Below are 576716 nucleotides of genomic sequence, written 5' to 3' on the forward strand. Positions count from 1 at the left end.
TGTATACAGGTAGCAGCTCCCAACAGGGCAGTACTGTACTGCCCACCGCTAAACAATACCACAAGATAAAACAATTATCAGGGAGAGCATAATAATTTATTACAATTCAAAAACATATACAGTATATCACACATCAAATACACGCATACACAGAAGAATAAGATAGATGTAAATTAGAATTAAAACAATGCTCTATTTCTCCTCTACTCCAGCGGAGAATTGCGTAAGAAATAGGGCTACTGCATACTGGACTTTGATATACTATACCTCCAGCGGATCTACCTTAATACTGGACAATACATCCTATGTATTGTCCGGTATTGGATATTGGCTTTTTGGATATTGGCTTTTAGGATGGGAGAATCAACCTGTAGTAATATACAGCTGTGACTACATTACAAACAAAAGACAGCAACCTTTATACAGTAATTACACGTTATTAGTAGAATGACTGAGATGTTTAAAAAAAATCTCAAGTGGTAGAATGAAAGGTCTGAGGTAGGATATTCAAAAATGGGGAGCTCAGTAGAAAAGGCAGAGAGTCCAGATTCCTTCTTGAATTTAGGAACTTAAAATTAAGTTAAAAGACTTCTGGAGAATGGAGATAGATCTCAGGTAATAAGTGCTTTTAGCTGCAGGGGAAAAAAAAAAGTCTGCTCAGGTAATTGGGTAACTTGTCCAGAAAGTATCCGAATGACAAAAAGGCAAAGTCAGGACTCTAGGGACAGCCAGTCTAGATCAGATAGCATGTCACATAATGGTAGATTAAATTGTAAAGCATATCATTATTCCCAAGGTGAATTGAGGAGCTTTTATCATATGCGACATCCCAGTGTCTATAATTTACATTGCCATTCTGTTGTATGATAAGCTTTATGCCATTTAGGATGGACTAGTTTCTATAAACAATCCAAATTTGGAATACAGTTTGTATATCTTATACAGTTTGTTTTCAGCAATCCATTGTTCCACCAGACAGAAATTAGAATGAAGTACATTGTTACATTCAGCAAGACTTGGTCTGTGCCCATACAGGACAGTATCAGCTACACACACATATGGATTATTCTCAGGGGCGGATTGGCCATAGGGTTCACCAGGACGATTCCTGGTAAGCCGTGTCTGTGGGGTCTGTTTTGTGTGTTGTCATGTGGCCCCACCCCCCACATGACAGGCAGCCCACCGCACTCAGTGCACTGCATTGCCCCCATTCATTGTTATTCCATCTCTGCAGTACAGTAACTCTGCCATCCAGTGATGCTGCCAGTGCTACACAGTATGTTATACCTCTTATGCTGCCAAACCGGGCCACTTCTACAAGATTTTACAGGGACACTTTTAATTCTGAATCCGTCCCTAGTCTGCAGCAAAAGACGCAAGGAAGGCCGCAATTGCATACAATCAGCCCCTATGAGGAAGGTTCCCGTCCCCCTCAAAAGACCCCACCCATGCTTCCATGAATTTCCCGGGCTGGTTTCCATCTCAATCCACCCCTGATTATTCTTATTATTTGTTGATTCTAAGCCAGCTTTGCATTATGAGCTGCTGTACTGTTTCACACTGGAAACATATTGTATGATCTATGCTCATAGTGTTGGACATGTGGATTGATGTTAATTTACAAGATTTAGAAGGTCATTTATATGGGAAATGGTAATGGGCATGCCCCCCCCTCCCCAAATAAAAAGAAGAAACCAACAAGCACTGGCGTAACTATAGAAGGTGGAAGGGGTGCGCTTGCTATGGGTCCCGATCGCTCAGGGGCCCCATGGGTCCAGCAAGCAACCCCCTGCACCGTGCACTTTTTAACCTTTTATTATCCAGTATTAACACTCCATGGGTTCTGTTAGTGACCTAGAGGAGGGGAGTGGGTTAGTAGGGGGAGTGTCACTGGGACTGTGTCACTCACTGTGGCCAGAGTCACAACATTCCATTAGGATCATTGCTCATCTCTTCTTGCCGAGCTACTGGCCCTTCCCATGGGACCAATAACCAATGAGCTGCCTTTCCTTTCCTGTCTCGCCCCTTTCCTCTGTCCTCCTCCCCTCTCTTTGTTCTGTCCCCCACCTCTCAACTGTCTGCTCCTGCGCCCCTCCCCGTCTTCTCCGTCCTCTGATCCCCCTCCTCTTACCTATATGCTTTTCCACTCGCCCTCTTTTTCTGTTGTTTCAGCCCTTCTTGGTGCTTCACCCCCGAGGCTCCGCCCCTCCTCATTGTTCATGGCTGTCTGGCTTCCTCCATTGGCTCTGACTGGGAGAGCACATGTTAGCATAATTAATGGGGTGACTAATTCTACCTGGTAGTGTGTGTTTTATAATACAGGGTGGGGGCATTAAAGTATAATAGGCAGGGTGGGTACTATTGGTAATGGTGGGGCGTAATTTACAGTATAACATGCAGTGGTGGATAGTATTGGCAAAGTTAGGTTGTTAATTGTAATACGTAGGGTAGGTGTAAATGTTATATGGGTTTTGGTGCGGCTGTATGTGTATTTAAATTTAATTTAGTATGGTGCTTTGGATTAAATCTAAATATATTTTATTAAATACTTACAGTAGAACAAAGTACTTTGTAGACTCTTTTGTTATCATTAGAATAGACCAGTCTAAAAACATATGTATATATACCTCCAGCCATAAAAGCCTACTGTATGCGCATCCTGATTTGACTTCTGTGACCCATAGAACCAATTTTATTGAAGGGATTGCTGTACCTTATTCTAATTAGCTTCAGCATTTACACTAGCCCGATGCTGATCTGTTAGAAAAAAAGAGAGGAAATGGGAGCGCTGGATGAATCTAGTATATATTTTTTATTAAAATATTGTTATATTAAACACATAAAAATACAGTACATAAACTAGCCTTAAGATAATGAAAAATTAATATTGTATAAATATATATAAGACTGCCATATCTCCTGAACCAATATGAGTAAGAAAAACTCTGATAAACCTTAATGAAGAGCTGCACTGGTGCTTCATGAAAATCAGCCGTGCGTCCACGAGCTGAAATACATATAGGAAGGAGACTGATGAGAGGTACCTCTGTTATAGATCACTGTTGAAATGTACAGTCTCTCTTCTCCTTACACACAAAAGAACCTCATTAGCAAAGAGTGTCCCAGTATTGAGAATGCGGACACCGGCGCTGTATTATTGTGTGACAAATAGACGGTGATGGTCAAATTCACTTGTAGTATATCACCTGATGTGAGAGCCTCTCCGTCAAAGGCGCTGTACTGAGCCGGGTTTGCAGCGGCTCTGTGCAATGAAAGTACAGCTGGTCACGTCGCCAGTGAACCATCCACTCGAACGCGGTTGTTTTTCTCCGCTAAGGTTACTGTACCAATTTGGATGTGCAGCGGTGCAGTAAAAATGAAGCAGCAGATTCTCCAGCCGCTCGTGAAAAGTCCGTTTTAATTGCGGCTATGATCCACTCAATAGATACGGCTCGTGGAGTGTCAGGAGAATGCAGCAGTCAGATGAAATCCTTCAATGGAGTACCGCAATTAAAACGGACTTTTCACCAGCGGCTGGAGAATCTGCTGCTTCATTTTTACTGCACCGCTGCACATCCAAATTGGTACAGTACCCTTAGCGGAGAAAAACAACCGCGTTCGAGTGGATGGTTCACTGGCGACGTGACCAGCTGTACTTTCATTGCACAGAGCCGCTGCAAACCCGGCTCAGTACAGCGCCTTTGACGGAGAGGCTCTCACATCAGGTGATATACTACAAGTGAATTTGACCATCACCGTCTATTTGTCACACAATAATACAGCGCCGGTGTCCGCATTCTCAATACTGGGACACTCTTTGCCAATGAGGTTCTTTTGTGTGTAAGGAGAAGAGAGACTGTACATTTCAACAGTGATCTATAACAGAGGTACCTCTCATCAGTCTCCTTCCTATATGTATTTCAGCTCGTGGACGCACGGCTGATTTTCATGAAGCACCAGTGCAGCTCTTAATTAAGGTTTATCAGAGTTTTTCTTACTCATATTGGTTCAGGAGATATGGCAGTCTTATATATATTTATACAATATTAATTTTTCATTATCTTAAGGCTAGTTTATGTACTGTATTTTTATGTGTTTAATATAACAATATTTTAATAAAAAATATATACTAGATTCATCCAGCGCTCCCATTTCTTCTCTTTTTTTCACATTAGTTTTGATCTATTGTTGGGGCAGCCCGCCCACAACTGGTGAGCAGCTGTCTGAATCTAATTGGACAGTGTTTGTACTGTAGAGCGCCAATTCTTTGTAGATATTTTTGATCTGTTAGAAACAGGCGAGCCGCCTGCATACATACTCATATACACAGGGCCAGAACAATGGGGCTGGTGATAGCTCCAGCTCCAGGCCCCCCATCAAAATAGGCCCACAAGCTCTGCCGTGCTGCTGGAAACATGAAACATTTTTTCATGTAACAGCAAGAAGCCGCCTGATGTTCAGCCCACTGAAACCGCAACTCTACAACCCATCACCTTCTCTGCCTGCCAGGCTTCCATCCCAGATTTGAAATATCGGGTATATCATTTTTTTTAAAATATTTTTGTTAATAGCACCTCAGAAGCCCTCCCTGCATCACAAGATTTCTTTGCTCCTCCCCTGCGCCTCTCCACCACCATGCACAACAGCAGCCAGTGGTGGACACTAGACTGGCCTGCCGGGAATCCAGATGTCTTTGCTTCTGCGTCGGTCCATCCTGTGACTCCTCTGCCAGGTTGGCTCACGGTGCTTGGAGGGGTTTTACCTCAAAGGGGGCATGGTCCCTGGCCCATGATTAGTCCACGCCGCTGACTTTGCCCAGTCAGTCTGTCTGCAATGCATCCCTGCCTACTCCTGCTGTGTCCAGTTGGCTCGGTGGGTGGTATTCATGTGACCGGCGGTCGGGAGACCGACGGTCACATGACCCCACTAACATCCCGCCCCCTCACTATCCCAACGGTCGGCATGCCGACCAACAGGGACTATTTCCACTCGTGGGTGTCCACGACACCCACAGAGTAGTCGCCACCAAGCCCGCAAGGGGCTTGCTGCACTCACTCCTCCCTGCGGCGGATCCCGGTGTCGGTATGCTGACTGGCGGTCTCCTGACCGCCAGTCAGCCATACCACACTTGGCTCAGTGAGTGGGGGTGGGTGGGAGGGAGGGATTGAGGGGAACAGGCTGTGTGTGTGTAGGTTGTATAGGGACTGGGGGGATTTGCGTGTGTGTGTGTGTGTGTGTGTGTGTGGTGATATGAGCATGCTGCTAGGGTTGGTTGTGTACGAAGACTCTGTGTTACTCACATTGGAGGCTATGCTCAGGTGGATGTCCTGCACGGATTGGGGACAAAATTCCGGCACCCGGGATCCTGGAGTTCAGTATACCAATACCGGAATCCCGACTGTCAGAACGCCAGCAGCGGGTTGAGCGCTAGAAAGCCCCTTCCAGGCTCAGTGGCTTGCTGCGCTCACCACAGGTTCTATTCCCACTCTATGGGTGTCGTTGACATCCACGAGTGGGAATATCCCTGGTGCAGCTATTGGCATTCCCGGTGGTCAGGATCCCGGCAATGGTATCCTGACCACCAGGATCCTGACCATTGGGATATTAACTACATATCATCTGCACGTCTGTGGACACTCTGTCCTTGTGTGTTCAGCTGCTGGGAGGGACCTTGTTGGCGGCGTTGGAGTGGAGTCACAGCAGCGGCTAATGCAGGGAACACTGCTGCTCACAATTCATTATACTCAACACAGCTGTAGTGATGCATCATAATCAAAATGTTGCCTTTCAAAGTTAAAACGTGCCCTACTCAGTGATCAGAAACCTTTCCTAGTTTACTCTATATATGTTTAGGAGGCACTTAGTGACTATTTTTTAGTTTCTCTGTGGTGTCTAGATGTAATACCTTCTCTAGGCCAGATTAAGGCTTCAGAGGCCCCCTAGGCAACTAGCTTGTCGGGACCACCATCAGCAAATTTGATCCTGAGCCTCTGCTTACTTGCTGCAGCAAGCAGACACTAGGACCCACAGCAGCTTTGACTCAGGTAAGGAACAATGTGTTACTAAAAGTATCAAAAGGTGCTATCATGCTGAGGCTTCTAATACTATACTGGAGGAAGAGATATGCAGATGCACACTCCTAGCACTAAGAACACTGATAGTAAGAATAATTTAAATAATCCCTCACAGTTAACATGGCGTATAATTGAAGTTCTTAGCACACATTTGCGCAAATATGCGGGCCCATATACTGCGGCCAGGTGAATTCATCACATGGGTCCCAATTATTTTTACTATCATTGTTCTTAGTGCTAGGAGTGTGCATCTGCATCTCTCTTCCTCCAGCACAGTATTAGAAGTCTCAGCATGATAGTACCTCTTGATATCATTAGTAACAGGGTGTGCAGTCCAGGCCCCCTTTCACCTTTGTTCCACTATATTTGTGTATATATTGTACACTGGAAGGCAAGGCTTCCTTCCTCTGGTAATGGCACCCCTCTCATTAACCCTCAGGTGTTTTAATTAGCTGGGTTCCTTCATTTCAGAACACTCATTGATAAGGCCCTATTTAGAGGTAAGTCCTTGATAAATTTATAGACCCCACTAACATCCCGCCCCCTCACTATCCCGATAGTATTAGGAATGCTAGGGACCCATGTGATGAAGTCACCTGTCCACGGTACATGGGCCCGCATATTTGCGCAAATGTGTGCTAAGAACTTCAATTATACTCCATGTTAATTGTGAGGGTTTATTAAAATTATTTTTACTATCAGTGTTCTTAGTGCTAGGAGTGTACATCTGCATCTCTCTTCCTCAAGGAACAATGTGTGGCAGGCCCTGTTTGATACAACCCCTAGTCAAACCCCCACTGTTGACAGTCACTCCCCCTGCAGTGGTACACAATAGGCTCTTCATAAATTTCAGCTCCAGGCCCATGTGGTCCTTAATCTGGCACTGCATATACCCATTGGCCAGACATTCTGGTGACCCCCCCCTTTCACAGAGGGGAGTAGAGTAGTATAGAGGGATGTAGAGAAGCACAGAGGGATGCCTTGGAGCATAGAGTGGTGTAGAATAGTATAGCGGAAAGAAGAGCAGTATAGAGAAAAGAAGAGGATAATACAGTGGTGTAGAGCAGTGTAAAGGAGCACAGAGTGGGATTAGAGCAGTATACAGGGAAGAAGAAGAGAATAGAGTGGTGTAGAGAAGCACAGAGGGATGTAGAGGAGCATATAGTGGTGTAGAGCAGTATAGAGAGAAGAAGAAGAAGAGGAGTATAGAGTGGTGTAGAGAGGTATAGAGGGAAGAAGAGGAGAATAGAGTAGTGTAGAGGGAAGAAGAGGAGAATAGAGTGGTGTAGAGCAGTATAGAGGGAAGAAAAGGAGACTAGAGTGCTGTAGAGCAGTATAGAGGGAATACGAGCAGCATAGAGGGAAGAAGAGTAGAACAGTGGTGTAGAGCAGCATTTAAGGATTTAGAGGAGCATAGAGTGGTATAGACCAGTATAGAGGGAAGAAGAGCATAGAGGGGTAAGCCCTGTAGCTAATTGGGTATGCCCCATTGTGTAGGGATGTGCTGAGGGTCTGAGCCTACGGTGCTGGGTATGTTTTTTTCCATGAGGAGGGTGATATGTGTGTTTCCTCATCTTCCTCTTCTTTTGCCTTTCTGTGCCAATGGGGAGGGGGGAAAGGGGGGCGGCTGGTTCAAGATTTTGCTATGCAGCCCACAAAGTTGAAGTTATACCCCTGTCCATAGGTAACGTCTTTTCAAACAAACTGGTTTCTGCTTGATAAAATTGAGTGATACAGCCCTGGGCCTTATTCATGTTTGGAAGGAACTGACAGTTGCAAGGAAGCGGTTGTGCACTTCGTGTCATTAAAATTCAAATGCAACAGGAGGTGTCTGTTGGAGATAGACTCCTCCTGCACGCATTTGCGATATCCGATTGCTGCGTCTCCGGACAGAGCCTTAAATCACCATCACTACCATCAGTCATGACTTACGATGGTTTCAGGCACCCATCAGCCTGCATGCTGGCCGTAGGATCCGTACACCCAGGTCCAGGAAGTCTGCTTCTGACGACGTAGATCCTGGACTCGTCTCCCCTTCAAAGCATTAATTATAAGGTACAATGATCTCTATGGCTGCATACATTTTCAAATAAGGTTTCTCACAGCCACTTAATATGGAACCACTTGTGAGTAGTCATCAACATTATCAGTATGTTATCTTCAGCAAGCAAATCTTACTGAGTAACTATGCTCAGGAGGAGCAGTATACAGTACATCCCCTTTAATGACACACTTATAGATGTTGCTTTCACAATCTCCCTGACATGCTTTTTAAAAAGTAGACATGTATACCCTATGGCTGCTCAGAAAGTCAGTCAGTACTAAGCTGCTGGGGCCAGAGCAACTGCACATTTAGACGCAGCCGCTGGGTGAGACATGCCCACAAACGCCCATGTTCAATTAGCCACCAGCCCCCCACCCCCCCTACCCTCCGGTAGTATCAGTCTGGGGCAATAAGTGCCCACCGGGAGAATGCAATGGTAGGGGCCAATGCTTAGTGGTGTGGCCAGCCACCACAAATGCCAGCTAACCATTAGAGAGTGCATGGTCTGGGAATATATAAAATGTTAAATGCTGAGTGCATGTATGATACGCCATAGTCCTGTTCAGTACAATGTAACATACTTTATGTATAAAGTATAATTCAAGTGCTCAATCTGGAACCTGAACCCAAGAGGAGGGGGTGGGCCCTCAGGCAGTGGGGCCCACTGGGGGTTCGGTTCCACTGCCTCTGCCCCCTGACCTCCCATAAATGCTCACTGACTTAATCACTCTGCTTCCATTATTCTGACTGCGACTACCGGCTGTAAACCAATATGATGCATGCACAATGCAGGAATTAAAGCATCACCCACGTTATTTATTTATTTATTAACAGTTTCTTATATAGCACTACAAATTCCGTTGCGCTTTACAACTGGATACGATGATAAGACAAAACTGGGTAATAACAAACAGTCATAGAGGTAGGATGGCCCTGCTCGCACTTTCATCCTCTATCGTTCGTCAACCCTCTAAATCAGATCTTGAGTCAGTTTCACAGTCATAGCAGCCAATACATAAACGTGTTCCTTATCTGTGACTCTTGTTCCACACTATGGAAGCATTGTCATTAAAACATTCAACAAATGGCTTGCAATGTATTGTAAGTAAGTTCTGAAATGGGATCTTGTGTCCAGATGACAAACATAAAATGCTGCTGTTATTATCATCAGTAGCTGTGGGGTACACAATCTGCCGGCACATTTCTAGAATCATCTTCTCCTGCATGCCAATGTTTGCAAACAATTACCCTGTGTCTTTTATGTGGCTTCATTATACAAATACCCACATAACTTGTCAGAAGCCTTTTTGATCGTTCTGTGGACTCTCCATTTTGTATTTTGTTAATTTGGTTGTTTAGTTCCAGTGTGCAGGGTACGCAGCTGTGTTAGTGAGAAGATACGTTTGAAGCAGATGCACAGACCACAATTATAGGGGCATCCACACTTGCAGACTTCAGCAAATCCGTCATCTACATGTCTTTAACCAGAAATAGCTTTCAAGAATTGGGGAGAATCTTACAGAACCACAGTGCAGTAATGAGCCTGACCCACCCAGTGGTTCTGGACGTGGTCAGCATGTTAAAGTGGTGCTGTCACTGACGTGCACTGCGGCCACCTTTTGTATGCTAAACAGATACGATTCAACTTACTACTTATTACACATGTTCTGTAACAGAGGGTTTCCATGTTAGTGAAATGCAACCTTTTGTACAGGCTATTTAAAGAATATTTAAGGGAAATATGTCATGGTTACGAAGTTTTATTCATTCTTTTAATCTTATCCATTTAACATTGTGAACTGAAATTCAAGTACCTGTCTTAGCTTATTTCATAAATCTGGTGTTAAAATGAGCAGACATACTGTTACTTTGCTTTCATCAAAATTGTTTAGAAGTTTGTTTTCATTAATATTTAAATGTCACTTTTAGAAGCACGTCACTTTATGACATCATTATGAGGGGGCACTACTCGAACACACCCAGTTACTGCTCTGCAAGCATATAGTTTGTTGCAATTTTGAGTAATTCTTTTGGGGAAAAAATAATTAATACAGTTTTATTGCTGTAGCTGACTGTTGCTTCGATGCCTCATTATAAATGGTTTGTCAGTGTGCACATTAGTGATGTGCACCGGACATTTTTCGGGTTTTGTGTTTTGGTTTTGGATTCGGTTCCGCGCCCGTGTTTTGGATTCGGACGCGTTTTGGCAGAACCTCCCTGAAAATTTTTTGTCGGATTCGGGTGTGTTTTGGATTCGGGTGTTTTTTACAAAAAACCCTCAAAAACAGCTTAAATCATAGAATTTGGGGGTCATTTTGATCCCATAGTATTATTAACCTCAATAACCATAATTTCCACTCATTTTCAGTCTATTCTGAACACCTCACAATATTATTTTTAATCCTAAAATTTGCACCGAGGTCGCTGGATGACTAAGCTAAGCGACCCAAGTGGCCGACACAAACACCTGGCCCATCTAGGAGTGGCACTGCAGTGTCAGACAGGATGGCACTTTAAAAAAATAGTCCCCAAACAGCACATGATGCAAACAAAAAGAGAGGTGCACCAAGGTCGCTGGATGGCTAAGCGACACAAGTGGCCGACACAAACACCTGGCCCATCTAGAAGTGGCACTGCAGTGTCAGGCAGTATGGCACTTCAAAAAAATAGTCCCCAAACAGCACATGATGCAAAGTTAAATGAAAGAAAAAAGAGGTGCAAGATGGAATTGTCCTTGGGCCCTCCCACCCACCCTTATGTTGTATAAACAGGACATGCACACTTTAACAAACCCATCATTTCAGCGACAGGGTCTGCCACACAACTGTGACTGAAATGACTGGTTGGTTTGGGCCCCCACCAAAAAAGAAGCAATCAATCTCTCCTTGCACAAACTGGCTCTACAGAGGCAAGATGTCCACCTCCTCCTCATCGTCCGATTCCTCACCCCTTTCACTGTGTACATCCCCCTCCTTACAGATTATTAATTCATCCCCACTGGAATCCACCATCTCAGGTCCCTGTGTACTTTCTGGAGGCAATTGCTGGTGAATGTCTCCACGGAGGAATTGATTATAATTCATTTTGATGAACATCATCTTCTCCACATTTTCTGGAAGTAACCTCGTACGCCGATTGCTGACAAGGTGAGCGGCTGCACTAAACACTCTTTCGGAGTACACACTGGAGGGTGGGCAACTTAGGTAAAATAAAGCCAGTTTCTGCAAGGGCCTCCAAATTGCCTCTTTTTCCTGCCAGTATACGTACGGACTGTCTGACGTGCCTACTTGGATGCAGTCACTCATATAATCCTCCACCATTCTTTCAATGGTGAGAGAATCATATGCAGTGACAGTAGACGACATGTCAGTAATCGTTGACAGGTCCTTCAGTCCGGACCAGATGTCAGCACTCGCTCCAGACTGCCCTGCATCACCGCCAGCGGGTGGGCTAGGAATTCTTAGCCTTTTCCTCGCACCCCCAGTTGCGGGAGAATGTGAAGGAGGAGCTGTTGACGGGTCACGTTCCGCTTGACTTGACAATTTTCTCACCACAGGTCTTTGATCCTCTGCAGACTTGTGTCTGCCGGAAATAGAGATACAACAATTAAATCAAGGATTTAACAGATTAAATCAAGGATCGAGCACGGTGGCCAAAATGTAGTGCTCTGATTTCAACAGATTGACCACCCGTGAATCCTGGTTAAGCGAATTAAGGGCTCCATCCACAAGTCCCACATGCCTAGCGGAATCGCTCTGTTTTAGCTCCTCCTTCAATGTCTCCAGCTTCTTCTGCAAAAGCCTGATGAGGGGAATGACCTGATTCAGGCTGGCAGTGTCTGAACTGACTTCACGCGTGGCAAGTTCAAAGGGTTGCAGAACCTTGTACAACGTTGAAATCATTCTCCACTGCGCTTGAGTCAGGTGCATTCCCCCTCCTTTGCCTATATCGTAGGCAGATGTATAGGCTTGAATGGCCTTTTGCTGCTCCTCCATCCTCTGAAGCATATAGAGGGTTGAATTCCACCTCGTTACCACCTCCTGCTTCAGATGATGGCAGGGCAGGTTCAGGACTGTTTGCTGGTGCTCCAGTCTTCGGCACGCGGTGGCTGAATGCCGAAAGTGGCCCGCAATTCTTCGGGCCACCGACAGCATCTCTTGCACGCCCCTGTCGTTTTTTTAAATAATTCTGCACCACCAAATTCAATGTATGTGCAAAACATGGGACATGCTGGAATTTGCCCAGATGTAATGCACGCACAATATTACTGGCGTTGTCCGATGTCACAAATCCCCAGGAGAGTCCATTTGGGGTAAGCCATTCTGCGATGATGTTCCTCAGTGTCCGTAAGAGGTTGTCAGCTGTGTGCCTCTTCTGGAAAGCGGTGATACAAAGCGTAGCCTGCCTAGGAACGAGTTGGCGTTTGCGAGATGCTGCTACTGGTGCCGCCGCTGCTGTTCTTGCTGCGGGAGGCAATATATCTACCCAGTGGGCTGTCACAGTCATATAGTCCTGAGTCTGCCCTGCTCCACTTGTCCACATGTCCGTGGTTAAGTGGACATTGGGTACAACTGCATTTTTTAGGACACTGGTGACTCTTTTTCTGAGGTCTGTGTACATTTTCGGTATCGCCTGCCTAGAGAAATGGAACCTAGATGGTTTTAAATACCGGGGACACAGTATCTCAATCAAGTCTGTAGTTGCCTGTGAATTAACGGTGGATACCGGAAACACGTTTCTCACCACCCAGGCTGCCAAGGCCTGAGTTATCCGCTTTGCAGCAGGATGACTGCTGTGATATTTCATCTTCCTCGCAAAGGACTGTTGGACAGTCAATTGCTTACTGGAAGTAGTACAAGTGGTCTTCCGACTTCCCCTCTGGGATGACGATCGACTCCCAGCAGCAACAACAGCAGCGCCAGCAGCAGTAGGCGTTACACTCAAGGATGCATCGGAGGAATCCCAGGCAGGAGAGGACTCGTCAGACTTGACAGTGACATGGCCTGCAGGACTATTGGCATTCCTGGGGAAGGAGGAAATTGACACTGAGGGAGTTGGTGGGGTGGTTTGCGTGAGCTTGGTTACAAGAGGAAGGGATTTACTGGTCAGTGGACTGCTTCCGCTGTCGCCCAAAGTTTTTGAACTTGTCACTGACTTATTATGAATGCGCTGCAGGTGACGTATAAGGGAGGATGTTCCGAGGTGGTTAACGTCCTTACCCCTACTTATTACAGCTTGACAAAGGCAACACACGGCTTGACACCTGTTGTCCGCATTTCTGTTGAAATACTTCCACACCGAAGAGCTGATTTTTTTGGTATTTTCACCAGGCATGTCAGTGGCCATATTCCTCCCACGGACAACAGGTGTCTCCCCGGGTGCCTGACTTAAACAAACCACCTCACCATCAGAATCCTCCTGGTCAATTTCCTCCCCAGCGCCAGCAACACCCATATCCTCCTCATCCTGGTGTACTTCAACACTGACATCTTCAATCTGACTATCAGGAACTGGACTGCGGGTGCTCCTTCCAGCACTTGCAGGGGGCGTGCAAATGGTGGAAGGCGCATGCTCTTCACGTCCAGTGTTGGGAAGGTCAGGCATCGCAACCGACACAATTGGACTCTCCTTGTGGATTTGGGATTTCGAAGAATGCACAGTTCTTTGCGGTGCTTTTGCCAGCTTGAGTCTTTTCAGTTTTCTAGCGAGAGGCTGAGTGCTTCCATCCTCATGTGAAGCTGAACCACTAGCCATGAACATAGGCCAGGGCCTCAGCCGTTCCTTGCCACTCCGTGTGGTAAATGGCATATTGGCAAGTTTACGCTTCTCCTCAGACGCTTTTAATTTTGATTTTTGGGTAATTTTACTGAACTTTTGTGTTTTGGATTTTACATGCTCTCTACTATGACATTGGGCATTGGCCTTGGCAGATGACGTTGATGGCATTTCATCGTCTCGGCCATGACTAGTGGCAGCAGCTTCAGCACGAGGTGGAAGTGGATCTTGATCTTTCCCTATTTTACCCTCCACATTTTTGTTCTCCATTTTTTAATGTGTGGAATTATATGCCAGTATCAATAGCAATGGCCTACTACTATATATACTGCGCACAACTGAAATGCACCACAGGTATGGATGGATAGTATACTTGACGACACAGAGGTAGGTAGAGCAGTGGCCTACTGTACCGTACTGCTATATATTATATACTGGTGGTCAGCAAACTGTGCAAAACTGAAATGCACCACAGGTATGGATGGATAGTATACTTGACGACACAGAGGTAGGTAGAGCAGTGGCCTACTGTACCGTAATGCTATATATTATATACTGGTGGTCAGCAAACTGTGCAAAACTTAAATGCACCACAGGTATGGATGGATAGTATACTTGACGACACAGAGGTAGGTAGAGCAGTGGCCTACTGTACCGTACTGCTATATATTATATACTGGTGGTCAGCAAACTGTGCAAAACTGAAATGCACCACAGGTATGGATGGATAGTATACTTGATGACACAGAAGTAGGTAGAGCAGTGGCCTTCTGTACCGTACTCCTATATATTATATACTGGTGGTCAGCAAAATTATGCACTGTACTCCTACTATATACTACAATGCAGCACAGATATGGAGCGTTTTTCAGGCAGAGAACGTATAATACTGGTGGTCACTGGTCAGCAAAACTCTGCACTGTACTCCTCCTATATAATACTGCTGGTCCCCAGTCCCCACAATAAAGCAGTGTGAGCACAGATATATGCAGCACACTGAGCACAGATATGGAGCATTTTTCAGGCAGAGAACGTATAATACTGGTGGTCACTGGTCAGCAAAACTCTGCACTGTACTCCTCCTATATAATACTGCTGGTCCCCAGTCCCCACAATAAAGCAGTGTGAGCACAGATATATGCAGCACACTGAGCACAGATATGGAGCGTTTTTCAGGCAGACAACGTATACTGGTGGTCACTGGTCAGCAAAACTCTGCACTGTACTCCTCCTATATAATACTGCTGGTCCCCAGTCCCCACAATAAAGCAGTGTGAGCACAGATATATGCAGCACACTGAGCACAGACATGGAGCGTTTTTCAGGCAGACAACGTATACTGGTGGTCACTGGTCAGCAAAACTCTGCACTGTACTCCTCCTATATAATACTGCTGGTCCCCAGTCCCCACAATAAAGCAGTGTGAGCACAGATATATGCAGCACACTGAGCACAGATATGGAGCGTTTTTCAGGCAGAGAACGTATAATACTGGTGGTCACTGGTCAGCAAAACTCTGCACTGTACTCCTCCTATATAATACTGCTGGTCCCCAGTCCCCACAATAAAGCAGTGTGAGCACAGATATATGCAGCACACTGAGCACAGATATGGAGCATTTTTCAGGCAGACAACGTATACTGGTGGTCACTGGTCAGCAAAACTCTGCACTGTACTCCTCCTATATAATACTGCTGGTCCCCAGTCCCCACAATAAAGCAGTGTGAGCACAGATATACTGTATGCAGCACACTGAGTTAATATCAAAAAAGAAAAAGAGAAAGAGGTAGCATTATGGTGCACATGGTCACTTGATTATGACAAATTATTAAGTCATGAATTAAAACGTAACTTTTATTAGGTAATTTGAAATAAACTCCCCACCTATTTTAGATAGGTGGGGAGTTTATTTCAAATTACCTAATAAAAGTTACGTTTTAATTCATGACTTAATAATTTGTCATAATCAAGTGACCATGTGCACCATAATGCTACCTCTTTCTCTTTTTCTTTTTTGATATTAATATAGGTATCTTAGGTAGCAGGTAGCACATCCCCGATATATATATATATACACGATTTATAGCTAATATGTTATATGGGGATTAGGTCTCATACCGGTGCGGAAACACTTGTTTTTGTTTGCAGCACACTGAGCACAGATATGGAACCGAGGAACCGAACCCGCTCATCTCTAGTGCACATGCCATAAACTAGTGCTTATCATCAGGGTCGTAACTAGCGGTGTGCCAGTGGTGCCTGGCACACAGCGCATATGCACTGTGGGTGCAGGGCCATCAGCAACACCAACCTGGCCGCCACTGCTGCCGCAATGTGGGGTCCGTCTGGCCACCCACCCGCTGTCTTAGCTCAGCTAAGCTGCACTGCATTGCCCGGCTACCTCTTCTCACATAGGTAGTTGGGCAGCACTGCAGCTCATTTGCCTCACCTCCCAGCTCCCCCTCTTCCTCCCCCCGTGTTCTGGGAGAGATGAAGTGTCTCCCAGGCCATCCAGAGTGCCCTGAACTGCAAAGAGCCGCAGCATTAGGGCGGGAAAGACAAGAGGACTGCCTGCTGGTCAAAGGTAAGTATAACACACACACTCTCTCTGGCTCTCTCTCTCTCTTTGTAAAATGTGGACTCTGCTGCCGTAATGTGTAAAAAGGGGGACTCTGCTGCCGTAATGTGTAAAAAGGGGGAATCTGCCTGCCGTAATGTATCAAAAGGGGACTCTGCCTGCAGTAATGTGTAAAAGGGGCTCTACCTGCCATAATGTGTAAAAATGAGGACTCTGTCTGCCGTAATGTGTAAAAAGGGGACTCTGCCTGCCGTAATGTGTAAAAAGGGGGCTCTGCCTGCTGTAATGTGTAAAAAGGGGGCTCTGTCTGAGGTAAGGTGTATAAAGGGGGCTCTTTCTGCGGTAAGGTGTAAAAAGGGGGCTCGGCCTGCTACAATGTGTAAAAAGGGGACTCTGCTGCCGTAATGTGTAAAAAGGGAGCTCTGGCATAATGTGTAAAAAGGGGGCTCTGCCTGGCATAATGTGTAAAAAGGGAGCTCTGACTGGTGTAATGTGCATAACTGGGGCTCAGGCCCAGATTTATCAAGCTTTGGGCAGTGATAAATAGCACGGTGATAAAGTACCAACCAACCAGCTCCTGTCATTTTACAAACACAGCCTGTGACATGGAAGTTAGGAGCTGATTGGTTGGTGCTTTATCAGCGTGCTACTTATCACTCTCCAAGGCTCGATAAATGGGGGCCTCAGTCTGGAGTGCTGTGTATATGGAGCTCTACCTGGTGTAATGTGTATAAGAGGCACTACTGTGTGGAGTAATTTGAATAATGGAGACTACTGTGCGATGTAATATGAACTGGTATTATGTTGTGGCAACGCCCGCCCCTAAAATTTTTGCGCGCATCTACGGCATGCACTGACCCGATTTTAAATATGGTGGTGGGGGTGGGGGGGGGGGGGTGAAGCAATTCTCTTTCTGACAGAGGGCACCAAAATGTTTAGTTACGGCTCTGCTTATCATATTTGTTAATTGTGCCAAATGTCCAGTGACATAGGGGCAGGTGCAGGATTTGTAGAGGGTGTTTTTTAAAATGCTTGATTTTAGAATGAATTTGCCACATACAAAATGCAGTAAGTGTATACACAAATACAAAGCTAAATGCAGTTATAGGGTAAAATCTTGTACTATTCCCAGTCGTAGTCCATGTGAATAGTAAATCAAGCTAATGTTGGAAAAACATGTAAAAAACCCAAAAAATGTGTGTTAACAATTGTCATGTCGAAATCTTGAACCTGTTGATCTTAAGTACTGTCGACATTTCATCTGTTGACCTTTTGTACTTGTCGACCTAATGCATGTCGACCTATTGACTGTCCATCTATACACTGTGGAAGCTCCTTTTAGTAAATAAACCCCAAAGTGTTGTCTATAGCCCAGGTGGCCTGGGACAGCTCCATAAGTTATTGGAACAAGAGATACCAAAAACTTTTCTGGTCTAGAACAGCTTGGGGATATTTAACCACTTGCCTGGCATGGTCGCATCAGGTGCGACCATGCCTGCAAGTGCTGTATCTGACCTGGTAGCACAGGATGCGACCAGTCAGATAAACAGTGCTGCCGATCACTGCTGATCAGTCAGTCAGCACCGCAGGACCTCCCCCTCCAGCAGCTGTAGACAATAGCAGCTGCTGGGGAAGTGTAAATTAACCCCCCCACCACCACCACCACCCCCACCCACCCACCCAAATCCCAACCTGTGTACCTGGAGGCTGTCCCGGCTTTCAAAATGAAAGCCGCGATGGTCGCGATGCTCCCGATCGATGTTTCGATGTTTGGGGGAAAATATATATATATTTTTTACTAAAATCATTTTGGAAACACCCATCAGGCAGCTGCAGAAAAATAATCTTCCAACAGCTGCCAATCTCAGAGGGACCTCCTAACACCTTCAGATCCTCCCCCAGTGGTTGCAGTGATCGGGCAGCCTGGTGGCATGCCCTGCCGTCAGGGAAACGTAAATATAGCAGCGCACTGCCCACTGTGTATACCCGGCAGCTGTAGAGAGGAGCAGCAGCTGGGGAAATATAAACATAGTAGCACCTCTTTCCCCTAGTCAGTCCTGATTAACAATATGCCTATCCATGTTCAGATGCATCAGAAATATTGACATTTAGAAATATCAATGTTAATATTTACATACTTTCATATATCATTTTGATTATGGCAATCCTGTATCTCCCTTTTAAGCACAAAGTGCAAGCTTTTCCATGCAGGTAGGGATATCTCCAATTTCTCTGACGTCCTAGTGGATGCTGGGAACTAGGACCATGGGAATAGACGGGCTCCGCAGGAGACTGGGCACTCTAAAAGAAAGATTAGGTACTATCTGGTGTGCACTGGCTCCTCCCTCTATGCCCCTCCTCCAGACCTCAGTTAGAATCTGTGCCCGGCCAGAGCTGGGTGCTCCTAGTGGGCTCTCCTGAGCTTGCTAGAAAGAAAGTATTTGTTAGGTTTTTTATTTTCAGTGAGATCTGCTGGCAACAGACTCACTGCTACGTGGGACTGAGGGGAGAGAAGCAAACCTACCTGCGTGCAGCTAGCTTGTGCTTCTTAGGCTACTGGACACCATTAGCTCCAGAGGGTTCGAACACAGGGCCTGACCTCGATCGTCCGTTCCCGGAGCCGCGCCGCCGTCCCCCTTGCAGAGCCAGAAGACAGAAGAAGGAGATGAAATCGGCGGCAGAAGACTCCGGTCTTCATTAAGGTAGCGCACAGCACTGCAGCTGTGCGCCATTGCTCCCACTGCACACCACACACTCCGGTCACTGTAGGGTGCAGGGCGCTGGGGGGGGGGGGGGGCGCCCTGGGCAGCAATAAGAATACCTTTTGGCACTAAATACACATAATACAGTCTGGGAAACTGTATATGTGTAAAACCCCCCACCATTAAGCTATACAAAACGCAGGAGAAGCCCGCCGCTGAGGGGGCGGGGCCTTCTTCCTCAGCACACCAGCGCCATTTTCTCTTCACAGCTCCGCTGGAAGGACGCTCCCCAGGCTCTCCCCTGCAGTATCCTGTACAAGAAGGGTAAAAAAGAGAGGGGGGGCACATAAATTTAGGCGCAAATAGGATAATAAGCAGCTATTGGGAAAAATCACTCATTATAGTGTAAATCCCTGTGTTATATAGCGCTGTGGTGTGTGCTGGCATACTCTCTCTCTGTCTCCCCAAAGGACTTTGTGGGGTCCTGTCCTCAGTCAGAGCATTCCCTGTGTGTGTGCGGTGTGTCGGTACGGCTGTGTCGACATGTTTGATGAGGAGGGTTACGTTGAGGCGGAGCAGGGGCAGATAAGTGTGGTGTCGCCCCCGACGGGGCCGACACCCGATTGGATGGATATGTGGAAGGTCTTAACAGACAGTGTCAACTCCTTACATAAAAGGTTCGATGACGCAGCAGCCTTGGGACAGCCAGGATCTCAGCCCGCGCCTGCCCAGGCGTCTCAGAGGCCATCAGGGGCTCATAAACGCCCGCTAGCTCAGATGGTAGACACAGATGTCGACACGGAGTCTGACTCCAGTGTAGATGAGGATGAGACAAATGCACAGTCTTCAAAAGCCATCCGATGCATGATTACTGCAATGAAAAATGTATTGCACATTTCTGATGTTAACCCGGTTACTACCAAGAGGGGTATTATGTTTGGGGAGAAAAAGCAGCCAGTGACTTTTCCCCCATCTGATCAATTAAATGAATTGTGTGAAGAAGCGTGGAGTTCCCCCGATAAGAAACTAGTGATTTCTAAGAGGTTACTGATGGCGTACCCTTTCCCGCCAACGGACAGGTTACGTTGGGAAACATCCCCTAGGGTGGACAAGGCGCTCACACGTTTATTAAAAAAGGTGGCACTACCGTCTCAGGATACGGCCACCCTAAAGGAGCCTGCGGATAGAAAGCAGGAAGCTATCCTGAAGTCTGTGTATACACACTCGGGTACTATACTGAGACCTGCTATTGCTTCAGCATGGATGTGTAGTGCTGCAGCAGCATGGTCTGATACCCTGTCAGACAACATTGATTCCCTCGACTGGGATACTATTTTGCTAACCATAGAACATATAAAAGACGTCGTCTTATATATGCGGGATGCACAGAGGGACATTTGCCTGCTGGCATCTAGAATTAATGCAATGTCCATTTCTGCCAGGAGAGTATTATGGACTCGGCAGTGGACAGGTGATGCTGATTCTAAAAAACACATGGAGGTTTTGCCTTATAAGGGTGAGGAATTGTTTGGGGACGGTCTCTCGGACCTCGTATCCACAGCAACAGCTGGGAAGTCAACTTTTTTACCTCAGGTTCCCTCACAGCCTAAGAAAGCACCGTATTATCATGTACAGTCCTTTCGGCCTCAGAAAGGCAAGCGGATCAGAGGCGCCTCCTTTCTGCCCAGAGGCAGGGGTAGAGGAAAGAAACTGCACCAGGCAGCCAGTTCCCAGGAACAAAAATCCTCCCCCGCTTCCACTAAGTCCACCGCATGACGCTGGGGCTCCACAGGCGGAGCCGGGTGCGGTGGGGGCGCGTCTCCGAAACTTCAGCAACCAGTGGGTTCGCTCACAAGTGGATCTCTGGGCTGTACAAATTGTATCTCAGGGATACAAGCTGGAGTTCGAGGCGACTCCCCCTCGCCGTTACCTCAGATCAGCCTTGCCAGCTGCTCCCAGGGAAAGGGAGGTAGTACTGGCGGCAATTCACAAGCTGTACCTCCAGCGGGTGATAATCAAGGTTCCCCTCCTTCAACAGGGACGGGGTTACTATTCCACAATGTTTGTGGTACCGAAACCAGACGGTTCGGTGAGACCCATTCTGAATTTAAAATCCTTGAACACTTATATTAGGAAGTTCAAGTTCAAAATGGAATCGCTCAGGGCGGTTATTGCAAGCCTGGAAGAGGGGGATTTTATGGTGTCGCTGGACATCAAGGATGCTTACTTGCATGTCCCCATTTACCCACCTCACCAGGAGTACCTCAGGTTTGTGGTACAGGATTGTCATTACCAATTCCAGACGTTGCCGTTTGGTCTGTCCACGGCACCGAGAGTATTTACCAAGGTAATGGCCGAAATGATGATACTCCTTCGGAAGAAGGGATTTATAATTATCCCGTACTTGGACGATCTCCTTATAAAGGCGAGGTCCAGAGAGCAGTTGTTGGTCAGCGTAGCACTCTCTCGGGAAGTGTTGCAACAGCACGGCTGGATTCTGAATATCCCAAAGTCGCAGCTGATTCCTGCGACGCATCTGCTTTTCCTGGGCATGATTCTGGACACAGAACAGAAGAAGGTGTTTCTCCCGGTGGAGAAGGCCCAGGAATTGTCATCTCTGGTCAGGGACCTCCTGAGACCAAAACAGGTGTCGGTGCATCACTGCACGCGAGTCCTGGGAAAGATGGTGGCTTCTTACGAAGCAATTCCCTTCGGCAGGTTCTTTCAGTGGGATCTGTTAGACAAATGGTCCGGATCGCATCTTCAGATGCATCGGTTGATCACCCTGTCCCCAGGGGCCAGGGTGTCTCTGCTGTGGTGGCTGCAGAGTGCTAATCTTCTCGAGGGCCGCAGATTCGGCATACTGGACAGGGTCCTGGTGACCACGGATACAAGCCTCCGAGGATGGAAGCTCAAGGAAGGAACTTCCAAGGACAGTGGTCAAGTCAGGAGACTTCACTACACATAAATATACTGGAACTAAGGGCCATTTACAATGCCCTGAGTCAAGCAGAGCCCCTGCTTCGAAACCAACCAGTGCTGATTCAGTCAGACAACATCACGGCGGTCGCCCATGTAAACCGCCAGGGCGGCACAAGAAGCAGGATGGCGATGGCAGAAGCCACAAGGATTCTTCGATGGGCGGAGAATCACGTGCTAGCACTGTCAGCAGTGTTCATTCCGGGAGTGGACAACTGGGAAGCAGACTTCCTCAGCAGGCACGACCTCCACCCGGGAGAGTGGGGACTTCATCAAGAAGTCTTCACGCAGATTGTAAATCGTTGGGAACTGCCACAGGTGGACATGATGGCGTCCCGACTCAACAAAAAGCTAAAAAAATATTGCGCCAGGTCACGGGACCCTCAGGCGATAGCTGTGGACGCACTAGTGACACCGTGGGTGTACCAGTCGGTTTATGTGTTCCCTCCTCTTCCTCTCATACCCAAGGTACTGAGGATAGTAAGAAAGAGAGGAGTAAGAACTATACTCATCGTTCCGGATTGGCCAAGAAGAACTTGGTACCCAGAACTACAAGAAATGATCTCAGAGGACCCATGGCCTCTGCCTCCCAGACAGGACCTGTTACAGCAGGGGCCCTGTCTGTTCCAAGACTTACCGCGGCTGCGTTTGACGGCATGGCGGTTGAACGCCGGATCCTAGCGGAAAAGGGCATTCCGGATGAAGTTATTCCTACCCTGATAAAGGCTAGGAAAGACGTGACCGCACAACATTATCACCGTATATGGCGAAAATATGTTGCTTGGTGTGAGGCCAGGAAGGCCCCTACAGAGGAATTCCAGCTGGGTCGATTCCTGCACTTCCTACAGTCAGGAGTGACTATGGGCCTAAAATTAGGATCCATAAAGGTCCAGATTTCGGACCTATCTATTTTCTTTCAAAAAGAACTGGCTTCACTGCCTGAAGTTCAGACGTTTGTTAAGGGAGTGCTGCATATTCAGCCCCCTTTTGTGCCTCCAGTGGCACCTTGGGATCTTAACGTTGTGTTGGATTTTCTGAAATCACACTGGTTTGAGCCACTTAAGACCGTGGAGCTAAAGTATCTCACGTGGAAGGTGGTCATGCTGTTGGCCTTGGCTTCAGCTAGGCGTGTGTCAGAATTGGCGGCTTTGTCATGTAAAAGCCCGTATCTGATCTTCCATATGGACAGGGCAGAATTGAGGACTCGTCCCCAATTTCTCCCAAAGGTGGTATCAGCGTTTCATTTGAACCAACCTATTGTGGTGCCTGCGGCTACTCGGGACTTGGAGGCCTCCAAGTTGCTGGACGTAGTCAGGGCTTTAAAAATCTATGTAGCCAGGACGGCTGGAGTCAGGAAAACTGACTCGCTGTTTATCCTGCATGCACCCAACAAACTGGGTGCTCCGGCTTCAAAGCAAACTATTGCGCGCTGGATCTGTAACACGATTCAGCAAGCTCATTCTGCGGCAGGGTTACCGCATCCTAAATCAGTGAAAGCCCATTCCACAAGGAAGGTGGGCTCTTCTTGGGCGGCTGCCCGAGGGGTCTCGGCTTTACAGCTTTGCCGAGCTGCTACTTGGTCGGGTTCAAACACATTTGCTAAGTTCTACAAGTTTGATACCCTGGCTGAGGAGGACCTTGCTTTTGCTCATTCGGTGCTGCAGAGTCATCCACACCCTCCCGCCCGTTTGGGAGCTTTGGTATAATCCCCATGGTCCTTACGGAGTTCCCAGCATCCACTAGGACGTCAGAGAAAATAAGAATTTACTCACCGGTAATTCTATTTCTCGTAGTCCGTAGTGGATGCTGGGCGCCCGTCCCAAGTGCGGACTCTCTGCAATACATGTATATAGTTATTGCTTAACTAAAGGGTTATTGTTATGAGCCATCTGTTAATGAGGCTCAGTTGTTGTTCATACTGTTAACTGGGTATGGTTATCACAAGTTGTACAGTGTGATTGGTGTGGCTGGTATGAGTCTTACCCTGGATTCCAAATCCTTTCCTTGTTGTGTCAGCTCTTCCAGGCACAGTTTCCTTAACTGAGGTCTGGAGGAGGGGCATAGAGGGAGGAGCCAGTGCACACCAGATAGTACCTAATCTTTCTTTTAGAGTGCCCAGTCTCCTGCGGAGCCCGTCTATTCCCATGGTCCTTACGGAGTTCCCAGCATCCACTACGGACTACGAGAAATAGAATTACCGGTGAGTAAATTCTTATTATCTCCGCAGGTGGTAGTGTCCAGAGGAGAAAATCCGATTGATGCCGTCCGGGTAAAGTTTTGAAGAGAATTCTCAAGTCTCATGGAGGGGATATTAGTGAAGTGTCCAGCAATGTCGTCTCAACGCGTTTCGCTGGTGTTGACAGCCAGCTTCCTCAGGAGTTAATGATAGAGTCTGACCCAAGACTCCTTATAAACCCTATGCTATTAGTAAAATTCAAAACACCTGAAAATCAATTAGTTCAACGAACCTAACGGTCCTTAAAAAATGTGTTAAAAGTGTATCATATTCACCTTAGATTTAATCTCACATATAGATGCATATATTATTATTTAAAAACGAGATCTGAGAGATGTTAAAAAGTAATATATTTAATTTAATAAAGTGCATAAAGTCCGGTTATGTGATGCTATATCATCACATGACTTGATTCTGTTATGCCCATTGGAATACTCAGGTCAGATGACCAATCTGACCTGAGTTGTATAGGAAGTATGGCGGAAGCGACAGCGCCAGCCATGAGCGGAGCGGCGCCATAGTGATGCGCCCATTGGCGCGCCCCCGCCATGCGGCCCACGACGCCGATCGACGTGAAGAAACACGTGACCGGCGCCCGGACGTTGCATCGCCGCGCGGCCCATGACGCCGATCCACGTGACCACGCACGGTATTGCTTTGATTAAATTGAATATATATTTTAATTCAACCTAACCTACCGTCCTTTATATTGGTTATTAACCTTAGTTTATATACACAATTAAGTTGGGGGATATACCCCTACTAGCAACAGAGCGCAGGTGCTTTTTGTTTTTCTCTGTATTTCTACTCCCTTGGGGATATACCACTCCCAGCACCAGCGGCTATTGACAGCGCCCTCCATCAAATTATTTTTCTCCCATTTTTTTGCCTTGTAGTGCTGTGCTCAGAGAGGTAGGATAGATTAATATGAGTGAGTCAGCAATTCCAACAGGATGTCTTTTTATTGAGCTGCAATGAACTTCTGACTGAAGATGTTGATTGGTTAACTGGCATTAAATTTGAATAATCACAAAAAGAAAAAATTGGGCATAAAGGATGAACAAAGGCAAGACAATTTGCTACAGTTCACACCACAATGGAATATTCAATATGCAAAAGACAATTAATTTAAATTACAAAAGAATGTCAGAATATCATTGGATTCACAGATGAACATATTAATTAGAATCACAAATATTTGAAAGAGATCATTGGAATCACAGTCTATAATGTGGTCATGAGGAGAGTAATGAAAAAATACATTCAACAATAACAAATACTCATTTTCTAGCTTTCCCTAGCCAAGGTATGTCAATTTTCACTGGTAATAAACATTGGAGCTCTGGTATACTTCTGCAGTGCCACAATGTGTCAATGGGGGATTGGCACACAGATGTATGGGGAAATCCTGGATGGTAACGGGGAATGTTCACAGTTCTATCCAAAAAGGATGTACAGATTGAGCCTCCCTCATCGTTCCTGTTTCTCTGCCTAAACGGAGGATTAGTCATGCCTAAGCGATAGCTCAGGTTGTTCAGTTGTTGCACGGACAGGCATGGACAGGCATGAATACATATGCAGCATGCAATACACATCTTCACCACTGGGTGGCTAATGCTCCACCAATCCAGTACTATAGAGCGAATAGTGACAGATCTACAAGCTCTGCAAAATGGTCCATGCTGAATGTAATGTTACTGTATACTGTAAACACAGAACAATGGTCAGACAGAGTCAATTTAAAAAAAAAAGAAACCAATAAATCAATCAATAAAATTAGTGTATACAGACGCAAGCGAATGTGTTAAAGCAATGGTCCATTGATGTTAAGGTTATATGAGCGTCCAAGTCCGGTAGACTAATCAATAAATAAAAATAATGTATACAACGTGTTAAAGCAATGGTCCATTGACGTTAGGCATACAGTGCTGTATGTCACCGTCCAAGTCTTGTAGCCAATACAGTAAAACCCATGGGAAGGGATCACTGCTTACATTTACACATGAGCTTGTGTCTCTATCACCAGGAATCGTGGCAAGCGGTGAAGTGTCCCACACCCCATGCTCAGAGTCCCAGGTTTGATTCCCAAAGTGCGAATGCCTTTGTTTTTTTTGTTTTTTTTCTTCTTGACCATTCATTTTTATTTTTTACAACATTCATATCTTTAAGAACCTTACGTTCAATAGAATTATGCACACAGGAAAAGACCTGTTTCCATAACTAACTGTCGGGGCGTCTAACACGCAAATCCATAGCACAGTACTGTACTGTTTAATGTACATTCACTCTGGCCCTCTCTAGTCCTTTACCCCAACCAAAGCACTGTAGTATCAGTTCTTCATTTACATATTGTGTTGGCAATTTATTGACTGTAAACTGGCCTCTTTGTCTGAAAAGATCAGTCTCTCAGGGAAGGGGGAAGGGTGAGGGGAGAGGTGGTGAGTTCCAGGACGCTGTCGAAAATATTCGCTCTCTGACAGGACACAAAAAAAATGAACCAATAAATCAATAAATAAATAAATAAAAATAGTGTATACTGATGCAAACAAATGTGTTAAAGCAATGGTCCATTTACGTTAGGTTTATGTAAGCTATAAAATTAAATTAAAATGGACTTAAAGCTAAATATCTCCAGTCGTCTGGGTCCAATCAGCTCAGTGCGGGGTTGTTATGGAAGGGGAAATGATTAGCTACCAGAGGATACCAACCCCAAGTTTCTGTGACCCCCACAAGGCTAACAGCAAGTGTTGTAACCCATGGTGGGTCTGAATTAACGGGCCCATTATAGTCTACGGGAAAATGGGTCCACGTTGCATCCCAATTTCTCAGGTTCTGGGTGACTCAGAGACTCAAAACCAGTACCATACGAAAAAGGAGACTGTTGGCTTTCGGGGCAGACAGGACACTAGTTTATGTGACACCACAAAGGGAAATGACAAGCAACTATGTGTCGGATCCCCTCCAATTGTCCGCCCAGCTTGCACAGGGTGCGGGGTTTCTGGCTAGTTAGAAAATACTGTACAGAGATGCTAAGCACAGGGCATCCAGGAACTTTGGGAGGAGCTTTTATTTCTCCACATTATACTTATAAAGATAACACTTGCAACTGTAGCCTTTAGAGCAGAGTACGTTACAAGCTGTTTGTGCTACTTAGTACTCAAATAGAAAATAGTGTACAGAGAAACTTAGGGAGGTGCTTTTATCTCTCCCCATTATACTTATAAAGATAACACTTGCCGCTGTAGCCTTTAGAATGTCTCTGTACAGTATTTTATATTTGAGTACTAAGTAGTACAAACAGCTTGTAAAGTACTCTGCTTTGTGAGCCTCCGTACGACTAGGCACACCGCCTTGTGCCCAGGCATGCTGCGACTCTGTGATCGGGACTAACGCCATAGACAGCATAGATGAGCGAGGCTCCATCTGTAGCTAGCGAAAGGATGGTACTGTTTCTTGACAGATTTAACTCACTTAACAATGAGGGTCTTTTTGGTGGAGCAAACTCTGTCTCTCTCCAGTTAACAGGGCTTTACTTAAACTTGTCACAAGCTCAGTCTTTCAGAATGAATGTCTGCATTGCATCCAAACACCCGCTGACCCGGGACTTGGCTCTCCTGCAGCACCCTGCTGCTTACACTTATGCCACTCTCACCACCCAGCAGCTGGCACTTGTCCTCAGTTCCTGCTCTGCTCCACGTTTAGCATGCATCCCACCCAGTGGCGTCATGAGGGGGGTTCGGGGGGTGCGGCTCACGGTTCCGGTATGAATGGTCGACCATGTTATAGTCGACATTGACATGGTCGACATGGACACATGGTCGACACATGAAAATGGTCGACACATGAAAAGGTCGACATGAGTTTTTTTACTTTTTTTGGTGTCGTTTTTTGCGTAAAGTGACTGGGAACCCCAATTAGTGCACCGCGTCCCCTCGCATGGCTCGCTTCGCTCGCCATGCTTCGGGCATGGTGCCTTCGCTACGCTACCGCATCGCTCGGCACAGATTACCGTTCCAATCGTAGTCGACGTGGATCGTAAAGTATGGAAAAGTTCCCCAAAAGAAAAAAAAGTAAAAAAAATCATGTCGACCTTTTCATGTGTCGACCATTTTCACGTGTCGACAATGTGTCCATGTCGACCATGTCAATGTCGACCAATAGTGGTCGACCTAATGACTGTCGACCATAACATGGTCGACCATGTGAACGGATACCGCGGCTCACACCCGGGTGTCACCCTTCAATGGGGTGACACCAAAACGAGCCGCATACAAGGTCCGCACACCTCCTCCTCCCTTGCACCAAGTGCCGCGCATCCGCTGACCCCAGCCCTTTTAGGTGCAGGTGTTTTGAGTCCGTCATTGATCCGTTTTTGTGTGTTTAAGGGTTCCGCATATTGCCGGCGGTCAGGACCGCATGTAGGTAGTAGGGACAGAAAGTTAGGATCCCTTTGCTAACCTCTGCATACTACCTACATGCAGTCCTGACCCCCGGCAATATACGGAGCCCTTAAACACACAAAAACGGATCAATGACGGACTCAAAACACCTGCACCTAAAAGGGCTGTTAAACATTGCTTTACTAACCTCCGTTTTTTTCACAGGTATTAGCGCTTTGATATCTATTCAGTGCTCCTATTCATATTTTAATATATTTTTTACCCCCTCAGTGCTCGAAGTGGGCCAGTATACAACGGTATGGCATACCGGCACTTCGAGCACTGACCCCCGCCACCGCCTTTCAAATTCTGCGCTGTCAAGCACTGGAACCGATCCGCGGGAGATTTTAAATGGTGGCGCCACGGTCATAGGGACCGAAGGCCATATCCACATCACTGCTGCGGCGGGCTTTCTCCCCTTCGCCGCCGCTGCCGCCCACGTCCTCCGCTGCTGCAGCCCACGTCCTCCGCTGCTGCCTGCCGCCCACATCATCCTCCACACCGCTGTCCAGGGCCTTCTCCTCGTCACCGGCGCTGCCCAGGGCCTTCTCGCGCAGCTGACTTCAGCCTCTGCACTACTGCCAACTACAGCCTCGTCCGCTGCTCATTAGGTACTGTCCCTCTGTCACTCTCCCTCTCCCTGCTGTCACTGTCTCTGTCACTCTCCCTGCTATCACTTTCTCTGTCACTCTCCCTGCTGTCACTCTCTCTGTCACTCTCCCTGTTGTCACTCTGTCACTCTCCCTGCTGTCACTGTCCCTGCTTTCACTCTGTCACTGTTACTGCTGTCACTTTCACTGTCACTCTGTTCCTTCTGTCACTCTCCCTGTCCCTATGTCCGTGCTGTCACTCTCCCTTTTCCTAAATTTTGGATCATACTGTGTGGGGTAATATGAATTTTAGATCATACTGTGTGGCATATTGTGAATTTTAGCTCATTCTGTGTTGCGTAATGTGAATTTTGGCTCATTCTGTGTGGCGTTAAGTGAATTTTGGCTCATTTAGTGTGGCATAATTTAGAAGGGGCACCAGTAATAGATAGTATAAGGGGTCCTACTATTGTGGTGCATAATGTGTATAAGGGGTAGATGGAAGAGGACATAATACAAATTGAGGATTCGTGTGTGTATGTGGGACAGGATGAGGGTGATGTGTGTACTATCGGACAGTGATGATGTTGATGATGATGTGGTTTGTCTAAGTCATCCGCCGGTGGTGGCAGTTGTTGACCGTGATAAAAAGAAAGACATTGGATGCCTGGGCATGAGACCAAAAAAGCCACCTCTTGGGTGTGGGATTATTTTTACCCCAATCCTGACAATGTTTATGAAAGCATCTGCTCCATTTGTGAGGCCAAATTTAGTAGAGGTAGGAACGTTAGCCATCTAGGCACCTCCTCCATGTTAAATCATTTGCGGCGAAGACATTACATTTATTGTACAATATTATAATGCAATTAACACCTCATCATCAACACCCTCAGAGTAATTACTTAAAGGAGGAATTCCTTCTAAAAAATTGTTTTGTGGGGGCCCAAACAAACCAATCATTTGAGCCAAAAGTGACTGTCCCTGTCGCTGAAATGATTGGTTTGTTAAACTGTGCATATCCTGTTTAATATATACAACAGGACAATTACATCTTGCACCTTATTTCTTTGCATTAAGTGCTCTTTGGAGCATTTTTTGGGCATAGTTTCTAAAACTGCAATCCTGTCTGCTACTGCAGTGCCACTCCTAGATGTGCCAGGTGTTTGTGCCGCCCATTTCTGTCGCTTAGCTTAGTCATCCAGCTACCTTGGTGCAACCTTTTGGCCTAAACTGATTAAAAACAATATTGTGAGCTGCGAGGTATTCAAAATAGTCTGGAAATGAGTGGAAATGAAAGTTATTGAGGTTAATAATACTGTAGGAACAAAAATAGGCCCAAATTCGGTGATTTTAGCTGTTATTATAATTTTTTTTTTAAAATTAGAACCAAAACCAAAACACACAAGGGCAGTTTTGGCAAAACCAATCCAATACCAAAACATGGGAAAAAAACCAAAACCCCGAAAAAATGGGCAGGCGCACATATCTACTAAGTATTCCGTGTGGTGTGAAGCGGAAGGAGATCCATGAAGGGGGTGTGGGGGGTGGGGTGACACCATGAGTTACCACACCAGGTGACACCAACCCCAGTGACGCCTCTGATCCCACCACCTCCTGTCTCCACACAACTTCTCCTTCTTCCCATAAGGCTCTTCTCAACCCAGACTGCCCTTGTCCAATCAGCGGTCCGCATCCAGAACATGTGATTGGACCAGGGTCCCTGCTTAACTCCTGCTTTTCCGCGCTCTCCCCTTGTGCTGCTGCGTACCTGTAAGTAATTTTTTAAAGAGGCATGCACATAATATTCCAGAGTACCACACCCACTTTCCATATGTCTTTGCTCTTTGATTAAGGCTGGTGGGGGCTTAGGGCAATGAAGGTGGTGGGGCCCCCACTAGTAAAATTGCTGCTAAACACGCCCCCCTCCCCCCCAATGACAAACACAAACACCTTGACAGAGGACAGCACGCCAGAAAACAGACGCTGGTGGCACACACTACGAATCTTGCAGGATTACCATTCACTATCCCACAAGATTGACTTTACATGAAGGAGCTCCTTGGCGACCACTGTTCATGAACAGCTGAGCCGCTAGAGAGAGACTCCTCAGATTCAAAAAGCAGTGTATGGGGGCCCAGGGACGGCTGCCCCTGTTGTCCCGCCCTTAATCTGGCCCTGGCAGTAGCATCAGCTCCCTGAGCCCCCACTCCCAATATGTATCAACATTGCCCTTATTCATCTCTTACTCTACCTTTATGCTGTGTGGCTGGGGCATGGTTTTGCAGCTCCGTGTGTTGCCTGGCTTCTCTTCAGCTGCCCAATCTTAGACAGAAAGTGCAAGTAAACACAGTTCCTGCCTGTCTGAGGCTCCATCATTAAGCCACGGGTGAAATGCGCATTGGAGTGATGCATCGAGAGCCCGTTATACACTCTTAATAATACTGTTAACCACGTGTCAGATTTATGCTGTTTGGTAGCAATATGTCAATAGCAAGAATGCTAGCAAATGCACCAACGCTTTAGGGCAGTGATGGCTAACCTTGACACTCCAGCTGTTGTTGAACTACACATCCCAGCATGCCCTGCATCAGTTTTAGCATAGCAAAATAGCAAAACTGTAGCAGGGCATGCTGGGATGTGTAGTTCAACAACAGCTGGAGTGTCAAGGTTAGCCATCACTGCTTTAGGGCATAGCGTGAGGGCTTATATTATTGGAAGCCCAGACATATAGTGAGACACAGACGTATGCCCCATGCAGCGGTGAAATCTTCAGTGAGATACACTGTTATACAATGTTGCTAACAGCATGCGTATACTGAAGCAGCCGGTAGCCATTCCAAAGTAAGATTTGCACCTAGGGTTTATTTATGAGCAAGTATGGTTCTCACATCCCTAGGACAAGTAACACTGATTAAATTATATGTGTACGGGTCACTGAGCTGATTTCTAAGACTACACACTGTGAGTGTGCAAGGTGTTTAGGGTTAACTGATTAAACATATTCACAGAATCTTACCCTGCTTGTATGTGATATTTTAGGAATCAGTATAATATGGATACATTGATATACTGTTGCTACATGCGCTTCCCTCATCCCAGCATTCACAGCGGCGGCGGCCAGCCAATGTGGAAGGAGAGGGACAGCTGCAGCAGTGCCACCACCATTTACAGTGCCATACCTCCCAACTGTCTCCTGTTGAAAAGAGGGACACACGCACGGCGAAGCCATGCACGCTCCCAAAAAGGGGGTGTGGCCTATGAAAAGGGGGCGAGGCTTCATGGGAGGCCCCGCGATCGTGAGCCACGCCCCGTTTTCGCCACGGAGGGGCATGCCCAGCGCTCCTTGAGCTGCTGGCATGCCCCCTCTCCTCCTGTCTCCCCTGAATAGACAGTGTGCACATGCGCACAGCGTCTATTTACCCCGGCTCTGCAGCGAGTGCAGGAACCTCCCAACTGCCCCCCCCCCCACCGCGTGACACTACAGCCCGCGGGTGGGACAGCAAGACAGTCCCCAAAAAACGGGACTGTCCCGTGAAAATCGGGACAGTTGGGAGGTATGCAGTGCGCTGTTGCGGCTCCCGAGTCCCCCTCACTACTCCTCCTTCTCTCCTGCTCCCGAAGCTGCTGCTCCTCACCTGGCACACAAAGGCGGCTTGTAATGAGTCAGTTTGACTCATTACAATGCGCCCAGTTGTGCCATCAGAGCAACTGCGCTGTGTGGCAGGCACACTTGGCACACACGTAGTTACGGCTCTGCTTGTAGCCCATCAATTGTCAGGTGGTGGAGACAGAGGCTGAATTGAGCAAGAGAGACATAATAGCCAGTACACTAGGTTGCATTGAAGGGACATTAAGCAAGTGGTACTGTATCTGCCCTCTCATTATTTAGTCAGTACATACACCAACAAAACAAGCAGGAAACTCTTTCTACACCAGTGTGCTGCAGCTTTCACCGCCCAAATAGAACAAAAGGGATCAGTACCTTACAGGGACTAATGGGCCCTACACACTGGCAGATTTCACTGAACGATATGAACGTTCTCGTTCATTAATGAATGAGAACTCGTTCATATCATTCAGTATGGAGGCAGCAACGATGAACGATGCGCGGCCCCGCGCTCGTGTATTGTTGGTGCCCCGTCACTTATACATGCAGGCCAATATGGACAATCTCGTCCATATTTGCTTGCACTGCTATGGAGCCGGGTGACGGGGAAAGTGAAGAAACTTCACTCCCCCCCGTCACTCTTCACCCGCCGCCGGTTCGCCCGCCGGCCGTATCTGCCGTCGGGCACCTCGGCGGCACATTGCCATATGTGTAGGGCCCTTAAATTTTAGAGTGAGCAAAGCAAATATACTACTCCAGATTACCATCTGCAAACTTTCTAGCCAATGACCCTGTGACCCTACACACACACACACACTCAGCCTGTCCCCTACACACACAGCCTGTCCCCCCCGAACACACACAGCCTGTCCCCTACACACACAGCCTCCCCCCCTCCCCCCTACACAGACAGCCTATCCCCCCTCGCCCACACACACACAGCCTGTACCCTACACACACAGCCTGTCCTCCCTCCCCCCCACACACACAGCCTGTCCCCCCCAACACACACACACACACACACACACACACACACAGCCAGTCCCCTACACACAGACACACCTAGTTACAGCTCTGGTCTCCGGCATTGTGCTGGAGTCTACTGCGCATGCACAGGTCTCCGGAAACATGGCACATGCCATGTTCTGGAGACCAATTTGACTACTGCACATGTGCAGCGGCCATTTTGGCTTTGATTTTCAGACCAATTTGACTACTGCACATGTGCGGTGGCCATTTTGGCTTTGATTTTCACTGCAACTGCAGCACCAGGCGCTGGACTCTGGAAAGGTAAGTATTAAAGTAATAGGTGCAGTGTGTGTGGTGTGGGCCCCCCTGGACCCAAGAGCCAGTGTACACTGCACAGATTGCACCCATTATAGAAACAGCAATGTGCATACAATACTTGCGTACGTTCCTGGAAGTTGCAGAAAACACCCATATTTGCGGCTAGTCCCTCACACCCCCGGAAGAGTAGGCTGTCCTCACCCAACCTGCTAACTTACTAACCAAATGGCCATTACCGGCATGATAATGCCGTGATTCATGGATTGCTCATAAGCGGGTGGGGCCAATATGACGTGTTTCTATGCAAATCATGTCATGTCAGTCTCACACTGTCACAAGCGACCCACAAATTGTAGCATTCCCTGCGAGGGGGTGGGGCCTAATGTTTGTGGGCACATGCCCACAAATAGTCGCGGGCACACTATTTGCATCAAACGCAACTTGTTTAGAACTTAGGATCAGCCTGAGCACATCTGTAACTTGAACATTTTCATCCTGTGAATGCTGATAAGACAAATACAGAAAAACGTGCAGAAATGTGGGCTTGTGTATATCTGCTATTCCTTTCATCCAGAGACAGAGAACGGGGAAGTGACGTGGTACAAGTACATTATGGCATTGTTCACGCCGATGTGGCTCACACAGATCAGAAATTGTGTGCAGATGTGCCTGTAGGAGGTATAGCGTTTGTATTGGAGGGCAGTTGCAAATGCATGTTGTTATAGATGATGCTGTAGAGACAGAGGGGGTCATTCCGACCTGTTCGCACGCCGTGGTTCATCGCTGTGAACGGATCAGAACTGCGCATGCGCGGCGGCCGCATTGCACAGGCGCGTTGTTGCCCGGCAACGGCCGTCGTCAGGCAGCGATGCCGCGTACGAAAAAAGCAGTCGCGGCGGCGACCGCAAGAAGATTGACAGGAGGAAGGCATTCCGGGGCGTCAACTCACCGTTTTACAGGCATGGAGATCCGAATGCAGGGATATCCAGGCATTTGGAGGGTGGATGTCTGACGTCAATTCGGGGACCTTCATCGCTGGATCCATCGCACAGGGTAAGTAACTGCAAGGCTTGGTTTACACAAAACTTTTTTAGCATAGCAGGGCTGCACAAGCGATCGCAGCCCTGCAATGCTAAAATACACTCCCCCATAGGCGGCGTCTAGTTGATCGCACAAGCAGCAAAAAGTTGCTACGTGCGATCAACTCGGAATGACCCCCTGAGTTAGACGCATCTCATGTTGTGTACAGCTCTGCATATAGATGTAAATATGCTATTTTTATGTCCACTTTACACCCTTGTATGAGCAATTCTGCCATACTGGCCCGTGAGTGTTACATTACTGCTGCGTAAATGTGGAGTTTTGTTGTCATACCAATTACTGTATCTTTCTAGTAAAAACAAAAGTTCTTCTGCCATTGATAGATGCCCTTACTACCAGTAATCTGTATGATTATTAATACCCCTTCCACACAGAAAGTCAAATTACCCAGTTAAGAAGTTCTACCTGTTAATTTGCCGATAAACACGTGAAAGGGTTAACCCAGGTTGAAATTCATAGGACTTCGACCCAGGAATTTACCAGGGTCGGAGACCCGGGAATATCGACCCAAGTTGATCCTTTCACACAGAAGTAGTAACCGTGTTGATCTGCAAATTACCAGATAGAACTGCTTCACCCGGTAATTTGCTTCCCTGTGTGAAAGAGGGGTCAGGCAGGGTCCGGCTAAGCTGAAATGCTGGGAAACAGTCGGGAATTTCAGATATTTCTGTCTAAAAAGGGTATCAGTTTCCTTTTTTAAGGGCTATTCACTCCTGAAAACTGTATCATTTATTCCTGTTCATGAAAACATACTGTATTATTCAAATAAATATGATACTTACTGTAGTTTATAATAGAGATGAGCGGGTTCGGTTTCTCTGAATCCGAACCCGCCCGAACTTCATGTTTTTTTACACGGGTCCGAGCGACTCGGATCTTCCCGCCTTGCTCGGTTAACCCGAGCGCGCCCGAACGTCATCATCACGCTGTCGGATTCTCGCGAGGCTCGGATTCTATCGCGAGACTCGGATTCTATATAAGGAGCCGCGCGTCGCGGCCATTTTCACACGTGCATTGAGATTGATAGGGAGAGGACGTGGCTGGCGTCCTCTCCATTTAGAAATGAAAATAGATAGGAGAGTGAGAGTGAGACACTTCATTTACTTACTGGAGCTTAGGAGGAGTTATACTAGTGACTGATGACCAGTGACCTGACCCACCAGTGCAGTTTTATAATTTATTATTATTTAATAATCCGTTCTGTTCTTGTTCTCTGCCTGAAAAAAATGATACACAGTGACTCAGTCACACTCACATACCATATCTGTGCTCAGCCCAGTGTGCTGCATCATCTATGTATAATATCTGACTGTGGTCACACAGCTTAATTGTGGGGGAGACTGGGGAGCAGTTATAGGTTATAGCAGGAGCCAGGAGTACATATTAAACAGTGCACACTTTTGCTGCCAGAGTGCCACTGCCAGTGTGACTGACCACTGACCACTGTGACCAGTGACCTACCACACTGACCACCAGTATAGTATATTGTGATTGTCTGCCTGAAAAAGTACACTCGTCGTGTGACTTGTGTGGTGTTTTTTTATTCTATAAAAATTAAAAAACTCATTCTGCTGACAGACAGTGTCCAGCAGGTCCCTCATTATATAATATATACCTGTCCGGCTGCAGTAGTGATATATATATATTTTTTATATCATTATTTATCATCCAGTCTATACTAGCAGCAGACACAGTACGGTAGTTCACGGCTGTAGCTACCTCTGTGTCGGCACTCGGCAGTCCATCCATAATTGTATACCACCTACCCGTGGTTTTTTTTTTCTTTCTTCTTTATACATACTACATCTCATTATCATCCTGTCTATATTAGCAGCAGACACAGTACAGTACGGTAGTCCACGGCTGTAGCTACCTCTGTGTCGGCACTCGGCAGTCCATCCATAATTGTATACCACCTACCCGTGGTTTTTTTTTTCTTTCTTCTTTATACATACTACATCTCATTATCATCCAGTCTATATTAGCAGCAGACACAGTACAGTACGGTAGTCCACGGCTGTAGCTACCTCTGTGTCGGCACTCGGCAGTCCATCCATAATTGTATACCACCTACCCGTGGTTTTTTTTTTCTTTCTTCTTTATACATACTACATCTCATTATCATCCAGTCTATATTAGCAGCAGACACAGTACAGTACGGTAGTCCACGGCTGTAGCTATCTCTGTGTCGGCACTCGGCAGTCCATCCATAATTGTATACCACCTACCCGTGGTTTTTTTTTTCTTTCTTCTTTATACATACTACATCTCATTATCAACCAGTCTATATTAGCAGCAGACACAGTACGGTAGTTCACGGCTGTAGCTACCTCTGTGTCGGCACTCGGCAGTCCATCCATAATTGTATACCACCTACCCGTGGTTTTTTTTTCTTTCTTCTTTATACATACTACATCTCATTATCATCCAGTCTATATTAGCAGCAGACACAGTACAGTACGGTAGTCCACAGCTGTAGCTACCTCTGTGTCGGCACTCGGCAGTCCATCCATAATTGTATACCACCTACCCGTGGTTTTTTTTTCTTTCTTCTTTATACATACTACATCTCATTATCATCCAGTCTATATTAGCAGCAGACACAGTACAGTACGGTAGTCCACGGCTGTAGCTACCTCTGTGTCGGCACTCGGCAGTCCATCCATAATTGTATACCACCTACCCGTGTTTTTTCTTTTCTTTCTTCTTTATACATACTACATCTCATTATCAACCAGTCTATATTAGCAGCAGACACAGTACGGTAGTTCACGGCTGTAGCTACCTCTGTGTCGGCACTCGGCAGTCCATCCATAATTGTATACCACCTACCCGTGGTTTTTTTTTCTTTCTTCTTTATACATACTACATCTCATTATCATCCAGTCTATATTAGCAGCAGACACAGTACAGTACGGTAGTCCACGGCTGTAGCTACCTCTGTGTCGGCACTCGGCAGTCCATCCATAATTGTATACCACCTACCCGTGGTTTTTTTTTTCTTTCTTCTTTATACATACTACATCTCATTATCATCCAGTCTATATTAGCAGCAGACACAGTACAGTACGGTAGTCCACGGCTGTAGCTACCTCTGTGTCGGCACTCGGCAGTCCATCCATAATTGTATACCACCTACCCGTGGTTTTTTTTTCTTTCTTCTTTATACATACTACATCTCATTATCAACCAGTCTATATTAGCAGCAGACACAGTACAGTACGGTAGTCCACGGCTGTAGCTACCTCTGTGTCGGCACTCGGCAGTCCATCCATAATTGTATACCACCTACCCGTGGTTTTTTTTTTCTTTCTTCTTTATACATACTACATCTCATTATCAACCAGTCTATATTAGCAGCAGACACAGTACGGTAGTTCACGGCTGTAGCTACCTCTGTGTCGGCACTCGGCAGTCCATCCATAATTGTATACTAGTATCCATCCATCTCCATTGTTTACCTGAGGTGCCTTTTAGTTGTGCCTATTAAAATATGGAGAACAAAAATGTTGAGGTTCCAAAATTAGGGAAAGATCAAGATCCACTTCCACCTCGTGCTGAAGCTGCTGCCACTAGTCATGGCCGAGACGATGAAATGCCAGCAACGTCGTCTGCCAAGGCCGATGCCCAATGTCATAGTACAGAGCATGTCAAATCCAAAACACCAAATATCAGTAAAAAAAGGACTCCAAAACCTAAAATAAAATTGTCGGAGGAGAAGCGTAAACTTGCCAATATGCCATTTACCACACGGAGTGGCAAGGAACGGCTGAGGCCCTGGCCTATGTTCATGGCTAGTGGTTCAGCTTCACATGAGGATGGAAGCACTCAGCCTCTCGCTAGAAAACTGAAAAGACTCAAGCTGGCAAAAGCACTGCAAAGAACTGTGCGTTCTTCGAAATCCCAAATCCACAAGGAGAGTCCAATTGTGTCGGTTGCGATGCCTGACCTTCCCAACACTGGACGTGAAGAGCATGCGCCTTCCACCATTTGCACGCCCCCTGCAAGTGCTGGAAGGAGCACCCGCAGTCCAGTTCCTGATAGTCAGATTGAAGATGTCAGTGTTGAAGTACACCAGGATGAGGAGGATATGGGTGTTGCTGGCGCTGGGGAGGAAATTGACCAGGAGGATTCTGATGGTGAGGTGGTTTGTTTAAGTCAGGCACCCGGGGAGACACCTGTTGTCCGTGGGAGGAATATGGCCACTGACATGCCTGGTGAAAATACCAAAAAAATCAGCTCTTCGGTGTGGAAGTATTTCAACAGAAATGCGGACAACTGGTGTCAAGCCGTGTGTTGCCTTTGTCAAGCTGTAATAAGTAGGGGTAAGGACGTTAACCACCTCGGAACATCCTCCCTTATACGTCACCTGCAGCGCATTCATAATAAGTCAGTGACAAGTTCAAAAACTTTGGGCGACAGCGGAAGCAGTCCACTGACCAGTAAATCCCTTCCTCTTGTAACCAAGCTCACGCAAACCACCCCACCAACTCCCTCAGTGTCAATTTCCTCCTTCCCCAGGAATGCCAATAGTCCTGCAGGCCATGTCACTGGCAATTCTGACGAGTCCTCTCCTGCCTGGGATTCCTCCGATGCATCCTTGCGTGTAACGCCTACTGCTGCTGGCGCTGCTGTTGTTGCTGCTGGGAGTCGATGGTCATCCCAGAGGGGAAGTCGTAAGCCCACTTGTACTACTTCCAGTAAGCAATTGACTGTTCAACAGTCCTTTGCGAGGAAGATGAAATATCACAGCAGTCATCCTACTGCAAAGCGGATAACTGAGGCCTTGGCATCCTGGGTGGTGAGAAACGTGGTTCCGGAATCCATCATTACTGCAGAGCCAACTAGAGACTTGTTGGAGGTACTGTGTCCCCGGTACCAAATACCATCTAGGTTCCATTTCTCTAGGCAGGCGATACCGAAAATGTACACAGACCTCAGAAAAAGAGTCACCAGTGTCCTAAAAAATGCAGCTGTACCCAATGTCCACTTAACCACGGACATGTGGACAAGTGGAGCAGGGCAGGGTCAGGACTATATGACTGTGACAGCCCACTGGGTAGATGTATGGACTCCCGCCGCAAGAACAGCAGCGGCGGCACCAGTAGCAGCATCTCGCAAACGCCAACTCTTTCCTAGGCAGGCTACGCTTTGTATCACCGCTTTCCAGAATACGCACACAGCTAAAAACCTCTTACGGCAACTGAGGAAGATCATCGCGGAATGGCTTACCCCAATTGGACTCTCCTGTGGATTTGTGGCATCGGACAACGCCAGCAATATTGTGTGTGCATTAAATATGGGCAAATTCCAGCACGTCCCATGTTTTGCACATACCTTGAATTTGGTGGTGCAGAATTATTTAAAAAACGAGAGGGACGTGCAAGAGATGCTGTCGGTGGCCAGAAGAATTGCGGGACACTTTCGGCGTACAGGCACCACGTACAGAAGACTGGAGCACCACCAAAAACTACTGAACCTGCCCTGCCATCATCTGAAGCAAGAAGTGGTAACGAGGTGGAATTCAACCCTCTATATGCTTCAGAGGTTGGAGGAGCAGCAAAAGGCCATTCAAGCCTATACAATTGAGCACGATATAGGAGGTGGAATGCACCTGTCTCAAGCGCAGTGGAGAATGATTTCAACGTTGTGCAAGGTTCCGATGCCCTTTGAACTTGCCACACGTGAAGTCAGTTCAGACACTGCCAGCCTGAGTCAGGTCATTCCCCTCATCAGGCTTTTGCAGAAGAAGCTGGAGACATTGAAGGAGGAGCTAACACGGAGCGATTCCGCTAGGCATGTGGGACTTGTGGATGGAGCCCTTAATTCGCTTAACAAGGATTCACGGGTGGTCAATCTGTTGAAATCAGAGCACTACATTTTGGCCACCGTGCTCGATCCTAGATTTAAAACCTACCTTGGATCTCTCTTTCCGGCAGACACAAGTCTGCTGGGGTTGAAAGACCTGCTGGTGAGAAAATTGTCAAGTCAAGCGGAACGCGACCTGTCAACATCTCCTCCTTCACATTCTCCCGCAACTGGGGGTGCGAGGAAAAGGCTCAGAATTCCGAGCCCACCCGCTGGCGGTGATGCAGGGCAGTCTGGAGCGACTGCTGATGCTGACATCTGGTCCGGACTGAAGGACCTGACAACGATTACGGACATGTCGTCTACTGTCACTGCATATGATTCTCTCAACATTGAAAGAATGGTGGAGGATTATATGAGTGACCGCATCCAAGTAGGCACGTCACACAGTCCGTACTTATACTGGCAGGAAAAAGAGGCAATTTGGAGGCCCTTGCACAAACTGGCTTTATTCTACCTAAGTTGCCCTCCCACAAGTGTGTACTCCGAAAGAGTGTTTAGTGCCGCCGCTCACCTTGTCAGCAATCAGCGTACGAGGTTACATCTAGAAAATGTGGAGAAGATGATGTTCATTAAAATGAATTATAATCAATTCCTCCGCGGAGACATTGACCAGCAGCAATTGCCTCCACAAAGTACACAGGGAGCTGAGATGGTGGATTCCAGTGGGGACGAATTGATAATCTGTGAGGAGCGGGATGTACACGGTGATATATCGGAGGATGATGATGAGGTGGACATCTTGCCTCTGTAGAGCCAGTTTGTGCAAGGAGAGATTAATTGCTTCTTTTTTGGTGGGGGTCCAAACCAACCCGTCATATCAGTCACAGTCGTGTGGCAGACCCTGTCACTGAAATGATGGGTTGGTTAAAGTGTGCATGTCCTGTTTATACAACATAAGGGTGGGTGGGAGGGCCCAAGGACAATTCCATCTTGCACCTCTTTTTTCTTTAATTTTTCTTTGCGTCATGTGCTGTTTGGGGAGGGTTTTTTGGAAGGGCCATCCTGCGTGACACTGCAGTGCCACTCCTAGATGGGCCCGGTGTTTGTGTCGGCCACTAGGGTCGCTTATCTTACTCACACAGCTACCTCATTGCGCCTCTTTTTTTCTTTGCGTCATGTGCTGTTTGGGGAGGGTTTTTTGGAAGGGACATCCTGCGTGACACTGCAGTGACACTCCTAGATGGGCCCGGTGTTTGTGTCGGCCACTAGGGTCGCTTATCTTACTCACACAGCTACCTCATTGCGCCTCTTTTTTTCTTTGCGTCATGTGCTGTTTGGGGAGGGTTTTTTGGAAGGGACATCCTGCGTGACACTGCAGTGACACTCCTAGATGGGCCCGGTGTTTGTGTCGGCCACTAGGGTCGCTTATCTTACTCACACAGCTACCTCATTGCGCCTCTTTTTTTCTTCGCGTCATGTGCTGTTTGGGGAGGGTTTTTTGGAAGGGACATCCTGCGTGACACTGCAGTGACACTCCTAGATGGGCCCGGTGTTTGTGTCGGCCACTAGGGTCGCTTATCTTACTCACACAGCTACCTCATTGCGCCTCTTTTTTTCTTTGCGTCATGTGCTGTTTGGGGAGGGTTCTTTGGAAGGGACATCCTGCGTGACACTGCAGTGACACTCCTAGATGGGCCCGGTGTTTGTGTCGGCCACTAGGGTCGCTTATCTTACTCACACAGCTACCTCATTGCGCCTCTTTTTTTCTTTGCGTCATGTGCTGTTTGGGGAGGGTTTTTTGGAAGGGACATCCTGCGTGACACTGCAGTGACACTCCTAGATGGGCCCGGTGTTTGTGTCGGCCACTAGGGTCGCTTATCTTACTCACACAGCTACCTCATTGCGCCTCTTTTTTTCTTTGCGTCATGTGCTGTTTGGGGAGGGTTTTTTGGAAGGGACATCCTGCGTGACACTGCAGTGACACTCCTAGATGGGCCCGGTGTTTGTGTCGGCCACTAGGGTCGCTTATCTTACTCACACAGCTACCTCATTGCGCCTCTTTTTTTCTTTGCGTCATGTGCTGTTTGGGGAGGGTTTTTTGGAAGGGACATCCTGCGTGACACTGCAGTGACACTCCTAGATGGGCCCGGTGTTTGTGTCGGTCACTAGGGTCGCTTATCTTACTCACACAGCTACCTCATTGCGCCTCTTTTTTTCTTTGCGTCATGTGCTGTTTGGGGAGGGTTTTTTGGAAGGGACATCCTGCGTGACACTGCAGTGACACTCCTAGATGGGCCCGGTGTTTGTGTCGGCCACTAGGGTCGCTTATCTTACTCACACAGCTACCTCATTGCGCCTCTTTTTTTCTTTGCGTCATGTGCTGTTTGGGGAGGGTTTTTTGGAAGGGACATCCTGCGTGACACTGCAGTGACACTCCTAGATGGGCCCGGTGTTTGTGTCGGCCACTAGGGTCGCTTATCTTACTCACACAGCTACCTCATTGCGCCTCTTTTTTTCTTTGCGTCATGTGCTGTTTGGGGAGGGTTTTTTGGAAGGGCCATTCTGCGTGACACTGCAGTGCCACTCCTAGATGGGCCCGGTGTTTGTGTCGGCCACTAGGGTCGCTTATCTTACTCACACAGCTACCTCATTGCGCCTCTTTTTTTCTTTGCGTCATGTGCTGTTTGGGGAGGGTTTTTTGGAAGGGACATCCTGCGTGACACTGCAGTGACACTCCTAGATGGGCCCGGTGTTTGTGTCGGCCACTAGGGTCGCTTATCTTACTCACACAGCTACCTCATTGCGCCTCTTTTTTTCTTTGCGTCATGTGCTGTTTGGGGAGGGTTTTTTGGAAGGGACATCCTGCGTGACACTGCAGTGACACTCCTAGATGGGCCCGGTGTTTGTGTCGGCCACTAGGGTCGCTTATCTTACTCACACAGCTACCTCATTGCGCCTCTTTTTTTCTTTGCGTCATGTGCTGTTTGGGGAGGGTTTTTTGGAAGGGACATCCTGCGTGACACTGCAGTGACACTCCTAGATGGGCCCGGTGTTTGTGTCGGCCACTAGGGTCGCTTATCTTACTCACACAGCTACCTCATTGCGCCTCTTTTTTTCTTTGCGTCATGTGCTGTTTGGGGAGGGTTTTTTGGAAGGGACATCCTGCGTGACACTGCAGTGACACTCCTAGATGGGCCCGGTGTTTGTGTCGGCCACTAGGGTCGCTTATCTTACTCACACAGCTACCTCATTGCGCCTCTTTTTTTCTTTGCGTCATGTGCTGTTTGGGGAGGGTTTTTTGGAAGGGACATCCTGCGTGACACTGCAGTGACACTCCTAGATGGGCCCGGTGTTTGTGTCGGCCACTAGGGTCGCTGATCTTACTCACACAGCTACCTCATTGCGCCTCTTTTTTTCTTTGCGTCATGTGCTGTTTGGGGAGGGTTTTTTGGAAGGGACATCCTGCGTGACACTGCAGTGACACTCCTAGATGGGCCCGGTGTTTGTGTCGGCCACTAGGGTCGCTTATCTTACTCACACAGCTACCTCATTGCGCCTCTTTTTTTCTTTGCGTCATGTGCTGTTTGGGGAGGGTTTTTTGGAAGGGACATCCTGCGTGACACTGCAGTGACACTCCTAGATGGGCCCGGTGTTTGTGTCGGCCACTAGGGTCGCTTATCTTACTCACACAGCTACCTCATTGCGCCTCTTTTTTTCTTTGCGTCAGGTGCTGTTTGGGGAGGGTTTTTTGGAAGGGACATCCTGCGTGACACTGCAGTGACACTCCTAGATGGGCCCGGTGTTTGTGTCGGCCACTAGGGTCGCTTATCTTACTCACACAGCTACCTCATTGCGCCTCTTTTTTTCTTTGCGTCATGTGCTGTTTGGGGAGGGTTTTTTGGAAGGGCCATCCTGCGTGACACTGCAGTGCCACTCCTAGATGGGCCCGGTGTTTGTGTCGGCCACTAGGGTCGCTTATCTTACTCACACAGCTACCTCATTGCGCCTCTTTTTTTCTTTGCGTCATGTGCTGTTTGGGGAGGGTTTTTTGGAAGGGACATCCTGCGTGACACTGCAGTGCCACTCCTAGATGGGCCCGGTGTTTGTGTCGGCCACTAGGGTCGTTTATCTTACTCACACAGCTACCTCATTGCGCCTCTTTTTTTCTTTGCGTCATGTGCTGTTTGGGGAGGGTTTTTGTGAAGGGACATCCTGCGTGACACTGCAGTGCCACTCCTAGATGGGCCAGGTGTTTGTGTCGGCCACTAGGGTCGCTGAGCTTAGTCATCCAGCGACCTCGGTGCAAATTTTAGGACTAAAAATAATATTGTGAGGTGTGAGGTATTTAGAATAGACTGAAAATGAGTGGAAATGATGGTTTTTGAGGTTAATAATACTTTGGGATCAAAATGACCCCCAAATTCTATGATTTAAGCTGTTTTTTAGGTTTTTTGGAAAAAAACACCCGAATCCAAAACACACCCGAATCCGACAAAAAAAATTCGGTTAGGTTTTGCCAAAACGCGGTCGAACCCAAAACACGGCCGCGGAACCGAACCCAAAACCAAAACACAAAACCCGAAAAATTTCCGGCGCTCATCTCTAGAAACTAAGTTTGAACTAAACGGTTTATGTGTTTTAAAAGAGTACAATGAGAAACCTGTTGGCAAAAATATTATGCATTCTGTAAGTAGGTCAACTTACTGCTGTCAAAAATAGTGAACACGTGACTGAGTGTTAGGGAATTTAGGGAAATTAATGTGATTACTATATGTGTGTGTGTGTATATATATATATATATATATATATATGGGTTCGGTATGGGATCCCAGCTGTCGGGTTGCCCGAGGTCACATGACCAACATTGGCATCCCAACATTGAGAATGCTATCAGGGGACAGGGTAATTGTTTACCCCTAACCCACCTGGGGTGGTGGCAAGGCTAAGACTCTGGGGGTGGAAGCTAGGGTTAAGATCCGGGGTGTGGTAGCTGTGGCTACCCCACACTCCCTTCTAATGCCTGACCATAACCCCCCTGGGCCCTGACCCTAGCAATGACCCCAATACTTATCTTCTGTATGTAGGCGACCGGTATTCCTGCGCTGGGATTCCGAGTGGTGTCAAGACTCCGGCATCGGTCACATACTGCCGGGATGCCAGACGCATCCCATATATATATATATATATATATATATATATATATATATATATAAAACAGGGGTCCCTGCACTCTCACAAACCACAGCCAGCTACTAGGGTGTCAATCAAAGTCAGAACCCCCTAAGGGATATGACCAAAAGTACAATACAGTATTTTCCACAGCCGTGGAAAGAATAGCACTCTCTAGATTTTAATCAACCAAGTGAACGATTTAATGTAAAGGTCAATCTCACAGTTCCATAAGGCAATTTCCTCCTCCAACGTTTCGGTCCTCGCCAGGACCTTTGTCAAGGAGTTAACAGCTCAGTCAGATGGGCAGCATAACATCACAGATCAACAGTGCAAAATAACTGGAACCAGAGATGCTGCCTCACCGGCCCCTGTTTTATACCAGCACTGATTGGTCTTTTGGTCACGCCCCCCTCATTGTGAAAGAGCTGTGGAACGCACCCGTGGAGTGCAAATACGTAATTTCCGGTGTCCCCAGAAGTGTGTACGACAAGTATAATACATAAGAGGCAAATAAAATCAAACTTATGCACATGTGAAACATTACTTTTATGGCCCAGAGATGGCCGCTGTGTATAGCGCTAGTACCAGTGTATTTCACGGCCCACGGCGGGAGACCCCGGTATAAGCTGGAAGGATCGCGTTTCCATGGTGACCAAGTGACGCCGGAGTGTCACAATGCGCATGCGCCGCGCCGCTAACAGCACTGTGTCAGTCAATGGGGCAAGATTCACTCTGTACATTGGGGGGGGGGAAACAGCTCAATAAGTGTACATATGCAGCGGTGCATATGAACTGTTATAAGTGAGCATATAGGATTACATGGGCTGGTATATAGGGGCCGATGAGGTCACAAGGCAGGGATCAATATACAGTGTGTAGGGAAAGAGGTATTTTCAAAACTAATCTACTGGACATAGATCAACAAGTACAAGCAGTATATGTTACATAGCAAAGAAAAAAACAAAACTTATTTCAAGAAGATGGACAACGGGTTATTTTCATTCATGCCCCTTGGGGCTATAGTGTCAAGTTTATATATCCATAAACTTTCCCTTTTCTTCAGTAATAGGGCACGGTCGCCCCCACGGGGCGGTGGTGGAATCCAGTCGATGAGCTTGGATCTCAAATCAGGGACTTGGTGTCTCAGTGTCATAAAGTGTCTGGCAACCGGTAGCACAGCAGTCCCAGAGGTGATAGCTTGGTGGATTGTTGTTCTATGATTCGCCATTCTGTCTCGGAACCGTCTGGTGGTCATTCCAACATAATATAGTCCGCATGGGCATGTTAGGATGTAAATCAGATGGTCCATAGAACAATGTAGTCTAAATTTAATGGTAATGGGTCTTCCTGAGTGGGGATGTGGAAATGTGGGTCCTGTTAGCATGCCCCTACACGTGGTACAGCCCGTACACCTGTAACATCCTGGGCACCTCTCATGGAGCCATGTTGTGGTAGTCGGTCCTTCGTTACCCGCCATCGGTCTCAGGAGAAGTTGCTTCAGGTTTGCTGCCTTCCGATAGGCCATCATCGGCGGAGGGCACTTCTTCAATTTAAGGTGATCGTCTGTAGTAAGTATGCGCCAATTCCGCCGGATCGCCCCCCTGACCTTATTAGAATGATTGTCATATGTGGTTGTAAAGACCATCCTATCCAATGCAGGAGCATCTTGTGTACCACTACTGGAAGATTCAAATTTCTTCCTCACCTTAGTCAGACACCACAGTACGTTTTTCCGCTCATACCCCCGTTCCAGGAATCTGGAAGTCATCTCTGTGAGTTGTAGTTCCATGTGATCCTTGTTGGAATTATTCCGCATAACCCTCAGGAATTGGGAAATCGGCAAATTGCCCTTGAGGGCTGGTGGGTGTTGGCTACTTGGGAGGAGTAGAGTATTTCGGTCTGTCGGCTTCCTGTAAAGACTTGTGTTTATGCGACCTCCTTCCAGGGTGATCATGGTGTCCAAAAAGTTTATTGTCCGTGAGTCAATCACATGGGTGAATTTCACTGGGTTGTCAAGGCTGTTGAGCGAAGTGACCATCTGATTAAAGGAATCCATCGACCCTTTCCAAATCAGGAAGATGTCGTCTATGAATCTCTTGTAAAACACTATCTGAGTGCCATACCGTGGTAGAATGTGTAGTTGCTCGTACTCTGCCATGAAAGTGTTGGCATAAGGTGGGGCCAAATTCGATCTCATCGCTGTCCCTTCACGCTGCAGGTAATACTTTCCTTGATAGAAGTGGTTCTGTCTCAGGACCAGGTTTGCTAATTCAAGGAGAAAATCCACTGGTGGACCCATTGTGGGTAGTTCTTGCCAGGCTCTTGCCAATGCTTGTATACCTTGCTCATGGGGGATGATGGTGTATAGCGAGCAGACGTCCATCGTTGCCAGCAAGACCTCATCTAGGTTTTGGGGGAGGGCGAGCAGTTTCTGCAGGAAATCCGATGAGTCTCTGACGTAGCTATTCCCCTGTTGTACTATTGGCTGTAGAAAGGCATCTATATAGATGGCTAGTGGCTGGAGTAATGAGTTTCTGGCAGAGATGACGGGCCTACCTGCTGAGTGCATAAGGGTTTTATGGATTTTGGGGAGGGTGTACAAAATTGGGCATACCGGATGTTCAACTGTAAGGAACTCGTGTGTGTTCTTATCAATGTGGCAGGGACGTGCAGGCAGGGGAGGCAGTGCCTCCCCTGTCATTACTGATTAAAATAATATAAAGAAGATACTTATGACACATATTCTGTGTCATAAGTATTTGCTTTATATTATCCTAATCATCCGAGTCCTGTGTAAAATGTGTTTGGGAGGCACCGATCGTGGTGCCTCCCTGTCAGATAGGGAAAGGTATGGGGAGCGGGGGGCGGGCGCAGGCGGGGCCTAGCAATGGGCATTAAAAGTCCATTGAAAAATCATGGGAAAGCAGCACCATTAGTGGTGCCGCCTTCACACAGGGACGTGCTTTCAACCCATGAAAGCATGTCCCTATCAGTGAGGCCACAGTGATTGGCCAGCGGATCCGTCACTGGATCCGATGTCAATCACTGTTGTGGGCGCGGGCGGCGTGGGTGCGGGTGGCGTGGTTGCGGCGGTGCGGGCGGCGTGAGTGCGGGCGGCGGTGCAGAGTTTGAGCAGTGGAGCGGTAACCCATTTCAAAAATGGCACCTCAGCATCATTTTTTAAATTGAAGATGGCCGCCGCGAGCCAATCACGGCTCGCCGCGTCATCGCTCCGCCCCCTCTGGCTGACTTATATAAGTCAGCGCGAGGGAGCGGCTGTCAGTCCGACGGCAGAGGAGGAGCGGAGAAGAGCTCCTGAAGGTTGAAGACGCCGGAAGTCCTGAATGGGCGGCGGCTATGCAAAAGAGCTTAGCAGCCGCCGCCCACCAGGTGAAGACGCTGGAAGCCCTGGGGAAGGCGGCGGCCATGCAAAAGAGCTTTAAGGCCGCCGCCTCCCAGGTGAAGACGTCAGAGGAAGACGCTGGAAGCCCTGGGGAGGTGGCGCCCCCCCAGGTGAAGACCCCTGAAGCCCTGGGGAAGCGGCGGCCATGCAAAAGAGCTTAAAGGCCGCCGCCCCCAGGTGAAGACCCTGTGCAATAAAAGTTATTTTTTAAGACTGTGTGGTGTTTTTATTTTAATATTTTCTTTACAGGTGGGCAACAGGTGCCAGCAGGCCATTTATGTCTGGGCATGTTGGCACTTGTGGTTCTCCAAATGCCAGCATGCTGGGGCAGGCTTGCTGGGACCTGTAGGCCACCTGTAAAGAACAATATTACTATTCTTTACAGGCAGACTACAGGTGCCAGCGGGCCCATTATGTCCAGGCATGCTGGCACTTGTGGTTCTCCAAGTGCCAGCATGCTGGGGCAGGCTTGCTGGGATCTGTAGGCCACCTGTAAAGAACAATTTTAACAATGAACCCCACACCCACCGCCACCAGGGGTGCGGGGCATAGCACTGGGCTATCAGCCCAGTGCTGGTTATTGCTCGGGAGGGGGACCCCATGTTTATTTTTTGGGGTCCCCACTTCTGAGGAATTCCAGCCCTGGGCTGACTAGCTTGGGGGGGTAGATTAATGCTATGGCAGGGGGACCCCATACCGAGTGTCTCCCCTGCTATGGCATTACCCCCCCCCCATGGCTGGTTCTGCCTGGTGCTGGTTTTACGAATAAAGGGGGGGGGGGGGGGGGGCTGCGCGTTTTTTCCCTCCATGGGGTGGGGGGATGTTAGCTGCTTGTGCCTCCCCAGCCACTGACCTCACCGCACGCCACTGCAATGTGGTGTGCCCTGAGGCCGGTATCGAGTAGACGATCAACCATAAATTTAATCTCTGGGATTGGGTTATACTGTAGACAGGTGTACGTGGCTTCATCGGTTAACTGTCGTACTATTTCAGCATTGTAGTCAACCCAATCCTGCACAACTACTGCACCCCCCTTGTCAGCAGGTCTAACCACAAGGCTAGTGTCCTGTTTCAAAGAGGTGAGCGCCCTACGTTCAGCACCAGAGAGATTATCAAAACGTTTAGTGGGTGATGGTATGCGTACATCATGCTCAATAAGGCGAGTGAAGGTCTTTATGCTTGGGTTAGAGGAGATTGGATCGAATGTTGAGGGTTTACGGAATTGTATGTTGTCTTTGCCTGGGCTAGATGCAAAATGCTCACGTAATCTAAGTTTACGCCCAAATCGGTAAATGTCAACCATGGTATCAAACTGTCGGTGAGGTGATGTCGGAACAAATGAGAGGCCCCTCGAGAGGAGTTTGGTAGTGGCTTCATCTAGTTTAATCTTTGGCAGGTTGAAGATTAAGTTTTGCTCTTCTCTCTGCACCTGCGCCATGTATCTCCCCTTGTTTATTTGCCTGCACCCACCCCGCATTATATAATATTGTTTAGCAAACACTGGATTTGAGATTTATCACTTTTCAGGGATTTAAATACTGTGTGGCAGTGTTACTGTTTTGTCTAATTGTTTTGTAAACTTAGATTACGTGAGCATTTTGCATCTAGCCCAGGCAAAGACAACATACAATTCCGTAAACCCTCAACATTCGATCCAATCTCCTCTAACCCAAGCATAAAGACCTTCACTCGCCTTATTGAGCATGATGTACGCATACCATCACCCACTAAACGTTTTGATAATCTCTCTGGTGCTGAACGTAGGGCGCTCACCTCTTTGAAACAGGACACTAGCCTTGTGGTTAGACCTGCTGACAAGGGGGGTGCAGTAGTTGTGCAGGATTGGGTTGACTACAATGCTGAAATAGTATGACAGTTAACCGATGAAGCCACGTACACCTGTCTACAGTATAACCCAATCCCAGAGATTAAATTTATGGTTGATCGTCTACTCGATACCGGCCTCAGGGCACACCACATTGATAAGAACACACACGAGTTCCTTACAGTTGAACATCCGGTCTGCCCAATCCTGTACACCCTCCCCAAAATCCATAAAACCCTTATGCACCCACCAGGTAGGCCCATCATCTCTGCCAGAAACTCATTACTCCAGCCACTAGCCATCTATATAGATGCCTTTCTACAGCCAATAGTACAACAGGGGAATAGCTACGTCAGAGACTCATCGGATTTCCTGCAGAAACTGCTCGCCCTCCCCCAAAACCTAGATGAGGTCTTGCTGGCAACGATGGACGCCTGCTCGCTATACACCATCATCCCCCATGAGCAAGGTATACAAGCATTGGCAAGAGCCTGGCAAGAACTACCCACGATGGGTCCACCAGTGGATTTTCTCCTTGAATTAGCAAACCTGGTCCTGAGACAGAACCACTTCTCCTATCAAGGAAAGTATTACCTGCAGCGTGAAGGGACAGCGATGGGATCGAATTTGGCGCCAGCTTATGCCAACACTTTCATGGCAGAGTACGAGCAACTACACATTCTACCACGGTATGGCACTCAGATAGTGTTTTACAAGAGATTCATAGACGACACCTTCCTGATTTGGAAAGGGTCGATGGATTCCATTAATCAGATGGTCACTTCGCTCAACAGCCTTGACAACCCAGTGAAATTCACCCATGTGATTGACTCACGGACAATAAACTTTTTGGACACCACGATCACCCTGGAAGGAGGTCGAATAAACACAAGTCTTTACAGGAAGCCGACAGACCGAAATACTCTACTCCTCCCAAGTAGCCAACACCCACCAGCCCTCAAGGGCAATTTGCCGATTTCCCAATTCCTGAGGGTTATGCGGAATAATTCCAACAAGGATCACATGGAACTACAACTCACAGAGATGACTTCCAGATTCCTGGAACGGGGGTATGAGCGGAAAAACGTACTGCGGTGTCTGACTAAGGCGAGGAAGAAATTTGAATCTTCCAGTAGTGGTACACAAGATGCTCCTGCATTGGATAGGATGGTCTTTACAACCACATATGACAATCACTCTAATAAGGTCAGGGGGGCGATCCGGCGGAATTGGCCCATCCTTACTACAGACGATCACCTTAAATTGAAGAAGTGCCCTTCACCAATGATGGCCTATCGGAAGGCAGCATACCTGAAGCAACTTCTCCTGAGACCGATGGCGGGTAACGATGGACCGACTACCACAACATGGCTCCATGAGAGGCGCCCGGGATGTTACAGGTGTACGGGCTGTACCACGTGTAGGGGTATGCTAACAGGCCCCACATTTCCCCACATCCCCACTCAGGAAGACCCATTACCATTAAATTTAGACTACATTGTTCTATGGACCATCTAATTTACATCCTAACATGCCCATGCGGACTATATTATGTTGGAATGACCACCAGATGGTTCCGAGACAGAATGGCGAATCATAGAACCACAATCCACCAAGCTATCACCTCTGGGACTGCTGTGCTACCGGTTGCCAGACACTTTATGACACTGAGACACCAAGTCTCTGATTTGAGATCCAAGCTCATCGACTGGATTCCACCACCGCCCCGTGGGGACGACCGTGCCCTATTACTGAAGAAAAGGGAAAGTTTATGGATATATAAACTTGACACTATAGCCCCAAGGGGCATGAATGAAAATAACCCGTTGTCCATCTTCTTGAAATAAGTTTTGTTTTTTTCTTTGCTATGTAACATATACTGCTTGTACTTGTTGATCTATGTCCAGTAGATTAGTTTTGAAAATACCTCTTTCCCTACACACTGTATATTGATCCCTGCCTTGTGACCTCATCGGCCCCTATATACCAGCCCATGTAATCCTATATGCTCACTTATAACAGTTCATATGCACCGCTGCATATGTACACTTATTGAGCTGTTTTTTTTCACCCACTGTACAGAGTGAATCTTGCCCCGTTGACTGACACAGTGCTGTTAGCGGCGCGGTGCATGCGCATTGTGACACTCCGGCGTCACTTGGTCACCATGGAAACGCGATACTTCCGGCTTATACCGGGGTCTCCCGCCGTGGGCAGTGAAACACACTGGTACTAGCGCTATACACAGCGGCCATCTCTGGGCCATAAAAGTAATGTTTCACATGTGCATAAGTTTGATTTTATTTGCCTCTTATGTATTATACTTGTCGTACACACTTCCGGGGACACCGGAAGTGATGTATTTGCGCTCCACGGGTGCGTTCCACAGCTCTTTCACAATGAGGGGGGCGTGACCAAAAGACCAATTAGTGCTGGTATAAAACAGGGGCCGGTGAGGCAGCATCTCTGGTTCCAGTTATTTTGCACTGTTGATCTGTGATGTTATGCTGCCCATCTGACTGAGCTGTTAACTCCTTGACAAAGGTCCTGGCGTGGACCGAAACGTTGGAGGAGGAAATCGCCTTATGGAACTGTGAGATTGACCTTTACATTAAATCGTTCACTTGGTTGATTAAAATCTAGAGAATGCTATTCTTTTCACGGCTGTGGGAAATACTGTAATATATATATATATATATATATATATATATATTTATTCTGTACAGTACCGTGTAATATGGTGGCACAATATAAGCAATAATAATACAATAATAATAGATTTGGTCTACAAGCAATTAAACTATTGAAATGACTCAAGCTTCTGATTTACCTCCGGCTAGAAGTGCTTTTCCGGAGATAAGGAAGATACAGTTTATACCTCTTTGGCCTCGAGAAAGCCAGCAGGTTGCATGTACCAGAGCTCAGCAGACTTGCCCAGAGCTGCAGGGGTTAGATTAGTCAGGATCCGCTGCCAAGGTTGTTCTCGTGCTATTTTTGTTTGCAGAGTGGGAGGATTACCTATTTCCATCAGTGCAATCGCTCATTGCAGAAGATGGGATTAGATGTACAGTATGCCTGAATTCAAACCTACAAAGATCTGTAGGAAGGGAGGCTAAGGGTTAGCCTCCCTGTGCCAATCTAACCCGAGGCCAGGTGAAAACCTGCTTCCTATCTAACGTTTAACTCTTTACACTACAACAAGTTGCATCATACAACATATTTCCACAATTTACGTAACCTCTCTTTTTACAATGATGTATTTAGCAGCCATTGAACTATAGGATGCCCAAACATGATGTTAGTATGTCTCTGTGTAATGCAAAGTTACTTGAATATTGAGTGAACAATGACTTTTGTTGATGTACACCAAGCCTATTCAACTGGCAGCCCTTAGGCAGCTGCAAATGCTCCTGCATGATGCTACCATATTTTAGGAATGGCTGGCTCTGGGGTAGGAGCAGGTGGTTCTGGGTATGTGGAGGGATCTGTTGGCAAAATAGGGCACGTGGAGTTGTCTAAAGGCATATGTCTAAAGGCATATAAGGGACATATGTAATGTCTCTAGTATGTATGTAAACCTGTCTCCCATGTGCTACTCTGTTCCCACCCCACCCTTTCTATGTCTTTCTGCACCTTTGTGTCCATCTTTCTCCACTTGGGAGGGCATTGTGTGGCAGAATGTGGACTGAGGGCACTGTGTTTTATAATGTTGACTGAGGCCATTATAAGACATAATGTGGACTGAGGGAACAGTGTGGTATAATGTGGACAGAGAGAACAGTGTGGTATAACGTGGACTGAGAGAACAGTGTGGCATAATGTGGACTGAGGGAACAGTGTGGTATAATGTGGACAGAGAGAACAGTGTGGTATAACGTGGACTGAGAGAACAGTGTGGCATAATGTGGACTGAGGGAACAGTGTGGTATAATGTGGACTGAGAGAACAGTGTGGTATAATGTGGACTGAGGGAAAAGTGTGGTATAATTTGGACTGAGAGAACAGTGTGGTATAATTTGGACTGAGAGAACAGTGTGGTATAATGTGGGCTGAGGGAACAGTGTGGTATAATATAGCTGAGGGCACTGTAGCATAACGTGTACTGAGAGCACAATGTTGCACACTTTGAACTGGTGCTACTATGTTACATAATATGAAATATATTTTAAACATTACTTATGTTTCTGTTATATTCGGTCCGCCAAAGAGTGGCCCACTCACATTAATTGTTGAATACCCCTCATGTAGGTAGTATGTTTTCAGATTACTGCCCATGTTACATATCTACATTTTCAACTGATTGGATTACGCTTCAAACTGAGGAACTATAGATCTTTGTAAATCTATGTGAAGTTAAAATGCAAGTACAGAAGTTAGGCCCTTGTGTTATGAGTACTCTTAGGGCGGGATGTATTAACATACATCGCCGCACCTCGCCGGTTACCGCAGCGATGTTGATCGCGTATGTACTAACATATGCGATCAACATCGCAATGCGGTGACGGAGGCCCCCCGCGATACCTGTTAGGTGGTCTGCGGGGGGTCTCCGTCACCTCCATGGGGTCCCCACACTGCCTTGATGCCGGGTAGCAGCAGCAGGCTGCCCCCGGCGCCTCCTCCTCCCCCCTGCAGCCGGAAGGACGTCCGGCTGCGTTGCTAGGGGGAGGAGGAGATTACCTTCCGGGTCCGGGGCATCATGGAGGAAGGTAAGCTGGGGAGGAGGGGGGGAGGCATCTGCGGCGGTGTCGACGGTGTCGGCGGGTTGCGGCGGTCGGCCAAAAGAAGCCCATAGGCTTCTATAGGGTATCGCCATCCAGAGATGGCGATACCCTGGACGCCGAAAACGCGGCGGTAGGGTGTTAGTAAATATGAAAATGCGGTAAAACCCCCGTTTTCGGGGGTTTTACCGCATTTTTACTTTAGTACATCCCGCCCTCTGAGAGATAAGCCAAATAACTTTTGTATGTATTTTTTTTCTCAATACCACTATTACTACAGTGGCAGCAGACATGTTAGGCTGGCGCTGGTCGTGCTGGTCACAGTTGGTGGTTGAAAGAAGCCTATTTACTGATGTGGCTACTGGCTTGTGTTCTCACTAGATTTTCCTCTATCTGTTCATTTCCAGTCTGTTTCTATTGCATTGTCATTTGATAGAATGAAATGTAGTAAGGCAATCAGAGAAATCTGCTTAATACTTGCCAAGTTAGTTGGCATTATCTGTGGATATATTCCTCTAATATACTAAATGGCTGTCTGGAAACCTCACACAACAACACATCGATTAGGTGCAGAATCAGATATACTGTGGGGTGGTTCCAACAGAATGGCCTATACTGCCAGGCAATTTATGCAGGGGCAGTACAGATGGTGTAATGGTTAGCATTACTGCCTCACTGCACTGAGGTCAGGGGTTCGATTCCCACCATGGCCCTAACTGTGTGGAGTTTGTATATTCTCCCGTGCTCCATGCTTGTGTGTGTTTCCTCTGGGTACTCTGGTTTCCTCCCACAATCCCCAAAAATATTATGGCAGGTTAATTGGCTTCCAACAAAATTAACCCTAGCGTGAATGTGTACATGTGGTAAGGAATATAGATTGTAAGCTCCACTGGGGCAGGGACTGAAGTGAGTGGCCAAATATTCTCAGTAATACACTGCGGAATATATGTGCACTATATAAATAACTGGTAATCAATAATAATAATAACATACCTCCCAACTGTCCCGATTTTCGCGGTACAGTCCCGTTTTTTTTGGACTGTCCCGCAGTCCCACCCGCGGGCCGCAGTGTCCCGGGGTTGGGGGCAGTTAGGAATCTACACTCGCTGCTCTGCTTAGCAGAGCAGCGGTGAATAGACAGAGCAGCGGTGAATAGACGCTGTGCGCACAGCGTCTATTCAGTGGAGACAGGATGAGAGGTGGCATGCCAGCAGCTTACAGAGCGCTGGGCATGCCCCCTCAGTGCCGAAAATGGGGCGTGGCTCGCGGTCGCGGTCTCTCCCCGTGAAGCCATGCCCCGTTTTATGGGGCACGCCCCTTTTTGGGCAGCCGTGCGCAGATGTCCCTCCTACCACTGAAAAAAAGTTGGGAGGTATGTAATACTGATAGAATGAAATATTTTGTAGACTCACTTTTGTTGAATGAAAGAATGCAAGCCTCCACTGGCAGCGCTGAGTGTCAGTACTAATGCAGCAAAGTATCACTGGTGCCACAGTGTGAACAATATTTCCTGCTGCAGTCAGTTTAGAAAATGATTTCAGAAATTAGCAACGCTGTCAACTTCTAGCAACTTGCAGGCTTGATGGGCCAGTGTTGTCATTAATATCCATGGGTACTTTGCATTTCAGATGTACAATATGAACTAATGCCAAACTCAAATGCTTTAGATGTATTGTGATGTTTTACTACTGTCTGCCGCTCACTGTAGGCTTTCTCAATGCATTATTCCATGTTAGACCACCAGTAAAAGATGCCGTTGGTTGTGGTGATCGTGATAATAGAGATAGCGATTTGCAGTGTAGGAAATAGGAATGTCAGTAAAATGCTTGTAAAAACCACCAGTGGATAAAAGTCATTACGGAGTGTGGTTCTTTCTTGCTAGTTACATGGGATTTGATCCAGCAGAATTCAGCTTCTATTGTCTGAATTGTTGTGTTGTAGCTTGTTGGCCAGCCCTGAAGTGAAGTTGTATCTGCATATGTGTATCGCTAAATAACCCCAATCTCACCATTCAGCGGTTGGGCCAGCTGATTAACTGCTAAAATAAACCAGACCTAGTCTAATTATCCATTCTTTTTCATATTGATAATTTGTTACTTATTTTAATTTTATCTCGACTTCGAAACTGTCTAGTGAAGCAAAATACTTCTCTGAAATAAAAATATACAAAAATATTAACATGTAACTACCCAATCATCTTATCCCAGGGCAATTGTGATTCATATATCTGATGTCTCAGATAATAATATAGAACACACTTTTGAAAACACACATAGTTCATTCACTTTAGGGACCTTACGTATGTAGACAGGAATGTGTATGGATCAGACTGCATACGTGGTCAGGTGAACAAGAAGAAATAAAGCAAAGAACACTTATTTATATTACAGTTGTAAAGTACATATGTGCATCATAAGGGACATTTACATGGTCTAAGAACTCCAGCATAATCTTAATCAAATACATTTTTGCAGGGACCGACCCACCCATATGTGATTCTAGAACACAGTGGTTCCACCCAATAAGATGTTGGAGTGTTCTGTTCTGATCTGCCCAGCCAGGTCAGCAGCTCTCAGCAGGATAATTGCAATACAGTACATGTCACTTGTCTCATAGTATGATTGCTCTGATTTGGCAGTAACGCCTGAAAACTCCCACTGACATTATGAGATTGTGTTTGTTGGTTCTCTGCTGGCACTGCTTACGCTATTGTGTAACCTCCCCTGTTAATATAGTAAGGCACAATTATGTTTATTAAAATTCCAAACCATATTTATTTCAGTGGTCTTTAAAGAACTTATAGAGAGCCTCATAACTAGCCACTGACTAAAAATCATAACATGCTACTAGATTCTTCAGGATAAATAACTTAAAGCAGTTTATTTTCAATATTGTTCCAATGCCCTATATATTCAATAGTCTACAGCACAGAAGTTTCACATTTGGAGTATTGTAGCCTGCATTCTGTAAAGTCCCAATGTCTTGCCAATACAAGCTAACATACATATATAAGCAGGTGCTTCACTCCCTCTGGTGGAGAAGGCAGAAATTACACACTAAAGATATATTGCTGTAAATATTTATCACCATCCGCATCTTGGATGCGGATGTCATATGATAAAATCGGCCAAACTCGCACTGCGGTAGTTGATTACATCGCAGGGATGTATCAATTATCACATGAAGGGACAGAGCTTGCGGTCAAGCTCTATCCCTGTGATGCCCCTTCCCAGCATCATTGGGGTATTTTTCGTAAACAAATGCCCCGATGTCCTGCTGCATATGCACCGCCCCCGCTGACATCGCCGCTACCACCGCCCAGTTGACCCCCCCTTCCCGTCCCGCCAACCCTGCACGCCCCCATCCCAGCAGAATAATATACTCATCTGCCCAGAGAGCCGGTCCGCGCTGCATCTGCTGGGCTGCCGGGCGCCGGATCCTGTGTGCTGCGGTGACCCCTGGTGCTGTAAAGTGCATTGCCGCTTTGCAGCATCACTTTACAGCACCGGGGTCACATTGCAGCATATGGGGTACCCGGCGCCCGACAGCGCTCAGTGGAGCAGTGGACACCAGCTCCCTGGACAGGTGAGTATGTTTTTTGTCTTGTTTTTACTTTTTTTTCTCTTTTTTTTACACATTGATCTGCTTGTGTGTTCATCGGACACACATAACTGATCACTGGAGCCGGGTCCCCGCTCAGCTTTCTCTGCCCCTGTGGGCAAATGACTGCCTATCGCAGTGCTGCCCTGTGATTTCATCAGCCTGAGCTGGTGAGATTATCACAGGGCACACTGCGGTATTTTTTCACATTTTTTTTTAGTAAATCTGGTCAGATTGCATTTCCCATTATAAGTATGGGGAATGCGATGTGGCTTACTGCAAAAAAGTGAATTAAAGGGTTTGCAGCAGTTTTTCATGAAAACTGCTCCAAATGCCCATTAATACATTCAGGTGATACTAAAATAATGTGAAAAGGGTGTGAAAACACCCTTTTTCACATTATTTAAGTAAAAATAATGTTAATAAATAGACCTCTATTTAGAGTTGTATTATTTTGCTCCCAAGAGAGCTGGCTTAAGGTGTGTAGACACGGTGAGATTTCAGCTATACCCGATTCTCACTATGCGATATGGACTGTGGTCGGTATCGGAAGCCTAGATGACTGTACTTGTGATACTGGCTATGTACGATTTTGGCTGTGTCAATTTTGACTATACTTTTATTCTAGATAGTCAAAATTGACTTGTCTGCACAGTCTATCTAGGCTTGCGATACCGACCTCGTGGGACCGCGCACCGGTATCGCATCGGGACTCCAGGGTGACTTTCACCTTGTGATCTGCACCAACTTTCCCTGCGATTTTGACTATATAATCAAAATCGCAAGCAAAAATCTCACCGTGTGTACACACCTTTAGGGTGGAGCCGGGGGCCAGATTGGAGCTTGTGAGGGGCCCTGGAAAACAAACTTGTGGGGATCCCCATCAATATAACCAGGACATACAAAGGTTCCAATGACAGTGTAGGATCAAAAAAATGAGTTGTACAAATACATCTCAAACCATGTGCTAAATGAATAGCATGTTATATGTGATTTGAACAGTGTAGTAATGTTCCTATTTTACCTCTCTATTCTTCATTTGCAATACTCCAGACCAAATTAATTAGCAGCAGAATATATATATATATATATATATATATATATATATATATATCTCAAGTTATTGCAATTGCAAAATACATGTGATAAAAATAAGCATAAACCCGTGCTAAACCCACACTGACAAGTGTGATGCTCGACAGAAGATAACATACCCCTCAGGAACTATACAGTCCATATCGGTAGAAAACACAGTGCATATTGCACCGTGTGTAAACACCTTGCAATGCCAATGTCGGTTCCGTGGGATAGGCATCACAAGGCAATATAGTGGGTGCAGGCAGCGCCGATACTGACTATATCGGAGGTTCATGCCTCCGGCATCAATATAGTCAGTATCGGTTGTTGCACGGTGCGGTACCGCGTGTACGCGGCGTTACAGATGTGTCCAACTACCATACCTACCAACTGTCCTGATTTTCGTGGGAAAGTCCCATTTTTTGGAACTATCACAATAGTCTTACTCGTGGGCCGCAGTATCCCGCAGTGGGGGAGGTGGTGGGAGTTGGGAGGTTCCCTGTCACCCGTTGCTTTGCTGCAGAGCAGCGGTGAATAGCCGATGTGCACATGCACACAGCATCTATTTAGGGGAGTCAGAGGGTCCGGGGCATGGCCAGCAGCTCACAGTGTGCTGAAGATGCCCCCACAATGACACCTTTAGTGTGCATGCGAGACCCATCCTGGGCACTCACGATGTTGGGAGGTATGTGCTACTACTTTGCAGCGGTTGTTACCCAAATGGGCTATGCTCAAAGAGGCTGCAGGTGCGTATGCTCGCACACGTGAATCTCGGGATCCGGCAGTCGCATTGTGTACACTACAAAGCAAGGCTGTAACAGGACACGCCTGTATATATGAATTACATATGCATACTACTCATCCTTCCACAGTAAATTGATATAGTTTCAACTTAAGTAACAGAAATAGATCTTTTTAGGTTCCAACAGTCAAAATAAGTCACCCAGACTAACACCCAGATTAGCTAACACCTACATTACACAGCAGGACTACATACTGACATCACACGAACATTACACAGCAGGGCTACATACTGACATCACATCAACATTACACAGCAGGACTACATACTGACATCACATCAACATTACACAGCAGGACTACATACTGACATGACATCAACATTACACAGCAGGGCTACATACTGACATCACATCTACATTACACAGCAGGGCTACATACTGACATCACATCAACATTACACAGCAGGGCTACATGCTAACATCACATCAACATTACACAGCAGGGCTACATACTGACATCACATCAACATTACACAGCAGGACTACATACTGACATCACATCAACATTACACAGCAGGGCTACATACTGACATCACATCTACATTACACAGCAGGGCTACATACTGACATCACATCAACATTACACAGCAGGGCTACATGCTAACATCACATCAACATTACACAGCAGAGCTAAATACTGACATCACATCAACATTACACAGCAGGGCTACATGCTAACATCACATCAACATTACACAGCAGGGTTAAATACTGACATCACATCAACATTACACAGCAGGACTACATACTGACATGACATCAACATTACACAGCAGGGCTACATACTGACATCACATCTACATTACACAGCAGGGCTACATACTGACATCACATCAACATTACACAGCAGGGCTACATGCTAACATCACATCAACATTACACAGCAGGGTTAAATACTGACATCACATCAACATTACACAGCAGGACTACATACTGACATGACATCAACATTACACAGCAGGGCTACATACTGACATCACATCTACATTACACAGCAGGGCTACATACTGACATCACATCAACATTACACAGCAGGGCTACATGCTAACATCACATCAACATTACACAGCAGAGCTAAATACTGACATCACATCAACATTACACAGCAGGACTACATACTGACATCACATCAACATTACACAGCAGGGCTACATACTGACATCACATCAACATTACACAGCAGGGCTACATACTGACATCACATCAACATTACACAGCAGGGCTACATACTGACATCACATCAACATTACACAGCAGGACTACATACTGACATCACATCAACATTACACAGCAGGGCTACATACTGACATCACATCAACATTATACAGTAGGACTACGTGCTGACATCACATCTACATTACACAGCACGGCTACATACTGACATCACATCTACATTAAACAGCAGGGCTACATGCTGACATCACATCTACATTACACAGCAGGACTACGTACTGACATCACATCTACATTACACAGCAGGGCTACATATTGACATCACAGCTACATTAAACAGCAGGGCTACATGCTAACATCACAGCTACATTACAAAGCAGGGCTACATGTGGACATCACACCTACATTACACAGCAGGGCTACATGCAGACTTCACACCTACAATACACAATAGGGTTACATGCTGACATCACAGCTACATTACACAGCACGGCTACATGCTGACATCACACCTACATTACAAAGCAGGGCTACATGCTGACATCACATCTACTTTACACAGCAAGACTACATACTGACATCACAGCTACATTACCCAGCAGAGATACATGTGGACATCACAGCTACATTACACAGCAGGGCTACATGCAGACAACACTTCTACATTACACAGCAGGGCTACATACCTACATCACAGCTACATTACACAGCAGGGCTACATGCTGACATCACACCTACAATACACAATAGGGCTACATGCTGACATCACAGCTACATTACACAGCACGGCTACATGCTGACATCACATCTACATACACAGCAGGACTACGTACTGACATCACATCTACATTACACAGCAGGGCTACATGCTGACATCACAGCTATATTACACAGCAGGGCTACATGCTGACATCACATCTACATTACACAGCAGGGCTACATGCTGACATCACATCTACATTACACAGCAGGACTACGTACTGACATCACATCTACATTACACAGCAGGGCTACATATTGACATTACATCTACATTACACAGCAGGGCTACATGCTAACATCACAGCTACATTACAAAGCAGGGCTACATGTGGACATCACACCTACATTACACAGCAGGGCTACATGCAGACTTCACACCTACAATACACAATAGGGTTACATGCTGACATCACAGCTACATTACACAGCACGGCTACATGCTGACATCACACCTACATTACAAAGCAGGGCTACATGCTGACATCACATCTACTTTACACAGCAAGACTACATACTGACATCACAGCTACATTACCCAGCAGAGATACATGTGGACATCACAGCTACATTACACAGCAGGGCTACATGCAGACAACACTTCTACATTACACAGCAGGGCTACATACCTACATCACAGCTACATTACACAGCAGGGCTACATGCTGACATCTCACCTACAATACAAAATAGGGCTACATGCTGACATCACAGCTACATTACACAGCACGGCTACATGCTGACATCACATCTACATACACAGCAGGACTACATACTGACATCACAGCTATATTACACAGCAGGACTACATACTGACATCACACCTACATTACACAGCAGGGCTACATGCGGACATCACTCCTACATTACACAGCAGGGCTACATACTGACATCAAACCTAATTACACAGCAGGGCTACATACTGACATCACACCTACAATACTCAAAAAGGCTACATGCTGATTTCACAGCTACATTACACAGCAGGACTATATACTGACGTCACAGCTACATTACACAGCAGGGCTACATGTGGACATCACTCCTACATTACATGGCAGCGCTACATGTGGACATCACGCCTACACTACACAGCATGGCTACATAACTACATCACAGCTACATTACACAGCACGGCTACATGCTGACATCACACCTACAATATACAATAGGGCTGCATGCTGACATCACAGCTACATTAAACAGCAGGGCTACATGTGGACATCACAGCTACATTACACAGCAGGGCTACATGTGGACATCATACCTACATTACACAGCAGGGCAACATGCAGACATCACTCCTTCATTACAAAGCAGGCTACATATCTACATTATGACTACATTACACAGCAGGACTACATGCTGACATCACAGCTACATTACACAGCAGGGCTACATGCTGACATCACTCCTACATTACACAGCAGGGCTACATATTGATGTCACACCTACAATACACAATAGGGCTACATGCTGATATCACAGCTACACTACACAGCTAGGCTACATGCTGACATCACAGCTTTATTACACAGCAGGGCTGCATGCTGACATCACATCTACATTAAACAGCAGGACTACATACTGACATCACATCAACATTACACAGCATGGCTACATAATGACATCACATCTACATTACGCAGCAGGGATACATACTGACATCACATCAACATTACACAGCACGGCTACATAATGACATCACATCAACATTACACAGCAGGGCTAAATACTGACATCACATCAACATTACACAGCAGGACTACATACTGACATCACATCAACATTACACAGCAGGGCTACATACTGACATCACATCAACATTACACAGTAGGACAACGTGCTGACATCACATCTACATTACACAGCAGGGCTACATACTGACATCACATCTACATTAAACAGCAGGGCTACATGCTGACATCACATCTACATTACACAGCAGGACTACGTACTGACATCACGTCTACATTACACAGCAGGGCTACATATTGACATCACATCTACATTAAACAGCAGGGCTACATGCTGACATCACATCTACATTACACAGCAGGGCTACATGCTAACATCACAGCTACATTACAAAGCAGGGCTATATGTGGACATCATACCTACATTACACAGCAGGGCTACATGCAGACTTCACACCTACAATACACAATAGGGTTACATGCTGACATCACAGCTACATTACACAGCACGGCTACATGCTGACATCACATCTACATTACAAAGCAGGGCTACATGCTGACATCACATCTACTTTACACAGCAGGACTACATACTGACGTCACAGCTACATTACCCAGCAGAGATACATGTGGACATCACACCTACATTACACAGCAGGGCTACGTGCAGACAACACTTCTAAATTACACAGCAGGGCTACATACCTACATCACAGCTACATTACACAGCAGGGCTACATGCTGACATCACACCTACAATACACAATAGGGCTACATGCTGACATCAAAGCTATATTACACAGCAGGACTACATACTGACATCACACCTACATTACACAGCAGGGCTATATGCGGACATCACTCCTACATTACACAGCAGGGCTACATACTGACATCAAACATAATTACACAGCAGGGCTACATACTGACATCACACCTACAATACTCAAAAAGGCTACATGCTGATTTCACAGCTACATTACACAGCAGGACTATATACTGACGTCACAGCTACATTACACAGCAGGGCTACATGTGGACATCACTCCTACATTACATAGCAGCGCTACATGTGGACATCACGCCTACACTACACAGCATGGCTACATAACTACATCACAGCTACAATACACAGCATGGCTACAAGCTGACATCACACCTACAATACACAATAGGGCTACATGCTGACATCACAGCTACATTACACAGCAGGGCTACATGCTGACATCCCCGCTATATTACACCGCAGGTCTACATGCTGACATCATATCTACATTACGCAGCAGGACTACATACTGACATCACACCTACATTACACATCAGGGCTACATGCTGACATCACAGCTACATTAAACAGCAGGGCTACATGTGGACATCACAGCTACATTACACAGCAGTACTACATGTGGACATCATACCTACATTACACAGCACAGCAGGGCAACATGCAGACATCACTCCTACATTACAAAGCAGGCTACATATCTACATTATGACTACATTACACAGCAGGGCTACATGCTGACATCACAGCTACATTACACAGCAGGGCTACATGCTGACATCACATCTACAGTAGATTACACGGCAGGGCTACATGCTGACATCACTCCTACATTACACAGCAGGGCTACATACTGATGTCACACCTACAATACACAATATGGCTAAATGCTGATATCACAGCTAAATTACACAGCTAGGCTACATGCTGACATCACAGCTTTATTACACAGCAGGGCTGCATGCTGACATCACATCTACATTAAACAGCAGGACTACATACTGACATCACAGCTACATTACACAGCAGGACTACATACTGACATCACATCCACATTACACGGCAGGGCTACATACGGACATCACAGCTACATTACACAGCAGGTCTACAGGTGGACATCACACTTACATTACACAGAAGGGCTACATATCTACATCACAGCTACATTACACAGCAGGGCTACATACTGACATCACACCTACAATACACAATAGAGCCATATGCTGACATCACTCCTACATAACACAGCAGGGTTACATATCTACATCACATGTACATTACACAGCAGGGCTACATGCTGACATCACACCTACAATACACAATAGGGCTATATGCTGACATCACAGCTACATTACACAGCAGGGCTACATGCTGACATCACAGCTATATTACACAGCAGGGCTACATGCTGACATCACAGCTACATTACACAGCAGGACTACATACTGACATCACACCCACATTACACAGTAGGGCTACATGCGGACATCACAGCTACATTACACAGCAGGGCTACATACTGACATCACACCTACACTACTCAATATGGCTACATGCTGATATCACAGCTTCATTACACAGCAGGGCTATATACTGACGTCACAGCTACATTACACAGCAGGGCTACATGTGGACATCACTCCTACATTACACAGCAATGCTACATGCGGACATCACGCCTACACTACACAGCATGACTACATAACTACATCACAGCTACATTACACAGCACGGCTACATGCTGACATCACACCTACCACAATAGGGCTACATGCTGACATCACCGCTATATTACACAGCAGGACTACATGCTGACATCACATCTACATTACACAGCAGGTCTACATGTGGACATCAGAGTAACATTACACAGCAGGACTACATGTGAACATCACAGCAACATTGCACAGCAGGGCTACATGCGAACATCACGGCTACACTACACAATAGGGCTAAATGCTGATATCACAGCTACATTACACAGCTAGGCTACATGCTGACATCACAGCTTTATTACACAGCAGGGCTGCATGCTGACATCACATCTACATTAAACAGCAGGACTACATACTGACATCACAGCTACATTACACAGCAGGACTACATACTGACATCACACCCACATTACACGGCAGGGCTACATACGGACATCACAGCTACATTACACAGCGGGTCTACAGGTGGACATCACACTTACATTACACAGAAGGGCTACATATCTACATCACAGCTACATTACACAGCAGGGCTGCATGCGGACATCACTCTTACATTACACAGAAGGGCTACATACCTTCAACACAGCTACATTACACAGCAGGGTGTTAGGGTCTCCTGCCCTGTGCTGCCACGTCGTCATGGCAACCGGGAGACAAGTGCTAGCGGAGTAACCTGAGCGCAGCTGATACTCCGGTTCGGGTCTTTTGCTGTGCAGTGGTTACAGGCATGGGGTCCGGTGCTGGTTTTTGTGCTCACAGTCTGTGAGGTCTGAGGGGGGCGTGGACAGCACCTGCTTTATAAGGCCTCTTCTCAGGTTAAGCAGATGCTGCTGAATCTTTGTTGGTTAGTCAGTTCCTGAAAGTTAGCCAGTACTGTGTAGCTTTGTATTTTGTTGTTGCTTACTGCAAATAGGCCTGGGCAATTGGTACTACACTCTGCCAATCCAGACCTAGCAGTAAGACTGGAGTCAGTCGTTTAGCCTGCTGAGGTTCTTTTGCTATTCTGTGAACCCAGCAGGTTTGTGGCTGTACTTTTAGACCTGCCTGCATAATCCTCTCTCACTGTGCAGGGCGTCCATGTGTCAGTTTAGTGGCAGTAAGCTGAACCTGGGCCCTGCAAGTGAGAATTATGATTGTGGAGACTCTCCTTGTGTCTATTATTCCATCTCTGACCAAGGAGTTTACTGCCACACCCGTTGGTAACCCTTTAGGGTTTTGCTGTTGCCCTTAGCAACAGCATTTCGGGTTCTCTACGTATTAAAACACAACATCTTGCTTTTTCCATCTGAGCATTTATAATACTAGGGAGACACCCAGTTTCTTAGCCTCTGGGCTTCTCTGTTCACTCTGTGTTGGTTTTGTTACCCTATCACCTTCTGTGTACGTTATGTCATATTTCCCAGTCTGTCTGTGAGTTCATTTGTTTTGCATCCCTCTCTGTTCAGACACCAGTACATTCCTGCAGGCACTGGTGTGTATAACAGTTCAAACACCAGTACATTCCTGCAGGCACTGGTGTGCATAACATATTCAGCAGCCCAATACTCCTGTTGAAATTTTGTGGGAATATGGAGCATACCCCTCAAAATAAGAATTTACTTACCGATAATTCTATTTCTCGGAGTCCGTAGTGGATGCTGGGGTTCCTGAAAGGACCATGGGGAATAGCGGCTCCGCAGGAGACAGGGCACAAAAAGTAAAGCTTTTCCAGATCAGGTGGTGTGCACTGGCTCCTCCCCCTATGACCCTCCTCCAGACTCCAGTTAGGTACTGTGCCCGGACGAGCGTACACAATAAGGGAGGATTTTGAATCCCGGGTAAGACTCATACCAGCCACACCAATCACACCGTACAACTTGTGATCTAAACCCAGTTAACAGTATGATAACAGAAGAGCCTCTGAAAGATGGCTCCCTAAACAATAACCCGAATTAGTTAACAATAACTATGTACAAGTATTGCAGATAATCCGCACTTGGGATGGGCGCCCAGCATCCACTACGGACTCCGAGAAATAGAATTATCGGTAAGTAAATTCTTATTTTCTCTATCGTCCTAGTGGATGCTGGGGTTCCTGAAAGGACCATGGGGATTATACCAAAGCTCCCAAACGGGCGGGAGAGTGCGGATGACTCTGCAGCACCGAATGAGAGAACTCCAGGTCCTCCTTTGCCAGGGTATCAAATTTGTAGAATTTTACAAACGTGTTCTCCCCTGACCACGTAGCTGCTCGGCAGAGTTGTAATGCCGAGACCCCTCGGGCAGCCGCCCAAGATGAGCCCACCTTCCTTGTGGAATGGGCCTTAACAGATTTAGGCTGTGGCAGGCCTGCCACAGAATGTGCAAGTTGAATTGTGTTACAAATCCAACGAGCAATCGACTGCTTAGAAGCAGGCGCACCCAACTTGTTGGGTGCATACAGTATAAACAGCGAGTCAGATTTTCTGACTCCAGCCGTCCTTGAAATGTATATTTTTAAAGCTCTGACAACGTCCAACAACTTGGAGTCCTCCAAGTCGCTTGTAGCCGCAGGCACTACAATAGGCTGGTTCAGGTGAAACGCTGATACCACCTTAGGGAGAAAATGCGGACGCGTCCGCAGCTCTGCCCTATCCGAATGGAAAATTAAATAAGGGCTTTTATAAGATAAAGCCGCCAGTTCAGATACTCTCCTGGCGGACGCCAGGGCCAGTAACATAGTCACTTTCCATGTGAGATATTTCAAATCCACATTTTTTAGTGGTTCAAACCAATGGGATTTGAGGAAATCTAAAACTACATTTAGATCCCACGGTGCCACCGGAGGCACCACAGGAGGCTGTATATGCAGTACTCCTTTGACAAAAGTCTGGACCTCAGGAACTGAGGCCAATTCTTTTTGGAAGAATATTGACAGGGCCGAAATTTGAACCTTAATAGATCCCAATTTGAGACCCATAGACAATCCTGATTGCAGGAAATGTAGGAAACGACCCAGTTGAAATTCCTCCGTCGGAGCACTCCGATCCTCGCACCACGCAACATATTTCCGCCAAATGCGGTGATAATGCTTCGCGGTGACTTCCTTTCTTGCCTTAATCAAGGTAGGAATGACTTCTTCTGGAATGCCTTTTCCTTTTAGTATCTGGCGTTCAACCGCCATGCCGTCAAACGCAGCCGCGGTAAGTCTTGGAATAGACACGGTCCCTGCTGAAGCAGGTCCTGTCTTAGAGGTAGAGGCCACGGATCGTCCGTGACCATCTCTTGAAGTTCCGGGTACCAAGACCTTCTTGGCCAATCCGGAGCCACTAGTATCGTTCTTACTCCGCTTTGCCGTATGATTCTCAATACCTTTGGTATGAGAGGCAGAGGAGGAAACACATACACCGACTGGTACACCCAAGGTGTTACCAGCGCGTCCACAGCTATTGCCTGCGGATCTCTTGACCTGGCGCAATACCTGTCCAGTTTTTTGTTGAGGCGAGACGCCATCATGTCCACCATTGGTCTTTCCCAACGGTTTATTAGCATGTGGAAAACTTCTGGATGAAGTCCCCACTCTCCCGGGTGAAGATCGTGTCTGCTGAGGAAGTCTGCTTCCCAGTTGTCCACTCCCGGGATGAACACTGCTGACAGTGCTATCACGTGATTCTCCGCCCAGCGAAGGATCCTGGCAGCTTCTGCCATTGCACTCCTGCTTCTTGTGCCGCCCTGTCTGTTTACATGGGCGACTGCCGTGATGTTGTCCGACTGGATCAACACCGGTCTTCCTTGAAGCAGAGGTTCCGCCTGGCTTAGAGCATTGTAGATTGCTCTTAGTTCCAGAATGTTTATGTGAAGAGACTTTTCCAGGCTCGACCACACTCCCTGGAAGTTTCTTCCTTGTGTGACTGCTCCCCAGCCTCTCAGGCTGGCGTCCGTGGTCACCAGGATCCAATCCTGTATGCCGAATCTGCGGCCCTCCAATAGATGAGCCCTCTGCAACCACCACAGAAGAGATACCCTTGTCCTTGGAGACAGGGTTATCCGCAGGTGCATCTGAAGATGCGTGCATTGATGCACAGACACCTTTCCTGGTTTTAGGAGATTCCTGACCAGGTCGGATAACTCCTTGGCTTTTTCCTCGGGAAGAAAAACCTTTTCCTGAACCGTGTCCAGAATCATCCCTAGGAACAGCAGACGAGTTGTCGGCATTAATTTGGATTTTGGAATATTCAGAATCCATCCGTGCTGCTTTAGCACCTCTTGAGATATTGCTAATCCCATCTCTAGCTGTTCTCTGGACCTTGCCCTTATTAGGAGATCGTCCAAGTATGGGATAATTAATACGCCTTTTCTTCGAAGAAGAATCATCATCTCGGCCATTACCTTTGTAAAGACCCGAGGTGCCGTGGACAAACCAAACGGCAGCGTCTGAAACTGATAGTGACAGTTTTGTACAACGAACCTGAGGTACCCCTGGTGTGAGGGGTAAATTGGAACGTGGAGATACGCATCCTTGATGTCCAAGGATACCATAAAGTCCCCTTCTTCCAGGTTCGCTATCACTGCTCTGAGTGACTCCATCTTGAACTTGAACTTCTTTATGTACAGGTTCAAGGACTTCAGATTTAGAATAGGCCTTACCGAGCCATCCGGCTTCGGTACCACAAATAGAGTGGAATAATACCCCTTCCCTTGTTGTAGAAGAGGTACCTTGACTATCACCTGCTGAGAGTACAGCTTGTGAATGGCTTCCAAAACCGTCTCCCTTTCGGAAGGGGACGTTGGTAAAGCAGACTTCAGGAAACGGCGAGGTGGATCTGTCTCTAATTCCAACCTGTACCCCTGAGATATTATCTGCAGGATCCAGGGATCTACCTGCGAGTGAGCCCACTGCGCGCTGTAATTTTTGAGACGACCTCCCACCGTCCCCGAGTCCGCTTGAGAAGCCCCAGCGTCATGCTGAGGCTTTTGTAGAAGCCGGGGAGGGCTTCTGTTCCTGGGAAGGAGCTGCCTGTTGCTGTTTCTTCCCTCGACCTCTGCCTCGTGGCAGATATGAATAGCCCTTTGCTCTCTTATTTTTAAAGGAATGAAAGGGCTGCGGTTGAAAAGTCGGTGCCTTTTTCTGTTGGGGAGTGACTTGAGGTAGAAAGGTGGATTTCCCGGCTGTAGCCGTGGCCACCAAATCTGATAGACCGACTCCAAATAACTCCTCCCCTTTATACGGCAAAACTTCCATATGCCGTTTTGAATCCGCATCGCCTGTCCACTGTCGCGTCCATAAAGCTCTTCTGGCCGAAATGGACATAGCACTTACCCGTGATGCCAGTGTGCAGATATCCCTCTGTGCATCACGCATATAAAGAAATGCATCCTTTATTTGTTCTAACGACAGTAAAATATTGTCCCTGTCCAGGGTATCAATATTTTCAATCAGGGACTCTGACCAAACTACCCCAGCACTGCACATCCAGGCAGTCGCTATAGCTGGTCGTAGTATAACACCTGCATGTGTGTATATACTTTTTTGGATATTTTCCATCCTCCTATCTGATGGATCTTTAAGTGCGGCCGTCTCAGGAGAAGGTAACGCCACTTGTTTTGATAAGCGTGTTAGCGCCTTGTCCACCCTAGGAGGTGTTTCCCAGCGCTCCCTAACCTCTGGCGGGAAAGGGTATAATGCCAATAATTTCTTTGAAATTATCAGCTTTTTATCAGGGGCAACCCACGCTTCATCACACACGTCATTTAATTCTTCTGATTCAGGAAAAACTATAGGTAGTTTTTTTTACACCCCACATAATACCCTGTTTAGTGGTACCTGTAGTATCAGCTAAATGTAACGCCTCCTTCATTGCCAAAATCATATAACGTGTGGCCCTACTGGAAAATACGGTTGATTCGTCACCACTGGAATCAGTGCCTGTGTCTGGGTCTGTGTCGACCGACTGAGGCAAAGGGCGTTTTACAGCCCCTGACGGTGTTTGAGGCGCCTGGACAGGCACTAATTGATTGTCCGGCCGCCTCATGTCGTCAAACGACTGCTTTAGCGTGTTGACACTATCCCGTAATTCCATAAATAAAGGCATCCATTCTGGTGTCGACCCCCTAGGAGGTGACATCCCCATATTTGGCAATTGCTCCGCCTCCACACCAATATCGTCCTCATACATGTCGACACACACGTACCGACACACAGCAGACACACAGGGAATGCTCTAAACGAAGACAGGACCCACTAGCCCTTTGGGGAGACAGAGGGAGAGTCTGCCAGCACACACCAAAAAGCGCTATATATGACAGGGATAGCCTTATAATAAGTGCTCCCTTATAGCTGCTTTATATATATCAAGATATTGCCATTAAATTTGCCCCCCCTCTCTGTTTTACCCTGTTTCTGTAGTGCAGTGCAGGGGAGAGACCTGGGAGCCGTCCTGACCAGCGGAGCTGTGAGAGGAAATGGCGCCGTGTGCTGAGGAGATAGGCCCCGCCCCTTTTCCGGCGGGCTCGTCTCCCGCTATTTTGTGAATACAGGCAGGGGTTAAATATCTCCATATAGCCTCTGGGGGCTATATGTGAGGTATTTTTAGCCTTTATATAGGTTTACATTTGCCTCCCAGGGCGTCCCCCCCAGCGCCCTGCACCCTCAGTGACTGCGTGTGAAGTGTGCTGAGAGGAAAATGGCGCACAGCTGCAGTGCTGTGCGCTACCTTTAGAAGACTGCAGGAGTCTTCAGCCGCCGATTCTGGACCTCTTCTTACTTCAGCATCTGCAAGGGGGCCGGCGGCGCGGCTCCGGTGACCATCCAGGCTGTACCTGTGATCGTCCCTCTGGAGCTGATGTCCAGTAGCCAAGAAGCCAATCCATCCTGCACGCAGGTGAGTTCACTTCTTCTCCCCTCTGTCCCTCGTTGCAGTGATCCTGTTGCCAGCAGGAATCACTGTAAAATAAAAAACCTAAGCTAAACTTTCTCTAAGCAGCTCTTTATGAGAGCCACCTAGAATTGCACCCTTCTCGGCCGGGCACAAAAATCTAACTGGAGTCTGGAGGAGGGTCATAGGGGGAGGAGCCAGTGCACACCACCTGATCTGGAAAAGCTTTACTTTTTGTGCCCTGTCTCCTGCGGAGCCGCTATTCCCCATGGTCCTTTCAGGAACCCCAGCATCCACTAGGACGATAGAGAAAATACGTTGCAACAGGTGGTCGATCAGGTGCAGGTCCTGACTCGTCAATTTAATGATTTGTCCATTAAAATGCACACCTCCCAGGCCGCTGGCGGAGCTCCCGCAGCAGCAGCACCTTCAGGGGTTAAGGAGCCGAAAGTAAATCTTCCGGATCGTTTTTCTGGAGATCGCTCGCAGTTCTTTTGTTTCAAGGAGAGCTGCAAGTTATATTTCCAGCTTAGGCCTCAGTCTTCTGGGTCAGAGATTCAGCGGGTGGGCATAGTGATTTCCTTGCTACAAGGAGACCCACAGGTCTGGGCATATGGGTTGCAGCCTGACTGTCCGTCGCTTAAAAGTGTTGATGCTTTTTTTACGGCACTGGGCATGTTGTATGATGACCCTGACAAGACGGCCTCAGCCGAGGCTCAGATTTCGATCCTTAAGCAAGGGCGAAGGCCAGTTGAGGTTTACTGTACGGAGTTTCGGAGGTTGGCCCATGATACCCAGTGGAATGACCCAGCCCTGAGACACCAGTACCGAAGAGGTCTTTCTAACCAGATAAAAGACCAACTGGTACAATATCCCTTGCCTGATAGCTTGGATCAGCTCATGCAGTTATCCATCCGGGTGGATAGACGGCTGAGAGAGCGTAGGCTTGAAAGGGAGACCGAGGTTCCCTTCTTTCCCAAGGGAACCTCAGACTCTGAGGAATTTTCCGAGGAGCCTATGCAGATTGGGGCTACCCGCCTCTCCTCGCGTGAGAAGACGCGGAGGAGACAGCAGGGGTTGTGTTTGTACTGTGGGAATAAGGGTCATGTGGTAGTATCATGCTCAGAAAAGCCGGAAAACTTCAGGGCCTGAGGGTGATGGGAAATATCCTGTCAGGCCAGAAGTCAGAATTTCCCAAGAAGACTTTTATCATTCCGGTGACCTTGAAGATCCTCGGTCAAACTGTCAAGACTGAGGCCTTTGTGGACAGTGGGGCCGACGGGGTTTTTATGGACCGCCAATTCGCCCTGAAACACTCTGTTTCCTTAGTACCCTTGGCGTCGGAAATTGAGATTTGTGGGTTAAACGGGGAACCATTATCCCAGGGTAAAATTACCTCTTGCACTAGCCAGATTTCTTTGTTTATTGGAGCCACACACTCTGAAAAATTGTCCTTTTATGTGACTGTCTGTACTTTTGCCCCATTGGTGTTGGGGTTACCCTGGTTAAGGGCCCACAATCCTCAATTTGACTGGGTCTCTGGGGAGATTCTTAGTTGGGGTACTGATTGTTTCAGGAGTTGCTTGAGCCTTCCAGTCAGGCTCTCGCAGCTAAGTTTGCCAGGATTGCCAGGGTGTTATGCAGATTTTGCGGACGTGTTCTCCAAAAAAGTTGCAGAGGTACTACCTCCCCATCGCCCCTATGACTGTGCCATTGATTTGTTGCCGAATGCTAAGCTTCCCAAGAGCAGGTTGTACTCCCTGTCACGTCCTGAGACTCAGGCTATGGCAGAGTACATTCAGGAGAACTTGGCTAAAGGATTTATCAGACCTTCACAGTCTCCAGTTGGGTCGGGGTTCTTCTTCGTGGGTAAAAAGGACGGTTCATTGCGACCCTGCATCGACTTCAGGGAATTGAACCGTATCACGATTAAAAACTCATACCCACAGCCTCTCATTTCGGTCTTGTTTGACCAGCTTCGTACTGCCACCATTTTTTCTAAGATTGACCTATGCGGTGCGTACAATCTAATCCGAATAAGAGAGGGGGATGAATGGAAGACTGCCTTTAATACCCACTCAGGGCATTATGAATATTTGGTGATGCCTTTTGGGCTCTGTAATGCCCCGGCAGTCTTCCAGGATTTCATGAACGATGTGCTCAGGGAATATTTGGATAGATTCTTAGTTGTATACTTAGATGACATCCTAATCTTCTCCCATTCCCTGGAGGAACATCGGAAGCATGTACGCTTAGTCCTCCAGAAACTCAGAGACCACCGGCTTGGGGCGAAGCTGGAGAAGTGCGAATTTGAAGTTCAGCAAATCGCATTTCTAGGATATATTATCTCCCCAGAAGGTTTCCAAATGGAGGGTTCCAAGGTACAGGCAGTCCTGGATTGGGTGCAGCCCACTAGTTTGAAGGCGCTTCAGCGTTTCCTGGGCTTTGCAAATTTTTATAGACGATTTATCGCTGGATTTTCGTCTATAGTGGCGCCCTTGGTGGCACTCACTAAGAAAGGGGCGGATGTTGCTCACTGGTCTCGTGAGGCCAAAGCGGCTTTTGCCCGTCTCAAAAGGGCATTTGTCTCGGCCAAGGTGCTGCGACACCCAGATCCAGAGCGTCCTTTTGTGGTGGAGGTGGATGCCTCTGAGATGGGTATTGGGGCAGTGCTCTCTCAGATGGGAGTGTCTGATAATCGCCTTCATCCCTGTGCTTACTTTTCCCGTAAATTTTCGCCTGCCGAGATGAATTATGACGTGGGTAACCGGGAATTGTTGGCTATTAAGGATGCACTCGAGGAGTGGAGACACTGGCTTGAGGGGGCTAAGTTTGTGGTCTCAATTCTCACCGACCATAAGAATTTGGCATATTTAGAGTCAGCGAAGCGTCTCAATGCCAGGCAGGCACGATGGGCTTTGTTTTTTGCTCGCTTTAATTTTTTGATAACATATCGCCCTGGGTCAAAAAACATCAAGGCTGATGCGCTCTCGCGGAGTTTTGCTCCAATCCAGGAGACCACCGAGGAGCCGTTGCCCATTGTGTCCCCATCATGTATTAAAGTGGGCATTACCCAGGACCTCTTGTCATTAGTCCTTAGAGCACAGGAGCAGGCTCCTCCAGACCTTCCGGTAGGTCTTTTGTTTGTGCCTCCTAGGTTAAGACAGCGAGTGTTCCTGGAATTCCATGCCAAGAAGTCGGCAGGTCACCCGGGTATTGCCAGAACTCGGGAGTTGCTATCTAGGGCGGTGTGGTGGCCCTCGGTGGCTAAGGATGTGGATCAGTGGGTTCGGGCATGTGACATCTGTGCCCGAAATAAGACTCCTAGAGGGGTTCCTGTTGGCCCATTACATCCACTCTCTATTCCATCTAAGCCATGGACCCACATTTCAATGGATTTTGTTGTGGACTTGCCCAAATCCTCTGGGATGACAGCCATCTGGGTTGTCGTTGACAGGTTTTCGAAGATGGCGCACTTCGTTCCACTGGTTGGGCTGCCATCTGCCAGACGCCTGTCTGAATTATTTATGCTGCATGTTGTGCGCCTCCACGGGTTGCCACTTGATGTGGTCTCTGACCGCGGATCCCAGTTTGTGGCCAAATTCTGGAGGGCATTTTGTTCCGATCTCCAGATTTCTGTCAGCTTGTCGTCAGGCTACCATCCGCAGTCTAATGGGCAGACTGAAAGGGTGAACCAGACCTTGGAGCAGTTCCTCAGGTGTTATGTCTCCAAGTGTCAGACTGACTGGGTTGCTCATCTGTCAATGGCGGAGTTTGCCTATAACAACGCGGCTCACTCTGCTACAGGGATCTCTCCCTTCCTTTGTGTGTATGGGCATCATCCTAAGGCCAATTCTTTTGACCCCCTGGACTCCACGCCTGGTGGTTCCTCTGTGGTTTCGGTCCTTAGAGGTATTTGGAGGAAAGTGAAGAAAGCCCTTGTGTCTGTGTCATTAGTGACCAAAAGGGTTTTTGATAAGCGGAAAAGACCCTGCAGCTTCAAATTAGGAGACTTCGTCTGGTTGTCTACCAAGAATTTGAAGTTGAAACAGCCATCTCATAAGTTAGGCCCCCGGTTCATCGGCCCTTATAAGATCACCAGGGTTATCAATCCGGTGGCATTTCAGTTAGATCTGCCCCGTTCTTTGGGTATCAATAAAACATTTCATTGTCCCCCTTTAAAACGGGCGATTAGTAATCCTTCTTCCAGAGGAAGACCTTCCCCTCTTCTGATACGTGGCCAGAGGGAGTTTGTTGTTGAAAGGATTCTTGACTCCAAGATGGTTCGGGGTCGGCTGTCATTTTTGGTGCACTGGAAGGGGTATGGCCCGGAGGAGCGGTCGTGGGTGCGCAGTTGTGATCTTCATGCCCCCAGACTGATACGCTCTTTCTTCTCGCAGTTCCCCGATAAACCCGGTGGTAGGGGTTCTTTGACCCCTCGTCAGAGGGGGGGTACTGTTAGGGTCTCCTGCCCTGTGCTGCCACGTCGTCATGGCAACCGGGAGACAAGTGCTAGCGGAGTAACCTGAGCGCAGCTGATACTCCGGTTCGGGTCTTTTGCTGTGCAGTGGTTACAGGCATGGGGTCCGGTGCTGGTTTTTGTGCTCACAGTCTGTGGTCTGAGGGGGGCGTGGACAGCACCTGCTTTATAAGGCCTCTTCTCAGGTTAAGCAGATGCTGCTGAATCTTTGTTGGTTAGTCAGTTCCTGAAAGTTAGCCAGTACTGTGTAGCTTTGTATTTTGTTGTTGCTTACTGCAAATAGGCCTGGGCATTTGGTACTACACTCTGCCAATCCAGACCTAGCAGTAAGACTGGAGTCAGTCGTTTAGCCTGCTGAGGTTCTTTTGCTATTCTGTGAACCCAGCAGGTTTGTGGCTGTACTTTCAGACCTGCCTGCATAATCCTCTCTCACTGTGCAGGGCGTCCATGTGTCAGTTTAGTGGCAGTAAGCTGAACCTGGGCCCTGCAAGTGAGAATTAGAATTGTGGAGACTCTCCTTGTGTCTATTATTCCATCTCTGACCAAGGAGTTTACTGCCACACCCGTTGGTAACCCTTTAGGGTTTTGCTGTTGCCCTTAGCAACAGCATTTCGGGTTCTCTACGTATTAAAACACAACATCTTGCTTTTTCCATCTGAGCATTTCTAATACTAGGGAGACACCCAGTTTCTTAGCCTCTGGGCTTCTCTGTTCACTCTGTGTTGGTTTTGTTACCCTATCACCTTCTGTGTACGTTATGTCATATTTCCCAGTCTGTCTGTGAGTTCATTTGTTTTGCATCCCTCTCTGTTCAGACACCAGTACATTCCTGCAGGCACTGGTGTGTATAACAGTTCAAACACCAGTACATTCCTGCAGGCACTGGTGTGCATAACACAGGGCTACATGCTGACATCATACCTACATTACACAATAGGGCTACATGCTGACATCACAGCTACTTTACACAGCAGGGCTACATGCTGACATCACAGGTATATCACACAGCAGGGCTACATGCTGACATCACATCTACATTACACAACTAGACTACATACTGACATCACACCTAGATTACACAGCACGGCTACATGTGGACATCACTCCTACATTACACAGCAGGGCTACATACCTACATCACAGCTACATTACACAGCAGGGCTACATGCTGATATCCCAGCTACATTACACAACAGGGCTATATACTGACATCGCAGCTACATTACACAGCAGGGATACATATTGACATCACATCTACATTACACAACAGGGCTACATATCTACATCACAGTTAAATTACACAGCAGGGCTACATGCTGACATCACAGCTACATTACACAGCAGGGCTACATGCTGATATCACAGCTATATTACACAGCAGGGCTAAATGCTGTCATCACACCTACATGACACAGCAGGCTACATGCGGACATCACTCCTACATTACACAGCAGAACTACATACATACATACATACATACATACATACATCACATGTACATTACACAGCAGGGCTACATGCTGACATCAAACCTACAATACACAGCAGGGCTACATGCTGGCATCACAGCTATATTACACAGCAGGACTACATACTGACATCACAACTACATTGCACAGCAGGGCTACATGCTGACATCACTCTTACATTACACAGCAGGGCTACATACCTACATCACAGCTACAATACACAATAGGGCTATATGCTGACATCACAGCTACATTACACAGCAGGGCTACATGCTGACATCACAGCTATATTACACGCCAGGGCTACATGCTGACATCACAGCTACATTACACAGCAGGACTACATACTGACATCACACCTAGATTGCACAGCAGTGCTACATGCTGACATCACTCTTACATTACACAGCAGGGCTACATACCTACATCACAGCTACAATACACAATAGGGCTATATGCTGACATCACAGCTACATTACACAGCAGGACTACATACTGACATCACACCTACATTACACAGCAGGGCTACATGCGGACATCACACCTACATTACACAGCAGGGCTACATACCTACATCACAGCTACATTACACAGAAGGGCTACTTGCTGACATCACATATACAATACACAATAGGGTTACATGCTGACATCACAACTACATTACACAGCAGGGCTACATGCTGACATCACATCTACATTCACAGCAGGACTACATGTGGATATCAGAGTTAAATTACACAGCAGGGCTACATGTGAACATCACAGCTACATTACACAGCAGGGCTACATGCGGACATCACTCCTACATTACACAGCAAGGCTACATATCTACATCACAGCTACATTACAAAGCAGGGCTACATATCTACTGTATATCACAGCTACATTACACAGCAGGGCTACATGCTGACATCACAGCTACATTACACAGCAAGACTACATACTGACATCACACCTACATTACACAGCAGGGTTGCATACCTACAACACAGCTACATTACACAGCAGGACTATATGCTGACATCATACCTACATTACACAATTGGGCTACATGCTGACATCACAGCTACATTACACAGCAGAGCTAGATGCTGACATCACATCTACATTAAAGAGCACGGCTACATGTGGACATCACTCCTACATTACACAGCAGGGCTACATTCCTACATCACAGCTACAATACACAACAGGGCTATATACTGACATCACACCTACATTACACTGCAGGGCTACATATTGACATCACATCTACATTATACAGCAGGGCTACCTATCTACATCACAGCTACATTAAACAGCAGGGCTACATGCTGACATCACAGTTCTATTACACAGCAGGGCTGCATGCTGATATCACTTCCCACAATACACAATAGGGCTGTATGCTGACATCACAGCTACATTTCACAGCAGGGCTACATGCTGGCATCACAGCTATATTACACAGCAGGACTACATACTGACATCACAGCTACATTACACAGCAGGGCTACATGCTGATATCACAGCTATATTACACAGCAGGGCTACGTGCGGACATCACTCCTACATTACATAGTAGAGCTACATACCTACATCACATGTACATTACACAGCAATGCTACATGCTGACATCACACCCACAATACACAATAGGGCTGTATGCTGACATCACAGCTACATTTCACAGCAGGGCTACATGCTGGCATCACAGCTATATTACACAGCAGGGCTACATGCTGACATCACAGCTACATTACACAGCAGGACTACATACTGACATCACACCTACATTACACAGCAGGGCATGCGGACATCACTCCTACATTACACAGCAGAGCTACATACCCACAAAACAGCTACATTACACAGCAGGGCTACATGCTGACATCACAGCTACATTACACAGCAGGGCTACATGCTGATATCACAGCTATATTACACAGTAGGGCTAAATGCTGTCATCACACCTACATTACAGAGCAGGGCTACATGCGGACATCACTCCTACATTACACAGTAGAACTACATACCTACATCACATGTACATTACACAGCAGGGTGTTAGGGTCTCCTGCCCTGTGCTGCCACGTCGTCATGGCAACCGGGAGACAAGTGCTAGTGGAGTAACCTGAGCGCAGCTGATACTCCGGTTCGGGTCTTTTGCTGTGCAGTGGTTATAGGCTCTGTGCACGGCAGGGGATCCGGTGCTGGTTTTTGTGCTCACAGTCTGTGAGGTCTGAGTGGGGCGTGGACAGCACCTGCTTTATAAGGCCTCTTTTCAGGGTAAGCAGATGCTGCTGAATCTTTGTTGTTTAGTCAGTTCATGAACGTTAGCCAGTACTGTGTAGCTTTGTATTTGTTTGTTGCTTACTGCAAATAGGCCTGGGAATTTGGTATTACACTCTGCCAATCCAGACCTAGCAGTAAGACTGGAGTCAGTCGTTTAGCTTGCTGGGGTTCTGTTTCTACTCTGTGAACTTAGCAAGTTTGCGGCTGTATTCTAAGACTTGCCTGTCTAATCCTGTCTCACTGTGCTAGGTGTCAGGGGTCAGTTTAGTGGCAGTAAGCTAAAACCTGTGCACTGCAAGTGAGAATTAGGATTGTGGAGATTCTCCTTGTGTCTATCATTCCATCTCTGACCAAGGAGTTTACTGCCACACCCGTTGGTAACCCTTTAGGGTTTTGCTGTTGCCCTTAGCAACAGCATTTCGGGTACTCTATGTATTAAAACACAACATCTTGCTTTTTCCATCTTAGCAGTTCTAATACAAGGGAGATACCCAGTTCCTTAGCCTCTGGGCTTCTCTGTTCACTTTGTGTGTATTTTGTTACCCTATCACCTTCTGTGTACGTTATGTCATATCCCCCAGTTTGTCTGTGAGTCCATCTGTTTTGCATAACAGTTCAAACACCAGTACATTCCTGCAGACACTGGAGTGCATAACAGTTCTGACACCAGTACTTTCCTGCTGGCACTGGTGTGCATAACACAGGGCTATATGCTGACATCAAACCTACAATACACAGCAGGGCTGTATGCTGACATCACAGCTACATTTCACAGCAGGGCTACATGCTGGCATCACAGCTATATTACACAGCAGGGCTACATGCTGACATCACAGCTACATTACACAGCAGGACTACATACTGACATCACAACTACACTGCACAGCAGGGCTACATGCTGACATCACTCTTACATTACACAGCAGGGCTACATACCTACATCACAGCTACAATACACAATAGGGCTATATGCTGACATCACAGCTACATTACACAGCAGGGCTACATGCTGACATCACAGCTATATTACACAGCAGGGCTACATGCTGACATCACAGCTACATTACACAGCAGGACTACATACTGACATCACACCTATATTACACAGCAGGGCATGCGGACATCACTCCTACATTACACAGCAGGGCTACATACCTACATCACAGCTACATTACACAGCAGGGCTACATGCTGATATCACAGCTACATTACACAACAGGGCTATATACTGAAATCACAGCTACATTACAAAGCAGGTCTACATATCTACATCACAGCTACATTACACAGCAAAGTTACATGCTGACATCACAGCTACCTTACACAGCAGGGCTACATGCTATCATCACAGCTATATTACAAAGCAGGTCTACATACTGACATCACACCTACATTACACAGCAGGGCTACATACCTGCAACACAGCTACATTACACAGCAGGGCTACATGCTGACATCATACCTACAATACACAATAGAGCTACATGCTGACATCACAGCTACATTACACAGCAGGGCTACATGCTGACATCACAGCTACATTACACAACAGGGCTACATGCTGACATCACAGCCATATTACACAGCAGGGATTCATGCTAACGTCACCGTTTCATTACCTAGCAGGTCTACATACTGACATCACTCATACATTACACAGCAGAGCTACATACCTACATCACAGCTACATTACACAGCAGGACTACGGACTACATGCTCATATCACAGCTACATTACACAGCAGGGCTACATACCTACATCATAGATACATTACACAGCAGGGCTACATGCCATCATCACAGCTACATTACACAGCAGGACTATATGCTGACATCACACCTACAATACACATCAGGGCTACATGCTGACATCACAGCTACTTTACACAGCAGGGCTACATACCTACATCACAGCTACATTATACAGCAGGGCTACATGCTGATATCACAGCTACATTACACAGCAGGGCTACATACTGACATCACACCTACATTATACAGCAGGGCGACATGCTGACTCCACAGCTACATAACACAGCAGAGCTACATGCTGACTCCACAGGTACATTACACAGCAGGGCTACATGCTGACATCAGAGCTCCATAACATAGCAGGGCTACACGCTGACATCACATATACATTATACAGCAGGACTACATGCTGATATCACAGCTACATTACACAGCAGGGCTACATGCTATCATCACAGCTACATTACACAGCAGGTCTACATACTAATATCATACCTACATTACACAGCAGGGCTACATGCTGACATCCCACCTACAATACACAATAGGGCTACATGCTGACATCACAGCTACATCACACAGCAGGGCTACATGCTGACGTCACAGCTACATTACACAGCAGGGCTACATGCTGACATCACAGCCATATTACACAGCAGGACTACATACTAACATCACTCCTACATTACTCAGCAGGGCTACATGCTGACATCCCACCTACAATACACAATAGGGCTACAAGCTGACATCACACCTACATTACAAAACAGGGCTACATGCTGACATCAGTTTCATTACCTAGCAGGTGGACATCATACCAACATTGCACAGCAGGGCTACACATCTACATCACAGCTACATTGCAAAGCAGGGCTACATGCTGACATCACAGCTACATTACACAGCATGGCTACATGCTGACATCACAGCTACATTACACAGCAGGGCTGTGTAAGAGGGTGGCGGTGCAGTGTAGTGCCTGCTGCCATGCAGGAGTAGACTCACTACTTACCAGGCACCGCACTCTTTCCTTCAGGTCACGGAACCTTCAACGGACCTGGAACCTTCAGTCGGACTCGGACATGATGACCTAGGGGAAAGGAGATTGCTAAGTGCCGTTCCTCCTAACTGTGGACCAAAACGGCCTCCGAAACAGAAAAATAGAGCTTTCGGGCTAGGTGAAGGTCATCCTGGGCGCGCGGCCTCAGAGCCCGAATTTCACCTATCGGTACTCTCGCACCAGGTGTAAATTCAACCTTGCACCTGCGTGCAAAGTTCACCGTTCGCCCTGAAGGAAGGGAGACAGATAGGGACAAACACACATCAAAAGGGACACGCGGACAGAGTTACTCACCATTGCCAATCTTGCACTGCAAACTTCTCCATTTGCAGGTCCCTGTAAGGAGGCAAACAAACAAACAGCCGTGCAGGGTCTAACTCTATCCTGATGTAACACCACTACTCTAACTATAACGGCAGAGCCCTCAAACTAGCTCTGTGTGTGTGGTGCAGCAAACTAGACACAAACTATCAGCAAACTTGGCCCTGCACAGAAACAACATTCATCACAAAACACAGTGCAATCCAAGTACTTACAACGGTGCTGTCTCTTTAAATCCATACCTGCCTTCGACTACAGGTTAGTGGGCGCCGTACGGCCTACCCACCTCCCATACACTTACTTGGGCCTACTAGTGGCTCAGGCCAAGCGGTCCTGCCTACCTGTACCCACCGGGATGGCCTGGGCCTAGTGCCCAGTGCCACCTTTTTTACCTGGGGGACCACTTATTTATTGGGCCTAGCGCCCCTAATTGCGCACAGGCCAGAGGCCTGATATCACCCACGTGACTAGTGCCCACCTAACTTGGGGCCCGTTGGGTGACCTGGGCCTAGTGCCCAGGGTCACCTTATATACCTGACGGCCGCACTTTACTGAACTAGGGCCTAATGCCCTCTATGCCTGTTGCCTGTGGCCTGACTGTGCCCACAGGCCTAATGCCCGATTCCTGGTGGTCTAGGGAGGAGAGGGGGTGTGACAGGCGCCCTAACAGAGGGCCTACCTGTGCTCTTTCGCTTCCCACCCCTAGTGACCTCTCCGGTGCTCCTCTTCCGTCTTCTGCAGCTGGCTCATCCTGGCCAGCGGCGCCACCGTCGCCTCTCCGTGTCCAGCCACCGCTGGACATCTTCCCGGGGCCCAGCTTCTTCTGGTCTCTTCCGCGGCCTCAGGACCTCCCTCCGCAACGTCCTCTTCTTCCTGGTGCCGCCCGACTCTTAACCGCTCTTCGGTGCGGCTCCTTCTATCTTCGGCTCCCGTCCAGCGTCTAATGTCACAAGCCGGGGGCGAGGCCTATGACGTGGCGAGCACCGATTGTCTCGCCGCGCCCGCCTCTGATTGGCCGGCGCCCCGCGAGCCGCAATTGGCCCATGGAGGGCGCCTGATTTGAAAAGATGCGGCTGGCGCTTCTCATTGGTGGCCAAATTGGCGCCAAGTTTGAAACGTCGATGCGCCACTGCCCATCGCCGCTTCTCATCAGGTGCAGGGAACCGATACACTGTCCCTGCAGCGGACACCGCCGCTGCTGCACACTGACAGGCGCTGGGGACAGACACACTGCGCCAGCGCCGGCCACCACTGTACTCTGCAGAGGACGCAGATCCCCTGCACTACGCCGCTGCTCTGATATGCCCTGTTATACAGGGCACATCTCTACAGCTACATGCTGACATCACACCTACAATACACAGCAGGGCTACATGCTGACATCACAGCTACTTTACACAGCAGGGCTACATGCTGATATCACAGCTACATTACACAACAGGACTACATACTTACATCACACCTACATTACATGGCCTCATACTGACACCACTCCTACATTATACAGCAAGGCGACATACCTACATCACAGCTACATTACATAGCAGGGTTACATACCTACATCACAGCTACATTACACAGCAGGGCTACATGCTGGCATCATACCTACAATACACAATACGACTACATGCTGACATGCATCCCAGCTACATTACACAGCAGGGCTACATTCTGACATCACAGCTATATTACACAGCAGGGCTACATTCTGACATCACATCTACATTACACAACAGGGCTACATACTGACATCACACCTACATTACATGGCCTCATACTGACATCACTCCTACATTATACTGCAGGGTGACATACCTACATCACAGCTACATTACATAGCAGGGTTACATACCTACATCACAGCTACATTACACAGCAGGGCTACATGCTGACATCATACCTACAATACACAATAGGACTACATGCTGACATCCCAGCTACATTACACAGCAGGGCTACATGCTGACATCACAGCTACATTACACAGCAGGGCTACATGCTGACATCACAGCTATATTACACAGCAGGGCTACATGCTGACATCACAGCTATATTACACAGCAGGGCTACATGCTGACATCACAGCTACATTACACAGCAGGGCTACATGCTGACATCACAGCTATATTACACAGCAGGGCTACATGCTGACATCACATCTACATTACACAACAGGGCTACATACTGACATCACACCTACATTACATGGCCTGATACTGACATCACTCCTACATTACACTGCAGGGTGACATACCTACATCACAGCTACGTTACACAGCAGAGCTACATGCTGACTCCACAGCTACATAACCCAGCAGAGTTACATGCTGACTCCACAGCTACATTTTACAGCAGGGCTACATACTTACATAATGCCTACATTACACAGCAGGGCTACATGCTGACATCACATCTACATTACACAGCAGGACTACATGCTGACATCACATCTACATTACACAGCAGGGCTACATGCTGACATCACATCTACATTACACAGCAGGACTACATGCTGACATCACATCTACATTACACAGCAGGACTACATGCTGACATCACATCTACATTACACAGCAGGACTACATGCTGACATCACATCTACATTACACAGCAGGACTACATGCTGACATCACATCTACATTACACAGCAGGACTACATGCTGACATCACATCTACATTACACAGCAGGACTACATGCTGACATCACATCTACATTACACAGCAGGGCTACACACATATCACAGCTACATTACACAGCTGGAATACATACTGCTATTACATCTACATTACATGGCAGTTCTACATAATACATTCTGACATGATAGATAGACAGACAGACAGACAGACAGACAGACAGATAGATAGATAGATAGATAGATAGATAGATATGTCAATGTTATGTTGGTTATTATGACGCTCATACATCGAGGTGTCAAAACCTGTGGTTGGACTGCTGTCTTTTTTGTTTGGTCACAGCGAGTGGAAGATCTTCGTATGTTTCGTCATAGCAGATAAGGAAGAAATGTCTATGAGATTTTGTTAGAGATGTGTGATTGAATTTTGTGTTAAACTTGGAAAAGGAGGAAATGAAACTCATGAAAAGTTTAACAAGCGTATGGTGGAGAAAGTTTAGCCATGCTGTAGTATTTCGTTGGTGAAGAAACAGTGGTATTTGCTTGCTCCAAGACAATGCCTTACCGCATGTTGCTGCTGTTGTATTGGTAGCACTAACTGAAATTAAAGGGACAGCGCTGGAACACCCTCCATGTAACCTACACTTATAGTAGTGCCCTGTGATTTCTGTGCATTTGTGGAGATGTGTCCTGTACCCCGGGACACATCCCAGCAGCAGCACGCAGGGGATCTGTGTCCCCTGCGGGAGTGTGTGTATGGCAGCGCTGGGGCAGTTTGTCTGTCCCCAGCACTTGTCCGTGGGCAGGAGCGGCGGGTGTCCGGTGCAGGGATTACCCTTTTCCCTGCACCGGACCGGAGGCTGCGGAGGAGTTCAAATGTTGGCGCCCTCCTGGAGCCAATCGCGGCTCCCAGAGCGGCGGCCAATCAGAGAGGGGCGCGGCGAGCCAATCGGCGCTCGCCGCATCATAGGCCCCGCCCCCGGCGTCTGACGTCAGACGCCGGGCGGGAGCCGAGGAGAAGAAGCGCGCGGAAGAGCGCGAAGAAAGCGGCCGGGACCTGGAGAAAGGAGTCGGCGCGCCGGAGCAGAGAAGAAAGTCCGGCACGGAGGAGAAGACGACGGCTGTTTGAAGAAGAGCTCCGGTGGCCGCTGAAAAGGCCGGAAGACGTCGGGCTCCTGCAAGAAGATGTCCAGCGGCGGCTGGACGCGGAGGAGCGGAGGCAACGTCGCTGGCCAGGACGGGTCAGCGGAAGAAGAGGGCGCCGGGGACCCCCGGATCAGGTGAGGCCTCAGTGAGGCTACTCCCAGCCCCCTCCCTTTCCTCCCTAGACCATCAGGGACGGGCATTAGGCCCGGGGGCACAGGTCAGGCACTAGGCCTGTGGCGCAGCTAGGAATTTGGGGGTCACCGTTAGATTTGGTGGTTTGGGCGTTAGGCCCAAGCCACCTAAAACTGCGCAAGTTAGGCGGGCACTAGGCCCGTGGGCAATCCAGGCATTAGGCCTGCGGGGGTATTAGAGGGCATTAGGCCCTAGTTCAGTTTGGTGGCCGCTAGGTACATATAAGGTGACCCTGGGCACTAGGCCCAGGTCACCCAACGGACAACAAGTTAGGCTGGCGCTAGGCCCGTGGGTGAAGTCAGGCCTCCGGCCTGTGTGCAGTCAGGGGGCGCTAGGCCCAGTGAATAAGTGCCCCGAGGTGAATAAAGGTGGCACTGGGCACTAGGCCCAGGCCACCCTGAGGTGTTAGGTAGGCAGGTCCGCTTGACCTGAGCCCCTGAGAAGAGAGTACGGGAGGTGGGTGAGCTGTGCGGCCCCCACTACCGGGTGTTCTGAGTCGGGTAACTAAAGGGACAGCACCGTGGTCGTTGCTTGCACTTTGTATCGTGATGTATGCTGTTACCGTGCGGGGTAAAGTGTGAGCTTGTTAAGTGTGTTTAGTTTTGTTGCACCACACCCACAGAGCTAGTTTGAGGGCTCTGCCGTTGTAGTTAGTATAGGGGTGTGACACTAGGCTAGAGTTAGGCCCTGCACGGCTGTTTGCTTGTTTGTTTGCCTCCTTACAGGGACCTGTAAGAGAAGAAGACGTTCGCAGTGCGGAACTGACGGTGAGTAGCATCTGTGTGCGTTTGTCCCTTGTCTGTCCCCGAGCGCCGGAATAGGGATTGCTCACGGACGTGAGAATCCCCTTCATCACACTACGCGCGAGAGTGCGAGTGTGTGAAATCTGGGTGGCTGAGGCTTTGTGCCAGTGATGACCTTTCACCCAACCGGTGAAGGTCGCCGTCAAGGTAAACTATTTTCTCCACAGCTCGGTCGTCGGTCAGCTCCGAGAGGGAATCGCCGTGTCCGCATCTGACTGAAGATTGCCAGGTCCGTTGAAGGTTCCGGTACCTGAAGGTGAGAGAGAGCGGCGCCTGGTGAGTACCGAAACTACACCTGCACGGCAGCAGGCACCACCACACGCACAGCCGCACCTCTTACATTTTTGGCGTAGTCGGCAGGATCAAGGATACAGGATCACGGACACGATGTGGAACGCCACCAAGAAGACCTCCCTGCGGACGGCTCCGGAACAGACTCACCCCCGGACGTGTGCGGACCAGAGCGACTGGGTGACGGTGTCTGGGGCAGACCTCCTGAAGATGGCGCAGCGGTCGGTCCAGCGTGAAAAGGAAGAGCGCCGGGAGAAGGGGCGCAAGAAGGCCGCTGTGACGCCCTGCAAGAAATGTCGGCAAACGGGGCACTTTGCCAACGAGTGTACTTGACGAGAGACGTCCCTAAAGAAGGTGGTCCAGGAAGCGGACCGAAGACGTCAGAAGGGCCAAGCGAAGAAGGAGTCCTGGTGTTTGCTCTGCGGAAACTACGGGCATGAGCATACCCGTTGTCCCTGGGGTGAAGAGTGGAGTCAAGACGAGGTTGATTTCCAGTGTGAAAGCTGTGGAGATCCCCGACATAGACTCCCGGAGTGTCCATGGACTGAGGACAGGGCGGACTACAAGGCCACAGTGAAGCAGATGACGGAGTCTCGTCAGCAACTTCGGAACCGGGTGGCTGCAGAGCCCGTGTGTGCGCTCTGCGAGGCGAGAGGACATGCGCTTCCCGATTGTCCGTGGAATGAAGACCGGATGATTGCGGATGGTCGTGCCCAGAGATGGGAGGAGGAAACCAGGGAAATGGAGCGGAAGACCCTGCTTGAAGTTAGTTCGCAGGTGCCCATTTCCTCTGAGCCGGAACCAACGTGTGAAGATTCCCCAGTGAAGGAGGTGGACAAGGAACCCGTCTTGGAGAAGGTGGCGGTGGCCCTCCCTTGTTGGAAGTGTCGGCGACCAGGACATGCGGCCAGTGAGTGCCCCTGGGAAGATGCCGCGGACCTACTCTGTCCCAAGAAAGCGACCCCAGTAAGGCAGAATCCTTTCCCGCATAAGGCGGAGGTGGACGACGGGGAGGTGAAGAGACCACGCTGCGACGAAAAGCGTGAAGACCCAGTGACGGTGACGTCCGGAATCTCCCCGCGATGGAACTGTCCACAACCAGGACGTGTGGACCAAGTGTGTCCTGGGTACCAAGAAATGCCAGCGGAAGCGAAGGAGTACGCTGAGGAAGTAAAGATGCCAGCGGAAGCGAAGGAGTACGCTGAGGAAGTAAAGATGCCAGCGGAAGCGAAGGAGTACGCTGAGGAAGCAGAGGTGCCAGCGGAAAGGACTAAGTACGCTGAGGAGGAAAATAATCCCCTAGTCCAGATATCGGAGGAGGACTCGGACTATGGTGAGCTGTCCGCCGACGAATCCCTCCAAGAACAGATGGAGGACGACTATGGCATCGGAAGCGCCGACGAGAGTGACTGGCAGGATCGGGTGGAGTCGTGCTCCCAGTTGAATGCCCTCCGTGAAGAGGAGGAGGTAGTCCTGGAGCAAGAATACCTGCCGGAAGTGCCGAAATGGACGGACGTACGGGGAGAGGATCGTGATGCCGTGGGAGAACCCGTTCCAGAGGAAGACATGGGACCTTTGGAGATGCCCCACGAGGAGATGCGACAGATGGTGGTTGTTGCCCGGGAGGAAACGGATGCCCCGGAGGATTCCGCTGTTGGGTGGTGGTCGGTACCACACCCTGAAGACAGGGACGATGCCACAGACGACATGGGAGGTCAAGAGTGGGTGACTGTTGTCCCCGTGGAGGAAGATTCCCCTTGGTGGCCAACGTCGAGCGACCGTGAGGAGATGCCACTCCCCCAGAGGATCCGCCGATGGAGGTCAGGAGGTAAGAAGAGGAACCCGGAGCTGGAGGTGGAAGGATGTGGGGTCACGGTCTGTCCGGGCTGGACCCTCGAACACAACCTCGCCGGAGGGACCTCGGAATTCCCTGACCCGCGGATGATGGACGTCGTGGAGACCTTTGTAGGGACTACAAAGGAAAAAGGGGGGGGAAATGTGGAGATGTGTCCTGTACCCCGGGACACATCCCAGCAGCAGCACCTGCGGGAGTGTGTGTATGGTAGCGCCTGGGCAGTTTGTCTGTCCCCAGCGCTTGTCCGTGGGCAGGAGCGGCGGGTGTCCGGTGCAGGGATTACCCTTTTCCCTGCACCGGACCGGAGGCTGCGGTGGAGTTCAAATGTTGGCGCCCTCCGGGAGCCAATCGCTGCTCCCGGAGCGGCGGGCAATCAGAGAGGGGCGCGGCGAGCCAATCGGCGCTCGCCGCGTCATAGGCCCCGCTCCCGGCGTTTGACGCCGGGCGGGAGCCGAGGAGAAGAAGCACGCGGAAGAGCGCGAAGAAAGCGGCCGGGACCTGGAGAAAGGAGTCGGCGCGCCGGAGCGGAGAAGAGAGTCCGGCGCGGAGGAGAAGACGACGGCCGTTTGAAGAAGAGCTCCGGTGGCCGCTGAAGAGGCCGGAAGACGTCGGGCTCCTGCAAGAAGATGTCCAGCGGCGGCTGGACGCGGAGGAGCGGAGGCGACGCCGCTGGCCAGGACGGGTCAGCGGCAGAAGAGGGCGGCGGAGACCCCCGGATCAGGTGAGGCCTCAGTGAGGCTACTCCCAGCCCCCTCTCCCTTTCCTCCCTAGACCATCAGGGACGGGCATTAGGCCCGGGTGCACAGGTCAGGCACTAGGCCTGTGGCGCAGCTAGGAATTTGGGGGTCACCGTTAGATTTGGTGGTTTGGGCGTTAGGCCCAAGCCACCTAAAACTGCGCAAGTTAGGCGGGCACTAGGCCCGTGGGCAATCCAGGCATTAGGCCTGCGGGGGTATTAGAGGGCATTAGGCCCTAGTTCAGTTTGGTGGCCGCTAGGTACATATAAGGTGACCCTGGGCACTTGTTATGATTCCAGCACTCTGGTCTGAGGAGATCTTATTGCGAGGACCGGAGCACTGGAACGTAATGCTGGGGAAGGGAGCGGGAATGGAAAATAGCCCCTAGCGCCCTAACTCCGTTGTCTCGCCCGTGCTGTCAGAAATCCCCTGCGAGACTATGGTTGCTTGAGCCCATGGCAGCCGCGTTTGAAGGGCGGATTATGTCTGCCCAACTCCGATGCCCCCTCAGGTCTTAATGGGAGACAAAGGGAAATCCGAGACAGGGTGATAACAAGGGGCCCTCTGACTAAACAACCAGGCCAGGGGCTACAAGAAACTAAAAACTAGAATATGTGCGGAAAAACCGCCAGGGAAAAGGACAACCAAAATATCCACTTGTCCACTCTCCTACCCGGCACCGCCGAGTTCCGGAGAGGATTTGTGGAAGCGGAACCCTCCGCAAATGCTCCGAAACAGAATATAAAGATAAAGCAGCTGAGCCGCAACACACGGCAGAGCCGCAACTCACGAACACCACTCGATATTCTCTGGTGATCGTTGAGGACAATAGGGGACCAAACGACTTCTTGGGATGAGATGACAACTCCAAGATACAGAACTTCTGAGGACAGGAATGACCGGATACAGCAGGACAGGAACAGACGTTCAGCAAACCAAAGCAGCATGCAGGAAGCTATTACCGGCGTCTGTGTGCAGCACTGAGCAGGTATTTAGCAGGGAGTCCTCCAATCAGATGCTTGGAGCCTGATTAACAAGATGCCGTGCAGCTGGTTTGCTGCACGAGCAGAAGACAAATGTGTGAATGTTTAAACTGATTAGATTGACCCTGCAACGGGGAGCGCGGTCCGCCTGTGGCGTCCCCGTTGCTAGGGTCCAGGCGGCTCAGTGTTACTAGGGAGCCGGCGGCTAAGCGCGCACGGCGTCCCAGCGTTGCTAGGGACCCGGCGGCTAGCACGCCTGGCGTCACTAGTTGCTAGGCGCCGGGCCGCAAGGACGTCGCGGACCACGGCGCCTAACAGCACTAGGCCCAGGTTACCCAACGGGCAACAAGTTAGGCGGGCGCTAGGCCCGTGGGTGAAGTCAGGCCTCCGGCCTGTGTGCAGTCAGGGGGTGCTAGGCCCAGTGAATAAGTGCCCCGAGGTGAATAAAGGTGGCACTGGGCACTAGGCCCAGGCCACCTTGAGGTGTTAGGTAGGCAGGTCCGCTTGACCTGAGCCCCTGAGAAGAGAGTACGGGAGGTGGGTGAGCTGTGCGGCCCCCACTACCGGGTGTTCTGAGTCGGGTAACTAAAGGGACAGCACCGTGGTCGTTGCTTGCACTTTGTATCGTGATGTATGCTGTTACCGTGCGGGGTAAAGTGTGAGCTTGTTAAGTGTGTTTAGTTTTGTTGCACCACACCAACAGAGCTAGTTTGAGTGCTCTGCCGTTGTAGATAGTATAGGGGTGTGACACTAGGCTAGAGTTAGGCCCTGCACGGCTGTTTGCTTGTTTGTTTGCCTCCTTACAGGGACCTGTAAGAGAAGAAGACGTTCGCAGTGCGGAACTGACGGTGAGTAGCATCTGTGTGCGTTTGTCCCTTGTCTGTCCCCGAGCGCCGGAATAGGGATTGCTCACGGACGTGAGAATCCCCTTCATCACACTACGCGCGAGAGTGCGAGTGTGTGAAATCTGGGTGGCTGAGGCTTTGTGCCAGTGATGACCTTTCACCCAACCGGTGAAGGTCGCCGTCACCCCTGGAGTATCCCCTTTTCCGGTGGAAGAAGGGTTGATACCCCCCTTAAGGTAAACTAATTTCTCCTCAGCTCGGTCGTCGGTCAGCTCCGAGAGGGAATCGTCGTGTCCGGATCCGACTGAAGATTGCCAGGTCCGTTGAAGGTTCCGGTACCTGAAGGTGAGAGAGAGCGGCGCCTGGTGAGTACCGAAACTACACCTGCACGGCAGCAGGCACCACCACACGCACCGCCGCACCTCTTACACATTCTCAAAGCTAAAAAAACGACTGCATGGAAAGTTCTCAATCTCAACAGATGATGAAGTGACTTAGTAAATAGACCCCTTAAAGTGATGTCACAAAACCGTCTACAGCACATCTTTAAATCGCAGTTGAAAGGCTGCAAAAAAATGTATTGAATGTGAAGGACGCTTCTTTGAAAAAGAAAAATGTTCAGATCCTGTGGAGTCATCTGATTCTGAATAAAATAATCAGTCTCATAACTTTTCAATCAGCCCTCATATATATATAAATACAGTATACTAAAGATAATATATATAATACATATGTCATTATCCCAGTAGGGGACCCAAAAATGTGGAATTTAGAATTTTGGATAAGGGATACTCATCCTGTATTGTGATAAAGAGTATATTGTGATAAAGAAGATGTGTAGTGGAAGCACACACTAACTCAGGATTTCTTAACTATGGTTTTATTTTGTCAGGATGACCACAGACCAGTCACCATTTCACAGTAATGGGCCCTACACACTGGCCGATCCGCCGCCGAGCTGCCCGTCGGCGGATACGGCCGATGAGTGACCCGGCGGCGGGGGGGGGGGGGGGCAGTGACGGGGGGAGTGAAGTTTCTTCACTCCCCCCGTCACGCGGCTCCATTGAAGTGCAGGCAAATATGGACGAGATCGTCCATATTGGCCTGCATGTACAGCCGACGGGGGACCAGCGATGAACGAGCGCGGGGCCGCGCATCGTTCATCGCTGGAGCCTCCACACTGACAGATATGAACGAGTTCTCGTTTATGAACGAGATCGTTCATATCTTTCAAACAAATCGGCCAGTGTGTAGGGCCTATAAGATGTTCACAGCCCTGTCAGTAATTAACAGAGACCTTCTCTCTAGCCACCAGGCTGCTGTTCCTGCATCTGTCATACCGACAAATGTTCCAGACAGACCTTATATACCCTAGACACCTTCTCCCCATCCCAGACTGACAGGCAAATAACACTCACACCTTGCCTTTACAATGCTGCTCCAGACAGCTGCTCTGTTTTGATTACGCATATGCTTTCAGCTGTGCCAGGCTGGAGGGGAGAAAACCGCTGAAATCAACAATCAGGTAAAACACACATTCTTTTCATCCTCCAAATGCATGACTTCCATGGGCTTCATAGCTAAATACCTCTGGTTCCTATGTAGCATGCTGCTGCTTTTTATATATGTGTATGTATATATATATATATATATAGTGGAACAGCCAGCAATGCAGCAGGGTATACTTATGGCTTAGTGAAAACCTCCCCATGTCTCTGCTTCTCTCTCCCCCATAGCAGTGTCATCAATCCCTGAGCCCCCAATCTCCTTGTCTTTGGCTTTCTCCATGCCTCTAACTCCCCCCTCCCTCATCCATCTCTTACCTCTTTGTTGTGCCCCATGCTGTCAGTGTGGTGGCTGGAGCTCTGTCTGTGTGGCAGCTCATTGATGATACGAAGCTTCAGAATATTTATTTTTCTCCAAGGTGTCGGAACACAGAGCCTAACTCCGCCCCCAACACATGTATAGCCCTGTCCCCAGACTCTGAAACCATGGTTCCTTCGTAGATACTTTCACATCATTGAGGGTATCCATCAGTTATACCGTCGATGGTGACCATCGATGGATAGCCCACCGATGGACATCCCTACCTCAGACAGGAAGTGAAAGTAAACACACATCCTGTTGACTAGGCTGAGCAGAGCATCTATCCAGAGATTACTGCGTACTTGTCTTCTCTCCCGGTTTCTGCAGTAAACAGACAATTTTTAAGGTATTCCCCCACAGCCCCATAAGAGTGGACACCCCTCCCACATTCTACCCACTTCCTAGTGAAGTAGGCAGAACACGGGGATAAACACGCAATCTGCGGTCCCTGCGGAGGGGGCAGGGCCTAATGACTCAATTAAACGATAATCGTGTCATTTTAGTCCTATCCCTATGCATAGTGTCCAATCACTGCAGCGTTTCCATGAGGGGGTGGGGTATAATGATGCTATTAGCTCCACGCTGCCCCCATCGCCTTCTAGCTGCTTCTCCATTCTGGGCATCTCACGGAGATGAAAACTTAAAAGTCGGTAAGTATGGGTTGGCGTGTTAGTGTGGGGTTGCTCCTCTCGTGCAGGCTCAGTCTCTTTGCATCCGGACTCACGCCTGCACAATCCGGATTCACCACAGACAGTGGGAAATCTGGGAATTAGTTGAGCATTGCGGGGCAGCGGGCGTGTCGCAGTGTCACCCCCCATGTTTTTTGGCTGCAATATCCAGAGCCCTGGGAAAAACAGCTGAACAGACCTTGGGGTTTTGATAAATGACGCCCTGGCTAGGGTGAATTTTTCCCCTATATGGCAGTGCTACTTTAATTTTTATTTTTCCAGTGTAATCTAATCTTTAGCTGTTTAGTATCAATATTGTACAATTAACAGCCAGCTTAATTAATAAACAAATCTCAAGTAACATCTGTGTTATTATGATTTATTGAGATCTCATAACAAAATTATAAAATGCATAAAGGATGATGAAACAATATTATTAAGTAGGACAGTGGCATACCAACTCCGCTCCACCATATGCACTTCATCCAAGCATTTATTAGGCACACCTATCAACGTTGAGTGAAAATTTAGCAGGGCTGCATTAGGAAAGAACAATACAGAAAGACATGGTACAGGTGAAGTAAGTAGTTTCATTCTAATACCTTTTACCACACAACATTACGGAGAAGACAGTAATAAAGGATGAGAACAGTTAGTAAATGTGTCATCCTGTCTCTGTGATACTCCACACACAGGATGAGGGTTGTGGTACTGAATGTTAGGTCGACATTTATCACGTCATCATGTATCAGGTTAACATGAGAATACTGACATGGTCAAACTGTCAACAAGCAGCATGGATGACATGTTGATACAATAGAATGTTGGCCTAAAGTCACTGGTGGGCCAGTGGTTACTTGCATGGTCCCAGTGGCTGCAACAGCTCCAGCGTCTTCTTCCGGGTTCCGGTGGTCATGTGGTGCAGTCGTCTGAGGAGTGGCGATTCAGTAAGTATTCTGTTGCTACTCCTAACCTCCTCACTAGTGCCTAACCCTAATCTACCCCCACAGCCTAACCCTAACTGTCAGCATCCTCAGAATGTTGTCATTTCACATGGAGACATTTCACATGTCGACATATATATATTCTGAGAATACAGACATGGTGCCTGTCGACATGTTGACCCATATCAACATTGTGGTGTCAAAATGGTCACTGTTGACCATGTACCAGATCCCCGGTAAGGTTTGGCCACAAACATTTACTGTATCATATATAGAAAATGGCCAGGTTCCAGCTAGTTTATTGCTTTCTAAGTGTTGATCAGTGCTTTGTGTTCTCAATGATAACATTCATTCTCAGATATTTCTTAAATATTCCTTTGTACGACATGTATAATAAATTTATTGGGATGTAGTCAGGTGACCGGCGGTCGGGATCCGGGCGGTCAGCATACCGACACCAGGATGCCGCCAGGGAACCCAGGGCTCTTCACACTCGTGGGTGCCCATGACACCCATAGAGTGGGAATAGAACCTGCGGGGAGCCACCGAGTCCGCAAGGGGCTTAGTTGCGCTCGCCCCTTGTCAGCATCCTGGTGGTGCATCGGTATGCTGGCCACCGGGATACCATCCACTGGTCACCCGACCCCAACCCATTGTATTATAAACAATTTCATGCAGTGAGCAAAAGAACAATCATTTGAGAAATAATTTGATTTTATAACAAACACCTAATTAATTAAAATCTCAATAGTTTTTTCTTTGCATATAGTATTTTTATTTTACTCAGTCTTGAAAAGAAATATCTTAAATAACTTTATTAGTAAAAAATACAATATGATACACACATTTCCTCCTACCAATGCTGCGTGAATCTGTACAGTGATCAGTAATGGAGATTATTATATGGTACTTTGAGAACAGTACAAGGATGAAAGTTGATCGCTTTACAACAAGCAAGATCCACAGTCTCGGCAGTCAATCGTCCTTCTATAACTGCCCGCCAAGGACAGGATGCTTTTTTTGCAGGTCTTAAGGTCTCCCCTTTACATGATGATAATAATAATATATTCAGGTTCATATTCACATTCAGGAAACAAGTTATCAGTATGATGATATACAGAGCAACTGAGAAACTGTATTTATCAATAAAAGTCAATGTTATCTCCTATCACATCAACTTTACACTAAACACAATCTATCCCGGCTTTTGAAGTATAAGTGCTAAGATTGGAGAAATAGGGATGTGAAGTTATATTTCTCATGGATTACAAGACAACTGTATGCAGTGCTATCTAAACATTTATATAATCAGGACTATAACCAGCTTCCATGTGTGCAGTAAGCATGACTGCAATATCTGCCTCTCAGAGGGCTCTGTCCTGTCTGGGATTCTGTAGTTCTGGACTGTACCATGTACTCTGATAAACTATCATTTAATATAAAAGCAACATAATTGCTGATCATCTGTAGCACATACATAATGTGCTTTCACAATATAACACAGTATACTATAGCATCCTCCGTGTTGTTTGTCCATCATAAGTGTAATCACATTATAACCACTTTCTGATATGGGAGTAGGTCATCTGTGAATGGAAGCCACAGGCTGACTAACCCGATCCTACAGTAACTTGTACAGTCCACCAAATGCATACAGATCGGCTGGATAGTACGTACAGATTTACATTAGTACAATAGTCTCGCTATACAGGTTGGATCCAATAATGTAGCAGCTCCTAGTTACGCAAACTTTTGCGCTTTTCATTTCAGTAACCTATATTCAAAGAATGTGGAAACTGTTATGTTACCCCATCAGTGTTAACATATTGTTTGATTAGAAAGAATGGTCTGAAGCAAAGCACGCCTAGGACAAACAGGTTGAATTCAGATGGATAATATGAAAATGATGCCCCAGTATTTATTTGGAAATAATAAAATATTTCCTCCTGTATATATGTCTTGGGCATTATCTATATAATTAACTGCCTTCTGATGCTCCTACTTAATTAATAAGTCCATATTTTGGATTATACTGTAAAGAATTCATTTGTGCACCTTTTATCCTCCTGAACCAATCACTGCTGAGGTGCATTCATGTGATTCTCCAAGTCTTAGAGCCGACTCTGATTTTCCGTGTCACACTAGACAACAAGCAGAAACTCTCCTCTGATAAAGAGGGGGGTCTGTGTCTGAGTTCCTGGTCCACGTGTAGGTGCCTGCAATTCCCACATTACATTTGTTAATGAAACTGGGCAGTTTTGGAGCCCCCCTCTTTGTGGAGTCTGTCTCACAAGCACATGCTGAGCTCTTTTTTCACAGTGCATTTATTGCAATTTACAACGCAACACCAATGGAAGCGACACAGACAGCTCTCCTCCACCACTACAGTCTCTTCCCGGTGACCCCTGCCACAACAGAGCAGGTCACATCCCCCCACGTCCAGAGCCGTGCTGTTACACACGCGCCCCCGTGTCCCTGGCGAGCCTGTTTTTCGGTTTGCCTGGCAGAAATCTGGAGAGTCAGCAGAATAAATGAGATCTTGTTTATCAGGGGGCTTGATGTTGTGCCCAACAGGTATAATGGTCTTTCCATCATTTCCACCCATCACCTTGAAGGCTCCATTGAATCGTTCAAGCAGACGGTCTCCTACTTCCCTGAAGTGTGGCATTTTCTTCCAGCACGTACGCAGAGTGCAGGAGCCAGACAGTCCATGACATTTACACTCTGTCCTCATGTAGTTCTTCACTGCCTGCATGCAAAAAAATATACCATATAATAATACAATGAATATAATATATTGTTACTTTAACATCTTCTGGTCAGTTTTATATAGAAAAGTAAATAACTTTGGATTCAATTTATCTGATATTTCCAAAAATGTTTCCACCCATTTAAATCACCTTGCTATAGCTACAGTTATGCAATAGAGCAGTGGTTCCTAAACTTTCTTGAATCACCTCGCCCTAGAGTATCAGCATTTATTTCACAGCACCCCTAGGATAAGTTAGTTATTGATAAATATGGTTAAAAAAAACCCTGAATGAAGTAAATTGTGCCTACCTGTCACCCTTAGGTTTAGTTACGTGCTGGTGTACAGTACAGTTGTGCTTCTGATCGGCCATATGTTTTATGATTGGCAGCCACTAGCACTGGTTTTGCCTATCGCTTTGACCATAAATACACTGCTCAAAAAAATAAAGGGAACACTAAAATAACACATTCTAGATCTGCATGAATTAAATATTCTTATTAAATACTTTGTTCTTTACATAGTTGAATGTGCCGACAACAAAATCACACAAAAATGATCAATGGAAATCAAATTTATTAACCCATGGAGGTCTGGATTTGGAGTCACACTCAAAATTAAAGTGGAAAAACACACTACAGGCTGATCCAACTTTGATGTAATGTCCTTAAAACAAGTCAAAATGAGGCTCAGTAGTGTGTGTGGCCTCCACGTGCCTGTATGACCTCCCTACAACGACTGGGCATGCTCCTGATGAGGTGGCAGATGGTCTCCTGAGGGATCTCCTCCCAGACCTGGACTAAAGCATCCGCCAACTCCTGGACAGTCTGTGGTGCAACGTAGCGTTGGTGGATGGAGCGAGACATGATGTCCCAGATGTGCTCAATTGGATTCAGGTCTGGGGAACGGGCGGGCCAGTCCATAGCATCAATGCCTTCGTCTTGCAGGAACTGCTGACACACTCCAACCACATGAGGTCTAGCATTGTCTTGCATTAGGAGGAACCCAGGGTCAACTACACCAGCATATGGTCTCACAAGGGGTCTGAGGATCTCATCTCGGTACCTAATGGCAGTCAGGCTACCTCTGGCGAGCACATGGAGGGCTGTGCGGCCCCCCAGAGAAATGCCACCCCACACCATTACGGACCCACTGCCAAACCGGTCATGCTGGATGATGTTGCAGGCAGCAGAACGTTCTCCTTGGCATCTCCAGACTCTGTCACGTCTGTCACATGTGCTCAGTGAGAACCTGCTTTCATCTGTGAAGAGCACAGGGCGCCAGTGGCGAATTTGCCAATCTTGGTGTTCTCTGGCAAATGCCAAACGTCCTGCACGGTGTTGGGCTGTAAGCACAATCCCCACCTGTGGACGCCGGGCCCTCATACCACCCTCATGGAGTCTGTTTCTGATCATTTGAGTAGACACATGCACATTTGTGGCTTGCTGGAGGTCATTTTGGAGGGCTCTGGCAGTGTTCCTCCTTGCACAAAGGCGGAGGTAGCGGTCCTGCTGCTGGGTTGTTGCCCTCCTACGGCCTCCTCCACGTCTCCTGATGTACTGGACTGTCTCCTGGTAGCGCCTCTATGCTCTGGACACTACGCTGACAGACACAGCATACCTTCTTGCCACAGCTCGCATTGATGTGCCATCCTGGAAGAGCTGCACTACCTGAGCCACTTGTGTGGGTTGTAGACTCCGTCTCATGCTACCACTAGAGTGAAAGCACCGCCAGCTTTCAAAAGTGACCAAAACATCAGCCAGAAAGCATAGGAGCTGAGAAGTGGTCTGTGGTCACCACCTGCAGAACAACTCCTTTATTGGGGGTGTCTTGCTAATTGCCTATAATTCCCACCTGTTGTCTATTCCATTTGCACAACAACATGTGAAATTGATTGTCAATCAGTGTTGCTTCCTAAGTGGACAGTTTGATTTCACAGAAGTGTGATTGACTTGGAGTTACATTGTGTTGTTTAAGTGTTCCCTTTATTTTTTGGAGCAGTGTAATTTGATTTGGCCCTGGACTACCAACCCGAGGCACTCTTCCAATAGACCTGGTGCCTAGGCACACAGTTTGACAGCTACTGCAATAGAGGGTTCTGTCATGTTCAGAAGAAAGTAGATTTGGTGCACTAACTGTATTTTCAGTCCAACAAGTTTAAGCAATCCTAAACCTACAATTATATTGACATGAAAATGCTGCAACTGAAAAAGTCACAGCCTGGGGGGGTGCAGCTACAGTGCCAAGTGTCGTTATTCAAACACCTATCTAGATAGAATAGCATCAGATCTCTGGGGCAATCTGCCACTGGATGAGTTATTTTCTTCAAGAAAAACTTTCAAAAAATATAGATTTTAAAATGTGTAGTTTAATTCGTTTGAAAGGTCAGATTATATACATAACTTGGAATTGAACAATATATAAATAATATAAGGAGAAAAGAAACATAAACACATTGGAATACCCAACACAGAGCAAAATACAAAATGTAAAGGGGAAGAATGGAGAGGTGGGGAGTTGGGGGATGGGGGTATTTGGTAATCAGGTGTGCTTGAGCTTGGTGGCCCCAGGATTAAGTGGGTGCGGTATCGAAGATCTACTGTAATTAGACGACATGCGTTAGGTCGAGAGGGACAAAAGATCAACATAGAAAAGGTAGAAAAGGTCGACATGGAATGTTCAACACAAAAAATGGTTGACAAGTATTTTGGGTGTCATTTTCTATGTTTCATCATATGTGACCACAAATACTGTATACATACTCTCGTGGACTCGCTTCTCTTGGCACGCTTTGGACAAGGAAACGTTACTTTTCCCAAACGTAGTCTACGTGGATGGTAAATCAAGCAAAAGTTGAAATCTATGTGACAATCTCCAAAAAAACTGTGTCGACCTTTTGAACCTGTCGACCATAAATACTATATACCTTTTACCTGTTGACCTTTTGAACCTGTCAGCATTTTGATCATGTCGACCATATGGTGATGACCTACAGCATTGACTGTCTATCTAGACAGCCCTGCCACAGTTCTTGCATTCCCTAATAGCAAAACTGTGACAGGGCACGCTGGGACATGTAATATCACAACAGATGGAGAGACACAGGCTGGCCAGGCCTGATCTAGACACTGTCTATTCAAACATTGGAACATGGATTAAGTAGGCCACATAAATAGGCAGAGATAGATCCCCAGGGCTATAGGTGAGAAGGAAGAACTAGATGCCAAGGACTAATACACCCTTTGCAGCTAAACCTATGGCATACACCGGCATCCCGAAGCAGAGAAGCCATCAGGGCCCCCCCCCAACCCTAACCGCAACTGTCCCCAGTGGTGCCTACACATAACCCCCCTTCCCGCAGCCTAAACCAAACTATCCCCTCTCCGCAGCCTAACCCTCCTCCGGGAGTGCCTAACCCTAACACCCCCCACCCCATCGCAGCCTAACCCTCACCCTCCCCATGCAGCCTAACACCCTCGCGGCTTACCAAGAAGTAGTCTCGACAGAGGTCGTTCGGGATTCCAGCATTCGGGATTCCGAAGTTCTGGATCCCGGCATTTTGACCCATGTTGGGATGCCGACGACGGCAATCCGAGCAGTGTCGTGATTCCGGTGTCAGCATTCCAATTGCCGGTATCTTAAACGGATCCCCCACTGATAACAAGTGACACAGCTACAGGAGTTTTCTGATTTCCTAATAGCCATGAAAGATGCCACAGCTCTTCAGCAATAAAATACAGCAAATTGAATGTCTGAAAACTTAAGGCATGTAAGTCTAGTTGGTAGAATGTTCCCCAGATTATGGCATTTGTGGTGCACCTGCCCCAAAAAGCTGCATGTTTAGTGAACAGTTTCTCAAGTCTTTAATGTACGGCAATGACATATGTAAACTGACAGTCTAGAACTATCTGAAAAGAGAACAGACAGGAACAGGATGAGACAGAGGGAGTGAAAGATTGAGAGGAGAGAGCCAGGGGAGGAGGTGGGGAGATAGATTGGTGAGATAAAGCTAGATGCTTCTCTCATGGAATGCATCTTTATTCCCCTGCAGGCATAACCCGCCACCCCCAGGAATTCTGCATGGCCAACACGGCTGCCTGCCTCTCCGATCTATCGCTCATTGCTAATTAATTCATGATTCATGAAAAGCTCTTGCCTTTCCTGCCTCTTTAATTAAAATAGTTTTCTATGATCATGGATAGGAAACAGGTCTTAGCGCAAACAGCCAAGATCCATTGCTCTCACTGATCCAGAGCGACTGGTAATGACAGAAGGGTATAAGTTATTAAAAGTGAGGGCACTTACCATCCGCTACATCTCTACCTATACTGTTACCAACTCACCTGCCTCACCCCACCACACGTCACTGGTTACCAAATAGTTGATTTCTGATTTTGCAATAAAATATTTCATTTAGCTTGTAGTATAATCACAAAAGGAAAGGAACTTTTTTTCCTAACCTTACAACTGAACTGTGTCACTGTGTTTCTACCAACATGCAGATAATAAGTTGCACATATCTTACGGTACACCTGCCCCCTATCTCCATGCTTAGTTTGCTTGAACATTATCAGTGCATACGTGCACCTATCTTAAATATTTGGAAAATTGTATGCCTATGTCCAACACTACATAGATCGCAGTTACAGTCTGGTTCCACCTTTTCAGTAGTACGCATAGACCTGATTGAAATGTGTATGACTCTGAATCGCCTGTACAGTAGCCTCATTTCTGGATTTGCACATTGTGAAAACATGCAAGATATGTCAACCGGCCCAGTATGTGTAGCAGGACGCAGACAGGGCTATGGGTGCATGAGTAAGTGTCTAATTATTGAGGATGCATGTTATCATTTTAGATTAGGCCCTAGGGTTACTTTGAAAGAAAAGAGAAAGGAACTGCCCTCTAAGGGGGTCATTCCGTGTTGATCGCTCGCTAGCAGTTCATAGCAGCCATGCAAACGCATAGTCGCCGCCCACGGGGGAGTGTATTTTCGCTTTGCAGGAGTGCGAACGCCTGTGCAGCCGAGCGCCTGCAAACACATTTTGTGCAAAACAAGACCAGCCCTGTAGTTACTTATCCTGTGCGATGATTGCTGCGACAAGTGACACGGTAATGACGTCAGATACCCGCCCAGCAAATGCCCGGCCACGCCTGCATTTTTCCAGACACTTCCAGAAAACGGTCAGTTGACACCCAGAAACGCCCTGTTCCTGTCAATCTCCTTGCGTTCAGCTGTGCGATTGGAATCGTCGCTAGAACCAGTGCAAAACCACAAAGGACTTTGTACCCGTACGACGCGCGTGCGCACTGCGGTGCATACGCATGTGTAGATTAGCCGTTTTTTTCAGTGATCGCTACGCAGCGAACAACGGCTGCTAGTGATCAACTCGGAATGACCCCCTAAAAGACAACTAGAAGGAGGCATGCTATGAATTTTACAACTTACCTTCACCGAGGCCTGTAGTCAAGCAAAATGACTTAATTTAATATTTTATGTAGGTATTTTATTATATGTGCATCTAAACTAGTGGCTGGAGAATAAAATAAAATAGACTATCAGAATGCACATTCATTTAGATTTTTGGAATATGAATATTTCAGAACAGTTCAAAGTTCTGTTATGTTTAATTATACATCAAATATTTAAATGTAACTTAATAACAGGAGTAATGATGCGGCCTGAGAATCAAAAGGTTAGATCTTCTCACGCTTTTGTATATGACAGAACTGAATTACAATACTGTCACGCAACTCTCAAGGCAAGAGGTATGATTGGTTTGTGTATAGACAGGTATACTGTAGTGTTTTCTGGAAAAGGATCTGTTCTGAAATTTGGTGCACTGTGCCTAAAATACAGCAAATTATTATTGTGACCGGTCACAAAGCATGTTCTCGTGGCGTGTCTCATTTTCTTATTTCAAGTACATTTTTATTTTACCATGCAGATATATATTTGGCAGAGAAACACAGTAATCTTTTCACAGCCTGTATGTACTTAACAAATATGCCTCACCCATGTACATAATGCCACGTTTATGTTTGAATGTGTTCCCACCTACTGGAATATGTTTCTAGAGAAGGTCTTGCCCTGTGCTAGATCAGGCTTGCTATCTAGCTTTTTTTATACTTATAATAAGGTTTAGCCATTCATTTACAATCTATAGCCCGTTTATACAGGAGGAGACCAAAAACAGAGCTGGCACAGTAATTCGTGGGCCTGATTCACAAATGTACACTAATGCCAAAATAGTGTAGCCACCATTAGCAGCGTCTCTGAAAAGCCGCTTGTGCAACCACTGGATGCACGTCAGTCATACATCAATCTTTTAAGTAAACCTATAGTCACACAGCATGGCCACTCGAAGCATCTAGGGGTCTGAGCGCCCCTGGCAAAGTAAAGGACTGGCACCCCCCCCCCCCCTCCCCCAGTATATTCAGTAGAATTACACTCTGCAAAACACCTCAGCACAGGCTTTCTGCTGGAGCTGTTCCACTGCCTTTCATAGTATATACTGACAGTATAATTATACTGATAGTATTACTGGACCTGTCTGCTCACCTTGCCTGGTACACCACTTACTTGCCCCATTTGTACAGCCCTAGGCAGGACTTGGCAGTATTTGCCCCCTCTTACTCCTGCTACCAGAATAGGGATAATATTCCCTCTGGCTCTTACACCATTAGTCTCATGGTAACACTCTACCTGCTGGATCAGTGCCCTTGTCCCCTTTCCTGCCCCGGGGATAATGCTATTACCCCCTCATCTCACTGGTAGGGGGTGTTATCTCGCCCACCTAGTTGGGGCTGCGGGTAGTTCCTCTATCTGCCTGGGGTAGTGGTGCCCCCTGTGCCTCTCATTGTGTCTCCAGTTGGTAGTGTAGCTGGTGAGTACCATGGTCTGGCATTGCTAGCTGTCCCCAAGTACCTTGGTAAATCTGTTGCTGCCGCCCCGGTTCCCTACCCCATTCCATCTGGCTGGCTGCTTGGTGCCCTGGCTCCCTCCCCTCCTGCTCTCACTGCTGCACTGCGACACACATCCAGCAGGGGGATGTGATGTGTGGAGTCCTGGCGAGGGAGCAGTCCTTTCCTGCGGGAAGCCCCTAAACAGTGTGTGCTCAGTCAGACAGCGAGAGAGACAACGAGCCCTGGACAGTGCTGGAAACACAGGCAGAGGGGAGAGCCGGAGAGTAGGTGTCTTGGGAAAGGGGGAGAGGAAGGGGACTAGGGAGGAGAGTATGAGAGGGCGGCAGATTGGAGGAACCTGGGAGGGAGAAGCCTGACAATGGGGAAATGCTGAAACACTCTATGTGTATCTACTCTCTGGCTGCGGGTGGCACTGCCGGGTGGTGCCCCCCTCAGTCAGCACCCTGGCAAGTACCATCCAGGCCAATGGGTAGATACGCCCCTGGCTGATAGTAAGATGTCGAAGCCCTTGTAACGCATACAGGACTGCAAACGGCCACGACATGCCTGAGTTTGAGTGACCACTCCCCTGTTACTTATCACAAATAGAATAAATCCTCTAAGCGACAGCTGTCGCTAGACTATTGCGTCACATACACAGTGCAGCTTAGCTGCATGCTGGGTGGCAAAAAATACTCCACTGCGTACAAAATCAACATTGCGTCCATCTCTGAATCAGGGCCCTTGTTCTTAAAATAAGATAAATAAGTAAAACTGATGTGGCCATGATCAATACTGTAACCAGCCTGTCTTGACAGCAAGAGGTCACTATCACAGGTTGCCAACCTATGTAATAAGCTGATTTAAAATGTTATTACAAAGTTAACCTACTGTACTACATCTGTACTTATTTTCTCTTCAAAGTAAGTGATGACTTTACTGAGTTTCTTACCAGCCTTCCAGCTTCATTGTTATGGAGGTCTATCAAGGTCCTTATGTCACTTTTCCCCTTCTTTCGTTTTGCATCCATGAATTGGCGTGACTTCTCGTACCCATATTCCACATCATCTCCGCAGCCTCCCCACTCCCAGGCCGATCCGTCAGCTCCTGGTCCAATAGCAAGAGGCGGAGGAGGACCCCAATTTCTGGTTACCTCACAACCACACTGCATCAGCTCCCCCATGCTGCAGGCTTGGGTCACTGCATGGATCACCCCAGCGGTTGTAATAGCGTAAACAAATGCTGTCTCACGGATATCTGCAGGCATCAGATCACAGAAAATAAAATGAACCGTAAGCATTATAATATCCTGGTTATATCTCAGTACATTTTCTAAGTATTCACATGTCATTTACTCAAAGTGGAAATCAGCTACTGGAAATAATATATTTTATACAAGCTCTGAACTAAACTGAAGCAAATTATATCTCCTTGTGTTACAATATCACTCTTCCGCTCTTGGCTGTTGTTCATAAGCTTGTGTTTTTGGTTTTGCCAAATTGAGGACATTGCGAGTCACAATATACAGCATCTGTAACAGAATACATCCAAATCAATGATATACTTATTTCATTTCTTAATAAATTTAAGTGTCCATCCTGAGGACACAAAAGCATCTGTCACATCAGTTCCAATACAAAAATGAATGTTTGTAACAATTAATGTAAGCAATTTTACAACACATATATAGCTTATGTACTCAGACTTGTATACTGATTTAAACAGTGGAGCGTTCCATAAAATGATTGCATTGTGCAGATTTCCTTGTATTGTATTTCCTAATGCAGGTAACACTGTAGAAGCTAATGTAGATCATAGGCACTGTATGCAAACACACACACAGACACACACACACACACACACACACACACACATATATATCTGCATATATCTGTATGTTGGGACTGGCAGCTTAGCAGCATGCAACTTTTTATTGAAATTAAATTTAATCAGACGCAAAATCAGAAATGAACATATAAAGTTAAATGTAATTGGTGCCATGTCATGTACTAACTGATGACGGATATTGTACTCCGCTCCATTTGCAGGATCCAGAAATTTTCGCCAAGACATAGAAATCGGCAATTAATACATCCGTGGAACTTAAATATTCCGTTTCTCATCTGTAGCCATGTGCTGTTATTGATGGGTCCAACATCTGATTTAGCCACAATGTCCTTGATGTTTAGACTCTTCTGATAACAAAATAAAGGAGTATTGTGGCATAGCGGACCAATAATATCATTGGATATTACAATATGCCAATGCTTCAGAATCATATTGCAGGCATGTTTAGAAGCAATGGAAAATGTTGCAGAAAAGACAAGTCTTTCAGTATCAGCACTTCGATCTTTGCTTAAAAAGGTTTGTTTACGTGGTAACCCCTAAGTTGCAATAGTCAATAGCTTCTTGTATCTCATATACAGGGTATCCCCTGTTAATTAATCTGTCTCTGTTTCTCTCAATGCCAATGGAAGCTCATCGCTCTCTGAGGCAATCCGCATGACTGTGAGTAATTGGGAAAGTGCTAAACCACGTTTTAAAAGCACAGAATGGAAGCTGACCGCCATAAGTAGAGTATTTTTATCCATCTGCTTTCTATAAATATGGGGGAAAAGACATCTGCATTTTTGGAAACACATCTACATAATTAATAGTTGTCACTCTGAGGGCAAGAGTTAATCTGATGGTGGTTTCAAGCGAAATAAGGGTGTCAATGAACTTGGTTAGCAACTCCACTCCACCAGTTCAAGTCCACTTCTCCTATAGACATAATATGAGAGACTTCCGCTGCTTGCCAGTAGATCATATCCCCCACTTAGATAGGGTGGCGATCACAGCAGACTATTATTTCTACTTATAAAATTGAAAAATACACAAAGCCGCTAGGCAAACATTCAAAAGATATTATTACAAAGGGAATGATCCACTGCCTCAATACAATTGCACTATATGGTCTCAGTGTGGTCTCAATATGGTCAGTCCCCTGGTTTAATTTAGAAAAGCTTTAGATCTGATGGTGGTTTATAAAGTATATTTTACTTGCTTGATACTTATTGCAGAATCTCCTTCTGTTTGATGTACATTTTTGTTTTGTTTTATATGTATATTTAGTCACTCTTATCACTACTTATACTGCGGCTTGTGTTTCTCCATACATGTCCACTTGCAGCTGAGCGCCTACAGTATAGTATGTTATGGCTGCTTTATTTGTTATGGTTTGTGGATTGTTATGTTATTTGGTTGCCATAGCTACACAGAATAGCACCGACACACAGCGCTCATAAGGTAGTGACATTATGTCACTTCCGGGGGCGTGCTAGTGTCCATGTAATCCGCTCTTCCCTCTTATGCTAGCCGCAGGAAGAAACAGAGTTCCCTCTGTACCTGTTTCGGCGACCACGGAGTTTGACAGGCACTTCCAGTTTCGGCTCACCAAAGCAACGCTGCAGTGCTTTCCGTTTCACGAAGACGTGAACGCAGGTGCTGTGTATTATGAACACTTGAGTGCTGGTTGCAATTAGGGTTAGGGTATTTAGATCACATGGACACATGCTATCACTAGCCCATGACTAAGAAGTACAATATACACAGAAACAGCTGTTGGGAGCTGTGACCTCTCTGGCAGGATGACTGGCACTTGATCTGTTATCTGCCTTGACGTATTGGATAAGTGCTCCGTTTATGCTGCTTTTTATAATGCTGCTTATTTGGCTTGTCCGGTCTCCTGTATTTGTATGATTTGCACAATATGTGTTTATAAATTCTTGAGCTTGCACTGAGTGTGATTATACATGTGGGAGAGTTTGTACTGAGTGTGACTATGCATGTGGGAGAGCTTGTACTGAGTGTGACTATGCATGTGGGAGAGCTTGTACTGAGTGTGACTATGCATGTGGGAGAGCTTGCACTGAGTGTGACTATGCATGTGGGAGAGCTTGCACTGAGTGTGACTATGCATGTGGGAGAGCTTGCACTGAGTGTGACTATGCATGTGGGAGAGCTTGCAATGAGTGTGACTATGCATGTGGGAGAGCTTGTACTGAGTGTGACTATGCATGTGGGAGAACTTGCACTGAGTGTGACTATGCATGTGGGAGAGCTTGCACTGAGTGTGACTATGCATGTGGGAGAGCTTGTACTGAGTGTGACTATGCATGTGGGAGAGCTTGCACTGAGTGTGACTATGCATGTGGGAGAGCTTGTACTGAGTGTGACTATGCATGTGGGAGAGCTTGCACTGAGTGTGACTATGCATGTGGGAGAGCTTGTACTGAGTGTGACTATGCATGTGGGAGAGCTTGCACTGAGTGTGACTATGCATGTGGGAGAGCTTGCACTGAGTGTGACTATGCATGTGGGAGAGCTTGCACTGAGTGTGACTATGCATGTGGGAGAGCTTGTACTGAGTGTGACTATGCATGTGGGAGAGCTAGCACTGAGTGTGACTATGCATGTGGGAGAGCTTGTACTGAGTGTGACTATGCATGTGGGAGAGCTTGCACTGAGTGTGACTATGCATGTGAGAGAGCTTGTACTGAGTGTGACTATGCATGTGGGAGAGCTTGTACTGAGTGTGACTATGCATGTGGGAGAGCTTGCACTGAGTGTGACTATGCATGTGGGAGAGCTTGCACTGAGTGTGACTATGCATGTGGGAGAGCTTGCACTGAGTGTGACTATGCATGTGGGAGAGCTTTCACTGAGTGTGACTATGCATGTGGGAGAGCTTGCACTGAGTGTGACTATGCATGTGGGAGAGCTTGTACTGAGTGTGACTATGCATGTGGGAGAGCTTGTACTGAGTGTGACTATGCATGTGGGAGAACTTGCACTGAGTGTGACTATGCATGTGGGAGAGCTTGCACTGAGTGTGACTATGCATGTGGGAGAGCTTGTACTGAGTGTGACTATGCGAACTTGCACTGAGTGTGACTATGCATGTGGGAGAGCTTGTACTGAGTGTGACTATGCATGTGGTAGAGCTTGCACTGAGTGTGACTATGCATGTAGGAGAGCTTGCACTGAGTGTGACTATGCATGTGGGAGAGCTTGTACTGAGTGTGACTATGCATGTGGGAGAACTTGCACTGAGTGTGACTATGCATGTGGGAGAGCTTGTACTGAGTGTGACTATGCATGTGGGAGAGCTTGCACTGAGTGTGACTATGCATGTGGGAGAGCTTGCACTGAGTGTGACTATGCATGTGGGAGAGCTTGCACTGAGTGTGACTATGCATGTGGGAGAGCTTGCACTGAGTGTGACTATGCATGTGGGAGAGCTTGTACTGAATGTGACTATGCATGTGGGAGAACTTGCACTGAGTGTGACTATGCATGTGGGAGAGCTTGTACTGAGTGTGACTATGAATGTGGGAGAGCTTGTACTGAATGTGACTATGCATGTGGGAGAGCTTGTACTGAGTGTGACTATGCATGTGGGAGAGCTTGCACTATGCATGTGGGAGAGCTTGCACTGAGTGTGACTATGCATGTGGGAGAGCTTGTACTGAGTGTGATTATACATGTGGGAGAGCTTGCACTGAGTGTGACTATGCATGTGGGAGAGCTTGTACTGAGTGTGACTATGCATGTGGGAGAGCTTGTACTGAGTGTGACTATGCATGTGGGAGAGCTTGTACTGAGTGTGACTATGCATGTGGGAGAGCTTGCACTGAGTGTGACTATGCATGTGGGAGAGCTTGCACTGAGTGTGACTATGCATGTGGGAGAGCTTGCACTGAGTGTGACTATGCATGTGGGAGAGCTTGCACTGAGTGTAACTATGCATGTGGGAGAGCTTGTACTGAGTGTGACTATGCATGTGAGAGAGCTTGTACTGAGTGTGACTATGCATGTGGGAGAGCTTGTACTGAATGTGACTATGCATGTGAGAGAGCTTGTACTGAGTGTGACTATGCATGTGGGAGAGCTTGTACTGAGTGTGACTATGCATGTGGGAGAGCTTGTACTGAGTGTGACTATGCATGTGGGAGAGCTTGTACTGAGTGTGACTATGCATGTGGGAGAGCTTGTACTGAGTGTGACTATGCATGTGGGAGAGCTTGTACTGAGTGTGACCAGTGGCGTAACTTCATCCCAGTTGCCCAGAGGCAAGATAAAATACTGTGCCCCCCTCAAAAAAATTGTATTTTAACTGACTCCTTTATACCCGCCACCACATCACCGACCACTCTATACCTTACATAAAATCACTGACACCTCTATACCCTAAACTATTGACCCATTTACACCATCCACTAAATTATTGACCCCTCTGTACCCTACACTACATTGCAGACCCCATTGTAGTTAAAAAAACACAGACACACACATTGGCACAGATAGGAAAAAAAAACCACACACATTGGCACTGATATAAAATAAAGCACATAGGCCACCACAGAAAGCACATAAGCCCCTGTAGGAAAATAATAAAACACATTGGCACTGATAGAAAAATAATACAAAACATAGGCCACCTCAGGAAAATAATACAGCACATAGGCCACCACAGAGAACAAAAATAAACAGGCCACCACAGTGAAAATAATGGGAAAAAAATAGGCCACTACAGCAAAAATAATAAAACACATTGGTTTCACATAAGAAAAATAAGATTTTACTCACCGGTAAATCTATTTCTCGTAGTCCGTAGTGGATGCTGGGAACTCCGAAAGGACCATGGGGAATAGTGGCTCCGCAGGAGACTGGGCACAACTAAAGAAAGCTTTTAGGTCACCTGGTGTGCACTGGCTCCTCCCACTATGACCCTCCTCCAAGCCTCAGTTAGGACACTGTGCCCGGACGAGCTGACATAATAAGGAAGGATTTTGAATCCCGGGTAAGACTCCTACCAGCCACACCAATCACACCGTATAACTCGTGATACTATACCCAGTTTAACAGTATGAAAACAACTGAGCCTCTCAACAGATGGCTCAACAATAACCCTTTAGTTAACAATAACTATGTACAAGTATTGCAGACAATCCGCACTTGGGATGGGCGCCCAGCATCCACTACGGACTACGAGAAATAGATTTACCGGTGAGTAAAATCTTATTTTCTCTGACGTCCTAGTGGATGCTGGGAACTCCGAAAGGACCATGGGGATTATACCAAAGCTCCCAAACGGGCGGGAGAGTGCGGATGACTCTGCAGCACCGAATGAGAGAACTCAAGGTCCTCCTCAGCCAGGGTATTAAATTTGTAGAATTTCGCAAACGTGTTTGCCCCTGACCAAGTAGCAGCTCGGCAAAGTTGTAAAGCCGAGACCCCTCGGGCAGCTGCCCAAGATGAGCCCACCTTCCTTGTGGAATGGGCATTTACTGATTTAGGATGCGGCAGTCCAGCCGCAGAATGCGCCAGCTGAATTGTGCTACAAATCCAGCGAGCAATAGTCTGCTTAGAAGCAGGAGCACCCAGTTTGTTGGGTGCATACAGGATAAATAGCGAGTCAGTTTTCCTGACTCTAGCCGTCCTGGAAACATAAATTTTCAAGGCCCTGACTACGTCCAGTAACTTGGAATCCTCCAAGTCCCTAGTAGCCGCAGGCACCACAATAGGTTGGTTCAAGTGAAGAGCTGATACCACCTTAGGGAGAAACTGAGGACGAGTCCTCAATTCCGCCCTATCCATATGGAAAATCAGATAAGGGCTTTTACATGACAAAGCTGCCAATTCTGACACACGCCTGGCTGAAGCCAAGGCCAATAACATGACCACTTTCCACGTGAGATATTTTAGATCCACGGTTTTAAGTGGCTCAAACCAATGTGATTTTAAGAAACTCAACACCACGTTGAGATCCCAAGGTGCCACTGGAGGCACAAACGGGGGCTGAATATGCAGCACTCCTTTCACAAACGTCTGAACTTCAGGTAGTGAAGCCAGTTCTTTTTGGAAGAAAATCGACAGAGCCGAGATCTGTACCTTAATGGAGCCTAATTTCAGGCCCATAGTCACTCCTGCTTGTAGGAAATGCAGAAATCGACCTAGTTGAAATTCCTCTGTTGGGGCCTTTTTGGCCTCACACCAAGCAACATATTTCCGCCACATGCGGTGATAATGCTTTGCAGTTACATCTTTCCTGGCTTTAATCAGCGTAGGAATGACTTCCTCCGGAATGCCCTTTTCCTTCAGGATCTGGCGTTCAACCGCCATGCCGTCAAACGCAGCCGCGGTAAGTCTTGGAACAGACAGGGCCCCTGCTGCAGCAGGTCCTGTCTGAGCGGCAGAGGCCATGGGTCCTCTGAGATCATCTCTTGAAGTTCCGGGTACCACGCTCGATCCGAAACCACGAGTATTGTTCTTACTCCTCGTTTTCTTATTATTCTCAGTACCCTTGGTATGAGAGGCAGAGGAGGGAACACATAAACTGACTGGTACACCCACGGTGTCACTAGAGCGTCCACAGCTATCGCCTGAGGGTCCCTTGACCTGGCGCAATATCTCTCTAGTTTTTTGTTTAGGCGGGATGCCATCATGTCCACCTGTGGCCGTTGCCATCGATTTACAATCAGCGTGAAGACTTCTGGATGAAGTCCCCACTCTCCCGGGTGGAGGTCGTGCCTGCTGAGAAAGTCTGCTTCCCAGTTGTCCACTCCCAGAATGAACACTGCTGACAGTGCTAGTACGTGATTTTCCGCCCATCGGAGAATCCTTGTGGCTTCTGCCATTGCCATCCTGCTTCTTGTGCCGCCCTGTCGATTTACATGGGCGACTGCCGTGATGTTGTCTGACTGGATCAGTACCGGCTGGTGTAGAAGCAGGGATTTTGCCTGACTTAGGGCATTGTAAATGGCCCTTAGTTCCAGAATATTTATGTGTAGGGAAGTCTCCTGACTCGACCATAGTCCTTGGAAGTTTCTTCCCTGTGTGACTGCCCCCCAGCCTCGAAGGCTGGCATCCGTGGTCACCAGGACCCAGTCCTGTATGCCGAATCTGCGGCCCTCTAGAAGATAAGCACTCTGCAGCCACCACAGCAGAGACACCCTGGTTCTTGGAGACAGGGTTATTAGGCGATGCATCTGAAGATGCGATCCGGACCATTGGTCCAACAGGTCCCACTGAAAGATTCTGGCATGGAACCTGCCGAAAGGAATTGCTTCGTAAGAAGCCACCATCTTTCCCAGGACCCGCGTGCAGTGATGCACCGATACCTGTTTTGGTTTCAGGAGGTCTCTGACTAGAGATGACAGCTCCTTGGCTTTCTCCTCCGGGAGAAACACTTTTTTCTGGACTGTATCCAGAATCATACCCAGGAACAGTAGACGTGTCGTCGGAACCAGCTGTGATTTTGGAATATTCAGAATCCAACCGTGCTGGTGTAGCACCTCCTGAGATAGTGCTACTCCCACCAATAACTGCTCCTTGGACCTCGCCTTTATTAGGAGATCGTCCAAGTACGGGATAATTAAAACTCCCTTTCTTCGAAGGAGTATCATCATTTCCGCCATTACCTTGGTAAACACCCTCGGTGCCGTGGAGAGTCCAAACGGCAGCGTCTGGAATTGGTAATGGCAATCCTGTACCACAAATCTGAGGTACTCCTTGTGAGGATAGTAAATGGGGACATGCAGGTAAGCATCCTTGATGTCCAGGGATACCATGTAATCCCCCTCGTCCAGGCTTGCAATAACCGCCCTGAGCGATTCCATCTTGAACTTGAATTTTTTTATGTATGTGTTCAAGGATTTCAAATTTAAAATGGGTCTCACCGAACCGTCCGGTTTCGGTACCACAAACAGTGTGGAATAGTAACCCCGTCCTTGTTGAAGTAGGGGCACCTTGATTATCACCTGCTGGGAATACAGCTTGTGAATTGCCGCTAGCACAGCCTCCCTGTCTGAAGGAGTAATCGGCAAGGCAGATTTTAGGAACCGGTGGGGTGGAGACGCCTCGAATTCCAGTTTGTACCCTTGAGATACTATTTGCAGGATCCAGAGATCCACCTGTGAGCGAGCCCACTGATCGCCGAAATTTTTGAGGCGGCCCCCCACCGTACCTGGCTCCGCCTGTGGAGCCCCACCGTCATGCGGCGGACTTGGAAGAAGCGGGGGAGGACTTTTGCTCCTGGGAACCTGCTGTTTGTTGCAGCCTTTTTCCCCTACCTCTGCCTCTGGACAGAAAGGACCCGCCTTTTCCACGCCTGTTTTTCTGAGTCCGAAAGGACTGTACCTGATAAAACGGCGCCTTTTTAGGCTGTGAGGGAACATGGGGTAAAAATGCTGACTTCCCAGCAGTTGCTGTGGAAACTAGGTCCGAGAGACCATCCCCAAATAACTCCTCACCCTTATAAGGCAAAACTTCCATGTGCCTTTTTGAATCTGCATCCCCTGTCCACTGGCGAGTCCATAAGCCTCTCCTAACAGAAATGGACAATGCACTTATTTTAGATGCCAGCCGGCAGATCTCCCTCTGTGCATCTCTCATGTATAAGACTGAGTCTTTTATATGCTCTATGGTTAGCAGAATAGTGTCCCTGTCTAGGGTGTCAATATTTTCTGACAGGGAATCTGACCACGCAGCGGCAGCACTGCACATCCATGCTGACGCAATAGCTGGTCTAAGTATAATGCCTGAGTGTGTATATACAGACTTCAGGATCGCCTCCTGCTTTCTATCAGCAGGTTCCTTGAGGGCGGCCGTATCCGGAGACGGTAGTGCCACCTTTTTAGACAAACGTGTGAGCGCTTTATCCACCCTTGGGGGTGTCTCCCAACGTGACCTATCCTCTGGCGGGAAAGGGAACGCCATTAGTAACTTCTTAGAGATTACCAATCTTTTATCAGGAAAAGCCCACGCTTCTTCACACACTTCATTTAATTCTTCTGATGGGGGAAAAACTACGGGTAGTTTTTTCTCCCCAAACATAATACCCTTTTTAGTGGTACCTGGGTTTATATCAGAAATTTGTAACACCTCTTTCATTGCTTCAATCATGCAACGAATGGCCTTAGTGGACATTAGACTAGACTCATCGTCGTCGACACTGGTGTCAGTATCCGTGTCGACATCCGCGTCTGCCATCTGAGGTAGCAGGCGTTTTAGAGCCCCGGATGGCCTTTGAGACGCCTGGACAGGCACGAGCTGAGAAGCCGGCTGTCCCGCATTTGGCATGTCGTCAAATTTTTTGTGTAAGGAGTCGACACGTGCACGCAATTCCTTCCATAAGTCCATCCACTCAGGTGTCTGCCCCGCAGGGGGTGACATCCCTTCTATAGGCATCTGCTCCGCCTCCACATCATTATCCTCATCAAACATGTCGACACAGCCGTACCGACACACCGCACACACACAGGGAATGCTCTAACAGAGGACAGGACCCACAAAAGCCCTTTGGGGAGACAGAGTGAGAGTATGCCAGCACACACCAGAGCGCTATATAATGCAGGGACTAACTGAATTATGTCCCCTATAGCTGCTGTTATATATACTGCGCCTAAATTTAGTGCCCCCCCCTCTCTTTTTTACCCTTTTCTGTAGTGTAGACTGCAGGGGAGAGCCAGGGAGCTTCCTTCCAGCGGAGCTGTGAGGGAGAAATGGCGCCAGTGTGCTGAAGGAGATAGCTCCGCCCCTTTTTTGCAGACTATTCTCCCGCTTTTTTATGGATTCTGGCAGGGGTAATTATCACATATATAGCCTCTGGGGCTATATATTGTGGTATTTTTGCCAGCCAAGGTGTTTTTATTGCTGCTCAGGGCGCCCCCCCCTAGCGCCCTGCACCCTCAGTGACCGGAGTGTGAAGTGTGTATGAGGAGCAATGGCGCACAGCTGCAGTGCTGTGCGCTACCTTGGTGAAGACTGATGTCTTCTGCCGCCGATTTTCCGGACCTCTTCTTGCTTCTGGCTCTGTAAGGGGGACGGCGGCGCGGCTCCGGGACCGAACACCAAGGCCAGTTCCATGCGGTCGATCCCTCTGGAGCTAATGGTGTCCAGTAGCCTAAGAAGCCCAAGCTAGCTGCAAGCAGGTAGGTTCGCTTCTTCTCCCCTTAGTCCCTTGCTGCAGTGAGCCTGTTGCCAGCAGGTCTCACTGTAAAATAAAAAACCTAATTATATACTTTCTTTTTAGAAGCTCAGGAGAGCCCCTAGTGTGCATCCAACCTCGGCCGGGCACAAAATCTAACTGAGGCTTGGAGGAGGGTCATAGTGGGAGGAGCCAGTGCACACCAGGTGACCTAAAAGCTTTCTTTAGTTGTGCCCAGTCTCCTGCAGAGCCGCTATTCCCCATGGTCCTTTCGGAGTTCCCAGCATCCACTAGGACGTCAGAGAAATAACAAACACAATGGCGCAGATAGGAAAATTAAGACATACAAACTCAATTACTGTATGTCTGAGGCTGTGGCGTCCCTCACATGGTCTCTCCCTTTTATTATAACATAGGGATCAGTCAGAGGGCATAAGGTGCACTCAGAAGCCAGTGTTTCAAGAACATAGGGAGCAGTCAGGGGGCAAAGGGAGCATTCAGGGGGCATAAGGAGCAGTCAGGGGTATGCCAGGGTCATAGGGAGCAATCAGGGGGCATAGGGAGTAGTCAGTGGGCATAGGGAGCAGTCAAGGGGCATAGAGCAGTCATGGGGCATAGGGAGCAATCGGGGGGTATAGGGGGCAATCAGGGCTCATAGGGAGCAGTCACGGGCCAGCAGGTGAGAGGTCTGGGGTGCAGCATTTCGCAGGACATGAGGCTGGAGCTGTAACCTGCAGATGTACAAAAGGCAAGCAGACAGTGACTGACCTGCAGAAGAATCAGCAGCGCCAGCACCATTGCCACGGCCTCCTGTGTCCCATGCTGGGGTTCCTGTAACGTGATGCCCAGCACCTGCAGCTCAGAACCCTCTGTCTGACATCCGGGTTTAGAACAGCTGAGGCGGACGCTGGTCCCAGGGGAGTGGCCAACCACCCGCAAGTGTATATTAAGCTGCTGGAGGCAGCCCCGGTGATGTGTCCTGGAGCCATCTGCAGTCTACAGCCGGGCCAGCGTGAGTTCCGCCCCTGAGTGGGACTATGCATGTGGGAGAGCTTTTACATGTGCACTTTTTTAGTGTGCATGCATGTTTTCTCACTGCATGTCTAACTTGCAACTGTGTATAACATACTTGCCTGAGGGAGAAAATGCTCTGTTCCTGGACTTTCCTGGTAATGTATGATTGCCATCACCTGTGGTGAAATACCTTTCTTATCAATTATCTAGCTCACCACAGGTGATGCCAATCATACATTATCAGGAAAGTCCAGGAACAGAGCATTTTCTCCCTCATGGAGAGGGTCAGGTAGACAGGTATGGTGTATAACGAGGGGGCTGGCCTAGGCGTTTACATGAGGGGCTGAGCGGTGGGTATTGGGGTGGGGAAGAACAAGGGCGGTATTATGTTGTATTGCCTAAGACACCTAGAAACCTTGCACCATCCCTAAATGCACTTTGGAGTCTGATGCAGCAGAGTTGCATACAACTCCATCTACATCCAGATCTCTTTTAGCAGACTGTGCATGTATCGATCCAGATACATGTAGATTCAGAATCTTAAGATTCTCAGTGGGATCTCCACCTGCATCTGAGTGGGTGGCAATGGGATGTTTGCACGTATTATATTACATAGGAATGTTGATGTACTGTAAATGCATGCTATTCAGAAGTAAATGTATACAGAGATGCATATGCTTTCATTCTGATCTCTTGTAGCAAGGATAGGACTTGTGCCAATGTGTGCTGATCATGACTACTATGGCTACTTTCATCAGCGGATGGATGGGAAAGTGCACTCGCATAGTTGCAGCCGACTGTAAATTCAAGTGGAAATGTGCATTTATTTCCAAAGTTGTAAAGTGGACACAATTGTGGCTATCTTGAATGCAATTCTGAATCAAGCCCTTGGTGGGGTATCCCTTGTTTAGGGGGTGAGGGGAAAAAGCAGTCTCCACCTTGTGGGGTGTAAATGCACCTCACATCCTGGAGAGGTGCTGGGTACATCCTTAGGTGGCACCCATTCTGCTCCCAGTTTCTGTAATGATATGACATCACATGTGTAGGGGGCAAAGTGTGGCGGAGGCGGCCAGGAGCGCATGATATGACACTGCAGCATAAGCTTCTAAACTCCTACCCCAAATTAATTTATACATACTTGTGACTAAATCCTTACATTGTATCACTCACAGTCCTACACATCTACTCTCTCAAAGCAGGTGTGGTATAATAGATCTGTGACCATATGGTCGACATGCATTACATCGACATGGCAATGGCCGGCATGATTTTTTTCTTAATTTGTTTGAGTCAAATCTTGTGTGTTTCAATCGAAAACATGAACTCTTGCAGGGTCACCACGCTTCGGGCAAGGTGGCTCGCTCTGCTACTGGTATGCTCACCACAGGTTACTATTCCCCATACCTCCCTACTGTCCCGCGGGACAGTCCCGCTATTTGGACCCTGTCCCGCTGTCCCACCCGCGGGCAGCAGTGTCCCGCGGGGGGTGGGGGGAATGGGAGAGCCTTTGATCACCCGCTGCTCTGCTCTGCAAAGCAGCCGGTGATCACTGAATACATGCTGTGCGCACGGCATGTATTCAGTGCTAGGAGGGGAGCTGGGGCTGCCCAGCTGCTCGGGGAGCGCTGGGCACACCCCCAAAAGGCAGGAAAATGGTCCGTTTGGCGAGGTCATGTCCACTCGAGCATGGCCACACCCATCTTGATCGAGGCCACGCCTCTTTTTCGGGTCGGCACGCAATAGCCCCGATTTCGTCAACGCGAAAGTTGGGAGGTATGATTCTCAACTGTAGTCCATGTGGATAGTAAATCAAGCAAATGTCGGGTAAAAATGTGTTGACCATTTTTGTGTCGATCATTGGGAGTAATTCAGACCTGATCATAGCAGCACATTTGTTAGCAGTTGGGCAAAACCTTGTGCACTGCAGGGGGAAGGGGGGGGGCAGATATAACATTTGCAGAGAGAGTTATATTTGGGTGGGCTATTTTGTTTTTGTACAGGGTAAATACTGCCTGCTTCATTTTTATACTGCAATTTAGATTTCAGTTGGAACACACCCCACCCAAATCTAACTCTCTCTGCACATGTTATATCTGCCCCCCCCCCCCCCCCTGTAGTCCACATGGTTTTGCCCATTACCTAGCAAATTTGCTGCTACAATCAGGTCTGAATTACCCCCATTGTCATATCAACCTTTTATACCTGTTGACCTGAAGCACTGTCAATCTTTCATTTATCGACCTTTTGTACCTGTTGACCTAAGCCACATCGATCATATGGTCAAGGGAGTATCTAGGGGTTCGCTGGCGAAGTAAGGGACTGGTGTTTCCCAACCCCCACAAACACAGTTTGTTCCTGGACATAAGTGATATTATGACAAGCCTGTTATAACAGAACAAGCGCTTTGCATATATCGTTAAATAGGCCACTATTGCCAGCCAGGACCAGAAAATATAACCACCAGTTACCCCTTGATATATAGGGCGATATGGTATTTCACCCCTTAATAAATAAACCTGAGCTCAACACAAACCAATTGGGAACTATGGGGCAGATGTATTAACCTGGAGAAGGGATAAAGAAGTGATAAATCGGTGATAAGTGAAGGTGATATCGCACCAGCCAATCATTACGGATTTGCTGACAGGCTGGTGCGTTATCACCTTGCACTTATCACTGCTTTATCACTTCTCCAGGTTAATACATCTGCTCCTAAATGCCAAACCTAAAGGGGGGTACACACCTAGAGATATGTGCTGAGCGATCTAACACAGACCGCTCAGCACACATCTCTCCCACCGCTCAGTGCGATGCGTTCTGAGCAGGAGGGGGCACTCACTTAACACAGCGATGAAGTGAGCGACCTGCTAGATTGAGCCTAGCACCGACGATAGCTGGGGGCCATATACACGAGAGATCCGTGCTTAACTTCTGAGCAATCTAGTCAGACTGCTTAGATTTTAAGCACGGATCTCGCTGTGTGTACCCCCCTTAACTCATAGTCTCTGTAGTGTATTTTTTTGTGCATTGAAGAGTCTCTGTAAGGTTTGAAGTTTTGCAGGGATCCTTCAGCAGGTGCCTCAAGGCAAAGATATAACTCATGAATCAGACATATAGGAAGGCGTCGGGGACATTCCTTTCCCATCGTGCTCACTTTAGAGACTCACTTTTCATGTCCATCAAATTCCCCAGTGAAAAAGAAACATGTTATACAGTGACTGAGTGTGACTAAAATTGGTAAAAGCAGAGAAAGAGTCTGCAGTATGTAAACTGTACTGTAAATTCACAGATTATGGGGGTAATTCCAAGTTGATCGCAGCAGGATTTTTGATAGCAATTGGGCAAAACCATGTGCACTGCAGGGGAGGCAGATATAACATGTGCAGAAAGAGTTTGATTTGGGTGGGTTATTTTATTTCTGTGCAGGGTAAATACTGGCTGCTTTATTTTTACACTGCAAATTAGATTGCAGATTGAACTCACCCCACCCAAATCTAACTCTCTCTGCACATGTTATATCTGCCTCCCCTGCAGTGCACATGGGCCCTCATTCCGAGTTGTTCGCTCGTTATTTTTCTTCGCATCGGTGCAATTTTCCGCTAACTGCGCATGCGCAATGTTCGCACTGCGGCTGCGTCAAGTAAATTTGCTAAGAAGTTTGGTATTTTACTCACGGCATTACAAGGTTTTTTCTTCGTTCTGGTGATCGGAGTGTGATTGACAGGAAGTGGGTGTTTCTGGGCGGAAACTGGCCGTTTTATGGGAGTGTGTGAAAAAACGCTGCCGTTTCTGGGAAAAACGCAGGAGTGGCTGGAGAAACGGGGGAGTGTCTGGGCGAACGCTGGGTGTGTTTGTGACGTCAAACCAGGAACGAAACTGACTGAACTGATCGCAGTGGCAGAGTAAGTGTCGAGCTACTCAGAAACTGCTAAGACATTTCTATTCGCAATTTTGAGAATCTTTCGTTCGCAATTCTGCTAAGCTAAGATTCACTCCCAGTAGGCGGCGGCTTAGCGTGTGCAATGCTGCTAAAAGCAGCTTGCGAGGGAACAACTCGGAATGAGGGCCATGGTTTTGCCCAATTGCTAACAAAAATCCTGCTGCAATCAACTTGGAATTACCCCCTATGTCATAGGCCAACTGGTATTATCACAAATAAACTGACCTGACCCATATACAGAAATTGTCTTTACATTTATACACCCCATAGCAAAGTGTTTAAGGATCTCTTGTCCCTACAAGCTACTCACTAGTCCATCAGTGTATTAACAACCACCCACTCAGATCTCTGCTGCATCTCAAAAACATTTACCAACATTTGTGAGACACAAATTGCACGTTCATTCTGACAGTGACAGCTGCCTGTACTATATATGCATTTCTTTTAACTTGAATCTGATTGCAGCATGAATGACAATATGTTACCAGTACGTGAATGGCCACAAAATGCTGAGTGCACACATTACATGTGAAGATTTGTATATTTCTTACAGAATACCTGGTTCAGCTAGCATCGCCAATCATCCAGTTAGAAAATATACTTGCTTTGTAATTATCACTATTATCTCGTCATCTATTATTTATATGGTACCACAGATTCTGTAACACCTGACATAGTTGTGAGTAATCATTTACATCAATCCCTGCCTCATTTGAGGTTACAGTCTAAAAGTGCGTACACACTATGCGATATGCTCCATGTGCGATATCGCATAGTGCTTTCCCTACCTTCCCGTCCGGGCAACCTACTGCATACACACTGTACGATATCGCTAGCGTTATCGTACAGTGATGTCATGTAGCGGCGGCCCGTACAAGCAGTTTTGGACGATACGTCCTAATTAAGCTGCATGCACAGTTGACGGTGTGAGACGATAACAGCGCGAATGACTGTGTAGCATACATACTGAGCGATATTACAAATGATATCACTCAGCAGGATGAAAATAAGCGATATCACTTGTAATATTATATTGTGTGCATGCACCTTAACTTCCCTACGATACAAACAAACTAGGGTCCATTTTTGTGTGAAGCCAGTTAAACTACCAGTACAGTATGTTCTTGGACGTTATGGGAAGAATTTTTCTGAGTACTCCAAGGAAAACCATACAAACATTTGAAGAACATACAAACTCCACACAGATAGGATCTCTGTGGGATTCTTGCTACAGTAATTTATTCAACGATGGGAGCATGGTGTTACAAAGCAGGAAATATGTGATACCCGGGCAAATAAAGGACAATGTTATTGGGTGAGTAGATGATCTTTTACCTGGTGATTATGTCCGCTTTACACTATCTGTGTACCGGGATACCAACTTAAGATGGAAGTTCGTTCACGATACTTCGGAGATGTAAGGGATATACGTCTGCACAAGTGGGTTGTTCAGGGAGCAGTCAACTCAACTTCGGTTTATTAAAGGCAGTGGGAAAATCAAACAACTTGAATAATAGTAATACGTTACAGTAAATCATCAAGTACAGATAATAAACAGTTGGTCTTCACACCGTAGATTATGCCAATACTGTCATAGACTGTTTAATTATTCAGGTGTTGCATATCCCATCACCGTCCTTCTCAGCAGTTATGCACGTTTACCTGAATTGGTTATATTGACTTATTATACTATTCAAACCTTAACTCAAATATTCAAGCTGTTACCATCAAAATATGCATGCATAAGAAAAACAGTTTGTTACCAGTTACAATTATCTGATTACCCTTACTGAGTATCCCATGTATTCAGAAGTATTAGTACAACTTATGTTCTTCCGCCTGTGCACAGGTCTGTAACCCCCTTTAGAGTGTGTCCACACGTGGATATATATGCATATATATATTTAGTCTTTCTTAGACATGTCCCTGTAGTGTAAATAAAGGCCTGTCCTCTCTGTGGCCACACTGAGGGAAAACTGATCCACTGCCTTTCCCATTCACTCTGGGTAGTTCTGTTCAGGCCTCCTTTGCACTGTAACCTGGCTGTCACAGTTCATCTGATGTACAATGTCACTGGTCTGTAAGGCCTGGCAGATAAGCATCGGTGGCACCAGCACTGTGTGTGCTGTCCTTTCTACTAAGACTTAGGGCATTTAATGTAAGAGGAGGCAGTTTGTGCTATTGCTGGCAACAAGTTATGCTGTGCCACAGACAAAAGTGGTTCTATACTCCTGGAGTAGTGCCAGCTGCAATGTTTGTAGACAGTGTGTGAGCAGGGAGCCTGTTTACTTGTACAGAATCCTCCCTGAGGATGGAGTTACCTCTCAGTGCTGTCTCTGGCTGCTGTATTCACAGCACTGTCTCTGCATGGATAGGGCATTCTCTGTAGCTGCTACTTCCTCTGTTCTTATATGGGCAGTGAGCTGTTACTGATGAAACCTCACTGATCTCACTCCCTCTCTCTCCAGAGGAGTTCCTTGCTGTTGCTGCTGGGAATACTAGTGCTGACAGGATACTCTGGAACTGACACACAGGAACTCAGCCTCTGCAACTCACTCAGGATCCCACTGCTTGTTCTGCTGTCCTCTCTGCTGTCCCAGCTTACAGCACCCCCCAGTCCTCACACCAATCTCTCCATCACTCCACCCTTCCTCTGGGTTCTCTCTAGGGATTGGCCAATCAGATGAGAGGTGTGGGCTGTGTCCTCCATCACACCATCCACTGTTGCTAGGCTCCAAGAAAAAGGGGGGAAAGGGTAAAGCTGCAGGTTATGTCTGTTTATATGGCAGCCCAGAGTATACAGCTGTCCTTTTTGGCAAAAAGTCTGGGCTACACAGGTTCTCATAGGGTCCTACATGGAGCACCTGGTACAATAAGGCAATGTACATGTCAGTTGAAGGGAGCATGAGTCCTGTAAGTTCTGGGGGATACCACACTCAACCCCGCTTGAATGATGCGTGTCCTCACGCATTCGTCTCTCCACATAGTCATAAAGTCATTATTTTTTTTTTCACAACATTGACATTTTACTGACATGAAATACATTGGGTTGCAGGTACTGAAACAATTATGTTTTAAACCTCAATGCATTTAGTAACTGTAGAGCAAACAAGTTTGAAAATCACATTAGTATAATCATTACAGATCAGACATGAGAAGGGTCTATAACTAATGGGCTAGAACCCCTGTGCGCCTCTTCCCTGGCTTTCTCGATGCCTGCTGCAACAGTGAGATAAATTCTTCACCACTCATTGAGGTGTACTCATAGTCAGGACGATGCAACTCTGGAAAGAGCCATTTCACGGCCTCTTTAGCTTCCCCCTGGGTTTTTGCAGGATGGTGAGGTTTAGGGATGAGCATAACTGAATCTGATGCATTGGGTTTAGAGGATTCTAAGTCTTCCTCTGTGGCCTTGTGGGTCACTACTTCTACTTCCCGGTCCTGATCAGTAGCGTTTGAATGAGCCGGATTGAGGTAGGCCGTATTGGAATTGGTGTCTTCCATCATCGTAGGTCCACACCGAAACGACCGAACAGTTTCTTGCAGGTTCTGTTGCGTATATCCACTTGGTTTCTCAAGGTTAGCTGTTCTTCTCAATAATGCACTCTGCGATTCGGCATTAGGATCCTGTTGACTGCATACAGATGGCCTCTGGTTTACACTTTCTGTCACGTTTTCTGTGGAATACATTCCATCTCCATGGCATCGGTAGTGACGTGGATGACCTCCACGGTGTGGATGGCACCAATAATGCCTGCGATCTGCTGCATACCTGCTGCCCTTCACTGGAGCACCACCTGGACCCGTGACGTTGATTGCTCGTAGACCTTTCTCTCCCCTGATTATGTCAAATTCCACCATCTCTCCCTCTCCCAGGCTGCGATAGTATTTTCTGGGGTTGTTCCTCTGTATGGCCGTATAATGAATGAATGTATCTTGCTTGGTGTCATCACGATTGATGAATCCATACCCACGTCGCACATGAAACCAGATGACCTTTCCTGAAATTTTCCTTGTGTGGACAGGAGTGTCGGTATTTAATATGTCGGTTAACTCATCTGCATTTATATGGCATTGCCTGCCATAGTGTGGCCATCCTTCTTCAGAGGTTGGTTTTAACCTTATTGTGTCCCCCGAGGCTCGGTCTCCGTCCTCGGGGCATTGGAGTTTAAATGTTCGATCTGGTCGCAGTTCCTCTCAATATGCCCTATTGCCTGGCATCGATGACAAACGGGACGACCCTGGCTGTCGAACTGGTCTGAAGGCCGCCGCCCGTACTCTGGAGGTGGTTCCCAGCGTCTTCTGGCCGACCTCTGTCGCTCGGACCTCCATCTAGGTTCTCCAGAATTGGGTGTCGGTGGTCTCGCTAGGAGTCGCATTTCTCTCTGGATCTCTGCCATCCCCACCGTTAACTCTTCCATCTGCTTGCGTAGGGTTTGTATCTGATCTCCTGAGGGGTGCTGACTACTCTGCACCACTGGATCTCTGACTCGTTTCGGTCTTTCGGGACTGGAAGCAGTAGCTCCCATCAGCTCTGAGGATTCTCTGAAGTCCACCAGCTCTGGGTACTCTTCTTCTCTTCCCGATTGGTTGCCAGTTATTGTGATGGCGGCTTCCTTGAAGTCTAGGAAGGTTTTCCCCGGCATTTGCATTTTGAGTAGTCGTAGTTGGGTTTTGACACTCTCCCTTGAGGCTCCTTCAATAAACTGAATCGTTAGCGCTTCGTCTGCATTTCTGACTTCATCTTTGTCAACTGCTTGGATCGCTCTTAGTGTTTCTTGTAAACTCAGGGCGTAGTCTCGCAGGGTCTCGCCCGGTTGCTGTTTGCGCGCATACAGCTTCATTTTTAACTCGGGGAGGGTTTTTGTCTCAAAAGTAGTGGACAATCTCTTTAAGATCTGGTCTACCTCTTTCTTGTTTTCAGTGGGCCAGGATATGACTTCTCTTAGAGCTGACCCTGTGAGTTGACCTACCAGAATCTCGACTTTCTGCTGTTCGTTCAAGGTATACAACCGGAACATAGATTTGAGTTTATTTTTGAATTCTGTAAACGTGGTACACTGTGGCTTGTTGGCATCTCCGCTATAGGTTGGAAGCCACGGCGCCCCAAAGTAGTAGGGTAAGGTTATTGGAGCATTCGGTGTCGTTGCCGGGGTTGCCTGTTGTTCTTGTTCCTGGTTCTGTACTACCGGTGGTGCTCCTCCTCCTGCAGCCTGTTGTTGTTCCATCTTTCAATTAGTGAGTTTTCTCCTGATTGCACTCGGATCCTGTTCGTTGACGCCAAATGTGATACCCGGGCAAATAAAGGACAATGTTATTGGGTGAGTAGATGATCTTTTACCTGGTGATTATGTCCGCTTTACACTATCTGTGTACCGGGATACCAACTTAAGATGGAAGTTCGTTCACGATACTTCGGAGATGTAAGGGATATACGTCTGCACAAGTGGGTTGTTCAGGGAGCAGTCAACTCAACTTCGGTTTATTAAAGGCAGTGGGAAAATCAAACAACTTGAATAATAGTAATACGTTACAGTAAATCATCAAGTACAGATAATAAACAGTTGGTCTTCACACCGTAGATTATGCCAATACTGTCATAGACTGTTTAATTATTCAGGTGTTGCATATCCCATCACCGTCCTTCTCAGCAGTTATGCACGTTTACCTGAATTGGTTATATTGACTTATTATACTATTCAAACCTTAACTCAAATATTCAAGCTGTTACCATCAAAATATGCATGCATAAGAAAAACAGTTTGTTACCAGTTACAATTATCTGATTACCCTTACTGAGTATCCCATGTATTCAGAAGTATTAGTACAACTTATGTTCTTCCGCCTGTGCACAGGTCTGTAACCCCCTTTAGAGTGTGTCCACACGTGGATATATATGCATATATATATTTAGTCTTTCTTAGACATGTCCCTGTAGTGTAAATAAAGGCCTGTCCTCTCTGTGGCCACACTGAGGGAAAACTGATCCACTGCCTTTCCCATTCACTCTGGGTAGTTCTGTTCAGGCCTCCTTTGCACTGTAACCTGGCTGTCACAGTTCATCTGATGTACAATGTCACTGGTCTGTAAGGCCTGGCAGATAAGCATCGGTGGCACCAGCACTGTGTGTGCTGTCCTTTCTACTAAGACTTAGGGCATTTAATGTAAGAGGAGGCAGTTTGTGCTATTGCTGGCAACAAGTTATGCTGTGCCACAGACAAAAGTGGTTCTATACTCCTGGAGTAGTGCCAGCTGCAATGTTTGTAGACAGTGTGTGAGCAGGGAGCCTGTTTACTTGTACAGAATCCTCCCTGAGGATGGAGTTACCTCTCAGTGCTGTCTCTGGCTGCTGTATTCACAGCACTGTCTCTGCATGGATAGGGCATTCTCTGTAGCTGCTACTTCCTCTGTTCTTATATGGGCAGTGAGCTGTTACTGATGAAACCTCACTGATCTCACTCCCTCTCTCTCCAGAGGAGTTCCTTGCTGTTGCTGCTGGGAATACTAGTGCTGACAGGATACTCTGGAACTGACACACAGGAACTCAGCCTCTGCAACTCACTCAGGATCCCACTGCTTGTTCTGCTGTCCTCTCTGCTGTCCCAGCTTACAGCACCCCCCAGTCCTCACACCAATCTCTCCATCACTCCACCCTTCCTCTGGGTTCTCTCTAGGGATTGGCCAATCAGATGAGAGGTGTGGGCTGTGTCCTCCATCACACCATCCACTGTTGCTAGGCTCCAAGAAAAAGGGGGGAAAGGGTAAAGCTGCAGGTTATGTCTGTTTATATGGCAGCCCAGAGTATACAGCTGTCCTTTTTGGCAAAAAGTCTGGGCTACACAGGTTCTCATAGGGTCCTACATGGAGCACCTGGTACAATAAGGCAATGTACATGTCAGTTGAAGGGAGCATGAGTCCTGTAAGTTCTGGGGGATACCACAAATACTCGCTTCTATACTGTTTTTCCATACTTGCATGCCCTTTTCTCTCATATTCTGTTTACAGCTTACATTCTGGTCTTACTTTTCCTTATTCTGCACTTTTTTTCTAGAGTCAAACTTGAAGTAAACCTGTTCATACCTCCAACATATACTGATTGGAAATGTGGACATGCAGAAATAAAAAAAAGGGTCATGGCCGCACTTCACAGGGGTGTGATATGCAAAGTCGACCACACTTAGCTCGACAGTATCTAGGTCAACCAGTCTTGGTCAACAGTAAGTAGGTCGACATGGTTTCTAGGTCGACAGGGACTCTAGGTCGACATGTACTAGGTCGACATGACAGAAGGTCAACATGAGTTTTTTCACTTTATTTGGTGTCGTTTTCTCCGTACAGTGACCGGGAACTCCAATTAGTGTACCGTGTCCCCTCGCATGGCGTGCGAGCTTTGGGCAAGGTGCCTCGCTCCGCTACTGCTGCACTCGGCAAAGGTTACTATTCCCAATTTTAGTCCACGGGGATCGTAAAGTATGAAAAAATTCAAAAAATGAAAAAAAAGTGAAAAACCCATGTCGACCTTTTGTCATGTCGACCTAGAGTCTGTCGATCTATAGTGGTCGACCTAGACATTGTCGACCTAAGTGTAGTCGACCTAGAGACCGGATACCACTTCACAGAAATGTGACCAGGGCCTTCAACTTGCTGGACTGCACCCCATCCTGTAGCTTCTAATGTGCACACCAGCACTGGTTCCCCTGTACCCATTCATATATCCCACCTTTCCAGCCTGATCGGGACACGGAGGGACAGATCTGTCAAATCAGGACTTCCCTGCCTAAAGCAAGACAGTTGGGAGTTATTCTGTTGTAGTGATGGTACATTTTGTAGGGGTTGAGCCAGTGCCCATTCACTTTGAGGAAGTTCACAGTGTGACCTCATCAACTCAATGATGCCTCTCATTTGTGGAGAATTGACAGACAGCATTCAAATGTGTGAACCACTGTGTATTGTATAGGTGACAAATGCACTATACTGTACCATAGAACTGTGCTCATTGTAGTTAACCTATTATCTCCTATATATTTGCCTTAGTCTGTGACTCTGTGCCCGTAACGCTGGGCGGAGTCAACTGCATCTGCTGCAGGGAGCTACCCCATACCCAGCGCCAGCAGCAGTCAGGTGCAAGACCCTACCTTACAGTATAGGAGGTGAGGATGGCCACTAGCTGCCGGCTGCTGTGCCTGTCCGTCCCCCCCCCCCAATCACCTGTGACAGCGGGCTGTGTGCTGTGCAGTGCGGGTCCCGAAAAGGGGGCGGAGCTACGGCGGCACGAAGGGGAGGAGCTACACGGAATAGAGGGGAGGGGCTACACGGGACCAGACAGCTGAACAGTGGTGGAATCAGCATTGCAGTGACGGCCAGCCAGACTTGGTAAGTGGAGGGTGAGAGAGAAATGTGTGTGCGTGTGTGTATATAGTGGGTGTGTGTGTGTGTGTGTGTGTATATAGTGGGGTGTGTGTATATATGGTGGGGTGTGTGTGTTTGTATATATGTGTGAATTGTGTGTGTGTGAGGTATGTCTGTGTGTGCGCACTTTATGGACGCCACTGCTGGGGGGGCCATTACATGCAAGGACGCTACTAATATAGGGGGGGCATTACGTATAAGGACGCTACTACTATAGGGGGGGGCATTACGTATAAGGATGCTACTACTATAGGGGGGGCATTACGTATAAGGACGCTACTACTATAGGGGGGGGCATTACGTATAAGGACGCTACTACTATAGGGGGGGCATTACGTATAAGGACGCTACTACTATAGGGGGGCATTACGTATAAGGACGCTACTACTATAGGGGGGGCATTACGTATAAGGACGCTACTACTATGGGGGGCATTACGTATAAGGACGCTACTACTATAGGGGGGGCATTACGTATAAGGAGGCTACTAATACTGGGGGGCATTACATATAAGGACGCTACTACTGGGAGGGCATTACATGTAAGGATGCTACTACTACTGGGGGGCATTATGTATAAGGACGGTACTACTACTGGGGGCACATTATGTATAAGGATGCTACTACTACAGGGGTGGCATTACGTATAAGGACGCTACTATTACTGTTGGGAGGCATTACATATAACTGCTACTACTACTGGGGGGCATTACGTATAAGGACGCTACTACTACGGGTGGGGCATTACGTATAAGGATGCTACTATTACTGTTGTGGGGCATTACATATAACTGCTACTACTACTGGGGGGCATTGTGTATAAGGACACTACTACTATTGGGGGGGCATTATGTATAAGGACGCTACTACTACTGGGGGGGCATTATGTATAAGGATGCTACTACTACTGGGGGGGCATTATGTATAAGGACGCTACTATTACTGTTGGGGAGCATTACATATAACTGCTACTACTACTGGGGGGGCATTATGTATAAGGACACTACTACTATTGGGGGGGCATTACGTATATGGACGCTACTACTACGGGTGGGGCATTACGTATAAGGACGCTACTACTACGGGTGGGGCATTACGTATAAGATGAATAAGATTGTGCTACATTGTGGCGTAATTTTAAATGGGGGTACTATTGTGTGGCCATGCCCCTTAGTTGTGAGACCACACCACTTTTCCCGATGCACAACAAAGGAATATGGGAGGCCGCAAAATTCATAGTTTGCAGGGGGGCGTCGAACACCCTAGCACCGGCCCTGGCCACCAGTAGCAAAAGTACACCACGGCCACTGACACTATCTGCAGGGAGGGGAACAGCGCTGATATGGAGGGTACTTGCAGGCAGCGAGTCGCCGCCCGCAGCTCCTCTCCCACCTATACACCATACCTGCCGCCTGACACCCACACCCCAGGGAGAGGGCGCTAGCTCAGGCACCGCTAGATCAGCATCTGCAGCATTACATACACACAAGGGCTGCCATGCTCAGCGGCAAGCGGTGCGGAGCATGTGCAGCGGGACAGCGCCAGGACGGGACACGCACTAATCAACATTGCTGCTGGGCCAGAGCTCCCTCCGTCTGCAGCCTAAGGACGCGCGCCGCACCTCTCCAGGGAAACACCATGCCTGGCCGCCCACAGGGCTCCGGACGCTTACCTATGCTCCGCGATCACAGCAGCTGACGCTGCCATGCAGGATGGAGGAATGACGCCCGTCAGACGGGGCGGACAGTGTGCGGCGGAACGGGGCCCAGAAGGAATGCTGACCACGACCCATTGCTGCTGGGTCTGAGCTCCCTCCCTCTGCAGTCACCATCTCACAGCAGCAGCCTGGAGGTTAGTGGCCACCACGACCCGCACATCCTTACCTCACACATACCTCACACATACCTCACATATACCTCACATACCTCACACATGAGAGCAAAGGTACACACACTGTGACATCACACCTGTAGCCCACCCCTATATCTGCTAAGTACTCCCCGTCACTATGCCCTGTCACCCTAATCCTGCTCTCTAACTGCCTGTCTGTGTACTGGCCTTCACCCCTCTTACACCATCACCAACCCTCACTAACTACCACAGAGACTATGTGCACTGATATCTGCCCCTCCACCACCTGCAGCGCCCCTGGACCCCTCCCCAAACCCCGCAAACCCCCGCACCTGCCCCTCCACCACCCGTGGCACCCCCACCCACTGTGCCTTCGGACCCCCTACCCCACCCGCAGTGTCTTCCAAACCCCTCCCCCATCTGCAGCAGCCCCTCCCCCATCCGCTGCACCCCCGGACCCATCCCCTGCACCCCCACCCCTCCAGCAACCGCAACACTTTCGGTCCCACTACCCCACCCGCAGCACTCACCCCACCACCAACCACTCCACCTGCGGACCCCCTACACCACCTGCTCCTCCACCACCTACAGTCCCTCCCGATCCACCGCACCCTCACCCCCCTCCCTCCCTCCCCCACCCGCAGCGCCTCCAGGCCCCCTACCTCACCCGCAACACCTGCACCCTTCTCCACCAGCAGCGCCTCTGGAACCCCTCCCCCATCCGCAACAGCCCCTCCCCCGCCTCCCCCACCCACAGCACCCCCACCCCTCCCGCATTCCATGACCCCCTCCCCATCCGCTGAACCCCCGCACTCACCCCTCCCCCATCCGCTGCACCCACTGACCCATCCCCTACGCCCCCACCTCTCCAGCAACCGCAACACCTTCGGACCCACTACCCCACCCTCAGCACCCACCCCTCCACCACCCACTGCACCTCCGGACCTCCTCCACCACCCGCTCCTCCACCACCTGCAGCCCCTCCCCATCCACCGCACCCCCACCCGCAGCGCCTCCAGGCCCCCTACCTCACCCGCAACACCTGCACCCTTCCACCCTGCAGCGCCTCCGGAAACCCTCCCTCATCCGCAACAGCCCCTCACCCGCCTCTCCCCCACCCACAGCACCTCACCTCTCCCGCACTCCCGGACCACCTCCACCATCCGCTGCACCCCCGCACCCACCCCCTATCCCACCCGCGCACACACCCCTCCACCACGTGTAGCACCTCCTGACCCCCTCCCCCATCCACCGCAAATCCACACACCTGTCCCTCCACCACCCGTGGCACCCCCACCCGCAGCGCCTACGGACCCCACACCTCAACACACACGGACCCTCCCTCCTCCGGACCCCTAACCCCATTCACTGCACCCCCCCCTCTCCCACCCGCAACGCCTCCATACCTCCTACCCACCCGCCACACCCTTTCCCACCCGCAGTACCTCTGGAACCCCTCCCCCATCCATCCCAGCATCTGCCCCTCCCCCACCTGCCCCTCCCCCACACTCAACGCCCCCCCCGGCCCCCTCCCCCGGTACCCACCCGCGGCCCCTCCAGACCCCCTATGCCACCCGCCCTTCCACCACCTACATCACCTCCGGACCCCCTCCCCCATCCGCCACACCCCGCATCTGGCTCTCCCCCGCCCGCTGCACCTTTGGATCCCCTACCCCACCCACGCAGCAGGCCCTTCCCAATCCGCATCGCCTACACCATTCGCAACAGCCCCGCACCCGCCACTCCCCCACCCACATTACCCCCGCATCCACCCCTCCCCCACCCACCGCGCCCCCGGGACACCTCCCCCATCCACTGCACACCCGCACCCACCCCTTCCCCATCTGCAGCGCCTTCGGAACCCCTCCTCCATCCGCAACAGCCCTGCAGCTGCCATCCCCCACCTGCGACACCCCTGCTCCTACCCCACCCACAGCGCCTTCATACCCCCTCCCCCATCCGCGGTCCCCACTCCCCAAACCCCTTCCTGTTGCAAGGGACTACGCCCCCTTCACCATCGGAAGGCCTTTCATTGTGCAATATTCAAACACTAACAAAACTAGGAATGCAGGGAATACTCCATATATTGAACCCCAGAAAGGCGTGCAGGGGTTAAAGGGGCGTAGCCCCTTCCGACGGTGTGAAGAGCGCCCGTAGGGCGCGATGAAGCACCTAGTATGTTAGAATAGAACACAAGCTGTTGCACCCTTTCTCTTGGAAGTTTGGCTCCCTGGCATTTGTACTGCACACAAATTACACTCTTTTCTATTGAGTGTATGGAGCAAGACTAAGGGGGTGAGTTAGACCTGATCGCTGAGCTTTACTTTGCTGTCCTGCGTTCAGATATTCACCGCCTCCAGGGGGAGTGTAAATTCACCATGCAAGTGTGCAATCCCACGAGCTGCAAAAATCCACCGTGTGCAGTCTCTGCGCAGCCCAGGACTTACTCCTACAGTACGATCAGAACAGGCTAACCGGGGCCGGAGCTGACGTCAGGCGCTCTCCCTGAAAACACTTGGGCACACCTGCGTTTTTACAGACACTCCCAGTAAACGGTCAGTTACAGTACCACCCACAAACGGCCTCCTCCTGTCAATCACCTTGTGATTGGATTTTTCGCACCATCCCGTCGCTGACTGGCGATGCCCTTTGTTGTTGTCCAACGCACATTGCGGTGCACACGTATGCGCAGTTAGGTCTTGATCGCCCACTGTGCGAAAACGCACAGCAGCAATCAGGAATGAATCAGGTCCTGAATACAATGACTGCTCCACTGAGTAATCACAGACCGGAGCTAGAAATCTTCAGCCATTAGAACTAATAAATCAGACTAAGGTCTGTGTGCCGCATGGCAGCTACTGTAGCTGAGCACTTGTTTTAAACAAATGGAATAAAATAAGATTTTACTTAACGGTAAATCTATTTCTCGTAGTCCGTAGTGGATGCTGGGGACTCCGTAAGTACCATGGGGAATAGACGGGCTCTAAGAAGGAATTTAGATTCTGGTGTGCTCTGGCTCCTCCCTCTATGTCCCTCCTCCAGACCTCAGTTAGAGAAACTGTGCCCGGAAGAGCTGATAGTACAAGGAAAGGATTTTGGTAATCCAGGGCAAGACTCATACCAGCCACACCAATCACACCGTATAACTTGTGATAAACTTACCCAGTCAACAGTATGAACAACAACAGAGCAACAGGTCAACCCTGATGCAACCATAACATAACCCTTAGCAATAACTATATACAAGCATTGCAGAAGAAGTCCGCACTTGGGACGGGCGCCCAGCATCCACTACGGACTACGAGAAATAGATTTACCGGTAAGTAAAATCTTATTTTCTGTAACGTCCTAATGGATGCTGGGGACTCCGTAAGGACCATGGGGATTATACCAAAGCTCCCAAACGGGCGGGAGAGTGCGGATGACTCTGCAGCACCGATTGAGCAAACACAAGGTCCTCCTCGGCCAGGGTATCAAACTTGTAGAACTTTGCAAAAGTGTTTGAACCTGACCAAGTAGCCGCTCGGCAAAGTTGTAATGCCGAGACCCCTTGGGCAGCCGCCCAAGAAGAGCCCACCTTCCTAGTGGAATGGGCCTTAACTGATCTTGGCAGCGGCAATCCAGCCGCCGAATGAGCCTGCTGAATCGTGTTACAGATCCAGCGAGCAATAGTCTGCTTTGAAGCAGGGGCACCAAGCCTGTTGGAAGCATACAGGATAAACAAAGACTTTGTTTTCCTGACCCTAGCCGTTCTGGCTACATAAACCTTCAAAGCCCTGACTACATCAAGCAACTCGGAATCCTCCAAGTCCGTAGTAGCCACAGGCACCACAATAGGTTGGTTTATATGAAAGCATGAATTCTGCTCTATCCGCATGGAAAACCAGATAGGGACTTTTATGTGACAAAGCCGCCAACTCTGACACATGCCTAGCCGAAGCCAAGGCTAATAGCATGACCACCTTCCACGTGAGATATTTCAACTCTACCGTTTTGAGTGGTTCAAAGTTCATACCAGTGGGATTTCAGGAAACAACACCACGTTAAGATCCCAAGGTGCCACTGGAGGCACAAAAGGGGGCTAAATATGCAGCACTCCCTTTACAAACGTCTGAACTGCAGGTAGAGAAGTCAACTCCTTTTGAAAGAAAATGGATAGGGCCGAAATCTGGACCTTAATGGACCCCAATTTTAGGCCCAAATTCACTCCTGACCGTAGGAAGTGAAGGAAACGGCCCAGCTGGAATTCCTCCGTAGGGGCATTCCTGGCCTCACACCAAGCAACATATACGGTGATAATGTTGAGCTGTCACGTCCTTCCTAGCCTTTATCAGCGTAGTAATGACCTCAGCCGGAATGCCTTTCTCTGCTAGGATCCGGCGTTCAACCGCCATGCCATCAAACGCAGCCGCGGTAAATCTTGGAATAGACAGGGCCCCTGTTGCAACAAGTCCTGTCTTAGAGGAAGAGGCTACGGCCCTTCGTGACCAATCTGGAACAATGAGTATCGTTCTCACTCCTCTTTTTCTTATTATTCTCAGCACCTTGGGTATGAGAGGAAGAGGAGGAAATACATAGACCGACTGGAACACCCACGGTGTCACCAGGGCGTCTACAGCTATCGCCTGAGGGTCTCTTGACCTGGCGCAATACCTCTGTAGTTTTTTGTTGAGGCGTGATGCCCTCATCTGTGCGAAGACTTCCCGATGAAGTCCCCACTCTCCCAGATGGAGGTCGTGTCTGCTGAGGAAGTCTGCTTCCCAGTTGTCCACTCCCGGGATGAACACTGCTGACAGTACGCTTACGTGATTTTCTGCCCAGCGAAGAATTCTGGTGGCTTCCACCATCGCTACCCTGCTCCTTGTGCCGCCTTGTCGGTTTACATGAGCCACTGCGGTGATGGTGTCTGACTGAATCAGAACCGGTTGGTCGCGAAGCAGGGTCTCCGCTTGACGTAGGGCATTGTATACGGCCCTTAGTTCCAGGATGTTGATGTGAAGGCAAGTCTCCTGACTTGACCACAGACCTTGGAAATTTCTTCCCTGTGTGACTGTTCCCCACCCTCGGAGGCTTACATCCGTGGTCACCAGGACCCAGTCCCGAATGCCGAATCTGCGGCCCTCGAGAAGGTGAGCATTCTGCAGCCACCACAGGAGAGACACCCTGGCCCTGGGAGATAGGGTGATTAACCGATGCATCTGAAGATGTGATCCGGACCACTTGTCCAGTAAGTCCCATTGAAAGGTCCTCGCATGGAACCTGCCGAAGGGAATGGCCTCGTATGATGCCACCATCCTTCCCAGGACTCGAGTGCAGTGATGCACTGACACCTGTTTTGGTTTTAATAGGTTCCTGACCAGTGTCATGAGCTCCTGAGCTCTCTCTATTGGGAGATAAACCCTTTTCTGGTCTGTGTCTAGAATCATGCCTAGGAAAGGCAGACGAGCCGTAGGAACCAACTGCGACTTTGGAATATTTAGAATCCAGCCGTGTTGCCGTTACACTTCCAGAGAAAGTGCTACGCTGATCAGCAACTGCTCTCTTGATCCCGCTTTTATGAGGAGATCGTCCAATTATGGGATAATTGCGACCCCTTGCTTCCGCAGGAGTACCATCATTTCCGCCATTACCTTGGTAAATATTCTCGGTGCCGTGGAGAGACCAAACGGCAACGTCTGAATTTGGTAATGACAATCCTGTTCCACAAATCTGAGGTACGCCTGATGAGGTGGAAAAATGGGGACATGAAGGTATGCATCCTTTCTGTTCAGAGACACCATAAAATCCCCCCCTTCCAGGCTTGCGACGACCGCTCTCAGCGATTTCATCTTGAACTTGAACCTTTTCAAGTAAATGTTCAGGGATTTTAAATTTAATATGGGTCTGACCGAACCGTCCGGTTTCGGGACTACAACATGGTCGAATAATAACCCCCTCCTTGTTGAAGGAGGGGAACCTTGACCACCACCTGTGGAAGATACAATTTGTGAATTGCAGTTAACACTATTTCCCTCTCGTGGGGGGAAGCCGGCAGGGCCGTCGGTGAGGGGGCATCTCCTCGAAGTCCAGCTTGTATCCCTGAGACACAATATCTATTGCCCAGGGATCCAAAAGGGAGTGAACCCACTTGTGGCTGAAATTTCGAAGACGTGCCCCCACCGGGCCTAGCTCTGCCTGTGGAGCCCCAGCGACATGCGGCGGATTTTGTAGAGGCCAGGGAGGACTTCTGTTCCTGGGAACTAGCTGTGTTGTGCAGCTTCTTTCCTCTGCCCCTGCCTCTGGCAAGAAAGGACGCACCTCGGACTTTCTTGTTTCTTTGTGATCGAAAGGACTGCATTTGCATTGTGCTTTCCTAGGCTGTGCTGGAATATAAGGCAAAATATCAGAATAACCAGCTATAGCTGTGGAGACCAGGTCCGAGATCCCATCTCCACACAATCCTCAGCCTTGTAAGGTAAACCTTCCATATGCCTCTTAAGTCGGCATCACCTGTCCATTGCATGTTCCACAGGACACGTCAAGCAGAAATCGACATAGCGTTGACTCTAGAACCCAGTAGACTAATGTCTCTTTGGGCATGTTTTATATATATATATATATATATATATATATATCTACGACAGCATCTTTTATATATATATATATATATATACATATATATATATATATATATATATATACATACTAGGGTCTCAATCTCTGCTGATAAGGTATCTGTCCACGCTGCTACAGCGCTATAAACCCATGCCGACACAATCGCCGGTCTGAGTAGTGTACCAGAAAGTGTGTACTTTTACTGCATGCTATCTGCAGGATCCCTGAGGATAGCTGTTAAGTCAGCGCTACCTTTTGGGCAAACGTGACACCCTAGGGGAAGATTCCCATCGTATCCTGGCCCTAATAGGGAAAGGATACTCCCTGAGAATTCTTTGTGGGAAACTGCAGTCTCTAGTCTGGAGATTCCCGCTCTTTTTCTTCATGAGAGGAGGGAAATTTACCTCAGCTTTCTTCCCCTTAATCATGTGTACCCTTGTGTCAGGGACAGATGAGTCATCAGTGATATGCAAAACATTTTTTTATTACAATAATCATATATTGAATACTTTCCTGCCATTTTGGCTGTAACTTTGCATTATCGTAGTCGACACTGGAGTCAGACTCCGTGTCGATATCAGTGTCTATTATTTTGGATAGTGAGCATTAAGAGACTCTGAAGGTCTCTGCGACATAGGGACAGACATGGGTAGATTCCCTGGCTGTTCTCTAATCTTTTGTGCAATAAATTTTCCTTAGCTCTTAATTTCACATATCCAAACAGGTGTCGGCGTTGTCGACGGAGACACCACTCACACACACATTTGCTCCATCACCTCCTTAGGGGAGCCTTTTACCTCAGACATGTCGACACACACGTACCGACACACCACACACTCAGGGAATGTTCATCTGAAGACAATTCCCCCACAAGGCCCTTGGAGAGACAGAGAGAGAGTATGCCAGCACACACCCCAGCGCTATAAACCCAGGAATAACACAGTAACTTAATGTTAACCCAGTAGCTGCTGTTTATATTGATTTTTGCGCCTAATTATGTGCCCCCCGTCTCTTTTTACCCTTTTCTACCGTGTATCTGCAGGGGAGAGCCTGGGGAGCTTCCTCTCAGCGGAGCTGTGGAGAAAAAATGGCGCAGGTGAGTGCTGAGGAAGAAGCCCCGCCCCCTCGACGGCGGGCTTCTGTCCCGCTTAAATATACATTTTCTTGGCGGGGGCTCATACATATATACAGTGCCCTACTGTATATATGTGTACTTTTGCCAAAAGAGGTCCATATGCTGCCCAGGGCGCCCCCCCCTGCGCCCTGCACCCTTACAGTGACCGGAGTATGTGAGGTGTGTGGGAGCAATGGCGCACAGCTGCAGTGCTGTGCGTTACCTCAGTGAAGAATGGAGTCTTCTGCCGCCGATTTCGAAGTCTTCTTGCTTCTCATACTCACCTGGTTTCTGTCTTCCGGCTCTGCGATGGGGACGGCGGCGCGGCTCTGGGATCGGACGACGAGGGTGAGATCCTGTGTACGATCCCTCTGGAGCTAATGGTGTCCAGTAGCCTAAGAAGCAGGACCTAGCTTCAGAGAGTAGGGCTGCTTCTCTCCCCTCTGTCCCACGATGCAGGGAGTCTGTTGCCAGCAGAGCTCCCTGAAAATAAAAAACCTAACAAAATACTTTCTCACAGCAAGCTCAGGAGAGCTCACTGAACAGCACCCAGCTCGTCCGGGCACAGATTCAAATTGAGGTCTGGAGGAGGGACATAGAGGGAGGAGCCAGAGCACACCAGAATCTAAATTCTTAGAGTGCCCATGTCTCCTGCGCTCCGCAGGAGACATGGGCACTCTAAGAAAGAATTTAGATCTATTCCCCATGGTCCTTACGGAGTCCCCAGCATCCACTAGGACGTTAGAGAAAGTTTATTTTAACTTTAATCTTTAAGTTTTGCCCTGTGCTGATAGTTCCATAGGAATAAAATCAGGGCTTGTCTGGAAGGAGCATCAACTCCTCTACTGATTTATACCATATCCAGTGCTCGACGTGTGTCGGTATACAACGGTACTGTATGTCATACCCAGGACCGGTTTTAGACCTTGTGGCGCCCGGGGCAAAAATAGGATTTTAGTACCTACTGGTAAATCCTTTTCTCCTAGTCCGTAGAGGATGCTGGGGACTCCAAAAGGACCATGGGGTATAGACGGATCCGCAGGAGCTTGGGCAAACTATAAAGACTTAAACTGGGTGTGAACTAGCTCCTCCCTCTATGCCCCTCCTCCAGACCTCAGTTAGAAAACTGTGCCCAGGAGAGACGGACATTTCGAGGAAAGAATTTATAAATTAAACACAGTGAGTGTTATACCAGCTCACACCACGAACATACCGCAAGACATGGCCTTCAACAGAATACCAGCCCACGATATGAAAAACATACAGCCATATGCTGAGAGAATATGTAACACAACCCGTGTGTCAACCCAACCACTAGTAAGAAAACCACATGCCAAGGCATGAACAACGTCAGTAATAGCCAGTTAGATAAGAAATACCACAAAGTGCCACCAAAATCAATAACTGCAGACATAGTACGCACTGGGACGGGCGCCCAGCATCCTCTACGGACTAGGAGAAAAGGATTTACCGATAGGTACTTAAATCCTATTTTCTCTTACGTCCTAGAGGATGCTGGGGACTCCAAAAGGACCATGGGGTCTATACCAAAGCTCCAGAACGGGCGGGAGAGTGCAGACGACTCTGCAGCACCGATTGAGCAACACGAGGTCCCCATCAGCCAGGGTATCAAACTTGTAGAGCTTAGGAAAGGTGTTTGAAACCCAACCAAGTAGCCGCTCGGCAAAGTTAACCCTCCGAGACACCTCGGGCATCCGCCCAATAAGAGCCCATCTACCTAGTAGAATGGGTCTCCCCCCAACTTCGGTCACTGCAATCCAGCAGTAAAGCTAGCACGCCGAATCGTATCACAGATCCAGCGTGTAACAGACTGCAGAGACGCAGGCGCCCCAAGCACGCTGGGAGCATACCGGACAACAAGAGCCTCTGTTACCCCAAACTGAGCCCAATTGGCATATAAATCTTCAAAGCCCTGACTACATCGAGAGACTTTGAATCAGCCAATGCTGAAGTTACCACAGGCATCAAAAAAAGGCAGGTTTTTGATAAACACCGAAAACCCTTTTCGGCAGAATTACCATCCGAGTTCTCAAGTCTATCCACTTGGAAGATCAAACAGGGGCTCTTGTGAGACAAAGCCGCTACTTCCGACAACCGCCTCGCAGTCGCCCAAAGGGCAAAAGCATGACCACTCTCCCAGAGAGAAAATTTTACACAACCTTTAATAAAGGTTCCAATCCGTGAGACACAAGAAACCCAACACCACGTCAAGAACCCACTGTGTCAACGGGGGCACAAATGGAGGTTGGATGTGCAGTACTCCTTTCACGAAAGTCTGAACTTCCTGAAAGGAGGCCAATTCTTTTTTTAAAGAAAATTTATAAGGCCAAAACTGCCCTGAAACCCAAATACGGTGGTAAGACTTTGCCGTTATTTCTTTTCTAGCCTGAAGAAGTGTGGAAATGACCTCACTGGGAATACCCATTCGGACTAGGATATGGGTTCAATCGCCACGCCGTCAAACGCAGCCGCGGTAAGTCCTGATACACGCCCGGATCTTGTTGTAACAGTTCCTCCCGTAGAGGAAAAGGCCAGGGATCTTATATGAACAAATCTTGAAGAACTGGCTACCCAGCCCTCCTTGGCTAAACCGGAACAATGAGGATCGCAAGAACCTCTGTTCCTCTTACGTTTATCACCTTCAGCAGAGTGAAAGCGGAGGGGACACCTAGACCGACTGAAAACACCCAAGGTGTCACGAGGTCGTCCACTGCTATAGCTTGAGTGATCCTTGACCTGGAACCCTATTCCTGAGGTCTCTCGTTGAGGCGAGACGCCAACATGCCCAATTGAGACACTCCTCAAAGACTCGTCACTTCTGTGAACTTCTCGATGACGACAGTCTTTCACCCGGATGGAGAGCGCGTCAGCAGAGGAAAACTATTTCTCCTTCGATTACGTCCGGAACGAAGACTGCTAATATAACGTTTACCAGTCTTTCCACTCAGCGGAAAACTATTTCGACTTCTGCCATTGCCGCTTTGTTTCTAGTTCCGCCCTAGCGACTTACTTACGCCACTGCTGTCAAGTCGTCCGACAGAATTAACACGGCCAGATCACGAAGAAAAGTTCGTTGAAAACCGCTCTTAAACCAAGAAAGCTTATTGTAGACAAGCTACGCCGCTTGACCTTTTCCTCTGGAAATACTTCCCATGTAAGGACTGCTCCCCAGCCTCGGAGATCTGCATACATGGACACCAGGATCTAATCCTTGATCCCGAACCTCCGTCCCTCTAGGAGGTGAGAACTGAGCAGACACCACAGGAGTGATTTCCTGGCCAATAGAACTATATTCCGTTGCATGTGCCGGTGAGACCCGGACCACATTCCCAACAGGTCCCATGAAAACCACTCTGGCATTCGACCCGCTCACCGAAAAGGCCTGTTAGGCCGCACCCAACTTCATCATCAACGGAACATATTGATGGAGTGGCACCACAAATCTGATCCGACTCAGGATCCTCAGACCTCTTTTCCACAGGAAAACACAGAACCTCAACCGTTCAGTATCTACCCTGATACTACCTCCGACATCTGCGTCGTTGGGAACAACAGCCCTTCCCTGTGTTGAAGAACAGTCAGAGAAAAACAACGATATGCACCACTTGTTTCTTGACCTCGCCTCAATCAGGCGAACAACTCAGTACAGGGTAACAATGGCTCTTACTATTGAAAGAAAACCATCATACTACCATCACTCCAGTGAAATGGCCAAGACAATCCTGGCTATCCCTCCAGGTAATCTGAATGCGTAGAACAATGCATGTAACCTTTTTTTTTTTTATATATATATATATATATATATATATATATATATATATATATATATAACCGGGACAGGAGGACAATGCCCTGAACCTGACGCACCCCTGGTATGGTGTCGCGTACTACCTCCCCTTCCAGAGGGGAAACGGCAATATCCATTAGAAAATCAGTGAGGGGAGACATCTGTAACTCCAGAATGTCCCCCTTTGGATTCTATAAGTAACTCACCGGTCCTAGTCTATTCCCGGACAAACTGAAAGTAGTAACTGAGTCCTCACCGGAGCGGGATCCCGCCATATAGACTCTGCGACATGTGTATGTGGTAGAAACAGAAACTACATCCTCTTCTGCGAACCTAACAAGGCTGCAGAACTCTTACCTTTCCACCTTTCACAGGCTGTACAGAAAGGAAAAAACAAAAAACTGTATTTAACCGATTAAAAAGACTGTGTCACGATCCGGGTATCTGGACGCCATTACTTACCCTTCAGATGCCTCCTAAGGCTGGCTCAGCGTTCCAGGACCGGATCCCGCTGTTCCTGAGTTTCCACATGCAGAATGTCAGAGTGGTGATTTCATCAGCCGCGGCCTCCGCTGTGCCCGCGTGGTTAAATGTGCGCTTGTCAGTCTGGCGTCTCCTGTCTCCTGTGGCCGGCGTCGCCATTACTGTTTCAATTCTCACATGGATTACAAACCAAACTTCCCTCCAAGTGTCTGCATGGGCGCAGCCATCTTGGATTTTGTCATCTGAGCATTTCCACCAATCTGCTGTCTGTATTGTTGATTTGCATAATTGCCTAGCCAACCCCTTCCTTGCTGCAGGTATAAGTAAGCTGTGCCTGAGCAAGGAAGGCGTCAGTGCTTTGGTTGTCTAACCTAGTTCCAGTTTGTCTCTCTCCTGTGGTTGTCTTCCAGGTTCCAGCTCCTGTCTCCAGACTTCTGCTACAGAGACCCGCACCAGCATTCCATCTGCGGTGTAGCCTGACTCTCCGATCCATTCTGGACTCACCTGTTTCCAGCTACAACAATCACCTGCTTCCAGCCCAGCTTCCAGCAGTGTACAGCTTCTCTTAAAGGGCCGGTGTCCTTTCTGCAGTTTACCACTCTCCACCGGTATTATTATTTCACCGCTCTCAAACTCCAAACTTCATCAATCACCTGCTTCCAGCCCAGCTTCCAGCAGTGTACAGCTTCTCTTAAAGGGCCGGTGTCCTTTCTGCAGTTTACCACTCTCCACCGGTATTATTATTTCACCGCTCTTAAACTCCATACTTCATTATTATTTCATCGCTCTCAAGTTCGTTTATTATTTAACTGGTTCCAGCCAGTATCCACTCCGTACCAACAACAGTCTGGTTCCAGCCAGTATCCACAGCAGCCGTTTTATCTTCAGCAACCCAGCCTTTCCTGGAACACCAGCTGGTACGATCCTGGGTTCTCTCCATTGCTACAGTCAGGTCTGGTAAGAACTTTCCAACTAGAAGATTATAAGAACTGTCTCACTCTACCAGTGCCTGTGGCCCTTGCCACCCTGTAGTACCCAGGAATTGTATTTATCCTCTGTTGACTTTTATGTTTCCTTTACTGCTGCTGTGTTACGGAGTTTGTCATAATAAACATCATTGACTTTTATCCTGGTTGTCGTGGTCACGCCTTCGGGCAGTTATTCTACATGTTACTTACATGTCTAGGGGTCTGATACAACCTCCCAGGTTCCGTTACATCTCAGCCCCTACAACTGAGGCTGCCTCCCGTCAGCTCAGGCCCTCAGTTGTGACAGTAAGCACTGACCTAATGAATCCAGCCGGAGACCAGGATCAAGCGGCCAGGCCAATGCAAGAACTGGCAGCCCGACTTGAACATCAGGAGGCTGCACAGGGCCACATCATCCGCTGTCTCCAGGATCTCTCTACACGGCTGGATGGGATTCAAACGACCCTCCGTGGACCTGGCACGTCCGGTGCGTCCACTACAGTGACACCAGCTGTAACCCCACCCACCTTACCCATTTCCAGTCCACATCTTCATCTTCCAACGCCAGCAAAATTTGATGGATCTCCAAGGTTCTGCAGGGGATTTCTCAATCAATGTGAAATCCACTTTGAGCTTCTACCTGGCAATTTCTTCAGTGACCGTACCAAAATTGCCTATATCATCTCCCTTCTCAGTGGCTCAGCCCTTGACTGGGCATCACCTTTATGGGAGAAGTCTGATCCCCTGCTATCCTCCTATACTGACTTTGTAGCTACATTCAGGCGCATCTTCGACGAGCCAGGCCGGATAACATCTGCTTCATCTGAGATTCTCCGTTTACGCCAGGGAACACGTACTGTGGGACAGTATCTTATACACTTTAAAATCCTGGCATCCGAACTGGCATGGAACGACGAGGCCCTGTATGCTGCATTCTGGCATGGCTTATCAGAACGCATCAAGGATGAGTTAGCTACCAGAGACTTGCCCTCTAAGTTGGATGAGCTAATTTCTCTTTGCACGAAGGTTGATCTACGTTTCAGAGAGAGAGCAACTGAGCGAGGAAGATCATCTACTCCTAAATCTTCTGCTCCTCCTCCTCGTCAACCATCTCCATCCAAGGATGAGCCTATGCAAATTAGTCGTTCTCGTCTATCTCCCGCTGAGCGCCGAAGACGTCTCTCTGAGTCTCTCTGTCTCTACTGTGCAGCTCCGTCGCACACTATCAATGCCTGTCCCAAACGTCCGGGAAACTCCAGATCCTAGCTCGCCAAGGAGAGGGCCGGCTAGGAGTAATGATCTCCTCTCCATCTCCTCATGACTGTAACCTCCCAGTGTCGCTCCAAATTGCTCAACGTTACAGGAACGTCATTGCCCTCCTTGATTCTGGAGCAGCTGGGAATTTCATAACCGAAGCTTATGTTAAACGGTGGTCCCTACCCACCGAGAGACTGTCCTCGTCCATCTCTTTGACTGCCGTGGATGGCAGCAAGATTTTTGACGCAGTCATTTCCTTAAGGACTCTTCCAGTTCGTCTGAGAGTGGGAGTTCTTCATTCTGAGTATATTTCTTTTTTAGTGATTCCAAGAGCCACACATCCAGTGGTTTTAGGCCTTCCATGGCTCCGTCTCCACAACCCATCAATTGACTGGACGACTACGCAAATACTGGCATGGGGTCCCTCCTGTGCTGAGACTTGTTTAGCCAAAGTTCTTCCTGTTTGTTCTTCCTTCCCCAGGTCATCTGATGTTCCGCCTCCTCCATATCAAGACTTCACGGACGTGTTCAGTAAAGCCTCTGCTGATATCCTTCCTCCTCATAGAGAATGGGACTGCCCAATCGACCTCATTCCAGGGAAGGTTCCACCGCGAGGCCGAACTTATCCGTTGTCTCTGCCTGAGACACACTCCATGGAAGAGTACATCAAAGAGAACCTGGCGAAGGGTTTCATCCGACCATCTTCTTCTCCAGCCGGCGCAGGCTTCTTCTTCGTTAAGAAGAAAGACGGTGGTCTGCGTCCGTGCATCGACTACAGAGGTCTGAACGACATTACCGTCAAGAACCGATACCCTTTACCCCTGATTACCGAGCTCTTTGATAGTCAGTGGTGCAACTATTTTCACAAAGCTGGACTTGAGGGGTGCCTACAATCTCATCCGAATCCGTGAGGGTGACGAGTGGAAGACCGCCTTTAACACCCGTGACGGACATTATGAGTACCTCGTCATGCCCTTCGGATTGAGCAATGCTCCAGCAGTCTTCCAGCACTTCGTGAATGAGATTTTCAGGGACATCTTGTACCGCCATGTCGTGGTTTATCTAGACGACATCCTCATCTTTGCTAATAATCTCGAAGATCATCGTTTCTGGGTAAAAGAGGTTCTTTCCCGTCTCCGTGTCAATCACCTCTATTGTAAATTGGAGAAGTGTGTGTTTGAAGTTAAAACCATTCAGTTTCTAGGTTACATTGTGTCCGGTTCCGGACTAGAGATGGATCCTGAGAAACTCCAAGCAATCCAGAATTGGCCTATACCCTTAAGCCTCAAAGGGGTCCAGAGGTTCTTAGGGTTCGCCAATTATTATAGAAAATTTATACGAGACTTTTCCACCATTGTGGCGCCTATCACTGCATTAACCAAGAAAGGTGCTAATCCGTCCAAGTGGTCCGAGGAAGCTACACAGGCCTTTCACCTTCTGAAGCAACGGTTCATCTCTGCACCAGTTCTGAAACAGCCCGACACCGACTCTCCTTTTATCTTAGAGGTAGATGCCTCCTCCGTTGGAGTAGGAGCAGTGTTATCCCAGAGGGCCAAAGATGGACATCTACATCCTTGCAGTTTCTTCTCCCGGAAGTTCTCCCCAGCTGAGCGCAACTATGCCATTGGCGATCAGGAGTTGCTAGCCATCAAGCTCGCTCTGGAGGAGTGGAGATACCTGTTGGAGGGAGCTTCCCACTCAATCACCATTCTTACCGACCACAAAAATCTTTTATATCTCAAAGGCGCACAATGTCTGAATCCTCGTCAGGCCAGATGGGCACTTTTCTTCTCTAGGTTTGACTTTAAACTCCAGTTCTGTCCGGGTTCTCAGAATCGTAAGGCCGATGCCCTTTCCCGCTCATGGGAGCAAGAAAATGAGTCCGAGTCTGCAGACAAGCATCCTATTATTAATCCGTTGGCATTCTCCACGGTAGGGATGGACTCTACGCCTCCACCAGGGAAAAGTTTTGTTAAGCCAGTTCTAAGGAAGAAGCTCATGCATTGGGCCCATGCTTCCCATTTTGCTGGACATACAGGCATTCAGAAAACCCTTGAATTTATTTCTAGGTCCTACTGGTGGCCAACTCTGAAGAAGGACGTTATGGAATTTATTGCCTCCTGCCCAAAGTGTGCCCAACACAAAGTCTCCCGCCAGTCGCCTGCGGGGCAACTGGTTCCATTATCTGTTCCCCGTCGACCTTGGACCCATTTGTCAATGGACTTTGTTTCCGATCTACCTATCTGCAACAAGTTTAATACCATCTGGGTGGTAGTTGACCGGTTCACCAAGATGGCACATTTCATCCCTCTCACCGGTCTTCCGTCAGCTTCCAAGTTGGCTCAAGTGTTTATACAAGAGATCTTCCGACTTCACGGTCTTCCTGAAGAGATCATCTCGGATCGTGGAGTACAATTTGTAGCCAAATTTTGGCGAAGTTTGTGTCAAGCCCTCCAAGTCAAGTTAAAGTTTTCCACGGCTTACCATCCTCAGACCAATGGTCAAACCGAGAGGGTGAATCAGGACTTGGAGGCCTTCCTCCGTATATATGTGTCTTCCTCTCAAGATGACTGGGTTCAACTCCTTCCTTGGGCCGAGTTCAGCCACAACAATCAATACCATTCCTCATCTTCTTCTACACCATTCTTCATTAATTATGGATTCCACCCTAAAGTCCCAGAATTCCAACCGCTTCCCGCAACTTCTGTTCCAGCAGTGGATGTCACCTTGCGTCAGTTTTCAAATAACTGGAGGAACGTCCGCGCAGCCCTGCTTAAAGCCTCATTCAGGTATAAGAAGTTTGCCGATAGAAAGCGTAGAGCGGTTCCTGCTCTCAAGGTGGGTGATCGTGTGTGGCTGTCCACGAAGAATTTGAGGTTGAGAGTTCCCAGCATGAAATTTGCACCTCGCTACATCGGACCCTTCAAGATTGAACAAGTCATCAATCCTGTTGCCTACAGGTTACAGTTACCATCCTTCTTGAAAATACCCAGGACATTTCATGTTTCTTTGTTGAAACCGCTGATCCTGAATCGGTTTCATTCCGCACTTCCTCCAGCTCCCAAAGTTCAGACTCAACGGGGAGTCGAGTACGAGGTGGCCAAGATTTTGGACTCACGTTTCCGTTACGGTCAGTTACAATACCTCATTGACTGGAAGGGCTATGGTCCTGAAGAACGCTCTTGGACCAATGCCTCAGACGTCCATGCTCCTGCCTTGGTCCTAAATTTCCACGCAAAGTTTCCTTTAAAGCCTAAGAAGTGTCCTGGGGCCACTCCTAAAAGGGGGGGTGCTGTCACGATCCGGGTATCTGGACGCCATTACTTACCCTTCAGATGCCTCCTAAGGCTGGCTCAGCGTTCCAGGACCGGATCCCGCTGTTCCTGAGTTTCCACATGCAGAATGTCAGAGTGGTGATTTCATCAGCCGCGGCCTCCGCTGTGCCCGCGTGGTTAAATGTGCGCTTGTCAGTCTGGCGTCTCCTGTCTCCTGTGGCCGGCGTCGCCATTACTGTTTCAATTCTCACATGGATTACAAACCAAACTTCCCTCCAAGTGTCTGCATGGGCGCAGCCATCTTGGATTTTGTCATCTGAGCATTTCCACCAATCTGCTGTCTGTATTGTTGATTTGCATAATTGCCTAGCCAACCCCTTCCTTGCTGCAGGTATAAGTAAGCTGTGCCTGAGCAAGGAAGGCGTCAGTGCTTTGGTTGTCTAACCTAGTTCCAGTTTCTCTCTCCTGTGGTTGTCTTCCAGGTTCCAGCTCCTGTCTCCAGACTTCTGCTACAGAGACCCGCACCAGCATTCCATCTGCGGTGTAGCCTGACTCTCCGATCCATTCTGGACTCACCTGTTTCCAGCTACAACAATCACCTGCTTCCAGCCCAGCTTCCAGCAGTGTACAGCTTCTCTTAAAGGGCCGGTGTCCTTTCTGCAGTTTACCACTCTCCACCGGTATTATTATTTCACCGCTCTCAAACTCCAAACTTCATCAATCACCTGCTTCCAGCCCAGCTTCCAGCAGTGTACAGCTTCTCTTAAAGGGCCGGTGTCCTTTCTGCAGTTTACCACTCTCCACCGGTATTATTATTTCACCGCTCTTAAACTCCAAACTTCATTATTATTTCATCGCTCTCAAGTTCGTTTATTATTTAACTGGTTCCAGCCAGTATCCACTCCGTACCAACAACAGTCTGGTTCCAGCCAGTATCCACAGCAGCCGTTTTATCTTCAGCAACCCAGCCTTTCCTGGAACACCAGCTGGTACGATCCTGGGTTCTCTCCATTGCTACAGTCAGGTCTGGTAAGAACTTTCCAACTAGAAGATTATAAGAACTGTCTCACTCTACCAGTGCCTGTGGCCCTTGCCACCCTGTAGTACCCAGGAATTGTATTTATCCTCTGTTGACTTTTATGTTTCCTTTACTGCTGCTGTGTTACGGAGTTTGTCATAATAAACATCATTGACTTTTATCCTGGTTGTCGTGGTCACGCCTTCGGGCAGTTATTCTACATGTTACTTACATGTCTAGGGGTCTGATACAACCTCCCAGGTTCCGTTACATCTCAGCCCCTACAACTGAGGCTGCCTCCCGTCAGCTCAGGCCCTCAGTTGTGACAGACTGCATCCCCCAAAAGAATGCGTCACCAACTGTTGCCAGGGAATCTAATTCCCGAAGTTAGACTTACCAGGAATATCCACCAAGATTGGCTGAACTGAGGCATCCCCCCAACCAGCGGTACACCGTCCCAGGGAAAAACTCCCGTAACTCTCGGAGTCAGCCTCAGCAGTCCCCCGGCCACACTACCTGTATACGTACGGCAGCCTGCCGCAAATTTATAGAGAAGATCCAACATAAGGAACCTCCCCTCTCTCTTTAGGGTAAATCTATTTTATGACTTACCGAACACAAACACTCCCTCATGTGCCTGTAATGCAAAAAAGCCCACAGCATAGAAAAATAATCATATCACTTAGCTTTCCTGTATACGATCCTTTGAGACAGGGCCCCGTGTCGACCAGTCGTTGACTTTCACAATATTCCATCCGTGGCGGAAAAAGAATAACCCTTCGGACTTCTGGAGAGGGTGTGAGTCACAGCCGACCTAGAGCTTTAGCAACAGAGCGACCAGCACATGAGAGGGAATACTATTACACCAGTATTCACCATAAATCATAATATGAATTTACATATTGTAATACACATATAGCCACATATCCTAAATATATATATATAACATACATATAATCGGATTGTCCCGACCCTTCTGGTCCCCAGTGACATTAATGTGTTATGAACGTGTATGACCATGTACTGTAAAGCCCCAGATGTGGATCTACCAGGAAACATTATAGTCGACAGAAAACCCCAGGATTCGTCGACAGCAGGGATTAGTAATCAGGCAAAATTACCGTCTTGCGACCCCAAGCGGTCCGAGGGAAGCTACGTACAACTGTATATACAGGTATAAGTCAGATACAGCATGTCCATTTACCCCTGGTGACAACAGTTGGTGCCGACAGGGTCACCCACATACCATTGTGCCTCCCATATAATATTTGCTTTTTATGTTGTAGCAAGTACCCACGTGCATCGGCGATGCCGACAGTGAACCCCAGAGGTGTTTATAACAGAACACTCACGCCTGTCGACAGAAGTGTACTAAAATGGGTATATCTGACAGGGGGCACACAGAAAATACACACAAGAATGATTTCATGCTCATTCCTAACTCAACTAGTGTTATATATGTGTAACATAACACTAAAACACTGTGCCCCCCCCCCCTTGTTTGTGTAATACATACTTCTTGGCGGGGACAGAGAGAAAATGGCGCTGACCCTGTATGTGTGAGAGCTAAGCCCCGCCCCCCTCGGCGCGCTATAGCTCCATCATATTATACATAGACAGGTCGGGCACCGTATATAGTGTAAAGACACTATATACCATCAGAACTAAGGCTGCTCAGGGCGCGCCCCCCCCCCCCCCCGGTGCGCCCTGCACCCAAGCAAACCGCCGGCGTGTGGGAGCACCGGCGCGCAGCACGCCCGCGGGGGTATCGCATGTGGCGCCCAGACCCATAAATAAACGGCGGGGGAGAAATGGCGCGCAGAGCACTATAACGCGCCGGCGGGGGTCTGGGACACGGAGCCCCAGCAGCGCATATGTAAAACATGTCAGCCGTTAAAAAAAAAACATAAACAAAAAAAAACTGTAACTTGCTGCCCAGGACGCTCCCCCCCCCAGCGCCCTACACCCGTGTAAGCCGGCGGTGGAGGATCAATGGCGCGAAGCGCGCTAGAACATGCTGGAGGGGGAATGAGACACGGTGCCCAGGCACCGAAAATGCTTTCAAGGCCAGTCTTTTATTAAGAAATCAGTAACCTGCAGCCCAGGGCGCTCCCCCCTAGCGCCCTGCTCCCTGTGAGTGCCGTTGGTGTGTGGGAGCATGGAGCGCAGCGCGACCGCTGTACCTCCGTTACTGAAGTCTTCTGCCGTCACTGAAGTCTTCTGTTCTTCTGCATACTCACCCGGCTTCTTTCTTCTGGCTTCTGTGAGGGGGTTGACGGCACGGCTCCGGGAACAAGCAGCTAGGCGAACCAAGTGATCGAACCCTCTGGAGCTAATGGTGTCCAGTAGCCGAGAATCAGAGCCCTTGAACTAAGAAGAAGTAGGTCTGACTTCTCTCCCCTCACTCCCACGATGCAGGGAGCCTGTAGCCAGCAGGTCTCCCTGAAAATAAAAAACCTAACATAAAGTCTTTTAGAGAAACTCAGTAGAGCTCCCCTAGTGTGTGTCCATTCACTCCTGGGCACAAAGTCTAACTGAGGTCTGGAGGAGGGACATAGAGGGAGGAGCCAGTTCACACCCAGTTTAAGTCTTTATAGTGTGCCCAAGCTCCTGCGGATCCGTCTATACCCCATGGTCCTTTTGGAGTCCCCAGCATTCTCTAGGACGTAAGAGAAAGTTTCCTTTGCACCCCCACCCCCTCCGACCAGCAAAACAGGGTTAGTGCGCACCTAAGGCGCTCGTACAAAAATAGGGGTGTGGCTTCATAGGGAAGGGGTGTGGCCCCTGTAGTTGTGCACCCTGTAGATGTGCCCCTCTAGTTACGCCCCCTGTAGATTTGCCACCAGTAGATGTGCTCCTGTAGTTATGCCCCCTGTAGATTTGCCACCAGTAGATGTGCCCCCAGTAGATATGTCCCTAGTACTGTAGATGTGCCCCCAGTAGAGTTGCCCCTGTAGTTATGCCCCCTTAGATGTGCCCCCGGTAGAGATGCCTTCTGTAGATTTGCCCCCATTAGATGTGTCCCCAGTAGAGATGCCCTGTAGTTATGCCCCCTTAGATATGCCCCCAGTAGAGACGCCCCCTCTAGATTTGCCCCCTTCAGGCGCAGCTTACGAACACAAAACAAACAAAAAAAAACAATACTCACCATCCCACTCCTGCTTCCAGACCGCTGCTGCCACTGCTGCTGTCTTTGGCCGCCGCCGGCTCCTCTCTATGGGAGAGACATCATGACGTCTCTCCCATAGCGCCACACAGACACTAGAGGTCAATTATGACCTCTAGTGTCTGTCTAAAAAGTGGCTCCGGCTGCAGCGGGCGCAGACACTGCCCACAACGCTTGCTCCAGACGGAAAGCGAGGTGCGGGTTGTGGGTGGGCGCCTGCGGGGTGACTGCCCGTGCCTAGATCCGCTCCTGGTCATACCAGCACTTCAAGCTCTGAACTTTTTTTTCTTATTCTTTCAGCAGCAGTCCCAGTCGCTGTGGCCTGCAGTAAGAGAATTATGCACAGTTTGTTTTGGCATTTTGCGTTTTGTAAAAGTCAAAGACCATCAGTACACAGACCCCGTGCAACATTCCTATAAATGTTGCTGGAGAGGAGGAACACTTCCAAAATTAAACTATATGCTCTACTTGCACTGTGTTTATGTTAGAATAAATGTACCCCCTACTGTATTCCACTGTACAGCCCAGGTAACTTACAGTACCTTCAGTGCCACAACTGAGCCCTACACCGACAGACAACTCTGCTCATTAGTGCTATCTTTCATGCCAGATAAAAATGTTTTCTTTATACAATTTACCTTTGCTTTGTCATCCAAATCAAATACCACCTTTGCCAAACTCTTTAGTATGAGCGGCTAAATATAGCTTAAATTATTACTTATGTTGGAAGAGGAGGAGGAGGAGGAGGAAGCGATAGGTTGAAAGCCAGTGGTTCCCCTACATTGCGGAACCATTATGATGTTTAAAAGCTACAGGAAGATGTTGTGGCATCCTGGACTACAGTGCCAGGCTATCACATGGTACTGATGCATTTATACTTTCTAGTCCTCTTATAAAGTACAGCCAAAAAAATCTAAAAAGAACGTTTTTTTTTATTTGAGTGTTTTCCTTAATGCTAATTAACCTTTTCTTTATTTTAACTGCTTAATATGGACACCTACTACACAAAGCTACGACACTGAGCATTTATTTGAACGGGTTCAGTATAATTTACCGATAGACACAATACCAACGATCATAATCCCGACATCCATTGACCTACAGTCAAAATACCGACGCAGTCAAAATACAGACATTTATTATGCCAACATGTTCAAAATGCTGACAGTCAGAATACCGACATTTGAAATGCCGACATGTCAAAATACCGACATGATATTTTCTGGGGTGTTCATGTCGACATAGGTCAACATGGACACCATCTGAGTGTACCGTGTCCCCTCGCATGGCTCGCATCTGGGACGGTGCCTTAATGCGCTCGGCACACTATTATATTGCCCCTCCAGGTCCATGTCGGCATTTTGACATGTCGGCATTTCAAATGTTGATATTCTGACTATGAGGGTAATTCAGACCTGATTGCTAGGCTGCATTTTCGTACAGCGGGCGATTAGGTCAAAACTGCATATGCACCGCAATGCGCAGGCACGTTGCACGGGTACAAAGCGGGTCGCCGCTCAGCGATGGGTTTGTGCAAAGGATCCGTTCGCACGGGCGTTTGCAAGGAGATTGAAAGGAAGAAGGTGTTTGTAGGTGGCAACTGACCGTTGTCTGGGAGTGTTTGGAAAAACGTAGGCGTGTCCAAGCGTTTGCAGGGAGGGTTCCTGACGTCAATTCCGGTCCCTTATAGGCTGATGTGATCGCAGCGGCTGAGTAAGTCCTGGGCTGCGCAGGGACTGCACAAGTTCTGTTTGTACAGCTCTGCTACACATGCGTTCGCACAATTGCACAGCTAAAATACACTCCCCCTGTAGGCGGCAACTATCTGTTCGCAGCAGTGCAAAAATCGCCTGCTAGCGATCAGGTCTGAATTAGGCCCTATGTTGGCATTTTGAACATGTCTGCATAATGAATGTTGGTATTTTGACTGTGTCAGTATTTTGACTGTCGGGATTATGACCGTCTGTATTGTGTCCTTCGGTAAATCAACTGCTACCCGTTTGAACAGACAACATACATATGTAGCTTCTGCTATTGCCTCACCCAGTAATGTCACCCAGTAATGTCAGAGAGATTGACGAACTTCAGATGACTCAACCAGGGGCGGATTGGGATCAAAAACCAGCCCGGGAAATTTATGGAAGCAGCCCTAATAGGGGTGGAGTCTGTTGAGGGGGTGGAGTCTGAAAAGTGGGTGAGATTGTTGCTCATAAGGCCCGATTATAAGTATGCATGGAAAGTGTGCCTAAGGCGCGCAGCTAATTTTTGGGGGCGTGGCTTAGTTGGGAAGGGGTGTGGCCACATAATAGTGCCGATTCACATTACACCACACAGTAGTGCCGCTTATACACATTGCACCAGGTAGAACCTCCTATACACACTGTGCCAGGTAAAGCATGTTATACATATTGTGCCAGATAAAGCACGTTCTACACTTTGCGCCAGGTAGAGCACGGTATACACTTTGTGCCAGGCAAAGCACATTATACACATTGTACCAGGTAAAGCACATTATACACTTTGCATCAGGTAGAGAACGGTATACACTTTGTGCCAGGCAAAGCACATTATACACATTGTACCAGGTAAAGCACATTAAACACTTTGCACCAGGTAGAGCACATTATACACACTACACCAGGTAAAGCACATTATACACATTGCACCAAGTAAAGCACATTATACGTACTGCACCAGGCAGAGCATGTTATACACATTGCACCAGGTAGAGCACGTTATAGACATTGCACCAGGTAAAGCACATTATACACATTGCACCAGGTAAAGCACATTATACATACTGCACCAGGCAGAGCACGTTATACATATTGCATCAGGTAAAGCACATTATACACATTGCACCAAGTAAAGCACATTATACACACTGCACCAGGTAGAGCACGTTATACACTTTGCTCCAGGTAGAGCACTTTATACACATTGCACCAGGTAGAGCATGTGATACACATTGCACCAGGTAAAGCACATTATACGTTCTGCACCAGGTAAAGCACGTTATACACACTGCACCAGGTAAAGCACATTATACGTACTGCACCAGGCAGAGCACGTTATACACTTTGCTCCAGGTAGAGCACTTTATACATATTGCACCAGGAAGAGCACATTATACACTTAAACATATAATATATATATATATATATATATATATATATATATATAACTGCAGCAGAGCCTGGCACTCCTGATAGACGTTACAACGTCCCCGGTGCTATCCTAAAAGAAGTTAGACAGGCAATTTGCTAGAGGCAGCACTCACTGGACGTATACATACAAATAAAGACACTAGAAGTCTGATGAAGGATTAAACTTTGAAATGTTAGTTCTGTGCTGGTGGTGGTGCAGTGTCTTTAAATGCATGTATAAGTCCGGTGAGTGCTGCCACTAACATATTGCCTATAATATATATATACAGTATAAAAAACGCTGCGGCACTCTGAGTCGTGTAAACATCAAAAATGTATTGTAACAGGTCACATAATAAAATCCAACAAATCTATTTAAATTCAAACTGCAGTGCCATGCTGTATGACGGTGTTTCTACATCATCCATACTGGGTTATATTTATATATATATATATATATATATATATAGGTTGAGTCTCCCTTATCCAAAATGCTTGGGACCAGAGGTATTTTGGATATGGGATTTTTCCGTATTTTGGAATAATTGCATACCATAGTGAGATATCATGGTGATGGGACCTAAATCTAAGCACAGAATGCATTTATGATACATATACACCTTATACACACAGCCTGAAGGTCATTTTAGCCAATATTTATTATAACTTTGTGCATTAAACAAAGTGTGTCTACATTCACACAATTCATTTATGTTTCATATACACCTTATACACACAGCCTGAAGGTCATTTAATACAATATTTTTAATAACTTTGTGTATTAAACAAAGTTTGTGTACATTGAGACATCAAAAAACAAAGGTTTCACTATCTCACTCTCACTCAAAAAAGTCCGTATTTCAGAATATTCCGTATTTCGGAATATATGGATATGGGATACTCAACCTGTATATATAATACCAGGGCTAGCTCCTGGCCTACTAGCACCCTGAGCATGAACATTTCGAAGCATCCCCCCCCATGCACGAGCCGAATGAAAAAAAAGTGGGCGTGGCCTCGCAACTTTATATTATCAAACTATAAATACATTTATTTTCACACCCCCTCTACACACACAATTAGCAGCCTTACACATAGCAGCCACAGTAGTTTTCCTTACACATAATGTCTCCAGTATGGTGCCAGATACAAATAATAACCCCAGTATTGCAGTGCCAGATACACATAATGACCCCAGTAGTGCAGTGCCAGATACACATAATGTCCCCCAGCAGTGCCAGATAGACATGATATGCTCCCCAGCAGTGCCAGATACATGATATGCCCCCCAGCAGTGCCAGATAGACATGATATGCCCCTAGCAGTGCCAGATACACATATGCCCCCCCCCCCAGAAGTGCCAGATAGACATGATATGCCTCCCAGCAGTGCCAGATACACATGATATGCCCCCTGCAGTGGCAGATAAACATGACCCCAGTATAGTGCCAGATACACGTATGCCCACAGTATAGTGCCAGATGCACGTATGCCCCCAGTGTAGTGCCAGATGCACGTATGCCCCCAGTATAGTGCCAGATACACGTATGCCCCCAGAATAGTTCCAGATGCACGTATGCCCCCATAGTGCCAGATACATGTATGCCCCCACAGTGCCAGATACATGTATGCCCCCACAGTACCAGATGCACATATGCCTCCAGTATAGTGCCAGATACATATATACCCCCACAGTGCCAGATACATATATGCCCCCATAGTGCCAGATACATGTATTGCTCTACAATGCCAGATACATATGCATCTATTATCATTATATGGGTGGAGTGGTGGGGGGCACATTCAGCACCACACTGCTTACTTCATAAATCATAGGTGGGGAGGCAGGGACGTCAGAGCCTAAATCAATAATAATACTCACACACTGGGCGGCCACTCAGGGACCGCACCACTGTGACATGGTGTATCACACTGTGCGCGGGCAGGGACGGCGTCAGCATCTGACGGCAGGCATGGTGCCACACAGGGCACACACTGTAATGCTTGGCCAGGGCCGGCTCCAGGCCTACTAGTACCCTGAGTGAGAACATGTAAAAGCGCCCCCCCCCCGCGCTCCAGGAAAAGTGGGTGTGGCCTCTGGAAAAGTGGGCGTGGTCTCGTAACTATATTATTAGACTATAAACAAATATATTTTCACACCCCCTCTACGCACACAATTAGCAGCCTTACACATAACAGCCACAGTAGTGTTCCTTACACACGTCTCCAGTATAGTGTCAGATACACATAATGTGCAGTGCCAGATAGACATGACATGCCCCCCAGCAGTGCCAGCTACACACAATATACCCCCCAGCAGTGCCAGATAGACATGACATGCCCCCCAGCAGTGCCAGCTACACACAATATACCCCCCAGCAGTGCCAGATAGACATGACATGCACCCCAGCAGTGCCAGCTACACATGACATGCCCCACAGCCGTGCCAGCTACACATGACATGCCCCCCAGCAGTGCCAGCTACACACAATATGCCCCCCAGCAGTGCCAGCTACACATGATAGTGTTCACTTTTTTGGGCAGGGTGCTGATCACAGGGCGGGCACATTTTTAAGTTAGGAGGGCAAAATGATGTACATACTGTAATGCTTAGTGCTCATCTACCTACATGGCAAAGCAAGGACAGTGCGCGCGGAAGGCGCGCAGCAAAAATTTAGGGGCGTTGCTTCGTGAGAAAGGTGCATGGCCACATAATAGTGGCAATTCGCATTACACCACACAGTAGTGCAGTTAATACACACTGCACCAGGTAGAACCTCCTAGACACTTTGCGCCAGGCAGAGCACGTTAGACATTTTGCGCCAGGCAGAGCACGAAGGACACTTTGCGCCAGGCAGAGCACGTTAGACACTTTGCGCCAGGCAGAGCACGTTAGACACTTTGCGCCAGGCAGAGCACGTTAGACACTTTGCGCCAGGCAGAGCACGTTAGACACTTTGCGCCAGGCAGAGCACTGAGACTCATTGCCTAGCCACAGACGCCTAGCGGGAACACTACATGATATGCTCCCCAGCCGTGCCAGCTACACATGACATGCCCCCCAGCAGTGCCAGATACAGAAATGCCCCCACAGTGCCAGATACATAAATGCCCCCACAGTGCCAGATACATAAATGCCCCCACAGTGCCAGATACATAAATGCCCCCACAGTGCCAGATACATAAATGCCCCCACAGTGCCAGATGTCCCCACAGTTCCAGATACATAAATGCCCCTACTGTGCCAGATACAGAAATGCCCCCACAGTGCCAGATATGCCCCCACAGTGCCAGATAAATGCCCCCACAGTGCCAGATAAATGCCCCCACAGTGCCAGATATGCCCCCACAGTGCCAGATATGCCCCCACAGTGCCAAATACATAAGTGCCCCCACAGTGCAGATATGCCCCCACAGTGCCAGATACATAAATGCCCCCACAGTGCCAGATACATAAATGCCCCCACAGTGCAGATATGCCTCCTCAGTGCCAGATACATAAATGCCCCCACAGTGCAGATATGCCTCCATAGTGCCAGATACATAAGTGCCCCCACAGTGTAGATATGCCCCCACAGTGCCAGATACATAAGTGCCCCCACAGTGCCAGATACATAAGTGCCCCCACAGTGCAGATATGCCCCCACAGTGCCAGATGCATAAATACCCCCACAGTGCCAGATGCATAAATGCCCCCACAGTGCAAGATGCATAAATGCCCCCACAGTGCAGATATGCCCCCACAGTGCCAGATACATAAATGCCCCCACAGTGCCAGATACATAAATGCCCCCACAGTGCAGATATGCCTCCACAGTGTCAGATACATAAGTGCCCCCACAGTGCAGATATGCCCCCACAGTGCCAGATGCATAAGTGCCCCAACAGTGCCAGATACATAAGTGCCTCCACAGTGCAGATATGCCCCCACAGTGCCAGATGCATAAATGCCCCCACAGTGCCAGATGCATAAATGCCCCCACAGTGCAAGATGCAGAAATGCCCCCACAGTGCCAGATGCATAAGTGCCCCCACAGTGCAGATATGCCCCCACAGTGCCAGATACATAAATGCCCCCACAGTGCAGATATGCCTCCACAGTGCCAGATACATAAGTGCCCCCACAGTGCAGATATGCCCCCACAGTGCCAGATACATAAGTGCCCCCACAGTGCCAGATACATAAGTGCCCCCACAGTGCAGATATGCCCCCACAGTGCCAGATACATAAGTGCCCCCACAGTGCCAGATACATAAGTGCCCCCCCAGTGCAGATATGCCCCCACAGTGCCAGATGCATAAATGTCCCCACAGTGCCAGATGCATAAATGCCCCCACAGTGCCAGATATGTCCCCACAGTGCCAAATATAAAAATGCCCCCACCGTGCCAGATATGCCCCCAATGCCAGATACACATGTCCCATGCCCCCAGGCCCCAGTGCCAGACATGTCCCCAGAGCCAGATATCCCCCCCCCCCCCTCCAGTCCCTCCCTCCCTCACCTGCTCCCGTGCAGCTCACCGGTCAGCGCGTCTGTTGCTGAGGTTGCTGTTCTTTGGCTGAGGGCAGGGAGGAGAGCGCAGCGTGCGCCTCTCCTAGGAGCCCTCAACCTCCGGCGGCCGCGGCGGTGTACAGGTTCAGTTAGGCGCCGGTCGGCAAGCCAATCAAAGCTCGCGGTCCGGCAGCCAATCAGCCTCAGCTGCCGGACCGCGAGCTCTGGTTGGCTCACGGGCCGGCGCCGGTTAGCAGGGAGGGGAGGGGAGCGGACTGCAGCTGTAGCGACGGCTCCAGGCTCCAATATAGCGGCCAGAGCTAGCGGCGCCCATAAAGTGCGGCGCCCTGTTCGGCCGCTCTATTGGAACATGCCTGGATCCGGCCCTGTGCCTGGCCCTCCCACATCACTCCCCTATCGGCATCCAGACAGCTGTGATCTGGCAGGGCCCGGCTCCATGAGCTCTGTAGGGCAGCTGCTGCTCTGTCATATGTAAAGGGTCGCAGTGATGACAGAGTGACCGTGTCCACAGAGCCGGCACTCTAGAGAGGAGATATGGGTATATAGAATGTCTGCTATTGGAAAAATGGAGTCAGATTGTTCCTGTTGAATTCAATTAATTAATTAAATTCAGCGCAAGGACACTGCTGACACATGATCTAATGACAGCACTCTGGAGAGGAGAGGTAGAGAGATGAGATGGAGAGGAGTGGAATAGAGCTGGAGAGGGGTAGAACAAAGTTCCGGTGGTTGTGGAGAGCTGCTGCTGCCTGCGACATACAGATGGAGCCTCCCTTATCGTTGCCTGCCTAATCGCAGGCGTGCACTCCCGGCGTGACTAGGCGATCCATCCACCTAGTCACGCCAGGAGTGCACAGAGCTGCTTCCCATTGCAAGAGTCTCTGTCTGGGCGCGCAGCGGGAGGTGACGTCCCAGCAGCGGGAGGTGGCGTGTGCTGGGGGTCCCTGTGCTCCTCCTCTGTCCCCCCTGCAGCCGGAAGGAGACAAGGCTGTGCTGCAGGGGAGAAGGAGAAGGGGGGCCGCATGACAGGTATCCGGGGGGGTGGGAGGTCGTTGGGAGTGGGATGTCAGCGGTAAGAAGCACATAGGCCTGTATAGGGTGTCGCCATCTACGACACCCCTGGAGGGAGAAAAAATAGTGTGTCACGGTCGGGATCCCAGCGCCGGAATGCTGAGCGTCGGGATCCTGAGTGCCGCTATATCGTAAACACCCTTTTTTCCCTCTTATGTCGCCATATGCAATGTTAGGAGGGAGGTGTTTCTGTAAATAAGCAGGCAGACAGTAACTGATAGCTATACAGACATGCTCTCTTGAAATTAATTGTGTGGATTCGCTGGCTCATACATTGTGAAAGCAACCCAGTCTTTTGTTTTTGACCAGATCTGAAAGGAGTTACAGCTGACTGTAATGGAATGGGGAGCTAAATCCTTACTTTTTAAGAGGGCTGCAATGGGATATAATATTAACACTAGAGATGAGCGGGTTCGGTTCCTCGAGATCCGAACCCCCCGAACTTCAACTATTTTACACGGTTCCGAGGCAGCCTCGGATCTTCCCGCCTTGCTCGGTTAACACGAACGCGCCCGAACGTCATCATCCCGCTGTCGGGTTCTCGCGAGATTCATATTCTATATAAAGAGCCGCGCGTCGCCGCCATTTTCACTCGTGCATTGGAGATTGAACGGAGAGGACGTGGCTGCGTTCTCTCCCTGAAAAGCTCCGTAATCTGTGCTCAGTGTGCTGCAAATATCTGTGCTCAGTGTGCTGCAAATATCTGTGCTCAATGTGCTGAAAATATCTACGTTCTCTGCCTGAAAAGCTCCGTATCTGTGCTCAGTGTGCTGCAAATATCTGTGCTCAGTGTGCTTCATTTTGGTGACCAACAGTATATAGTTGTACAGTACATGATTAGGCCATTGCTGTAGTATCTTGCAGCTCAGTGTCACTGCAAGTATCCATTCCATATCTGTGCTGCATTTTGTGAGCAGTATATATAGTATTACAGTGCAGCATTTTGGTGACCAACAGTATATAGTTGGACAGTACATTGGGCCATTTCTGTAGTATCTTGCAGCTCTGTGTCACTGCAAGTATCCATTCCGTATCTGTGCTGCATTTTTGTGAGCAGTATATATAGCATTACAGTGCAGCATTTTGGTGACCAACAGTATATAGTTGTACAGTACATTAGGCCTTTGCTGTAGTATCTTGCAGCTCAGTGTCACTGCAAGTATCCATTCCATATCTGTGCTGCATTTTGTGAGCAGTATATATAGTATTACAGTGCAGCATTTTGGTGACCAACAGTATATAGTTGTACAGTACATTAGGCTATTGCTGTAGTATCTTGCAGCTCAGTGTCACTGCAAGTATCCATTCCATATCTGTGCTGCATTATTGTGAGCAGTATATAGTAGGACAGTGCAGCATTTTGGTGACCAGCAGTATACATATATAGTACAGTACAGTAGGCCATCGCTGTATCTTGCAGCACTGTGTCACTTCTAGTATCCTGATCAGTGCTCAATATCTGCTGCATTGTTGTGACCAGTATGTATACTGTACTGTGCAACATGTGTTATACACCTGGTGATTATTAGTGATGAGCGGTTTTGGTTCGTCGGGATCCGTACCCCCTCCCCCCCCCCCCCCGAACTTCACCCTTTTTACCCGGGTCCGAGGCAGACCCGGATCCTCCCGCTTTGCTCGGTTAACCCGAGCGCGCCCGAACGTCATCATCCCGCGGTCGGATTCTCGCGAGATTCGTACTCTATATAAGGAGCACCGCGTCACCACCATTTTTCACTGGTGCATTGGAGATGATCGTGAGAGGACGTGGCTGGCGTCCTCTCAGTTTCTATGTTCAGTGGGCTGCAAATTGTGCTGCAAATATCTGTGCTCAGTGTGCTGCAAATATCTGTGCTCAGTGTGCTGCAAGTGCAAATATCTACGTTCTCTGCCTGAAAAACGCTCCATATCTGACTGTGCTCAGTGTGCTGCAAATATCTGTGCTCAGTGTGCTAATTGCTTTATTGTGGGGACTGGGGACCAGCAGTATTATATAGTATGAGGACAGTGCAGTGTTTTGCTGACCAGTGACCAGTGACCACCAGTATTATACGTTCTCTGCCTGAAAAACACTCCATATCTGTGCTGCATTGTAGTATATAGTAGGAGGACAGTGCAGAATTTTGCTGACCACCAGTATAACTATATATATAGCAGTACGGTACAGTAGTCCACTGCTCTACCTACGTCTGTGTCGTCAAGTATACTATCCATCCATACCTGTGGTGCATTTCAGTTTTGCACAGTTTGCTGACCACCAGTATATACTATATAGCAGTATGGTACAGAAGGCCACTGCTCTACCTACCTCTGTGTCGTCAAGTATACTATCCATCCATACCTGTGGTGCATTTCAGTTTTGCACAGTTTGCTGACCACCAGTATATACTATATAGCAGTACGGTACAGAAGGCCACTGCTGTACCTACCTCTGTGTCGTCAAGTATACTATCCATCCATACCTGTGGTGCATTTTAGTTTTGCACAGTTTGCTGACCACCAGTATATAATATATAGCAGTACGGTACAGTAGGCCACTGCTCTACCTACCTCTGTGTCGTCAAGTATACTATCCATCCATACCTGTGGTGCATTTCAGTTTTGCAGTTTGCTGACCACCAGTATATACTATATAGCAGTACGGTACAGTAGGCCACTGCTCTACCTACCTCTGTGTCGTCAAGTATACTATCCATCCATACATGTGGTGCATTTCAGTTTTGCACAGTTTGCTGACCACCAGTATATACTATATAGCAGTACGGTACAGTAGGCCACTGCTCTACCTACCTCTGTGTCGTCAAGTATACTATCCATCCATACCTGTGGTGCATTTCAGTTGTGCGCAGTATATATAATAGTAGGCCATTGCTATTGATATATTACTGGCATATAATTCCACACATTAAAAAATGGAGAACAAAAATGTGGAGGGTAAAATAGGGAAAGATCAAGATCCACTTCCACCTCGTGCTGAAGCTGCTGCCACTAGTCATGGCCGAGACGATGAAATGCCATCAACGTCGTCTGCCAAGGCCGATGCCCAATGTCATAGTAGAGAGCATGTAAAATCCAAAAAAATAAAGCTCAGTAAAATGACCCAAAAATCTAAATCAAAATCGTCTGAGGAGAAGCGTAAACTTGCCAATGTGCCATTTACGACATGGAGTGGCAAGGAACGGCTGAGGCCCTGGCCTATGTTCAAGGCTAGTGGTTCAGCTTCACCTGAGGATGGAAGCACTCATCCTCCTGCTAGAAAACTTAAAAGAGTTAAGATGGCAAAAGCACAGCAAAGAACTGTGCGTTCTTCTAAATCACAAATCCCCAAGGAGAGTCCAATTGTGTCGGTTGCGATGCCTGACCTTCCCAACACTGGACGGGAAGAGGTTGCGCCTTCCACCATTTGCACGCCCCCTGCAAGTGCTGGAAGGAGCACCCGCAGTCCAGTTCCTGATAGTCAAATTGAAGATGTCACTGTTGAAGTACACCAGGATGAGGATATGGGTGTTGCTGGGGAGGAAATTGACAAGGAGGATTCTGATGGTGAGGTGGTTTGTTTAAGTCAGGCACCCGGGGAGACACCTGTTGTCCGTGGGACGAATATGGCCATTGACATGCCTGGTCAAAATACAAAAAAAATCACCTCTTCGGTGTGGAATTATTTCAACAGAAATTCGGACAACTGGTGTCAAACCGTGTGTTGCCTTTGTCAAGCTGTAATAAGTAGGGGTAAGGACGTTAACCACCTAGGAACATCCTCCCTTATACGTCACCTGGACCGCATTCATCAGAAGTCAGTGACAAGTTCAAAAACTTTGGATGACAGCGGAAGCAGTCCACTGACCACTAAATCCCTTTCTCTTGTAACCAAGCTCCTGCAAACCACACCACCAACTCCCTCAGTGTCAATTTCCTCCTTACACAGGAAAGCCAATAGTCCTGCAGGCCATGTCACTGGCAAGTATGACGAGTCCTCTCCTGCCTGGGATTCCTCCGATGCATCCTTGACTGTAACGCCTACTACTGCTGGCGCTGCTGTTGTTGCTGCTGGGAGTCGATCGTCATCCCAGAGGGGAAGTCGTAAGACCACTTGTACTACTTCCAGTAAGCAATTGACTGTCCAACAGTCCTTTGCGAGGAAGATGAAATATCACAGCAATCATCCTGCTGCAAAGCGGATAACTCAGGCCTTGGCAGCCTGGATGGTGAGAAACGTGTTTCCGGTATCCACCGTTAATTCACAGGGAACTAGAGACTTGATTGAGGTACTGTGTCCCCGGTACCAAATACCATCTAGGTTCCATTTCTCTAGGCAGGCGATACTGAAAATGTACACAGACATCAGAAAAAGAGTCACCAGTGTCCTACAAAATGCAGTTGTTCCCAATGTCCACTTAACCACGGACATGTGGACAAGTGGAGCAGGGCAGACTCAGGACTATATGACTGTGACAGCCCACTGGGTAGATGTATTGCCTCCCGCAGCAAGAACAGCAGCGGCGGCACCAGTAGCAGCATCTCGCAAATGCCAACTCGTTCCTAGGCAGGCTACGCTTTGTATCACCGCTTTCCATAAGAGGCACACAGCTGACAACCTCTTACGGAAACTGAGGAACATCATCGCAGAATGGCTTACCCCAATTGGACTCTCCTGGGGATTTGTGACATCGGACAACGCCACCAATATTGTGCGTGCATTACATCTGGGCAAACTCCAGCACGTCCCATGTTTTGCACATACACTGCTGCAGAATTATTTAAAAAACGACAGGGGCGTGCAAGAGATGCTGTCGGTGGCCCGAAGAATTGCGGGCCACTTTCGGCATTCAGCCACCGCGTGCCGAAGAATGGAGCACCAGCAAACAGTCCTGAACCTGCCCTGCCATCATCTGAAGCAAGAGGTGGTAACGAGGTGGAATTCAACCCTCTATATGCTTCAGAGGATGGAGGAGCAGCAAAAGGCCATTCAAGCCTATACATCTGCCTACGATATAGGCAAAGGAGGGGGAATGCACCTGACTCAAGCGCAGTGGAGAATGATTTCAACGTTGTGCAAGGTTCTGCAACCCTTTGAACTTGCCACACGTGAAGTCAGTACAGACACTGCCAGCCTGAGTCAGGTCATTCCCCTCATCAGGCTTTTGCAGAAGAAGCTGGAGACATTGAAGGAGGAGCTAAAACAGAGCGATTCCGCTAGGCATGTGGGACTTGTGGATGGAGCCCTTAATTCGCTTAACCAGGATTCACGGGTGGTCAATCTGTTTAAATCAGAGCACTACATTTTGGCCACCGTGCTCGATCCTAGATTTAAAACCTACGTTGTATCTCTCTTTCCGGCAGACACAAGTCTGCAGAGGTTCAAAGACCTGCTGGTGAGAAAATTGTCAAGTCAAGCGGAACGTGACCCGTCAACAGCTCCTCCTTCACATTCTCCCGCAACTGGGGGTGCGAGGAAAAGGCTAAGAATTCCGAGCCCACCCGCTGGCGGTGATGCAGTGCAGTCTGGAGCGAGTGCTGACATCTGGTCCGGACTGAAGGACCTGCCAACGATTACTGACATGTCTTCTACTGTCACTGCATATGATTCTGTCACCATTGAAAGAATGGTGGAGGATTATATGAGTGACCGCATCCAAGTAGGCACGTCAGACAGTCCGTACGTATACTGGCAGGAAAAAGAGGCAATTTGGAGGCCCTTGCACAAACTTTATTTTACCTAAGTTGCCCCCCCTCCAGTGTGTACTCCGAAAGAGTGTTTAGTGCAGCCGCTCACCTTGTCAGCAATCGGCGTACGAGGTTACTTCCAGAAAATGTGGAGAAGATGATGTTCATCAAAATTAATTAGAATCAATTCCTCCGTGGAGACATTTACCAGCAATTGCCTCCAGAAAGTACACAGGGACCTGAGATGGTGGATTCCAGTGGGGACGAATTAATAATCTGTGAGAAGGGGGATGTACACAGTGAAAGGGGTGAGGAATCGGACGATGAGGAAGAGGTGAACATCTTGCCTCTGTAGAGCCAGTTTGTGCAAGGAGAGATTGATTGCTTCTTTTTTGGTGGGGGCCCAAACCAACCAGTCATTTCAGTCACAGTCGTGTGGCAGACCCTGTCGCTGAAATGATGGGTTTGTTAAAGTGTGCATGTCCTGTTTATACAACATAAGGGTGGGTGGGAGGGCCCAAGGACAATTCCATCTTGCACCTCTTTTTTCTTTCATTTTTCTTTGCATCATGTGCTGTTTGGGGACTATTTTTTAAATCTGCCATCCTGTCTGACACTGCAGTGCCACTCCTAGATGGGCCAGGTGTTTGTGTCGGCCACTTGGGTCGCTTAGCTTAGTCACACAGCGACCTTGGTGCACCTCTTTTTTTCTTTGCATCATGTGCTGTTTGGGGACTATTTTTTAAATCTGCCATCCTGTCTGACACTGCAGTGCCACTTTTAGATGGGCCAGGTGTTTGTGTCGGCCACTTGGGTCGCTTAGTTTAGTCACACAGCTACCTCATTGCGCCTCTTTTTTTCTTTGCATCATGTGCTGTTTGGGGACTATTTTTTTGAAGTGCCATCCTGTCTGACACTGCAGTGCCACTCCTAGATGGGCCAGGTGTTTGTGTCGGCCACTTGGGTCGCTTAGCTTAGCCATCCAGAGACCTTGGTGCACCTCTTTTTTTCTTTGCATCATGTGCTGTTTGGGGACTATTTTTTAAATCTGCCATCCTGTCTGACACTGCAGTGCCACTCCTAGATGGGCCAGGTGTTTGTGTCGGCCACTTGGGTCGCTTAGCTTAGTCACACAGCGACCTTGGTGCACCTCTTTTTTTCTTTGCATCATGTGCTGTTTGGGGACTATTTTTTTGAAATGCCATCCTGTCTGACACTGCAGTGCCACTCCTAGATGGGCCAGGTGTTTGTGTCGGCCACTTGGGTCGCTTAGCTTTGTCATCCAGCGACCTCGGTGCAAATTTTAGGACTAAAAATAATATTGTGAGGTGTTCAGAATAGACTGAAAATGAGTGGAAATTATGGTTATTGAGGTTAATAATACTATGGGATCAAAATGACCCCCAAATTCTATGATTTAAGCTGTTTTTGAGGGTTTTTTGTAAAAAAACACCCGAATCCAAAACACACCCGAATCCGACAAAAAATTTTCAGGGAAGTTTTGCCAAAATGCGTCCAAATCCAAAACACGGCCTCGGAACCGAATCCAAAACCAAAACACAAAACCCGAAAAATTTCCGGTGCACATCACTAGTGATTATACATCCTGTAATCTGTACTGAGCGATGTGTGATATACACCTGGGGATTATACACCCTATATTATTATTATTATTATCCTTTATTTATATGGCGCCACAAGGGTTCTGTAGCGCCCAATTACAGAGTACATAAATAATCAAACAGGAAAACAGCAACTTACAGTTGATGTCAGTATAGGACAAGTACAGGGTAAATACACATAGTTACATCAGCAGATGACACTGGAATAAGTATCAGGTGGCGGAAGACTGCTGGATGTGGTACAGTTGAAGATTATTCAAGTAAGACAAAGGATAAGCACATGAGGGAAGAGGGCCCTGCCCTGAGAGTTTACAATCTAAAGGGGAGGGGTAGAAAGACATGGGTGACACAGATGGGGTACATAGAGAATGTGGAACAGAGGGTTAGGATGAGATTTGGCTGGGTTTGGTGAAGAAGTGGACCCCCAGAAGGCACAAGTCAATACTTAACATTGCCACATTTTACTGGGCTATGCAGGAGAAAATGAAAAATAGGGGAAAATATATTTTAAAAAAATATATAATCGTTAACTTCTACCGCTTTCAAAAAGGTCAATGGAAGCTGAAATAATGGACAACTACCTCATGGAAGCCAGATACAGTATACCAAACAGTACTTAGCAGAGTTAGGAATGAGTGCTTATGAAATACAGTAACATTTTGTCATAATATTTCAGAAACTGCATGGCTGGTCTCTTGCACTCTTTTGCTCTAATACACCACCTGCTTTAGGATTTATATTCAAAAACATTCTGTCTCCATAATCCTAAAAACGTCAGTCTTCTTGGAAAGTGGTTTGTTCCTTTGTAAGGGAAAGAGAACAAACGTTCTCAAACAACGGTTTCTCAATTTCTTTTTCCTCTGGGAAGGGGTTGTGGATTCGCAGGAATATCTGAGCATTTCTGTAATCAGCGACTTTCTACAAATGTTTACGAATAATTCCAGTGATTTTGTCATTTTTTTCCAGTTATTTGGACCAATAATACCATTGATTAGAATGAATAATTCCAGTGATTTTGTCATTTTCTTCCAGTGATTTGGACCAATAATACCATTGATTAGAACGAATAATTCCAGTGATTTTGTCATTTTCTTCCAGTGATTTGGACCAATAATACCATTGATTAGAACTAATAATTCCAGTGATTTTGTCATTTTCTTCCAGTGATTTGGACCAATAATACCATTGATTAGAACAAATAATTCCTGTGATATTGAGGTGTTTGTGTCGCTTAGCTTAGCCGTCCAGCGACCACAGTGCACCTCTTTTTCTCTTTTCTTTGCATCATGTGCTGTTTGGGGCCAATTTTTTTAAGTGCCATCCTGTCTGACACTGCAGTGCCACTCCTAGATGGGTCAGGTGTTTGTGCCGCCATCTTGGGTCGCTATGCTTAGTCATCCAGCGACCTCAGTGCAAATTTTAGGACTAAAAATAGTATTGTGAGGTGTGAGGTGTTCAGAATAGACTGGAAATGAGTGGAAATTGTGGTTATTGAGGTTAATAATACTATAGGATCAAAATTACCCTCAAATTCTATGATTTAAGCTGTTTTTGAGGGGGTTTTGAAAAAAAATACCCAAATCCAAAACACACCCGAATCCGACAAAAAATTTTCAGGGAGGTTTTTCCAAAACGCGTCTGAATCCAAAACACGGCCGCGGAACCGAATCCAAAACCAAAACACAAAACCCGAAAAATTTCCGGTGCACATCTCTAATTAACACTAAACAAGATAGAGGTAATGGGCAAAAAAAATTGAACTATATAGTTCAGAGGTTCCCAACCAACCAACCTCCCAACCTCAAGGCATACTAACAGTCCAGGTTTTAATGGTAGCTATACTTGAGCACAGGTGATTTAAGTAGTCCCTCAGTTACTTGATTTAACCAACTGTGCTCAATCATGGATATCACAAAAACCTGGACTGTTAGTGGACCTTAAGGACTGTGGGATGGGAAGCACTGATCTAGGTAAATGAAAGCAAGAGTTTCCACGCAGGTGTAACTCATGCGACAGTTATTGTCCCAGCATGGCCAGAGTCATATACAGAAATTGTACATGAACTCCAGATGTACATAAACTGTCCAGGTTGATTACAATTATAACTACTGTAGCATGGCTACAAGAAGAGACCTCGGTGACTTTGAACAAGTGGTTACTTGCTGCTCGGTTTCTCGAGTTTCAATGACCATGACAGCTGTACTTATTGTGCAGAAGCCCGGAGAAGAGGTGCAGGTAGGAGGATATGGGGATGGGACTAGACTAATTGTATAATTAAGCCCTGGCCCTCATGGTAAAATGCCATGTCACGCATATGTGAATAGGTGATGGGGCTAAAATTGTGTGATTACCACAGTAATTGCATCACTAGGGCCTGCCTCCTCCTCACGGATAGCGGAATTCAAAGTATTTATCTCCCGAATTCTGCCCACTTCATGAGGCAGTGGATGGGATGCAGGAGGGATGCCCCCGTTTTCGGGGGTGCGGTGGACTACTTGAAAAATCCGGTGTCTCCCGCAGGTTCAGGGAGAGTAGGCAAGTATGGTCTAAAGCATGGACGTGCAGTCAGGGTAGGCAGGGGAGGCAGAGCCTCATCTCTCATACACCACTGAAAAGAACAGATTTTCCCACTAAGTTTGATCATATTTACAGTATTGTGTATATATAACACAATCTGTGTTATAAATTATACAAATCTGTCTTTTTTTCCAAAGCGTGTGACAGGGAGAGGGGATGTGAGGCAGCGATAGATATCCCCCCCAGGGAGATCATAAACTGCCTGGAGCTGTTGGGGGCGAGGCCATGCCACAGGTAATAATACTGCGTTGAATTAAGCATAGTTTGAGGCATGCCTCACTGTGGGGGCTGTGCCTACATACTCTCGTGAGTGGCGAAGCAGCAAATAAGGAAGCGGTGGCGGGTGACAGACAGTTCTCCAGCCAGAACTTAATTTATACATTTCAAAGTGTGCCCCAACACAGAGTCTTTCTTTTTTCTCCTCCCTATCCAATTATTACTGACTCTGGGAGCACCACCAACCTATAATAATTATTAGATACCTTCTCTAAGGATCTCTAAGCTTAGTATTGTTGGTTAGTTGAACAGTTTTCTACAATTTCTGTACAAACCCATGTTCATCGCTATAATAACCTTCCTGTGCGGAACCAAACCAAACCTCCCAGTTCTCCAGCCAGACCAGGAAGTTTCGCCTGATGCAGCGCTCCCTGCCTCGCACAGCGGAGCCGCTGCTTGTTGTGTCCAGCCAGGAAGGTAAGCAAAGCTGCCATCGTTCAGCCAACTCCCCCCCCCCCCGGTTTACACCCAGACGCACACTCTGTACTGACAGTTGGAGGGCAAGGGGGTGCAGGGAGGTGGGCAGGTGGAGGTTGGGAAGAGGGGGAAGGGGGGGTGGGGGCGCGCTTATATGATATATGCAGTGCCTCTCCGGTTTTTATTCCACCGCACGTCACTGGTCTATAGAGATGTCAGCAGGGAACTCTGAGACATGCATACCTGAATTTCATGTCATAGGAAGAAGAGGTAACCAACTGCTGATCAACTGCAAAATTCAACCCATGGCAATAATGAAAATGGTTGGAGTAAAACTGCACAGCGGGATACTTTGGTTGCAGTGCATAAACTGCTTATCACATCTGGCAATGCTTGTTCGCAGATTCAGTGCTACAAAGTGTGTAGGCAATGGACTACTGAGCAGTGAGTGAAGCATTATGGTCAGATGAAGCATGAATCATACACTTCAATATAGAAATGAGCGGGTTCGGTTCCTCGGAATCCGAACCCGCCCGAACTTCAGGGTTTTTTACACGGGGCCGAGCAGGCTCGGATCCTCCCGCCTTGCTCGGTTAACCCGAGCGCGCCCGAACGTCATCATCACGCTGTCGGATTCTCGCAAGGCTCGGATTCTATATAAGGAGCCGCGCGTCGCCGCCATTTTTCACACGTGCATTGAGATTCATAGGGAGAGGACGTGGCTGGCGTCCTCTCCGTTTATAGAGATTCGAGAAGAGAGTGAGACAGTCTCACTAGAGAGAGACACAGTAGTAATTTTGGGGAGCATTAGGAGGAGTACTACTACTACTAGTACTTGCTGAAGTGAAGTGATAGATAGTGTGACTGTATTGTATTATCTGACTTGTGGGGGAGACACTGACAGTGGGGAGCAGTTAGAGTCTGAGAGCAGGACTCAGGACTCAGGAGTACATAGTACATATAACGTACAGTGCACACTTTTGCTGCCAGAGTGCCACACCAGTATAATATATATTGTGATTGTATGCTTAGAAGTACTACTTGCAAGTTGCTGATAGTGTGACCAGTGACCTGACCACCAGTTTAATAATCACCACCAGTTTAATTAATATATATATATATATATAATTGTATATAATTAATATATATATAATATTATAATTGTATACCACCTACCCGTGTTTTTTTTTTTTTCTTTCTTCTTTATACATACTACTATAGTAGCTTACTGTAGCAGTCTGCGGTGCTGCTGAGCTGACAGTGTCCAGCAGGTCCGTCATCAGTCATTACATAATAAATATATATACCTGTCCGGCTGCAGTACTAGTGATATTATATATACATATATATATTGATTTCATATCATTATCATCCAGTCTATATTAGCAGCAGACACAGTATGTTAGTCCACGGCTGTAGCTACCTCTGTGTCGGCACTCGGCAGTCCATCCATAATTGTATACCACCTACCCGTGGTTTTTTTTTTTCTTTCTTCTTGATACATACTACTATAGTAGCTTACTGTAGCAGTCTGCGGTGATGCTGAGCTGACAGTGTCCAGCAGGTCCGTCATCAGTCATCATTACCTAATAAATATATATCTACCTGTCCGGCTGCAGTACTAGTGATATTATATATACATATATATATTGATTTCATATCATTATCATCCAGTCTATATTAGCAGCAGACACAGTACGTTAGTCCACGGCTGTAGCTACCTCTGTGTCGGCACTTGGCAGTCCATCCATAATTGTATACCACCTACCCGTGGTTTTTTTTTTTCTTTCTTCTTGATACATACTACTAAAGTAGCTTACTGTAGCAGTCTGCGGTGCTGCTGAGCTGACAGTGTCCAGCAGGTCCGTCATCAGTCATCATTACCTAATAAATATATATCTACCTGTCCGGCTGCAGTACTAGTGATATTATATATACATATATATATTGATTTCATATCATTATCATCCAGTCTATATTAGCAGCAGACACAGTACGTTAGTCCACGGCTGTAGCTACCTCTGTGTCGGCACTCGGCAGTCCATCCATAATTGTATACCACCTACCCGTGGTTTTTTTTTTCTTTCTTCTTGATACATACTACTATAGTAGCTTACTGTAGCAGTCTGCGGTGCTGCTGAGCTGACAGTGTCCAGCAGGTCCGTCATCAGTCATCATTACCTAATAAATATATATCTACCTGTCCGGCTGCAGTACTAGTGATATTATATATACATATATATATTGATTTCATATCATTATCATCCAGTCTATATTAGCAGCAGACACAGTACGTTAGTCCACGGCTGTAGCTACCTCTGTGTCGGCACTCGGCAGTCCATCCATAATTGTATACCACCTACCCGTGGTTTTTTTTTTTCTTTCTTCTTGATACATACTACTATAGTAGCTTACTGTAGCAGTCTGCGGTGCTGCTGAGCTGACAGTGTCCAGCAGGTCCGTCATCAGTCATCATTACCTAATAAATATATATCTACCTGTCCGGCTGCAGTACTAGTGATATTATATATACATATATATATTGATTTCATATCATTATCATCCAGTCTATATTAGCAGCAGACACAGTACGGTAGTCCACGGCTGTAGCTACCTCTGTGTCGGCACTCGGCAGTCCATCCATAATTGTATACCACCTACCCGTGGTTTTTTTTTTCTTTCTTCTTGATACATACTACTATAGTAGCTTACTGTAGCAGTCTGCGGTGCTGCTGAGCTGACAGTGTCCAGCAGGTCCGTCATCAGTCATCATTACCTAATAAATATATATCTACCTGTCCGGCTGCAGTACTAGTGATATTATGTATACATATATATATTGATTTCATATCATTATCATCCAGTCTATATTAGCAGCAGACACAGTACGGTAGTCCACGGCTGTAGCTACCTCTGTGTCGGCACTCGGCAGTCCATCCATAATTGTATACCACCTACCCGTGGTTTTTTTTTTCTTTCTTGATACATACTACTATAGTAGCTTACTGTAGCAGTCTGCGGTGCTGCTGAGCTGACAGTGTCCAGCAGGTCCGTCATCAGTCATCATTACCTAATAAATATATATCTACCTGTCCGGCTGCAGTACTAGTGATATTATATATACATATATATATTGATTTCATATCATTATCATCCAGTCTATATTAGCAGCATACACAGTACGGTAGTCCACGGCTGTAGCTACCTCTGTGTCGGCACTCGGCAGTCCATCCATAATTGTATACCACCTACCCGTGTTTGTTTTTTTTTCTTTCTTCTTGATACATACTACTATAGTAGGTTACTGTAGCAGTCTGCGGTGCTGCTGAGCTGACAGTGTCCAGCAGGTCCGTCATCAGTCATCATTACCTAATAAATATATATCTACCTGTCCGGCTGCAGTACTAGTGATATTATATATACATATATATATTGATTTCATATCATTATCATCCAGTCTATATTAGCAGCAGACACAGTACGGTAGTCCACGGCTGTAGCTACCTCTGTGTCGGCACTCGGCAGTCCATCCATAATTGTATACCACCTACCCGTGTTTTTTTTTTTCTTTCTTCTTGATACATACTACTATAGTAGCTTACTGTAGCAGTCTGCGGTGCTGCTGAGCTGACAGTGTCCAGCAGGTCCGTCATCAGTCATCATTACCTAATAAATATATATCTACCTGTCCGGCTGCAGTACTAGTGATATTATATATACATATATATATTGATTTCATATCATTATCATCCAGTCTATATTAGCAGCAGACACAGTACGGTAGTCCACGGCTGTAGCTACCTCTGTGTCGGCACTCGGCAGTCCATCCATAATTGTATACCACCTACCCGTGTTTTTTTTTTTCTTTCTTCTTGATACATACTACTATAGTAGCTTACTGTAGCAGTCTGCGGTGCTGCTGAGCTGACAGTGTCCAGCAGGTCCGTCATCAGTCATCATTACCTAATAAATATATATCTACCTGTCCGGCTGCAGTACTAGTGATATTATGTATACATATATATATTGATTTCATATCATTATCATCCAGTCTATATTAGCAGCAGACACAGTACGGTAGTCCACGGCTGTAGCTACCTCTGTGTCGGCACTCGGCAGTCCATCCATAATTGTATACCACCTACCCGTGGTTTTTTTTTTCTTTCTTGATACATACTACTATAGTAGCTTACTGTAGCAGTCTGCGGTGCTGCTGAGCTGACAGTGTCCAGCAGGTCCGTCATCAGTCATCATTACCTAATAAATATATATCTACCTGTCCGGCTGCAGTACTAGTGATATTATATATACATATATATATTGATTTCATATCATTATCATCCAGTCTATATTAGCAGCAGACACAGTACGGTAGTCCACGGCTGTAGCTACCTCTGTGTCGGCACTCGGCAGTCCATCCATAATTGTATACCACCTACCCGTGTTTTTTTTTTTCTTTCTTCTTGATACATACTACTATAGTAGCTTACTGTAGCAGTCTGCGGTGCTGCTGAGCTGACAGTGTCCAGCAGATCCGTCATCAGTCATCATTACCTAATAAATATATATCTACCTGTCCGGCTGCAGTACTAGTGATATTATATATACATATATATATTGATTTCATATCATTATCATCCAGTCTATATTAGCAGCAGACACAGTACGGTAGTCCACGGCTGTAGCTACCTCTGTGTCGGCACTCGGCAGTCCATCCATAAGTATACTAGTATCCATCCATCTCCATTGTTTACCTGAGGTGCCTTTTAGTTGTGCCTATTAAAATATGGAGCACAAAAATGTTGAGGTTCCAAAATTAGGGAAAGATCAAGATCCACTTCCACCTCGTGCTGAAGCTGCTGCCACTAGTCATGGCCGAGACGATGAAATGCCAGCAACGTCGTCTGCCAAGGCCGATGCCCAATGTCATAGTACAGAGCATGTCAAATCCAAAACACCAAATATCAGTAAAAAAAGGACTCCAAAACCTAAAATAAAATTGTCGGAGGAGAAGTGTAAACTTGCCAATATGCCATTTACCACACGGAGTGGCAAGGAACGGCTGAGGCCCTGGCCTATGTTCATGGCTAGTGGTTCAGCTTCACATGAGGATGGAAGCACTCAGCCTCTCGCTAGAAAAATGAAAAGACTCAAGCTGGCAAAAGCAGTAGCACCGCAAAGAACTGTGCGTTCTTCGAAATCCCAAATCCACAAGGAGAGTCCGACTCCAATTGTGTCGGTTGCGATGCCTGACCTTCCCAACACTGGACGTGAAGAGCATGCGCCTTCCACCATTTGCACGCCCCCTGCAAGTGCTGAAAGGAGCACCCGCAGTCCAGTTCCTGATAGTCAGATTGAAGATGTCAGTGTTGAAGTACACCAGGATGAGGAGGATATGGGTGTTGCTGGCGCTGGGGAGAAAATTGACCAGGAGGATTCTGATGGTGAGGTGGTTTGTTTAAGTCAGGCACCCGGGGAGACACCTGTTGTCCGTGGGAGGAATATGGCCACTGACATGCCTGGTCAAAATACCCAAAAAATCAGCTCTTCGGTGTGGAAGTATTTCACCAGAAATGCGGACAACAGGTGTCAAGCCGTGTGTTGCCTTTGTCAAGCTGTAATAAGTAGGGGTAAGGACGTTAACCACCTCGGAACATCCTCCCTTATACGTCACCTCCAGCGCATTCATAATAAGTCAGTGACAAGTTCAAAAACTTTGGGTGACAGCGGAAGCAGTCCACTGACCAGTAAATCCCTTCCTCTTGTAACCAAGCTCACGCAAACCACCCCACCAACTCCCTCAGTGTCAATTTCCTCCTTCCCCAGGAATGCCAATAGTCCTGCAGGCCATGTCACTGGCAATTCTGACAATTCCTCTCCTGCCTGGGATTCCTCCGATGCATCCTTGCGTGTAACGCCTACTGCTGCTGGCGCTGCTGTTGTTGCTGCTGGGAGTCGATGGTCATCCCAGAGGGGAAGTCGTAAGACCACTTTTACTACTTCCACCAAGCAATTGACTGTCCAACAGTCCTTTGCGAGGAAGATGAAATATCACAGCAGTCATCCTACTGCAAAGCGGATAACAGGCCTTGGCATCCTGGGTGGTGAGAAACGTGGTTCCGGTATCCATCATTACTGCAGAGCCAACTAGAGACTTGTTGGAGGTACTGTGTCCCCGGTACCAAATACCATCTAGGTTCCATTTCTCTAGGCAGGCGATACCGAAAATGTACACAGACCTCAGAAAAAGAGTCACCAGTGTCCTAAAAAATGCAGCTGTACCCAATGTCCACTTAACCACGGACATGTGGACAAGTGGAGCAGGGCAGGGTCAGGACTATATGACTGTGACAGCCCACTGGGTAGATGTATGGACTCCCGCCGCAAGAACAGCAGCGGCGGCACCAGTAGCAGCATCTCGCAAACGCCAACTCTTTCCTAGGCAGGCTACGCTTTGTATCACCGGTTTCCAGAATACGCACACAGCTGAAAACCTCTTACGGCAACTGAGGAAGATCATCGCGGAATGGCTTACCCCAATTGGACTCTCCTGTGGATTTGTGGCATCGGACAACGCCAGCAATATTGTGTGTGCATTAAATATGGGCAAATTCCAGCACGTCCCATGTTTTGCACATACCTTGAATTTGGTGGTGCAGAATTTTTGAAAAAACGACAGGGGCGTGCAAGAGATGCTGTCGGTGGCCAGAAGAATTGCGGGACACTTTCGGCGTACAGGCACCACGTACAGAAGACTGGAGCACCACCAAAAACAACTGAACCTGCCCTGCCATCATCTGAAGCAAGAAGTGGTAACGAGGTGGAATTCAACCCTCTATATGCTTCAGAGGTTGGAGGAGCAGCAAAAGGCCATTCAAGCCTATACAATTGAGCACGATATAGGAGGTGGAATGCACCTGTCTCAAGCGCAGTGGAGAATGATTTCAACGTTGTGCAAGGTTCTGCTGCCCTTTGAACTTGCCACACGTGAAGTCAGTTCAGACACTGCCAGCCTGAGTCAGGTCATTCCCCTCATCAGGCTTTTGCAGAAGAAGCTGGAGACATTGAAGGAGGAGCTAACACGGAGCGATTCCGCTAGGCATGTGGGACTTGTGGATGGAGCCCTTAATTCGCTTAACAAGGATTCACGGGTGGTCAATCTGTTGAAATCAGAGACTACATTTTGGCCACCGTGCTCGATCCTAGATTTAAAGCCTACCTTGGATCTCTCTTTCCGGCAGACACAAGTCTGCTGGGGTTGAAAGACCTGCTGGTGAGAAAATTGTCAAGTCAAGCGGAACGCGACCTGTCAACATCTCCTCCTTCACATTCTCCCGCAACTGGGGGTGCGAGGAAAAGGCTCAGAATTCCGAGCCCACCCGCTGGCGGTGATGCAGGGCAGTCTGGAGCGACTGCTGATGCTGACATCTGGTCCGGACTGAAGAACCTGACAACGATTACGGACATGTCGTCTACTGTCACTGCATATGATTCTCTCCCCATTGAAAGAATGGTGGAGGATTATATGAGTGACCGCATCCAAGTAGGCACGTCACACAGTCCGTACTTATACTGGCAGGAAAAAGAGGCAATTTGGAGGCCCTTGCACAAACTGGCTTTATTCTACCTTAGTTGCCCTCCCACAAGTGTGTACTCCGAAAGAGTGTTTAGTGCCGCCGCTCACCTTGTCAGCAATCGGCGTACGAGGTTACATCCAGAAAATGTGGAGAAGATGATGTTCATTAAAATGAATTATAATCAATTCCTCCGTGGAGACATTGACCAGCAGCAATTGCCTCCACAAAGTACACAGGGAGCTGAGATGGTGGATTCCAGTGGGGACGAATTGATAATCTGTGAGGAGGGGGATGTACACGGTGATATATCGGAGGATGATGATGAGGTGGACATCTTGCCTCTGTAGAGCCAGTTTGTGCAAGGAGAGATTAATTGCTTCTTTTTTGGTGGGGGTCCAAACCATCCCGTCATTTCAGTCACAGTCGTGTGGCAGACCCTGTCACTGAAATGATGGGTTGGTTAAAATGTGCATGTCCTGTTTATACAACATAAGGGTGGGTGGGAGGGCCCAAGGACAATTCCATCTTGCACCTCTTTTTTCTTTAATTTTTCTTTGCGTCATGTGCTGTTTGTGGAGTGTTTTTTGGAAGGGCCATCCTGCGTGACACTGCAGTGCCACTCCTAGATGGGCCCGGTGTTTGTGTCAGCCACTAGGGTCGCTTATCTTACTCACACAGCTACCTCATTGCGCCTCTTTTTTTCTTTGCGTCATGTGCTGTTTGGGGAGTGTTTTTTGGAAGGGCCATCCTGCGTGACACTGCAGTGCCACTCCTAGATGGGCCCGGTGTTTGTGTCGGCCACTAGGGTCGCTTATCTTACTCACACAGCTACCTCATTGCGCCTCTTTTTTTCTTTGCGTCATGTGCTTTTTGGGGAGTGTTTTTTGGAAGGGCCATCCTGCGTGACACTGCAGTGCCACTCCTAGATGGGCCCGGTGTTTGTGTCGGCCACTAGGGTCGCTTATCTTACTCACACAGCTACCTCATTGCGCCTCTTTTTTTCTTTGCGTCATGTGCTGTTTGGGGAGTGTTTTTTGGAAGGGCCATCCTGCGTGACACTGCAGTGCCACTCCTAGATGGGCCCGGTGTTTGTGTCGGCCACTAGGGTCGCTTATCTTACTCACACAGCTACCTCATTGCGCCTCTTTTTTTCTTTGCGTCATGTGCTGTTTGGAGAGTGTTTTTTGGAAGGGCCATCCTGCGTGACACTGCAGTGCCACTCCTAGATGGGCCCGGTGTTTGTGTCGGCCACTAGGGTCGCTTATCTTACTCACACAGCTACCTCATTGCGCCTCTTTTTTTCTTTGCGTCATGTGCTGTTTGGGGAGTGTTTTTTGGAAGGGCCATCCTGCGTGACACTGCAGTGCCACTCCTAGATGGGCCCAGTGTTTGTGTCGGCCACTAGGGTCGCTTATCTTACTCACACAGCTACCTCATTGCGCCTCTTTTTTTCTTTGCGTCATGTGCTGTTTGGGGAGTGTTTTTTGGAAGGGCCATCCTGCGTGACACTGCAGTGCCACTCCTAGATGGGCCAGGTGTTTGTGTCGGCCACTAGGGTCGCTTAGCTTAGTCATCCAGCGACCTCGGTGCAAATTTTAGGACTAAAAATAATATTGTGAGGTGTGAGGTATTCAGAATAGACTGAAAATGAGTGGAAATTATGGTTTTTGAGGTTAATAATACTTTGGGATCAAAATGACCCCCAAATTCTATGATTTAAGCTGTTTTTTTAGGTTTTTTTGAAAAAAACACCCGAATCCAAAACACACCCGAATCCGACAAAAAAAATTCGGTGAGGTTTTGCCAAAACGCGGTCGAACCCAAAACACGGCCGCGGAACCGAACCCAAAACCAAAACACAAAACCCGAAAAATTTCCGGCGCTCATCTCTACTTCAATATGTCCTCAAAAACACAGATGCTGACCTTAAGGACTCCATAACCCTGAATGTTTTTTTTCCAACAATGAAGAGTTCGTTGGTTCAGTGATGTTAAGAGATGCATTTTCCCAGCATAGTTTGGTCTCAGCAATTAATTTTAGAAGGCAAAGTCATGATAATGCCAGTAATCATCTTCTCTCCATGTTTCAGCAATTCTTTGCTGATGAGGGTTGTCATCCTGAATCCATGGACCATTAGTGATGGTCCAATGGTTTTATGGGCATGACAGGCATTAGGCCGACATGGTCAAAATGTCGACATGGACAAAAGGTCGACATATCAATGGTCGTCATAGGAAAAGGTCGATGTGACTTTTTTTTTTTTTAAAGAAAAAATGTAAACTTTTTTTCCTACTTTACGATCCATGTGGTCTACGATTGGGAATAGTAACCTGTGCCAAGCGCAGTGAGTCACCTTGACCGAAGCATGGCAAGCAAAGCAATGCACTAATTGGGGTTCCACGTAATTTTACTGAGTAAACAACACAATTTTTTTGTAAAATATCATGTCGACCTTTTCCTGTGTCAACCTTTTCCGTGTTGACCTTTTTGTCATGTCGACCTTTTTTGAGTGTCAACTTTGTGTCTGTCAACTTTTTGCAGTTGACCTTGACACTATAGACCTTTTTCAGGTCGACTTAGACATCCATACCTCATCCAGTTGAGTTACTTTGTTATAGAAAATGGATTTACATTCCTCCTGCACAATCACACATTGGTAGATTAAATGTCACAACACAAACCATACTGTATCTGCATATGGGGCCTGATTCAGGTCTGGTTTTAATGTGGAGCATACTGCAAACTACCGCTATTGAACTAAAGCTATCGCTGCTGCTTATATGTAAGCAGCAGTGATAGCTGCTCCAGCCACACCTGAACCAGGGCCAGAGCCGGCCCTAACCAATATGATGCCCTAGGCAAGATTTTGGCTGGTGCCCCCTAGCACAACCACTGGTTCTGCCTCTGACCTTGCACCTCTTTCCCAGCACCAGCACCCCTCACCCATAGCAGTCCTTATTTTGGGGTTTGTACCCCCTATATTTTAAATAGGAACAGTTCGCACATTTTGCGCACAGCCCAAAAAGGGGTGTGTTTTTGCTGGCAAGGGGCATGGCCCCCCATAGTAACCCCAATTCCAATTACGCCACACAGTACTGCAACTTTATTCACATTTGATCATGCGATAGTGTCCATAATTCATATTACATCCCACAGTAGGATCACTTTACCTTAAACGTTACTCCTCACAGTAGAGCCCCTTATTCACATTACATCACACTGAATTGCTCCTTATTCACATTACACCGCACCCTATTGCTCTTTATTCACATTAGACAACACAGTAGTGCCCTTTCTATATGCAATGCCACATAGTAGAGCACCTTATACACATAATGCCACACATTAGTAATGCATTTATACACATAATTCCACACAGTAATGCCCCTTACTTATATGAGACACATTATTAATGTCCTTATAAACATAATGCGCCTTACACATTATGACAACCTTTATTAATGCCCTTTTACACATAATGTCCCTTACACATATGCTGCACATTATTAATGCCCTTATACACATAATGACACACATAGTGCCCCCTACACATTTGCTGCACATTATTAGTGCCCCTATACACATAATGACACACATACAGTAGTACCCTGTTACACATATGCCGCACATTATTAATGCCCTTGTACACATAATGACACACATAGTGCCCCTTACACATATGTTGCACGTTATTAATGCATTTTTACATGACACACATAATGCTCCTTACACATATTCCGAACACTACTGCACAACCAACCCACTCACATGCACACAGCACTCACACTGCCACTAACACTGTGACCTCTGCCTCTGCTTGGATACAGATGTGTCCTCATAAATCTTGCCTCAATGCTAACGTCGGGCAACTTTTTTTTATGAAAATGCATCTTATTTGCATTGCTATGTGGCTAGGATGCATGAGCAGCTTCTGCTGATTAAAATTATATGCAGCATGCCTATATACTGTGTGAGACTGTGGCTGTATCTGCATATGAAATGCTACACACAGAATATAGGCATGATGCATATCATTTTAATCAGCAGAAGCTGCTGATGCCCCTAGGCATATCAAATGCCCTAGGCAATTGCCTAGTTTGCCTATGCCTATGGCCGGCTCTGACCAGGGCCATGGTGACCCATATTGCTGTTTATATTTTATTCATTACCTGTATTACAGTAGTACTGTTTAGTTGGTATATTACTGGTTATAAATCCAAGTGATACCATATTTTGAGCAGTAGTGCTGGATGGTGCCCGGAGAGGAGATAGTTGCTGGTGACCCAACCCCTCCCCCCCCCCTCCCTGCTCGCTTTCACTACCAACACCCCATCCCAGCAACACCCAGACACACACTAGCTCCATGGGTGCCGAGATGGTGGGGGCGGCGGGGGGTTACGGTGGTGTAGTAATTGCCTGTGCTTGTTAGAGGGGCCCAGCCTGGGTCAATTGATATGCCCCCCTGTACTAGTGTGAGGAGGATGGGACATTAGAGTGGGGGGAGTGTGCACCCAAAGGGAAGTATCTCACGATAGGTGCCATTCACCCTCCACACTCACTTCCACCACCCCAGCAGCACCCAGGGAGAAGGAAGACAGCGGCACATGCCCCCCAGGTTCCCTGATTCAGTGTTGGACTGGAGCATTAAGGGCCCGTCGGAGGCATGAAGTGGTAGGGGCCTATGTTTAGGGCTGTGGCCAGTCTCCATAGGGAATATGGTCAACTGCCACAGAGGTTTGTCTAAGTATTAGAGAGTGCATGGTCTGAGCCCCCTGATAACTATGTACATTGTAAATACTACAAGTGCATCATGATAATGTACCAGATTAATAACAGCAATGCACTGTAGAAAATACGCCATAGTTCTGTATGGTATAAGAATCAGAATCAGCTTTATTGGCCAGGTGTACTCACGTACACTAGGAATTCTTTGTGGTACAATGCATCGCCAAGCAGCAACATGAAGGGGGAATACATAGCATACGAAGGGGGAAGAACATAGCATACATTACACACATTACACGTATGAGTTGATACTGCACATTGCAACTGTACAATAGACTCAACATATTAGACATATTATACATGTAGGACTAAACACAAAGGCTGCTTGGCAGAGCAGCACCGAGGCAGCCATCCGCGGCGCCAACTAGAACTCAAACAATGCACATAATACAGAAGATTTAAGTATTACATCAAAAGATAAACCACACAGACAATAAAGACAGAAAGCATAATGCAGGGTTGGTGTAAGCATTTTGGGTAATAACCTCCAGGGGTTGTGTATTCCACCCTCACAAGGTACCAGGTGCGGCAGCCATCTTAGGCGCTCTGCGTAGGATTACCCAGGGTGGAATAGTCCACCCCTAGAAGAGAACACAAAACGGGGAGATTGCAGAGTCCTTAGGTTCAGAGTAGGGTTCCAGTAAAACCATCAGGTCCATGTATTTTTCATCCCATCCACAAGTTTACCAGATAAGGCAGCCATGTTGGGCGCACTACGAAGGTTACACAGTGGGAGATGAGCCATACAAGGGCCAAATGCATTCACGAGAAAACTGACACGAGTGTAGGAGTATGCTATACCCTGCATGGAAAGATCCAAATGAAGCACACCCTGCCCATGGAGGAACCATCCGAGGCAGCCATGTGAGGCGCACTGTGTAGGTTACTGCTGGCAGGGTGTGCAACCAATGGAGGTACACATTACAGGAATAGCACACAGTGGGGGGAAAGTACCCTGTAAGAAGAAAGAAAAGAAAGACACATTTGCAGGAAAACATTAATTTATGAAAATGATAAAGTCCTGGTCTCATGAGAGCAGTGCGGGTGTGTGTGAGAGTGTGGGGAGCAGTACGGGTGGGTGTAAGAATGTGGAGTGCACACTAATGTCCAATGGAACTGACCCAGCAAAATCTGGTCCTGATGCGCACGCCCCTCAGTTCCCTGCTCAGCTTGAGGGGTAGTCTTGGGGGCAGTCATGATGTTCTTGGACAGAGAAGTAGTAGGCATTGGTCCTGGTGTTCTCAAGGCAGATAACAGATAACATATGTATCATTTAAGTGAATCTGATCCTAGGGGAGGTGGGCTCCAGGCAGTGGGGCCCACTAGGAGTACCCCCTGTGGGACAGTCCAACCCCGTCCTGAGTATTCCTGCTCTGTGGGTGCATAAAGCAGAACCTGGAGCAATGGAGGAGGTCAGTGAGCCATCCTTCAGGGCAGGCACCCGAAGTGACTGCCCTCTATTGTCTCCTGTATTTACTCCCCTGCAGGATGTGGGGGGTGGGGTTTGTAGTTTACACTTTACTTCTGGCAGAAAAAAACTAGAATTGCTCATGAAATTAGAATGGGGCACATATCCCTGGAGTTCAGGGTGGTATGCCTACAAATGGGTACAGGATAATCCAGTGGTTTCCAAACTTTTTTGAATCACGGCACCCTAGAATATCAGAATTTTTTTCACGGCACCCCTAGGCCAAAAATTTCTTATTGAGAAAATTAGAAAGTAATATTACATTAAGTAGATCGCGTTTATATGTCATCCTTAGGGTCAGTTGTGTGGTGAGGGACAAGATTTGCTTCTGTTTGGCCACATATTTTATGACCTGCAGCCACCAGCACTGGTTTTGCCTGTTATATTGACCATGAATAATTTGAATTGGTCTTGGACCACCAACCCAGGGCACCCCTGCAAGTGTCCCGAGGCACCCCCAGGGAGCCACGGCACACAGTTTGGGAACCTCTGGGATAATCCTTTAAGGACATGATTTCACATAATAAAATGGTTAATTCTACCAAGTTCAGAAATCAATAATTAAGACTGTATTATGTGAGTTCATAAATCAGGCAGCCATTAATACCAAATGAGTGTTTATAAGTCATTAATAGTGCTGAGAGCTGCTTAATAAACCCATTAGGGACAGTAAAGAGCAGCCATAACGAATACCTCCCGCTGAACACAAGGCTGTCATGTAGGACAAAGGAAAGATGGAGACCACAAAACAGGAGCATCACACGGCTGGTACAAAGACTAACTTGTAACACTTCCTCGGGGGAACAATAAATTACATAGCAGACAAGAAAACATTCTTTTTCTATATTAAACCCACACATTGTCTCGAAGCATTCATAATTACTTCATTACAACACTGGGGGAACATGTCAGCAGTAAAGCTGAGGATTTATGCAAAATGTAGCAATAATCTTATTCCTGCCCGCAGGGAAGAAAGATGCAGCAGCAAAATAACTTCTACCAGTTCAACAACAAAACTCAGGAAGAAGTGAGCTTTCTAATGTCCCAACAGGCTGCAGTAGTGTGCTTACAGCTGAAAGGACTGACACTATACACATGCATTTCATTTAGCCATAGGCTTCATTTTACCCAATTGTGAATGATGGAAACATGTATACATCATTACTTTTGCTGTAATTTGCTGCACATGATAACACAGTATGCTCTCTGCTACTCCAGCAGTTATTATTGTTTGCACTCTGAAGTAGGAATGGGTGATGGTTATGAACAATTAATAGTTTGTACACATTGATTATTTTTTCAGGCGAAGGAAGACGTTCCAGCGCTTTCTGTTTTGCACATGAGCTTCTTGGGAGGCAGGCAGATAATGTTGCCTGGCTGCTCTGATTGTGAATTACACCCTATCAGAGCAGCCAGGCAGCATAATGTACCTGCCTCCGAGGCTGCAGCAAGACACTTATTAGTTATCAGCTTGTTGATTGGTGAATGGCTGGAGCTACCCACCAATCAAAGTGCAACTTTCTCTACCTGCCTGCAGCCAGAGAGCAAATGGCTATCAGCTTGCTGATTGGTGGTTATTTGGAGAGACAGTGCAGGACCACATCAGTAAGTTATGATTTTTTATTTTTTTTATTCCCATGAATGGATGGGTAGGAGCCCCAGTGCATTGCTTTTCCCAGGGCCTTTAATGCATGATGAACTGAAATCATCGACCATCGCTTAATTACCACTCTCTGAAGAAAAGTAATTCTCTAAATACAGCACTTTGGAACATCCACAAATCAGTGTCTATAAATCCTATATAATTAAAGGCTAACGCTGCTCCTCACCTCTATGGGGGGAATTCAAGTGGCTTGCGCACTGGCAGCCACTAGATGGCACCTGATGGAGCAATTCAAGTGTAAAACTGTTTGGGCATGCACAGCCGCTGCTGCTGACATTACTGGTATGCTGTTCCATCATTTTGATGGGCTGGTAACTGGTATGCTATCATTTTGGAAAACAATATAATTTGAACAGTACAGTTTACAGCTACACTTTCACGGTATACAATTAACTGAGACTTCCAGCAAAATCCCAAAGTGATTAGCTTATTGTGCCCTCTGTAGCACTGCCCACCCCGTAGTGTTATCAATATTGCAACCTGCAGAAAGGATGTCAGTGTCCAAACGTAAGTTATCATCTAAATACGCACAATGCAACACAGCACTGAGAATGTATCGTTTGGTATCTTAATCTATAGAACAGCAAGTATTGAACATGTACTTAGGGCAACAAAAAAACAGGATCAAACATTACTGTCACATTTATATTCTTATCTCACTATCAATAGGAGTCCGGATGCTCGTTATAGTCAGTGATGAAAAAGCATGACTGTATTACTACCTATTATTATCTGCAGCGGAAATGGTCTTGTTGAGAGAAATCAAGTCTACTTACATCTCTGAGAGACACATCACTCAAAAGGTGTTGCTTTGTAATAGCAAGATAATACTGTATCTCTTATGTAGTTGGAAGGATACCTAAACACCAACTAATGGAAATGTTTATGGGGTCTAGTTAAAAAAAAGAAAAAAAAAAGCTGAAAGTGTCAAGAAAATTTTAGCTTTTCACGGCATATCGCTTTTATATTTCCGCTATATATGTTATATGATATATTATATATAAGCACATAGAAAGGCACAAACCTCCCAGTATTAAATGGACCATGTGCACAGCAAAAACACAACAAAAGAAGCGTTTTATTTTTATATATATATATATATATATATATATATATATATCTCCTATATAATAGCCCAGATCTGTGACTTTGTGACTCATTTGCTAACGCTGGGCGGAGTTAGTCAAATGAGTCACAGATCTGGCCAAATCTATAGGAGACTAGGAGCAGAAGCAGATAGTATGGGCATGGCACAGGTGTAGAGATGTGCCCTGTGGGCACATCAGTGGTGCTGTCACTGGCTGGGGACAGCGCTGGAACAGCTTGTCTGTCCCCAGCGCTGGGTGCGTGGCGGCGGCGGGTGTCCGGTGCAGGGATTACCCTTTTCCCTGCACCGGACCGGAGGCTGCGGAGGGCTTTGAATGTTGGCGCCCTCCGGGAGCCAATCGCGGCTCCCGGAGCGGCGGCCAGTCAGAGAGGCTCGCCGCGTCATAGGCCCCGCCCCCGGCGTCTGACGTCAGATGCCGGGCGGGAGCCGAAGAGGTGCAGAAGCGCGCCGCAGAGCGGGAGAGAAGCGGCCGGGACTCGGAGGGAGAAGACCGCGCGGGTGAGCGGAGGAGACGCCGCGAGGAGAAGAAGAAGACGGCCGTGGAAAGAGGAGCTCCGGTGGCCGCTGAAGAGGCCGGAAGACGTCGGGCTCCTGCAAGAAGATGTCCAGGGAAATAGAGCGGAAGACCCTGCTTGAAGTTAGTTCGCAGGAGCGGAGGCGACGCCGCTGGCCAGGACGGGTCAGCGGCAGAAGAGGGCACCGGAGATCCCTGGATCAGGTGAGGCCTCAGTGAGGCTACCCTCACCCCCTCCCCTTTTCCTCCCTAGACCATCAGGGACGGGCATTAAGCCAGAGGGCACAATTCGGGCACTAGGCCTGGGCGCAGATAGGAGGTTGGGGGTCATCATTGCCTTAGGTGGTTTGGGCATTAGGCCCAAGCTACCAAGAATCGGCGCAGTAGGCGGGCACCAGGCCCGGGGGCAATTCAGGCAATAGGCCTGTGGGAACATTAGAGGGCATTAGGCCCTAGTGTATTTGGGCAGTAGGTACATATAAGGTGACCCTGGGCACAAGGCCCAGGTCACCCAACGGGCAACAAGTTAGGTGGGCGCTAGGCCCGTGGGCGGAATCAGGCCTCCGGCCTGTGTGCAGTTAGGGGGCGCTAGGCCCAGGGAATAAGTGCCCTCCCGAGGTGAGTAAAGGTGGCCCTGGGCACTAGGCCCAGGTACCCTGAGGTGTTTAGGTAGGCAGGTCCACGGGACCTGAGCCTCATAGAAGGTCGTGTACAGGAGGTGGGCAGGCCGTGCGGCGCCCACCCCCTTTCCAGAGGTAGGGGTGTAAAGGGACAGCACCGTGTGATCTTGTATTCCGATATTGTGTATGTTGTTACCATACAGGGCAAAGTGTCTGTTTGTTTAAGTTGTGCATAGTTGTGTTGCACCACTCACACGAGCTAGTTTGAGGGCTCTGTTTATGTAGCTAGTGTAGCGGACGCACACTAGGGTACTTCTTGGCCCTGCACGGCTGTTTCTCTTTGCCTCCTTACAGGGACCTGTAAGTGGAGAAGATCGGAGTGCAAGACTTGTGACGGTGAGTAGCATCCGTGTATGTTTGTCCCTTGTCTGTCCCCGAGCGCCGGAGTCGGGATTGCTCACGGACGTGAGAATCCTCTTCATCACACTACGCGCGTGAGTGCGAGTGTGTGAATGCTGGGTGGCTGAGGCTTTGTGCCAGTGATGACCTTTCACCCAACTGGTGAAGGTCGCGGTCACCCCTGGGGTATCCCCTTTTCCAGTGGAAGAAGGGTTGATACCCCCTTTAAGGTAAACTATTCTCTCCTCAGCTCGGTCGTCGGTCAGCTCCGAGAGGGAATCGCCGTGTCCGGATCCGACGGAAGATTTGCCAGGTCCGTTGAAGGTTCCGGTACCTGAAGGTGAGAGAGAGCGGCGCCTGGTGAGTACCGAAAATACACCTGCACGGCAGCAGGCACCACCACACGCGCAGCCGCACCTCTTACATTTTGGCGTAGTCGGCAGGATCTGAGAGACCAGATCACGGACACGATGTGGAACGCCACCAAGAAGACCTCCCTGCGGACGGCTCCGGAACAGACGCACCCACGGACGCGTGCGGACCAGAGCGACTGGGTGACGGTGTCTGGGGCAGACCTCCTGAAGATGGTGCAGCGGTCGGTCCAGCGTGGAAAGGAAGAGCGCCGGGAGAATGGGCGCAAGAAGGCCGCGGTGACGCCCTGCAAGAAATGTCGGCAAACGGGGCACTTTGCCGACACGTGTACTTGCGAGAGACGTCCCCAAAGAAGGTGGTCCAGGAAGCGGACCGAAGACGTCAGAAGGGCCAAGCGAAGGAGTCCTGGTGTTTGCTCTGCGGAAACTACGGGCATGAGCATAACAGTTGTCCCTGGGATGAAGAGTTGAGCGAAGACGAGGTTGATTCCTGGTGTGAAAGCTGTGGAGATCCCCGACATTGGCTCCTGGAATGTCCATGGACAGGACGGACTACGAGGCCACGGTGAAGCAGCTGACGGAATCTCGTCAGCAGCTTTGGGACCGGGTGGCTGCAGAGCCTGTGTGTGCGCTCTGCGAGGCGAGAGGAGATGCGTTTCCCGATTGTCCGTGGAATGAAGACCGGATGATTGCAGATGGTCGCGCCCAGAGATGGGAGGAGGAAACCAGGGAAATAGAGCGGAAGACCCTGCTTGAAGTTAGTTCGCAGGTGCCCATTTCCTCTGAGCCGGAACCAACGGGTGAAGATTCCCCAGTGAAGGAGGTGGACAAGGAACCCGTCTTGGAGAAGGTGGCAGTGGCCCTCCCTTGTTGGAAGTGTCGGCGACCAGGACATGCGGCCAGTGAGTGCCCCTGGGAAGATGCCGCGGACCTACTTTGTCCCAAGAAAGTGACCCCAGTAAGGCAGAATCCTTTCCCGCATAAGGCGGAGGTGGACGACTGGGAGGTGAAGAGACCACGCTGTGAAGAAAAGCGTGAAGACCCAGTGACGGAGATGTCCGGAATCTCCCCGCGATGGAACCGTCCACGTCCAGGACGTGCGGAACAGATGTGTCCTGGGTACCTAGAGATGCCAGCGGAAGCGGAGTACGCTGAGGAAGTAACGATGCCAGCGGAAGCGAAGGAGTACGCTGAGGAAGCAGAGGTACCAGCGGAAGAGACTAAGTACGCTGAGGAGGAAAATAATACCCCAGTCAAGATATCGGAGGAGGACTCGGACTACGGTGAGCTGTCCGCCGACGAATCCCTCCAAGAACAGATGGAGGACGACTCTGGCATCGGAAGCGCCGACGAGAGTGACTGGCAGGATCGGGTGGAGTCGTGCTCCCAGTTGAATGCCCTCCGTGAAAAGGAGGAGATGGTCCTGGAGCAAGAAGACCTGCCGGAAGTGCCGAAATGGACGTACGTACGGGGAGAGGATCGAGATGCCGTGGGAGGACCCGTTCCAGAGGTAGACATGGGACCTTTGGAGATGCCCCACGAGGAGATGCGACAGATGGTGGTTGTTGCCCGGGAGGAAACGGATGCCCCGGAGGATTCCACTGTTGGGTGGTGGTCGGTACCACACCCTGAAGACAGGGACGATGCCACAGACGATCTGAAAGGCCAAGAGTGGGTGACTGTTGTCCCCGTGGAGGAAGATCCCCCTTGGTGGCCAACGTCGAGCGACCGTGAGGAGATGCCACTCCCCCAGAGGATCCGCCGATGGAGGTCAGGAGGTAAGAAGAGGAACCCGGAGGTGGAAGGATGTGGGGTCACAGCCTGTCCGGGCTGGGCCCTCGAACACAACCTCGCCGAAGGGATCTCGGAATTCCCTGACCCGCGGACAAGGGACATCGTGAGGAACTTTGTAGGGACTACAAAGGAAAAAGGGGGGGGGAAATGTAGAGATGTGCCCTGTGGGCACATCAGTGGTGCTGTCACTGGCTGGGGACAGCGCTGGGGCAGCTTGTCTGTCCCCAGCGCTGGGTGCGTGGCGGCGGCGGGAGTCCGGTGCAGGGATTACCCTTTTCCCTGCTCCAGTCCGGAGGCTGCGGAGGGCTTTGAATGTTGGCGCCCTCCGGGAGCCAATCACGGCTCCCGGAGTGGCGGCCAGTCAGAGAGGGACGCGGCGAGCCAAGCGGCGCTCGCCGCCTCATAGGCCCCGCCCCCGGCGTCTGACATCAGACGCTGGGCGGGAGCCGAAGAAGTGCAGAAGCGCGCCGAAGGGCGGGAGAGAAGCGGCCGGGACTCGGAGGGAGAAGACCGCGTGGGTGAGCGGAGGAGACGCCGCGAGGAGAAGAAGAAGACGGCCGTGGAAAGAGTAGCTCCGGTGGCCGCTGAAGAGGCCGGAAGACGTCGGGCTCCTGCAAGAAGATGTCCAGCGGCGGCTGGACGCGGAGGAGCGGAGGCGACGCCGCTGGCCAGGACGGGTCAGCGGCAGAAGAGGGCACCGGAGATCCCTGGATCAGGTGAGGCCTCAGTGAGGCTACCCTCACCCCCTCCCCTTTTCCTCCCTAGACCATCAGGGACGGGCATTAGGCCCGAGGGCACAATTCGGGCACTAGGCCTGGGCGCAGATAGGAGGTTGGGGGTCATCATTGCCTTAGGTGGTTTGGGCATTAGGCCCAAGCTACCAAGAAGCGGCGCAGTAGGCGGGCACCAGGCCCGGGGGCAATTCAGGCAATAGGCCTGTGGGAACATTAGAGGGCATTAGGCCCTAGTGTATTTGGGCAGTAGGTACATATAAGGTGACCCTGGGCACAAGGCCCAGGTCACCCAACGGGCAACAAGTTAGGCGGGCGCTAGGCCCGTGGGCGGAATCAGGCCTCCGGCCGGTGTGCAGTTAGGGGGCGCTAGGCCCAGGGAATAAGTGCCCTCCCGAGGTGAGTAAAGGTGGCACTGGGCACTAGGCCCAGATACCCTGAGGTGTTTAGGTAGGCAGGTCCACGGGACCTGAGCCTCATAGAAGGTCGTGTACAGGAGGTGGGCAGGCCGTGCGGCGCCCACCCCCTTTCCAGAGGTAGGGGTGTAAAGGGACAGCACCATGTGATCTTGTATTCCGATATTGTGTATGTTGTTATCGTGCAGGGCAAAGTGTCTGTTTGTTTAAGTTGTGCATAGTTGTGTTGCACCACTCACACGAGCTAGTTTGAGGGCTCTGTTTATGTAGCTAGTGTAGCGGACGCACACTAGGGTAGTTCTTGGCCCTGCACGGCTGTTTCTTTTTGCCTCCTTACAGGGACCTGTAAGTGGAGAAGATCGGAGTGCAAGACTTGTGATGGTGAGTAGCATCCGTGTATGTTTGTCCCTTGTCTGTCCCCGAGCGCCGGAGTCGGGATTGCTCACGGACGTGAGAATCCTCTTCATCACACTACGCTCGTGAGTGTGTGAATGCTGGGTGGCTGAGGCTTTGTGCCAGTGATGACCTTTCACCCAACCGATGAAGGTCGCGGTCACCCCTGGGGTATCCCCTTTTCCAGTGGAAGAAGGGTTGATACCCCCTTTAAGGTAAACTATTCTCTCCTCAGCTCGGTCGTCGGTCAGCTCCGAGAGGGAATCGCCGTGTCCGGATCCGACGGAAGATTTGCCAGGTCCGTTGAAGGTTCCGGTACCTGAAGGTGAGAGAGAGCGGCGCCTGGTGAGTACCGAAAATACACCTGCACGGCAGCAGGCACCACCACACGCGCAGCCGCACCTCTTACACAGGCAGGGGTGCATATCTCCCACCTTTCTTCAGGAAGAAGGAGGGACACACACGTAGCAAAAAGGGGGCGTGGTCAACAAAAAGGGGGCGTGGCTTCACGGGAGGGCCCCCGTTTTCGTTAGTGAGGGGGCATGCCCAGCGCTCTGTGAGCTGCTGGCATGCCCCCAGGGGCTGATTATGAGTCCGGGGGGCCCAGGGCACTTAAGACAGGGGAGCCCTATCTCATTGCTGTGCCTGCTGTGGGGTTGGGGGCGTGGCCTGATCGCGGGATGCGAGACCACGCCCCCTTATGCAAATTCCAGTTTTTTTTTTTTTTATGGAATATTGGCTCCTCAGCTAGGGCTAAATCCAGAGGAGGTCGTCGCTCCCCCCTACACACCCGCACAGGCAGAAGAAAGCAGGGAGACTGCTGCCTCCCTGCAACACCACAGACCTGCCAATACGCAGCAGCGTGTGCTGACTGTAGCACAATGCTGCCGCTGTTGCTGGCAGGACGGGGGAGCTTCTGAGATGGGACAGAGCTACTCCAGCCAGGGGCCCCCTAAAACTGTGGGGCCAACGGTACGTACCCCCTGCCCCCCCCCCCCCCTTAATCCAGCTCTGCTGCTGGAACCCCCCCTTAATCCGTACCCCCTGATGCCCCCTCTCCCTCTGTCTCCACTATTCACCGCTGCTCTGCTAAGCAGAACAGCGAGTACTGGAGCTTTCCAACTGCCCCCCCCCCCCCGCCCCCCACCGTGGGACACTGCGGCCCACGGGCGGGACAGCGGGATAGACCCCAAAAAATGGGACTGTCCTGCGAAAATCGGGACAGTTGGGAGGTATGGGGGTGTGTGAGGTGGTATGCCGTACAGACAGACGGGCACCGGCTCACTGTGTGCTTGACCCCCCACATCAGCATACTCAGCAGGGGCTCTCTGGCGTGGAGGAGCGTCACTTTCTGGCACACTCCACGCTTCTTAGCTGCAGTTTTGTGGGGCACCTGCCGCTGTGCAGGTTCCGTACTGCCTCTGTTATCTCCGGCCCCGGCAACCCCACCGCTAGCTGCAGAGCTGCCACCCGCAGTGAGGTGCGCCCAGCTCCTTCACACACTTTAGCCGGCGGCTAGCGTTGTAGAAGTCCGAGCTGCTTGCAGGCTCCGACCCCCTCCTCCCTCCAGCCGCAGCGTCTCCTGGGAGCTAACCAGTCACTCCCAGTCTCCCCTTACCGCAGTGCCCAGCAGCCGCGAGGTCCGCGCCGCATGCATGCTATGACCCCTCCTCCCTCCAGCCGCAGCGTCTCCTGGGGGCTAACCAGTCACTCCCAGTCTCCCCTTACCACAGTGCCCGGCAGCTGCACGAGGTCTTCGGTGTGTGACTGAGATGGGGGGGAGGGATGCGGACGGGCAGAGGAAGCAGGACTCCAGCCTAAGAGAGTCAGCCATGCCAAGTCTCCACCAGCAGCAGATCCCAACAGGTTGGAGTGGAACAGCAGCAGCCAGCAGCAGTGACTCCGGTAAGACACATCTGTCTGTCACCACTGTTTTGTCCCTAATACCAATCTCTCCCGTGCCCTGTGTTCTGTCATGTCCCTGTCACCCCTGACCTTGCCCTGTCACCCTTATCCTGGCCCTTTCACCCTTATCCTGGCCCTGTCACCCTTATGCTGGCCCTGTTACCCCTATCCTGGCCCTGTCACCCCTGTGCTTGCCCTGTCAACCCTATACTGGCCATGTCACCCCTGTCCTGGTCCTGCTGCCCCTACCCTGGCCCTGTCACCCCTATCCTGTCCCTGTCATTTCTGTCCTGGCCCCATCACCCCTGTCCTGGCCCCGTCACCCCTATCCTGGCCCCGTCACCCCTGTTCTGACCCCGTCACCCCTGTCCTGGCCCTGTTACTGCATACCCTCCAACTACCTTTTTGGCAGGTACAGTACCCGCCGTGCCTCCAGACCCCTCCCCAATGCACCACACCTCCGCACCTTCCCCTCCACCACATGCGGCACCCCACCCCTCCCCCACACGCTGTGCCTCCAGACCCCCTACACTACCCACGGCTCACACTCCTCTGCCCCTTCACCACCCACAGCACCTCCAAACCCCCTCCACCATCCACCCCCCATATATGTCTCCCCCCACACCTGCCCCCCTCCACCCGCAGCATCTGCAGACACCCTCCTCCATCCACGGTCCCCCCCTCACCCACCCATGGCACCCCCGCACCTGCCCCTCCACCACCTGCAGCACCTCCGGACCTCCTTCCCCATCCGCCGCACCACCCATACCTGCCCCTCCCCTACCCACGGCGCCTGCGGACCCCTTCCCCACCCCCGAACCCCCGCCCCTTCCCATCCCACAGCACCTCCGGAACCCCTCACCCGTCCGCAACATCCCCACACCTGCCCCTCTCCCACCCATGGCACCCCTGCCCCTCCCCCACCTGCAGTGCCTCCGGACCCCTCCCCCATCTGCAGCCCCCACTCCTCTGCCCCTCCCCCACCCGCAGCACCTCCCGACCCTTCCCCATCCGGGCTCCCCCGCTTCCACCCCCCCTCCACCCGCAGCATCTACAGACACCCTCCCCCATCCGCAGTCCCCCCCGCACCCGCTACATTCTGTACATCGTGCCCTGCATGTGCTGTTCACGCCGTCACAAGGGGCTGCGCCTCCTTCACCATCGCACGCCCTTTCATTGTGCAATATTTAACCACTAACAAAGGAATGCAGGTTATACTACATATAATACAAATATTGAACCCCAGAAAGGCATGTAAGGGTTAAGGGGGCATAGCCCCTTGCGACGGTGTGAAGAGCGCCCGTAGGGCGCGATGAAGCACCTAGTATATATATATATATATATATACTATATCCCTCTCTCTCTTTCTATATGTGTGTGTGTATATATATATATATATATATATATATATATCTCTCTTTCGTATACATATTTTGTATTTGCAAAATATGCCATCACATTTCCTTGCCAACTGCACATGCACAAAGTGGTACATATGTACAGGTAACGTAGCAGGTGCTAGAGGAGCGCGGTTGTGTGAAGCACTGTGGAAGAAAGCAGGAAGAGAACGATCTGTGCAAGTTCACATAACACCTTTTTCAGATAGCATTGTTCCATACAATAGAATTGTGAACCTCACTGTAAACTATGGGGTCAATGCTTCCACTCTGCATAAAATGACACAGCTGAGATCTGAGTGTTTCGCCAACGTTTCTGCTTTTTTCCCACTTTTTATTTCTGCTTTTTATTTTTATAGAAACAACAAAGCAGGAGAAAAGGACTTTAATAAATAAAGACGAGCCTCAGAGACTATCTCAGAAGCATGATGTTGAAATACTGTTAAATATTTCCCCAATTTACCTATGCCTGTTAAAAAATAAACTGCCTGCTTTCTTCATCAAAAACAGTTTAGACCATGATTAAGAGGATATAGGACACAAGGGGTCTGGTATGTAATACTGGCGGTCGGGATCCCGGCGGTCAGGAGACTGATGCTGGAATCCCAGCAGCGAGTGCAGTGAGTCTCCTCGCGGCCTTGCTGTGCTCGCCATGCTTCAGGCCCAGTGGCGAGCTTAGCTCACCACACTATTCCAGTATATTCTGACTTGGGTGGTGGTGTGGAGCTAGGGGCTTTGGTCAGGATTCCGGCCTGACGCATTTCGCCGGCTGTCAGGATTCCGGCGTTGGTCTCCTGACCGCCGGAATCCCGACAGCTGGTAACATAACTGCATCCTGACACAAGAAAATCAACCAAGAAAGCCATGCCCTGGTTGCAATCTGCTGTTCTCTAGTAAAATATTTCTAGTAACTTTAATTGCAAGCTCTTGGTCACTTTCTGCTCTGCCATATATACAAATATTTAGGACAGTTATCAATTTGAATAGATGCAGTGTATAAAGAGTAAGCTACTTTAGTGATATATTGTAGCTCAGCATTATATAGGTTTTGATAGAAATGTCCAATAATGGATTTAGTATTTTTTCTAGCACTTGTTGGCGCTGTTGAAGGTATCTCTACTATACATTCCTATCACCCTTCATTTTCTCTTTGAGAGATATTTATCAATACCGTGCAGTTGGCTTCAACTATGCCTGCTATCACTCAGCATCCCAGTCCTCTGCTAGTTGCAGACAAAATACCATTTGAATGACAGCCAAGTTTTCCTTGTATTGGTTGACATTGCTAATACAGTAGCATAATAGTACATATTGGCCCTCATTCCGAGTTGATCGGTCGCAAGGCGAATTTAGCAGAGTTACACACGCTAAGCCGCCGCCTACTGGGAGTGAATCTTAGCTTCTTAAAATTGCGACCGATGTATTCGCAATATTGCGATTACTAACTACTTAGCAGTTTCAGAGTAGCTCCAGACTTACTCTGCCTGTGCGATCAGTTCAGTGCTTGTCGTTCCTGGTTGACGTCACAAACACACCCAGCGTTCGCCCAGGCACTCCCACCGTTTCTCCGGCCACTCCTGCGTTTTTTCCGGAAACGGTAGCGTTTTCAGCCACACGCCCCTGAAACGCCGTGTTTCCGCCCAGTAACACCCATTTCCTGTCAATCACATTACGTTCGCCGGAGCGATGAAAAAGCCGTGAGTAAAATTACTTTCTACATAGCAAAGTTACTTGGCGCAGTCGCAGTGCGAACATTGCGCATGCGTACTAAGCGGATTTTCATTGCGATGCGATGAAAAATACCGAGCGAACAACTCGGAATGAGGGCCCTTGATAAGATGGTATAGTACTTTTTACTATCACAGATTTGCCATAGAAGAAAAATGCCAGTCTACCTGTTACATAATATCCAAGGAGCTGTTAACAGAGGGCCTAATTCAGATCTGATCACAGCAGCAAAATTTGTTAGCTAATGGGCAAAATCATGTGCACTGCAGGTGGGGCAGATATAACATGTGCAGAGAGAGTTAGATTTGGGTGGATTGTTTTTTTTCTGTGCAGGGTAAATACTGGCTGCTTTATTTTTACACTGCAATTTAGATTTCAGTTTGAACACACAACACCCAAATCTAACTCTCTCTGCACATGTTACATCTGCCCCTCTGCAGTGCACATGGGGGGTCATTCCGACTCGATCGCTCGCTGCAATTTGTCGCAGCGCAGCGATCGGGTCGGAACTGCGCCGGCGCCGCAGTGCGCCGGCGCATGGCAGCCGTCGGTGCCTAGCGATCGCCTCTGAGACAGAGGCAGTCGCTGGGCGGGAGGGGGCTGAACGGCGGCATTAAGCTGCTGTTTAGGGGGAGCGGTCCGGCCAATGCAGGCGTGGCTGGACCGTTGGGGGGGCGGGCCGTGGCAGCTGCGTGACGTGTCACACAGCCGCTGCGGCCAGCGGGAGCGACGAGTAACTCCTGGCCAGCCGCAGGAGCTGCGCTGGCCGGGAGTTACTCCTCAAATACAAAGGCATCGCCTCTGTGCAATGCTTTTGTATTTGTGCGGGGGGGGGGGGGGGGGGGCTGGCACTGACATGCGGGGCGGGCAAGCCCTGTGCTGGGCGTCCCCCCACATGTCTGAGTTTACGATCAACTCGGAATGACCCCCATGGTTTTGCCCGTTAGCTAACAAATTTGCAGCTGCGATCTGAATTAGGCCCAGAGTCATGTTTAGATACTGCGGCAGTAGCTACAGCACTGGCACATATCAGTCAGCATAATTCTCAATGTGGCAGAGACAAAGTTCACATTCACCTGCCCTTACTCCCGGATTCCAGAGCTGGATTAAGGCTTTGGGGGACCCGGGGCATTTAAGACTGGGGGGGTCCTCTTTCAGATGTGGACGGAGTAGCTATCGCTGCTGCTAACATAAAAGCAGCAGCGACAGCACTAATGTGGTAATGCAGCAGTAGGTGTAATGCCTCCAGCTGCATTACTGATATGAACTATGTCCAAGGATGGGGATTTAGTTGGTCACAATACCGACGGCTACATCCCGAACCCCCTAAATCCCGACAAGCATTGGCTGGCTGCGTGACCCAAGGGGTTGCGCAAGCCGCCTGCCACAATACCTACCAAGAGGCCAGGAAATATCCGTCCTCTGAGAGAGAGCCTGGCCTACTGTGTCCCCGGAGACACGCCTCTGTTTGGAGAAATGGAGGCCGTCGCTGCCCCCAAATGGCATCAGACTGTCAATCACTGACAGTCTGATGCCGCCTTATGTCTGTCGTCACAGACCCGTACTGCGCACATGCAGTACGGGTCTGGTCCATGCACAAAGTACTGAACATCGGTACTTTGCTGCATGAGCCGCTACTCATCCACATCTCAATAAGAGCCATGGTGCGCAAGCCTTCTGTGTGTACATAAACAGGGAGTATGGACACACATCACGCAAAAATTTCACTTCCCCAGCTGCTGTGCTGCCCCCAGCATCATTCATACAGCAGGTGGGAGCGTTCCATCCGAACCTTTTCTCCAGCCCACACGTGGGACAGTACCCAAAAAACAGGACGGTGCCACCAAAACGTGATGGTTGGCAGGAAATGCATGCGTTCATACTCAATATACACACACAAAATAAATAAATACATGTATATATATATATATATATATATATACACACACACATATATACAGTATATTTACATATATATATATATATATATATATATATATATGTGTGATACCCTGAAACTGCAGCCCAAATCAACTGTGGCACTACAGGTGCCAGCATGACTTTAAAAAAAAGTAAAATGTTTGCTGGAGTTGCATAGCACTGTGCCAGCAGCCTACAGCTTGCAGCACAGAAGGAGTTAACAGCACAGCTCATAGCAATACAGATCAGTCTGCAAAATGCAAAGTGCATGACTCACCCATTTGCAGACTAAGAGCGGGAAATCCCAGATAGAATGTGTTCCTGGGAATGCAAAGTTATAAAAGGGTTGTCCTGCAGCAGCCTGCAGAACAGTGAGCTGAGGAGAGTGAGCAGGCAGTGAGGAGACTGAGAGAACAGTGAGCTGAGGAGATCGGGGCAGAGGCGGGAAGACGGAGAGAGAGAGGACCGCGGTGTGAGGGGAACGAAGAGAGCGCGCCCACCCGCTGGAATCGCTGCTGCCTGCCACGGCCGGAGAGAAGGAACAACACCGCCGCGTGGACAAGAGAGGGAGGTGGCTCAGGTCACGGAGGCTTCCTGACACCTGCCCAACATCAAAGACGCCGCGGCACAAGGGCTCGAGATCCGGAAGGGGGGAGATCGCGTGGGAAGAGGATTCCCCTAACAACAGTCATACGGGAGAGGCTGCAGTGATTGGGAGCACGGCTGCAGACAGCAGGAGCAATGAATATACCGCAGGTACTCTCACTTATCCCCAATATCCCAGCTATCCGGGTTACAGGAACCCCAAGTACAGAAGTACTGTACCTGGGTCTTCATAGATGTTTCCACGTAAAGTAGAGGGTTATCATTAACTGCCGCCTGTCAGAAAGGGGGACGCCCCTAACCCTAAACAGCTCCGTCAAAGACTCGCCCTATGTAATAGCGCCTCCTAACGGGTCCATGTTATGACCTTCACACTTATACTGCACCCGGTTGTTACAACACAGTTCAACAAAAGGTAACAGGACTGTGCAAACCCCTGTTCTTACTGTGCAAGCCAGAACTGGTCTGTTTACTAGTTTATATCACTGGATGATAACTGACTTACCTTTCTGTGGATACATATGCGGTTGGTACCGTGAGACATTACTGCTGTTCTGTATTATGGAGAAAGTGGTTTTGCATGCCTGTTTACAACTGTTTACCTTGCGTCCACTAATGCCTCCTTAGAAGTCCTCTGTTTCAGTATAAGCAGTCTATTAGAGAGACATTGGCTGCAAACGCCCCCTCGTGGACAGTTTAGGGAGGGCTCCCGCGTTACTGCCAGGACATACTTTACCCTAATAGGACATTATTCTCCAAATGATTGGTAGTACAGGTGAAGTATTTGATTGTTTGATTTGGTCAAAGTTATACCTTCGAGGTGTTAAAACTGTGAATGCTGTTATAAGACAGGGAAAGACTCAGGATATTGTAATAATGTTCAACCTATGCAACTGTGTTTAATGAAAATTGAGTTACAGCGGTGACTGATATCGTCAGTGCAATAAATGGTTGTCACCGTCTCCATGTGTCGTGGTCCTTGAGCACATTGGGTTTGGGTTGCCCTTCCGGGGTTCTCCTGGTCCTTCTGCCCCAGCCTTACAGGTGAGGAGAAGAATAGACGCTGGCCAAGACATCGTTGAAGAGTGGATACGGCCGATTACGAGACCGACAGAGTTTCAGGTACGAACCCTTTTATAGAGATATTACACTTGGCGTCCGCGAACAGGATCGTTTCAAGATGTCGAACCCAGATGTTCCGGAGTCGTCCTCGGCACAGGGACAACCACCAGCGGCACCCGGAAATCCGACAGGGACAACGGCATCACCGATCACCATGCCATATTACTTTGGGGCCTCATGGTTGCCGACATATGCAGGAAAACAAGTCCCTGGCTCAAGTACTTTCAAGGCATTCAAAGACAAAATGCTCTCCATGTTCCGCCTATATACGCTCACGGAAGAACAAAAAGTAGAGATCCTGAATTGGCAATTAACCGGCCCAGCACTGAGGGAGGTAGAAGCATGGGAGGATACGGAGAAGAAGAGTGCAGAATGTATACTCCAGAAATTGAGGAACATATTTGAATGCAGAACGGTAGCAGAACTAAAGAGCCGTCTGTACGCAAGAAAGCAACGACCAGGCGAATCTCTACGGGAGTTTGCACTAGGCCTACTGGAAGCCTTGAGGGCTGTACGAACACTAGATCCACTGGATGCCGGACTGACCGATGACACCCTAATTAATTTATTTATGGAAGGAGCACAAGGTGAAGCGATTCGGTCACAATTACGAATGTGGAAACGCCAAAAACCGGACAGTTCCTTCTCTGCATTTAAAGAAGATGTTCTACAGATCTTAGGAATGAATCAGGGCAACGAGGCTGAAGACGACGAGACACCAATGAAAGTGGACGAAGAAAGCCTCCAGAGCATCCCTTCGTACAAGAATGTAGACACCACTACCCGAGCGGGGGCAGTCCTTCAGCAGGCACAGTCCCCAACAGGGCCAGACCCTATCGAAACCCTTAACCGACAGATGTCAGAAGTGACGCTCAGCCTGTCTCGGATGAGCCAGAAGCTGGAAGAACTCTGCAAAGAACCAAGTGGAAGCCGACGCAGAGAAGGGCGTCAAGAACGCGGTGGAAGACGCCACCCTCGATGGGAGGTCACGAGGGAGTCAGGCCGAAGGCCTACCGATCGGTTTGACCCACAGGGTCGACCGATTTGTAGGGGATGTCACCAGAGCGGACACATCGAACGGAACTGCCCACTTGACCCTTTAAACGGGGGGACCCCGAGGCGAGGGACCGACCCTCGGGAGAACCACTGACAGGTCCGCCATCGCGGGATTGGTGGCCCCAGTATGTAGGAGAGTGCCCTCACCTGAACATCCGCATCAATGGGATCGAAATACCAGCTTTCTTAGATACGGGCTCACAAGTCTCTACAATCCGATTCACGGAGTTCCTCCAACACTGGGACGAAGCTACCATTGTGTCCCCACCCACTACATGGCTCCACTTGCTAGCCAGCAATGGACAACCCATCGCCTTCCAAGGCTACTGGGAAGCCGACGTGGAAGTAGGAAACGCCGCCTTGACCCGCCAAGGATACCTCATCACCACTGCGCCCAACGCACACTTGCCACCCGTGATCCTAGGCATGAACATTCTGCGAAACTGTCCAGAGGAACTAGTAGAAGCCCTGCGACACGAGATGAAGACCGCGACCCCTAAGGAGCGAAAGGCCCTGCAACAGACCGTCAAAGTACTAGAGGGCCGAAGGAAATTCATTAATGGTCAGGGTGAGATTGGAAAAGCCTGAATCACCGACCACCAACCTGTTCTGTTGAAACCGAATTCGAAGCAAGTGGTGTGGTGCAAAACGAGAATTGGTCCGGGGGGAAGAAACTACGAGGCTCTGGTGGAACCCTGTGACCGGGACGGACAACAGCCGTTCGCTGTGGCGAGGACACTAGCCAAGGTGGTACACGGGAGGGTACCAGTCCGTCTTCTGAACCCACACTCGTATGCCATCAGACTCTACAAGTATTGTCCGGTGGCGAAGGTCAGTTGGATCGACTTCCAAGACATCGTGAGACAGGGGGTAACCATGGCTCAATCAGGAGCGGCAGACGGCGAAAAGTCGGCGGCTGAGGAAGAACCCCCATGGTGGGCCGAGATCCAGATTGGCGATGTTGACACCCCCACTGACCAAAGAGATGGAATATTACAGCTGGTGCGACGCAACGTTGCTGCATTCAGCCAACACCCTTCGGATTTTGGCCAAGCGGATGAAGTGTATCATCACATTCCCACCGGGACAACCCCTCCTATCAAGGAACGCCACCGGCCCCTCCCCCCAACTATGTACCAGCCAGTGAGGAACATGATTGCGGAAATGAAAGAGGCTGGAGTCATCCGCAAAAGCCACAGCCCATGGGCCGCTCCACTGGTGATAGTGAAGTAGAAGGACGGTAGCCTGCGCTTCTGCGTAGATTATCGCAGGCTCAATGCTGCAACTCACAAGGACGCCTATCCGCTTCCCCGAATCGAAGAATCTCTGACAGCCTTGAAGACGGCGGCGTATTTCTCCACACTGGACCTCACCAGCGGCTACTGGCAGGTCCAAATGGCCCCTGAAGACATTGAGAAGACGGCCTTCACTACGCCAATGGGCTTATTCGAATTCTTAAGGATGCCATTTGGACTCTGCAACGCCCCGGCCACCTTCCAACGTGTCATGGAGCATTGTCTCGGACACCGCAACTTCGAGATGGTCCTGCTGTACCTCGACGATGTGATAATCTTCTCCAGAAACTACGAGGACCATCTGCGACATTTGGAAGAAGTGTTCCAACAGTTGATCCACTGCGGCCTGAAGCTTAAACCGAGCAAATGTCACCTGCTCAAGCCCAAGGTCCAGTATCTGGGGCATGTCGTCAGCGCTGAGGGCGTGATGCCCGATCCGGAGAAGATCAGAGTCGTTCAGGACTGGCCAGTCCCCAAGACCGTCAGAGATGTCCGAAGCTATTTGGGATTTGTGGGGTACTATCGACGCTTCATTGAACAATTTGCCACAGTGGCAGCCCCGTTGCACGAATTACTCAGAGGCCAATCGGGTCATGAGCGAAGAGGGTCGTCCCTGGTATGTTGGGGAGAGGAACAGCAGCGAGCCTTTCATCGGTTGAAGACGTCCTTAATTGAAGCCCCGTTGTTGGCCTATCCCGATTATGAACAACCATTTCAAGTTTACACAGACGCTAGTCACCGGGGTTTAGGGGCCATACTCTCCCAGGTGCAGGACGGGCGGGAAAGAGTGATTGCATACGCCAGCAGGGGCCTCCGCAAGACCGAGCGTAACTGTGAGAATTACAGCGCATTTAAGCTAGAGTTACTCGCCCTCATCTGGGCCGTCACCGAGAAGTTTAAACACTATCTGGCCGCCACGCCGTTCGTCATCATGACGGACAATAACCCGCTGGCACATCTGTCCACTGCTAAGCTCGGAGCCCTGGAACAGAGATGGGTATCCCGATTAGCAAATTTCCAGTACACCGTATCCTACCGAAGTGGGAAGTCCAACGGGAACGCTGCTGCCCTCTCCCGATTACCCACTGTGGACATTACAGAGGAAGATAGAGATGTGGATGAGGATGTCGAAACCCCGGTGTTTAAAGTCTCTCGAAAGGGACGAACGGTCACGTCAGACCCCCTATCCGTCACCGGACCTCCAGTGGAGAATGCCCTACTGGATGCTCCCACAGTCGACTGGCGCGAGAAGCAGCGGAAGAATCCAGTGCTGAGGGAACTTGTGGCCTTGTTGCACCAGCGGCGCCCATTGACCCGGGCCCAACGGGATAAAGCCGACCCGGAATTGATAAAGTTACTACGGCATAGGGACCGCATTCACTTGGAGGAGGGGATCCTAGTGCGTACCAGCATAGATCCAAGTACCCACCAACCAGTCACTCAGGTGGTTGTATCCAAAGATCAAGCTGCTCTTCTGCTCACGGCCTACCATGACAAGTCCGGGCACTTCGGCACACAAAAGACTGAAGCTATCCTACGCACACGGTATTTCTGGGTGGGCATGCGAGAGGATGTAGAAAGATGGTGCCGCGACTGTGTTCCATGCACAAGGAAAAGGCAGGCCGACATTACCCAAAAGGATCCTCTGCATCCCATTAAGAGTCAACATCCACTGCAAATTGTTGCCCTGGACCACGTGAAATTGGAGCCGAGCACCAATGGATATCTGTATGCCCTTACAATAACGGACCATTACAGTAAATTCCTAGTAGCCGTCCCGGCTAAAGACCATACTGCAAAAACCACTGCTGAACTGTTCTTGAAGCACTTTGCCAGGCCCTATGGGTATCCAGACTGCATCTTGACCGACCAAGGCCCTGCCTTTGAGTCGCAGTTGTTTCACGAACTGTGTTCCTACTACGGCTGTCGGAAAGCTCGGACCACAGCCTATCACCCACAGGGGAATGGATTGTGCGAAAGAGCTAACCAGACCCTCATCGGGATGCTCCGGAGCCTGGTGGCAGAAGATCGCACCAAGTGGCCGACCGTACTCCCCGAATTAACCTATCTTTACAACAACACTGAACATTGCTCTACCGGCTTCACACCGTACTACCTCATGTTCGGCCGACGAGGCAAATTACCCCAGGACCTGGAATTGGCCCCTGCTGTGGTCCCTCCCATCGACCCAAAGACCGACTGGGTCCGTGAGCACCAGCGGAGGATAGAAGCTGCCCGAGAAATTGTAATAAAAAGAATTGAGCATGTCCAGCAGCGCCAAGAGATAAACTACAATGCCCACATCCGACCGGAGGCACTGAAGACTGGGGACCTTGTCTGGAAGAAACGGAATCACCGTACCAGCAAGCTTGACGCTATGTGGGAAAGTTGCCCGTACGTCGTGATCAGTGTTCCTGAGGGCGACCGACACACCTACAAGATCCGTAAGGGCCCGGAAGGTCCAGTCAGCGTGGTACCAAGGGACCAACTCAAGCTCTGCACCGTAGAGTTACCAATGAGAAGCGCAGATCCACCTGTGGCAGAGGGACGGGAGACCCTAGGGGGCATACCCTTACACGATCCCATGGAGCTTTTAGTGTTTATGGGTGGACTACCACCACCGCATTCAGCCCCACCCATAACGCCAAACCCGGTGTTCAATGGGCCTGTTGAAGACCAGGATCGGCCTAGCCTAATTACCGCTCCTGACGAGAGCGACATCCCTGGGGTTGAGACCAGAAGGTCGGGACGCAGCACCCAGGGCGTCCCGCCTTTAAGGTATAGGGAGTAAACTGTTAACCGTTTCCACTGTATACTTATATCCGATTTGTTTACACCTGTTTATTGTTATGCTTAAATTGAGATTTATATTAGAGACTTTGGCCTGCTGCCATAGGCGTGAGGACACGCAAGATTTTAGCTGGGGTGCATGTGATACCCTGAAACTGCAGCCCAAATCAACTGTGGCACTACAGGTGCCAGCATGACTTTAAAAAAAAAGTAAAATGTTTGCTGGAGTTGCATAGCACTGTGCCAGCAGCCTACAGCTTGCAGCACAGAAGGAGTTAACAGCACAGCTCATAGCAATACAGATCAGTCTGCAAAATGCAAAGTGCATGACTCACCCATTTGCAGACTAAGAGCGGGAAATCCCAGATAGAATGTGTTCCTGGGAATGCAAAGTTATAAAAGGGTTGTCCTGCAGCAGCCTGCAGAACAGTGAGCTGAGGAGAGTGAGCAGGCAGTGAGGAGACTGAGAGAACAGTGAGCTGAGGAGATCGGGCAGAGGCGGGAAGACGGAGAGAGAGAGGACCGCGGTGTGAGGGGAACGAAGAGAGCGCGCCCACCCGCTGGAATCGCTGCTGCCTGCCACGGCTGGAGAGAAGGAACAACACCGCCGCGTGGACAAGAGAGGGAGGTGGCTCAGGTCACGGAGGCTTCCTGACACCTGCCCAACATCAAAGACGCCGCGGCACAAGGGCTCGAGATCCGGAAGGGGGGAGATCGCGTGGGAAGAGGATTCCCCTAACAACAGCCATACGGGAGAGGCTGCAGTGATTGGGAGCACGGCTGCAGACAGCAGGAGCAACGAATATACCGCAGGTACTCTCACTTATCCCCAATATCCCAGCTATCCGGGTTACAGGAACCCCAAGTACAGAAGTACTGTACCTGGGTCTTCATAGATGTTTCCACGTAAAGTAGAGGGTTATCATTAACTGCCGCCTGTCAGAAAGGGGGACGCCCCTAACCCTAAACAGCTCCGTCAAAGACTCGCCCTATGTAATAGCGCCTCCTAACGGGTCCATGTTATGACCTTCACACTTATACTGCACCCGGTTGTTACAACACAGTTCAACAAAAGGTAACAGGACTGTGCAAACCCCTGTTCTTACTGTGCAAGCCAGAACTGGTCTGTTTACTAGTTTATATCACTGGATGATAACTGACTTACCTTTCTGTGGATACAAATGCGGTTGGTACCGTGAGACATTACTGCTGTTCTGTATTATGGAGAAAGTGGTTTTGCATGCCTGTTTACAACTGTTTACCTTGCGTCCACTGACGCCTCCTTAGAAGTCCTCTGTTTCAGTATAAGCAGTCTATTAGAGAGACATTGGCTGCAAACGCCCCCTCGTGGACAGTTTAGGGAGGGCTCCCGCGTTACTGCCGGGACATACTTTACCCTAATAGGACATTATTCTCCAAATGATTGGTAGTACGGGTGAAGTATTTGATTGTTTGATTTGGTCAAAGTTATACCTTCGAGGTGTTAAAACTGTGAATGCTGTTATAATACAGGGAAAGACTCAGGATATTGTAATAATGTTCAACCTATGCAACTGTGTTTAATGAAAATTGAGTTAAGCGGTGACTGATATCGTCAGTGCATTAAATGGTTGTCACCGTCTCCATGTGTCGTGGTCCTTGAGCACATTGGGTTTGGGTTGCCCTTCCGGGGTTCTCCTGGTCCTTCTGCCCCAGCCTTACAGGTGAGGAGAAGAATAGACGCTGGCCAAGACATCGTTGAAGAGTGGATACGGCCGATTACGAGACCGACAGAGTTTCAGGTACGAACCCTTTTATAGAGATATTACATATATATATATATATATATATATATATATATATATAAAAACACACATAAGCATACATACAGTCTCACATGTATACACATGCATATATACTGTTACACACTGACAGTTACACACTTATACACATACATTCACAAACATAGTCACACACTTATACACATATATACATTTGTCACACAGTCAGAAAGATATACACCTACCACAATCAATCACACACTTATACCCATATTATACATATACTGTAGAGTGCTCCTCCCTAGTCTTACCTCATTATCACACACACTGACTGGGTGGGCCGTGGGCACATGTCTGTAGCTGCTCCTCCTGCCTTCTCTCCTCCCTCCTCTCACATGCTGCCTGCAGTGAAACAGAAAGCAGTGCCATGTAGCCCCGCCCCCCTGGCTCGGATTCCACCTCTCTGCCCTCTCTCTCTGCTTTCTTTGGACTTTATGCAGCTTGCGGTGCACTTTGCACTGCAGCTGAACACTGAACTGTGGGGCCCCTAGCAGCAGGGGGGCCCAGGGTAATGTACCCCCTGTGACCCTCCCTTAATCCGGCTCTGCCGGATTCTCTGTGTTAACGCTCAAAGACTGGTAATATGGCTACAAGGAATGCTGTGTAAGAATATTCCGCCTCGATTACCTATTCATCTTGTGCTGTCAGCGAACATGGGGGGTCATTCCGAGTTGTTCGCTCGCAAGCTGCTTTTAGCAGCTTTGCACACGCTAAGCCGCCGCCTACTGGGAGTGAATCTTAGCTTATCAAAATTGCGAACAAAAGATTCGCAATATTGCGAAAAGACTTCTCTGTGCAGTTTCTGAGTAGCTCGAGACTTACTCTGCCAGTGCGATCAGTTCAGTGCTTGTCGTTCCTAGTTTGACGTCACAAACACACCCAGCGTTCGCCCAGACACTCCTCCGTTTCTCCAGCCACTCCCGCGTTTTTCCCAGAAACTGTAGCGTTTTTTCACACACACCCATAAAACGGCCAGTTTCCGCCCAGAAACACCCACTTCCTGTCAATCACATTACGATCACCAGAACGAAGAAAAAACCTCGTAATGCCGTGAGTAAAAAACCTAACTGCATAGCAAATTTACTTGGCGCAGTCGCACTGCGGACATTGCGCATGCGCATTAGCGACTAATCGCTCCGTTGCGAAAAAAAATAATGAGCGAACAACTCGGAATGACCCCCCTGGTGCAAATACCATTATTGCAGGAGAAAACACAATCTGAAACATACCTCAATCACCTGCACTTCCTCCTACATTCAGTGTTTTCTGCACAAGACTGACAAGATGAACAGTACTGACAGAGAGAGGGTGTAAATATATCCCTCTCCCCTCCCCCCCATGCATACTGTACTCTACTTGTGCTGTCAGTGAGCATGGTGCTAATACCATTATTGCAGGAGAAAACGCAATCTGAAACATACTGTACATTAGTCACCTGCACTTCCTCCTACATCCACTGTGTTTTCTGCTCAAAGACTGACAAGATGAACAGTACTGACAGAGAGAGGGTGCATCTATATTCCCTCTCCAGTGCATACTCTACTTGTGCTGTCCAGTGTATTGCAGGAGAAAACACAAACTGAAACATACTGTACACCAATCGTCTGTGCTCACTATACAGGTTGAGTATCCCTTATCCAAAATGCTTGGGACCAGACGTATTTTGGATATCGGATTTTTCTGTATTTTGGAATAATTGCTTACCATAATGAGAGATCATGGTGATGGGACCTAAGTCTAGGCACAGAATGCATTTATGTTTCATATACACCTTATACACACAGCCTGAAGGTAATTTAATACAATATTTTTAATAACTTTGTGTATTAAACAAAGTTTGTGTACATTGAGCCATCAGAAAACAAAGGTTTCACTATCTCACTCGCACTCAAAAATTTCCGTATTTCAGAATATTCCATATTTCGGAATATTTTGGATATGGGATACTCAATTTGTATTAGCAACCTAAAAAACAAGACAGTATGAGTAACTGTAATAGTGAAGTACAAGAAATATATTATTTTTAAAATGTATTCATATAGCGCCAGCATACTCTGTAGAACTTTACATTTGGAGACAAACACAATAAAAAAAACAAACCACAAGTCGGACATCCAAAACAGAGTGCAGTTGTTGGGGGGCAGCGGCTTAACTGGTAGGAACACCTCCTTTGATGTAGAAATTGTATTGTCCTGTTGACAGTTGGTTCACTAATTGCGGAATATTCATTGTTCTTTTCAGATATTTGATTTTTTTTGTATTAACTGCTTTACTGAACTAATAATATCTTTGAAACAATAACTCTACAAGCCAAATTCCCACCCTCTCTCACTGTGATGACATTTTATTTATCTCAACAAATTTTATCTTACCAAGAAATCTCATGTCATCACTGACTGTTCTAGTATTTAATTATGATAATAGTATAAATATACAGTATAACAAAAGCACTTCCAGAAATAGTGTGAATTATTCTAGCTCGGGGCACATCAGATTCCATATAAATAATAATGTTGAAATATGTCTTGCTGCTAGTAATTAACATTGTGGAACTATAGTTCAACCCAATTGCTAATCTTTATAGCTGACACCTCCTGGAATCATGACATGCGGTTACCTTGCTGAAGGATCTTTCCAAAGTACTTGTTGTGACTGGTGCAGTTCCACCGCCGTGACCTGAACTGGTACTGACATTCTCGTACTCCCATTTTGGCACCCTTAGCCACCTCGCTAACGATCTCTGGTTCCGTCTGGCAAAGTTCCGCCTGCTTTCCAGCCAGGCGCTTGGTTTTCCTGCAGATGCTGTTAGGGTCCATCACCAAGGGGCTGCCAACTGCCCTGCCAGATTTGTAAATAAAGGGAGAAAATAAGTGAAGGAGAGAATGAGAACCCTGCTGTAAATCTGTGTGAACAGTTTAGCTTTAAACTGTCATACAAAGCACTACTTGTTACAATGATCTGACTCAATGTTCTTTACAAGCTGCCCAGTGTTTTACTATCGGGTAACCTGCCAAGGGACCTCCGATCTCTGCGGCCGGAGAAACAGCACCTCCCGCTGCCTCTTTCCCTCCTCACCCTGAGACTACACCCCATCTCTCGTCTCTGAAGGAGGAAAGCACAACAAAGTGGACAGTGCGCTGTATTATTTGGGAGCAGAGCAATAATATTAGTTAAGTATATAAAGACAAACCAATATTTTCTCTGTCTGCAATGGCAAACTCAGCACTGAGAGAGCGTCCAGCAATTGTTTCGCTTATATGACCACATCAGAATTAAATTATGGCACAACTTTTGTTTAAATGGGGTTTGCAGTCTTCAGATGGTTTGGTTTCTGTAAAGTCACCATTTACTGTACCATTTATCTGTCAACTTCTTCCCATCCATCATTATAACAGTCACTATTATTTATTTTTGTTGTTTTGGGATAACACAGATATGCTGTTTGGATACAGTTATATCTTAACACTGAGCCCTGGAAAACTAAGATAAAGCGATGTAACAGATTACATGTGGCTGAAACAGCACACTTGCACGGCGAACACACACTCCCCTTGGGCGGCGTCTATCTGATAGCAGGACAACAATTTTAACAGCCTAGCGATCAGGTCTGAATCACCCCCTTAGATTTGGGTGGGTTATTTTGTTTCTGTGCAGGGTAAATACTGGCTACTTAATTTTTACACTGCAATTTAGATTTCATCCAAATCTCTCTGCACATGTTACATCTGCCCCACCTGCAGTGCAACATGGTGTTGCCCAATTGCTAACTTTTTTGGTTTGCTGACAACTCTGAATAATCCCCGGTATTTTTAAAACAAATTATAGGAGTCACACCCCACCTAGTGCACCGATGGTTAAAGTGGTCTACACTGACCAGAATGGAGTTACCCTTGGGGGTGAAAGTAATATTGCATGACAAACAATGTCATGTGAAAACTGAAGAAGAAGTAGAAGAATGAATACACAATTGACATAAAAATGTGCTATTTGCTCATCAGTGTACCGTACATGATCTATTACTTTATAAGAGTTGTTGAGAAGTTTGACTTAGAACTAAAGGGGAAATATGCAAAAGGCAGATTTTTCACATATATTGTAGTGGGAATTATAAGATGGAATTCAATTAGGTGCAGGACTTAAAGCGGGCTAAGAGCCCAGAGGCACTGGCGTATTTATAATGGGTGCGGTGTATATACTGCAGAAATCACCAGGAAAATGGCATTGTGGACATTTTCTCAGTGTTTCACGTATGCACAGTAAGAAAATCACTGGGAATATGTCCACCGCCCAATTTTCCTGGGGACCTGTGCATGCGACCTAGACTCTGGGACAGCGCTAGGGTCCCCAAGTGACCCTAGTGCAGTCAGCTAGAGGACAGTAATTGAATAGCTCTGGGCAGAGCTATTCAATTAATGCCTGCAGTAAGCCCACAACTCAACTCAACATGGATTTCTGTTCACGTTTCAGGAGGGTGAAAACAGAAATCCGCATTAAGTGCACTCTATGGGATGGTGGCTTTACTGCGGGATATAATTGGATAGCACTGGGCACTTAACCCAGGCACTAAAAGCTTGGTTATAAGAATTCCCCCCTTAGAATACAATAAATTAAAACGGAAGAAAATACATATTTTCATTTCTCACTGGACTTTGACAGGTCAAAATCTGTTGTGATATATAAGAATTGCATACTGTTTTATTCAAGTAAAGTTTATTGTGTTTACTTATTTTTGGTATCTTGGCATAATGGACCAGAGTCTTAGGGACACCTGTACAGTGCAGGTTCATTTCAGGTACATGGCCGCATGCTGGGATTTTTTTTTGCCAGGAGAACTGTCTCTAATTTTCGGCATGATGAGGGGACCCTCTGCTTTAGTGCAAACAATCAAGTGTTCCTGCCACTGGGAACAAGGGCGTAGCTACCATAGGTGCAAACAGTGCAGCTGAACTGGGGCCCAGAGCTGAGAAAGTTACATGTGTTATATACATTTTTTGCCATTGGGTAGTACGTAGGGGTCCTTTCAAACTTTTTCCTTGGAGCCTGCATTATATCTAGGTATGCTCCTGGACTTGCTCATTGTAGTGTGGTATAAAATGAACTGGAGGGCATTTTATTGTTATATAATATGAACCGGGGCACTGTAATGAGGCACAATATGAACGGGGAGCACTATGCAGTATAATGTGTACTGGTAGCTCTGAAATGTGACAAAGGGTGAATTTACGCACTACTACGACTCATAATAGAAACTAGTGCACTACTATGGGGCAAAACATTAAATAAGGCTCTACTATGGATCAGAAAATGAACTAGGGCACTATTATGGGGCATACAATGAACAACTGCTGCAGAGAGGTGTCTCTAGAAGCATTGGGACGGGGGTCCCTTCAAAATGTTGCTATGGGGCCCACAAAGTTCTGGCTACGCCCCTGACTGGGGCTGGTATGAGACTGGGTGGGGATATACTGTCCAATAATGTATTTCTTAGCATAGCTTTTGACATATTTTTTATGTTTTGTGTAACTTTTAAAACAAATGAATTTTTTTCCATATTTAATAATATTTTTTTTTATTATACTTTCAACCTCATTTATCTGATTCATTTTCTGAAGTATTTTCAATCAGTTAAACATATTTTTTTTTACGTAAATCCTTCATAGATTCCCCATTTTATACTTGAAGCAACAATCCCAACATAAATCACTGATGCCTATAGGAAGCAGTTTGGTTATCACCTTTTCTTTCTCAGTTTATTATTTTTGGGCTGGTGTTGATGACTGATACTGTAATTCTGGAGATTTTCCCCAGTATTATCATATTATGTGACTACCACTGCAACCACAGTCAGTGGCAAATGATGTAGCAGAGTCTTTGGGAAGCCCCTCTGAGCACTCTTTGTACTGTGATATCTCCCCTCCTTCCACCTCTTGGAGAGTACTCAGGTTGAGTATCCCTTATCCAAAATTCAAAATCCCACATTTTTGGGTCCCCTACTGAGATACTGACATATATTTTATATATTATGTGTGTATGTATAGATATAGTATATAGATATATAATATAATGTGTGTGTGTGTGTGTGTGTGTGTGTGTGTGTGTGTGTGTGTGTGTGTGTGTGTGTGTGTGTCATTATCTTAGTAGGGGAGCCAAAAATGTGTGATTTTGGATAAGGGATACTCAACCTGTATTGCTATTTTGCAATGTCTAGCAATGTATAAGAGATAGCTGAAAAAATGGGCAGATTTATTTGTTGATTATTATTAAACTGCCTTAGAAGTCACTAAATTAGAAATCTAATTCTTAAAATTTACTTTTAATAGTTCTGCCCACTAAGGTTTGTATATCAGCAAGATAGCTTCACATTCCTCACAGTGAGGATATCTGCAAGATAGCATCACAGTATACAGTCACCTGCAGGCCCAGACGGGACAACAAATTCTTGACATTGAGTGTCAGGGATGCTGTCCATTTTTTCATAATAATAACTCTGATCCAATTCCACCAATTACATAGTGAAACACACAGTACAGACATACACTAATACGGTAATGTACAAGCATTCATAACAGAATATATTAATAACATAAAAATGTTTTAGAACTCACACCAATATAGAATCATAAAATTTGATGGCAGATAAGAACCACTTAGCCCATCTAGTGAGCCCATGTACAGTACATGCACATACCGTACTACAGTTCATTTTATTTGTCGGGGGCCAATTAACCTATCCTTATATTTGTTTGGAATGTGGGAGGAAACTGGAGTACCTGGAGGAAACCCATGCAAGCACAGGGAGAATATACAAACTCCACACAATTAGGGCCGTTGTGGGAATAAAACCCTTCATCCCAGTAATGTGACGCAGCAATGCTAACCATTACACCACCTATGTTGCCCATAGTGACATCATAGTGATAGGCAGATTTTACGGGTTAATATTAAAATTATTTTTGCTATTACATTTACATAGCGGTTTGGGGTTTAATATGTTGACATATTTTGGAAAATTTAGTTCTATTCTTTGGATGCTTTGATTTAATGTGATTATTATTATTATCCTTTATTTATATGGGGTCACATGAGATCCGCAGCGCCCAATTACAGAGTAAACAATTAAGCACAACATAAAAACAGTGACTTACAATTCAATACAATATAGGACAAGTACAGGGTATATGAACATAGCTGTGTCAGTAAACAGCACTGAAATAAGTGTCAGGGCGGCAGAAAACCGAGGGATTTTGTGCCGTCAAAGGGAGTATTGAAAAGAAGATAGGTTACGTAAGAGACGAAAAAGCACATGAGGGAAGAGGACCCTGCTTGTGAAAGCTTACATGTTATCTCCAATAACTTGCTATATGTTGTCCACCTATGGGCCTGATTCAGAGATGGAGGCAGCTCATACAGCAGCTACATCTCTGGATACAGCGGCTGTACAAACTATGCTGCTAATGTCACATAAGTCATCTTGTGTAAGAAGACGCCTCCTGCTGGCTTCCCTGATTAGCTGCTGCATCCAACGATGGACGTGCTTCTCAACATCCCACAAATCAGCACAAACATGATGACAGCGGTAGCCAATAAACAGGTGATCAACTTGTTTTACTGTGTAGTGTGTAGGCAGGAGCGTTTTAGCCAAACGCCAATAAAATGGTCCAAGAATAGCCAGAAATGTTCATCTTCAATTATCTGGTCAGTGTTGACAGATGATATTGTCCAAAAGAATCCTGATATTGGGGGTCATTCCGACCCAATCGCAGCGTGCATTCGTTCGCACAGCTGCGACCGGGTCACTACTGCACACGCGCGGGGGCCGTAATGCGCACGGCAGTCACCAGGCAATGACGCTGGCTACGAAGAAAGCGGTCGCAGCGGCGACCACAAGAAGATTACAGGAGAGAGGCGTTCCGGGGTGGATACTTACCATTGGGTGCCGTTTTTGGGGAGTGGCCAGCCGAACGCAGGCTTGTCCAGGCGAACGGAGGGCGGATGTCTGACGTCAAAGCAGGGACCTTCGTCGCTGGATCCGTCGCACAGGGTAAGTAGCTGCAGCCTTACTCTTAACTTGCATAAAACGTTTTTAGTTAAGCAGGGCTGCACAAGCGAACGCAGCCCTGCTATGCTAAAATACACTCCCCCATAGGCGGAAATTAGTTGATCGCACCAGCAGCAAAAAGTTGCTTGGCGCAATCAACTCTGAATGAGGGCCATTGTGCAGTGTGGGCATTCTATATAATCTGCTCACATTTTGTACAAAGGCTTCTGATTACCTTATCCTCCTTTCTGGGTGGACATATGCAATTTCAGTGTGGTGTGGCAGACAATTGGTAATAGTAATAAATAGGATTTTAATTACCGGTAACTCCTTTTCTCGTAGTCCGTAGAGGATACTGGGGTCCATTTAGTACCATGGGGTATAGACAGGTCCACTAGGAGCCATGGGCACTTTAAGAATTTGATAGTGTGGGATGGCTCCTCCCTCTATGCCCCTCCTACCAGACTCAGTCTAGGAACTGTGCCCGAGGAGATGGACATACTTCGAGAGAAGGATAGATAAGGATAGTGGTGAGATTCCGAACCAGCACACACAACAAGAGGAAAGCCAAGCTAACCAAACTTGAAACAGGAACAGCAACGGCTGAACCAACATTACTTAACCAAGTAACAGTGCAGGACGAACGAAGCACTGGGCAGGCGCCCAGTATCCTCTATGAACTACGAGAATAGGATTTACTGGTAGGTAATTAAAATCCTATTTTCTCTTACATCTTGGGGGTTACTGGGGTCCATTTAGTACCATGGGGATGTACCAAAGCTCCCAAACTGGGTGGGAGAGTGCTGAGGTTCCTGCAGAACTGATTGACCAAACTGAAGGCCAAAGTATCGAACTTGTAGAACTTAGCAAATGTGTTCAAACCTGACCAAGTAGCTGCTCGGCAGAGCTGTAAAGTCGAGACACCCCGGGCAGCCGCCCAGGAAGAACCCACCGACCTAGTAGAGTGGGCCTGTACAGATTTTGGACACGGCAAACTTGCCGTGGAATAAGCAAGCTGGATAGTAAGTCTGATCCGCCGTGCAATAGTCTGCTTTGAATCAGGACACCCAATCTTATTGGGATCATAAAGAACAAACAGCGAGTCCGTCTTTCTGTGACGAGCTGTTCTTTACACATACACCTTCAAAGCCCTCACAACATCCAAAGACTTTGAAATTGGAGAGGTGTCGGTGACAACTGGGACCACAATAGGTTGGTTGATGTGAAACGCAGACACCACCTTAGGAAGAAATTGCTGACGAGTTCTGAGTTCAGCTCTGTCTTAAATTAAATAGGGATTTTTGTGAGATAAAGCCCCCAGCTCCGACACACGTCTTGCTGAAGCCAAGGCCAACAGTGTGACGGTCTTCCACGTAAGATATTTTACATCCACCTCCTGTAACGGCTCAAACCAGTCCGATTGCAGGAAATGCAGCACCACATCAAGATCCCAAGGTGCAGTGGGAGGCACAAAGTGAGGTTGGATGTACAGAACGTCTGGACCTCAGGGAGAGAAGCCAATTGTTTCTGAAAGAAAATGGACAAGGCCGAAATCTGGACTTTTATGGAGCCCAGACTTAGGCCCACATCCACTCCTGCTTGTAGAAAAAGCAGGAACCGTCCTAGATGGAATTCCACCACAGAAAATTTTCTGCTCTCACACTAAGAGACATATTTCTTCCAAATACTATGGTAATGCTTAGACGTTGCCGCCTTCCCAGCTAGGATCATAGTCAGGATAACCTTATTAGGGATCCCTCTCCTGGCTAGAATCAGCCATTCAACTTCCATGCCGTCAAACGTAGCCGCGGTAAGTCCTGATAGACAAATGGGCCCTGTTGCAGAAGATCCTCGCGAAGAGGTAGAGGCAACGGATCTTCAAGGAGCATCTCCAGAAGGTCCGCATACCAGACCCTTCTTGGACAGTCTGGAGCAATTAGAATTGCTTGAACCTTTTCCCTTTTTATTCTCTTTAGAATTCTTGAGATCAGAGGAAGTGGAGGAAACACGTACACCATCTGCTAGACCCATGGAGTCGTCAGGGCGTCTACCGCTGCCTGTGGGTCTCTAGACCTGGAACAATACCGCCTGAGCTTCTTGTTGAGACGAGAGGCCATCATGTTGATCTGTGGATATCCCCATCTACTTGTCAAGCACCTGAACACTTCCAGGTGAAGGCCCCACTCCCCCGGGTGCAGGTCGTGTCTGCTGAGGAAGTCTGCTTCCCAGTTGTCTACTCCTGGAATGAAGACGGCTGACAATGCCACAGCGTTTCTCTCTGCCCAGAGGAGAATTCTTGACACCTCTGACATTGCTGCTCTGCTTTTCGTTCCGCCCTGTCGGTTCATGTACATTACTGCTGTCACATTGTCCGACTGGACCTGAATGGCCCGATCTTGAAGAAGATGTGAGGCCTGCAGAAGGGCATTGTATATGGCCCTGAGTTCCAGAATGTTGATTGAAAGGACGACTTCCTGACTGGACCATCTTCCTTGAAACTGCACCCCCTGAGTGACTGCTCCCCAACCTCTGAGGCTTGCGTCACCGGTTAGCAGAATCCAGTTCCGAATTCCAAACCTCCGACCATCGATGAGGTGAGAAGTCTGTAGCCACCACAGAAGGGAGATCCTGGCTTTTGGCGACAGTCGGATCCTCTGGTGCACGTGAAGATGCGATCCAAACAATTTGTCCAACAGATCGAGCTGGAAGGGTCTTGCGTGAAACCTTCCATATTGAAGAGCCTCGTAAGAGGCCACCACTTTCCCCAGAAGGTGAATGCATAGATGCACCGATATCCGGGTTGGCTTCAGGACATCCCGAACCATCGACTGGATTACCAATGCCTTTTCCAACGGAAGGAACACCTTCAGCGACTCCGTATCCAGTATCATTCCCAGGAATGGGAGCCAATGTGTTGGCGCTAGGTGAGATTTCGGAAGGTTCAGAATCCACCCATGATCCTGGAGAAGTTGGGTTGAGAAAGCAATGCTGTCCAGCAACCTTTCCCTGGATGGTGCTTTTATCAGGAGATCGTCCAGGTACAGAATTATGTTCACTCTCTGTTTGCAGAGTAAAAGCATCATCTCTGCCATCACCTTGGTGAACACCCTCGGTGCCATGGAGAGGCCAAATGGCAAGGCCTAGTAACAGTCCTGCAGTGCAAACCGTAGATAAGCCTGATGAGGCGGCCAGATCGGAATGTGAAGGTACGCATCCTTGATATCCAGAGACAGTAGGAATTCCCCCTCTTTCAGTCCTGAGATCACCGCTCTCAGAGACTCCATCTTGAATTTGAACACTCGTAAGTACGGGTTCAGCGACTTAAGGTTCAAAATTGGTTTTGCCGAACCATCCGGTTTCGGTACTACAAACAAGCACCCCTTGTTTAGCTGATGAGGTGGAACTGGAACAATGACGTGAGTCTGTACCAGTTTTTGGATGGCATGTTGAAAAGTTATACTTGCCTCTTGTGAAACTGGCAAGCCTGATTTGAAGAATCTGTGAGGTGGGAGCTCTTGGAACTCAAGTCTGTAGCCCTGGGAAATAAGATTTACGACCCAGGGATCCTGGCACGAATTTGACCAGATTTGACTGAAGAATTGTACGCATGCTCCCACCTGACAGCCTTCCAGGCATTGCGGTTCACCGTCATGCTCAAGTCTTTGAGGAAGCAGAGCCTGAGCTCTTTTCCTGAGTACCTGCTGTTGCTGATTTGCGTGGTTTACCTCTTGCGCCGCTGGAGGACGCAGAAGCACCTCTGGATTTGCCTCTGAACTTGGCCGTCCGAAAGGACTGTAACTTTGAAGCTGAATAAGTCTTCTTGGGTGGGCGGGCTGTGGAAGGAAGATACGTAGACTTACCTGCAGTAGCTGTGGAGATCCAATTGTCTAATTCATCTCCGAACAAGGCCTGTGAATGGTAGGCCTTCCCCGCTTTTCCTGGAATCTGCGTCAGCAGTTTACTGGCTTAGCCACAATCCCCTGCGTGCCGACACTGCCATAGCGGTAGTGCGTGTGTTAAGCACGCCTATTCCTTTATGGCATCCACCATAAAGTTCGCAGTGTCCTGTATATGCTGCAGGAGTAAGACAACATCACCCCTAGATAAGGAATCTAACCCCTCAATTAGGTTACCAGACCATTTAGCAATGGCTTTAGTGATCCACGCACATGGAATAGTGGGTCTTTGGGCCACCCCAGCAGCTGTGTACAATGATTTGAGTGTAGTCTCAATTTTACGATCAGCCATGTCTTTCAGGGAGGCTGCACCAGGAACAGGCAATACAATTTTACGTGACAGCCTAGAGACTGATGCGTCCACTATCGGTGGACTTTCCCAGTTTTTCCTATCCTCCAGAGGAAAAAGAAAAGATGAGAGCAACCTTTTAGGGATCTGAAACTTCTTATCAGGATTAACCCATGATTCTTCAAACAGGATATTCAATTCCTTTGACGCAGGAAAAGTGACTGAGGACTTCTTTTTTTCATTAAAATAAGATTCCTCCCACTCCTCTGACACCTTATCGGGAATATGCAGAACATCTCTGATAGCCTCTGTAAGAGCCTCTATTCCCTGTGGCAGAGCTGTATCCCCCCCCCCCCCCCCCATGAGTCCACCTCCCCCTCCTCTATGTCTGACCTGTCAGCGTCAGACAGCAGCATATGGGCCAGAGATCGCTTTTGCGGACAAATGGGAGCGGATTGAGACGCTGTCTCGGGGACTGAGTCTCTGTTCATAAACTCATCCACAGTCTGTTTTAAGTATTGCGTCTCTTTCTCATTGCGGGACAATTCTGTAGAAAGAGGTGAGATCATTCCCTTAAGAGAATGAACCTATTCCGGTTCAGCCCCGCTAGCCTGTGAACCCTGAGTACCCAGTAGTGAGCCCCCTGGTAAAGAGGAATACTCTGCGGTACAAGAAACACACTCTTTGCCTGACATAATGTAAATGTGACAGCACACACACACACACACACACACACACACACACACACACACACACACACACACACACATACACACACACACAAGGTTAAGCACAATTAACCCACAAAGAGCCCTTCAGGGAGACACAGAGTTGTTTGGAGCCAGCCCTTACCGCTAATGCCAAGCTTAGCCGGGTCGCAGACTAAGTACCCTGATAGGGGACTTAGTACACTAATAGTCTCTCATCCCCTGCTATGACCCCCTGGTACTGCTGAGGTAATCTGGAGTCACACTGGAGGAGCAGCGTGTCCCTGTCCTGTCAGTGTCTGTGTCCACTGCCTAGGGAAAATGGCGCTGGTGAGCTGCTGGATCCTCTCATAGAGATAAAGGCTCCCAGGGGAGCAGAAACACGTTGGTGAGCTGATCGGGGAGACTGCGGCAGACAAGGTTACCGAATTGGACACTGCAGGTCCAGGGACGAACACGGCACCAAAGAAACCCAGGAGGTACCCGTGTGACATGATTATGCTTATTTGGGTGGGCATGAAATGACACCCCTTTGAATCTGGTACGCTTCTCAGCCTGACTTATGGGGGATTTCTGTGCATTGTCACCGTTTTTTAATGTCACTTGTCTTTTGAAATATTAAAAATTGTACTTCACTATATATACCTCCTCTCTTTTGAATTTTGGGTCAACGGAGTAAATACCCCTTCAGGAGAGAGACAAGTTTTTTTGCCAACAAGAATGGATTTGGACAGATAATAGACTTCTAACTGGTGTTTCTGAAGAATTGGAACCCAGCAAGCAAAGTAACAGTGATTTTTTGGACTTCAGAGTGCATTTATATATATATGTAAATCTCACCCATATTCACTAGGGTGTTTCACATCTGCCAATATTATTTACTTGGTATCTATTATCACATCTTGGAGTTGGAGCGTGGAAGAAAGTACGTCCTACTGGACTTGAGAGTGTATTTACACACATATAATTTCCCCCTGTATCTAAGAGGGTGCGCACAGCTGTTAACGTTGTATATTGCGTCTCTCATAGAGAAGCCCCGCCCCTTCAATGGGGCGCAGCCGTCCCGCTTTTCCTATACTGGCTGAGGAATCTGGTGCTTAAAATGGAGAGAACCATTTTAAGGCTGTGGTGCCCATATGGGTACTATGTATAGTGTACTGGGACGCATTTGTGTACTGTGTCCGGAGATGCATTCCGCCCCGCTTAGAAGCCATGCATCTCCGTACCCTCATGCCGCCATAATGGCCAGCACCCCACTAGCTGGGACGCCGGCTTAGTACTCACCACTCTTCAGTCTTCTGGCTCTGTTAGGGGTGGCAGCCTGCTGCGGGAATGTACGCTCACCGTGGTGGGGCATGCGAATAGTTCCCTCAGGAGCTCAGTGTCCTGTCAGCGGTGAACGGGACCATTAACCCTTCAAGAGGTTGGGCTGTTCCTCCCATCCCCCCCCCCCCCTAAGTCCCACGAAGCAGGCAGGCTGGTGCCAACCAGCCCTGCCTGAAAATATCAAACATATAAAATAAATGCAGAAAACTCTTCAGGAGCTTCCTTCAGCGTGACCGGCTCCTCCGGGCACATTTTCTAAACTGAGTCTGGTAGGAGGGGCATAGAGGGAGGAGCCAGCCCACACTATCAAACTCTTAAAGTGCCCATGGCTCCTATTGGACCCGTCTATGCCCCATGGTACTAAATGGACCCTAGTATCCTCTAGGATGTAAGAGAAAAATCACTTAGAGTGTGCTGCCAATATCGGGTCCATTCATTTACCAAAAATTGGCCCAATTGTCAGGACAACCAAACAAGCTGAATAGTGTGTAGCAAGCTTTAGGGAGGGAGGCGGACAAGGCAGGAGATTATGGAAACAAATGGCCGAGAGCCGGCAAAGGCTGAGAACTCATATGGTGCCAGTTAAGATGAGCCACTGTAAGCCTACTAGTGAGTCAAAAAAGTTTGACATTTACTAGATCTACATTATTTTGGAGGATACAGGTATATTTCATTATACAGTAACATTCCAATCCGGGGAGTAATTGGCGTAAAGAACTTTATTTATGTAATTCAAAAATGTATGAAAATAACAGCACCTATTGAAAAGAAACTGTACAAAAACTAAAAATAGGGGACTCCCAGTGGGTGACACCGAAATGCTGACTCCTCCATAGTGACAGGAGCTGGGCGCTGCGGTGATACATTTCCGTACATCACTCGGCTCCTGTCACTGAGGAGGAGCCGGCAGTGCAGCCACAGTCTCTAAGTGCAGCCTTCATGCACCCAGAGTGAGGTAATCAGGGACTTCCCGCGAGGCTGACATCAGCTGGGCTCTTGTTAGACCGTGTACAGAAGCCGTGCTGTAAAGCCACACACCCTTTTCGAATGTACATGCAGGGCCGGCTCCAGGCCTACTAGCACCCTGAGCGAAAACATGTAAAAGCGCCCCCCCCCCCCACTTCATATTATTAGACTTTAAATAAATATGTTTTCACACCCCCTCTACGCACACAATTAGCAGCCTTACACATAACAGCCACAGTAGTGTTCCTTACACACAATGTCTCCAGTATAGTGCCAGATAGACATGATATGCCCCCCAGCAGTGGCAGCTACACACAATATGCCCCCCAGCAGTGCCAGTTACACGATAGTGTTCACTTTTTAGGGCAGGGAGGGCACATTTTTAAGTTAGGAGGGCAAAATGACGTACATACTGTAATGCTTGGTGCTCATCTACCTACATGGCAAACTATGGACAGTGCGCGCCGAAGGCGCGCAGCAAAAATTTAGGGGTGTTGCTTCGTGGGAAAGGTGCGTGGCCACATAATAGTGGCAAGTCGCATTACACAACACAGTAGTGCAGTTAATACAAACTGCACCAGGTAGAACCTCCTAGACACTTTGCGCCAGGCAGAGCACGTTAGACACTTTGCGCCAGACAGAGCACGTTAGACACTTTGCGCCAGGCAGAGCACGTTAGACACTTTGCGCCAGGCAGAGCACGTTAGACACTTTGCGCCAGGCAGAGCACGTTAGACACTTTGCGCCAGGCAGAGCACGTTAGACACATTGCCTAGCCACAGACGCCTAGCGGGAACACTATAGGATATGCTCCCCGGCCGTGCCAACTACACATGACATGCCCCCCAGCAATGCCAGATACACAGTGCCAGATATGTAGATACAGAAATGCCCCCACAGTGCTAGATAAATGCCCCCACAGTGCCAGATAAATGCCCCCACAGTGCCAGATAAATGCCCCCACAGTGCCAGATAAATGTCCCCACAGTGCCAGCCATAAATGCCCCCACAGTGCCATCCATAAATGCCCCCACAGTGCCATCCATAAATGCCCCCACAGTGCCATCCATAAATGCCCCCACAGTGCCATCCATAAATGCCCCCAGTGCCAGATAAATGTCCCCACAGTGCCAGCCATAAATGCCCCCACAGTGCCAGCCATAAATGCCCCCACAGTGCCAGCCATAAATGCCCCCACAGTGCCATCCATAAATGCCCACAGTGCCAGATAAATGCCCCCACAGTGCCATCCATAAATGCCCCCACAGTGCCATCCATAAATGCCCCCACAGTGCCATCCATAAATGCCCCCAGTGCTAGATAAATGCCCCCACAGTGCCAGATAAATGCCCCCACAGTGCCAGCCATAAATGCCCCCACAGTGCCATCCATAAATGCCCCCAGTGCCAGATAAATGCCCCCAGTGCCAGATAAATGTCCCCACAGTGCCAGATAAATGCCCCCACAGTGCCAGCCATAAATGCCCCCACAGTGCCATCCATAAATGCCCCCACAGTGCCATCCATAAATGCCCACAGTGCCAGATAAATGCCCCCACAGTGCCAGCCATAAATGCCCCCACAGTGCCAGCCATAAATGCCCCCACAGTGCCATCCATAAATGCCCCCAGTGCCAGATAAATGCCCCCAGTGCCAGATAAATGTCCCCACAGTGCCAGATAAATGCCCCCACAGTGCCAGCCATAAATGCCCCCACAGTGCCATCCAAAAATGCCCCCACAGTGCCATCCATAAATGCCCCCAGTGCCAGATAAATGTCCCCACAGTGCCAGCCATAAATGCCCCCACAGTGCCAGCCATAAATGCCGCCACAGTGCCAGCCATAAATGCCCCCACAGTGCCAGCCATAAATGCCCCCAGTGCCATCCATAAATGCCCCCAGTGCCAGATAAATGCCCCCACAGTGCCAGCCATAAATGCCCCCACAGTGCTAGCCATAAATGCCCCCACAGTGCCATCCATAAATGCCCCCATAGTGCCATCCATAAATGCCCCCAGTGCCAGATAAATGTCCCCACAGTGCCAGCCATAAATGTCCCCACAGTGCCAGATAAATGCCCCCACAGTGCTAGCCATTAATGCCCCCACAGTGCCAGCCATAAATGCCCCCACAGTGCCAGCCATAAATGCCCCCACAGTGCCAGACATAAATGCCCCCACAGCGCCATCCATCCTTAAATTATTCACCTCCCCCCCCATACCTGCGGCGTTGGAGGGGGAGTACTGCTGTCCGGGTCCAGGTCCAGGTCCGGGTGCGGGCAGCCGGGTGCGGGGTCGGCGGGAGGGCGGCCAGCCAGGAAGCGTCCAAGGCGCTTGTGTGCGCTGTGTGCGCTGCGCGGCACCGGCGTCTGACGTTAGATACCGGCGCCGCTCGCACACAAGCGCCTGCAGTCACCAGGGCCGGCTTCATGTTCGAATATAGCGGCGCCAGCGCGCGGCGCCCATTAAGGGTGGCGCCCTGCGCGGCCGCTCTTTTCGAACATGCCTAGAGCCGGCCCTGTGTACATGCCCTCAGTTCGTGCAGAGAACCTCTTGGCCATACCGGGTGTCACCAATACCAGTGCCGCAATTATGGACTTCTAATTTTATTCATACTCAAATTAATTGGTGCTGCTTATGCTACATGTAAATTAGTACAGAGGCAAATACATTAATACCAGCTACTGGGAGGATTTAGGGCAGTGAAAGGCAGTATCTGAGCCCTCCAACATGGGCTAAATCTTCTTTCTGCTTTATTGTCAGAGTTGTTTGTTGTAGCTTGTCTGTTGATATGTTATTACAAATAGATTTCTCTTACCAAAATCAAATGGAACATGTGACCTGCTGGGTGGTTTGGGAACTGTGACAGATGTTTGCAGATACCAACTAGGCAGGGATTTTGCAAAATTCGACTTCTAAGGGGGCGAAAAGGGGTAAAATGTTCTGCCCAGCAAATCTTTGCCTGGGTGAAACTGGGCACATAAGCTAGCATGCCATATTCGTATACTTAGAATCTTGCTATTCTGTGGCAAAGTGCATACTTGGTGCACTTCAATCCTTGCAATAAGAGTCTTCAAACACAGAAAGAAAAATTCTTGTAATAAAGTCAGTGCGAGTATCTTTTTTAAAATGTAAACAAGAAAAAAAATATAACAATAATTATGTGGCTATGGTCATAAAGTTTAGTACAGTAGGTTGGATCTAAGTGAATCCTTCTTTTTTAGGGCTAATTCTAAAGGCCGTGGAGTGTGCATGCACCTATATTGGGGCAAATCCATGAAAATATGGACATAGAGCCTAAGGGCTGGTTTCATTAAGATGCAGTAATTTACCACGCCAGGAAAAGGGTTTATAGCCTTGGGCTTTAATGCCTGGGGCTATTCAATTACAGCCCCATTTCCTGCTAATGCACGTTAAGCCATAGAATCCAGGATAAGTTCCCGGAGCTATGGGTTAACACGTTCACGGCATCTGCGAATAGGGAATTTAATGTAGATTTTAAAAATCTGTGTTACGTGCGGCCTGCAGGCTGATCATGGGCTCTAAGTGAGCAGCCCCAGCAATTTAATTTGCTCGCAGTAATTTAACCAAGGCTAATTGAATCCGGCCCTAAAACATAATCTTGGTGTTATAAATCAGTTGAAGTCATCTATTTTGATTATAGAGGAAAAAAAATTTGATTTGTGATCTACAGTAGTTCTTCATATTAGGCCTGTTTAAACGATCAGTGGGCCTAATTCAGACCTGATCGCTACTGTGCGTTTTCACACAGTGGGCGATCAGGTCTGAACTGCGCATGCTCTGGCGCCGCAGTGCACCAGCGCATGCCAGAGATGCGATTGGCATCTCTGCCCAGCGATCGCCTCTGCCTGATTGACAGGCAGAGTCGGTCGCTGGGCGGGAGGGGGCGGCCCGGCGGCGTTTGGGGACGCGGTCCGGGCAATGCAGGCATACCCAGACTGTGCAAGGGGCGGGCCTCGGTGTCTGCCTGATGTCACACACAGCCGCTGCAACCCAGGAAGCGATGAGTAGCTCCCTGTCAGTGCGCAGGAGCTGCGCTGGTAGGGAGCTACTCCTCAGGTACAAAAGCATCACCACCGTGCGATGCTTTTGTACCTGTGCGGGGGGTGGCATAGCCAGATATGTGGGGCGGACTAGCACTGTGCTGGGCGTCCCCCTGCATGTCTGTATGACTGATCATAGATGTGCTAAATTTAGCACATCTATGATCAGGTCAGAGTTAGGCCCAATGTTCACTGAATGAAAACGAAATTATGGGCAGGCATATATAAAGTAGAGATGTGCACCGGAAATTTTTCGGGTTTTGTGTTTTGGTTTTGGGTTCGGTTCCGTGGCCGTGTTTTGGGTTCGAACGCGTTTTGGCAAAACCTCACCGAATTTTTTTTGTCGGATTCGGGTGTGTTTTGGATTCGGGTGTTTTTTTTCAAAAAACCCTAAAAAACAGCTTAAATCATAGAATTTGGGGGTCATTTTGATCCCAAAGTATTATTAACCTCAAAAACCATAATTTCCACTCATTTTCAGTCTATTCTGAACACCTCACACCTCACAATATTATTTTTAGTCCTAAAATTTGCACCGAGGTCGCTGGATGACTAAGCTCAGCGACCCAAGTGGCCGACACAAACACCTGGCCCATCTAGGAGTGGCACTGCAGTGTCACGCAGGATGGCCCTTCCAAAAAACACTCCCCAAACAGCACATGACGCAAAGAAAAAAAGAGGCGCAATGAGGTAGCTGTGTGAGTAAGCTAAGCGACCCTAGTGGCCGACACAAACACCTGGCCCATCTAGGAGTGGCACTGCAGTGTCAGGCCGGATGGCCCTTCCAAAAAATACTCCCCAAACAGCACATGACGCAAAGAAGAAAAAAAAGAGGCGCAATGAGGTAGCTGTGTGACTAAGATAAGTGACCCTAGTGGCCGACACAAACACCTGGCCCATCTAGGAGTGGCACTGCAGTGTCACGCAGGATGGCCCTTCCAAAAAACACTCCCCAAACAGCACATGACGCAAAGAAAAAAAGAGGCGCAATGAGGTAGCTGTGTGAGTAAGCTAAGCGACCCTAGTGGCCGACACAAACACCTGGCCCATCTAGGAGTGGCACTGCAGTGTCAGGCAGGATGGCACTTAAAAAAATAGTCCCCAAACAGCACATGATGCAAAGAAAAAAAGAGCTGCACCAAAGTCGTTGTGTGACTAAGCTAAGCGACCCTAGTGGCCGACACAAACACCTGGCCCATCTAGGAGTGGCACTGCAGTGTCACGCAGGATGGCCCTTCCAAAAAATACTCCCCAAACAGCACATGACACAAAGAAAAAAAGAGGCGCAAGCTCTTCCCGTCCAGTGTTGGGAAGGTCAGGCATCGCAACCGACACAATTGGACTCTCCTTTGGGATTTGGGATTTCGAAGAACGCACAGTTCTTTGCTGTGCTTTTGCCGCAAGTCTTTTCTTTTTTCTAGCGAGAGGATGAGTGCTTCCATCCTCATGTGAAGCTGAACCACTAGCCATGAATATAGGCCAGGGCCTCAGCCGTTCCTTGCCACTCCGTGTCGTAAATGGCATATTGGCAAGTTTACGCTTCTCCTCAGACGCTTTTAATTTTGATTTTTGGGTCATTTTTTTACTGATCTTTTGTGTTTTGGATTTTACATACTCTGTACTATGACATTGGGCATCGGCCTTGGCAGATGACGTTGATGGAATTTCATCGTCTCGGCCATGACTAGTGGCAGCAGCTTCAGCACGAGGTGGAAGTGGATCTTGATCTTTCCCTATTTTTGGAACCTCAACATTTTTGTTCTCCATATTTTAATAGGCACAACTAAAAGGCACCTCAGGTAAACAATGGAGATGGATGGATACTAGTATACTTATGGATGACGAGTGACTGACGACACAGAGGTAGCTACAGCCGTGGACTACCGTACTGCGTCTGCTAGTATAGAGATGATAATGATATAAAAAATATATATATATCACTACTGCAGGTATATATAATATAATGACGGACCTGCTGGACACTGTCAGCAGACTCCTAAACTACTAGTATGAAGAAGATAGAAAAAAAAAACCCACCACAGGTAGGTATACAATTATGGACGAGCACTGATGACACAGAGGTAGCTACAGCCGTGGACTACCGTACTGCGTCTGCTAGTATAGAGATGATAATGATATAAAAAATATATATATATCACTACTGCAGGTATATATAATATAATGACGGACCTGCTGGACACTGTCAGCAGACTCCTAAACTAGTAGTATGAAGAAGATAGAAAAAAAAAACCCACCACAGGTAGGTATACAATTATGGACGAGCACTGACGACACAGAGGTAGCTACAGCCGTGGACTACCGTACTGCGTCTGCTAGTATAGAGATGATAATGATATAAAAAATATATATATATCACTACTGCAGGTATATATAATATAATGACGGGCCTGCTGGACACTGTCAGCAGACTCCTAAACTACTAGTATGAAGAAGATAGAAAAAAAAACCCCACCACAGGTAGGTATACAATTATGGACGAGCACTGACGACACAGAGGTAGCCACAGCCGTGGACTACCGTACTGCGTCTGCTAATATAGAGATGATAAAGATGATAGAGATGAACAAAAAAAATATAACACTACTGCAGTAAATATTTATATAATATAATGAATGACGGACCTGCTGGACACTGTCAGCAGAATGCGTTTATAGAATAAAAGAAAAAAACACCACAGGAGTGTTTAACTTTTTCAGGCAGACAATATACTGGTGGTCACTGGTCAGTCACACTGGCAGCAAAAGTGTGCACTGTGTACTCCTGCTATAACTGCACCCCAGTCTCCCCCACAATTCAGCTGTGTGAGCAGTGAGCACAGTCAGATATACATATAGATGATATTATCATGCAGCACACTCAGGCTGAGCACAGATATGGTATGTGACTTTTTTCAGGAAGAGAACGGATTATATTAAATAATAAATAAAACTGGTGGTGGTCAGTCACTAGTAACTATCAGCAAAACTCTGCACTCTGAGTACTCCTAATGCTCCCCAAAATTACTAAGTAATCAACTCAAGTGTCTCTATCTATTCTAACGGAGAGGACGCCAGCCACGTCCTCTCCCTATCAATCTCAATGCACGTGTGAAAATGGCGGCGACGCGCGGCTCCTTATATAGAATCCGAGTCTCGCGATAGAATACGAGCCTCGCGAGAATCCGACAGCGGGATGATGACGTTCGGGCGCGCTCGGGTTAGCCGAGCAAGGCGGGAAGATCCGAGTCTGCCTCGGACCCGTGTAAAAAGGCTGAAGTTCGGGGGGGTTCGGATTCCGAGGAACCGAACCCGCTCATCTCTAATATAAAGCAATAAAAATATAGGTGTTTGATTACATTTTCACATAAAATCTCAATATCAGGGTTAATATAATGGAAATAAGGCAATTTGACAGCCATAGATAAATCTGTTTCCATGGTATGGTTAAATTAATATGTACAACAGTAAAGGTGATTTTGTTACCGAAAAAGGTAAAAAAAAAGTTTGATTATTTATTTAGATTTTGAGCTATTACCTCAAAATTCAGTTTTATATTAGTTTATCAATACAAGCTAATTTTTCATATGAGATGATACTAACAGTTTTTTCTTTTCCAGGCTGTAATTTGAGGTAATGGAATCACCATGATTTTGGTAACATTACAGATGTGTCTTCATACAACTAACCCAGAGAAGGATTTACCACAAGGTAACCAATGCGACTGCTTACGGCCCTTTTGGTCCCAGGGGACCCTACTGGTTCCAGGGTACCCGCCGATAAGGCTGTATAAAGGGCATTTCTAGTAGAACATAGGCTGGAGTGGGGATGGGGGGGGTTTACAGTGTTATTTTAAGTACAGTGTCTAACATCTGCCTGCTACAATCATGGCTGAGGGGGAAACACACTGACTGGTGACATATCAATATGCTATAATACTCTATATTAATGGGAGATGCCTTCTACAATCAGTGGTGCACTGATATATAATCAATACAGTCACACTGACTGAGGGGTGTAATAATAGGTATTATAAGGGATGGGGGACCTACTAGGCTGCTACAATCAGTAAGGGGTGGGGATGCACTCATATATAATGCAGTCAACACTAATGTAATTGGGGGTAATAATAAGTATTATACAGTATTGGTGCCTGCATTATATAATCAGTGCCCCCCCCCCACCCCCCCTCTCCACACACAAACACACTTATTGTAACACATCACCCATCTCTTATTAACAGGTCCCCCATTATAATATCTATCATTGAAGCCCTCAGTCAGTGCTATATAAATAACTGGTAATAAATAATAATCAATACACTAGTACAACTACCATCCGCCTGCTCTAATCAGCAAGGGGCAGATTGGGGAGCATACACCGACTGGGGGGGCGGCATAATGAGCAGAGACCTGTCTGCTACAATTGGTGGTGGGGGAAAACACCGAGAATTATTTGAGGAAGGAGGGCCCCAAATCGATGCCTTGATTAGGGCCCCATGAGGTCTAAATCCGCCTCTGAACTAGCCTCAATACGCCATATAACACGAGACACCTGGCGCGAGTGAGCCCGCAAGTCCAGTCAGTGGTGAATTTCCCATTAGGCACATGAGGGATGTGCCTAGGGTTGGCACTTGTTTGGGGGCGGCACTTGGATGCTTATGTTGGTAATGTCAGCCTGAAATATGCCAGTAAATGCAGAATATTTCCACTGTACTGTACCATATGCCATCTTGATTGGAGTGTAAATGGATAGGACATGCACATACTGCCCCTGTAAGCTGTCCTACATAGTAAATATCTATACAGTACATACAGTAAATGAAAAAAAAAAGTCAGAGGCTTTTAAATTATTCTATTAAATTGGCTATCATCAAATGAGAGCTTATAACCAACCAATGAAAATAATAAAATTAAGCCGGAGGGGCGGGGCACGCTACTGTTTTGTCTAAGGGCGTCCTCACCCTAGATACGTCCGAGTTCAGTACAACTCTGCTAACGCCTTTTTTGTGTCTTTTTACCCACAAATGCATATCAGTCATAATACGATACAATTAGGATCAGCGGCCTGTGTGCAGTCTCCCAACTGGGACCCCTCCTCTCTCGCAGTGACATTATCAGATGCTAGTAGACTCTAAAGTGGTGCATAGGACTTGGAAAAATGGTGCGGTGCCCATTTTCCCTGCAATTTCCCTACCGTTCATGCGCAAACCCCCAGGAAAATGGCTGCTGTGCCACTTTACCAGAGATTTAGCAGGACTACTGTAGTGGACGCTGGACTCCGAAGAGGTGGTACTGAAGAAATTGGTGCAGCGCGCAGGGTGGACCCCCTGGACCTGAGGGCCCGTGTGCACTACACACACCTCAGCAGGTGTGACCGAACCGTTGGGGGGGTGGGCCGCGACGGCCGCGTGACATCACACGCAGCCGCTGCAACCCTCACAGCGACAAGTAGCTCCTGCCTGCCAGGGAGCTACTCTTCTAGTACAAAAGCATCGCCGCTGTGCGATGCTTTTGTACTTTTACGGGGGTCGGGCCTGACATGCGGGGCAGACTAGCCCTGTGCCGGTCCCTCGCCCCCCCCCCACCCCCCGCATGTCTGTGTGACTGATCGTGGATGTGATAAATTTAGCACATCTACGATCAGGTCTGAATTAGGCCCATAGTCAGATTGAGCTGCATGTACAGGCAACAGCGGGGGTCATTAACGACCCCCGGGAGCGCACAGCAGCCGTCGTTGGCAGCTTACACACTGGGCGATATTGTAAGCAGGAGGGTAAAAATCTCCTAGTGTGTACCCACCATTAGTCGCACACAGAAGTGTTGTATAGCAAAAATGAGTGATATTGTTTACAAAATCTCCTAGTGTGTACCCACCATTAGTCGCACACAGAAGTGTTGTATAGCAAATGAATAAGATAATAAGATAAGTCTAATGGTGCACCCTTGTGGCATTGCGACTAAGATGGATTTTTCGGGTCAAAAAAGGCAAAAAAATACGCCTAGCGCAAGAAAAGTCACATAGGACATAGGTGCACCGAGAGGGGCTGTTTGGCATGATTGCATGAATAATGAATCAGGACACATCTGTAGATTGTACCTTTGATGAGGAAGTAGTTCTAAAAAGGAAGTGCCACCATGTATACAGCTGATCACGTCACTGGATTGTGAACAGGTTGCAATGAACCAAGTCCTGAGTATTTCTTAAATAATTCCGAACAAGAGTGTTTTATATTATTATTTATATTATTGTCAATAGATTTCAACATATTTCCGGTGAATTCCATTGGACTCAGTAAAGGCCACATTTCATAAATGTACTACTTGTTTCGTCTTGATTTTGAATGTACTTATTTGTAGTTGTTATTTCTGATTTACACTTTTTCTATTTATCTGACTCTATATTTAGTTGTTTGTAAACTTTTATTCACAAGTATTTAAAGTATTGAGCTATGTTTATACGTTCCAAATTGTGTCATTTTGTCCTTAAATATTTTGTAAAAGGTACAGTAGTAGGAAATATAAGTAGTAGTAGTAGTAGTAGTAGTAGTAGTAGTAGTAGTAGTAAAGATATTGTAATCAGTACACTTTACCACGCTCATTAGTCACTTGTTGATTCCATTACCATAGCATGGGTATTCTATTACTTTATTAAAAAATGTGCCCAGGTTACAGAAATTGTCATAATTTTATTACATTTGTGTAGATGTATTCCTGGGATGTCTCCATCATGCAAAAAAATTGATTGTGAAAATCTAGAGTTAATTCTGGAAATAGAATTTATCAAGTTTGTGTGCACACACATAGTAACATGTCTTATAAATGGTGATTCTGTTTCCGATTTTGAAAGTAGGCTGGTTTACCATGGATAACTTACACAAGATAGAACTTAAGCTGTTTTTATAGTATTTTATATGTGGTTTATTGTGGGCCAGGGCCGTAACTACGTGTGTGCCAAGTGGGCTTGGCACACAGCGCAGTTGCCCTGAGGGTGCACGGCCAGCGGCATGTAATGAGTCAAATTGACTCATTACATGCCGCCTCTAAGTCTCTGCGCCGTGCGCCGCGCTGTGAAGATAGAAGACATCAGCGTCGCCGCCGGGCAGCGGAGAAAGAGGAGGGAGGGGGAGCAGGGAGCCGCAGCAGCGCTATGTTATTGGTAGTAAGCGCCGCAGCAGCATCCCCCTCTCCTTCCGTATTGGCTGCCCAGCAGCCAATACGGAAGGAGAGGGGGATGCTGCAGCGGCGCTTACTACCAATAACATAGCGCTGCTGCGGCTCTCTGCTCCCCCTCCCTCCTCCTTCTTCTCACCTCACTGCCTGCACCGAGGGAGCTGCACGAGGAGCCTGTCAGCGGGGAGAAGGTAAGTATATCCCCCCCCCCTCTCTCTCTCTCTCTCTCTCTCTCGGACACCGCCTGCCGCAATGTGTAAAAAATGGGACTGGCTGCCGCAATGTGTAAAATGGGACTGGCTGCCGCAATGTGTAAAAAATGGGACTGGCTGCCGCAATGTGTAAAAAATGGGACTGGCTGCCGCAATGTGTAAAATGGGACTGGCTGCTGCAATGTGTAAAAAATGGGACTGGCTGCCGTAATGTGTAAAAAATGGGACTGGCTGCCGCAATGTGTAAAAAATGGGACTGGCTGCCGCAATGTGTAAAAAATGGGACTGGCTGCCGCAATGTGTAAAATGGGACTGGCTGCCGCTATGTGTAAAAAATGGGACTGGCTGCCGCAATGTGTAAAATGGGGCTGGCTGCCGCAATGTGTAAAATGGGACTGGTTGCCGCAATGTGTAAAAAATGGGACTGGCTGCCGCAATGTGTAAAATGGGACTGGCTGCCGCAATGTGTAAAAAATGGGACTGGCTGCTGCAATGTGTAAAAAGGGGGACTGGCTGCTGCAATGTGTAAAAAGGGGGACTGGCTGCTGCAATGTGTAAAAAGAGGGACTGGCTGCCGCAATGTGTAAAATGGGACTGGTTGCCGCAATGTGTAAAAAATGGGACTGGCTACCGCAATGTGTAAAATGGGACTGGCTGCCGCAATGTGTAAAAAGGGGGACTGGCTGCTGCAATGTGTAAAAAGGGGGACTGGCTGCTGCAATGTGTAAAAAGGGGGACTGGCTGCTGCAATGTGTAAAAAGAGGGACTGGCTGCCGCAATGTGTAAAATGGGACTGGCTGCCGCAATGTGTAAAAAATAGGACTGGCTGCTGCAATGTGTAAAAAGGGGGCCTGGCTGCCGCAATGTGTAAAAAGGGGTCCTGGCTGCCGCAATGTGTAAAAAGGAGGACCGGCTGCCGCAATGTGTTAAAAGGGAGATTGGCTGCTGTAATGTGTTAAAAGGGGGACTGGCTGCCGCAATGTGTAAAAAGGGTCTATCTGCCGCAATGTGTAAAAAGGGGGACTGGCTGCCGCAATGTGTAAAAAGGGTCTATCTGCCACAATGTGTAAAAAGGGGGCCTGGCTGCCGCAATGTGTAAGAAGGGGTCCTGGCTTCCGCAATGTGTAAAAAGGGAGACTGGCTGCCGCAATGTGTAAAAAGGGGGACTGGCTGCCGCAATGTGTAAAAAGGGGGACACTGTCTGCGGTAATGTATAAAAGAGGCTCTACCTGGTGTAGTGGCGCTACTGTGCAGCGTAATTTGAATAATGTAGACTACTGTGCACCGTAGTATGAATTGCTATTATTTTGTGGCCACGCCCCTAGAAATTTTTGCGCGTCTGCAGCGCGCACTACCCCAATCCTTCATGGGGGGGGGGCGCCACTGTCGTTTCTCGCACACAGCGCTAAAATGCCTAGTTACGGCACTGTTGTGGGCTGATGGGTTATGAACTTATGATGAGTAGAGATGAGCGGGTTTGGTTCGTCAAGATCCGACCCCCCCCCCCCCCCGAACTTCACCTATTTTACACAAGTCCGAGGCAGCCTCGGATCTTCCCACCTTGCTCGGTTAACCTGAACGAGGCCGAACGTCATCATCCCGCTGTCGGATTCTCACGAGATTCGTATTCTATATAAATAGCCGCGCGTCGCCGCCATTTTCACTCGTGCATTGGAGATTGGGGGTAATTCCAAGTTGATCGCAGCAGGAATTTTGTTAGCAGTTGGGCAAAACCATGTGCACTGCAGGGGAGGCAGATTTAACATGTGCAGAGAGAGTTAGATTTGGGTGTGGTGTGTTCAATCTGCAATCTAATTTGCAGTGTAAAAATAAAGCAGCCAGTATTTACCCTGCACAGAAATAAAATAACCCACCCAAATCTAACTCTTTCTGCACGTTATATCTGCCTCCCCTGCAGTGCACATGGTTTTGCCCAACTGCTAACAAAATTCCTGCTGTGATCAACTTGGAATTACCCCCATTGAACGGAGAGGACGTGGCTGCGTTCTCTCCCTGAAAAGCTCCGTAATCTGTGCTCAGTGTGCTGCAAATATCTGTGCTCAGTGTGCTGCAAATATCTGTGCTCAGTGTGCTGCAAATATCTACGTTCTCTTCCTGAAAATGCTCCATATCTGTGCTCAGTGTGCTGCAAATATCTGTGCTCAGTATGCTTTATTGTGGGGACTGGGGACCACCAGTATATAATTATAGTAGTACAGTACAGTAGGCCATTGCTGTATCTTGCAGCTCTATGTCACTGCAAGTATCCATTCCATATCTGTGCTGCATTTTGTGAGCAGTATATATAGTATTACAGTGCAGCATTTTGGTGACCAACAGTATATAGTTGTACAGTAGGCCATTGCTGTATCTTGCAGCTCTGTGTCACTACAAGTATCCATTCCATATATGTGCTGCATTTTTGTGAGCAGTATATATAGTATTACAGTGCAGCATTTTAGTGACCAACAGTATATAGTTGTACAGTAGGCCATTGCTGTATCTTGCAGCTCTGTGTCACTGCAAGTATCCATTCCATATCTGTGCTGCAGTTTTGTGAGCAGTATCTATAGTATTACAGTGCAGCATTTTGGTGACCAACAGTATACATATATAGTACAGTACAGTAGGCCATTGCTGTATCTTGCAGCTCTGTGTCACTGCAAGTATCCATTCCATATCTGTGCTGCATTTTTGTGAGCAGTATATATTGTATTACAGTGCAGCATTTTGGTGACCAACAGTATATAGTTGGACAGTAGGCCATTGCTGTATCTTGCAGCTCTGTGTCACTGCAAGTATCCATTCCATATCTGTGCTGCATTTTTGTGAGCAGTATATATAGTATTACAGTGCAGCATTTTGGTGACCAACAGTATATAGTTGTACAGTAAGCCATTGCTGTATCTTGCAGCTCTGTGTCACTGCAAGTATTCATTCCATATCTGTGCTGCATTATTGTGAGCAGTATATAGTAGGACAGTGCAGCATTTTGGTGACCAGCAGTATACATATGTAGTACAGTACAGTAGGCCTTTGCTGTATCTTGCAGCTCTGTGTCACTGCAAGTATCCATTCCATATCTGTGCTGCATTATTGTGAGCAGTATATAGTAGGACAGTGCAGCATTTTGGTTACCAGCAATATACATATATAGTACAGTACAGTAGGCCATTGCTGTATCTTGCAGTTCTGTGTCACTTCTAGTATCTTAATCAGTGCTCAATATCTGCTGCATTGTTGTGACCAGTATGTATACTGTACTCTGCGACGTGTGTTATACACCTGCTGATTACTGATTATACATCCTGTAATCTGTACTGAGTGATGTGTGAGATACACCTGGGGATTATACACCCTATATACTGTACTGTGCGACGTGTGTTATACACCTGGTGAGTACTGATTATACATCCTGTAATCTGTACTGAGCAATGTGTGAGATACACCTGGTGATTATACACCCTATATTATTATTATTATCCTTTATTTATATGGCGCCACAAGGGTTTCGCAGTGCCCAATTACAGAGTACATAAATAATCAAACAGGAAAACAGCAACTTACAGTTGATGACAGTATAGGACAAGTACAGGGTAAATAAACATAGATACATCAGCAGATGACACTGGAATAAGTATCAGACGGCAGAAGACTGCTGGATGTGGTATAGTTGAAGATTATTCAAGTAAGACAAAGGATAAGCACATGAGGGAAGAGGGTCCTGCTCGTGAGAGCTTACAATCTAAAGGGGAGGGGTAGACAGACATGGGTGACACAGATGGGGTACATAGAGAACATGGAACAGAGGGTTAGGATGAGATTTGGCTGGGTTTGGTGAAGAAGTGGACCCCCAGAAGGCACAAGTCAATACTTAACATTGCAACATTTTACTGGGCTATGCAGGAGAAAATTAAAAATAGGGAGAAAAAAAAAAAAGAACCGATAACTTCTACCGCTTTCAAAAAGGTCAATGGAAGCTGAAATAATGGACAACTACCTCATGGAAGCCAGATACAGTATACCAAACAGTACTTAGCAGAGCTAGGAATGAGTGCTTATGAAAAACAGTAACATTTTGTCATAATATTTCAGAAACTGCATGGCTGGTCTCTTGCACTCTTTTGCTCTAATACACCACCTGCTTTAGGATTTTAAAAACATTATGTCTCCATAATCCCAAAAACGTCAGTCTTCTTGGAAAGTGGTTTGTTCCTTTGTAAGGGAAAGAGAACAAACATTTTCAAACAACGGTTTCTCAATTTCTTTTTCCTCTGGGAAGGGATTGTGGATTCGCAGGAATATCTGAGCATTTCTGTACTCAGAAAGCAGCGACTTTCTACAAATGTTTACGAATAATTCCAGTGATTTTGTCATTTTCTTCCAGTGATTTGGACCAATAATACAATTGATTAGAACGAATAATTCCTGTGATATTGAGGTGTTTGTGTCGCTTAGCTTAGCCATCCAGCGACCACAGTGCACCTCTTTTTCTCTTTTCTTTGCATCATGTGCTGTTTGGGGACTATTTTTTTAAGTGCCATCCTCTCTTACACTGCAGTGCCACTCCTAGATGGGCCAGGTGTTTGTGCCGACCACTTAGGTCGCTTAACTTAGTCATCCAGAGACCTTGGTGCACCTCTTTTTTTCTTTGCATCATGTGCTGTTTGGGGACTATTTTTTTAAGTGCCATCCTGTCTGACACTGCCACTCCTAGATGGGCCAGGTGTTTGTGCCGCCCACTTGGGTCGCTTAGCTTAGTCATCCAGCGACCTCGGTGCAAATTGTAGGACTAAATATAATATTGTGAGGTGTTCAGAATAGACTGGAAATGAGTGTAAATTATGGTTATTGAGGTTAATAATACTATGGGATCAAAATTACCCCCAAATTCTATGATTTAAGCTGTTTTTGAGGGGTTTTTGAAAAAAAAACACCCGAATTCAAAACACACCCGAATCCGACAAAAAAAATTTCAGGGAGGTTTTGCCAAAATGCGTCCGAATCCAAAACACGGCCACGGAACCGAATCCAAAACCAAAACCCGAAAAATTTCTGGTGCACATCTCTAATTATGAGTTGTTCACATTAGTGGTGGCAGTTGTATGATGGGTAGAGTTTATAAACTGTAAAAAGGTGTTTCCGTTATCGTGGAAGTGCCCATAGATACTTATCGCACTAGTAGATTAGGCACATTTATAAACTTGAAGAAGCTCTGGAGCTCTGGAGTCAACAGGCTGACCACAGTCAATGTTTGATCCACCAATGTCATACAAACACAAGAACCAAATTAGTCAGAAGAAATTCACTAACCAAAGCATTTTTGGACCATGGTAGGAAAGCCATACAAACATGGAGAGAACATTCAAACTCCATATGAGTATGACCCCTATTTGCAAATGAACCTAAAGTCCTGTAGTTGCCAGACATCAAACTTATTTGCTGTGACACCATGCCAACCCCCAAAATTCTATGGACTCCATTTTTTTTTCCATCTTGTGAGTTACTGTACATACTGTTTGTCAGAATGTAGTACAACTATGAAGCATTTTGATGATAGTTTCAGTCTTGCATCACCAGGCTGTCAGTAATACACCTAAATGCCCCCCAGAACTCACACCCTCCACCTCTTTCTCAGCTCAAGGTTATTTTTCTTTTTTTTTTTTGCTCTCTGCGTCACCTTTTCTCCCAAAAAAATGCAGACAAATTATCTGCTCCCCGAGGCCACTGATGATGTTGATTGCACATGACAGATAAGCTGTCAGGCGCTAAAGTGTTAAAGAGATCCCCAACCTGCTGTGACTCTAAGTGTCTGTAAGTAACCCTGCAAGTGCTGGAATATTGCACTACATAAAATACACTTCACTGGTGCTCAACGGACGAGTGGTACAGCAATAACGGACTAAAAACTAAGTTCTTTATACAGGAGGTTTTGTTTTTCTACTTTTTTTTGTTAGGCAACAAAGTTTATGATGCTCCCATATTTTGTGTAAAAGAAAACAGACATGCACCATTCTAGTACTGAGTTTCACCTCCCAAAAACACCCTGAATTCTTTAATTCTTTATGTCATATATTCAACAATGTGCTGAAAACATTCATTACAAATTCTGGTCTATATTGACATGGTAGCATTAGCATCATGCAGTTGCTGCAGCTTTGTTGGCTTCACATTCATCCTATAAAGCTCACTTTACACAACATCCCAAATGTACTCTATTGGATTGGGATCTGGTGACTGTGGAGGCCACTTATTGTCATTGTCGAACCAGTTCAGATGATCTGCTCTGTACAACATAGGGCCTGATTCAGGTTTGTTAGCAAAGAAAAAAAGTACACAACCATGTTGCACTGCTGGTAGGGCAGATTTGATGTAACGTGCAGAGAGATTTGGATGTGGGTGGGTTATATTGTTTCTGTGCAGGGTAAATACTGCCTTTTTTATTATTACACGGCAATTTAGATTTCAGTTTGAACACACTGCACCCAAACCTGAATCAGCCGATAATGCGTTATTCTGCTGGAAGCAGCCAACAGAAGATGTTTTTAGATTAACATTACACAAACAGAAGTCTGAATAAGGCAGGCACTTATCCATCATGCAATACCATCAGGGAGGCATCTGATTGGCTCCAAATTTATCCTGCAGCAGGACAACGACCCCAAGCATACAGCCAATGTCATTATGAACTAACTTCAGCGTAAAGAAGAACAAGGAGTCCGGGAAGTGATGATATGGCTCCTACAGACCCTTGATCTCAATGTCAAGTCTGTCTGGGTTTATATGAAGAGACAAAAGTATTTGAGCAAGTCCACATCTACAGAATATATGTGATTCTCCAAGATGTTTGGAACAACCTCCCTGCCGAGTAACATCAAAAACTGCGTGCAAGTGTACCTAAGAGTATTGTTGCTGTTTTGAAGGCAAAGGGTACACACCAAATATTGATTTGATTTAGATTTCTCTTCTGTTCATTTACTTTACATTTTATTAATTGATAAAAAATAAACTATTAACACTTCTATTTTTGAAAGCATTCTTACTTTGTCAATTTTTTTCAACATCTGCCTAAAACGTTTGCACAATACTGTAATACTGTATGTATCAGTATTGTTACAGGAATTGAAAACATTTTTCTAATGGAACATTTAAAGAATAGATTTAAAGTGAACATCATATACTGGGTGATTTTACTGTGGTAGATTAGGACTCTTGTCATTTCTAAAGTATGATGGATTAAGCAAGTGTTGCAATCAGTTGCTTGATTCTGATATTTTTATTTTAATATTTTTATCCACTAAATGATGACTTACAGGAATATTTTATATGTGTAGAGAAGACAGTGTACTATTGATGGCTTTATATTAAAGAGCTAGTAATAATACAAATATATGTGTAAAAGTTAAGTGACATTGCTTTATTACTTGCCCAAATAGACAGGGTTTAGCCACAAATAGGGGCTAATCCCAACTAAAATCCTGATTAGGGAGCCCAAAATCCCGTTTGCACCTCATAATAATGCGAGAAGAAATGACACCCGTTAGCCGTGGGGATCACATTTCTTCTCGCATTCTTATGAGGTGCAAACGGGATTTTGGGCACCCTAATCAGGATTTTAGTTGGGATTAGCCCCTATTTGTGGCTAAACCCTGTCTATTTTAGAGATGAGCGCCTGAAATTTTTCGGGTTTTGTGTTTTGGTTTTGGGTTCGGTTCCGCGGCCGTGTTTTGGGTTCGAACGCGTTTTGGCAAAACCTCACCGAATTTTTTTTGTCGGATTCGGGTGTGTTTTGGATTCGGGTGTTTTTTTCAAAAAACACTAAAAAACAGCTTAAATCATAGAATTTGGGGGTCATTTTGATCCCAAAGTATTATTAACCTCAAAAACCATAATTTACACTCATTTTCAGTCTATTCTGAATACCTCACACCTCACAATATTATTTTTAGTCCTAAAATTTGCACCGAGGTCGCTGTGTGAGTAAGATAAGCGACCCTAGTGGCCGACACAAACACCGGGCCCATCTAGGAGTGGCACTGCAGTGTCACGCAGGATGTCCCTTCCAAAAAACCCTCCCCAAACAGCACATGACGCAAAGAAAAAAAGAGGCGCAATGAGGTAGCTGTGTGAGTAAGATTAGCGACCCTAGTGGCCGACACAAACACCGGGCCCATCTAGGAGTGGCACTGCAGTGTCACGCAGGATGGCCCTTCCAAAAAACCCTCCCCAAACAGCACATGACGCAAAGAAAAAAAGAGGCGCAATGAGGTAGCTGTGTGAGTAAGATTAGCGACCCTAGTGGCCGACACAAACACCGGGCCCATCTAGGAGTGGCACTGCAGTGTCACGCAGGATGTCCCTTCCAAAAAACCCTCCCCAAACAGCACATGACGCAAAGAAAAAAGAGGCGCAATGAGGTAGCTGTGTGAGTAAGATTAGCGACCCTAGTGGCCGACACAAACACCGGGCCCATCTAGGAGTGGCACTGCAGTGTCACGCAGGATGTCCCTTCCAAAAAACCCTCCCCAAACAGCACATGACGCAAAGAAAAAAAGAGGCGCAATGAGGTAGCTGACTGTGTGAGTAAGATTAGCGACCCTAGTGGCCGACACAAACACCGGGCCCATTTAGGAGTGGCACTGCAGTGTCACGCAGGATGTCCCTTCCAAAAAACCCTCCCCAATCAGCACATGATGCAAAGAAAAAGAAAAGAAAAAAGAGGTGCAAGATGGAATTGTCCTTGGGCCCTCCCACCCACCCTTATGTTGTATAAACAAAACAGGACATGCACACTTTAACCAACCCATCATTTCAGTGACAGGGTCTGCCACACGACTGTGACTGATATGACGGGTTGGTTTGGACCTCCCCAAAAAAGAAGCAATTAATCTCTCCTTGCACAAACTGGCTCTACAGAGGCAAGATGTCCACCTCATCATCACCCTCCGATATATCACCGTGTACATCCCCCTCCTCACAGATTATCAATTCGTCCCCACTGGAATCCACCATCTCAGCTCCCTGTGTACTTTGTGGAGGCAATTGCTGCTGGTCAATGTCTCCGCGGAGGAATTGATTATAATTCATTTTAATGAACATCATCTTCTCCACATTTTCTGGATGTAACCTCGTACGCCGATTGCTGACAAGGTGAGCGGCGGCACTAAACACTCTTTCGGAGTACACACTTGTGGGAGGGCAACTTAGGTAGAATAAAGCCAGTTTGTGCAAGGGCCTCCAAATTGCCTCTTTTTCCTGCCAGTATAAGTACGGACTGTGTGACGTGCCTACTTGGATGCGGTCACTCATATAATCCTCCACCATTCTATCAATGTTGAGAGAATCATATGCAGTGACAGTAGACGACATGTCCGTAATCGTTGTCAGGTCCTTCAGTCCGGACCTGATGTCAGCATCAGCAGTCGCTCCAGACTGCCCTGCATCACCGCCAGCGGGTGGGCTCGGAATTCTGAGCCTTTTCCTCGCACCCCCAGTTGCGGGAGAATGTGAAGGAGGAGATGTTGACAGGTCGCGTTCCGCTTGACTTGACAATTTTGTCACCAGCAGGTCTTTCAACCCCAGCAGACTTGTGTCTGCCGGAAAGAGAGATCCAAGGTAGGCTTTAAATCTAGGATCGAGCACGGTGGCCAAAATGTAGTGCTCTGATTTCAACAGATTGACCACCCGTGAATCCTTGTTAAGCGAATTAAGGGCTCCATCCACAAGTCCCACATGCCTAGCGGAATCGCTCCGTGTTAGCTCCTCCTTCAATGTCTCCAGCTTCTTCTGCAAAAGCCTGATGAGGGGAATGACCTGACTCAGGCTGGCAGTGTCTGAACTGACTTCACGTGTGGCAAGTTCAAAGGGCATCAGAACCTTGCACAACGTTGAAATCATTCTCCACTGCGCTTGAGACAGGTGCATTCCACCTACTATATCGTGCTCAATTGTATAGGCTTGAATGGCCTTTTGCTGCTCCTCCAACCTCTGAAGCATATAGAGGGTTGAATTCCACCTCGTTACCACTTCTTGCTTCAGATGATGGCAGGGCAGGTTCAGTAGTTTTTGGTGGTGCTCCAGTCTTCTGTACGTGGTGCCTGTACGCCGAAAGTGTCCCGCAATTCTTCTGGCCACCGACAGCATCTCTTGCACGCCCCTGTCGTTTTTTAAAAAATTCTGCACCACCAAATTCAAGGTATGTGCAAAACATGGGACGTGCTGGAATTTGCCCATATTTAATGCACACACAATATTGCTGGCGTTGTCCGATGCCACAAATCCACAGGAGAGTCCAATTGGGGTAAGCCATTCCGCGATGATCTTCCTCAGTTGCCGTAAGAGGTTTTCAGCTGTGTGCATATTCTGGAAAGCGGTGATACAAGGCGTAGCCTGCCTAGGAAAGAGTTGGCGTTTGCGAGATGCTGCTACTGGTGCCGCCGCTGCTGTTCTTGCGGCGGGAGTCCATACATCTACCCAGTGGGCTGTCACAGTCATATAGTCCTGACCCTGCCCTGCTCCACTTGTCCACATGTCCGTGGTTAAGTGGACATTGGGTACAACTGCATTTTTTAGGACACTGGTGAGTCTTTTTCTGACGTCCGTGTACATTCTCGGTATCGCCTGCCTAGAGAAGTGGAACCTAGATGGTATTTGGTAACGGGGGCACACTGCCTCAATAAATTGTCTAGTTCCCTGTGAACTAACGGCGGATACCGGACGCACGTCTAACACCAACATAGTTGTCAAGGCCTCAGTTATCCGCTTTGCAGCAGGATGACTGCTGTGATATTTCATCTTCCTCGCAAAGGACTGTTGAACAGTCAATTGCTTACTGGAAGTAGTACAAGTGGGCTTACGACTTCCCCTCTGGGATGACCATCGACTCCCAGCAGCAACAACAGCAGCGCCAGCAGCAGTAGGCGTTACACGCAAGGATGCATCGGAGGAATCCCAGGCAGGAGAGGAATCGTCAGAATTGCCAGTGACATGGCCTGCAGGACTATTGGCATTCCTGGGGAAGGAGGAAATTGACACTGAGGGAGTTGGTGGGGTGGTTTGCGTGAGCTTGGTTACAAGAGGAAGGGATTTACTGGTCAGTGGACTGCTTCCGCTGTCACCCAAAGTTTTTGAACTTGTCACTGACTTATTATGAATGCGCTGCAGGTGACGTATAAGGGAGGATGTTCCGAGGTGGTTAACGTCCTTACCCCTACTTATTACAGCTTGACAAAGGGAACACACGGCTTGACACCTGTTGTCCGCATTTCTGTTGAAATACCTCCACACCGAAGAGCTGATTTTTTTGGTATTTTCACCTGGCATGTCAACGGCCATATTCCTCCCACGGACAACAGGTGTCTCCCCGGGTGCCTGACTTAAACAAACCACCTCACCATCAGAATCCTCCTGGTCAATTTCCTCCCCAGCGCCAGCAACACCCATATCCTCCTCATCCTGGTGTACTTCAACACTGACATCTTCAATCTGACTATCAGGAACTGGACTGCGGGTGCTCCTTCCAGCACTTGCAGGGGGCGTGCAAATGGTGGAAGGCGCATGCTCTTCACGTCCAGTGTTGGGAAGGTCAGGCATCGCAACCGACACAATTGGACTCTCCTTGTGGATTTGGGATTTCGAAGAATGCACAGTTCTTTGCTGTGCTGCTTTTGCCAGCTTGAGTCTTTTCATTTTTCTAGCGAGAGGCTGAGTGCTTCCATCCTCATGTGAAGCTGAACCACTAGCCATGAACATAGGCCAGGGCCTCAGCCGTTCCTTGCCACTCCGTGTCGTAAATGGCATATTGGCAAGTTTACGCTTCTCCTCCGACAATTTTATTTTAGGTTTTGGAGTCCTTTTTTTTCTGATATTTGGTGTTTTGGATTTGACATGCTCTGTACTATGACATTGGGCATCGGCCTTGGCAGACGACGTTGCTGGCATTTCATCGTCTCGGCCATGACTAGTGGCAGCAGCTTCAGCACGAGGTGGAAGTGGATCTTGATCTTTCCCTAATTTTGGAACCTCAACATTTTTGTTCTCCATATTTTAATAGGCACAACTAAAAGGCACCTCAGGTAAACAATGGAGATGGATACTCGTATACAATTATGGACTGCCTGCCGAGTGCAGACACAGAGGTAGCCACAGCCATGAACTACCGTACTGTACTGTGTCTGCTGCTAATATAGACTGGTTGATAAAGAGATGTCTATGTAACTATGTATGTATAAAGAAGAAAGAAAAAAAAACCACGGTTAGGTGGTATACAATTATGGACGGACTGCCTGCCGAGTGCAGACACAGAGGTAGCCACAGCCGTGAACTACCGTACTGTACTGTGTCTGCTGCTAATAATATAGACTGGTTGATAAAGAGATGTCGTAGTAGTATGTATGTATAAAGAAGAAAGAAAAAAAAACCACGGTTAGGTGGTATACAATTATGGACGGACTGCCTGCCGAGTGCAGACACAGAGGTAGCCACAGCCGTGAACTACCGTACTGTACTGTGTCTGCTGCTAATATAGACTGGTTGATAAAGAGATGTCTATGTAACTATGTATGTATAAAGAAGAAAGAAAAAAAAACCACGGTTAGGTGGTATACAATTATGGACGGACTGCCTGCCGAGTGCAGACACAGAGGTAGCCACAGCCGTGAACTACCGTACTGTACTGTGTCTGCTGCTAATATAGACTGGTTGATAAAGAGATGTCTATGTAACTATGTATGTATAAAGAAGAAAGAAAAAAAAACCACGGTTAGGTGGTATACAATTATGGACGGACTGCCTGCCGAGTGCAGACACAGAGGTAGCCACAGCCGTGAACTACCGTACTGTACTGTGTCTGCTGCTAATATAGACTGGTTGATAAAGAGATGTCTATGTAACTATGTATGTATAAAGAAGAAAGAAGAAAAAACCACGGTTAGGTGGTATACAATTATGGACGGACTGCCTGCCAAGTGCAGACACAGAGGTAGCCACAGCCGTGAACTACCGTACTGTACTGTGTCTGCTGCTAATATAGACTGGTTGATAAAGAGATGTCTATGTAACTATGTATGTATAAAGAAGAAAGAAAAAAAAACCACGGTTAGGTGGTATACAATTATGGACGGACTGCCTGCCGAGTGCAGACACAGAGGTAGCCACAGCCGTGAACTACCGTACTGTACTGTGTCTGCTGCTAATATAGACTGGTTGATAAAGAGATGTCGTAGTAGTATGTATGTATAAAGAAGAAAAAAAAACCACGGTTAGGTGGTATACAATTATGGACGGACTGCCTGCCGAGTGCAGACACAGAGGTAGCCACAGCCGTGAACTACCGTACTGTGTCTGCTGCGACTGGATGATAAATGATATAAAAAATATATATATATCACTACTGCAGCCGGACAGGTATATATTATATATTATATAATGACGGACCTGCTGGACACTGTCTGTCAGCAGAATGAGTTTTATTTTTATAGAATAAAAAAAACAACAACACACAAGTGAAGTCACACGACGAGTGTTTAACTTTTTCAGGCAATCACAATATAAGTATACTACTAACTATACTGGTGGTCAGTGTGGTCAGGTCACTGGTCAGTCACACTGGCAGTGGCACTCCTGCAGCAAAAGTGTGCACTGTTTAATTTTAATATAATATTATGTACTCCTGGCTCCTGCTATAACCTATAACTGGCACTGCAGTGCTCCCCAGTCTCCCCCACAATTATAAGCTGTGTGAGCTGAGCAGTCAGACAGATATATAATATATATAGATGATGCAGCACACTGGGCTGAGCCTGAGCAGTGCACACAGATATGGTATGTGACTGAGTCACTGTGTGTATCGCTTTTTTCAGGCAGAGAACGGATATATTAAATAAACTGCACTGTCTGGTGGTCACTCACTATATAATATTATGTACTCCTGGCTCCTGCTATAACCTATAACTGGCACTGCAGTGCTCCCCAGTCTCCCCCACAATTATAAGCTGTGTGAGCTGAGCAGTCAGACAGATATATAATATATATAGATGATGCAGCACACTGGGCTGAGCCTGAGCAGTGCACACAGATATGGTATGTGACTGAGTCACTGTGTGTATCGCTTTTTTCAGGCAGAGAACGGATATATTAAATAAACTGCACTGTCTGGTGGTCACTCACTAGTAAACTCTCTGCACTCTCTACACTTCTACAGTACTCCTCCTAGTCCTAAGCTCCAGTAAATCTCTCTCTCTTATAATCTAAATGGAGAGGACGCCAGCCACGTCCTCTCCCTATCAATCTCAATGCACGTGTGAAAATGGCGGCGACGCGCGGCTCCTTATATAGAATCCGAGTCTCGCGAGAATCCGACAGCGTCATGATGACGTTCGGGCGCGCTCGGGTTAACCGAGCAAGGCGGGAGGATCCGAGTCTGCTCGGACCCGTGAAAAAAACCATGAAGTTCGGGCGGGTTCGGATTCAGAGAAACCGAACCCGCTCATCTCTAGTCTATTTGGGCAAGTAATAAAGCAATGTCACTTAACTTTTACACATACAGTATATTTGCTTCATTTTGCACACCTTAGTGATAGCCATTTTGTCCTGTGCTGAATAAACTGCGGCTACTGTAGTTCACATTATAGATGAAGAATCAAACAATGGCAACAAAGCCTAGTGGTGGTTAGAGCGTTTGCGGGGGAATCCAATGCTTGATGTCCCAATGTTTTAGCAGTAATCAGGCCTTGCTACTGTACAAGTGATGGTTACTGACTTAGAGGGGGTGGAAAGATACACCAGCCATCATCATATCTTATACATCATAATTATCTATAGATAATTCCCCCAACCATAGTGTTATCTGATATTATTATATTTTGTATATGATGTGCACGTATATTATGCAGTACTGTGCTTTGAGGGAATTATGTTTCAAATAATATATAGTGATATGAAAAAGAAGGTAGAAATGCCGCTGCCCAAACGAGTTCACAATCCAAGGTATGAGAAACAATAGATAATAAGGTTACGGAATGTCAGTTGTAGCTGCCATTGGGAAGAGTGTGGTCACTGTGAGGTAGCAGCATTATACGCCACCAGTATTAATACCGCCACTGGCAACTAGCATTTCTGTGTGGATACTTACAATGTGGTACTGTTGGATGGCCCAGTGCCCATTTATTGTACACTCTGTAATTGTTCTGTGCTACACTGCCCGTGCCCATGCCACTTTAACCTTCACTTGCTATGAAACCTGCCTTTGCAGAGTTACCATTTATCTACCCACCATGTGCTAGGAGAAGAAGACGCAAGTGGGCCTGGGTTGTATGAGGATATGCAGAGGTAGTTGTCTGAGAATGTGCCCCTAAGATGGACAGAGTGCAAGCAAATGTGCGAATATTATTAGCAGCATTATATGTACAGTACATCTGTTTATATTGAATTTTCCTGGACTTTCAGTAGGAGGAATTAAATAGATTCCATATTTATCTGCTAGTAAAGGGTTAAAAGTCTCTGATGGCAAATGATATTTAAAAAACAAAACAATTTGACATGATTGCAGCAATTGTCCTGCAGGCACCAACTCCTCTCCAGAGACCACCTGTAAGAACATAATCCCACCTGCAGGGATGACTGCCGCCAGTCACCGGTAAACTGATGATGTATTAGGGTGCAAAGATTAAGTGACAACATCTGTGTTATTGTGTGAGAGACACACGGAACATCATAGTGAATGTGATGGTAAGTTACCAAACCACAGAAATAGATGGAAGTTTTCGTGTGTGTCTGTGACTTATTCACTATTGACTCTGCTGCAAAATATTTCTGCTCTGTTTTTAAACTGAGATCATCCAGTTCCAGGTGGCCTATTTTTACTTATTATAACAATATGAATAAAATAATAATGTTTTGGGGGATATGTCACCATGCACCGCGGCAAAACATTCTAACTGTAACCAGTGTTTTCCAGAAAAGTAAATGTCCCTGGAAACATATATATTATTATTATTATTATTATTATTATTATTATTATTATTATTATTATCCTTTATTTATATGGCGCCACAAGGGTTCCGCAGCGCCCAATTACAGAGTACATAAACAAAGAATCAAACAGGAAAACAGCAACTTACAGTTGACGACAATATAGGACAAGTACAGGGTAAATAAACATAGCTATATCAGCAGATGACACTGGAATAAGTATCAGGTGGCAGAAGACTGCTGGATTTGGTGCAGCTGAAGATTATTAAAGTAAGAAAAGGGTAAGCACATGAGGGAAGATATAAAATGTTTACTGCTATACACTGTACTTCCCAAATGCAGATCAAAGTACTTTATTCTTATCAGACGTGTTTTATTGTGAGGGAATAGAAGGGGCCACTCCTGGCTGCCTACTGTCCAAACTCTCCCCTTCCCAAAGAAAGTTCTTTATATGCAGATTGGGGGTGATTCCGAGTTGTTCGCTCGCTAGCTGCTTTTAGCAGCATTGCACACGCTAAGCCGCCGCCCTCTGGGAGTGTATTTTAGCTTAGCAGAATTGCTAACGAAAGATTAGCAGAATTGCAAATAGAAATTTCTTAGCAGTTTCTGAGTAGCTCCAGACTTACTCAGCCATTGCGACCAGCTCAGTCCTTTTCGTTCCTGGTTTGACATCACAAACACACCCAGCGTTCGCCCAACCGCTCCCCCGTTTCTCCAGCCACACCTGCGTTTTGCAACTCGAACGCCTGCGTTTTTCCGCACACTCCCATAAAACGGCCGGTTTCCGCCTAGAAACACCCACTTCCTGTCACTCACACTCCGATCAGCACAGCGATGAAAAAGCTTTGTTATGCCGTGAGTAAAATACCTAACTTTTGTGTAAACTAACTAAGCGCATGCGCTCTGCGAACCTTGCGCATGCGCAGTAAGCGACTAATCGCAGTATAGCGAAAATCGGCAACGAGCGAACAACTCGGAATGACTCCCATAGTGCAGACAATACAAGAATATTTGGAGAATGCTAATTTTATGAACCTGGATTGGTGGTTCAATGGTCTGCTTATGTAATTATAACATTTACTTTATTATGAAAAAAAAAATATTACTTTTCATTTTTATTAAATATGACTCTATTGACTCTTCTGAATGTTATATTACTGCCTTATGCTTCTAGTGGGGGAAACATGGAAACATGTTCTTATTTCAGCGTTACACTGATCCCTATCTTTACAGGTAATCCAGCATTCAACTGAATAACATCAGCACTGTTAAGATAGCATTTCATGTAATTAAAGCCTTATTTAGATCATCTACTGTAACAATCCAAGGATACAAAACTATTTGGTTTCATAGAAAATATCAGTTATATTTTGAAACATATCATATCGATCTATCCCATATGGATTATAAAATAGCTTCACCCTTTTGTTTAGGGGCAAACAATAAGTATTTTGCTAGGTGTATGAAGGTGCAGTTCATGTAAAAGCCAGTAGGTGGTGTGCTATGCTATATCTTTTTAACATTTCAAAGTTTGTTTTACTTGCAGGCTTGAAAATGGTATCTAATGTTCTGGAGAGGCACAGCATGTTACTAAACTAAATATACTGTAGTTATTTGTGTCATATATGATACATATAGTATATCTATCCTATGTCTTTGTACAGGTTATGACAAAAGTTACGAGTTCTGTGTTTACTTCCATTTTGCCTTCTGTCATCTTGGACTTTTGAACCTGAGCATTAACCAATGATGTCATACAACACCCACTAATCATATCCAATCCCCCCTGATCATAGCCGATAGGTCATGCCTACATGACATTGTACTGTGAGGGGGGCGACAGCATAGTCACATTACATTTAAGAGTGTGCTTCATGAGGAAATAATGGGGATTATGGGATGGATGGGGACATAACATATGTCATGTAACATGGTAATTATTATTCATTTATGTCTTAATATATCAATAAGACAAATCAAAAACAATGCAACATAGAATTGCTGTACATTTACTAGACGGGATCCGTTATCACCACTGCATCCCTGATGGTGGAAAGTAGGTAAATTTACAATTATATTGGATAAATGGACACAAATAAAGGCTGAAATATGTCTATAAACAATAGTATATACATGTCCTTAATTTTACACACTTTTGTTTTTCTCAAACAGTGAGAGCACAGGATAAGCTATTGTGATCTACAGTCTGTGAAAAAAGTCTTCATTTGTGTTTTGGAGATCATGCTAGTCAGTAATGGGTTAATGGCACTGTGCAAAAAACCTGTAACAATGAAAACAAAAACTGGGAGTGCAGCTCATGCCAGAGATAAAGTGCTCCCAGTATATTAAAAACAATTTATTTTCCGGAGTTGATTCCCCTTTCTCTGAACTCGTCCTTTGTTCTGTATACCAACTAATAAGTAGCTGTGCGGGTAACCCTTGCAGCACAGAGCATAATAAAATGATCATTTGTCATCTCAAACTACGGAAACTTCGAATCAGAAAGTATGTTCAAGTTCATTGGACAAAGTGGAGGTAACCCATTTAAGGTAAAGATTTTGCCTTGTAATGTCCCGTGGACTTTAACGTTTATGGCCAACCAAACATTTAACATTTTTCAAACTTTTTTATTACCTGAAATAGTTTTTTTAGTTGCCTATTTTCAGCATATTGGAAATAGCCTGACAAAGTCATTAGTTCAAGTTCCATTAATCCAACTGTCATGACTTGTTGATCCCAGGAACTAGAATTAAGAATTTGTATGAAGACTGCTGGTTGCCAGGGACTGTATGATATTGTCACGGAGCTGCCATTGAGAAGCAAGCAACATCGGGGGTAATTCACAGTTGACCGCAGCAGCAAATTTGCAGATATAACATGTGCAGAGAGAGTTAGATTTGGGTGGGGTGTGTTCACACTGAAATCTAAATTGCAGTGTAAAAATAAAGCAGCCACTATTTACCCTGCACAAAAACAAAATATCCCACCCAAATTTAACTCTCTCTGTAAATGATATATCTGCCCCCCTGCAGTGCACATAGGGGGTCATTCCGAGTTGACCGCTAGCTGCCGTTGTTCGCAGCGCAGCGATCAGGCTAAAAATTGGCATTTCTCTGCATGCATATGCACCGCAATGCGCACGCGCAACATACAGGTACAAAAACCTTTGTGGTTTTGCACAGGTGCGAGCAAAGCTTTAAGTCGCACGGCACAGCGCAAGAAGATTGACAGGAAGGGGGCGTTTCTGGGTGGCAACTGACCGTTTTCAGGGAGTTTTTGGAAAAACGCAGGCGTGCCGGGGAAAACGCAGGTGTGGCTGGGCGAACGCTGGGCAGGTGTGTGTGATGTCAAAAGCCAACTCTCCAACGTTAGAATCAACGCACACAAAGAGTAAGTCCAGGGCTGGTCTTGTTTTGCACAAAATGTTTTTGCAGGCGCTCTGCTGAACAGGCGTTCGCACTTCTGCAAAGCGAAAATACACTCCGCGGTGGGTGGCGACAATGCATTTGCACGGCTGCTAAAAACTGCTAGCGAGCGATCAACTCGGAATGACCCTCATGGTTTTGCCCAACTGCTAACAAATTTGCTGCTGCGATCAGGTCTGAATTACCCCCATTGCTCCAAAATACTGTATATAGTGAAGAAAAAAATAACAAAAAGAAATGAACTAATTTGAAAGTGAGTTTAAAACAATGCTAAAATGTCTGGTTTGAAATTCCAGTAGCTATAGTCATATAATAACTTTATTAGCGTTGTACAATTGTTGACCATCCGTCATTTTATTACAGATGTACAGTATTTTCACTGTGATGAAAATAAAGACAGCTTACTGTTACTACATTCTATATGACACTGTGAGCTTATTACATTTAACATCTGTTATAAATGATTACTGTGTGTATTGTTTTGTAACCCGCCTGTGACCAGGAGATGCCACTTTTTATAAACTAGTATATCTAAAACAATATTTGTATTGTGGTTGCTGCAGTTACTTTTATTTAGGAATCTTTTCTTTAGCTATTTGTGACCTGCGCAGTGTAATTTTCATGTCCTCCTTTCCATTAGCTTTGCCATTGAATAATACAGGCTGCTACGATAAAGGAATTTCCATAATGGGAAAAGTATTTGTTATTGCTAGAGATGACAATCCATATTATTTCATAGATTAAATGTGTTGCCAAGTCCTGCTTCTCCCTATGATTAGCCACTCCGGTAGTCCAAATTTTTGGGGTTCTGCCAATCTGTCATGCTTGTTGCCGTGCATTGCGGGGATGTATGTCCGCATAATTAACTGCCTTATAATAGCTGCTCTAATTTACTAACTTAAACTTTAGAAGTGAAAGTCCCATGTATGGGTATTAATTAACCTAAATATAGACAGACAATACAGCATAAAGTAGTCAAAATCACTAATGAAAGACATATTCTGCATAGTAATTAGATCACGTGCACAATGCATATCTTTATATTATCAGCTGTAGGCATGCAGCATGTATGTTTGATATTTAAATGGTTAATTTGCAGCTAAGAATTGTGTTTCTGATTAAATCACAGTTTGCTTAATCAATGGACCAGCTCTGTGTTGGAAATACAGAGGGTAAGAGGGTGTGTGGCTGTTAAATGGTGAGGGGGACCTGGTAACGCAGGCCCAGAAAGCTAAAGTGGTTTGGCCGTACCCGACCTACATTTTGCTATGGTCATGCACTGTTCTGTCCCAATTCTAGCTATTTCACTTTCATTTTAAAGCAGACATTTCAGTTTTCTGTGAAGAACCGCTAAACCCATAAGTGGCAATGATTAAACGTGTTGACGAGGCCTTTGTCACAATGAAAGCAAAGCCACATCATGATGAGTGTGTACCACATACCTCAGCATACCTCCCAACATGACCCTCTCCAGGAGGGACACAATGCTCTGCTTCTAGATTTTTTCTCAATGAATGATTATCTGCACCTGTGTTGAACAGGTTAATGGATAAGAAAGGTGTTTCAGCACAGGTGATGGCAATCATAAATTAAGAGAAAAGTCCAGGAGCAGAGCATTCTGTCCCTCCTGGAGAGGGTCATGTTGGGAGGTATGACCTCAGGGATGTGCCTTGCACTTCTGTAGTGCTATGTTGCTTCATCACGCCCCACACACTTCATCAGAGAATGCAGTAGTTTCAAAGAAATTCTGGGAGAGTGGTTCAGTACAGTATGTTCTGCCCGCCCCTAAAACAACTCTGCATTAGCATATGCACCAGTAAGAGGCGAGGAAGACACACCACCCAACATTCCTATGGGTATAAAGAAAAATCCTAATTGTTGGGATTGTGGGACAAGCCCCCTCAAATTGAGATTTTCACACCTGAGTTTAGACCATTAGAAGATGCACTAAACCTAAAAGTGGTAATTGACTTGTTTGCCAAATCTACAGTATGTGTAAAAGTTGTAGGTGCTCATAAGGATTTGAGATGGGTTCGGTATGGATTCCCGACACCGGCATCTCGCCCGCCAGAATGCCGGCAGCAAAGCGATCGCTAAGAGTCCCCTTGCAGACTTGCTGTGATCGCCACGCTGTGGGCCTGGTGTCTTGCTGCGCTCACCACATGATTTATTCCCACTCTAGGGTGTCGTGGACACCTACGCGTGGGAATAGCCATGTTGCGCCAGGATTCCAGGTGGCGGCATTGTCGGCTGTCAGGATTCTGGTGAGGGTATCCATGTACAGCAAGTGTATCCATGTATACAGTAGGTGAAATAATCTATTTCTGTCAAGGTATGGAAACATTTACATTTTTATTGAGAATGTCACAAGATTTTATTATATACAGCAACTTGCATTTTAGGTTTAGTGATACTGTAAGATAATTAAGATAATTTCTCCACATCCCGCTACAACTTCCAAGTTGTTGCACTGTTTTATTCGAGTTTGAGTGTCGTTATCTTTAAAGATGTAATAAATGCTCTAGATGTTGAGCCACTGTATCAGTACAGTTCAGGTTTCTGAAATATCCTAATTAAAAAATGAGATTAAACAGGTACATTTGCTTTCAGCAATTACTGTAATCCTGTCACATTGCCCTATAATCATCCTTATACTTCCCCTTTAAATTGTCCTTGGAATAATTGTATTACACCAAAGCAGCTCTGCTGTGTTTATTACTCATATATGAAACATAGCAGCACACAGAACGCCTGCAGCACTGTCTTGAATCCAAGATACCATTTCTCAGATTGCAAGTGGAAGAAATTCCCCAGTCACTGCCGACATTGTCTGTGTATAAATCACAGTAATGCAGTTTTCATTGGAAAAATACAAGTGGTAAGGTGTTCTAGGTTAAACAAAGAGCCTTGTGCCTTGAAGCTTAACACAACTTACCAAAACGGTGTAGATATTTATTTTCTTTATTAGGGAGCTGCTCATTAGCAATCTCTCCTAATTTTTAATGTTGAGCCTCAGTTTTTATAAATCTGTGTTCTTCTAAGCATGGCTACACACCAGGACGATTTGGCCTCCAATCCACCGATTTTGACGCGTCATACGATCGATTTTATGGAAAAAGTGCAGAATCGTACCTGTTTTGACAACGATTCTGATCCAATGCACGCCCCCCGCTGCTTCTATGTCGGATTGGAGATTTTATCTACTGCAGTAAAGATTCGTCATTCCAACCTCCGATTGGGTGCCGATCGTGTGTGTGTTTGCATCTCCAACCACCGCGAGACCATCGTGTGACCCGCCTATTTGAGTGACATTTCCTGGACACTCCCACCAGCCGCCATCTTCTCCAGCATCATGCAGTCTACAAGCATGCAATTTCAAAGGCCAATCTGCAAAATGGTCGCATGGGGTACTGTGCATCACACAATGCACCAGATCCGACTGTCTAACGACCATCGGAATCGCCTTGCAATCGTTTGACAATCATTTGACACAAATGCACCGTTTTTAACAAATCGTGAGCCTGGGACTGCCCAGGAGCTCCCGGGAAGTTCAAGGGAAATTGTTTCGAGATAGTCGCACGATCGTGGTCGTTCTGGTGTGTACCCCCCCTTATAGTTTGTCCCTTTTCTTAAATGACCATCTGACAACACAACTTTTCTTGTTTTGCATACTAGATGCAATTCCCAGTCTTATCCTGGATGTACACAAAACGGTACAAGGTGACCTCCCTTGACCTCTATGCTGGACAAAATGTACGTGAAGAATGAGATTGATTCTGAAAGATTTACCCTCTATCCATTACGATGATCACACTTTGTCTACCCCCTCATCCTAATTTGTTTCCTGAATAACATACGTAACCTTCATTTATGTTTCATATAGCTTCTGAAAGTAATTTAATGACACATTATTTCACATAATAAATATTTGACTGTCCATTTCTTAATAGATATCTGCATGTCTATGTACATTCCCCCTTACTTGCAGTATACCTGCATCTACATAGAGTATAGAGATTACTTAAAGTAATTTGACAAGTACAGCTGTAGCCAGGCTCATCATTGCCGCGATGCGTACGCACATGTATACGCATCACAGCAACGACTAGCGAATATACGCATGTGCACGCTGGCGTGCGTATCATGGAAACCTAGTCGCAAACGCAATGAGTGTGGCTACATCTGTACAAAAGTACTGATTGCACCACTTCGGTGGCAGTATTAAACTTCAGATTCATTATCTGGATTAGGTGATCTGTGTCACCATCAGAATAAGTAACATATATGTCCAGTCTCCACTGCTCCCTAATAACATAAATCTTATCCCACAAATTAAATTCTGCAGCATTTAGAAATGACCAGATCTGTGCATTAACACATGCAAAATGTCCTCTTGTAGAATTCCTGCTGCTGAAATCACGTGCAGTTCTGTACTCATATTTGCGCATTCCACAGACACTGGTATCACTTGAGAGTACTGTCCTTTCAAGTTGTCGCGATATGGGGACCTTTTCATGAATGTGAAATGAGTACACACTTCATACTTATAATCGGGAAACTGCGCAGAGGATCGCACAAGCTATCTATGCTGAATGAGGGCCGTAACTCCCCAGGATGGCTGACTGGCTAGAGATGGCAAAAACAAAGATGTAACATTTTTTAACGTAGTTTTTTTTGTTATACAATTTTAAATAACATAGATTACAATGAGATTCAAGCTCTTCTGTAGCATTAGGACAAATAGAGATGTAGTAATAGACTTTAGACCCAGTGCTCAATAGGACATATAGGACATAGAAACCCTTATGGAAATGTCCTGGATAGTAGATCCCATAGCCATAATTATTGATAGATACACAAGGGGATATCCAATTACCCGCGGTACATTACCACGGGTAATGATATTGCCCAGGGCTATCCTTTAGCCCCAATAAACCAGCACAAGCTGCGGCTTATCAGGGGTTTCTGTACTGCTCTGGGTGTTGGCTCCTGACAGCTCCTGGTGCAGCGCTCCATTTCCGGATCCACCCCCCCCCCCCCCCCCGGTCACATGACTGCTCACCCGTCATGTGACCACTGCCAGGGGTGGGGATAGAGGGGGGATGCTATGGGCGGGGGGAAGAGCAGCCTGCTGCTGCGTTGGCAGGCATTGGATACTGCAGGTCGCCGCGGTTATCAGGAATTTTGTTTCACCTGCCTCGGGCAGGCGAAACCAATTTCCGCGGAAACAGCCCTGTGTACTAATCGGATAGCCTGTAAAACAAATAACATTGGTGAAACATCGGAAAAAAGTGCGAAAAACGTTGATGCTTTATCTCCTGGAATAGGATACCGCCCATAGGGTGTGATGTGTAGTAGTCAGTTTATGCAATATAGGCAAATTGATTCTGCGCTTGCCCATAAAATGGGTTCACATATAGCGCTAGCTACTCACTTCTGATTGACTGATTGCAAATGCACTGCTGATGTTCCTAGGGGCAGTGCCTGATTTAGAAGAGATGTTATTTAAAAAACAAACAAAAAAAAACCTAATAGCGACTGCATATTTCTCATACAAGACATCTTATTGTTGTAAGTGTATGTGACATGCTGCTAGTGCAGATCTGCCTGCATCTTGCCATACATACGCTTAAGAATATGGGCGTGAATTCATAATTTTTTAATATGACTTTTTTGAGCCTTGATTACATCCAATATGTTTCCAACCCATCATCAAACCCTGTAGTAACAAATTGCATGATACAGTAGATCATACTTTACTGCTCCCAGAACAGCTTTAGAGAATCATCCTTGCCTAGTACACGTTATTTATAGCACAGGTTTTAGTAAGATCCCCAGTTGCTGCCAATAATCTGTGATCTGAATGGCATCAACTCACAAAATGAGTGAGCTAAGGAAATGCAGATGTACAGTAGATGCAGACGTAGTGTTATTCCGAACCAACTGTTACCTCTTCACCTGGGGTTTTCCAGTACAAACCCGTTTTACCAAAAGCCACTCCTTCCACCCAGAGCTGCTCCAGTCTCTCTCTGCAATTCATTTGCAGGCTCACAGTCAATAATGTAAGGATTATGTGAGCTCTCTCTGTTTAATGATTCAGTGATGTATGAAATGATTCAATCTTGGAGCGGCCAGAGCCGCTATAAATGAGTAATGTTGACTACATATCTGTTTGTGTGCCCATGCAGCCGTATGTTAGCAGTCAATTACCCATGCTTGCTGCTGGGCACACTGCCCATTACAGAATAACAAATGCATCTGTTTTCCCGTAAGACCAGGAGCGGCGCTCAGGGTGAACGTCAGCCCTGTGGTTAACCCTTATAGGGAAAGGAGTGTTGAAAACACAAATGCAACTGGCAATTTAGAAACCTAGAAAATTAATGTTTAAAAGGTTTACATCCATTTCCTGCCTGTAATAAGGTCACTTGAGGTTTCCTAAAGTGTAGAAGACTCTTATGGGATACTAATAACAGTGACACCTGTAGGCTGTAAGTAGGTATTGCACTCTACAAAAAGTATCATGTATAGTTTCATTTATTCAGCCTCTGTCTTAGGTTGGTTTCAGGTAAACTTATATAGTCAGGGCCGGTTCTGGGGCTTTGCGCGTCCCGGGCGGAAATGGGGGGGGGGCGTGGCTTCGTACAGGTGGCATGGTCATTTACGCCCCCTGTACAGACTACTGTAGCGCTCTGAAATGTGCCCCCCGCTGCCTGCTGCCCCCCGCTGCCGCTGGCCGCTGTGAAGCCCTTCGTGGAGAGGTCCTTTAATGTGCGGTGCGCGATGAGGTCATCGCGCACCGCACAGCAAAGGTCCTCTCCACGAAGGGAAACTCTAGTTTCCCTTCACAGCGGCCAGGGGCAGCGGGCAGCGGGGGGCACAGCAGCAGCGGATCTTGCCCTGGTGCGGCGCCCTCCGGATGGCGCCGGCGCCCTCCGAAAGGCGGCACCCCGGGCAAAAGTCCTGCTTGCCCGTGGCAAGATCCGCTACTGTATATAGTATTATAGATACCGTATTCATTCCGGCAACTGCTGTGGAGTCTCCATGCAGACAAAACAGTTAACATTCTGGTGTTTATTTTATATACCCCTTAGACAAATAAGAAAAGTGATTACAGCGTATATATGTCATTATGAAAATCTTCTCTCACCACAATTTATCAAGCAGACGTTACCAGCAATGCTCAGCTCTCTGGTGTTAGTGGCTGGCAGCTTTTAAAGGACTCACAGGGTTTTCAGTGGATATGTAGCGCTACTGGAAGCCTGGATGTTTCCTTTCAGATCCACTTTAATGGACATTAAATGAATGATTAACAAAATGTAAAAATAATAAAAGAAAGTATAAATAAAGGATATTTTTTGCAATAGTTTTACGTGCGGTAAAAATGCTTTATCTAATTAAATAAAGTATTTGTTTTTTACTGCCCCCAGCTATCGTCATCCTGAGATGGCACTAACGATAAGAAAATTGCAGCTGTATATGTACCATAATGATTTTCTTATATTGGCTTCCCCATGATTTTGCACTAACTTCTGCTGGTGGTATCAAATGAAAAATAGCAAAAAAAAACCTTCTCTCCAGTGAGAACTGACGTTTTTGCCGCCTTGATAAATGACCACTAAGGGGTCTATTCATGAAGCAGTGAAAAGAGTGGAGTAGTGAGCCAATGGAGAAGTTGCCCATGGCAACCAATCAGCTGCTCTGTATGATTTTATAGAATGCAAATTATAAATGTTACTTCAATGCTGATTGGTTCTTCCCCACTGGCTCACTTCTCCACAATTTCCACTGTTTCATGGATAGACCCCTAAATAAGATCCAATGAAGTTCTGCACCAGCTGACGTTTTTAGATTCTGCAAAATGTTGGCTACCAGTGAGCAAGTATAAATATCCCTGCTGAATTTACTCCTATTCACAAATTAGTCATATTAGTAGATGGTGGAGAAAGATTTTATTCATCATGTTGACGGATTATTCCTGGTGCCCCTGCGGTGTATTCTGGGCCATCGGTCAGCTGACGGTGTCTTCTGGCAGTTCCTGCGGTGGTTCCAACAGTGAGTAATACTAAATTCTAATCCTCCTCCTAGTGAATAACCCTAACTTCCACTCCTTCAAACTAACACTGACCCTCCCATAGCCTAGCTCTAACCCTCTGCTGCTACAGCCTAACTTTAACCCTCCCATAGCCTAATCCTAACCCTCTGGTGCTGCAGCCTAACCCTCCCATAGCCTAACCCTAACCTGCTGCTGTAGCCTAACCCTTTTACTCCCATAGCCTAATCCTAACCCTCTAGTGCTGCAACATAACACTACGGTCCGTGCAGAATATTGACATTTCACATGTCGATGTAAGGAACATGTCAACATTCTGCCAATGTCGACATGTACAATGTTGATATTTCAACAATGTAAGCATTATAACTGTCAACATTATGACTGTTGTCATTGTAAGTGCCGACATAATGGCTGCATCAGATGCGAATTCAGAATATGTGGCAGTAAATGAGTAAAGGGGTTTTCCACCTTCAGATGACTAATTTACTGGCTTTTCATGTGCAAAAATGTTTTTCGCATGTAAAATGTTATCTCCTTATCTCTGTTATATAGTTGTAATGGCTTTGTGTCACACTTATGACTGTTTTTGTAGAGTAAATGTCCCTCCAATGTGTATATTTCTACATGTGTTTATCTGTATATTCGCTGCTGTACTATATGAAAGAAGCTGCATGTGTTGTTAGTATATTTGTGTGCAACTGCCAACTTCTCCCTCTCTACCAGTAGCTCAGGGTCTGTCTAAGCTTGTTCTCACTGACACAATTTTAGGAACCATCGAAAATCTATAATTATCATGACAAGCTTGTCTCAACGCCTCCCTCCCAGAGCCTTTCCACCTCTGTAATCAGGAATTAACCCCTTCTAAGTGACAGGTGTCTCCTCGCCAACCAGTGGTATTGCATTTATAAATTAAATTCATTACTGTACACGTTTTCAAATGTTTAGATGTAATTGCACATTTTTCAAGTGCCTTTTAAGAATATCAATTAATCCTAAAAAAATTGTCAAATCAGAATTTCTGAAATAAGGGGAAATGTTGTGTTACATAATTATAGATACAGCTATTGGTGAATGTCAAGTCCCACCCTAATCTTGGCATGCCATACTTCATGTCCCTAGTGTTAGGACTTGGAAACAGTTATCATACAGATATGTCTATGAATACCTACTTTCAAATCTACCCAAAATGCCCTGTTTGGTGCACCATAAAAAATGTGACTAAGCTGCACCATTCATCTTTTTTTAATTTACTCTTTCGTACTACTATTGCAAAATAAAATAAAGTACTAGGAACTCTGTACACCAATAATAGGGTTTCTATAGCAGTGAGAAAAAGACACTAAAGTGAGAAAAAAATGCAAGAGACTGAGGACCAATATGACTGAGCCACACCATGCATCCCGCCACGCAGTGTAAATCCTAAATCCCCAGTAGATGCTGTATATGTAACCTGCAATTGTAGATGTAAATCAGGTATATCAGGGAATGGGTTGGGGCTGCGAGACCGGCGGTCGGGATCCCAGAGGTCAGCATACCAACCCCGGGATCCCGACTGCAGAATGCTGTGGGCTCGGTGGCTCGCCACAGGTTCTATTCCCCATCTGTGGGTGTCGTGGATACCCACAAGTGGGAATAGTCCCTGTTGGTCGGATGCCGACTGTGGGGAAATTTGATCGCTCGGGATTCCACAAGACCGCACCCCCAAGGAATGATCTATGATTTAAAAACATGGTAAATAAAATGACAGACTCTGAGACGAGGGCTGCTAAACTAGGAGAACGCAAGCAGAACAGTCTTAGCCAGTTGTGGACTACTGCCTCTGCAAAGAGAATATATATTATGAGATCTTAAGGTGATGAAGACCCAGTAATAATACGGAACCTCCATCCTGTGGCTTCTGTTTTGCTGTCCTGAGCATTAGCTGGGACTGGCACGTGCTTGGTGAAGGCTGATTTTGTGGTTCACTGCATACAGTACATGCAAAACCTTGCAAAAGCTCACAAGAATGCAGTGGGAGCCTCTTGATAGGGTGGACAGTCATCAGTGCACCATCCCCCAAATTGTGGCGTGGGGTCCATGTTCTGCCTCGGTCATAAGTTATAAGAGACATTTCATGTGGACATAAACAAATACGCTTTAGGCTGGGCTTTTCCTGTGCATAGGTGGTGTAGGCACTTTCATAGGGTGACCTAGATCGAGGTGGGTACGCTGCATTGCCACCCATCTGAGATTACTCTGGAAATCCTTTTGTTCATGTAGCCCAGGGTTTCTCTGCCAAACCAGCAGGTTCATGTAAATACTTGTTTCTTTCTATTTGAAGATTAAGATCTGTGATTTATCAATATTCTGGGCAGATTTATGGATTTAGGTAATAGATTAGTTTAACCCGAGGCCTAAGAAATTTCTGTCACGTTTCTTTAAAAGAATTCGACACCTCTGCGGACGTCGTGTCTCCTCATTGGGGATGGTCAGGAAATACAGTGACAGCTAAACACAGGGACGGACTGGGGCCCAAATTGGCCCTGGCATTATTTATTCATTACCAGTTATTACAGTATATTCTGCAGCGCTTTACAGAGAATATTTGGCCATTCACATCAGTCCCTGCTCCAGTGGAGCTTACAATCTATATTTCCTACCACACGTACACGCACACACAGTCATGCTAGGGTTAATTTTGTTGGGATCCAGTTAACCTACCAGTATATTTTTGGATGGGGCACATGGGGGCGTGTCTTGAGTCAGGGGGCGTGTAGGGGAGTGGCCAGACCAGAGAGCTGGAGGCTGCACTGTGCGTGGCCTTCCCTGCTCTATGTGTGACAGTACCGGCCAACCAGCCCATCGGCCCTTCTGGCATTTGACAGAAGTGCCAGTTGGGTAGTCCGGCCCTGGCTACACATGACTTCCTGTTGTGTAAACTGTAGTTAGCATACACTTTTTACAACCAAATGCCTTGTGATTTAATTCAATCACTTGGCCTGTTAATGCCACTGGGAGTGTATTTTAGCTTAGCAGAAGTGTGACCGAAAGGATCGCACAGTGGCTACAAAATAATTTTGTGCAGTTTCAGAGTAGCTTCATACCTACTCAGCGCTTGCGATCACTTCAGACTGTTCAGTTCCTGTTTTGACGTCACGAACACACCCTGCGTTCGCCCAGCCACGCCTGCGTTTTTTCCAGCCACGCCGGCATTTTTCCGAACACTCCCTGAAAACGGTCAGTTGACACCCAGAAATGCCCACTTCCTGTCAATCACTCTGCGGTCAGCAGTGCGACTGAAAAGCTTTGCTAGACCTTGTGTTAAACTACATCGGCCGTTGTGAAACTACGTTGCGCGTGCGCGTTGCGCGTGCGCATTGCGCCGCATACGCATGCGCAGAAGTGTCATTTTTTTGTATCATCGCTGTGCAGCGAACATTTTTAGCTAGCGATCAACTTGGAATGACCCCCAATAACAGAAGCGCAGTTTGACGAACAGTTTGAAAATAACATTCTTCATACAGAATTTGCATTGATAGGTTATACATAGGAAAATGTAATTTTATAGTTCCTGTCACAGTCACAGTGGGCTGCATTCAGTTAACCATGTAAACATGATAATACCTAAAACATGTATTACTGTATTTAAATAAACTTGGTGCATCATTCACAGACATAAAGAAATATATCCTGTTGGAGAACTTAATTCCCCCCTTCCAGATCACTGAGTTGAGCACTTATTATTCATATATAGTTCAATTATTGCACTCTCCATATGGCATGTGTAGATTACCGTATCAGTTGTGATTGAAGTAAGAAAAGAAAAAAAAAGTCTATAAAATTCAACGTTTGTCAGTTATAGCAAATAAAGCATAATAAATACTGTTTTCCATTTCTCTTTTGACCAGCTACTGCAAGGTATAATGGGGGTAATTCTGAGTTGATCGCAGCAGCAAGTTTGTTAGCAATTGGGCAAAACCATGGCCCTCATTCCGAGTTGTTCGCTCGCTAGCCGCTTTTCTCAGCAGTGCACACGCTAAGCCGCCGCCCTCGGGGAGTGTATCTTAGCTTAGCAGAATTGCGAACGAAAGATTACCAAAATTGCGAATAGACATCTCTTAGCAGTTTCTGAGTAGCTCGAGACTTACTCTGCCACTGCGATCAGTTCAGTCAGTTTCGTTCCTGGTTTGACGTCACAAACACACCCAGCGTTCGCCCAGACACTCCCCCGTTTCTCCAGCCACTCCCGCGTTTTTCCAAGAAACGGCAGCGTTTTTTCACACACACCCATAAAACGGCCAGTTTCCGCCCAGAAACACCCACTTCCTGTCAATCACACTCCGATCACCAGAACGAAGAAAAAACCTTGTAATGCCGTGAGTAAAATACCAAACTTCTTAGCAAATTTACTTGACGCAGCCGCAGTGCGAACATTGCGCTTGCGCAGTTAGCGGAAAATCGCACCGATGCGAAGGAAAATAACGAGCGAACAACTCGGAATGAGGGCCCATGTGCACTGCAGGGGAGGCAGATATAATATGTGCAGAGAGAGATAGATTTGGGTGTGGTGTGTTCAATCTGCAATCTAAATTGCAGTGTAAAAATAAAGCAGCCAGTACTTACCCTACACAGAAACAAAATAGCCCACCCAAATCTAACTCTCTCTGCAAATGTTATATCTGCCTCCACTGCAGTGCACATGGTTTTGCCCAACTGCTAAAAAATTTCCTGCTGCGATCAACTTGGAGTTACCCCCAATACTAGCAACTATGTATATTTTTGTATTTACCTAAAGCCATCCAAACTTTTCTTCAAATGTATTACCCTAACAGTGTGAATTGTGTCGACGAAAATTTTGATTAAAAGCATTCGTCGACTACAGTTTATTTCAGGGCTAAAATTAGACTAAAATGAAAAAGGGAGATCCACTGGCTAAATCTTAACTGAAACACAGCAAAAAAAAAAAAAAATCGACTAAGACTAAAATCCTTGTCAAAATTAAAACTGGAAGCACGGTTTTACATTTTTAAAGAACAATTATGTGTTCTAGATATTTGCAGAAAATAAATATGACCTGCTGTGAAGGAAATAGGATTGTGTTCTAAGAAACTTAAGGCATTCATTTGCATATGATATATGGGAGCATTACGGTAAATCAGACTCAGTAACATATTCTCAGCCTACTGAGTCTAGATTACTAAACACATAGTTAAAGGTATGCAAACATCTCATGGGAATTTTTTGAGAAATGTTTTTCAGCAAAATCCATACATATGTGTCTGGCTATAGTGTTGCTGCGTATAGCAACGTTCTGAGGGACCGTGATGCGTATGCAGCACGGTATGCAGCTCCATAAGCAACCCTAGCTGTAGACTTCAATGGCCGCATTCCAAGATGCACAAACACTTTCTGGAAACAGACAAAAAACAGAGGGATACTACTGTATTTGCAGATTCTCTGGAAAATGGCTATTAACCAAACTGCACCATCATACATCTCCTCACTCATCTCAAAATATCTCCCTACCAGACCTCTCCGCTCTGCACAAGATCTGCGTCTCTCATCCACATGTATTACCTGTTCCCATTCAAAATTACAGGACTTTAGCCGGGCTTCACCCACTCTGTGGAATGCACTCCCACGCACAATAAGACTCTCCTCTAGTCTCCAAACCTTTAAACGTTCCCTGAAAACTCATCTCTTCAGACAAGCCTACCAAATTTTAGACCCACACACATAACCTTCAATGCTTCCCTATCAAGTTACATCCCCTCTGTACAGTCCACATAAACTCACATTTTGTCTTCCAACATTGCTGGGTGATCATATCATACAACCCATTAAGAACCTAGCAATCTGGGGAGCCATTATGTAACAGGTAGCATCTATCCTTGTGTATCAATGCCTATTTCCCTATAGATTGTAAGCTTGCGAGCAGGGCCTTCCTACCTCTGTCTGTCTGTCTTTGCCCAGTTTTGTTCTATAACTGTTGTTCTAATTGTAAAACGCAACGGAATATGCGGCGCTATATAAGAAACTGCTAATAAATAAATAAATAAATAAAAATGGGCAAAGAGGGAACAGTAAAAAAAGACTACTTTCACTGTATGACACTCCTACATATAGTTGTACTTTTATGTTTTTCACTTAAAGGGGCCTATTTATAAAATAATATTTGCAAGATAAACGGCTATTTTCAGGGATAACCGCAATTATTAAGGTATCCCCAGAATGTACTATAGAGGAGATATCTACTAAGGTCCCTCTATTTCCAGCAGTAGCTACAGTTTTCAAAAGGCCCCATAGGTTTCTATGGGGTCTGCAAATCTGTCAGATTTACCAAGCTCTGGAATGCTGACGTTATCCTATGTTAGATTATTGGCTACTAATGTACACATTTTTCCAAAGAGGAAGCCTCCGTCTTCATCTCTGTCGGCCCCAGTGATACATGCACCGGACAAGAGCCACGCATGTGCATTGGCTGCAAAAGACCTGAACCAGGAAGCAGCGTGCTTCTAGCTCTTCACTGGGACGGGTTCTTATCGGAGCCCATCTCCTGGCAATAGAACATTGGTAAATTACTGTGAATATACTTATTTTCACTTTGCAAACTTACACAATAAATATTTATCACGTCTGCATTACAAATGCCCCAAAGTACTGCTTTTGTTATCTTCTGCTTTTACACATAAGGCCTGATTCAGAGGTGGATGCAGAAATGCCAGCAGCTATATCTATTGGCAGTCACCCATCTGTGACTTTATGCAAATGCTAATACAAACCCTAATGTACATTAGAGATGTGCACCAGAAATTTTTTGGGTTTTGTGATTTGGTGTTGGATTCGGTTCTGCGGCCGTGTTTTGGATTCGGACGCGTTTTGGCAAAACCTCCCTGAAAATTTTTTGTCGGATTCGGGGTTGTGTTTTGGATTCGGGTGGTTTTTTTTACAAAACCCCCTCAAAAACAGCTTACATCATAGAATTTGGGGGTCATTTTGATCCCATAGTATTATTAACCTCAATAACCATAATTTCCACTCATTTCCAGCCTATTTTGAACACCTCACACCTCACAATATTATTTTTAGTCCTAAAATTTGCACCGAGGTCGCTGGATGACTAAGCTAAGCGACCCAAGTAACCGACACAAACACCTGGCCCATCTAGGAGTGGCACTGCAGTGTCAGACAGGATGGCAGATTTAAAAAATAGTCCCCAAACAGCACATGATGCAAAGATAAATTAAAGAAAAAAGAGGCGCAAGATGGAATTGTCCTTGGGCCCTCCCACCCACCCTTATGTTGTATAAACAGGACATGCACACTTTAACAAACCCATCATTTCAGCGACAGGGTCTGCCACACGACTGTGACAGAAATGACTGGTTGGTTTGGGCCCCCACCAAAAAAGAAGCAATCAATCTCTCCTTGCACAAACTGGCTCTACAGAGGCAAGATGTCCACCTCCTCCTCATCGTCCGATTCCTCACCCCTTTCACTGTGTACATCCTCCTCACAGATTATTAATTCGTCCCCACTGGAATCCACCATCTCAGGTCCCTGTGTACTTTCTGGAGGCAATTGCTGCTGGTGAATGTCTCCACAGAGGAATTGATTATAATTCATTTTGATGAACATTATCTTCTCCACATTTTGTGGAAGTAACCTCGTACGTCGATTGCTGACAAGGTGACCGGCTGCACTAAACACTCTTTCGGAGTACACACTGGAGGGGGGGGGCAACTTAGGTAAAATAAAGCCAGTTTGTGCAAGGGCCTCCAAATTGCCTTTTTCCTGCCAGTATACGTACGGACTGTCTGACGTGCCTATTTGGATGCGGTCACTCATATAATCCTCCACCATTCTTTCAATGGTGACAGAATCATATGCAGTGACAGTAGACGACATGTCAGTAATCGTTGGCAGGTCCTTCAGTCCGGACCAGATGTCAGCACTCGCTACAGACTGCCCTGCATCACCGCCAGCGGGTGGGCTCGGAATTCTTAGCCTTTTCCTCACAGCCCCGGTTGCGGTAGAATGTGAAGGAGGAGCTGTTGACGGGTCACGTTCCGCTTGACTTGATAATTTTCTCACCAGCAGGTCTTTGAACCTCTGCAGACTTGTGTCTGCCGGAAAGAGAGATACAACATAGGTTTTAAATCTAGGATCGAGCACGGTGGCCAAAATGTAGTGCTCTGATTTCAACAGATTGACCACCCGTGAATCCTGGTTAAGCGAATTAAGGGCTCCATCCACAAGTCCCACATGCCTAGCGGAATCGCTCTGTTTTAGCTCCTCCTTCAATCTCTCCAGCTATTTCTGCAAAAGCCTGATGAGGGGAATGACCTGACTCAGGCTGGCAGTGTCTGAACTGACTTAACGTGTGGCAAGTTCAAAGGGTTGCAGAACCTTGCACAACGTTGAAATCATTCTCCACTGCGCTTGAGTCAGGTGCATTCCCCCTCCTTTGCCTATATCATAGGTAGCTGTATAGGCTTGAATGGCCTTTTGCTGCTCCTCCATCCTCTGAAGCATATAGAGGGTTGAATTCCACCTCGTTACCACCTCTTGCTTCAGATGATGGCGGGGCAGGTTCAGGAGTGTTTACTGGTGCTCCAGTCTTCTGCACGCGGTGGCTGAATGCCGAAAGTGGCCCGCAATTCTTCGGGTTACTGACAGCATTTGTTGCATGCCCCTGTCGTATTTTAAATAATTCTGCACCAACCACCAAATTCAATGTATGTGCAAAACATGGGACGTGCTGGAATTTGCCCAGATGTAATGCACGCACAATATTGGTGGCGTTGTCCGATGTCACAAATCCCCAGGAGAGTCCAATTGGGGTAAGCCATTGTGCGATGATGTTCCTCATTTTCCGTAAGAGCTTGTCAGCTGTGTGCCTCTTATGGAAAGCGGTGATACAAAGCGTAGCCTGCCTAGGAACGAGTTGGTGTTTGCGAGATGCTGCTACTGGTGTCTCCGCTGCTGTTCTTGCTGCGGGAGGCAATACATCTACCCAGTGGGCTGTCACAGTCCTATAGTCCTGAGTCTGCCCTGCTCCACTTGTCCACATGTCCGTGGTTAAGTGGACATTGGGTACAACTGCATTTTTTAGGACACTGGTGACTCTTTTTCTGACATCTGTGTACATTCTCTGTATCTCCTGCCTAGAGAAATGGAACCTAGATGGTAATTGGTACCAGGGACACACTACCTCAAGCAATTCTCTAGTTCCCTGTGAATTAACGCTGGATACCGGACACACGTTTAACACCACCGAAGCTGCCAAGACCTGAGTTATCCGCTTTGCGGCAGGATAACTGCTGTGATATTTCATCTTCCTCGCAAAGGACTGTTGGACAGTCAATTGCTTACTGGAAGTAGTACAAGTGGTCTTCCGACTTCCCCTCTGGGATGACGATCGACTCCCAGCAGCAACAACAGCAGCGCCAGCAGCAATAGGCATTACACTCAAGGATGCATCGGAGGAATCCCAGGCAGGAGAGGTTTCGTCAGACTTGACAGTGACATGGCCTGCAGGACTATTGGCTTTCCTGTCTAAGGAGGAAATTGACACTGAGGGAGTAGGTGGTGGGGTTTGCAGGAGCTTGGTTACAAGAGGAAGGGATTTAGTTGTCAGTGGACTGCTTCCGCTGTCACCCAAAGTTTTTGAACTTGTTAATGACTTCTGATGAATGCGCTCCAGGTAACGTATAAGGGAGGATGTTCCTAGGTGGTTAACGTCCTTACCCCTACTTATTACAGCTTGACAAAGGCAACACATGGCTTGACACCTGGGGGTAAATTTACTAAGATGGGAGTTCTATTTAAGATGGGATGTTGCCCATAGCAACCAATCAGATTCAACTTCTCATTTATCTAGCACCTTCTAGAAGATATTACCTGGAATCTGTTTGGTTGCTATGGGCAACATCCCATCTTAAATAAAACTCCCACCTTAGTAAATTTACCCCCTGTTGTCCGCATTTCTGTTAAAATAATTCCACACCAAAGAGGTGATTTTTTTTGTAATTTGACCAGGCATGTCAATGGCCATATTCGTCCCACGGACAACAGGGGATTTATTTACTAATATTCGTGTTTTGACCGTTTTGAAGGGTGTTTGAACTCGAATGGTATCGGGTGCATTTTACTGCAACTTTTTGAATCCTGATACGGTCATTCACTAAGCTGCCGAGTTTTGCACAATCGTTTTTTTCCGATGTCGATGTGATTCGTAATATCAGGCAGTGTTTTATGGGAGTGATGAGTAAAACACTGCCTGAAAAAACACAAGGAAACCCGGACAGATCTGTGAGATCCGTGCATGGCTTCATTGTGTACCTTAAAACGTTCATTAAAGTTTTTAAAATTCTGTAAAAAATTGCGTGGGGTCCCCCCTCCTAAGCATAACCAGCCTCGGGCTCTTTGAGCCGGTCCTGGTTGAAAAAATATGGGGAAAAAAATGACAGGGGTTCCCCCATATTTAATCAACCAGCACTGGGCTCTGCGCCTGGTCCTGGTTCCAAAAATACGGGGGACAAAAAGCGTAGGGGTCCCCCGTATTTCTGAAACCAGCACTGGGCTCCACTAACTGGGGAGATAATGCCACAGCCGGGGGACACTCTGATATCGGTCCCTGCGGCCGTGCCATTAAAACCCCAACTAGTCACCCCTGGCCGGGGTACCCTGGAGGAGTGGGGACCCCTTCAATCAAGGGGTCCCCCCCCAACCACCCACGGGCATGGGGTGAAGCCCGAGGCTGTCCCCCCCATCCAAGGGCGGCGGATGGGGAGCTGATAGCCAAGTGTGAAAGTGTGAATATTGTTTTTAGTAGCAGTACTACAAGTCCCAGCAAGCCTCCCCCGCAAGCTGGTACTTGGAGAACCACAAGTACCAGCATGCGGTGGTAAACCGGGCCCGCTGGTACCTGTAGTACTACTACTTAAAAAATACCCCAATAAAAACAGGACACACACACCGTGACAGTACAACTTTATTACATACATGCACACCAACATACACACATACTTACCTATGTTCCCACGAGGCTCTGTCCTCTTCTCCATGTAGAATCCTCCGGGTACCTGTGCAAAAAATTATACTCACATAATCCAGTGAAGAATCCGGCCTTTGAATAATCCACGTACTTGGCAAAAAAATAAAATGCAAACCCGACCACGCACTGAAAGGGGTCCCATGTTTACACATGGGACCCCTTTCCCCGATTGCCAGGACCCCCCCTGACTCCTGTCAAAGAGGGTCCCTTCAGCCAATCAGGGAGCGCCACGTCGTGGCACCCTCCTGATTGGCTGTGTGCTCCTGTAGTGTCTGTCAGGCAGCACACGGCAGTGATACAATGTAGCGCCTATGCACTCCATTGTAGCCAATGGTGGGAACTTTGCGATCAGCGGTGAGGTTACTTTCGGTCAACTGCTGACCACAAAGTTCCCACCATTGGCTACAATGGGTTTGCGTTTTATTTTTTTGCCAAGTACGTGGGGTTTTAATGGCACGGCCGCAGGGACCGATATCAAAGTGTCCCCCGGCTGTGGCATTATCTCCCCAGCTAGTGGAGCCCGGTGCTGGTTTCAGAAATACGGGGGACCCCTACGCTCCCCCCCCCCCCGTATTTTTGGAACCAGGACCAGGCGCAGAGCCCGGTGCTGGTTGATTAAATATGGGGGAACCCCTGTCATTTTTTACCCCATATTTTTTCAACCAGGACCGGCTCAAAGAGCCCGAGGCTGGTTGTGCTTAGGAGGGGGGACCCCACGCAATTTTTTTTTCTGATTTTACACTAAACAGACCCTTTCCCATAGATAACCATGCACAGATCTCACTGATCCGTGCATGGTTATCCAAACTCGACTGGAAAAAGCAGGTCTATTTTTTTGCTGCTTTTTTTAACGATTCGAAAAAAAACAGACCCGCACAGAAACTAACACCCAAATACGAATGAATAGTGAATGGCCGTATTCTATTAAATAACAGCCGCGTTTGACCGATGGTCTATTCATTCGTATTTCGGAAGGCTGTCATTCAAACCATTACGAATAGACCAGACACTGCCGAGATTGGTGCTCAGTAAATTCCCGGATTGGGACTTAGAAAAAAAAACACAAATTGGCCAAACTCGGATTTTTTGTAAATACTGGCCCAGGTGTCTCCCCGGGTGCCTGACTTAAACAAACCACCTCACCATCAGAATCCTCCTTGTCAATTTCCTCCTCAGCGCCAGCAACACCCTTATCCTCATCCTGGTGTACTTCAACAGTGACATCTTCAATTTGACTATCAGGAACTGGACTGCGGGTGCTCCTTCCAGCACTTGCAGGGGGCGTGCAAATGGTGGAAGGCGCCACCTCTTCCCATCCAGTGTTGGGAAGGTCAGGCATCGCAACCGACACAATTGGACTCTCCTTGGGGATTTGTGATTTAGAAGAACGCACAGTTCTTTGCTGTGCTTTTGCCAGCTTAAGTCTTTTCATTTTTCTAGCGAGAGGATGAGTGCTTCCATCCTCATGTGAAGCTGAACCACTAGCCATGAACATAGGACAGGGCCTCAGCCGTTCTTTGCCACTCTGTGTCGTAAATGGCATATTGGCAAGTTTACGCTTCTCATCAGACACTTTTAATTTTGATTTTTGGGTTATTTTACTGAACTTTTGTTTTTTGGATTTTACATGCTCTCTACTATGACATTGGGCATCGGCCTTGGCAGACAACGTTGATGGCATTTCATTGTCTCTGCCATGACTAGTGGCAGCAGTTTCAGCACGAGGTGGAAGTGGATCTTGATCTTTCCCTATTTTACCCTCCACATTTTTGTTCTCCTTTTTTTAATGTGTGGAATTATATGCCAGTAATATATCAATAGCAATGGCCTACTGTACCGTACTGCTATATATTATATACTTGTGGTCAGCAAAATTATGCACTGTCCTCCTACTATATATACTGCGCACAACTAAAATGCACCACAGGTATGGATGGATAGTATACTTGACGACACAGAGGTAGGTAGAGCAGTGGACTACTGTACCGTACTGATATAATACTGGTGGTCACTGGTCAGCAAAATTCTGCACTGTCCTCCTACTATATACTACAATGCAGCACAGAGCGTTTTTCAGGCAGAGAACGTATAATACTGGTGGTCACTGGTCAGCAAAACTCTGCACTGTCCTCCTACTATATAATACTGGTGGTCCCCAGTCCCCACAATAAAGCACACTGAGCACAGATATTTGCAGCACACTGAGCACAGATATGGAGCGTTTTTCAGGCAGAGAACGTAGATATTTTCAGCACACTGAGCACAGATATTTGCAAGCACACTGAGCACAGATATTTGCAGCACACTGAGCACAGATATTTGCAGCACACTGAACACAAGTGAGAGAACGCTGCACGTCCTCTCCCTATCATCTCCAATGCACGAGTGAAAATGGCGGTGACGCGCGGCTCCTTATATAGAATACGAATCTCGCAAGAATACGACAGCGGGATGATGACGTTCGGGCGCGCTCGGGTTAACCGAGCAAGGCGGGAGGATTCGAGTCTGCCTCGGAACCGTGTAAAATGGGTGAAGTTCGGGGGGTTTCGGATTCCGAGGAACCGAACCCGCTCATCTCTAATGTACATCCAAGTGTTCTACTGTGCAAAGAGTGAGATGTCAACTTCAGTGCCTGTACACACAGTAATACTGATTGGTGTGCATACCACCATTGGTTGCAGCATTAAATAATTGTACCAACTCTGTATGACACGATCAGAAAATTGCACAGAGAAGGGATGCATTAATACATGTACAGTATGTCTGCACGAATGATGTTTCAACCAGAAGAAATAGCTTTTGGCATACCCCCTGAATCTTACAGATTTTGAATTGCAACATTGAGCCGCAAAGCATAGAAGGGGGCGTGGTAATATCCCAAGTGGAGTAACTACATCCCATGTGGTAATGCCCATAGATCCTGATGGCCACCCCGACCCCCCTCTTCTTCTACCTTAAACACTCCTTTAATGCTGAGCTTACCAGGGCATACCTCCCAACTGTCTCAGAATTCGGACAAAAGTTCTGATCTACAGGACAACTATCTCAAATTGGGACTGACCAACCTAAATCGGAACAGCTGAGAGGTGTATTATTTCCAGGGACATGCAGTCAGGGGAGGCAGGGGAGCCATTAATGATTAAAATAATATAAAGACGATACTAATTATGAAACATACATCAGTAATTTATTTATATTATGCTAACCATTTTAATACTTCAAATTAGTTTGGGAGGCACTAATAGCAGTGCCTCCCGTTGACCATAGGAATGGGATAAAATGGGGGGCGGGGCCAAGAACTGGGCTGTAAAAGCCCATTAAAAAACTGAGGGGAAAGCGGCACTTATACAAGTGCCTCGTTGACAGGGACGAGTTTTCAGGCCATGCCCCTGTCAGTGAGGCAGATATGATTGGGCAGTGGATCCAGTGCTGGATCCACTGGTCCAATCACCCATACGCGGTGTGGTGAAGCTGCGGCGGGACCCGGCGTTAATACCAATGTTGGAGCTGCCTGTCACTACAGCAGCGGCAGCTCCGGGGGCAGCTGGAATGCCAGTGCTTGGTACCACGCAGCGGCGCCAGGGAACCGCTCATACCTCTCCTTCTTCGCCCTCCTAACAGCATCATTGGCAGCACCTACACCCTCCTGGACCTGGGGCCCAGGACCACCCAGACGAGAGGGCACGGGCAGTTGGGGTGGGTGGGAAGTGACTAGGCAGCTCACCCCAGACCACTTGAGCTGCAGGGACAGGGAGGTGCAAAAGAATAAATAAAATAAACGTAAAAAATAAGTAAATATATATATATATACACTCTGTATATATGCGTATATATGTGTGTGTGTGTGTGTGTGTGTGTGTGTGTGTGTGTGTGTGTGTGTATATATATATATATATATATATATATATATAGCGAGAAAGGGATGGGAGATAAGCGACCACTGGTGTCTAAAAATGAGGTGACATACCAAATTAAATAAATAAAAACAATTTATTAACAATGTTATCAAATATCACAATAATACACAATTTAGAAAAATTGGATAAAAAGTACATACACAAAATAACTATGATAAAAGTAAAGTGCAGTCAATTATTAAAAAAAAATGAAAAAAGGATATTTAAAAAAGTTTTTTAGAGAGGTATATATCTTATCTATATCTTATCTGGATATCAGTACAGGTTGCAACCTTTAAACATAGTTATTTTGTGTATGTCACAGTGACAGCTGCAGTAGGAGGGCAGCAGGAGCCACTCTGATGATGAAAGCAGCCCAGTCACAGGAGAGATGCAGGGGAGTGTGGCTCCCAGCATCAGCGGCCACGGTCGGGAACCAGGCAATGGGGTATAGGCAGGATGGGGACAGCCAGGCAGTGCAGCTGGTGGCCAGGAGCAGGCTGGTGGCCATTTGAAATGTGGAGATGCTTTGCGAACCAATTGAAGCTTATGGTCAGCCAATCAGGAGCCACTGCTCCTGATTGGCTGTCAGTCTGCAAGCTCTGATTGGCCTGTATCCGGTGGCCTGTATCCGGCACCACATTTGAAATGCTGCCGGTGCTGTCTATCTCCATGGCTGCCTGTCCCTCTACTCAGCTGCATCCCCACATAATGGCAGGCAGCAAAATGTAGCCCCCGGCATTTGTCGAGCCCTGACTTAATAAAAATTAAAAATCTGTGGAAACAAGTGATACATTTCAATGGGTATTTATTACAGACTAGTTACCAGCTTGTCAAAATGACAGATTAACAAAACAGTAATGTCAGTGCCACGGCTGTGCGCGACTCAATGGAGCAACACTTGAATTGCTCCATCGTGTGCAATCTACGTGTATATTGAGGTACCAAAAATGTGGTACCTGCAAGGGGTGTAAAGGGATAATGGTGAATGAATGTAAGAAAACATGAGGTATACGAGGTGTGGATATTAAATAACAAGACTGATGCTAGAATTTCTATGTAATTATATAAAGTAAATTTTAATTCCATTCCCCTTCTATGTTCAGCATCCACACACTTTCCATTGGTCAAAGCCGTGCTGTAGCTCATTATTTGTCAGATGTCTCAATAGCGCCGTCGTTTTATTCTTTACCTGAATAACTTATGCAAAACCAGTTTCCTTGAGTACAGAATTGACTTTAGGGAAAAGAAAGACATCTAGGTCTGGTGAGTATGGAGGGTGTTCTAGCACTGCAGTCTGTTTCTCTGCCAAAAGCTGCTTCACAGAGAGACTTGTGTGGACTGGTGCGTTGTCCTGATGGAGAATGAAACCATTTTTTTACAACTCTGGCCTCTTTCTTCTGTTTCTTTCCCGCAAAGTTTTTAGAACATTTGTAGTAATGTTGATTCATTGTAGTGACCTCTGGTACCCAGTTGGCCAAAATAACACCCTTGATATCAAAGAAAAAAATTAACATGGCTCTGAATTTGGATTTCTTCATTCCTGGGGGTATATTTACTAAGGTCCCGATTATGACCGAGATGCCGTTTTTTCTTCAAAGTGTCATCTCGGTCATTTACTAAACTCAAATCTCGGCAGTGATGAGGGCATTCGTATTTTTTTTGAAGTCCAACAAAAAAAATACGAATGAATACACCATCGGTCAAAACGCGGCTGTTTAAGTATGAATCTCGGTAATTTACTAAGAAGTGCAAAGCAAAAAAAAAAAAAACAATGCCGTGAAAAAATACAACTCGTAAAAAAGTGCTAAAAAAAACCAGACCTGCTTATTTGAGCCGTGATTGGATAGGCATGCACGGATCCATGAGATCCGTGCATGTATATCAGTGGGAAGGGGTGGGAAAGTGTTAATTTTTAGAAAAAAAATTGCGTGGGGTCCCCCCTCCTAAGCATAACCAGCCTCGGGCTCTTTGAGTCGATCCTGGTTGCAGAAATATGGGAAAGAAAATGACAGGGGTTCCCCCATATTTAAGCAACCAGCATCGGGCTCTGCGCCTGGTCCTGGTTCCAAAAATACGGGGGACAAAAAGCGTAGGGGTCCCCCGTATTTTTAAAAACCAGCACCGGGCTCCACTAGCTGGACAGATAATGCCACAGCCGGGGATCACTTTTATACCGTGCCCTGCGGCCGTGGCATCAAATATCCAACTAGTCACCCCTGGCCGGGGTACCCTGGGGGAGTGGGAACCCCTTCAATCAAGGGGTCCCCCCCCTCAGCCACCCAAGGGCCAGGGGTGAAGCCCGAGGCTGTCCCCCCCATCCAATGGGCTGCGGATGGGGGGCTGATAGCCTTTGTTGATAGTTATGAATATTGTTTTTAGTAGCAGTACTACAAGTCCCAGCAAGCCTCCCCCGCAAGCTGGTACTTGGAGAACCACAAGTACCAGCATGCGGCGGAAAAACTTGGCCGCTGGTACCTGTAGAACTACTACTAAAAAAATACCCCAAAAATGACAAGACACACACACCTTGAAAGTAAAGTTTTAATACATCCATCCACACAAACATACATACATACATACTTACCTTATGTTCACACGCAGGTCGGTCCTCTTGTCCAGTAGAATCCATGGGGTACCTGTTGAAAAAATTATACTCACAAAATCCAGTGTAGATCGGTCCTCTTCAAATCCATTTGTAATCCACGTACTTGAGAAAATAAAAAATAAGAATTTACTTACCGATAATTCTATTTCTCATAGTCCGTAGTGGATGCTGGGGACTCCGTAAGGACCATGGGGAATAGCGGCTCCGCAGGAGACTGGGCACATCTAAAGAAAGCTTTAGGACTATCTGGTGTGCACTGGCTCCTCCCCCTATGACCCTCCTCCAAGCCTCAGTTAGGATACTGTGCCCGGACGAGCGTACACAATAAGGAAGGATTTTGAATCCCGGGTAAGACTCATACCAGCCACACCAATCACACCGTACAACTTGTGATCTGAACCCAGTTAACAGCATGATAACAGAGGAGCCTCTAGAAAAGATGGCTCACTACAGCAATAACCCGATTTTTTTTTTTTGTAACAATAACTATGTACCAGTATTGCAGACAATCCGCACTTGGGATGGGCGCCCAGCATCCACTACGGACTATGAGAAATAGAATTATCGGTAAGTAAATTCTTATTTTCTCTAACGTCCTAAGAGGATGCTGGGGACTCCGTAAGGACCATGGGGATTATACCAAAGCTCCCAAACGGGCGGGAGAGTGCGGATGACTCTGCAGCACCAAATGAGAGAACTCCAGGTCCTCCTCAGCCAGGATATCAATTTTGTAGAATTTTACAAACGTATTTGCTCCTGACCAAGTAGCTGCTCGGCAAAGTTGTAAAGCCGAGACCCCTCGGGCAGCCGCCCAAGATGAGCCCACCTTCCTTGTGGAGTGGGCATTTACAGATTTTTGGCTGTGGCAGGCCTGCCACAGAATGTGCAAGCTGAATTGTACTACAAATCCAACGAGCAATAGTCTGCTTAGAAGCAGGAGCACCCAGCTTGTTGGGTGCATACAGGATAAACAGCGAGTCAGATTTCCTGACTCCAGCCGTCCTGGAAACATATATTTTCAGGGCCCTGACAACGTCTAGCAACTTGGAGTCCTCCAAGTCCCTAGTAGCCGCAGGCACCACAAATAGGTTGGTTCAAGTGAAACGCTGAAACAACCTTAGGGAGAAAACTGAGGACGAGTCCTCAATTCCGCCCTGTCCGAATGGAAAATCAGATAAGGGCTTTTTCAGGAAAAAGCCGCCAATTCTGACACGCGCCTGGCCCAGGCCAGGGCCAACAGCATGACCACTTTCCATGTGAGATATTTTAACTCCACAGATTTAAGTGGTTCAAACCAATGTGACTTTTGGAACCCAAAACTACATTGAGATCCCAAAGTGCCACTGGAGGCACAAAAGGAGGCTGTATATGCAGTACCCCTTTTACAAACGTCTGAACTTCAGGGACTGAAGCTAGTTCTTTTTGGAAGAAAATTGACAGGGCCGAAATTTGAACCTTAATGGACCCCAATTTCAGGCCCATAGACACTCCTGTTTGCAGGAAATGTAGGAATCGACCCAGTTGAATTTCCTCCGTCGGGCCTTACTGGCCTCGCACCACGCAACATATTTTCGCCAATTGCGGTGATGTTTTTGCGGTTACATCCTTCCTGGCTTTGATCAGGATAGGGATGACTTCATCCGGAATGCCTTTTTTCCTTCAGGATCCGGCGTTCAACCGCCATGCCGTCAAACGCAGCCGCGGTAAGTCTTGGAACAGACAGGGTCCTTGCTGGAGCAGGTCCCTTCTTAGAGGTAGAGGCCACGGATCCTCCGTGAGCATCTCTTGAAGTTCCGGTTACCAAGTCCTTCTTGGCCAATCCGGAGCCACGAATATAGTGCTTACTCCTCTCCATCTTATCAATCTCAGTACCTTGGGTATGAGAGGCAGAGGAGGGAACACATACCCTGACTGGTACACCCACGGTGTTACCAGAGCGTCTACAGCTATTGCCTGAGGGTCCCTGGACCTGGCGCAATACCTGTCGAGTTTTTCCCAATGGTTTATAATCATGTGGAAGACTTCTGGATGAAGTCCCCACTCTCCCGGGTGGAGGTCGTGCTGAGGAAGTCTGCTTCCCAGTTGTCCACTCCCGGAATAAATACTGCCGACAGTGCTATCACATGATTTTCCGCCCAGCGAAGAATCCTTGCAGCTTCTGCCATTGCCCTCCTGCTTCTTGTGCCACCCTGTCTGTTTACGTGGGTGACTGCCGTGATGTTGTCCGACTGGATCAACACCGGCTGACCTTGAAGCAGAGGTCTTGCTAAGCTTAGAGCATTGTAAATGTCCCTTAGCTTCAGGATATTTATGTGAAGTGATGTCTCCAGGCTTGACCATAAGCCCTGGATATTCCTTCCCTGTGTGACTGCTCCCCAGCCTCGCAGGCTGGCATCCGTGGTCACCAGGACCCAGTCCTGAATGCCGAATCTGCGGCCCTCTAGAAAATGAGCACTCTGCAACCACCACAGGAGGGACACCCTTGTCCTTGGTGACAGGGTTATCCGCTGATGCATCTGAAGATGCGACCCGGACCATTTGTCCAGCAGGTCCCACTGGAAAGTTCTTGCGTGGAATCTGCCGAATGGGATTGCTTCGTAGGAAGGCACCATTTTACCCAGAACCCTTGAGCATTGATGCACTGAGACTTGGCTCGGTTTTAGGAGGTTCCTGACTAGCTCGGATAACTCCCTGGCTTTCTCCTCCGGGAGAAACACCTTTTTCTGGACTGTGTCCAGGATCATCCCTAGGAACAGAAGACAAGTCGTCGGAACCAGCTGCGATTTTGGAATATTGAGAATCCAATCGTGCTGCCGCAACACTACCTGAGATAGTGCTACACCGACCTCCAACTGTTCCCTGGATCTTACCCTTATCAGGGAATTGTCCAAGTAAGGGATAACTAAAATTCCCTTCCTTCGAAGGAATATCATCATTTCGGCCATTACCTTGGTAAAGACCCGGGGTGCCGTGGACCATCCATATGGCAGCGTCTGAACTGATAGTGACAGTTCTGTACCATAAACCTGAGGTACCCTTGGTGAGAAGGGTAAATTTTGACATGAAGGTAAGCATCCTTGATGTCCCGAGACATCATGTAGTCCCCTTCTTCCAGGTTCGCAATCACTGCTCTGAGTGACTCAATCTTGAATTTGAACCTCTGTATGTAAGTGTTCAAAGATTTTAGATTTAGAATCGGTCTCACCGAGCCGTCCGGCTTCGGTACCACAACAGTGTGGAATAATACCCCGTTCCCTGTTGCAGGAGGGGTATCTTGATTATCACCTGCTGGGAATACAGCTTGTGAATGGCTTCCAAAACTGTCTCCCTGTCAGAAGGAGACATCGGTAAAGCCGACTTTAGGAAACGGCGAGGGGGAGACGTCTCGAATTCTAATTTGTACCCCTGAGATATCACCTGAAGGATCCAGGGGTCTACTTGCGAGTGAGCCCACTGCGCGCTGAAATTCATTGAGACGGGCCCCCCACCGTGCCTGATTCTGCTTGTAAAGCCCCAGCGTATACTGAGGGCTTGGCAGAGGCGGGAGAGGGTTTCTGTTCCTGGGAACTGGCTGATTTCTGCAGCCTTTTTCCTCTCCCTCTGTCACGGGGCAGAAATGAGGAACCTTTTGCCCGCTTGTCCACGAAAAGACTGCGCCTGATAATACCGCGTCTTCTCATGTTGAGAGGCGACCTGGGGTACAAACGTGGATTTCCCAGCTCTTGCCGTGGCCACCAGGTCTGAAAGACCGACCCCAAATAACTCCTCCCCTTAATAAGGCAATACTTCCAAATGCCGTTTGGAATACGCATCACCTGACCACTGACGTGTCCATAACCCTCTACTGGTAGAAATGGACAACGCACTTAGACTTGATGCCAGTCGGCAAATATTCCGCTGTGCATCACGCATATATAGAAATGCATCTTTTAAATGCTCTATAGGCAAAAATATACTGTCCCTATCTAGGGTATCAATATTTTCAGTCAGGGAATCCGACCACGCCAACCCAGCACTGCACATCCAGGCTGAGGCGATTGCTGGTCGCAGTATAACACCAGTATGTGTGTAAATACATTTTAGGATACCCTCCTGCTTTCTATCAGCAGGATCCTTAAGGGCGGCCATCTCAGGAGAGGGTAGAGCCCTTACAAGCGTGTGAGCGCTTTATCCACCCTAGGGGGTGTTTCCCAACGCACCCTAACCTCTGGCGGGAAAGGATATAATGCCAATAACATTTCAGAAATTATCCGTTGTTATCGGGGGAAAACCACGCATCATCACACACCTCATTTATTTTCTCAGATTCAGGAAAACTACAGGTAGTTTTTCCTCACCGAACATAATACCCCTTTTTGGTGGTACTCGTATTATCAGAAATGTGTAAAACATTTTTCATTGCCTCAATCATGTAACGTGTGGCCCTACTGGAAGTCACATTTGTCTCTTCACCGTCGACACTGGAGTCAGTATCCGTGTCGGCGTCTATATCTGCCATCTGAGGTAACGGGCGCTTTAGAGCCCCTGACGGCCTATGAGACGTCTGGACAGGCACAAGCTGAGTAGCCTGCTGTCTCATGTCAACCACTGTCTTTTATACAGAGCTGACACTGTCACGTAATTTCTTCCAACAGTTCATCCACTCAGGTGTCGACCCCCTAGGGGGTGACATCACTATTACAGGCAATCTGCTCCGTCTCCACATCATTTTTCTCCTCATACATGTCGACACAAAAGTACCGACATACAGCACACACACAGGGAATGCTCTGATAGAGGACAGGACCCCACTAGCCCTTTGGGGAGACAGAGGGAGAGTTTGCCAGCACACACCAGAGCGCTATATATATACAGGGATAACCTTATATAAGTGTTTTTCCCCTTATAGCTGCTGTATAGTTAATACTGCGCCTAATTAGTGCCCCCCTCTCTTTTTTAACCCTTTCTGTAGTGTAGTGACTGCAGGGGAGAGCCAGGGAGCTTCCCTCCAACGGAGCTGTGAGGGAAAATGGTGCCAGTGTGCTGAGGAGATAGGCTCCGCCCCCTTAACGGCGGCCTTATCTCCCGTTTTTCTATGTATTCTGGCAGGGGTTAAATGCATCCATATAGCCCAGGAGCTATATGTGATGCATTTTTTTGCCATCCAAGGTGTTTTTATTGCGTCTCAGGGCGCCCCCCCCCCCCCAGCGCCCTGCACCCTCAGTGACCGGAGTGTGAAGTGTGCTGAGAGCAATGGCGCACAGCTGCAGTGCTGTGCGCTACCCTGTTGAAGACAGGACGTCTTCTGCCGCCGATTTTCCGGACCTCTTCTGCCTTCTGGCTCTGTAAGGTGGCCGGCGGCGCAGCTCTGGGACCCATCCAAGCTGGGCCTGTGATCGTCCCTCTGGAGCTAATGTCCAGTAGCCTAAGAAGCCCAATCCACTCTGCACGCAGGTGAGTTCGCTTCTTCTCCCCTTAGTCCCTCGATGCAGTGAGCCTGTTGCCAGCAGGTCTCACTGAAAATAAAAAACCTAAACTAAAACTTTCACTAAGAAGCTCAGGAGAGCCCCTAGTGTGCACCCTTCTCGTTCGGGCACAGAAATCTAACTGAGGCTTGGAGGAGGGTCATAGGGGGAGGAGCCAGTGCACACCAGATAGTCCTAAAGCTTTCTTTAGATGTGCCCAGTCTCCTGCGGAGCCGCTATTCCCCATGGTCCTTACGGAGTCCCCAGCATCCACTTAGGACGTTAGAGAAAAACGGAGTCCCGACCACGAACTGAAAGGGGCCCCATGTTTTCACATGGGACCCCTTTCCCCGAATGCCAGAAACCCACTCTGACTTCTGTCTAAGTGGGTTTCTTCAGCCAATCAGGGAGCGCCACGTTGTAGCACCCTCCTGATCGGCTGTGTGCTCCTGTACTGACTGACAGGCGGCACACGGCAGTGTTACAATGTAGCGCCTATGCGCTCCATTGTAACCAATGGTGGGAACTTTGTGGTCAGCGGTGAGGTCACTTTCGGTCAACCGCTGAGCAGAAAGTTCCCACCATTGGTTACAATGGAGCGCATAGACGCTACATTGTAACACTGCCGTGTGCCGCCTGTCATACAGTACAGGAGCACACATCCGATCAGGAGGGTGCTACAACGTGGCGCTCCCTGATTGGCTGAAGAAACCCACTTAGACAGAAGTCAGAGTGGGTTTCTGGCATTCGGGGAAAGGGGTCCCATGTGAAAACATGGGGCCCCTTTCAGTTCGTGGTCGGGACTCCGTTTTTTTATTTTCTCAAGTACGTGGATTACAAATGGATTTGAAGAGGACCAATCTACACTGGATTTTGTGAGTATAATTTTTTCAACAGGTACCCCATGGATTCTACTGGACAAGAGGACCGACCTGCGTGTGAACATAAGGTAAGTATGTATGTATGTTTGTGTGGATGGATGTATTAAAACTTTACTTTCAAGGTGTGTGTGTCTTGTCATTTTTGGGGTATTTTTTTAGTAGTAGTTCTACAGGTACCAGCGGCCAAGTTTTTCCGCCGCATGCTGGTACTTGTGGTTCTCCAAGTACCAGCATGCGGGGGAGGCTTGCTGGGCCTTGTAGTACTGCTACTAAAAACAATATCTTACACTTTTACAAAAAGGCTATCAGCCCCCCATCCGCAGCCCATTGGATGGGGGGACAGCCTCGGGCTTCACCCCTGGCCCTTGGGTGGCTGGGGGGGGGGGACCCCTTGATTGAAGGGGTCCCCACTCCCCCAGGGTACCCCGGTTAGGGGTGACTAGTTGGATATTTGATGCCACGGCCGCAGGGCACGGTATAAAAGTGACCCCCGGCTGTGGCATTATCTGTCCAGCTGGTGGAGCCCGGTGCTGGTTTTAAAAATACGGGGGACCCCTACGCTTTTTGTCCCCTGTATTTTTGGAACCAGGACCAGGCGCAGAGCTTGATGCTGGTTGCTTAAATATGGAGGAACCCCTGTCATTTTTTTTCCCATATTTCTGCAACCAGGATCGTCTCAAAGAGCCCGAGGCTGGTTATGCTTAGGAGGGGGGACCCCACGCCATTTTTTTTACAGTTTTACAGTGCTTATTTAAAAAAAAAAAAAAAAAAAAAGAACCCCAGCACGGATCACACAGATCCGGCCGAGATTCATTTAGAAAAAGTCGGCAGTGTTTTGCTAATCACTGCCGTAAAAAACTAAAAAAAAATACGAATGACATCGACATCGGAAAACCCGAAAATGCAGAATACGGCAGCTTAGTAAATTAGTCGTAATAAATTCAAAAAGTTGCAGTTTTACACTTTCGATGTCATTCGTGATTATTCTCCCACCAAATCGGGAGAATTCCGAATGTTAGTAAATATACCCCCTGGTGTTTGATGGTGTTTTCCAGTCCATGGACTGACTTTTTTTTCTCAGGGTCTTACTGGAAGATCCATGTCTCATCACAGGTAACAACTTTATATAAAAAATGCAAGTCCACTTGAATTTTTTCCAAAATGTCTGTACAAATTTGCTTTTGATTTTCTTTCTGCTCGGCAGTGAGAAGCCTTGGAACCATCTTAGCACAAACTTTTGTTATGTTAAGATCTTGATGCAAAACTTGCCTTCTTTGTCGACATTTACCATTTCTGCTGTCATGTGGATGCTGAGTTGACAGTCAATTCAAACAATTTTCGACATTTATTTCACATTTTCGATTGTTTTTGATGTGCAAGGCCTTCCAGAATGTTAATCATCTTTGACATCCTCACGACCATCACTAAAATATTTTGAACCACTCAAACACATGTGCACGTGACATACAATCTGCCCTGTAAACCACTGTGCCTGCTCATGCAGACACACCCACTGGTACCTATAGTTCCCCTGTGAAAGAAATATCATAGTAAATATCATAGTACAGTGATGTACTATGGCATAAATACTGCACACCTTATATCTAGGTAATTGCCCTTACAGAAAACGTATCTGCTATTTCAGGAACCAAGAGGGTCTTCCCCAATTCAGAAATCTCCAGGAGATTGGACATTCCAGCAGACTAGGCAACTATGCCCTAGGGCCTAGAGGCTCAAATACCAAACTAGAATTTGCACATCACAGAAGCTATGAAGGAACAAAAAACTTATCAGCAAAACATAATAGCATGTAAGTATGTTGCAGCTCACTCCTGTGCTGTCCTGTCCCACTCCTAAGCAGTGGCAGGGTCTTTGTCCATTTCACAGAAAAAACTTACGTCAAATTGGAACATTTCCTTGCTGTCATCCTCTTTGTCAGGATACTGGTTGGTTTACCTTTAGTGAAAATTGTACTCTTGTGGCTATTCATGTTGATCTTCATATGGTTCAGTGTTTCTTAGTGGCACATATGTAGCACTAAGACTCAAATTAATCCAGATTTTCCTTATTAATTTACCAACTGATTTTCTTATATAATAAGACTGTGGTGTTTCTGCCTTTTTCCCCACAGTTGCAGGTAGTCAGTTTTCCCTATTTATTCCTCATCTTCCTCTGGTCAATATAAGTGACAATGGTAATTTTATTGAAGTACTTTCTCTGTATTTCTTGATGCTTTTAATTTTCCTTATGTATATATTACAAAGCGACATTCTGCCAGTAACATCTCTGGTATAACTAGGATCTTGATTGTTACCTTTCTCCCATTAGCAGAGGCACAAGGGAAACCTTCCTTGAGTTAGTGCATTTCTGTTGTTTAGTAGCAGTCATCTTCAGTGCACACCTGCACCATCCCTCTACCTGGTGCAAATGACCAGTCTGAAACAGGTGTAATTATACGTATGCATAGTTTCTGCATAGCCCATAATTCTGTCAACAAGCCCTGTAACGTGCGTACACCCTGTTACCATCCAGTCACATCCCTTCAGCCACCATTACAGATGCGTCACCTGCATTTGTGTATGCTCCATACTAGAGCATTGTGCAATGCCAAAATACACAAGTTACATTCGCAAAACCAACTTGGAAACAACTCTTGTGAGAATGTACCTGGCAATGCTTCCAGACATTTCCTCCAGAACGTTTCATTACCGAACGTGTGGACTAGTGATTGTGTGTTTATTCTCCCCATTTTATTGTGGCATCCTTGAACTCTTGTGGTGCATATTGCTATCCACCAGTGCCAATATGAGCAATTTGTAGCATTTTGGCATAACAGTAGTGATGTGAAGAGCCCTACCCCATCCCCGGAGTGGTCACCTGCATCTAAAAGTAAACTCAGCAGGTTGTTGTCAATTTTAATTATTTGCTGTAGTCACAATAGTAATTGAGACACATGGTCTCAGAAATCTATTGGGTGGTTCTGGGTGGTGGCGATGTAGATGCATAGAGATGGTCCGTGTTATGGATGTGTTGCAGGTGTGTTGCATAACTTATGGCGGACTCAAACACTTAGTCAGATAAATTGGAGGCCATACTCTGACAGAAAATCTGCACCTAGCTTTGGGCAGGTGTAAGTTACGATGGTGAATCTGATGGTAGCATCTAAGATGCACCAAGCTTGATGGTTGTGTCTAAAGATGCACCAAGCTTGATGGTTGTGTCTAAAGATGCACAAAGTGGGCCTCTCAGTCTCAGCACAATCACACACACACACACACACACACACACACACACACACACACACACACACACACACACACACTTGGGATAGGCATATGAATATGCTTACAAAGAACTAATGTTCAAAAGGGTTTGACATTGCCTAAAGGATTAAAAACAGGGGCAGACTAGATGGGCCAAGTGGTTCTTATCTGCCGTAAAATTCTATGTTTCTTGTACACTAGGGGAAGAGCTAATACTTGCATTAGCACAAAATCACATAATTGACCAAGGCAAAAGAAGCTAAAAGCTGTCATAGCAGTTTGCAATCCTGAATCAGCTCCTATACTGTATATATTTTTCTTTTTTTTCTCTGACAACTACGCTGAAGGAAGATCATCTATATCATATTATTATACTGTACCTTTTTGTTAACATTTCCTGTGTCAATGCATTTCTCAACAGTGTTCAGGTAAATCTATATCTCCCAAATGATGTTGGTTGATTTAGGGCCTTGTTCTGAGTCTCATGTAGTCCACGTGCATTGCCGATGGTCACGTAGTTGAGCAATTTGCAACTATGCATGCACAATAAGTTCTTATGACTCATACAGTACATGCATTACACACAGTGTATGCACAAAGGTGCGGAGGTGGCTACTAGTGCACACAAAATTGGTCTGTGCAGTGGGCGTGTTATGGGATTGGCTATGTTCCCAGATGCACAGTCACAGGCATAGGAGGCGGTGGTCAAATGGAGAGACTGCACATGCCATAGGGATGGTGCAAGTTCGATGGATCAACCGATGATGACATATAAGGACTCACCAATCAGTATTACAGCACGTATGGATGCTAAAAGTGGGCACCTCAGTACTTGCACATTCCAACGAATGGATGAACACAAAGGAACTAAGGAAGGAGTTTGTAGCAGCATGTGCATTAAGTGGCAGATGGACAACCGCCAATAGACACTGCTGCCTGCTACTCAAAGTCAGGCCCTTAGTGTTTTCTACACCTATTGCTAGTTGCATGACTGGGCATTGAGAACACTGAGGAATGTTGTATAATATGTCATCCACTCTTGGTAGTGTACTGGTCTCTTTCATTGTAACCTAATGTCTCATGACTCTCTGTAATATCATTTTTTTTCGCTGATACTATTGAAATATCAGCTCCAATGGTATGGTGGCCTTCACAATTACACCCAGTATTTCTCACTTAGAAATCCCTTCTGAATTCTTTTGTTTAACAGCTATAGGAGCTCTTTTTGGTGGGTGTATAAATGGTTATGTTCCAGGTTGTAATTTCATGGAGAATATTTCTGGCAAACAGCCCAAACCTTTGAAAACATCTGCATAGTGCTTCTGAATTGTCTCCTTTGTCAGGTGTGGTTCAGCCCCCTCAATGTTCATTATTAATTTTACCAGGTTGAGTTTCTTGCACGAAGACCTACTGTAGCTGAGGCATTTATGTCTACAAGATTCTTTCTGTCAGTTTCTTTCTCAACTGTGTAAATGTATCATGACATTACATTTCGTGTTAACCCTTGTACAATAATACATTTTTACTAAGTTGTACTGTATGTTGTATTAGGGACTAAATAGTCATATTTGTTTTTGGCCAACCCTGGTACAGACTTGGAGGGGTGAGTGTGTGGGGAAAAAGGTGTGGGGGGGGGGGGGGGGGGGGCTAAATGTTGTGTGAATGGGGCCTAATTCAGACCTGATTGCAGCAGCACATTTTTTCTCTAATGGGCAAAACCATAGGGGTCATTCCGAGTTGATCGCTAGCTGCCGTCGTTCGCTGCGTAGCAATCAGTGGAAAAAAAGTGCTAATCTGTGCATGCGTATGCAACGCTATGCGCACGCGAGACATACGGGTACAAAGAGCATAGTGGTTTTGCACAGGTTCTAGCGACGCATTCAGTCGCACAGCCGATCGCAAGGAGATTGACAGGAAGAGGGCGTTTCTGGGTGTCAACTGACCGTTTTCTTGGAGTGTTTGGAAAAACGCAGGCGTGGCTGGGCATTTGCTGGGCGGGTATCTGATGTCATTACCGTGTAATTCATCGCAGCAATCATCGCACAGGATAAGTAACTACAGTGCTGATCTTGTTTTGCACAAAATGTGTTTGCTGCCTCGCGGCTGCACAGGCGTTCGCAGTCCTGCAAAGCGAAAATACACTACCCCGTGGGCGGCGACTATGCATTTGCACGGCTGTTAAAAACTGCTAGCGAGCGATCAACTCGGAAATGACCCCCCATGTGCACTGCAGGTGGGGCAGATATAACATGTGCAGGGAGAGTTAGATTTGGGTAGCTGTGTTTAATCTGAAATCTAAATTTTAATGTAAAAATAAAGCAGCCAGTACTTACCCTGTACAGAAACAAAATAACCCACCCAAATTTAACTCTCTCTGTACATGCTATATCTACCCCACCTGCAGTGGACACAGTTTTGCCAATTAGAGAAAGATTTTGCTGCTGCGATCAGGTCTGAATTAGGCCCTTGGTGTGGTAATTTTGTAATGGGAGGTTTCAGTTAAAATTTGTGACTGAATGTATTTTGTCTTACACTATTACTGATATCAAGGGTAGTGCCTTTTGAAAGTTAAGCTGGGTACACAATATACAATATATATTAGGCAATTTTGGTGCTTTCAACCATTTTACACGACCATAGTACACCATTCCCTCCAACTGTACCTTTTTGGCAGGTGCAGTACCTTTTTTTAATGGTCTGTACCGATTTTTGGCTCTCCAAACTTCCATTGAAAGTATAGAAAAGGGGCGTGGCCATGCACCATTTACCCCATGGCCACGCCCCCTTTCCTAATTTGTACCAATTTTTATGTATAAAATGTTGGAGGGTATGAGTACACCCAAATCCATTGTTCACACACGTCAATTATTGCAACTTCCCATTGCACATCCAGTGAGACTATTGCATGGACTACTTGGTTTTGATACACGACGCATGTTACGACATTCTCGTACAATGCATCGTGTAGTGTATGTGATATATCTTTACACTGTGTTAAGGTGTGTAACCAGCTTTTGTGTATCAGGTTGCTCACCAATGTCCTAGGTGGTATTAAAATTAGTGGTTTACGGGCCTTATTCAGCTTCAGTTGCAAAATTGTGAATAGGGAGATTATCGTCAGATTGCGCATGCACTGCGAAAGCATTGCGCATGCACAAAGTCTAAATTGCGATCGCATTTTAGTGAAAATGCAATCAAAATTTGATTGACAGGAAGTGACCATTCGTGGGTGTTAACATGGCGTTTGTGGGGAGTGGATGGAAAAATGCAGGCAGATCGTGGGCGTTTTCCGGCATGTATCTGGCGTCAGTTGCAATTGAAAATTGCGACTAAAAGCATGGTTCCGGTGCGACTGCATTCTAATTATACTAAGTAGCCCTGGGTCAACCGCAATTGTCGATGGTACTCGATTTCTGCGTATGTATCACAATTTTGCGATTTCATCTGTGGGTGGCTTTTACCTTTCTGGGTGGCTGTTCATATGCGGTTTTTAGCAGAAGCAGTATTGAGAATCGCAATTCTGGTCTCAATAGCGATCCAAGACGAATTAGGCCCTATGTTATGGCTGAAAAGGCTATTCAAAGGTATCAAGTATAAAATACCTGCAGACGGGATGTTGGCTGTCAGTATAGCGAATCCCGGTAGTGAGGCCGCGAGTCCCCTCGCGGTCTCGTTGTGTTCACTACACTTCGTGTCCGGTGGCGAGCTTTGCTCGCCACAGGTCCTGTTTCCGCTCAGTTGGTGGCGTAGACCCACCAACCAAGTGGGAAATCCAGACGGGTGTCGGGATTCCGGGCAACGGTATAATATTTGCTGTCGGGATTCCGGCATCGGTATCCTGAATGCCGGGATCCCGACAGCCGGCATTTTAACTGCATCCCAAAGACCTATACATTTTTTTATTTTTTTTAAACTTCTATATGCAAGGTCTTCACCTTGCATTTTAGGAGCAAAATTAGTAACATTACAGTTATCCAAGATGGAAATCCATATGTGTCTATGGTGGACTAGAGTTGCCTTGAGTATTCTTCTGCCATATAACTCTTGTCTATAGTCTATACTCTATCCATTTTCAACAACTCGGTTCACCCGCTAGGGCATCCACATTTTCCACATCCTCTCCCTACCCTGTACTACTTGATTTGTTTTTCCTCTCCACTTCCTCCTTTCCCATCCCTCTAATGCCCTCTCCAGTTACACTGCTCCTCCTAAGCCCTATTCATCATTCTACTTTACTCCTTTACCTCCATCCATTTCTTCTTTATTTCCAACTCCCTTTACCATCTCTCCAATACCAAAACCTTGCTCTGCCCTCCTGGCCTCCTTGAGTCTGTAAAGGTTTCTATTTTACTTGACACACAGCTCTCCTAAATAATTGCCCTGTTCAGGCTGTTTACTTCTTCAACCACATTCGCTCTTCTGCCCTTGCCTCTGCCTCCACTCTTAGGTGTTGGGAGCAAAACCGAGTTTCCTTTGTTCCCAACTCAAAATCAGCCCTATAGACTTCAGTAATCCAAACCCCAACCTTGACAGTCCCTATATACCAGTTCCTACTTGACCTACATGCTTCTTGTACAAGGAGGTCCTTGTTTTTATCTCATCTTCTCAACCCTCTACCTGCGCCTTTGTATACACTCCTCTCACGCTCTCTCATCATCTGTCGTCACCTTGCCCAACTCTTCAATTTGTCCCTCCACTGGCATCGCAGTCTCTTCCTTTAAACAAGTTATTGTCCCATTTAGTCTTAAAAAAAAACTCTCTTTCTCTATCGTCCTAGTGGATGCTGGGGTTCCTGAAAGGACCATGGGGAATAGCGGCTCCGCAGGAGACAGGGCACAAAAAGTAAAGCTTTAGGATCAGGTGGTGTGCACTGGCTCCTCCCCCTATGACCCTCCTCCAAGCCTCAGTTAGATTTTTGTGCCCGGCCGAGAAGGGTGCAATCTAGGTGGCTCTCCTAAAGAGCTGCTTAGAAAAGTTTAGCTTAGGTTTTTTATTTTACAGTGAGTCCTGCTGGCAACAGGATCACTGCAACGAGGGACTTAGGGGAGAAGAAGTGAACTCACCTGCGTGCAGGATGGATTGGCTTCTTTGGCTACTGGACATTAGCTCCAGAGGGACGATCACAGGTACAGCCTGGATGGTCACCGGAGCCTCGCCGCCGGCCCCCTTGCAGATGCTGAAACAAGAAGAAGGTCCAGAATCGGCGGCATGAAGACTCCTCAGTCTTCTTAAGGTAGCGCACAGCACTGCAGCTGTGCGCCATTTCCTCTCAGCACACTTCACACGGCAGTCACTGAGGGTGCAGGGCGCTGGAAGGGGGGCGCCCTGGGAGGCAATGAAAACCTATTTTTGGCTAAAAATACCTCACATATAGCCTCCGGGGGCTATATGGAGATATTTAACCCCTGCCAGAATCCGTTAAGAGCGGGAGACGAGGCCGCCGAAAAAGGGGCGGGGCCTATCTCCTCAGCACACAGCGCCATTTTCCCTCACAGAAAGGCTGGAGGGAAGGCTCCCAGGCTCTCCCCTGCACTGCACTACAGAAACAGGGTTAAAACAGAGAGGGGGGGCACTAATTTGGCGTTAGAAATATATAAAAAAGATGCTATAAGGGAAAACACTTATATAAGGTTGTCCCTATATAATTATAGCGTTTTTGGTGTGTGCTGGCAAACTCTCCCTCTGTCTCTCCAAAGGGCTAGTAGGTCCTGTCCTCTATCAGAGCATTCCCTGTGTGTGTGCTGTGTGTCGGTACGTGTGTGTCGACATGTATGAGGACGATGTTGGTGAGGAGGCGGAGCAATTGCCTGTAATGGTGATGTCACTCTCTAGGGAGTCGACACCGGAATGGATGGCTTATTTAGGGAATTACGTGATAATGTCAACACGCGGCAAGGTCGGTTGACGACATGAGACGGCCGACAAACAATTAGTACCGGTCCAGACGTCTCAAAAACACCGTCAGGGGTTTTAAAACGCCCGTTTACTTTAGTCGGTCGACACAGACACAGACAGGGACACTGAATCCAGTGTCGACGGTGAATAAACAAACGTATTCCTTATTAGGGCCACACGTTAAGGGCAATGAAGGAGGTGTTACATATTTCTGATACTACAAGTACCACAAAAGAGGGTATTATGTGGGATGTGAAAAAACTACCGTAGTTTTTCCTGAATCAGATAAATTAAATGAAGTGTGTGATGATGCGTGGGTTCCCCCCGATAGAAAATATGGGCGGTATACCCTTTCCCGCCAGAAGTTAGGGCGCGTTGGGAAACACCCCTTAGGGTGGATAAGGCGCTCACACGCTTATCAGAACAAGTGGCGGTACCGTCTATAGATAGGGCCGTCCTCAAGGAGCCAGCTGACAGGAGGCTGGAAAATATATCATAAAAAGTATATACACACATACTGGTGTTATACTGCGACCAGCGATCGCCTCAGCCTGGATGTGCAGAGCTGGGGTGGCTTGGTCGGATTCCCTGACTAAAAATATTGATACCCTTGACAGGGACAGTATTTTATTGACTATAGAACATTTAAAGGATGCATTTCTATATATGCGAGATGCACAGAGGGATATTTGCACTCTGGCATCAAGAGTAAGTGCGATGTCCATATCTGCCGGAAGATGTTTATGGACACGACAGTGGTCAGGTGATGCAGATTCCAAACGGCACAAAGGTGTATTGCCGTATAAAGGAAGAGGAGTTATTTGGGGTCGGTCCATCGGACCTGGTGGCCACGGCAACGGCTGGAAAATCCACCGTTTTTTACCCTAAGTCACATCTCTGCAGAAAAAGACACCGTCTTTTCAGCTTCAGTCCTTTCGTCCCTATAAGAGTCATATCTGCCCAGGGATAGAGGAAAGGGAAGAAGACTGCAGCAGGCAGCCCATTCCCAGGAACAGAAGCGTTCCACCGCTTCTGACAAGCTCTCAGCATGACACTGAGACTGTACAGGACCCCTGGATCCTACAAGTAGTATCCCAGGGGTACAGATTGGAATGTCGAGACGTTTCCCCTGCGTAGGCTCCTGAAGTCTGCTTTACCAAGGTCTCCCTCCGACAAGGAGGCAGTATGGGAAACAATTCACGAGCTGTATTCCCAGCAGGTGATAATTAAATTACCCCTCCTACAACAAGAAAAGGGGTATTATTCCACACTATATTGTGGTACTGAAGCCAGAAGGCTAGGTGTGACCTATTCTAAATCTAAAAAAATTTGAACATTTACAAAGGTTCAAATCAAGATGGAGTCACTCAGAGCAGTGATAACGAACCGGGAAGAAGGGGACTATATGGTGTCCCGAGACATCAGGGATGCTTACCTCCATGTCCCAAATTTGCCCTTATCACTAAGGGTACCTCAGGTTCGTGGTACAGAACTGTCACTATCAGTTTCAGACGCTGCCGTTTGGATTGTCCACGGCACCCCGGGTCTTTACCAAGGTAATGGCCGAAATGATGGTTCTTCTTCGAAGAAAAGGCGTCTTAATTATCCCTTACTTGGACGATCTCCTGATAAGGGCAAAGTCCAGGGAACAGTTGGAGGTCGGAGTAGCACTATCTCGGATACTGTTACAACAGCAGGGGTGGATTCTAAATATTCCAAAATCGCAGCTGATCCCGACAACAAGTCTCCTGTGCTTAGGGATGATTCTGGACACAGTCCAGAAAAAGGTGTTTCTCCCGGAAGAGAAAGCCAGGGAGTTATCCGAGCTAGTCAGGAACCTCCTAAAATCAGTGCATCATTGCACAAGGGCCATGGTAAAAAAATGGTGACTTCCTTCGAAGCAATTCCAGTCGGCAGATTTCATGCAAGAACTTTTCAGTGGGATCTGCTGGACAAATGGTCCGGATCGCATCTTCAGATGCATCAGCGGATAACCCTATATCCAAGGACAAGGGTGTCTCTCCTGTGGTGGTTACAGAGTGCTCATCTTCTAGAGGGCCGCAGATTCGGCATTCAGTTTTGGATGTTGGTGACCACGGAGGCCAGCCCGAGAGGCTGGGGAGCAGTCACACAAGGAAAAAATTTCCAGGGAGTGTGATCAAGTCTGGAGACTTTTCTCCACATAAATATAGCTAAGGGTAAATTTATAATGCTCTAAGCTTAGCAAGACCTCTGCTTCAAGGTCAGCCGGTATTGATCCAGTGGGATAAAACATCACGGCAGTCGCCCACGTAAATAGACAGGGCGGCACAAGAAGCAGGAGGGCAGTGGCAAAAACTGCAAGGACTTTTCGCTGGGCGGAAAATCATGTGATAGCACTGTCAGCAGTGTTTCATTCCGGGAATGGAAACTGGGAAGCAGACTTCCTCAGTAGGCACGACCTCCACCCGGCAGAGTGGGAACTTCATGGGGAAGTTTTCCACATGATTGTAAACCGTTGGGAATTACCAAAGGTGGACATGATGGCGTCCCGTCTGAACAAAAAACGGGACAGGTATTGCGCCAGGTTAAGAGACCCTCAGGCAATAGCTGTGGACGTTCTGGTAACACCGTGGGTGTACCAGTCGGTGTATGTGTTCCATCCTCTGCTTTTCATACCTAAGGTACTGAGAATTATAAGACGTAGAGGAGTAAGAACTATACTCATGGCTCCGGATTGGCCAAGAAGGACTTGGTACCCGGAACTTCAAGAGATGCTCACAGAGGACTTATGGCCTCTGCCGCTAAGAAGGGACTTGTTTCAGCAAGTACCATGTCTGTTCCAAGACTTACCGCAGCTGCGTTTGACGGCATGGCGGTGGAACGCCGGATCCTAAGGGAAAAGGCATTCAGGAAGAGGTCATTCCTACCCTGGTCAAAGCCAGAAAGGAGGTGACCGCACAACATTATCACCACATGTGGCGAAAATATGTTGCGTGGTGTGAGGCCAGGAAGGCCCCACGAAGAAATTTCAACTCGGTCGATTCCTGCATTTCCTGCAAACAGGAGTGTCTATGGGCCTCAAATTGGGGTCCATTAAGGTTCAAATTTCGGCCCTGTCGATTTTTCTTCCAGAAAGAATTGGCTTCAGTTCCTGAAGTCCAGAAGTTTGTCAAGGGAGTATTGCATATACAACCCCCTTTTGTGCCTCCAGTGGCACTGTGGGATCTCAACGTAGGTCTGGGATTCCTCAAAACACATTGGTTTAAAACCAGTCAAATCTGTGGATTTGAAGCATCTCACATGAAAAGTGAACATGCTCTTGGACCTGGCCTGGACCAGGCGAGTGTCAAATTGGTGGTTTTTTTCTCAAAAAAGCCCATATCTGTTTGTCCATTCGGACAGGGCAGAGCTGCGGACTCGTCCCCAGTTCTCTCCCTAAGGTGGTGTCAGTGTTTCACCTGAACCAGCTTATTGTGGTGTCTTGCGCCTACTAGGGAGGTGGAGGACTCCAAGTTGCTAGATGTGGTCAGGGCCCTGAAAATATAGGTTCCAGGACGGCTGGAGTCAGGAAAACTGACTTGCTGTTATCCTGTATGCACCCAACAAACTGGGTGCTCTTGCTTCTAAGCAGACTTTTGCTAGTTGGATGTGTAATACAATTCAGCTTGCACATTCTGTGGCAGGCCTGCCACAGCCAAAATATGTAAATGCCCATTCCACAAGGAAGGTGGGCTCATCTTGGGCGGCTGCCCGAGGGGTCTCGGCTTTACAACTTTGCCGAGCGGCTATTTAGTCAGGGGCAAACACGTTTGTAAAATCCTACAAATTTGATAACCTGGCTAAGGAGGACCTGGAGTTCTCTCATTCGGTGCTGCAGAGTCATCCGCACTCTCCCGCCCGTTTGGGAGCTTTGGTATAATCCCCATGGTCCTTTCAGGAACCCCAGCATCCACTAGGACGATAGAGAAAATAAGAATTTACTTACCGATAATTCTATTTCTCGGAGTCCGTAGTGGATGCTGGGCGCCCATCCCAAGTGCGGATTATCTGCAATACTTGTACATAGTTACAAAAATCGGGTTATTATTGTTGTGAGCCATCTTTCAGAGGCTCCGCTGTTATCATACTGTTAACTGGGTTCAGATCACAGGTTGTACAGTGTGATTGGTGTGGCTGGTATGAGTCTTACCCGGGATTCATAAATCCTTCCTTATTGTGTACGCTCGTCCGGGCACAGTATCCTAACTGAGGCTTGGAGGAGGGTCATAGGGGGAGGAGCCAGTGCACACCACCTGATCCTAAAGCTTTACTTTTTGTGCCCTGTCTCCTGCGGAGCCGCTATTCCCCATGGTCCTTTCAGGAACCCCAGCATCCACTACGGACTCCGAGAAATAGAATTATCGGTAAGTAAATTCTTATTTTTGCCTCCAAATTACTGGAACACCTTCTCCCTATTTACCTCCAAATTACTAGAACAACTTGTTTATATTCATCTCACCAGCTTCCTCTCCTCTGACTTTCCCCTTGGCAGTCAAAAATCGCCCACCCAATGGAGAGTGCCATAACTAAATTTACAATGTGCTCTCTGTGAAGTCCATGGGTCATTTTTCATTCTTCTCGATCCCTCTACAGATTCAACATTGTGGGCCACCCTTCTCCTGCTCACTTTTCTTTCAAATGGCATTCAAGACAACATTTGCAATGGCTCCTACCTCCAGGATTTCTTCCCTTTCTCTCCATCTACCTATTAGGTACCCACAAAGGTCAGTCCTCATCATCTAGCTGTACTATTCCCTTGGACCTCTGATAAGCTGTTGTAGGTGGTTGTGGTGGGGCTAAAAATGAGTATTATACAAATGTAGTGACACATGGTGGTGGAGGTGGTGGGTATTTTAACACAGTGGAGACCTAAGGACACTGGTGAATGGGGAGCTCTGCCACTGGGGATCTTAGCACTAGAGGTGTGTGGGATTATGTCACCAGGGATATATTACTACTATAGTCTATATTGACACTGGGAGTGGTAGAGGGTACATTTACAATAGGGGACCTATGGACACAGAGGGGTACAAGACACTCTCTACACATATGTTTGTTTCAATAAAATATTTAAATGTATTTTACAAATATGTTCTAAACGTAACTATTTTTTAAAGACAATTCCTGACCAGTTTTTGTAAAGAAAAAAAAGCCAGTTAAGTGGGTAAAAATTCACCTGCTTATCAAAACCTTCCAGTCCACCTTTCTAACTCCTCTCCCACTGGCCAACCTTCATACTCCGTGTCATGCACTGATTGTACACTTTCATGAGCAGTACTTTCCTTTCTTTTATATTCTTGCCTGCTTTTACTCTATTCACCCATATGTCCTTGTCCCTTACCTTTTGCATGTTCTCTATGTTTACTGTTCATTGCATTCATTGACCGTGTTTTTCTTTTGTGTTTTTCCTTAATACACTCAGTATCATTGATACATATACCCTTCTACTAATTGTACAAAGCTGCAGAATTACATGGCATCTCATATATAATGTAAAGATAATAAAACACCTCTAATTATAAGGAGAAGGCATGTGCCACTTCCACAAATGGAACCATAGTGTAAGTAGCAGAACTTGTAAGTGGTCTGCCCAGGTGCAAAAATATGCTTTGGGCGCCCCACCTATGCCCCACCCCCAAGTTCACAATATGCCACATGGCAGTGGATGACAGGGACAGAGAGAGGGTGTAGCAGTGGGTGACAGGGAGAGGGTAAGAGGGAGAAGGTAAAAAGGAGAGGCAGGGTGCAATGGGGAGAAGCAGTGGGTATCAGAGAGAGGGTGAAGGGGAGAGGCGGTGGGTGACAAGAAGAGGGTAACAGGGAGAAGCAATGTGTGACAATGAGACAAGGAGAGGGGGAAATGAGAGGATGACAGGGAGAGACAGTGAGTAATGGGGAGATGAAGACAAGCAAAGGGTTACAGGGAGAAGCAGTGGATGACAGGGAAAGGGTGAAAGGGAGAGGTAGAGGGTGATGGGGAGAGGGATACTGGGAGATGTAGAGGTTTATAGGGAGTGACAGGGAGAAGCAGTGGGTGATAGGGAGAGAAAGAGGGTGACAAGCAGAGGTTGACAGGGAGAAGCAGTGGGTAACAGGGAGAAAGTAACAGGGAGAAACAGAGGGTGATGGCAAGTGGGTGAAAAGGGGTGGCAGTGGGTCATGGGGTGAGAGGTGGTGATGGGGAGAGGATGACAGGGAGAAGCAGCAGGTGACAGGGAGAGTGTAACAGGGAGAGGCAGAGGAAGATTAGGAGAGACGGATGGTGAGAAGCAGAGGGTGACAGGGAGAGGAGGATAGGGAGACAAGAAGAGGCAGCGGGTGACGGGAAGATGGTGGGCAAGCAGAGGGTAATAGAAGCAGCAGTGGATGACAGGGAGAGGATAACAGGGAGAATCAGAGGGTGACAGAGAGTGGGTGAAAAGGAGAGGCAGTGGGTGACTGCGAGAGAGTAACAGGGAGAGGCAGTGGGTGACAGAGAGAGAATAGTAGAGGCAGAGGGTATGTGAGGTCTTGTAGGATGGAGCAAAGGGGGTAAATTGGGTGGATGAAAGGGTTCACTGGGAAATTAAGGAAACGTATCAGTGGGAGGAGATAGGCAGAAAAAAATAAGGGTGTTTAAAACAAGAGATAAGGTAAGACAATGCTGGTGGAGAGAGAGAGAGAGAGAGAGAGAGATTGGGAGTATTCTATGAGTGAAGAACTGACCTTTCATCCAGTTCCTGATCCTTGTGCATGCAGAGCAGCTGTCCAGAGCAGATGATTATCTTCTACTGGCTGACACAGCAGGGGCAAAATCCAGGTCCAACGAGTGACAGTGGAGACCCGGACCAGCATGCCTGACTGGTAGGTTGATCTAGGAATGCAGATCAGACTCCTCTCCCATAGTTTTCACATCGGGGTCAGTCACTAGATCAGGAGGTTGAACTGCATGCAACAGCAGTATTAGAGAGGAAGCGGGGAGGAAAGTGGAGGGGCCACCCTCTTCTCCTCTGTCCGAACCGCCTAGTCCTTTGTAACAGCCCAAGGCAACTGCAGTATATTGTTGTTAGGCGCCGGGGTCCGCTCGTATGCGCGGCCCGGCGCCTAGCAACTAGGGACGCCGTGCGCGTACAGCCGCCAGCTCCCTAGCAACGCTAGACGCCGGGCGCGCTGAGCCGCATGGACCCTAGCAACGGGGACGCCACTGGCGGACCGCGTTCCCCGTTGCTGGGTCCTTTTGGAATTAATAAGTGCACCTGTTCTCTGGCCGTGCAGCTGCATTGATTCTAATCAGCTCTGTCAGCAGCTGATTGGAGGACTCCTCATTAAATACACTCTCAGGGCTTCTCACAGACGCCGGTAATAGCTTCTTGCATGCTGTCTTGTTTGCTGAGAGTCTGTTTCCAGTCCTGCTGTATCCGGTCATTCCAGTCCTCTGAAGTCCTGTACTCGGGAGTTATCATCTCGTCCCTGGAGTCCTGACTGATCACCGTTTAACATCCAGTGGTGTTCGTGAGTTGCGGCTCTGCCGTGTGTAGCGGCTCGGCCGCTTTACCCTTTATAATTTGTGTTTGGAGCATTTTGCGGAGGGTTCCGCTTCCACAGGTCCACTCTGGTATTCGGCGGTGCCGGGTAGGAGTATTGGACAAGTGGATTTTGGTTGTCCTTTTCCCTGGCGGTTTTTCCGCACATACTTTAGGTTTTTTAGTTAGCTCGTAGCCCCTGGCTTGTTTGTTAGATAGAGGGCCTCTTGTTATCATCCTGCCTCGGATTTCCCTTTGTCTCTCATTAAGACCGGGGGGCATCGGAGTTGGGCAGACATAATCCGCCCTTCAAACGCGGCTGCCAAGGGCTCAAGAAACCATAGTCTCGCAAGGGATTTCTGACAGCACGGGTGAGACAACAGAGTTAGGGCGCCAGGGGCTATTATTCTTTCCTGCTCCCGTCCCCAGCATTCCATTCCAGTGCTCCGGTCCTTGTCATAAGATCTCCTCTGACCAGGAGTGCTGGAATCATAACATTATTACCGGCCATACCAAAACTTAAAAATTAAACGGGGTTTAATTTTTTTTTTTCTCATTCAGTTTTGTGAGAATTTATCGGCCTCATGAATCCAACAGGTTTAGGGCCAAATCCTGGTCAGCTCTTAGTCAGCCAGATTCAAGAACTTACTCAGATGGTTCAGGATCTTTCTCTTCGGGTGAAGTCGCAGGAAGATCTTTTGCGAGCTTCCCCGAAGGTAGTCCCTGAACCAAAGATGCATTTGCCTGACCGTTTTTCTGGTGATAGGAAAGAGTTTTTTAATTTTAAAGAATCCTGTAAACTTTATTTTCGTTTAAGACCGACTTCCTCGGGTACTGAATCTCAGCGGGTCGGGATTATTATTTCTTTGCTCCAGGGGGATCCTCAGACCTGGGCATTTGGTTTAAAAGCAGAGGATCCGGCATTTTTGTCAGTTGACGCTTTTTTTGGGTCTTTAGGGCTCTTGTATGATGACCCTGATAGAGAGGCGTCCGCTGAAAGTCAGTTGCGCGCTCTCAGACAGGGTAGGAATCCTGCGGAGATTTATTGTATGGAGTTTCGCCGTTGGTCGAACGACTGTGGCTGGAATGACCCAGCCCTGCGCAGTCAGTTTCGCCTCGGCTTATCAGAGTCTATAAAAGACAGTCTCCTTCAGTACCCCGCTCCTGAGACTCTCGATAAGTTCATGGAGCTTTCTATTAAGATTGATCGTCATCTCAGAGAGCGGAGGGCTGAAAAAGGAGCACCTGTAAGGTCAAGTCTGTGTGCATATTCCATTCCTGAAGACGTAGAGGAGCCCATGCAGATGGGTCTCTCCCGGCTGTCTCCTGAAGAAAGAGCCAGAAGGCAAAATTCTGGTCTTTGTCTGTACTGTGGGGGTAAGGGACATTTTGCTCGTAATTGTCCGAACAAGTCGGGAAACGCTTTGACCAGGTGAATTGTGAGGGGGTTCACCTAGGTCTGCAGCTTATCTCCTCGAATAACTCCCTTTTAGTCCCAGTTAAAGTTTCCTTTGGCAGCCTCAGTTCTTCGGTGTCGGCTTTTGTTGACAGTGGAGCTGCCGGAAACTTTATGGATTTAACTTGGGCTAAGGCCTTAGGCATTCTTCAGTTACCTTTGGGTAGGTGTGTCACCATGCATGGCTTAGATGGGAGTCCACTGTCCAATGGGGTTATTTCTCTCCGTACACCCCCTGTATTACTTACAGTAGGAGCTCTACATTCTGAAAAAAATCGAGTTCTTTCTTACTCATTGCCCAGCAGTTCCAGTTGTTCTTGGCTGGCCTTTCATAATCCCACCATTGATTGGCGGTCAGGGGAGATTTCACAGTGGGGAACTTTTTGTGCTGAGGAATGTATTACGTTTCCAGTCAGAGTAGCAGCTGTCATTCCAGAACTCATTCCTGTGGAATACCAGGAGTTTGCTGATGTCTTTTCCAAAGGCAATGCGGACATTCTGCCTCCCCATCGGCCTTATGATTGTGCTATTGAGCTAATTCCTGGTGCCGCTTTGCCAAAGGGAAGACTATATGCATTATCCGGGCCAGAAACTGCGGCTATGAATGATTATGTTAAGGAGAGCCTAGAGAAAGGATTTATTAGACCATCAAAATCTCCTTTAAGTGCAGGCTTCTTCTTTGTGGAGAAAAAGGATGGCTCGCTTAGACCTTGCATTGACTTTAGAGCCCCGAATAAGATCTCAGTTAAAAACACTTATCCTTTGCCGCTGATTTCTGTACTCTTTGATCAGTTACGTTCGGCTGTGATTTTTTCTAAAATTGACCTTAGAGGAGCGTACAACCTCATCCGAATTAAATCTGGAGATGAGTGGAAGACGGCCTTCAGTACTCAGTCGGGTCACTACGAGTACCTGGTGATGCCGTTCGGCTTGTCTAATGCTCCAGCAGTTTTTCAAGACCTCATTAACGATGTGCTCCGTGACTTCCTAGGGAAATTCGTGGTCGTTTACTTAGACGACATCCTGATTTATTCTGAATCAATGGAACAACATGTTACCCAGGTGCGTCTGGTTCTTCAAAAGTTACGTGAGAATCATTTATATGCCAAGCTGGAGAAGTGTGAGTTTCATATCACGGAAGTATCTTTTTTAGGGTACATTATTTCCCCTCGGGGATTTTCCATGGAACCAAAGAAGCTCCAGGCCATCCTTAGTTGGGCGCAACCCTCCAATTTAAAAGCAATTCAGCACTTTTTAGGGTTTGCGAATTATTATAGGAGGTTCATTCATTCTTTTTCTGACCTGGTTGCTCCCATTGTAGCTCTGACAAAGAAAGGAGCGGATCCTACCAACTGGTCGCGTGAAGCTGAGTTGTCCTTCCGGGCCTTGAAACAAGCCTTTGTCTCGGCTCTAGTCCTCAGACATCCCAATCCAGAATTGCCCTTTGTTGTGGAGGTTGATGCCTCGGAGATTGGAGTGGGGGCTGTCCTTTCTCAAAAGGATCCGGAGTCTCTGGAATTACATCCTTGTGCCTTTATGTCCAGGAAATTCTCCTCCGCTGAATCCAACTATGACGTTGGTAATCGGGAGTTACTGGCGGTAAAGTGGGCTTTCGAGGAGTGGAGGCATTGGCTGGAGGGAGCAAAACATACTATTTCAGTATTGACTGACCATAAAAACCTGCAATACATCGAATCGGCTAAACGGCTTAATGCCCGGCAGGCACGTTGGGCTTTATTTTTTACTCGTTTCAAATTTATAATCACTTTCAGGCCTGGTTCCAAGAATACAAAGGCTGATGCCCTGTCACGCAGCTTTCTTCCGGTTCACAATAACAGTCCTGTTACTCCCATACTTCCATCCTCTGTCATCTGGGCAGGCCTCACACAAGATTTATTTACCCAGTTAAAACAGCTTCAACACCAAGCTCCTGGAAATACTCCTGCTGGTCGTCTTTACGTCCCTGAGTTTTTGAGAGCTACTGTTTTAACGAAATTCCATGATAACAAAGTTTCCGGGCATCCGGGAATCTCTAAGACTTTGGAGTTAGTCTCTCGCTCAGTATGGTGGCCTGGTCTTTCTAAAGACGTTAAGGAGTTTGTTTATTCATGTCAGGTCTGTGCACAGCATAAGGTTCCCCGTTCCTTGCCTATCGGGCAACTTATGCCCTTAAATGTCCCTCTCAGGCCATGGTCTCATATTTCCATGGATTTTGTGGTTGACCTCCCCTTTTCAGCCGGATTCCGAGTCATATGGGTGGTAGTGGACCGTTTTAGCAAGATGGCTCATTTCATTGCTCTTCCCCGACTGCCATCTGCCCAAGGGTTGGCAGTTTTGTTTCTCCGCCATGTTTTCAGACTTCATGGGTTGCCTACTGATATTGTTTCTGATCGGGGTCCACAATTCATCGCACAATTCTGGAAATGTTTTTGTGCTTCATTAAAGATGAAATTGTCGTTAACATCCGGTTACCACCCACAATCCAACGGGCAAACCGAGCGAGTTAACCAATCATTGAAACAGTATTTGCGTTTGTATTCAGCCAAACTCCAGAATGATTGGTCCGAGTTTCTTCCATTGACGGAGTTTGCTTACAATAATTCTTGTCATTCCTCCACTAAAGTGTCTCCATTCTTTTCAGTTTTTGGTTTTCACCCCAGAGCTAATTCTTTTTTTCATCATTCCTCAGTCTCCTCGCTAACCTTAACCTCCCATCTCAGAGCCATTTGGAAAAAAGTGCACTTTGCTCTCAGAAAAGCGGCCTTTCGAGAGAAAAATTTTTCTGACAGGCTCCGACGTCCTTGCACTTTTAAGGTGGGAGATAGGGTATGGTTGTCGACTCGTAACATCAGGCTTCGACAATCCTCGGCTAGATTGGGACCCAAATTTATTGGGCCATTTCTTATTATTAAAAGAGTCAACCCAGTTGCCTTCCGGTTACGTTTACCAAGATCTCTCAGGATTGGAAATACGTTTCATTGCTCCCTGTTGAAACTATACGTTTCTTCCAGTAGATTTCCTCGGAGGATCTCTCAGGGTAGATCTCCGGTGGATGTACAGGGACAACAGGAGTTCTTGGTGGAGAAGGTTCTCGATTCCAAATTGTCCCGGGGCCGGCTTTATTTTCTGGTTCACTGGAGAGGCTATGGTCCGGAGGAAAGGTCTTGGGTCCTGGATAAGGATCTTCATGCCCCGAGGCTCAAGAGGGCATTTTTTTGGGAATTTCCTCGGAAACCTGGCTTTAGGGGTTCCTTGACCCCTCCTCAAGAGGGGGGGTACTGTTAGGCGCCGGGGTCCGCTCGTATGCGCGGCCCGGCGCCTAGCAACTAGGGACGCCGTGCGCGTACAGCCGCCGGCTCCCTAGCAACGCTAGACGCTGGGCGCGCTGAGCCGCACGGACCCTAGCAACGGGGACGCCACTGGCGGACCGCGTTCCCCGTTGCTGGGTCCTTTTGGAATTAATAAGTGCACCTGTTCTCTGGCCGTGCAGCAAGGCAGCTGCACGGCATTGATTCTAATCAGCTCTGTCAGCAGCTGATTGGAGGACTCCTCATTAAATACACTCTCAGGGCTTCTCACAGACGTCGGTAATAGCTTCTTGCATGCTGTCTTGTTTGCTGAGAGTCTGTTTCCAGTCCTGCTGTATCCGGTCATTCCAGTCCTCTGAAGTCCTGTACTCGGGAGTTATCATCTCGTCCCTGGAGTCCTGACTGATCACCGTTTAACATCCAGTGGTGTTCGTGAGTCGCGGCTCTGCCGTGTGTAGCGGCTCGGCTGCTTTACCCTTTATAATTTGTGTTTGGAGCATTTTGCGGAGGGTTCCGCTTCCACAGGTCCACTCTGGTATTCGGCGGTGCCGGGTAGGAGTATTGGACAAGTGGATTTTGGTTGTCCTTTTCCCTGGCGGTTTTTCCGCACATACTTTAGGTTTTTTAGTTCGCTCGTAGCCCCTGGCTTGTTTGTTAGATAGAGGGCCTCTTGTTATCATCCTGCCTCGGATTTCCCTTTGTCTCTCATTAAGACCGGGGGGCATCGGAGTTGGGCAGACATAATCCGCCCTTCAAACGCGGCTGCCAAGGGCTCAAGAAACCATAGTCTCGCAAGGGATTTCTGACAGCATGGGTGAGACAACAGAGTTAGGGCGCCAGGGGCTATTATTCTTTCCTGCTCCCGTCCCCAGCATTCCATTCCAGTGCTCCGGTCCTTGTCATAAGATCTCCTCTGACCAGGAGTGCTGGAATCATAACAATTGTAAAGAGTCAGTCTGACTCAGTACTGCTGTCAATGCCGCTGCGGGTCCTTTAAGTGCGGCGGGCCCAGGTGCATTGCACCGGCTGCATCACCGTTAGTTCCACCACTAAATAATGTACCACAAATCAATCAGCTATTTGATTGCAGGACCTTTTGTGACTGGTAGTTTCACAGCTGGAGAACTACAGGTTGTCTACTTCTGAATTCAACAATAATTACATGCAACTTAACCCTTCCCTTTCAAAACAAAAATTGTCTCTAAAAACTCTTTGACATTAACCCTAATATCAGTACATAGAAAACTAATTTTCTTCTAAAGATATTAACATGGTTCATTCCTCACTTTCTCACACAACTCGACTTATGATTACATCTCTTCATATTTGTGTTTCCATGACACTGCCTCTGGCAACAACACCAGTATATGTGGCATTAAATAAATCATTTTGGGATAAGAGCCATCGAAAAGGTTTAGAGGAGGCTTTATTTGGCAGGGAAAGAGGGGGGAGCTGTGAAATGGAGCCAGAATATCTAGATGGATCACCTTAGATAATAAATTGTGTACAATTGCAGGTTCTGGCTAGAATAGAACTACTTTGGAAGGGTGGCTTAAATTCTTAATAGATTTAAAGAGTTCAAGTTTCGACACATACCTGGATATACCTTTTATGACCCTACGTAACGAAACCCTCTTTCTATTCCAATGTTCCCCTTATTATGCTGTTCTGAAAAATAGAACCTTTCCAGCAAAGATGACGGAATTTCAGTGGGTGATAAAAGGATTGGTGATGCTAATGGTGGAACAGTTTAGTATAGAAAAAAAATATCTTGCTATCTGGCTTGGCCATTTGCAGTATGTAACACGTATCCGCATTACTCATGTATCAAATCCCTATTTCCTTCTAGATTGTAAGCTTGTCAGCAGGGCCTTCTTAACTCTCTGTATACCCAGTCTCGTCTTATTATTGTTTTGTTCTCAATTGTAATCATAGTTGCCTACCTTCCCTCATTCTGCAGGAGACTCCCTGAAATAGTAGCAATCTCCCTGACTCTCTGAATAGTCCATCAATCTCCCTGATTGCACCTTATCCCTACTATGTTACCTTTACATTCTTGGGGAAAAAAGAGAAATCGGAGATAAATACATTCAAATGGGATCATCAGTGCCAATCCCCTGCACTGGTTATTAGGCACAATGATCCCTGCATTTGAAATAAGATTTCTTGTGGCCACTTACAGTATATGGAACCTCTTGTAAAACTCAATACACAAACAAATCCTGAAAAATATCAGCGTCTTTTCTTCAACAAGTAGATCTTACTAACTTTGGGGCTCATTTACAGTTGGATGTCATTTTTATGACGCGCCTCTCAGATGTAGCAGTGCACATCCGCGCTGATAGGTGTTACTTTCACAATCTCCCTGAAATGCTTTTTCAAAAGTAGGCAAGTATGATTGTAATGTGTAACGGAATATGCTGGAGCCGTATTAATAACTTAATTATTAATAATATTTGGCTACAAAATCCCGACAGTCATGAGACCGACAGTGAAATACAGAGGGCCAAATCCCGTCACATAGTGGTAAGTATTTTCACCTTACCCCTAATGCTAACCCTAACCCACCCCTCCTACATCCTAACCTCACACTCCCACAGCCTAACCCTTATTGCCCCCTGCACCCTCATCTTAATCTCCCCACTGCCGCAACCTAACCCTCCCTAAGTGCCTAACCCTAACCCTGGTACTCTGACCGTCTGACTGCCAGAATCCAGACTGCTGGGATTTTGATCCCATATTTGTAGTATGTGTTGTTATTTTGTATCTTGCTGTTTTATACTAACTAGCCAATCAACAGAATAAAGGAATTTAGCCTCAAATCAATGGGTGTCCATTGGAGCAATTAAATTTTTGATCCGATCGGAGGTCCAGTAGCTTCGGGAGACACATTTTTTTTCTCGCAGCCTCCTGAGGTGTTGAGAATATATGTGCGAATAGTCCATGGTTTAGGCACTCTCACCAGGACTTCAGACCGGTTTAGTAGCTTTTGAACATGTGTAAAATAATAGGTGCCCGATGGGAGCAACAAATGAATTGCTTTGATTGGCACTTTGGGCGCATGGTAAAACAATTGAATTCCCCCCAAAAGTCAAGGATATTAATCCCAGGATTTCAGAATAATTTAAAGCAGGTTTGGTGTATTACGCAACAGAACAGTCACTGCAGTGCTATCTGATTGTTTCGGATTGGGCAGCACTGGGCTCTTCCAGCGGCTCAGACGAGGCCTGGGTCATGATGTTGTACAGATGTGTCCTCCTACACCCTTGCTGCAGTCATGTTAAACAGCACATGGCATGACTTGGTAGCGCTGAGTGTCCTTATGTGCAATGTTTTCAGTTTACATGCGTCTAAGTCACAGTGCTATGCGAATCGAATGCACAATCAGTTTATGCTGATTAAAATGGTATGCAGCATGCCTATATTCTGTGTGACTAAGGCTGTATTTGCATATGAAATGCTACGTTACAGTGTTCTCCTGGAGATCACTATAATGTAGCATTTCATCTGCAGGTGCAGCCACAGACGCATACAGAATATAGGCATGCTGCATATCAAGCTGCTTGTGCGTCCTAGTCACATAGCGACATGAATAAGACACATTTTTGGCAAAAAAAAAGAAGCCTAACGTTAGCAGAGTTGCCCGGAAACTGACGACTGACTCACGCCAGGCATCTCCTGCTGCATGGCATATTGAGACAAGATGTATGTGGACAAACGCAGCCGCATGCTGGCCTATCAATCTAGCTGACTCAGAGTTTGCTGCACACTTGTGATCTGCCAAGAGAGGCTCCATACAATGCTGAGAGTAGTGATGAAGTGAGTTTCGGCTGAAGCGTGTGAGAGAGAGGGACTAAAAGGCGGAGCTCTTCCTTTTCCACTGCGTGTGAAACTCTGGGGGTAATTCTGAGTTGATCGCAGCAGGAACTTTGTTAGCAGTTGGGCAAAACCATGTGCACTGCAGGGTGGGCAGATATAACATGTGCAGAGAGAGAGTTAGATTTGGGTGGGTTATTTTGTTTCTGTGCAGGGTAAATACTGGCTGCTTTATTTTTACACTGCAATTTAGATTGCAGATTGAACACACCCCACCCAAATCTAACTCTCTCTGCACATGTTATATCTGCCTCCCCTGCAGTGCACATGGCTTTGCCCAACTGCTACCAAAATTCCTGCTGCGATCAACTCAGAATTACCCCCAATGGTGGTCATTCCGAGTTGTTCGCTCGTTGCCGATTTTCGCTATGCTGCGATTCGTTGCTAAATGCGCATGCGCATGGTACGCAGAGCGCATGCACTAAGTTATTTAACACAAAACTTAGTAGATTTGCTGGTGTTCGTGCGACACTTTTCAGTCGCTCTGCTGATTGGTGAATGATTGACAGGAAAGGGGCGTTTCTGGGTGGTAATTGAGCGTTTTCCGGGAGTGTGCTAAAAAACACAGGCGTCAGGCAAAAACGCAGGAGTGTCTGGAGAAACGGGGGAGTGGCTGGCCGAACGCAGGGTGTGTTTGTGACGTCAAACCTGAAACTAAACGGACTGAGGTGATCGCAATCTAGGAGTAGGTCCGGAGCTACTCAGAAACTGCAAAGAATTATTTAGTAGCAGTTCTGCTAATCTTTCGTTCGCTATTCTGCTAAACTAAGATACACTCCCAGAGGGCGGCGGCCTAGCGTTTGCAATGCTGCTAAAAGCAGCTAGCGAGCAAACAACTTGGAATGACCACCAATGTCTCTGGCTTTGCAAGTTGAAGTGATGCAGTGAGATGTTTGACAGGTGGGGTCAGGGTCATTCTTCAGTGGGTGGATGGGGCAATGAATCATGAATATGTTGTTGTTTTTTCTTAGGCTTCCAATGTGTGTGGTTTTTTTTTCTGTGGGGCCAATGTGTGTGAGTTTTTTTCCCTGTGGGTGATAATGGGGGCCGCTCAAAGTCAATAAAATAATTATATAAGATACATGACATCTATATACAATACCAACATTTCAAGGCCGTCGGTGCCTCGTTTGCAAAGTATACATGTATGCAGTGGCGTAAGTTCGTCCCAGATACCCGGAGGCAGGATCAATATTGGTGCCCCCCCTCGTTATATATAGATAAATATATGTATGTACAGTATGTATGGATGGATAGATAGAATATATATAGATAAAATATAAATATATGTGTGTGTGTGTGTGTGTGTGTGTGTGTGTGTGTGTGTGTGTGTGTGTGTGTGTGCGTGTGTGGAATGTTCTGGATATAAAAATAGGTATATACAGTATATATACAGTTCATTTGTCACTTATTTTAAATCACACCTTTCTTAGCAGTCATACCCAGGATCAGAGCCCATGACATGTTACACTGAAGGCAGGCACCTTACTGATAAAACTATTTGCTCCTGCTTAGCAAGCCTGCAGATTCTTGCTATGTTGTAAACCCACAACCAATTACACAGGAAACAGGCACCTTACTTATGGAGCTATTTACTCCTGTATAGTAAGTGTGAGAATTCTGCTACTACTGGTTATAAAGTTACTTTTAATTGTCGGAGAAGTAACTTCATATAGTTAGTAGAGATGAGCGGGTTCGGTTTCTCTGAATCCGAACCCGCACGAACTTCATGTTTTTTTCACGGGTCCGAGCAGACTCGGATCCTCCCGCCTTGCTCGGTTAACCCGAGCGCGCCCGAACGTCATCATAACGCTGTCGGATTCTCGCGAGACTCGGATTCTATATAAGGAGCCGCGCGTCGCCGCCATTTTCACACGTGCATTGAGATTGATAGGGAGAGGACGTGGCTGGCGTCCTCTCCATTTAGATTAGGGTTGAGAGAGAGAGAGAGAGATTGACCTGAGGCTGTGATACTGTAGAAGAGAGTGCAGAGTTTAGTGACTGACGACCACAGTGACCACCAGACAGTGCAGTTGTTTGTTTTATTTAATATATCCGTTCTCTGCCTGAAAAAAACGATACACACAGTGACTCAGTCACATACCATATCTGTGTGCACTGCTCAGCCCAGTGTGCTGCATCAATGTATATATATATCTGACTGTGCTCAGCTCACACAGCTTATAATTGTGGGGGAGACTGGGGAGCACTGCAGTGCCAGTTATAGGTTATAGCAGGAGCCAGGAGTACATAATATTATATTAAAATTAAACAGTGCACACTTTTGCTGCAGGAGTGCCACTGCCAGTGTGACTAGTGACCATTGACCTGACCACCAGTATATATAATATTAGTAGTATACTATCTCTTTATCAACCAGTCTATATTAGCAGCAGACACAGTACAGTGCGGTAGTTCACGGCTGTGGCTACCTCTGTGTCGGCACTCGGCAGCCCGTCCATAATTGTATATACCACCTAACCGTGGTTTTTTTTTCTTTCTTTATAGTCATACTAGTTACGAGTATACTATCTCTTTATCAACCAGTCTATATTAGCAGCAGACACAGTACAGTGCGGTAGTTCACGGCTGTGGCTACCTCTGTGTCGGCACTCGGCAGCCCGTCCATAATTGTATATACCACCTAACCGTGGTTTTTTTTTCTTTCTTTATACATACATACTAGTTACGAGTATACTATCTCTTTATCAACCAGTCTATATTAGCAGCAGACACAGTACAGTGCGGTAGTTCACGGCTGTGGCTACCTCTGTGTCGGCACTCGGCAGCCCGTCCATAATTGTATATACCACCTAACCGTGGTTTTTCTTTCTTTCTTTATACATACATACTAGTTACGAGTATACTATCTCTTTATCAACCAGTCTATATATTAGCAGCAGACACAGTACAGTGCGGTAGTTCACGGCTGTGGCTACCTCTGTGTCGGCACTCGGCAGCCCGTCCATAATTGTATATACCACCTAACCGTGGTTTTTTTTTCTTTCTTTATACATACATACTAGTTACGAGTATACTATCTCTTTATCAACCAGTCTATATATTAGCAGCAGACACAGTACAGTGCGGTAGTTCACGGCTGTGGCTACCTCTGTGTCGGCACTCGGCAGCCCGTCCATAATTGTATATACCACCTAACCGTGGTTTTTTTTTCTTTCTTTATACATACATACTAGTTACGAGTATACTATCTCTTTATCAACCAGTCTATATTAGCAGCAGACACAGTACAGTGCGGTAGTTCACGGCTGTGGCTACCTCTGTGTCGGCACTCGGCAGCCCGTCCATAATTGTATATACCACCTAACCGTGGTTTTTTTTTCTTTCTTTATACATACATACTAGTTACGAGTATACTATCTCTTTATCAACCAGTCTATATATTAGCAGCAGACACAGTACAGTGCGGTAGTTCACGGCTGTGGCTACCTCTGTGTCGGCACTCGGCAGCCCGTCCATAATTGTATATACCACCTAACCGTGTTTTTTTTTTCTTTCTTTATAGTCATACTAGTTACGAGTATACTATCTATTTATCAACCAGTCTATATTAGCAGCAGACACAGTACAGTGCGGTAGTTCACGGCTGTGGCTACCTCTGTGTCGGCACTCGGCAGCCCGTCCATAATTGTATATACCACCTAACCGTGGTTTTTTTTTCTTTCTTTATACATACATACTAGTTACGAGTATACTATCTCTTTATCAACCAGTCTATATTAGCAGCAGACACAGTACAGTGCGGTAGTTCACGGCTGTGGCTACCTCTGTGTCGGCACTCGGCAGCCCGTCCATAATTGTATATACCACCTAACCGTGGTTTTTTTTTCTTTCTTTATACATACATACTAGTTACGAGTATACTATCTCTTTATCAACCAGTCTATATATTAGCAGCAGACACAGTACAGTGCGGTAGTTCACGGCTGTGGCTACCTCTGTGTCGGCACTCGGCAGCCCGTCCATAATTGTATATACCACCTAACCGTGGTTTTTTTTTCTTTCTTTATACATACATACTAGTTACGAGTATACTATCTCTTTATCAACCAGTCTATATATTAGCAGCAGACACAGTACAGTGCGGTAGTTCACGGCTGTGGCTACCTCTGTGTCGGCACTCGGCAGCCCGTCCATAATTGTATATACCACCTAACCGTGGTTTTTTTTTCTTTCTTTATACATACATACTAGTTACGAGTATACTATCTCTTTATCAACCAGTCTATATATTAGCAGCAGACACAGTACAGTGCGGTAGTTCACGGCTGTGGCTACCTCTGTGTCGGCACTCGGCAGCCCGTCCATAATTGTATATACCACCTAACCGTGGTTTTTCTTTCTTTCTTTATACATACATACTAGTTACGAGTATACTATCTCTTTATCAACCTGTCTATATTAGCAGCAGACACAGTACAGTGCGGTAGTTCACGGCTGTGGCTACCTCTGTGTCGGCACTCGGCAGCCCGTCCATAATTGTATATACCACCTAACCGTGGTTTTTTTTTCTTTCTTTATACATACATACTAGTTACGAGTATACTATCTCTTTATCAACCAGTCTATATATTAGCAGCAGACACAGTACAGTGCGGTAGTTCACGGCTGTGGCTACCTCTGTGTCGGCACTCGGCAGCCCGTCCATAATTGTATATACCACCTAACCGTGGTTTTTCTTTCTTTCTTTATACATACATACTAGTTACGAGTATACTATCTCTTTATCAACCAGTCTATATTAGCAGCAGACACAGTACAGTACGGTAGTTCACGGCTGTGGCTACCTCTGTGTCTGCACTCGGCAGGCAGTCCATAATTGTATACTAGTATCCATCTCCATTGTTTACCTGAGGTGCCTTTTAGTTGTGCCTATTAAAATATGGAGAACAAAAATGTTGAGGTTCCAAAATTAGGGAAAGATCAAGATCCACTTCCACCTCGTGCTGAAGCTGCTGCCACTAGTCATGGCCGAGACGATGAAATGCCAGCAACGTCGTCTGCCAAGGCCGATGCCCAATGTCATAGTACAGAGCATGTCAAATCCAAAACACCAAATATCAGAAAAAAAAGGACTCCAAAACCTAAAATAAAATTGTCGGAGGAGAAGCGTAAACTTGCCAATATGCCATTTACCACACGGAGTGGCAAGGAACGGCTGAGGCCCTGGCCTATGTTCATGGCTAGTGGTTCAGCTTCACATGAGGATGGAAGCACTCAGCCTCTCGCTAGAAAAATGAAAAGACTCAAGCTGGCAAAAGCAGCACAGCAAAGAACTGTGCATTCTTCGAAATCCCAAATCCACAAGGAGAGTCCAATTGTGTCGGTTGCGATGCCTGACCTTCCCAACACTGGACGTGAAGAGCATGCGCCTTCCACCATTTGCACGCCCCCTGCAAGTGCTGGAAGGAGCGCCCGCAGTCCAGTTCCTGATAGTCAGATTGAAGATGTCAGTGTTGAAGTACACCAGGATGAGGAGGATATGGGTGTTGCTGGCGCTGGGGAGGAAATTGACCAGGAGGATTCTGATGGTGAGGTGGTTTGTTTAAGTCAGGCACCCGGGGAGACACCTGTTGTCCGTGGGAGGAATATGGCCGTTGACATGCCAGGTGAAAATACCAAAAAAATCAGCTCTTCGGTGTGGAGGTATTTCACCAGAAATGCGGACAACAGGTGTCAAGCCATGTGTTCCCTTTGTCAAGCTGTAATAAGTAGGGGTAAGGACGTTAACCACCTCGGAACATCCTCCCTTATACGTCACCTGCAGCGCATTCATAATAAGTCAGTGACAAGTTCAAAAACTTTGGGTGACAGCGGAAGCAGTCCACTGACCAGTAAATCCCTTCCTCTTGTAACCAAGCTCACGCAAACCACCCCACCAACTCCCTCAGTGTCAATTTCCTCCTTCCCCAGGAATGCCAATAGTCCTGCAGGCCATGTCACTGGCAATTCTGACGAGTCCTCTCCTGCCTGGGATTCCTCCGATGCATCCTTGCGTGTAACGCCTACTGCTGCTGGCGCTGCTGTTGTTGCCGCTGGGAGTCGATGGTCATCCCAGAGGGGAAGTCGTAAGCCCACTTGTACTACTTCCAGTAAGCAATTGACTGTTCAACAGTCCTTTGCGAGGAAGATGAAATATCACAGCAGTCATCCTACTGCAAAGCGGATAACTGAGGCCTTGACAACTATGTTGGTGTTAGACGTGCGTCCGGTATCCGCCGTTAGTTCACAGGGAACTAGACAATTTATTGAGGCAGTGTGCCCCCGTTACCAAATACCATCTAGGTTCCACTTCTCTAGGCAGGCGATACCGAGAATGTACACGGACGTCAGAAAAAGACTCACCAGTGTCCTAAAAAATGCAGTTGTACCCAATGTCCACTTAACCACGGACATGTGGACAAGTGGAGCAGGGCAGGGTCAGGACTATATGACTGTGACAGCCCACTGGGTAGATGTATGGACTCCCGCCGCAAGAACAGCAGCGGCGGCACCAGTAGCAGCATCTCGCAAACGCCAACTCTTTCCTAGGCAGGCTACGCTTTGTATCACCGCTTTCCAGAATACGCACACAGCTGAAAACCTCTTACGGCAACTGAGGAAGATCATCGCGGAATGGCTTACCCCAATTGGACTCTCCTGTGGATTTGTGGCATCGGACAACGCCAGCAATATTGTGTGTGCATTAAATATGGGCAAATTCCAGCACGTCCCATGTTTTGCACATACCTTGAATTTGGTGGTGCAGAATTTTTTTAAAAACGACAGGGGCGTGCAAGAGATGCTGTTGGTGGCCAGAAGAATTGCGGGACACTTTCGGCGTACAGGCACCACGTACAGAAGACTGGAGCACCACCAAAAACTACTGAACCTGCCCTGCCATCATCTGAAGCAAGAAGTGGTAACGAGGTGGAATTCAACCCTCTATATGCTTCAGAGGTTGGAGGAGCAGCAAAAGGCCATTCAAGCCTATACAATTGAGCACGATATAGTAGGTGGAATGCACCTGTCTCAAGCGCAGTGGAGAATGATTTCAACGTTGTGCAAGGTTCTGATGCCCTTTGAACTTGCCACACGTGAAGTCAGTTCAGACACTGCCAGCCTGAGTCAGGTCATTCCCCTCATCAGGCTTTTGCAGAAGAAGCTGGAGACATTGAAGGAGGAGCTAACACGGAGCGATTCCGCTAGGCATGTGGGACTTGTGGATGGAGCCCTTAATTCGCTTAACAAGGATTCACGGGTGGTCAATCTGTTGAAATCAGAGCACTACATTTTGGCCACCGTGCTCGATCCTAGATTTAAAGCCTACCTTGGATCTCTCTTTCCGGCAGACACAAGTCTGCTGGGGTTGAAAGACCTGCTGGTGACAAAATTGTCAAGTCAAGCGGAACGCGACCTGTCAACATCTCCTCCTTCACATTCTCCCGCAACTGGGGGTGCGAGGAAAAGGCTCAGAATTCCGAGCCCACCCGCTGGCGGTGATGCAGGGCAGTCTGGAGCGACTGCTGATGCTGACATCTGGTCCGGACTGAAGGACCTGACAACGATTACGGACATGTCGTCTACTGTCACTGCATATGATTCTCTCAACATTGATAGAATGGTGGAGGATTATATGAGTGACCGCATCCAAGTAGGCACGTCACACAGTCCGTACTTATACTGGCAGGAAAAAGAGGCAATTTGGAGGCCCTTGCACAAACTGGCTTTATTCTACCTAAGTTGCCCTCCCACAAGTGTGTACTCCGAAAGAGTGTTTAGTGCCGCCGCTCACCTTGTCAGCAATCGGCGTACGAGGTTACATCCAGAAAATGTGGAGAAGATGATGTTCATTAAAATGAATTATAATCAATTCCTCCGCGGAGACATTGACCAGCAGCAATTGCCTCCACAAAGTACACAGGGAGCTGAGATGGTGGATTCCAGTGGGGACGAATTGATAATCTGTGAGGAGGGGGATGTACACGGTGATATATCGGAGGGTGATGATGAGGTGGACATCTTGCCTCTGTAGAGCCAGTTTGTGCAAGGAGAGATTAATTGCTTCTTTTTTGGGGGGGTCCAAACCAACCCGTCATATCAGTCACAGTCGTGTGGCAGACCCTGTCACTGAAATGATGGGTTGGTTAAAGTGTGCATGTCCTGTTTTGTTTATACAACATAAGGGTGGGTGGGAGGGCCCAAGGACAATTCCATCTTGCACCTCTTTTTTCTTTTCTTTTTCTTTGCATCATGTGCTGATTGGGGAGGGTTTTTTGGAAGGGACATCCTGCGTGACACTGCAGTGCCACTCCTAAATGGGCCCGGTGTTTGTGTCGGCCACTAGGGTCGCTAATCTTACTCACACAGTCAGCTACCTCATTGCGCCTCTTTTTTTCTTTGCGTCATGTGCTGTTTGGGGAGGGTTTTTTAGAAGGGACATCCTGCGTGACACTGCAGTGCCACTCCTAGATGGGCCCGGTGTTTGTGTCGGCCACTAGGGTCGCTAATCTTACTCACACAGCTACCTCATTGCGCCTCTTTTTTTCTTTGCGTCATGTGCTGTTTGGGGAGGGTTTTTTGGAAGGGACATCCTGCGTGACACTGCAGTGCCACTCCTAGATGGGCCCGGTGTTTGTGTCGGCCACTAGGGTCGCTAATCTTACTCACACAGCTACCTCATTGCGCCTCTTTTTTTCTTTGCGTCATGTGCTGTTTGGGGAGGGTTTTTTGGAAGGGCCATCCTGCGTGACACTGCAGTGCCACTCCTAGATGGGCCCGGTGTTTGTGTCGGCCACTAGGGTCGCTAATCTTACTCACACAGCTACCTCATTGCGCCTCTTTTTTTCTTTGCGTCATGTGCTGTTTGGGGAGGGTTTTTTGGAAGGGACATCCTGCGTGACACTGCAGTGCCACTCCTAGATGGGCCCGGTGTTTGTGTCGGCCACTAGGGTCGCTTATCTTACTCACACAGCGACCTCGGTGCAAATTTTAGGACTAAAAATAATATTGTGAGGTGTGAGGTATTCAGAATAGACTGAAAATGAGTGTAAATTATGGTTTTTGAGGTTAATAATACTTTGGGATCAAAATGACCCCCAAATTCTATGATTTAAGCTGTTTTTTAGTGTTTTTTGAAAAAAACACCCGAATCCAAAACACACCCGAATCCGACAAAAAAAATTCGGTGAGGTTTTGCCAAAACGCGTTCGAACCCAAAACACGGCCGCGGAACCGAACCCAAAACCAAAACACAAAACCCGAAAAATTTCAGGCGCTCATCTCTAAGTTAGTATTCTCATGCTTTCTATATAGGAGCGAATAGCTAATCAGCAAGGTGTCTGCTTCCAGTGTAATAGGTTGTGGGTTTTAATCCTGGGTACGATACTTATAAAATGTGTATCTATAATAAAGAGGGTGTGACTTACTTGTAAGGTGCAGGGAGGAAGAGATAGTGGCGGCTATCAATTAACTTAATTAAATGGTGTTGCTGAACACACGGAACGGAGGGGAGAGGTGCCCCCCTGCAGAGCAGGAGCCTGGCAGCAGCCGACACCTTTGTCTCCCACAGTTACGCCTCTGCATGTATGTAATCTGACAAACTGACACAAAACAACTGTATCTTAAATTGGTAAAGTGCACACACACTCTCTCTTGCGAGCCACGGGCGGGCAGAGCTCCGTGCCGGGCAGCAAACACGGGTGTCGTTCCAGTAGCTATGGCTGCTCCATCCCTCCCTAGTGCTTTGTTGAATGCCGAGGCTACAGACAGGACCCGGAGGCGGAGCTGTCAGTCTTAACTGATGGGTTCCGCAAAGGCTAATGGGAAAAGCAGCCACTGGCCTCAGATTCATGGAAAGAGTACAGTGCTTGTACACAAGTATGCCTAAGAGGGTAATTCAGATCTAATCGCAGCAGCAAATTTGTTAGCTAATGGGCAAAACCATGTGCACTGCAGGGGGGGCAGATATAACATGTGCAGAGAGAGTTAAGGCCAGTACACATGGGCTGAGATGTCTGCTGAGCGATCTATCACAGAACGCTCAGTACACATCTCTCCCCCGATCAGCACAGTGCGATGTGTGCTGAGTGAGGGAGGGGTGGGGGGTGCGCTCATTTCAACCAGCGGTGAAATGAGCGATGTGCTAGATAGAGCCTGGGCATGCAGGCCAATCTAGTACCGGTGACAGTGACGCACGAGGCCGCACATCACTATCGCTGTGGGGCATACACACGGAGAGATCCGTGCTTAATTTCTAAGCAATCTAGTCAGATGCTTAGAATTTAAGCACGGATCTCTCCGCGTGTACCCCCCTTTATATTTGGGTGGGGTGTGTTCAAACTGAAATCTAAATTGCAGTGTGTCTCTCTGCACGTTATATCTGCCCCCCCCCCCCCCTGCATTGCACATGGGGGGTAATTCTGAGCTGATCGCAGCAGGAACTTTGTTAGCAGTTGGGCAAAACCATGTGCACTGCAGGGGAGACAGATATAACATGTGCAGAGAGTGTTAGATTTGTGCAGGGTGTGTTCAATCTGCAATCTAAATTGCAGTGTAAAAATAAAGCAGACAGTATTTACCCTGCACAGAAACAAAATAACCCGCCCAAATCTAACTCTCTCTGCACGTTATATCTGCCCCCCTGCAGTGCACATGGTTTTGCCCAACTGCTAACAAATTTGCTGCTGCGATCAACTCGGAATTACCCCCCAGTGTTTTGCACATTGGGGGTAATTCTGAGTTGATCGCAGCATGATTTTTGTTAGCAGTTGGGCAAAACCATGGGGGTCATTCCGAGTTGTTCGCTCGCAAGCTGATTTTTGCAGATTTGCTCACGCTAAGCCGCCGCCTACTGGGAGTGAATCTTAGCTTCTTAAAATTGCGAACGATGTATTCGCAATATTGCGATTACACACCTCGTAGCAGTTTCTGAGTAGCTCCAGACTTACTCGGCATCTGCGATCAGTTCAGTGCTTGTCGTTCCTGGTTTGACGTCACAAACACACCCAGCGTTCGCCCAGACACTCCCCCGTTTCTCCAGCCACTCCTGCGTTTTTTCCGGAAACGGTAGCGTTTTTTCCCACACGCCCATAAAACGGCCTGTTTCCGCCCAGTAACACCCACTTCCTGTCAATCACATTACGATCGCCAGAACGATGAAAAAGCCGTGAGTAAAATTCCTAACTGCATAGCAAATTTACTTGGCGCAGTCGCAGTGCGAACATTGCGCATGCGCACTAAGCGGAAAATCGCTGCGATGCGAAGATTTTTACCGAGCGAACAACTCGGAATGACCCCCCATGTGCACTGCAGGGGAGGCAGATATAACATGTGCAAAGAGAGTTAGATTTGGGTTTGGTGTGTTCAATCTGCAATCTAAATTGCAGTGTAAAAATAAAGCAGCCAGTATTTACCCTGCACAGAAACAAAATAACCCACCCAAATCTAACTCTCTCTGCACATGTTATATCTGCCTCCCCTGCAGTGCACATGGTTTTGCCCAACTGCTAATAAAAATCCTGCTGCGATCAACTTGGAATTACCCCCCATGGTTTTGCACATTATCTAATAAATTTGCTGCTGCGATCAGATCTGAATTACCCCCTAAGTTTGCTATAGTACAAAATCACGATGCTGAGTCTTTCCTATGCTGAGGAGAGTGCATCATTTTCAGCTTTGCAAAAGTACTTGTTTTAGATGAACTGGTGCAATGTGGCAGAGAAGGCCCTTTGCCAGTTGTTAAGCACATTGCATCTTCTCCTGCATCAGGATCAGCCATACCCCAGTGTGTGTTCAAGTTCAAGTTTATTGTCATCAGCCAAAACAAGTTGACAGACGAAATTACAATTATTGGGTGTAATTAGAGTTACTGGGGAAGAACAGGCACCCTTTTCTCAATATTGACCCAAAGCCATCAATGAAAGTCAATAGCTTTCTATCAATTTGCACAGATCCCAAATATGAGATCTCCTAAATTCTAGCACTTGGAGAGGCTGGGAACGATTTCTCATTGAGTTCTCCTTTAAGAATGAATCACAGTTTTATAGTGAACAAGGCTTTAGAGATAAGCATTGTATATGTAATCTTTTAGATGGCATGAAGCAAGGGCGTAGTTACCATACAATAGGTGCAGCGAGTGCAGCTGCTATGGGCAGGGCTGCCATTAGAATTTGTGGGGCCTGGGAGGCAAATAGCACCAGGCTATAACATGAAGACTCACAGCATGTGCTTCCCTACAGAGCCAGCCTGGTCAGCACAAGGCTGAATTCAGTGGTTAGTAGTACTACAAATTCCAGAAACACTGGGCAGCTATTCATTGCATGGGCATGCTAGCGTTAAAGAGCTTGTGGAATTGCAAGAGCTAACATGGGGCCTGATTCGGTTTCCGGCGCTTCTGCTTCACTATGCACAAAGTACCGATGTTCAGTATTTTGCGCATGTGCAGGACTCGTACCTTGCGCATGGGCAGTATGGGTCCTGCGTAATTTAAAGAAGAATGGCTGCAGAAGTATGTTAATGGCTGCAGCTGTTTGGGAGCGGAGATGTTGCGGCAGTTGTTTCCCAAAACGGAGGCGCATCATCTCCATTTTGGGGGAGTGCAGAAGCAAGGATCTCAGTCTTCCTACGGAAATTTCTTGGCCTCTTTGTAGGACCTGCTGCGGGCAGCTTGTGTGACCTCATGGGTCACGCTGCTGGCCGATGGCATCGCAAGTGATCCAGTGCTGCCTCCTAGGGTGTCACACTGGATTACAAATGCATGCAATAGGTGTCTACTTATACCAGATGCCTCCTGCTGCTTTACCATATCTGTGCATTGCTGCTGCTGGTGCACACTCCAACCACATATAAATCAGGCCCCTGGCCTCTCCAGTGCGCATATTACACAAATGTGGAAATTCCTACTGTACTCTACTTGCCCACATCCCATCTCTCCGCAAGCTACACTTGACATATACAGTAGGTATGGGGAAAGCAAGTCATGGTTACATATCCATGGATTACAGTTCGACTTACCTCATACTCATAAAGCAATCAGATTGGTCAATTGCGATCGCCCACTGCACACTTGCAATTATAGTGAAAACTGCCACAGCATTCTGTTATAAAGTTTCTGTACTGAGGGGCAGATTTATTAAGCCTGGTGAAGTGATACAGTGGAAGGTGGAAAGCACCAGCCAGTCATCTCCTGTCATTTTTCAAACCCAGCCTGTAGCATGGAAGTTAGATCACTTCACCGGGCTTAATAAATCTGCCACTCAGTCTGTAATGTCACCGTCACATTTCATCATAATATATTTATTTTATAGTAATTTTCTAACATTCACCTATTGCTCTTGTCTGGCTCATCTGTCTGTTCTTTTGTACTCAGTGAACATATTGCTTCCCACTTGTGTGACACTGACAGCATTCATTTTCGAATATCCATACCATTATGAAATGTATAAAGGATTTAATCAGGGTCGAATTGACCTACAGATGAAAAGATAATTATATAAAGGATAATTGTTTCATTTCTATATCCTACCACCTCTGTTGAGAAGCATTTCCATTAATGCACTGCTCCTTCACAGCATACCATGATTCACAGACACGTGACTTCTTAATAGGCCACATTCCTGGCATGGCCTTGTCCTATGCAGGGTCTGGGTGACTGACAGTTAATCCGTTTATCCCTTTCCTGCTGTTACCTGTTTTAGCAATTCAGTTTGTCATACAGTGTGCTGAGTGTTCCCTCTATTCTGCCCACTAAATTTTATTTTGCTAAAATATATTTGTGCAGCCATACTAAACTACCGAAACATCTAAAACCTCAATGGCTAGCCTTCAAAGGGCAAGAGCAAGAGTTAAACAAACAGTTTTTTATTTATTAATAATAATAATAATAATAATAATAATAATTTTATTTATATAGCGCTCTTCCTCCAATAGGACTCAAGGCGCTTAACAGATAATGAGCATAATATAGTACAGAAAATAATGAAGTACAGAACAACTTTTCATAAAATACAGAAGCATGAAGATACTAAAGGGACACTATGGAAATGCTTGAGTAAACAGGAAAGTCTTGAGTCTACTTTTGAAGGATTCTATAGTTGGGGCCTCTCGCACTGTGCGGGGAAGTGAGTTCCATAGAGTCAGAGCCGCATGACTAAAAGCTCGACCCCCAGATGGATTACGGGAGATCCTAGATACTGCTAAAAGTCCTTCATCTACAAATCGCAGTAATCGAGTGGGGCAGTATGGGATCAGCAGCTGCTTCAGGTACCTTGGGACCTGGTCATGTAATGCTTTGAAACTCAGTAAGCCAATCTTGAAGATGATTCGCCATCTTACAGGCAGCCAGTGAAGGGAGTAGAGTATGGGTGTTATGTGGCTAGAACGGGGCTGGTTGGTTAACAGCCTGGCAGCTGTGTTTTGCACCAGCTGTAAGCATACAGTTGTGTATCATCTGCATAGCAGGGGTAGACCAGGCCATGGCGCCTGATTATTTCACCCAGTGGGAGCATGTATACTGCAAAAAGCATGGGGGATAGTATAGAACCTTGTGGGACACCACATGGCAATGGCACTGATGGTGATGAGTATACTCCAGACGATACTCTCTGTGACCTGCCTGTGAGAAATGATTTGAACCAGCTTAGGACTTTGTCATCCAGTCCACAAAAATGTATCAGTCGCTCAATCAGAAGCCCATGGTCCACGGTATCAAATGCTATTTGGAGATAAATAAAAAAATTCTGAGGCACTTAAATAATGTCTGAGCTCATTGATGGCAATTTACAGGTATGTGGAGCAACAAAAAGATGGTGTAACTGGTTTATCTCCACTGCACCTATATTTTACGCATCCATTACATTTTGTGTTTTGTAACTTCAATATGTGAGGGTTCCAAAGTTACAAGATTCCTGCATACCTGAACATTTGGACCTCCCACAATTCACACTTCCATGTAGATCCATTTTAAAGCTTCCTTACCCTCTAGGAAAATATTTTGATAACTTGCCCCATTACAGCCTGATCTGCTTGAGCTGCTCTATGGAATTCTTTCTACATGGGCTCTGTAATACAGAACTGACTAATCTACAAAGCTCACAAGAGAGAGGTGTGTGTACGAGAACCAATCAGAAGCTGAAATATCTTTTTGGCAATAGGGAAAAATGGCTGCACATAGGGTTTCCACTAGGGAAAATGGGCACGTTAAAAAAAAACCAGTAGAGTGGCTTTAAGGCATCGTACGATAGCTACTGTAGGATAAAAAGAAGGATGCCTACATTTCTAGTGTTATGTTTCTATTTTTTTTATTAAATCAAGTAGTTTTTATTATGATTTTTTTTAAAAGAATACGTACAAAAATACAAAGAAAAAAGAGAACACAATAAGATAATATAAAATGTAACATAGTAATACGCTGCCAATAGAAATAATAGGGAGACAATCTTGCGTGGTTGGAAAAAGTACATGGTAGTGATGAGCGGGTTCGATTTGTCGGAATCCGAACCCCCCCGAACTTCACCTTTTTTTACACGGTTCCGAGCAGACTCGGATCCTCCCGCCTTGCTCGGTTAACCCGAGCACGCCCGAACGTCATTATCCCGCGGTCGGATTCTCGCGAGATTCGTATTCTATATAAGGAGCCGTGCGTCACCGCCATTTTTCACTCGTGCATTGGAGATGATCGTGAGAGGACGTTGCTGGCGTCCTCTCAGTTTCTATGTTCAGTGTGCTGCAAATATCTGTGCTCAGTGTGCTGCAAATATCTGTGCTCAGTGTGCTGCAAGTGCAAATATCTACGTTCTCTGCCTGAAAAACGCTCCATATCTGTGCTCAGTGTGCTGCAAATATCTGTGCTCAGTGTGCTAATTGCTTTATTGTGGGGACTGGGGACCAGCAGTATTATATAGTAGGAGGACAGTGCAGAGTTTTGCTGACCAGTGACCACCAGTATTATACGTTCTCTGCCTCAAAAACGCTCCATATCTGTGCTGCATTGTAGTATATAGTAGGAGGACAGTGCAGAATTTTGCTGACCACCAGTATAACTATATATATAGCAGTACGGTACAGTAGTCCACTAATCTACCTCTGTGTCATCAAGTATACTATCCCATCCATACCTGTGGTGCATTTCAGTTTTGCACAGTTTGCTGACGACCAGTATATAATATAAAGCAGTACGGTACAGTAGGCCACTGCTCTACTTACCTCTGTGTCGTCAAGTATACTATCCATCCATACCTGTGGTGCATTTCAGTTTTGCACAGTTTGCTGACCACCAGTATATAATATATAGCAGTACGGTACAGTAGGCCACTGCTCTACCCATCTCTGTGTCGTCAAGTATACTATCTATCCATACCTATTGTGCATTTCAGTTTTGCACAGTTTGCTGACCACCAGTATATAATATATAGCAGTACGGTACAGTAGGCCACTGTTCTACCTACCTCTGTGTCGTCAAGTATACTATCCATCCATACCTGTAGTGCATTTCAGTTTTGCACAGTTTGCTGACCACCAGTATATAATATATAGCAGTACGGTACAGTAGGCCACTGCTCTACCTACCTCTGTGTCGTCAAGTATACTATCCATCCATACCTGTGGTGCATTTCAGTTTTGCACAGTTTGCTGACCACCAGTATATAATATATAGCAGTACGGTACAGTAGGCCACTGCTCTACCTACCTCTGTGTCAAGTATACTATCCATCCATACCTGTGGTGCATTTCAGTTTTGCACAGTTTGCTGACCACCAGTATATAATATATAGCAGTACGGTACAGTAGGCCACTGCTCTTTCTACCTCTGTGTCGTCAAGTATACTATCCATCCATACCTGTGGTGCATTTTTGTTGTTGTGCGCAGTAGTAGGAGGACAGTGCATAATTTTGCTGACCACCAGTATATAATATATAGCAGTACGGTACAGTAGTCCACTGCTCTACCTACCTCTGTGTCGTCAAGTATACTATCCATCCATACCTGTGGTGCATTTTAGTTGTTGTGCACAGTAGTAGGAGGACAGTGCATAATTTTGCTGAACACCAGTATATAATATATAGCAATACGGTACAGTAGTCCACTGCTCTACCTACCTCTGTGTCGTCAAGTATACTATCCATCCATACCTGTGGTGCATTTTAGTTGTTGTGCGCAGTAGTAGGAGGACAGTCATAATTTTGCTGACCACCAGTATATAATATATAGCAGTACGGTACAGTAGGCCATTGCTATTGATATATTACTGGCATATAATTCCACACATTAAAAAATGGAGAACAAAAATGTGGAGGGTAAAATAGAGAAAGCTCAAGATCCACTTCCACCTCGTGCTGAAGCTGCTGCCACTAGTCATGGCCGAGACGATGAAATGCCATCAACGTTGTCTGCCAAGGCCGATGCCCAATGTCATAGTAGAGAGCATGTAAAATCCAAAAAACAAATGTTCAGTAAAATGACCCAAAACTCTAAATTAAAAGCGTCTGAGGAGAAGCGTAAACTTGCCAATATGCCATTTACGACACGGAGTGGCAAGGAACGGCTGAGGCCCTGGCCTATGTTCATGGCTAGTGGTTCAGATTCACATGAGGATGGAAGCACTCATCCTCTCGCTAGAAAACTGCAGTGCCACTCCTAGATGGGCCAGGTGTTTGTGTCGGCCACTTGGGTCGCTTAGCTTAGTCACAAAGCTACCTCATTGCACCTCTTTTTTTCTTTGCATCATGTGCTGTTTGGGGACTATTTTTTAAATCTGCCATCCTGTCTGACACTGCAGTGCCACTCCTAGATGGGCCAGGTGTTTGTGTCGGCCACTTAGGTCGCTTAGCTAATAGCTTAGTCACACAACGACCTTGGTGCATCTCTTTTTTTCTTTGCATCATGTGCTGTTTGGGGACTATTTTTTTAAGTGCCATCCTGTCTGACACTGCAGTGCCACTCCTAGATGGGCCAGGTGTTTGTGCCGGCCACTTGGGTCGCTTAGCTTAGTCATCCAGCGACCTCGCTGCAAATTTTAGGACTAAAAATAATATTGTGAGGTGTTCAGAATAGACTGGAAATGAGTGGAAAGTATGGTTATTGAGGTTAATAATACTATGGGATCAAAATGACCCCCAAATTCTATGATTTAAGCTGTTTTTGAGGGTTTCTTGTAAAAAAAACACCCGAATCCAAAACACACCCGAATCCGACAAAAAATTTTCAGGGAGGTTTTGCCAAAACGCGTCCGAATTCAAAACACGGCCGCGGAACCGAATCCAAAACCAAAACACAAAACCCGAAAAATGTCCGGTGCACATCACTAGTACATGGAATCCACAATGGGGAAAACCCCTGTAAGAAACAATGGTTTAAGTACAAGTAGCAATAAACATGGGTAAGGAAAATATAAATGGTGGCGCAGCGCAGGAAGATGGTGCGCAAAACTGAGCTGAGAATAAATTAAAGGCTGGAGCAATCCCTGTGTACAACAAATTTAGGGTGAAGCCAATGATCCCAAACCTTGTGCTATTTTGGCTATTTTGGAGTATATCTATGAGTTTATAAATAGTAAATACCTGTCATTATTAGAAACCTCATACATAAGGGCTCTCCATTTAAAAAGATCAGTGTTGTCTGGAGAGAATCAGGTCCTAGAAATAGTGACTTTAGCAAGAGTGTATTATTTATTATTATTACAATTTATTTATAGTGTAGAGATCTAGTACATTTTTAAAGGATTGTATTTTATTATAGTGTTCCTCCCTCCCGATGCCAAATAAACAGATGTTGTGATATAGTGTAGGGTGCATAGGAGTAGTTATATTAATATCAGCCCAAACAAGATGCCAACATTTGAAAACAACAGGACAATCCCATAAGAGGATGAAGTCCTGCACTTAGGAAATTAGAAATAGGATTTAGACCTATTTGAAAAAAAGGACAAGGCAGTACAATACACTCAATGCAGGATATCATAATGAATTTGCTGCTACTGAACACAGGGGCTGGTGTCTTTAATTGAGCCAAGAACATACCCACAATCCTCAACAGAAAGGGGACTCACATCAACTTCCCACTTTATTTTTCAGGAGGGGAGAACATCAGGTAATTAGCGGGCATTAGGGTTGGAGAACCCAGTCCAAGCATGGACTTCAAAGGAAAATGGGAAAGAGGCAAGTAGCCACTCTCTAAGTGAGCATGCACAGCACGGCGAAGATATCTATAGAAGGTCATCTGAGGGAGGCCATATTCAGCTTGTAATTGCGCAAAAGTTTTAAAAATACTATCCATGTAAAGTTATCCCACCGAAGAGATACCATATAACGGAAATATGGTCAATTCTATGAATGCTCAGCTCTGGACAGATACCGCTAAACCACAAAGGAACATCAGGGTCAGTATTTCCCCTACATATAGGCCAGAAGCAAAATGCCAGATTAGAACAGCCTGGTGCAGCAGTGTAGCCAAACCAGTACATGTATAGTTAGAAAGTAGAAATTGTAGAGGAGTATGCGTGTACACAATTCGCATAGTCAAGAACATCCCCAGTGTAGTTTGTGGTAATAGTCAACACACTTTAGCCCAGATTTATCACGCCTGGTGATAAAGTACCAACCAATCAGCTCCTAACTGTCATTTATGAAACACAGCCTGTAAGATGGCAGTTAAGAGCTGATTGGCTGGCACTTTATTACCGTGCAATTTATTACACTTTCCAAGGCTTGATATATCTGGGCCTCAATTAGCAAATTGAGAGGTCAAATAATCTAGACGAAGACTGGGAAGAGCCAAGTCCCTGAAGGCTTTGGACAATGGTCCTCATTCTGAGTTGTTCGCTCGCTAGCTGCTTTTAGCAGCATTGCATACGCTAGGCCGCCGCCCCCTGGGAGTGTATCTTAGCATAGCAGAATTGCGAACGAAAGATTAGCAGAACTGCTAATAAATAATTCTTTGCAGTTTCTGAGTAGCTCCGGACCTACTCACGAATTGAGATCAGCTCAGTCCGTTTAGTTCCTGGTTTGACGTCACAAACACGCCCTGCATTCGGCCAGCCACTCCCCCGTTTCTCCAGACACTCCCGCGTTTTTACCTGACACGCCTGTGTTTTTTTTCAAACGCCGTGAAAACACTGAGTTGCCGCCCAGAAACGCCTCTTTCCTGTCAATCATTTACCGAACACCAGTGCGAATGAAAAGCGCCGCAGAAGCCACAGCAAAACAGCTAAGTTTTGTGTTAAATTACTAAGCGCATGCGTTCTGCGTACCATGCGCATGCGCAGTTAGCAACAAATCGTCAACGAGCGAACAACTCAGAATGACCACCAATATGCAAAGGCTAACACAAGCTTGTTAATCAACCTAAATAAATTAGGAAGCTACAGATGTGTCTTCATACATCTAACCTCAATATGTGACTCAGCAAGATTTGCCTGGTATAAGTGAGCCGCCAGGTCCCATGCCAGTGTCTTTTTTTGCCTAAAATGCAATTTAGCTACATTGCGATGTGGCTAGTATGCACCAGGAGACTGTACTGATTAATTTAATATATGACACTTGTATATTGTGTGTAACTGAGTCTGTATACTTGTAGTGGAAAAAAGCTGCGGCTGCTACATTGCAGCACTTCGTATACAGACTCAGAGGGGTATATTTACTAAGCTCCCGACTTTGACCGAGATGGTGTTTTTTCTTCAAAGTGTCATCTCGGGAATTTACTAAACTCAAATCTCGGCAGTGATGAGAGCATTCGTATTTTTTTGGAAGTCAAAGAAAAAAAATACGAATACATACACCATCGGTCAAATACGACTGTTTTTTGATACAATTCGGTAATTTACTAAAAAGTGTATTTCACGAACACTGCCGGCAATAGCCAAACACTGCCGTGAAAAAATACAAATCGTAAAAAAAAGCAGATTTAAAACAGACCTGCTTTTTTTTACCGTGTTCTGATAGGCATGCACAGATCCATGAGATCCGTGCATGTTTATCAGTGGGAAGGGGTGGGAAAGTGTTACATTTGCAGGAAAAAAATGCGTGGGGTCCCCCCTCCTAAGCAAAACCAGCCTCGGGCTCTTTGAGCCGGACCTGGTTGAAAAAATATGGGGGGAAAAATGTCAGGAGTTCCCCCATATTTAATCAACCAGCACCGGGCTCTGCGCCTGGTCCTGGTTCAAAAATTACGGGGACAAAAAGCGTAGGGGTCCCCTGTATTTTTGAAACCAGCACCGGGCTCCACTAGCCAGGTACATAATGCCACAGCCGGGGGACACTTTCATCTAGGTACCTGCGGCCCTGGCATTACATACCCAACTAGTCACCCCTGGCCTGGTACCCTGGAGGAGTGGGAACCCCTTAAATCAAGGGGTCCCCCCCCTCCAACCACCCAAGGGCCAGGGGTGAAGCCCGAGGCTGTCCCCCCCATCCAAGGGCGGCGGATGGGGGGCTGATAGCCTTTTGAAAAAAATGTGAATATTGTTTTTAGTAGCAGTACTACAAGTCCCAGCAAGCCTCCCCCGCACGCTGGTACTTGGAGAACCACAAGTACCAGCATGCGGTGGAAAACCGGGCCCGCTGGTACCTCTAGTACTACTACTAAAAAAATACCCCAAAAAAAACAGGACACACACACCGTGACAGTATAAGTTTATTACATACATGCACACCTCCAAACATACATACTTACCTATGTTCACACGAGGCTCGGTCCTCTTCTCCATGTAGAATCCTAGGGGTACCTGTGAAAAAAATTATACTCACATAATCCAGTGTACCTTCTGTTCTTTGTATAATCCACGTACTTGGCAAAATAAAAAAACGGAAACCCGACCACGCACTGAAAGGGGTCCCATGTTTACACATGGGACCCCTTTCCCCGACTGCCAGGACCCCCCCTGACTACTGTCAAAGAGGGTTCCTTCTGCCAATCAGGGAGCGCCATGTCGTGGCACCCTCCTGATTGGCTGTGTGCTCCTGTAGTGTCTGTCAGGCAGCACACGGCAGAGATACAATGTAGCGCCTATGCGCTCCATTGTATCCAATGGTGGGAACTTTGCGGTCAGCGGTTGACCGAAAGTAACCTCACCGCTGACCGCAAAGTTCCCACCATTGGATACAATGGAGCGCATAGGCGCTACATTGTATCTCTGCCGTGTGCTGCCTGACAGACACTACAGGAGCACACAGCCAATCAGGAGGGTGCCACGACGTGGCGCTCCCTGATTGGCTGAAGGGACCCTCTTTGACAGGAGTCAGGGGGGGTCCTGGCAGTCGGGGAAAGGGGTCCCATGTGTAAACATGGGACCCCTTTCAGTGCGTGGTCGGGTTTCCGTTTTTTTATTTTGCCAAGTACGTGGATTATACAAAGAACAGAAGGTACACTGGATTATGTGAGTATAATTTTTTTCACAGGTACTCCTAGGATTCTACATGGAGAAGAGGACCGAGCTTCGTGTGAACCTAGGTAAGTATGTATGTTTGGAGGTGTGCATGTATGTAAATAAACTTATACTGTCACGGTGTGTGTGTACTGTTTTTTTGGGGGTATTTTTTTAGTAGTAGTACTACAGGTACCAGCAGGCCCGGTTTTCCACCGCATGCTGGTACTTGTGGTTCTCCAAGTACCAGCTTGCGGGGGAGGCTTGCTGGGACTTGTAGTACTGCTACTAAAAACAATATTCACATTTTTTTCAAAAGGCTATCAGCCCCCCATCCGCCGCCCTTGGATGGGGGGACAGCCTCGGGCTTCACCCCTGGCCCTTGGGTGGCTGGAGGGGGGACCCCTTGATTTAAGGGGTTCCCACTCCTCCAGGGTACCCCGGCCAGGGGTGACTAGTTGGGTATGTAATGCCAGGGCCGCCGGGACCAGTATAAAAGTGTCCCCCGGCTGTGGCATTATGTACCTGGCTAGTGGAGCCCGGTGCTGGTTTCAAAAATACGGGGGACCCCTACGCTTTTTGTCCCCCATATTTTTGGAACCAGGACCAGGCGCAGAGCCCGGTGCTGGTTTATGAAATATGGGGGAACCCCTGTCATTTTTCCCCCCATATTTTGTCAACCAGGACCGGCTCAAAGAGCCCGAGGTTGGTTTTGCTTAGGTGGGGGGGGGACCCCACGCATTTTTTTTTTAGATTTGTAACAATGTTATTTTTTTTACGAAAAGGTGCACAATGAAGCCCTGCATGGATCTCACAGATCCGGCCGAGATTCATTGTGTTAAAGTCGGCAGTGTTTTACAATTCACTCACGTAAAACACTGCCAAAAAATACGAATGACATCGACATCGGTAAATCCGAAAATGCAGAATACGACAGCTTAGTAAATTAGTCGTAATAAATTCAAAAAGTTGCAATTTTACACTTTCGCTGTCATTCGTGATTGAACTTTAACCTCATTCGGAAAAATACGAATTTTAGTAAATATACCCCATTGTGTTAATGTTGGCAGTGTTTTACTATTCACTCCCGTAAAACACTGCCAAAAAATACGAATGACATCGACATCGGAAAACACGAAAATGCAGAATACGACAGCTTAGTAAATTAGTCGTAATAAATTCAAAAAGTTGCAAATTTACACTTTCGATGTCATTCGTGTTTGAACTTTAACCTCATTCTGAAAAATAAGAATTTTAGTAAATATACCCCAGAGACTCAGTCACACACAGATATACAAGTGTTGCATATCAAATTAATCAGCAGGGCGATTCTCCATGATGCACGGGACAGCTACACAAATTCAAACAACATACTTCTCCAAAATAGTATACCAAGATTGTAGTGAGTCTTAAGTTATAGGGTAAGTTTTCAATGTAAGGAAAGGAAAAAAAACTAAAAGCGTGTGATGCACGGGACTTGTCTACTTTCGGGAGAATCACCCAGCACCTTCTCCTGGTGCATCACAGCCACATCATGTTGTGCCTAAGACACATTTTAGGCAAAAAAGACGCCCAACGCTAGCTGGGATGTGGTGCACCGAGAGGGTCTGTTTGGCGCGCCTGCAGCAATGATGTATGCAGTTTATAGCAGTAAACATCTACTTAGGAAGATAGACTGGAAAGTGCTGGAGAAGATACAAGTATTTTGGCTGGGTGATCATTTAAAAAAAATGTATGCAGAGTGCAGACAGAAAGATTTTATCAGGCATGGGCCCTGTTTTTACCATGAATAGCGATAGGTTCAAGATTGTGCTGCATACAATCTGCAGAGTGTTGGAAAATCTAGACTCCCAGGGGTAAATTTACAAAATATCAATTTTAAATCGATCAACATCGATGTGTTTCAAGGTCTAAATCACACATTTACTATGAGCCAGACATTTACATATTTTTACATAATTTTTAAATTGATATGGGGTGGGGGGGGGGGGGCAGAAATAGTCTGCTATTAAATGTGTTGTTTAGACCCTGAAACACAACACTGATTAAAGTCAATCTTTAGTATAGTTATCCCATAGATACTGAAATTTCAAGGCCCACTGAAAGGGGGGGAAGAGAGGCTATGGAAATAAAGCATACTTGCCGACATCCTGGCTGATCCCAGGCCCCCTCTATACACCATAGCACTGCCCCACCCTCCTGCTGATACGGGAGAGAGTAGCCAGGTCGGCTCAGCAGGAGGGTGGGGCAGTACTATGATGTATAGAGGGGGCGGGGTGGAGGTGGAACGGGAGCGTGGCTACCGCTTCTGTGTCATTGAAGCCACGCCCCCCCGCTCTGTAATGCCGATATTACTGGCATTATACTGCAGAGGGCGCGGCTTTGATGATGCAATTCAGCAAGAATTGCATCATCGACTGCCCGGTCTGCCCACTTTACTCACTAAGTGGGCAGCCAAGCAGGGGGACGACGACCTTAAAAATCGGGAGACTTGCCTGTTCTCCCCGGGGGAACGGGAGGGCCACACGATTTTTGGGAGCCTCCCGGCCATTCCGGGAGAGCAGGCATGTATAGAATAAAGCCTCAGAGGGGAAAGATACGGCATTTGGACCATTTAAACAATAAACCAGAACTTGGCAAGAGTAATTACCACCCTGTCATGAACTTTTCTTGTTCTAGTACCTGAGAAGTCTCCCAGCATACAAGTTGCAGTCTGTGTTCCTGGCTGCTGAATCTCCTTCAAGGCTGATTAGCCTGAGAGAGTTCTCCTGTGTGAGTGATCTGTAGAATCCTGATTTCAGTAGTGTTATCCCTAACCAACTGGTGCAAGCTGTCCCCGCACAATGCTCTCAGCATTCTGTGCAATCTGTGAACAATTAAAGGGTGTCTCTCCGCGGAGCTCTGCTCCACTCAGCAATCTGGTACAATGAACACCAGAGTTCTCTTCAAAACTCAGACATGGGTGCTGCCATGACACTTGCGATCAGCTGACCTCTGATTCTCCAACCACGTCATCCACAGCCGTCAGCTGACTCCACTCTCCAATCACCGCTGGCCAGGAAGGGGGGGGGGGGGAGAGTAAAAGGGACAAGTTACCAGTGCCTTACAGAGCTACGTCCTGGGCTCCAGATTTCTGGCTTATGCTACGTGTACTTTTACCAAAGTCTGTGATCCTGTCAATTGCAGTCTGACTTCAGAGATTCCTGCTAATTCCAGCTCAGCACAAAACATTCATCAATTCCAGCCTGACTAACACCTGCTGATCCCAGTTCAGCCAGAAAGCATTAACCGGTTGCAGCCCAGTCATGTATTCAATAAGCATAACCGGTTCAATCCTGAGCCTGTATTCAAGAAGTGTATCTGGTTCTAGCCTGATCTGCATAATCGTTTCCAGCCTGGTCCTGTGTTCAAGGAGTATAACTTGTTCCAGCCTCGTCTAGTATTTAAGTAGCATCACCGGTTCCAGTCCGATATCTACATCATGAGTTCCAGTCCGATATCTGCATCATCAGTTCCATTCTGTTATCCACATCATCATTTGCAGTCCGATATCTACATCATCAGTTCCAGTCCGACAGTCACTCCACCTGTTCCAGTCCGATAGTTACAGCATTGTTCTTGCCGGATATCTGCATTATCGATTCCAGATCGATATCTGTACCACTTACTCCAGTCCTGTCTTCATCCAGTACCACTCTAGTTCTTGCTAACTTGTCATCTGAGATATCCTGTTTCAGTACTGGGAGACCAAGTCAGTCGGCCCCGACCTGCACACTGGATGCTCCTAAAGGGCCCCATACACTGCAATGATATGTCTGAGGCTGAAGTCGGATGTAATTTCCCTTGAACTCCCCCGGGACATTCCCGGGAGTGATTCCATACGATTTGGAACTTTTGTGCTATTTTTGCATAAGATATATTGCATGCGATTAATGAAGCCGCTATACATTGCATGCAGTATATAGTACGGCATACAATTGTACCATGAGATATATCTGATGGGCTAGATAGAGGGCTACGGGGGCTGGGAGTGTCCTGAGAATGCCAGTCAAACTTCCCTGTGATACATTGCATGCGATATATCACATGCACAAAAAACACACTTTTTCCATCCGATTCCATCCAATTCCGATATATCATTAGTGCAGCACCAACGACCCAGGGGATCCTATCCGACAGCCACGGGGACGCGCATCAGATTGGATACGATCTAAAACACATACGATTGTACACAATTTCATACAATATATCAGACGGTTATATCGGAATTGTATGAAATCATGTAAAATTGTACTAGTGTATGGGGCCCTTAAGTCTAAACTCCCTTGTGGGAGTCCCGCCTCTGATCTGGGAATTCGTCAACTCTCCGGTCTCTAGCTTCTGCTTGTGCGCAAGAACTGTCTCAAGCCTCCCAGCTTATTCCATCAAGCTTCCACCACTGGTCCACTAGTGTCACAGCCAGGAACACAAAAGACCCCAGTCCTGACATACTCTAAGAACAGAATGCAGGGAATTGTTTGTGTCAGACAGGTACAGAAGCATATCATCAGCATATAATGCTATGCTAGTAAGCCTTTAATATCAGTAATCCGCACCAGACCTGCCAAAGGTTTAATGGCAAGGACAAACATAGCAGGAGAGAGGATGCAGCCTTGATGGTGCCTCTGCCTAGACCAAATGGTGCCGTAATATAACTACTGACTGAACCTCTAGCAGCAGAGAAGAATTACAATAATTGAACCCAGCAGATGAACTGGGACCCATGCTAAACTGGCCTAAATCCTACCAAAGATACAGTCGAAAGCCGTGGTGGGATCAAGTGACACCACCACTGGCTCCTGTTTGGTCATGTGATCTAACTGTAAATGATAGAACAATTCCGTGTGGTAGATCCTTCCAAGCACCTATGAGCTCGGAGCCTGCTCCCATTAGTTTTAACCAGTAGGAACTATGTTTCTAACAGTGAGCCACTGTTAGAAACAAGCTTAGAAAATGGGGTGGGTGAGCTGGGAAGCTGATGTGGGAGGTTTTCTCTACCGATTAAGAAATTGATCCATCACATTATTAAAATCCCCCATACAGACTATAGTTGTATCAGGAGACAATGCAATAAAGGAGGCCACCTTACGCAACACTTCATTCTAAAGGGGGAGGGATGCTAATGTTTAAATGTATAAATTAATTGTCATTAAAAAAAGGTTTGCATAACTATATAGCGGCCCTGGGGATCTACTTGAATATGATCTAGTTGGAAATTAAAATGCTTCTTAATCAGGACTGTGACACAAAGAATTGTGGGAAATAGTAGAATTATACAGCCAGCCAACCCATGGTTTCTTTAAAGCCAACATGGTTTCTTTAAAGCCAGCACATTAATTCCAGACAAATAATACGCCTCCAAGAAACATGTGATATCTAAGCCATACTTTCGACCCTGAGCTATAACTAAGGACCGATTTTGTCATTAAGGTACTGGACGTTCGAAACCAGTAGAGGGAGCCCCACACCATTATTGCTTCATGTCATCAGAACAAATTAAAGTAAGCTAACAGGAGTCACATGACGCCCCCAATTCTCTCCCCCCCAGCCACCCATCCCTGATTGCTACTTCCACATGCCTGGACCCCGCCAACAAAGGAACAAAATATACACATAAAAGAACAATAATTACACACAAAGGGCAACAAAATGTAAATGTACTGTACATAACAGATTAGACAACAACAAATGAACCCTAAATAAAGTAAATATAAAAATAACAAATCGCCATCGCATCCTGTATAACCACCTAAAACTACGTTATACCTGGATTCCCAAACTAAACTAGACTAAAGATCGCAGTAACCAGCAGAACATGCTGCAGAGACCACCTCACCTCCTAGACCCACAAATAAGGGGACAATCACACTATAAATATAGGACTTAGGTAAGTGAAGACAATAATAAGCATGGCTGCAAAAGATAAATGTGACTTGTAAATTGTAATAATAACTACTGGTGCAACAAAGAGTAAATCTAACTGGTTACATTTATAATAGATGTGAAATCTGATCATAGCTCTCCTGATTATTGACCCAGCAATAAGGGATGCACATGGGTGTAATAATTATTATATAATGCCAACATTGGGCAGCATCTAGTCCTTAGAGCGTTGGTAAGAGCCTCACTCAATTTGCCCACTGAGCCTACCCCTGACCAATGTGGTGAAGGTGCAGAAGGGAAGAGCTGGGCGGAGTGAGGTTATTCCTTTATAAATTTAGAGTATTTTATTATTTTAGTGTTGATGAGGAGCCTTACAAAAATAATCTTTAAGTTTGCCGACAAAATAACTGAAACACCATAAAGGGGCGGAGAGAGCACATTTTTATATCAGAGCTCCACTATGTGTGGACAGAAGCATGGTTACATTCATGCCACCAAACGACTCACATTTTCGCAAATGCATTTCTAGGTTCTCTCTGAGGTAACCCTGTGTGGAATATGCAACTTCTAGTAGATATTACACAAAATGGTGAAGTTGCAGTGTACTAAAGCTGGAGGCAGATCCCTTACATAACAATCAGTTTCAAGTATTTTTTATCCCACTATGGACGTACCAGGTGAGGCAGCCATCTTGGCTGCACTACAATGGTGACTATGTGTGAAATAAGCAGAGATGAGCGGTTCTGATTCCGTGGAATCAGAACAGCTCCGAACATGCCTGGGTCAAGAGTTCGCGAGCCCGCCCCGCGAAAGTCACGACAAACTCGGGAGCGCACAAGAGACAAAACGGCATCATCCCGCATCGGATTTCTTGCGAGTATATAAAGGCTCGACATCACGCAGCTCGGTGCCATTTTCCTGCATGCTTCCATGCTGCGAGGAGCTCTGTTGTGGGGTGCTGTCAGTCTGTTCTTTTCAGGGCATGCTGTCAGAGTCTCTGCTGTCACTGGCCATCAGGGTCTGTCAAGGTCAATAAGGCTGTGTCAGTGCGTCCATCACATTGCTATCAGGGTGTGTCAAAGTCAATCAGGGCTGTGTCAGACGTCCATCACAGTGCTATCAGTCAGTGGCCATCAGAGTCTGTCAGGGTCAATCAGGGCTGTGTCAGTGCATCCCCCCCAAAAATAAAAATAAATCTTTTTTTTTTTTTGCTTTTTTACATTGTTTGTTGTGTGCAAAATAAATGCACACTAGTACACCACAGTTACTTGTATTTAGTACCGTGTGTTAAAGCGGTCTGACTCAACGCAGTGTGGGACAAGCTGCGTACCCCCCAAAATGAAAAACAATTCTTTACTCTTTACATTGTTTGTTGTGTGCAAAATAAATGCACACTAGTACACCATAGTTACTTGTATTTAGTACCATGTGTTAAAGCGGTCTTACTTAACGCAGTGTGGCACAATCTTCTTCACCCCAAAAAATAAAACAAAAATCTTTTTTTTTTATGCTCTTCTTTACATTGTTTGTTGTGTGCAAAATAAATGCACACTAGTACACCATAGTTACGTGTATTTAGTACCGTGTGTTAAAGCGGTCTGACTCAATGCAGTGTGGCACAATCTGAATCCCCCCCAAAAAATAAAACAAATAAAAATAATTTGTTTGCTCATCTTTACATTGGGGGTCATTCCGAGTTGATCGCTCGCTGCCGTTTTTCGCAGCGCAGCGATCAGGTAAAAAAACTGCAAAACTGCGCATGTGTATGCACCGCAATGCGCACGCACGTCGTACGAGTACAACCAGCATCGCTGCTGTTGCTGTGCAATGCTTCTAGCGACGATTCCATTCGCACAGCCAATTGCAAGGAGATTGACAGGAAGAGGGCGTTTATGGGTGTCAACTGACCGTTTTCTGGGAGTGGTAGGAAAAACACAGGCGTGACCAGGCGTTTGCAGGGTGGGTATCTGACGTCAATTCCGGGACCTCCGTCGCTAGGATCATCGCACAGGATAAGTAACTTCCGGGCTGGTCTTGTTTTGCACAAAATGTTTTTGTACCGCTCGGCTGCACATGCGATCGCATACTTGCAAAGTGAAAAAAATACACTCCCCCGTGAGCGGCGACTATGCGTTTGCACTGCTGCAAAAAGTAGCTAGCGAGCAACTCGGAATGAGGGCCCTTGTTGTTTGTTGTGTGCACTGCACCCCTGATTTGTGATCTGTGAATTAAAAGATGGATAACAATCAGTTTACAGAACCAAATACTAGGGTTCCAGCTGCTTCCACTAGTCATGATGCCGATTTAATGTCATCTAGTACTAAAGCTGATGCTCAAGGGAATAGACAGTTTACACAACTGGTAAAAAAAAAAGACCTCAAGCAGTAAGAAAAAGAAAGTTGGTTCACGCAGAAAAACTTAAAATTGCTAACATGCCATTCACATCATGCAGTGGCAAGGAAAGACTCAGGCCTTGGCCTATATTTATGACTGGTGATTCTGCAACTGTTAGTCAGGCATCTTCTGCCTCCCGTACCAATAAAAGACCTTGTCACTCAAACTTTAGAGGTGTAAAAAAACTTAAAACCACTAAGGCAGCAAAACAAACTGTGCGAACTTCAGAAACAGAAATTTCAAAAACTCCTGATGAGAGTCCAACTGCGTCCCCAAATCCTATGTGTGAGCCTAAACTCTCAGAGAAGCTGCCTTCCACCGTTACTGCTCCCTCTGTATGTGTGGAGATGAGCAGCATAAGTATTGCTGGTGACCTAGCTGCTGAAGATGCCACCATGGAGATAAAAGAGGATGAGGGGGGTATTTGTGTAGCAGATGATGGCACTAATGAGGATCTTGAGGATGAGAATGAGAATGTTGTGTGTATAAGTCAGGCACAAGTGGAAGCATCTGTAGGCCATGATAAGACAGACATTGTCATGCCTGGGCAACGGACCAACAAATCCATCTCCTATGTGCGAAATTGTTTTCACCTAAATCCTGACAACATTTGCCAAGCTATCTGTAGCCTTTGTGGAAACATAATAAGTATAGTTAGGGACGTTAAGCATTTACGAACCTCCACCCTATTACGTTATCTGCAGCGATGCTAAGAAAATAACAACAAGTAGTCCAGCAGCAAATGTCTCCCTTCTCTCTGCTAGAACCAGCACCTGCGATCTTCACCACCAACACCTTCATCCTCAACCTCAATATCCTCAGTTTTGACCAGAGATGGTCGTGAAACCACTTTGTTAATACTAAATGAATCCTCCCCTTTCCAGGATTCCACAGAAGAATCCTTAAGCACAAGGCCTGCTGATGCTGGTTCTGCTGATGCTGCTACTGCTGGGGGTAGTTCATCATCCCAGATGTGGACCAAGAAAACTGCTAGTACTAGTAGTATTTCCCAAAAACAATTGACTGTTCAGCAATACTTGGCAAGGAGAAACAAGTATGTCAGTTCTCACTCAGTCGCACAGGGTATCACTGACACCATGACTGCTTGGATAGTAACAGATCTACGTCCAATATCTGCCATCAATTCAGTGGGCTTTACGCAGTTAATGGAGGCCGCGTGTTCACAGTACCAAATTCCATCTCAGTTCCATTTCACCAGAAAGGCCATTCCTCGGCTGTACCAGGACGTTAAGAAAAACTTCATTCACGGCCTCATAAATGCCATTGAAGCCAATGTCCACCTAACCACAGATATGTGGACAAGCGGGAGTGGGCAAACTAAAGATTATATGAGTGTGACAGCCCACTGGGTGGTTGAATCACCTTTAGCAGCAGCAGTAGTACTATCTAGCAAACATCGCCAGCTCATTCAAAGGCAGACTACTCTGTGTATCACCGGCTTTACTAAGAGGCATACCTCTGACAACCTCTTAGAGAAACTAAGGGATGTGATAGTGACATGGCTTAACCCACTTGGACTCTCCTCAGGATTTCTAATTTCAGATAATGCCAATAATATCGTGAAAGCATTACAGCTGGGTGAATTCCAACACATTCCCTGTTTTGCTCACACGATAAACCTGGTGGTTCAGCGGTTTTTTTAAAATGACAGGGGCAGGCAAGAGATGCTGTCTGTGACCTGAAAGATTTTGGGGCATTTTCGGCATTCCGCAACAGCATGCAGGAGATTGCAGCAGCTGCAAGAAGAGTTGAATCTGCCCTTCCATCAACTGAAGCAAGTGGTGGTGACAAGGGGGATCTCCACCCGTCATATGCTTCAGCAGATGGAGGAGCAACAGAAAACCATTCATAGCCATACAACAAGCCATGACTTTGGGAGAGGAGGGGGTGGTATGTACCTCAGCCCAGCACACAGGAAATTACTTTCTGTCTTGTGCAAGGTGCTCAAACCCTCCGAAGTAGCTACCTGTGAAGTCAATTCCGACACTGCTAGCTTAAGCCAGGTGGTTCCCCTAATTAGGCTTTTGGAAAAACAACTGGAGAAATTGAAGGAGGAGATAAAACAAGGCGAATATGCAAAATATGCCGGGCTTGTAGATCAAGCCTTTTTTTTGCTAAGCAAGAATACAAGGGTTGACAATATCTTGAAATCGGATCACTACATTTTGGCAACCGTGCTTGATCCTAGGTTCAAGTCGTATGCGTTGTCTTTCTTTCCAAATGACACAGATCATAAGAAATGTAAAGAGCTCCTGGCGAGCAAGTTGGCAGCTGAAGTGATGTCTTCTCCTTCAATTTCCTCTGACACAGCCAAGAAACAACTATGTTTTCCCAAAAGACCTAGTGGGGATGCAGAGCAGTCCAAAGACCATTTTGACATCTGGGGGTAAATTTACTAAGGTGGGAGATTTTTAGAACTGGTGTTGTTGCCCATAGCAACCAATCAGATTGTATCTATTATCTTCTAGAAGCAGCTAGACAAATTTTAAGTAGAATCTGATTGGTTGCTATGGGCAACATCACCAGTTCTAAAAAATTTCCCACCTTAGTTAATTTACCCCCTGGTCGGGTCTAGATGAATTTCCCAGTAGTGACACCTCTACCGTAACTCCATCTGATACGGTCACCTTCCAAAGAATTGTGGAGGATTACTTTCACGACACCGTAAAAGTAGGCATGTCATAGAGTCCCTTTGCGTACTGGAAGGAAAAAAGGACAATATTGAGGCCCTTGTACAAACTGGCTTTGTATTACTTAAGCTGCCCACCCTACAGTGTGTACTCGGAGAGAGTTTTCAGCACAGCTGGGAACCTTGTGAGTGAACGTCGTAGGAGGCTACTTCCTCAAAATGTGGAAAAGATGATGTTCATCAAAATGAACTGGAAATTCCACTCGGAAGACCCGTCCCAGCAATTACATCGAAATACAGAGACATCTGTAATGGGAGATTCCAGCGGGGAGGAATTCATTTTGTATGATGAGGAGGAGGATGTACACACTGATGAGGATGGCAGTGGCGATGACATCTTGTAGACACTGTAGAGCTGTTGCTTTAAGGCAATTGGTAGCTTGTTTTTTTTGGGCCTAAACAAACCAATAATTTCAGCCACAAATGTGGCAGTCCTTGTCCCTGAAATGATTGGCTTGTTAAAGTGTGCATGTCCTGTTTAATATCCAACATAAGGGTGCAGGGTAAATAACGGTTGCTTTATTTTTACACTGCAATTCAGATTTCAGTTTGAACACACCCCACCCAAATCTAACTCTCTCTGCACATGTTATATCTGCCCCCCTCTGCACATGTGGGGTCATTCCGACCTGATCGCATGCTGCCGTTTTTCGCAGCGCAGCGATCAGGTCACTACTGTTCATGTGTATGCGCCACAATGCGCAGGTGCGTTGTATGGGTAGAAAGCGGATCGTTGCTGGGTGATGGATTTAACGAAGAATCCATTCGCACAGACAATTGCAAGAAGATTGACAGGAAAAAGGCGTTTATGGGTGTCAACTGACTGTTTTCAGGGAGTGGTTGGAAAAACGCAGGCGTGTCCAAGCGTTTGCAGGGCGGGTGTCTGACATCAATTCCAGCTCCGGACAAGCTAAAGTGATCGCAGCGGCTGAGTAAGTTCAGATCTACTCAGAAACTGCACAAACTCGTTTTGTACTGCTCGGCTGCACAGTCGTTCGCACACTTGCAAAGCTAAAATACACTCCCCTGTGGGCGGCGACTATGCATTCGCACGACTGCAAAAAAACAGCTAGTGAGCGATCAACTTGGAATGACCCCCAAGGTTTTGCCCAACTGCTAACAAATTTGCTGCTGCGATCAACTCTGAATTAGGCCCTTTGACATAAAGTGTCTGAAAACAACATTATGAGCATTAAGGTGGTCAAAATTGTCTGCAAATGACTGGCAATTAATGTTATTGAGATTAGTAATACTCTAGGGCCAAAAAAACTCAAAAAATTATGTGATTTTGGCGGTTTTTGTCAATTTTGTAAAAAAATCCAAATCCATATTCCGTCACGGATGTTTGGCAAATCCAAATCCCTGGGGCCGGCGCACATCTCTAGAAATAAGCCATACATATGATACGCACTGCATAGATAACCCTGCCAAAGGAAGAACCATCTAAGGCAGCCTTCTGGGGCGCACAGTGTAGGATACATCGGGCAGGGTGTGCAATTGACATCCAGGTGGAGGAATAATAAAGAAAAATGAGAAGCTGAATACATACAACAACTGGCAGTATTAAAACAATGGAGACAACACTATGAAAAGTATAACAAAGATAATAAAAAATAATAAAAGTAATGGAATAAACTGCTACAAGCTGCATGACTGGGTGGTATTCAGTATGATGGCTGTTGGGGTCCCGGCGCCAGAATCCCGACACCCGGCATACTGACACCTATTCTCCCTCTTGGGGGACCACGACCCCCCTGGAGGGAGAATAAATAGCATGGCGCGCGTAGCACGCCACCGTGCCCGCAACGAGCCTGCAAGGGGCTCATTAGTGCTCGCCCGGTGGTCGGGATTCCGGCGCCGGTATGCTGACCGCCGGGATCCCGGTCGCCGGCATACCATACTACACCCGCATGGCTTGACCTGCTCCTAGTGTCTCCCTCCCTCCAGTGTGCAGCCTTTTAATGGCTGGTGGTGCAGTAGTTGGAGATGGACTTTGATGCGTCTCTCTACAGAGTTGTCTGCCACTCTGCATCTGAAGCATGTTGCAAAGCGCAATGGAATTTTATTGTAAAGCGCAACGGAATATGCTGCGCTATATAAGAAACTGCTAATAAATAAATGTTGCAATGTGCACACCAAATGCTTAATAAATAATACCCAGTATGTACAAAGTTATTGTTGTCTCATCTTGCTGGAACGTATCCACTTTCTATGATTATATATAACCTTGAATCAGGTCCTTGGTCATCTACGGTTTCTTGTATACATTGTCAAGGTCACTTTTACTCCCTTGTAAATAGTATGTGCAGTTTGCCACCTTTATCAGTGCAGCTATAATATACTGGGCACAGCTGTAGTCTATCACAAGCACTGACCTTGGAGCATCAGCACTTTCTGTATTTCAAGTAAAATCAGTCACTTACTTTACTGAGAAGCAAATCCTAGTATGCATATTTCATTCATGTACATTTCTCTTACGTCCTAGGGGATACTGGGAATACATTTAGTACCATGGGGTATAGACGGGTCCACTAGGAGCCACGGGCACTTCAAGAATTTGATAGTGTGTGCTGACTCCTCCCTCTATGCCCCTCCTACCAGACTCAGTTTAGAAAATGTACCCACAGGAGACGGTCACGTCTCTGGAAGCTCCTGAAGTGTTTTCTGCATTTATTTTATCTGTTTGTTATTTTCAGGCAGGACTGGATTACACCAGCCTGCCTGCTTCGTGGGACTTGGGGGGGCGGGGTGGGGGGGGGGACGGCCCAACCTCTTGGAGGGTAAATGGTCCCTTTCCCTGCTGACAGGACACTAGCTTCTGAGGGAACTATTCACAAGCCCCACCATGGCGAGCGTACATTCCTGCAGCACGCCGCCACCCCTAACAGAGCCAGAAGAAAGAAGAGCGGTGAGTACTAAGCCGGCGTCCCAGTTAGCGGGTCGTCGGCCATTATGTCGGCATGAGGGTACGGTGACGCACTGCTTCTACATAGGGCAGATAGGGTCTCCAGACTCAGTACACAGTGCAGACACACAGCTTCTGAGGGGGCGAACTGAGTTTCAGTATACTATATGTGTACACAGTACCCAGACTGGCATAACAGACTTAAAAGGGGACTGACTTCATTTTAGGCACAAAATTACCTCAGCCACTATAAAAAAAGAGCGGGAAGACAGCGCATCATTGAAGGGGCGAGGCTTCACTATGAGCGGATTAAGCAGCTCACCAGCGCCATTTTCTCTCTGCAGCGGACACAGACGTTGACTGACAGGAATGCGCAGCTCCTCAGGAGAAACTCCTGATTACCACAGCGGTACCAGGGGGTCATGACGGGGGGTGGGGGTGGGGGGGGAGTGTATTGAGTCCGTAATCTAGGTACTTAGTCTGCAACCCGGCTAAGCTTCGTATTAGCGGTAAGGACACTGTGTGCTGGCTCCATACTATCTCTGTGTCTCCCTGGAAGGGCTCTTTGTGGGTTTATTGTGCATTTAACCTTTTCTTGTATGTGTGTGCTGTCACTGTTACAGTATGTCAGGCAAAGAGTGTGTTTCATGTAAGGCACAGTGGCCCTCATTCCGAGTTAATCGCTCGCTAGCTACTTTTTGCAGCCATGCAAACGCATAGTCGCCGCCCACGGGGGAGTGTATTTTCGCTTTGCAAGTGTATAATTGCATGTGCAGCCAAGCGGGACAAATTTTTTTTTTGCAGTTTCTGAGTAGCTCTGGACTTACTCAGCCTTTGCGATCACTTCAGCCTGTCCGGTGCCGGTATTGACGTCAGACACCCACCCTACAAATGCCTGGACAAGCCTGCATTTTCCCTACCACTCAACGGTCAGAAAAAGTTGACACCCATAAACGCCCTCTTTCTGTCAATCTCCTTGCGAACGGCTGTGCAAATGGAATCGTCGCTAGAAGCATTGCACAGCAACAATACTGTTTGTACCTGTACAACGCGCGTGCGCATTGCGGTGCATATGCAAGCGCAGTAGTAACCTGATCGCTGCGCTGCAAAAATCGGCAGCATGCAATCAACTCGGAATGACCCCCCGTGTTCCTTTTCTACAGGGGGTTCACTACTTTGTACTTAGTGTAGTGTACCTTTCTAGGCTAGCGGGGCAGAGCCTGCATGGCTGGACTCCATTAGGGGAATGATTTCCAATATTTCTACTAAATTGTCCCGCAAGGAGAAAGAGACACAATACTTAAGACAATTGATGACTGAGTTTATGAAAAGAGACTCAGTACCCAAACCAGCGTCTCAGTCCCCTGCCATTTGTCCGCAAAAATGTACTTTGGCCCATATCTTGTAGTCTGACTCTGATGATGAAGGATCAGACATGGAGGAGGGGGAGGTGGACTCAGAGGTGGGGGAGGCTACTCTGTCACAGGGAATAGAGGCTCTCATAGAGGCTATAAAGAAGTTCTGCATATACCTGATAAGGTGACAGAGGAGAGTGAGGAATCTTATTTTAATATAAAAAATAAATCCTCAGCCACTTTTCCTGTGTCAAAGGAACTAAATACCCTATTTGAAGAATCATGGGTTAATCCTGATAGGAAATTTCAAATCCCTAAAAGGTTGCTATCATCTTTTCCTCCTGAGGATAGGGAAACATGGGAAAATCCACTGATAGTGCATGCATCAGTATCCAGGCTGTCATGAAAAATTGTATTGCCTGTCCCGGGTGCAGTCTCCCTGAAAGACACAGCGGATCGTAGAATTGAGACCACACTCAAATCCTTGTATACAGCTGCTGGGGTGGCCCAGAGACACACTATAGCATGTGGGTGGATTACTAAAGCCATTGCCAAATGGTCTGGTAACCTAACTGAGGGGTTAGATTCCTTGACTCCTGGGGAGATTATTTTACTCCTGCAACATATACAGGACTCTGCGAACTTTATGGTGGAAGCCATGAAAGAAATAGGCTTGCTTAATGCATGCACCACTGCTATGGCAGTGTCAGCACGCAGGGGCTTATGGCTACGCCAGTGGACTGCTGACGCGAACTCCAGGAAAGGCGTGGAAGGCCTATCCTTCACATGATAGGCCTTACTTGGAGATGAACTAGACAAATGGATCTCCAAAGCTACCGCGGGTAAGTCCACATATTTTCCTTCTGCAGCTCCCCCAGCCAGGAAGACTTACTCAGGTCCCAATTTACAGTCAAGTTTAGTGGCAAAACTAGAGGTTCTTCTACAGCCACCAGAGGCATTAGAGGTAAACCACGCAAACCAGCAACTGCCGGTGCTCAAGCTCTGCTTCCTCAAAGCCTTCAGCATGATGGGGAACCACGATGCTTGGAAGACTGGCGGTGGGAGCCCGACTAAAATTCTTCAGTCACATCTGGACAAGTTCGTACCAGGATCCCTTGGTCATAAATCTTATTTCCCAGGGCTACAGACTGGAGTTCCAGGAGCTCCCACCTCACAGATTCTTCAAATCAGGCTTACCAGTTTCGCATGAGGCAAGTATAACTTTACAGGACGCCATTCAAAAACTGGTACAGACTCAGGTCATTGTTCCAATTCCACCTCATCTGCAAAACAATGGGTATTATTCCAACTTGTTTGTAGTACAGAAACTGGACGGTTCAGTGAGACCAATTTTTCAACCTCAAGTCGTTGAAACCGTACTTATGAGCGTTCAAATTCAAGATGGAGTCTCTGAGAGCGGTGATCTCAGGTCTGGAGGAGGGGGAATGCCTAGTGTCTCTGGATATCAAGGATGAGTACCTTCACATTCCGATCTGGCTGCCTCATCAGGCTTATCTACAGTTTGCATTACATGACTGTCACTACCAGTTCCAGGCCCTGCCATTTGGTCTCTCCACGGCAGAGACCACGGCACCGAGAGTGTTCACCAAAGTGATGGCAGAGATGATGTTTCTACTCCATAAACGGAGTGAACATAATTCCGTAACTGGACGATCTTCTGATAAAGGCACCATCCAGGGAGGGGCTGTTGGACAGCATTAGCCTCTCAACCAGACTACTCCTGGATCACGGGTGGATTCTGAACTTACCAAAATCTCACCTGGAACTGATGCAGAGGCTTCCTTTCCTGGGAATGAGTCTCAGAGAGTGTTCCTTCCCTTGGAGAAGGCTATGGTAATCCAGTCAATGGTTTGGGCTGTCCTAAAGCCAACCCGGATCTCGGTGCATCTGTGTATTCGTCTTTTGGGGAAAATGGCGGCCTCTTACAAGGTGCTTCAGTACAGAAGGTTTCATGCGAGGCCCTTCCAGCTGGATCTGTTGGACAAATTGTCCGGATCGCATCTTCACATGCACCAGAAGATCCATCTGTCGCGAAGAGCCAGGATCTTCTTTCTATGGTGGCTACAGACTTCTCACCCCGTTGAGGGTTGGAGGTTCGGGATTCAGAATTGGCTTCTGCTAGCCACAGACGCAAGCCTCAGAGGTTGGGGAGCAGTCACCCAGGGGGTGCAGTTTCAAGGAAGATGGTCAAGTTGGGAAGTCGTCCTTCCAATAAACATCCTGGAACTCAGGGCACTCTACAACGCCCTTCTGCAGGCCTCATCTCTACTTTGGAATCAGGCCATTCAAGTCCAGTCGAATAATGTTACGGCGGTAACGTACATAAACCGACAGGGTGGAACGAAAAGCAGAGCAGCAATGTCAGAGGTGTCAAGAATTCTAGTCTGGGTGGAAAAATGCGCCATGGCGTTGTTGGCGGTCTTCATTCCGGGAGTAGACAACTGGGAAGCAGACTTCCTCAGCAGACACGACCTGCACCCGGGGGTGTGGGGCCTCCACCCGGATGTGTTCCGGTGGTTGACACGTCGGTGGGGATATCCACAGATCATCATGATGGCCTCTCGACTCAACAAGAAGCTCAAGCGGTATTGTTCCAGGTCGAGGGACCCACAAGCAGTGGTGGTAGATGCTCTGACAACTCTGTGGGTCTACCAGCTGGTGTACGTGTTTCCTCCACTTCCTCTGATCCCAAGAATTCGAAAGAGAATAAAAAGGGAAAAGGTTCAAGCAACACTCATTGCTCCGGACTGGCCGCGAAGGGTCTGGTACGCGGATCTTCCCGAGATGCTGATCAAAGATACGTGGCCTCTACCTCTTCGCGAGGATCTTCTGCAACAGGGCCCATTCGTCTATCAGGACTTACCGCAGCTACGTTTAATGGTATGGAAGATGAACGGCTGATTCTAGCCAGGAGAGGGATTCCTGACAAGGTCATCCCGACTATGAGCCAAGCCAGGATCGGGGTAACGTCTAAACATTACTACCGTGTATTGAAGAAGTATGTCTCTTGGTGTGAAAGCAGACAGTATTCTGCGGTGGAGTTTAATCTGGGTCGTCTCCTGCTTTTTCTGCAGTCGGGAGTGGATGTGGGCTTACGTCTAGGCTCAATTAAAGTCCAGATTTCAGTCTTATCTGTTTACTTTCAGAAACAATTGGCTTCTCTCCCTGAGGTTCAGACGTTCTTGGAGGGTGTTTTGCACATCCAACCTCCCTTTGTGCCTCCCACGCACCTTGGGATCTCAATTTGATTCCGCACTTCCTACAATCGGACTGATTTGAACTGTTACAGGAGGTGGATGTAAAGTATCTTACGTGGAAGGCCGTCACACTGCTGGCCTTGGCTTCAACAAGACGTGTTTCGGAGCTGGTGGCATTGTCTTTCAAGAGCCATTACTTAATTTTCCATGAGGACAGAGCTGAACTCAGGACTCGTCAGCAATTTCTTCCTAAGGTGATGTCCGCATTTCACATCAACCAACCTATTGTGGTTCCGGTTGTTACGGACACCTCTGCTACTTCAAAGTCTTTGGATGTTGTGAGGGCTTTGAAGGTGTACGTAAAGAGGACAGCTGGTCACAGGAAATCGGACTCGCTGTTCGTTCTTTATGATCCCAATTAAATTGGGCGTCCTGCTTCAAAGCAATCAATTGCACGCTGGATCAGGCTCACTATCCAGCATGCTTATTCCACAGCAGGATTGCCGGTTCCTACATCTGTACAGGCCCACTCTACTAGGTCGGTGGGTTCTTCTTGGGCGGCTGCCCGGGGTGTCTCGGCTTTACCGCTCTGCCGAGCAGCTACTTGGTCAGGTTCAAACAAGTTTGCAAAGTTTTACAAGTTCGATACTTTGGCCTCTGAGAACCTTCAGTCTGGTCAATCAGTTCTACAGGAACCTCAGCACTTTCCCACCCGGTTTGGGAGCTGTGGTACTTCCCCATGGTACTAAATGGTTTCCCAGTATCCCCTAGGACGTAAGAGAAAATAGGATTTTAATTACCTACTGGTAAATCCTTTTCTCGTAGTCCGTAGGGGATTCGTTCTTCCTGCAGTGTTACTTATTTAAGTATTCTGGTTGGTTCAGCTGCTGCTGTTCCTGGTTTCAGGTTTGGTTATCATGGCTTTCCTCTTGTTGTGTATGCTGGTTCGGAATCTCACCACTATCCTTATCTATCCTTCTCTCAAAGTAGATCTGTCTCCTCTGGCACAGTTTCCTTGACTGAGTCTGGTAGGAGGGGCATAGAGGGAGGAGCCAGCTCACACTATCAAATTCTTAAAGTGCCCAAGGCTCCTAGTGGACCCGTCTATACCCCATGGTACTAAATGGATTCCCAGTATCCCCTATGGACTACGAAAAAGGATTTACCGGTAGCTAATTAAAATCCTATTTTCTCTTTACTTATTCAGGGACATATGAAATTTCTCTCCTCTCTCTGCAGAGCAGGAGACCCTTCTTTACAAATGTGTTTTTTCCCCACCCACCTCAATCCCCCATAGATGCCACACCACCCTATAGATCTGCCAAGTTTAAAAATAACCATGTAATTTAACTATAAAGAAAGTTGCAAAGTGGAAGGTCTTGTTTTTGCATCTTTTAAGTAACTAATACGTCTCTCTTTCATTTAACCCAATTAAATCAACAATACTAGGCCTGATTCAGAGTTGTACGCACTGCCTTTGCCAGACGTAGTGAAGCACCGCTCCATGCATTCCGATTGTGTTCATACAGAGTTGCAGTTCTAATTTCTGTGGTTGCATACACAGAAGCTTGAGCGCTCACATAAGCAGACCATACATGGATAGAGGAACTGCACCTGCTGTAGGGCTGGTGCAAGATCAATAATGCAACAGATGGTGATGTCTAAGCATGCGCCAATCGCCATTACAGCATGTACAGACACTGACAGTGGGCGACTCAGTCCTTGCACATTCTAGCACACAGATATAAGCAAGAGGAGGACTTGCATAAAGTTGCAGAAGGACAACTGCTAATAAAATATAGAACCGCAGAATAGAACCCATCCAGTCTGCCCTTCAAGATTAGAGTATTTGGGATAGGTTATTAGGGTTAGTTTAGGGGATAGGGTATTAGGGTTGGTTTAGGGTATTAGGGATAAGAAATGAGGGTTAGTTTAGGGGATGGGGTTAGGATATTAGGGATAAGGTATTAGGGTTGGTTTAGGGTATTAACGATAGGTTATTAGGGTTATTTTGGGGGATTTGGTTAGTGTATTAGGTATAGGGCATTAGGGTTGGTTTAGGGTATCAGGGATAGGTTATTAGGGTTAGTTCAGGGGTTGGGGTTAGAGTATTAGGGATAGGGTATTAGGCTTGGTTTAGGGTATTAGGGATAGGTTATTAGGGTTAGTTTAGGGGATGGGGTTAGGGTATTAGGGATAGGGAATTATGGTTGGTTTAGGGTATTAGGCATAGGATATTAGGTTTGTTTTAGTGGTTTTAGGGTTGTTAATGTATTAGGGATAGGGTTAACCACCAGGCCCATCTAGTCTACCCATAATTAGCTGCTTCTGCGTCCATCTCTGAATTAGCCCCACAGTGTCTCCCTAGGACAAAAAAAAGGAGATTTATGGTAAGACTTACTATTGTTAAATCTCTGCGAGGTACACTGGATTCCACAGGGAATAACATCGGGGAGTAGAGTTGGATCTTGATCCGAGGCACCAACAGGCTAAAAGCTTTGACTGTTCCCAGTATGCACCGCACCGCCTCCTCTATAACCCGCCTTCGTGCACAGGAGCTCAGTTTTGTTAACAAGTCCAATGCAGTAGCAGGTAAAGAGACGGTGGATGTTAGTCACATAGAACCACGTTCTCACGACAGGAGAAGGGATTAGCGGCTACTGCCATAGAAACCCAAAGAAGCTAAGTGCGTCAGGGTGGGTGCCCTGTGGAATCTAGTGTACCTCACAGGAAGAGATTTAATCATGGTAAGTCTTACCATAACTCTCCTTTTCTGCAGTGGGGTACACTGGGATTCCACTGTAGTGGGCAAAAGAAACCGGCGTCCAAAGGAAGCATCCTGGGTGTATCAAAGGCATAGAACCTGATGAACGTGCTCACAGAGGACCACGCAGCCGCCTTGCACAATTGTTCAGAGGATGCACCACGGAGAGCCGCCCAAGAAGGTCCAACAGACCGAGTATAATGGGCCTTGATAGCAGCAGGAGCTGGGAGACCAGCCTGCACATAAGCTTGTGCGGTCACCATTCTAATCCATCTGGCCAAGGTTTGCTTGTTTGCAGGCCAGCCACATTTGTGAAAACCAAACAGTATGAAAAGGGAATCTGACCTCCTGATATAGGCAGTCCTCTGCACATATATACGGATAGCCAGTATCACATCCAAAGACCGCTCTTTGGAGGACAAACCAGAAGAGAGAAAGGCTGGAACCACAATCTCTAGGCTAAGGTGGAAAGATGACACCACCTTAGGCAAATAACCAGGGTGAGTTCGAAGTCACGGTGAAAAATCAGAAAGGGTGGACGACAGGACAAGGCGCCGAGGTCCGACACCCTTCTAGCAGAGGCAAAAGCCAAGAGAAACAGGACCTTAAGCGTAAGCCATTTCAGGTCCACAGACTCAAGAGGTTCAAATGGAGACTCTTGCAGGGCGTTAAGAACAACAGACAAATCCCATAGAGCCACAGGAGGGACATAGGGAGGTTGTATCCGCAAAGCACCCTGAGTGAAGGTATGAACGTCAGGAATAGACGCAATCTTCCTCTGAAACCACACCGACAAGGCAGAAATATGAACCTTGAGGGAGGCCAGACGAAGGCCTAAGTCCAGGCCTTGTTGCAGAAAAGCCAGAAGCCATGAAGTTCTGAACTTATAGAAATCATAGTTCTTAGCAGCAGACCAGGTGAAGTAAGAGCTCCAGATCCTGTAGTAAATCCTAGCCGAAGCTGGTTTACGGGCCTACAGCATAGTTTGGATGACCGCCTCAGAGAATCCTTTGGCCCTCAGGACTGATGCTTCAAGAGCCAAGCCATCAAAGCCAGTCTGGCCAGGTCTGGGTAGACACAGGGGCCCTGAACGAGGAGGTCTGGGTGTTGAGGAAGAAGTAGAGGACATTCTATCGATTGACCCTGGAGGTCTAAGAACCAATGCCGTCTGGGCCATGCCAGAGTGACCAGAAGCAGGACTCCCCCTCTTGCTTGAACTTCCGCAGTACCCTGGCCAGGAGAGACACTGGGAGGAACACGTATGGCAGCCGAACTTCCCATGGAATTGCTAGTGCATCCACGAATGCCGCTTGTGGATCCCTTGTCCTTGATCCGAAGACCGGAACCTTGTGATTGTGTCGAGACGCGATCAGGTCTACAGGAAATGTGCATCCAGGTGCCAATTAAGCCACCATTTTGTCTAGGGTATATAAAGCCCAAACCCAGGCATTATTGTATACCTTTGAAAAAGCTGCAAGGCATACGCAGCGAAACACGTCAGGTTTCTGCATGTTCTGAGCACGACTCTCTCCAACTGGATCTGAACCAGCCCACAACATTTTCCAGCTACCCAGAGGAATCCCAGAGAGGCACCATCCAACCACCGCACTGCATGAGGTACCCACAGCTTTTGGGACATTTACTCCATCCAAAATCCTCTAGCGGTCTATGGAAACTATAAAGGACTCTCCTGGTACCATCTAAATGGGACTCATATAGTGGAAAACCACTGGATATATACCACCTATGGGCAATACTTGGAACGGATCCTCTAGAGCTCATATGACACATGTCCGGAATTAACATTTTGGGTAAAAATTTACTTTTCTAAAGCATGCATATGGCACAATATAATTGCACAGAATAATACTGTTTTTTTAATTAGGTAGTGTTTTTAATAAATTGTTATAAATTTTACACATTATAGTGGATATTGTTAATTTCCTCTCAAAGCGCAGCCTCCTTCTCTTTTTGTTGTAATTGTATGTATATTGGGAGTGACTTCCCTCTTAAACATTGGCTGCCGCTTAGCTGAGCTCCTCATCTCACAGCGCCCGAATACCCCAGGGTATTTTTTACCTTTCTTTTGCATCTACATCTGGTAGGCCCCACTTGTCCTCTAGGAGTTGAAAGACCTCCGGATGAATGCTCCATTCTCCAGCGTGTACGTCCTGACGACTGAGGAAATCCGCTTCCCAGTTGAGGACACCCGGAATGAACACTGCCGATATTGCTGGCAGAAGGCGTTCCGCCCAACGAAAAATTCTTGATACTTCCATCATTGCAGTGCAGCTTTGAGTGCTGCCTTGATGATTTATGTAAGCCACTGTGGTTGCGTTGTCTGATTGTACTTGAACAGGCCTGTTCCTTATCAGAGGCAGGGCCAGCGTCAATGCATTGAACACTTCCTGCAGTTCCAGAATGTTGATAGAGAGGAGAGACTCCACCTTGGTCCAGTGACCCTGAAGAGAATATTGCTTGAATACCGTGTCTCAGCCCCTCAGACTGGCATCCATAGTCAAGAGGATCCAGTGAGGAATCCAGAAGGGACGGCCCCTGTTCAACTGTTGATCCTGGAGCCACCAGGCTAGAGACAAACGGACCTCTGGAGCCAGGAATATCATTTGAGACCTGATCTACAGAGGTAAACCGTCCCACTTGAAGAGGATTAATCATTGGAGAGGACGAGAATGGAATTAAGCATACGCCACCATGTCGAAAGACGACACCAGGCCTAGTACTTGCATCGCCGAGTAAAGGGACACCTTGGGCGAGAGAGGAAGTATCTGATCCTGTCCTGAAGCCTCAGGACATTCTCCGGAGACAGAACCAGCCTCTGGCTGTGTGTATCCAGTAGAGCCTCCAGGTGCACCATGCGCCTCGCATGGACCAGGGAGGACTTTTTCCAATTGATCAGCTACCCGTGGGCTGTGAGGAATTGCACCGTCAGCTGGAGATGACTCAGGAGGACATCTTTGGAGCTTGCCAGGATCAACAGGTCATCTAGATACGGCAGGATCCTGATTCCCTGTTCACGGAGATTAGCTGTCATCACGGCCATGACCTTGGTGAAAATCTGAGGGGCCGTGGTTAGTCCAAACGGCAGAGCCCTGAATTGATAATGGAGGTTGCCAATAGCAAACCGCAGATATTGCTGATGTGAAATGGCAATAGGTATATGCAGGTAAGCATCCTGTATATCCAGGGATACCATGTAGTCCCCAGGTTCCATGGCCAGTACAATGGAGCACAGTGTTTCCACACGGAACTTGGAAACTCTCACAAATTTGTTCAGTGACTTGAGGTTGAGAATAGGCCGGAAAGACCCATTGGGTTTCAGGACTAGAAACAGGGTCGAGTAGTAGCCCCTTCCTTTTTGAGAGATAGGCACCGGTACCACCACTCCTGTCTCCAGGAGGGATTGTACAACCAAGTGTAGAGGTTGCGCCTTCAACGGGTCTGATGGGACGACCGTTGTGCAGAACTGGCGAGGGGGACATCTCTTGAAGGAGACCGCGTACCCGTGAGAGACAATTTCCTGCACCCACGCATCTGAAGTGGTCCTTAACTAGACCTGGGTGAACTGCAGGAGTCGGCCTCCCACCCTGGGGTCCCCCAGGAGGAGGCCTGTCCTGTCATGCTGCAGGCTTGTCCTGTTTGGAAGCAGGCTGACGGGCAGCCCAGGATTGTTTAGATTTGGGCTTACTGGTCTTGGAAACATGAGGCCGTCTGGAGTACACCTGACCCTTCGAATTACCTCAAGTCCGAAAGGAACGAAAAGTAGTACTTTTGGCTTTCAGAGCAGAAGACGTAGTATTAGGAAGGCACGCAGTCTTCGCAGAGGCTAAGTCAGTCATGATCTTGTTTAGATCTTAAAAGGGAGTACCCCCAGAGTCTTCTTGGAATCCAGGTCCACCTTCCAGGACTGCAACCATAGAATACGGCGAGCCGAAATAGACGTAGTGGCCGCTTTGGATGCCATGATGCCCGCCTTAGAGGACACCTCCTGAATATAGTGAGATGCGGTGGTAATGTGAGACAGACACTGGCAATATCAGAGAGGTAAAGCTTTATTCTTCTTTTCTTCAGGGCTGCCTAACGCAGCCCCCCCCCCCCCCCTCCTGTTAGTGACCTTTAAAACTGAGCTCCTGTGCATGGAGACGGGGTTATAGAGAAGGCGGTGCGGTGCATCCGGGGAACAGTCAAAGCTTTTAGCCTGTTGGTGCCTCGGATCAAGATCCAACTACACCCCGATGTTATTCCCTGTGGAATCCCAGTGTACCACGCTGCAGAAAAATGGTTGTAGAATACTAATTAAAAGATTGATGCATAGACAAAACACATTATTAGGATACATTAGGGATAGGCAGTTTTGTTTTTGAAACTTGCTTTGTAACTCACCGTTTCCTATGTGCTCTGCGACACAAGAGACTTAGGGTTTACATTTATCACATTCTGCATGTCTGATGCGCATGGGATGTGATAAATTCGCCCCAATCCACAACGCAATAATTGAATACATTGCAGGGATGTATCAATTATCACATGCAGGGACAGAGTTTGCGAGAATGGTTTCCACAATTTTTAAGGTATTTTTTTGTGAAAAATACCCTGAAATTGTAACTCACATGCAACAGCTTGGTATCCACCCCTTATGCTTACCAGCCCGGTGATCATGAGTCACTGCTTCAGTCAGCTGGTCGCTGGGCTCCTGCTCTGTTAGCCAGATCAGCTGTGCTGTAAACCGACAACTCATATGCTGTAAAGTGAGATGCCATTTTAGAGTACAGCTGACCAGGGTCATAGAGCAGGATCATCACAAAAAAAATAGAGAAAGCGCTGTCCAAAATATAGGCTTTTATTAAAATATATTAAAACCACCATACAGATAACATAAAACTATTATAATACCTATTAATACAGTTTACTTATATACCTTACTGGAAATCTCCTGCTGTCATTAAATAATGCTCTGCACAACTGACACAGTAGTTTCCCTGACACCTACAATTGCTTCTTAGTAAAACAATGTATCATGGCCCTCATTCCGAGTTGATCGCTCGCAAGGCGAATTTAGCAGAGTTGCTCACGCTAAGCCTACGCCTACTGGGAGTGAATCTTAGCTTCTTAAAATTGCGACCGATGTATTCGCAATATTGCGATTACAAACTACTTAGCAGTTTCAGAGTAGCTTCAGACTTACTCGGCATCTGCGATCAGTTCAGTGCTTGTCGTTCCTGGTTTGACGTCACAAACACACCCAGCGTTCGCCCAGACACTCCCCCGTTTCCCCGGCCACTCCTGCGTTTTTTCCGGAAACGGTAGCGTTTTTTCCCGCACGCCCATAAAACGGCCTGTTTCCGCCCAGTAACACCCATTTCCTGTCAATCACATTACGATCGCCGGAGCGATGAAAAAGCCGTGAGTAAAAATACTATCTCCATTGTAAAATTACTTGGCGCAGTCGCAGTGCGATTATTGCGCATGCGTACTAAGCGGAATTTCACTGCGATGCGATGAAAAATACCGAGCGAACGACTCGGAATGAGGGCCCATATGCATACAATTTCCTCCACAACGCACATTTGTATATAATCAATATCACACTGATATAGGCAGTATACTAGGGATTCTCTAAAAGGTCCATAGCCCAATCATAGCTAAAAGGGTTAAATTAGCACAGATGATCAAAACTGCTCAGATCCTCTCACTCAGGCAGCGTTTTGATGTAATAAATGGACAATGTCTCTGTTGTTAAATGTGCTGGAATTAGAGAGATAGAATCAATTGACTGACAGTCTTAAAAGTCTCCATAGAGTAACCGCTAATATCAGTTGTATGAACTAACGGGCGTCCCCGTTCATAGAGCAGGAGCCTGGTGACCAGCTGACTGGAGGAGAGACTCACCGATCACCAGACCCCTGGGTGTAGGTATGTAATATTATTTTTGATTATTATGTTTTAACTTTTTTTTGTTTTTACAGTGATCAGCCTATTCTCTATTTAAACCAGGGATGGGGAACCTTTTTTTCTTCCAAGGGCCATTTGGACATTTAGAAAATCCTTCGGGGGCCATACAAAAATGATAAACTTAAAAATGAGCCTGGCCCCAGTAGTTATGCCCCCAGTAGTTATACCCCCAGTCAGTTGTTATGCCCCAGTAGATATGCCCCTAGTCAGTTGTTATGCCCCAGTAGATATACAGGTTGAGTATCCCATATCCAAATATTACGAAATACGGAATATTCCGAAATACAGACTTTTTTGAATGAGAGTGAGATAGTGAAACCTTTGTTTTTTGATGACTCAATGTACACAAACTTTGTTTAATACACAAAGTTATTAAAAATATTGTATTAAATGACCTTTAGGCTGTGTGTATAAGGTGTATATGAAACATAAATGAATTGTGTGAATGTAGACACACTTTGTTTAATGCACAAAGTTATAAAAAATATTGGCTAAAATTGCCTTCAGGCTGTGTGTTTAAGGTGTATATGTAACATAAATGCATTCTGTGCTTATATTTAGGTCCCATCACCATGATATCTTATTATGGTATGCAATTATTCCAAAATACGGAAAAATCCGATCTCCAAAACATGTCTGGTCCCAAGCATTTTGGATAAGGGATACTCAACCTGTACCACCAGTCAGTTTTTATGCCCCAGTAGATATGCCCTCAGTACATATGCCCTCAGTCAGTTGTTATGCCCAAGTAGATATGCCCCTAGTCAGTTGTTATGCCCCATTAGATATGCCCCCAGTCACTTGTTATGCCCCATTAGATATGCCCCCATGTTATGCCGCTTACACACACACACATTAAAAAAAAAAAAGCCTGGCCGCCCGCTCCTCGGAACTATGGGAAAGACGTCTCTCCCATAGCGCACAGCCGCACACTGTCAGAGCTCACTCCTGAGCTCCGGATTTCGGCTGCCGCTGAGGGGAAGGAGCCGGCACCCGCTGGTAACTCAATCTCAGTGGGTGCCCAGCATCTCCCTCGGGTAGGTGAGCCTGGCCGGGCCAAATCAAGTGGCTTTGCGTGCCTTATACGGTCCGCGGGACGGACGTTCCCCACCCCTGATTTAAACCATAGAGCTGATCACAGGGGCCGGCTTCCAGCTGTACTCTACCTGTCAGAGTAGAGGAAGGGGGAAAGGGCGACACCAGCTTAACGACATCTCCCGATTGCTGTGTTTTATTGCAGGGCTCCCCTCCAGTATTTTTTTCACCATTCCTTTTATTAAATTCAGGAAGACTGCATTTCCCATTACAAGTATGGGAAATGCAATCTGGAATGTGATTTTAAGGACTTGAAGGAGAATTTTGCTAATCCACCTCCAACTGTCCTTTAGTAAATTTTAGTGATACTTAAGTTATGTAAAAAAGACATGAAAACACCCTTTGACACATTATTTTATTAAAAATAATTTTGATAAATATGCCCGTTAACCACTTCGCAGCGCGATCATTTTCTTTAATCACGCACAGCTGCAATTAATCTACTATCATATAGTTCATGCAAATAATCTCCATAGAATCTAATGGGATGAGTGGTTCATTCTGGAGATGTAAGGCAAATCTGGACTAGAAATGCTCGCTGAAATAGAGAATCCGGAAGTGTTGTTTTTCCTTTTAGGCAATTAGTCTCCTGAGATTAACAGCATAAAATCGTTTTAATTCATATATTTTTTTCTGAAACAAGTAATCTCTTAAAATTCCATGAATATAAATGAATATTGTCCAATTTCCCCAAGCCTAGTGATTTGTTACGGTCAGTCATTGTCAAGTAAAAAGATAGAGTAGTGAATAGATGGCTAAAAGTGAGATATTGCAATGCTAGCAATATAGGTATACCTAAGCAAAGTGATGCTGAATCCTGTATACAGTAGATGACTCATTTAAAATGAGCCCTTCATGATTTTGGTTGTTACGTTCAGTCAAGCTCAGGACCACAACCCAACAGATAAACTGTTCTTTTAGTGATTCTGTTATCAGACATGATTTCTCATAATATTATCTTTTAGATGATTTATTTTATTTTCAAGAAAAATATAAAAAAGAAAAAACAGTATAAAAATCACACACCATTAAACATATATGTAGATTAGCCTGGAGATCAATAAAGCTCAGTAAGGAATAAACACAACTAGTAGAACACCGCAATGATGAGTGACCATAACGCTGGCATAGCCAATAAAATATTAAATAAGATGTGTAACTAATAACTATACAGTGTACAAAATGCATTTAATTCATTGTTATTGTTGTGGGGTTTTTTAAAACGCACAGCACAGATTTGTTTGTTATGTGCTTGATTATCTGATTACTCTTTATGCTATTACATTTCTTACAGTCTGCATCTTTCAGAGTTTTTGGTAAATACAGAAGCATAGTTGGTGATTAAAACTTTTCTGTACTTTGTAACAAAGGGATAATGCATCATAATAGTGCCATAACAGACCCACCCACATAACCTTCAGTGCTTCCCTATCTAATTACATCCTCTCTGTACAGTACACATAACATCACATACTGTGTCTTGTCTTTTTTTACTCTCACACCCTGCTGACCCTTGGCCAACAATGCTGGGTGATCAGATCATACAACCCATTAAGAACCTAGCAATCTGGTGGAGCTTTATGCAACAGGTAGCATCTATCCTTGTATATCAATTGCTATTTCCCTATAGATTGTAAGCTTGCGAGCAGGGCCTTCCTACCTCTATGTCTGTCTGTTTTTACCCAGTTTTGTTCTATTACTGTTCTAATTGTAAAGCGCAACGGAATATGCTGTGCTATATAAGAAACTGTTAATAAATAAAATAAATAAATAACACTAAATAAAAGGTATACATTTCCTTTTATGTTTCTAAGTGTTAAACAGTTTAACAGGTAAGATCTAAAAGACAGGTCCATTGAGTTCAATGGTATCCAGGCTACAGGTCGACCATTAAAAGGTCGATAGTCATTAGGTCTACCACAAATTGTCGATGTGCACTAGGTCAACATGGTCAATAGGTCGACATGTAAGAAGTTGGTTGTGCTTTTGGTCGACATGTAAAAAAGGTCAACAGGTTCAAATGGTTGACACACATATGGTCGACACTGTTTTTTTGGGGGTTTAATAAACTTTTCTATACTTTCCTATCCATGTGGACTACAATTGGGAATAGTAACCTTGCCTGGAGCTTGCTCGCCATGCGAGGGGACGCGGTGCACTAATTGGGGTTCCATGTGCTTTTACGGCGAATACCACACAAAAAAATACAAATGTTCTGTTGACCTTTCTTATGTAGACCTTTTGCCATGAACTTCCCTACTGTTTACCATTTCCATGTCGACCTAAAGACTCTGACGACCTAATGCATGTCCACCATTAGTGGTCAACCTAATGACTGTAGACCTTTTGCTTGTAGATCTAATGATCCACACCCGAGTTCAACCACTCAGGAATTCTAACTGTGCTGATCCAGAGAAAGGCATTGCTGGATGAATACTGGGATGACACAGCACAAAATATTAATTTAAATCAAAATATATAATTTTTTATATTACACACTGCGGTTACAGTGTCGTACAAATGAGTCAGAAATATATATTATTACACACTGCGGTTTAGCTTCACCAACAGAGTTGCACAATACGTGAATGAGTAGGAAATAATATACTGCGATCTGACCGGCAGTGTCACAGTACTTATGAAAATAAAATAAAAATTGTATAGTACACTGGGGTACAGCACAAACAAAAAATATATATTTTTTATAATTATAATTTTAGGCTTTTTGTTTTTAGCTTTTATTATTTTAATTTTACACTGGGGCGGAGCCCCTGGATGTACGGAAAGATTACCAATTTCAGATACAGCTTGGATCCTGCCTCAGATCTGAATGTTTGGGTGGTGGATTTGTTTCCCCGAGAACTGGGGAAACAAATACATTCTGTATTGAATACAGAAGGGGGCAGTCTACAAACTACTCACCACAATAATAGTGTATTCAATACAGTATACTGAATCCACTATATCAGTGGTTCCCAACCTCGGTCCTCAAGTACCCCCAACAGTTTGTGTTTTCCAGGTCACCTAGCGGTTGAACAGTTGTATTCATTACTCACTGACACATTTTAAAAGAGCCACAGGTGGAGCTAATTATTTCACTTGCAATCCTGTGAGGAGACCTGGAGAATATGAACTGTTAGGGGTACTTGAGGACCGTGGTTGGGAACCACTGCGCTAGATCGTAGTATAAGGTTTGTACATTGTCCCTTTCCGCAAGCCTGCCATCTCGCAGTCAATCACATACTGTAGAGCACAATGAAAAGAAGATAGACGTGGAGATTAGGGGAGTGGTTTGTGTTAGAAGAGTATATCCCGCACACCTGTAGCCGTAATATGTAAGTTGCCTCATTATTACCATGCCCCAGAGGCATGTAATGGCCTACACAGTTTAGTGACATCAATAAATATACAAACCTTACATTTTAGGCCACACACAAGGTCATTCATTTAATGGAAATAAAAAGACCCAGTACAGATCCCTGTGGCACCCCAACTGCTAATAACCTTACTCTAGTCTGAATGTGTTCCATTTATCATTACCCTCCCTATTCTATCCTTCATCCAGTTCCGTACACGTTCCCCACAGACCTAGTATAATTATCTCATATGTACCAGACTGTAAGCTGAAACAGTTTTGAGCAGTTTCACAAAATCCATATATATTACATCATTACCAAGATCCAACTTGAAACTTACCGTCTCTTATAAACTAATCATATTTGATAGCATGATTTCACGAAGGTCCAGTCATGCCTAACAGCATGTTTTCAACTTATTTCCTAAACTATATATCAGAATTGCATCCTACAGAATTCCTACAAATACTTCAAATAAAGGTTCAAAGGTCTCTAATTTTCTGGTTCCTATGTTATTCTACTTTTACAGATGTGTCCTCATTGTTGCTCCAGTTGCGGCAAACAGCCCTCTCTGGGGAGCTAGGTTCCGTGAGGCTCTTCTTGCCCCAGTGCCATAATTAGAAACTTTGGTGCCCTGTGCCAGAAAGAGAATCGGTGCCGCCCCCCCCCCCCACCACCACCACCACCTCCCCCTGTATATAGAAGAGGGACAGTGCACACCCATTATTCACTTTACACCGCACAGTAGTGTCCCTAATACACATCGCATCACAGGATAGAGCCCCTTATACACGTTACACAAGGTACAACCCTTTACACACATAATGCTCACTGTAGTTGTGCAACTTATTCACATAATGCTCACTGTAGTTGTGCCGCTTACACACATAATGACCACTGTAGTTGTGCTGCTTACACACATATTAATGCCCACAGTATATGTGCCCCTTACCCCTGCCCTGGAGGTGGAAACCTGCTACTGCATACAGTGGCGGATTTAGCGGGGGGCGATTAGGGCGAACGCCCCCCCTACATTTACCGGCACCGGGATGGAGGCCGGGTCCCGCCGCGGTATTGGGAACGGGGTGGAGAGCGGTGCAGCGCGGCGGGGGACGAGGAGAGAGAGGAGCGTCCTGACGCGCGTACAGCGGCCTGTGTTCTGACCACGCCCCCTCCTCTCTGTATGCGCGTAAGGACGCTCTCTCTCTTCGTCCCCGCCGCGCTGCACCGCTCTCCACCCCGTTCCCAATACCGCGGGAACCCGGCCTCCATCTATAAGTAGGTTGTAGGTGTGTGTGTGTGTATGTGTATGTGTGTGTGGATTGGGATTTTCCTCTGAATCCAGCTTTTTCTATTTATTGTATATGGTCCTAGTTTCTTCAGTGTATTTAATATGGATGCAATTCTGTCAATGTATATACTATGAATCTGCATTTCTGAACCTACTTTTGTAAAAAAAAGAAAAATAGGACTAGACAGTATTTTATATACTACTAATATTGTGTGTGAGACACTGCTAATAAAACTGAAATTCCTCCTCTTTACTTTGAAAATGTAACAGCATGCGTTTCTAACCCACATGCCCCTTATCCAGACCCTGTGTATACTTATGCTCACTTCCCTACATCTCTACACGACGCCTCTTCTCTGCCTCCTCTCTATGTTTGTCCTGCTCTTTCACTGGGGATCTAACATCACAATTTTGTGACCATCCCTAGCGGAAAAACCAGGGAGGAGAATTAGAGCTGCCCCTGTCAGCCAGCCCAGCACAGCTGAGTCAGTCATGTGCTGCAGCATGGAAATGGTCCATTAAAAACTTAACAGTTTATCTTTAAAAACACACAAGTAACAGGATTAGCAGAAATAGACACGATTGCATTTGGCCCTCACAAAGAAGCATGGAGTAACAATTAAGATCAAGAAAACTTATGACATAGGTGGTTTTGTTTTATTGAGTGAATATTAGCTTGACTTTGTGTCAGGAACAATTGTGGTGTGTTGTTATACTGTACTATATATGTTGTACTATATTTCGTGTGTGTGTGTGTGTGTGTGGGGGGGGGGGTTCTGCCACTGATGTGATTGATGGTAGCGCAGAAAAAAAGGCACAAAGCATGGGGCCTAATTCAGGCCTGATTGCAGATGTGCGAAAAAATCTTTGACATGCGGGAGATGACCAGCACAGGACAAGTTCACCCCGCATGCCAGATCTAGAACTCCTCCCCAGCAGACATGCGTAAGCATCGCACAGCGAAGGCAGACAGCTACCCGCCATGTTTTTGTGACGTCAAGCAGCTGCCGTGACCGGCCCCAGCAATTGTCCGAACATGCCTCCGTTGTCCGGACCGCACCCCCCCCCCCCCCTCCCTAACGCCATGACAATGCTGTTCCAACACAGTTTCAAAGCCGCCGATATGCCCACGACCGCCTTCTCCTGTCAATTATGCAGAGGCCATCGCACAAATGAGATACAGCCACATTTCACGTGTGTGTCCTCTGTGTCCCATTTCTCCCCCCTCTTCTCCCAGCATTATGTCCCTGCATTATTTTGCCTCATTCAGTGTGCTACAATGTGAATTTCGCATCATTCAGCGTGCTATAATGTGAATTTCACATCATTCTGCGTGCTATAATGTGAATTTCGGCTCATTCTGCGTGCTATAACGTGAATTTTAGCTCATACAGTGTGCTATAATTTGAATTTTGGCTCATTCTGCGTGCTATAATGTGAATTTTGGCTCATTCTGTGTGCTGTAGAAACAGAATTTGTCGGCAGATAAGAACCACTTGGCCCATCTAGTCTGCCCCTTTTTTTTTTTTTTTTACATTATTTTTATCTCTAACCTTATGTGATCCTTATTTCATTGTAAGAATATCCTTATGTCTATCCCATGCATGTTTAAATTGCCCTACTGTCTTAGTCTCTACCACCTCTAATGGAAAGAATGGCGAGTTGCCAGTCTGTATCACCAGTGCGCAGGGTTCTCTCCACTAACTGACAACATTTTATTAGTAATGGCAACAATAGGAAATTTTAGAAGCGAACATTACTAAGTGGGAGGGGCTATGATTAGGGGGATGAGTCATAATTCTTAAACCGCCCCCCCCCCTAAAAGTTAAGTCTAGATCCGCCACTGACTTCATACGAGAAAAGCAATTACTATAGCTGCTGTGCAATATTGCGCATGTAACTTGTAATACCTGCAGAGTGCTTGGTAATAAAGGTCGTATATCTAACTATACTGTGTGATAATACACTTACGCGCAAAAAATGTTTCACAATAACCTTCACAATGCTCATGTACACTGGATACTCCAGGGATTATCACAGGTGTAGCAGACAACACAACACTACCACTATCTCCAGGGGCGTTTCAATAAGGGAGGGGGCCCGTGTGCACATCCAGGTGGGCCCCTTACTCTGTACGGTGCTGTAGACTCCAGCATTGTGCCGGAGTCTACTGCGAATGCCAGGTCTCCGGAAGCATGGCGCCCGCCACGATCCGGAGACCAATTTGGCTACTGTGCATGCGCGGCGGTAATTTTGGTGGTGATTTCCGCCGTGACCGACGATGGACTCCAGAAAGGTAAGTATTAAAATGGGTGCAGTGTGTGTGGTGTGGGTCCCCCCTGCACCCAGGGGGCTGTGTGCACCACACACATTGCACCCATTATAGAAACGCCAATGACTGTCTCATAACTAAGCACTACATAGCTCTCTGCACATGTCAGATTTGCCCCACCTGCAGTGCAGCATGGTTTTGCCCACTGGAGAAAGATTTTGCTTTTGTGATATATGCTGAATCATGCCCCTAGTTTGAGAACCTCTGATCTAAAGGATATGGTCACAACATATCGCTATTTATTTCTATCTACTCAATCATTAGGAAAATTGTATATTTTTATATAAAAATATTTTAGATAAGGACCACTTGGCCTAACTAGACTGCCCCTTTTCTAATGTTATGGTAACCTCAACCCCTATTTGATCCTTAGTTCTTTGTAAGGATATCTTTATGCCTATCTCAAGCATGTTTAAATTGCTCCAGTGTATTAGCCTCTACTACCTCTAATGGGAGGCTATTCCACTTGTCCACTACCCTTTATGCGAAGTTATTTTTCCTTAAATTTTCCCTGAAAAATTACTTCTCAGAAAGGGAAGTGGACAAGTGGAATAGCCTCCCATCAGAGATGGTAGAGACTTAAACAGTATGTCAATGTAAATATGCTAATTATTTTGACGTATCTTCAATTTATAGAAGTGCATTTCCGTCTCTGTTCACTTTCCTACTATCCTCAACTCCAATGTCGAATGTAAGCTTTCAGGAAGAGACCTCTTCCCTCTTGTTCCTTGCACTAACCTTACCACTAGTGCTACTTATCATTTGCTTCCTTCTCCCCTTTAGCGACTGTCACACTGTCTGCTCACCCATTACGAGGAGTGGATTGGTCCACAGGGACACCGGGTAAGTTCCCCAGTTGCCTGGTCCAATGAGGTCCCTGCTAGGCTGGGCGACATTGGATCAAACCACCATGGCAGGCCGGCTGGCGAGCTTCCAGGATTTGCGTGCTACTGTGCGCAAAACGGAAGTGCCCAGCTCACTGTAATCTCTGCGCGCTGCGGCCTCTCCCTTGGACTCCACTGCCTATTCACCCCAGTGTCTCTGTGTAGGCCAGGCCCAAAGTCCAAAAGTGTACGCGTGTCTGTATGTGGGGAAATTGCAATCTGCAGAGTGTTGGAGGGAGGCAAGGTGAAGGCTAAAGTGTGTGTGTGTTTCGAAGAAGTATGCAGTCCAACTGTGTGACTGTATGTGCATACCTCCCAACATGACCCTCTCCAGGAGGGACAGAATGCTCTGCTCCTGGACTTTTCTCTTAATTTATGATTGCCATCACCTGTGTTGATCAGGTTAATAGATAAGAAAGGTATTTTCCCACAGCTGAGGGAAATCGTACATTAGGTGGGAAGTCCAGAAGCTGATCATTCTGTCCTTCCTGGAGAGGGTTATGTTGGGAGGTATGTATGTATGTATGTATGGGGTGCTGTCAAGGTGTGAGTGCATGGGGGGGGGGGGGGGGGGGAGAAAGTAGCAATCCACACTGCAGTCCAAACATGTGTTGGGGGGAGTAGCAGTCTGTGTGTGTGGAGGGGTGGAGGTAGCAATCTGCAGGCTACTTGTGTGGGGAACTCTCTAGTCCAAGTGGTTGCTGGGTAGCAGCAATCCCCAGTCTGGGGGTATCTGCATTTGCCCCTGAAGGGCGTGATGAGATAGATCTTGGGAACTGAAACTCCCCACTGGAGGGATCGGGAAGGACGCAGTCAGCCCGGCTAGCGTGCAGTGATGCAAATAAGGTTCAGAGCATCTCCCCCACAAGCAGCCTCTTTTCAAGGAAGGAGAGCCTAATGCATAGCCACTGCAGTGCCATAAGGGTGCTAAAACCTTAAGGGATATCAGGAGCCACTTCTATCTGGCTTAAGTCTAAATTCAAGTGGGCTAAAGGACCTTGCCCCTCCCCTTACCATTCCTTTGCTACAGCCCAACCCTAATCGCCTTAACCGCCCCCCTCTGCAGCCTAACCCTAACCATATACACCCTCCCGCAGCCTATACAATAAACCTCCCTCGCATAGCCTAGCCCTAACTGTACCCTGCATCCTAATCGTCGTCGTCGTCCCCCTTGCACTGAATCTACCTCCTCCTGAGGAGGTGGGTCACATGGTTATGACATCAGAGGTCCTTTAGCCCACTAGCATCTGCCCTTCTATCTGCTGCCATCCAGTATAGTCGCCAAGCCACACCCAGCTAGTCGACAGTAGAATCTGAACTACTGAAAGTTGCATTAAAGCTGTTGGCTCAGTGCCTAATTAAGAAACTTTATTTTGCATTCCCTTTGTTGTTATAGTTGTCCCTTTGTTCTGGGGCTCTGTCTCCATATCTGGAAATCAGAGGAAACTCTTCACCCAGGCCGGGACCATTGGAGGGGCCCCCAGGTCCTGCTGCCCTCCCTATACCCAGTTCCTGTCAGCCGCACATCAGGTGGGGAGAGAAGACTGACTGCTGCTGCAGCTCAACTGCGGCCAGTCCACTCTCCTGTGAGGAAAGGAAGGGGAGCAATCGCGGCCTCCATTTTGCCACCGAACGCCCGCCGCCCATTGGTTCTAACAAGGGCGTTCCCCCCCCCCCCCCCCCTTCATGCGGCCACAAGTCAGTTATGGTTTTTATTATTTTCAATAGACCGATCTGGCCACACACCCTCATTGGACATGCTCCCCTCCATTACTGGGGCTCGGCAAAGCTGTTGGCGCCCCTGCCTGGGGTCCATATGGTTGTTGTGGGAAGATATGGCTGCATAAAAGCTCTGGATCAGGAGAAGCTGGAGAGGGGAAAATGAGGCAAGTGTTAGATTAGAAAGAAGAAATATAATGCAGAATTAGTTTAGAAATATTCAGCATTAAAGAGAAAAAGGAAAGTACTGTGGCAAATACAAGGTGGGTAAAAATGGTGCATTCTGTATTATAGTGTAAGAAAATGAGGATACAGGATATATGAGGAGGAAGCATCACACCCCCCCTTGGCACGTCCCCTTAACAGATCCCACCTCCATTAGGGCTGCTTCCAGAAATTTCCTGTGCTGGTTTTGAACCCCATTCCGCCCCTGCCCATTACGATTGATATAGGATCATTGAGAGCAGTTGTGCATTCCCCTGTGATTCACTACTGCCTGCTGACCCTAACTACTGTGAATTGCGTACCCTTCCACTGTACACTCCTTGTCTGTGGTGCATTTGCAATGTTTGTATTTATGCTTTGTAATGCCATCACGGTTTACTGTTATGTGTTGTGCTTATGTTGATTACTATATTCGGTTTTATACCTGTTGCTTGCACAGCGCTGCATACAGCTTGTGCACAGAACAAATAAAAAATAAAAAGAATTTTATTGTGCATGTTGGCCATTAGTCAGACCATTCTAGTTTATCAATGGCCCTCATTCCGAGTTGATCGCTCGCAAGGCGAATTTAGCAGAGTTGCTCACGCTAAGCCTACGCCTACTGGGAGTGTATCTTAGCTTCTTAAAATTGCGACCGATGTATTCGCAATATTGCGATTACAAACTACTTAGCAGTTTCAGAGTAGCTTCAGACTTACTCGGCATCTGCGATCAGTTCAGTGCTTGTCGTTCCTGTTTTGACGTCACAAACACACCCAGCGTTCGCCCAGACACTCCCCCGTTTCTCCGGCCACTCCTGCGTTTTTTCCGGAAACGGTAGCGTTTTTTCCCGCACGCCCATAAAACGGCCTGTTTCCGCCCAGTAACACCCATTTCCTGTCAATCACATTACGATCGCCGGAGCGATGAAAAAGCCGTGAGTAAAAATACTATCTCCATTGTAAAATTACTTGGCGCAGTCGCAGTGCGAATATTGCGCATGCGTACTAAGCGGAATTTCACTGCGATGCGATGAAAAATACCGAGCGAACGACTCGGAATGAGGGCCCATGTTCTAAGATGCCGTGGCGCACGTGGGGGGTTCTGAATATATATATATATATATATATATATATAAATCCAAATGTGGTCGCACTCACACAAAGGAGTATAACATCGACTGGGGTGGCTCCCAAGAGGTCCAGAGTGTTAGTCCAGACGTCAACGTATAGAAAGACAGCATAAAGGGGCACTCACCAGAGTTTTGCACGTAAAAAGCATTGAATATTTTATTTATACTTATCAAGGTAATTTCACAAGGAGAGTTCTTTCAACGTTTCGATCCATCAGGATCATCATCAGTATCCTGGTGTACATGAACGGATGCAACTTTTTGTACATGCTGCCTATGCTGTATTTTCCTGATGATGATCCTGATGGATCGAAACGTTGAAAGAACTCTCCTTGTGAAATTACCTTGATAAGTATAAATAAAATATTCAATGCTTTTTACGTGCAAAACTCTGGTGAGTGCCCCTTTATGCTGTCTTTCTATATATATATATATATATATATATATTAGAGATGAGCGGTTCGGTTTCTCTGAATCCGAACCCGCACGAACTTCATGTTTTTTTTCACGGGTCCGAGCGACTCGGATCTTCCCGCCTTGCTCGGTTAACCCGAGCGCGCCCGAACGTCATCATGACGCTGTCGGATTCTCGCGAGGCTCGGATTCTATCGCGAGACTCGGATTCTATATAAGGAGCCGCGCGTCGCCGCCATTTTCACACGTGCATTGAGATTGATAGGGAGAGGACGTGGCTGGCGTCCTCTCCGTTTAGAATAGATTAGAGAGACACTTGATTTACTAATTTTGGGGAGCATTAGGAGTACTCAGTACAGTGCAGAGTTTTGCTGATAGTGACCACCAGTTTTATTTATAATCCGTTCTCTGCCTGAAAAAAGCGATACACAGCACACAGTGACTCAGTCACATACTAGAGATGAGCGCCTGAAATTTTTCGGGTTTTGTGTTTTGGTTTTGGGTTCGGTTCCGCGGCCGTGTTTTGGGTTCGACCGCGTTTTGGCAAAACCTCACCGAATTTTTTTTGTCGGATTCGGGTGTGTTTTGGATTCGGGTGGTTTTTTCAAAAAACCCTAAAAAACATCTTAAAACATTGAATTTGGGGGTCATTTTGATCCCATAGTATTATTAACCTCAATAACCATAATTAACACTCATTTTCAGTCTATTCTGAACACCTTACACCTCACAATATTATTTTTAGTCCTAAAATTTGCACCGAGGTCGCTGGATGACTAAGCTCAGCGACCCTAGTGGCCGACACAAACACCGGGCCCATCTAGGAGTGGCACTGCAGTGTCACGCAGGATGTCCCTTCCAAAAAACCCTCCCCAAACAGCACATGACGCAAAGAAAAAAAGAGGCGCAATGAGGTAGCTGTGTGAGTAAGATTAGCGACCCTAGTGGCCGACACAAACACCGGGCCCATCTAGGAGTGGCACTGCAGTGTCACGCAGGATGTCCCTTCCAAAAAACCCTCCCCAAACAGCACATGACGCAAAGAAAAAAAGAGGCGCAATGAGGTAGCTGTGTGAGTAAGATTAGCGACCCTAGTGGCCGACACAAACACCGGGCCCATCTAGGAGTGGCACTGCAGTGTCACGCAGGATGTCCCTTCCAAAAAACCCTCCCCAAACAGCACATGACGCAAAGAAAAAAAGAGGCGCAATGAGGTAGCTGACTGTGTGAGAAAGATAAGCGACCCTAGTGGCCGACACAAACACCGGGCCCATCTAGGAGTGGCACTGCAGTGTCACGCAGGATGTCCCTTCCAAAAAACCCTCCCCAAACAGCACATGACGCAAAGAAAAAAAGAGGCGCAATGAGGTAGCTGTGTGAGTAAGATTAGCGACCCTAGTGGCCGACACAAACACCTGGCCCATCTAGGAGTGGCACTGCAGTGTCACGCAGGATGTCCCTTCCAAAAAACCCTCCCCAAACAGCACATGATGCAAAGAAAAAAAGAGGCGCAATGAGGTAGCTGACTGTGTGAGAAAGATAAGCGACCCTAGTGGCCGACACAAACACCGGGCCCATCTAGGAGTGGCACTGCAGTGTCACGCAGGATGTCCCTTCCAAAAAACCCTCCCCAAACAGCACATGACGCAAAGAAAAAAAGAGGCGCAATGAGGTAGCTGACTGTGTGAGAAAGATAAGCGACCCTAGTGGCCGACACAAACACCGGGCCCATCTAGGAGTGGCACTGCAGTGTCACGCAGGATGTCCCTTCCAAAAAACCCTCCCCAAACAGCACATGACGCAAAGAAAAATAAAAGAAAAAAGAGGTGCAAGATGGAATTGTCCTTGGGCCCTTCCCACCCACCCTTATGTTGTATAAACAAAACAGGACATGCACACTTTAACCAACCCATCATTTCAGTGACAGGGTCTGCCACACGACTGTGACTGAAATGACGGGTTGGTTTGGACCCCCACCAAAAAAGAAGCAATTAATCTCTCCTTGCACAAACTGGCTCTACAGAGGCAAGATGTCCACCTCATCATCATCCTCCGATATATCACCGTGTACATCCCCCTCCTCACAGATTATCAATTCGTCCCCACTGGAATCCACCATGTCAGCTCCCTGTGTACTTTGTGGAGGCAATTGCTGCTGGTCAATGTCTCCGCGGAGGAATTGATTATAATTCATTTTAATGAACATCATCTTCTCCACATTTTCTGGATGTAACCTCGTACGCCGATTGCTGACAAGGTGAGCGGCGGCACTAAACACTCTTTCGGAGTACACACTTGTGGGAGGGCAACTTAGGTAGAATAAAGCCAGTTTGTGCAAGGGCCTCCAAATTGCCTCTTTTTCCTGCCAGTATAAGTACGGACTGTGTGACGTGCCTACTTGGATGCGGTCACTCATATAATCCTCCACCATTCTATCAATGGTGAGAGAATCATATGCAGTGACAGTAGACGACATGTCCGTAATGGTTGTCAGGTCCTTCAGTCCGGACCAGATGTCAGCATCAGCAGTCGCTCCAGACTGCCCTGCATCACCGCCAGCGGGTGGGCTCGGAATTCGGATTTGGGATTTCGAAGAATGCACAGTTCTTTGCTGTGCTGCTTTTGCCAGCTTGAGTCTTTTCATTTTTCTAGCGAGAGGCTGAGTGCTTCCATCCTCATGTGAAGCTGAACCACTAGCCATGAACATAGGCCAGGGCCTCAGCCGTTCCTTGCCACTCCGTGTGGTAAATGGCATATTGGCAAGTTTACGCTTCTCCTCCGACAATTTTATTTTAGGTTTTGGAGTCCTTTTTTTTCTGATATTTGGTGTTTTGGATTTGACATGCTCTGTACTATGACATTGGGCATCGGCCTTGGCAGACGACGTTGCTGGCATTTCATCGTCTCGGCCATGACTAGTGGCAGCAGCTTCAGCACGAGGTGGAAGTGGATCTTGATCTTTCCCTAATTTTGGAACCTCAACTTTTTTGTTCTCCATATTTTATAGGCAGAACTAAAAGGCACCTCAGGTAAACAATGGAGATGGATGGATTGGATACTAGTATACAATTATGGACGGACTGCCACGGTTAGGTGGTATAAAAAAACCACGGTTAGGTGGTATATAATACAATTATGGATGGACGGACTGCCTGCCGAGTTCCGACACAGAGGTAGCCACAGCCGTGAACTACCGCACTGTACACTGGTTGATAAAGAGATAGTAGTATACTCGTAACAACTAGTATGACACTATGACGACGGTATAAAGAATGAAAAAAAAACCACGGTTAGGTGGTATATATTATAATAATAATACAATTATGGATGGACGGACTGCCTGCCGACTGCCGACACAGAGGTAGCCACAGCCGTGAACTACCGCACTGTACACTGGTTGATAAAGAGATAGTAGTATACTCGTAACAACTAGTATGACACTATGACGACGGTATAAAGAATGAAAAAAAAACCACGGTTAGGTGGTATATATTATAATAATAATACAATTATGGATGGACGGACTGCCTGCCGACTGCCGACACAGAGGTAGCCACAGCCGTGAACTACCGCACTGTACACTGGTTGATAAAGAGATAGTAGTATACTCGTAACAACTAGTATGACACTATGACGACGGTATAAAGAATGAAAAAAAAACCACGGTTAGGTGGTATATATTATAATAATAATACAATTATGGATGGACGGACTGCCTGCCGACTGCCGACACAGAGGTAGCCACAGCCGTGAACTACCGCACTGTACACTGGTTGATAAAGAGATAGTAGTATACTCGTAACAACTAGTATGACACTATGACGACGGTATAAAGAATGAAAAAAAAACCACGGTTAGGTGGTATATATTATAATAATAATACAATTATGGATGGACGGACTGCCTGCCGACTGCCGACACAGAGGTAGCCACAGCCGTGAACTACCGCACTGTACACTGGTTGATAAAGAGATAGTAGTATACTCGTAACAACTAGTATGACACTATGACGACGGTATAAAGAATGAAAAAAAAACCACGGTTAGGTGGTATATATTATAATAATAATACAATTATGGATGGACGGACTGCCTGCCGACTGCCGACACAGAGGTAGCCACAGCCGTGAACTACCGCACTGTACACTGGTTGATAAAGAGATAGTAGTATACTCGTAACAACTAGTATGACACTATGACGACGGTATAAAGAAAGAAAAAAAAATACCACAGTTAGGTGGTATATATTATAATAATAATACAATTATGGATGGACGGACTGCCTGCCGACTGCCGACACAGAGGTAGCCACAGCCGTGAACTACCGCACTGTACACTGGTTGATAAAGAGATAGTAGTATACTCGTAACAACTAGTATGACACTATGACGGTATAAAGAATGAAAAAAAAACCACGGTTAGGTGGTATATATTATAATAATAATACAATTATGGATGGACGGACTGCCTGCCGACTGCCGACACAGAGGTAGCCACAGCCGTGAACTACCGCACTGTACACTGGTTGATAAAGAGATAGTAGTATACTCGTAACAAGTATGACACTATGACGACGGTATAAAGAAAGAAAAAAAAATACCACGGTTAGGTGGTATATATTGTAATACAATTATGGATGGACGGACTGCCTGCCGAGTTCCGACTGCCGACACAGAGGTAGCCACAGCCGTGAACTACCGCACTGTACTGTGTCTGCTGCTAATATAGACTGGTTGATAAAGAGATAGTATACAATACATACAACAATATACTACTATACTGGTGGTCAGGCACTGGTCACCACTAGTCACACTGGCAGTGGCACTCCTGCAGCAAAAGTGTGCACTGTTTAATTTTAAATTAATATAATATTATGTACTCCTGGGGGCTCCTGCTATAACAACCTGCAGTGCTCCCCAGTCTCCCCCACAATTATTATAAGCTTTGCCTTTTATACATTGATGTGCAGCACACTGGGCTGAGCTGAGTGCACACAGACTGAGTCACACTGTGTGACTGGCTGCTGCTGTGTATCGTTTTTTTTCAGGCAGAGAACGGATATAGCAGAGAACGGATATATTATATTAAAATAAATAAAAGTTAACTAACAACAACTGCACTGGTCACTGTGGTAAACTCTGTCTGACTCTGCACAATCTCTCTCTCTCTTCTAATCTAATTTCTAATGGAGAGGACGCCAGCCACGTCCTCTCCCTATCAATCTCAATGCACGTGTGAAAATGGCGGCGACGCGCGGCTCCTTATATAGAATCCGAGTCTCGCGAGAATCCGACAGCGTCATGATGACGTTCGGGCGCGCTCGGGTTAACCGAGCAAGGCGGGAGGATCCGAGTCTGCTCGGACCCGTGAAAAAAACATGAAGTTCGTGCGGGTTCGGTTTCAGAGAAACCGAACCCGCTCATCTCTATCACATACCATATCTGTGTGCACTGCTCAGGCTCTGGCCAGTGTGCTGCATCATCTATTATCTATATATAATATTATATATATCTGATTATCTGTCTGACTGCTCAGCTCACACAGCTTATAATTGTGGGGGAGACTGGGGAGCACTACTGCAGTGCCAGTTATAGGTTATAGCAGGAGCCAGGAGTACATAATATATTATATAGTGAGTGACCACCAGACACACAGTGCAGTTTATTTAATATATCCGTTCTCTGCCTGAAAAAAGCGATACACACAGTGACTCAGTCAGTCACATACCATATCTGTGTGCACTGCTCAGGCTCAGGCCAGTGTGCTGCATCATCTATATATATTATATATCTGTCTGACTGCTCAGCTCACACAGCTTATAATTGTGGGGGAGACTGGGGAGCACTACTGCAGTGCCAGTTATAGGTTATAGCAGGAGCCAGGAGTACATAATATTATATTAAAACAGTGCACACTTTTGCTGCAGGAGTGCCACTGCCAGTGTGACTAGTGACCAGTGACCTGACCACCAGTATATATAATATTAGTAGTATACTATCTCTTTATCAACCAGTCTATATTAGCAGCAGACACAGTACAGTGCGGTAGTTCACGGCTGTGGCTACCTCTGAGTCGGCACTCGGCAGCCCGTCCATAATTGTATATACCACCTAACCGTGGTTTTTTTTTCTTTCTTTATACATACATACTAGTTATGAGTATACTATCTCTTTATCAACCAGTCTATATATTAGCAGCAGACACAGTACAGTGCGGTAGTTCACGGCTGTGGCTACCTCTGTGTCGGCACTCGGCAGCCCGTCCATAATTGTATATACCACCTAACCGTGGTTTTTTTTTCTTTCTTTATACATACATACTAGTTACGAGTATACTATCTCTTTATCAACCAGTCTATATTAGCAGCAGACACAGTACAGTGCGGTAGTTCACGGCTGTGGCTACCTCTGTGTCGGCACTCGGCAGCCCGTCCATAATTGTATATACCACCTAACCGTGGTTTTTTTTTCTTTCTTTATACATACATACTAGTTACGAGTATACTATCTCTTTATCAACCAGTCTATATATTAGCAGCAGACACAGTACAGTGCGGTAGTTCACGGCTGTGGCTACCTCTGTGTCGGCACTCGGCAGCCCGTCCATAATTGTATATACCACCTAACCGTGGTTTTTTTTTCTTTCTTTATACATACATACTAGTTACGAGTATACTATCTCTTTATCAACCAGTCTATATATTAGCAGCAGACACAGTACAGTGCGGTAGTTCACGGCTGTGGCTACCTCTGTGTCGGCACTCGGCAGCCCGTCCATAATTGTATATACCACCTAACCGTGGTTTTTTTTTCTTTCTTTATACATACATACTAGTTACGAGTATACTATCTCTTTATCAACCAGTCTATATATTAGCAGCAGACACAGTACAGTGCGGTAGTTCACGGCTGTGGCTACCTCTGTGTCGGCACTCGGCAGCCCGTCCATAATTGTATATACCACCTAACCGTGGTTTTTTTTTCTTTCTTTATACATACATACTAGTTACGAGTATACTATCTCTTTATCAACCAGTCTATATATTAGCAGCAGACACAGTACAGTGCGGTAGTTCACGGCTGTGGCTACCTCTGTGTTGGCACTCGGCAGCCCGTCCATAATTGTATATACCACCTAACCGTGGTTTTTTTTTCTTTCTTTATACATACATACTAGTTACGAGTATACTATCTCTTTATCAACCAGTCTATATATTAGCAGCAGACACAGTACAGTGCGGTAGTTCACGGCTGTGGCTACCTCTGTGTCGGCACTCGGCAGCCCGTCCATAATTGTATATACCACCTAACCGTGGTTTTTTTTTCTTTCTTTATACATACATACTAGTTACGAGTATACTATCTCTTTATCAACCAGTCTATATATTAGCAGCAGACACAGTACAGTGCGGTAGTTCACGGCTGTGGCTACCTCTGTGTCGGCACTCGGCAGCCCGTCCATAATTGTATATACCACCTAACCGTGGTTTTTTTTTCTTTCTTTATACATACATACTAGTTACGAGTATACTATCTCTTTATCAACCAGTCTATATATTAGCAGCAGACACAGTACAGTGCGGTAGTTCACGGCTGTGGCTACCTCTGTGTCGGCACTCGGCAGCCCGTCCATAATTGTATACTAGTATCCAATCCATCCATCTCCATTGTTTACCTGAGGTGCCTTTTAGTTGTGCCTATTAAAATATGGAGAACAAAAATGTTGAGGTTCCAAAATTAGGGAAAGATCAAGATCCACTTCCACCTCGTGCTGAAGCTGCTGCCACTAGTCATGGCCGAGACGATGAAATGCCAGCAACGTCGTCTGCCAAGGCCGATGCCCAATGGCATAGTACAGAGCATGTCAAAACCAAAACACCAAATATCAGTAAAAAAAGGACTCCAAAACCTAAAATAAAATTGTCGGAGGAGAAGCGTAAACTTGCCAATATGCCATTTACCACACGGAGTGGCAAGGAACGGCTGAGGCCCTGGCCTATGTTCATGGCTAGTGGTTCAGCTTCACATGAGGATGGAAGCACTCAGCCTCTCGCTAGAAAACTGAAAAGACTCAAGCTGGCAAAAGCACCGCAAAGAACTGTGCGTTCTTTGAAATCCCAAATCCACAAGGAGAGTCCAATTGTGTCGGTTGCGATGCCTGACCTTCCCAACACTGGACGTGAAGAGCATGCGCCTTCCACCATTTGCACGCCCCCTGCAAGTGCTGGAAGGAGCACCCGCAGTCCAGTTCCTGATAGTCAGATTGAAGATGTCAGTGTTGAAGTACACCAGGATGAGGAGGATATGGGTGTTGCTGGCGCTGGGGAGGAAATTGACCAGGAGGATTCTGATGGTGAGGTGGTTTGTTTAAGTCAGGCACCCGGGGAGACACCTGTTGTCCGTGGGAGGAATATGGCCGTTGACATGCCAGGTGAAAATACCAAAAAAATCAGCTCTTCGGTGTGGAGGTATTTCACCAGAAATGCGGACAACAGGTGTCAAGCCGTGTGTTCCCTTTGTCAAGCTGTAATAAGTAGGGGTAAGGACGTTAACCACCTCGGAACATCCTCCCTTATACGTCACCTGCAGCGCATTCATAATAAGTCAGTGACAAGTTCAAAAACTTTGGGTGACAGCGGAAGCAGTCCACTGACCAGTAAATCCCTTCCTCTTGTAACCAAGCTCACGCAAACCACCCCACCAACTCCCTCAGTGTCAATTTCCTCCTTCCCCAGGAATGCCAATAGTCCTGCAGGCCATGTCACTGGCAATTCTGACGAGTCCTCTCCTGCCTGGGATTCCTCCGATGCATCCTTGCGTGTAACGCCTACTGCTGCTGGCGCTGCTGTTGTTGCCGCTGGGAGTCGATGGTCATCCCAGAGGGGAAGTCGTAAGCCCACTTGTACTACTTCCAGTAAGCAATTGACTGTTCAACAGTCCTTTGCGAGGAAGATGAAATATCACAGCAGTCATCCTACTGCAAAGCGGATAACTGAGTCCTTGACAACTATGTTGGTGTTAGACGTGCGTCCGGTATCTGCCGTTAGTTCACAGGGAACTAGACAATTTATTGAGGCAGTGTGCCCCCGTTACCAAAAACATCTAGGTTCCACTTCTCTAGGCAGGCGATACCGAGAATGTACACGGACGTCAGAAAAAGACTCACCAGTGTCCTAAAAAATGCAGTTGTACCCAATGTCCACTTAACCACGGACATGTGGACAAGTGGAGCAGGGCAGGGTCAGGACTATATGACTGTGACAGCCCACTGGGTAGATGTATGGACTCCCGCCGCAAGAACAGCAGCGGCGGCACCAGTAGCAGCATCTCGCAAACGCCAACTCTTTCCTAGGCAGGCTACGCTTTGTATCACCGCTTTCCAGAATACGCACACAGCTGAAAACCTCTTACGGCAACTGAGGAAGATCATCGCGGAATGGCTTACCCCAATTGGACTCTCCTGTGGATTTGTGGCATCGGACAACGCCAGCAATATTGTGTGTGCATTAAATATGGGCAAATTCCAGCACGTCCCATGTTTTGCACATACCTTGAATTTGGTGGTGCAGAATTTTTTAAAAAACGACAGGGGCGTGCAAGAGATGCTGTCGGTGGCCAGAAAAATTGCGGGACACTTTCGGCGTACAGGCACCACGTACAGAAGACTGGAGCACCACCAAAAACTACTGAACCTGCCCTGCCATCATCTGAAGCAAGAAGTGGTAACGAGGTGGAATTCAACCCTCTATATGCTTCAGAGGTTGGAGGAGCAGCAAAAGGCCATTCAAGCCTATACAATTGAGCACGATATAGTAGGTGGAATGCACCTGTCTCAAGTGCAGTGGAGAATGATTTCAACGTTGTGCAAGGTTCTGATGCCCTTTGAACTTGCCACACGTGAAGTCAGTTCAGACACTGCCAGCCTGAGTCAGGTCATTCCCCTCATCAGGCTTTTGCAGAAGAAGCTGGAGGCATTGAAGAAGGAGCTAAAAGGGAGCGATTCCGCTAGGCATGTGGGACTTGTGGATGCAGCCCTTAATTCGCTTAACAAGGATTCACGGGTGGTCAATCTGTTGAAATCAGAGCACTACATTTTGGCCACCGTGCTCGATCCTAGATTTAAAGCCTACCTTGGATCTCTCTTTCCGGCAGACACAGGTCTGCTGGGGTTGAAAGACCTGCTGGTGACAAAATTGTCAAGTCAAGCGGAACGCGACCTGTCAACATCTCCTCCTTCACATTCTCCCGCAACTGGGGGTGCGAGGAAAAGGCTCAGAATTCCGAGCCCACCCGCTGGCGGTGATGCAGGGCAGTCTGGAGCGACTGCTGATGCTGACATCTGGTCCGGACTGAAGGACCTGACAACGATTACGGACATGTCGTCTACTGTCACTGCATATGATTCTCTCAACATTGATAGAATGGTGGAGGATTATATGAGTGACCGCATCCAAGTAGGCACGTCACACAGTCCGTACTTATACTGGCAGGAAAAAGAGGCAATTTGGAGGCCCTTGCACAAACTGGCTTTATTCTACCTAAGTTGCCCTCCCACAAGTGTGTACTCCGAAAGAGTGTTTAGTGCCGCCGCTCACCTTGTCAGCAATCGGCGTACGAGGTTACATCCAGAAAATGTGGAGAAGATGATGTTCATTAAAATGAATTATAATCAATTCCTCCGCGGAGACATTGACCAGCAGCAATTGCCTCCACAAAGTACACAGGGAGCTGAGATGGTGGATTCCAGTGGGGACGAATTGATAATCTGTGAGGAGGGGGATGTACACGGTGATATATCGGAGGGTGAAGATGAGGTGGACATCTTGCCTCTGTAGAGCCAGTTTGTGCAAGGAGAGATTAATTGCTTCTTTTTTGGGGGGGGTCCAAACCAACCCGTCATATCAGTCACAGTCGTGTGGCAGACCCTGTCACTGAAATGATGGGTTGGTTAAAGTGTGCATGTCCTGTTTTGTTTATACAACATAAGGGTGGGTGGGAGGGCCCAAGGACAATTCCATCTTGCACCTCTTTTTTCTTTTCTTTTTCTTTGCATCATGTGCTGATTGGGGAGGGTTTTTTGGAAGGGACATCCTGCGTGACACTGCAGTGCCACTCCTAGATGGGCCCGGTGTTTGTGTCGGCCACTAGGGTCGCTAATCTTACTCACACAGTCAGCTACCTCATTGCGCCTCTTTTTTTCTTTGCGTCATGTGCTGTTTGGGGAGGGTTTTTTGGAAGGGACATCCTGCGTGACACTGCAGTGCCACTCCTAGATGGGCCCGGTGTTTGTGTCGGCCACTAGGGTCGCTAATCTTACTCACACAGCTACCTCATTGCGCCTCTTTTTTTCTTTGCGTCATGTGCTGTTTGGGGAGGGTTTTTTGGAAGGGACATCCTGCGTGACACTGCAGTGCCACTCCTAGATGGGCCCGGTGTTTGTGTCGGCCACTAGGGTCGCTAATCTTACTCACACAGCTACCTCAATGCGCCTCTTTTTTTCTTTGCGTCATGTGCTGTTTGGGGAGGGTTTTTTGGAAGGGACATCCTGCGTGACACTGCAGTGCCACTCCTAGATGGGCCCGGTGTTTGTGTCGGCCACTAGGGTCGCTAATCTTACTCACACAGCTACCTCATTGCGCCTCTTTTTTTCTTTGCGTCATGTGCTGTTTGGGGAGGGTTTTTTGGAAGGGACATCCTGCGTGACACTGCAGTGCCACTCCTAGATGGGCCCGGTGTTTGTGTCGGCCACTAGGGTCGCTAATCTTACTCACACAGCTACCTCATTGCGCCTCTTTTTTTCTTTGCGTCATGTGCTGTTTGGGGAGGGTTTTTTGGAAGGGACATCCTGCGTGACACTGCAGTGCCACTCCTAGATGGGCCCGGTGTTTGTGTCGGCCACTAGGGTCGCTAATCTTACTCACACAGCTACCTCATTGCGCCTCTTTTTTTCTTTGCGTCATGTGCTGTTTGGGGAGGGTTTTTTGGAAGGGACATCCTGCGTGACACTGCAGTGCCACTCCTAGATGGGCCCGGTGTTTGTGTCGGCCACTAGGGTCGCTTATCTTACTCACACAGCGACCTCGGTGCAAATTTTAGGACTAAAAATAATATTGTGAGGTGTGAGGTATTCAGAATAGACTGAAAATGAGTGTAAATTATGGTTTTTGAGGTTAATAATACTTTGGGATCAAAATGACCCCCAAATTCTATGATTTAAGCTGTTTTTTAGTGTTTTTTTAAAAAAACACCCGAATCCAAAACACACCCGAATCCGACAAAAAAAATTCGGTGAGGTTTTGCCAAAACGCGTTCGAACCCAAAACACGGCCGCGGAACCGAACCCAAAACCAAAACACAAAACCCGAAAAATTTCAGGCGCTCATCTCTAATATATATATAAAATATGTATGCACAAGTATGATCAGGGTCGGTGCTACCCACTCAACAAAGGACTACAAAGCAGGGAGGTGGCAGGCTGGAGAGTCCCTCTCCCTGCTCTGCATCCCTGCTGATGTCCCTGCTGACACCAGCAGTATGCAGGACCTGAAAAGGAGGTGGAGCTACAAAAAGACAGAGGGGCGGAGCTACACAGGACCAGGCTGCTACAGAGGATGATAAGCTGCTGCAGATCTGGCCAGCCAGACTTGGGGGAGGAGGGAATTTATTCAGACCTGATCGCTAGGGTGCATTTTTTGCATCCCTGCGATCAGATAGTTACCGCCTACAGGGGGAGGGTATATGGTGTGTGTAGGTGTGCGTTCGCTTTTGTAGGAGACCTGCAAAACAATCAGTTTGTGAGGTCTCTGCACTGGACAGGACTTACTCGAACACTGCAATGTAATGCTGCTGACCAGGGCCGGAGCTAACGTCAGACACTCTACCTCAAAATGCCTGGTCCCTCCTGCGTTTCTCCGGACACTCCTGTAAAACGGTCAGTTGCCACCCACAAACGGCCACTTCCTGTCAATCACCTTGCGATCACCTGTGCACTCGCTGTTTTCGCACCATCCTGTTGCTAGGCACCAATGCCCGGTTCAGTTGTCCGATGCGCCGGTGCATTGCGGTGCATAAGCAGTTCAGATCTGATCGCTCGCTGCGCACAGCGGCAATCGGGTCTGAATTACCCCCTTTGTTAGGTAAGCGGAAGGAAAGGGATTTTAGAGAAAGTGTATGTGTGTGTATGTTTGTGTGTGTGGGCATTATGACATTATATGTATAAGCGGCACTACTACTGGGGGCATTATATTTTACACTTAGTGGTTCTTTAGTGATCAGTTATGCTAAAGCTTTTTCTATAAATGCATCCCCCAAGTATCCCGTCTAATAAAGGCCACGTGTTATTGTTTCAGAGTTCAATATGTAGTTCCATAAGGGGCGGAGTTACATAAATCACTTGGTGCAACATTTCCCAGCACTCAGCATTTAGTGACATGACAAAATAACATGGAATTCACCCTACATGCAATTTCCATTAGAGTCATCTGGATTTGTTTGTATCCGAATAATCAGAGCATCTTCTGCCAGAAGACAACATACTGTAGTGGTAGAGAGATTATTTACTTTATTATAAATTAAAGCTAAATACGGACGGACGGACGGACATAGAGATAGATATAGATTGTATATGATATATATGGCAGGAAATTAGGAAATTATACTGTAGAACATACAGCAATAAATGAAATGTCTGCTGCGCTCAGCATACCATATGCATTACACCATGCCAAATCATTTCACTGGACAGTCTATTTGTGTCTTATTAGACAACAGTGCAGCTACCAATACTTTATCAGGAGATGCAGTTGCATCAATAACTAAACATATAGATATATACTTATATATACATAATCAATATGTCTTCTAGGTTAAAACATAGTTTATGGCTTCTGTGGTTCACCCTTCACCTAATGACTTACCTACTGAATACCACACCGGTATTAACACTTTGAGACCAAACACATGGGAATAGTTTTACAGCACGGACACTCCAGATAAGGCTGCCATCATTGGAACGCATCAGGAGCTGGGAGTCACCACTGATGTTCCTCATTGTGAGTGGTCTAAAGAACATACTGGATGTCTATATATTGAACTCTTCCTGACCAGGAACAAGAATTAAAGCTAGAGATGTGCGAGTTCTGATTTACTCGATTCTTAACGCCAAAATGAATGCGAGTTCGGATTTATACGGATTTTACTTATTGGCTATTCAAAACACGTGACATCTGAGAGCCAATAAGATGCCGATTTGAGATCCGGGTAAATCCGAACCCCGCACATCTCTAATTAAAGCAGATAAAAGTCATTTGTGTTAGAATGGCAGTGTGGAGAAGCATTTACAAATAACTGCTATTGCATGCTAAAGTTTATTTTACTAACCAGACTGCTTGAGAATATATATCTAACACTGAGCCTAACTGTTGTGGATATCAACACCACTGAGCTTTGGGATAATAACTAATAACAACTGCCTACTTGACATTTAACAACATAGGAGATTATGGACTGATAGCCCCAACTAGTAAGTCTCTATTGATGTGCATGCACAGGTTTGAATCCTTAGTACTCAGAGCACTAATACATTAACTATGTCCAGTTTTTAACTTATTTTATGTATTGTATGTTTGTGAAAATACCGTCCAGTGTTCTATCATAGTTATGTTGTTTTCATTTACTTTTATTGGATAATGAAATATCACTCTTTCACCAGCGCAGTCTTACTATGCCTGCCTTTTATGTTCTATATTAAAGGTTGACTATTCCCTCTTATACAGCTACTGGAGAACTAGTGTGTATCTGGGGACCATAGTGCCTAGTCTTTCTGCTGATTCTTTTGATGCCTAAATTGTCTGATTTACAGTATAGGTCTTTACTTTGCATTAGGTGGTTACATTTCAGTAACAGATTCCCTGTCTTGCTTCTCCGGAATACACTTTTCCCATAACAACCCACTGTTACTTGTACTAACAGAGATGGCGTGTACATACAGGAAGACAGCCTCTGGCGTATAAAATGACTAAAATCCCAATTTTTTAATATATGTACATAATGTAAAAAAATATGGAGACAAAATACTTTGTAATCAATTTCATTTAGGAAATAGGCTGAATATTGATCCAACCCAAACCCTCTAGTTTAAAATGACCATGCAAACTTACAGAATTACTTTTTGTCTGTTATATGTTAGAGATCTTTTTGGTACTTATTAATTACTTGAGCATCCTCTTGAAATGCACAGGTGGGTACCAGTTGAAATGTGGGTGCCTCCAATCTAACATGAATAATTCCGCCACTTTTCATTGCAGACATCACATTGTAGACAGATGCCCAACCAGCAGTAGATTATTATTTGTTGTGCCCTTATCTGGGGGTGAGACTCGAATAACTTGTCCCTGAAACGCTCACCCTCCTTAATGGAGCCCTTATAACTAACAAGTGTCAGTCTTTTTAGATATGCAGACAGGCTGAGTTTTACTCTTGATCCAATATGAATTTCAGAGGGAGGCTGATTGCACAGCTATGCATGTGCATTACCATTTACTTAATTTGTGCTTGCAGGAAAGCAATTTTATTAAGTCAACGGGGAATTACAAATACATAATAATATGGCTACCCACTCACTGTTCCATACATACATGATGGAAGATGGAAGAGTGATACAAACATCAGTATGAAAGCTCAGTTTTGTGGTGGGAATGGTCAAGGGAAGACAGTACAGATACTGATGTTGCAGAAATGTATAGGGCATGAAGCACATAAAACTCATAATTTAACCAAGGGCAAACGTATGTTGTAACCACAAAGTCTCTGTGAGTAAGGGGCCCATTCATCATTACATATCTGTGGAAAATTACCCGAAAACAAGGATAGAAGCAAATATTTACTATCACCCAAATGTATGAGAGATATCTTTGATATTTGCAGCAATCCCTCCATTATAGACAGCAGCTGCAGCAACTATAGGTATCTATGGGGGTTGCTGTCAGATTTGCATTCGGGAGTTTGCCCCTCGCAGCTAATGGCATCTGATGATGGTGACTGTTAGCCCGTTGTAGTCTATGGGCTACACTTCACAGAAACACTCGGAACATGCCCCAGCAATAGCTGCTGCACGTGTGGTCAGTAGACTGTGCATGCGCAGGAGTCCCGGCACTGTACTGAGCACTTTGCAGGGACCTGCGTGCTATTTAATACATCTAAACTGTATCAATGCGTCCTGCAATGTGATTTTGACATTGAAATGTGATTGCTAAATGGGCCCTTAAATACATTGAATCAAGCAGTTTATAGTTTATAATGGTCTAAGGGGGAGATTTATCAAAGCTTGGAGAGAGATAAAGTGGAGAAAGTACCAATCAGCTCCTGTCATTTTTCGAACACTGTAAATGACAGTAGGAAGCTGATTGGTTGGCACTTTATCTCTCTCCAAGCTTTGACAAATCTCCTTAAATTTAATAATGGAGGTTTATTTTTAATGTACTGTTTTCACAAGCAGCTATATCCTTGCTAACAGCTTATTATTAGGAAATTACAATTTATCATCTATTCTTGACCAAACTTACACAGAAAATGACTTTCTGGTACCCAGTACAGTTACTTTACTCCAAAACGGACTACATTGCAGTCTGCTGTCTCTATTCATGATACATCAAGCATTTCCATAATGTCCCTTTTAGTGTCTTCATGCTTCTGTATTTTATGAAAATGTACTTCATTATTTTCTGTACTATATTATGCTATGTATCTGTTAAGCGCCTTGAGTCCTATTGGAGAAAGAGCGCTATATAAATAAAATTATTATTATTATTATTATTATTATTACTACATGGCTCAGATTTCCGCTGCACTGGACTAAAGTTATTCAGAAATACCAGAAAATCTACTATCCACAGACAATGTATTTTAGTATTTATTTATTTATTTTATGTGCAAAACGAAATACTGCCATTTGATATAATTTATTTGTAGGACATTTCAGTTCTAGCTTTGAATGTTACTATCTACTGGGATATATCAGGCACCATCCAAACCACCACTGTTGACTGCAACAACTACAGTGACACCTGCAGGTTGGAGAGGGAAAAAGAAACATACTAACTACTACTGTTCTAGAGTAGAAGTAATAGCTTGAGACTTTCCAGCTGGTGTGAAACTACAATCACCAGCAATCCCTGACAGATAGGTTTCCAGTGATTGTTGGTAGTTTGAGGTAGTTTCATAGCAAACAGGTAATAATACTTTGTTTCCTAACGAAATTCAGAAACATGTAATAACCAGCTACCTTTTCATGTTGTACCTTTATGAACTGTCCTTTTAACTCTTAGTATCACAAAGGATTATAGTGGATATACTGTAGTATGAAATAACGCATAGAAGATATTAAAGTAACATCAAATCAACTAGCAGACTCAGGGACAGTGAAGGGTTAATGTACACAACAAAATATCAGACTTGTTACACATTACCTGGTGCTTGTTACCCTACATAATTAGTAATGTACAGTAATAGTTTCCTAATTGTGTAAATGCTGTACCACACACATACTGTATCTGTCAAGAAGCTCATATGTGCTAGATCAGGGGTCAGGGAACTTTTTTACCTTTTACCCCAAAATATATTTAGCTACGCCGACGTTACCCCCTTGATTTGAAAGGAAGGAAATCATATATTATTGTGCATATATACTGGTTATCACTGTTTATATGGCAATTCTGAGATACATATATAATTATTTTTTATTATTTTTGCCAATTATTTTTTGGCAGTGAATGGGTTAATTAAAACTTTCTGCCCAAAACACCAGAATGGATGTGATAAAGATGGATGAGGGGGGAAGGGGGGGACGACGACACGACTTTTAGGAGACAGATGGTCACATCCTCACCTCAGTAATGTCAGTGGGAATTTCCCACTGTTATGTGGGCCACTGTCTGATCCTGCGGAACTCCATCAGCGGTCAGCCACAGAACACTTCAAGTTCTGTGCGTGGGTTGGCGGACCACGGGCAGGAGGACAGGACAGCGCAGGATGGGCGGGCGTGAGGGAGCGCAGTGTGACATCAGCACGTCACACCGCGGGCAGGAACACATCACAGGGCGGCCAGGAGCACAGCGCAGGGCAGGCAGAAGGGAGCACGGTGTGACATCAGCACGTCACATTGCGAGCCAGCTGGTGCTGGACGAGGTTGTGTCTCGGCAGCGCAACCGTGCATTACCCCCAGGAATTTCATTTTTACCCCATTAGTGTTCCCCAACCACTGTGCTAGATAAAAGGACACAATACATGCTACTATAGATGCTTGTGGCTAATAAAAATAATAATAAATATTATTATTATTATTATTATTATTATTATTATTATTATTATTATTATTATTGCTACTACTACTAACCATCTCTATAACAAGGGGCATGAGAATTATGTTGCGATCTTGAAGAGTGCAAGCTGTTGCCGAAAGCTACTAGAGGTCATCATTACTACAAAGCGTATTACTTTAATACTCCAGCTCTCCTCTAATGCTACAAAGGTAGCAATACATCCAGAGTAGTTGATGGTCAATACCTGGAGCCACCTGGGCTGCTCCATCTGGATCCCAAATGAATACTTGCTGATTGAGGAAGACTCTGTTCCCGGGGCACACACTCAAATATTGTCAGACACAAAGCTACAACGTCTGGGTTGTGCAATCATTTAACTCATCCTCAGCCAGAAACTGTACTTTAAAACAAAACAAAGTGATACATTATTTCTGCTAGAGTTGTTTAACGCGTTTATTCCAAGCCATGCACAACTTGTCTGTACTGTAAACTTTTTATATAGTACGTTTGGTAATAATTAATTTACTGAGCTCATGATGATACACAGACAATCTCAAAAGCAAATACAGTACGTTCAGTCAGAAGTTGTTTTAAGTACATATAACAGGCTTGGGCAACCAGTGTTTCCACTGCCTTTATGCAACTACAAGTCCATGACAGGGCACGCTGGGACTTGTAGCTCCACATTAGTTGGCGAGCTACACTGAAGAAACTGACACTTATACTCGGTGCACTGTACTATAGAACCAAGTTATCCGCGGCTTTCGATCTCAGGTAGAACTAAGGGTCTCAGCATGCTCTGGCATCCAAGGATTGCTATGGCATGCTGGGTCTTGTAGTTCCTTAACAGTAGAGAGCAGCGCGTTTATAATGATTGAGCCACTTGGTCTGCACGTAATGAAACAATCCCTCTCCTGCCTGCGATGTGTAATAAATCTGTCCATCTTTAACATTTCTGCGCAAAGCTGCGTTATTGTATTTAACACTTCGCTGGCAGCCGTTAACCTTTCTTCAACCCATACGTACAGTATTATACCGATTATCACAAGAAAAGCATCTGCAGAGTATTGCTTCCTTTCCATCAACTACACATCACATTTGTTATTTTTAGCAATCATATGTAATCCCATGGCTGTCAAAGCCCAACAGAGCATTGCTCCCCAGTCTGTCATCAGCCCCACTGTCTGAGTCCTTTGCATTATGTCACTGATCTGTAGCAGCAACCAGTTACATTGACTTGACAATCACCTAGAGTTTTCACTATGCTCCTGACAAAACATTTAGGACAAGGCTAACCCCAAACAGATCTCTGCTTGCTGTGTAAAACGTTCATCAAATATCTTGGGCATGTGGAGTGGGGCAAGTGGGAGCTTGTGAGATAAGTCAGCCAGGGTTATCATCTAGGATCGTAGTCTGGGGCTACTCACCACCACAGTCCAATGATGTTTGCAGGACACAGGAGGATGAAGAAGAGTCCCAGCTGAGTCCTGGATAGGGGCATCATGCTTTCTCTGACAAGGTGAGTGAAGGGATTCACTAGACAGATGAGCACATATATTCTGCTTCTTCAGTGCAATCAGGGGAGGCAGCCAAGAACACACAAGGAGCTAGATCAACAAGTAGAAAACTCCGAGGAATGCCTGGATTGTTCTCTTTTCTCCCTATGGGGATGGATGAGAGGTGGGAGGACAGTAGCACCACTCAACGTGTTCTGGGACAGTGGGGATTGGGGCATAGGGGATCCCTGTGGCTCCAGAGCGCAGTCAGCGGGCAAAGACTGTCCTGCAGGCTGAGAGTAAAGAAAGAAGAGCCCATTTGGGAGGAACACACAAGGGTCGGGGGTGGAGATTAGGAGGTGAAGATAGGGATAGACAGGGAGGGGGGGAAGAGGAGTGGAAGATATAGAGGGAGGTAAAATGGAATTACGAGAATTATTAATTGCGCTTTATCCGAAATGGAACCTGCGGCAGAGGTCCTGGGGCTCCTTAATAATAGAGACATTTTATACACATTATAACGCACAGTACGCCCTAAATAAGAATGGCTGACGAGTACAGGACAGGTGTGTGGATTGGGAAGGGGCACACCTTGGCTACTGGGTGGAACTTTCTGTAGCTTGGTCCCTGCAGTGCCCTAGCATGGCAGCCTATGCAGCAGAACGCGCAGAAGTCTAAGGTAATGTCAGATGCCTCTCTCCTATCATCCACTCCCTCTGGCCCAAACTTTCTCCTGTCATTCAAAACTGTGCAAAAGAATGCAGAGCGGGCTTGGCAGTGATCTGGGTTGGAAGAAGGGAGGGGGAGAATGGTAACATAGGATAGAATACATTCTTAAAACTGCATCGGATGGTGGAGGGGCAAAGGAAAGAGTTTTATACAGTAATTTGGAGTTCGGGTAATAATCGATGCATTCTAGTGGAGGCTGGGGATAGAGAGAAGACCTGGCAGGTCTGGATGGAGAGATAGCCGGGGAAGGAGAGACTTGTTTATAGTAAAGAGTAAAAATGTTTCAGGAATGAAGTCCCTGCAGGTGGCAGCTCCTGGGCAGAGGTTATCTCCCGATGGAAGACGAAAATAAGAGATAACAGCAGGATGTCAGACACAATGCACTGAAATATGAAGACAGAAGGAGTTCAAGTGGAACAAGCAAGAAAAAATCTGGAAACTAATTCTATTTAACTTTAATGGAATTTAAAATCTACCACTGTCAGTTGAAGATGCCATGAAACGTTGTCAAATATGTGCTATTCTACATTGCAATATATCAAATTGTTTAAATACCCCCCCGCCCCCCATATAAATAAAAAAAATCAAGAAAAATATTAAATTTAAGTTAACTATAATTGAAAGCCCATCAAACAGTTTCCAGGCATATCAGCATGCCTGCCATACAGACATCATACTTTATTAATGTGTTTTGTAGTCTGAGTGCTTCAGATAGACCTATGCTGAACTAAAGAACTATAGTGGGGGTATATGAATGTGCAGATTACAATGCTCTTTTATATAATTTTAAAACAATAATTTATCAAAGTGGAAAAACACATCAAGCCTCATTATTTTCCACCCACTATGCAGATTGTGGGTCCTGAGATGAAGAAGCACATTTTTGGAAAGTTGTTCCTAACTGGTGAAATCACAAGCGTTTTGGGTATGATACATATAAAACAAAGTTTTCTGATTCAGTTATTACACTTAAATGTAGTCTCAAAGAAGCCCATATTCATCCAAGAATATTTGCAGCATAATAACTGAAAGTAGCCATTTTCAGGGGCTACCCAAAAATAGGAACGACATCCTCGATATATGTATGAGGGAGGTGCAACATTTTCAAATGCAAAGGCAGACCCCATAGGTTTCCATAGGGTTACTAAAATGGCAAATTCACCAGCCTCAGAAATGCTGCACATAGGGGCTTCATTATGCAAAATGTAGCAGGAGGCCTCCTGGGTAATGTTCGCTAGCACTTCCACAGTCAGCAGACCTTGCAGGTGGAGTAGCGAGCTACATGTGAATCCAGTGAACATGTGATCATCACTGGCACAGTAATGGGGCCCATACATCAGAAATAAAAAAAAATAAAAAAAGTTTCTCTGCTTCTGCATTTTTTTTAACCAGAATTAACAATTCCGCAGTCCACCAGTATGTGCTCATACATCACCGCCATTTTTTTAGTGATTTGCAGATCTTGTTTACCCAAAGGAGTCAATCTAGTTGTCTTGTGCAAGCTGCGAGTTGCCTTTTCATTGGCAAATTTGTACTACAAATTCATTTTGCAATCCAATTACAAACTCGCATTGAAGTAATCAGAGGAAATTTGCATTTTTTGTGTGTGCACCCCCCTGAGGGTATGAAAATCTTTAAAGGTAAAAACTCCTCATAGGGCCTGATTGTAATTGCATACAATCAGGCCCTATGAGTAAGGATCCTGCCCCCTCAGCAGACCCCACCCCCTCATCAGGCTTCGTCCCCATTAGGGCTGCTTCCATAAATTTCCCAGGTTAGTTTTCCATCCCAATCTGTCCCTGCTCTGGACTATGATGTCTTATACTATGGGAGCTGGGTCACATGGACCCGGCTTACCCATTTACACTGCACAGCAACCCGGGTCCTTCACGGGAGCAACCCTGCAAGCGAGCCAGGTTTGAGTCCCAGGTCACTGGACACAGGTTAATCTGTTTCCACTTAGCTGCTCCTGGGTTATTATGGCAGTAACTTGGGTTTTTAAGCACCAGTGGAAAAGGGGTAATACTGACATATGCAAGTCAAAATCAGAAACATAACAAAGGGTTTAAATCAGGAGCAAACAGTATTTGCATGATGTTTGAGTTGTTAACCAGCCGTTGAATGTAAACCACATGCGGTTTGTGTCAAATTGTATCCATCCCTTTGGATGCGATTTGTGATAAATAAATGTTGTTTTGTGTTTAAAATTGTGTGTGATTAATTATGTTTTTATCATCATATAATCAGCTACATTGACCGAGATAAATCCTGATAGTTTCCAATTCACGAGAACTCAAAAATTCCAGGATAGTTTACAGCAGATTGAATTTACGAATAGATACATTTAATGTGGTGATTATTATTCTCACTGAATACTAACAATTACACAAAATATGTTTGAAAGGATTTCAGTGTGATACTGTAGTTCGACCTTGATATCCACTTAGAACCCTATGCGTACTGCCTAACCAGGGGCACATCAAGAGAGAGGAGGCCCATGTGCAGTCACTGTCTGAGCACCCTATTCACCTTAGCCAGCAGAGCAATAGACCCTAGATACTAGGGTCACTAGGAGACCCTAGCGCTGTCCCAAAGTCTAGTGCGCATGTGCAGATCTCTGGGAAAATTAAGCAGCGGCCATGCGCAAAACACCAGGAAAAATGTCTGCCTCACCATTTTTTCACTGGTTTCTGCAGCGACATAGGGCTCCGGAAGGCAAGTATATTAACGTATCTATATTGGATGCAGGGTGTGTAGTGTGGGCCTCTGGGGACCCTGGAGGCCCATGTGCAATGCACACACTGCATCCATTACAGATATTCTAATGTTCCCAACGTGACCCATCCCAGGAGGGACAAAGTGCTCTGTACCTGGTCTTTCCTCTTAATTTATTATTGCTATCACCTATATTGAAACATCTTTCTCATCAACTAACTAGTTCAACACAGGTGATGGCAGTCCTGAGTCAAGAGAGAGGTCCAGGAACAGAACATTTTGTCCCTCCTATAATGGGTCATGTTGGGAGGTATGCCCTAGGGATTGCCGGCAGTCCCAGCAAATTCCAGAGCTGGTACCACAAGATCTGGCAAACCTCATTGCATTCCTCTGTCTTCTCCTCACCGATGAATGGTTAGTTCACTCTTACGCTTGAGGGAATGCCCACAATGACATTGCACACTCTCCATAGGCCCTCAACTCTGTTCTTTTGAGCATGCATATAGGACAGTAGATACACATTGAAGTCCTACTTGGGCCATATATTTCAGTGGATGCACAATGAAGTCCTGCTTGGGCCAGCACGTGCACAATCAAATACTGTTTGCGGCTTTACTACATTTGCTCTGGCCTGTACATGCTCAGAGGTGGGTGTCTGCAGTACATTTTTTGAATTCTGAATGTGCTATCAGGTGATCAGGAAATTCACAGGTACAGTAAAGAACTCCTCCCTATGCTGATACTAAAACTATTTTCTTCCATTCACAATTGATGACCCCTTGTACATATGTAGATCATGGTATGAAATGTTAGACAAATCTTTGTAGTATTTTGAAATAAAGACTAAGTACCTTTTTTCCACCTCATGAATTTTTAAAGGCATTCTACAACTAAATAATGAACTAATTAGCCCTGAATGTGCCTGTGACCAGTACACTGTGAAGTAGTGGTACTATCACCAGTACAACAAACTAGTTTTTTTTTTACGAAGGAAACTGGTGTGAAATGATCAGTTTATAGTGATAGAAAAGCACAGCTCCTCTGTACCTCTTAGTACCACACTTCCTCCTCTAATGTGTTGATACAATAAAGGCTTTCACAATCCCAAGAGATTCCCAACCTGCCGAGATTCCACTTTCCTTTTCAAACCATTTAGAAAATAGAATTGTATGTGTCTCTCTAACACAAACACTGACTTGCAGCGCAGAGAATAATAAATTCTACTCATGGGCCTCACATTATTTCTCGAGTCAAGGATTTATGGACCCTAGCCGAGTGTTACGAAATATTAATCTAAATGTTTATTTTTTATATTCACGTTTGCCATCAGTAAATACTTTATGATTTAAAAAACTGCTATAGTTTCACTAATACATTATAGGATGAGAACTGCATGTTGCCCAAGGGCATAAAATCTTATGAAAGCAGCATGTTGATCATAATCCATTGAGAGTGAAGTTGAGGTACAGTATATGCTCTATTTTTTTATTTTATTTTTATACTTTGCTCTAACCTTTTCAACAAAAAGATATTGCTGTATCATGCTCTGTGATATAGGTGCTCATGGGCACTGAAGCGGCTGTCGGGCTGCTTGCTGAACCAAGCAACTCATGATCACTGTAAGCTGTGAAATAATGAGTATACAGCATTTTTGTAAGTTTCTCATACGTCCTAGAGGATGCTGGGGTCCACTTCATGACCATGGGGTATAGACGGTTCCGCAGGAGCCATGGGCACTCTTAAGACTTTTCAATGGGTGTGAACTGGCTCCTCCCTCTATGCCCCTCCTCCAGACCTCAGTTTTAGAAATGTGCCCAGGCAGACTGGATGCACTCTAGGGGAGCTCTACTGAGCTTCTCTGAAAAGACTTATGTTAGGTTTTTTGTTTTCAGGGAGAACTGCTGGCAACAGTCTCCCTGCTTCGTGGGACTGAGGGGGCAGAAGTAGGAACCAACTTCCTGAAGAATTTCATGGCTCTGCTTCTGGCTGACAGGACACCATTAGCTCCTGAAGGGTACTGAACGCTAGCCGTGTCTAGATGCTCACTCCCACAGCACGCCGTCACCCCCCTCACAGATCCAGAAGTCAGAACACAGGTGAGTAGAAGAAGAGAGATCTTCTATCAAGAAAAGTGACAGCTGAGGTACAGCGTGGCTGGCGGGAGTGCAGCGCGCCATTGCTGCCCACTGTTATGCACACCAGTGCCTGCAGGAATGTACTGGTGTCTGAACTGTTATGCACACCAGTGCCTGCAGGAATGTACTGGTGTCTGAACGGATAGGGATGCAAAACAAATGAACTCACAGACTGGGGAATATGACATTACGTACACAGAAGGTGATAGGGTAACAAAATAAACACAAAGTGAACAGAGAAGCCCAGAGGCTAAGAAACTGGGTGTCTCCCTATTATTAGGAATGCTCAGATGAAAAAAGCAAGATGTTGTGTTTTAATACGTAGAGAACCCGAAATGCTGTTGCTAAGGGCAACAGCAAAACCCTAAAGGGTTACCAACGGGTGTGGCAATAAACTCCTTGGTCAGAGATGGAATGATAGACACAAGGAGAGTCTCCACAATCCTAATCCTCACTTGCAGTGCACAGGTTCAGCTTACTGCCACTAAACTGAATACCTGAACACCTTGCACAGTGAGACAGGATTTAGGCAGGCAGTCTGAGAATACAGCCGCCAACCTGCTAAGTTCACAGAGTAGCAAAAGAACCCCAGCAGGTTAAACGACTGACTCCAGTCTTACTGCTAGGTCTGGATTGGCAGAGTGTAGTACCAAATCACCAGGCCTATTTGCAGTAAGCAACAACAAATACAAAGCTACACAGTACTGGCTAACTTTCAGGAACTGACTAACCAGCAAAGATTCAGCAGCATCTGCTTAACCTGAGAAGAGGCCTTATAAAGCAGGTGCTGTCCACGCCCCACTCAGACCTCACAGACTGTGAGCACAAAAACCAGCACCGGATCCCCTGCCGTGCACAGAGCCTGTAACCACTGCACAGCAATAGACCCGAACCGGAGTATCAGCTGCGCTCAGGTTACTCCGCTAGCACTTGTCTCCCGGTTGCCATAACAACGCGGCAGCACAGGGCAGGAGACCCTAACACACACACACACAGGCACTGCAGGGTGCAGGGCGTGGTGGGGTGCCCTGGGCAGCAAAAACACCTCTATAAACTGGCAAAAAGGGGGCATAAGATGCCTAGGCACAGCCCTACCCCCGTCAGTATAAATATTATGAAAAGTTTCTGAGGTAAAAACGCGCCATTGTGGGGGTGGAGCTTCTTCCTCAGGCAGCCAGCACACTGCTCAGCGCCATTTTCTCTCTCCTCAGGCTGCAGAGACATCGCTGGTCCTCCTTCACTTCTGACTACAAGTATCAGGGTGCAAAACATGGGGGGCACAAGCGAATTTGGTGCTTTACAAGTGTGTTTTACTGTGTAAAAAGCGCTGCATGTCAGTGGGCATTCTGTGTTCACAGGCATTAGATATTGGCGCGGGGGTTGTGAACTGGCTGCTCCTAAACTGTGTCCCTCTGACAGATTTTACTGTGGGTCTGTCCCCTATAAGTCCCAGTGTGTCTGTGTGTGTGTTGTACACGTGTGTAAGACATGTCAGAGGCAGGGAGTTCCTCCCTGGAGGAAACCATTTTAGGGACACAGAGTTGTAATGTGGTGGCGCTCCCAGCACACCAAGAGCCTGCATGGGTGAAAGAAATACGTGATAGTATACATCATATCAATAGGAGATTAGATAAGTCTGAATCTCATGCTGAGTGCTGGAGAAAATCTGTGGAGGATGTGATTTTTCAGGGCTCTGTTCTTCCATCCGCAGGCGACCCCTCTGGGTCACATAAGAGACCATTTGCGAATATTGTGAATACTGATACCGACACGTACACTGATTCTTGTGTCTACGATAGTGACTCCAGAGAAAAAGATCATAAATTGGCAAAAAATATTCAATATATGATTGTGGCTATAAGGGAAGTTCTGGAAGTCACGGAAGCCACTCCTGTACCTCAGGAGAAGGCTTATTTCTATAAAGAAAAGAAATCTAAGGTCACTTTCCCTCCTTCCCACGAGCTTAATACACTCTTTGAAGGGATGTGGGTGACACCTGAAAATAAATTTCTTATTCCCAAGAGAATTCAGATAGCTTATCCTTTCCCGGTGGAGGACAGGAAAAAATGGGAGTCACCCCCTGTGTTAGACAGTGCACTGTCCAGGTTGACAAAGAAGGTAATTCTCCCTGCACCTGGCACGGCTTCACTAAAAGAGCTGGCAGACCGAAGATGGAAACTACATTGAAATCCATTTATGTTGCCAATGTTACGCTGCTCAGGCCCACAATTACTTGCGCGTGGGTGAGTCGCGCTATTGAAAAATGGTCAGAAAGCGTGTCATCAGAAATTGACACGATTGATAAAGATGAGATACTCCTTAAGTTAGGGAATATCAAAGACGCTGCCGCATACATGCTAGAAGCGATGAAAGATATTGGACTCTTGAGTTCACAAGCCGCTACCATGGCTGTATCGGCTCGGCGGGCGTTGTAGATTCGCCAGTGGATGCGGATGCAGATTCCAAAAGAAATATGGAGGCTCTCCCATATAAAGGTGAGGCCTTATTTGGCGATGGACTGGATGCGTTAGTCTCGGCGGCTACCGCAGGTAAGTCGACATTTTTGCCCTCTGCGCCTGCACCGGAAAAAAATACATATCACCCGCACATGCAGTCCTTTCGGCACAATAAATACAAAAAAGAGAGAGGTTCCCCTTCTTTGTGGGTAGGGGAAGGAGAAAGGGAAAGAAATCCACAGCAGCTTCAGGTTCCCAGGAGCAGAAGTCTACCCCTACTTCTGGCAAATCTTCAGCATGACGCTGGGGCTCCTTTGTGGGAGGCCGCTCGGGTGGGGGCACATCTCAAACTGTTCAGTAAAGGTTGGATTCTGTCTGGCATGGATCCCTGGGTGTTGCAAATAGTGTCCCAGGGATACAAGCTGGAGTTTCAAGACGTTCCCCCATGCCGATTTTTCAAATCGACCTTGTTAGCTTCTCTTCCAGAAAGGGATGCAGTAACAGTGGTAATCCAAAAACTTTGTCAGGATCAGGTCATAGTCCTGGTACCTTTGTCACAACAAGGGGAGGGGTTTTATTCAAGCCTTTTTGTAGTTCCGAAGCCGGACGGCTCGGTCAGACTGATCCTAAACCTGAAAAATCTGAATCTCTACTTGAAACGATTCAAGTTCAAAATGGAATCACTGAGGGCAGTGATTTCCAGTCTGGAAGAGGGGGACTACATGGTGTCTCTAGACATAAAAGATGCTTACCTGCATGTTCCCATTTATCCTCCTCACCAGGCTTATCTGAGATTCGCGGTTCAGGATTGCCATTACCAATTCCAGACATTACCTTTCGGTCTCTCCACGGTGCCGAGGGTATTCACCAAGGTGATGGGGGAGATGATGGTTCTCCTGCGTCAAATAGGAGTCAATTTAATTCCTTATCTAGATGATCTCCTGATAAAGGCGAGATCCAGGGAGCAGTTGTTACAAAACATCACACTCTCCGTGTCAATACTCCAACAACACGGTTGGATCATAAATTATCCAAAGTCACAGTTGGAACCGACGACAAGATTGTCTTTTCTCGGGATGATTCTGGACACAGAAGTTCAGAGAGTATTTCTTCCGGTGGAAAAGGCTCTGAAAATCCAGAAAATGGTAAACAGGATATTGAAACCATCAAGTGTGTCAATCCATCAGTGCATTCGGTTGTTGGGGAAGATGGTGGCGGCCTACGAGGCCATACAGTTTGGCAGGTTGCATGCCAGGATATTCCAGTGGGACCTGTTCGACAAGTGGTTGGGATCCCACCTACACATGCACCGGAAGATAATCCTGTCGTCAAAAGCCAGGATTTTGCTCCTGTGGTGGCTACACAGATCTCACCTACTAGAGGGACGCAGGTTTGGGATTCAGGACTGGGTCCTGGTAACCACGGATGCAAGTCTCCGAGACTGGGGAGCTGTTACTCAGGGTGAAAGCTTCCAAGGAAAATGGTCAAGTCAGGAAGCCTGCCTTCACATAAACGTGCTGGAATTGAGAGCCATTTACAACGGCCTTCAACAAGCGGTACACCTTCTTCAAGATCATTCCGTACAGATCCAGTCGGACAATGTAACAGCAGTTGCATACATAAATAGGCAGGGCAGAATGAAAAGCAGAGCGGCAATGGCAGAGGTGACGAAGATCCTCCTCTGGGCAGAAAGACATGTTAAGGTTCTGTCGGCAATTTTCATTCCGGGAGTAGACAACTGGGAAGCAGACTTCCTCAGCAGACACGATCTCCATCCAGGAGAGTGTTATGAGCCACGGCTGTGGCTCATTCCTGTTTTGCATTTTGGTTATGTATTTTATGTTATACTTATGTTTATGTTCCCCGTGGGTGTCATGGGGTGTTCGGAGCTCACCCTTAAGGAGAGGGTACTGTTATGAACCACAGGTAGTGGTTCATTCCTATTCTATGTTTATAGTTGTCTTGCAGGCCAGGATTTCCCGTTGCTCTGGTTTTAGAAGACTCTTGTTTGCTGCCGGTGGTGAGTCTGTGTGACTGCAGCTTGTTCCCATGTGTTCAGCCTCACCTGTCTGTTGATTGCACCTCTCAGTTGTGCAGCAGGGCAGCTGCACGACATAATTAATTAAGACTCTGTTATATTCTGGCTCAGTGCAATTCACAGACGCTGGTGATATTTCCAGAGTTCCAGAGTTCTTGAGTGCTGAGCTAGTCCCTTTCAGTTCCTGAGCTCCTGTCTAGCAGTGTCTGTCTAGCTGCTTCCAGTGTCGGTTCCAGTGTCGGTTCCAGTGTCGGTTCCAGTGTCTGATCCCGTGTCCTGCCGTGAAGCGTTCCTGTCCAGAAGTCCTGTGGCTTTGTCTGTTCCTGGTTGAGTATCTGGCTTCTTGGTGTCCACCGGTCTGTCGTTTGGGATTCTGCCTGTCCTCCGGTTCTGAGAGCCTGTGTCGGCTACATTGGGGGTTCCTGTCCGTTTGCTAGTATTTGTACCGGTTCCGTGAGTAGCGGCTTTGCCGCGTCCGTCGGCCTAGGCCGCTGTATTCCTTGGTTATATCTGTCACTGGTGTTTTGCAGAGGGTTCTGCATATGCTGTCACCGCCGGTACACAACAGTATTGTGCTGGCGTGTGGACAGCATTTCCTTTGTTGTTCTTTTCCTTTGGCGGCGTGCCGCACATATACTTAGTTTTAGGGTTGTTAGTAGCCCCTAGCCTTCTGTTTGGTTTAGGTAGAGGTCCCCTTGTTATTATCCTGTCTCGGTTCACGCCTTGTCTCACTCTAATACCTGGGGGCATCTGAGTTGGGCAGACCTAATCCGCCCTTCAAACGCGGCTGCCGTGGGCCCAAGAAACCATAGTCACTCAGGCGTGAACTGACCACACGGGTGAAACAATGGAGGTAGGGTGCTAGGGCTATTTCCACACCACACCTTATTTCAGCGTCACGTTCTGGTGCTCTGGACTCACTACGCAACATCTCCCTTGTTCTGAGCACCAGGAACCTAACAGAGAGTGGGGCCTCCACCAAGAAGTCTTCGCAGAGGTGACAAGTCTTTGGGGAGTTCCTCAAGTAGACATGATGACATCTCGTCTCAACAAAAAGCTTCAGAAATATTGTTCCAGGTCGAGAGACCCTCAAGCAATAGCAGTGGATGCGCTAGTGGCCCAGTGGGTGTTCCGGTCGGTGTATGTCTTCCCTCCACTTCCGCTGATCCCAAAAGGGCTCAGTATCATAAGGAGAACAAGAGTTCGAGCAATCTTCATTGCCCCAGACTGGCCAAGGAGGGCTTGGTACCCAGATCTTCAGGAGTTGCTCATAGAAGATACTCGGCCTCTTCCTCTTCGTGAGGACCTGCTGCAGCAGGGGCCGTGTGTGTATCAAGACTTACCGCGGCTACGTTTGACGGCATGGCTGTTGAGCGACGGATCCTAGCCCGTAAGGGTATTCCCAAGGAAGTCATCCCCACCCTTATTCAGGCCAGGAAAGGAGTAACGTCGAAACATTACCACCGTATTTGGAGAAAATATGTGTCTTGGTGTGAATCCAAGAAGGCTCCTACGGAAGAGTTTCAGTTGGGACGTTTTCTCCATTTTCTGCAGGCTGGTGTGGAGGCGGGCCTCCGATTGGGGTCAATCAAGGTCCAGATTTCGGCCTTGTCAGTGTTCTTCCAAAAACAACTGACCTCTCTTCCAGAGGTTCAGACCTTCTTGAAAGCGGTTCTGCACATCCAGCCTCCATTTGTGCCTCCAGTGGCACCATGGGACCTTAATGTGGTGTTGCAGTTTCTACAATCGGATTGGTTTGAGCCTCTACAAGAGATAGAGTTGAAGTTTCTCACTTGGAAAGTGGTGATGCTTTTGGCATTGGCATCCGTACGGCGGGTGTCTGAGTTGGGGGCCTTGTCTCACAAGAGCCCTAACCTGATCTTCCATAAAGATAGGGCAGAGTTGAGAACTCGTCAACGTTTTCTTCCACAGGTGGTTTCATCTTTCCATATAAACCAAACTATTGTGGTGCCAGTAGTTACTGACACATTCACTGAGTCAAAGTCTCTAGATGTGGTTAGAGCTTTGAAGATTTATGTCGCTAGAACAGCTCGAATACGGAAAACAGTCTTTGTTTGTCCTGTATGCTCCCAACAAGATTGGGTGTCCTGCTTCCAAGCAGACTATTGCGCGTTGGATCAGAAGTACAATTCAGCACGCTCATACTACGACTGGATTGCTGTTACCGATGTCGGTGAAGGCCCATTCCACTAGGAAGGTGGGCTCATCATTGGCGGCTGCCCGGGGTGTCCCGGCATTGCAACTTTGCCGAGCAGCTACTTGGTCGGGGTCAAACACATTTGCAAAATTCTACAAGTTTGACACCTTGGCCGATGAAGACCTCAAGTTCGGTCAATCGGTGCTGCAGGGTCATCCGCACTCTCCCGCCCATACTGGAGCTTTGGTATAAACCTCATGGTCATGAAGTGGACCCCAGCATCCTCTAGGATGTGTGAGAAAACAGGATTTTGATACCTACCGGTAAATCCTTTTCTGCTCGTCCGTAGAGGATGTTGGGCGCCCGTCCCAGTGCGTACTTTACCTGCAGTTTAGTTTATTGGAATTACACATGTTGTGTTATATTAGTTTCAGCATGTTGCTGTACTTGGTTCATGCCTGTTGGCGTGTGTTATGTTGAATGCCATGTTGTGCAGCATGGTTGAGGTGTGAGCTGGTATGTATCTCACCATTAGTATTAAAGTAAATCCTTTCCTCGAAATGTCCGTCTCCCTGGGCACAGTTCCTATAACTGAGGTCTGGAGGAGGGGCAAAGAGGGAGGAGCAAGTTCACACCCATTGAAAAGTCTTAAGAGTGCCCATGGCTCCTGCGGAACCATCTATACCCCATGGTCATGAAGTGGACCCCAGCATCCTCTATGGACTAGGAGAAAAGGATTTACCGGTAGGTATCAAAATCCTGTTTTTATTATGACTGATGGCATGATATTACATCAATTTTTCTTCTTTTGCAAATGTGGTGTGCTGGTTTATTTCTGGACATTCTAGAATATGCATACTATTTTTATAACTAGGCACCCAGTAAGTTAATATAGCATTACGCTCTTTTATTTATATATATATATACAGGTTGAGTATCCCATATCCAAATATTCCGAAATACAGAATATTCCGAAATACAGAATTTTTTGAGTGAGACTGAGATAGTGAAACCTTTGTTTTCTGATGGCTCAATGTACACAAACTTCGTTTAATACACAAAGTTATTAAAAATATTGTATTAAATGACCTTCAGGCTGTGTGTATAAGGTGTATATCAAACATAAATGAATTGTGTGAATGTACACACACTTTGTTTAAGGCATAAAGTTATTAAAAATATTGGCTAAAATGACCTTCAGGCTGTGTGTATAAGATGTATATGAAACATAAATGCATTCTGTGCTTAGACTTGGGTCCCATCACCATGATATCTCATTATGGTATGCAATTATTCCAAACTACGGAAAAATCCGATATCCAAAATACTTCTGGTCCCAAGCATTTTGGATAAGGGATACTCAACCTGTATATATATATATATATATATAAAGAATCGTGTAGCCCGGCACTCCCTCGGTCAAGTCCGTGCCCCGGTGCCCTCAGACAGATTAATCAATAATGGAACAAATTACTGCGGCACTCAGGGTCTTATGAAAAAAGATGTGTATTGGTTGTCAGTCACATCAACAGCGCACCAACGTTTCGGGGAGTTCAACCCCTTTGTCGAGGTGTAGGTGAAAGAAAAAGAAAAGTGAAGTGTACTCACCCATAAGTAGAGAGAAGCCCGCCAAGTCCCGTGCATCACAGCTCCCGTGTCTCCGTCCCCGGCGCCGGGCGGTGCAGAATGATGACGAGTAGTGACGCCCGTACTGCGTCGCAGCCGGCCCGTTGCTAGGCAACCCGCACACAGCGTCGTCAGGGCGGAGGCAGGGGAGCTGCAGAAAAATACAAAAAATGTGTCACAAAGGGTTGCTCCAAGTGTAGTTCATAAGTCACCCCATGGCCAGTGTACATGAAAAAGGCAGAAAAAAACTTGTTATAATATACATTTTGGGCCACACATGGAGGACCAACTTCAGATGGAAAGAGCATGCACCTCACCCTGAGCTGTGCCAAAACCACAGGGAATAGAAGCAGAAGGCATGCCTAGAAAGGAACCCCAGTGAAACACATAGCGCAGAACTAAAAACACACTGAATGGGGTACCCTACACTGGGAAGGCAGACCACACTACTTGGTGGGCTGCCGTCCTCTGTGGGCCCCGGGCCGATGCACCCTCACTTGGGGGGTACGGACCTGTACCAGCGAACCATCCCATAATGTAGACAGGCAGTCCTGTATAACTTTATCCGAAGATACTCCAGGCAATTCTTTCATTTAGACCTGCCGGGTGGATGGTGTTGAGTTCAAAAATCCACGTTGCTTCCTTGCGGAGCAAACGACCATCACGGTCTCCTCCCCATAGGCTCTTGGGGACCTGGTCGATGATAATATGCTTAAGGTCCCTCAGAGAATGCTTGGCCTCTTGAAAATGCCGGGCTACTGGTTGGTCAGATGGAGCACCGGATAAAGCGGCCTTGATGGCAGAACGATGCAATGCCATGCGTTTACGCAAAGTCCTTATCGTCTTCCCCACATAGCACAAACTGCAGGGACAGATAATAAGGTAAATGATGTGGGTAGAGGTGCAGGATAATATATGACGAATGGAAATCTTCCTTCCAGTTAACGGTAAAGTGAATCATGTGGCTGCACGTAGTGCAGCCTAAGCACCGATAGCAGCCTGGTTTCTTTGACAGAAAGGATCCACTCCCTTTGGTCACTGCCGGTTTGGAGATGTTCGTAATGTCAGTATGGACCACTAAGTCCCTGATATTGCGGCCCCACTTGAAGCACATCATAGGAGTTTTGTGCTTAAAAGGAAGACTTGTATCCGTTGAAATGATAGGCCACAAAGCTCTATTTGCCCTGTTCAAGACAGGGCTTGAAGTGTCGAAAGTGGCGGTCCAAGTGATTCTACTGTCAGAGGATCTAACTGAAGGGCGCAACAGCTGATCCCGTGACATAAGTAAGACATCTCTCTTAATGAGGTCAAGTGCTGTCTTCTCGTAACCCCTGGACACAAATTTGGAGACCATGGCGTCCAATTCTTGTTCCACTATCTCCGGTTGACTGCTAATCCGGGCTGCCCTCATCATCTGGGACTTCGGTAGGCCCTGTTTCAAGGAACGGGGCTGATGGCTGTTTGCTCGCAGAAGAGTGTTTTTGTCTGTTGGTTTACTGTAGATGCTGGTTTGCAGCAGCCCCGCCTTGATGGTCACTAGTACATTGAGATAATTAATAGAGGAAAATGACCACTGGGACGTAATTCTGATCGGGGAAGGCCTGGAGTTGATAGAGTCCAGCAAAAGTTTAAGCGACGGCTCACCCCCCATCCAGATGATAAATATATCATCGATGTATCTAGCGTAGAGCGCAATAGATTGTACAGCTACTGGGTCCTGGAAGAACATAGATGTCTCCTCTTTCAGCATGTAGATATTGGCGTAAGAGGAGGCCACATTGCTCCCCATGGCGCAGCCGGTTTTCTGCTGGTAAAAACACCCATCAAAGATGAAATAGTTCCTAGTTAATTTTAACTCCAACAGGGACAGAAAGAACTCGATGTCAACCGCTGTCATGCTCTCCTCATGTAGAAAAGACCTCATAGCCTCCAAACCATCAGTGTGCGGGATGCTTGTGTACAAGCTACAGATATCTACTGTACACAAAATTGCCCCCTCCGGGACATTCCTAAATGCCTCTAATAGAATCAGGAAGAAAGTGGTGTCCTTCAGACATCTTGTTTGCTTATGGACCAAAGGCTGGAGGATGCAGTCTAAAAATTGTGACACTGGCTGATACAGGGACTGGCACGCAGAAATGATGGGGCGCCCTGGAGGCCTAGCTAAATCCTTATGAATTTTTGGTACCGTGAAGAAGATCGGAACAACCGGAAACTCCTGCGTAAGATAATTATCGCAGGGAGTTACCCAAGTTTAAGAAGAACAAATTGGATATCGTCCAGGAGGACTATGAGACTAATAGAGTACACCGATGGCTGATGGGAGGAACCTCTGGTGGTCCTTATTCTTCGCAACCAAGATCCAAACAGGGCTGGCGTCGCCGCAGAGAGAATAGATCAGGGTGTGGGGCCTCGTTCAACAGCGATAGTGAATTCGCGGTAGCAGACTCTGATGGCTCCCAGGATATGCCATCCATCCCTTTAGGGGTACCAAGTGCATCAACCGCCAGAGGAAGAGGTCGGCCACCTGCTGAGGTGGGCAGAACACGCGACTCAATAGATCGGGCAGCAAAAAACAAGACCTAGTTTATTATTTATCTACCCGTGTTCTAACCCCCATTGAGCTGAATGTCCTAAGCAATGGACTTTCCTTTGTTCCCACTAACCGGCATAATGATATGAATTGGAAGATCGATCTATACCAATTCGCACTAAAACTACGGCGACAGGAATATTTCTCCATGCATTCCAGTCCTCAGCCTGTACCCCTTACAGTTCTACAGCCATTCCTCAACGCAAGAAGTAGTTCTACTTTTGACCCACAATCCTCGAATCCCTCCATTAAGTCATTCATATGGTTGGTTGATGAATCCATTAATAAATAAACGAAGGCATCCAAGCAAATACATCATAACCTGTCCAGGCAGGAATGGCAGGCCCTTAGGGACCTTGGGTCATATACAGATATAGTCATCCACCCTGCCGATAAGGGGGGCGGGGTGGTAGTCTTGGATTTGGCATATTACAGGACCGAGATCTTGGCACAACTGTCGGAACCCAACACGTACAGGGGCCTGGACTCCGACCCGACCCTGCTCTACAAGCAAGAACTGGATGGGATTCTAAGTAACACCAGACTACAGGGGCTCATTTCTGATAAGGTTTTCAAAGCTCTTACGCAGGAGTTTCCGGTTGTTTCGATCTTCTTCACGGTACCAAAAATCCATAAGGATTTAGCTAGGCCTCCAGGGCGCCCCATCATTTCTGCTCGCCAGTCCCTGTATCAGCCAGTGTCACAATTTTTAGACTGCATCCTCCAGCCTTTGGTCCATAAGCAAACAAGATGTCTGAAGGACACCACTTTCTTCCTTATTCTATTAGAGGCATTTAGGAATGTCCCGGAGGGGGCAATTTTGTGTACAGTAGATATCTGTAGCTTGTACACAAGCATCCCGCACACTGATGGTTTGGAGGCTATGAGGTCTTTTCTACATGAGGAGAGCATGACAGCGGTTGACATCGAGTTCTTTCTGTCCCTGTTGGAGTTAACATTAGCTAGGAACTATTTCATCTTTGATGGGTGTTTATACCAGCAGAAAACCGGCTGCGCCATGGGGAGCAATGTGGCCCCCTCTTACGCCAATGTCTACATGCTGAAAGAGGAGACATCTATGTTCTTCCAGGACCCAGTAGCTGTACAATCTACTGCGCTCTTCACTAGATACATCGATGATATATTTATCATCTGGACGGGGGGTGAGCCGTCGCTTAAACTTTTGCTGGACTCTATCAACTCCAGGCCTTCCCCGATCAGAATTACGTCCCAGTGGTCATTTTCCTCTATTAATTATCTCGATGTATTAGTGACCATCAAGGCGGAGCTGCTGCAAACTAGCATCTACAGTAAACCAACAGACAAAAACACTCTTCTGCGAGCAAACAGCCATCATCCCTGTTCCTTGAAACAGGGCCTACCGAAGTCCCAGATGATGAGGGCAGCCTGGATTAGCAGTCAACCGGAGATGGTGGAACAAGAATTGGACACCATGGTCTCCAAATTTGTGTTCAGGGGTTACGAGAAGACAGCACTTGACCTCATTAAGAGAGAGGTCTTACTTATGTCACGGGATCAGCTGTTGCGCCCTTCAGTTAGATCCTCTGACAGTAGAATCACTTGGACCACCACTTTTAACCCTTCAAGCCCTGTCTTGAACAGGGCAAATAGAGCTTTGTGGCCTATCATTTCAACAGATACAAGTCTTTCTTTTAAGCACAAAACTCCTATGATGTGCTTCAGGCGGGGCCACAATATCAGGGACTGACATTACGAACATCTCCAAACCGGCAGTGACCAAAGGGAGTGGATCCTTTCTGTCAAAAAAACCAGGCTGCTATCTGTGCTTAGGCTGCACTACGTGCAGCCACATGATTACAGGGTCAACATTCACTTTACCGTTAACTGGAAGGAAGATTTCCATTCGTCATATACTATCCTGCCCCTCTACCCACATCATTTACCTTATTATCTGTCCCTGCAGATTGTGCTATGTGGGGAAGACGATAAGGACTTTGCGTGAACGCATGGCATTGCATCGTTCTGCCATCAAGGCCGCTTTATCCGGTGCTCCATCTGACCAACCAGTAGCCCGGCATTTTCAAGAGGCCAAGCATTCTCTGAGGGACCTTAATCATATTATCATCGACCAGGTCCCCAAGAGCCTACGGGGAGGAGACCGTGATGGCCGTTTGCTCCGCAAGGAAGCAACGTAGATTTTTGAACTCAACACCATCCACCCGGCAGGTCTAAATGAAATAATTGCCTGGAGTATCTTCGGATAAAGTTATACAGGACTGCCTGTCTACATTATGGGATGGTTCGCTGGTACAGGCCATACCCCCCAAGTGAGGGGGCATCGGCCCGGGGCCCACAGAGCACGGCAGCCCACCAAGAGGTGTGGTCTGCCTTCCCAGTGTAGGGTACCCCATTCAGTGTGTTTTTAGTTCTGCGCTATGTGTTTCACTGGGGTTCCTTTCTAGGCATGCCTTCTGCTTCTATTCCCTGTGGTTTAGGCACAGCTCAGGGTGAGGTGCATGCTCTTTCCATCTGAAGTTGGTCCTCCATGTGTGGCCCACAATGTATATTATAACAAGTTTTTTTCTGCCTTTTACATGTACACTGGCCATGGGGTGACTTATGAACTACACTTGGAGCACCCTAGTGCTATGTTTTATAATATAGTTAATGTGGTACTTGTTCTAGTGTGCTGTTTTATATATAGCCCTTTGTGACACATTTTTTTTATTTTTCTGCAGCTCTCCTGCCTCCGCCCTGACGCTGTGTGCGGGTTGCCTAGCAACAGGCCGGCTGCGACGCAGTACGGGCGTCACTACTCGTCATCATTCCGCGCCGCCCGGCGCCGGGGACGGAGACACGGGAGCTGTGATGCACGGGACTTGGCGGGCTTCTCTCTACTTATGGGTGAGTACACTTCACTTTTCTTTTTCTTTTACCTACACCTTGACAAAGGGGTTGAACTCCCCGAAACGTTGGTGCGCTGTTGATGTGATTGACAACCAATACACATCTTTTTTCATAAGACCCTGAGTGCCGCAGTAATTTGTTCCATTATATATATATACACACACACACACACACACACACACACACACACACACACACACACAATATTTATATATATATATATATATATATATATATATATACACACACACTGTATATGTACATCTTTTCACTGAAATTGTCAAGTACATTTATTTTGTCTAATGAAAGTTTTTGTTTTGTCTGATAACATTAAATAATTATTTGAAATGCAGTTCTGAAAGAGAAAGGGGTTTTCCTTTTCTATCAGTGTTTGTAGTAAAGCTACATCAATCAGGCAGGTGAATCCTTATATGTCATTTAGATTCATCAAAATTATATGCTTACAAAAAAAATAATAATAATAATAATGGAAAAAAGAATTTGCTGCCAAATGGGCTGGTTGAGAAATTTGTCCCTCATTTCTCCGGAAAGCACGGGTTCAAGTAAACGCAACCACCCCAATTAATTGCCCTGTTTGTGATATTCTTGAAGTAAACAGCGAGGGAAACTCCTCCAGGGAAGTTGGTAACTTTACTCACATCCGAACCAATTACTTTTCTTTTTCCGTTTCCTTATTTCAAAGTTTCCAAAACAATTGTAAGATTTTACAGTGCTGCATTGATTAACCTGAGCTGGGCAGCCTTTATCCGGCTAACTACTATGTAGCTCTAACTAACTAAGGCATATTTAACATTTTAACTATACTAACTCAGATTTCCTTAAATGTCACAACTGTTATCTTTAATAAAAAAAAAGTCTTTAATTAGTTATTCAGAGCTTGCTGCCGCATTTTTATGAAAGTCTGTTTCAAATCTAAATATACTGACTATATTGCTGAATCATCCCATGATACTAACTAAACTGGAGCATTGTTTTCACCATTTACATATTAATATATCATTCCAAATTGAAAAGTAAAGCATTTATCATAGAAATGTATTTGCTTTAACTGTACACTGCAAAGTCTGATAGATATTATCATAGCGCAACCCGTCTGTGGAAGTTGTGGGTACTTACCACTGCAAAATGTGTCAAGCACCTACCTACACCACTTGACCCGACTACCTATCACATTTTTTGGGTCCTGTGGATATTTTGGACCACTTCATTTCCTTAACCTATCAGCATTTGATTCAGAACCGCTTTATTCCAGTGGGAGACACAGACAGCAATTGCAAGACTCAACTTGCTAAAGTACTGTACGGAAAATACACTCCCTCATACAAGAAAGTTACTCCTCAGTTCTGCCTGTTGTAATTTATTGGATGTCTCCTATGTACTGTATACAATTCACAATTCCATTTCTCATGCATGAGACTGTTTCATTCAGTGAGGGTATGTCTAGACTTATTCTCCTCTGTTGGTAGTTAGTGCACATTGGAATAGTTAGTCCTATTGTATTTATTAATTTATATACCTCTTTCTGATTTGAATATTGCAATCCTTACCAATTATTTTCATGTGTGTTTATATCTTGTGTAGTTAATGTATTAAATACTATTATCTGTTACATACTGTATGTCTGTAATTGGATTTAGCACCGTTTTCCTTCTTTACTAAGCCCTCAGCAATACCTGAGACTGTATCATCATCCTTTATTTATATGGCGCCACAAGGGTTCCACAGCGCCCAATTACAGAGTACATATGCACATAATCAAAACAGGAAAACAGTGACTTACATTTGAGGATTATTAAAGTAAGAAAAGGATAATCACATGAGGGAAGAGGGCCCTACTTGTGAGAGCTTACATTCTAAAGGGGAGGGAAAGACAGACAGGGATGACACAGATGGGGTAGACCGAGTGTGGGACAGAGAGTAAGGAAGAGGTTAGGCTGTGTTTGGTAAATAAGTGTGTCTTGGGAGCCCGTTTGAAGTTCTGTAGAGAGGTGGAGAGTCTGAGGGGGAGAGGTAGAGAATTCCAGAGAAAGGGAGCAGCATGTGAAAAATCTTGGAGGTAGGAGTGGGAGGAAGTAATCAGAAGACAGGAGAGTCAGCGTGCATTAGCAGAGTGAAGAGGATGGGGGAGGGAAGTAATGGGAGATAAGGTCAGAGATGTAAATGGGAGAAGAGTGGGTGAGTGCTTTATAAGTGAGTGTGAGAAGTTTGAATTGGATTCTGAAAGAGAAGGGGAGCCAGTGAAGGGCTTGTAGGAGAGGAGAGGTGGATGTAGTGCATTTGATGAGGAAGATGAGCCGGGCTGCAGCACTGAAGACAAATTGGAGTGGAGAGAGGTAATTGTCAGGAAGGCCAGTTGAGAGGAGATTACAGTAATCCAGTCTGGAAATAATCAGTCAGTGGATAATGGTCTTGGTGACATCCTTGGTGAGAAAGGGCCTGATCCTGGAAATGTTTTGAGATGAAAATGACAAGTTTGTGAGAGGTGCTGAATGTGTGGTTTGAAGGAGAGGGAGGAGTCAAGGATTACGCCAAAACAGCATACTTGGGGGCTAGAGGAGATAGCCGTGCCATCAATGGATAACGAGATTGTGGGAGGTGAGGTTGTGCGGGAGGGTGGGAAGATGATCAGCTCAGTCTTGGACATGTTGAGTTTAAGAAAGCTCTGGGACATCCATGAAGAGATAGCAGAGAGACAGTTGGAGGTACGAGTGAGGAGAGCCGGGGAGAGATTAGGGAAGGAAAGGTAGATTTGAGTGTCATCAGCATAGAGGTGATATTGGAAGTTAAAATAACTAATGAGTTCACCTAAAGAGGACGTATAGAGAGAGAAAAGGAGAGGACCAAGAACAGAACCTTGGGGGACACCAACAGTTAGTGGAAGTGGGGAGGAGGTAGTGTCATGAGAGGAGACAGAGAAGGAACGATCAGAGAGGTAGGAGGACAGCCAGGAAAGGGCAGTATCACGCAGACCAAGAGAGTGAAGGATTTGCAGAAGGAGAGAGTGGTCCACAGTGTCAAAAGCAGCAGAGAGGTCAAGAAGAATAAGCAGAGAATATTGGCCCTTAGATTTGGCTACATGGAGGTCATTGCACACTTTTGTGAGGGCAGTTTCAGTGGAGTGGAGAGAACGGAAACCAGACTAGAATGAGTCAAGCAGTGAGTAGGGGGAAAGAAAGGCAGTGAGGCGGTTATAGACAATATGCTGAAGGAGTTTGGAGGCAAAAGGGAGGAGAGAGATGGGTCGATAGTTGGAGAGGGTGTTTGGATCAAGGGTAGGTTTTTTAAGAATAGGGGAGATGAGTGCATGCTTGAAGGCAGAGGGGACAGTGCCTGATGAGAGAGAGAGATTGAGAAGGTGGGCAAGATGGGAACAGGCAGAAGGAGAGCGGGAGCGGAGGAGGTGGGAGGGGATAGGGTCAAGTGGGGAGGTGGTGATGGGGGAGGAACGGGTGAGGGCCATGACTTCCTCACCAGATACTTGGGGAAAAGATGTCAGAGTTGGTGAGAGGGAAGGGAAGAGGTGGCAAGGGATGGGTGGTGGCTGGTTTCTGGTCTGGTGGGTTGTGATGTCCTGACGTATGGAGTCAATATTGGGTGTAAAATAAGTGGCAAAGTCAAGAGCATACAATGAGGAAGGGGGAGGAAGTGGTAGTGGGCAGAGGAGGGAGTTGACAGAGGCAAAGAGGCATCGGGGGTTTGAAGACTGGGTAGAGATGAGAATTTTGACGTATGCTTGTTTAGCGAGGGAAAGGGCAGCACTGCAGGATGAGAGCATGAATTTGAAATGGAGGAAGTCTGCCTTAGAGCGTGATTTCCTCCTTTGTCGCTCGGCAGTACGTGAGCATTTTTGAAGATGTCTGGTGCATTTGGTGTGCCAGGGTTGAGGTGTTGATCTGCAAGGTTGAATAGTGGTTGGTGGAGCGACAGAGTCAAGAGCAGAAGTAAGAGATGCATTGTATAGGGATGTGGCTTGTTCAGGGCATATGTGAGAGAGAATAGGAGCGAGAAGCAAGTCGAACAGGGAGGACAAGGATGAGGTGTCAATAGACTCAATGTTACGCTTAGTGATGGTAGCCTTAGGAGGGAGAGATGGGGAAGCAGAGATAGATAAGTTGAAAGAGAGCAGGTGGTGGTCAGAGAGGGGAAAAGGGGAATTGGAGAAATCAGAAATATTGCAGTGGTGATTGAAAACCAGATCCAGTGAGCTCCAATTCACATGGGAGGGTGAGGTGGTCCACTGGGAGAGACCAAGTGAAGAGGTGAGGTTAAGGAGTTTAGAGGCCGGTGATTTTGTGGGGTTATCGATAGGGATGTTGAAATCACCTAGGATAATGGAGGGAATGTCAGAAGAGAGGAAGTGAGGTAGCCAGGAAGCAAAGTTGTCGAGGAATTTGGAGAAAATGCCAGGTGGATGGTAAATGACAGTAACTCGAAGATTAGTAGGTTGGTAGAGGCGTATCGCATGGACCTCAAATGTAGAGAATGCAGGGAATCATTCTGGAGTTATAAGTTGGTATGTGTAGGTAGAGGGTAAAAGGATCCTAACACCACCACCATGGTGACCCCCGGGTCGGGGTGTGTGATAATGTGAGGCCCCCAGCAGAGAAAAACTGTAAAAACTGATATAGCGGCTAGTGCAGTGTAGAACGGACATCTGTTTTTGCATATCTTGCATGTCTTCCCACTGTGCCCACTCCCAAAATAAGTGTACAAAAGTAGGGATGCAGAGTTGTACTCATTTCATTTGTATCTCCACTTGTAACTGGACTGCAATGGGGCATTCTCACGTATGCAGAGTGGGCAATAAAACGGAATGGAGTAATCAAGGTGCAACAATTAGAAAACAGCAGCTCAAATTATACCCAGTCTTGCCCAATACAAGGAATGAATACAATCTGAAAAATAATTAGGGTAGAATTAGAAAGCACTACCTGTCAGGGTATAGTTATTGTCTAAGATGTGTTTCTTGCAGTACTCCCGTATTCCGTTCATTTTTTCCCCCAGAATATTTTATTATAGAACTGCAGACAAGATACAGACATTAAAGGATAGAGCATTATACATGAAGCAGAGAATGTCAAATAATTACAAAACAGTATAACAAAATAACAGTCCATTTCTTTAAGAACAAGTAATATTTTGGTCATGAGACTAACACATAAATCCATATGAACAGAGGGAATAGAAATCAGTGCTATATCGTAATAATACATTTAAAAACAGTAAACAATATTTACAGGTCAAAATGCCGTTTTCCTTTCTTGATGTTCAATTCCTTGATGTGTTATAGCATGAAAAGTAAAACAAAACCAATAATGTATAAAATCTTCATTAAGATATAATTCAATTCAAGATGATGAAAAGGGATCGGGCTGTCAAAATACCAACGCCGGCTTAGACATCAGCTAAGAAGACCGCCGATATAATCCCAAATGGGATCAGAATTCCAGCGCTGGAATACAGACACACGGATTTCCAATTGTTCAACTCCCAGCGCGCAGAACAGGTAAGCCGTGAGGGTTAGGTTTAGCCTGCTGGAGGTTTAGGTTTATGATGCAGGGAGGAGGGGGGGGGGGGGGTTGGGGTTAGGAACCCCCAATGAGGGTTAGGCTGCAGGGGAGGGAGGGTTAGGTTTAGGCTGCGAGAATGGGAGGGTTAGGCATCCCCAGGGAGTGTTAAGCTGAGCGCACGGGAAAGGGGGGGGGGGTGTAGGTATAGGCTGTAGGAGGGTTAGGGGGTCAGTGGGGGAAGGTGAGTATACTGACCTTCCCCCTGTCGGGATTCTCACTGTCAGAATGTTTCGGTTGGTATTCTGACCGCTGGCATCCCACCCGCCAGCATAATGAACCCAACCCGATGAAGATAGGTGAGTACAAAAATAGGATTTTAATATACCTACCGGTAAATCCTTTTCTCGTAGTCCGTAGAGGATGCTGGGGTCCACTTTAGTAGCATGGGGTATAGACGGTTCCGCAGGAGCCCTGAGCACGTTAAGACTTTTTAGCTGTGTGAACTGGCTCCTCCCTCTATGCCCCTCCTCCAGACCTTAGCATAGGAACTGTGCCCGAGGAGACGGACAACTTTGAGAGAAGGATTTAACATTAAACTAGTGGTGAGATTCATACCAGCTCACACGAAACATTAAATAACAGAACAGCAACTACTGTAAAATAACTTAACACATGAGAACCTGTGTAAGAAAACAAACCAAACAATGCAGAAAAAATTGAGCACTGGGCAGGCGCCCAGCATCCTCTACGGACTACGAGAAAAGGATTTACCGGTAGGTATATTAAAATCCTATTTTCTCTTACGTCCTAGAGGATGCTGGGGTCCACTTTAGTACCATGGGGATATACCAAAGCTCCCAGTACGGGCGGGAAAGTGCTAATGTTCCTGCAGCACTGACTGACCAAATAAAAGGTCATCAGCAGCCAAGGTGTCAAACCTGTAAAATTTAGCAAACGTGTTTGCACCTGACCAAGTAGCCGCTCGGCAAATTTGCAAAGCCGAGACACCCCGGGCAGCCGCCCAGGAAGAACCCACTTTTCTTGTAGAGTGGGCCTTTACCAAAGTCGGTATCGGCAATCCTGCCATGGAATGAGCATGCTGAATAGTACCCCTAATCCAGCGCGCAATAGTCTGCTTAGAAGCAGGACCCCCAATCTTGTTGGGGTCATAGAGGATAAACAGAGCCTCTGTTTTCCTAATTCGAGCCGTTCGTGCAACATAAGTCCTCAAAGCCCTGACGACATCTAAGGACTTGGGAACGGCTGAGGTGTCAGAAGCCACAGGTTGATTAATATGGAAAGAAGACACAACCTTCGGAAGAAATTGCTGACGTGTTCTTAGTTCAGCCCAATCTTCATGAAAAATCAAGTAATAGCTCTTGTGAGACAAACTCCACCTCCTGCAGAGGTTCAAACCAGTCCGACTTGAGGAACTGCAACACCACATTAAGGTCCCATGGTGTCGCGGGGGGCACAATTGGTGGTTGGAAGCGCAGAACTCCCTTAACGAAGGTCTGAACCTCAGGAAGGGAAGCCAATTGTTTCTGAAAGAAAATGGACAAAGCTGAAATTTGGACCTTGATAGATCCCAATCTTAAGCCCGCATCCACACCAGCCTGTAGAAATAGGAGAAGACGTCCTAATTGAAACTCCGTCGCAGGAGACTTCTTGGATTCACACCAAGAAACATATTTTCTCCAAATACGATGGTAATGTTTAGACGTTACCCCTTTTCTGGCCTGAATAAGTGTGGGAATGACTTCATTTGGAATACCTTTACGAGCTAAGATCTGGCATTCAACAGCCATGCCGTCAAACGTAGCCTCGGTAAGTCTGGATAAACCTGCGGCCCTTGCTGAAGGAGGTCCTCTCGAAGAGGAAGAACCCGAGGATCTTCCAACAGTAACTCCTGAAGATCTGGATACCAAGCCCTCCTTGGCCAATCTGGGGTGATGAGTATCGCCCACACCCTTGTTCTTCTTATAATCTTGAGAGTTTTGGGTATTAGTGGAAGTGGAGGGAAGATGTACACTGACTGGAACACCCACTGGGTCACCAGTGCATCCACTGCTATTGCTTGTGGGTCTCTTGGAACAAAATTTCTGAAGTTTTTTGTTTAGACGAGACGCCACCATGTCTACCTGAGGAACGCTCCAATAACTTGTTATTTCTGCTAACACTTCGGGGTGGAGGCCCCATTCTCCTGGATGGAGATCGTGTCTGCTGAGGAAGTCTGCTTCCCAGTTGTCCACTACCAGAATGAAGACCGCCGACAGAGCTGTCGCATGCTTTGCTGCCCAGAGGAGTATTTTTGTCACCTCTGCCATGGCCGCTCTGCTTTTTGTTCCTTCTTTGACGATTTATGCAAGCCACCGCTGTTACATTGTCTGACTGGATCTGGATGGGATGCTCTCAAAGATGCGCCGCTTGTTGAAGGCCGTAGTAAACCGCTCTCAACTCCAGAACATTTATGTGAAGCAGAGCTTCTTGACTGGACCACCTTCTTTGGAAAGATTTCCCTTGCGTGACTGCTCCCCAACCTTGGAGACTTGCATCCGTGGTCACCAGGATCCAGGCACGAATCCCGAACATGCATCCCTTCAGTAGGTGAGAAGTTTGGCGCCACCACAGGAGAGAAATCCTTGTTTTTGCTGACAGGATTATCATTCAATGCATGTGAAGATGCGATCCGGACCACTTGTCCAGCAGATCCCACTGGAAAACTCTGGCATGGAATTGGCCGTATTGTAGTGCCTCATAAGCTGCTACCATCTTTCCCACCAGGCGGATGAACTGATGGATCGACACGCGTGCCGGTTTCAAAAGTAGTTTGACCAGCCTCTGAATTTCCAGAGCCTTCTCCATAGGTAGGAATACTTTTTGTACTTCAATGTCCAGAATCATTCCCAGGAATGATAACCTCATTGTTGGTTCCAATTGGGATGTCGGAAGGTTGATAATCCAACCGTGATTGAAACTGATAGTGGCATTCCTGAACGGCAAATCTCAGGTATGCTTGATGTGGAGGGTATATGGGAACATGCAAATAAGCATCTATGATGTCCACCGACACTATAAATTCCTCCTCCTCCAGATTGGAAATCACCGCCCTCAGTGATTCCATCTTGAATTTGAACCGTTTCAAGTGAGATTCAACGATTTTAGGTTTAAAATCGGTCTTACCGAGCCGTCCGGCTTCGGCACTACAAACAGACTTGAATAAAATCCTGTTTCTCGTTGAAGTACAGGAACCAAGGAAATTACCCTGTCTTGACATCATTTCTGGATTGCGTCCAGCACTTTTTTTTCTGTCCTGAACAGAAACTGGTAAGGCTGATTTGAAAAATCGGCATGGGGGAAGATCTTGAAATTCTAGTTTGTAGCCTTGAGATACTATCTGTAGCACCTACGGATCCAGATCTGACTGAACCCAGATCTGACTGAAGGAAAGTAGACGGGCCCCCACCCGATTGGACTCCTGTAGGGGAGCCCCAGCGTCATGCTGTGGTTTTAGCAGAAGCAGCAGTTGACTTCTGCTCTTGGTAACCTGCCCGGGTTGCAGGCTTCGGACCTCTTCCTCGCCCTTGGCCCACGAAGAAGGGGGTACCTTTTGCCTTTTTGTACTTGTTGGTCCGAAAGGACTGCATCGTATGTGTATGAAAATCTTTTTTTAGCTGGAGGTGGTGCAGAAGGCAGAAAAGCTGACTTGCCTGATGTCGTCGTCGAAATCATGGCGTCTAAATTTGTCACCAAATAGTGCTCGCCATTGTAAGGGAGTGCCTCAATATTTCTCTTTGATTCTGCATCAGCGTTCCATTGACGAATCCATAGAGCCCTGCGGGCTGAAATCGCCAGAGCAGAGGATCTTGAATTTAATAAACCAATATCCTTCATTGCTTCTACCAAATAACCTGCAGCATCCTTGATATGACTGAGAGTGAGGATCAGGTCATCCTTATCAACTGTGTCTATATTAAGCAATAAGTTGTCTGACCATTTCTCTACAGCATTACCCACCCACGCACACGCAATGGTGGGCCTGAGAGCCATTCCATTAGCAATATACATGGATTTTAACGTAGATTCTAATTTACGGTCAGCAGGATCTTTCAATGAAGCTGACCCAGGAGCAGGCAAAAGGATTTTCTTAGACAACCTAGAAACTGAGGTGTCTACCATAGGGGGAGATTCCCATTTGCATCTGTCGTCCTCAGGGAACGGATACGCAACTCGTAATCTTTTGGGAACCGAAAATGTATTTTCTGGGTTAAACCAAGAATCCTCAAAAAACGCATTCAAGTCCTTAGAAGGAGGAAAAGTCACCACCTGTTTCTTATTTAATTTACAATAATCTTTTTCCTCAGGTAGTGGTGTTGCATCAGGAAATTCCAACAACTCTTTTATAGCGACTATCATACATTGAATGCTTTTTGCTAATTTAGGATCAACCCCTCTCAACTCCCCAGTGTCGACATCCGTGTCGGAATCTGTGTCTGTGTCCCCATGCATAATTTGGCCCAGAGACCTTTTTTGTGAGCTGTTGTGAGTTGAGGAAAGTGAGGGAATCGCATTGTCTTACCCATGCTGGTTCCTTTTGAGAGGGAAGGGCCACCATACTACCCTCTTGTGCTTCAAAAATGGGTTCCTCCGGGGAAGAATCCTCCCTGTGTTCTGACATGTTACACACGTGTACCAAACACCCTGTTAGGTTCCTGGTGCTCAGAACAAGGGAGATGTTATGAAGCGAGTCCAGAGCACCAGGACGTAATGCTGGGAAAGGGGAATGGAAAGGGAATAGCCCCTGGCGCCCTATCTCCGTTGTCTCACCCGTGCTGTCAGTACACTCTTGCGAGACTATGGTTGCTTGAGCCCATGGCAGCCGCGTTTGAAGGGCGGATTACGTCTGCCCAACTTCGATGCCCCCTCAGGTCTTGATGAGAGACAAAGAGTGAACCGAGACAGGGTGATAACAAGGCGCCCTCTTACTAAACAACAAGGCCAGGGGCTACTAACAAACCTAAAACCAAAGTATGTGCGGCTTGCCGCCAAAGGAAAAGAACAACAAAGGAAATGCTGACCACTTTTGTGTACCGGCGGTGACAGCATAAGCAGAACCCTCTGCAAAACACCAGTGACAGAAATAATAACGAAATACAGCGGCCTAGGCCGACGGACGCGGCAGAGCCGCTACTCACGGAACCGGTACGAATACTGGCAAACGGACAGGAACCCCCAATGCTGCCGACACACTCTCAGAACTGGAGGACAGGCAGAATCCCAAACGACAGACCGGTGGACACCAAGAAGCCAGAAACTCGACCAGGCATAGGCAAAGCCACCGGACTTCTGGACAGGAACGCTTCACGGCAGGACACGGGATCAGACACAGGGACTGACACATGAATCGACAGACACTGCTACACAGGAGCTCAGGAACTGGCAGGTACAAGCTCAGAACTCAAGCAGACTGGAAACCTAGAAATATCACCAGCGTCTGTGAATTGCACTGAGCCAGCATATAACAGAGAGGCCTAATTAATAATATAATGCAGCTGCCCTGTTGCATGACTCCAAACTGACAAGATGCAATTAGCAGCCAGGTGAGGCTGAACACATGGGAACAAGCTGCAATTACACAGACTCACCAGCGGCAGCAACCAAGAGTATTCTTAAACAGAGCAACGGGAAATCCTGGCCTGCAAGACAACTTATAAACATAAAATACCTAACCGACATGCAAAACAGGAATGAGCCACAGCGGTGGCTCATAACACACCCACACACACAGACCCACAGGCACGCGGGGCTTAATGGGGACATACCTTCCTAAAGTCTGTAAGAGAAAACACACAGAAGGATTTGCCAGTACACACAATGCGCCCCGTATGTAATTTATATATATCACAAATTACCGTAACAGCGCTGATTAAATAAATATAAGGTATATAATAACAATATCCCCCCCTGTCCCCCTTAAAACCCCCTGGTACTTGTGACAGTGGTTTGAGGAGACAGCATTGAGGAGCAGCACACCGCGCTTCCGTGGAGTGAAAATGGCACCGGTGAATGTACTGGCAACACTGAGGAGAAGTCCCGCCCTTCTAATGGTGCGCTGCTCCCTCAGAAAAACAAACATATTTTATACTGGCCGTGGCAGGCATCGCCTCAGCTTTCAGGGAGATGCCTTTTGCCAGTGAGAGTAAGGATTTTCTATGTCCTCAGAGCGCCCCCCCGCCCCCCGCGCTCTCTGCACCCTGTGCTTATACCTGTATGCCGACTGGATGACCGGAGGACCACCCTCTGTAGGACTCCGGTAACTAGTCACTAGTGCTGTGGGAGTGAACGCTGGCTAGGCTGGAGCTGTGTTCAGTACCCTTCAGGAGCTAATGGTGTCCTGTCAGCGGAAGCAGAACCATTGAACTAACTGAGAAGTTGGTTCCTACTTCCCCCACTAAGTCCCACGAAGCAGGAAAACTGTTGCCAGCAGTTTCCCTGTAAAATAAATACCTAAAAGTCTATTTTTCAGCAGAACTCAGTAGAGCTCCACTAGAGTGCACCCAGTCATGTCGGGCACATTTTCTAAACTGAGGTCTGGAGGAGGGGCATAGAGGGAGGAGCCAGTTCACACAGCTAAAAAGTCTTAAAGTGCCCAGGGCTGCTGCGGAACCGTCTATACCCCATGGTACTAAAGTGGACCCCAGCATCCTCTGTCTAGGACATAAGAGAAAGTAGGTTTCTATCAAAGATTACGTATCCAGATCTAGGTGATAATGTAACGTACCATACTCACTTTAGAACATATAGTAGCATGCACATGAAGGTAGAACACCAAGAAAGGAATACAGGAGTACTACAAGAACCTTAGACAATAAGTATAAAACTGTACCCTGACTGGTAGCGCTTTGGAATTCTACCCTACTTCTATTGCACATACAGTATGGGTGGGAGGTCTGAATAGATGCATTTAGTTCTGTGCACACATTGTAGAGGCGGGACCAGATTACCCACTAGGAGAACTAGATAAATACTTTATTGTCATTGTAAAAAACAAAAATACAGACCAAGTCAACCGCAAACACATTGCAGTTCGGAAAAGTGTAATAGTTAAAAGTCCTCAGTCAGCTTCATTCTAACAACAACAGATTGCCGGCAAACTTTTATGATGCTATTTCCTTTCCGTAAACTACTTTTAATATAAATTTCTTCAACAGAGGGCAACTCACTACCAATGATACTTTCAGCCATTTCAACCACCCCTTCTAACAGCCTACGTCCGATTTGGTACTATTCCCATACCAAACTGGAATACACTCTCAATAACGCAGCGGTAGAAATTCACCATATTTTTCTTAGATAAAATCACTGCCCACAGTTTCCTCAAAAAAGTACAGTTGCTGCTGGACCATGGCCACATTATTAGAACTCAATGATAAATTGTCTAAAATAATGATACCCAGTATTTAAAGTCTTTTACCCTCTCAACCTCCAAGTTATCAGTAGTTAATGACAGTAACGTATTCGGCCTCCCAAAATCAGAAATTATATTTTTTTTCAGGTTTTTTTTTTTGGCGTTTTAAAACTAAACTATTAATCTCGCTCCATGTGACCAGGTGCTTCACCTCATCATATTACTCCTTCTCCCTCCCATCAGAGATGAGACCCATTGTTGTCGTATCGTTGGGACCTTTTAATTCCTTCCACAGAAAACCGTCAGAGCCTGGCGCTCTTCAAACACTAACACCTAGCAGGCTATTCCTAATCCTAACCTCACTCTACGAGAGAACCAATACAGGATTAACCATGCAAAAGAGGCAGTATAGAAACAATAGGACTATTCTCCCTTTCAAGACGGGCATATTCCTCCTAATTAACAGCAACATGGTGATAATAGGAATTTGATTTTATAGTTGGTTAAACTGTGAATTCCCTTCCACACGCTCCTATATTCCAGATCATTCTCACACTAAGAATTTTCACTGAATACTCCCTTTTTGCATTCAAAATCCTTTTTTCAGGTTAGATCTAGCTTCTTTGTATGCATTACGATCCTTTGCCTGATTTCAAGCATAAAGCAGTGATCATAGCTCGCTGTTCATCCACGGCTTCTCATTTGAGAACTGATTAACACACTTCATAACAGTAACATTCCCAATACACCAATGAATGTATGACAAAACAGACGAAGCAAAATCATCAACATTAACATCTGAATTCTCCACAGATTGCATAAATACTCCCCAATCAATAGTCTCAAAGCCACCCTGTAACCTACATAGCTTCTCTAGCCACACACAAACAGTTTTGCTCTCTGACTTCACTTCTGACGTTAAACCATACTTGCCTACTTCTGAAAAAACATTTCAGGGAGATTGTAAAAGTAACACATATCAGCGTGGACATGTACTGCTACATCTGAGAGACGTGTCATGAAAATTGCTTACATCCAAACGTAAATGAGTCCCAAAGTTAGTATACTGTATACACATATACAGCAAGTGGCCATGAAAAACCTTATTTAAAATGCATGTAGCCATAGGGGTCATTGGGGCAGATGTATTAACCTGGAGAAGGCATAAGGAAGTGATAAACCAGTGATATGTGCAAGGTGATAAAGCTACCAGCCAATCAGATCTTAACTGTTAATTTACATATTGGAGCTGATTGGCCGGTGCCTTTATCACCTTGCACATATCTCTGTTTTATTGTTCCCCCCAAGAATGTAACAACTGCATAATGGAGGTAAGGTACAATGAGGGAATTGCTGGACTATTCAGCGAGACAGGGAGATTGCTGCTATTTCAGGGAGTCTCCTGCAGAATGAGGGAGGGTAGGCAACTATGCGTTAAACCAGTGATACAGTATATACCAGAGGCAAATGCAGGACGTGCATGGGGGTTTCCAGAAATAGGTGGAGCCAAGCACAGGGGTGGAGACTGAGGTGACCCAATATATGCTGGGTCTGTAAAAGTCAGTGCCGTAACTAGGTGTGTGCCGGCAGTGCCTGGCACACAGCGCATGTGCACTGAGGGTGCAGGACCGCCGGCAACACCTTCAGTGCTTGTCTGCAGAAGCACTGTAGCTGCAGCGGCGGATAAGGATGCTGGATGTGATTGCCGTATGTCCGGTCCTGCGCCTCCTCGTCTCCCAGGCCGCCTATCAGTGCTGAAAGGGGGTGTGGACACGGGTCCGCGGTTAGGCACACCCCCCGACTTTGCTGTTTGGTCTGTGTCCGTCTCTCCTACAGCTCTCCTGGAGGTAAAGTTGGCACGGGGGAAGGGGAGGAGAGGGGATGTGTGTGTGTGGTGTGACTGGAGGTGACAGGCTGTGTGTGTGTGTGTGTGTGTGTGTGTGTACTGTAGGGACTGTCTGCCATAATGTGTAATAAGGGGACGCTGTCTGCTGTAATGTTTAATAAGAGGACGCTGTCTGCCGTAATGTGTAATAAGGGGACGCTGTCTGCCGTAATGTGTAATAAGGGGACGCTGTCTGCCGTAATGTGTATAAAGGGGGACGCTGTCTGCCGTAATGTGTAAAAAGGGGAACGCTGTCTGCGGTAATGTGTAAAAAGGGGATGCTATCTGCCGTAATGTGTAATATGGGGACGCTGTCTGCCGTAATGTGTTAAAAGGTGAATCTGTCTGCCATAATATGTAAAAGGGGCTCTACCTGGTGTAGTGGTGCTACTGTGCAGCGTAACATGTCTAGTTACGGCACTGGTAAAAGTAGTGTGTGTATATATATATATACACAGGGCTCAAAGTGGACCGGTATGGCATACCGGCACTTCGAACACTGACAGTGAAGACCCCGTTGCCGCAATTTTTTACAGTTTGGCGCTATTCACGCACCAAATGGTGCTCTTGAACTGGCAGCCAATCAGGAGTGGACGCGCATGATTGGCTGCCGGTCCGCGTAAGATTTGACAATATTGGCGGTCATAGGAACGCTGAAGGCCGCTGACCACAGCCTCCTCACTCGCACCGCCACCTAAAGCCTTTTCCGCACCGCAGGCACCCACAGACTCCTATGCACTGCAGACGCCAACAGCCTCCTCCATGCCGCATATGCCCACAGCCACCTCCTCTGCACCACCGCAGCCCAGGGCCTCTTCATCCACCGCACCGCTGACCACAGCCTCCTCCGTGCCACAGCCGCCTCCTTTGCCGCCCACAGCCTCCTCATCCTCCACACCGCCACTGCTCATTAGGTAATCTTACCTTGCTGCCTTTCTCTCTCCCTAGTCCCTACTGTATGTCCTTGCTGTCCCTCTCTTTGTCACTCTCCCTGTACCTATGTCCCTGCTGTCACTCTCCCTGTTCCTGCTGTCATTCTCCCTGTCCCTATGTCCCTGCTGTCACTCTCCCTGTCCCTGCTGTCACTATCCCTGTCCCTATGTCACTGTTACTCTGTCACTGTTGTCACTCTCCCTGTCCCTGCTGTCACTCTCCCTGTTCCTGCGTCCCTGCTGTCACTCTCCCTGTCTCTATGTCACTGTCCCTATGTCCCTGCTATCACTCCCCATGTCCCTGCTGTCACTTTCCCTGTCTCTATGTCCCTGCTGTCCCTTTCCCTGTCCCTATGTCCCTGTTGTCACTCTCACTGTCCCTGCTGTCACTCTCTATGTCCCTATGTCACTGTCCCTGCTGTCACTCCCCCTAACCCTGCTGTCATTTTCCCTGTCTCTATGTTCCTGCTGTCACACTCCCTGAATTTTGTCTCCTTCAGTGTGGCATAATGTGACTTGTGGCTCATACTGTGTGGCATATTGTGAATTTCGGCTCATTCCATGTGGCATAATGTGAATTTTGTCTCATTCAGTGTGAATTTCTTCTTATATTGTGTGGCTTAATGTGAATTTCGGCTCAGACCGTGTGGCATACTGTATGTGAATTTCGGCTCATATTGTGTAATATGATGTGAATTGTGGCTCATACTATGTAGCATAATGTGAATTTAAGCTCATTCCATGTGGCATAATGTTGCACCAGTACTAGACAGTATAAGGGGTTCTACTATTGTGGTGTATAATGTGTATAAGGGACACGCCTCCTATTGAGTGGTCATGCCCCCTTTTCCGGAGCGCGCGCCTTCACTTTTCCACACCCCTACTTCAAAATTACATCGACCACTGCATATACACATTTACATACTGTGCACACATACACATACCTCCCAACTGTCCTGATTTTGACGAGACAGTCCCATTTTTCTGAGCCTATCCCGCTGTCCCACACGCAGGTTGCAGTGTCCCGCGGTTGAGGGGGGAGGTCATTGGGAGACCTCTCTCTGACCCGCTGCTCTTCTTATGAGTTTTAAAGCTGCACATGCATCTTAAAAATCTTGCACATGTGCAGCACCCCTTCACAGAAAAGATAACAGTGCGACATTTCACGAGGGATTACACAAACACACGTATATATATATATATATATATATATATATATATACACACACACTGTGTGTATATATATATATATATATATATATACACTGTGTGTATGTATATATATATATACATATATATACATACATACATACATACATATATATACTGTATGTATGTATATATATATATATATATATATATATATAGCCTATATAATAGCCCAGATCTGTCACTCTGTGACTGTGTGGATAATGCTGGGTGTGGCTACGAGCTCTCATTGGGTTAGCAGCAGGTCTATCACACCCAGTCCACAGCTGATTGGGTGAGAAACGCCCTCGCACACAGGTTACATCCAATGGAAGGCTCTGCCCTTTGCCTGCTGTGTGTTCCCAGAGCAGGATTAACAATGGGTCTGTTGGAGCTGCAGCTCCAGGTCCACACCCCAAAATAGGCTTTCTGCATCTGCACCAACATACCCTTCAACAATTTACACATAAAAATTGCTACAAAATTCAAAAAGGGGGCGTGACCATGCCACTTTACCCGTGGCCACGCCCCCCTTTTCCTATACTTTCAATGGAAGTTTGGAGAGCCAAAAATCGGTACAGATCATAAAAAAAGGTACTGTACCTACCAAAAAGATACAGTTGGAGGGTATGCCACTGCATCTGCATCAAGTCTCTGCGCTGTAGATAGGGGGAAAAAAAAACCTTTTACTGCAGCATCCTATGTCCTGCTGCCAGTCCGCCTGCCCCCTCCGGCATCAACAATCCCCACTCCCTATCTGCGGCGCAGGTGGAACAAAAGCTGCTGCGGCCACCTGCATAGATGTCTACGAAAGCGGCGCAGCGAAAGGTATTCACAGCCCTCCCTGCGCCACATAGTCTCTAAGCCCTGGAGCTTCATCTGTGCGTGATGTCACAGAAGTGCCTCCCCGCCACAGCCGCACCCAGATCCTCAGAGGCCCTGACTCCACAACACAGCACCTAGGCTGCTGGCCTGGAAGCCCCGAGATGGCTAATATAACGGATGGAGTGGGTGATATCGCGGAGGGTAATGTCGAGGGTAATGTCTGGACACTGAATCAATGTAAAAGGTGAGAGTGCTGTGCAGTGCACAGCACTCTCACCTTTTACATTGATTCAATTAGTCAGTCAGTTCTGCCAGCCAGTCACTATTGTTAGTGCCGGTGTCCCAACTCGTCGCATTACAGGGAAGTAGATGTACTAAATAAACTACAGCTCTCAGCAGCCCTTAGCGCCAAAGCATTCCGGTGCTAAGGCCTGCCGGGAGTTGTAGTTTATTGAGTGCTTCTTCTTCCCTGTAATGCAGCGCGTTGGGACACCGGCACTAACAATAGTGAATGGCAGCTTGGCTGCTGTGCGAGTCTCTGGGAGAGCCACTGCTTAGCTGCTTCCAGGAGAAGCAGGAGAAGCATTACCCGTCATTCCCCCACTCGCAGTACCTCCGGGCCCCATCCGCAGCACCCCCACTCCTCCACCCGCGGTGACTCCAGACCGCCCTCCTCCACCCGCAGTACCCCCGCACCCGCCCCTCCCCCACCCACCCCACCCCTGCAACCTCGGTGGCTCTGTACCTGCACCCGCTCCTCCCCCAAACACAGCACCCCCTCAAACACCCCTCCTCAACCCGCGGCACCCCCGGACCTTCTCCCCCATCCGTGTCTCCCTCGCACCCGCCACTACCCCAACCACAGCACCTACTAGGTGATTCATCAGGCCCTGCATGCGCTGTTCACGCCGTTGCAAGGGCCTACGACCCCTTAACCATCGCACGCCCTTTGTCCGTGCAATATTTAACCACTCACACAATTATGATTGAAGGTAATACTCCATATAATACAAATATTGCATGACACAAGGGCTTCCAAGGGTTAAAGAGGCATAGCCCCTTATGACAGTGTGAAGAGCGCCCGTAGGGCATGATGAATCACCTAGTATTTATACATACAGTATATATATATATATATATATATATATGTATATAGTATATTATTCATACATATATATATATGAATATGTATACATGTATACACATGTACTGTATATACATGCATATAAACACACAAACACACACATATATATGTATAGATATATAGAGAGATACTTGTATGTATATTATATAGGTACAGTGTATATGTATGTTGTCAAAGTCGAAAAATATAGCGACCTATGATGCCTTGTACTAACCCCAATGCACGTGCCCGCTGCTCGCGCACCGACTCCCCCGTGCGTACGCATCCCCTCAGGTTGCGTAGGGGACGCTCTGACGTCGCCTGCGCATGGAGATGGGTATTTACGGCGGTGTTTGTGTGCGACTAGCGAGCGACTCGATCGCTACATATTTAACCAATATAATGCGTTTTATAGTTAATATCCCCCTTCATAATGTCAGCAAGTATGGTAAGTTTAAAACCTCTTAGACAGAGAGATTCCTCTTTGCATGCTGGGAGGGCTCAGACAAAGGTTGGAGGGTGGTGTATGGTGTCCAGCTGTGGGGTATTGAAGAGGTGTTGTGTCTATGACAGTTGGGAGGGATTCGCATAGTTCCTGCTCATGGTTATGCACAGAAGTAGAACATAAGATTAATTGCATTCAGAATAAATTACACATAAATGCAGGGTGGGTGACTGGAATTCAGTCACCTCTTTCCCACAGACTGAAAACAAATAGCCTTATTTACACTAAGCTTTGAGATTTTATGAAGAGGGTTTACACCTTTGTTTATGAGTAGGTCCAGGTTTCTCTCCAGAATAATGAGTGCTGAGATGTCATTGTCTCAACTGAAAGAGGTGACCGTGGGGTAAACAAAGCCCAGAGACAGAGTTTGTTTGGAAGATCCAAACAATTGGTTTCCACAATACAACCAGAGAGGAATTTAGAATACTAAAAAGTCCTAGCCAGCGCCCACTTCTTGAACTAACCAATGATCCCAGGTGCAGTACATGTCCCACCCCCTAACCAATGGAAAGAGGGCACAACAGTATCTATTGTAGTATGTCTTGAGCTAGTACATAAATATAGTTTGCAATAGGCTTGGGGACACAAGACTCTACTCTCCATAAGGTTTTCATCACTGATTAACTGAGGGCTGGATTTCCAGATTGCGCCTGCGATTCATTCCCATGTGTGTAAGTACTCTCTGTAACCAACTTATTCTCTGTATGTGCCATACTCTCTCTCTCTCTGTTATTGTTAAACTGTTGTATATTGTATATGTGTAGTTATTATGTTTAGATATTGATGTTAGCCTGTAGTGTATGAACTGTTAACTGTTTTCCCTTTTTTACATAGCTAGATATTGTTAGTAAAGGTGTTGGAACCTTAGCAAGGTATTGTGTGTTTATTACATTACTGAGGGTATTCGGAGCGTCTCAATCGCTCAAACAGCTTTTGTATTAACAAGGTTAAGCAGCGTTATATCGCTACAGTATTTCAATACAAGGTTTACAGTATAAGCGTATCATTTCTGTGTGTTGCATACAAGGTTTACTGAGTGTCATCCCGTGAGCGTCTGCGCCGCTCGTGTTCCCCTCGTGGTCACGAGTGTCCGCTATGCTGGTAGCATAGCATTACGGTAGTCGGCCGCCTATAGCGTGCTCGACACCAAGCGTTAAGCTGTGAGCGAGCGTGCCGCATGTGCGTCTCGACCACGGCTAAGCGTCTGCTACGCTAAGTGTGTACCCTTACGGTACCCCAAACGCCAATTGCGTACTGAGTCTCTTACCCACACATAGTGAATGTTATAAGATAAATCATTAGCTTTATCAATTGGCGGCTCGTCCGTCCTCCACATATCCGCACTGGCGAACACAGACTTTATCTATCAGCAAAGGGCGGGAAGGCAATATCCCTTCATATCGGGATACAGTAGTGCTGGCTAGATAAGCGTCTGTTTCGCTACGCTGTAGGAGTGCTGGTGGAATCCGGAACCGGAAGGTAAGAACAGTACGTTATTGTCTTTTAAAACTGTTTATTTCTGTTTTGCGTACGCACACACGCAGGCACGCACACACCTGTATTTCTTTTTCCATCTGTGTAATTTCACACCTCACTTTCCTGTTTGCCATTTCACAATTGATAACGTGCTGAGAAAGATTTGTTGTTATTGGTAGTTAAAAGTAATATTAATACGTTAAGGAGTAATTTGTAAAACACGCACACGGCTTTGCCTAAAGATACAAGGAAAGATCTGTGTGGTGCTCGGTAGATGATTACAGTTAAAGATCATCTACATTGATAAACGTGTTAGTTGTATTTCTGTGGATATACCCGGCTGGCGTACACGTGTCTCTAACAAAGGGTGAGACTAGCGTACGCGACGCAAGGGCCGACGCACGGAGCGTATATTACGCAACGGAGCGTCTGGGTACGCCCACATAATACAAATCACACGATAGTATTGTTTTAGTAGGCGATACGGAGGCAACGCGATAATAGCGCAAATCAATCACAGTGTCCAAAATTTTAAGCTAATAGATCCTTCTCTAGTTGCAACTCCTCGGGATACTCCTGCGATACTGAATGAAAGGGATTTCTGCGCAGAAATGAAAGTAAAGAGTATATGAGGTGAAAGAGTGTGTATACATATATATAAGTTTTTAAATTTTGGGGTGGAACCACAGGAAATCATCGAGTTCTCGTGAGGCACATACGTGTAAGTGACGGCACGGTGGCTTGGGAGGCATCCCTTGTTAAGAGCATTAGAGTATAGCAGACCAGGAGGTCTACTGTAGCACAGACCAGGAGGTCACGGACCAGGAGGTCCAGACAGACCAGGAGGTCTAGGTACAGCAGACTAGGAAGTCCGCTATAGATAAAGAGTAAAGTAGCACAACACCAGGAAGGGTTGGTTCGGTACCCATATAGGCCATTAAGCTCTGGCTGAAGGAATTCGCAGCCACAATTTTTGATTCCACTGGTCGCTCCGCACATAAGATTAGTTGCTTATGTGCAGAACGATTGTACCGCACGTAATTGTGTGCATTAGTTAGTAACTTGACCCAGTACCATTTGCGTACTTTAGAGGGGTCATAAACGCTATTTGTACATTCTAACGTGATTTGTGTAATTTTTTTTATTTTAAGGGAGGTTCGCTGGTCACTCGGGAATTCTCTAACAACCAATAGTTACTGGGAAGGGTTAAGTGCTCTTCGGATCACACCCACATGTTCCAGTAAATAGAGGTTCAGGTCGCAGGGGCCCTAGGTCGAGTACGCCAGCGCTAGGGCAGTGTGTGGGCGTATTGGTCGACGTGGGCGAGTGAGTGGAGGTACTCGGTAAACTTTCGCCGCCGGCCTACCCCGGACATCTTGGTTTTTGTAAGGGTTCGCTGAAGACCCTGATTTGAAGGTCAGAGGTAGTGAAAGCAACACCTGCAAAGATGGGGGCCAGTTGTTCAGGTAGGGGGAGATCAACCTCGGTTCGGGTTGACTTAGTAAACCGGCCAATAGAGTCGGCAAGGATAACGTGTGATACAGACCGGGAAGTCCGAAATGGATCACACGCAAAGGTCAATGAATGGGAAAGAATGACTGTTCATGATGGGGAAAGGTTCCCACAAGTAGGCAAATGCAAAAAGAAAATTGAAAACCTGACCAGTGCGCAAGTAGCTGCCTATGTGAATCGGCTGATGCGGAGCGTCACCTACACTCCCATAACACAATACAATACCACAAAGATCATCAGCCTTGATTCCCTTGGCGCTCAAGATTACAGTCCAAAGGTCCTCTGACTCACAATGGGAGTCATACGATCAGAAGCCTTTAAAAGACACAAAACAACACCTCATAGGGCAATATAGCCAATTCTTCTATATGAAAGAAATAGTGATAAGTGAGGACTCCTACCCCTTGGAGTGGTCTACTTTTGGGTAGACAATACCGCATGTGATATATCTAATAATACGGCCCACACTGGAAACTCCACGTGTTCATCCTCCAAGAGAAGAGATAATCCCACAATAGTATAATACTGTTTTTAATAAAAATAAGCAATAAAAGACAATAACAGTGATGCTAGCCTCTCACCCGGTGAGTGGTCTACTCCAATAAGGGCAGACAAATGAGCATGAGAATGGAAAGTCCAGGCGTCCCTGCAAGCTTCAACAAACACCAGGCTCGGGTCAGGACCACTGCTTTCTCCTTCCGCCTGAAGGAGAAAGCAGTGGTCCTGACCCGAGCCTGGTGTTTGTTGAAGCTTGCAGGGACGCCTGGACTTTCCATTCTCATGCTCATTTGTCTGCCGTTATTGGAGTAGACCACTCACCGGGTGAGAGGCTAGCATCACTGTTATTGTCTTTTATTGCTTATTTTTATTAAAAACAGTATTATACTATTGTGGGATTATCTCTTCTCTTGGAGGATGAACACGTGGAGTTTCCAGTGTGGGCCGTATTATTAGATATATCACATGCGGTATTGTCTACCCAAAAGTAGACCACTCCAAGGGGTAGGAGTCCTCACTTATCACTATTTCTTTCATATAGAAGAATTGGCTATATTGCCCTATGAGGTGTTGTTTTGTGTCTTTTAAAGGCTTCTGATCGTATGACTCCCATTGTGAGTCAGAGGACCTTTGGACTGTAATCTTGAGCGCCAAGGGAATCAAGGCTGATGATCTTTGTGGTATCCCACAAGTAGGCAGTTTTGGTCCCGAGGTGTTACCAAATCTAAGGAGAAGGATATGTCTCATTAAATCTGCAAAGAGACGGATCAAACATTATGATTATTTACAGTTATGGCAACAGGAAGGTGAAATACAAGGAGAATTAGCTTACACAGCTGACTCTCACTGTGGTAAGAAAAATATGGCAACAAGACAGAAGGTGGTTACAGAGAGTGGCACACTGGTGTATGATAAAAATGCACTTAGCAACTGTATTATAGATGATAAGGATAAGTGTAACAAATGTAACAATGATAAAAGTAAAACTGTTAAATGTACAACTGTTAACCCGTGCAAGTTGCACTCCATGTTAAACTTCCCTCAGGATTACCAGCAAGAAAGTGAGCCCAGCACGATGTCGGCACCTTTTCCAGCAGCCATCACACAAGACATCCAGGTGGACGCGACCAATTCGGTAAAGGCAATAATCAAACCCCCTAACGGAGGGTCAGGTGAGGTCGTGTCCACAGGTACGTACGGTGTTATATATCACGCACAAACAAATGTACCTCATATTGTAGAACCAACACAAGATGATGTAATTGAGTTTAATCCTGTCAGGGTGATCACAGTCCCCAATGGGAAGACTGACGCTCAGGGAACCATTCCCGTCAGGGACAGTGCAATGCGCCGTCCCTGGTCCCGGATGGAATTGAGGACAATTATGTCTGAATTTAGTGATCCTAGGAAAGATATAGTTGCATGTCAAAGGTTCATTAAAGAACTAGGAAACTCCACAGAACCCACCAACAAAGATTGGCGGACAGTGCTGAGGGCATGTTTGCCCTCCAGTGTTGACCCTGCGAAATTTATTACTGATTGTCAATTAGACACGGAAGTACCTCAAACGGAGGAACACAATCAGGAATGTATTAAGCAGATCAACCGACAGTTAGGAGTATATTTCCCAGCCGTTGTCGAGTGGAACGAAATCTTCTCCATAAGACAAAACGAAGGGGAAAGTACTTCTAATTATTTCCATCGGGCATTGCAGGACATGACTAGGTATACAGGTATAGAAAACATCGAAACAAGTGCACCGCACAGAGAAGTAGCAGTATTTGTGTTAATAAATGGTTTAAAGGAAGTATTGAGAACAAGGGTACAGACCACCAACCCAAACTGGAGAAATATCTCGGTGGCTGCATTAAGAAAGTCCGCTGTTGGGCATGAGCAAAACATCAGCAAGCACAGGGAAACACAGAGAAATAAGAAGCCTCAGATCCCTGTGGGTAAGTCAAAGGTGATAAGGTGTTATAATTGCCAGAAGGAAGGTCATTATGCAAGAGATTGTAGATCAAGAAATAGACAAAGGTTATATAAACCCCCTAGACAAGAACGCGAGCAGAGTTATGACACACGAAATTGTAATCAGGAATCACCTAGGAAGAAGTTTGGGCCGCACCTGTAATATGCAATCAGGAAAGGTGATCATTAGGACTGATAGTAAACCTGAGGTTACAGTTAATGATATTGGGAGGTCAGTTCCTTGTAGACACGGGAACGGCCGGGTAAACGTTGTAATTTATTTGTAAATGTTTCTTTTTCCCCATCTCTGACGTTCATCGGCAGAACTCAAACATCACATAGCTACTTGGTCTTTGCAGAAGTCTACCTAACCCCAGTGTGACCTACCGACATCGGTGTCTCCTGGCCAGGCACAAAAGGGTGGAGTGTGGAAATACTGGTGGGGAGGGGACTGCGCAAAGATACCAATGAATGTGTTGGTGTGACAGCCTGATGGTGAACGGAAGATCTGACAATGTTTTTTTGTTTATTGTTTAATGTGAAATGTGATGAATTGTTCTCTCTCTCGTTTTTTTTTTTCCCCTCTCTTCTCTCTCATGTTCTCATGTTTTAAAGATGGTATGTCACACATCAGTTAGACAAATGGTAATGCAAGATTTTTGCTCCTTACAGAGAGATCGCTGATTTGGAAGGAATATTGTATCACCCGAGTGTTCGTTTGGAAGACTGAGGACAGCACCTTTGAGATGACAGCAGAGCAAGAAGAACAACAAGACTAGAGGACATAAGACATCGTAACATTTTTCTTTCCCCTCAAAGTATTTTTTGTACCCCCATTACAAATTTCTCTTTCTCCTCCTGTAAGATGGACTCGCCCCAAGAGACTGCAGTCCGTGTTTTCCTGTTGACCATGATGTTGACCAGAGCAGTCTGTTTCGGTGAGAGTACCAGTGAGGTCGAGAAAGGATCCGGAATGGGTTTCTGATGACTGAGACGGAGGCGTAAATTTCCAATAGCAACACAATCACCAAGCAAAGGCGAGTACCAGAAAACGATCTAGCAGCCATGTTATTTGTAGACATTGTGAAGGATTGTTAGCTAAAGAGAACTGCATCTGTAGGCATTGTGACAATATAGTTGAGGATGGGTGCATCAAGAAATGTCAGTCCAGTTTTAATATCCACATGGACCGGCATCCATTGAGTGACTATCACTCCTTAGTGGGTAAAGTGTTAAACCAGACAGACTGTTGGGTATGCTCTCAAGTACCTCAAGGTCATAGCAAATCAGGACTAGTACCATTCCCTTTAACTATAGGAGAGGTACTTGAGCTAAGTGGTGGGAGGCCAGTGGACAAGAGGTTTAATATCTCTAGTCCTCCTAGTTTGAAGCTCCACCAATATCATGTGGATAGGTACTTAGTATGCTTTAACATTTCCAATCCCCGAAAGCCGGGAAATTGGGAAGTGTCATGGAGTAATCAAACCATGACATTTTCATATAGAGCCGATAGAATGCCCATAGACACAGAACTTATACGCCAGATAGCCGACCATGGAAAATATTACCGGTATAGGTATACTCTAGGAAGTAGGACCATGCGAGTTGGAGAAGTATCACCAGGATACTGTGCACATATCGTACAACCTGATACGTGTACTAGACAGATGGGAGAGTTAGGGTTAGGAGAGTTCACATGGAAAGTTTGTAACATGGTTATGTCATACTCAGTCCCATATGTTCTCCCCGATGATGCATATTTCATATGCGGGAGGAAGGCGTATAGGTTCCTCGCCCCAAACTCAGAGGGATTGTGTTATATTGGAAAAGTACTGCCTGAAGTAATGACTGTATCCCATAACAAAATGAAAGACATTCACCGCGGTGCCCAAGCTCCTTATACTCACACTCATTACGAGCACATCGTTAAAAGGCACCTGATAGAGAGGACAGAACACTCGGCCTCTGATCTGATCCATGAATCCACCGGGATTCAATTCCTACTCGCGTTAGATATCACTCGTACCGCCAGAGGAGTGATAAATTATAAATATATATCTGCGCTAGCAAATTTATTAGACAATATCACCGAAATGTATGACGACACATTCAGGTATACAGGGAGAGAGTTACAAGCCTACAAAACAGAACTGGTTCAGCATAGGATGATTCTCAATTACCTCACAGCTGTGACAGGCGGGTATTGTGTTACCCTAGCAACTCAGTATGGTGTAAAGTGCTGCACGTATATCACAAACAGCACGGAGGACCCAGCCGAGGTCATAGACCAAAAGATGGATGACATTCTGCAATTGAAGTGGGAGTTTCGAAGGAAATACAATCTCACACTCGCTGCTGTGGGTAATGAGCTGACCAGTTGGGTGTCATGGTTGAACCCACGAAATTGGTTCTCTGGTTTAGGAGAATGGGCCCAAAGTATTATTATGGATGTAGGGAAATTTCTTTTGTGTATTCTAGGAGTCGTCATATTGGTTAGCCTGATATTTAGAGGCGTCCAGGTTTTAGCGAAGTGTAAAAGTAATACCAGGGTGATGAGTTTAAGGAGCGAAGACACTGTAATAACAACAACTAATCTGATTTATGACCCAACGATAGAGACAATGTTGTGATGAAAATGTGATTCCACGGTCCGTTTCTTTCACCCGTTTCTCCTTTGTTTTCCTCCAAGGTACAAAGACATCCGCTTGGAAGAAGAATTTGACAACCTCTTTTATACAGATCATTGATGAACTATGCTACAAGCCCCCAATTTCCCTAGTGACTTTAACTTTTACGATAGCCCAATACTTTAGAGACTGTAACTTTATGGACAATGGAACAACTTTTGCTCGCTATTTATAGCAAAAGCACCGAGAGACATCAGACAACATGTACATCAAGACAAGACATCAGACAAGACCTCAATCGGCGACTGTTTATATAAACTCACATAGTTTACGACTGCATTTATAACGATTGTTTCTTATCCTCATCTCTACAACCTCCAGGTAATGACACACATAGTCGATAGGGAATATAGACACAGATATCAGCACTCACATACCCCCCCATTCATGTATCATCAACTAAATGTGCTCCCCCATTTGTTGCAACCAAAAGCCGAAAAGAGCTCGGTAGAGTTTGACAGCCCATCCACAGACCCTTGATACGGGATAAGAAGGATTCAAATGTATACTTCGCAATACCTCAAAGCTTGATTTAAAACACGTACGGCACGATGATACATGACCCCTCAAACATGGATTCATACACACACGCTTCTACTATCTCACTAGGTCATACCTTTCCCACCTTCTCCTCTCCTCCCTCTACCCAATCATAAAAAGGTATTCCATGATGACATATATTTTTCTGTTTGAATTGTTAAGTGGCAGTTATTGATGACTGCCAAAGGGTCGACTGTCAAAGTCGAAAAATATAGCGCCCTATGATGCCTTGTACTAACCCCAATGCACGTGCCCGCTGCTCGCGCACCGACTCCCCGTGCGTACGCATCCCCTCAGGTTGCGTAGGGGACGCTCTGACGTCGCCTGCGCATGGAGATGGGTATTTACGGCGGTGTTTGTGTGCGACTAGCGAGCGACTCGATCGCTACATATTTAACCAATATAATGCGTTTTATAGTTAATATCCCCCTTCATAATGTCAGCAAGTATGGTAAGTTTAAAACCTCTTAGACAGAGAGATTCCTCTTTGCATGCTGGGAGGGCTCAGACAAAGGTTGGAGGGTAGTGTATGGTGTCCAGCTGTGGGGTATTGAAGAGGTGTTGTGTCTATGACAGTTGGGAGGGATTCGCATAGTTCCTGCTCATGGTTATGCACAGAAGTAGAACATAAGATTAATTGCATTCAGAATAAATTACACATAAATGCAGGGTGGGTGACTGGAATTCAGTCACCTCTTTCCCACAGACTGAAAACAAATAGCCTTATTTACACTAAGCTTTGAGATTCTATGAAGAGGGTTTACACCTTTCTTTATGAATAGGTCCAGGTTTCTCTCCAGAATAATGAGTGCTGAGATGTCATTGTCTCAACTGAAAGAGGTGACCGTGGGGTAAACAAAGCCCAGAGACAGAGTTTGTTTGGAAGATCCAAACAATAGGTTTCCACAATACAACCAGAAAGGAATTTAGAATACTAAAAAGTCCTAGCCAGCGCCCACTTCTTGAACTAACCAATGATCCCAGGTGCAGTACATGTCCCACCCCCTAACCAATGGAAAGAGGGCACAACAGTATCTATTGTAGTATGTCTTGAGCTAGTACATAAATATAGTTTGCAATAGGCTTGGGGACACAAGACTCTACTCTCCACAAGGTTTTCATCACTGATTAACTAAGAGCTGGATTTCCAGATTGCGCCTGCGATTCATTCCCATGTGTGTAAGTACTCTCAGTAACCAACTTATTCTCTGTATTTGCCATACTCTCTCTCTCTCTCTCTGTTATTGTTAAACTGTTGTATATTGTATATGTGTAGTTATTATGTTTAGATATTGATGTTAGCCTGTAGTGTATGAACTGTTAACTGTTTTCCCTTTTTTACATAGCTAGATATTGTTAGTAAAGGTGTTGGAACCTTAGCAAGGTATTGTGTGTTTATTACATTACTGAGGGTATTCGGAGCGTCTCAATCGCTCAAACAGCTTTTGTATTAACAAGGTTAAGCAGCGTTATATCGCTACAGTATTTCAATACAAGGTTTACAGTATAAGCGTATCCTTTCTGTGTGTTGCATACAAGGTTTACGGAGTGTCATCCCGTGAGCGTCTGCGCCGCTCGTGTTCCCCTCGTGGTCACGAGCGTCCGCTATGCTGGTAGCGTAGCATTACGGTAGTCGTCCGCCTACAGCGTGCTCGACACCAAGCGTTAAGCTGTGAGCGAGCGTGCCGCATGTGCGTCTCGACCACGGCTAAGCGTCTGCTGCGCTAAGTGTGTACCCTTACGGTACCCCATACGCCAATTGCGTACTGAGTCTCTTACCCACACATAGTGAATGTTATAAGATAAATCATTAGCTTTATCAATGTATATATATATATTTTTTTATTATTATTATTATTATTTTTTACATTGAAATGATATAATATATATTAGAGATGAGCAGTACAGATGGTGTAATGGTTAGCATTACTGCTTCACAGCACTGAGGTCATGGGTTCAATTCCCACCATGGCTCTACCTGTGCAGAGTTTGTATATTCTCCCCGTACTTGCGTGGGTTTCCTCCGGGTACTCCGGTTTCCTCCCACAATCCAAAAATATACTGGTAGGTTAATTGGATCCCAGCACAAATTAACCCTAGTAGGAATGTGTGCTCATGTACATGTGGTAGGGAATATAGATTGTAAGCTCCACTGGGGCAGGGACTGATGTGAATGGGCAAATAGTCTCTGTAAAGCGCTGTGGAATATGTGTGCGCTGTATAAATAATAATAATAATAATAATAATTAGTGATGTGCACCGGACATTTTTCGGGTTTTGTGTTCTGGTTTTGGATTCGGTTCCGCGGCCGTGTTTTAAATTCTGACGCGTTTTGGCAAAACCTCCCTGAAAATTTTTTGTCGGATTCGGGTGTTTTGGATTCGGGTGTTTTTTTTACAAAAAACCCTCAAAAACAGCTTAAATCATAGAATTTGGGGGTAATTTTGATCCCATAGTATTATTAACCTCAATAACCATAATTTCCACTCATTTCCAGTCTACTCTGAACACCTCACACCTCACAATATTATTTTTAGTCCTAAAATTTGCACCGAGGTCGCTGAATGACTAAGTTAAGCGACCCAATTGGCCAACACAAACACCTGGCCCATCTAGGAGTGGCACTGCAGTGTCAGACGGGATGGCACTTCAAAAAATAGTCCCCAAACAGCAGATGATGCAAAGAAAAAAAGAAGTGCACCAAGGTCGCTGTGTGACTAAGCTAAGCGACCCAAGTGGCCGACACAAACACCTGGCCCATCTAGGAGTGGCACTGCAGTGTCAGACAGGATGGCACTTCAAAAAATAGTCCCCAAACAGCACATGATGCAAAGAAAAAAAGAGGTGCACCAAGGTCGCTGTGTGACTAAGCTAAGCGACTCAAGTGGCCGACACAAACACCTGGCCCATCTAGGAGTGGCACTGCAGTGTCAGACAGGATGGCACTTCAAAAAATAGTCCCCAAACAGCACATGATGCAAAGAAAAAAAGAGGTGCACCAAGGTCGCTGTGTGACTAAGCTAAGCGACTCAAGTGGCCGACACAAACACCTGGCCCATCTAGGAGTGGCACTGCAGTGTCAGACAGGATGGCAGATTTAAAAAATAGTCCCCAAACAGCACATGATGCAAAGAAAAAAAGAGGTGCAATGAGGTAGCTGTGTGACTAAGCTAAGCGACCCAAGTGGCCGACACAAACACCTGGCCCATCTAGGAGTGGCACTGTAGTTTTCTAACGAGAGGATGAGTACTTCCATCCTCATGTGAATCTGAACCACTAGCCATGAACATAGGCCAGGGCCTCAGCCGTTCCTTGCCACTCCGTGTCATAAATGGCATATTGGCAAGTTTACGCTTCTCATCAGACGCTTTTAATTTTGATTTTTGGGTCATTTTACTGAACTTTTGTTTTTTGGATTTTACATGCTCTCTACTATGACATTGGGCATCGGCCTTGGCAGACGACGTTGATGGCATTTCAACGTCTCGGCCATGACTAGTGGCAGCAGCTTCAGCACGAGGTGGAAGTGGATCTAAATATTTCCCTATTTTACCCTCCACATTTTTGTTCTCCATTTTTTAATGTGTGGAATTATATGCCAGTAATATATCAATAGCAATGGCCTACTGTACCGTACTGCTATATATTATATACTGGTGGTCAGCAAAATTCTGCACTGTCCTCCTACTACTGCGCACAACAACTAAAATGCACCACAGGTATGGATGGATAGTATACTTGACGACACAGAGGTAGGTAGAGCAGTGGACTACTGTACCGTACTGCTATATATTATATACTGGTGGTCAGCAAAATTATGCACTGTCATCCTACTACTGCGCACAACAACTAAAATGCACCACAGGTATGGATGGATAGTATACTTGACGACACAGAGGTAGGTAGAGCAGTGGACTATTGTACCGTACTGCTATATATTATATACTGGTGGTCAGCAAAATTATGCACTGTCCTCCTACTACTGCGCTCAACAACTAAAATGCACCACAGGTATGGATGGATAGTATACTTGACGACACAGAGGTAGGTAGAGCAGTGGACTACTGTACCGTACTGATATAATACTGGTGGTCACTGGTCAGCAACATTCTGCACTGTCCTCCTACTATATACTACAATGCAGCACAGATATGGAGCGTTTTTGAGGCAGAGAACGTATAATACTGGTGGTCACTGGTCAGCAAAACTCTGCACTGTCCTCCTACTATATAATACTGGTGGTCCCCAGTTCCCACAATAAAGCACACTGAGCACAGATATTTGCAGCACACTGAGCACAGATATGGAGCGTTTTTCAGGCAGAGAACGTAGATATTTTCAGCACACTGATCACAGATATTTGCAAGCACACTGAGCACAGATATTTGCAGCACACTGAGCACAGATATTTGCAGCACACTGAACACAACTGAGAGAACGCTGCACACGTCCTCTCCCTATCATCTCCAATGCACGAGTGAAAATGGCGGCGACGCGCGGCTCCTTATATAGGATACGAATCTCGCGAGAATCCGACAGCGGGATGATGACGTTCGGGCGCGCTCGGTTTAACCGAGCAAGGCAGGGAAGATTCGAGTCTGCCTCGGACACGTGTAAAATGGGTGAAGTTCGGGGGGGTTTGGATTCCGAGGAACTGAACCCGCTCATCTCTAATAATAATAAAAGATGTGCGGCGGCCACTTTTTATGTTTTGCGTTTTGGTTCTAATTACCCGCTTGTGTTTTGGTTTTGGGTTGGTTTTGCCAAAACCACCCTTTCGTGTTTTGGTTTTGGATCTGGATGATTTTTGAAAAAAACCTAAAAACAGCTAAAATCACAGAATTTGGGGGTAATTTTGATCCTACGGTATTATTAACCTCATTAACATTCATTTCCACTCATTTCCAGTCTATTCTGAGCACCTCACACCTCACAATATTGTTTTTAGGCCAAAATGTTGCACCGAGGTGGCTGTATGACTAAGCTAAGCGACACAAGTGTGCGTCACAAACACCTGGCCCATCTAGGAGTGGCACTGCAGTGGCAGACAGGATGGCAGATAAAAAATAGGCCCCAAAGAGCACATGATGCAAAGAAGAAATAGAGGTGCACTGAGGTTGCTGTATGACTAAGCTAAGCAACACAAGTGTGCGGCAACAAACACCTGGCCCATCTAGGAGTGGCAATGCAGTCCCACTGCACTAATGGTGAATACCGGACACACGTCTAACAAAAGCATAGTTGTTATGGCCTCTGTAATCCGCTTTGCAACAGGGTATATATATATATATATATATATACATATATATATAAATATATATGGCTATATATATATGGCAGTATCACTGAACTGGAGTTATACGCCAGTACCACTGTAATTATACGGCAGGATCACTGGATTTATACGTCAATATCACTGGATTTATAAGGCAGGATCATGTAATTATACGGCAGGATCACTGGAATTATACGGCAGGATCACTGGATTTATACGGCAGGATCACTGGAATTATATGGCAGGATCACTGGAATTATATGCCAGTATCGCAGGAATTATACGCCAGTATCACGGGAATTATACGGCAATATCACAGGAATTATACGGCAATATCACAGGAATTATACGGCAATATCACTGGAATAATACAGCAGTATCATGGGAATTATACGCCAGTATCAAAGGAATTATATGGCAATATCACTGGAATTATACGGCAGTATCACAGGAATAATACGGCAATATCACTAGAATTATACGGCAATATCACGGGAATTATATGACAATATCACTGGAATTATACGCCAGTATCACGGGAATTATACGCCAATATCACTGGAATTATATGGCAGTATCACAGGAATTATACTGCAATATCACAGGAATTATATGGCAATATCACTGGAATTATACCACAGTATGATTGGAATTATACAGCACTATCACTGGAATTATACGGCAGTATCACAGGAATTATACGGCAATATCACGGGAATTATACGGCAATATCACTGGATTTATACGCCAGTATCATGAGAATCATATGTCAATATCACTGGAATTATACGACAGTATCACAGGAATTATACGTCAATATCACTGGAATTATACGGCAATATCACAGGAATTATACGGCAATATCACTGGAATTATATGTCAGTATCACAGGAATTATACGGAAATATCACGGGAATTATGCGACAATATCACTAGAATTATACGCCAGTATCACAGGAATTATACGGAAATATCACTGGAATTATACGACAGTATCACGGGAACTATATGGCGGTATCACAGGAATTATATTGCAATATCACTGGAATTATACGGCAATATCACAGGAATTATACGGAAATATCACTGGAATTATACAACAGTATCACAGGAATTATACGCAGGTATTACAGGATTTATACAGCAATATCACTGAAATTATATGGCAAATCGGCAATATCACTGGAATTATATGTCAGTATCACAGGAATAATACGGAAATATCACGGGAATTATGCAGCAATATCACTGGAATTATACGCCAGTATCACGGGAATTATAAGGCAATATCACAGGAATTATACGGCAATATCACTGGAATTATATGGCAGTATCACAGGAATTATACGACAATATCACTGGAATTATACGCCAGTATCAAAGGAATTATATAGCAATATCACTGGAGTTACATGCCAGTATCACGGAAATTATATGGCAATATCACTGGAATTATACGGCAGGATCACTGGAATTATACTGCAGGATCACTGGAATTATATGGCAATATCACTGGAATTATACGGCAATATCACAGGAATTATACGGCAGTATCACGGGAATTATACGCCAGTATCAAAGGAATCATACGGCAATATCGCTAGAATTATACAGCAGTATCACAGGAATTATACAGCAATATCACGGTAATTATACAGAAATATCACTGGATTTATATGCCAGTATCATGAGAATCATATGGCAATATCATTGGAATTATACGACAGTATCACGGGAATTATACGGCAATATCTCAGGAATTATACGGCAATATCACAGGAATTATACGGCAATATCACTGGAATTATATGTCAGTATCACAGGAATTATACAGCAGTATCACAGGAATTATACGGCAATATCACAGGAATTATACAGCAATATCACTGGAATTATACGGCAATATCACAGGAATTATACGGCAATATCACTGGAATTATATGTCAGTATCACAGGAATTATACAGCAGTATCACAGGAATTATACAGCAATATCACTGGAATTATACGGCAATATCACAGGAATTATACGGCAATATCACTGGAATTATATGTCAGTATCACAGGAATTATACAGCAGTATCACAGGAATTATACGGCAATATCACAGGAATTATACAGCAATATCACTGGAATTATACGGCAATATCACAGGAATTATACGGCAATATCACTGGAATTATATGTCAGTATCACAGGAATTATACAGCAGTATCACAGGAATTATACGGCAATATCACTGGAATTATACGACAGTATCACGAGAATTATACGCCGGTATCACAGGAAATATACGGCAATAACACTGGAATTATACGGCAATATCACAGGAATTATACAGCACTATCACTGGAATTATATATCAGTATCACAGGAATTATATGGAAATATCACTGGAATTATGCGGCAATATCACTGGAATTATACGCCAGTATCTTGGGAATTATACGGCAATATCACTGGAATTATATGGCAGTATAATGGGAATTATACGCCAGTATCACTCGAATTATATGGCAATATCACTGGAATTATACGGCAATATCACTGGAATTATAAGTCAGTATCGCAGGAATTATACAGCAGACACAGAAATTATACGGCAATATCACTGGAATTATACGCCAGTATCACGGGAATTATACGGCAATATCACTGGAATTATATGGCAGTATCACAGGAATTATACGGCAATATCACGGGAATTATGCAGCAATATCACTGGAATTATACGGCAGTATCACGGGAACTATACGGCAATATCACAAGAATTATACGGCAGTATCACTGGATTTTTCTGGCAGTATCACAGGAATTATACGGAAATATCACGGGAATTATGCGGCAATATCACTGGAATTATATGGCAGTATCACCGGAATTATACGGCAATATCACAGGAATTAAATGGCAATTTCACTGGAATTATATGGCAGTATCATGGGAATCATACGCCAGTATCACAGGAATTATACGGCAATATCACTGGAATTATACGACAGTATCACAGAAATTATACAGCAATATCACTGTAATTATATGCCGGTCTCACAGGAATTATACAGCAATATCACTGGAATTATACGCCAGTATCACGGGAATTATACAGCAATATCACTGTAATTATATGCCGGTCTCACAGGAATTATACAGCAATATCACTGGAATTATACGCCAGTATCACGGGAATTATACAGCAATATCACTGGAATTATACGCCAGTATCACGGGAATTATACGGCAATATCACTGGAATTATATGGCAGGATCACTGGAATTATACGCCAATATCAAAGGAATTATATGGCACTATCACTGGAATTATACGGCAGTATCACAGGAATTATACGGCAATATCACTGGAATTATACGGCAGTATCACAGGAATCATACGGCAATATCACTAGAATTATACGGCAGTATCACAGGAATTATACGGCAATATCACGGGAATTATACAGCAATATCACTGGATTTATATGCCAGTATCATGAGAATCATATGGCAATATCACTGGAATTATACGACAGTATCACGGGAATTATATGGCAATATCACTAGAATTATATGGCAGTATCACAGGAATTATACGGCAATATCACGGGAATTATGCGGCAATATCACTGAAATTATACGCCAGTATTTCGGGAATTATACGGCAATATCACAAGAATTATACGGCAATATCACTGGAATTTTCTGGCAGTATCACGGGAATTATACGTCAATATCACAGGAATTGTATGGCAATATCACTGGAAGTATATTGCAGTATCATGGGAATCATATGCCAGTATCACAGGAATTATACGGAAATATCACTGGAATTATATGACAGTATCACGGGAATTATACAGCAATATCACTGTAATTATATGCCGGTATCACTGTAATTATACAGCAATATCACTGGAATTATACGCCAATATCACAGGAATTATACGCCAGTATCACAGGAATTATACGCCAGTATCACGGGAATTATACAGCAATATCACTGGAATTATATGCCAGTATCACGGAAATTATATGGCAATATCACTGTAATTATACGGCAGGATCACTGTAATTATACTGCAGGACCGCTGGAATTATAAGGCAATATCACTGGAATTATACTGCAATATCACAGGAATTATACGGCAATATCACTGGAATTATACGGCAGAATCACGGGAATTATTAGCCAGTATCAAAGGAATCATATGGCACTATCACTGGAATTATACGGCAGTATCACAGGAATTAAACGGCAATATCACTGGAATTATACGGCAGTATCACAGGAATTATACGGCAGTATCACTAGAATTATACGGCAGTCTCACAGGAATTATATGGCAATATCACGGGAATTATATGGCAATATCACTGGAATTATACGCCAGTATCACGGGAATTATACGGCAATATCACTGGAATTATATGGCAGGATCACTGGAATTATACGGCAATATCAGTTAAATTATACCGCAATATCACAGGAATTATACGGCAGTATCACGGGAATTATACGCCAGTATCAAAGGAATTATATGGCACTATCAATGGAATTATACGGGAGTATCACAGGAATTATACGGCAATATCACTGGAATTATATGGCAGTATCACAGGAATCATACGGCAATGTCACTAGAATTATACGGCAGTATCACAGGAATTATACGGCAATATCACGGGAATTATACCGCAATGTCACTGGATTTATACGCCAGTATCATGATAATCATATGGCAATATCACTGGAATTATACGACAGTATCACGGGAATTATATGGCAATATCACTGGAATTATATGGCAATATCACTGGAATTATACGCCAGTATCACGGGAATTATACGGCAATATCACTGGAATTATATGGCAGTATCACAGGAATTATACTGCAATATCACAGGAATTATATAGCAATATCACTGGAATTATACGTCAGTATCATTGGAATTATACGGCACTATCACTGGAATTACACGGCAGTATCACAGGAATTATACAGCAAAATCACAGGAATTATACGGCAATATCACAGGAATTATACGGCAATATCACTGGATTTATACGCCAGTATCATGAGAATCATATGGCAATATCACTGGAATTATACGACAGTATCACAGGAATTATACGCCGGTATCACAGGAATTATACGGCAGTATCACAGGAATTATACGCCAGTATCACAGGAATTATACGCCAATATCACTGGAATTATACGCCAGTATTACGGGAATTATACAGCAATATCACTGGAATTATATGCCAGTATCACGGAAATGATATGGCAATATCACTGGAATTATATGGCAGGATCACTGTAATTATACTGCAGGATCACTGGAATTATAAGGCAATATCACTGGAATTATACGGCAATATCACAGGAATTATACGGCAATATCACTGGAATTATACGGCAGTATCACAGGAATTATTAGCCAGTATCAAAGGAATTATATGGCACTATCACTGGAATTATACGACAGTATCACAGGAATTAAACGGCAATATCACTGGAATAATACGGCAGTATCACAGGAATTATACGGCAGTACTACTAGAATTATACGGCAGTCTCACAGGAATTATATGGCAATATCACCGGAATTATATGGCAATATCACTGGAATTATACGTCAGTATCACGGGAAATATACGGCAATATCACTGGAATTATATGGCAGGATCACTGGAAATATACGGCAATATAACTGAAATTATACAGCAATATCACAGGAATTATACGGCAGTATCACGGGAAGTATACGCCAGTATCAAAGGATATATATGGCACTATCACTGGAATTATACGGCAGTATCACAGGAATTATACGGCAATATCACTGGAATTATACGGCAGTATCACAGGAATCATACGGCAATATCACTTGAATTATACGGCAGTATCACAGGAATTATACGGCAATATCACGGGAATTATACAGCAATATCAATGGATTTATACGCCAGTATCATGAGAATCATATGGCAATATCACTGGAATTATACGACAGTATCACGGGAATTATATGGCAATATCACTGGAATTATATGGCAGTATCACAGGAATTATACGGCAATATCACGGGAATTATGCGGCAATATCACTGGAATTATACGCCAGTGTCACGGGAATTATACGGCAATATCACAAGAATTATACGGCAATATCACTGGAATTTTCTGGCAGTATCACAGGAATTATACGGAAATATCACAGGAATTATGCGGCAATATCACTGGAATAATATGGCAGTATCATGCGAATTATACGTCAATATCACAGGAATTATATGGCAATATCACTGGAATTATATGACAGTATCACGGGAATTATACAGCAATATCATTGTAATTATATGCCGGTATCACAGGAATTATACAGCAATATCACAGGAATTATACGTCAGCATCACTGGAATTATATGGCAGTATCACGGGAATTATACAGCAATATCACTGGAATTATACGACAGTATCACAGGAATTATACGCCAATATCACTGGAATTATACGCCAGTGTCACGGGAATTATACAGCAATATCACTGGAATTATATGCCAGTATCACGGAAATTATAGGGCAATATCACTGGAATTATACGGCAGGATCACTGTAATTATACTGCAGGATCACTGGAATTATAAGGCAATATCACTGGAATTATATGGCAATATCACAGGAATTATACAGCAATATCACTGGAATTATACGGCAGTATCACGGTAATTATTAGCCAGTATCAAAGAAATTATATGGCACTATCACTGAAATTATACGGCAGTATCACAGGAATTAAACGGCAATATCACTGGAATTATACGGCAGTATTACAGGAATCATATGGCAATATCACTAGAATTATACGGCAGTATCACAGGAATTATACGGCAATATCACGGGAATTATACAGCAATATCACTTGATTTATACGCCAGTATCATGAGAATCATATGGCAATATCACTGGAATTATACGACAGTTTCACGGGAGTAATATGGCAATATCACGAGAATTATATGACAATATCTCTGGAATTGTACGACAGTATCACGGGAATTATATGGCAATATCACTGGAATTATACGCCAGTATCACGGGAATTATACGGCAATATCACTGGAATTATATGGCAGTATCACAGGAATTATACTGCAATATCACAGGAATTATATGGCAATATCACTGGAATTATACGACAGTATAATTGGAATTATACGGCACTATCACTGGAATTATACGGCAGTATCACAGGAATTATACGGCAATATCACAAGAATTATACGGCAATATCACTGGTATTATATGGCAGTATCATGGGAATTATGCGCCAGTATCACAGGAATTTTACGTCAATATCACTGGAATTTTCTGGCAGTATCACAGGAATTATACGGAAATATCACGGGAATTATGCAGCAATATCACTGGAATTATATGCCAGTATCACGGGAATTATACGGCAATATCACAGGAATAATATGGCAATATCACTGGAATTATATGGCAGTATCATGGGAATTATACGCCAGTATCACAGGAATTATACGTCAGTATCACGGGAATTATACAGCAATATCACTGTAATTATATGCCGGTATCACAGGAATGATACAGCAATTTCTCTGGAATTATACGCCAATATCAGAGGAATTACACGCCAATATCACTGGAATTATGCGCCAGTATCACGGGAATTATACAGCAATATCACTGGAATTATATGCCAGTATCACAGGAATTATACGCCAAAATCACTGGAATTATACGCCTGTATCATGGGAATTATACAGCAATATCACTGGAATTATATGACAGTATCACGGAAATTATATGGCAATATCACTGGAATTATATGGCAGGATCACTGGGATTATACTGCAGGATCACTGGAATTATACGGCAATATCCCTGGAATTATACAGCAATATCACTGGAATTATACAGCACTATCACTGGAATTATACAACAGTATCACGTGAATTATACATCTATATCACAGGAATTATATGGCAATATCACTGGAATTATATGGCAATATCACAGGAATTATACGGCAATATCACTGGAATTATATGTCAGTATCACAGGAATTGTACAGCAGTATCACAGGAATCATACGGCAATATCATTGGAATTATACGGCAGTGTCACAGGAATTATACGGCAATATCACTGGAATTATACGCCAGTATCACGGGAATTATACGGCAATATCACTGGAATTATATGGTAGTATCACAGAAATTATACGGCAATATCACGGGAATTATGCTGCAATATTACTGGAATTATACGCGCCGGCCGATACCGAGAGCTACCTGGTTGATCCTGCCAGTAGCATATGCTTGTCTCAAAGATTAAGCCTTGCACGTGTAAGTACACACGGCCGGTACAGTGAAACTGCGAATGGCTCATTAAATCAGTTATGGTTATCATTGGAATTATACGGCAATATCACTGGAATTATGTGGCAGTATCATGGGAATTATACGCCAGTATCACATGAATTATACGGCAATATCACGGGAATTATAAGCCAGTATCACGGGAATTATACGGCAATATCACTGGATTTATACGGCAGTATCACGGGAATGATACACCAATATCACGTGAATTATACGGCAATATCACTGGAAGTATACGCCAGTATCACGGGAACTATACGGCAATATCACTATAATTATACGCCAATATCACAGGAATTATACGGCAATATCACTGGAATTATACGACAGTATCACTGGAATTATTTGCCGGTATCACAGGAATTATACGGCAATATCACTGGAATTAAACGGCAATATCACTGGAATTATATGGCAATATCACTGGAATTATATGTCAGTATCACAGGAATTATACGGCAATATCACTGGAATTATACGCCAGTATCATGGGATTTATACGGCAATATCAATGGAATTATATGGCAATATCACTGGAATTATATGTCAGTATCACAGGAATTATACAGCAGTATCACAGGAATTATTCGGCAATATCACTGGAATTATACGCCAGTATCACGGGAATTATACGGCAATATCACTGGAACTATACGGCAGTATCACAGGAATTATACGCCAATATCACGGGAATTATGCAGCAATATCACTGGAATTATACGCCAGTATCACGGGAATTATATGGCAATATCACAAGAATTTTACGGCAATATCACTGGAATTTTCTGGCAGTATCACAGGAATTATACGGAAATATCACGGGAATTATGCGGCAAAATCACTGAAATTATATGCCAGTAGCACAGGAATTATACGGCAATATCACAGGAATAATATGGCAATATCACTGGAATTATATGGCAGTATCATGGGAATTATACGCCAGTATCACAGGAATTATACGCCAATATCACTGGAATTCTACGCCAGTATCACGGGAATTATACAGCAATATCACTGTAGTTATACGCCAGTATCACAGGAATTATACGCCAGTATCACGGGAATTATACAGCAATATCACTGGAATTATATGTCAGTATCACGAAAATTATATGGCAATATCACTGGAATTATACGGCAGGATCACTGTAATTATACTGCAGGATCACTGGAATTATAAGGCAATATCACTGGAATTATACGGTAATATCCCAGGAATTATACGGCAATATCACTGGAATTATACGGCAGTATCACAGGAATTTTTAGCCAGTATCAAAGGAATTATATGGCACTATCACTGGAATTATACGACAGTATCACAGGAATTATACAGCAATATCACTGGAATTATACGGCAGTATCACAGGAATTATACGGCAATATCACTAGAATTATACGGCAGTCTCACAGGAATTATTCGGCAATATCACGGGAATTATATGGCAATATCACTGGAATTATACGGCAGTATCACGGGAATTATACGGCAATATCACTGGATATATATGGCAGTATCACAGGAATTATACTGCAATATCACAGGAATTATATGGCAATATCACTGGAATTATACGACAGTATCACAGGAATTATACGGCAGTATCACGGGAATTATATGGCAATATCACTGGATTTATACGCCAGTATCATGAGAATCATATGGCAATATCACTGGAATTATACGACAGTATCACGGTAATAATACGCCGGTATCACAGGAATTATACGGCAATATCACTGGATATATATGGCAGTATCACAGGAATTATACGGCAATATCACTGGATATATATGGCAGTATCACAGGAATTATACTGCAATATCACAGGAATTATATGGCAATATCACTGGAAGTATGCGACAGGATCATTGGAATTATACGGCACTATCACTGGAATTATACGGCAGTATCACAGGAATTATACGGCAGTATCACGGGAATTATACGGCAATATCACTGGATTTATACGCCAGTATCATGAGAATCATATGGCAATATCACTGGAATTATACGACAGTATCACGGTAATAATACGCCGGTATCACAGGAATTATACGGCAATATCACTGGAATTTTACGGCAATATCCCAGGAATTATAAGGCAATATCACTGGAATTATATCACAGTATCACAGGAATTATACAGCAATATCACTGGAATTATACGACAGTGTCACGGGAATTATATGCCGGTATCACAGGAATTATACAGCAATATCACTGGAATTATACGGCAATATCACAGGAATTATACGGCAATATCACTGGAATTATATGTCAGTATCACGGGAATTATACAGCAATATTACTGGAATTATATGGCAGTATCACAGGAATTATACGGCAATATCACTCGAATTATACGGCAGTATCACAGGAATCATACGGCAATATCACTAGAATTATACGGCAGTATCACTGGAATTATACGGCCATATCACGGGAATTATACAGCAATATCACTGGATTTATACGCCAGTATCATGAGAATCATATGGCAATATCACTGGAATTATATGACAGTATCACGGGATTTATATGGCAATATCACGGGAATTATATGGCAATATCACTGGAATTATATCTCAGTATCACAGGAATTATACAGCAATATCACTGGAATTATACGACAGTGTCACGGGAATTATTTGCCGGTATCACAGGAATTATACAGCAATATCACTGGAATTATACGGCAATATCACAGGAATTATACGGCAATATCACTGGAATTATATGTCAGTATCACGGGAATTATACAGCAATATCACTGGAATTATATGGCAGTATCACAGGAATTATACGGCAATATCACGGGAATTATACGGCAATATCACTCGAATTATACGGCAGTATCACAGGAATCATACGGCAATATCACTAGAATTATACGCCAGTATCACTGGAATTATACGGCCATATCACGGGAATTATACAGCAATATCACTGGATTTATACGCCAGTATCATGAGAATCATATGGCAATATCACTGGAATTATACGACAGTATCACGGGATTTATATGGCAATATCACGGGAATTATATGGCAATATCACTGGAATTATACGACAGTTTCATGGGAATTATACGGCAATATCACTGGAATTATATGGCAGTATCACAGGAATTATACTGCAATATCACAGGAATTATATGGCAATATCACTGGAATTATACGACAGTATCATTGGAATTATACGGCACTATCACTGGAATTATACGGCAGTATCACAGGAATCATACGGCAATATCACTGGAATTATACGGCACTATCACAGAAATTATACGGCAATATCACTGGAATTATACGGCAATATCACTGGAATTATATGGCAGTATCACAGGAATTATACGGCAATATCACGGGAATTATGCGGCAATATCACTGGAATTATACGCCAGTATCACGGGAATTATACGGCAATATCTCTGGAATTATACGGCAGTATCATGGGAATTATACGGCAATATCACTGGAAGTATACGCCAGTATCACGGAAATTATACGGCAATATCACAGGAATTATACGACAGTATCACGGGAATTATACAGCAATATCACTGTAATTATATGCCGGTATCACAGGAATTATACAGCAATATCACTGGAATTATACGCCAATATCACAGGAATTATACGCCAATATCACTGGAATTATACGCCAGTATCACGGGAATTATACAGCAATATCACTGGAATTATACGCCAGTATCACAGGAATTATACGCCTGTATCACTGGAATTATACACCAGTATCACGGGAATTATACAGCAATATTACTGGAATTATATGTCAGTATCACGGAAACTATATGGTAATATCACTGTAATAATACGGCAGGATCACTGTAATAATACTGCTGGATCACTGGAATTATAAGACAATATCACTGGAATTATACAGCAATATCACTGGAATTATACAGCAATATCACAGGAATTATACGGCAATATCACTAGAATTATACGGCAGTCTCACAGGAATTATTCGGCAATATCACGGGAATTATATGGCAATATCACTGGAATTATACGGCAGTATCACGGGAATTATACGGCAATATCACTGGATATATATGGCAGTATCACAGGAATTATACTGCAATATCACAGGAATTATATGGCAATATCACTGGAATTATACGACAGTATCACAGGAATTATACGGCAGTATCACGGGAATTATACGGCAATATCACTGGATTTATACGCCAGTATCATGAGAATCATATGGCAATATCACTGGAATTATACGACAGTATCACGGTAATAATACGCCGGTATCACAGGAATTATACGGCAATATCACTGGAATTTTACGGCAATATCCCAGGAATTATAAGGCAATATCACTGGAATTATATCACAGTATCACAGGAATTATACAGCAATATCACTGGAATTATACGACAGTGTCACGGGAATTATATGCCGGTATCACAGGAATTATACAGCAATATCACTGGAATTATACGGCAATATCACAGGAATTATACGGCAATATCACTGGAATTATATGTCAGTATCACGGGAATTATACAGCAATATTACTGGAATTATATGGCAGTATCACAGGAATTATACGGCAATATCACTCGAATTATACGGCAGTATCACAGGAATCATACGGCAATATCACTAGAATTATACGGCAGTATCACTGGAATTATACGGCCATATCACGGGAATTATACAGCAATATCACTGGATTTATACGCCAGTATCATGAGAATCATATGGCAATATCACTGGAATTATATGACAGTATCACGGGATTTATATGGCAATATCACGGGAATTATATGGCAATATCACTGGAATTATATCTCAGTATCACAGGAATTAAACAGCAATATCACTGGAATTATACGACAGTGTCACGGGAATTATTTGCCGGTATCACAGGAATTATACAGCAATATCACTGGAATTATACGGCAATATCACAGGAATTATACGGCAATATCACTGGAATTATATGTCAGTATCACGGGAATTATACAGCAATATCACTGGAATTATACGACAGTGTCACGGGAATTATTTGCCGGTATCACAGGAATTATACAGCAATATCACTGGAATTATACGGCAATATCACAGGAATTATACGGCAATATCACTGGAATTATATGTCAGTATCACGGGAATTATACAGCAATATCACTGGAATTATATGGCAGTATCACAGGAATTATACGGCAATATCACGGGAATTATACGGCAATATCACTCGAATTATACGGCAGTATCACAGGAATCATACGGCAATATCACTAGAATTATACGCCAGTATCACTGGAATTATACGGCCATATCACGGGAATTATACAGCAATATCACTGGATTTATACGCCAGTATCATGAGAATCATATGGCAATATCACTGGAATTATACGACAGTATCACGGGATTTATATGGCAATATCACGGGAATTATATGGCAATATCACTGGAATTATACGACAGTTTCATGGGAATTATACGGCAATATCACTGGAATTATATGGCAGTATCACAGGAATTACACTGCAATATCACAGGAATTATATGGCAATATCACTGGAATTATACGACAGTATCATTGGAATTATACGGCACTATCACTGGAATTATACGGCAGTATCACAGGAATCATACGGCAATATCACTGGAATTATACGGCACTATCACAGAAATTATACGGCAATATCACTGGAATTATACGGCAATATCACTGGAATTATATGTCAGTATCACAGGAATTATACGGCAATATCACGGGAATTATGCGGCAATATCACTGGAATTATACGCCAGTATCACGGGAATTATACGGCAATATCTCTGGAATTATACGGCAGTATCATGGGAATTATACGGCAATATCACTGGAAGTATACGCCAGTATCACGGAAATTATACGGCAATATCACAGGAATTATACGACAGTATCACGGGAATTATACAGCAATATCACTGTAATTATATGCCGGTATCACAGGAATTATACAGCAATATCACTGGAATTATACGCCAATATCACAGGAATTATACGCCAATATCACTGGAATTATACGCCAGTATCACGGGAATTATACAGCAATATCACTGGAATTATACGCCAGTATCACAGGAATTATACGCCTGTATCACTGGAATTATACACCAGTATCACGGGAATTATACAGCAATATTACTGGAATTATATGTCAGTATCACGGAAACTATATGGTAATATCACTGTAATAATACGGCAGGATCACTGTAATTATACTGCAGGATCACTGGAATTATAAGGCAATATCACTGGAATTATAAGGCAATATCACTGGAATTATACAGCAATATCACTGGAATTATACAGCAATATCACAGGAATTATACGGCAATATCACTAGAATTATACGGCAATATCACTAGAATTATACGCCAGTATCATGAGAATCATATGGCAATATCACTGGAATTATACGACAGTATCACGGGATTTATATGGCAATATCACGGGAATTATATGGCAATATCACTGGAATTATACGACAGTTTCATGGGAATTATACGGCAATATCACTGGAATTATATGGCAGTATCACAGGAATTATACTGCAATATCACAGGAATTATATGGCAATATCACTGGAATTATACGACAGTATCATTGGAATTATACGGCACTATCACTGGAATTATACGGCAGTATCACAGGAATCATACGGCAATATCACTGGAATTATACGGCACTATCACAGAAATTATACGGCAATATCACTGGAATTATACGGCAATATCACTGGAATTATATGGCAGTATCACAGGAATTATACGGCAATATCACGGGAATTATGCGGCAATATCACTGGAATTATACGCCAGTATCACGGGAATTATACGGCAATATCTCTGGAATTATACAGCAGTATCATGGGAATTATACGGCAATATCACTGGAAGTATACGCCAGTATCACGGAAATTATACGGCAATATCACAGGAATTATACGACAGTATCACGGGAATTATACAGCAATATCACTGTAATTATATGCCGGTATCACAGGAATTATACAGCAATATCACTGGAATTATACGCCAATATCACAGGAATTATACGCCAATATCACTGGAATTATACGCCAGTATCACGGGAATTATACAGCAATATCACTGGAATTATACGCCAGTATCACAGGAATTATACGCCTGTATCACTGGAATTATACACCAGTATCACGGGAATTATACAGCAATATTACTGGAATTATATGTCAGTATCACGGAAACTATATGGTAATATCACTGTAATAATACGGCAGGATCACTGTAATTATACTGCAGGATCACTGGAATTATAAGGCAATATCACTGGAATTATAAGGCAATATCACTGGAATTATACAGCAATATCACTGGAATTATACAGCAATATCACAGGAATTATACGGCAATATCACTGGAATTATACGGCAGTATCATGGGAATTAATAGCCAGTATCAAAGGAATTATATGGCACTATCACTTGAATTTTACAGCAGTATCACAGGAATTATACGGCAATATCACTGGAATTATACGGCTGTATCACTGGAATTATACGGCAATATCACTGGAATTATACGACAGTATCACGGGAATTATACGGCAATATCACTGGAATTATATGGCAGTATCACAGGAATTATACGGCAATATCACGGGAATTATGCGGCAATATCACTCGAATTATACGGCAATATCACGGGAATTATGCGGCAATATCACTGGAATTATACGCCAGTGTCACGGGAATTATACGGCAATATCACTGGAAGTATACGCCAGTATCACGGGAATTATACGGCAATATCACAGGAATTATATGGCAATATCACTGGAATTATACGCCAGTATCACTGGAATTATACGACAGTTTTACGGGAATTATACGCCAGTATCACTGGAATTTTACGCTAGTATCATGGGAATTATACGCAAGTATCACGGGAATAATATGGCAGTAACATTGTATATATGGCAGAAGAGGACACCACCACTGTGACTGGTCACTGGACTGATGCTGCACAAGACACTACCCCTGGTCTGATGCAGGACAACACAGCACCACTGAAAGGGACTTATACAGCTACACTGGATATATGGCAGCAGAGGACACCACCACTGTGTCACTGGACCTATGCTGCACAAGACACCATACCTGGTCTGATGTTAGACAACACAGCAAAACTGCAAGGAACTTATACAGCAGCACTGGGGACATATAGCAGCAGAGGACACCACCACTGTGACTGGCTGGACTGATGCATCATAAGACACTACACTGGACTGAGCAGCACAAGACAACTTTTATTAAGCACTTACAAGTGCCACCAGAAAGACAGCAGGCTGCACAGGACGCCAGCCATTAAGATTCATCTTTGGAGCAGCAGGGAGTCTTGGATAGTGGAGGGACGGAGGTGGAGATCAAAGGGAGCCGCAGTTAGAAGACATATAGCAGGACGAATCTGCTCCACGATTCACGGGTCTCGAAGGGGCGGAGCCTAATGCCAGGAGGGGTGGGGCTTAAATTGCAGTCTGCGAAATGCAGCAAAAAACCCATCAATTTGTTTGCCTGAGGTGGTTTCTGGGTGCTCAGAAACCCCCCCTGCATGCGCCACTATTTACTTAGCAAAGAGATAGATGATCAGAAAAACCAACGTGAGTACACATAACTTTATATGCATACTTAATAATACTGAAAACCTCATCTTTCTCTGACACTCCTCTCCTTTGCCCTATCTATATCCTTCTCCTCTCCCTAAAACCCCACCTCCTTCTCTTGTACAGCCTATCTCTAGCCTTGTCCTCCTCTAAACCCTGCCCAACTCTCTTATCTACCCTGGCCAGTCTCCATCCTTCTCCTCCAGAGGTCCGCACTAGTGTGCTGAGACCAGAGAGCCATCTTCCAGGTAAGAATCTGGGGAGGGTCATAGATCCTGTTACACCCTTTATATGCTGGGAAACATTCTCTGAGATTACATTGTTTAAGACACATTCTCTGAGTTTAGGAGGGTGGAAGGTTTGGCGCGCCCTTAAAACCAATTCACTCACCTGACACCCCTATCCCACCTTTAGTCCGTCAAAGCAACTTGGACGGCACTGGAACGTGTTTCGGACACAGACGGGAGCCTACTGTGGTAATCTGGAAAGAATGGGAGACACTACGCAGGAGTGACCTCCAATGGGCTCAGTGAATGGTCATCATTGGCACTTGTGGCCTCAGACTGGGTGCCCCTGTTGTGGTGCAAAGCACCAGGCACAACTCTGAATGGAAACGCCCAAAGGAGAAATGGGAAAAGGGACAACATACACACACAGATGAAACACGATTATGCTCACCGGATATACCTTGGGTTCCTGCCAGACGACTGGCTCTTCTTCTTTGACTCCTGTAATAGAACACAAAGAGGCAGCCCACGGACGTGGCGCTGCTTACGTGATACGATGGGGAGACACTATGCAGAGGTTATGACATAATGCCGTTACACTGTTTCAACCTTATGATACTCACTAGCACGTAACTTCCATCAGCCACCCTTTAATGGGGGCCTGGCTGTGAGGAAAAACTGAGAATTTACCACTGTCTACCTTTAATGGGGGCCTCACTGTACACCCTAAACCTAGGGGTCTAGCAGCCTAGCGCCAGATCAAAAGATACCATGGCTTAGCGCCGACTTACACAACCTGCGGTCTAGTGCCGGATCAAGAGATACCACGGCATAGCGCCGACTTACCACACCTGCGGCATTGCGCCGACTTATCCAACCAGAGGCCTAGCACCGGATCAAGAGATATCACGGTCAAGCGCCGACTTATCAGTCCTGCGGTTAATCGCACCATGTAAGACTACTGGGCCTTGTGCCCTTGCCTATACCAACCCTATCGTCCACACAATAGCTTTGGGCTTCCTGCCCGCTGTGCCCCGGCCTATTGTGGCCGTCGGAGGCCAAATCCTATGGAGGCCAAATCCTATCCCTAAGGGCTTAGTGCCCGACACATGCTCAATTCTATTGGGCCTAATGCCTGTATAGCTCCCCGGGCCTAATGCCCGCCTAATGCACACTTCTATTGGGCCTAATGCCCCCTTATGTCCTCTGGGCTTAGTGCATGCCTACTGTGCCACAGCCTAGTGCCTGCTATGCCCATGGGCCTAGTGCCCGAACCCTGGTGGTCAAGGGTGTGGGGACAGTTTGGTCCTGCCCCACCCACCGCGTGGTTTTCGCCGGAGGTGGGATGGCTCCCACCACCCCCGTGCTTCCTGGAGTCTTCACCTGGGCAGCGGTGGCAAGCGAAAGCTCTTTTCCGTCACACACCGCTGTCCAGGGGATTCCGACGTCTTCACTGACAGGCATCGGCTCTTTGTACTTCACGTGGTGGGCGTCATCGTGTAACAGCTCTTTCACAACTGCCGCCGCCCCTCCAGGGATTCCGGCGCCTTCTTCTATCTTTAATTATCGGGAGCTCTTCTCCACTCCCTCCGGCCCGACGAACTGAGCCCCTGCACCCGGAGCTGACTAATATAAGCCAGTGCCAGGGGGCATGGCTATAAGGCAGCAAACCAGGATTGGCTCTCTGCTGCCACCCCTGATTGGCCACCAGCTCGTGAGCCGTGATTAGCTCACAGCTGGCGCCAAATTTAAAATATGGCGCTGTGATTGGCGGGGCCTGAATCCTGGCGGATGCAGTCCCTCTGCCATTACACACGTAGAGCGGCAGTGAATCGGCGGTGAATCGTCACCGCTGCCCCCCATGGCTGCTTCCAAACTCTGTAGCCATTTGGGCAGGTGGGGGCCGGACCAGGCCTGGTCCAGTTCCTCAGTGCTGCCTGGTGACTCTGCTGGATCCCGCCCCATGGGACGCACATCGCTCCTTAACTCATTTACGTGGGTGCCTCCTCATTCCGGAGTTCTTCGAAAGACCACTTTTTCTGTTTGCCACCTGCCTACGACCTTGTCATAAGTTGTTTACAATACCTCTGGTCTCCCCATGTATCTTTTTTTATTTACCTTGCTGCTGTATGGATATTGAACTTTATGATTGCAATTGCAGTAATGGGATCTAGTCACGTGACCGACAGTCGGGACCCCGGCGGTCAGTATACAGACACCAGGATCCGAACCTCTTGAAATGCCGACCATCAGATTGCCGACACACAGAGACTATTCCCACTCATGGGTGTCACGACACCCATAGAGTGGGAATAGAACCTGTGCGAGCGCAGAGAACCACCAAGGCGACCACAGTGAGCTTTGTTGCATTCGCCCTCTGCCGGCATTCTAGTAGCCAGTCACCTCGATCCCAACCCGCAGTAATAATATGACCATGAAACAGACCAGACATAAATTGTTTATATTGTTGTTTATTGAATGTTAATTGTTAATGCTTTGCGACAAAAATCAATAAAAATGTATAGAAAATTAATGCAACTTGTAGGTGGAGTATAGGGAGGTGGGGGTGAATTAAGGTTTTCTAAGGGGGTGGGGTGTATATTATTTTTGTCAGGGGTCACGGTTTATTAATATTATGGGAGAATTTTAGTGTTATCAGAGAGGTATGTTGAACTTTTGTGTATTTAGGTGATGCAGTAATGTCGGAGTGTTTCATGTTTTCCTCACATACATTATATATACTGTATATATATATATATATATATATACACATATATTCATACAGCTACACATACACACATAGATGCTCGTACAGACTAGCTGTTGTGCTGACATTGCCTGGGCCTGTTTGCTTTCATGTGCAGTCTGTTGTTTCTTCCCTGGTGTTCCACCTGTCTCCCCGGCCACCACTGTTTGGCCCCCCAAATTGTGATTGTGTATATGTGTGTGTGAAGTGTGAAGATATAGATATATACACATAAGTATAATATACACTGCTCAAAAAAATAAAGGGAACACTTAAACAACACAATGTAACTCCAAGTCAATCACACTTCTGTGAAATCAAACTGTCCACTTAGGGAGCAACACTGATTGACAATCAATTTCACATGCTGTTGTGCAAATGGAATAGACAACAGGTGGGAATTATAGGCAATTAGCAAGACACCCCCAATAAAGGAGTTGTTCTGTAGGTGGTGACCACAGACCACTTCTCGGCTCCTATGCTTTCTGGCTGATGTTTTGGTCACTTTTGAAATTTGAGATTTGGGTGTGGTGTGTTCAATCTGCAATCTAATTTGCAGTGTAAAAAAAAAGCAGCCAGTATTTACCCTGCACAGAAATAAAATAACCCACCCAAATCTTACTCTATCTGCACATGTTATATCTGCCTCCCCCCCCCCCCCCCCCCCCTGCATTGCACATGGTTTTGTCCAACTGCTAAAAAAGTTCCTGCTGCGATCAACTTGGAATTACGCCCCATGGGGCTAATTCCAAGTTGATCTCAGCAGGAGGATTTTTTTTAGCAGTTGGGCAAAACCATGTGCACTGCAGGGGAGGCAGATATAACATGTGCAGATAGAGTAAGATTTGGGTGGGTTATTTTATTTCTGCGCAGGGTAAATACTGTCTGCTTTATATTTACACTGCAAATTAGATTGCAGATTGAACACACCACACCCAAATCTAACTCTCTCTGCACATGTTATATCTGCCTCCCCTGCAGTGCACATGGTTTTGCCCAACTGCTAAAAAAAATCCTGCTGCGATCAACTTGGAATTACCCCCATCATGTGCACTGCAGCTGTGGCAGATACAACATTTGCAGAGAAAGATAGATTTGGGTGGGTTATTTTGTTTCTGTGCAGGGTAAATACTGGCTGCTTTATTTTTACACTGCAATTTAGATTTCAGCCCAAAACTAACTCTCTGTGCACATGTTATATCTGCCTGCCCCCTCCCCCCCTCCCCCCCTGCAGTGCACTTGGTTTTGCTCAACTGCTAACAAATTTGCTGCTGCGATCAACTCTGAATTAGGCCCCATGTTCTCGTATCAAATATGATATCTAGTTGGTTTAGGATGAGGTCTACTGTTTTCCTTTGATCTTCTGGCCATGAAGTCACCTCTCTCAAGGCCATGCCTTTCAACTGCCCTATCAGAATCTCCACTTGCTGTATCTCTGTTAGTGGGTACAAGCGGGACATAGACTACATTTTGTTTTTAAATTCCAATAAGATATTCCCTTCAGACCCTCTGATATCTCCACTGCACGTTGGGAGCCAAGGGGCCCCAAAATAATATAGCAACGTAACTGCACTTATGCTGGCCATGGTTGGACAAGTGTTTGATGATTCCCCTGCAGCTAGTTCGTCAGATGACATTGTGTTCGTATCCTGTTCGTGCGACGCGACATGTAACAATGTAGTAATCAGGTAAGTAGTAAGTTAAAATAGATATAACTCTGCGTGTCCCAGGTAAGTACTTGTTTACTTTTAATTATACCTTGTCTTATTCCCTTCTAGCTTTCTTTAATGCTTCAATCTTCAGAGAGGAGAGGAAGAATTTCACCCAGATACCTTGCCTGAGGGATTCCTTGCACAACGAATTTTATTAACTTTTGTCCCTTTTTTAAGGACTCAATGGGGTATATTCAATTGCGGTCGAATTCCCGAAAATGTCGAAAAACGGGATATTTTCGCCCCAAAAAATAATTCGACAATGCAATTCAGTACTTTTCGTCAAAAAAACGGACTTTCCAAATTCGACTTTTTGAAATTCGACATTTCTGCAATGGTACAAATGCGGCAATTCGACAAAAGTATATTCAATTGAAGTTTGGAAATTCGACAACAGTGCTTTTAGACAGTAAATTCGTCATTTTCAATCTGCCACACTTTGCTGGCGGAATCTAATAAAAAATTTTAAAAACATGTTTTTTTGTGTGTTCTTTTTATTGGTAATAGCATATCTATTTATATTAGAAGGGATTAGGTACTTGGTTTGTATATTTTGGAGGCACAATTATTATTTATATATTTTTAAAAATATTATTATTATTATTTTTAAAAATGGAATGTTAAAAATCAGAAAAAAAAGTGCGTGGGGTCCCCCCTCCTAAGCATAACCAGCAACGGGCTCTGCGCCTGGTGCTGGTGCAAAAAATACGGGGGACATAAAGTGTAGGGGTCCCCCGTATTTTTTACACCAGCATCGGGCTCCACTAGCTGGACAGATAATGTCACAGCCGGGGGTCACTTTTATACAGCGCCCTGCGGCCGTGGCATTAAATACCCAACTAGTCACCCCTGGCCGGGGTACCCTGGGGGAGTGGGGACCCCTTCAATCAAGGGGTCCCCCCCCAGCCACCCAAGGGCCAGGGGTGAAGCCCGAGGCTGTCCCCCCATCCAAGGGCTGCGGATGGGGGGCTGATAGCCTTGAGAAAATTGCAAGAGTATTGTTTTTTCCAGTAGTACTACAAGTCCCAGCAAGCCTCCCCCGCAGTCACAGGGGGGTCTCTGCATTCGGGGAAAGGGGTCCCATGTGTAAACATGGGACCCCTTTCAGTCCAGCTGGTTCGGGTGTTCGTTTTGTTGTTTTGCCAAGTACGAGGATTATTTTAAAAGATCCGGACACTGGATTGAGGTGAGTATAATTTTATTCACAGGTACACCGTGGATTGTACTTGGACAAGTGGACAGAGGTCGGCGTGTCAACATAGGTAAGTATGTGTGTGTCGACATGTGTGAAATAAAGTTTTACTCTCACGGTGTGCGTGTCCTGTTTTTATTTGGGTATTTTTTTCCAGTAGAACTACAAGTACCAGCGGGCCCGTTTTTATCCCGCATGCTGGTACTTGTGGTTCTCCAAGTACCAGCTTGCGGGGGAGGCTTGCTGGGACTTGTAGTACTACTGGAAAAAAACAATATTCTTTCATTTTTCTCAAGGCTATCAGCCCCCCATCCGCAGCCCTTGGATGGGGGGGTAGCCTCGGGCTTCACCCCTGGCCCATGGGTGGCTGGGGGGGGACCCCTTGATTGAAGGGGTCCCCACTCCCCCAGGGTGCCCCGGCCAGGGTTGACTAGTTGGATATTTAATGCCACGGCCGCAGGGCGCTGTATAAAAGTGACCCCCAGCTGTGGAATTATCTGTCCAGCTAGTGGAGCCCGATGCTGGTGTAAAAAATACGGGGGACTCCTACTCTTTTTGTCCCCCGTATTTTTTGCACCAGCACCAGGCGCAGAGCCCGTTACTGGTTTTAAAAATACGGGGGATCCCCTGTCGGTTTTTCCCCCGGATTTTTAGAACCAGGACCGGCTCGAAGAGCCCGAGGCTGGTTATGCTTTGGAGGGGGGACCCCACGCAATTTTTTTTTGGGTTTTTTACCGTTTTTTACCGTTTTTAAAAAATAGGATCAAAATCCGTCAAATCGGACGTTTTTCGCCCGCGGGACTGTCGAATCCGATTTTTATTGAATATGTTGAATTCCGGCACCCACTTGCCGGAATTCGACGGTCAAATTGTGTCGAATTAAAAAACAGGTGAAAAATTGCCGCGATTCGCCGGTAATTGCATATACCCCAATGAGTAGAAGAATTCACAATCACAAGATATTCAAATGAAATTACAATACTGAAATACAGTGCAACTTGTACATTCAACACAGTAAAAAGAACATATTTTATTTTACTCGAACACGTTGTCGCTGTGTCTTTTCTTCACTTTAACCAAATGAAACTAGGTATAATTGGTTAGCACTATTTCTTAAAGTTTCACACTATGCACTGTTCACTATGCAATAAACACTCTGGCCCTCATTCCGAGTTGTTCGCAGCGGATCATCGCATCGCAAACGGCAGGAAAACCACACTGCGCATGCGCAAAAGCGGAAATACGCATGCGCAAGCATAGCGATACGACACTTGTGCAGAATTACTACAAAGAAACTGCTCGTAATACACAAACGAAAACGGGGAGTGACGGAGGCGTGGCAGAGGCACGGCTTCGCAATCCTACGACATGGGCGTGAAAGTGGGCAGCTAGTGTGGGAGTATGCATCCAGCAGTAGGCGTGTTTTTGGCAAAAATGCGTATCCTATGTTAAAAGTACATAACAAATTTTCGCTATCTTCACGCAGCAGAAGAGTGAGTCTGCAGCTACTCAGCACTTGCGAAGTACTGTTACAAGTGTGTGTCTGCTCTAATTAGCAATTAATTAGCAACTGAATTCACCTGTTGAGCATTTACTTGCAAAACACTGCTCTTACAAAATAATACAAGCAGCAATTATATGGCCACTTCATATTTGTATTGTTAGCACAAACACATCTGACACACTCACAAATAATGCACTGTATTTTTTGAACCAATAAAAAATAACTGATGTTAAATGCATGTTTAAATTATTTGTTTTATAATCTCAAATGTGACTAAACTAACTAATAAACTACATCAGCTAAATCTTCTCAACATAGACATATTCCTTTGTACATACCAAATAACATGAGCACCATAATGCAGCCTACATTTAATGTGACTTATTCTTTAAAAAAAAAAAAAAATATGTGTCCATATCTAATACTATGGCATGTTGCCCCTAGTAACCCAAGTTTTTTTTTTGGTTAACTTTTTTGTATATGTTAAATTAAGTGTTGTGCAAGGCATACAGATTTAAAATTACACTATGCAATGTTTGTCTTAATATTCTGATTGTTCCCTTGTTCCACAAATGTCAATATGCCATGTTCAAGTTTCCAGGGCACAGTTTTCATGAGTGCATAACCTTTAATAAAACACACAAACAATTGTAAAGTAATTTTTTTTACTTCAAATAAAGTTCAAAATCAACACAACATGGCTACAAATGAGCATCACATACAGAGATGGACATAGCAGCAAGCAGATGGCATTGGGCAAATGCACATAGCAGAACCCAGTACTATGGTAACCCCTTATTCTGCCAGAATTTGTTTTTTTCAATTAAGTAAGTGAACCCCCAGCCAGACTAAACTTTTAGGTGAACTGAGGTAGATTCCGGAACAAACACACAAACATACACAGCACGCTAGGAAGAGGAAGATGGCTCAGGTGTAGGCACAAATAAGTCACAGGCTACAATTTAAAGAAAACATTTCACTTTGAGGGAGTTCTACATTCTGGCCACACAAGCCAAAATAAAAAAATACATCGAGGCAACATGTAAAACATGGGTGCTGCCCATCTGGAGAGACATCACTTTCTCTTTTTTTCCCCCGCCTGATGATGTTCTTATTGGCTTGGTCTGCGGAGCGACCTTCGAGGGCCCTGCCCAGTGGGATGTTCTTCCTGGGCAGGGGGAGGGGAAGGAGCCAATGTGGCTGGCTCTCTGCCACTGTGGGCAAGGGAGACAGCGATGTCCTGGAGCCCTTGCCGAATGGAGTTGGCAAGTTCATGGAAGGAGGAGGCGAGTTGATCTTGTCCCTGCCTGATCTCTGCCAGACCTTGGCAGAGTTGAGCTACACCTTGCTCCACACTGGTTCTGTGCTCAGTGAGCCGGACAGGTATCTGGCTTACCTCCCGGAGCATCCTGTCCTGAAAAGCATTCAGGCTCTCACCATACCTGGCTATTTCAGTCAGGATTTCCGGGATAGCAGAGGGTTGGGTGGGGGGGGCCAGTTGGAATCTGGATGGGTGGGATTTGTGGTCCCACACTGCCAGACACACTAGGTCCCTCCACCTCAGCCTCAGCCACATAACCCTCCTGTGACGCTACCTGCTCACCCCCCTGTGCTGTTTTATGTGCAAAGCAAATAGAAGAATGAGTGGAAAAAGAGTAAATAAAAACAATATGAGATTTTTGTTTAAAAAAAAAAATGTGTGTAAACTTACCTGGCAAGTCATGTGCATGGAGTATTTCAGGCAGGTCCGTGTCCATATAAGACACCCCAACCCCCTCCTCGTAGCTCACACAGTCCATCGCTATCTCCTCCAAATCTGTGTATTCCACAGTGGCAGCTGGTCCTCCCCCTGTTGCCCTCAAGGCATTCCACTCCGCAGACCTCTTGCCCTTCAGGCGGGATTTGAAGTCGGCCCAACTACATATGTGGTGAAAAACAGGGGTAAGGTAGTGTTACATTTTGGAAACCTGCTTTAATATATAGTACACATGCTATGCATTTGGTTGCCATAGGCAACATCACATCTAAGTTACTTTTTAATAATACTTGGCACAGAAAATGGACTGGCAATATACACTTACCGTCTTCGAACTTCCTGCGAGGTGCGGACTATTGAGCCGACTTCATTAATAGAATTAGTGATGTCCCTCCAAATTCTGTCTTTGGTTGCAGCACCCATGTTTTTGGGTCCTCGATGTATTTTTTGCATGGCCTGTGTGACCAAAATCCGTAACTCCCTCTTAGTGAATGCGGGCTGTCTTTTTTTTCCCCTGGAAGTAGCCTGTGAGCTATCATCCTGACCTTCATCACCATCTTCCTCTTCACTAGCTGCTTGTGTAGTTTGTGTTTGAGCTGCCAGTCCAGAATCACCCTCAGTTTCCCCACTAGCTATGTCTGGCAGGGGATTCACTCCTAACTCCTGGGTAGCAGAAGGAGTTTGTATAGTACTGGGTCCTGGTATTTCTGAGTCTGCATTTGCAAAATCAAGCATCTGCCTCCGCAGTGCTAATCGTCTCTGTGTTAGTGCTGCCATCTGCTTCTGCACCTCGTCCATCTCTGCTGCTGTCTGCTCACGAGTAGCCATGTTGCTGGTAGCATGTGTGTATGCACGAGTGTTCCGGTATTTATAGCTGCTTGCGTTTTCCGGTGCGGAATTCCGCGCAGGTGTATATTATGCTAATTGGTACAGTAATTGCTGCACTGGCTATATGAACGCCTTGCATGTAGCCTGTGTGTGGGTGTATGCGGAAAATTACTAAAGCACGGTGGACATTTCTGAGTGAGCACATTTGAGTGAGTTTTGAGAGTATTTTATATTGTTTCAGTACATTTTTTAAGGCAATATTCTCCTTTTCATGTATGTTGTGTAAGATTGTTGTATCCAATAGTTTTTAATAGTTTATAAAGTATTTATTTTATATATGTGTGAAGACTAATATGTTTATGATGTGAAGTCATATTTTAATAATATGTGTGTGTGTGTGTGTGTGTCCGCATGTGCGAATCTCCGCCCATGAGAACTATACAAACTGTCCTGCACATCAATGTACACATATCAATAAAGTTGATTACAGATGACACCATACATTTCCAACCAATCACATGCAACCACAAACTATAAATATAAGCCCATATATGGAAAATGCCATTGCCATGATGCGCGCAGCAGCATTCACACGCTGCGAGATGCGCGTACTAGTGGCAGCGATGGACCGCCGCGTTGACCGCGCAGGGCCTTTTGTCCCAAATAGGGTGAAGCGCGAGGCCTACGCGGAAGTCCGGCGCTTATTGCGGACCCGCGTCCGCAGCCGGAGGACCGTTATCCAGTTGGAGAGGCGCTGGAGCGACCTCCGCAGGCGTACGCCGGACCTGTTGGCGGAGCTCCGCCAACAAATCCGTACCCTACGTAGGCGCAGTAAGTAAAATATTACAGTGCATAACAGATTTTTAGCAAATACTTTGCATACTTTCACTAACTGAGAGTGTGTAAATTAGCACACTTACAATAAACTTGTAGAATAAACATGAGTGTGTGTGGGTAGGGCAAGCAGTACTGACTGTGTAGCAAGGTGCTTCTGAAAAAGTGCATGTTGTTGTACACAGGCTGTCAACTGAACCCAATAACTTGCTCAGTGTGGTAATTTTAATAAGGTGGGTTTTTTTTAGAACTGGTGATGTTGCCTATAGCAACCAATCAGATTCAATCTATTATATTCTAGAAGCAGCTTAATAAATGTTACATATAATCTGTTTGGTTGCTATGGGCAACCTCACCAGTTTCAAAATTAGAAAAACTTATTAATGTTACCCCTGTGTCTTTAACATGGGACAGAACAGAGTAATAGAAAAATGCTGTTGTTAAAAATTTTCATGCTACAACCAAAATATTACATATGTCATTCTAGGGCGAGCACAACGGCAAGCTGCTGCTGCTGGGAGCCCCGACCAGTCCCCTTCTGAGCCCCCCTCCCCTTCTCACACCCATTCCCCCTCTCCTTCCCAGTCCCATTCTCAGCCCCCCTCCCCTTCTCACACCCATTCCCCCTCTCCTTCCCAGTCCCCTTCTCAGCCCCCCTCCCCTTCTCACACCCATTCCCCCTCTCCTTCCCAGTCCCCTTCTCAGCCCCCTCCCCTTCTCACACCCATTCCCCCTCTCCTTCCCAGTCCCCTTCTCAGCCCCCCTTCCCTTCTCACACCCATTCCCCCTCTCCTTCCCAGTCCCCTTCTCAGCCCCCCTCCCCTTCTCACACCCATTCCCCCTCTCCTTCCCAGTCCCCTTCTCAGCCCCCTCCCCTTCTCACACCCAACCCCCCTCTCCTTCCCAGTCCCCTTCTCAGCCCCCCTCCCCTTCTGTCACCCAATCCCCCTCTCCTTCCCAGTCCCCTTCTCAGCCCCCCTCCCCTTCTGTCACCCAATCCCCCTCTCCTTCCCAGTCCCCTTCTCAGCCCCCCTCCCCTTCTGTCACCCATTCCCCCTCTCCTTCCCAGTCCCCTTCTCAGCCCCCTCCCCTTCTCACACCCATTCCCCCTCTCCTTCCCAGTCCCCCTCTCAGCCCCCCTCCCCTTCTCACACCCATTCCCCCTCTCCTTCCCAGTCCCCTTCTCAGCCCCCCTCCCCTTCTGTCACCCATTCCCCCTCTCCTTCCCAGTCCCCTTCTCAGCCCCCCTCCACCTCTCTTTACCAATACCCCTCTCTGTACCCCTCCACCTCTGTAGGACAAAGCACCACTCCACCCACCTCACCCTCTCTTTCCCATTCCCCCTCTCTGGCTCCCTCCCCCTCTGTGACCCAACCCACCTCTCCGCCACCCTCCCCCTCTCAATCTGACCCACCCTCTGTACCAAGCTCCCCCTTCCAGCCTCCTTCCCCCATCCAGCCTCCTTCCCCCATCCAGCCTTCTTCCCCCATCCAGCCGCCATCCCCACCTTCGGAATGGGCAGCAGAGGCCCCGGAGGCACTTCTGGGAGGTGATCAAGTGGCACAGGACAGTAAGTTGACACTCATTGACATTTAATTTTTATCCGAATTTAACTACACATTCAAATAAATGCAGTGTTGTACTGGGTAAAATCTTTTGCCAAGGTACAATGTTTGTCTTCTTCATCATGGTATGGATGTTGCATTTACATTTGTGTGAGGAACATTAGATGTACAGTGTCTATGTCTGCAATGTTGAGGATGCCCACTCTAGGTCGACACTCATTATGTCGACAGGGTTGCCCAGGACAACAGGGTTTGTATGTGCAACATTATCTGCTAAACAGTTAGACGTGAGTGGAGTGTAGTATGTTGTTGGACTTTTACACTTGTGGTTGGGTATTCCAATATTTGCACATTGAATTCGCATGCTTCACTTTGTTAGGCTGGCTAAGGACACAGTGATTTTTGTTGTGAAATTTACACTCAAAAATAAAGAACATTTAATTTAAAAACATGTTGGACCTTATGTAGTAAGTAAGGCAGGCTTTCAGGGAGTGTGGGTATGCTACGATATGTTGTCCTTCTGAAGATGTTGATATGCAGTGTGATGATGCTGGGCCAACCCCAAAAAAGATAAGTCGGCTTCACTCCAGATGTAAATGAATGCCAACATGGTGTTACATTTACTAAGATGGTAGTTCTCTTTAAGATGGGATGTTGCCCATAGCAACCAATAAGATTATACTTGTAATTTTTGTGGCCCCTTCTACAAGATAATATGTTGAATTTGATTGGTTGCTATGGTCAACGTCCCATCTTAAATAGAACTCCCATATTAGTAAATTTACCCCATGGTGTGGTACACTTTATTAAAAAATAATAGTTAAAAACAAACATTGCTGAGCAGGCTTCTGTGTTGTTCTGCTACTGATTTATCCTTAAAACAGACATGATGTAGTCACTTAGGCATTAAAGCAGGCCTGTCCAAACTGCGGCCCTCCAGCTGCTGAGAAACTACACATCTCAGCATGCCCTGATACAGCTTTGCATTCTCTGACCCCAAAACTGTGTCTTGACATGCTGGTATATGTAGTTTCACAACAGCTGGAGGGCCTCAGTTTGGACATGCCTGCATTAAACTGTGCTTTGTGCCTTGCTAGTATAATAGGTAATGTGAGTAAGTTATTAATGTTTTCTATGACTCTTCTTTTCAGATGCTGCAGTTGGAGATCCCACCAGTTTGCCAGAACTTTTGATACGGCTAAAAGGCAATTTACGAGCCGTAATTGAGGACATTGAGGCCATTGAAATTTTAATTTGTTTCACAGTTTAATTTCTTTAAAAAAAAAAAAAATTGTTGAAGTTAAGCGGGTGTTGTGTTTATTTATGCTATAAAGGAACAGCACATTGGCGTGCAGAAATTGGGGACCTTAAACAGTTCACACATCTTACTTAAGAATAATTTAAAAAAAATACAACAATAATTTTTTACTAAAAATCATTAGGAGGTTATGGATTATAAATACATGTAAACACATTTATTCACACACTACACATCTACACAATACTTCAAACATTTGCATTAGACCAGGCACATTTCCAATATCTATATTTGTAATTTATCCACATCAATGTTTATGGCCAATTATGGCTACAAAGTGTTCTTCTGGTATTCTTTGAAGACTTAGGGGTATATGCAATTAGCGGCGAATCGCGGCAAATTATCGCCGTATTTTAATTCGACACAATTCGACCGTCCAATTTCGGCAAGTGGTTGCCGAAATTCACCATATTCAATGGAAAACGGATTCGACAGTCCCGCGGGCGAAAAACGGCCGATTTGCCGGATTTTGCCGCGATTTTAAAAAACGGGGAAAAATGGGATAATAACCCGAAAAAAAATGGCGTGGGGTCCCCCCTCCAAAGCATAACCAGCCTCGGGCTCTTCGAGCTGGTCCTGGTTCTAAAAATCCGGGGAAAAATTGGACAGGGGATCCCCCGTATTTTTAAAACCAGCACCGGGCTCTGCGCCTGGTGCTGGTACAAAAAATACGGGGGACAAAAAGAGTAGGGGTCCCCCGTATTTTATACACCAGCATCGGGCTCCACTAGCTGGACAGATAATGCCACAGCCGGGGGTCACTTTTATACAGTGCCCTGCGGCCGTGGCATTAAATATCCAACTAGTCACCCCTGGCCGGGGTACCCTGGGGGAGTGGGGACCCCTTCAATCAAGGGGTTCCCCCCCAGCCACCCAAGGGCCAGGGGTGAAGCCCGAGGCTGTCCCCCCATCCAAGGGCTGCGGATGGGGGGCTGATAGCCTTGTCAAAATTGAAAGAATATTGTTTTTTCCAGTAGTACTACAAGTCCCAGCAAGCCTCCCCCTCAAGCTGGTACTTGGAGAACCACAAGTACCAGCATGCGGGAGAAAAACGGGCCCGCTGGTACCTGTAGTACTACTGGGGGGAAAAATACCCAAATAAAAACAGGAGACACACACCGTGCCAAGTACAACTTTATTACACACTGCCGACACACACATACTTACCTATGTTGACACGCCGACTGCCACGTCTCGACTCCGACGATCCGGGGTACCTGTGTAAAAAAAAACACTCACCTGATCCAGTGTCCAGAGATAATCCACGTCCAGAGATAATCCACGTACTTGGCAAAAAAAAAAAACACGAATACCCGACCACCGGACTGAAAGGGGTCCCATGTTGACACATGAGACCCCTTTCCCCGAATGCCGGGACCCCACGTGACTGCTGTCACTGAGGTCCCTTCAGCCAATTAGGAAGTGCCACGTCGTAGCGCTCACCTGATTGGCTGTGCGCGTCTTAGCTCAGACAGCGCATCGCACAGCTCCCTCCATTACTTTCAATGGTGGGAACTTTGCCGTCAGCGGCGGGGTTACCCGCGGTCAGCCGCTGACCGCGAGTGACCCCACCACTAACCGCAAAGTTCCCACCATTGAATATAATGGAGAGGCTTTGCGATGCGCTGTCTGACAGCTCTTTCGCGCACAGAGCCAATCAGCAGAGTGCAAGGACGTTGCACTCGCTGATTGGCTGAAGAGACACTTCTGTGACAGCTGTCACGGGGGTGTCTGCATTCGTGGAAAGGGGTCTCATGTGTCAACATGGGACCCCTTTCAGTCCAGTGGTCGGGTGTTCGTTTTGTTGTTTTGACAAGTACGTGGATTTATCTCTGGACCCTGGATCAGGTGAGTATAATTATCTTTTATTTTCAGGTACCCGTGGATTCTACTTGGAGAAGAGGACCGACTGCTTCGTGTCAACATAGGTAAGTATGTGTGTGTCGGCAGTGTGTAATAAAGTTGTACTTGTCACGGTGTGTGTCTCCTGTTTTTATTTGGGTATTTTTTTCCCAGTAGTACTACAGGTGCCAGCGGGCCCGTTTTTCTCCCGCATGCTAGTACTTGTGGTTCTCCAAGTACCAGCTTGCGGGGGAGGCTTGCTGGGACTTGTAGTACTACTGGAAAAAACAATATTCTTTCAATTTTGACAAGGCTATCAGCCCCCCATCCGCAGCCCTTGGATGGGGGGGACAGCCTCGGGCTTCACCCCTGGCCCTTGGGTGGCTGGGGGGGACCCCTTGATTGAAGGGGTCCCCACTCCCCCAGGGTACCCCGGCCAGGGGTGACTAGTTGGATATTTAATGCCACGGCCGCAAGGCACTGTATAAAAGTGACCCCCGGCTGTGGCATTATCTGTCCAGCTAGTGGAGCCCGATGCTGGTGTATAAAATACGGGGGACCCCTACTCTTTTTGTCCCCCATATTTTTTGCACCAGCACCAGGCGCAGAGCCCGGTGCTGGTTTTAAAAATACGGGGGATCCCCTGTCAGTTTTCCCCCCGCATTTTTAGATCCAGGACCAGCTCGAAGAGCCCGAGGCTGGTTATGCTTTGGAGGGGGGACCCCACGCCATTTTTTTCCTGAATTTTACCATTCCATCTAAAAAAATAAAAATAAAATAAAATATTATTTTAAAAAATATATAAATAATACTTGTGCCTCCAAAAAAGACAAACCAAGTACCTAATCCCTTCTAATATAAATAGATATGCTATTATCAATAAAAAAAAACACACAAAAAAACATGTTTTAATTTTTTTTTATTAGTTTGACCCACCAAAGTGTGGCGGATTGAAAATGTCGAATTTACTGTCTAAAAGCACTGTTGTCGAATTTCCAAACTTCAATTGAATATACTTTGGTCGAATTGCAGCACTTATATCATTGCAGAAAAGTCGAATTTGACAAAAGTCGAATTTTGAAAGTCCGTTTTTTTGACGGAAAGTACTGAATTGCATTGACGATTTTTTTTTTTTTGGCGAAAAAGTCCAGAAATTCGACAATTTCGGGAATTCGACCGCAATTGCATATACCCCTTGGACTATCTACTGCTTGCCCAAACCCGGCGAACATCTGATGATGAATACTGATCTCTGGGAAAATGGCCGCCACCAGTGCAACCGACACCTATTCAAGCCGTGCTTTTAAATCCGAAGCCTGTTCTCCTGGCCTGCTAGGGATTAGGTGGATGCAAAAACCTATTGGTCAGGACCATTGTCATTCATTACACTAATTGGATTCGTAATTGAGGAGGGCTTGTGGACTTAAAACTGAAAGGTGTAATTTCACTTAATAAAAAAAAACTGAGTTGTTCGCTCGCAAGCTGCTTTTAGCAGATTTGCACACGCTAAGTCGCCGCCTACTGGGAGTGAATCTTAGCTTATCAAAATTGTGAATGAAAGATTAGCAAAATAGCGAATAGACACCTCTTAGCAGTTTCTGAGTAGCTCCACACTTACTCGGCATCTGCGATCAGTTCAGTGCTTGTCGTTCCTGGTTTGATGTCACAAACACACCCAGCGTTCGCCCAGACACTCCTCCGTTTCTCCAGCCACTCCCGCGTTTTTCCCAGAAACGGTAGCGTTTTTTCGCACACACCCATAAAACGGCCTGTTTCCGCCCAAAAACACCCACTTCCTGTCAATCACATTACGATCACCAGAACGAAGAAAAAGCCTCGTAATGCCGTGAGTAAAATACCTAACTGCATAGCAAATTTACTTGGCACAGTCGCACTGCGGACATTGCGCATGCGCATTAGCGACTAATCGCTCCGTTGCGAGAAAAAAATACAGAGCGAACAACTCGGAATGACCCCCAATGTGTAAATCTACTGAAACTTAGTATTTTTACGTTGAGGTTTGTGTTAATGCGATGCCTTTGCATTGCTGCGACGTCATTTGGTGTACGCCCACATTGTGTAATACTGCGAACGAATTGGCAAAAATACATTGGGGGCGGATATTCGCAATTTTGCAACATGTTCGCAATTTTGCTCATACCTTGTGCGAACGAAAAAAATAGCGAACAACTCGGAATGACCACCTCTGATAGTATTAAACTAAGTTAGACTAATAGCAATATCACCTTTCAAAGTCACACTACAATGTTACTATTTCAGTCTATCTGAGTACTCTTTCCTCGCTCTCTACCTCGTTGGTGCACATATAAAGAATCCTGTCCTACTGGTACCAGTGAGATTTGTTGAGTCTCTCTTAGATAAATATGATAGGTCGCTGAGACAAATGGGGCAATATCACGTCCTGAGAGATTAGATTCCACTGTTTTAAGTCGCTTGCTGCCTCTCACTAAACATGCAGTAAACTCCTCAGGGAAGATAAGAATTAGGACAGATTTATAACGGTATTTTATAATGTAGCAGGATTATAATCCTGTTTGATTATTAAAGAGAGAACCATGTATCTAGAGTTCACTGACTAACACTGTCAATCACTGTTCCTTCCAATATGTGTGAATGCTGTAGTTTACTTGTGAACTCAAACTCAGCTGCTGCAAATTTATTACCAAAGTCTTATGCCTGAGAAAAACGAGATTTATGGTAATAATTTACCTTTGTTAAATCTCTTTCTGCGAGGTACACTAAAAACTTTGACTGTTCCCAGAATGCATAGCGCCACCTCCTCCATAACCCTGCCTCCGTGCACAGGAGCTCAGTTTTTGTTAACCAGTCCAATGCAGTAGCAAGTAAAAGAGACGACAACCGTTAGTAGCCACATACACCACATTCTCACGACAGGAGAAAGTGTCAGCGGCTAATGCCATACCAACCCAAAGAAGCTAAGTGCATCAGGGTGGCACCTGTGGAGCCCAGTGTATCTCGCAGAAAGAGATTTAACAAAGGTAAGTTCTTACCATAAATCTCGTTTTATGCTGCGGGGTACACTGGGCTCCACAGAGAACTACATTGGGGATGTCCTAAAGCAGTTCCTCATGGGAGGTGATGCACTGTAGCGGGCACAAGAAACCGGTGTCCAAAGGAAGCATCCTGGGAGGCGGAAGTTTCGAAGGCATAGAACCTTATGAACATGTTCTCTGAGGACCACGTAGCCGCCTTGCACAAATGTTCAAGGGTTGCAACATGGCGGGCTGTACAAGAAGGTCCAACAGACCGAGTAGAATGGGCCTTGATTGTCGCAGGAGCTGGAAGGCCAGCCTGTACGTAAGCATGTACAATCACCATTCTAATCCATCTGGCCAGGGTCTGCTTGTGAGCAGGTTAGCCACGTTTGTGAAAACCAAACAGTACAAAGAGAGAATCAGACTTCCGAAGGGATGCAGTTCTCTTCACATAGATACGGAGAGCCCGTACCACATCCAAAGACCGCTCTTTGGAAGACAAGTCAGGAGAGGCAAAGGCCGGGACCACGATCTCCTGATTAAGGTGGAAAGAAGACACCACCTTAGGTAAGTACCCGGGACGTGTTCTAAGAACCGCCCGGTCACGGTGAAAAATCAGATATGGTGACCTACAAGACAAGGCACCCAGATCCGACACCTGTCTAGCAGAGGCAATAGCCAGCAGATACAATACCTTAAGAGAAAGCCACTTAAGGTCTGCTGATTCAAGAGGCTCAAATGGAGACCCTTGCAATGCCTCCAGAACCACCGACAAGTCCCAAGGAGCCACAGGCGGGACATAATGAGGTTGAATCCGCAGCACACCCTGAGTGAACGTATGAATATCAGGTAAAGTCGCAATTTTTCTCTGAAACCAAACCAACAAGGCAGAAATATTAACCTTGATGGAGGCCAGACGAAGGCCTAAGTCCAGGCCTTGTTGTAGAAAGGCCAAAAGTTTGGCCGTACTAAACTTGTAAGCGTCATGATTATTAGCGGCGCATCAAGCAAAGTAAGAATTCCAGACCCTATGATAAATCCGTGCAGAAGCCGGTTTCCGGGCCTTCAACATGGTTTGAATGACCTCCTCAGAAAATCCCTTGGCCCTCAAGACGGAAGCTTCAAGAGCCACGCAGATAAAGCCAACCGGGCTAAATCCTGATATACACAGGGGCCCTGAACGAAGAATTCTGGGTGCTGTGGAAGTAGAAGGGGATGCTCTATCAAGAGACCCAGAAGGTCTGAGAACCAATGCCGCCTGGGCCACGCGGGAGTGATCAGAAGTAGGATTCCTCCTTCTTGCTTGAACTTCCTTATTACTCTGGGCAGGAGTGACACCGGAGGGAACACGTATGGCAGCCGAAGGTTCCATGGAATTACCAGTGCGTCCACGAACGCTGCTTGAGGATCCCTTGTCCTTGCTCCGAAGACCGGAACTTTGTGATTGTGTCGAGACGCCATCAGGTCCACATCTGGAAGGCCCCACTTGTCCACGAGGAGTTGAAACACTTCTGGATGGAGGCTGCACTCTCCGGCGTGTACGTCCTGATGACTGAGAAAGTCTGCTTCCCAGTTTAGGACCCCCGGAATGAATACTGCTGATATGGCTGGCAGATAGCGTTCCGCCCACTGAAGAATCCTGGATACTTCCCTTATTGCCATGCGGCTTCGAGTGCCGCCTTGATGATTGATGTACGCCACCATGGTGGCGTTGTCCGACTGTACTTGAACAGGTCTGTTCTGTATTAAATTCTGAGCCAAGTTCAGCAAGTTGAACACCGCCCGCAATTCCAGAATGTTTATTGGGAGGAGAGACTCCTCCCTGGTCCACCAACCCTGAAGGGAGTGTTGCTCCAACACCGCGCCCCAAGTGCTCAGACTGGCATTCTTCGTCAGAAGGACCCAGTTGGAGATCCAAAAGGGACGACCCCTGCTCAATCGATGGCCCTGCAGCCACCAGTGTAGTGACAGACGGACCTCCGGAGATAAGGAGATCATTTGCGACCTGATCTGGTGAGGCAGGCCATCCCACTTGGCAAGAATCAGTTTCTGCAGAGGGCAGGAATGGAATTGAGCATACTCTACCATGTCAAAAGCTGACACCATGAGACCTAGCACTTGCATTCCCGAATGTATCAACACTTGCGGACGAGATAGGAAGCATCGAATCCTGTCCTGAAGCTTCAGGACTTTCTCCTGAGACAAGAACAACCGCTGACTGTGAGTGTCCAACAACGCCCCCAGGTGCACCATGCTCTGAGCAGGGACCAGGGAAGATTTCTTCCAGTTGATAAGCCACCAGTGGGCATGCAGAAACCGGATAGTCAGATCCAGATGGCGTAGGAGAATTTCTGGGGAATTTGCCAGGATCAACAAGTCGTCCAGATACGGCAGGATCCTGACCCCTTGACGGCGGAGTACAGCCGTCATTACCGCCATGACCTTGGTGAAGACTTGCGGAGCTGTGGTCAAACCAAAAGGTAACGCCCAAAATTGGTAATGGAGGTTGCCAACCGCAAACCTCAGGTACTGCTAATGCGACATTGCAATGGGAATATGCAGGTAAGCATCCTGTATATCCAGGGAGACCATATAATCCACAGGTTCCAAGGCCAGAACAATACAGCAAAGAGTTTCCATCCGAAACTTGGAGACCCTCACAAATTTGTTCAAGGACTTGAGGTTGAGAATGGGCCGAGAGGACCCATTCGGTTTCGGGACTAGGAACAGCGGTGAATAGTACCCCCTGCCCCTCTGAGCCAGAGGCACCTGTACTACCACTCCTGTTGAAGAATAAAGATTGGTAGCAGCCTTGCGCTTTCTAGCTGCTGCTCGTTCCTAGGTAACGGAGGTAACACCCGACTCCTCCTAAACTATTGAAATTACACACAAAGAATGACCAGGAACTAGCGCTGCATATTAAATATTGAAGGAAGATAAAAGGGATAGTTCCACGTAGTCTCAACGATCGCTCACTGAAAACACACTTACAGGTTGTTTCTATCACGCGTGTCCATAAAGGTATCTTTACCAATGCATAGATTTCAATGCTATACTGACACCAAACAAACTTCCAAAGGTACGCTGATACCAAAATAACTTACATTGACTTTCTGTCACGAGTGCACGTAAAAGGTATCTTTTTCCTCCCTTTGTGTTGATCTCAACTTGACATCCCCAAATTAGATCCAACAGACGGGTATCCACAAAAGGGTTATTTTTAATATACAAAAGTAAAAAAGTACATAAAAAGGAATCTCCTTACACAATAACAGGAGCTGGGTATCGGCAGCTGATGGAAAACTTGTAATCTCACAAACCGGCTGCAGACAGGTGAGTGCACGATATCAGAGTCCGAATCACCGACTACCAGGTCCTTCAGAACGAATAATGGACGGCTTCAGCGCATTTCAGGGAGCTCACTCCCCTTTGTCAAGAAGTGCCATCCTCTTCCTATTCCAAGATATTTATACTATAGTTGATTAAACAGCTGATGGTAATTGCCAGCAGTTGCAATAGTCATACACATAAAAACCACACAAATTCCTTAGCTCTATGCTAAAGTGCGTCTTTAAATATATATAGTGATACAATCTGTACCAACCATTCTAATATTATTGAAACTATCCATGTAAAAAATGATCACACATAATATAATATGGGTGTCTGTTTTGTCCCTAACGGCTATATGCCGTCTAGCTGGAACAGATCTTCCTAAATGGGAATATAATAAATCCCATGATAAAAAATTAACTTACGACCCCAAGAGAATATATTATACATATATAAAAAATATAAAAACTGTAATCTCCTCCAGGCTGGACAGAACACCACCCATTCACACTGACACAGTAAATAGCATATTGTAACAGCATAAATAAGTGAATTAGTGATGTATAATGGAAGTGTATTTCGTCCATTATCCCAAGGAGTTTTTGTCTTTTATCGGCAAGAAATATCACTAGATACAGCTGTTATAATATAATGCAGGATAAACCATTGTATCTAAATAACCGCAATCTTGAGTACCACCTAAACAAATACATTAACGGAGGTTTAAAAAATTAGATGGCAATAGTTAGTCTCGGAGCCAGCTTACAGCCCGAGTCACGTGATGTAAACATCGCCTGTCTATACGTGCATGCAGTACCCTCCTTCGGCTGAACACAGTCCATTTGCATAACTTTGATACAGCAATATTAAAACATATATCAGTATCTTTCCCTGTGTCCAGGAGGGACTGTACCACAGAATGAAGAGTTTTTGCATTCACCAGATCCGATGGGACATCTGTCAGGCAAAATCGATGTGGGGGACGAATTTTGAAGGATACGGCATACCCTCGAGTGACGGCTTCCCGTACCCAGGCATCTGAAGTGGTCTTCAACCATTCCTGGGTAAACCCTAGAAGTCGGCCCCCCGCCCTGGGATCCCCCAGAGAGAGGCCCGCCCCGTCATGCAGCAGGATTGTCAGTTTTGGAAGCAGGCTGACGGGCAGCCCAGGCCCGTTTAGGTTTGGGCTTATTGGGCTTGGGAGTGCAAGCCTGTTTCGGGTATGCCTGACCCTTTGCTTTCCCTGAAAGACGAAAGGAGCGAAAGGAAGTACGCTTAGCCTTCGATACTGAAGGAGCAGTACTAGGTAGACATGCTGTTTTAGCAGAAGCTAAGTCAGCCACAATATTGTTGAGATCTTCTCCGAAAAGAATGTCTCCCTTAAAAGAGAGCACCTCCAGGGTTTTCTTAGAGTCCAGATCCACAGACCAGTACCGCAACCAAAGAATTCGGCGAGCCAAAATGGACGTAGTAGAAGCCTTGGCCGCCAGAATACAGGCATCAGGAGCCGCCTCTTTAATGTAATGAGAAGCTGTGACAATATATGACAGACATTGTCTAGCATGATCAGAAGCAATGGAAGGCAGCTCAGCTTCCAACTCCTGAGCCCACGCTTCAATAGCCTCTGCAGCCCAAGTCGCTCCAATGGTGGGTCTATGTGCAGCACCAGCTAAGGTGTAAATTGCCTTTAAACAACCCTCCACACGCTTATCCGTCTGTTCTTTCAGAGATGTGACGGTAGTTACAGGCAGAGCTGAGGATACCACCAGCCAAGCCACCTGCGAATCCACTGGCGGGGGTGTCTCCCAATTCTTACTTAGCTCCGTCGCGAAGGGATAGCGAGCCAGCATCTTCTTGTGAGGTGTGAATTTCTTTCCTGGATTTTCCCAAGATTCCTGACGTATGTCAACCAAATGGTCAGAGTGAGTTAAAACTTGTTTAACCACTTTCTGACATTTAAATCTGTCCGGTTTCTTAGGGGCAGCATCAGGCTCTGGGTCATCAGTAATTTAAAGAATTAATCTGATAGCCTCCAACAAGTCAGGAACATCCACTGGTGAAACAGATTCCCCATCAGAAGCATCAGAATCAGAGTCTGCGGGGTCAGTATATACAGCTTATACGCCATCCTCATCAGACGAGGTGTCTGGGATGTTAGTGGATTGTGAGGAAGTAATGGCCCGCTTAGAGGACCCCTTGGTCTTAGGCGGGCGAGGGTTAGACTTCTGTTTAGTCAGTGATTGGCTCAATTGCTGTTACCGAGTGGACAGTTGATCTGCCCATGGTGAATTAACCGCAAGGACCATAAGCAGTTGTACTGGTACAAGAGGTCCCATAGGGGGCGTAAGTCTAGTTACCAGCGTATTCAATAACATGGAGAAAGTAGCCCAAGGTGGGTTATTCTGAACCCCTGTTGCTACGGTCCCACTGGGGGGTAAGGAACCCCCAGAACCTGAACCCTCAGCTGCTACATTCTCCTCAAACGTGTCTGCAGCGTCACCACCACGCAGTATAGGATCAGCCCCAGCTCCGTCGCCCCTTGTAGCTGACATATCTGAAAGCTCAATTCAAGGCAACCCAGTACAATATCAGCAGCACAACACCTGACAAGAACCTCCTGAGTAGTGTATCAGCACAAACAGAGTTCCAAAGGTATATGGTGACTAAAAATCACAAAGAAAAATACACAATAAGTATATCTTGTGAAACACCTATATTAATAATAACCCTGACACACTTAGCCCCCTCAGGGTACAGAATATAGGGATAGCCATCTGAGTGAGATACACGAAATGGAGGTCAAACAGCAGCTATATGCACACACACACACACACACACACACACACACACACACACACACACACACACACACACACACACACACACACTCACATTGTGCAATGCAGAAATTATGACATGCAATAAAACTGCACTGGACTAGCAATACAGAGTAATACTAAGTATAGCTATACACTCAATAGATATATCAATGCACAGTAAAGATTGGATGTATATCACAGGGTACTTGTACTAAATAACCCTGACTAAATGCACTATTTCTTAACTAACACTGTCAGCAGACCTGTGGAATACTTAAGTGTCCTGTAAAATGCACAGCGCTGACATGCAGGGGACTTTACAGAGGAGGATTTGCCCAAACAGTCCCAGGATCAGCTCAGCTTGTCCTAATGGCACCCAAACGCTGACAGGGAGTGAGGGAGAGAGAGATATGCAGCTCCAGGGCGGGAATATTTACTCTAAATGGTGCCCTGGGGCTGGGGGAGGGGCTACAGGTCAAAGCCTTATCCCCTTGCTGGACTTCACCACCGGGTACTGCGGGCTTTATAGCAAATGGTTTTTAGTAAAACCGACCTGTGCCCTTGCCCTGGTGGTCTAGTGGGGTCCCTGTACTGCCACAGTGCCACGGTGCCGGATGGCGATTTCCAGCGGGTCCCGCCTGGGGGACCCTCTTACCTCTGATAATGTCGATATTATTTTAAACCATAAAGCTATACCTTTAAACACACTTTTACCATGGAGCCGCTGCGGCCGCTAGACTTAATATGCACTCTACGTACTTTGTACGCTATTTGCGTACAGAGTCCCGTACCTTGTACGGACTTAGCGTACAAACGCCGCGCTGGGGGTACAAAGTACACACAGCGCGCACACACCCAGCAATGCAATGATGTTACACCTTAAACCTTATGCAGCGCTGACGGTACAAAGTACCCGCAGCGCGTACACACCTTATTAATACACTTTTAAACCTTATACAGTTAGGTAATGTAATATGCTTTAAACCCTAGCAGGGAAAAGAGGACACAACACCGATTTGTAGTTAAACACTAAGCTCCGACACCACAGAGTATATATCTGGAAGGGGGTTAACAATACAATTTATACACTACAATATAACAGAGTAAAATGGCTACAGTCAATGTACATACGTGAGAATATTCGCATGCGCTTCCTGGTCCAGTCCTCCGCTAATCAGGTAGATAGCGTTAAGAGTCTTCTGACGGGCCAGGCAGCAAAAGGCTTTTTATACACTACTTCCAACAACAATACAATGGATGAATCTTTACATTACAGGAGAGGTCATAGGTTGATTTGAAAAGGTGGGCGATGTCTTTCTCAACTGCTCTTGTGGGTGGTCTCCTCTGGATTCCCGCCGCATACACAATATACAGTAAATACAGTTTATATCTATATTCTACTTCTGCACATAACTATACGCAGGAACATGCGATCTTCCCCTAACCAACACCGGAATGTTACCCTTAAAATACCCTACAGCTGGATACCAGACACCACCTAATAACCTTAGTCTGTCCCTTCCTATCATGCAAAGGCGAATCCCTTAGTCCTGGAATCATTTAAACACTGATGTGGTGCAGGGGGCTATGTGTACAATGTGCACTATTTGGATTAAATATGTAATGTTTTGATAGCCCTCCATGCGCTCACAAACTCCGCCGTAAATACCCATACCACGCGCAGGACCGCGGGAGCGACCATACGCATATTGCGGATATGTGCATGCACGGCGGAACAAGTGCACGCGCAGCGGGCATGTGTGTGTGGATAGTACGTGATGTGTGTACTACAATATTTTTCGACTTTGACAGTCCACCCTTTGGCAGTCAACAATAACTGCCACTATCTAAACACTAAACAGAAAAATATACAATACAATATCTACAGATGATTGGATGGTAGGAGGAGAGTTTTAGGCGGGAAATATATGACCTAGTGGGATAGTAAAAAGCATGTATGTATGAATCCATGTGTCACGATCCGGGTATCTGGACGCCATTACTTACCCTTCAGATGCCTCCTAAGGCTGGCTCAGCGTTCCAGGACCGGATCCCGCTGTTCCTGAGTTTCCACATGCAGAATGTCAGAGTGGTGATTTCATCAGCCGCGGCCTCCGCTGTGCCCGCGTGGTTAAATGTGCGCTTGTCAGTCTGGCGTCTCCTGTCTCCTGTGGCCGGCGTCGCCATTACTGTTTCAATTCTCACATGGATTACAAACCAAACTTCCCTCCAAGTGTCTGCATGGGCGCAGCCATCTTGGATTTTGTCATCTGAGCATTTCCACCAATCTGCTGTCTGTATTGTTGATTTGCATAATTGCCTAGCCAACCCCTTCCTTGCTGCAGGTATAAGTAAGCTGTGCCTGAGCAAGGAAGGCGTCAGTGCTTTGGTTGTCTAACCTAGTTCCAGTTTGTCTCTCTCCTGTGGTTGTCTTCCAGGTTCCAGCTCCTGTCTCCAGACTTCTGCTATAGAGACCTGCACCAGCATTCCATCTGCGGTGTAGCCTGACTCTCCGATCCATTCTGGACTCACCTGTTTCCAGTTACAACAATCACCTGCTTCCAGCCCAGCTTCCAGCAGTGTACAGCTTCTCTTAAAGGGCCGGTGTCCTTTCTGCAGTTTACCACTCTCCACCGGTATTATTATTTCACCGCTCTCAAACTCCAAACTTCATCAATCACCTGCTTCCAGCCCAGATTCCAGCAGTGTACAGCTTCTCTTAAAGGGCCGGTGTCCTTTCTGCAGTTTACCACTCTCCACCGGTATTATTATTTCACCGCTCTTAAACTCCAAACTTCATTATTATTTAATCGCTCTCAAGTTCGTTTATTATTTAACTGGTTCCAGCCAGTATCCACTCCGTACCAACAACAGTCTGGTTCCAGCCAGTATCCACAGCAGCCGTTTTATCTTCAGCAACCCAGCCTTTCCTGGAACACCAGCTGGTACGATCCTGGGTTCTCTCCATTGCTACAGTCAGGTCTGGTAAGAACTTTCCAACTAGAAGATTATAAGAACTGTCTCACTCTACCAGTGCCTGTGGCCCTTGCCACCCTGTAGTACCCAGGAATTGTATTTATCCTCTGTTGACTTTTATGTTTCCTTTACTGCTGCTGTGTTACGGAGTTTGTCATAATAAACATCATTGACTTTTATCCTGGTTGTCGTGGTCACGCCTTCGGGCAGTTATTCTACATGTTACTTACATGTCTAGGGGTCTGATACAACCTCCCAGGTTCCGTTACATCTCAGCCCCTACAACTGAGGCTGCCTCCCGTCAGCTCAGGCCCTCAGTTGTGACAGTAAGCACTGACCTAATGAATCCAGCCGGAGACCAGGATCAAGCGGCCAGGCCAATGCAAGAAAATGGCAGCCCGACTTGAACATCAGGAGGCTGCACAGGGCCACATCATCCGCTGTCTCCAGGATCTCTCTACACGGCTGGATGGGATTCAAACGACCCTCCGTGGACCTGGCACGTCCGGTGCGTCCACTACAGTGACACCAGCTGTAACCCCACCCACCTTACCCATTTCCAGTCCACATCTTCATCTTCCAACGCCAGCAAAATTTGATGGATCTCCAAGGTTCTGCAGGGGATTTCTCAATCAATGTGAAATCCACTTTGAGCTTCTACCTGGCAATTTCTTCAGTGACCGTACCAAAATTGCCTATATCATCTCCCTTCTCAGTGGCTCAGCCCTTGACTGGGCATCACCTTTATGGGAGAAGTCTGATCCCCTGCTATCCTCCTATACTGACTTTGTAGCTACATTCAGGCGCATCTTCGACGAGCCAGGCCGGATAACATCTGCTTCATCTGAGATTCTCCGTTTACGCCAGGGAACACGTACTGTGGGACAGTATCTTATACAGTTTAAAATCCTGGCATCCGAACTGGCATGGAACGACGAGGCCCTGTATGCTGCATTCTGGCATGGCTTATCAGAACGCATCAAGGATGAGTTAGCTACCAGAGACTTGCCCTCTAAGTTGGATGAGCTAATTTCTCTTTGCACGAAGGTTGATCTACGTTTCAGAGAGAGAGCAACTGAGCGAGGAAGATCATCTACTCCTAAATCTTCTGCTCCTCCTCCTCGTCAACCATCTCCATCCAAGGATGAGCCTATGCAAATTAGTCGTTCTCGTCTATCTCCCGCTGAGCGCCGAAGACGTCTCTCTGAGTCTCTCTGTCTCTACTGTGCAGCTCCGTCGCACACTATCAATGCCTGTCCCAAACGTCCGGGAAACTCCAGATCCTAGCTCGCCAAGGAGAGGGCCGGCTAGGAGTAATGATCTCCTCTCCATCTCCTCATGACTGTAACCTCCCAGTGTCGCTCCAAATTGCTCAACGTTACAGGAACGTTATTGCCCTCCTTGATTCCGGAGCAGCTGGGAATTTCATAACCGAAGCTTATGTTAAACGGTGGTCCCTACCCACCGAGAGACTGTCCTCGTCCATCTCTTTGACTGCCGTGGATGGCAGCAAGATTTTTGACGCAGTCATTTCCTTAAGGACTCTTCCAGTTCGTCTGAGAGTGGGAGTTCTTCATTCTGAGTATATTTCTTTTTTAGTGATTCCAAGAGCCACACATCCAGTGGTTTTAGGCCTTCCATGGCTCCGTCTCCACAACCCATCAATTGACTGGACGACTACGCAAATACTGGCATGGGGTCCCTCCTGTGCTGAGACTTGTTTAGCCAAAGTTCTTCCTGTTTGTTCTTCCTTCCCCAGGTCATCTGATGTTCCGCCTCCTCCATATCAAGACTTCACGGATGTGTTCAGTAAAGCCTCTGCTGATATCCTTCCTCCTCATAGAGAATGGGACTGCCCAATCGACCTCATTCCAGGGAAGGTTCCACCGCGAGGCCGAACTTATCCGTTGTCTCTGCCTGAGACACACTCCATGGAAGAGTACATCAAAGAGAACCTGGCGAAGGGTTTCATCCGACCATCTTCTTCTCCAGCCGGCGCAGGCTTCTTCTTCGTTAAGAAGAAAGACGGTGGTCTGCGTCCGTGCATCGACTACAGAGGTCTGAACGACATTACCGTCAAGAACCGATACCCTTTACCCCTGATTACCGAGCTCTTTGATAGAGTTAGTGGTGCAACTATTTTCACAAAGCTGGACTTGAGGGGTGCCTACAATCTCATCCGAATCCGTGAGGGTGACGAGTGGAAGACCGCCTTTAACACCCGTGACGGACATTATGAGTACCTCGTCATGCCCTTCGGATTGAGCAATGCTCCAGCAGTCTTCCAGCACTTCGTGAATGAGATTTTCAGGGACATCTTGTACCGCCATGTCGTGGTTTATCTAGACGACATCCTCATCTTTGCTAATAATCTCGAAGATCATCGTTTCTGGGTAAAAGAGGTTCTTTCCCGTCTCCGTGTCAATCACCTCTATTGTAAATTGGAGAAGTGTGTGTTTGAAGTTAAAACCATTCCGTTTCTAGGTTACATTGTGTCCGGTTCCGGACTAGAGATGGATCCTGAGAAACTCCAAGCAATCCAGAATTGGCCTATACCCTTAAGCCTCAAAGGGGTCCAGAGGTTCTTAGGGTTCGCCAATTATTATAGAAAATTTATACGAGACTTTTCCACCATTGTGGCGCCTATCACTGCATTAACCAAGAAAGGTGCTAATCCGTCCAAGTGGTCCGAGGAAGCTACACAGGCCTTTCACCTTCTGAAGCAACGGTTCATCTCTGCACCAGTTCTGAAACAGCCCGACACCGACTCTCCTTTTATCTTAGAGGTAGATGCCTCCTCCGTTGGAGTAGGAGCAGTGTTATCCCAGAGGGCCAAAGATGGACATCTACATCCTTGCAGTTTCTTCTCTCGGAAGTTCTCCCCAGCTGAGCGCAACTATGCCATTGGCGATCAGGAGTTGCTAGCCATCAAGCTCGCTCTGGAGGAGTGGAGATACCTGTTGGAGGGAGCTTCCCACTCAATCACCATTCTTACCGACCACAAAAATCTTTTATATCTCAAAGGCGCACAATGTCTGAATCCTCGTCAGGCCAGATGGGCACTTTTCTTCTCTAGGTTTGACTTTAAACTCCAGTTCTGTCCGGGTTCTCAGAATCGTAAGGCCGATGCCCTTTCCCGCTCATGGGAGCAAGAAAATAAGTCAGAGTCTGCAGACAAGCATCCTATTATTAATCCGTTGGCATTCTCCACGGTAGGGATGGACTCTACGCCTCCACCAGGGAAAAGTTTTGTTAAGCCAGTTCTAAGGAAGAAGCTCATGCATTGGGCCCATGCTTCCCGTTTTGCTGGACATACAGGCATTCAGAAAACCCTTGAATTTATTTCTAGGTCCTACTGGTGGCCAACTCTGAAGAAGGACGTTATGGAATTTATTGCCTCCTGCCCAAAGTGTGCCCAACACAAAGTCTCCCGCCAGTCGCCTGCGGGGCAACTGGTTCCATTATCTGTTCCCCGTCGACCTTGGACCCATTTGTCGATGGACTTTGTTTCCGATCTACCTATCTGCAACAAGTTTAATACCATCTGGGTGGTAGTTGACCGGTTCACCAAGATGGCACATTTCATCCCTCTCACCGGTCTTCCGTCAGCTTCCAAGTTGGCTCAAGTGTTTATACAAGAGATCTTCCGACTTCATGGTCTTCCTGAAGAGATCATCTCGGATCGTGGAGTACAATTTGTAGCCAAATTTTGGCGAAGTTTGTGTCAAGCCCTCCAAGTCAAGTTAAAGTTTTCCACGGCTTACCATCCTCAGACCAATGGTCAAACCGAGAGGGTGAATCAGGACTTGGAGGCCTTCCTCCGTATATATGTGTCTTCCTCTCAAGATGACTGGGTTCAACTCCTTCCTTGGGCCGAGTTCAGCCACAACAATCAATACCATTCCTCATCTTCTTCTACACCATTCTTCATTAATTATGGATTCCACCCTAAAGTCCCAGAATTCCAACCGCTTCCCGCAACTTCTGTTCCAGCAGTGGATGTCACCTTGCGTCAGTTTTCAAATAACTGGAGGAATGTCCGCGCAGCCCTGCTTAAAGCCTCATTCAGGTATAAGAAGTTTGCCGATAGAAAGCGTAGAGCGGTTCCTGCTCTCAAGGTGGGTGATCGTGTGTGGCTGTCCACGAAGAATTTGAGGTTGAGAGTTCCCAGCATGAAATTTTCACCTCGCTACATCGGACCCTTCAAGATTGAACAAGTCATCAATCCTGTTGCCTACAGGTTACAGTTACCATCCTTCTTGAAAATACCCAGGACATTTCATGTTTCTTTGTTGAAACCGCTGATCCTGAATCGGTTTCATTCCGCACTTCCTCCAGCTCCCAAAGTTCAGACTCAACGGGGAGTCGAGTACGAGGTGGCCAAGATTTTGGACTCACGTTTCCGTTACGGTCAGTTACAATACCTCATTGACTGGAAGGGCTATGGTCCTGAAGAACGCTCTTGGACCAATGCCTCAGACGTCCATGCTCCTGCCTTGGTCCGAAATTTCCACGCAAAGTTTCCTTTAAAGCCTAAGAAGTGTCCTGGGGCCACTCCTAAAGGGGGGGGTGCTGTCACGATCCGGGTATCTGGACGCCATTACTTACCCTTCAGATGCCTCCTAAGGCTGGCTCAGCGTTCCAGGACCGGATCCCGCTGTTCCTGAGTTTCCACATGCAGAATGTCAGAGTGGTGATTTCATCAGCCGCGGCCTCCGCTGTGCCCGCGTGGTTAAATGTGCGCTTGTCAGTCTGGCGTCTCCTGTCTCCTGTGGCCGGCGTCGCCATTACTGTTTCAATTCTCACATGGATTACAAACCAAACTTCCCTCCAAGTGTCTGCATGGGCGCAGCCATCTTGGATTTTGTCATCTGAGCATTTCCACCAATCTGCTGTCTGTATTGTTGATTTGCATAATTGCCTAGCCAACCCCTTCCTTGCTGCAGGTATAAGTAAGCTGTGCCTGAGCAAGGAAGGCGTCAGTGCTTTGGTTGTCTAACCTAGTTCCAGTTTGTCTCTCTCCTGTGGTTGTCTTCCAGGTTCCAGCTCCTGTCTCCAGACTTCTGCTATAGAGACCCGCACCAGCATTCCATCTACGGTGTAGCCTGACTCTCCGATCCATTCTGGACTCACCTGTTTCCAGTTACAACAATCACCTGCTTCCAGCCCAGCTTCCAGCAGTGTACAGCTTCTCTTAAAGGGCCGGTGTCCTTTCTGCAGTTTACCACTCTCCACCGGTATTATTATTTCACCGCTCTCAAACTCCAAACTTCATCAATCACCTGCTTCCAGCCCAGCTTCCAGCAGTGTACAGCTTCTCTTAAAGTGCCGGTGTCCTTTCTGCAGTTTACCACTCTCCACCGGTATTATTATTTCACCGCTCTTAAACTCCAAACTTCATTATTATTTCATCGCTCTCAAGTTCGTTTATTATTTAACTGGTTCCAGCCAGTATCCACTCCGTACCAACAACAGTCTGGTTCCAGCCAGTATCCACAGCAGCCGTTTTATCTTCAGCAACCCAGCCTTTCCTGGAACACCAGCTGGTACGATCCTGGGTTCTCTCCATTGCTACAGTCAGGTCTGGTAAGAACTTTCCAACTAGAAGATTATAAGAACTGTCTCACTCTACCAGTGCCTGTGGCCCTTGCCACCCTGTAGTACCCAGGAATTGTATTTATCCTCTGTTGACTTTTATGTTTCCTTTACTGCTGCTGTGTTACGGAGTTTGTCATAATAAACATCATTGACTTTTATCCTGGTTGTCGTGGTCACGCCTTCGGGCAGTTATTCTACATGTTACTTACATGTCTAGGGGTCTGATACAACCTCCCAGGTTCCGTTACATCTCAGCCCCTACAACTGAGGCTGCCTCCCGTCAGCTCAGGCCCTCAGTTGTGACACCATGTCTGAGGGGCATGTATCATCGTGCCGTATATGTTCTAGATAAGCTTCGAGGTATTGCGAAGTATACATTAAATCCTTCTTATCCCGTATTAAGGGTCTGTAAGTGGGCCAACAAACACTACCGAGCTCTTTTCGGCTTCTTGTTCCAACAAATGGGGTGCACATTTGGTTGATGATACATGGAGGGGGAACATATGTGAGTGCTAATATATGTGGATATCACCTGTCGACTATGTGTGTCACTAACTGAAAGTTGTAGAGATGAAGATAAGACACATATCTAAAATACATTCACATAACATTTTTCGTAATCATTCTTGGGTGTAGTCGATGTCTTATCCGGATCGGTGTATCTGGACAAAGGGGGAGACAAAGGAAAAACGGGTGAAAAAAACAGGCCATGGAATTCATCTGCAATCCTTATCATAACATTGTCTCTATGGATGGGTCATAAATTAAATCTGCTGCTGTAACAATGCCCCCGCTCCTTAAACTCATCAATTTTGTGCCGTGCTTGCGCCGCATCAGAATTCGAACACACCTAAATATCAAACCAAAAATTATGACGACTCCCAGGATACAAAGGAGAAACTTTCCTACACTCATAATAACATTTTGAGCCCACTCTCCTAAACCTGAGAACCAATTTCGTGGGTTCAACCATGAGACCCAGCCGGTCAGCTCATTACCCACAGCCGTCAGGGTAAGGTTGTGTCTCCTCCGGAACTCCCACTTCAACTGCAAGATATCGTCGATCTTTTGATCGATGATCTTGGTTGGGTCATCAGTGCTGTTTGTAATATACGTGCAGCACTTCACACCATATTGAGTTGCCAAAGTGATACAATACCCACCCGTCACGGCTGTGATATAATTGAGGACCATCCTGTGCTGGATCAGTTCTGTCTTGTAAGCTTGCAACTCCCTACCCGTATACCTGAAGGTATCGTCATACATCTCAGTGATATTATCTATCAAGTTCGCTAGCGCATGGATATACCTATAATTTATAATTCCTCTGTCAGTACGGGTGATGTCTAACGCGAGTAGGAATTGAATCCCGGTGGATTTGTGGATCAAATCAGAGGCTACGTGCTCTGTCCTATCTATGAGGTGTCTCTTGACGATGTGTTCATAGTGAGTATGAGTATAAGGAACCTGAGCACTGCGGTGAACGTAACACAATCCCTCTGAGTTTGGGGCAAGCCACTTATACGCCTTCCTCCCACATATGAAATAGGCATCATCGGGGAGAACATATGGGACAGAATATGACATTACCATATTACAAACTTTCCAAGTGAAAAACCCAATCCCTAGTTCTCCCATCTGCTCAGTACAAGTATCAGGCTGGATGATATGAGCACAGTACCCTGGTGAGACTTCTCCAACCCGCGTGGTCTTGCTTCCTCGAGTATACCTATACCGGAAATACCTTCCACTGTTGGCTATTTGGCGTACAAGTTCAGAGTCTATGGGTATCCTATCAGCTCTATGTGAAAAGGCCATGGTCTGGTTATTACATGTCACCTCCCAATTTCCTGGTTTTCGGTAATTGGAAATGTTGAAGCATAGTAAGGATCTATCTACATGATACTGGTGGAGCTTCAAACTAGGGGGCCTAGAAATATTACATTTCTTGTCCACCGGTCTCCCACCCCGTAATTCGAGTACCTCATCTATTGCTAAAGGGATACGGTACTAATCCTGACTTGCTCTGACCTTGAGGTACTTGTGAGCACACCCAGCATTCTGTCTGGTTTAAGACCTTACCCACTAGTGAGTGGTAATCACTCAATGGATGACGGTCCATGTTGATATTAAGGCTGGACTGACATCTCTGGATGCACCCATCCTCAACTATGTTCTCACAATTCTTACAAATGCAATTTTCCTCTGCCAATAACCCTTCAGAGTGCCTCCGAGCTCCCTGACTACCAGATCGTTTTCTGATACTCGCCTTTGCTCGAGTGATGTGTTGCTCTTGGAATTCTACAAATCCGTCCTCTCCATCAGAACCCATTCCAGATCCTTTCTCGACCCCTCTGGGACTCTCACCAAAACAGACTGTTCTGGTCAACAACAGGATTAACAGTTAAACCTGGAACGCAGTCTCTTGGGGTAAGTCCATCCTGTTAAGGGGAGAGAAAGCAACCAAGAAGGGGGAGGAAAGGGAAGGAGGGAAGGAGGGTAGTGGGAGATGGAGAAAATAATAAAAAAGAAAAACTGGTGCGACAACCGCCTCTTGGTCTTGTTGTTCTCCGCGCTCAGGTGCCGTGACAACAGTCCTGCCTCTCAACCTTCCCGGAACAGACACTCCAGTGATACTATGTTCTCTACACTCTGCTCTTTGTCACAGGTTCTCTCCGAGTCAGCGACCTTTCTGTAGTGAACATAAATCTTGCATTTCAATGTGTTTAACTGTTGTGTATTATCAGTTGTGTGAAGTAAACCATCTGTGGAAAGTGAAAAGAGAGGGGAAATAATAAAAAGAAAATTTGTCAGATTTGCGTTCACCATCAGGCTGTCACACCATCATGTATATCGGTATCTATGCACAGTCTACCTTCACCAGTATTCCCATTCTCCACCCTTTGTGCATGACCAGGCACACTGATACTGGTGTCCCTATGCTAGTGAGATATACTGGATTTAGGCAGAGCTCTGAAAGACCGAGTAGGCATGTGGCGTTTGAACTATAATCATGTCAGTGAACGTAAGAAATGAAGAGGAAACTTTGAAGACAAATTACAGAGTTTAGTAACAGGTAAGTTTGTAAAGGCAAAGAAGATTTTACAAAGTTTGACATCTGGATTGGGCACTACGGGGAATGATTCCCTAATCGGTCTGTTCCCCTTAAAAAAACATTTTTTATGTGTGTTATATCTCTACTGGGACTATCCCAGCCATTAATCCAGTGTCTTGTCCATTCTAAGTTCCTAGGGAACCCGGTATCCTTGAGATAATTTCCTCTACCTGTGATGGACATGCTTCAAAAACAGTGAAATGCAACATTAGTCTTTGTGGGTATCTTAACATATTTTTGTGCTTCCTGGGTGGGAGCACTCTATATGTATACTATCTCTAACAAAACTCCTGTTAAGTTACTTAGAGGTCACTTCTGCTAGAGAGAGAAACAGAAGTTTAGAGGCCTCCTGCTAACCCCAGTAAGTTCTGTCAAAAGGGTAAAGTTGCATTTATTCTGTTCTTCCCATTAACCGAATCTGTGTTTTTCTATATATATCGTGATTCCTTACTATATGTCCCTTGATCCCGTCTATGTGTTTAATAACGTGGCTTGTTTATTCTGTCTAGGGGTCTATATTGGCTATGTGCTGTACTACTCTTACAATCTCTAGCAACATGTCCTTTATTTTTACAAATGTAACATATTCTCGGTCTTTTGTTACTACTAGGGTTTTGGGGTTTGGGCTGATGAGACTTTGGTGTAAGAGCCTGCATACTTTCAATCTTCAGCCTCTCCTCTTATTGTTTTCTACGCCTTACAATATTTTTGTGGTGTACAATTGCGCACTCTCTAAGGCAAGCTACTGTGACCCCCCTCCAATTTGGCAAAGATGTTTGTACTCTGTCCCTTACTGTCTTATCGAGTCCGTCCATTAGCACAGACACAGCTACCTTCCTGTAATTCGTATCATTCCCTGTATCTGATACCCCTATGTATCTATCAATTTCCTGCAGTGCTCGGTGGAAATATTCAGATGTCATTTCATTTTCCCTCTGTTTTATGGAGAAAATTCTTCTCCACTCAGTGGGGAAACACAACTCTAGTTGCCTATTAATTCGTTCTATATTTTCCTGATTGTTTCTGTCAGTCATAGGACTATCCGACTCTAGCCAACAATCAGTGGTAAATTTTTGGGTGTCAAAATTAGGGGGTAGGCATGCTTTCAAAAATGTCCGCCAATATTGGTTTGTTGGTTCATACGTATTACCCAGATCTCTGATAAATTTCTGACATCTGGCTAACTGCTTCCGAGGGACGGGGAATTCTGAAATGATTGATCGTAGCTCATCTCTGGGCCACGGGCAATACATTGCATTATTCCTGGTGAGGACTACTTCCTGACTATCGGTTCCCCCATTGGGAGTTACTATTTCCAAGACAGGGTGTAATCCTACCGTTCCTTTCCTAATCTGTTTACTGTGTGGTGTTGTTGTTTTTGTGCAATGAACTGTCTCATACTTACCGGTAGCTGTGACCTCACCAGTTCTTTCATTGGGGAATACTGTTACTGCTCTATCTGGTTGGACAGGTCCCACCTGAGTTTCCTGCAACATGACTGCTTGGAGGAGAGCTGCGATTTGGCTGAATCCTTCATCTCCCTGTGACCTAAAACCTTGGAGAGACTTCAAAACAGGATACATTTTGCAAAAGTTAGGGTTAATACATTGCTCTTTCATATTACTATCATTTACGGATGTATCATTGACTGTAGCCTTCTGTTCCCCTTCGACCTGTGTCGACAATGGTGTGTTTGTGTTCTCATTCCCGCTAGGTTTGGAACCTGCTGCATATGTTAATTTCCCTTGCATATCGCCCTCTTGCTGCCATAAGTTTAAACAATCTGTATGTCTAATCCTTTGTTTTCTGGATTTTATCAGACATATCCTACTCCTTAAATTCTGCAATACCTCTGGTTCAAAACTGCCTACCTTAGGGAATGGTTCCCTATCTTCCGCAGTCATACGTTCCCATTCATTGAAAAAAACTTCTGCGTGTGGTCCATGCTTCTCACACATTATGTACCTCGTGGACCCCCTGGGCCGCGGAATGTCAACCTGAACCCTGGTTGAACGTCCCTTACTTGAGCAACTGGCCCCCATATTTTGCAGGTATTGTCCTTTTGGCTAATCCCACAAAAATAACCAAAATACTCAATATAAGGCAACAGTGAAAGTTCTCTGAGTGCTTTCACCCACTCACCGCCCACATTGGCCAGTACTACCATACACTGTCGATAGCGAAGGCAATGTACCCAACCTAGGGCCCTGTGTAACCTCTATTCACTGGAAGTATCTGGGAATAATTTACCCTTTCCAGTAAATATAAGTCGTTGGAGATTTCCTGAGAGAGACCAGCGAAAACTCCCTAAACCTTTATAACACACAAATCACGCTTGCGTATGCTATATCCAGTGCTAATGATACCGCGATTTTACGCAAAGCTCGTAAAAAGGGTATCACGTTGCACTAAATATTGCACCCACGAACGCGCGGTCCAATCACACAGCGTATAGGTACTTGTTACTTATCCGCCGTACGACCAATGGAATCGATTTTTTCAGGCTGCGAAACCTCAGCCGGAGCGTATCAATCAAAAACTATATGGGTATCTTCACTAACCCCCTGGGCTGCGGTACTCTAAAACCTCGCTGACCTTTGGTCTGCAGTACTCTAAACCTCGCTGACCTTCTGGCCTGCGGTACTCTGCTACCTTGCTCCTTTGTACTTCAATTTATATTAACGTGAGCCAGCTAATTCTCACGCCACCAAGTCTCCACTCACCTGGTGTACCACCTCTACGGGATCCCGAAATCCCTGGGTCCACAAAACATTTATTATGTTTGCTCACTCACGCTCGTTCACTCAAATACACTTTGGTTTTTCTGTACAGAAAATTAACTTTCATTCAGATAAACAGCCTTAGTACCAGAGGTAATGCAGCAAAAAAGGTTTTATTTAAACTAAATCTTGGAAACTGAGCAATTTGTGCTATTGTCGCGTGGCTACCGTCCCGCCCCTAAACTAAACAATGCTATTGTGTAATTTGTACTCAGCGGCCGTACCCTTATGCACGTTGCGTAAACACGCGACCGTGCGTATGTCTTTACGTTGCGTTCGCAGTCCCGTACTTTGTCCGAGACACGTGTACAAAGACCGTACGTCCGCAATAGTACAAATCCCACACTTCTATAAATGTAAGCGATATTACCTATAATCGTTTACTTAACACAACACAGTTTCTTTCTGTATAAACCTGTTTAACTAGGCCAGACTGTATTTGTGTTTTACGTTTACTTCCTTAATATTTATTCTATATATTAACTAAATAGCAACAAATTTCTCAGCACAGGTCAAAATGAATCTAACAATCAGTACTTATGGCAACAATGCGAGCAGGTATACAAAGTACAGGTGTATGCTTGTGTTGTGTGTGCATTTGGCGCCAAACAGAAATTCATAGACTTTTAAAATAGCTTTGTGTATTTACCTTACGGGTCCCACCAGCATCCCTACAAACCATGCAGAGCAGACACCATCTTATCAGCAATGAGATAGGGTTTACCAGTGTATTCTACGGCCAGGAAAAGGTTCACGTAGGATACCTGTCCGCCCTTTGCTGATAGATGAAGTCTGCTTTAGCCTGCTAGGCTGCGGGTATGAGGAAAAAACGGACAATGCCCCCAATTGATAATGTCGATATTATCTTAAACCATAAAGCTATACCTTTAAACACACTTTTACCATGGAGCTGCTGCGGCCGCTAGACTTAATATGCAATCTACGTACTTTGTACGCTATTTGCGTACAGAGTCCCGTACCTTGTACGGACTTAGCGTACAAACGCCGCGCTGGGGGTACAAAGTACACACAGCGCGCACACACCCAGAGTTATACTTTAAACCTTATTAGTAATGCAATGCAATGATATTACACCTTAAACCTTATGCAGCGCTGACGGTACAAAGTACCCGCAGCGCGTACACACCTTATTAATACACTTTTAAACCTTATACAGTTAGGTAATGTAATATGCTTTAAAACCTAGCAGGGAAAAGAGGACACAACACCGATTTGTAGTTAAACACTGGGCTCCGACACCACAGAGTATATATATCTGGAAGGGGGTTAACAATACAATTTATACACTACAATACAACAGAGTAAAATGGCTACAGTCCATGTACATACGTGAGAATATTCACATGCGCTTCCTGGTCCAGTCCTCCGCTAATCAGGTAGATAGCGTTAAGAGTCTTCTGACCGGCCAGGCAGCAACAGGCTTTTTATACACTACTTCCAATAACAATACAATGGATACTGTAATCCCTTTGTCCATTGGACACAGGGATGCATCTTTACATTACAGGAGAGGTCATAGGTTGATTTGAAAAGGTGGGCGTTGTCTTTCTCAACTGCTCTTGTGGGTGGTCTCCTCTGGATTCCCGCCGCATACATAATATACAGTAAATACAGTTTATATCTATATTCTACTTCTGCACATAATTATACGCAGGAACATGCAATCTTCCTCTACCCAACACCGGAATGTTACCCTTAAAATACCCTACAGCTGGATACCAGACACCACCTTATAACCTTAGTCTGTCCCTTCCTATCATGCAAAGGCGAATCCCTTAGTCCTGGAATAATTTAAACTATTGATACTTACTGATGTGGTGCAGGGGGCTATGTGTACAATGTGCACTATTTGGATTAAATATGTAATGTTTTGATAGCCCTCCATGCGCTCACAAACTCCGCTGTAAATACCCAGACCACGCGCAGGACCACGGGAGCGACCATACGCAAATTGCGGATATGTGCACGCACGGCGGAACAAGTGCATGCGCAGCGGGCATGTGTGTGGTTAGTACGTGATGTGTGTACTACAATATTTTTCGACTTTGACACCTCCTCCCTGAGTGCGGCCAGGCGATCCTGGAGAGCTGCGGTGGGGTGTGTGACTGACAGATGAAAACGGGAGCCTCCGCTGTAAGTACCCGGCAACCAGGGTGCGGGAGTATACAGCGCCGCTGGGGGAGGTGATGGAGTTGCAGCAGGCGATGTCTGACTGACATCTATCACTAACGGTGCACCAGACTTGCCTACCCACCCGCATTCAGCGGGAGGCTCCCGTTTTTTCCTTGAGCCTCCCGCTACCCCGCAAACCTTGCTTTGACTCCCGGTTTTTACAGGTCTCTCTGTGAAGATCTGGACTGCGCATGCGCGAGTCCAGAAATGCCGGAGACCGGGACCTGCATGGGAGAGGTCACTGCCAATAGCTGTGAGTCCTGCAGAGGCAGTGTGTGCAGTGGCTCTTCACTTGAACCGTCATCAGTGTGGGACGGGAGCTTCAAGTAAAGACTGGATTGGGCTGTGCACTGTGTGAGGCCAAAAAGGGGGGGCGTGGTTACCAATGCAGGGAGGCGCTCTCTCTTCTCTGCAACTATCAGCTGTTGCAGAACAGCAGTGTGAAGGCCCTTCAGTGCCTGTTTCCCCTCAGAGATGAGAAATGTTTTTTATTGCCTGGTTCAGCAGCAGCAGCCACCCAGAAGCCGAGATCACGCCCCTTTCACAGGCTCCGCCCCCTCATACGACCAGCTATTTCCTCCCCTCCACCGCCAACTTTGAGGATTCGGCACAGAGCTCCTGCAGGTAAGAGCTTTGTGTAATCTCCAATATAAGTCTAGAAAACATCATCATGACTTATATTGTCAGTGTTGGGGTCCAGGATTTTTCCACTAAAATTACAATATGTGTTCTGTTCTGTCTGAAATCTCCCTGACTTGTGTCTGTGAAGCCTGGCATCCCACACAGGATGAAGCACATAAGTAACTTAGCACATACCGGAAAGTGTATAGTTGATTTACAGACCCTGTAGGCAGGGCCGGCGCGATGCAGTTGGCAAGGGCAGCAATGCAGGGGGGCACCTGCTGGACGGGATGCCAGCAGTCAGAATCCCGTCGCTGAAATCCCGACATGCAAGCAGAAGACCGGCGCCGGAATACTGACATCGGACTAAATGCAGACCCCGGAATCCCAACACCCGGCATCCCGAATGTAAGTGTGCAGGCACTGTTATACCCCGTTCAGATTGCAATTGCTGGGTCGTACCCGGGAATTGGAAATAGGTCCTTCCCGGGTGCATCCCAGCTTTGGACCTTGAGAATATGCTTCCCAACCTGGCAATATGCTGGGTCGGGTTGCCATCTGAGGGCAGGGACCATGGTGGCATCGGGGGCGGGTGCGGAGGTGGAGATGAGATCATCTCCACGCCGCCTCTCCCTATGCAGTGAACGGGTACCAGGTCGCATTGACCTGGGTAACCCATTCACACTGCATCTGGCCCAGTAATAACCCGGGAATAACCCTTCTTTATTCCCGGGTTGAATTACTGGGGCAGGCGACCTGGGAATTCGGCAGTGACTCGTTCACACCACACAGTGACCCGTGTTGACCTGGCAAAATGCTTGGTCAATACCGGGTTATTTGCGCAGTGTGAACGGAGTATAAGTGTTAGACCATGGGGGAGGGGGGCTAGGTTTAGGCACCCCCAGGGATGGTTAGGGTTAGGCTGCAGGGAGGGGGGCTAGGTTTAGGCACCCCCGGGGAGATTTAGGTTAGGAAGGGTTAGGGGGGTATTGGGTGAGGGTAAGTATACTTACCTAACCCCTGTTGGGATTCTCTCCATCAGGATGTGGCGGTCAGTCTTTTGACAACTAGTTGCACATGTCTACTGCTGCACTAATGATCCAAGCTGCGTCCTGGGACACAGCAATGGATGAAAGAACCCACCATGGTGCCGTGCAATCCAGCCGTCGCAGAGGCCAGGAAATCTCCATCCTACAATGAAGATCCTGGCCTCCTCCCACCCCATAAATGGTGGCGACTCGTCTCCGTTTTATCCAAACGTAGCCCATCACCACCCACTCCCCCGAAACAGCATCAGACTGTCAATCAATGACAGTCTGATGCCAGCATGCGTCCTGTGCTTAGGGACCCATTTGCACACATGCAGAACTTGTCCTACCGGAAATCAGTACTTTGCGCCGATGGTCACTTGAATGACCCCCTATGTGCAGAGTTATGTGTATAAGATTGTGCTACAGTGTGGCGTAATTTGAATTGAGTATATTACTGTGTGGCCATGCCCCTTCCTTGTGAGACGACACACCTTCTTTGCGGCACGCACCTTTGGACCGTGCTGTTCCTTTACAAAGTATAGGGCAGAGGGCGCAAATTTACAGTTTGCAGGTGGGCAGCGAACACCCTAGCACAGGCCTTTTATCTCAGACTGTCCCTTTGCTCTTCCACCTTCTATCATCAGCAGCGCTTGGTGACATCTGTCGATGTCAGGATTAATTTGTGTAGTCACTCAGCTTCCTTGTTTCCTATGGCTTTACCCATGCTTTTATTGCAGATACAGTAAGGAATGATGTCACCGTTATCCACACAGTAGTAACTGTGCACAATGTGGCTGCATCATTATATCAGATGTCACTGGCTTGGGGGTGGCTGCCTAATTTTAGTTCATTTCATTCTGTGTTTCAGTAGGGTGGTTTATGTGCATATTGAGGCCGATGCACAGTTGGACGTAAGATGGGAATAAACCGCAAAAGAAATGTACTTGCAAAAACAAGCGTATTTTTGGATATAAGGCACACATGAGATGAGCACATAGTGGGACCCATGCATTTTAGGTCCACCACAGTGACCTGACAAGTAAGATCCCGCTTTTGTATCCACTCACTGCTCTTTCATCAGAAGACATCACTACGCTGCACCTGGTGTCTCCGACAGCAGAAGCAGCCTGCACTTTGCAGTTCAGGTGTGAAAGTATCACTCTCACTTTTGCCCTATCCTATACTTGTGCACACAAGTAATAGAGGGAGAAACAGCAGACGGTATGCACCGCTCACCCTGCTAAAGGAACACATGATATCCCGGCAGACAGGATGCCGGCTGTCACTATACTGACAGCGGCATCCCATCTGCTGGAATCCCAACAGCGAGTCCCCACGTGGGCTCGCTGCGCTCTCCACGTATCGGGCCCGTTGGTTCGCTTCGCTAGCAACAGTTTCTGTACCCACTAGGTTGGTAGTGTGGATCCAACAACTGTGTGGGAATATCGAGCGTTTGTCAGGAATCTGGTCATCAGTATTTCACCGGCTGTCGAGATTACGGCAACGGTCTCCAGAACGCCGGGATCCCAACAGCCGGAATATTGACTGCATCACCTGCAAAATTCCCTCTCTGCCAATCTGTCTTTGCTGTTATATTCACCAGAGGGGGTTCTGAGTGCGCTCATTTTACTTCAATGCATATGACACATGTACAACAGTAGCTACTCACTATCCACTTTCTGGGGTCTCTTTTCAAACTGCACTTCTTTGAGCAAAGTGGGAAACAGTGTAATCAGCATCTTTAACTAGATACAATTAACAATCATGTTTCGGTCTGCCTGTAGTGTCAGCTCTTGAACTCACTGAGAGGCACAAATAGACACACTGGTGTAAATTTACTAAGATGGGAGTTCTATTTAAGATGGAATGTTGCCCACAGCAACCAATCAGATTCCAAGTATTATCTTCTAGAAGGTGCTAGATAAATGAGAAGCAGAATCTGATTGGTTGCTATGGGCAACATCCCATCTTAAATAGAACTTCCATCTTAGTAAATTTACCCCGCTGTTTTTATATATTGAATCTTTGCTTCAGAAAGGTGATACATTTCACAACAGCTTTAATCACTGGTTGCAGTATATAACCTTGGAGAGATAAATACTTGTCTTACCACATATTCTTAAATGCCCTGTCTGAAATACAATATGTTTACCTATAATCTCGATTATCAAAGTTATGTGTTTTTGGGTAAATGTGAAACTGTTGACATCTCATGGCAATTTGAGGTATTTAAAGATTTTTGGAATATGTGGCGGTTTATTGGAATCACTGTATAAGAGTGTAGATCCCAAAACACGCTTTAGGATTATTCTTAGAAGGAATATTCCTGCAAATATGTCTAATTGTTCAAAACAGTTTTCTCGCAAAACTATACTTGTGTATCTATGATTTCTCCAGATGGTGACTGACTGAACACTAGTAGTCACACAAGCTATCACAACCATTTTGGAATTTCAAAGTATATTTTTTTCTGAGTTGAGACCACTATTGTATATAAAAATCTTAATTCTATTAATAACCTAACGAAGCCAGGATGTTTGTCAATAAGTGTAATATATGTCTTTTTAAAATGTATTATAATATAACATTTTACATTAGTAAATAAGTTGTGTCCCCACCCAAGGAGTTTTCTTCCCCCTATTGTGTTTTGGCCCCTCACTATATCAGGCAGGGTGGCCTAGACGTCATGCAGCCCCTGGTGCTTGACCCATGAGTACACATTTCCTTATCTAACAGACTTTTATTTTAAAATATTGCTTGCTAGGAACAATGGTCAGTGTTATCTGAGTAGAAAATGTGCATATGCTGGGTACACACATGTGAGTTCAGCACCCTGTGTGGTGTCACATCCAGGCACATATACTGCTGCTCTCTCCCGATATAAACCAGGCGCATATACTACTGCTCTGTCCTGATATAAACCAGGGGCAATATTTACTAATATTCGTGTTTGAGTCAGTTTGTGTAGTGTTTAAACTCGTTTTGTATCGGGTGCATTTTCATGCAACTTTTTGAATCCATATACGCAAAGTTACGAAGCAGTCGACTTTATGGTTTTCGTGTTTTCCGATGTCGATGCCAGTCGTTTTTTTTTTGCACATTTACTGTCGTCATTGTCGTTTGCGTTCGTGATTTTGTTTTTTTTCCTGGTTTTTTTTTCTAAGTTAAACGCGACAGGGTTTTTTTTTCCCCGTGGCCGCATTTTCACTTTCAGTTTCGTTTTTCATCCCCGTTCGTGATTGGTTGTGTTTCAGATGGTAGGAGTGTCTGTGTGCAACCATATAAATACGCCCCAAACCGTCTGCACCTCGTGGGTTTAGTTAGTGGTGAGGAGGAGGGAGGTTGTGCTGTGCAGGTAGGTGAATTTGTGGTTTGGTGAGGAGTGTTGGTAGCGATTTCTGAGTGTGGTGTTGTGTTTGAAAGTCGTCTTGTCATTCTTGTAGTCTTGTATTTTGTGGTTTTGTCTCATTTTTAGTCCAAGTTATTTTTCTTTACAGTCCCTTGTCAGTGTGTGTGTGTGTGTGTGTGTGTGTGTGTGTGTGTGTGTGTGTGTGAGTTGTGTAGTGGTAGTGAGGTAGTGTGTTGTTTGTCTTTTTTTTCCCCTGTGTTAACTGTTTAGACACACAATTATGTGTGACTCAGAGGTGGGTGAGGTGGAGGGTGTGAGTGAGGGGGAGGAGGTCGGTCAGGTGGAGGAGGTGAGTGTTAGTGAGGTTAGTGAGGTGGAGGAGGTGGGTGAGGTTGCTGCAGCAGCCTCAAGTGATAGTGACAGTCAGAGTGCTCCGCAGCCACGCACCACTACTAAGACTGGGCGGAATGTAAAGTTTAGTTATGCTGAAAATGTGGCATTGGTGCGTGAGCTGATGAAGTATCAGAGGCAGCTATTTGGCCCTGAGTCCGCCAAGGTGCCAACACGGAGGAAGACGGTGTTGTGGGCGAAAGTTGTTGCTGCTGTCAATAGTGAGGGGGTGGTCAAGCGGACGGAGGACACGTGCCGCAAACGGTACTATGACATAAAACGACGTGTCAAGTCCAAAATGGCCAAGGAGGCGAAGTCGGCTCGAAAAAACGGTGGTGGGCAGCCCTATATTGCAAGATATCTGGAGTATGAGGAGCCCATGCGGAGTGTCATACCTTCTGAAGTAGTCTCTGCAACCCATGTCCGGGATTCCGATAGGCCCAGGAAGAATGGTGAGCATGTGTATTTGCATTTACATTCTATGACCTTATTTTTTTTATTTATTTATTTATTTATTTTAAATGTGTGTCATGTGACGTTGCATATTACTCCCATCTTCAAGTGTGTCAGCAAATACATTGTTTTGGTTAATGTTTTATACAAAAGCCAATGTAACATCTTACTTAATTGTATGTCATGTGTTTTTATGAAAGATATTTTGCATGTGTAGTTTGGACTTGGTGTGTCTCTGAATTGTTCTGCAATAATGTTTTCCTTTTGGGCCTTTTGCCTTTTTTTTATAATTGTGACTATGTTTTATATTTATGTGATCCATGTGCAATGTTTCAAAAACAGTGGTTGTCATGTTAGAGGCTGGAGTAGTGGAAAGTGGTTTGGAAACCACTTACATGTGTAATGTCATTATTAGATAATGTAATATTTTTTAACAAAATACCACTATTTCTTTGATAGTTTTTAGTTTGCATTTGTACCGTGACACCACACTGCAGTGTAATTTTTAAAATATTTATACATTTTGGTTTGGCTCATATACTGGTAATGTGTGTTTGGAGTGCCACATCACAGAGCAATTTATATATTGCATCTGTAATATTTTTCCTTTCAATACAAAATGAAGATGTGTGTGTTTTTGGTTGGTAATGTTTTTTTTTTTACTTGTGGCCTATGTCAGTGTCCTGTACATGTTTTCCTGTGTTGATTTTTCCATAGTGCATATGTCTATTGGACAATGTTTATTGTTTTATGTATTGTATTTTTTGTTTCCGGTCCTTATGTTTTTATTAAAAATAAAGCAAGCATTTCTTAAAGAATAAATGTTTATAAGCATAATGGGTGGATGTATCAACAATAGCATGAATATTTTTTTTTTATTTTTTTATACAGTGTTTGAAAAAAGCAGTACTACTCGTCAGCCAGTAACTCCTATCACATCTGATGATGATGACGCTGCGGAAGCAGATAAAGTGTCCATTGTAGTATAGGGTATGTTTGTAAAGGAATGGCCATAACAAAATTGCACTTTCATTAATAGGTCCATCAAAGAAGTATGGAGCAGCAGAAGTGGGACTTCTGTAAGACATCACCACAAAAAACCTGTGGCCGAAAAGAAAGCAAGGTCGTATGTCCAGGGCCAACCACAGCAGGCTACCCTGCCACGAAGATTATCGTCCGTATGTTTTGTCCCCCCACTCCAAATTTTGGGCACACCTCCAAGACGTCAACCACACTCGCCTCATCTTGATTGTGAGTATCAAACTGAAATAAATGTAAACAATTTCAGAACGTAATCCAACTTTTTCTTAACCGCATTAAGTCAAAACACATCAAAAACTTAGATACTTACCGCAGTAAGTAAAACCTGAAATGGAATCCAAGCTAAATGGCCTTGTCCACATCCAGTAAAGATATGTATGTCCACTTGAGCCATACAGTATCACATTGTGTGTAAGATGCTGCAACAAAAACAACATGTTTTTTTTTTTTTAAAAGTAAGGTTGTTTTTCCAAATTTCACATGTGTGTTTGAGGTAACATTGCAAAATACATATAAAAACATTACTATGTTTGTTTGATCAAAGCTATAAGGTAACACATTATGGATTCCAATGTGTTTTTATGGTGGAGTATGTGTGAGCTACAATAAAACTAAAGTGTTTGCTTTCACAATTAAGTAACCAGACACATTTGCCACAAACAGGCATATGTATGTATTTAAGTAATGAGTGATGATGTTGGTAGGCAGAATATTTGAAAGCAACAGTTAATGACATGTGTTCCATGTGTAGTGATTTGTTTACATTTCTCAAACATATGGATAGCTAACGGAGATTTGTTTAACATTTCAGCTTCTAGTCCTGGGAACAGCATCCCTCCGCAACAACAGGAATGTTGGAGGAGACAAACATCTTAGAAATGCAGCCATTAAGCCAAGGAATGAGCCCCCCAGCACCTGTGAGTACACCACCACAGCAAAGCACACCACCACCACAACACAGCCCAACCACACCAGTAACACAAGGCTCTGATCAGGTCTTTTGGACCATTTGGGCTAGACAGCAGGCCACTAATGAAGATTGCCTGCGTAGGCAGACACAAATGTTTGCAAGCCTACCATGTCACCTCAGAAGAATATCAAGAAATCTGAGTAGACAAAATGAACAAACAACCAGAATTGGCAATACCATGGAACTCATGCGTACAGACATTACACAGGTCATGGGCAACTTACAGTGCATAATGGAAGAACAGCACAGACTAATGGAAGAACAGCACAGACAACAGCAAAGTTATATGAACGTTTTTCAAAACAATCAAAAGATTAATGAAAATTTATTCCGAATTGTAGACAATCAAAATGCTGCTACACGTGAACTCAATGCCACCCTCACTAACCTGAATGAAACACTCAGATCCATGCACCAACAGCAAACAAGCAGCAGTTCTGGTACAACTACTCCAAATATCACGCCAGTCTCATCACCACCAAGACGCTCCACCAGAGCACGACAACATGACAGTGCTAAAGGCAAAGGGCAGGACAAGCAGCCACCCAAAAAAACGTGGAAAAAAAAACCAAATTAGACATTTCTGATAAGTAACTCTAAATAGTTAGTAAGTGTATGTTTGGCAAAATATATATAACACTTAGCTCCTTGACAATTTATACAACATCATTAATTATAAGTGGTACAAACAACAACATAAAATTTGTACGCACATTTATTCTTTACTATTTTTTTTGTATTGGAGGAGGGAAATGTTGATGGAGCCGCACATACATGTTAGCAGGAAGTAACCAGACCACTTGATTTTTTTCTAATCATTACTCTTTCTAGATTCCAATCATTCTCCTCTCCTGCACACACAATAATTGCCAGGCAGCCACATACATGTTAGCAGGAAGTAACCAGACCACTTGATTTTTTTCTAATCATTACTCGTTCTAGATTCCAATCATTCTCCTCTCCTGCACAGACAATCATTGACAGGCAGCCACATACATGTTAGCAGGAAGTAACCAGACCACTTGATTTTTTTCTAATCGAAACTCTTTCTAGATTCCAATCATTCTCATATCCTGCAGACAATCCAAATTACAATGTTATTGATAACTATTTTACCTTTCTTCTCTATACAACATTACAAGAAGAACACAATTGAGTTGCGTAAAAAGCTTTTTTTTGGCATTGAATTTTTAAAAAAACATTGACAAAATGAATGTCATTATTGTTGGGACATGTTTGTGTGTGTTAAAAATTAGTAAGAATGTTATTACACATGATGCAGAAACCAACAAATAAGAACTTTTTTACCAAAAAACAAAGAATGTGTATAATAATGTATATATGTGGCAAACTGTGTATTTACTTACACATCAGCAAGTTTACTGCAGCAAACATTAGGAAATAAATTATTTTAGATTACAGTAAGTTTGTGTCCCTTAAATATGATGGAGCATCACACATAGGGACACATGTATTCCTCAAGGCTAACATATTATATGTTGAGGAGTGTTTTTTTTGGAACACAGGTTGTCAAACTCGGCCCTCAGGACCCCACACAGTGCATATTTTGCAGGTCTACTCACAGAATCACAAGTGACATAATTAGCTCCACCTGTGAACCTTTTAACATATGTCTGTGAGTAATTCATACACCTGTGCTACTACTGGGTTACGTGAAAAACATGCACTGTGTGTGGTCCTGAGCGCCGAGTTTGTGAACCTGTGCATTAGGACGTTACACAAAATGATAAAGTAAAATACTAAATGGATTATGTGTACTTGTAATAAATTAGCACAGCAAGTTTACGAACACTTATCCAGACTTAATGCATGCCACTCATAATCTCTTGTTTTGAGTTTTAAAATACACACAATAGACATGCGACATTTGTTTTGCATAAAGCGAGGGTATGTTTGTATGTGTCAAGGAGACAGACACATTCTGAGTAATGGTTTTGCCAATAAAAATGGCAAAACATCTATTTATGATAACATAACAAATGAAATAAGCAAACCAAACTTACCTTAGAAATAGCGAGTGATGAGCTCTTGCCTAACCTGCCTCCCTACATCTGTACTCCAAGTATCACCAGATGTCTCTAATTCCTCTGCTTGCTGGCTGCTTTCTTCATCCTCCTCCTCCTCAACATGTGGCAGATGTTGTTGCAAACACATGTTATGAAGAAAGCAGCAGCAGAACACAATTTGAGTCACCTTGGAGGGACTATACAACAAAAGGCCACCAGACTTATCCAGACACCAAAACCTAGATTTCAGCACACCAAAACATCTTTCTATCACATTCCGCGTGGACTTATGTGCATGATTGCAATTGTGTTCAGCAGGGGTATCAGGTCGGGACAATGGAGTTAGAAGCCAAGAGAAACAGCCATATCCTCCATCACCTAAAAGACAGATATAGTAACGTGATTCATGTTAAGATACAGCAACACATAAGTAACACACTGTGGGGCAGATGTATTAACCTGTAGAAGGCATAAGGAAGTGATAAACCAGTGATATGTGCAAGGTAATAAAGGCAGCAGACAATCTGTTCCTAAATGTTCATTTACATATTGGAGCTGATTGGCTGGTGCCTTTATCACCTTGCACATATCACTGGTTTCTCACTTCCTTATGCCTTCTACAGGTTAATACATCTGCACCTGTATTTGGACAAAGTATACGCAGGCCTACACATATCAAATTACATACCCAGCAGCCATCCATCTGGCATTTGTCCGTCCTCAAACTTATCAAAGAGGGATGACTGACTGAGGATGAAGGAGTCATGGCAGCCCCCAGGGTAACCAGCAACAACACTCATTATTTTGAGATTTGCATCACAAACCACCTGCACATTTGTGGAGTGTTCGAAATGGCGATTAGTATATATGTGCTGCCTGCCCCTAGGTGGTCTCAGCTGAATGTGTGTGCAATCTATGGCTCCAAGCACATTGGGCATGCCAGCCAGCTCATAGAAATCTACCCTGACGGCATGCCACTGAGACTCCTGGGTAGGTAAGCAGATTGAGGCCTCTATGTGGGGCTGCAAAACAGCCAACACCTGTGTGTATATTTTAAAGAACAATAAACATGAGATTTTAGGACAGAACTGGCCACCGAGAAATTAAAACAAACAAAAAACAGAAGAGGTAGTTAGGTATACATCACCTGTGTTAAGATTCTGGAAAATGAGGGCTGTGAGTTTCCTATGACATCCCCAGACACAGCCTGAAAGCTGCCAGTAGCCATAAAGTGCAACACAGCCAGGAGTTTGTGCAGGCCTGAGACAGAGCGAGAGCGTGCTGTCTCAGGGTCTAGGCCCAGTTTGACAAGGTCATACAGACGGAAAATGTTGTTACGATTTAGACGGAACATCTGTATGACCTTATCATCGGACAATGCATTTTAGTTTAAATGCCCCCTAAAAAAACGAGGCCTGTGCAGCCTCCGCGGAACCTGTACAACCTGCTGACCATGTTCAGTTTCTTGGCCCTGGGTACTTACAGGCTGATGTCTGAGTCTGAGGAATCCCACAGCACACAAAAGATCACTGGTCCACAGTCCTGCTGCCATTTCTGAGTGTAGGTGTATTGAAATGGGCCTAACATCCTTTTATTGGTATCCTAATTCAGGTGTGAATGATTTTTGAGTTGCAACACATGTAAACACGATTGAAAAAAGCAGGTCTATTTTTTTGCCGCTATTTTTACCGATTCGCCAAAAAATACGACCGCAATTGAGCACTCAGAAACTAACACCCAAACACGAATGAATAGTGAATTCCCGTATTGTATGAAATAACAGCCGCGTTTGACCGATGGTCTATTCATTCGTATTTCAGAACTTTGCAAATCAAACCATTACGAATAGTACAAACACTGCCGAGATTGGTGCTTAGTGAATTCCCGGATTGGGACTTAGAAAAAAAAACACAAATCGGACAAACTCAAATTCTTAGTAAATATTGGCCCAGGTGCATATACTGCTGTTCTCTCCCGGTATAACCAAGGCACATATACTGCTGTTCTCTCCCAGTATAACCCAGGCACATATACTACTGTTCTCTCCCGGTGTAACCCAGGCGTATATACTACTGCTCTCTCCTGGTGTAACCCAGGCGTCTATACTACTGCTCTCTCCTGGTGTAACCCAGGCGCATATACTACTGCTCTCTCCCGGTGTAACCCAGGTACATATACTACTGCTCTCTCCCGATATAAATCAGGTGCATATACTACTGCTCTCTCCTGGTGTAACCCAGGCGCATAGACTACTGCTCTCTCCCGGTGTAACCCAGGCACATATACTACTGCTCTCTCCCGGTGTAACCCAGGCACATATACTACTGCTCTCTCCTGGTGTAACCCAGGCGCATAGACTACTGCTCTCTCCCGGTGTAACCCAGGCACATATACTACTGCTCTCTCCCGGTGTAACCCAGGCACATATACTACTGCTCTCTCCTGGTGTGCAGACGTATGTGCAGGAGCTCCTGAGCTCCAGAGCCTAGCAGTGCAGCAGAGTGAGAGTGCCCGCCCCCCCTGCAGGATTCCTGGGCAGGAGTTGCTGCTCTTAGCAGGGGGAGAGTGGAAGTTTCAGCAGGTGGAAGGCCCGGGCCCGGGGCTGCTGCCTTCGGGTCCCAGAGGTATGAAGAAGGGGCAGGCATCCCTCACGCCACCCCCTTCCCCAGCTGTAGGGGTTGGGGGACAGGAAGGGACGGTGGAATCAGCCAGCCAGCCACGGATTACAAGGAGTACCAGCAGTGTTGCCGGAGCCCCTGTGAAGCAGCAGGGATCGGCAGGAAGATTGTGTACCCCTAAGCCTGTGGAAGGCACCTCTGCCAGTAAGTTTACTGGTGGGGACGGTACAGTCGCCACAGCGGCTGAGCCTCCAGGCAAGGAAGGGGTTAATGTCAATGTAATAGAAGATATCTCAGATACAGAGGACTCAGACTGTGATGATGATGTTTCAGAGGAAGATTACTGGGTCCATTTAGGCCTAAAGGAATTAATGGCAGAAGCTGCTAAACTTAAATCCCGGTATTATGCTCGCAAGAGAAAGTGTAATACAATTGGCAATTTGGAGCGGGTCAGGATCCAGGGTGAAATGGATGAAATACAAGCAACCATGTGTAATATAAAGGGCAGAATTTCATCTCTGAAGGAATCTGAAGGAAAGAAAAAAAAGGCAAAAGTTTCCATACCAGCAGGGAAGGAGTTAACTGCAGTGCATAGAAATCAGGTTACACCCTTATCAAAGGAGTTGATTCACCTGGAAAAGGAAGAGGGTGTGGAGATGGAGGAATCCCCAGCTATTGATGAGCTCCAGAGTGTGACTGTCCAGGAAGAGGCTGTGGTTTTTCTGGATACAGCATCATCGGCTGCTATGGAGACGGAAGCAGAGGCGAGGGGAGCAGACGGCGGCTCGGGAATCCCTGGTGGTGCACCAAGCAAGGTAAGATCTGTGCAGGTGTTGTCAGGAGGGGATTCCCGGGGGTTACCCGTGGCTTCCAAGGTGCCGGGCAATGGTAGCAGTAATGAAAATGCTGTTATAGGTGACAGGCCGGTGAGGACCGGAGGGCAGGATCCGGCGTCGGGTCTATGCAGGGTGCAGGGTGGCATGGAGGATGAACCTGTTAACATTTTGCTTGAATCTGATGCAGGTCCTAGTGTAATTGTGCAGGCTGTGTCCAAAGAAGTGCAGGGAGGTGTGGGAATGGCAGTGAGGAAAACTGTAATAACTGATGGTTTGGCTCAAGGTCTGCCAGCTCTAGATCCAGAGACTTTGGATGCTGGTGAGAAAGTAGTTGCAGAGTCAATGTATGGGAACATTCCAGCTCCTGCCAGGGTGAAGGAAGCATTGTCGTTAATCAGTGCAGAAGTAAAGAAAAAGAATTCTAAAGACATTCCAGAAGGAAAGGATAAAAATGTGGGGGGTAAACTGCAAAGTGAAAATGTCAATTTAGCTCCTCTTGTTTCTTTTTCAGTGACAGAGGGTGGAGGGAGTGCGGGTAAGCCTAACCCTGATGAAATGTCTTATGCACAGAAGGCGGCAGATATGGGGAAAAATTCTGGAAATAAGGATACAAGATTTGGTGGTGGTAGTGGTGGCCAGAGAGTGAGACGGAACCTAGTACAGTTTAGGTGGGTGGGTGATGGTGACCCCCCACCTAAGACTGATTTTCTAAGGTTAATTTTTTCTCTTGGGGTTACTTACAGAGATTTATATGCCTGTATTCACCCTATAAAATCTGTTGAGTATGATGTCAGCTTTTATAATAAGCAAACATTGTTTATTTTTTGGAGAAAGTGGTCTGTAAACAAGGACAAGAATGGTTACTGTAAGTATGAGGCGGATTTGATGGAGAAGCAAAATGACATAAAAGTAACTATCCTGGTCCGCAATGAATCTATACCTATGGAAGATATCAGGTTTTGGTTAAGCAGGCAATGTGAATTGCAATCTAACATTAGGAAAACGGACCACACAATGGGGGTGTGGGGAGGTGCTTGGTTGGCCAGTGTATGTCTGTATCCTGGGGAGACCGGTGTGCGTCATATTCCATCTGCTGCGTACATAGGTCGAGACCGGGTGCAGATATTTTATACTGGTCAACCAAGGACATGTTTTAAGTGTGGTGAGGCTGGCCACCTCAGTGGTGACTGTGGGGGTGTGAAATGTTCGATGTGTGGGGAGAGTGAGCATATTTCTAGAACATGTAATAAGGTGAAATGTAACCTTTGTGGGGAGATGGGACATCCCTACAGTCGTTGCCCCATGGCAAATCATAACAACAGGGGTTGCATGAATTTTGAGGAAGGTAGTAGTTCAGAAATGGGAATTACTAGGGGTGGAGTAGTTAAAGTGAACAAAGAGAAAGAAATGTCATGGGAAATTGGCAAAATAGTGTCAGAAGGAAGCAAAGTTCAGCCTCAGGGCCAATCACAGCCTCAATCCCAGTCCCAATCCTGGTTTCAGGTGGGAAAAAAAGGTGTAAAAACAACAAAGAGGAAAGTGCAGGAAGAGGTGATTCTTTCAATTAGGTTTGGCGTATTGACAGATGAGGAAGATGAGGGAGAAGTGGTTCTAGAAAAAGGGGAACCAAGACTTAAACCTAGAAGACAGAGAAGAAAGAACAAAGAAAGGAAAGAAGTAATTAAGATGGTAGGGAAGAGAAGGAGGGAGGAGGGAGAAGGGAATACAGACAGTGAAATAGAGGATGTTGTAGCAGAAAGTTTAGAGTGGGATCCAATAGGGATTGAATTGGAGCAAAGAAAGGAGGAGGAGTTTGGGAAGCCACTGTTTGAGGATGAGGAGGTAGGTTTGGAGGTGGTTGCTGCTGAGGAGGAAGTGATGGTGATAGGGAAAGAGGCAGAGAGTGAATCTGAGAGTCAGAGCAATCAAAATAATGTGTCTGGCCCTGGGTCACTGGATGCAAGGGAACCCCCTGACCCTGGTCCTAAAGAGGCTGGTGCGGGTGTGGATGTGGTGGTGATTGAGGAAGTGAATGGGGTGGCATGTATGGATTGTGGTGTTGGTGGTGGGGGTGGTGGTGATAACTAGAGTAATGTATGTGCATAGTCCATTTCAACAATCTGGAACCATGGATCCCCATCCTATTCGATGTGCCACAATGAATGTGGCTTCCGTGTTATCCGTACGTGCTCGGTATCTGGCTTTTGAGTTTTTTGACAACCAGAACGTGGACATCTTGTTCTTACAAGAGACCCGGATCAACAGACTAGCAGCCCTTCACAAAGCTAAAAGTGAGTGGAGGCGCGGGCCCTCTTTTTGGTCTCTTGCTGCTGAGCCGTACGGTGGGGTGGCGGTACTTTTTACCGACATGGTAACCGTGCGCAAGGTTGTTGAGTTACAAGTGGGAAGGTGTATGATTTTGGATGTCACTTTAAGAGGACATAACCTTAGGCTTATCAATATCTATGGCCCCCAGTCTCGCTGGGATAGGAAATGTCTTTTTGAAATGGTTAAACCCTTTCTTTTCACGGCCCAGCAAGTCCTCTTTGGGGGCGATTTCAACGCCATCATTAGGCCAAAAGACAGGGGAGGCTCCGGAGGACTGAGGCTGGGCTATGATGAGAATTTTTTAGTTAGTATGGCTAGTCAGGCAGGTATGGTTGATGTACACGTTAAACATCAACCAGACCTCACGGGGTACACTTACTTTTGTGGTCAGCGCAGATCTAGAATAGACAGGTTTTTTGTTAAGGAGTCCTCAAGCACTTTACCTTCAGAGGTAAAGTTTGTAGAGTTCTCCGATCACGGGTACTTAAGTTTTGTTTTGAATGCCTCGCAATCCTTCCAGAAAGGAAGGGGTTTGTGGCGTCTGAATGCTGAGCTTCTCAAGGAAGAGGAAGTGAGACAGTCTTTCAGGGAGTTTTTTCAGGCGCAGGAGTCACTGTTGGAGGCTGGTTGGAGTAGATCGGAGTGGTGGGAGGAAGTAAAAAAGAGAGCCCGAAGTCTTTTCAGGAGGCTAGTAGTCAAACGAAACTTGGTTAAAAAAAATACCTACTATACTCTAAGAAGGAGATTAGATTTCCTGATCTCTGAACAGGGGGATAGTGGGGAAATCTCCCGGGTGAAATCACAGATGAGAGAACATCAGTATAGCCGTCTATCTTCTTTGATTTTGGAGAGGGATTACGGAAAGTACCACTCCCCGGATCCCTACCAGAGTTGTAGAAGGGGGATTGATGTTAAAGAGATAAGAGGGCTTGTTGATGGAGAGGGTGTGCTTCAGAAGGGCGAAGAAGGCATCCTAAAAGTCATCAGGTCCTATTACGCTGAACTCTTGTCTGCGAAGGCACTTGACAGAGAAACGATGGAGGCATTTCTGAGGGAGACACCTGGTCTTGTGGAGCCAGATGCTTCTTTTGACTGTTTGAACAGCGAAATAGGTGTGGAGGAGGTCAGAGAGGCAATTGGCGGGTTAACTCCCAAAAAATCTCCAGGACCAGATGGTTTAACAGCTGAATTCTATAAAGAATTCTCAGATATCCTGGCTCCTCGTCTTACGGAAGTATATAATACTAGCCTGGGTGAGGGTGAACTCCCTCCTTCCATGAGACAGTCAGCTCTTATTTTGCTGTCCAAAGGTAAGGACCCGGTCCATATTGAGAACTGGCGCCCCATCGCTCTTCTCAATACGGACAGAAAGATTCTGGCAAAAATCTTTTTCAACAGGCTAAGGGAACATTTCAGAGCTTGTACTTTCGCCTTCCCAGCACTGTACTGTAAAGGGCCGCAGTACCTTTACTGCTGTCCTTGGTGTCCGGGAGGCTCTTGAAAGGTGCAGGGCTGGAAAGTTGAATAAGTTTCTGCTGGCATTGGATCAGTCTAAGGCTTTTGATCGGGTCAATCATGAGTACCTGTGGGCCTTACTTGAAAGGTATGGTTTCCCTATAAGGGCGGTAAATTGGTTGAAAGTTTTGTATAAAAAGGCCGAGAGCTTCCCACTTGTGAATGGTTGGGTAGGGCCTGCATTTCCAGTAGACTCTGGTGTTCGTCAGGGGTGTCCCCTGAGCCCTCTTTTGTACGTGTTTGCAATCGATCCTTTTATAAGAAGGGTTGAGGGCGGCATGTTGGAAGGGGTGCAGCTGAACCCAGAGTTTCCTTTGAGTGTAGTAGCCTATGCTGATGATGTCACAGTAGTCCTGTCATCGGTGGCAGAGGCACGTGATGTAGACCAACTGATCATGGAATATTCAAGTGCTTCGGGTTCCATAATCAATCAGGACAAGTGTGAAGCTTTCTGGATGGGGGAGGAAGGCAACGAGTTTGATCTTCCGGACAGCCTCCCCAGGGCCAGTCAATGTATAAAAATCTTGGGCATCAAATTTGATCATGGTGACTATGCAAGTACAAATTGGGTCGGGAAACTGGATGGTGCAACCCGTAAAGTAAAGAGCTGGATAGGATGGAAATTCTCTCTGAGGGAAAGGGTGGACCTGTGTAAAACTTACCTGATCCCAATGTTTTTGTATGTCAGCTATGTCTGTTTTTTGCCGCAATCTTTGTGGACTAGAATGAATTCCTTGTTTTTTCTACTTTTGTGGGGGAACAAGATGAACATTGTGAAAAGAGGTATCACTTACAGACCGAGGGCAGAAGGGGGCTTGGATATGGTAAACCCCGTAGTCTTCTTTGTAACAGCTTTCTTAAAGCTAAATGTCGGTGGTCTCTGCTTAGAGACGCCCCCTCGGTGGGTAAATGGCTTTAGGGAATGGGTGTCTCCCTTTATTAGAGTATGGTTACAGGATGGCAGACTGAGAATTTTTCGGGCTCAGAGAGGCTACCTCCCGATCTATGTGATCCAGTGTCTGAAAGTGATTAGGCGATGGGGCCTGCAGGTGGGTGATATAAGAGATCTCTCGAGAAAGGAGTTGGGGAAGAGGGTCTTGTGTTCCCACTTTTATGTCCCATTGGCCCTGAAAGAATGCCCAGGTAATGTTTTCACAGAAGGATTGAATCTGGTAAATTCCGAGAGGGTGCCTCTGAAGTTTAGGGATATTGCCTGGTACTCTTTTCAAGGGAAGCTTTATGTTAGGGGAAACATCAAATTTAGAAGTGCCGATGAACGTGTTTGCCCACGGGAGGAATGTCAAGGGGAGGAGGAGACCAAGGACCACTTCTTCTGTAGATGTCCCTTTAACATAAAGGTTTACAAAACAGTGTCGGGTGCCATAGGCATCCCTTGCCTTTCGGGGCTCAGTTACCCGGAATGGGTCTACGGGGCATTCAAAGGGTATGGGGGCTTTGATTTAGGCACAATTTTTTTAGTCAGCTTAGCGGTTAGGTTCCACACGTGGCAGGCACGGTGTCTGGTTAGTTTGAGAGGAAAAGTCCTTCCCTGTGAAGAGGTGGTGGGTCGTATTCCTCATGAGGTGAGTCGGATGATGGATCTGGAGAAGAAGAGATTGGACACTGTCAGCTGGTCCAGATTGTGGCGCCAGTTGAAACCCCCTTAGTGGGTGGTGGAAGATATCCTCTTTTCAGTCTCAGGTTCTTTTCTGTCCTGGTCACTTTTTCTCAGCTGATTAGGTTTTGTTGTTTCTTTTTTTTAAAGAAGGGGTTTGCATACACCTTAAAATATGCAGATATGTTACTCTAGTTATAATTATTTGTTGGTAGTCCGGTATGTATGGAGGGTGAAAGGTATGAATGAAGGTAGGATTGTGGATAAATGTGGGAGTGTATGGAGGTGGAGGGTTTATGATAGATGGATAAATGTGTGTTAAATGTTGAGTCAGCTAAGTGGGAAATGTTGGGGGGGGGTTCCCTGAAATGGATTCACAGAAATTATGTGGATCAAGGAAAATGTTTAAAATGAAAGTATGATAAAGTGATGGAAAACATATTTGAGTTATGTAAACGGTAAATATCACGATGTAATGATCTCTATTTATTTATTATGTATATAATTGTAAATATGATTATAATGTTTATATTTTGTTATAAAATGGAAGCTGTGCATAAATAAAAACATGCCCAGGCACATATACTACTGCTCTCTCCTGGTGTAACCCAGGCGCATAGACTACTGCTCTCCCCCGGTGTAACCCAGGCACATACACTACTGTTCTCTCCCGGTGTAACCCAGGCACATATACTACTGTTCTCTCCCGGTGTAACCCAGGCGCATATACCACTGTTCTCTCCCGATATAAACCAGGTGCATATAATGCTGTTCTCTCCCGGTATAACCCAGGCACATATACTGCTGTTCTCTCCCGGTGTAATCCAGGCACATATACTACTGTTCTCTCCTGGTGTAACCCAGGCGCATATACCACGGTTCTCTCCCGATATAAACCAGGTGCATATACTGCTGTTCTCCCCCGGCATAACCCAGGCACATATACTGCTGTTCTCTCCTGGTGTGCAGACGTATGTGCAGGAGCTCCTGAGCTCCAGAGCCTAGCAGTGCAGCAGAGTGAGAGTGCCCGCCCCCCTGCAGGATTCTTGGGCAGGAGTTGCTGCTCTTAGCAGGGAGAGAGTGGAAGTTTCAGCAGGTGGAAGGCTTGGGCTCGGGGCTGCTGCCTTCGGGTCCCAGAGGTATGAAGAAGGGGCAGGCATCCCTCACGCCACCCCCTTCCCCAGCTGTAGGGGTTGGGGGACAGGAAGGGACTGTGGAATCAGCCAGCCAGCCACGGATTACAAGGAGTACCAGCAGTGTGTTGCCGGAGCCCCTGTGAAGCAGCAGGGAGCGGCAGGAAGATTGTGTACCCCTAAGCCTGTGGAAGGCACCTCTGCCAGTAAGATTACTGGTGGGGACGGTACAGTCGCCACAGCAGCTGAGCCTCCAGGCAAGGAAGGGGTTAATGTCAATGTAACAGAAGATATCTCAGATACAGAGGACTCAGACTGTGATGATGATGTTTCAGAGGAAGATTACTGGTCCATTTAGGCCTAAAGGAATTAATGGCAGAAGCTGCTAAACTTAAATCCTGGTATTATGCTCGCAAGAGAAAGTGTAATACAATTGGCCATTTGGAGCGGGTCAGGATCCAGGGTGAAATGGATGAAATACAAGCAACCATGTGCAATATAAAGGCCAGAATAACATCTCTGAAGGAATCTGAAGGAAAGAAAATAAAGGCAAAAGTTTCCATACCAGCGGGGAAGGAGTTAACTGCAGTGCATAGAAATCAGGTTACACCCTCATCAAAGGAGTTGATTCACCTGGAGAAGGAAGAGGGTGTGGAGATGGAGGAATCCCCAGCTATTGATGAGCTCCAGAGTGTGCCTGTCCAGGAATAGGCTGTGGTTTTTCTGGATACAGCATCATCGGCTGCTATGGAGACGGAAGCAGAGGCGAGGGGAGCAGACGGCGGCTCGGGAATCCCTGGTGGTGCACCAAGCAAGGTAAGATCTGTGCAGGTGTTGTCAGGAGGGGATTCCCGGGGGTTACCCGTGGCTTCCAAGGTGCCGGGCAATAGTATCAGTAATGAAAATGCTGTTATAGGTGACAGGCCGGTGAGGACCGGAGGGCAGGATCCGGCGTCGGGTCTATGCAGGACGCAGGGTGGCATGGAGGATGAGCCTGTTAACATTTTGCTTGAATCTGATTCAGGTCCTAGTGTAATTGTGCAGGCTGTGTCCAAAGAAGTGCAGGGAGGTGTGGGAATGGCAGTGAGGAAAACTGTAAAAACTGATGGTTTGGCTCAAGGTCTGCCAGCTCTAGATCCAGAGACTTTGGATGCTAGTGAGAAAGTAGTTGCAGAGTCAATGTATGGGAACATTCCAGCTCCTGCCAGGGTGAAGGAAGCATTGTCGTTAATCAGTGCAGAAGTAAAGAAGAAGAATTCTAAAGACATTCCAGAAGGAAAGGATAAAAATGTGGGGGGAAAACTGCAAAGTGAAAATGTCAATTTAGCTCCTCTTGTTTCTTTTTCAGTGACAGAGGGTGGAGGGAGTGCGGGTAAGCCTAACCCTGATGAAATGTCTTATGCACAGAAGGCGGCAGATATGGGGAAAAATTCTGGAAATAAGGATACAAGATTTGGTGGTGGTAGTGGTGGTCAGAGAGTGATATGGAACCTAGTACAGTTTAGGTGGGTGGGTGATGGTGACCCCCCACCTAAGACTGATTTTCTAAGGTTAATTTTTTCTCTTGGGGTTACTTACAGAGATTTATATGCCTGTATTCACCCTATAAAATCTGTTGAGTATGATGTCAGCTTTTATAATAAGGAAACATTGTTTATTTTTTGGACAAAGTGGTCTGTAAACAAGGACAAGAATGGTTACTGTAAGTATGAGGCGGATTTGATGGAGAAGCAAAATGACATAAAAGTGACCATCCTGGTCCGCAATGAATCCATACCTGTGGAAGATATCAGGTTTTGGTTAAGCAGGTCATGTGAATTGCAATCTGACATTAGGAAAACGGACCACACAATGGGAGTGTGGGGAGGTGCTTGGTTGGCCAGTGTACGTCTGTATCCTGGGGAGACCGGTGTGCGTCATATTCCATCTGCTGCGTACATAGGTCGAGACCGGGTGCAGATATTTTATACTGGTCAACCAAGGACATGTTTTAAGTGTGGTGAGGCTGGCCACCTCAGTGGTGACTGTGGGGGTGTGAAATGTGTGGGGAGAGTGGACATACATCTAAAACATGTAATAAGGTGAAATGTAACCTTTGTGGGGAGATGGGACATCCCTACAGTCGTTGCCCCATGGCAAATCATAACAACAGGAGTTGCATGAATTTTGAGGAAGGTAGTAGTTCAGAAATGGGAATTACTAGGGGGGAGTAGTTAAAGTGAACAAAGAGAAAGAAATGTCATGGGAAATTGGAAAAATAGTGTCAGAAAGAAGCAAAGTTCAGCCTCAGGCCCAATCACAGCCTCAATCCCAGTCCCAATCCTGGTTTCAGGTGGGAAAAAAAGGTGTAAAAACAACAAAGAGGAAAGTGGAGGAAGAGGTGATTCTTTCAAATAGGTTTGGCATATTGACAGATGAGGAAGATGAGGGAGAAGTGGTTCTAGAAAAAGGGGAACCAAGACTTAAACCTAGAAGACAGAGAAGAAAGAACAAAGAAAGGAAAGAAGTAATTAAGATGGTAGGGAAGCGAAGGAGGGAGGAGGGAGAAGGGAATGCAGACAGTGAAATAGAGGATGTTGTAGCAGAAAGTTTAGAGTGGGATCCAATAGGGATTGAATTGGAGCAAAGAAAAGAGGAGGAGGAGTTTGGGAAGCCACTGTTTGAGGATGAGGAGGTAGGTTTGGAGGTGGTTGCTGCTGAGGAGGAAGTGATGGTGATAGGGAAAGAGGCAGAGAGTGAATCTGAGAGTCAGAGCAATCAAAATAATGTGTCTGGCCCTGGGTCACTGGATGCAAGGGAACCCCCTGACCCTGGTCCTAAAGTGGCTGGTGCGGGTGTGGATGTGGTTGTGATTGAGGAAGTGAATGGGGTGGCATGTATGGATTGTGGTGTTGGTGGTGGGGGTGGTGGTGATAACTAGAGTAATGTATGTGCATAGTCCATTTCAACAATCTGGAACCATGGATCCCCATCCTATTCGATGTGCCACAATGAATGTGGCTTCCGTGTTATCCGTACGTGCTCGGTATCTGGCTTTTGAGTTTTTTGACAACCAGAACGTGGACATCTTGTTCTTACAAGAGACCCGGATCAACAGATTAGCAGCTCTTCACAAAGCTAAAAGTGAGTGGAGGCGCGGGCCCTCTTTTTGGTCTCTTGCTGCTGAGCCGTACAGTGGGGTGGCGGTACTTTTTACCGACATAGTAACCGTGCGCAAGGTTGTTGAGTTAAAAGTGGGAAGGTGTATGATTTTGGATGTCACTTTAAGAGGACATAACCTTAGGCTTATCAATATCTATGGCCCCCAGTCTCGCTGGGATAGGAAATGTCTTTTTGAAATGGTTAAACCCTTTCTTTTCACGGCCCAGCAAGTCATCTTTGGGGGCGATTTCAACGCCATCATTAGGCCAAAAGACAGGGGAGGCTCCAGAGGACTGAGGCTGGGCTATGATGAGAATTTTTAATTCAACAATTTTTATTAGATTTTTATATAGAAATACAAAAAAAAAAAAAAACCAGGGAAGACCTTCATGGTACAGACAAAGCAAAGAACCGGTATAGTTACAGTGTTCCAACGTAAAGTGCTTTTAAATCACATCAGTAAAATCAACAAATACATATATGGTCGGTAGCTGTGGGCTTGGCTAAAAGGCAAAGGATGGACAGTCTTAATCTACATGAGGTCTAAGAAATGATGAAAACAGTACCCGTTTGCGTCTCAGCATACGAAATCATCATATACCCAAGGTCAAGCACCTAGTTTTACCTGAGAGTTCACAGAACATCAATATACCAGAGAGGTCAATGAAGAAGACAGACAGGAGGAGGGGGGGAAAACATGGGGAAGACAATACAAGTATGATCAGTTCCTGACTGAGTAACGGCCAAAGACATCTTAATTAAGAATAATAAAAAGGCATTTCCGGCATGGTTAGCCATTCTAACCAAAGAGAAGGTTCAGTATCTAATTGGCCTCGGACTAAACATACAGCGTGGGGTATTAAGATTAGTATGATTACATTTCCTAGGAAAAGAACAGGAGGTCTCAAAGGAACAGTACATAGGCCTAAGTTATCAATAGGCCCTATCGATTTGTCTATATAGGTACCACTTTGTGGTCTCAAATAGTTTATAGATGAAAGATTGTATGTCCGGATCTAGAGTATCAATGTACCTCTCCCACTTCTTGGCAAACCGCCTGACCCCCATTTCTATGTCAGGAAGAGTAGCACGCCTCTCAAAATAAATAATTCGGAGGGTCATGTGTTTTACAGCCATCAAAGAAGGGGTAGACAGTTTGATCCAATTATTAAGAATTTGTTTCTTGGCAATTGTCAAAATGACAGAGATTACCGGAACAATATCTCTATCTTCAGGCCCAAGAGACCATTCCCTAAAATCAAGTAACAAGCAAGCCTTAGGACGTTTTATTAACTGTAAGTTAAATACTGTGTTGAGATAAGCGACCACCTTATACCAAAACTTAGATATTTTCCGGCAAGACCGCATATTGTGGTACAAGGTGGCATTCTGCGCAGTACATTTGATGCAACAGCCAGTGTCGTCTGGGACCATGTGTGCCCTCTGATTAGGTGCTATATATGCCCTTTGGAGCGTTTTCAAGTGTACCTCTTGCAAAGAGGCAGAATATGAGGACCTAAAAATGGGTAAAATGTTATCTAATAATTCAGCGCTCGATCCCATATTGGGGATATCTCTGGACCATGAGGACAGCGCGGGTTCCCAGAGCCGGTCTCTATATGAGACCCTAAAGGTGCTTCTGAAATAATTGAGATGGTAAGGACAATCTTTAGTGAGCACCATTAGGGTGCGCAGCGGGTCTGTGGTAGCCTCAGAAATCATAGGATGAGACTGGGATTGAGCAAAGTGTCTAGCCTGTAGGTACATAAAAAATTCCCGGTGGGATATACCAAACTTTAACTGGATGTCAGAGAAAGAAAGCACTGCGTTGCCTCCTGGGTCATATATGTCTCTAATAGTTGCGATCCCCTTTTCTCTCCAACTCAAAAAATGTGTGTTATCAAGGCCAGGAAGGAAACATGGGTTACCCCAGAACGTAGTGTGAAGAGAGGTGTCAGGTTTTCTCTGTGCTTTAGTGTGTGTGACCTGCCATGCTCGATATGTATGCCAAAACAAAATATTCTGTTTTATCCCAGATGGGAGGCGGGAGTTTGGGGTGTGTAAGAGTGCAGCAGGGGAGAAAGGGTGAAATACGGCCAGTTCAAGTGTCCGGTTCGTAAATACTGATCTGCCCCAAAGCCAGTCTGTGATATACCTGTACATTGCTGCTCTACTAAATAGGACTGGATCCGGGATTCCCATACCTCCCTCTTCACGTAATAGCTGCAATCTAGCGTAGGGGACTCTTGGTCGTTTTCCGGCCCATAGAAATCTAGTGAAACATTGCTTAAGAAAAAGGACATCTTTCTCAACGAGGGCAATAGGGAGCATAAGCAGGAAGTAAGCAATCTTGGGAAATATCACAGATTTAATAACCTCTGCACGACCCATAAGAGATAAGGGCAGGGACGCCCAGTCAGTAAGTATTTTAGACACCTTGGACAAAATAGGACCAAAATTAATCGCATATAGATCCGGGAGAGAAGTAGGGATCTGAACTCCTAAATATTTTAGACTATCTCGGGTAATTGGGAATCGGGACAGGACCGGGTGTGATGGAAAGAGGGAGGAGTCCCCTGAAAGGATGAGGAGCTCGGATTTGGATATATTAATCTTGTATCCCGCAAAAGAACCAAATTGTTCAATCAGGGAGACAATCGCAGGGATGGACGTATCAGGATGGGAAATAAATAGCAGCATATCGTCGGCATACAGTGATAATTTTACCATGGTGTCCATGATTTTTATACCTGCAAATTCGGGAGAGTTTCTCAGGGAAACAGCTAAGGGTTCTAAAGCTAAGGCAAATAATAAAGGTGACAAGGGGCAGCCCTGTCGTGTGCCACTCTGGATAAGGAAAGGGGAAGAGAGAATACTATTTCCCAAAACTTGAGTGGAGGGAGATTCATATAGACGGGAAATAAGAGAGACAAAGTCCTCAGGTGCACCAAAGCGATGGAGCGTTTCATACAGATGGTCCCAGGTGACCAGGTCGAACGCCTTTTCGGCATCAATGGATAATAATACATTAGTATCCGTGGGTTTGGAAAGCTGAAAGGCCTGCATAACAGTCAAGACCTTTCGGATATTGCTCACTGATTGCCTACCCCAGACAAATCCAGTCTGGTCTGTATGCACTATGTCAGGGACTATGAATTTGAGTCTATTTGAGAGGATTTTAGTGAATAATTTATAATCCGTGTTTAAAAGGGAGATCGGACGATAAGAGCTGGGAGACTCAGGATCCCGGCCAGGCTTCGGGATAACCTTTATGACGGCTGAATTAAAATATTGGGGCAAGGAAGCACCCTGCATAAAAGAATGAAATAAGACAGAAAGAGGTTCGCTCAGTCTAGTAGATAGAATTGTATAGTAGTCATTGGCGAACCCGTCAGGACCCGGAGTCTTCCCAGTCTTCAGTCCAGCTATTGCTAGAGAAACTTCCTCAGTGGTGATAGGTGCAAGAAGAGAGGTACAATGCGACTCAGACATTTGAGGCAGATCAGTAGAAGACTAAAAAATAGACTTGTGTGTCTGGTTGATAATAGGACGTGCATACAGAGTGGAATAAAAAGACTGTAGCACCTCAGCAATCTCGGCCGAGGTCCGTACTCTGTCTCCACCTTGGGTGAGCAGAGAGTGAATGACCACTTTAGGGTGTCTGCCCTTTAATAAACGTGATAACAGTTTGCCAGACTTGTTGCCATATCTGTAAATGCTACAGTCTCTTGAAAATTAATATTTTGCTTCCAATTGAGAGAGGAGGGTATCGATCAGTGTTTTTTGTGTAAGGTACCGTTCTCTAGTAGAAGGGGAGGGGGAGGACTTAAATTCCTGGAAAGCGAGAGTGAGAGCCGCCTGGGCTTCCAAATATTGTGAATTTAAATCTAAATCCCTTTTTTTACTATAGGAAATAATGAGTCCCCGGATAACTGATTTTGACGCCTGCCAGAAAAGAGCAGGATCGTCGCTCAGAGTTTCTCCATTGTGCATATGATAATCCAGCCACGCTGCTTCTAATGAGGAGCGGAATTTTAGAGAGCCACTTAAATGAGAGGGGAAGTGCCAGGAGCGGAATGGGGATTTTTCTGAGAGGAGCATCAATTTCATCCAGCATAGAGCATGATCTGAAATACAGATATTCTCAATTTTTGAGTCAGCCACTTTTGAGAAAAGGGATTCAGATAACAGCAGATAATCAATCCTCGAGAACGTGTGGTGCGCAGCTGAGAGACATGTAAACTCCCTTTCTAATGGATAGCATGCGCGCCACACATCCACTAAGGACAGCTGCGAGCAAATATAGGGGATACCAATACGCGGTAATGAGGGGGGAGTGCGGGGGGGAGGGGATTTATCCATGGTTGAAGAAGAATATATATTAAAATCTCCACCCAGTATTATGGGAATTTCAGAGTAACTTAGTAGCTTAGTGACCATGTTCGTATAGAATTGCCTAGAGTACTGATTAGGGGCATAAATATTACAAAGTAGGAACCTGGATGCATACAATGTGACATCTGCCAATACATACCTACCCTGAGTGTCATCTATAATAGCTTGGACAGAGATAGGGACCGTGTATCGTGCTAATATAATCACTCCTCTAGCCTTAGAAGAGAAGGAGGAAGAGGCTACCACAGACCAACCCATAGTGTTCAGTTTTACCACCTCATTTGGCATAAGGTGAGATTCCTGAATGAAAACAACATCCATGCCCACCTTCCGAAGATAGAGCAAAATCTTTCTGCGTTTAGCTGGGGAGTTGATCCCTCCCACATTCCACGTGCCTACACTCAGACTAGCCATGCATCAAATGACCTGGGAGAACCTGAAAACATGCACAGTAACCATAATATCTACAGCCGTCGAGAAACAAATACCAAACATACCGGGGTGGACACATAAGGAAAAGAAGGGGAGGGGGAGAAGAAAAGAAGAACAAAAACATAGAAAACACACAGAATATAACATTAAAATTGTGAAAGAAAGTCCTGCTAAGGACGATCATAACTTCAGAAAACAAGAACAACCGGTTCGAGCAAGCACAGAGGCCGTCATAGACCACCACTGAGCCAGCCAGAATTTGATAACCTGAGAAAAAAAGTGAGGGAGGGGGCGCCCTTACCCACCCTCAGCAACATATTATATGAAAATATATCTAAGAAAATTAACCAGAAAATATCAGAGCACACAGAGCATGTTACAGAAAAAGAAAAATGCAGCCTGTCACATAAATAAAAGGATGGAAATATCTCCTCTAAACATATGTAAACATTCTAGAAAGATTGCATTTCCAGGAGAAAACAGCAGATGTATAAGAAAAATCTAAAACATAAAACAAAGTAAAATGGTTCGGCCCGTTGTATAAGACCAAATGCTCTTTTGTGGGTAAAAACACCAGCAGCAGCTTCTACCGCAATAATTAAATTATATTAGATTGGCGGGCATCGCCAGAAACAGAGAAGTCCAGGAGCAATACTCAGCCATCCCTCTCCAGGGTGTCGTCCACCTGAGAGGAGTCGTCATCTGCCTGGGAGGCCTCGGAAACATAAGCCTCTGCATCTGCAAGATTTGTAAAGTCTCGAAAGGAATTTCCATCAAACAGACGTAGTCTTGCAGGGAAGAGCAGAGCAAATTTTTTATTTGCCTTTACCAAACGAGAGCAAAGGGGGGTAAATTCTCGACGGGCCCGGGAAACCTCCACGGAGTAGTCCTGGAAAATGGCCAAACGAGCTCCCTCCCATTGTAAATTTCTATGCTTCCTGGATGCCGACCATATTGCCTCCTTATGGAGAAAGTTCAGACATTTAAATATGACCACACGTGGTCTGCTATTAGGTGCAGAACGTGGGGGACCCTGTCTGTGGGCTCTCTCAATAACTTAGCCGGTGCATTCATCTTGGATATGCAGTAAATCAAGGAGGGACGTTTGCAAAAACAGAGTCAAATCAGGACCTTTCAGTGATTCAGGGAGCCCCAGTACCCGAAGATTCGATCTCCTCGATCTATTTTCAAGATCGTCAACCTTGTTCAGCAGTTGAAAGTGAGATTTCTGGAGCTCATCATATCTGTGCTTAAGATCCCCAACATCCTGAAAAGTCTCCCCCAGCCTTTGTTCATTTGTAAGAACAATCTTGGTGTGCTGCTTGATTTGGGATTTTAGATCTTTTACTGCCTGCTGCATTTTAACAGCATGTGCATCCATGATAGGCTCCATGGCATCCCTAACAGCTCTTACTACATCAGCATAAGTCACTGGAGAGACAGGGGTACAGTCAGGCTCACCTGAGGGAGAAGTGTGTTTTGCAGAAGCCTGTCTGGTGCTGCCAGCAGCCTGCAGACTCGTTTGTGAGTTAGATGCGGCGGCCATCTTGGATTCTCCCGGCCGTTTTTCAGACCTCGATCTTTGGACTTTAGGGGGCATAGGGGAGGACAGAAATCTCTCCATCCAGTTCTCTACACCTTCCCACTGGTATTGTGCGACCGGCGCGGAGAAAAGCCACGTATTGGAGGCGCTGTGTGCTCCGGTTGCCGAGGGTGCAGGAGAGCTGCAGTAATCAGCTTCTCCTCACATGGGCGCCGGAACCCATGATGAGAATTTTTTAGTTAGTATGGCTAGTCAGGCAGGTATGGTTGATGTACACGTTAAACATCAACCAGACTTCACGGGGTACACTTACTTTTGTGGTCAGCGCAGATCTAGAATAGACAGGTTTTTTGTTAAGGAGTCCTCAAGCACTTTACCTTCAGAGGTAAAGTTTGTAGAGTTCTCCGATCACGGGTACTTAAGTTTTGTTTTGAATACCTCGCAATCCTTCCAGAAAGGAAGGGGTCTGTGGCGCCTGAATGCTGAGCTATTCAAGGAAGAGGAAGTGAGACAGTCTTTCAGGGAGTTTTTTTAGGCGCAGGAGTCACTGTTGGAGGCTGGTTGGAGTACATCTGAGTGGTGGGAGGAAGTAAAAAAGAGAACCCGAAGTCTTTTCAGGAGGCTAGTTGTCAAAAGAAACTTGGTTAACAAAAATACCTACTATACTCTAAGAAGGAAATTAGATTTCCTGATCTCTGAACAGGGGGATAGTGGTGAAATCTCCTGGGTAAAATCACAGATGAGAGAACATCAGTATAGCCATCTATCTTCTTTGATTTTGGAGAGGGATTACGGAAAGTACCACTCCCCGGATCCCTACCAGAGTTGTAGAAGGGGGATTGATGTTAAAGAGATAAGAGGGCTTGTTGATGGAGAGGGTGTGCTTCAGAAGTGTGAGGAAGGCATCCTAAAAGTCATCAGGTCCTATTACGCTGAACTCTTGTCTGCGAAGGCACTTCACAGAGAAATGATGGAGGCATTTCTGAGGGAGACACCTGGTCTTGTGGAGCCAGATGCTTCTTTTGACTGTTTGAACAGCGAAATAGGTGTGGAGGAGGTCAGAGAGGCAATTGGCGGGTTAACTCCCAAAAAATCTCCAGGACCAGATGGTTTAACAGCTGAATTCTATAAAGAATTCTCAGATATCCTGGCTCCTCGTCTTACGGAAGTATATAATACTAGCCTGGGTGAGGGTGAACTCCCTCCTTCCATGAGACAGTCAGCTCTTATTTCGCTGTCCAAAGGTAAGGACCCGGTCCATATTGAGAACTGGCGCCCCATCGCTCTTCTCAATACGGACAGAAAGTTTCTGGCAAAAATCTTTTTCAACAGGCTAAGGGAATTTTCAGAGCTTGTACTTTCGCCTTCCCAGCACTGTACTGTAAAGGGCCGCAGTACCTTTACTGCTGTCTTTGGTGTCCGGGAGGCTCTTGAAAGGTGCAGGGCTGGAAAGTTGAATACATTTCTGCTGGCATTGGATCAGTCTAAGGCTTTTGATCGGGTCAATCATGAGTACCTGTGGGCCTTACTTGAAAGGTATGGTTTCCCTATAAGGGCGGTAAATTGGTTGAAAGTTTTGTATAAAAAGTCCGAGAGCTTCCCACTTGTGAATGGTTGGGTAGGGCCTGCATTTCCAGTAGACTCTGGTGTTCGTCAGGGGTGTCCCCTGAGCCCTCTTTTGTACGTGTTTGCAATCGATCCTTTTATAAGAAGGGTTGAGGGCGGCATGTTGGAAGGGGTGCAGCTGAACCCAGAGTTTCCTTTGAGTGTAGTAGCCTATGCTGATAAAATGTCACAGTAGTCCTGTCATCGGTGGCAGAGGCACGTGATGTAGACCAACTGATCATGGAATATTCAAGTGCTTCGGTTCCATAATCAATCAGGACAAGTGTGAAGCTTTCTGGATGGGGGAGGAAGGCAACGAGTTTGATCTTCCGGACAGCCTCCCCAGGGCCAGTCAATGTATAAAAATCTTGAGCATCAAATTTGATCATGGTGACTATGCAAGTACAAATTGGGTCTGGAAACTGGATGGTGCAACCCGTAAAGTAAAGAGCTGAATAGGATGGAAGTTCTCTCTGAGGGAAAAGGTGGACCTGTGTAAAACTTACCTGATCCCAATGTTTTTGTATGTCAGCTATGTATGTTTTTTGCCGCAATCTTTGTGGACTAGAATGAATTCCTTGTTTTTTCTGCTTTTGTGGGGGAACATGATGAACATTGTGAAAAGAGGTATCACTTACAGACCGAGGGCAGAAGGGGGCTTGGATATGGTAAACCCCATAGTCTTCTTTGTAACAGCTTTTTTAAAGCTAAATGTCGGTGGTCTCTGCTTAGAGACGCCCCCTCGGTGGGTAAATGGCTTTAGGGAATGGGTGTCTCCCTTTATTAGAGTATGGTTACAGGATGGCAGACTGAGAATTTTTCGGGCTCAGAGAGGCTACCTCCCGATCTATGTGATCCAGTGTCTGAAAGTGATTAGGCGATGGGGCCTGCAGGTGGGTGATATAAGAGATCTCTCGAGAAAGGAGTTGGGGAAGAGGGTCTTGTGTTCCCACTTTTATGTCCCATTGGCCCTGAAAGACTGCCCAGGTAATGTTCTCACAGAAGGATTTAATCTGGTAAATTCCCAGAGGGTACCTCTGAAGTTTAGGGATATTGCCTGGTTCTCTTTTCAAGGGAGGCTTTATGTTAGGGGAAACATCAAATTTAGAAGTGCCGATGAACGTGTTTGCCCACGGGAGGAATGTCAAGGGGAGGAGGAGACCATGGACCACTTCTTCTGTAGATGTCCCTATAACATAAAGGTTTACAAAACAGTGTCGGGTGCCATAGGCATCCCTTGCCTTTCGGGGCTCAGTTACCCGGAATGGGTCTACGGGGCATTCAAAGGGTATGGGGGCTTTGATTTAAGCACAATTTTTTTAGTCAGCTTAGCGGTTAGGTTCCACACATGGCAGGCACGGTGTCTGGTTAGTTTGAGAGGAAAAGTCCTTCCCTGTGAAGAGGTGGTGGGTCGTATTCTTCATGAGGTGAGTCGGATGAAGGATCTGGAGAAGAAGAGATTGGACACTGTCATCTGGTCCAGATTGTGGCGCCAGTTGAAACCCCCTTAGTGGGTGGTGGAAGATATCCTCTTTTCAGTCTCAGGTTCTTTTCTGTCCTGGTCACTTTTTCTCAGCTGATCAGGTTTTGTTGTTTCATTTTTTTTAAAGAAGGGGTTTGCATACACCTTAAAATATGCAGATATGTTACTCTAGTTATAATTATTTGTTGGTAGTCCGGTATGTATGGAGGGTGAAAGGTATGAATGAAGGTAGGATTGTGGATAAATGTGGGAGTGTATGGAGGTGGAGGGTTTATGATAGATGGATAAATGTGTGTTAAATGTTGAGTCAGCTAAGTGGGGAATGTTGGGGGGGTTTCCCTGAAATGGATTCACAGAAATTATGTGGATCAAGGAAAATGTTTAAAATGAAAGTATGATAAAGTGATGGAAAACATATTTGAGTTATGTAAACGGTAAATATCATGATGTAATGATCTCTATTTATTTATTATGTATATAATTGTAAATATGATTATAATGTTTATATTTTGTTATAAAATGGAAGCTGTGCATAAATAAAAACATGCCCAGGCACATATACTACTGTTCTCTCCCGGTCTAACCCAGGCGCATATACCACTGTTCTCTCCCGATATAAACCAGGTGCATATAATGCTGTTCTCTCCCGGTATAACCCAGGCACATATACTGCTGTTCTCTCCTGGTGTAACCCAGGCACATATACTACTGTTCTCTCCTGGTGTAACCCAGGCACATATACTACTGTTCTCTCCTGGTGTAACCCAGGCGCATATACTGCTGTTCTCTCCTGGTGTAACCTAGGCGCATATACTACTGTTCTCTCCCGATATAAACCAGGTGCATATACTGCTGGACGCCATACGAGCACCGAAACGGCTGTTGACTTACCAGCTTACAGAGGCGTGCTATCAGAGGCGTAAAACCTTATTGCTTCTACAGTCACCTTACGTGGTGGCTGTCAGGTACCCCATGTGTATACATCTGATACCCTTTGACATGCCTCTGTTATAGTTTTTTGTATACAGTATGTATTTTTGTGCCATGTTTTCTAATCTTTCATAAAGTCTTTTGCATTTACTGGAGGTGCCGGCCTCTTATTATACTACATTGCAACTCATTATGTGACTGGCACTCCGAAATTGTGCGGTTGGTTCGGAGATACCTATATATGTGTATAAAAACACACAATGCTGCATCACTGTATATAGATTTTCTATTTGTCTGTCTCTTCTAACAAATGTATACGGTACATTAATATATAATGCATCTTTAATGCTGCTTTCTCATACGTCCTAGAGGATGCTGGGGACTCCGTAAGGACCATGGGGTTTAGACGGGATCCGCAGGAGACATGGGCACACTATAAGACTTTGAATGGGTGTGTACTGGCTCCTCCCTCTATGCCCCTCCTCCAGACTCCAGTTAGATTCTGTGCCCAGGAGTGACTGGACACACACTAGGGGAGCTCTACTGAGTTTCTCTAAAATACTTTATTGTTAGGTTTTTTATTTTCAGAGAGACCTGCTGGCTACAGGCTCTCTGCTTCGTGGGACTGAGGGGAGAGAAGTCAGACCTACTTCTGTGAGTTAAAGGCTCTGCTTCTTAGGCTACTGGACACCATTAGCTCCAAAGGGTTCGATCACTTGGTGCGCCTAGCAGCTTGTTCCCGGAGCCGTGCCATCACCCCCCTCACAGAAGCCAGAAGAAAGAAGCCGGGTGAGTATATAGAAGAACAGAAGACTTCAGTGATGGCAGAAGACTTCAGTAATGGAGGTACAGCGCAGCGGTCGCGCTGCGCTCCATGCTCCCACACACCAACAGCACTCACAGGGTGCAGGGCGCTGGGGGGGGGGAACGCCCTGGGCAGCAAGTTACTGAGGGTTTTACAGCTGGCATGAGATGCATATTCGGTGCCCGGGCACCGTGTACGATAACCCCGCCAGTATAAAGCAGCGGTGGCGCTGCGCGCCATTGCTCTCACACGCCAACGGCTTTACATGGGTGCAGGGCGCAGGGGGGGGCGCCCTGGGCAGCAATATATACCTCATTTGAGTGTGGCAAAACATGTATACAGTGTGTAGACACTGTATACGGACCCCCGCCAGCATAAAAAAGCTATATATTAATAGCGGGGCTGAAGCGCACGAGAAGAGGCGGGGCTTAGCCCTCACAACAGGATTCAGCGCCATTTTCTCCATGTCCCCGCCAAAGCAAAGTATACAGTGCAAACGAGGGGGGGCACAGTGTTTTAGTGCTATATACTGTAGAGGACAATATAGCACTATTTTAGATAATGGGCATGTAATCTTTGTGTTGTGTTCCCTGTCAGATATACCCACTATAGCTTTTTAGTCCACATATGTCGACATCCGTGAGTGCTCTGTCACAAACAGCTGTGGGAATCACTGTCGGCATCGCCGACGCCTGATGGTACTTGATTCAGTAGATGCAGTATCAGCAGGTCGGTAGTTGTAGGCTTGTCAAAAGTTAACACTGTATGGGAGACACAGTAGTATGTGGGTGACCCTGTCGGCACCAACTGTTATTACTGGGTGTAAATTAACATGCTGTAATTGCCTTATACCTGTATATATATATTTATATGTATATGTATGGTACGGTTCCATGGGCCTGTAGCTTGAGCACAGACATGGTAGTATAGGTGGAAGAGTGTTATTAAAAATTATATGTATACTTCCATCGGACCCCTCGGGGTTGCAAGAATATTATTTTGCATGGTTACTACTCCCTGCTGTTGACGAATACTAGGTTTTCTGTCGACCATAACGTTTCCTGGTAGATCCACAACTGGAGCATTTAGTACATGGTCATACACATTCAGAACACATTAATGTCACTAGGGACCCGACGGTTCTGGACAATCCGCTTATATGTATGTTTTATATATATATATATATATATATATATAGATATAGGATATGTGTGTAATTGTGTATTACATTATGTATATTCATATTATGATTTAAATGAATGCTGAAGTAAAAGTATTCCTTCTCATGTGCTGGTCGCTCTGTTGATAAAGCTCTAGGTCGGCCGTGACGAGTTGGTCTCAGATCCTCTCAAGGAGTCCGAATGTTTATTCTTTTCCTGCCGCGGATAGAATGCTGTGAAAGTCAACTCCTGGTCGACACGGGCCCTGTCACAAAGGATCGTACACAGGAAGCTAAGCGATATTATATTTCTATGCTTTGGAGTTATTTGCATTACATGCACATGAGGGAGTGTTTATATTCGGAAAGGCATCCGATAGAATTACCCTAAAGAGAGAGGAGAGGTTTCTTATGTTGATTCTTCTCTATAACATTGCGGCAGGCTGCCGTGCGTATACAGGAGGTGTGGCCGGGGGAATCCTGAGGCTGACTCCGAGAGATACTGGTGTTTTTCCCTGGGACAGTGTACCGCTGTTTGGGGATGCCTCAGTTCAGTCAATCTCGGCGGATACTACTGGTAAATCTAACTTCGTGAGTTAGATTCCTTCACAACGGTTGGTGACGCATTCCTTTGTGGATGCAGTCATTTTAACCGTTTCAATACCATTCTTCTTTTTTCCTTTTCTGTGCAGATAGCGGAAGGTGAAAAGGTAAGAGTTCTGCAGCCTTGTTAGGTTCGCAGAAGCGGATGTTGTTTTCTGTTTCTACCACATCCACCACATGTCGCTGAGTCTTTCTGGCTGGAGCCCACTCCAGTGGGAACTCGTCTACTACTTTCCAGTCAGTCCGGGAATAGACTAGGACCTCAGAGTTAATAATAGAATGCAAAGGGGGACATTCTGGCATTTACAGATGTTTCCACTCACTGATTTTTCAAATAGATCTTGCCGTTTCCCCTCTGGAAGGGGAGGTAGTACGCAAAGCCATACCAGAGTTGCGTCAGGTTCAGGGCATTCTCCTGCTGTCCCTGTTTAAAAAATAAATAAATAAGGGGTTTAAATACGTTGTTCTCCGCATTCAGCTTACCTGGGTGGATATCCAGGATTGTCTTTGCCATTTCTCTGGAGTGATGGCAGTAGGATGGTATTCTTTCAATAGTAAGAGCCATTGTTAGTTTGTACTGGGACACTCTCCTGATTAAGGCGAGGTCAAGACACAAGTGGTGCAAATTGTTGTTTTCTCTCTGACTGTTCTTCAACACAGGGGAAGACTGTTATTCCCAACGTCGCAGACGTCGGAGGTGGGTATCAGAGTAGATACGGAACGGTTGAAGTTCTGTGTGTTTCTGTGGAAAGAGGTCTGAGGATCCGGAGTCGGATCAGATTTGCAGTGACATTTCATCAATATGTTCCGTTGATAAAGAAGATGGGTGCGGCCTAAGAGGCCTTTTTCGATGAGCAGGTCAAATGCCAGAGTGGTTTTCACGGGGTCACTTGGAAATGTGGTCCGCATCTCACCTGCACATGCGCCGGAGTATAATCCTAATGGCCAGGATATCGCTCCTGTGGTGTCTGCTCAGTTCTCACCTCCTAGAGGGATGAAGGTTCGGAATCCAGGATGAGATCCTGGTGTTCATGCATGCAGATCTCCGAGACTGGGGAGCAGTCCTTGCAAGGGAAGTATTTCCAGAGGAAAAGGTCAAGCTGGGAAGCTTGTCTGCAATAAGCTTTCTTGAATTAAGAGCTATTTTCAATGAACATATGCTTCGTGATCTGCCCGTGTTAATTCTGTCGGATGTCTTGGCAGCAGTGGTGTAAGTAAGCCGCTAGGGCGGAACAAGGAGCAAAGCGGCAATGGCAGAAGCCGAAAAAGTTTTCCGCTGGGTGGAAAGACTGGTAAACGCTGTCACGATCCGGGTATCTGGACGCCATTTCTTACCCATCAGATGCCTCCTAAGGCTGGCTCAGCGCTCCAGGACCGGATCCCATCTGTTATCCTAATGTTCACATTCCTGCATCCTCTCCTGTCTCTCTGAGACGCTGTCACAGTAACGCCTTATTACATCTGGCATGGCGTCTCCCGCGGCCTCCGCCGCCGTCCCTGAGCTTCTGCATGCAGAGTGTCAGAGTGGCGATTACGTCAGCCGCGGCCTCCGCTGTGTCCGCGTGGTTGGATGTGCACTTGTCAGCCTGGCGTCTCCAGTGGCCGGCGCCGCCATTACTGTTTTCATTACCACATGGATTACAAACCAAACTTCCCTCCAAGTGTCTGCATGGGCGCAGCCATCTTGGATTCTGTCAGCTGATCATTTCCTCCAATCTGTTGTCAGTATTGTTAATCTGCATAATTGCCTAGCCAATCCCTTCCTTGCTGCAGGTATAAATACACTGTGCCTGAGCAAGGAAGGCGTCAGTGCTTTGGTTGTCAAACCTAGTTCCTGTTTGTCTCTCTCCTGTGATTGTCTTCCAGGTTCCAGCTCCTGTCTCAAGACTTCCACCATAGAGACCCGCACCAGCATTCCACCTGCGGTGTAGCCTGACTCTCCAATCCATTGTGGATTCATCTGTTTCCAGCTACAACATTACCTGCTTCCAGCTCAGCTTCCAGCAGAGTACAGCTTCCCTTAAAGGGCCGGTGTCCTTTCTACACTTTACCACTCTCCACCGGTATTATTATTTCTCCGCTCTCAAGTTCTACATTTCAGTTCATATTTCATCGCTCCCAAGTTCATTTATTATTTAACTGGTTCCAGCCAGTATCCACTCCGTGCTAACAACAGTCTGGTTCCAGCCAGTATCCACAGCAGCTGTTTTACCTTCAGCAACCCAGCTTTTCCTGGAACACCAGCTGGCACAATCCTGGGTTATCTCCATTGCTACAGTCGGGCCTGGTAAGGACTTTCCATCTAGAAGATCATAAGAACTATCTCACACTACCAGTGCCCTGCGGCTCCTGCCATCCTGTAGTACCCAGGAACTGTATTTATTATTTGCTGACTTTTACGTTTTCTTTTACTGCTGCTGTGTTGCGGAGTTGTCATAATAAACATCATTGACTTTTATCCAAGTTGTCGTAGTCACGCCTTCGGGCAGTTATTATTCATGTTACTTACATGTCCAGGGGTCTGATACAACCTCCCAGGTTCCGGTACATCTCAGCCCCTACAACTGAGGCTGCCTCCCGTCAGCTCAGGCCCTCAGTTGTGACAGTAAGCACTGACCTAATGAATCCAGCCGGAGACCAGGATCAAGCGGCCAGGCCGATGCAAGAACTGGCAGCCCGACTAGAACATCAGGAGGCTGCACAGGGCCACATCATCCGCTGTCTCCAGGATCTCTCTACTCGGCTGGATGGGATTCAGACAACTCTCCGTGGATCAGGCGCATCTGGTGCGTCAACCACAGTGACTCCAGCTATAACCCCACCCACCTTACCCATTTCTGCTCCACGTCTTCATCTTCCAACGCCAGCAAAATTTGACGGATCTCCAAGATTCTGCAGGGGATTTCTCAACCAGTGTGAGATTCAGTTTGAGCTACAACCTGGCAATTTTCCCAGTGACCGTACAAAAATTGCCTACATCATCTCTCTTCTCAGTGGCTCCGCCCTTGACTGGGCATCACCGTTATGGGAGAGGTCCGACACCCTGCTATCTTCTTACACTGCATTCGTGTCAACATTCAGGCGCATCTTCGACGAGCCAGGCCGGGTAACCTCAGCTTCATCCGAGATTCTCCGTTTACGCCAGGGGTCACGTACTGTAGGACAATATCTGATACAGTTCCAGATCCTGGCATCCGAACTGGCATGGAACGACGAGGCCCTGTATGCTGCATTCTGGCATGGCTTATCTGAGCTTATTAAAGATGAGTTAGCTACCAGAGACTTACCTTCTAAGTTAGATGAGCTAATCTCACTCTGCACGAAAGTTGATTTACGTTTCAGAGAGAGAGCAACTGAGCGTGGAAGATCATCTGCTCCAAAATCTTCTGCTCCTCCTCCTCGTCAACTGTCACCATCTAAAGATGAGCCCATGCAAATTGGCCGTTCCCGTTTAACTCCTGCTGAGCGCCGAAGACGTCTCTCTGAGTCTCTTTGTCTTTACTGTGCAGCTCCGTCTCACACCATCAATGCCTGTCCCGAACGTCCGGGAAAACTCCAAACCCTAGCTCGCCCAGGAGAGGGCCGGCTAGGAGTAATGATCTCCTCTCCATCTCCTCATGATTGTAATCTCCCAGTCTCGCTTCAAGTTGCTCAACGTTATCGGAACGTCATTGCTCTCCTTGATTCCGGAGCAGCTGGGAACTTTATTACTGAAGCCTATGTTAAACGGTGGTCCCTACCCACCGAGAGACTTCCTTCCTCCTTTTCCTTAACTGCCGTGGATGGCAGTAAAATTTTTGATACTGTTATTGCTCTAAGGACTCTACCAGTTCGTCTGAGAGTGGGAGTTCTTCATTCCGAACTTATTTCACTTTTAGTGATTCCAAGAGCCACACATCCTGTGGTCCTGGGCCTTCCATGGCTCCGTCTTCACAATCCTACAATTGATTGGACGACTACGCAAATCCTGGCATGGGGTTCCTCCTGTGCAGAGACATGTTTGTTTAAAGTATTGCCTGTCTGTTCTTCCTCCCCCAGGTCGTCTGATGTTCCACCTCCTCCATATCAAGATTTCACGGATGTGTTCAGTAAAGCTTCTGCTGATATCCTTCCTCCTCATAGAGAATGGGACTGCCCGATTGATCTCGTTCCAGGGAAGGTTCCACCTCGAGGCCGAACTTATCCGTTGTCTCTGCCTGAGACGCATTCTATGGAGGAATACATTAAAGAGAACCTAGCAAAGGGGTTCATTCGACCTTCTTCTTCCCCAGCCGGCGCAGGCTTCTTTTTTGTAAAAAAGAAAGATGGTGGTCTGCGGCCGTGCATCGACTACAGAGGTTTGAACGACATTACCATCAAGAACCGTTATCCTTTACCCCTGATTACTGAGCTCTTTGACAGAGTTAGCGGAGCTACCATCTTTACAAAGCTGGACTTGCGAGGTGCATACAATCTCATCCGGATCCGTGAGGGTGACGAGTGGAAGACCGCCTTTAACACCCGTGACGGACATTATGAGTACCTCGTCATGCCCTTCGGATTGAGCAATGCTCCAGCTGTCTTCCAGCATTTTGTCAATGAGATTTTCAGAGACATTCTATACCGTCATGTCGTGGTCTATCTAGACGATATCCTCATTTTTGCCAACGATTTAGAGGAACATCGTTTTTGGGTTAAAGAGGTTCTGTCCCGTCTCCGTGTCAATCATCTCTATTGCAAATTAGAAAAATGCGTCTTTGAAGTCAAGTCCATTCCGTTTCTAGGGTACATTGTGTCCGGTTCCGGACTAGAGATGGATCCTGAGAAACTACAAGCAATTCAGAATTGGCCGGTACCCTTAACCCTCAAAGGGGTCCAGAGGTTCTTAGGGTTCGCCAATTATTACCGAAAGTTTATACGAGACTTTTCCACCATTGTGGCGCCTATTACTGCTTTCACCAAGAAGGGTGCTAACCCGTCCAAGTGGTCTGAAGAAGCCATGCAAGCTTTTCATCTTTTAAAACAGAGGTTCATCTCTGCGCCTGTCCTGAAACAGCCTGACATCGACTCTCCTTTCATCCTAGAGGTGGATGCCTCCTCCGTTGGAGTAGGAGCAGTGTTATCTCAGAGGGCTAAAGATGGCCATTTACATCCTTGCAGTTTCTTCTCCCGGAAGTTCTCCCCAGCTGAGCGCAACTATGCCATTGGCGACCAGGAGTTGCTAGCCATCAAGCTCGCTCTAGAAGAGTGGAGGTATCTGTTGGAGGGAGCTTCTCATTTAATCACCATACTTACAGACCACAAGAACCTTTTATACCTGAAGGGCGCACAATGTCTCAACCCTCGTCAGGCCAGATGGGCACTTTTCTTTTCCAGGTTCGACTTTAAACTCCAGTTCTGTCCGGGCTCTCAGAATCGCAAGGCCGATGCCCTTTCCCGCTCATGGGAGCAAGAAAATGAGTCAGAGTCTTCAGACAAGCATCCTATTATAAATCCGTTGGCATTCTCCACGGTAGGGATGGACTCTACGCCCCCATCAGGGAAAAGTTTTGTGAAGCCGATGCTAAGGAAGAAGCTCATGCATTGGGCCCATGCTTCCCGTTTTGCCGGACATACAGGTATCCAAAAAACCCTGGAGTTTATCTCTAGGTCCTATTGGTGGCCAACTCTGAAAAAGGACGTCTTGGAGTTTATTGCATCTTGCCCAAAGTGTGCCCAACATAAAGTATCCCGCCAGTCGCCTGCGGGGCAACTGGTTCCACTATCCGTTCCCCGTCGACCATGGACCCACTTGTCGATGGATTTCATTACAGACTTACCCATGTGCAACAAGTTCAATACCATCTGGGTGGTAGTTGACCGGTTCACCAAGATGGCACACTTCATTCCTCTCACCGGTCTTCCGTCAGCTTCCAAGTTGGCTCAAGTATTCATACAAGAGATCTTCCGACTCCACGGTCTTCCTGAAGAAATTATCTCAGATCGAGGAGTTCAATTCACAGCCAAATTCTGGCGAAGTTTATGTCAAGTCCTCCAAGTCAAGCTAAAGTTTTCCACGGCTTACCATCCTCAGACCAATGGTCAAACCGAGAGGGTGAATCAGGACTTGGAGGCCTTCCTCCGCATCTATGTGTCCTCCTCTCAAGATGACTGGGTTCAATTACTTCCCTGGGCCGAGTTCTGTCATAACAACCAGTATCATTCTTCATCTGCTTCAACACCATTCTTCACTAACTTTGGATTCCACCCTAAAGTTCCTGAGTTCCAACCGCTTCCAGCAACTTCTGTTCCCGCAGTGGATATCACCTTGCATCAGTTTGCCAATATCTGGAAGAGCGTACGATCAGCTCTGCTCAAGGCATCGTTCAGGTACAAGAAGTTTGCGGATAAGAAGCGTCGAGCAGTTCCTGCTCTCAAGGTGGGTGATCGGGTATGGTTATCCACGAAGAATTTGAGGTTAAGAGTTCCCAGTATGAAGTTTGCACCTCGCTATATCGGTCCTTTCAAGATTGAACAAGTCATCAATCCTGTTGCTTACAGACTCCAGTTGCCTCCCTTCTTAAAAATACCCAGGACATTCCATGTTTCCCTGTTGAAACCGCTGATCTTGAATCGGTTTCATTCCTCACTTCCTCCAACTCCGAAAGTCCAAACTCAACGAGGCGTTGAGTATGAAGTGGCCAAGATCCTGGACTCACGTCACCGTTACGGTCAACTACAATATCTTATTGACTGGAAGGGTTATGGTCCTGAGGAACGTTCATGGACCAATGCTTCTGATGTCCATGCTCCTGCCTTGGTCCGGAGATTCCATTCCAAGTTTCCTCAAAAGCCAAAGAAGTGTCCTGGGGCCACTCCTAAAGGGGGGGGGGGTGCTGTCACGATCCGGGTATCTGGACGCCATTTCTTACCCATCAGATGCCTCCTAAGGCTGGCTCAGCGCTCCAGGACTGGATCCCATCTGTTATCCTAATGTTCACATTCCTGCATCCTCTCCTGTCTCTCTGAGACGCTGTCACAGTAACGCCTTATTACATCTGGCATGGCGTCTCCCGCGGCCTCCGCCGCCGTCCCTGAGCTTCTGCATGCAGAGTGTCAGAGTGGCGATTACGTCAGCCGCGGCCTCCGCTGTGCCCGCGTGGTTGGATGTGCACTTGTCAGCCTGGCGTCTCCAGTGGCCGGCGCCGCCATTACTGTTTTCATTACCACATGGATTACAAACCAAACTTCCCTCCAAGTGTCAGCATGGGCGCAGCCATCTTGGATTCTGTCAGCTGATCATTTCCTCCAATCTGTTGTCAGTATTGTTAATCTGCATAATTGCCTAGCCAATCCCTTCCTTGCTGCAGGTATAAATACACTGTGCCTGAGCAAGGAAGGCGTCAGTGCTTTGGTTGTCAAACCTAGTTCCTGTTTGTCTCTCTCCTGTGATTGTCTTCCAGGTTCCAGCTCCTGTCTCAAGACTTCCACCATAGAGACCCGCACCAGCATTCCACCTGCGGTGTAGCCTGACTCTCCAATCCATTGTGGATTCATCTGTTTCCAGCTACAACATTACCTGCTTCCAGCTCAGCTTCCAGCAGAGTACAGCTTCCCTTAAAGGGCCGGTGTCCTTTCTACACTTTACCACTCTCCACCGGTATTATTATTTCTCCGCTCTCAAGTTCTACATTTCAGTTCATATTTCATCGCTCCCAAGTTCATTTATTATTTAACTGGTTCCAGCCAGTATCCACTCCGTGCTAACAACAGTCTGGTTCCAGCCAGTATCCACAGCAGCTGTTTTACCTTCAGCAACCCAGCTTTTCCTGGAACACCAGCTGGCACAATCCTGGGTTATCTCCATTGCTACAGTCGGGCCTGGTAAGGACTTTCCATCTAGAAGATCATAAGAACTATCTCACACTACCAGTGCCCTGTGGCTCCTGCCATCCTGTAGTACCCAGGAACTGTATTTATTATTTGCTGACTTTTACGTTTTCTTTTACTGCTGCTGTGTTGCGGAGTTGTCATAATAAACATCATTGACTTTTATCCAAGTTGTCGTAGTCACGCCTTCGGGCAGTTATTATTCATGTTACTTACATGTCCAGGGGTCTGATACAACCTCCCAGGTTCCGGTACATCTCAGCCCCTACAACTGAGGCTGCCTCCCGTCAGCTCAGGCCCTCAGTTGTGACAAACGCTATATTAGAAGTCTTTGTTCCAGATGAGAACGACGGAGAAATAGATTCCTCTGCAGACGCGGTCTCCATCCGGGAGAAATACAGTCGTCATCGAGAAGTTTTCACTGAAGTGACAAGTCGTTGAGGAGTGCCTCAATTGGACATGTTGGCGTCTAGTCTCGACGAGAGACCTCAGGGATATTGTTCCAGGTCAAGGGACACTCAAGCTATAGCAGTGGACGTCCTCGGGACACCTTGGGTGTTTTCAGTCCGTCTATGTGTTTCCTCCGCTTTCACTCTTCTGAAGGTGGTAAACGTAAGAAGAACAAAGGTTCAGGCGATCCACATTGTTACGGTCTAACAAGGAGGGCTTGGTATCCAGTTCTTCAAGATTTACTCATAGAAGATCCCTGGCCTCTTCCTCTACGTGAGGAACTGTTACAGCAAGATCTGGGCGTGTATCAAGACTTACCGCGGCTGCGTTTGACGGTGTGGCGGTTGAACGCCATATCCTAGCCCGAAAGGGTATTCCCAGTGAAGTCATTTCCACACTTCTTCAGGCTAGAAAAGAAGTAACGGCAAAGCCTTACCACCGTATTTGGAGAAAATATGTGTCTTGATGTGAATCCAAGAAGGCTACTACGGAAGACTTTCAGCTGGGTCGTTCTCCATTCTTTGCAAGCAGGTGTGGATGCAGGCCTAAAGTTAGGCTCCATTTCAGTGCGGTTTTGGCCTTATAAATTTTCTTTCAAGTAAAGAATTGGCCACCTTTCTGGAAGTTCGGACTTTCATGAAAGGAGTACTGCACATCTAACCTCCTTTTGTGCCCCTATTGGCACTGTGGGACCTTGACGTGGTGTTGCGTTTTCTTGTGTCACACTGATTAGAACATTTATGAAAGGTTGTGTTAAAATTTCTCTCTTGGAGAGTGGTCATTCTTTTGGCTTTGGCGTCCGTAAGGCGGATATCGGAAGTAGCGGCTTTGTCTCACGAGATCCCCTGTTTGATCTTCCATGTGAATATAGCGGAATTGAGAACTCGGATAATAGTTCTGCCAAAAGTGGTTTCTGCGTTTCTGCCTGTGGTTACTTAAAGCATTGGCTGATTCAAGGTCTCTCGAGGTAGTCAGGGCTTTGGATATTTATGTTGCCATTTTGGCTCAGATTGGGGAAACAAAGGCTCTGTTTGTCCGGTGTGCTTCCAGCGTGATTGGGGCGCCTGCGTCTCGGCAGTCTGTTACACGCTAGATCTGTGATAAGTTTCGGCGTGCTCGTTCTACGGCTGGATTGCCATTACCGAAGTCAGTGGAGACCCATTCTACTAGGACGATGGGCTCTTCTTGAGCGGATGCCCGAGGAGTCTCGGCGGTTCAACTTTGCCGAGCGGCTACTTGGTCGGGTTCAAACACTTATGCTAAGTTCTACAAGTTTGATACCCTGGCTGATAGGGACCTCATGTTTGCTCAATCGGTGCTGCGGACTGCAGAGTCGTCCGCACTCTCCCGCCCGGTCTGGAGCTTTGGTATAAACCCCATGGTCCTTACGGAGTCCCCAGCATCCTCTAGGACGTATGAGAAAATAGTATTTTAATACCTACCGGTAAATCCTTTTCTCTTAGTCCGTAGAGGATGCTGGGCGCCCGTCCCAGTGCGTACTGTGTCTGCAGTTATTGGTTATGGTTACACTCTTGTGGTGTTTCTTTTCTGTCAGGCTGTTGCTGACATTGTTTATGCCATGGCATGCGGTGTCTTATTATTGGTTGTGTTGACACACAGGTTGTGTTACATATTCTTTCAGCATGTGGCTGTGTATTGTTCATGCCGTTGGCTGGTATTCTATTGAATGCCACGTTCTGCGGTATGTTCGGGGTGTGAGCTGGTATGACACTCACCGTGTTTAAACAATAAATTCTTTCCCCGAAATGTCCGTCTCCCTGGGCAGAGTTCTTTAACTGGAGTCTGGAGGAGGGGCATAGAGGGAGTAGCCAGTTCACACCCATTCAAAGTCTTATAGTGTGCCCATGTCTCCTGCGGATCCCGTCTAAACCCCATGGTCCTTACAGAGTCCCCAGCATCCTCTACGGACTAAGAGAAAAGGATTTACCGGTAGGTATTAAAATCCTATTTTTAGTACTACAGCTTATCCCTGAGCAGCAATAAACACGCCCATAGGCGGAGCTAGACACACCCTTTGGGCGGAGCATGACACGCCGCTGCAACAGCGTGCCATTCTGCTACCACCTTGAATCTCCCTGAAACTAGTTTTCAAAAGTAGGCAAGTATGCAGTGCACTGCTGCTGCCCATGAAGTCTTCATTTTTCACTTAAAAAAGCTCTTCTGAGGGCTGATGGAGCAGCCCACCTGTTGTATGCCTGCACTGCATGGCACCAACTACAAAACTGAGCTCCTGTGCACGGAGACGGGGTTATAGAGGAGGCGGCGCTATGCATTCTGGAACAGTCAAAGCTTTTAGCCTGTTGGTGCCTCGGATCAAGATCCTACTCTACACCCCCAATGTCATTCCCTGTGGAGCCCAGTGTACCCCGCAGCAGAAACTAATATTCACGTAGTAGGTGGTGAGTAATTCAGAGTCTAGTATCAACTTCTGCTTACTGTTTGTCTATTAGAAAGACTCTGGAACATCAATAGATTACACTTACTTCCATCAATCCAGCCCTCAATTATTAGCTGCATGTCTCTGTATTATACAGGGTATAACTCAGGGCTTTAGTGTAGAATGCTCACTAAGCTGCGTTTAATAGGAGGAGCTGCATATAGAAGTCAGATCACATATAATTATGTGTGAGGCTATCACTGATGTATGTTGGCAGCAATTAAATCAGTCACTGTAACTATCCTGATGAGGCTGTTACAGACATGCAATCAGGATACCTCACTAGGGCTCTCCGGTCCCTCCTCCAGATCCGCCCACTGCACTGCTTACTATGGGAGATAGGGATGATATCACATAAACAGCATCAATTCTACTAGGTACACTTGCACACAATTTTTAAAGGAACTCGGCTGGGAGGTTGTTCCAAGCATCTTGGAGAATTAACCACCGATCTTCTGTGGATGTAGGCTTGCTCAAATCCTTCTGTGTCTTCATGTAATACCAGACAGGCTCAATGATGTTGAGATCAGGGCTCTGTGGGGCCATATCATAACTTCCAGGACTCCTTGGTTTTCTTTACGCTGAAGATAGTTCTTAATGACATTGGGGGTCATTCCGAGTTGTTCGCACGCAAGCTGCTTTTAGCAGCTTTACACATGCTAAGCCGCCGCCTACTGGGAGTGAATCTTAGCTTCTTAAAATTGCGAACGAAAGATTCTCTAAATTGCGACCACACACCTGTTAGCAGTTTCTGAGTAGCTCCAGACTTACTCGGCATCTGCGATCAGTTCAGTGCTTGTCGTTCCTGGTTTGACGTCACAAACACACCCAGCGTTCGCCCAGACACTCCTCCGTTTCTCCAGCCACTCCCGCGTTTTTCCCAGAAACGGTAGCGTTTTTTTGCACACACCCATAAAACGGCCTGTTTCCGCCCAGAAACACCCACTTCCTGTCAATCACACTCCGATCACCAGAACAAAGAAAAAACCTCGTAATGCCGTGAGTAAAATACCTAACTGCATAGCAAATTTACTTGGCGCAGACGCACTGCGGACATTGCGCATGCGCATTAGCGACTAATCGCTTCGTTGCGAGAAAAAAATAAAGAGCGAACAACTCGGAATGACCCCCATTGGCTGTATGTTTGGGGGCAATGGCACACAGCTAGTTACGGCCCTGACTGTGAAACTGACTCAGGGCCTGATTTAGAGGGTTGACAAACGATAGGGGATGAAAGTGGGTAATGATTTAATTCTTCACATGCATCCGAGTTGCATTGTGCATGCGTCATCATGGTTTACAGTACGGTAGTCGTAGTCAGAATATTGGAAGCAGAGTGATTAAGTCAGTGAGCATTTATGGGAGATCAGGGGTCAGGGTCAGTGGAAGCCCCAGTTGGCCCCACTGCCTGAGGGCCCACCCCCTCCTCTTGGGTTCAGGTTCCAGATTGTGCACTTGAATTATACTTTATACATACAGTATGTTATATTCTACTGAACAGGACTATTGCGTAGTCATTACAGTGCATTGCTGTTATTAGTCTGGTACATTTTCATATATGCACTCAGTATTTACTATATATACTATATATATATATATATATATACACACACCGTATATGTGTATATATATATATATATATATATATATATATATATATATATATAAGTAGCGGTTAGGTTCGGCACTCAAGTGGGTACATAACGTAATACTTGCTGCGGTGCCCTCTGTGATCTATAGCAAGATCCAAGTAGATAGATGAGGAAGTCAGCGGCACTCAGCAGACGAAAAAATAAATTAAAGTGTCTTTATTAACGTCCAAGGACGTTAATAAAGACACTTTAATTTATTTTTTCGTCTGCTGAGTGCCGCTGACTTCCTCATCTATATATATATATATATATATATATATAGGATGAAGAAATCGGTGGCACTCAAGCAGGCTGATAGATGCAAAATAGTGTCCCTTTATTTGCCTACATGTTTCTGGGAAACTCCCCGTCCTCAGGGCTAGACAACAGTGAAAGACCCACAAATACAGAGTTTAAATACAACACAGAAAAAGACATCAGTGCAAAGATTGTACTCACCTGTCCTCACGGCGCTGCCGCCCGCCTGCACGCGCTGTTCGCTTTTGCGTCGCCGGGCTGTGACGTCACGGTGCGCCGCGGGACGGGGAGATTGTCATGACAACAAGTAAAACGCAATCATAGGCTCCCACATAACATTAGAACCTGAAAGAAAAATACACATATACAACATAAGACAGCACATTTAAAATACATTAATATCACCGTTTAAGGAAAAAATCCTAATAACCCCTATCAATCGCTATAAAAGCGCATTAAAACACCTCTCTATAATAGTATGGTCCTCTGATATTGGGGGCACAAAGTTAACCCTATGATGAAATGCCTCCCTTCCTTGACAAAGGGACCTGCGCGTCCCGAAACGTTGGATTTTATGGAGTGAATTCAATACACTTGATTTCCTAAGACCCTGAGTGCCGCTGATTGCTTCACCGCCATTTGTTTTATATATATATATATATATACCCAGACCATGCACTCTGTAATGGTTAGCAAGCATTTGTGGTGGCTGACCACACCCCTATGCATGGGCCTCTACCACTGCATTCTCCCGGTGGACCCTTAATGCTCCAGCACGATACTGTCGGAGGGGGGGGAGGGCGAGGGGGGGCTAATCAAACATGCGCATTTGTGGCCTTGTCTTGGCCAGCGGCTGTGTCTAAATGTGCAGTTGCTCTGGCCCCAGCAGCTTAGTACTGACTGACTTTCTGAGCAGGCATAGGGCATACTTGTCAACTTTTGAAAAAGCATGTCAGGGAGATTGTAAAAGCAACATCTATGAGTGCGTCATTAAAGGGGATGTACTGTATACTGCTCCTCCTGAGCATAGTTACTCAGTAAGATTTGCTTGCTGACGATAACACACTGACACTTTTCAGGACTACTCACAAGTGGTTCCATATTGGGGGTAATTCCAAGTTGATCACAGCAGGAAATTTTTTAGCAGTTGGGCAAAACCATGTGCACTGCAGGGGAGGCAGATATAACATGTGCAGAGAGAGTTAGTTTTGGGTGGGGTGTGTTCAATCTGCAATCTAATTTGCAGTGTAAAAATAAAGCAGCCAGTATTTACCCTGCACAGAAATAAAATAACCCACCCAAATCTAACTCTTTCTGCACATGTTATATCTGCCTCCCCTGCAGTGCACATGTTTTGCCCAATTGCTATCAAAAATCCTGCTGCGATCAACTTGGAATTACCCCCATTAAGTGGCTGTGAGAAACCTTATTTGAAAATGCATGCAGCCATCAGGGTCATTGGGGCAGATGTATTAACCTGGAGAAGGCATAAGGAATAAGGAAGTGATAAACCAGTGATATGTGCAAGGTGATAAACACACCAGCCAATCAGCTCCTAACTGTTAATTTACATATTGGAACTGATTGGCTGGTGAGTTTATCACCTTGCACATATCAGTGGTTTAACACTTCCTTATGCCTTCTCCAGGTTAATACATCTACCCCACTTTGCCTTATAAGCAATGCTTTGAAGGGTTAACGCAGGCTGATGGGTGCCTGAAACCATTGTAAATCATTGTCCTGCTGCAGAATACACTTGGAGCAAATCAGATGCCTCCCTGATGGTATTGCCTGTATTTCTCAAGCGCTTTTCTGCCAACCAAGCCTGTATGGAACGTAACAAATCCACACACCTAGGAATCCACTTATTCAGATGTTATATAGATGGGATGTAATCCAATTGAAAAAAGTTCATATTCATGAAATCTCTGGATTCATTCAGATACTGGAATAAAATCCTTATACCAGAAGCACTCAAGAAAAAAAATGGTCAAATTTAGGGCTCTTGATGTGTAGTATTCAGATTATTGTTGATTCATGTGTAGTATTCAGATTATTGAGAAAAAATGTATTTATTATATTTTGCACATTTTTTTTGATGGCTATACACAGAAAGTATTACAATGTTTGGTGTTTAAGGGTACATACACATGTCATACATGCTAAGATTTGAGCACTTAATTTGAAGCCACAACCAGTTTGACTCATTACATGCTTTGGGCCGCCGGACAGAGGCGGGCCCCAGTGCAACGCACTGGTTGCACTGGCGGTAGTTCCGCCTCTGCACAAGTGCAAATGTGGAGCAACTCATAACTAATCAACCTGATGCAACACTTCAGGGGCTGTATGTATGGCCCACTGATCATCAAAATGGCTGCAATTTGCCCTTAATTAATGTAATAAGTAATAACAAAAGTTTAAGCAAACAAACACATATTTGTAATAATATAGCAACAGGCATTTTAACAGAGAGTTACAAGTTATATCAAACAAATCAGATAAAGCTAGACGGATCTTTGGGCTGTAACAGGAGGGTCAGACAGCTGTGTGTGGCTCCAGGGCCACTTGTTATCCATGACTGCTTTAGTGTAAGCTGGACAATGAAAGTACATTTCTGATGGGTTGATGCAGGGTGCGTTCACTTGATTCCTTATAGGGCCACTAAAGCTAAAATACAAGTTGCTTTATATAAATGAGATATCAACAATAGTTGAAGATATAGCTGTAGAAATCCTGTCAGAATGGAAATTATTTGAAAGTTGTGACTTTGGTGAGACGCTTTCTTATATGCAGTAGGTTTCCTGCCAGTAATCCCAGTGAAGGAGACTGCAGGCAGTTTACTTATGCAGAAAACGAATGGTACCTGAAAACAAGTTCTACATACAGTAGCTAAGCTTGCATTTAGCTGCACAGAAATATTTAAATATAATATTTTTATCAAGGTATGAAAATATTTATAAATAAATATTAAAGTTATTAGTTGCTATTTTAAATAATGCAACTTATACATATTTTTGGTTTATTGGCCAAATAGCAATAAGGTGCATCTGAGTCATTCCTGCAGCACTGTCAGTTGTATACTGGGGGCTTTGGCTAAGTTATCAGATGAATCTGGAGTCTCGGCACCAAGATGCCACCATGTACCACATTCTGTGCCTTAAGCTACAAATAGTAAACATTTCTTTGTACTATTGCTGATGTTTGTATTTTGGTAATATTGCACTGGGTAAATCCAGGACCGACTTTCTGTCCTTCATACATTTTGTTTACTAATCACCATCAGTAGACGGCAGAGAAGGAAGGCAAAGATCCTTCTTTAAGTGTCCACCACATCCCTTTAATTACTATACCAAACACCTGCACCCATGTACAACTGTCCAGAGGGTAGGATACGATAGCAGCAATGGATAGAGCAAGGATATATGGAACAATAAATGATTGAAGGCTACGGGTGGGCTAGCCTCCCTTTCTCCTGAAACCTCATTATGCACCTGAAAAGATATCTCTCCTCTGCTGACAGATAACGCTGACATGGTGCCAGAGTAGCCAGTGCTGAAATACCAGGATCTTCTGCTTTGCTTCCCCTCCGAGAAAGCGGCATGGCTAGAGACAGAAGGACAGGTGTAAATGTTTATCAGATCTACAGGCAAGCAGTGGGGCCAAATTAAATAATCCCTTTTATGCTGGGGTCTGGAGAGGAGGGGTGGGGGTCTGAAAAGACAAGACTACAGAACCAAAGATCACAGCAGGTGCAGAAGACCCTGGGTGGCTACCATTCATCATGGATCATTCATTTAAGGAATCTCATCACTGTGGCTGTCATGTCATTTTCTTTGCCACTGGAATGGAATTAATGGAGGGATTGCAGGGGTTAAAAGAAGATTATAATAAAAATTTCTTCCATGTGGAAAAGTACATTCACCCCCCCCCCCAATATATATATATATATATATATATATTTATTTATATTCTAAAAAGGAAGATCAGAGGAGCGCTTCATAGTGCAATATGCTTTTTATTCACAGACACATGTTTAAAATGCAGCAGGTATCCAAATTTAGCTTTTCCTAATACCTCAGATTTCCTCTAAGTGGACTTAAATTACCACTTGGTTTAAATTGACACACTCCTGGCATCAGCTCCACCAGCCGCCGTGTAGCATCAGGCCCCTGTAACTCGTACCACTGGCTTCATACCACGGACCTCAGTATGCCGGGACACCACCAGGGGTTAAAGTGAGCTGGAACGGGGCGGAACTGCGTTCCGTCAGTTCCACTTGGAGACAGAACGCAGTTCCGCCTCCCCCGGCTCACCTAACCCGATCTCCCGGCGCTGCAGGGAGATGCCGGGCGGCCGCTGTTATCAGCGGCGCCCGGCTCTCAGGGCCAACTTAACAGCAGTGTAGGCCCCTGGGCACAGCAATGCACTGGGGCCCCTACCCATCCTCCTGCAGTAGAGGTATCAGCAGCAGCTTTGATGACCCACGGGCGGTAGTGGGTGTTCTATCTACCACTCAGCATGTAGGACCTGGAGCAGTAATTTCTACTCCTTTACTGCACAGATGGTGGGAGATGGGGCGGGAGGGAGAACACTAAACTGTAGAAGGGGCATTGGGCTGAATGATGGAGCGGTTACTATAATACTGGTCGCACAGGTAAATTCATATTTAGTAAATGACCCCCATTTTTCAAATTATCAAAGATATTCCTTATATTCTTCCAGAAATTGGGGGTGCTACCACAGGCAAGGTAAGTCTACAAGAAAAAAAGAGAAGAAAGAATTTGAAATGCCCTATGGTGGTGCACACAATCTTGTATTAAGATATAACTTTTATTGAAGTATGTGTTAAAACCAGCGAATATTAAAAGGAAAGTAGAATCGTGTAAATAGAAAAGAAATAGTGTTTAAAATAAAAGTGCTGCGCACTAGATGTCACCGGATTCGCTCATGTATTGCTAGCAAAATCTATAGATGGTCACGAGTGTGTCAAAAATATTCCATGTCTATGTGTGTTATATTACACTTTTTAGATAGCTGAGAAAACTGCAAGAATAAATGTCCCACAAATTAATTGTATTCCTTCCCAGGATTCCAGATGTGGGATCGTTGAAACCAAATTCCAGATATCACCTTATGTGGTGCTAATGATTTACTATATATTTTGCTGAATTGTCTCTCAATAAACTGATCAGAATGCTAAATGTGTACTGTGTCTCTCTGTATCTCAGAGTTAATATACAAGCTCAGTCATAAGGTCTCAGTAATGTCTGTGTGTTCTAGCTCCATGAGCAGTGTTGTATCCACTGAGAAAGGAGCATATGAAACATTCAGATACAAAATGTATCCACTAAAGGGAAACAGTTATTAAGCTCTGACAGTATCCAATCTTTTACTTGTCACAAGATTTTATCATAGCTTCGCTATGGCTCATAGAGAGCTGTGACAATTAATGATAATAAATGATCAGAAATCTTTTTAACCAGATATTGTTGTACATCATATTTGTTCCCTTGGGATCCTTATATTCAAATAGATGTTTAGTGATCTAATTCGGATCATAAGAGTGGTTTATTCCTCTGTGTTATAATAGGGATGTTAAGGGCTCAACACACTCTTATTTGGATGTAGGCTCAAAGTATCAATATAAACATGGTTCGTTAATGTATCATGTTAAGCCTTCAAGGTGTGTGTATGATAGTGAGTCTTACACCAGGTGCCTAAGTATATTAGGCGCCCTCTGCTGCCCTTTTATTTGGGAGGATTATATATACAGTGAGTATATAGCACTTGCTGTGAATGGGTCTGCGATCACTATAGAGTTAATGTGAGTGTAAAATGTGTCATTAATATCCTGACACACATCCAGCTTTTTATTAAATAATTTTTGATGTGGATGTTATATACACATTAAACATCTTTTGGTGTGCGTATCAGGGCTTTATTATTCAGCCTTGTGAACACCATTTGATACCATTCATAATACACAGTGTTATTTCGGCATGGTGAATTATTATCATCAGCATCTAATTGAGCAATTTCCTCCCTGTAACTCCCACACTTTGCCTGAACTGAAACACTTGCAAAATCAATGATTTCTGATATAGATACATATGCACATTAAATGTCTATTGACCATATGGATTAGAACCTTAGTGTACTGCCTTAGTATAGGGTTCAGTATGGTTCATTACATATGGTAATTACTTGCACAGTATAGCATTCTGTTAGCAGCTATTAGTATTGTATGCTTTAGATAAAGGGCCCTACACACTTAAAGATTATCTGTCCAATCTGGCTGATTGGAAAGAAAATCTGGCAATGGCTGGGAACAAATGACAATCAACAATTTGCTACCAAAATCAAGAAAATGGACAAAAACAGTTCAGATAAATTGGTTTAATAAAACAAACTTTACCAATTTGTTTTAAAGTCCATTTTTGTCTGTTTTACAATGTTTGAGAGCAAATAGTCAATTGCCATTTCCTCCCAGACATTGCCAGATTTTCTTTCCAATCAGCCAGATTGGACAGATAATCTTTTAGTGTGTAGGGCCTTTAAGCCTCACAGCTAACACAGATCAGACACTCTCAGCTTCAGTATACATTTTTCCTAATCTATCTAGCTGAGCATTGTCCGGTGACTACCTAAAGTGCGCAGCTAGCCTGACGCACGCTTCGCTGTTTGCTTCATCAGAGGCAGGAGGGAAGGAATACAATTAATTTGTGGGACATTTATTCTTGCAGCTTTCTCAGCTATCTAAAAAGTGTAATATAACACACATAGACATGGAATATTTTTGACACACTCGTGACCATCTATAGATTTTGCTAGCAATACATGAGCGAATCCAGTGACATCTAGTGCGCAGCACTTTTATTTTAAACACTATTTCTTTTCTATTTACACGATTCTACTTTCCTTTTAATATTCGCTGGTTTTAACATATAATTCAATAAAAGTTATGTCTTAATACAAGATTGTGTGCACCACCATAGGGCATTTCAAATTCTTTCTTCTCTTTTTTCCTGAATTATGGAGCCCCAGTACTTGACTTCCAGGTGGTAGGGGGTGTTTAATATGCACCGGTCGGGTAGATAGTGGAGTGGGCTTAATATTCATAATTTTCTAGTGAGGGGGCAGCTTGCTTGACTGTAGATATCTCAAATTCTTGGAAATAGATTTCTTAGCTTTCAATGGGATATAAAACTAGAGTATACCACCTTTCAGCAGGTTATGGGGACTTGGGGATCAGGAGCAAGACCAATCCACCAACAAAATTATAAAACTGCATACCAGGCGTGTGGAGCTGGAGCAGGGACCAGCTGCTGGAAGGCTGATATCTCTGGTTCTGGGCATAGGAGAGATAATACGGCAGTATCCAGTGAAAGGGGAGAGTCCCAGCTTTTGGTGTATATCCTCAGAACAACTCTAAGTCAGGCAGAGCCCAAGATATCTGGTGGGGAAGAGTAATAAACATGCTTGGATGGGGATCATTGCTTTTAAGTCAGATATCTCCGGTTCCCTAGAGCCGATTTTAAAAAATCTGGTACCCCTGGAAAGAGGGGACCCTCAGCTATCAGCCTAGGGCCCTTATACTCCTGGGGCCCTTGGGCAAGTGCCCATTGAGCCCATACGAAAAGACGGCCCTGCCGGCTCTCCCCGCACAGCGGCAGCCGGAGGCAGGAGCTCAGTACTGAGCTCCTGCCTCCGGCTCTGTCAGTACGCGCTATGGGAGAGACGTCATGATGCCTCTCCCATAGTGCCGAGGAGCGGGCGCCAAGAGAGGACTGCGGCGGGAGCGGGCTTGGTAAGTATGGTGCCTCTCTCTCCCCCCCCTCCCATATGTGCACTACTAGTGGCGCTGTTATTGGGGGGTCTATACTACTGGGGGCAAACTACAGGGGGGCTATACTACAGAGGGGCCAAACTACTGGGGGGCTATACTACAGAGGGGCAAACTACTGGTGGGCTATACTACAGAGGGGCAAACTACTGGGGGGCTATACTACAGAGGGGCAAACGACTGGGGGGCTATACTACAGAGGTAAACTACTGGGGGCTTTACTACTGGGGAAAACTACTGGGGGACTTTAATACTGGGGACAAACTACAAAGGGGCAAACTACTGGGGGGCTTTACTACTGGGGGCAAACTACAGGGGGCCTGGGGCAAACTACTGGGGGCATTACTAACGGGGCTAAACTACATGGGGCAAAATTACTGGGGCCATTACCACTGGGAGGCTAAACTAAAGGGGGGTAGGGAGTAAATTACTGGGGTCATAACTGCAGGGGCATTACCAGTGGGGGCATGACTACTGGGGCTAAACTACAGGGGTCTAAACGACTGGGGGCATTACTACAGGCAACATTACTACTGGGGGCAATACTACACAGGTGCATTATCATTAAGGGCATTACTGATGGGGTGCACTGCTAATGAGGGCATTGTAAAGGGGACACTTCATAAGGGGCACCACTCTTGGGGACATAAGGGGCACTACTATTACGGGTATTGCATAAGGGGCACTACTATTGCGGGTATTGCATAAGGGGCACTACTACTGTGGGCATAGTATAAGGGGTGCTACTGCTGTGGGCATTACTGTATGGGCTGACAAAGAAGCTGAGCTCCTGGTCCGCCCTCCGTCGCTCCGCCCCTACCATCGCCACCGCACTGGAAGCCCTGGTTCCAGACTCCCAGCTGCAGCGGATCTGGGACCAGGCTGGCTTTATAATCCCTGCCGCCGCATCGCGCTCCTGTGACTGCGGCGCTACTAGTTCAAATCTGTTGCTGATTGGCTGCCGGTCCGCAGCAGTTTTGAAATATTAGCACCGTGGTCACAGGAGCTCGATGCGGCGGCAGGGATAATAAAGCCAGCCTGGTTCCCGATCCACTGCAGCCGCCCTCAGCCTCCTCTGCCGCCCCGCCCTCGGACCTCTGCATGCCCACAGCCTCCTCCTCCGCACTATCTCCGAGGCCCACAGCCTTCTCCACTCCACGCCTACCACAGCCTACTCATCCACAGCACCACAGACCACCGCCGCTGCTAAACAGGTAATCTTACCCTGCTGCCTTTCTCTCTCTCTAGTGCCTACTGTATGCCCCTGCTGTCACTCTCCATGTCCCTGCTGTCACTTTGCATGTCCCTGCTGTCATTTTCCATGTCCCTGCTGTCACTCTCCCTGTCACTCTGTCACTCTATAATGTGAATTTTGGCTCATTCTGTATGCTATAATGTGAATGGCGGCTCATACCGTGTGCTATAATGTGAATTTCGGCGCATACCGTGTGCTATAATGTGAATTTCGGCGCATACCGTGTGCTATAATGTGAATTTCGGCTCATACCGTGTGCTATAATGTGAATTTCGGCTCATACCGTGTGCTGTAATGTGAATTTCGGCTCATACCGTGTGCTATAATGTGAATTTCGGCTTATACTGTGTGGTGTAATGTGAATTTGGCTCATACTGTGTGGTGTAATGTGAATCTCGGCTCATACTGTGTGGTATAATGTGAATTTCGGCTCATACTGTGTGCTATAATGTGAAAGGAGTCCTGTTATTGTGGTGTATAAGGGGTATATGGTGTGGTAAACTACACTGAAGGGCACACCCCCTTTTGCGTGGCCATGCCCCTTTTCAGGAGCGCGCACGCCATCGGCGCGCACATAATTACAACCTTCACTTTTCCATACCCCCACTTCAAAATTTACACTTGGGTGCTACTACTGTGGGCATTATTACTATTGTGTGACCACGCCCCTTTCTTTTTGAGACCACACACCCTTTTTGCCGCGCACGCCTATGGCGCGCGCAATACCTTTATTACATGGGCGCCGTGGGGAGGGGGGTGAGTTCCACCACCTCTCTAGGACCACTTTAAGCACTGGACACCACTGCTCTCAGCACAGAGGGGAGACGATCCAGGACTCAGCGATCACGTCACCAGGCCAAGTTCCAACGTGTTTTGTCATAGGACTTCTTCAGGAAATCTGAGGTATTAGGAAAAGCTAAATTTGGATACCTGCTGTATTTTAAACATGTGTCTGTGAATAAAAAGCATATTGTACTATGAAGCGCTCCTCTGATCTTCCTTTTTAGAACAAATCATCCCGTGGGATTCCGGGATTCCCTCCAGAGGTAGCTGCAGTCTGCAAACACAGATCTCGGTGCTAGAAAATCAACTAGAGGATAAGCTCTGGACTAGTTCTTGAAATTACCGTGAAGTTCACCTGTACGCTGTTCCACAAACTCTGCTACATATATATATATATACCCCTTGATGAAGTCCTAGCGAATTGGCAAAAGGACGAAACGCATTGGACAAGATATATCCACTCCTCCACTGAGGATCTCAGATAAGCTTTTATACTTTTTACTCACTGTACGGGTCCATTTTATATGTATCTTGTGTTTAGTATGTTTATTTTAAAAAAAGATACTATATATGTACAGGATAATGTGTCTAGTAGTAATATAGAGTTTTGAATTAGGGATGATAGAGAGAATTTTTTTAGGAGAGATTTCTCTATAATAAATAAAGGGTGAGAGATATATGGAGGGCGCTTATGTAATTGGTGAGGCATGTATAGAAAATTATACTAATAGTAGTACTGTAAATGATTAGCCAATGAAAAGCTTGTTGGGAATATAAATAACGCATATGTATTACGTGCATATAATAGTATTGAGTAAAAAAGATTCCGTAAGCGTGAATATGGAATACAAGTGACACGCATGAAATGCGCATGCGCAAGATGGCGCTGCCCGGAAATGGGATAATAGTGACACGCAGGTGGCACACATGAAGGGCGCGTGCGCACCATAATAGCGCCCGGAAACGGATGGTTAATTTACTATATAAAGGAATAGACGGGAGCAGCAGTAATACTACTCCTGAGGAAGCCGCCGAGTGGAAAGGCAGGGAAACGCGTTGAGATTGCTGCTGTACACGGTGCCATTATCCTGACTACATTGGTGGGACATCAATTCTATGGACTTGGTGCGGCGGGACCCCTGACAAAAGTTTATTTCCAGTGCGTTTGCAGCTGCATGGGGAGATCATCAGACAGTAAGCCGACCAAGAGACCAGTGTCCCTATGGTAGTGATTACACCCGAAGCTTCAGGGTGTGTGTCCAGCCATGGATGCCTGCTGATTTTTAGCAATCTAAATGATTAATTTGCACTGACTGTGACATCTGCTAACTGAGGCTGGTATACTCTAGTTATGGGTGTGTGAGAGGTGGGGCGGCGGGGGCGTGTGGTGCCTGCTGCCGTGCAGGTGTAGACTCTGTACTCACCAGGCGCCGCTCTCTCTCACCTTCAGGTACCGGAACCCTCGACGGACCTGGAAATCTTCAATCGGATCCGGACACGGCGATTCCCTCTCGGAGCTGACCGACGACCGAGCTGAGGAGAGAATGGTTTACCTTAAAGGGGGTATCGACCCTTCTTCCACTGGAACAGGGGATACCCCAGGGGTGACCGCGACCTTCACCGGTTGGGTGAATGGTCATCACCGGCACAAAGCCTCAGCCACCCAGATTTCACACACTCGCGCTTTCGCACGTAGTGTGATGAAAAGGATTCTCACGTCCGTGAGCAATCCCGACTCCGGCGCTCGGGGACAGACAAGGGACAAACGTACACGGATGCTACTCACCGTCACGAGTCTTGCACTCCGATCTTCTCCACTTACAGGTCCCTGTAAGGAGGCAAAGAGAAACAGCCGTGCAGGGCCTAACTCTACCCTAGTGTCACACCCTATACTAACTACAACGGCAGAGCCCTCAAACTAGCTCTGTGGGTGTGGTGCAACAAAACTATGCAAACACAGACAATTTGCCCTGCACGGTAACAACATACATCACAATATCAGAATGCAAGATCACACGGTGTTGTCCCTTTAAATCCCTACCTGCCGCTGGAAGGGGGTGGGTGCCACACGGCCTGCCCACCTAAACACCTCCGGGTGGCCCGAGCCTAGTGCCCAGTGCCACCTTTATTCACCTTGGGGGGGGTACTTACTCGCTGGGCCTAGCGCCCCCTGACTGCGTCCAGGCCGGAGGCCTGACTTCGCCCACGGGCCTAGCGCCCGCCTAACTTGCTGCCTGTTGGGTGACCTGGGCCTTGTGCCCAGGGTCACCTTAATACTCCCTAATTGGCCAACATACACTAGGGCCTAATGCCCTCTATCTGTCCCCCAGGCCTATTGCCTGATATGCCCCCGGGCCTAGTGCCCGCCTGACTGGTGCCGCAGGGGTAGGGTGGCTTGGGCCTAATGCCCAAACCACCTAATCAAATATTGGCCCCCAAACTCTTAGCTGCGCCACAGGCCTAGTGCCTGAATTGTGCCCACGGGCCTAATGCCCATCCCTGGTGGTCGAGGGAGGAAGAGGGGAGGGGGGGACGGATAGCCTCACTGAGGCCTCACCTAATCCGGGGGTCTCCACCGTCTTCTGCCGCTGACCCGTCCTGGCCAGCGGCGCCTCCGACTCTTCTCCGCGTCCAGCCGCCACTGGACATCTTCTTCAAGGGGCCTGGCGTCTTCTGGCCTCTTCCGCGGCCTCAGGACCTCTTCACCGCTCTTCGGCGCGGCCCGGCATCTTCTCCCGGCGTCTTCTCTCTTCTTCGTGCTCTTCCGCGCGCCCCGTGGCCTCGGCTCCCGCCCGGCGTCTGACGTCAGACGCCAGGGGCGGGGCCTATGACGCGAGCGAGCGCCGATTGGCTCGCCGCGTCCCTCTCTGACTGGCTGCCGCTCCGGGAGCCGCGATTGGCTCCCGGAGGGCGCCAACATTCGAACCCTCCAGCAGCCTCTGGTCCGGTGCAGGGAAGAGGGTAATCCCTGCACCGGACACCCGCCGCTCCTGCCTACGGACAAACGCTGGGGGCAGACCAACTGCCCCAGCGCTGCCCCGCACACACTTCCGCAGGGGACACAGATCCCCTGCGTGCTGCTGACGGGATGTGTCTCGGGGGACCGGACACATCTCCACAGGTGCTTGTGCTTTTAAAAGCAATTCCATTTAATAAATTGCACTGATTGCGAAATCAACTAATTAATAGCAATTGGGATCCTGGATTGTGCAATTACTAATATACAGTTATGCATGCATTACAAATCCTATTAACAGCTGTGGACATAGCGTAACACCAAGTGTTGCTGATTGTTTACAATAAGTTTTCACTGGGACTGTGGCTTTGATGAAAGGATAATCAGTGAGATGATTATGGTTGCCATTAAGAACTGCTACTAACAAATTGCTAATATTCTTTGTATCCAGTGACGTATTAACCAGTGAAAGTAATATGTTGATCACTAAGGACTGCTTCTAATCAATTATTAATATTTTCTGCAATAGTGACTTATGAACTATTAATTACTCTGGAATTGCCTTGGGGATTGAGATTAATTTATGGTGTCTATCACCAGTAGTTAGGTTGGAGTATTTAATGACCGAGGTTGCTTGGTATTTTAATATATGAATTTTTAACACCGGCCGTGTGTATGTATTGTATGTAATATGTTTGTATGTATTGTGATATTAAAATCTATAAATATATATCCTGGTTGTACAGCGCTTCAATCATTTTTTGGTTTGATTGTCGACCTAGACACTGTCGATCTTCAGACCGGATCCAGGCTAATATATCTGCTCATTAGCCCTTGGGCCCACTAATGCAAAAGGTATTACCATAGGCTTGACTGTGCGTTAAAAATATGCTGCCCTATACTATGTTGGTAAGCAGCATACAGTTGTAATGTCATTGCCAGAAGCTCCTGTAGCCAGCATAACGGGTCAGTCAGCCAGTCGCCCGTACACACAGGCAGATGTACAGATATATCGGCATCTGCAGGGTTGATACTAGTCAGAACAATACTGATTACAGACATATTGGGTGTACACATGAGCCGATGTACTTAATGCTGTATCGGTCGTCGGCTGCACAAACAATTTATTGCATATTGTGTACCCAGCATAACGCGCGCTCTCTCTACCGTCATCACTGTGTTATGCACACGCCGCCTGGGAGATCACCATTAATTCAGCAACAGTTGGCAAGTATAAATCCAATCCCATTGACAGTAACAATACATGTTGCCCCAATATGCTAGGAAGTCTCAGGACTTCTTAGTTCTTTCACTCTCCTTGTAAATGTACAAGTACCAACAAGGCAGTTATTAGATGTATTCTTGCAATACACAGCCCAACATCTTTCTATTAGCTACTACTGGCTTGGCAGAGTTGGTACTTCCGCATATCCAATGGACCTGGTTCAGAATATATTCCAGTGCCGAGAGCCTTTCGTTTCATCACTGCCTGGTTAGCAGCCTCTATTGTATATGTCTATTATACAAAAGTTGAATGTGTCAAAAATCAAGTAAGCCACACTTCTCTTCTATGCCACCAGAGGGAGACAGAGAGCTCACACCTTAGAACAGATATACTGTACAGCAGGTATTTAATTTAATTTAATTATTGTGTCAGATTTTTTTTTATCATTGATAAGGAAACATCTCTGTCCTTGCATAAAAACTGATCAATATCCATTTCACTTATTAAAGCTACACAGTTACAGTAATATATCTTAGTATTATTTCTAATATCAAAGAGAATGTTTAAATCATATAACTGATGCTGTAGGTGACTTCCGCTATGTACAGCCCTACATACCCATGCAAGGCCATATAAATAAAAGACTACTGTATATTTAAAATTCTCACATTAACACACCAGTATGTTGTCCCAGAATACTAGAAGTGATAATTATTTTTACACTTTTATAAGGTAAAAGAGGAAAACCATATTTGCGTCTGTCCACTATATATTTGTGCAAGGTTATTTTACAAAGTGAACTTGAAAATATGGGGAAATATCATAATACGTATTCTGGTTGAAAAAATTGTAAAAAACCCCAAAGCATTACAAATAGTTTTATGCACAGAATTATTGCTAGAAATCCATTCGGATCAAAGCAGGTGCAGCCCGTTCAGCAGATCTTGCAAAGCAGGGGGGGCGCCGGGCTGAAGAGCTGCTCTCTATGCTCTACTGTTGCTGCCAGCAGCCTTCTGTGTCTGTAAAACTGTGTGACAGGCAGCAGCGCCAGCAGCTTGAAGCACGGCTCCTGTGTCAAGTCCCACCAGCTCCCTCTTTCCTCTCTCCATCCTGCTGCTGCATCTTTGGCAGAAGCGCTGGCAGCTTGAAGTGGCGGCCGTGGCTCTTCAGTCTCTCGCTGATCTTCCGTTTAAGTACCACACTCCCTCTCTCTCCCCTCCCTTCCTGGGGACATAAGTGTAAGAGGTACTACTAATGTTGGCATTATGTGTGGCACTACTATTTCTGGCATTATGTGTGGCATTACTACTGTGGGCATCAGGGCCGTAACTACGGTGGTGCAGGGAAGGAGGTGCTGTTGACGGCATTTGCTAATTATCTTTTTTAATTTCTTTAATTTGTAGTTTCCCTCCTCTATGAAGCCTGGCATCTCCTGACTGCCCATGTCTCCTTCCACCAATACTATACAACATCCATGAACTTAACGATAGCTCTTTGTTATTCAGTCACACTGTCCTTTATTACATTTCAAGATGCTGACATACTCAGGATTCAAATCCATCACCTGTGGCATTGCAGTCAGATACTATATTCATGAGCTATCTGTTCCTGCAAAGAAATCCAGAGAATTCTAACTATTTGAAGCTTACACTGTACTTCATGAAAACAATATCAGCATTGCAGCTGAGCAGATTTATGTAGTGTGTGGCTGCAAGGGATTGGAAGTGTGGCTGCACACTACATAGATCTGCTCAACTGCAATGCTGAAGTACAAGTAGCTTTATATAGTTATACCCCTTTTCCACCTGAGTACCGGGTCCGATCTGGGATGTTTAACCTGGCTACAACCCGTGTCGGCCCCGCCATTTCCACTGCACTTCGACACAGGTTATTCCCGGGTCGGATTTGTTTCCACTTATCCCGGGTAAGCTCTGTAAAAGCCTATTGATGTCACTCGTTACTCTGTTATGAAACACGGGTAATGACTGTTTCCACTGCACAATTACCCGGGTCATTACCGTGTTACCGTGTTCAACCTAGGTAGCTACCCGGGTATGATTCCAGGGTCACTCAACCTGTGCTGAGCTGTTTCCACTTACTAATAACTCATGTTGATGCACGCCCCCGTGCAAAAACACGGGTAAATTTAGCTAGTGGAAAAGGGGTATTAGAATTCCCATAGTTTTTATGCAGATAAAATAGCTCAACGAGTCGGATGTTTAACTGGAATGCAACAGGTTACGGGTTCAAATCTGGGTTATGGCAGTATATTGCAACGTGTTGATTAATAAAGGGTATTGTTACTGAATGACAAACAGCTCTGAATTTAAATAAATGAATGTAGTATAAAGATGAATTGTTTCAAAATTTGTTTTCTTGCAGTGTTCCATAAATGTGTGTCTATAATATATATACATATATACAGTACTGCGGAAAAGTTTTAGGCAGATGTAGAAAAAATGATGCTAAGTAAGAATGCTTTCAAAAATGGAAGTGTTGATATATATTTTACAAAATGCAAAGTGAATAAACAGAAATCTAAATCAAATCAATATTTGGTGTGACCAACCTTTTCTTCAAAACAGAATCCATTCTTCTAGTTATGCTTGCACACTTTTTGAAGGAATTCGGCAGGGAGGTTGTTCAAAATATCTTGGAGAACTAACCACAGATCTTCTGTGGATGTAGGCTTGTCTCTTTATGTAATCCCAAACAGACTTGATGATGTTGAGATCAGGGCTCTGTGGGGGCCATATCATCACTTCCAGGGTTTCTTGTTCTTCTTTACGCTGAAGACAGTTCTTAATGACATTGACTATATGTTTGGGGTCATTGTCCTGTTGCAGAATAAATTTGGAGTCAATCAGATGCCTCCCTGATGCTATTTCAGGATGGATAAGTACCTGCTTGTATTTCTCAACATTGAGGACATCATTAATCCTGAACAAATCTTCAAATCCATTTGCTGAAATACAGCCCCAAACATGCAAGGATCCTCCACCATGCTTCACTGTTGCCTGCAGACACTCATTATTTTCTGCAGGCTCTCCAGCCCTTCGGCAAACTGCCTTCTGTTACATCCTAATATTTAAAAATGTTTAACTCATCAGTCCAGGGCACCTGCTGCCATTTTTTTACACCCCAGTTCCTATGTTTTCGTGCATAGTTGAGTCACTTGGCCTTACTACCACATCAAAGGTATGGCTTTTCTTCCATGAAGACCACTTCTGGCCAGACTTCTCTGAACAATAAATGAGTGTAGAT

General features: G+C 46.2%; 1 protein-coding gene across 1 annotated transcript; it reads right to left on the reverse strand.

The window, feature by feature from the left end:
- Positions 1–98557: 98557 nt before the first annotated feature.
- On the reverse strand, positions 98558–400212 carry WNT6 (Wnt family member 6). Its single transcript, XM_063933890.1, has 4 exons — positions 399509–400212; positions 217001–217221; positions 109711–110015; positions 98558–101852 (listed from the first exon to the last, which is right to left on the reverse strand). The coding sequence occupies exons 1-4, from the start codon at positions 399583–399585 to the stop codon at positions 101391–101393; spliced, it is 1065 nt and encodes a 354-aa protein (XP_063789960.1). The 5' UTR covers positions 399586–400212; the 3' UTR covers positions 98558–101390.
- Between the last annotated feature and the right edge of the window lie 176504 nt (positions 400213–576716).

Source organism: Pseudophryne corroboree, chromosome 7 (genome assembly GCF_028390025.1).
Source record: "Pseudophryne corroboree isolate aPseCor3 chromosome 7, aPseCor3.hap2, whole genome shotgun sequence".
Lineage (NCBI taxonomy): Eukaryota > Metazoa > Chordata > Amphibia > Anura > Myobatrachidae > Pseudophryne > Pseudophryne corroboree.

What these genes read in the sequence shown, in the direction of transcription:
- WNT6 (XM_063933890.1), bottom strand. Translation starts at nt 399,585, where the DNA reads ATGATGCCCCTATCCAGGACTCAGCTGGGACTCTTCTTCATCCTCCTG. An exon ending in TGGAAAGATCCTTCAGCAAG is followed by an intron (nt 110,016 to 217,000) that starts GTAACCGCATGT and finishes TGATGCCTGCAG; the next exon opens with ATATCCGTGAGACAGCATTT. An exon ending in ACAATGAAGCTGGAAGGCTG is followed by an intron (nt 101,853 to 109,710) that starts GTAAGAAACTCA and finishes TTTTGCATGCAG; the next exon opens with GCAGTGAAGAACTACATGAG.